Source organism: Oncorhynchus mykiss, chromosome 18, assembly GCF_013265735.2.
Source record: "Oncorhynchus mykiss isolate Arlee chromosome 18, USDA_OmykA_1.1, whole genome shotgun sequence".
Classification (NCBI taxonomy): domain Eukaryota; kingdom Metazoa; phylum Chordata; class Actinopteri; order Salmoniformes; family Salmonidae; genus Oncorhynchus; species Oncorhynchus mykiss.
In genome coordinates this window covers 29,396,765-29,973,480 of record NC_048582.1, presented here as the reverse complement: position 1 = coordinate 29,973,480, position 576,716 = coordinate 29,396,765, and the positions used below count along the sequence as shown (strand labels likewise).

At 42.7% G+C, this 576,716-nt stretch overlaps 1 protein-coding gene and 1 long non-coding RNA gene across 4 annotated transcripts; both read left to right on the top strand.

Annotated features, from left to right (window-relative positions):
* Positions 1-131,881: 131,881 nt before the first annotated feature.
* Positions 131,882-559,304, top strand: LOC110495975 (neural cell adhesion molecule 2). Of its 3 annotated transcripts, none has more exons than XM_021571546.2 (17): positions 131,882-132,379; positions 426,987-427,061; positions 435,817-436,023; positions 440,777-440,932; positions 444,681-444,818; positions 468,737-468,854; positions 473,132-473,301; positions 482,022-482,167; positions 485,520-485,670; positions 489,033-489,220; positions 489,473-489,569; positions 492,340-492,513; positions 498,437-498,678; positions 522,289-522,463; positions 544,409-544,613; positions 553,576-553,692; positions 556,097-559,304. In XM_021571546.2, exons 1-17 carry the CDS (start codon positions 132,337-132,339, stop codon positions 556,209-556,211), a joined length of 2,517 nt encoding a protein of 838 aa, XP_021427221.1. In that variant the 5' UTR covers positions 131,882-132,336; the 3' UTR covers positions 556,212-559,304. The 3 variants fall into 3 exon arrangements, with proteins under 3 accessions (XP_021427221.1, XP_021427222.1, XP_021427220.1); XM_021571545.2 differs by having other exon boundaries at positions 131,883-132,379; positions 544,406-544,613; XM_021571547.2 differs by lacking the exon at positions 553,576-553,692 and having other exon boundaries at positions 544,406-544,613.
* Positions 476,009-477,188, top strand: LOC110495976. The gene is made up of 4 exons (XR_002469498.2): positions 476,009-476,208; positions 476,309-476,407; positions 476,521-476,598; positions 476,711-477,188. It is a non-coding gene; the product is annotated as an uncharacterized LOC110495976 (long non-coding RNA).
* Positions 559,305-576,716: the final 17,412 nt, after the last annotated feature.

The following is a 576,716-nucleotide window of genomic DNA, read 5'->3' as shown; positions in this document are numbered from 1 at the left end:
TCCTTAAGAACTTCAATAACACAATATAGAAAATGGATCTGATCTTACCAACGACTGTTGTGAGCCATGCAAGTTAGAATAGATGGAAAGACTCAACTAGATTCCAGGAATCTATGACATTATGATTTTAAACAGAGTACAATTAATGATTGTTATATTATCCTGAAGTACTTCAATAACATGATATAGAAAATGTATATGAACTAATGTTGCGAGCCAAGCAAGTAACAAAAGCTGAAAAGATGCAACCAGACACCAAGCAACTACAATACAATGATTATTAAACTGAACACAATCAACAATTGTTGTACTGTATTTGACGTCATCTCATTCCACCTCTGAAACGAAAACGTACCTTAAACAGGAAGTGCAATTCTTGTAAGCAAACGACAATTAACATCCCTCTTACTAAAGTCATTACGAAAGCTTATAATTTAAGAGCTAATTGAGGAGCAGGCCGTTCGGTTCCATATCGTGACAACCCTATATAGTTCACAACTTTTCACAACTTTTAATCAAGACCCTATGTCCCCCAGGGAATAGATTTATTACAATAAACTTGATGGCTTGATGGATGGTTAATGTGAGTTTTTGCAGTGGGAAGTAATTTCCTATTAATGTGTAGGGAAAGCTGTGTGTGTGTGCGTGCGTGCGTGCGTGCGTGCGTGCGTGCGTGCGTGTTCCCAAGGCCTGCATAGAAGGCAACCTTGATCTTCAGCTTATATAGTGAGGAACATAAATAGTTTCATTTTCAAGTTTTATCTGTCACATGCACAAGAATGTCTGTATGCTGAGCTATTTTTTATTGATATATCCCATCAATTCTTAAAGAAACAGATAAGCCACCATTAATAAGCCATAATTGTATTAATGACGAGACACTAACAGGATGATTTTCTCATGAGTTAACACGCGCTTCACTCTCCTGCACTCCTGGAAGGTCTTCATCTCACACTCTCCTCTCCTTAGTTACATTAGGAGTGCATGTGGTGTGATTGCATCCAGATGGAACATTTGGTTTAAACACGGTGCTGACAACAAAGGTTGAGGGTTTGTGCTGATGTATGTTGATGACTCGAGATACAGCATGTGTCAGCTAAACAACTGTAACATATAATCTACTAGGAGAGAAATAAAATATACAATTATAATTTATGTGCATAGTTGCACATAATTGCAGAAGGGTTTTAAAATGATTAACTTGGATTAGCTAACACAACGTGCCATTGAAACACAGGAGTGATGGTTGCTGATAATGGGCCTCTGTACGCCTATGTAGATAATAAATCAGCCATTTCCAAATACAATAGTCATTTACAACATTTAACAATGTTTACACTGTATTTCTGATCAATTTGATGTTATTTTAATGGACAAAATAATTGCTTTTCTTTCAGAAACAAGGACATTTCTAAGTGACCCTAAACTTTTGAAAAAAGTCAGTTTTCACACACCTGGACTTTTTCCACATTCTGTAACGTTACAGCCTTATTTTAAAATGGATTAAATTGCTTTTGTTCCTCATCAATCTACACACAATAATAATGTCAATGGGGCGCATGGGGTTCATCAGTTGTCAGCGATTGGGTGCAGAGTTATAGCAGAGTCAGGCGTAGGACACAGGTATTGAGTAACATAAGAGTTTACTCAAAATATCAAGCAAAATTCCAAATAGGAACATACAAAAAACACTAGCACAAAACACAACCACTAACGACATAAACAATCACGGACAGAACAGGAATGTATGTCAGAGGGTTAAATAAGGAACGTGAAATGTAATAGAAACCAGGTGTGTAATACAGACAAAACAAGACGAAACTGAAACATGAATCGATGGTGACTAGAAAGCCGGTGACGTCGCGCCGAACACCACCCAAACAAGAAGAAGGGCCGACAGTACCACCCCCCCCCCCCACCCCCCACCCCCCTTGACACCGGCCTCGGGGACGACCAGGAGGACATGACGCAGGGCGATCCGGGTGGAGACGGTGAAACTCCTGTAGCATTGAAGGATCTAGGATGTCCTCCACCAGTACCCATCATCTCTCCTCTGGGCGTACACGTCCCACTCCACTAGGTACTGAAAGCCCCTCGCACGACGCCTTGAGTCCATGATGGCTCGTACGGTATATGCCGGGACCCCCTTGATGTCCAGAGGGGGCGGAGGAACATCCCGCACCTCAGACTGCTGGAGTGGACCAGCCACCACCGGCCGGAGGAGAGACACATGGAACGAGGGGTTAATGTTGTAACCCAAAACAAACCTTGTTCAGTCTCCTCAGGACTTTAAATGGCCCCACAAACCGCGGACCCAGCTTTCGGCAGGGCAGGTGAAGGGGCAGGTTTCGGGTCGAGAGCCAGACCCGATCCTCCGGTGCATACACCGGGGCTTCACTGCGGTGGGGGTCGGCACTCGCCTTTTGCCTCCTGACGGCCATTTGTAGCCGCACATGGGCAGCGTTCCATGTCTCCTCTGAGTGCCTAAGCCATTCATCCACCGCAGGAGCCTCGATCTGGCTCTGATGCCATGGTGCCAGGACTGGCTGAAAACCCAGCACACACTGAAATGGTGATAGGTTGGTAGAAGAGTGGCGGAGGGAGTTTTGGGCCATCTCCGCCCAGGGGATGTAAACCGCCCACTCCCCCGGCCGGTCCTGACAATAGGACTGCAGAAACCTACCCACATCCTGGTTGACTCTTTCCACCTGCCTGTTACTCTCGGGGTGAAAACCTGAGGTAAGGCTGACCAAGACCCCCAGATGTTCCATAAACGCCCTCCAGACTCTTGACGTGAATTGGGGACCCCGATCAGAAACGATATCCTCAGGCACCCCGTAGTGCCGGAATACGTGGGTGAACAGGGCCTCCGCAGTTTGTAGAGCCGTAGGGAGACCGGGCAAAGGAAGAAGGCGGCAGGACTTAGAAAACCGTCCCACAACGACCAGGATCGTGGTGTTACCCCGTGACGGGGGAAGATCCATCACGAAATCCACCGATAGGTGTGACCACAGTCGTTGTGGAACGGGAAGGGGTTGTAATTTCCCTCTGGGCAGGTGTCTAGGTGCCTTGCACTGTGCGCATACCGAACAGGAGGATACATAAACCCTCACGTCCTTAGCTAAAGTGGGCCACCAGTACTCCCCAGCAAGGCAACGCACCGTCCGACCGATGATGGTGACCAGAGGAGGGTGACGTGTGAGCCCAACAGATCAAACGATCACGGACATCAAACGGAACATACAGACACCCAGCTGGACACTCAGGGGGAGTAGGCTCTGCAAGTGACGCCCGCTCTATGTCCACGTCCACCTCATATACCACCGGTGCCACCAGGCGAGAAGCTGGAATTACGGGAGTGGGATTCGTGGACCGCTCCTCTGTATCATACAGCCGGGACAGTGCTTCTGCCTTAACGTTCTGGGAACCTGGTTTGTAGGAAAGGGTGAAAACAAAACGGGTGAAAAACATGGCCCACCTTGCCTGGCGAGGATTCAATCTCCTCGCTGCTCGAATGTACTCCAGATTGTGATCAGTGGATGGTAACGAAATTCAGATTAATGTCAGTTTATTGAACTGACAAAATGTTGGAGAGATGTACAAATCATTAGATAAGTAAGAAATGTGCCCTTAGATAGATATGAATGGATGGACAGATTGGTGTCAAAAAGGGAAGGATGGCTGGATAGATAGATGGAAGGACGGACAGACGTCAAAAATGAATTGAAGGATGGATGGATGGATGGGTGAATGAATCGACGGACAAATGGACTGATGAATGAATGCATAGATAGATTAAACAACAGACAGATGCACTGCATTTTGGACCTAAGCCTATGCACTGTCTGGACAGCGGTGCAGCCGGGCAGGTGTTGCTTTCTGATTTAGGCTCAGTGAATAGGGGCCTGGCGGATTGGGAGCAGCAGCATTAGCATGTGTTCATTAGCGGGTGTGGGGGAAGCTTATCAGTCTGAATGGCCTCATTAGTGATAGGGATTAATATGCGGCAGGTTCATTATAGAGACAGGCAGGGGGAGCATCGCCAGAATCACAACAATGCTATTACTGATCTCTCCTCCGCTCCTCTCCGTTTATGTACTCTGTTTATCTCTTCTATTCTTCTCTCTGCTTCTCCCTTCGAATAACTATCTTCTCGTTTCTTTTTGTTTTGCTTTGTTTCTTTTTGAGCTTGCCTGTTGCAATGAAGCAATAGACAAGTCCCAAACCACACATTTGAAAGATTTCCAATAGTATTTTATCCCAGGTTTGCTTCTCCCTGATTCTCTCTTCTCTTCTCTTGTGGAATATGTTCCACCTTGAAGGAGTTCATAGATTGGTATTTAAGGAATGTCCAAACAGTCCACACTGATACAGCAACAAAGTACCAAGTTGCTTGATATAAATCAATTCAAATTTTATTTGTTACATGCAACGAATACAACACGTGTAGACCTGTGAAATGCTACTTACCAGCCCTTCACCAACAATGCTTTAAGAAGTTTTAAGAAAAATGTAAAATAAAAGTAACATATAATTAAAGAGCCGCAGTAAAATAACAATAGCGAGGCTATGTACAGGGGGTACCGGAATAAAGTCAATGTGTGGGGGCACCAGTTAGTTGAGGTAATTGAGATAATATGTACATGTAGATACAGTTAAAGTGACTGTGTTATGGTGAGTGAATGAGGACCCAAAAGCGAACTAACTTAAACAGAGCTTCTTTAATAACCAAACATAGGTAGGCTCAGATAGACCGGCAGATTCCGACAGGACAGGACAAGGTTACAGCAAACATGACGATAGTCTGGCTCAGGCATGAAACACAACAAACAAGAATCCGACAAGGACAGGAACAGAAACAGAGAGAGATATAGGGACCTAATCAGAGGGAAAAAGGGAACAGGTGGGAAACGGGGTGAATGGGTAGTTAGAGGAGACAAGGAACAGCTGGGGGAAAGCGGGGGAGAAAAGGTAACCTAACAACGACCAGCAGAGGGAGACAGGGTGAAGGGAAAGGACAGAGACAAGACACAACATGACAGTACATGACAGTACCCCCCCACTCACCGAGCGCCTCCTGGCGCACTCGAGGAGGAAACCTGGCGGCAACGGAGGAAATCCTCGATCAGCGCACGGTCCAGCACGTCCCGAGAGGGAACCCAACTCCTCTCCTCAGGACCGTACCCCTCCCAATCTACGAGGTACTGGTGACCACGGCCCCGAGGACGCATGTCCAAAATTCTACGGACCCTGTAGATGGGTGCGCCCTCGACAAGGATGGGGGGGGGGGGGGGAAGACGAGCGGGGGCGCGAAGAACGGGCTTGATGCAGGAGACATGGAAGACCGGGTGGACGCGACGAAGGTATCGCGGAAGAAGAAGTCGAACTGCGACAGGATTAATGACCCGAGAAATACGGAACGGACCAATGAACCGCGGGGTCAACTTGCGAGAAGCCGTCTTAAGGGGAAGGTTCTGAGTGGAGAGCCAAACTCTCTGACCGCGACAATATCTAGGACTCTTAGTTCTACGCTTATTAGCAGCCCTCACAGTCTGCGTCCTATAACGGCAAAGTGCAGACCTGACCCTCTTCCAGGTGCGCTCGCAACGTTGGACAAAAGCCTGAGCGGAGGGGACGCTGGACTCGGCGAACTGAGATGAGAACAGCGGAGGCTGGTACCCGAGGCTACTCTGAAAAGGAGATAGCCCGGTCGCAGACGAAGGAAGCGAGTTGTGGGCGTATTCTGCCCAGGGGAGCTGTTCTGACCAAGACGCAGGGTTACGAAAAGAAAGACTGCGTAAGATGCGACCAATAGTCTGATTGGCCCGTTCTGCTTGACCGTTAGACTGGGGGTGAAAGCCGGAAGAGAGACTGACGGAAGCCCCAATCAAACGGCAAAACTCCCTCCAAAATTGAGACGTGAATTGCGGACCTCTGTCCGAAACGACGTCTGACGGAAGGCCATGAATTCTGAAAACATTCTCGATGATGATTTGTGCCGTCTCTTTAGCAGAAGGAAGCTTAGCAAGGGGAATGAAATGAGCCGCCTTAGAGAACCTATCGACAACCGTAAGAATAACAGTCTTCCCCGCTGACGAAGGCAGTCCGGTGACAAAATCTAAGGCGATGTGAGACCACGGTCGAGAGGGAATAGGAAGCGGCCTGAGACGGCCGGCAGGAGGAGAGTTACCGGACTTAGTCTGCGCGCAGACCGAACAAGCAGCCACGAAACGACGCGTGTCATGCTCCCGGGTGGGCCACCAAAAACGCTGGCGAATGGAAGCAAGCGTACCCCGAACGCCAGGGTGGCCGGCTAACTTGGCAGAGTGAGCCCACTGAAGAACGGCCAGACGAGTAGGAACGGGAACGAAAAGAAGGTTCCTAGGACAAGCGCGCGGCGACGGAGTGTGAGTGAGCGCTTGTTTTTACCTGCCTCTCAATTCCCCAGACAGTCAACCCGACAACACGCCCCTCAGGGAGAATCCCCTCGGGGTCAGTGGAGGCTACTGAAGAACTGAAGAGACGAGACAAAGCATCAGGCTTGGTGTTCTTAGAGCCCGGACGATAAGAAATCACGAACTCGAAACGAGCGAAAAACAGCGCCCAACGCGCCTGAAGTCGTTTGGCAGAACGGATGTACTCAAGGTTCCTATGGTCAGTCCAAACGACAAAAGGAACGGTCGCCCCCTCCAACCACTGTCGCCATTCGCCTAGGGCTAACCGGATGGCGAGCAGTTCGCGGTTACCCACATCATAGTTACGTTCCGACGGCGACAGGCGATGAGAAAAATACGCGCATGGGTGGACCTTGTCGTCAGAGAGGGAGCGCTGAGAAAGGATGGCTCCCACGCCCACCTCTGACGCGTCAACCTCGACAACGAACTGTCTAGAGACGTCAGGTGTAACAAGGATAGGAGCGGATGTAAAACGATTCTTGAGGAGATCAAAAGCTCCCTGGGCGGAAACGGACCACTTAAAGCACGTCTTGACAGAAGTAAGGGCTGTGAGAGGAGCTGCCACCTGACCGAAATTACGGATGAAACGACGATAGAAGTTCGCGAAGCCGAGAAAGCGCTGCAGCTCGACGCGTGACTTAGGGACGGGCCAATCAATGACAGCTTGGACCTTAGCGGGATCCATCTTAATGCCTTCAGCGGAAATAACAGAACCGAGAAATGTGACGGAGGAGGCATGAAAAGTGCACTTCTCAGCCTTCACAAAAAGACAATTCTCTAAAAGGCGCTGGAGGACACGTCGAACGTGCTGAACATGAATCTGGAGTGACGGTGAAAAAATCAGGATATCTTCAAGGTAAACGAAAACAAAGATGTTCAGCATGTCTCTCAGGACATCATTGACTAATGCCTGAAAGACAGCTGGAGCGTTAGCGAGGCCGAAAGGAAGAACCCGGTATTCAAAGTGCCCTAACGGAGTGTTAAACGCCGTCTTCCACTCGTCCCCCTCCCTGATGCGCACGAGATGGTAAGCGTTACGAAGGTCCAACTTAGTGAAAAACCTGGCTCCCTGCAGGATCTCGAAGGCTGAAGACATAAGAGGAAGCGGATAACGATTCTTCACTGTTATGTCATTCAGCCCTCGATAATCTATGCAGGGGCGCAGAGACCCGTCCTTCTTCTTGACAAAAAAAAACCCCGCTCCGGCGGGAGAGGAGGAGGGGACTATGGTACCGGCGTCAAGAGCTACAGACAAATAATCTTCGAGAGCCTTACGTTCGGGAGCCGACAGAGAGTATAGTCTACCCCGGGGGGGGGTGGTTCCCGGAAGGAGATCAATACTACAATCATACGACCGGTGTGGAGGAAGAGAGGTGGCCCTGGACCGACTGAACACCGTGCGCAGATCGTGATATTCCTCCGGCACCCCTGTCAAATCACCAGGCTCCTCCTGTGAAGAAGAGACAGAGGAAACAGGAGGGATAGCAGACATTAAACATTTCACATGACAAGAGACGTTCCAGAAGAGGATAGAATTACTAGACCAATTAATGGAAGGATTATGACAAACTAGCCAGGGATGGCCCAAAACAACAGGTGTAAAAGGTGAACGAAAAATTAAAAAAGAAATGGTTTCACTATGATTACCAGAAACAGTGAGGGTTAAAGGTAGCGTCTCACGCTGAATCCTGGGGAGAGGACTACCATCCAGGGCGAACAAGGCCGTGGGCTCCCTTAACTGTCTGAGAGGAATGTCATGTTCCCGAGCCCAGGTCTCGTCCATAAAACAGCCCTCCGCCCCAGAGTCTATTAAGGCACTGCAGGAAGCTGACGAACCGGTCCAGCGTAGATGGACCGACAAGGTAGTGCAGGATCTTGAAGGAGAGACAGGAGTAGTAGCGCTCACCAGTAGCCCTCCGCTTACTGACGAGCTCTGGCCTTTTACTGGACATGAAGTGACAAAATGACCAGCGGAACCGCAATAGAGACAGAGGCGGTTGGTGATTCTCCGTTCCCTCTCCTTAGTCGAGATGCGGATACCTCCCAGCTGCATGGGCTCAGCACCCGAGCCGGCAGAGGAAGATGGTAGTGATGCGGAGAGGGAGGCGACGGAGAGCGCGAGCTCCTTTCCACGAGCTCGGTGACGAAGATCAACCCGTCGCTCAATGCGAATAGCGAGTTCAATCAAGGAATCCACGCTGGAAGGAACCTCCCGGGAGAGAATCTCATCCTTTACCTCTGCGCGGAAACCCTCCAGAAGACGAGCGAGCAAGGCCGGCTCGTTCCAGCCACTGGAGACAGCAAGAGTGCGAAACTCAATAGAGTAGTCTGTTATGGATCGATTGCCTTGACATAGGGAAGACAGGGCCCTGGAAGCCTCCTCCCCAAAAACAGATCGATCAAAAACCCGTATCATCTCCTCCTTAAAGTCTTGATACTGGTTAGTACACTCAGCCCTTGCCTCCCAGATTGCCGTGCCCCACTCACGAGCCCGTCCAATAAGGAGAGATATGACGTAGGCGACACGAGCAGTGCTCCTGGAGTAAGTGTTGGGCTGGAGAGAAAACACAATATCACACTGGGTGAGGAACGAGCGGCATTCAGTGGGCTCCCCAGAGTAACACGGCGGGTTATTGATTCTGGGCTCCGGAGATTCGAAAGCCCTGGAAGTGGCCGGTGGATCGAGGCGGAGATGGTGAACCTGTTCTGTGAGGTTGGAGACTTGGGTGGCCAGGGTCTCAACGGCATGTCGAGCAGCAGACACTTCCTGCTCGTGTCTGCCTAGCATCGCTCCCTGGATCCCGACGGCTGAGTGGAGAGGATCCGAAGTCGCTGGGTCCATTCTTGGTCGGATTCTTCTGTTATGGTGAGTGAATGAGGACCCAAAAGCGAACTAACTTAAACAGAGCTTCTTTAATAACCAAACATAGGTAGGCTCAGATAGACCGGCAGATTCCGACAGGACAGGACAAGGTTACAGCAAACATGACGATAGTCTGGCTCAGGCATGAAACACAACAAACAAGAATCCGACAAGGACAGGAACAGAAACAGAGAGAGATATAGGGACCTAATCAGAGGGAAAAAGGGAACAGGTGGGAAACGGGGTGAATGGGTAGTTAGAGGAGACAAGGAACAGCTGGGGGAAAGCGGGGGAGAAAAGGTAACCTAACAACGACCAGCAGAGGGAGACAGGGTGAAGGGAAAGGACAGAGACAAGACACAACATGACAGTACATGACAGACTGTGCATAGATAATAAACAGAGAGTAGCAGCAGCGGAAAAGAGGGGTCTGGGTAGCCAGTTGATTAGCTGTTCAGGACTCTTATGGCATGGAAGCTGTTAAGAAGCCTCTTGGACCTAGACTTGGAGCTCTGGTACCGCTTGCCGTGCAGTAGCAGAGAGAACCTTCTATGACTAGGGTGGCTGGAGTTTGACAATTTTTAGGGCCTTCCTTTGACATCGCTTGGTGTAGAGGTCCTGGATGGCAGGAAGCTTGGCCCCAGTGATGTACTAGGCCATCTGCACTACCCTCTGTAGTGCCTTGCGGTTGGAGACCGCGCAGTTGCCATACCAGGCAGTAATGCAACCCATCAGGATGTTCTCGATGGTGCAGCTGTAGAAACTTTTGAGGATCTGAGGAAGCGGCTTGGCCGTGCCCTCTTCACGACTGTCTTAGTGTGTTTGGACCATGATAGATTGTTGGCGATGTGGACACCAAGGAACTTGAAGCTCTCAACCTGTTCCACTACAGCCCGTTGATTAGAATGGGGGCGTGCTCGGTCCTCTTTTTCCTGTAGTCCACAATCATCTTCTTTGTCTTGATCACATTGAGGGCGAGGTTGTTGTCCACCACCTCCCTATAGGGTGTCTTCATCGTTGTTGGTGATCAGGCCTACCACTGTTGTGTCATCGGCAAACTTGATGATGGTGTTGGAGTTGTGCCTGGTCATGCAGTCATGAGTGAACAGGGAGTACAGGAGGGGACTGAGCATGCACCCCTGAGGGGCCCCCGTGTTGAGGATCAGCGTGGCGGATGTGTTGTTGCCTACCCTTACCAACTTGGGGCGGCCTGTCAGGAATTCCAGGATCCAGTTGCAGAGGGAGGTGTTTAGTCCCTGGGTCCTTAGCTTAGTGATGAGATTTAAGGGCACTATGGTGTTGAATGCTGAGCTGTAGTCAATGAATAGCATTCTCACATAAGTGTTCCTTTAGTCCAGATGGGAAAGGACAGTGTGGAGTGCAATAGAGATTGCATCATCTGAGGATCTGTTGGGGCAGTATGCAAATTGGAGTGGGTCTAGGGTTTCTGGTATAATGGTTTTGATGTGAGCTATGACCAGCCTTTCAAAGCACTTCATGGCTTTAGATGTGAGAGCTAAAGTTGGTAGTCATTTAGGCAGGTTACCTTAGTGTTCTCTGGGCACAGGGACTATGGTGGTCTGCTTGATATATGTTGGTATTACAGACTCAGTCAGGAACAGTTTAAAAATGTCAGTGAAAACAATTGCCATTCGGTCAGCGCATGCTTGGAAAACACATCCTGGTAATCCGTCTGGCCCTGCGGCCTTATGAATATTTACCTGTTTAAAGGTCTTACTCGCATCAGCTGCAGAGAGCGTGATCACACAGTCATCCGGAACAGCTGATGCTCTCATGCATGTTTCAGTGTAATTTAGCTCATCTGGTAGGCTCGTGTCACTGGCTGTGCTACCCTTTGTAGTCTGTAATAGTTTGCAAGCCCTGCCACATCCGATGAGCGTCAGAGCCGTGTAGTACGATTCAATCTTAGCCCTGTCTTGATGCTTTGATGGTTCATCGGAGGGCATAGCGGGATTTCTTATAAGCTTCCGGGTTAAAGTCCTGCTCCTTGGAAGCGGCAGCTCTAGCCTTTAGCTCAGTGCGGATGTTACCTCTGTAAGCCATGGCTTCTGGTTGAGGTATGTACGTACAGTCACTGTGGGGATGACGTCCTCGATGCACTTAGTTTCCTCTGTCTTATTCCGCTGAACTCTTTTAGACATTGTTCAGACTCAGAGATGCATATGAGCAACATCCATTTTATTAGGTGAATATCTAAATGGAATACATTTTGATAGGTAAGGTCAGTTTGTGAGTGTTTCTGAATGGGTTCTTCAAAATCACTGCCACAATCAGAAACCTTCACGAATTTGACCTTCCCTTTCAAAGTTGACTCCATTCAGATTATTCATGAAATAAAATAGAACTCCATCTTAAAGAGTTTGGAGGATAGTATAGTATGTGTCAAGGTCACCAAGTGTAATGAAATGTTAAAGATAGACTTCAGCAACTGAAGCCTTTCTATGCTTTTTCTTTGAGAACTGAATGTACAGTAGAATATTGACTGACATTTTGAAGGCCATGTCAACAGTGTCTATACATATTTATCTTTCTCGAACCACAGAGGCAAACTATAATGGTGCTAGCTCTTGTACAAAGACTGTTCATAATAGCTGAAAACATGTTATAGATTGACTTTTGATTGATGACCATGAGAAGAATGTCTATAAATCTCACTCTCTCTCTCCATTCCTCTTCTCTCTTTCTATTGGATGAAACCAGTAGCTAGAGAACCTGACTAATTTGTCTTTCACAGTGATGTCGAAGAACTCTTGCGGATACATATTGTGACTTTTCTGCTCTGCCGGCCTGCGTGACTACACAGCTTGTGTTATCATTGGCTTATAATTCAGGGCATGGCAAGTAAGTCTGTTACTTAATATCTTCTCTCTGACAACTTCCTGGCCCACAATCGTGTTCATTAGAGAATGCAACGCAAAATGTTTTAAAACATTTAAAACAGAAAACTCTCCCTGTGCCATTCCTTTTTGGTACCTTTAATTTAATTTTCTACCTTCATTTAACTTCTTATGCCTGGGGGGCAGTATTGAGTAGCTTGGATGAATAAGTTGCCCAAAGTAAAAGGCCTGCTCCTCAATCTCAGTTGCTAATATATGCATATCATTATTAGTATTGGATAGAAAACACTCTAAAGTTGCAAAAAATGTCAACATTTTGTCTGTGAGTATAATAGAACTGATATTGCAGGCGAAACCCTGAGGAAAATCAAACCAGGAAGTGGCTTATATTTTGAAAACTCCATGTTCCATAGCCTGCCTTTGCTCCATTTAAAGGGATATCAACCAGATTCATTTTCCTATTGCTTCCTCAAGGTGTAAACAGTCTTTAGACATAGTTTCAGGCTTTTATTTTAAAAAATGAGCGAGAAAGATAACATTGCGTCATTGTATGGCTGGGTGCCAGCAGCGTTTTGTATATGCAACAGAGTTTGGGCAGCCATTGCCTTTCCCTCTCCTACTGAAAAAGACAGTTGCAGTTGATATATTATCGATTATATATTTTAAAAACAACCTGAGGATTGATTATAAAAAACGTTTGACATGTTTCTGTGGGCATTACGGATACTATTTGGAATTTGTTTGCGTTGTCGTGACCGCTCTTTCCTGTGGATTTCTGAACATAATGCGCCAAACAAACGGAGGTATTTTGGATATAAAAATAATCTTTACGAAAAAAAAAGGAACATTTATTGTGTAACTGGGAGTCTCGTGAGTGAAAACATCCAAATATCATCAAAGGTAAAGGATTATTTTGATTGCTTTTCTGATTTTCGTGACCAAGCTACTTTGATGCTAGGTGTTCATAATGTTTTGTCAAGCGATCGATAAAGTTACACAAATGCTTGGATTGCCTTCGCTGTAAAGCATATTTTCAAAATTTGACACGACAGGTGGATTAACAAAAGGCTAAGCTGTGTTTTGCTATATTGCACTTGTGATTTAATGAATAGAAATATTTGTAGTAATATTATTTGACTATGCAATTCAGCGGTTGTTCATGAATTGCAGCCATAAGAAGTTTTAACTAGGCAAGTCAGGTAAGAATAAACTCTTATTTTAAATGACGGCCTAGGAACAGTGGGTTAACAGTCTTGTTCAGGTGCAGAACAACAGATTTTTACCTTGTCAGCTCGGGGATTTGATCTTGCAACCTTTCGGTTACTAGTACAATGCTCTATCCACTAGGCTACCTACCTACTGAACACTACCCAGGTTTCCCAATGCTGTCTCGATTTTCCTCCACTGAAGTGACAGGGGACAAAGTGCAAATGTAATTTTCTTGTACATCAATTTCTCCTTTTCCTGAACTGAAGTTTAAAAGCAAGGTTCTATAACATCGGGAACTGAGGCGCAAATCACAATGAAATACAAACTACTCTTAGGGAAGATACTTTATTACACTTCTGTAGAGCTGTCTCCCTATGAAACGTCATATCTAGGTTATTCACTCCATATGTATTACACATCTATTAGTGTGTTATTCAAAATGTATAAACAGAATCTAGAGTATGTCCACATTACATGTTATTTTACAGCAGGGAAACATTTGACAGTTCACATGAAATGTGATCCAATCAACAGATCATTATTTGCTTTATATTTTTTTATTTGATCATGAGTAAACCCAGATTGAGAGGCGCTCTCTGAGGGGCAGCATTAAAGACAGCTGTGGTTAAAAGGACATTCTGGGATTGGTAAAATCAATATTTTGACTTTTAAATTAATGATATATAGCCATTGATTCTTGTTGTTATTTGAATCTCAGATTGTCCCTTTTAGGCGGCCATTATCGGTCCACTTCACTATGCACCCATCCCAAAACAACTTAATTGCATTTAAATGAACTGTACAAGGGTGCTTGTAGCATCTGATAATTCTATAATTGTCTTAGGGTCAACAACAAAGCAACAGGTGGAGACAATGTTGCCAATCACACTGTGGGCAGAATTCAAAATATTTGAATTCATTATGTTTAAGAGAAACTTGCTTCTGTATTTTTTTTATCCTACATATATTTTAGATGAAATTTAGTGGGCATGTGTCACTCTCAATTTCAATGTGCATAATGCCGCTGCTTCCTACAACTAATTGTCTCATCACGTCATCCTTGGGAGGATAAGGGATAATGGGGAACAGGGAAGAGGCCTGGCTGATTAAATGTGCCACGCAATCACTGTTGAGCATCCCAAATGTCACCCTATTCTCTACATAGTACACTACTTTTGACCAGAGCCCTATGGATTCTGGTCAAAAGTAGTGCATTATATTGGGAACAGGGTGTCATTTGGGATGCATGCTGTAACAGGTAGATAGAAGGGAACAATCAGCAGAGGATATGATGACACCTCTCAGAAGATGAGACTGTAGATGAGACAGGAGAAAAAAGGTACAGTCGTGTGCTACAGCAAGAAAGAGGGGGACTTACAATACAGACAGGATGTGGATTGTCAGTGAGACACAGTAAAGAAAGGGAGGTAGAGGTTGAAGAGAAACAGAGAGAGAAGGGGAGAGAGAATTGCAAAGGTACTGACTGTTGCTGAATTCTCAATCACTATACCTATCTATAGTATTATGCTTTGAAGTTTGCCAAAAGGTGGCAGCAGAGGGCCCTTCTGCACTGCTTTGCCAGTCTACATTATTAGTATTCATCCCTCGCCGTGGGCATCAAACACCCTCATTCACACAGTCTTGGGGACAGCCTCAAACACCTTCCAAAACAAAGAGACGAACAGACGGAAAGCAGAGGGAGAGACATCGACAGGTAAAGCTACTGTCTGAAAGCCCTGTCCTCTACGCTTCAGTCTGAAGTGGATTTGGTTGCCAGAGGTGTAAACATGAGTTGTAAAAATGAGTTGTCAAAGTACAAAGAGTAAGTACTTCTCACCAATGAATTGCTCATCAAACATCAGGAAATTAGACAAGAACACAATGTACCGAGGTTCAAGTCGGGATGTCGGCTGTGGCTTTTCTTGTGTCTTGTGTTTGATGCTTGCGGAGGAGTTGTTCTATTTTTCAAATGAAAGATGGAATCTAAGGGCAACGCATCACACTGAAATGAAATCCAAGGGGGAGGTGGGTAATGTGGGATTGCTCTGGGAAGAACACAGATGGCTGCATTAAAGGGTGATTTTATGTGTACGTCAATTTTTTTTCATGATTTCATTAGTATTTAGAGAAAAGATATAACACTAGAGGGAGCATGTGTGGGCTGACTAACTTTTTTTGTGTGTGTGTGTGTGTGTGTGTGTGTGTGTGCATGCGTGTATGTGTGTTACCCTGCTGCTAATGAATGAGTCTGTGGTAAGCAACCTAACAAGCCCCCTTGTCTAACAGACGTCCAGATTTGCAGGCTACCATGTCTTGGGTTAATGTAATAACTTGAGGCAACTGTGAAGTAAAGTACAACATTGTCATGGCTGCCAGAAAATGTGGCATACTTTTTGCACGAACACGTCTGGGTCGTATTCATTAGCGCTGTCCATAGCAAAACGTTTTGCCACTGTTTCTAATTGGACAAGTTCAGGGAGTTCCTCCCTGTTTCAGTCCGTTTGCTTCCTTTAGGTTCCTAATAAATACGACCCAGCAATAACTCAACTGACCAAACTCCTCACCTAGTTTGATAATGATACCCCAGTTTGTGTTGTCCTGCGCTAAAGCATTGACCATACCAGGTAGGCATATTTGATCACGTCACTCTATCCCACCGCTGTGTTTTTCTATTACCATAACTTATTGATTTTTAGATTGAGGCTACGTTTGCGAATATGACTAAATGCCTAATGGAGCAGTCATTTTGTGAGAGAATTTATTGCATGCTACACCACCTGTCAACTAATGCCATTGTCAGTTTACTTTAATACTTTAAATTACTTTAATAATAGTAATTTGAAAGTTAATTACTGTTGAGCAGCTGCATATGCCATTAAGCGCCATTCATCAGGTTTTATCATCTAAATGTAAAATGTGGAAAACTGAAGCAATCACCTGGCTATTTTGGTCAACAAATTTTTCTGGTAACCTAGGCCCTGGGTTGGATTCACAATCTAATTTAGCCAAATGTGTTGTATTTATATGTAAATGTACTCCATGATTGCTGATGTTATCAGTTGAATGATGAACTGAGATGAAAGTGTATTGGTGTCTTGCCGTGCGCCCGGTGAATGCCAATCCGGCAAAAAATAATGACGTTTTCTGCACTTTGACCCAAATAACAACTTGCATAGCTATGTGTTTGTGTTGCGCACGTAATGGATTTTCAGCCTGTTAACTGTTTTAATAAAATAATTTGAATATAGAAATATGGTGCAGCTATAAATACTTATAGGCTGTTCTTAAAAACCAACAAGAAAAACGATTTATTTTCATTATTATCAATAATGAATTTGGCAAGAGATGAATAGTTCAATCTGTCTGTTGTCTTAAAATGTGTTTTTTACCTTTCATGGCATTCTGTGGGAATATCAGGTTTTTACCATATAGTGTTAAATTCTCCTGCACATCACAGCCACTGATTTGACGAAATTGTAATGGTGTCATAATGGTGTCATTTGCAGCATGTAAACTGATTTTCTGTCTGGATAGATATCTGTTAACCATATCATAAAATATTTTTGTTAATGAAAACATCAAGATGTCTGTGTTAGGAGTGTGTATTGGAGGCGAAGTCAGGTGCAGGAGAGCAGAGTGTAGTGAACATGCGCACTTTTTATTCCGGTCAAAATGACAGCACAAAATAATATAAATGTGCCCAAAACACGGAACACAGACAAAAAGTAATACGCGTAACAAAATACACAATATCAAAATACACATAACACAAACATCCTACACAAAGACATGATGGGGAACAGAGGAATAAATACATATGAATTGATTGGGGAATGAAAACCAGGTGTGCAGGGAACAAGACAAAACAAATGGATACATGAAAAATGAAGCGGCGATGGCTAGAAAGCCAGTGACGTTGACCGGCGGATGTCGTGACAGTCTGGGAAAGACATCATATTTTTTTGTTTGTTGTCTGGTCAGGTAAAGACATAATTTCCTAGTTGCCTAAACTGTATAAAAACTGGAAAACTTTACACAAACCATGACGTCATAAAAGAAGTCGGCCTAAATCATTAAAACCAGTTTTGCTTTGCCTGATGGGTTCTCAGATCATTGATTGGAGCAAACACCTATAGATCAAAACAACCCATTGATAAATAAAAGCTTTCCTTGAAGAAGCACAAACAAAACAAATGGGCCTGCAAATGGGACTCCCAAAATTCAAGGGATGTTTTTTCTGTCTTAGATGAAAAGACTTAGTGTTTATATTTAATCTCAACACAGATCTCCACATACAAAAACAGACTATTTTCATCATTTGCGTTTGATTGTTAAAAGCTGAATGAATTTCCAGCTGTTACACCATTTTCTGTCAGACGGAAGAATGTGAAAACCCCAAAGTGAAAACTACCAGACACATAAACAAGATAAACAAGAAAATTTGTCTGGGAAATTGCTATTTTCCTCCAGAGCACATATTGGGAACTTAATTTAAGATAAATGAATAACATTGTTGTAAGCTCATCATGACAGGGTAGAAGGATAAAGGGAAATAGACTGCAAACGGCAATTTGCGGAATAGGCTCAGGCTAGGACTCAGTCACTGGGGCATACTCACATACTGCTCTATGAAAAAAGTATGTTTAATATAATTGTCTTGAAAATGTTAAAAATCATACAAATGTTGAACAACATCCATTTGGGCCAGGATCGGTATATTAGTAGCTAAAATTGTATCCAATTGTAATTCTGAAGCTATTCTCTAGCAGTCTAGCTGTTTGCTTTTTCATTTATGGTCTAACTACACTATGATACACTGCAGAAACAGAACTATGTGACCCACACAACCTCAAGGCTCATTGTCTCATTTTGTAGTATTGCTGTTCCTGTACAGTGTGGACACCATTACCACACTACCAAGAACAACAGCATCTCTTTTTTTCAATTTTCTCAATGTTTTCTCGATGTCTCTCAAAAATGTACTGTGGCTGTACAAGGCTTTGCCTTGGCCGAGGCATTGCTTTGCTCAACTGCTACTGCTTTTCCCACCTACATCCCATTCCAATGTGTTCATCATTCTACACACTGAGGTTATGGTTTTGCCTTGTGCTCATCTGTTACTTTTTTTGTACTGAATAACTTCAATTTTCAGTTTATTCATTTCTCCATCTTCCTTTGTAAATGTTGGCTTTGTGTGTGAAAAAGCAGCAAGCCGTAATAGTCTATGTATAGGGAGGTAACCAAATTCCCTGCTCTGTACTAATGGTTCTACTGATGGGGTCAGAGAAAGGCTGCCCTCCCATCAACCTTTCCTGGAACATCCCACTAGGCACAGACTTCAGTTTAAAGTCTAGTTTTGATTTACATTTGGTTGAGTTGTCAACTAACGTGAATTCAATGTAAAATCAACAAGAAAAGTCACCATATTATTAGATTTAGGTTAAAAGACGAAATTGGATTTAAAAAAGACGAAATTCCCTTACATTGATAACTTTTTGCAAATCCAATCAGTTTTCAATGTTGATTCAATGTCATCACATTTAACTTTTTTGTTGAAAACATGGATTCAAGCTGTTTTTTCCCAGTGGGATGATATGCACAAAGCTCTCTTCACTCCTCCCCAAGTGGACACGTACTGTAATTTGATGAATTCCTGAAGAATATTCTGATGGTCAATGACTGCCGTTTACTGATGTTGTGGGATTGTTGTATTATTGAATGGGTGAATTGATTATATTGAACTATTGGTATTTTTATACATTTCTAAAACTGATTTTGTGTACTCAAGTGTATTGGTACATTGTATTCTATGAAGTTTAGATTTAAAGGGTGCACCTAGTAGATTATTATGGCCTAGAAATAATACTGACTACCTAAAGGTTCTTGTACATATAAGGTTGTTACTTACCCAGAGTTAAAACATGGTTATTACCATTTCTATGTTAATTGTACGCACTGTTCCATTGTTTATTGATCAATCATATTATCTCATTCTTATTTTAATATAAACTGGCATTATCTTTATCTTTAGTGTCTTGGTCTTATTATTTATAGATTTTGCTCCAGCAGTGAATCTAGACTGGTCCAACCCTTGAATGTGGTTTATTCTTGTGCACAGCAATGACTAGAACAGACATTTCAATTCAAGACAATGTTCCGTGAGGGATGGACCGGCGGACCATATATTAAGTGACATTCTATTTCTATGGCGAAACAGATGGATCTTTGAGGATTATGCAGTCATTGTAAGAAGGCTGAGAGGGAAACACCATGTCGAGTGGCACTACTGCTGTGATCAGGATGATCACAGACCTGAAAATAGTCTAATTTGCCTCTCTGATTAATGTCGTCCTTGCCTGGTCCGTGAATTTTGGTGAGCGGCAGGTTTGTTGTGGTGCGATATTCTTTGCATTTTTTAATAGCGGTTTTAATGGTACTCTGTTGGCTTCATAGCAAAGGTGGTGAATACATATGCACACATCACTTTTCTATTGTTTTTTTGGTTTTTTTCCATTTCACCAATTTCGACAATTTTGTGTATGTACATTACTTGAAATCCAAATATAAATCAATTTAAATTACAGATTGTAATTCAACAAAATAGGAAATATACCATGGGGGATGAATACTTTTGCAAGACACTGTATTCCTCATATATTGCCCTACTTTTGACCAGAGTCCTATGGGGATTACCTGGGGCGGCAGGTAGCCTAGTGGTTAGAGCATTGGACTAGTAACCGAAAGGTTGTAAGATCAAATCCTCAAGCTGACATCTGTCGTTCTTCCCCTGAACAAGGCACCCACTGTTCCTAGGCCGTCATTGAAATTACGAATTTGTTCTTAACTGACTTGCCTAGTGAAATAAAGGAAAAAAATAAATAGGGAAGAGGCTGCCATTTGGGATGCAGAAATTGACAATATTGTACAGTTCTTTACTTTTGTGGAAAACTTCCTGGATTTCACTTTGCCATGGGAGATGATCTGTTTCATAACGCTCAGCCACATGACAAAATGTGTGTCATTTTTAACATCTTAGTTACTGTTCAACATAAAGTAATGTAAATCGGAATTATGTTTTTACCCATTGGAATTCGCAAGATGTGTCACAAAGCTATATCACGTCATATATTTATTCTACGGGTTTATTTGTCAAATGTTGATGATGAACTAAGCAAGTGCTAGTTTTGAATGGGCAGCTACAATACCATGTGGATGAATCCGATCTGACATCCTAAAAGATTGACTGCAGTAATTACTGTTGATAAGTCAGCCTTGTGTTTTTAGCATGTCAGTCGCCAAGTGTTCCGCCATTACTGCATTACAATGTCCCTGTGAACCTCACGTGCGAAGTACCATTCTATAATGACTGTCACCTTTTCCAATAGCACATAACATTCACATCAGGGTGTTCCAAATGAATTATGTTGGGTATTAAGCGAGTGATTGATTCTACCTGTGAACCGTCTGTCTCACTGTGGCTACACTTTGGCAGACAATTTGGATTGAGGGGGAATTCCCTAGGCGACTATCTGTGAGAACAAATCAGCTATGATACTGACAACTTTAGGAAAGATTAAAAACACTACTCCGGATATTGTTTCATTGTAACCAGTTCCAAACGCCTTGTCACGGTTTAGAAATAGCCCTTGTACATAACACACAACACACAATTCATGTGATCTCTGTTTTATATGTAAATGTTCATACTTTTTAATAAGTAATCAGACAGCTCGGGATTCTGCTTAATGAAAGAAATAGGAGGACAGAGTGTGCACCAATTTGAGCAGAGAACAGTTACAGTACTCCTGAAAAAATGAAAAAACTCTGAACGTTAAATTGTTCTCCTGCTGATAGTCTGAAAGTCCCAATTTGGTGAAACTCTCTGTTTGCATCGGGAAGGTGAGTTGTGAGTGCCAGGGAGCAAAAGGGTTCAGTGGTGAAGTATGATAAAGATTGTACATTCATTAGTGCTGTACCGTTGTTCCTTTTTACTCGGGCAAAATGGACAGACAGTCCCCTTGCTTACAGGACCCCTTTACCATTATCGTTCATCTATGAAACTCTCCCGGCACAATACAAGCTAATTTCAATCTCCTCTCTATTTTATGTCGCTTTATCCTTATTTTCTACTTGCGAGCGGTGGAGTGGAAATGTTTTCGCAGGGTCTTGGACTACCCAAGCAATAGAGAGCCAATGTGAACAGAGCTCACAAATTGAGACTGAAATTATTAACATAAGAGGCCGTATTGAAAAGAAGAATGGGAATACTAAATGCTCAAAGAAATACCTTTTTATTTTATTTATCTGAGTAAGTAATGTTAGTTCTTGATGTTTTGGAAGCACTCAAACGTTGTATTTATTTTGTAAATATAATCTAAGAGTCACAGGGAGTGACAGGGGAGTCACAGGGGGGAAGCCACCATCAAATTTCCCATTTGGTGAGGAGGAGCTGGGATATAGACTGGGACTTATCATAGATGTTTTATTATGTGCTTGCTGAAAACAAAGCACATCTTTAGAAACTGTTCATATTTTGTATTATTATTCCGCTGCCACCTGTACCGTAACGGCCATCAACAATTCAAACTTTAAAATGTGGAGACTAGAATAGTGAGCTTGTATACTGACCACAACCACATAATTAACTACTGATTACACTGAAAACAACCACAAACCACAACCACTGACCATAACTAATGACCACATCTACTGACCGCTACTACTGACCACATATACTGACCAAAACCACACTACTACCTACCACAACCACACAACTACTAACCACAACCACACAACTACTGACCACACAACTACTAACCACTACAATGGACCACAATCACACAAGTAAGAAAGTGTAAGAAGGGTGAAGAATCAGGACGCATGTCACGGTCGTCATATGGAGGAGACCAAGGCGCAGCTTTGTAAGCGTACATAACTCTTTAATGAAAGAGAGAACACTGAACAAAACTATACAAAACAACAAAACTATATGGCTAGTGCAGAACAGGCAACTAAGCATAGAATAACAACCCACAAAATAACCAAGGAATATGGCTACCTAAATATGGTTCAAATCAGAGACGACGATAAACAGCTGCCTCTGAGAACCAATCCAGGCAACCATAGACATATAAACACCTAGACTAGAAAAACCCCTATACATACAAAAACCCCTAGACAATACAAAAACTAAACAAACCACCATTGTCACACCCAGACCTAACCAAATAATAAAGAAAACAAAGATAACTAAGGTCAGGGCGTGACAACGCAGCCATTGCAGAGGAAATTATTCTTTGACTGTTAAACAGCATGCATTATTGAATCATCTTTAAGGTGTAGCCCTTTCCTGCAGTCGTAAGACTACCAAGAATCACTCTGTGTGACCCAGATTTAACCTACTGCAGTTCAAAGGTTAAACCTGTTGAATTTGAAGACTGTAGTTTGAGTAAGGAAAGAATTACACTAGCGTTGCCAGTTCAAGTATCTGCGTTGCCAGACACCCTTTGTTTTATTTGCCAATAAAGCCATTCCAATCTTCATCTCTGATGGTGAAGAACATTACCAGCTATGTTGTTGTGTTTTGCCCCTTGTGTTGTTATCTAGATTGCTGTGCATTACCAACCTCAAGAAGGGACCTCTTTCTCCTTTCTTTCCCTCATTTTTACCTCGCCTTTCGTCTCTCAGTACAGTCTCCATGAATCAAAGAAGACCTTTGTCAGTGGATTGGTGAAGCATCAGACTTTTTGGAATACCAGGCCCAAGTCACGCTGGCATATTCTCCCACTTTGTTGCTTTTGTAGGCTGCTTCTATGCTGTCTTGGAAAGTGACAAACAGAGAGGCTTGACTACCTCAAGGCTAGCTCAGTGTTTGACAACCTGTTGTCTTCTACCATCCCATGTTTGGATGGCGTCGACTGAGATGGTCACCTCGCTTCGCGTTCTTAGGAAACTATGCAGCATTTAGTTTTTTTATGTATAATTTCTTCCACTGTTACCCCAGGAAATCTTAAGTATTATTACGTACAGCCGGGAAGAACTATTGGAAAAAAGAGCAATGTCAACTTACCAACATTACGACCAGGAATACGACTTTCCAGAAGTGGATCCTCTGTTTGGACCACCACCCAGGACAATGGATCGGATCCCAGAAGGGGCAGACGGAGCGGTCTTCTGCTCAGGCTCCGTAGACGGGCATATCGCTCACCGCTCCCGAGTATTCTATTTGCCAATGTCCAGTCTCTTGACAAGGTAGATGAAATTTGAGCAAGGGTTGCCTTCCAGAGAGACATCAGAGATTGTAACATTCTCTGTTTCACAGAAACATGGCTCACTCGGGATACGTTAACAAAGTCGGTACAGCCACCCGGTTTCTTCGCGCATTGCGCAAACAGAAACAAACATCTTTCTGGTAAGAAGAAGGGCGGAGTGATCATAACAACATACAGGAACTAAAGTCCTTTTGTTCACCTGACCTAGAATTCCTTACAATCAAATGCCGAACGCATTATCTACCAAGAGAATTATCTTCGATCATAATCACAGCCGTGTATATCCCCCCCACCCCCAAGCAGACACCTCAACGGCCCTGATAGAACGTCATTGGACTCTATGTAAACTGGAAACCACATATCCCGAGGCTGCGTTTATTGTAGCTGGGGATTTTAACAAACAAAAAAACAAAACTCCCTAAATTGTATCAGCATATCGAACACGCGACCCGGGCTGGCAAAATTCTGGATCATTAACTCTAACTTCTGTGACACATACAAAGCCCTCCCTTGCCTTCCTTTCGGCAAATCTGACCACGACTCCATTTTGTGCTCCCAGCCTATAGACAGAAACTATAACAGGAAACGCCCATGCTCAGGTCTGTTTAACGCTGGTCTTACCAATCTGATTCCACTCTTCAAGATTGCTTCGATCACGTGGACTGGGATATGTCCCGGATAGCCTCAGACAACAACATTTATGTACTGTTGAAGTCGGAAGTTTACATACACCTTAGCCAAATACCTTTAAACTCAGTTTTTCACAATTCCTGACATCATCACATTCCCAGTGGGTCAGAAGTTTAAATACACTCAATTAGTATTTGGTAGCATTGCCTTTAAATTGTTCAACTTGGGGCAAACGTTTCGGGTAGCCTTGAACAAGCTTTCCACAATAAGTTGGGTGAATTTTGGCCCATTCCTCCTGACAGAGCTGGTGTAACTGAGTCAGGTTTGTAGGCCTCCTTGCTCACATGTGGTTTTTCAGTTCTGCCCACACATTTTCTATAGGATTGAGGTCAGAGCTTAGTGATGGCCTCTCTAATACCTTGACTTTGTCCTTAAGCCATTTTGCCACAACTTTGGAAGTATGCTTGGGGTCATTGTCTATGTGGAAGACCCATTTGCGACCAAGCTGTAACTTTAACTGATGTCTTGAGATGTTGCTTCAATATATCCACATAATTTCCTTGCCACATGATGCAATCATCATGCTTTGCTGCACCAGTCCCCTCCTGCAGCAAAGCACCTGCACAACATGATGCTGCCACCCCGTGCTTCACGGCTGGGATGGTGTTCTTCGGCTTGCAAGCGTCCCCCTTTTTCCTACAAACGTACAGTAACAATGGTCATTATGGCCAAACAGTTTTATTTTTGTTTCATCAGACCAGAGGATATTTCTTGAAAAAGTATGATCTTTGTCCCCATGTGCAGTTTCAAAGAGTAGTCTGGCTTTTTTATGGCGGTTTTGGAGCAGTGGCTTGTGTCGATATAGGACTCATTTTACTGTGGATATAGATACATTTGTACCTGTTTCCTCCAGCATCTTAACAAGGTCCATTGCTGTTGATCTGGGATTGATTTCCACTTTTCGCACCAAAGTACGTTCATCTCTAGGAGACAGAATGTGTCTCCTTCCTGAGCGGTATGACGGCTGTGTTGTCCCATGGTGCTTATACTTGTGTACTATTGTTTGTACAGATGAATGTCGTACCTTCCAACATTTGGATACTGCTCCCAAGGATGAACCAGACTTGTGGAGGTCTACAATTTGTTTTCTGAGTGTAATGCTTGTCATCTGGGGAAGGAGAGGAGAACCAAGGTGCAGCGTGGTAAGTATTCATTGTAATTTAATAAAGAATGAATACTGAAACAAAAACAATACATGACAAACGAACAGTCCTGAACGGTGCAACAAAACACAGAACAGAAAATAACCACCCACAAAACACAATGGAAAACAGGCTACCTAAATATGGTTCTCAATCAGGGACAACGATTGACAGCTGCCTCTGATTGAGAACCATACCAGGCCAAACACAGAAATAGAAAATCATAGACAAACTAACATAGACAACCCACCCAACTCACTTCTGATCCACTGGAATTGTGATACTGTGAATTATACGTGAAATAATCTGTCCGTAAACAATTGTTGGACAAATTACTTGTGTCATGCACAAAGTAGATGTCCTAACCGACTTGCCAAAACTATGTTTTTTTTACAAGAAATTTGTGGAAAAATTAGTTTTAATGACTCCAACCTGGCTGCTGTGTTTACGGACATATTCAATCAATCCCTATCCCAGTCTGCTGTTCCCACATGCTTCAAGAGGGCCACCATTGTTCCTGTTCCCAAGAAAGCTAAGGTAACTGAGCTAAATGACTATCACCCCGTAGCACTCACTTCCATCATCATGAAGTGCTTTGAGAGACTAGTCAAGAATCACCTCCACCCTACCTGACACCCTAGACCCACTCAAATTTGCATACCGCCCCAATAGGTCCACAGACGATGCAATCGCACTGCACACTGCCCTAACCGATCTGGATAAGAGGAATACCTATGTAAGAATGCTGTTCATCAATTACAGCTCAGCATTTAACACCATAGTACCCTCCAAACTTGTCATTAAGCTCGAGACCCTGGGTCTCAACCAGGCACTGAGCAACTGGAGATGATCGTGGACTTCAGGAAACAGCAGAGGGAGCACCCCCCTATCCACATCGACGGGACAGTAGGGGAGAAGGTGGAAAGTTAAGTTCCTCGGTGTACACATCAGGGACAAACTGAAATGGTCCACCCTCACACCCACACAGACAGCGTGGTGGAGAAGGTGTAACAGCGCCTCTTCAACTTCAGGAGGCTGAAGAAGTTTGGCTTATCACCAAAAATACTCACACACTTTTACAGATGCACAATTGAGAGCATCATGTCGAGCAGTATCACCGCTTGATATGCAACTGCTCTGCCCACAACCGTAAGGCTCTCCAGAGGGTAGCGAGGTCTGCACAACACATCACCGGGGGCAAACTACCTGCCCTCCATGACAACTACACCCCTCGATGTCACAGAAAGGACAAAAATATCATCAAGGAAACAACCACCCGAGCCACTGCCTGTTCACCTCGCTATCATCCAGAAGGCGAGGTCAGTACAGGTGCATCTAAGCTGGGACCAAGAGACTGAAAAACAGCTTCTATCTCAAGGCCATCAGACTGTTAAATCACTAACATTGAGTGGCTGCTGCCAACATACTAACTCAAATCTCTAGCCACTTTAATAATATAAAATTGGATGTAATAAATGTATCACTAGTCACTTCAAACAATGCCACTTAATATAATGTTTACATACCCTACATTACACATCTGTACTCTATACCATCCACTGCATCTTGCCTATGCCATTCGGCCATCACTCATCCATATATTTATATGTACATTTTCTTATTCATTCCTTTACACTTGTGTGTATAAGGTAGTTGTTGTGAAATTGTTAGATAATACTGTAGGGTCAGAACTAGAAGCACTAGCATTTCGCTACACTTACATTAACATCTGCTAATCATGTGTATGTGACCGATACAATTTGATTTGATTTGATGTGTAGCCCATGCACCCTTTTGTTGAGTGATTGTTGCTTGTGTGTATAGAGATTTTTATAATTTTATATATTTTATTTAGTTGAATCAGAGAAAATAAAAAGTAACTATGGTCAAAACAGATTAATTACATAATATTTACAGTGCACTATATAGGGAATAGGGTCCTATATATCCTTGGCCGATCCTTAGCTCTCCACACAGGCGAGGTGAGCTTGCTCTCGCTCATTACATCTGTTTAAATACAATTGGATTTTAATAACTAAATCCCCTTAGTGATTAGAGCCCTTCTCCTCCTCTGCCCTTCACCGTAATGTCGGAAATTAAAGACGGTGTACCGTTGTGTACTACAAGGACAAATGTCACCAGATTCTTACCAAAATAAATGCTGGCGCCGGCGCATGCTAATGAAAACCAATTAATTCCCGTTACCTATGTCATTGTATATCCTCTGCTTGTCTCGTTTTGCTGCTAAAACTAGTTAGTCATTGGAACACATTGTACAAATTAATTTATTGTGCTCTGGTGTATTAGCATGTCCCTCTGCCTTAATTGTATTAAATATAGCTACAGCTTAGGTGGAGTTATTTTTAGAGTGCCATCACATTGCGTGCCATCGTACTTATAATTTTGACCTCCCCTCATCCTTGCCCCAAACATTCCTTTCTGACTCCACCTAACCTAGGTACAATTAAGGCACTATTACCTGTTTAACTACTTCTATGTTGGTTTAAAGTAATATGACACAAACATCCATATGTCAGTTTGAATGGCTTTACATTTCTAGTTTGCTCTCACTGGCTTTCAATGTGAGGTCCCCTGGCCCTGTAACATTATTTAGTGATCATGACACACTTGGCAACTGACATCAGATTGCCAGGCTAAAAACACTGACATGCCACCGGCATGCCAAAAAGGCTGACATGCCAACGGTAATTACTGTAGTCAATGATGAAGGATGTCAGATCTGTTTCATAGGAATATGTCATCAAAAAGTATTGTAGCCTCCCACTCAACATTGGCTCTCACAGGTTTGCAATTATAGAGTTACCGCTCCCATAGTCGCATACTGATCCAGTTTCATTGCTATGCTTTTACAGACTGCTGTGGCACAACGGCTGAACTTCCTGTTAAGAGATTTAGAGCTGACCTGGAGTCAGGTGTCCCAGGGGACATTGGAACAGGAGCCCTGTGTCAGCAATTAGCAGCTCAACCTGCTGACTACATTTCCCACAGGGGCCATTCTCACTGAGACATGTTACGGGATGGCCGTCGACAGGGTGATTGTCCATTAACCCCCTCAACTTTGCCACAGCAACAGATAGGTCAATTAGAGACGGGGCAGTGAACCCAGAGGACATTTCATTTAGGAAGCTTTGGGCCGTGTTCATTATGCACTAAACAGAAGAAACCGTAATGAAACAGGTAACATACCTGTTATCGAGAAATACTAGCCCCATTGAAGTGCTTTTTTAAATGGGCATAAAATAAACGAATCTATCAATGTTTGTTGGTACATTACATTTTTGGGGGGAAACCCAAACATTTTCAAACGATACTGCCTTTTGTGTAAGGAAGAACATGCTATTTTCATTGACCCCCCTGTTAAGAATCTCCCTTTTTCGATCAAACCTCTCTTTCATTGCAATACTTTACACGTTTCAAATCCCTTTAATATGACAACAATTCTTTAGCCCTCTACCATGGTGGAGAAAACGTATTGAACAAGGTTTGTAAGATCATATCACTTTCATAGCCCCTGACGTACAGGGCAGAAAGTGCTTATGACCCCAATTACATTCTACACACAATCTGTAGAAGAAGTGGAAAGGTTCATCCTTGAAAATGTTCCCCCCTGAAACAAAACAATTTTACTTATAGGTACCAGAATGAAACATGCTTCATATTTCTGTGTCAAAGGGACTTTGTGACAATTATGGTGCCCATATTAGGACAGCCCATCTCAGCAGGAGTTGCCTCAGTCTGTCCAGTTCAGCTCTTATACAGTGCCTTGCAAAAGTATTCATCCCCCTTGGTGTTTTCCCTTATTTGTTTCATTACAACCTGTAATTTAAATGTATTTTTATTTGGATTTCATGTAATGGACATACACAAAATAGTCCAAATTGGTGAAGTGAAATGAAAACAATGAATTGTTTTAAAAAATTATTTACAAAAAATGCAGAAAAGTGGTGCATGCATATGTATTCACCCTTTGCTATGAAGCCCCTAAATAAGATCTGGTGCAACCAATTACCTTCGGAAGTCACATAATAGGTTATGTAAAGTCCACCTGTGTGTAATCTAAGGGTCACATGATCTGTCACATGATCTCAGTATATATACACACACCTGTTCTGAAAGGCCCCAGAGTTTGCAACACCGCTAAGCAAGGGGCACCACCAAGAAAGAGGCACCATGAAGACCAAGGAGCTCTCCAAACAGGTCAGGGACAAAGTTGTGGAGAAGTACAGATCAGGGTTGGATCTGTACTTCTCTGGAGCAGTTTTGCCTTGAAGAATGGGCAAAAATCCCAGTGGCTAGATGTGCCAAGCTTATCGAGACATACTCCAAGAGACTTGCAGCTGTAAATGCTGCAAAAGGTGGCCCCACAAATGATTGACTTTGGGGGGCGTGAATAGTTATGCACGCTCAAGTTCTGTTTTTTTGTCTTATTTTTAAACCAACACAGGACTGGCAAAAAGTGCTCTTCACGGACGAGTCGCTGTTTTGTCTCACCGGGGGGGGGATGGTCGGATTCGCGTTTATCATTGAAAGAATGAGTGTTAAACCGAGGCCTGGACTCTGGAGCGGGATCGATTTGGAGGTGGAGGGTCCGTCATGGTCTGGGGAGGTGTGTCACAGCATCATCCGACTGAGTTTGTTCTCATTTTAGGCAATCTCAACGCTGTGCATTACAGGGAAGGCATCCTCCTCCCTCATGTGGTACCCTTCCTGCAGGCTCATCCTGACTCTCCATGACCCTCCATGACCCTGACAATGCCACCAGCCATACTGCTTGTTCTGTGTGTGATTTCCTGCAAGACAGGAATGTCAGTGTTCTGCCATGGCCAGAGAAGAGCCTGGATCTTAATCCCATTGAGCATGTCTGGGACCTGTTGGATCGGAGGGTGAGGGCTAGGGCCATTCCCCCTAGAAATATCCTGGAACTTGCAGATGCCTTGGTTGAAACAGGGGTAACATCTCACAGCAAGAAATGGCAAAGCTGGTGCAGTCCATTAGGAGTATATGTAGTAGTACTTAATGCAGCTGGTGTCCACACCAGATACTGACTGTTACTTTTGATTTTGACCCCCCCCCCCCCTTTGTTCAGGGACACATTACTCCATTTCTGTTAGTCGCATGTCTGTGGAACTTGTTCAGTTTATATCTCAGTTGTTGAATCTTGTTATGTTCATACAAATATTAAAAAATTGACGCAGTTGACAGTGAGAGGGCGTTTCTTTTTTGCTGAGTTCATATATACAGTAAATTCGGAAAGTATTCAGATCCCTTGGCTTTTTCCACATTTTGTTACGTTACAGGCTTAGTCTAAAATGTATGAAATAGTCCCCCCCCCCCATCAATCTACAAACAATAACCCATAATGACAAAGCATAAATAGTTTTTTTGACAAACCTTCTCATTCAAGGTTTCTTCTTTATTTTTACTATTTTCTACATTGTAGATAATAGTGAAGACATCAAAACTATGAAATAACACAAAAGAAATCATGTCATAAAAAAGTGTTGAACAAATCAAAATATATTTTATATTTGAGATTCTTCAAAGTAGCCAACCTTTGCCTTAATGACAGCTTTGCACTGAACAATTGATGTTGAGATGTGTTTGTTACTTGAACTCTGAAGCATTTATTTGGGCTGCAATCTGAATCTGGTGCAGTTAACTCTAATGAACTTATCCTCTGCAACAGAGGTAACTCTGGGTCTTCCTTTCGAGTGGCGGTCCTCATGAGAGCCAGTTTCATCATAGAGCATGATGGTATTTGCAACTGCACTGGAAAAAACTTTCAAAGTTCTTGAAATTTTCCAGATTGACTGACATGTCTTAAAGTAATGATGGACTGTAATTTCTTTTAGCTTATTTGAGCTATTCTTATAGCCAAGAGTGTGCAAAACTGTCACCAAGGCAAAGTGTTGCTACTTTGAAGAATCTCAAATATAACATATAATTTTTTTATTTGTTTTACACTTTTTTGTTACTACATGATTCCATAGTTGGGATGTCTTCACTATTATTCTACAATGTAGAAAATATTTAAGAGAAACCCTGGAATGAGTAGGTGTGTCCAAACGTTTGACTGGTACTGTATTTACATAGGTATTCAGAGCCTATGAGACTCAAACTTAAGCTTTGACTCAAACTTAAGCTTTGAGATGTTTTTAAAAAACTTGATTGGTGTCCACCTGTGAACATGATTTGGAAAGGCACACACCTGTCTATTTAAGGTCCCACATTTGTGGATGTGAGCTCAAAAACCAAGCCATCAGGTCAAGAGAATTGTTTGTAGAGCTCCGAGACAGGATTGTGTCGAGGCACAGATCTTGGGGACAGATGGGAGAACCTTCCAGAAGGACAACCATCTCTGTAGCACTCCAACAATAAGGTATTTATGGTAGAGTGGCGGGATGGAGGCCACTCCTCAGTAAAAGGCATATGAGAGCCCTCTTGGAGTTTGCCAAAAGGCACTTAGAGGATTCTCAGACGATGAGAAACAAGATTCTCCGGAGTGATGAAACCAAGATTCAACTCTTTGGCCTGAATGCCAAGCGTCACGTCTGGAGGAAACCTGGCACCATACCTACGGTGAAGCATGGTGGTGGAAGCATCATCCTGTGGGGATGTTTTTCAGCGGCAGGGACTGGGAGACTAGTCAAGATCAAGGGAAAGATTAGCGAAGCAAAGTACAGAGAGATCCTGAGTACAGAGAGATCCTGACTCCAGAGTGCTCAGGACCTCAGACTGGGGCAAAGGTTCACCTTCCAACAGGACAATGACCCTAAGCACACAGCCAAGACAACACAGGAGTGGCTTCGGGACAAATCTCTGAATGTCCTTGAGTGGCCCAGCCAGAGCCCGGACTTGAACCCGATTGAACATTTCTAGAGAGACCAGAAAATTTCTGTCCAGTCACACATCCCATCCAATCTGACAGAGCTTGAGAGGATCTTCAGAGAGGAATGGGAGAAATACAGTTGTGCAAAGTTTTAGCATCATGCCCAAGAAGACTTGAGGCTGTAATCGCTGCCAAAGTTGTTTCAACAAAGTACTGTGTAAAGTGACTGAATACTTATGTAAATGTTAAAGGTCCCCTACAAAATGTTATATCATACACTACAGTTGAGGAACAATGGAAAATAATTCTGCTTTGAAAGTTGATCAACTTTGAATGCTTTGGTACTACTACTGGAGAGCCCCTCTTTGTCTCCACTCATTCAGCATTGTTCACACCCTCTTAAGCTTTAGACCCACCCATTTCTTTAAGGGTTGATCTGAGCGTTCTCTGTAGTAAGAACAGCTGTCAAGCACCCAAGCTAACTTGCTAGCTACTTCCTGACACAAATGAGAGAACAGCTCACTGAACTTTACTCGCCCTAGCAGAGCTGGTTAGGCTGTTAACTTATTCAGAGCTTTGGTGACTGCAACTGTGCTGTCAGATTGTCCATTCGTAAATGGAGAGCATTTCGCTCTCAATTCGTTCAGAGCACACACTGGACGCTCTGGCCGAGGAGTAGGATTGATCCGAGCGTTCTGACCTAGCAACTGCAGTCAAGCACCCAAGCTAACTGGCTAACATTGGCTAGCTTGCTAGCTACTTCCAGACATGAGAGTACAGCTCACTGACCATGTTTATTGCCCTAGCAGAGCTGGCTAGGATGTGTTTATGTTATCCAGAACGTTGGTGACTGCAACTGCGTGGCTGGCAACAATTTAGTTATGCTTTTTTACCAATGTTTACTGACACTGGCCATATTCAACGGATGTTCGTAAATTCATAAATTATTCTGCGCTCTGGCACACTCGAGAGAGTGTTCTGAAATCGGAGAAGATAGCCAAGCCGAATTTACCAGCTACGTCTATCAACAGTTGTCAGAGTGGCATCATAAACATTGTATTGAAATAGTTACTTGCATAGTGAGGTCTTTAGTTTAGACATATAGCTAGTTAAACAATTAACCATAATCCCAACTCATAGCGTTACTACCCTGCATGAATCTGCAGGTAGCTAACAAACCAGGTTCAATATCAGGTAGCTAACATTAGGCAATAGCTACCAATACAAATAATATAATATTACTACACAGATCATACACATAACATTAGCTAACTAGCCAGACAGCTGATGTTAGCTAACTAGCCAGCCAGCTAACGTTAGCTATCTAGCTAACCAGCTAACATTAGCTAGCTAGCTAAAAATACAATTTAACTTGAAATTAAAATGATTTTCTGACAAAATTAGAAATATGTAATATCTGAAAAATGTAGCTAGTTAGACTCTCTTACATGGATGGACGCTTCTCCCGCTCTGTTACGGATGCCATGGTTGCCCTTTGAAGATGTAATCCGGAGACAGGTGTTTTATACAACAGCCTTCTGTGAGTTCTCTTTTCAACTCCGCCTGCATATTTGCAATGAAATGACAGCATTTTCTTAATCTCCTCAGCTATCATACTCTAATTCCACTCAATTCAAAATTCGGTCCTCCAGAAAGTGCAGAGCAACACTTATGCAGTTCTACTACATGATATATATTTTTTTAAGCATTGGAAAAGATTAGCTAAACATACTGACCAGCACCTATCATAGAAAGAAGAGTACTACATGGCAGACCTATCAGAACTCATCTCTCGGCATGTCCAGCCCACTCATTATCTCAGCCAATCATGGCAAGCAGGAAGGTTGCATTATTTTTCCATGGCTAAACCAACTAGGTTCGTAATTTTAAATGTTATTTGTATTTACAGATGACATACAAGTTGTTATTAAGGCACATGAAAGTTCACATGTTCCAGAAGGCATTTCTGAAAACAACAAAAAAAACATATTGAAAAAATACGTTTACATTCAAATGGCGCTCCTGTGAAGTAGTGATGCGCGACATAAGCATAGTTTCCTTAAATTAGTGAAAAAATATTTTTCAACTGTGCTGTGATGTTTCACAACAGCTCTACCTTTCTATTCTCATAGTTTCTACAGATTTTAAATTAAAGATAAACATTTTTGCTAAGAGTTTTATTATACTATTGATCGATTGACTATGACTTTTCAAATCACCCAGCAGTGTATTTGCAGAGTTAGCTGCAGGTAAAAGTTACAATTCTACAGCCATTCCAGACCCTGCGACTAAAAACAAGCTACATACGGACGAAAAAACTCTACATTTTGAATCCGGCGTCGTTTTGTGTCTCAGTTCATAAACCATGGAATCCATACATCGAAAATCTCTTCTCAGCTATTTTGCAATCTGTATGGCACAGCTGTCATGTTTTGGTCCTAAAATTAAACTGGTATACCTTTTTTATTGATTACAATTTTCTTCAACCAATTTCTCCCCTTCCACTTGCCTCTTCCATTTTAGCAGTAATGCTGCAATTAGTTGGTGATAATTTTGTATAGAGCAGATATTTATATATATTGTTGTAAGCTCCACCAGTGCTATGTATGATATCATTTACAAATATTACACCGTTTATGAATTAGTATATTTGAGTTTTAACTTAATATTTGTTCTGTCTATTCTGGTGGATTAAACTGAAATTGCAACCAACTTTCTTTTAAAAAATGCCACATTTTGGAGATTATTTTATTTTTAAATAACCTAAACTGAGAGGTTGTAATCTGAATAAATGGGAAAAAGCCATTCTTGAACACGGGGTGAGACATTCTTACTAAACTGTTAGAGAACCAGTTTGGATTTAAGTATAGTTTTTGTATGACGGAAGTCTTTATTGAGAGGTCTAATGCTTTAAAATGTATTAGTTTCTCCCCTCCGAATTCATATTAATTATATAAATATGCAAATGTTATTTTGTATGGTTTGCCATTCCAAATAAAATGATATACTTTATGTTCATATAATAAAAATAAAAAATAGCTAGGTTTACGCAGGGCCATAAGGAAATAGGTAAACTGTGATATGGATAAAGAGTTTTAATCAGGTTGATTTTTCCACAAATAAACAGGTATTCCTTTCCATGGTACTGTAGCCAGATCTTATCTATTTTTGCTAACTTTCTATTAACATTCATTATAGTAAGATAATGTCTTTCTTTCGGGATATGAATATCGAGTATGTCCACTTCACCGTCGGACCATTTTATTGGTAAACTACACTGTAATTTAAAAGTTGTATTTTTTTGTTAGTTGTAATCCAGAGGTTAGAGCAATTATCTAGATCCTCAGTGAGGCTGCAGAGGGATCCAAATTGTGGATTTAAAAGAACATGAATCGTCAGCATACAATGACACTATTGTTTTGAAAGATAAATATTGCTAGCAAATAAAAAAGTTACAAAATAAATAAATTGCTGTAGCATGTACAAGAGAGGTCAAGGTTGGTTTCACCACAGTGATCTTGGATCCATACCACATGCTGATAGGAAGCTTTTGAACGGTTGGCCAATAAGCTATTGGATAATAGGCATATTGAAGATACAGTGCCTTGCGAAAGTATTCGGCCCCCTTGAACTTTGCGACCTTTTGCCACATTTCAGGCTTCAAACATAAAGATATAAAACTGTATTTTTTTGTGAAGAATCAACAACAAGTGGGACACAATCATGAAGTGGAACGACATTTATTGGATATTTCAAACTTTTTTAACAAATCAAAAACTGAAAAATTGGGCGTGCAAAATTATTCAGCCCCTTTACTTTCAGTGCAGCAAACTCTCTCCAGAAGTTCAGTGAGGATCTCTGAATGATCCAATGTTGACCTAAATGACTAATGATGATAAATACAATCCACCTGTGTGTAATCAAGTCTGTATAAATGCACCTGCACTGTGATAGTCTCAGAGGTCCGTTAAAAGCGCAGAGAGCATCATGAAGAACAAGGAACACACCAGGCAGGTCCGAGATACTGTTGTGAAGAAGTTTAAAGCCGGATTTGGATACAAAACGATTTCCCAAGCTTTAAACATCCCAAGGAGCACTGTGCAAGCGATAATATTGAAATGGAAGGAGTATTAGACCACTGCAAATCTACCAAGACCTGGTCGTCCCTCTAAACTTTCAGCTCATACAAGGAGAAGACTGATCAGAGATGCAGCCAAGAGGCCCATGATCACTCTGGATGAACTGCAGAGATCTACAGCTGAGGTGGGAGACTCTGTCCATAGGACAACAATCAGTCGTATATTGCACAAATCTGGCCTTTATGGAAGAGTGGCAAGAAGAAAGCCATTTCTTAAAGATATCCATAAAAAGTGTCGTTTAAAGTTTGCCACAATCCACCTGGGAGACACACCAAACATGTGGAAGAAGGTGCTCTGGTCAGATGAAACCAAAATTGAACTTTTTGGCAACAATGCAAAACGTTATGTTTGGCTTAAAGCAACACAGCTCATCACACCATCCCCACTGTCAAACATGGTGGTGGCAGCATCATGGTTTGGGCCTGCTTTTCTTCAGCGGGGACAGGGAAGATGGATGGAGCCAAATACAGGACCATTCTGGAAGAAAACCTGATGGAGGCTGCAAAAGACCTGAGACTGGGACGGAGATTTGTCTTCCAACAAGACAATGATCCAAAACATAAAGCAAAATCTACAATGGAATGGTTCAAAAATAAACATATCCAGGTGTTAGAATGGCCAAGTCAAAGTCCAGACCTGAATCCAATCGAGAATCTGTGGAAAGAACTGAAAACTGCTGTTCACAAATGCTCTCCATCCAACCTCACTGAGCTCGAGCTGTTTTGCAAGGAGGAATGGGGAAAAAATTTCAGTCTCTCGATGTGCAAAACTGATAGAGACATACCCCAAGTGACTTACAGCTGTAATCGCAGCAAAAGGTGGCGCTACAAAGTATTAACTTAAGGGGGCTGAATAATTTTGCACGCCCAATTTTTCAGTTTTTGATTTGTTAAAAAAGTTTGAAATATCCAATAAATGTCGTTCCACTTCATGATTGTGTCCCACTTGTTGTTGATTCTTCACAAAAAAATACAGTTTTATATCTTTATGTTTGAAGCCTGAAATGTGGCAAAAGGTCGCAAAGTTCAAGGGGGCCGAATACTTTCGCAAGGCACTGTACATATTTGTAGAAAATCAAAATACATATTTGTGAGTGAAAATAAATATCTGTATTCGTACACAATTAAACAGATTTGAGAGTTTGAGTTTAATTCAAAAACTCCCTCTCGCACACACACAAATGCTCAAACACACACCTAAGAAATATGACAATTTGTTATAACAATGTGTGCAATATGATGGTTTGGGGTAACCTAGAAACAGAGTGACAGAACATTGGCAGATAAATGCCTGTATTCTCCCTGGTACCTCCTGCCCGCTAGCATCTGCCATGCTGTCTGTTGACAAACATACCGCCCCTCGAATGCCAACTGTTATTTTGCCACAGTGATGACAGGCCTCGAACTAGGAGTGACATAACAGGTGATGTTCAACAACACCTCCCTGTGTGTCTCTCTGGTGAATGTGTGTGTGTGTGTGTGTGTGTGTGTGTATAGTTGTTTCAGGTAGGTCTACAGAGCATATAATCCAAGGAGCTTCTCTCAAGTCCACATTGACCAATATTGATTATTTACCCAAATAAAAGTACATTAATTTCATTAGCCAGATGTGAATTTGTCTATAAGCATGTACATCAACACCAGGACAAGGCATTAGCATGAGGGGAAATTGTATGTCACCCTTGGTCAAGGATATGGCAGATGTGTGTCCCACATGGTCACATATCATTCTAGATTAAGTCAGTGGGGGAAACATTTGGCCCTGTTTGGGATTGGAGAGTGTGACCGAGCGAGTGGGGTGGTAATGAGAGGGGTCTTTAGCAGCTCGCTGCCTGCTCGGTTCTCCCTGTCCGTCAAACACCTTGTTATCTTGGTTTTCCTTAGCCACCCTGCCTCGTTATACCACAGCTCTTCCCACTCTCTCGTTACCTCAGAGGAAGATAACCTGTGTTCACCCTGGAAGAATGGTTAGTCAGAACTCTACTTTGTGCACTACTTTTGACCAGAGCCCTATGGTCCCTGGTCAAAAGTAATGCACTACATAGGGAATAAAGTAGAATTTGGGATACTTAGCAGCACAGTGCATTACATAGGAGTTCTACCATCCAGATATTCAACACCATACTGTACATACAATGAGTGGGCCCCATCCAACACAGGTAGAGCACACTCATCGAATAATATGAATGTACTGTATCTGGGCATTCCATCACATTGAATTACGGAGGGTATTATCAGGAATATAGGTACAGGGACATAGATTCAATGTTCTGGAGAGCACCTAGCACCTATATGTCAAACTCAGCCAGGTCACCCGTGATACAAGTCAGTATTCAACGTCCGTCCATGTCTGAGGATGTCGTGAGATGTGGAAACTGTCCACTAGGGGCAACAGGGAGTGTTTTTACCTTTAAGTAAGCTTCGGTTTTGCGAGGGTGTTTTGGATGGAGATGGAAGATGGGCATAAGCATCTAATTCTAAAGGTTGCAAGTTCAAATCAAGTGATATGTTGTTTTAAGCCTATCCCAAACCTTAACCCTCACCATAACCATTTGGAGTCAATGCCTAACCGTAATAATTTAGAGTTAATGCCTGAACTTAACCCTAAGCTTAAACATTTGGAGTTAATGCCTAACACTTAGAAATTTGACGTTTGGAACAACTTCATAATTTGACATTTGAGAAACTTGGATGAATGTCTAATTTTGACATGAGACTGTGAGAGTTGGTAGGTCAAACTAGTGGAACTGAAGAAACACCATCTACATCATTGGTCGCTTGTCAGAGAGGTCGGCTTCACTCAGCATTAACCATACCATCAATGAGTGGAATTCATCATTAAAAAGTATCATCTATGTCTGCCACATCAATCAAAAGTATGTGAAGGCCTGATAAAGATCGAGTGAGCTGTGACATGGTGCAAATTAGGAAATAGAACATTTCCTATATACTTCACTCTCCAATAGACTAGAAGAGCAAATTGAAGAGAGGAAAACGATTCAGCCACTCTTAGAGGACAATGTAAATTGACTTGAAAAATGCCTAATTCTTACTAAAGAATTAAATCTAGTCTAGAAACATTTAGGAAAGCAACACAAATGCTGTGGATTGAACCAAAACAAAGATTGTGTTCAAGGCCAACTACATTGCAGAAATTGCATTGCTTCAACCAATGATTTGATTACCACATCATCGACTGTGAATATCATATGAAGTGGTTAGCTGATATGTTAAGTACTTATCCAGCTGTCATGAGATTGGTGTCTGCACCGTAGTCAGCCTGGAAAATGGCCAAACTATTCTGGCCTGAGAAAATCTGACATCTGATATCACAGCAAAATTCATTCATACCTACATCCACGCAAAACCTGACATCTAGCAGATGTAGGATTTTAATTTGAGCCAGTTTGCTACAGCAGGAAAATAATCCTGCAGAAACAGCAAACGTGAATTATGTGTATCGACGGGGATGATACATTTTTCGTTAGGGAAAATCAAGTCTGAAATGTCAAAGTGGAAATAACAATGTTTAGAACCCTTTAAAAACTCAAATACACTTCAAGCTTTACAGGACAATTCTTAGCAACAAAAGAGTAATCGAATTAAGATCCTATATCTATACACTACCGTACCAAATGAAGAGAAAAACATGAACAGTAGGCAATTTATGATAATTCCCTTTCCACAAAAAGATTATTTCCTGAATGCGGAGGGAGGTCTCTTATTTGGACAGGTGTGTACTTTAGATCTTCCTGTCGAGCGAGGCGCCTTGCTGTTTTCTCTTCTAGTGGGTGCATTCAAAATAGTACCCTATTCCCCTATATAGTCCCCTATGTTCCCTGGTCAAAAGTAGTGCACTACAAATAGGAATAAGGTACCATTTGGGATGCAGTGTGTTTGGGTTGGAGTCTCCAAAATGAGGAGCTGTTCATTTGAATATGCGTTTAAAGAGTTAACACTTTTCATGAACGGTACCCTTCTATTTTCTGAGCAGGTTTTCAGTATTCTGCAAGCATAAATCTCTGATTAATGTAAATATAGGCTGCTGTTATCAATCTAGAGTCATGTTTGCTTGATGTGAAAAAACAGCATGATGACTATTAAAAGAAAGTCAGAGGATTGTCTCTCATTCTGTTGTTTGATCATTGATTTGCGGACCCCAGGAAGAGTATCTGCTGCTTTTGCAACAGCTAATGGGGATCCTAATAAAATACCAATATCAGGTTAGGGTTTGGCCGTCATTGTAAATATGAATCTGTTCTTAACTGACTTAAAGGTTAAATAAAAAAAATACAAAAATAAACTACAGGATTTAAGCATTATTGACTGTCAAGGAACCCACTGGGCACACACTGGTTGAATCAACGTGGTTTCAACATTTCTCAACGTGTTGTGACGTGGAATCACGTCACAATACAATAATACAAAAAAGTCAACCAGTACTGCCTTCATCTCATTTCAACCAGCGCTGTAAACATAAAAATTAGGGTAAAACATTGACTTAACCTAACAGGTTGTTACATCTAATTTCAACATAATCATCAGAACAATGTATACATTGAAATAGCATTGAAGATTCCACACAGAAACTATATATATATTTTGCATCCTATATTCAATTGGGTGGTTGAAATTATGTTGAATTTTCTAGATTTCATTAGACATTTTATTTGACCTTGTTTCGATGTTGATAGTAAAATGGTATGTTTGAATCAACGTCATTGTTTCAACATCATGCCTTTCAGTCTAAATAAAGAGGTACAGTGGCTTGCGAAAGTATTTACCCCGCTTGGAATTTTTCCTATTTTGTTGCCTTTACAACCTGTAATTAAAATATATATTTTTTGGGAGGGGAGGGTTGTATGATTTTATTTACACAACATGCCTACCACTTTGAAGATACAAAATATTTTTTATTGTGAAACAAACAAGAAATAAGACAAAAAACTGAAAACTTCAGCGTGCATAACTATCTCCCCCCCCCCCCCTAAAGTCAATACTGTATAGAGTCACCTTTTGCAGCAATTACAGCTGCAAGTCTCTTGTGGTATGTGTCTATTAGATTGGCACATCTAGCCACTGGGATTTTTGCCCATTCTTCAAGGCAAAACTGCTACAGCTCCTTCAAGTTGGATGGGTTCCGCTGGTGTACAGCAATCTTTAAGTCATAGCACAGATTCTCAATTGGATTAAGGTATGGGCTTTGACTAGGTCATTCCAAGACAATGTTTCCCCTTAAACCACTCAAGTGTTGCTTTAGCAGTATGCTTAGGCTCATTGTCCTGCTGGAAGGTGAACCTCTGTCCCAGTCTCAAGTCTCTGGAAGACTGAAACAGGTTTCCTTCAAGAATTTCCCTGTATTTAGCACCATCCATCATTCCTTCAATTCTGACCAGTTTCCCAGTCCCTGCCGATGTAAAACATCCCCAAAGAATGATGCTGCCACCACCATGCTTCACCAAGTCTCCCACATGCCTTTTGGCGAACACCAAATGCTTTTGCTTATTGTTTCTTTAAGCAATGGCTTTTTTTCTGGCGACTCTTCTGTAAATCCAGCTCTGTGGAGTGTACGGCTTAGTGGTCCTATGGACACATACTCCAATCTTCGCTGTGGAGCTTTGCAGCTCCTTCAGGGTTATCTTTGGTCTCTTTGTTGCCTCTCTGATTAATGCCGTCCTTGCCTGGTCCGTGAGCTTTGGTGGGCGGCCCTCTCTTGGCAGGTTTGTTGTGGTGCCATATTCTTTCCGTTTCGAAATAATGGATTTAATGGTGCTCCGTGGGATGGTCAAAGTTTCAGATATTTTTTTACAACTCAACCCTGGCTGTACTTCTCCAAGACTTTGTCCCTGACCTGTTTGGAGAGCTCCTTGGTCTTCATGGTGCCGCTTGCTTGGTGGTGCCCCTTGCTTGCTTGGTGGTGCCCCTTGCTTAGTGGTGTTGCAGACTCTGGGGCCTTTCAGAACAGGTGTAGATATACTGAGATCATGTCACACTTAGATTGCACACAGGTGGACTTTATTTAACTAATTATGTGACTTCTGAAGGTAATTGGTTGCACCAGATCTTATTTAGTGGCTTCATAGCATAGGGGGAGAATACATATGCACACACCACTTTTCCATTTTTTTTTTTACATATATATTTTTTGAAACAAGTTATTTTTTTCATTTAACTTCACCAATTTGGACTATTTTCGGTATGTCCTTAAAAATGCATTTAAATTACTGTTTATACTGCAACAAAATAGGAAAAACGTCAAGGGGGATGAATACTTTTGCAAGGCACTGTATATTGAAATAAATATGAAGCCATAATCCAACAATTTCTGGTACATGAGTGGGAGCATGAGAGGGAGTATGAACTTTAGTGAGAAGGATTGTACCATCATGCACCTATGTACCCTGCTTAGTTTTGGAAACAAGCTTTGATAATTTCAAATTAGCTATCATGTCAACACATTACATTTTTGACATTGATCAGCTTCCATACTCATTTGCATAGACTACCTAAATAACATTGAATAGTTGAAAGTAACTGTAACTTTTCTTACACTAGCTGTATGTGAAAGCAAATTCGGAAGGATGTTGGGTTTAAGTAGGCTACACTGACGTCCGATTTACCCAACAAAGGACACCATCATTTCTACGTGTAGCTAGGTATACTATCATTCATCCATGATTGATTGGATCTTTGCCTGTATATAACAAACATTACACTGAGTATACCAAACATTAGGAACTCTTTCCAAATATTGATTTGCACCTAAAAATCCTTCTTTAACCTGTCTCCTCACCTTCATCTGCACTGATTGAAGTGGACTGAACGAGTGAATATCAATAAGGGATCATAGCGTTCACCTGGTCAGTCTATGTCATGGAAAGGGTAGGTGTTCTTAATGTTTAATTTTCTCAGTAAACACTGGAATTGCTTACCAAGATGACATCGAATGTTCCTGAGTGGCTAAGTTACAGTTTTGACTGAAATCAGCTTGAAAATGCATGGCAAGACTTGAAAATGGGTGTCTATCAATGATCATCAACTAACTTGACAGAGCTTGAAGAAATTAAAATATGATAATGTGCTAATATTGTACAATCCAGGTGTGCAAAGCTCTTAAACAAAGTAGTAAAACTGACTATCCTACCGATCCTCGACTTCGGCGATGTCATCTACAAAATAGCTTCCAACACTCTACTCAGCAAACTGGATGCAGTCTATCTGTAATGCTCCGGGTGTCGTGGGTGTGGAGTCAAATGCAGGAGACAGAGAGTTCAATGCTGCGCGTCTTTTAATCGCACCAATGCACCACAGGGTGCTCACAAAAACGTTACGTTCCCAAAACACAGGGAATCAAAATGTACAATGGGAAACAATCCCGACCGGACACTAACACGTGCCTATACCACAGAGCCGAAGGTTTACATAGAAATAATCCCGCACAACAACCAGGCGGGCCGGCTGTCTAATAAAGACAAACTAATTAAACATTCACAGGTGCTACCACTCAACATACAAGGAGGGGAAGGAAAAAGCTAATAGGCCGGTGACGACGACCGGCGAGCGCCACCTGCCCGGGAAAGGGAAACTCGTGACAGTACCCCCCCCCTGACGCGTGGCTCCCGCAGCGCGCCGACACCGGCCTCGAGGTCGCCCCGGAGGACGAGGCGCAGGGCGATCCGGATGGAGGCGATGGAAATCCCTCAACATGGAGGGATCCAAGATGTCCCCCACCGGTACCCAGCACCTCTCCTCCGGACCGTACCCCTCCCAGTCCACGAGGTACTGCAGGCCCCTCACCCGGCGTCTTGAGTCCAGAATGGCCCGGATCATGTACGCCGGGGACCCCTCGATGTCCAGCGGGGGGGGGAGGGACCTCCGGTACCTCACTGTCCTGCAGGGGACCAGCTACCACCGGCCTGAGGAGAGACACATGAAACGAGGGGTTAATACGATAATAGGAAGGGAGTTGTAATCGATAACACACCTCGTTTATCCTCCTCAGGACTTTAAAGGGCCCTACACACTGCGGACCCAGCTTCCGGCAGGGCAAGCGGAGAGGTAGGTTTCGGGTCGAGAGCCAGACCCTGTCCCCCGGTACAAACACGGGGGCCTCACTGCGGTGGCGGTCAGCACTCCTCTTCTGCCGTCCACTCGCTTGTCGTAGAGATTCCTGGACGGCCCTCCAGGTCTCCTTGGAGCGCTGTACCCATTCCTCCACCGCAGGAGCCTCGGTCTGGCTCGGATGCCATGGTGCCAGGACCGGCTGGTACCCCAACACACACTGAAAAGGGGACACGTTAGTAGAGGAGTGGCGTAGTGAGTTCTGAGCCATTTCAGCCCAGGGAATGTATCGTGCCCACTCCCCTGGCCGATCCTGGCAATACGACCGCAGAAACCTACCCACCTCCTGGTTCACTCTCTCCACCTGCCCATTACTCTCGGGGTGATAACCGGAGGTCAGGCTGACAGAGACCCCCAAACGTTCCATGAACGCTCTCCATACCCGGGACGTGAATTGGGGGCCCCGATCAGAAACGATGTCCTCCGGCACCCCGTAGTGCCGGAAGACATGGGTGAATAACGTCTCCGCAGTCTGTAGGGCTGTAGGGATACCGGGCAACGGGAGGAGACGGCAGGACTTAGAGAACCGATCCACAATTACCAGAACCGTGGTGTTCCCCTGAGACGGCGGGAGATCGGTTAGGAAATCTATGGACAGATGTGACCATGGCCGCTGTGGAACAGGGAGGGGTTGTAGCTTCCCTCTAGGAAGGTGCCTAGGAGCCTTACTCTGAGCGCACACTGAACAGGAGGAGACATAACCCTTAACGTCCTTAGCCAACGTAGGCCACCAATACCTCCCCTGAAGGCTCCCCACTGTCCTCGTCACCCCAGGGTGACCCGAGGAGGGTAGGACGTGAGCCCACCGAATCAGTTTGTCCCGAACACCAAGCGGCACGTACCTTCGCCCCGCTGGACACTGAGGAGGCGCGGGTTCAGCCCGTAACGCCCGCTCGATGTCCGAGTCCACCTCCCATACCACTGGGGCTACCAGCTTTTAGGCGGGAAGGATGGGAGTAGGTTCGGTGGACCCATCCTCCGTGTCATAAAGGCGGGACAGTGCGTCAGCCTTCACGTTCTGGGAGCCCGGTCTATAAGACAAAGTAAATCGGAACCGGGTGAAGAACATGGCCCACCTTGCCTGACGTGGGTTAAATCTCCTAGCTGCCCGAATATACTCCAGATTCTGGTGGTCGGTCCAGATGAGAAAGGGGTGTTTAGCCCCCTCAAGCCAGTGTCTCCACACCTTCAGAGCTCTAACCATCGCTAGCAACTCCCGGTCCCCCACATCATAGTTACGCTCCGCTGGGCTGAGCTTCCTTGAGAAGAAAGCGCAGGGTCGGAGTTTTGGTGGCGTACCCGAGCGCTGTGATAGCACGGCACCCACCCCAGCCTCGGACGCGTCCACCTCCACTATGAATGCTAGAGAGGGGTCCGGATGCGCCAACACGGGCGCATCAGTAAACAACGCCTTCAACTTGTTGAATGCTCCGTCCGCCTCTGCTGACCACTGCAAACGCACCGGGCCCCCCTTCAGCAGTGAGGTGATGGGAGCCGCTACCTGGCCAAAACCCCGGATAAACCTCCGGTAGTAGTTGGCAAAACCCAGAAAACGCTGCACCTCCTTTACCGTGGTCGGAGTCGGCCAATTACGCACGGCCCTAATGCGGTCACCCTCCATCACTACCCCCGAGGTGGAAATGCGCTATCCCAGAAAAGAGACGGCTCGTTTAGAGAACACGCATTTCTCAGCCTTGACGTATAGGTCATGCTCCAGCAGTCTACCAAGCACCTTGCGCACCAGAGACACATGCGCGGTGTGAGTGGCCGAGTAGATCAGAATGTCATCGATATAAGCCACCACTCCCTGCCCGCACAGGTCCCTGAGAATCTCGTCTACAAAGGATTGGAAAACGGCTGGAGCATTCTTTAACCCATACGGCATGACGAGGTACTCATAGTGGCCTGATGTAGTACTAAATGCGGTTTTCCACTCGTCTCCCTTCCGAATACGCACCAAACTATACGCGCTCCTGAGATCCAGTTTTGTGAAGAACTGCGCTCCGTGGAACGATTCCACCGCCGTAGCGATGAGAGGTAGAGGGTAACTATACCCCACTGTGATGGCGTTTAGACCTCTATAATCGATACACGGACGCAAGCCTCCCTCCTTTTTCCTCACAAAAAAGAAACTTGAGGAGACGGGTGAAATGGAGGACCGAATGTACCCCTGTCCCAGCGCCTCCGTGACATATGTCTCCATTGCCAACGTCTCCTCCTGGGACAGCGGGTACACGTGACTCTTGGGAAGCGCAGCGTCTACCTGGAGATCTATCGTACAATCCCTTCCCGGTCGATAAGGTGGTAATTTAGTCGCTTTCACTTTACTGAAAGCGATTGCCAAATCGGCATACTCGGGGGGAATGCACACCGTGGAACCCTGGTCTGGACTCTCCACCGACGTGGCACCGATGGAAACTCCCAAACACCTTCCAGAACACTCCTCTGACCACCCCTGGAGAACCCCCTGTTTCCACAAAATGTTAGGATTGTGCCGGGCCAGCCAGGGAGTCCCCAGCACCACTGGAAACGCAGGCGAGTCAATAATAAAGAAACTGATACGCTCCCTATGATTCCCCTGCGTCACCATGTCCAGTGGGACCGTGGTCTCCCTGACCATCCCTGACCCTAATGGCCGGCTATCTAGGGAGTGCACGGGGAAAGGAGAATCTATCGGCACCAGCGGAACCCCTAACTTAAGGGCGAGTCCGCGATCCATAAAGTTCCCAGCTGCGCCTGAATCGACGAGCGCCCTATGCTGGGAAGAGGGAAAAAAGCGAAGGAAAAAAGTTAAGACAAACATGTGGCCAACAGGGGGTTCTGGGTGAGTTTGATGCTGACTCACCTGGGGTGACCGAGAAGCGTTCCGCCTGCCATCTCTACTCCCAGACGGACCCCCCCAGCACCGATCAGACGTGTGTCCTCTCCGACCACAGTTGGTGCAGGGAAGGCCTCCTCCTCCGGTACCCCTCGGCGCAGCCCCTCCCAACTCCATCGGAATGGGAGCGGAGGGGCTGGGTGGTGGAACGCACAGGACCCTCTCTGAACGCCCGCGGGCAGCCAGCAGATTATCCAGTCGAATGGACATGTCAATCAGCTGATCCAGTGACAGAGTGGTGTCCCGACACGCTAACTCCCGGCGGACATCCTCTCGGAGACTACACCTGTAGTGGTCCATGAGGGCCCTGTCGTTCCACCCAGATCCGGCTGCCAAGGTCCGGAACTCCAGCGCGTAATCCTGGGCGCTCCTCCTCTCCTGCCTGAGGTGAAATAGTCGTTCTCCCGCCGCTCGGCCGTCTAGAGGGTGATCAAACACGGCGCGGAAGCGACGGGAAAACTCTGGGTAGTGCTCCCGCGCTGAGTCTGGACCATTCCAGACCGCGTTCGCCCATTCCAGGGCACGACCCGTGAGGCAGGAGATGAGGACACTCACCCTCTCTTCTCCTGAGGGAGTGGGTCTGATGGTGGCCAGGTATAGCTCCAGCTGGAGCAGAAACCCCTGGCAACCCGCCGCCGCTCCATCATAAGCCCTCGGTAGCGTCAGACGGAGGGTGCTGGAGTCGGGAGATGGGGCGTCCGGAACCGTGGGTGCCGAAGGTGGAGAGAGGAGCCCACTCCTCTCCCATCTGTCCATTCTCTCCATCACTTGATCCATCGCGGATCCGATCCGATGAAGGACGGTGGTGTGGTGGAGAACCCGTTCCTCCATCGATGGGAGAGGGTTGGCTGCTGCTCCTGCTGACTCCATCAATTTGATAGGTGCGGGATTCTGTAATGCTCCGGGTGTCGTGGGTGTGGAGTCAAATGCAGGAGACAGAGAGTTCAATGCTGCGCGTCTTTTAATCGCACCAATGCACCACAGGGTGCTCACAAAAACGTTACGTTCCCAAAACACAGGGAATCAAAATGTACAATGGGAAACAATCCCGACCGGACACTAACACGTGCCTATACCACAGAGCCGAAGGTTTACATAGAAATAATCCCGCACAACAACCAGGCGGGCCGGCTGTCTAATAAAGACAAACTAATTAAACATTCACAGGTGCTACCACTCAACATACAAGGAGGGGAAGGAAAAACAATCAGTGGCAGCTAATAGGCCGGTGACGACGACCGCCGAGCGCCACCTGCCCGGGAAAGGGAAACACCCTCGGTCGGACTCGTGACACTATCACAGTGCCATCCTTTTTGTTACCAAATTACCTTGTATGCTCTAGTCGGCTGGCCCTCGCTACATATTTGTCGCCAGACCCACTGGCTCCAGGTCATCTATAAGTCTATGCTAGGTAAAGCTCCGCCTTATCTCAGTTCACTGGTCACGATAACAACACCCAACCGTAGCACATGTTCCAGCAGGTATATCTCACTGATCATCCCAAAGCCAACACCTCATTTGGCCGCCTTTCCTTCCAGTTCTCTGCTGTCAGTGACTGGAACGAATTGCAAAAATCGCTGAAGTTAGAGACTTTTATTTCCCTCACCAACTGTACATAGTCCATCTGTAAATAGCCCACCCAATCTACCTACCTCATCCCCATACTGTTTTTATTTTTATTTACTTTTCTGCCCTTTTGCACAACAGTATCTCTACTTGCACATCATCATCTGCTCAATTATCACTCCAGGGTTAATCTGCTAAATTGTAATTATTCGCTCCTATGGCCTATTTATTGCCTACCTCCTCATGCCTTTTGCACACACTGTATATAGACTTTCTTTTCTCTACTGTGTCATTGACTTGTTTGTGTTATTGGCTTGTTTATTGTGTACTCCATGTGTAACTCTGTGTTGTTGTCTGTGTCACACTGCTTTGCTTTAACTTGGCCAGGTTGCAGTTGTAATGAGAACTTGTTCTCAACTAGCCTACCTGGTTAAATAAAGGTGAAAATAACTATTTGAACACTGGTCTGCATTCTATTTGTTTACCTGCAGCAGCCTAAGAAGTCTTCCTTCACTAGTTCCTCCTTTAAAAGTTGCGTAATACCGTGGTACACTTTGCGGGCTGCCGCAGCATTCTACATTAAGACATTAAGAGCGGGCTGGCATGCTGGGGTCCCACTCTGAGCTCGCCACCCATCCACACATAATCTTCCCCGCTTCGAGTTCAATTAAGAAACACATTAATTACTCGTCGCCGTATCATTGGCACTGTCAGATCCTCAGTCCGAGGCTGGGAAAATGGCTTGTCTCAAACAATTATGTCAATAAAAGTTGACTCAAATTAAATTAAGAGGAGTGACGTCTCGTTTGTTGCAGAGAGTCATTACAATTAGGGAGCTTCCTGGGTGGTGGTTATTGATGGTTGTCCTTTTGGCATCGGCGAACAATGTCGGTACCACATCTGAGCCTTGCAGCACTCCAAGATGGGTCTGTTGTCGTTTAGAGAAATTTGGAAGAATTTGGGACAGCCGTTGCTTATCATCAGCACGTGACCAGCCCTCTCTCGGAATGGGATAGGATAGCCGGTTGTGGCGCAGCAGCATATTCCAATTCAGACTGCTGCCTCAATGCCATCTGTCACCCTGGGTATAGCTCTCCCCTGAGTAAGTGTAATATTGTTGGCAGTTCCAAATACAAAACATAAGACTGACCAGGTGAATCCAGATGAAAGATATGATCCCTTATTGTTGTCACTTGTAAATAAATCCACTTCAGTCAGTGTAGATGAAAGGGAAGAGACAGGTTAAAGAAACATGTTTAAGCCTTGAGATAATTGAGATATCGATAGTGTATTTGTGCCATTCAGAGGGTGAATGGGCAAGACAAAATATTTAAGTGCCTTTGAACAGGGTATGGTAGTAGGTGCCAGGTGCACCGGTATGAGTGCGTAAAGAACTGCAACGCTGCTGGTTTTTTTCACACTCAACAGTTTCCTGTGAGTATCAAGAATGGTCTACCACCCAAAGGATTTTTTTTGTAAATATAAATGTACAAACATTTCTGAAAATGGATATATCGCATTTTGGAATGAAACTCATATGTACAGTATAATCTACAGAGGAGGCTGGTGGGTAGAAGTATGGGAGGACATACACATTGTAATGGCTTGATTGGAATGGTTCCATGCGTTTGATGATGTTCCATTTATTCCCTCAAGCAATCAAAGTGAGCCCACCCTCTGATATCTCCGCCCACCAGCCACCAAAGAAGGATATTCAGTACTTCCCATTTTCAATATGTGTCACTGTATTACTGTACTTACACCAAGGTCTGATTTTAAGACTTTAAGATTTTAAGACCCTGGACTGGAATCAACTGACATCTCTCCCACTGCAAACACAGACAACAACCTGTCATGGACTTTATTGTACTTCTCCATGAATGTCCGCTGAGTCACTACCCATGTAATAAAGATTGTGTCATTCCCAGGCTCGACACAATAGTCTAAGCCTACGAAGGTCCTAGTTCCTCTCTGAGAAATAGGCTTGTAGAAGATGGATAGAGTTCTTTGGGGCTTGCCGTTACCGCTTTGGTGCTATTTTGTATCTATTAACTAAAAAAATTTATAAAACGCAACATGCAACAATTTTAAGGATTTTAATGAGTTACAGTTCACATAAGGAAATCAGTCAATTAGGCACTAATCTATGGATTTCACATGACTGGGAATACAGATATGCCTCTGTTGGTCACAGATACCTTTAAAAATGTAGGAGTGTCGATCAGATAACCAGGCAGTATCTGGTGTGACCACCATTTGCATCACATGCAGCTCAACATCTCCTTCGCATAGAGTTGATCAGGCTTTTGATTTTGGCCCGTGGAATGTTATCCCAATCGTCTTCAATGGCTGTACGAAGTTGCTGGATACTGGCGGGAACTGGAACATGCTGTTGTACACGTTGATCCAGAGCATCCCAAACATGCTCAATGGGTGACATGTCTCTTGAGTTTGCAGGCCATGGAAGAACAGCTTCCAGGAATTGTGTACAGATCATTACGACATGGGGTCGTGCATTATCATGCTGAAAAATGAGGTGATGGCGGTGGATGAATGGCATGATAATAGCCCTTTGGATCTCATCACGGTATCTCTGTGCATTCAAATTGCAATCGATAAAATGCAATTGTGTTCGTTGTCCATAGCTTATGCCTGCCCATACTATAACCCTACTGCCACCATGGGACACCCTGTTCACAACGTTGACATCAACAAACCTCTCGCCCACACAACGCCATCTGCCCATTACAGTTGAACATTTTCACTCAAACAGAAAGGAGAACTACCGGAGTGCCAAGTCTAGCTCCAAAAGGATCAAATAAAGGATTGTTATTTTATGACACACCAGCACAGGTGTAACACATACAGACTAACACGGTGAAACCAACCGGTGCGCCCCATTTGCTAAAGTCCAACCTCAAAATATACAGTTGAAGTCGGAAGTAGTTAGGTTGGAGTCATGCTGTCATGTGCTTTCTTTCTATCTGACCACTCACATAAGTGCTGCAGAGACTATTGTCCTTCTGGCAGGTAGACCCATCTCATCCAAGGAATTCTGTCAGAGTGGTCATTAGGTTCTTAGTTCACCTCCCTGACGAAGGTCCTTTTGCCCAGTTTCTCCGTTTGGTAGGACAACCAGCTCTAAGCAGTCTGGGTAGTTCCAGATTATTTTTTTTTCCAATCATGGAAACCACTGTGCTCTTGGAAACTTTCAACACTCTTCCACAGATATGTGCCTCATCACAATTCTATCTCAGATCTACGGACTGGTAATCTGGTATAGTTTCTGTTCCGACATGCACTGTCATCTGTGGGACCTTACAGTATATAGACAGATGTGTTTCTTTCGAAATCATGTCCAAAAAACTGAATTGGCCATAGGTGGACTCCAAGTTGTAGTGATATCTCAAGGATGATCAAATGAAAGTGGATGCACCTGAGCTCAATAAGGATTTGTCATAGCAAAGTTGTTTGCTAACTTATGTAAATGAGATATATATAGATATTTATCTAATTTTCAATACATTTGAAAACATTTCCCAAAACATGTTTTCACTTTCATTATCGGGTATTGTGTGTAGATGGGTGAGAAAACAACATATATTTAATCAATTTTGAGTTCAGGCTGTAACACAACAAAATATGGAATAAGTCAGGGGGTACGAATACTTTCTGTAGGCATTGTATGCAAGTTCCTGTCTCATTCAAAGAACAGATAGCCTCTGAATTAAAGAACAGAGTCCGTTTTGAACATTACCCCAGCAGCAATGGAATATTTGTGGAATATTTCAACAGCATGTGTTTGAATTGATCCTCTAAAATTCCTCTAAACTCCTTTAAAATCCTCTAAAATTGTAATTGTGTTGTGCTAATTATCCATAATTGTTTTGGCACAGAGAGTTTCAAAACAACACAAGCTTTCACCCACATGATTAACTTTGACTTCTCAGTCTATCCCTATACGCAATTATCATTAGTTTTAAGCGATGATACCATAATTTTATTCAAAACAATAAAGATACAAACAAGAGGTCCGTGACCCCTTATTTGTAGCTAGCAGTCCTACCAGACTGAAACTGTTCCAATATCTTTCTCCCATTATTAAGCTTTTGAATTATTTGAATCTTTTCTTCCCTTCAAGGAATTTGGAAGAGTCAACAATTTCCATCATAGCTGAAACAGCAAACATGGAGAACGAGTTGCCTATTTAATCCATTATATACCTCCCTTCCCTTCAAATCACTTCTCCCCTGTTCTGAGAAGTATTTCTGTATTTGCATCCCAAATGGCACCCTATTCTCTCAGGGCCCAAGTCATGTACTACATAGGAAATAGGGTGCCGTTTGGGGCAAAGCCGGTCCCAACGTGTAGCCAAACAGTACCTGTCGTGTCATTGTTGCTGGACATTTCTAGGAGAGAGACAGAATGGATCTGTTGCTCTCCTCTTTTCATTATGAGGCATCATGAAGTATTGAAAGAGCTCCTGTGGGAGATATATGGCAGAGGAGAGAAACATAAATAATTCACACCGAAACATATTTGACAAATACTAAAGTATCATCAGATTTGACATGTAGAAATTAAGTTATGAAGGCTGTGGATAAAGGCTCACCTTCGCTATTCGCTATTCACTTGAATAGTGAATAGCGATCAATATTCAGTAGTGGTTATTTGTGGCTAATTCATGGAAGGACGTTAAATACGCCTCGACGGACCAATGTTTAAAATAATGTGCAGAGAAAATTCCCAGCTGTTAATTTTTTTATTACAAATGTTTAATTAGGATCCCCATTAGCCGACGTCAATGGCGACAGCTAGTCTTACTGGGGTCCAACACATAACGAAAAAGACATTAAAGACAAAATTCTTTACCATTTACATACATTTAAAAAAATGTAAATGTACTGACTGTAGTGTGTGTGTGCATCTATCCGTTACACTTGCCAGTACGTACACAACAAGTAGGTTACATGGGTGAGAGGCATTGTGTCGTGTGACATTGCTATATTTGTTTTTTGAAACCAGGTTTGCTGCTCATTTGGGCTAAATGAGATGGAAGGGGGTTCTCCATACACTCATGGCTCTGTATAATACTGAATGTTTCCTTGATTTGTTCTGGGCCTGCGGACTGTGAAAATACCCTTGGTGGTGTGTGTGTGTGTGTGTGTGTGTGTGTGTGTGTAAGTTGACTATGCAAATAATTTTGAATTTCAAACACAATGTTTCTTATAAAAAGTGAGGCAGACAGTCTTCCCTCAACTCTTTGCCAAGAAAGAATGGCATGCAATATCATTCAAATTAGCCCTCTGATTACAATGAAGAGCAAGATTTGCCGCTCTGTTCTGGGCCAGCTGCAACTTAAATACGTCTTTCTTTGCAGCACTTGACCATACGACCGGACAATAATCAAGATAAAATAAAACTAGGGCCTGCAGGACTTCCTTTGTGGAGTGGGGTGTTAAATAAGCAGAGCATCTCGTTATTATGGACAGACCTCTGCCCATCTTTACAACCATTGAATCTATACGTTTTGACCATAACAGTTTACATTCTCTGGTAATACCAAGTAATTTAGTCTCCTCAACTTGTTCAACTTGTTCAATACCAAGTCATTTAGTCTCCTCAACTTGTTCATTGCCAGATTCAGCTGCGGTCTAGAACTTAGGGAACGATGCAGTATTTGATTGAGTCATCCTATGACAATATTGTGTGGAAATTGTACTGTAGTTCCTATAATTGTCTATGCATTGTTACTGGCTCAGTCACTTTTCTATTTTTAAGAATAGACTCAAACTCAGTGTGTAAGTTTCAATCCTGTTCTAGTCATTCTAGTTATATGGCATACGTGGACATGACTTAGACATACTCCTGCTCTGGAACTCCAAAAGATAGAGCCAGGTGTCCTTCCAACCTGCTCAGTGGTTGTATGTCTAGAGATGTCCGATATTTCAAAGTGTTATCCTAGACAGCTCAGTGGTGGTCTGGCTAAGGGTTGCCAGATACCTGCACTGCAGTATCACTCATACCAAAAAGATGAGGGGAGAGAGGGGAGGGAAGAGGATAGATGTGGAGAGTAATATTTCAGTCACAGGTATCCATTACTCTCCTTCTGTCTCTCACTGTCTGCAGGCCTGAGATCCGAACAGGTCAGAAAAGGGCCTGAATGCACACCTTACTTTAACAACCTATGAAAAATATCACCTTGTTTGACTATCCACTTCCTCCTTCTCCCATCCCTCCTCAATCAGCCTCGGAGCCGAGCCTGAGGGAAGCCAGCAACAGCTTCCCGACTAAATAGAGAGAGTATGTGGAATAGATGTGGAATCGGTAGACTATATGTCATTATGTTGTTTCACTCTGCCATCGACTCTCTACCCTGTTTCATTGGTCTACTGTACAGTTTTCTCTCTCAGACTGACTCTCTGCCTCTACCTTTCTCTTGCTCTACCTTTTCTGTTTTGGTTATTCTCCTTTCATCACTCTCATTTTGTAAGATTTGTCCCTCGCTACCTTTCCACATGTTTATCAATGTGACATCTTAAATCAACAACTTCAACTCAAACAAGTACCTGATTAGATGTAATGGCACAAAGTACCGGAATGCCTTTAAGGATGTGCATTCAAATTGTCCCTTTTCTCATCTGAATACAGTTGCTTTTAAATGGGTAGGAAACACATTCTCAGTCAAATACAATAAAGACAAATTGCCACTGAATGAAAAACACAGTTCTCCACATATTATATCTGAATTTGTGCCCAAACTCCAGTGGATTATGTGCTGTTTGGCCATTATTAGAATGGTTTGGAATTTTATTTCCATGGCAATTTCCAGTCATCCACTAGGGGCAACGCGAGGGCAAGTTACCATCAAGCTAGGGTGTAACCCGGGGCTCAACTTTCACTGGGGATGGGGGGCTCATATCCCCTCCACATTCAGAAATTGTATTTTTGTCCCCCCCCATGTCATAAAAAAAGTGGCAATGCTGTGTTTTAGGAGCATAAGGACACCTCAGAGCGGTTGAGTAGGCTGTTTAGAGTGTTCAGAGGGCTTGATTTGGGACCAGGCGGACACCACATAGTGGCTGACGGGCTGTATGAAGGAAAAAATTTAATCAAATTTATTTATATAGCCCTTCGTACATCAGCTGATATCTCAAAGTGCTGTACAGAAACCCAGCCTAAAACCCCAAACAGCAAGCAATGCAGGTGTAGAAGCACGGTGGCTAGGAAAAACTCCCTAGAAAGGCCAAAACCTAGTAAGAAACCTAGAGAGGAACCAGGCTGTGGGGTGGCCAGTCCTCTTCTGGCTGTGCCGGGTGGCGATTATAACAGAACATGGCCAAGATGTTCAAATGTTCATAAATGACCAGCATGGTCAAATAATAACAATCACAGGCAGGACAGTTGAAACTGGAGCATCAGCACGGCCAGGTGGACTGGGGACAGCAAGGAGTCATCATGTCAGGTAGTCCTGAGGCATGGTCCTAGGGCTCAGGTCCTCCGAGAGAGAGAAAGAAAGAGAGAGAGAGAGAGAATTAGAGAGAGCATACTTAAATTCACACAGGACACTGGATAGGACAGGAGAAGTACTCCAAATATAACAAACTGACCCTAGCCACACGACACATAAACTACTGCAGCATAAATACTGGAGGCTGAGACAGGAGGGGTCAGGAGACACTGTGGCCCCATCCAATGACACCCCCGGACAGGGCCAAACAGGAAGGATATAACCCCACCCACTTTGCCAAAGCACAGCCCCCACACCACTAGAGGGATATCTTCAACCACCAACTTACCATCCTGAGACAAGGCTGAGTATAGCCCACAAAGATCTCCGCCACGGCACAACCCAAGGAGGGGCGCCAACCCAGACAGGAAGATCACATCAGTGGCTCAACCCACTCAAGTGACGCACCCCTCCTAGGGACGGTATGAAAGAGCCCTAGTAAGCCAGTGACTCAGCCCCTGTAATAGGGTTAGAGGCAGAGAATCCCAGTGGAAAGAGGGGAACCGGCCAGGCAGAGACAGCAAGGGCGGTTCGTTGCTCCAGAGCCTTTCCGTTCACCTTCCCACTCCTGGGCCAGACTACACTCAATCATATGACCCACTGAAGAGATGTCTTCAGTAAAGACTTAAAGGTTGAGACCGAGTTTGCGTCTCTGACATGGGTAGGCAGACCATTCCATAAAAATGGAGCTCTATAGGAGAAAGCCCTGCCTCCAGCTGTTTGCTTAGAAATTCTAGGGGCAATTAGGAGGCCTGCGTCTTGTGACCGTAGCGTACGTGTAGGTATGTACGGCAGGACCAAATCAGAGAGATAGGTTGGAGCAAGCCCATGTAATGCTTTGTAGGTTAGCAGTAAAACCTTGAAATCAGCCCTTGCCTTGACAGGAAGCCAGTGTAGGGAGGCTAGACCTGGAGTAATATGATCACATTTTTTGGTTCTAGTCAGGATTCTAGCAGCCGTATTTAGCACTAACTGACGTTTATTTAGTGCTTTATCCGGGTAGCCGGAAAGTAGTAAATTGCAGTAGTCTAACCTAGAAGTGACAAAAGCATGGATTAATTTTTCTGCATCATTTTTGGACCGAAAGTTTCTGATTTTTGCAATGTTACGTAGATGGAAAAAAGCTGTCCTTGAAACAGTCTTGATATGTTCTTCAAAAGAGAGATCAGGGTCCAGACGCCGAGGTCCTTCACAGTTTAATTTGAGACGACTGTACAACCATTAAGATTAATTGTCAGGTTCAACAGAAATCTCTTTGTTTCTTGGGACCTAGAACAAGCATCTCTGTTTCGTCCGAGTTTAAAAGTAGAAAGTTTGCAGCCATCCACTTCCTTATGTCTGAAACACATGCTTCTAGCGAGGGCAATTTTGGGGCTTCACCATGTTTCATTGAAATGTACAGCTGTGTGTCATCCGCATAGCAGTGAAAGTTAACATTATGTTTTCGAATGACATCCCTTTGAGGTAAAATATATAGTGAAAACAATAGTGGTCCTAAAACGGAACCTTGAGGAACACCGAAATTTACAGATGATTTGTCAGAGGACAAACCATTCACAGAGACAAACTGATATCTTTCCGACAGATAAGATCTAAACCAGGCCAGAACTTGTCCGTGTAGACCAATTTGGGTTTCCAATCTCTCCAAAAGAATGTGGTGATCGATGGTATCAAAAGCAGCACTAAGGTCTAGGAGCACGAGGACAGATGCAGAGCCTCGGTCTGATGCCATTAAAAGGTCATTTAACACCTTCATAGGTGCAGTCTCAGTGCTATGATGGGGTCTAAAACCAGACTGAAGCATTTTCATATGCATTGTTTCAACTGTTCTGCCTGCGGCTATAGAAGCCTAAACTGTTCATTTTTACTCTTGAGGTGCTGTCCTGTTGCACCCTCTACAACCACTGTGATCTCCACCCGGCAGAGCCAGAAGAGGACTGGCCACCCCTCATAGCCTGGTTCCTCTCTAGGTTTCTTCCTAGGTTTTTGCCTTTCTAGGGAGTTTTTCCTAGCCACCGTGCTTCTACACCTGTATTGCTTGCTGTTTGGGGTTTTATAGGCTGGGGCTATATAAATTGATTTGATTTGATAGAGGACTGAGGGTCTTCCAAATATTGAAAGTGTGTAAATAGTTACCCATGTTATTTTTGTAAATGTATATATATATTTTTTCTCATATTTTTTTTATCAATAACTATTATTTTTTCCATAATTTTTTTTCCATTTATTTTTCTACATTTTTTTGGGGGGGGGGGGGGGGGGTGTGTTAGAATACAATTTTGGTATTTTGTATATAATTATTTGTTTCAAAATGTATACCTTCACCAATTTGGCCACATGGGTACATTTGGGCTACTTGTGTGGGACACCTGGGTGACTTCATGATAAATGTCATGTAGCACACTCATTTTGGAAGTTATCATTCTGAAACTTTGCACAAGTACTGTTGCCCTCTTATATTTTTCACTGAAATTGTCCCCATCACCCTATCTGAATGTTTGTTTTATCTTGTTCATTTTAAAGATGAAACAAAAATAAAAATAAAAAAACATACGTTTTTTTTCATTGTTTTATCTAAACCAGATCTATTGTGTTGTATTCTCCTACATTCAATTCACATGTACACAAACTTCAGAGTGTTTTCCTTCAAATGGTACAAAGAATATGCATATCCTTGGTTCTGTGCCTGAGCTACAGGCTGTTAGATTTGGGTATGTCTTCAGGCGGATATTGCACAAAGTAGGGGGGAGCTGTAAGAGGTTTTAAGAACAAATTATTATTTACAATGACGGCCTACCGGAGAACAGTGGGTTAACTGCCTTGTTAATGGGCAGAACAACAGATTGTTTTGTTGTCAGCTTGGCGATTCAATCCAGCAACCTTTCTCTAACCACTAGGCTACCTGCTGCCCCTAGAGGAAATATCAATCAATACGTTTTGCATAGGCCTATAGGATATAGCTTACATTTTAGGTGAACTTTGCAGGCAGAGACAAATAAATGGGTAATAAATACTTATTGAAAATGAAAAGGCTCAAGGCTGGTCCTTTTCCTTTTCAATGATGATTACATTTTTGGATTGCACATCGAATCATGTTGGTTGAGTACCCTCCACTTCTTTCCATTATCAATATTTATTTACAGACACTGCAGTAAACTACAGTCTAATCATATTTAAGTTAATTTCATATTAAAGTTAACTGCCACATGATTCTCCCCCCATGTAGGCAGCCTACTCTAATTCAATAGGACCACACATACTAGGCACACTTGAACTCTCATGCCTAACTAGGAGAGAAGTTGAAGCAGCAAATGCTGAGTGTGTGAATAATGCGAAAAAAATATCTGCTTTTAATACAAAAGGTAGGCTAACGCATACAAAGCAGACAGAGGACCATTTCCAAATAATCGGTGGGGCAACAAAAATACACTGAAAAAAAATATGCCACAGATGTCTCAAGTTTTGAGGGAGCGTGCAATTGGCATGCTGACTGCAGGAATGTCCACCAGAACTTTTGCCAGATAATTGAATGTTCACTTCTCTACCATAAGCTGCTTCCAATGTAGCAGTATGTCCAACCGGCTCCACAACCGCAGACCATGTTTAATCACACCAGCCCAAGACCTCCTCATCCGGCTTCTTCACCTGCGGGATCGTGCTGTGTAGTATGTATGTCTGTAATAAAGCCCTTTTGTGGGCAAAAACAAATTCTGATTGGCTGGGCCTGGCTTCTCAGTGAGTGGCTGCCCAGTCATGTGAATTCCATAGATTAGGGCCTAATGAATTTATTTCAATTGATTGATTCCCTTATATGAACTGTAACTCAGTATAATCTTTGAAATTGTTGCATTTATATTTCTGCTCAGTATATTTTCATCCCAAAGTCATCTGTCTGAACGTCCGCTCCCACCCACAATGATCTCTGTCGGAACCCACAGGTCCCTCAGGCATCCTGTGCGAATGCAGCTCTCACGTGCTCATTCAGTACATAAGACTATATACTCATAATGTCTTAGCAGGCTCAGATGGTGACAGGTGTCCCAGCAGGGTCAGACAGCCAGGGAGGACCGGTCTACAGAGTTCAGGTGAATTTTGCAGTATATTAACAACATCAGTGAACAATACAAAGTTCCATCTTGAATTGATGGGTAGACCTACAGTAGCTACAGAACAGCAGCTTAAGCTCTGGGATCTGGGAATAATGGTAATTTCAATTACTGAACTATTGACTCTATTCTTGGATAAAATAATATATAAATGTACACCAAGGTAATTCTTTGTCATGCCTCATTTTAAGAGGATCATATGGTGACAGGGGTCTCAGCAGGGTCAGGCAGCCAGGAATGACCAGTCTGTGATGGAGCTGAGGTGAATTTTTGCAGATACAAGACTTTATACTCTCTTTGCAGCAAACACTGGACCAGGCAGATACTATGTTAAGGAAGTCTGACAAACCTACAAAGTTAAACTGTAAGGGTTTTCCTGTGGTGAAGTAGAGGCGGACCAAAATGAGGCGTGGTTATATTGATTCATGTTTAATAAAAAAAACAATAAACATGAACACTACAAAACAATAAACGTGGAAAACCAAAAACAGCCCTATCTGGTGCAAAACACAGGGACAGGAACAATCACCCACAAACACACAGTGAAACCCAGGCTACCTAAGTATGATTCTCAATCAGAGACAACTACTGACACCTGCCTCTGATTGAGAACCATACTAGGCCGAAACATAGAAATACCCAAAACCTAGAAAAACAAACATAGACTGCCCACCCAACTCACGCCCTGACCATACTAAATAAATACAAAACAAAGGAAATAAAGGTCAGAACGTGACATAAACAACTGTATTACGGGTTGATAGAGGCTTTTCCAGATGACACAAAACATGTAAAACAAAAATGTGAGGAAGACCTGGTAGAAGATATTCATGATGATGAATGGATATAGATATGTTTGAATGTCCAGTCATGTTTATATCATTTCAGACAAAAATTAATGCAGTTTTAGGCCCTCCATAGAATGTACTATATGCCAGTGAAATTAAATGACATGCAATCAGAAATGTCAGTCCTCTGCTGGAGTTGTAACACACGGAAGGGGACATATTTGCATACGTTAAGGTCTTGTGAAGGCTGGCTGAATTATGGCAAAGAGTATGTTCTATTATCTCAATATGTCTACATATTCTCCCTTCTTCCTTCCCTGTTTTTGTTTGCTCGGAAATGTTGACACTAGAGACTGTTATCTGAAAAAACTGTGTAACCAAGCATTTATAGCACCTACAAAATGCTTTGCCATTAATTGAAAGGTTGGTTATCCTCCCACAATCTCAAGTTATGTATCACTAGCTTTGATTTATTGCAATATTAAGGGTATACTGGGCAGCTTTCATAAGGTATGGCTGGAATACAGTACGACTAAAGGAGTCTGTATTGAATACATGCCCACGTCAGAGGAGCTACCTATTTAGGCAATCCCTAGCTGCTTGGCTGCTCAGTCCTGGCCCTAGGTGGGTTGTCACTCTGGCCTTGGCCTAAACCAAAAATGAATGTTTCCCCAAGATCCTAAAGCTGAGTGGGGTGTGTTGGGTTGGGGCTCTGCAGGTTGGTGGAACCCTAGGGACAGGACGGGGTGACCCAGTTATATTGTGTGCAAGTAAAAAGAGCTCTGCAGTACTACTAGGCCTATGAGATTATTATATGGAGGATTTGCTCTTTCTGTGTGTTAATATATATTTGATGTGCATGTGTTTTTGTGTGTGTTTTATTGCTTCCAAACCTTTCCCCTGGAAATTTAAAAATTAAAGTTGTTAACTGGGAAGGAGCAGCAGGTGCTAAGAGCATTGGGCCAGTAACTTAAAGGTTGCTAGATCGAATCCCTGAGCTGACAAGGTAAAAATATGTTCCTGAACAAGGCAGTTAACGCACTGTTCCTAAACCATCATTGTAAATAAGAATTTGTTCTTTAACTGACTTGCCTAGCTAAATAAAGGTTTAGAAATAACTAAAAATGAACTTCTGTTGGGAGAGAGTTGAGTTTTTGGTTGGACATGCAGGCGGCTCAGTCTGGCTGAAACTTGATATAGATCATGTTTAAGAGAATCAAAAGTCTTTGTAATTTTTCAAGAGCTGTTCATTTGTAAGGCTATTGGTTAAATGTGCAACACAATATTTATTATTAAATTACTTTTGATCTAGTTCAGTCTTATTAATCACTTAAACATATTTAATAATGATCTCTTACCTAGCTTGATGACTGTGGGCATTTTTGCTTACTTTATGTTCTAAATAGAGATGGCATGTTGGATTTTTGTTAAATGCAGGAAATTAGCTTTAGATGCCCAAAACATCCTGGGGGGAGGAACCCCAGACCCCCGTCAGGTTATGTCACCCACACTTCTAAAACCGAAGTGGCGCTCCTGGGGGTACGCTTACATTTCACTTTCACTTTTGCACAGTTGACTGACAGCTAACTGATGGCAAAACACTCCATAAGTAAAACGGCAAAACTCTTCATAATCTACAGATGGCACCACACGCCGTAATTAAAAAGGCCAACACACTTCGTAATCTCTGTTGCCTGCAGTTGTAGCAAATGTCTCCATTTGCCTTGGAGGATGCTTGCAGATATCACTCATTTTGTAGTCGTGATTCAAATGGTTCCAAGTCCAAGTATCATGTTTTAGTATCTTTCTTAAAACTGTTGTCTTGTCAATTGTAGTGAAAGCCAGGCAGATTTTGCTGCGATTTTCAGCTTGTAAAAGACAAGTCTTGAAATGCTTGGCGATTTAACAGCTCGGTGTGGGAAAAACATTGTACTTTGTACTTCTCATGTCTGTCAACTTGTTTGTGGAGGTTAACCAGTTGAGAATAGATTTTCTGCATAATCCTCTGTGTAATTGAACACATTTTGTATAACCCCGGTGTGGAACACAGTGGAGGCTATTTTGAAAAAAGCCTAAAAACACGGAGAAACATGGAGACAAGAGAATGAGATCTATTATGTGTGCTTGTTCTCTCCGTTCTTGCATTTTCTTCCCTTGGTTGCATAGATTATGCACGCTGCTGAATACTCTGCTCACTGCTGAAATTGAAACAAGTATGCACCCAGGAATAATTCCATCACAGTTTGACTTTAGCATATTCTGTGTTATACATGTTTTGTTATTTTTCCCCAGTGCTGCATATTATTAACTTGGTTTATTGGCAGGAATCACCATTTTGGGTTGTTGTTGGGTGAGAGATAAGGGGGATGTGGTCTATAATGTTAATATACTGTACTGCACAACATTTTTAACTCAACTTGAAACGGTTTGGTCCCATGTTTCATGAGCTGAAATAAAAGATACCAGACCTTTCCATATGCACAAAAAAAACATATTTTTTAAAGATTTCGTGCACAAATTTGAGCACAAATTTGTTTAGATCCCTGTTTGTGAGCATGGGGCGATAGGTAGCCTAGTGGTTAAAGCGTTGGACTAGTAACTGAAAGGTTGCAAGATTGAATCCGTGAGCTGACAAGGTACAAATCTCTAATTCTGCCCCTGACCAAGGCAGTTAACCCACTGTTCCGAGGCCGTCATTAAAAATAAGAATGTGTTCTTAACTGACTTGCCTAGTAAAATAAAGGTAAAATAAATTATCCTTTGCGAAGATAATCCATCAACCTGACAGGTGTTTTAAATAGAATGATCATTACACAGGTGCATCTTGTGCTGGGGACAATAAAAGCCCACTCTAAAATGTGTAGTTTTGTAACACAACACAATGCCACAGATGTCTCAAGTTTTGAGGGAGCGTGCAATTGGCATGCTGACTGCAGGAATGTTGCCAGAAAAATGTACTGTTAATTTCACTACCATAATCCACCTTCAATGTTATTTTATTGAATTTGGCAGTACATCCAACCGGCCTCACTATTCGCAGACCTCCTCATCCAGCTTCTTCACCTGCAGGATGGTCTGATACGAGCCACCCGGACAGCTGATGAAACTGTGGGTTTACTCAACCAAAGAATTTCTGCACAATCTGTCAGAAACCGTCTCAGGGAAGAACGTCAGCATGCTCGTCGTCCTCACCAGGGTCTTGACCTGACTGCAGTTTGGTGTCGTAACCGACTTCAGTGAGAAAATGCTCACCTTCGATGGCCACTGGCACACTAGAGAAGTGTGTTCTTCATGGATGAATCAGGCAAATGACAGGCAGACTGTAGATATGGTGTCGTGTGGGCGAGAAGTTTGATAATGTCATCGTTGTGAACAGAGTGTCCCATTGTGGTGGTGGGGTTATGGTATTGGCAGGCATAAGCTACGGACAATGAACACAATTGCATTTTATCAATGGCAATTTGAATGCACAGAGATACCGTGATGAGATCCTGAGGCCCATTGTCATGCCATTCATCTGTAGCCATCTCCTCAAGTTTCCGCATGATATTGCACTGCTCCATATCGCATGGATCTGTACACAATTCCTGGAAGCTGAAAATGTCCCAGTTCTTTCATGGCCTGCATATTCACCAGACCGGTCACTCATTGAGCATGTTTGGGATGCTATGGATTGACGATTATGACAGCGTGTTCCAGTTCCCGCCAATATCCAGCAACTTCACACAGCCATTGAAGAGGAGTGGGACAACATTTCACAATCAACAGTCTGATCAACTCTATGCGAAGGAGATGTGGTAACAGCAGATACTAACTGGTTTTCTGATCCACAGACCTAACTTTTTATTTAACGTATCTGTGACCAAAATACAAAATATATTATGGGCTTCATGTGAAATGTCGGCTGTCTACAAGAGTTTAGAAACAGCTGAGTGCAGAGCCCATGGTCTAGCAGTAACACTCCTGGCTCTGGGAACATACTGCTTCCCACCAGAGACTGGGGTTCAATCTACAAGTTCATCCTTCATCTATGCCTTCAATGTCTCTGTGTCTTATTCTAGTAGAATTCCTTTTTTTTAAACAACCAGTGAGGCTTCGCCCAAGGATTTTGACTGTGACTGGTTTAATTGTCGATTTCCTTTTTCTTACACCCACTACAAAGCCACTGCTACAGGGAACTAACTTTTTAAAGCACACTTCGCATAATGTTAAATTATTTCCCCCCTTTCTTTGAGGTGTTCTGTGAAAATCATATTTTGTGTGGTTGGACTTTTCTCTCTCTGTAAACTAGTGCCATGTTAGGTAGTTGCTTGGCAACTGCAGAATGGGTTTCTGAAAAGGAAAGTGACAATGTGGTGGTAGGCAGGTAGTTACGTAGACAGACAGACAGACAGACAGACAGACAGACAGACAGACAGACAGACAGACAGACTGCGTTGTTGGTTAAAGGAAGCATTTCACTGCGAGGTCTACACCTGTTGTATTCGCCGCATGTGACAAATACAATTTGATTTGATTAGACTCGATGCTGAAATCGCTGCCAAAGGTGCTTCGACAAAGTACTGAGCACATTTACATACTTATGTAAATGTTACATTTCAATTTTGTATTTTTAATACATTTGAAAAATATCTAAAAACCTGTTATTGCTTTGTCATTATGAGGTATTGTGTGGAGATTGATGAGAAAAAAAAAAACAATTTGTCTATTTTGGAATAAGGCTGTAACGTAAGAAAATGTGGAAAAAGTCTAGAGGTCTGAATACTTTCTTGAATGCACTGTAGATAGATAGACAGACAGATCAATCAATCGATCGATAGATCAGTGAAGATGAAGGGGAGGAGAAAAGGTTAAAGAAGGATTTTTAAGCCTTAAAACCTCTCTGATCTCCACATCCCAGATCCGGGATCGTGAATACAGACTCATGCTCATTACCATAACGCAACTTTAACTATTCATGAAAATCACAAATGAAATGAAATAAATATGCCATCTCTCAAGCTTAGCCTTTTGTAAACAACACTGTCATCTCAGATGTTCAAAATATGCTTCTCAACCATAGGAAAACAATCATTTGTGTAACAGTAGCTACCTAGCGTAGCATTTAGCGTTAGCATTAGCGTTAGCATCCAGCAGGCAACATTTCAACAAAAACAAGAAAAGCCTTCAAATAAAATAATTTACCTTTGAAGAACTTCGGATGTTTTCAATGAGGAGACTCTCAGTTAGATAGCAAATGCTCAGTTTTTCCAAAAAGATTCTTTGTGTATTAGAAATAGCTCCGTTTTGTACATCACATTTGGCTACCAAAAAAACCCGAAAATTCAGTCCTCAAAACGCAAACTTTTTTCCAAATTAACTCCATAATATCGACTGAAAACATGGCAAACGTTGTTTAGAATCAATCCTCAAGGTGTTTTTCACATATCTCTTCGATGATATATCGTTCGTGGAAGCACGGTTTCTCCTCTCTATCAAATGGAAAAATACTTGCACCTGGCGTTGCGCACCAATTTCGACGCAGGACACCAGGCGGACACTTGGAAAATGTAGTCTCTTATGGTCAATCTTCCAATGATATGCCTCCAAATACGTCACAATGCTGCCGACATCTTGGGGAAATGGCAGAAGGTCTAAGCTTATTCCTGTCGCATTCACAGCCATATAAGGAGACATTAGAAAACAGAGCTTCAGAAATTCTGCTCATTTCCTGTTTGACGTTTCATCTTGGTTTCGCCTGTAGAATGAGTTCTGGGGCATTCACAGACAATATCTTTGCAGATTCTGAAACTTCAGAGTGTTTTCTTTCCAAAACTGTCAATAATATGCATAGTCGAGCATCTTTTCGTGACAAAATATTGCGCTTAAAACGGGAAAGTTTTTTATCCAATAATGAAATAGCGCCCCTATAGATTCAAGAGGTTATTAAGACAGTAGTGGCAGCACCCTACAATGTTTGAGCGACAGAGGGAGACTAATGTGATCTGGCAGCTAAACAACTTGTGTGGGAAAAGATAGATATTCAGATAGATAGATTTGACTAAATAGATAGATTTAACCAAATTTTGTTTTAGTGTATTTTATTGCGTTTGTCTGCTTTTGCGTGTGTGTGTGTGTTTGTGTGTGTTTTGATGGCAGCAGGTAGCTTGTTAGCTAGTAACAACGTGAGTGAATTGTCTCACAATTTAGCTGACGAGTCTGGCAGGCAAAAGGATATGCTATAAACTGTTTTCAAAGTGCGGTGTGCAGTACTGCCTTCAGCAAATCACCTCACAACTGAAACCTGTGTGTTTTAGTTGAGTCAGAGAATATAACTTTTTGGTTCACCTGTGCAGGGTACTGCTACCTGGCTCTAGTATTCTAGCTATCTAGCCAGTGTGTTAGTGTTTAGCTACAATTTAATGACAACAAGCCTAATGCTTTGACCTCTGTTTACCCTTTTGGTGCCTTTGAATTGTGTTTTGTACCAATGAGTCTATAGACATTTACTAGGTAGGAAGCTAAATGTGTGAATTAATTCTGATTCTATCTATCTCTTGGGGCGGCAGGGTAGCCTAGTGGTTAGAGCGTTGGACTAGTAACCGGAAGGTTGCGAGTTCAAACCCCCGAGCTGACAAGGTACAAATCTGTCGTTCTGCCCCTGAACAGGCAGTTAACCCACTGTTCCCAGGCCGTCATTGAAAATAAGAATTTGTTCTTAACTGACTTGCCTGGTTAAATAAAGGTAAAAAAAAAAAAAAAAAAAAAATCTCCATGTGTGAGTTCAGGGAATGTAATGTTGAAAGCACATTCTTGCATTGCAAATGCATGTAATCCTGTAATCGAACCCACAAATGCTGATGCTCCAGATACTCAACAGTCTAAAGAAGGGCAGTTTTTATTGCTTCTTTATTCAGGACGACAATTTTCAGCTGTGCTAAAATAATTGCAAAAGGGTTTTCTAATCATCAATTAGCCTTTTAAAATTATAAACTTGGATTAGCTAGCACAACGTGCCATTGGAACACAGGAGTGATGGTTACTGATAATGGGAATCTGTACGCCTATGTAGATATTCCATAAAAAATCTCCCATTTCGAGCTGTATTTCTGATCAATTTGATGTTATTTTAATGGACAGAAAAATAGGCTTTCTTTCAAAAACAAGGACATTTCTAAGTGACCACAAACTTTTGAACGGTAGTGTAGGTCCTGGATGGCAGGAAGCTTGGCTCCAGTGATGTACTGGGCCGTACACACTACCCTCTTCAGCGCCTTATGGTCAGATGCCGAGCAGTTGCCATACCAGGCAGTGATGCAACATGTCAGGATGCTCTTGATGGTGCAGCTGTAAAACATTTTGAGGATCTGGGGACCCATGCTATATCTTTTCCATCTCCTGAAGGGGAAAAGGTTTTTCGTGCCCTCTTCACGACTGTCTTGATGTGCTTCGAGCATGATATCTCAGCTGTAGTTGGGGATGTGGACACCAAGGAACTTGAAACTCTCGACCGCTCCACTACAGCCCGCCTGTTCTGCCCGCATTTTCCTGTAGTCCACGACCAGCTTCTTTCTCTTGATCACATTGAGGAAGAGGTTTTTTGTCCTTGCACCATATGGTCAGGTCTCTGACCTCCTCCCTATAGGCTGTCTCATCGTTGTCGGTGATCAGGCCTACCACTGTTGTGTTGTCAGCAAACTTAATGATGGTGTTGGAGTCGTATTTGGCCACGCAGTCGTGGGTGAACAGGGAGTACAGGAGGGGACTAAGTACACACCCCTGAGGGGCACCAGTGTTGAGGATCAGCGTGGCAGACGTGTTGTTGCCTACCCTTACCACCTGGGTGCGGCCAGTCAGGAAGTCCAGGATCCAGTTGCAGAGGGAGGTGTTTAGTCCCAGGGCCCTTAGCATAGTGATGAGCTTCGTGGGCACGATGGTATTGAACGCTGAGCAGTAGTCAATGAATAGCATTCCCACATAGGTGTTCCTTTTGTTCAGTTGGGAAAGGGCAGTGTGGAGTGCGAATGTGATTGAGTCATCTGTGGATCTGTTGGGGCGGTATGTAAATTGGAATGGGACTAGGGTTTCTGGGATAATGGTGTTGATGGTGTTGATGTGAGCCATGACCAGCCTTTCAAAGCACTTCATGGCTACCGACGTGAGTGCTACGGGCAGTCATCATTTAGGCAGGTTACCTTCGCTTTCTTGGGCACAGGGACTATGGTGGTCTGCTTGAAACATGTAGGTATTACAGACTCGGTCAGGGAGAGGTTGACCATGTCAGTGAAGACACTTGCCAGTTGGTAGGTGCATGCTTTGAGTACACATCCTGGTAATCCATCTGGCCCCGTGGCTTTGTGAATGTTCACCTGTTTATTTTCTCTGGGATAGGGGGCAGCATTTTTACTTTTGGATGAATAGCGTGCCCAGAGTGAACTGCCACCCACTCAGTCCCAGAGGCTAATATACGTATTCATATTATTAGTAGTATTGGATAGAAACCACTCTGAAGTTTCTAAAACTATTTGAATGATGTCTGTGAGTATAACAGAACTCATATGGCAGGTTTGTAGTTTTTGAACACAGCCCCTATCGAATTCATAGTGGGATATGGGTTATGTTGCACTTCCTAAGGCTTCCACTAGATGTTAGAACATTGTTTCAGGATTCTCCTGTGAAGGGGGGCCAGAGGGGAGCAGTTTGACTAAGGGGTCTGCCAGCAGCCTCGTTCTCAGTCACGCCCATTTCACATGAGAGGTATCTCTCGTTCCATTGCTTTTCTACAGACAATGGAATTCTCCAGTTGGAACATTATGTAGCATTTATGATAAAAACATCCTAAAGATTGATTCTATACTTTGATTCTATACTTAGTTTAGTCTATACAAGTCTATACAAGTTTCTTCGACCTGTAATATAACTTTTTGAACCTTTCGTCCGACTGGACCTAAACGCGCTTATGGATTTGTTTACCAAACGCCCTAACAAAAGAAGCTATTTGGACATAAATGATGGACATTATCGAACAAAACAAGCATTTATTGTGGAACTGCGATTCCTGGGAGTGCATTCTGATGAAGATGCTATTTATGACTAATGTTGACTGCGCAACATGGCAGATATTTCTTTTGGCTGGTTTGGGCTCTGAGGGCCGTTCTCAGGTTATGCTTTTTCCGTAAAGTTTTTTTGCACAGCGGTTGCATTAAGGAGAAGTTTATCTAAAGTTCCATGCATAACACTTGAATTTTCATCAACATTTATAATGAGTATTTCTGTGAATTCATGTGGCTCTCTGCAATATCACTGCATGTTTTGGAACTACTGAACATAACACGCCAATGTAAAATAAGATTTTGGGATATAAATATGAAATTTACCGAACAAAACATGTATTGTGTAACATGAAGTCCTATGAGCGTCATCTGATGAAGATCATTGTCACGACTCCTACCGAAGGTGGCTCCCCTTCCTGTTCGGGTGGCGCTCGGCGGTCGTCGTCACCCGCCTACTAGCTGCCACTAATCCTTTTTCCCCCCTTGTCCGTTTATGAGTTACACCTGTGTTTAGTAAGGTAATTGGTTAGGCTTTATTATCCAGCCGGCCCACCTGCTGGGTGTGCGGGATTATTTTCAGTGTACGATTGTGCACGACTGTAAGTCACGGTTGTCCGTGTATGTGTGTTTTGCTGAACTGTTTAGTTCCCCGTGTTTTGGGGCATTTGTTTGGAATGGCGTATTAAAAGTATCGCTACCCTGAACTCTCTGTTTCCTGCGGCTGACTTCTTCCTCCACTACACCCCGGGCATTACAATCATCAAAGGTTAGTGATTCATTTTATCTCTATTTGTGCTTTTTGTGACTCCTCTCTTTGGCTGGAAAAATGGCTGGGTTTTTCTGTGAGTTGGTGGTGACCTAACATAATCGTTTGTGGAACTTTCGCTGTAAAGCATTTTTGAAATCAGACACTGTGGCTGGATTAAAGAGAATTTGTATCTTTAAAATGGTGCCTAATACTTGTATGTTTGAGAAATTTTATTTATGAGATTTCTGTTGAAGACAGGTTAAAGGTCAAAGGTCATGCTCACATCGGCTACCGACAGAGTTATCGCACAGTCATCCAGAACAGATTGTGCTCTCGCGCATGCTTCAGTGTTGCTTGCCTCGAAGCGAGCACACAAGGCATTTCACTAATTTTTTAGGCTCACGTCACTGGGCAGCTTGCGTCTGGGTTTCCCTTTGTAGTCCATAATAGTTTTCAAGCCCTGCCACATCCAACGAGCGTCAGAGCTGGTGGAGTAGGATTCTATCTTAATCCTGTATTGAAGTTTTGCTTGTTTGATGGTTCGTCTGAGGGCAGAACGGGATTTCTTATAAGCATCTGGGTTAGTGTCCTGCTCCTTGAAGCGGCAGCTCTAGCCTTTAGCATGATGCGGATGTTGCCTGTAATCCATGGCTACTGGTTGGGATATGTACGTATGATAACTGTGAGGACGACGTCGTCAATGCACTTATTGGATGAATCCCGGAACATATTCCAGTCTATGCTAGCAAAACAGTCCTGTAGCATAGCATCCGCATCATCGGATCACTTCCGTATTGAGCGAGTCACTGGTACCTCCTGCTTTAGTTTTTGCTTGTAAGCAGGAATCAGGAGGATAGAATTATGGTGAGATTTGCCAAATGGAGGGCGAGGGAGAGCTTTGTATGCATTTCTATGTGTGGAGTAAAGGTGGTTCGAGTTCTTTTCCCCTCTGGTTGCACAATTTGGTAAAAATTTGGTAAAACTGATTTAAGTTCGCCTGCATTAAAGTCATCATCCACCGCTTCTGGATGAGCATTTTCTTGTTTTCTTATTGCCTTATAGAGTTGGTTGAGTGCAGTCTTTGTGCCAGCATCGGTCTGTGGTGGTAAATAGACAGCTATGATTAATATAGATGAGAACACTCTTGGTAGATAGTGTGGTCTACAGCTTATCATAAGGTTATCAAGGCACAAGGCGAGACCCAGATGCAGACACAGGTCGCAAAAAAAAGAAATAAATAGCACAGTTGGTTAGAAACATGTAAAACGTCAGCCATCCTCTTCGGTAGGTTAGCAGGTTTTGATCATACTTGTACTTGTAATTGTTGTAGCCACTGCCCAGTAGCGTGCAGTGTTGTTAATGAAACAGGGTGCATTCCGTTCAGGCGTGTGTGTGTGTGTGTGTGTGTGTGTGTGTGAGAGAGAGAGAGAGATGGAATGCGCTTGCGTGTGTGCCTGTGTGTGTGATTTTATATTTGTTTGTGTGGGTGTGTGCACATGCATTTGTGTGCCTGTGTTTTTGTGTGTATGTGCATGTGTGTGCGTAAAACCTTTGTCTACAGATATCTGTTCTTTCTCGAAACAATCAGAGAAAATTGGAGGTCACTTTGTCTTGGGCGGCCTGCTGGCAGAGGATGACACCCAGTGAACTGTCATTACCTATCATTGCTTCCAATCAGTCTCTCTGTGTTCCCTGCCTGTGACACATGGGCACCCATGTTTCCTTGTTTTCATCCATTCTTTCTTCAGAGCAACATTTTTCTCATGCAAAAAAGCACTTTAACAATGTGCATGTGAAGGAGATCATTATTTTAAAACTGCACGATGTTTGGCATGCAATCACGAGTTGGAGTGTTCTGAATTTACCTTATGGTGAGTGTACTATTTTCTTTCACATATGTAGCCCAAAGACTTCAACAAGATTTCCTGTCCACTATAACAACAATATTTGAGCGTACATTAAGTTAAATCTATTTTTTCATTGATGATATGAATCCATCCTCATCCTTACAGAATAAGTATAAGTATTGTGTGAGAAGCTTGGAAGAATACGGTTGTAATAACTGAATAAGGCTCAAGGTCTGAGAAATTGAAATTGCATACAGTACTGTATATTCAAGTGACTATAAAACACAACCATTATGCCAACAGTCAATTTGTCAATTGCTACTACACTTGTAGCTTACTAGTTAAGTGTCGTGTAAGATACAACGAAAGGTTTCAGAAATGGAAAGTCCATGTTCAAGTTACAGTTCCATTGTTGCAAAAATGGATTGCATACACTTGAATGCTTTCATTTGACTACTAACTGCTGTACTTGTAAAGTCACATTGTTACAATTCCGAGGCATTTTCTATGACGTTACAACAATTACCAGTGAAGAAATCCTTGTCTATAAAAATATAACAATTAAATTCATACCCTGGAGTGAGCAGATTTTTAGTCATGATGGATGTATTTGTAATGTTTGCAAGTGACCTTGACAACAGATGGGCGATTATATTTTTCTTTCTCCCCATCCCTCTCTTTCTCCCCCTCCCTCTCTCCCACACTACACAGAGCAATTAGTAGAGCGACTAAAGCATGCTTCAGGGAGGTATCACTATGCATAATACATAGGCCAGGTGCAGTGTGTTTCCTCATCCATCCAGTCCAGCCTTAAACCCTGTCTATCATTCCCAATTAAGTGGTAACCAATATGACCAATTCACTCACGGGTTCAGAGATTCCAAGGTGCTTGAGCTTTATGGCAAATTGTTTGTGCTATAGGAACTATTGGCTGAATGGAAAACTCAAGTAGGAATCATTAGCTTTTGGTGACCCCTAACCATTTCTCTGTGACTGGCCGAATCTGGGTAATGTGCCCACCACAAGACTGTGTTAGTCCACTGAGCTAAAGCCTAGTTATTACAGAACCACCTCCATTACTACTCCACCAGAACACAGGTAGAGGAATGATTCACTATTAAAACAATTCACACTTCTGAATGTGCATTAATTGAACATGCATTATGAGGACAGCCAATCCTGTTCATCTCCATGTGTAGTTCCATATTGTTTGTAATGCTAGCTCTGTGTTAATGGGAAATGGATTGTTGAGGATTTATGAACTAATGAGATCAAGAGGGAAATTGGGATTGTCATAGAGATGCACAATGCAGAAATCGCTCCGCCATTTTCTGGTTGCTAAAATTCTAATAGTCTGCCTAATTTCAGTTTGTGACAAAAAGCAAGTAGTATAGTGTAATGAATCATTGTACCATCTAATCCGCTGTGAAATATATTTTCCATTACCAAAAATATTGTATTTCCAACTTTATGAAGCTAGTGTCCAAACCTGAAAGTAAAAGACTAAAAACTAAACTTAAGAATGGGAAGCATAGAAATAGCACAAGTACAGTGCCTTGCGAAAGTATTCGGCCGCCTTGAACTTTGCGAACTTTTGCCACATTTCAGGCTTCAAACATAAAGATATAAAACTGTATTTTTTTGTGAAGAATCAACAACAAGTGGGACACAATCATGAAGTGGAACGACATTTATTGGATATTTCAAACTTTTTTAACAAATCAAAAACTGAAAAATTGGGCGAATTGAAAATTGAATTTTTTTCCCATTCCTCCTTGCAAAACAGCTCGAGCTCAGTGAGGTTGGATGGAGAGCATTTGTGAAGAGCAGTTTTCAGATCTTTCCACAGATTCCCGATTGGATTCAGGTCTGGACTTTGACTTGGCCATTCTAACACCTGGATATGTTTATTTTTGAACCATTCCATTGTAGATTTTGCTTTATGTTTTGGATCATTGTCTTGTTGGAAGACAAATCTCCGTCCCAGTCTCAGGTCTTTTGCAGACTCCATCAGGTTATCTTCCAGAATGGTCCTGTATTTGGCTCCATCCATCTTCCCATCAATTTTAACCATCTTCCCTGTCCCTGCTGAAGAAAAGCAGGCCCAAACCATGATGCTGCCACCACCATGTTTGACAGTGGGGATGGTGTGTTCAGCTGTGTTGCTTTTATGCCAAACATAACTTTTTGCATTGTTGCCAAAAAGTTAAATTTTGGTTTCATCTGACCAGAGCACCTTCTTCCACATGTTTGGTGTGTCTCCCAGGTGGCTTGTGGCAAACTTTAAACAACACTTTTTATGGATATCTTTAAGAAATGGCTTTCTTCTTGCCACTCTTCCATAAAGGCCAGATTTGTGCAATATACGACTGATTGTTGTCCTATGGACAGAGTCTCCCACCTCAGCTGTAGATCTCTGCAGTTCATCCAGAGTGATCATGGGCCTCTTGGCTGCATCTCTGATCAGTCTTCTCCTTGTATGAGCTGAAAGTTTAGAGGGACGGCCAGGTCTTGGTAGATTTGCAGTGGTCTGATACTCCTTCCATTTCAATATTATCGCTTGCACAGTGCTCCTTGGGATGTTTAAAGCTTGGGAAATCTTTTTGTATCCAAATCCGGCTTTAAACTTCTTCACAACAGTATCTCGGACCTGCCTGGTGTGTTCCTTGTTCTTCATGATGCTCTCTGCGCTTTTAACGGACCTCTGAGACTATCACAGTGCAGGTGCATTTATACGGAGACTTGATTACAGGTGGATTGTATTTATCATCATTAGTCATTTAGGTCAACATTGGATCATTCAGAGATCCTCACTGAACTTCTGGAGAGAGTTTGCTGCACTGAAAGTAAAGGGGCTGAATAATTTTGCACGCCCAATTTTTCAGTTTTTGATTTGTTAAAAAAGTTTGAAATATCCAATAAATGTCGTTCCAGTTCATGATTGTGTCCCACTTGTTGTTGATTCTTCACACAAAAATACAGTTTTATATCTTTATGTTTGAAGCCTGAAATGTGGCAAAAGGTCGCAAAGTTCAAGGGGGCCGAATAGTTTCGCAAGGCACTGTATATCAGATCTACGACTTGCTTTCATTAAGAATGACAGAACTGTAACCTACTTTTCTATGTAAATTTGGTCGGTATCTCAAAAAGTCATATATTGTCGCTTTAAAGCAAGAAAGAAAAGGACAAAGCAAAATTGTGAAGATATATTGTGTTTTGTTTATCTTCATTATCTTATTGGAAGTATATGAGTACAAGGGTAACCCATTTTTTGTCAAGACACAAGCTTACACCCTATTGTCAGACTCACAACTGACTCAGAAGTAGAGTTTAAAAATTCAGGAAACAAATTCCCGTGCCTTCTACCTCCACCATCTCCTCACCCTCTCGAACAGATGCCATGTAAAAACAAGTCATCATCTATAGTGTAGGAATGACAAAAGTAGCCTCTACATCCACTCCTGGCCTTCCACCTCCACCATCTCCTCACCCGCCTAACCCTCTCGACCAGCCATCGTATAAACACCATAGAGTGAAGTGACAGGGCGGCCGCCTTCTTCTCTCTGATACCCGACCTCAATTTGCACCCCGGCTGAGCTTTACTGGGAGTCAACAGGTTCAAACCCTGGGAAGTAATTAGCCTGCTTTAGACTCTCTCTTCTTTTCCCTCTTTTATGTTTTTATCAGAGTCCGAACCGGAATGAAGGGAGGGAAATTAAGCGTAATTGCTTTTAAGTGTGAATAATTCTAAACACAATGGCCCAATGACCATTCAGTTTGAATGTATTAATACAAGCCAAACTGTGAGGAGCGTTAGATCCCAGAATGCATTATTCTATGAACAGGAAGAGGGAGGCGACAGCTTTTGTCAGAACTTCACACATGTACCACACAGGTAGAAAATACCCACAGGGCACACACTGGTTGAATCAATGTTCTTTCCACATTATTGTAATTAAATTATGTTGCACCAACGTGGGAATAGACGTTGAATTGATGTCTGTGCCCAGTGGATAGACGTTATGGTCATAAAAAGGCTGAAAGCTATCAGACACACATAATCATGGCCAATGGACAGCCAATCCTGTTCCTCTCCATTTGTAGTTCCATATTGCTTGTAATGCTAGCTCTGTGTTAATGGGAGATGTATTGTTGTGGATTTGCCAACTGGGAAAGGACAGCTCCTCTGCATATTTAAAGGAGTATTTATGAACTAATGAGATTAAGAGGGAAATTGGGAGTGTCATAGAGATGCAATATGCATAAATCGCTCCGCCATTTCCTTGTTGCTAAAATTCTAATAGTCTGCCTAATTTCAGTTTATGTGACAAAAAGCAAGTAGTATAGTGTAGAGAATCATTGTACCATCTAAACCGCTGTGAAATATATTTTCTATAACCAACAATATTGTATTTTCAGCTGTTTGAAGCTAGTGTCCAAACCTGAAAGTAAAAGACACAAAAACTCAACTTAAGAATGGGAAGCATAGAAATAGCACGCGTAGATCAGATCTACGACATCTTAGACTTGCTTTCAATAAGAATGACAGCTCTGTAACCTACTTTTCTATGCAAATTTGTTTGGTATGGTTGGTTCATCTGTGTTTTATTATGTGTTTTTTTATCATGTGTTTGTCATTGATATTTATGTTGTCCTTGTAATTTATTGGTGATGCCGAGTGATAAAACTATTTCCAAACTTGGGATCAATGAAGTACTACTGTACTTTACTCTCTTACTAGGTGTCTGCGAATTTGTGACGTACAAATTTCACATTTATTAAACTGTAATGTTCATCCATTGTAAATTGGACCCTGCAACAGTTTGAAGGAGTTAGCGTAAGGCTTTACTTAGTTCTACTTAGGACTAACCCCTTTTTTTTAGAACTGCCAACAGTGGTCAGTGATGGAAACGTGTATTTTGAAAGGGTCCTGTTTACATCCAAAGGGCAGTGCACAATTTGCCCAGCATCTTCCAGGTCAGGGTTTGGCCAGGGTAGGCCGTAATTGTAAATAAGAATTTGTTCTTAACTGACTTGCCTAGTTAAATAAAAATGAAATTAAAACATAAAAAAAAAGACACTCTAGCCTACTCGAGAAAGAAAAGTGTGTGAACACTATACAGTGATTTCAAAACTATTCCAATTTAAGTCTCTATCCCATGCAGCTCAACATTATAGGTCCCATCAAATGTCTCCATGCACAAATAAACACACACACACAGACAGACACATATACATTGACTTCAGAAAGTATTTACACCCCTTAACTTTTTCCACAGTTTGTGTTACAGCCTGAGTTTAACATTTATTAGATTTGGATTTTGTGTCACAGATCTACACACAATACCCTAGAATGTCAAATTGGAATTTTATTTTTAGACATTTTTACAAATGAATTTAAAAAACTGAAATGTCTTGAGTCAATAAATATTCAACCCCTTTGTTATACCAAGCCTAAATAACTTCAGGAGTAAAAATATGCTTAACAAGTCATTAAAGTCATATAATAAGTTGCATGGACTAACTCTGTGTGCAATAATGGTGATTTGTGAAAGACTACCACATCTCTGTACCCCACAGATGCAATTATCTGTAAGATTCCTCAGTTGAGCAGTGAATATCAAACACAGATTCAATGACAAAGACTTAGGGAGGTTTTCCAATGCCTCACAAAGAAGGGCACCTATTTGTAAAAAAAAACAACAGACATTGAATATCCCTGTGATCATGCTGAAGTTATTCATTACACTTTGGATGGTGTATCAACACACCCAGTCACTATAAATATACAGGCGTCCTTCCTAACTCAGTTGATGAAGAGGATGGAAACTGCTCATGGATTTCACCATGATGCCATGGTGATTTTAAACCAGTTACCGAGTTAGATGGCTATGATAGGAGAAAACTTGTCATCGGCAAGGACTAGGGAGTTTTTTAGGATGAAAAGAAACGTAATGGAGCTAAGCACAGGCAAATTCCTGTAGGAAAAACTTGTTCAGTCTGCTTTTCAACAGACACTGGGAGCCAAATCCACCTTTCAGCAGGACAATGACCTAAAACGCAAGGCCTAATATACACTGAAGTTACTTATCAAGACATTGAATGTTCCTGAGATGCCTACAGTAGTTACAGTGTTGACTTAAATCGTCTTGAAAATCTATGGCAAGACTTGAAAATGGTTGTCTAGCAATGATCAACAATCAAATTGACAGAGCTTGAAACATTTTAAAAAGGGGGTTAAATACTTATCTAATCAAAATATATGAGTGTTTTATTTTCCATTAATAAAAAAAGAATGTTAGAATTTGCCTTCCACTTTGACATTACATTAATCTATACACTGTGTAGATTGTTGACAAAAAAAGTAAATGAAATCCATTTTAATTACTCTTTGTAACACAACAAAATGTGGAAAAAGTCAAGAGGTGTGAATACTTTCTGAAGGCACTGTACACACACACACACACACACACACACACACAGGCGGCCAACAGTGTTAATGAGGACAATGTTATTAAGCTGTCGTCAAACCAAGGTTTAAAGTCTCCTATGACAGTGCTGGCTCACCCTGAAAGTGAGACAATAGGACGATTATGGAATAGACATCCCCACTGTCCTCTCCCTCACCCCGAGATATGGCTGACATGTTGTACATCAGTGGAGGCTCTTCAGAGGAGGAAGGGGAGAACCATCCTCCTCAGTGAAATTTCATATAAATGGATACGAATATACTAAACATATTCATATGTCATCAAATAATTGATTAAAATACACTGTTTTTCAATGAAGGTCTACAGTAACTTCAACAGCACTGTCTGGATTAGCACCATCGTGTAGCTGGAGGACAGCTAGCTTCCGTCCTCCTCTGGCGGCCTCATTGACTTCAATACAAAACCTAAGAGGCTCGTAGGCCTCACCCCTTCCATAGACATACACAGTAACCACTTCCAGAGGACGTCCTCCAACCAATCAAAGCTTTTTCAGTATGAACTGACATGCTGTCCATCCAATCATGAAATTAGGATCAGAGAATGAACCTACTGTGTTGTACTGTGATTGTGCCACAGAGCATTATGGGGGTTCCATGTGTTGAGACTCTTGGTGACATTGTTGGATAAAGATTAAGAGTGAAGAGTGATAGTTGAGCATTTTTGTGATATTATTCAATTAAAATTCTTTTTTTCAAATTACAGGAGATGGAATAGGTATATTATAAATTGTTTTCTTGGTTTTAGAAATGTTGTTTTGTGTTCAGTTAGTGCAATTTATTGTAATTTGCCTTGCTATCTTCAGTAGCAAGTAGCAGAAGCTAGCTAGCTAGTTAACTGCTCGCTCACGCTGCTTTCTCCGCCAGAATCACTAACGCTACCAAAAATGTTGTGGACTTTTTGTTGAAGAACCCCTTTCATTCTCTGGCGTACAGGGAAAAGGTGCAAATTAAAAACGAGGGTCGACCTCTGCCTGAGATTAGTTTCATGAAGAAGGATGAAAAGGTGAGGGCGTTCAATACCAATTGGTATCCAAGGTATAGCTGGTTAACAGGGAGCCTTTCATCAAGCTGCCTGTATTACTGGCCTTGCCTGCTTTTTGTAAAGTCTGAGCCTTGGGCAAAAGGTGGTATTGTGACCTCAATAACATCGATCGTTCAGGTAAATGACATCACAAAAGCAGGGAGCATATAAATGCCCGCATCAGATTCAAGCTTCTGTGGAAAAGCCGAATCGATCATGTAATGGACGAAGGTCTGCATAATAAGACGGCGCAACACAACAAGAAAGTAAGAAGAAACAGGGATTTACTCAAGCGGCTTATTGACACCACTGCATTTTTGGGAATGCAAGAATTCGCTTTTAGAGGACACGATGAGAGGGACAGTTCCACTAACAAGGGCAACTACAAGGATCTTGCAGAGTTAATAGCATGTTATGATGCGTTACTTGCTGAACATATGGAATTTTCTACTGTCTTTTATGGGATGTCGATATCAATTCAGAATGATTTGATAGCTTCCATCGCGTAATCCATTAAAAGTGAGACTAAAAGAGAGGTGGATGCAGCGCCATTTTTCGCATGGCAAATGGATGAAACCACAGACATCAGCTTTCGCTCGCAGTTGTCAGATATCGTTAGGTATGTGGATGATCAGGGCTTTATTCAGGAACGTTTCTTGGGCTACTTTGATGTGTCAAGTGGGCGAGATGCGCAGTCTGTTTGACTTTTTGAATTCTGAGATGTCTGAGTTTAACTTCATGGAGAAACGTGTTGCCCAAACCTATGATGGTGCTGCTGTGATGGCTTCTGACTTAAATGGTCTGCAGCCAAAAGTAAGAGAAGTAGCTTGGAGTGCCACTTTTGTGCATTGCTATGCACACTGGCTCAATTTAGTTCTGTGTAAGAGCACAAAGATAATTCACAAAGTTAAGGATTTCTTTCGACACTGGGCGGCTTCACCACTTTTGCAAGTCGACCAAGAGGGTGATGTTGCTTGAACGCACCAACACGTTGGAATTTCACTTTCACTAGAATTGTCAACACTGGCGACAAACTATGACCAAATGAAGGACACCTTCACCCATATCATAGAGCACCAGGTGTAGACCTTACCGTGAAATGCTTACTTACAAGCCCTTCTTAGGGATCAAATCCCTTTAGCGGGATCGTTTCGACAACATCCCGTGAAATTGCAGTGCGCCAAATTCAAATTAAATTACTGTAAATATTTAACTTTCATAAAATCACAAGTGTAATACATCAAAATAAAGCTTAACTTCTTGTTAATCCAGCCACTGTGTCAGATTTTAAAAAGGCTTTATGGCGAAACAAACCATGCGATTATCTGAGGACATCACCCCGCATACAAACACATGAAAATCAGATTTCAACCAGGCAGGTGAACGACAAAAGTCAGAAATAGCGATATAATATATGCCTTACCTTTGAAGATCTTCTTCTGTTGACACTCCAAAATGTCCAAGAAACATCACAAATGGTCCTTTTGTTCGATAATGTCCTTCTTTATGTCCCAAAACTGTGATTCATAAATACACCGGTTTCAACTCGCACAACATGCCTACAAAGTATCTAATAAGTTACCTGTAAACTTGGTCCAAACATTTCAAACAACATTCCTAATCCAACCTTAGGTACCCTAAAAAGGTAAATAATGGATCAAATTTAAGACGGGAAATACTGTGTTCAATCCCGGATTAAAACAACGTGAAGCGTGTTCCAGGTCACGCGCACAAAAAAGACTTGAGTCCATCTGAGTGACACATGGAAAGAACAGGACTACTTCTTCAATTCTCTAAAGAAAAACATCAACCAATTTCTAAAGACTGTTGACATCTAGTGGAAGCCATAGGAACTGCAACCATATTCCTATTAAAAAGGGCTTGCCATAGAAACCGAATGGAAAACAGATTTACCTAAAAAAGATATTTCCCTGGATGGATTGTGCTCGTGGTTTTGCCTGCCAAGTCAGTTCTGTTATACTCACAGACATTATTCAAACAGTTTTAGAAACTTCAGAGTTGTTTCCACTAAAAATATATGCATATCCTAGCTTCTGGGCCTGAGTTGCAGGCAGTTTACTTTGGGAACGCTTTTCATCCGGACGTGAAAATAGTGCTCCCTATCCATAAGAAGTTTTAACCAACAATGCAGTTCAAGAAATTTAACAAAAAGTAACAAGATAAAATAATAATAATGAGGCTGTATACATGGGTTACCGGTACTGAGTCAATGTGCAGGGGTACAGGTTATTTAGGTAATTTGTACATGTAGGTAGTGGTAAAGTGACCATGCATAGATAATAAACAGTGAGTAGCAGAAGCGTAGAAGAGGGGGGTGGCCATTTGGTTAATTATTTAGCAGTGTTATGGCTTGGGGGTAGAAGCTGTTAAGGAGCCTTTTAGACCTAGACTTGGTGCTCCGGTACCGCTCGCCTTGCGGGAGCAGAGAGAACAGTCTATAATTTGGGTGACTGGAGTCTTTGACAATTTTTTGGGTCTTCCTCTGACACAGCCTAGTATATAGGTCCTGGATGACAGGAAGCTTTGCCCCAGTGATGGACTAGGTCTGCCAGAGTCTCACTCCTGTCCAGCACTGCCAGAGTCTCCCTCCTGTCCAGCACTGCCAGAGTCTCCCTCCTGTCCAGCGCTGCCAAAGTCTCCCTTGTGTCCAGCGCTGCCAGAGCCGCCCGTCTGTCAGGAGCTGCCAGAGCCGCCCGTCTGTCAGGAGCTGCCAGAGCCGCCCGTCTGTCCTGAGCTGCCAGAGCCGCCCGTCTGTCCTGAGCTGCCAGAGCCGCTCGTCTGTCAGGAGCTGCCAGAGCCGCCCGTCTGTCCTGAGCTGCCAGAGCCGCCCGTCTGTCAGGAGCTGCCAGAGCCGCTCGTCTGTCAGGAGCTGCCAGAGCCGCCCGTCTGTCAGGAGCTGCCAGAGCCGCCCGTCTGTCCTGAGCTGCCAGAGCCGCCCGTCTGTCAGGAGCTGCCAGAGCCGTCTGTCAGTCAGGAGCTGCCAGAGCAGCCTGTCAGTCAGGAGCTGCCAGAGCAGCCCGTCAGGGAGGAGCTGCAAGAGACGCCGGTCAGTCAGGAGTCAGGAGCTTTACAGCCAAAGCAAGACAAGCATTTGTGTAAGTTTATCGATAGCCTAGCATAGGTTCTCACCCAAGATTTGACGGTACATGGCCCTGTCCATCGTCCCTTTTATGTGGTGAAGTGTTCCTGTCCCCTTAGCAGAAAAACACCCCCAAAGCATAATGTTTCCACCTCCATGTTTGACGGTGGGGATGGTGTTCTTGGGGTCATAGGCAGCATTCCTCCTCCAAACATGGCGAGTTGAGTTGATGCCAAAGAGCTCCATTTTGGTCTCATCTGACCACAACACTTTCACCCAGTTGTCCTCTGAATCATTCAGATATTCATTGGCAAACTTCAGACGGATATGTATATGTGCATTCTTGAGCAGGGGGACCTTGCGGGCGCTGCAGGATTTCAGTCCTTCACGGCGTAGTGTGTTACCAATTGTTTTCTTGGTGACTATGGTCCCAGCTGCCTTGAGATCATTGACCAGATCCTCCCGTGTAGTTCTGGGCTGATTCCTCACCGTTCTCATGATCGTTGCAACTCCACGTGGTGAGACTTGCATGGAGCCACAGGCCGAGAGAGATTGACAGTTCTTTTGTGTTTCTTCCATTTGCGAATAATCGCACCAACTGTTGTCACCTTATCACCAAGCTGCTTGGTGATGGTCTTGTAGCCCATTCCAGCCTTGTGTAGGTCTAAAATATTGTCCCTGACATCCTTGGAGAGCTCTTTGGTCTTGGCCATGGTGAAGACTTTGGAATCTGATTGATTGATTACTTCTGTGGACAGGTGTCTTTTATACAGGTAACAAACTGAGATTAGGAGAACTCCCTTTAACTTTTTATGGCTGCAGGGGCAGTATTGAGTAGCTTGAATGAAAAGGTGCCCATTGTAAACGGCCAGTTCTCATTGAAATTACAGAGAGATATGGATGAGTTTCTCTTCCTACGCCTTCCACTAGATGTCAACAGTTAATAGAACTTTGTCTGATGACTCTAATGTGAAGGGGGGTCAAATGAGACAGGAAATAGTCACCACAGCCACGAGTTGACCATGCTTTCGCCATGCGCGTTCACAGGGGAAGGACCTGCCTTCCACCGTCATCTGAAGTCATTCCAATTCTCCAGTTGGAATGTTATTCAATAGATATGTAAACAACATTCTAAACACTGATTCGGTACATCGTTTGACATGTTTCTTCTGACTGTTACGGAACTTTTGGACATTTCGTCACGTTATAGTGGACGCGCTTTGTGACTTTGGAATTGTTTACCAACCGCGCTAACCAAAGTAGCTAATTGGACATAAATAACGGACATTTTCGATCAAATCAAGCATTTATTGTGGACCTGGGATTCCTAGGACTGCATTCTGATGAAGTTCATCAAAGTTAAGGAAATATTTATCATGTATTCTCTGGTTCCTGTTGACTCCAACATGGAGGCTAATTTGGCTACTGTTCTGAGTTCCGTCTCAGATTATTGCATGGGTTGCTTTTTCCGTAAACTTTTTTTGAAATCTGACACAGTGGTTGCATTAAGGAGAGGTGTACTGTATCTATAATTCCATGTGTATAACTTCTATTATCATCTACATTTATGATGAGTATTTATGTTGAAACAATGTTGCTATGCAAAATCACTTGATGTTTTTGGAACTAGTGAATCTAATAAGCTAATGTAAACTTATTTTATGTAAATATGAGCTTTATCAAACAAAACAGGCATGTATTGTGTAACATGAAGTCCTATGAGTGTCATCTGATGAAGATAATTCAAGGTTAGTGATTCATTTTATCTCTATTTCTGCTTTTTGTGAATGCTATATTTAGCTGGAAAATGGCTGTGCTTATTGTGGTTTGGTGGAGACCTAACATAATCGTTTGTAGTGCTTTCGCTGAAAAGCCTATTTGAAATCGGACACTTTGGTGGGATTAACAACAAGATTAACTTTAAAGTGATATAAAACACATGTATGTTTTAGGAATTGTAATTATGAGATTTCTGTGGTTTGAATTTGGCGCCCTCTATTTTCACTGGTAGTTGCCATATCGATCCCGTTAGCGGGATTGCAGCCATAACAAGTTATTAAGACTGTGCTCCTAATCTAAGCTCATTACCTGTATAAAAGACAACTGGGAGCCAGAAATCTTTCTGATTGAGAGGGTGTCAAATACTTATTTCCCTCATTAAAATGCAAATCAATTTATAACATTTTCGACATGCGTTTTTCTGGATATTTTTGTTGTTAGTCTGTCTCTCACTGTTCAAATAAACCTACCATTATAATTATAGACTGATCATTTCTTTGTCAGTGGGCAAACGTACAAAATCAGAAAGGGATCAAATTATTTTTCCCTCACTGTACATGCTTTCAGTTCATCCCATTTATTTTCCAGTGATTGAACTTTAGCTAGCAGGCTGGACTCATTGAAGAAAAAGTCTAATCTGAGGTGAGTAATCGCAGTTCTGATGTCCAGAATCTCTTTTCGGTCATGAGAAACGGTAGCGCAACATTATGTTGTCAGACCCTGATCTGTTTCACCTGTCTCCACCCCCCTCCAGGTGTCGCCCATCTTCCCCATTATCCCCTGTGTATTTTGTCTCTTGCCAGATCGTCTTGTTTGTCATGTCAACCAGAGTTTTTGTTCTCAGCTCCTGCTTTTCCCAGTCTCTCTTTGTCTCGCCCTCCTGGTTTTGACCCTTTTTTTGTACGCGTGTTTGTGTGTGTGTGCGTTTGTGGAATAGACTGAGAGGAGTATTTTTTTTCCTGACTCTGAGCCCACCTGCCTGACCACTCTGCCTGCCCCTGACCCTGAGCCTGCCTGCCGACCTGCACCTTTGCCCCACTTCTGGATTATTGACCTCTGCCTACCCTGACCTGTCTGCCGTCCTGCAACATTTCCCCATCTCTGGTTTACTGACCCCTGCCTGCCTTTACCTGTCTATTGCCTGCCCCTGTTGGATTAATAAACCATTGTAAATTCGATATATGTACAAAACAAACAACATGGGAAAAAAATAGCATGGTTGGTTAAGAGCCGATAAGACCACAGCCATCCCCTCTGGAGCCATCTTCACTTGTTCTTTAACATTTACCCGATGTACCAACATTTTCCATCTAATTGGGCATAAGACATGCTTTAACTCTTAATTTGAACCCTTCTTAATATGTCAGGGTCATGTTTATTGGGCACCAAATTGAAAAAATTGACTGAAACAGTAAGGGACTTCCTGGACCTATTTATCCAAAAAGAAATGCTTAATAGATTTTTCTGTTAAAAATAATAATAATTCCATTGTGCTCCCTACTGAACACTACCCTGATTTGTACTTATGTTGCTGGTCTGAAAATTCATTGCAAACATGAAGGCAATGTCATGACACATATCAGCATGCCATCCAATGGAAACACTTCACAGAGCCGTACAATTCCAACAGTGGGAGGCCATTTGTCAACTAACTGAGGGTGATCATCATGTGTGGCAATGGCTTACAGTGGGGCAAAAAAGTATTTAGTCAGCCACCAATTGTGCAAGTTCTCCCACTTAAAAAGATGAGAGAGGCCTGTAATTTTCATCATAGGTACACTTCAACATGACAGACAAAATGAGAAAAAAATCCCGAAAATCTCATTATAGGATTTTTAATGAATTTATTTGCAAATTATGGTGGAAAATAAGAATTTGGTCAATAACAAAAGTTTATCTCAATACTTTGTTATATACCCTTTGTTGCCAATGACAGAGGTCAAATGTTTCTGTAAGTCTTCACAAGGTTTTCACACACTGTTGCTGGTATTTTGGCCCATTCCTCCATGCAGATCTCCCCTAGAGCAGTGATGTTTTGGGGCTGTAGCTGTACAACCCGGACTTTCAACTCCCTCCAAAGATTTTCTATGTGGTTGAGATCTGGAGACTGGCTAGGCCACTCCAGGACCTTGAAATGCTTCTTACGAAGCCACTCCTTCGTTGCCCGGTCGGTGTGTTTGGGATCATTGTCATGCTGAAAGACCCAGCCATGTTTCATCTTCAATGCCCTTGCTGATGGAAGGAGGTTTTCACTCAAAATCTCACGATACATGGCCCCATTCATTCTTCTGGCCCCATGTTACTGATGGTTGGCTTTGTTACTTTGGTCCCAGCTCTCTGCAGGTCATTCACTAGGTCCCCCCGTGTGGTTCTGGGATTTTTGCTCACCGTTCTTGTGATCATTTTGACCCCACAGGGTGAGATCTTGCGTGGAGCCCCAGATTGAGGGAGATTATCAGTGGTCTTGAATGTCTTCCATTTCCTAATCATTGCTCCCACAGTTGATTTCTTCAAACCAAGCTGCTTACCTATTGCAGATTCAGTCTTCCCAGCCTGTTGCAGGTCTACAATTTTGTTTCTGGTGTCCTTTGGCAGCTCTTTAGTCTTGGCCATAGTGGAGTTTGGAGTGTGACTGTTTGAGGTTGTGGACAGGTGTTTTTTATACTGATAACAAGTTCAAACAGGTGCCATTAATACAGGTAACGAGTGGAGAACAGAGGAGCCTCTTAAAGAAGAAGTTACAGGTCTGTGAGAGCCAGAAATCTTGTTTGTTTATAGGTGACCAAATACTTATTTTCCACCATAATTTGCAAATAAATTCATAAAAAATCTACAATGTTATTTTCTGGATTTTTTTTTCTCATTTTGTCTGTCATAGTTGAAGTGTACCTATGATGAAAATTACAGGCCTCTCTCATCTTTTTAAGTGGGAGATCTTGCACAATTGGTGGCTGACTAAATACTTTTTTGCCCCACTGTATGTCAAGTCCCATTAATAATGATAATGATAACGTAAGTGAGATTGTGTGCCATGTTGAAAGTTATTCTGCCTACGGCTCATCACTAGTTATTACAGCCACAAATGGCTAAACCGCACCTATTTTTGCAATTTAACTTCTTAAAATCAGATTTTAACCCTAACCCTGACCTTAACCACACTGCTAACCTTATGCCTAACCCTAACCTTAAATACATTTTTTTTTCATTAATTTTTACTGCTGTGGTAATTAGTGACAACCCTACCTAAGCGGTGACAAGGTGTCAGGAAGACACTAAATGTGACACTTCCTGTGTCCTCCCTGTGGCTTTCTGTGAGGACCTGCAGGACTAGCTAGAGTTTTTTACTTCTGCTATTCTGTCTGTAAAGTGACTGCGGAATAACAGTGGAGGATAAAATATCTCTCCCATTCGGCTTCTTGGCAGGCTGCTCTTATTGGAATATGTATAATTAAGCCACGGAGAACAAACACACATTATTTAGCTGTCAGAGGATCGTTCCTTAAAAAAGACTACCAGGAAGACAGAGATGATTAACAGACAGACAAGTGTTCTAACATCCCCATCTCTCTCTCTCCGCCCCCTCTCTTTCCCTATCATTTTTGATCACTCATCCTCTTTCTCTCCTCTCCCGTTCGCTCTACTTCGCTCTCTCTATCCCTCTCCATTTCCTGTACCCCTCTCTCTCTCTTTCCCTCTCTCTCTCCTTCAATCTCTCTCACACCATCTCTCTCCTTTTCCCTTTGTCTTTCTCTCTCTATCTATATCACCCACACAAACACACACAAACGCTAGAACTACATAACGTTGCATTAGCATGTGACATTTAGCAGGTGACATTTGCTCTTTTTGGTATGTAATGATTGCTCGCTATACACAGGATACATCTCAGATATATTATCAGGGAGCAATAGTGCCAAATGTTCTACTGCTACTGAGTGATAGGCTAAATGCTGTTTATTCTCCATAATGCATTATTAACACTGGGGGGAAACATGCAGACAATTCTTTGTGTGGGGTTAACATAAAATGTGATTAAATGCTAACGCTTAGCGCTACAGGATGCCATATCAGACCTAAAATAGATTATGTCTGTGGTGGTTGTGTTATGTGAGGAAGTACAGGACGTTGCTGGGTTTAAATCACTCCTTTCCCCTATATTTGATGTCTGAGATAGCATGGGTGCATCTCAAATGGCACATTCTTTCCTCTATAGTGCACTACTTTTTACCAAGGCCCAGGACCTACCCATAGGGCTCTGGTCAAAAGTAATGAACTGTATATTGAATTGGGTGAAATTTGGGAAGCAGATAATATCTGAATCCAGGGATCCAAGCTATATTTACTTTGGGAGGCTGTACAGAGCTAATTGGCTGATGTCGAAGAGAAGATGTCTGCAGATCCATTGATATGCTCTATGAAGGCAGATGTTTGATCATTATTTATCTCCCCTTTTGGTGTGTACGGGACTGGTAAACATATAGGCCATGTCTGAATACCAGTACTTGGGTTATAAATAGCAGGCTTTCTGATTGTATGCTTTAAATTTTATTTGTATTTATTTTATTTCACCTTTCTTTAACCAGGTAGGCTAGTTGAAAACAAGTTCTCATTTGCAACTGCGACCTGGCCAAGATAAAGCGTAGCAATTCAACACATACAACAACACACATGGAATAAACAAAACATACAGTCAATAATACAGTAGAACAAAAGAAAACAAAAAGTCTATATACAGTGAGTGCAAATGAAGTAAGTTAATTAAGGAAATAAATAGGCCATGGTGGCGAAGTAATTACAATATAGCAATTAAACACTGGAATGGTAGATCGGCAGAAGATTAATGTGCAGGTAGAGATACTGGGGTGCAAAGGAGCAAAATAAAAAAATAAATACCAGTATGGGGATGAGGTAGGTGGATAGATGGGCTGTTTACAGATAGGCTAAGTACAGGTGAAGTGATCTGTAAAATGCTCTGACAGCTGGTGCTTAAAGCTAGTGAGGGAGAAGTGAGTCTTCAGCTTCAGAGATTTTTGCAAATAGTTCCAGTCCTGGGCAGCAGAGAACTGGAAGGAAAGACGACCAAAGGAGGAATTGGCTTTGGGGGTGACCAGTGAGATATACCTACTGGAGCGCATGCTACGAGTGGGTGCTGCTATGGTGACCAGTGAGCTGAGACAAGGTGGGGCTTTACCTAGCAGAGACTTGTAGATAACCTGTAGCCAGTGGGTTTGGCGAAGAGTATGAAGCGAGGGCCAACCAACGACAGCGTACAGGTCGCAATGGTGGGTAGTGTATGGGGCTTTGGTGACAAAACGGATGGCACTGTGATAGACTGCATCCAGTTTGTTGAGTAGAGTGTTGGAGGCTATTTTATAGATGACATCACCGAAGTCGAGGATCGGTAGGATGGTCAGGTTTACGAGGGTATGTTTGGCAGCATGAGTGAAGGATGCTTTGTTGCGATATAGGAAGCCGATTCTAGATTTAATTTTGGATTGGAGATGCTTAATGTGAGTCTGGAAGGAGAGTTTACAGTCTAACCAGACACCCAGTTATTTGTAGTTGTCCACGTAATCTAAGTCAGAGCCATCCAGAGTAGTGATGCTTGACGGGCGAGCAGGTGCGGGCAGCGATCGAATGAAAAGCATGCATTTACTTTTACTTGCGTTTAAGAGCAGTTGGAGGCCACGGAAGGAGAGTTGTATGGCATTGAAGCTTGTCTGGAGGTTAGTTAACACAGTGTCCAAGGAGGGGCCAGAAGTATACAGAATGGTGTCGTCTGCGTAGAGGTGGATCAGAGAATCACCAGCATCAAGAGCAACATCATTGATATATACAGAAAAGAGAGTCGGCCCGAGAATTGAACCCTGAGGCACACCCATAGAGACTGTCAGAGGTCCAGACAACAGGCCCTCCGATTTGACACACTGAACTCTATCAGAGAAGTAGTTGGTAAACCAGGCGAGGCAATCATTTGAGAAACCAAGGCTGTCGAGTCTGCCAATAAGAATGTTGTAATTGACAGAGTCGAAGGCCTTGGCCAGGTCGATGTATACGGCTGCACAGTAATGCATCGATGGCGGTTATGATGTCGTTTAGAACCTTGAGCGTGGCTGAGGTGCGCCCATGTCCTGCTCTGAAACCAGATTGCATAGCAGAGAAGGTATGGTGGGATTCAAAATGATCAGTAAATCTGTTTGTTAACTTGGCTTTCGAAGACCTTAGAAAGACAGGGTAGCAGTTTGGGTCTAGAGTGTCACCCCCTTTGAAGAGGGGGATGACCGCGGCAGCTTTCCAATCTTTGGGAATCTCAGATGATACGAAAGAGAGAAGTTGAACAGGCTAGTAATAGGGGTTGCAACAATTTCGGCAGATAATGTTAGAAAGAGAGGGTCCAGATTGTCTAGCCCGGCTGATTGGTATGGGTCCAGATTTTGCAGCTCTTTCAGAACATCGGCTATCTGGATTTGGGTAAAGGAGAAATGGTGGGGGCTTTGGCAGGTTGCTGTGGAGGGTGCCGGGCAGTTGACTGGGGTAAGGGTAGCCATGTGGAAAGCATGGCCAGCCGTAGAGAAATGCTTATTGAAATTCTCAATTATAGTGGATTCATCGGTGGTGACAATGAGCAGTGGGTAGCTGGGAGGAGGTGCTCTTATTCTCCATGGACTTTACAGTGTCCCAGAACTTTTTTGAGTTAGTACTACAGGATGAAAATTTCTGTTTGAAAAAGCTTGCCTTAGCTTTTCTAACTGCCTGTGTATATTTGTTCCTAACTTCCCTGAAAAGTTGCATATCATGGGGGCTATTCGATGCTAATGCAGAACGCCACAGGAGGTTTTTGTGCTGGTCAAGGGCAGACAGGTCTGGCGTGAACCAAGGACTATATCTATTCCTAGTTCTACATTTTTTGAGAGGGGCATGCTTATTTAAGATGGTGAGGAAGGCACTTTTAAAGAATAGCCAGGCATCATCTACTGATGGCATGAGGTCAATGTCATTCCAGGATACCCCGGCAAGGTCGATTAGAAAGGCCTGCTTGCAGAATTGTTTCAGGGAGCGTTTGACTGTGATGAGGGGTGGTCGTTTGGTCGCAGACCCATTACGGATGCAGGCAATGAGGCAGTGATCGCTGAGATCTTAATTGAAAACAGCAGAGGTGTATTTGGAGGGTGAATTAGTTAGGATCACATCTATGAGGGTGCCTGTGTTTACTGATTTGGGGTTGTACCTGGTAGGTTCATTGATAATTTGAGGGCATCAAGCCTAGTTTGTAGGATGGCCGGGTTGTTAAGCATGTCCCAGTTTAGGTCACCTAGTAGCACGAGCTCAGAAGATGGGGTGCAATCAGTTCACATATAGTATCGAGGGCACAGCTGGGGGCAGAGGGAGGTCTATAGCAAGCGGCAACAGTGAGAGACTTGTTTCTGGAAAGGTGCATTTTTAGCAGTAGAAGCTCAAATTGTTTGGGTACAGACTTTGAACGTAATACAGAACTCTGCAGGTTATCTTTGCAGTAGATTGCAACACCGCCCCCTTTGGCAGTTCTATCTTGGTGGAAAACGTTATAGTTAGCAATGGAGATTTCAGGGTTTTTGGTGGTTTTCCTAAGCCAGGATTCAGACACGGCTAAGACATCTGGGTTGGCAGTGTGTGCTAAAGCAGTGTGGCAGTATGCCAGCTTTACATGTAGTAGAATTCGCAGCATGCTATTGAGAAAGAGAATTGGCTTTTCCGACCGATGTGTGTTTGACAACAGCTTACAATCAGCTGATAATCAGAGAAGATGAGGCGTTGTAGAAAAATGAGCGAATGGTGGAAAGCAACGTAATTGCACATTAGATTAGGCATTCTCAGTATGGGTGAGTCTAATAGGTTGATATTTGTTGATTATTGCTTATTTTCCACTAAACAATGCGTTCTAAATAGTATGTAGTATGATTAGTACACAGTATGTAGTTTAAGTAAGTAGTAGGCAAGGCAGATTTCGGACACGGCCAGTGACAGAAAAATATCGCTCTATACACATGTAGGCATGTGTTAATTCAACGTTATCAACTTTTTTCAGCCGCGGGATGATTTTTTGCTGAGCGGATGGTCAGAGTGTAACTTCTGCTTCCAATTCACACTCTCAAACAGGTAGATCCCCTGAACGCAGCTCATACTCTTAAACACATAGATCCCCTGAACGCAGCTCACTCTCCAGATCCCAATCACCTGAATTCTGATCACTTGTTCACACACCTGTGTGTCGTTATCACACACTATATAGTTCAGTTCTTTGCACCCCATCATTGTGAGGTATTGTTTGTTTTGTGATACATTTCTATGTGGAGTGCTGGGTTTGCCCTGGGATTTAATCCCCCTGTGTCTGCCTCACTAATGATACGTATTCCCTGCCTGTACTTCAGTATTTCCAGTTATCAACCTATTGCCTGATCTCCCGGATAACGTTACTAGCCTTTTCCCTGCCTGTACTGTTGCCTGTTTGGATATCCCCTGTGTATGACCTTCTGCCAGCCCCTGGACCCAGCTACCTGCCTCCTCCTGTGGTCCTCTACAAATAAACACCTGCTGCGCCCTGCACTTGAAACCAGCTCTCTGTCTCCCATCATGTTCATTACACAGAGGGCCAGAACAGAATTACAAATTATTTTTAAACTGCAAATTGACCGTAAGAAGCCCAAACAGATACGTTTGACTAAAACATAAACATTTCAAACTTTGCTTACATTTGTATACAATCACGTCTCTCTATTCTGTGTGGGATTACTTTTGAACAGATTTATTACATTAAAATCACTGATTTACTGGTGTTTTTACAGTCTTTTATGTCCAACAATGAAAATAAATAATGGAATTAAACCACCCGCGGGCCTCCACACACACAAACCCATACACACCTGACACACACCCCTACACTCCTCCCTCGTACCCACATACTGTACACACACACACAGTTTCACACTTATGGTGTTTCCCAAGCGCACTGTCCAGAGTTTAGGTTGTAAAATAGACATCTCATCATTTGTAAGCTTTTACATCAGAGCAGGGTTCTGCCACTCTGGCAAAGTAATTATCACATCCTCCTTTACTGCCAATGAGAAGGTAAAATACGAGCGTCTGTTGACTGCAGTCAGTTGTGACCCTCTCGTCCCTCTGGCTGAGAGAGAGAGATGGCACAGAGGACTAATCATTCTCTATAGCACACAGGAATTATTCCAGTGACTCACCGTCCTGACATGCACCAGGAGTCTAGTTCTGACTGCACAGGGTGGAAAGCACAGTCAACCTGTGTGTTCCCTGCTGGGAGGCACTGTTCAGCCTGTCTTAACACTCAACCCGTGTCACGTCTAATATGTAAACCCACACTGTTAATCTAGTTTGTTCTCTTTGTGTCCATACTGTGAGTCACATTCAAATTAAATGTTTGTCCAAGATTGTGAATAATGTTTAACCATGTTTAACTTCTCTCTGTGTTACACTATCATAATAATATATGCCACAAATATGCCACATCGATACTATATGCAGATAGCTAGCTATCTGGCTGTTTGGATTTTAATAATGCAGCCCTGGCTTTTTTGTTTCATCTGTCGGGAAGAATAACAATCAAGGACTACATGCTGTGTCCAGAGATGGCAGAGGCTCAGGGACTGATTAAAACCTGTTAAGGATGCTGCGAATTTTCGCAGCTTTTTTTTACAAATCGCGCAACATTTCAACGTCCTGCTACTCATGCCAGGAATATAGTATATGCATATAATAAGTATGTGTGTTTAGAAAACACTCTGAAGTTTCTAAAACTGGTTAAATCATGTCTGTGGCTATAACAGAACGTGTTCAGGAGTAAAAATCCCAGGGAAAACTGTTCACCAAAAACAGAAGAAAAAAAGATAATCCGCCAGTCTTTGAAATGTCTAAGGCGATAGAAAATAGATGAGGTTCCGTTTACAACGCCTACAGCTTCCACACGATGTCGCCAATACTGGCATTTCTTTGCACGTTTATCCTTGGTGGGATGACGTATAGGCACTTCCTGTCTTGGGGTGCACCCAGGAAATTATGAAAGTGAAAAAAATGGACGATGATTTCAAGACTTGCTGCTATCGAATACAGATCGCCCTGTGATCAATTTTATCGATTATTAACGTTTATTAATACCTAAAGTTGGTTTACAAAAGTAGTTTGAAGTGATTTGTAAAAGTTTATAGGCAACTTTGTTAATTTTAAAAAGTGACGTTGCGTCGTGTAAAGGTGCATTTTCCTTGGATCAGACGGCCTTCATAAATGGACATTTTTGGCATACTTTGACGGATTTAATCGGGAAAAAGACCCAATTGTGATGTTTATGGGACATATAGGAGTGCCAACAAAGAAGCTCATCAAAGGTAATGAATGTTTTATATTTGATTTCTGCGTTTTGTGTAGCGCCGGCTAGCGCAAAATCTTTTGTTTAGGTCTCGTTCAGGTATTTTGGGGGGTGCATGCTATCAGATAATAGCTTCTCATGCTTTCGCCGAAAAGCATTTTACAAATCTGACATGTTGGCTAGATTCACAACGAGTGTAGCTTTAATTGAGTATCTTGCGTGTGTGTTTTAATGAAAGTTTGAGATTTATCGAGTACTATAGGTGGCGCTCTGAAATTTCAGCTGATGTGGTTCCTGTGCAGGAACCACATCCGTAACAAGTTAATCACTGCCAGGATGTAGTGTATTTTTTGTGCGCTTTTCAGCAGCCATGGCAGAACCCAGGCAGGTGTTACATGTTCGGCAATGGAGGAGAAGCGGCTCCTATAAAGGAACTGACTGTCAGAGAAGCAGGTGTGGTGAACTGATGAAGCTACAGTCCTGTTTGTCAGATTGTCTTTCTTTCTCTCTGGCTGTATCATCGATGCCCACTCCATTGAAGATATACTAGATTTGCAATTCAAACTGCCCCAACTCTCAGCCTTTTCATCTTCTGAAGCCAATTAGAGACATTTAATCTTCATCTTCTGTTACTGTAATTTAAATATACCAATGTGTTTTCATTAATTGAATTCCCTTAATCTATTTCATGAGAATTTGTGTCACGAATCCCGTTTCCTGAGTCTGTTTTTTGCCTATGTTCTGTCCTGGAGAGTTTTTTTCCGGCGTCCTGGAACGCACCCTGTCTGGTTGCCGGGCAATGTAGCCAGTTGGGGTTTCTGATTACCCGCACCTGTATCCCATCAGCTATCTGCACACCTGGTCCTGATCATCATCTCTCCTCTTCATAAGCCCGGACATGACATCCATTCCCTGCCGGATCGTTAGCCATGAACAGTATGTTGTGCCAGAGTATCAGCCTCAAGTTGGATAGAATTTGTTTTGTTGTTTGTTACGTATTGCTTGCCTTAAACTTACCTCTGTTTGTTTTGTCTTCAGTTACTCACCCGGATCATTTACCCCATTCCCGCCTGGTCGTCGGAGGATTCCGCTTCCCCATTGGATCCACCTATTTACTCCCATCAACTCAGCTACGCCACCTGGATATATCTAACCATTCACTTTCACTTGTAAATAAATACTCACCTTCTTCCTACTCTCCTTGTCCTGGTCTGCTTCTGGGTTCGATTTTGAAGAAACCTGACAATTTGCAAGATTCTTGTTTGCATAAAATAGACGGAGACCAGTCTTATCAATAATAGGTAACAGAATTTATTCTCGGAGCGCGCTGCCACGTTACCACGAGCAACAGTTTATATACAATAACATTACGTAATTTTATTGCTCCTAAAATGAATTCTCCCCCTCTCGACCGGGTCAAAGGGAACTTTAAAAGTTAATTCTGAGTTCATTCTGACCCACTAGCACATACACAGGACACACAACACAGCTGAATTAACTTTTGACTCCTCACCATTATCGATCACCACTTAGCTGACAGTTCTAATTAACAGAAAACCTAGGAAGGCACTCACAGCCTTATCTAAAACACCCCAGAGCTCAGTTTCGTCGGTTCAACCATAGGTTAACTACCTTATCTGTTTACTTAATCCGCAAACCATTCCTTTCTTCCTAGTTGGAATGGTGTTCATTAACTTTAATTACTCCTTGTCCGTGTCACACAATCCCTTTTTATGAACTCATATTGTTAATCAGATATAATAAAACTGAGTCTAAGTTTACTTAGTTACAGTTCTATTTAAAATGGGAATATTGTTTATTCATTTATTCATAATATTTCTAACATCTCCTCAATCTTTATTTTATTGTGTTTGTTTTTCTTCATGCATGGAATTAAGTCTTTGACTCTATTGTGTTATCCCTGTCACATTTTTTTTATGAATGTACTGTGTGTACATCAGTGGCAGTCGGAGCCGTTTAAGGTGAGGGAGGACCCATTTTTTTTGGGGGGGGGGCATGGCCTTATGTCTATTACAGCATATTGCATGCAGTCATTCATATTCCATTTACCCAGCTCAATGTAACATGGATACGATTAGTCTACTTACTACATGATACTCAAATGTTTCCTATACCCATCATGAGGCTGCTTCAACCTAGCCTTTTAAGGAAAGTTTACAATGTAGGTGCACAGGTCAACAGAAATTTGAGTAATGAACGTGACAGACATTGACACATTCAATATCGCCTTGCACAGTCTTGCCTGTATCTAGCTGATCTAGGATGTAATCATTAGTCCAACAGTTGCAAATAAGGGTTCCTATTGGACAAATTCAGATGTTTATCCCAGTTTTGTTTAATTTGCTTTTGTTTAAGAAACATTGAATGAATACAGCCCTGATCACACGCAAAAGCAGTTCACTTTCATAGCAGCCAGATCTTGGTTTTAATTCCTTCTCACATCTACGCGCTCTCCTCCTCTCACTTTAACCCTTCACTTGTGGACTTCAGTGCACAACACATCAGCTGTTTCCAAGTCAAACCATCATAAACCCTAACCGTTACACACAACCTACGTTTTTGGAACCATGTTAGCTAACGTCAAGTCAACAAAATAGCTACTAGATTTTTTTTTTTTTTTTACAAATTTTGCACAATACAGGTATGCAAAGCTCTTATGAGACTTACCCAAGAAGACTCACAGCTGTAATCGCTGTCAAAGGTGTTTCTAACATGTATTGACTCGGGGATAAAGTCTTATTTAATCAAGATATATTAGTGTTTTATTTTTCATTCATCTTTAAAATATGTTTGAATTGATCTTCCACTTTGACATTAGATAATTTTGTATAGATCGTTTTTATTTTATTTTCATCTCTTTTAATCCCAATTTGTAACACAGTGAAATGTGAAGAAATCCGAGAGGGGTGTAGACTTTCTATAGGCACCGTAACTGCCAAAATTAAAGGAAACACCAACATAACGCGTCCTAACAGGGTGTTGGGCCACGACGAGCCAGAACAGCTTCAATGCACCATGGCATGGATTCTAGAAGTGTCTGGACCTTTATTGGAGGGATGTGACACTCTTCTTCCATGAGCAATTCCATCATTTAGTGATTTGTTGATGGTGGTAGAAAACGTTTTCCCTGGCGCCGCTCCAGAATCTCCCATAAGTGTTCAATTGGGTTGAGATCTGGGGACTGAAACGGCCATGGCATTTGGTTTGCATTGTTTTCACGCTCATCAATCCATTGAGGCACCACTCGTGCCATGTGGATGGGGGCATCGTCATTTTATGGGGGCATAACCATGGTAGCCAAAATAATGGACTGCCCAGCATTTTTATACATGACCCTAAGCATGATGGGATGTTAATTGTTTAATTAACTCAGAAACCACACCTGTGTGGAAGCACCTGCTTTCAATATTGTCACGCCCTGACCTTAGTTATCTTTATTATGTTGGTTAGGTCAGGGTGTGACAAGGGTGGTTGGTTTAGTTTTTGTAATGTCTAGGTGTTTCACCCTGTCTAGGGTTTTTTGTATATTTATGGGTTTTTTGTATGTCTAGGTATATGTAGGTCTATGGTGGCCTGAATTGGTTCCCAATCAGAGACAGCTGTTTATCGTTGTCTCTGATTGGGGATCCTATTTAGGTTGCCATTTTCCATTTGGGTTTTGTGGGTTATTGGCTATGTGTAGTTGCATGTCAGCACTTGTGTTATAGCGGCACATTTGCTTAATGGTCTTCGTTTAAATAAAGAAGAATGTGTTCATATCACGCTGCGCCTTGGTCTCCTCGTTATGGCGACCGTGACAAATATACTTTGTATCCCTCATTTACTCAAGTGTTTACATTAATTTGTAATTTACCTGTGCCTATGTAGCCTACTGTATTTATCGTTTAATTCAGTCATCTCGGTTCATTTGAAGCACTTAACAACGCACTTAGCTGCTCTGAGTGGTCTGAGGCAGTCGGTAAATAACAAGCATTTTCAAGTGCCACTTTAGTAACAATGGTTTTGGTAAACAGCTCGGCGATTTAACAAAGCTCCTACGAAGGTAGCCTTAAGATGCTTTTGGGAAACCAGGCCTATCACAAGACCAAACAGGACTAAAATCACTACCAGTTTGCCAGACTACTGAAAAGCCTACACTCACTTTGTCTAGTGTCCTAGGCCTGCTTAACGGGTTCATAACATGATATACAGTTGAAGTCGTAAGATTACATATACCTTAGCCAAATACATTGTTTTTCACAATTCCTGACATTTAATCCTAGTAAAATTAACTATCTTAGGTCAGTTAGGATCACCACTTTATTTTAAGAATGTGAAATGTCAGAATAATAGTAGAGAGAATTATTTATTTGAGCTTTTATTTATATGTAAACTTCCGACTTCAACTGTATATAAAAATGGGTAAGAGTAAGCAGACAGATGTTGTGCCCCAATGTAGGCAGACCACCTCCTCCTGCTTCTGACCTTGGACCAGTAGTGTTGACCATCTGGGCAGGCCAGCTCTAGCATTGTTTGGTCATTCAGCTATTTGGTTGAGTTGATTTCCAAAAACAGTATATACAATACAAAAAAGGTCCAATAAAGTTACTTGTGTTCATCAGGGCACATTGTAACAAAACGTTTTAGATAGTTTTAAAAACAGAAAATGTGCTTTTATTATTGGACAAATGTCCCCATTTCTCTGTTTAAAAAAATATATATTCAATTTCATACCTACTGAACATAACCCAGGATGTTGGAGCCAGGCACTTCATCAAACTGTACGGTCTCCCATCTAGCTTCAGGAACCCACAGGCATGTCCTCAGGCTCACTGGCCAATTACAGCTCTGCATCTGACATCGAAGCATCTCCCATGGGCAATCCAAAGGAACCCCTGGTCAGCTAGGTGACAAACATGACCAAGGGCATCCAGATTGACACAACCTTGACTGGCATATTAAAAGTAAACAGGTGCACATAGGTGGGCACACACACACTCACCAACAGCCACCCACCCAGGTAGCAGCATGTTTCTGTGTATGAACTTGCATGACCTTTCAATTATATATGCACACTGAGCTAATTTCACTCTCAGCAACCAATGCAGATGTTCTTTCCCATTCATAAACATTGTCCTTTGATTTTAAGATTCATCAAAACTCATATCTGATACAACGACATTTCCTTGAAACGGGAACCAAAGGCGGTTTTATGATGATGAAAACCATTGATGGAAATTGAAGGAGAGATTCAATTGTTGCCCTTTGAAAAGCTTTTATGTGTTAATGTCCCACATGAGCTAACGTGGGATTTTGCTGGATTTCTACCTAATGTGTCAACTGCTTGAAAAAGAGATGTACACTTTTTTTTCTATTTTTTGCAATAAAACTATATATATGGACTCCAACCCACACCGCAGGGTGTGGAAATGCTATTAGAGCAAACACAGTGAGGGGAAAAGTATTAGGGATGGTAAAAAGGGATTGCAAAATGCAAATAAGCCCAATATGGCCGGTTAGGAGAATGCATTAGTGTTGGCAATAAAAACAAGGTCTACATGATATGAAGCTCATATCTACAATGCGTGTAAAATCAGATGTGTTTACTAACCACATATCATTAAAAAAAAACAACCCAACACATAAAATTACTCTCACGAACACTGCTAACTGACTCAACTTTACTCTCAAATCAGCTCATATCATTACCGATCCAATAAACACTTAAACATTAATTTAACAAATTGCTACTAAATATTCATGGCACTAGAAAGGTATCGAATCAGGGTTGTCTGATCAGTTTTGAGTACAGTCATGTTTGTATCTATTCTAATTTCTTTCCCTTTACTTCTTCATATTTGTCTGCTTCTTCCACTCACATTGTATTGCCATTGCTCACTTGTGGACTTTGTTTTCTCATAAATGTATCGACCCTAAGGTTTCCTTGGGAGCTAACCTACCCTAAATGCCACCTCTTTATTTAGCCTCTAAAAACTCCCTCCATCCACTATTTGCTGCTAGCGTCAATAATTGTTGTTGGGTTTAAACGTTGGCCATGTAATACCCGGTAACACTTTATAACACATTCATAACCAATACATGCTACATTCATAACCAGTACATTGGCGTCTCATGATTTGATACATAATTTGGATATTCTGGATATAAGCTGACATAAACATTCACAAACTGATTAGGTACTGTGTCGTGTCTGAACTATCATTAAATGTGAAGACTTATTTATATCAAATCAGTTCTCTAGGTTTAATTACTACGTAATTAAACTAATCATGTAAACATAAATTAACTAGGAAGTCATTGCACCAAGGAAAATGTTGGGATTACAAAGTAATACTTTTCCGAATATAACTCTTCAGGTATTTTAATATCTGATCAATTAGTCTTATATTAATGAATTACTAATTGCCCATCAGTTCTCATTACTGAAAGTCGCAAACCTTTGGATATCTGTACGAACCCTAGACAAAATCAAGAATCAGCGATATACAAATTGGCTTAATTATATATTTACTAACGAACTAAATAATTACACAGAATTACATAACAAACAAACAGTAGTTATTGGTTACTAACAATGATAGAAAGTACCCTAGTGGGCTAAACTGATATGGCGGCTTGGTAGACAAAGGAAATTGGAGGGGACTAAGAAAGAGCAGGAAAGACAAGAATGGATTCACGACACAGTCTATATTAATTGAAACGCGAATCCTTTGCACATGAACGGCCACTCATTCGAGAATAATTGCAATTCATATATTTACTCCCGTATGTCGTTGTTGTATTCTCTGTTTGAAATCTTCAATCGTCCTGTAGAGTTCATCAGAGTCTCTGGTTAACTTTCCCAGAAGTCACAATGTCTTTCGTGGTTGTAGGTGGTTAGAATGGATACTCCAGAGTACAATTCGGAAATGTTCTCATAGAATATGTGCTTTGGTGGTTGTCTGTATTCTCGTTCTAGACTTACGTAATTTCTAGCTGCAGACTAGTAACTATACGTCTAAAATCTTATTAAGTACCGATCAATAGTCTCAGAGTTTAACCATTTCCAGCCATGTAGCCAAAACTACAGCTGTATGGTCTCCGTGGCCTATGTAATTGTAGCTATTCCAACATGGTGACTCTGTGCCGGCGTTCTCTGACTTCTTAACCATTCGACACGTCCGGCTAACCATAGGTCTCTTTGGCATAAAATGACAATTTCGTCACGGGTGGTTTTATACTCTGGAGTAGTAATGGCCGGTTCCATGATGCCGACATGGGTGTGGCCACTGACTAGTTAATCTTTATATGAAAATCCATACTCTCATTTAGGTGGTTAACATCACATTATGTCTTTTCCCAAATAGCTTCATATATAATCATGTATAATTATGTTTCATATTTAGATGTAAACCTGACAGCTGGGAAATGTACACTTTGAGAGATACAGTTATGTGTGTTTCCTGTCCTTCATGAGATCACCAAATGAAACACAATCGACATGACTGTCCCTTACGTGTCCATGGACCATTCCCACATTCTATTGTTTAAAGTATTGTTTAGTTCTCCCAATTTGGGGATTAGGAGTTTTGAACTAAGAGAAGCTCTTTGTTCTGGTAGATACTCTCCCTCAATACTGCATGGCAGTTTCTACCAGGTATTTATTGTAAAGTCATAAAACTGTGGAGAGAGAGTGGGAGGGCTATGATCCTCCCTCCAGGGCACATCAAGCTTATGAACACCACTTTTCTTTATTTTTTTATGTAACTCAGTAAGTCAGTTAAGAACAAATTCTTATTTACAATGATGGCCTAGGAACAGTGGGTTAACTGCCTTGTTCAGGGATAGAATATAAGCTTTTTACCTTGTCAGCTCGGGGATTCGATCTAGCAACTTTTCAGTTACTGACCAAACGCTCTAACCACTAGGCTTTCTGCCGCCCCGCATGCATGGTTATGAATGTAATATAAACTCATTATGTGGGTACCCTTCAGGTAAACTGTTACTGTAATCCCCCTAGTATCACGTCCCTCTCTGCCCAAGCAGAAAACCAAAGTAAACAAAGGCACACAGGCGGCCATTTTTTATGAGCCACACTTAACAATCCTATTTGCCTGCTTTTAATTATGATAGTGATGTACAAGTCCAATCAATTAGCTACACATAACTTTATCAGGTGTACCTTGACATGATACACTTTGGAAAACATGAATACATAAGTTACTTTCTATTCCAAACAAATATAAGCCTTCTGCTACCACCTCTGTTTAGTTAACAACAACCAAAAGGAATATGGAGACTTAATTGGAGACCCTTCCTTTCCAGCAAATGCTACTATATTGATGATTAACTCTTAGGTCTATAAATTGCTGTGTATTGACTGAGCAACATGCTGAGGCATATTGAAACCTTTGACCTCTACTAAATAGTATTAGTGCTGGGTACAGATGCAATTAATACAAAAATTCAGAAAAAACTATATTAATTTACAAATGTCCACACCCTTAACCAATTCCTAAAAAACAGGTTGAGGTTCCATCTTTTCACCTAGATCATCATTCACCATTGTCTATTCACAAGAGAGAGATCAGGAAATGACATCTCCCTATTCAGATTGAGTGATTTTAGTCTCAGCCTGGCTGCCTTTGAAAGGCAGGACCTCAACATAAATGTGTGTAGAGGGCTAACTGCTAGCCGCATGTAGATAAGGAGAGCATGTCTGTTGACATGCCTCGCCGAGAAGGAACTTAATCATACAGGACAATCTATTCCACTCTCCGCCTTGCCAGTCATTTCAACGCCTCCTTTAAGGAACAGTGGCTCAGGCACAGTGGCCCATGAATACCATTTCCATCTCTTTATTACCATTTGGGGGAGAGAAAAATGTCAGTCTGGCCGAACGCCTGCGGTTTTATCAACCTTTAGTAGGCTTGCAGGGAAAAGCAACGATCTTTGAAATAAACATTCAGGTTATGCAACAAGTTATTAAGGAAAGCTGATTTTCTGTTGTGGTTTGCGACAACGGTGTTTGTAGGGACCTATTTATTGGTTTGTGAGGACAACTCAATCCGGTTGCAGAGGGCATGTCACCTTTCTGTGTTCTTTAGCTGGAAACCTAATGGGAACCTTTGGGCAATGTTCTGTGGTGGTAGTTACAGATGGTGTGCACAACATTTTAGTGAATGTTAGGAGACACTGTATTTTAGGACATATAATATAAATCATATATTATACATAAATAATATATAATATAAATGATACACTGAGTGTACAAAACGTTATGAAGTGCTCTTTCCATGACAAACTGACCAGGTGAATCCCGGTGAAAGCTAAGATCCCTTATTGATGTTACTTGTTAAATCCACTTTAATCAGTGTAGATGAAGGGGAGGAGACAGGTTAAATAAGGATTTTTAAGCCTTGAGACAATTGAGACATGGATTGTGTATGTGTGCCATTCAGAGAGGGAATGCGCAAGACAAAAGATTGAAGTGCCTTTGAACGGGATCAAGAACTGCAACACTGCTGGGTTTTTCATGCTCAACAGTTTGCCGTGCGTATCAAGAATGGTCCACCACCAAAAGGACATGCAACTGTGGGAAGCATCGGAGTGAACATGGGCCAGCATCCCTGTGGGACGCTTTCGATACGAACAAATTGAGGCTGTTCTGAGGGCAAAAGGGGAGCCGCAACTCAATATTAGGCAGGTGTTCTTAATGTTTTGTACAATTAGTGTATATTCTAAAAATATATATTAATATTTCGTTTCAAACAATGTCTTTCTTTTAATGTTTTTGGGATGTTATCATGGAAACGGGAGATAAAGGGCTGTGAGACATGGGTTTGACTCATGAACACATGAAAGGTGGGATGTATACGAAGAGTACGGGGCAACAGAAGACGACCAGCCGAGGGGCTAATGATCTTGGAGATGGGGAACAAGTTGATAAACCGGGGGGAGAGTTTGTGGGATTCCACCCAGAGAGGCAGATCAGCTTAGTGCCGTCGCCAGGCACGAGGTGGAAAGAATGGTCTCAGGCTCCGGGGTGGTAGCAGTGGGGTTACATCGGTGAGACAAGGCACCCAGCTTGAGGTTATTGGACCCCGGCCGATAGGAGAGGGGAAAGTTGAACCGGGGAAACAGCAGGGCCCATCTCGCCTCCCTGGAGTTGAGGAGCTTGGCGGTGCAGAGATACTCCAGGTTTTTCTGGTCGTCCATACAATGAATGGATGTTCAACCTTTCGAGCCAGTGCCTCCTTTTCTCCAATGCCATCTTCACCACGAGAAGCTCCCAATTCCCCACATCGTAATACCTCTGTGTGGCGGTGAGGCGGTGGGAGCCACAGAGCCCCCACTCGAACATCCGAAGCAATGGCCTCCACCACAAACTGACGGGAAGGATCCGGATTGGAGCCGTGGTGAAGCCGTGTTTAAGGTCCCAGAACGCCGGGTTTGTGGCCATGGACCACGTGGACAGAACCTTGGTAGAGGTGAGGGCAGACAGGGGGGAGGCCAGGATGCTGTAACCCTGGATAAAGCAGCAATAAATGCTGGCAAACCCCAGGGAGCGTTGCCGCTGCACCCTGTACATAGGCTGAGGCCAATCCACCTCTGCTTTCACCTTCTCGGGATCCATCTTGACGCTCCCAGCAGAGATGATGTAGCACAGAAAGGGAATGGTGGAGTGATGGAACTCACACTTTTCTACTTTAACAAACAACTGGTTCTCCAGAAAGTGCTGGAGAACCTGCCGGACATGGAGCACGTGTTCTTGGGGGGAGCGGGAGAAGATGAGGATGTCATCAATGTTGATGAAGACTAACTGGTTCAACATGTTGTGGAGAACGTCATTCACCCAAGCCCGGAACACGGCAGGGGCGTTGGTGAGGTTAAAGGGCATGACCAGAAAATTGTTGAGGCCGCTGGCTGTGTTGAAGGCAGTCTTCCACTCGTCCCCCTCTCGTATCCGCAGCAGGTGGTAGGCATTACATAGATCCAGCTTGGAGAACACAGTCGCCCCCTGGAGCGGCTCGAAGGCAGAAGAAATTAGTGGTAGTGGATGACGTTTCTTAACAGTGATGTCACTGAGTCCCCGGTAGTCAATGCACAGGGTCAGGGTCTCGTCCATCTGCTCCACGAAGAAGAAACCCGCGCCAGCTGGAGAGGCAGAGCGATGGATAAATCCAGTAGCTAGGGAGTCCCCGATGTAGTCCTCCATAGCCTTGGTTTCATGTCCCGACAGCGAGAACAGACTCCCTAGGGCGACGTGGTGCTAAGGAGAAGGTCAATCCCGCACTCATAGGGGTGGTGCGGCAGAAGAGATGTGGCTGTGGGAATGGCGGAGAGATCCGGAACCACCTCTGAGGACCCAGGAAGACGTCCCGGTGCAGGTTGCACCGACTTCAGACAATGGGCGTGGCAGAACAAACTCCAGCCCATGATGGCATCCATAGACCAGTTGATGAGTGGAGCCAGGAGAATCCCAACACCACAGGGATCTGGGAGGACTTGATGAGCAGGAACTGATTGGTCTCTCTGTGATTCCCTGACACCTGTAGGTTGATGGGAGTGATGTTATGGGGTAACACGACGTATAGAGCGCCCATCCAATGCTCTAACAACCACAGGAATGGAGAGGGGCTGAGTGGGGATGTTCAGCTCGGAAGCCAGTGTGGCATCCAAAAAGCTCTCATCGGCCCCAGAGTCAATGAGGACCCAGAGAGATTTGGACTGGTTTCCCCATAGCAGAATGACATGAAGAGGTGTGCGAGTAAAGGAAGCATAAAAGTTCCCCATATGGCCCAATAGAGTACTCGCTCCTACCGGTAAACTTAGTATTTTATTAATATAATCTTAATTTAACCAGGTAGGCCAGTTGTTCTCATTTACAGCTGCGACCTGGCCAAGATAAGGCAAAGCAGTGCGACACAAACAACACAGAGTTACACATGGGATAAACAAACGTACAGTCAATAACACAATAGAAAAATATGTATACAGTGTGTGATAATGTAGTAAGAATATGGAGGTAAGGCAATAAATAGGCCATAGTGGCAAAATAATTATAATTTAGTAAATAAACACTGGAGTGATAGATGTGCAAAGGAGAAAAAAAAATAACAATATGGGGATGAGGTAGTTGGGTGGGCTATTTACAGATGGGCTATGTACAGGTGTAATGATCAGTTAGCTGCTCTGACAGCTGATGCTTAAAGTTAGTGAGGGAGATTTAAGACTCCAGCTTCAGTGATTTTTGCAATTCATTCCAGTCATTGGCAGCAGAGAACTGGAAGGAAAAGGGAGGAGTTGGCTTTGGGGATGACCAGTGAAATATACCTGCTGGAGCACATGCTACAGGTGGGTGTAGCTATGGTGACCAGTGAGCTGAGATAAGGCGGGACTTTACCTAGCAAAGACTTATAGATGACCTAGAGCCAGTGGGTGTGGCGACGAAAAAGAAGCGAGGGCCAGCCAACGAGGGCATATAGGTCACAGTGGTGGGTAGTATATGGGGCTTTGGTGACAAAACAGGTGGCACTGTGATAGACTGCATCCAACTTGCTGAGTAGAGTATTACAGGTTACATTGTAAATGACATCGCCGAAGTCAAGGATTGGTAGGATAGTCAGTTTTGCGAGGGTATGTTTGGCATCATGAGGGAAGGATGCTTTGTTGCGAAGCAGGAAGCCGATTCTAGATTTAATTTGGGATTGCAGATGCTTAATGTGAGTCTGGAAGGAGAGTTTACAGTCTAACCAGACACCTAGGTATTTGTAGTTGTCCATATGTTCTAAGTCAGAACCGTCCAGAGTAGTGATGTGTTGGCGGGTGCGGGCAGCGATCGGTTGAAGAGCATGCATTTAGTTTTACTTGCATTTATAAGCAGTTGGAGGCCACGGAAGGAGTGCTGTATGGCATTGAAGCTCGTCTGGAGGTTTTTTAACACAGTGTCCAAAGAAGGGCCGGATGTATACAGAATGGTGTCTGTGTAGAGGTAGATCAGAGAATCACCAGCAGCAAGAGCAACATCATTAATGTATGCAGAGAAAAGAGTCGGCCAGAGATTTTAACCCTGTGGCACCCCCATAGAGACTGCCAGAGACCGGACAACTTACCCTCTGATTTGACACCCTGAACTCTATCTGAGAAGTAGTTGTTGAACCAGGCGAAGCAGTCATTTGAGAAACTAAGGCTGTGGAGTCTGCCGATAAGAATACGGTGATTGACAGAGTCGAAACCCTTGGCCAGGTCGATGAAAACGGCTGCACAGTCTTTTGTCGATGGTGGTTATGATATTGTTTAGGACCTTGAGCGTGGTTATGGTGCACCCATTACCAGCTCGAAAACCAGATTGCATAGAGGAGAAGGTACTGTGGAATTCGAAATGGTCGGTGATCTGTTCGTTAACTTGGATTTTGAAGACTTTAGAAAGGCAGGGTAAGATAGATATAGGTCTTTAACAGTAATTTTAGAAAGAGAGGGTCCAGATTGTCTTGCCCAGCTTATTTGTAGGGGTCCAGATTTTGCAGCTCTTTCAGAACATCTGGATTTGGGTGAAGGATAAATGGGGAGGCTTGGGTAAGTAGCTGTGGGGGGTGCAGATTTGTTGACCAGGGTAGGGGTAGCCAGGTGGATAGCATGGCCAGCCGTAGAAAAATGCTATTTGAAATTCTCGATTATTATAGATTTATCGGTGGTGACAGTGTTTCCTAGCCTCAGTGCAGTGGGCAGCTGGGAAGAGGTGCTCTTATTCTCCATGGACTTTACAGTGTCACAGATTTTGTTGGAGTTTGTGCTACAGGGTGAACATTTCTGTTTGAAAAGGCTAGCCTTTGCTCTCTTAACTGCCTATGTGTTGTTTCCTAAATTCCCTGAAAAGTTGCATATCGCAGGGGCTATTCGATGCTAATGCAATACGCTACAGGATGTTTTTGTGCTGGTCAAGGGCAGTCAAGTCTGGAGTGAACTAAGGGCTATATTTGTTCTTAGTTCTACATTTTTTGAATGGGGCATGCTTATTTAAGATGGTGAGGAAAGCACTTTTAAAGTATAACCAGGCATCCTCTACTGACGGAATGAGGCCAATATCCTTCCAGAATACCCGGGCCAGGTCGATTATAAATCTTGCTCACTGAAGTGTTTTAGGGAGCGTTTGACAGTGATGAAGGGTGGTTTGATTGACCGCGGACCCATTATGGAGGCAGGCAATGAGGCATGAATCGCTGAGATCCTAGTTGAAGACAGCAGAGGTGTATTTGGAGGACAGGTTGGTCAGGTTGAAATCTATGAGGGTGCCTGCGTTTTACAGATTTAGGTGTGTACCTGGTAATTTGTGTGAGATTGAGGACATCTAGCGTAGATTGTAGGATGGACGGGATGTTAAGCATATCCAAGTTTAAGTCACCCAACAGTATAAACTATGAAGATAAATTGGGGGGCAATTAATTCACATATGGTGTCCATGGCACAGCTGGGGTTGAGGGGGGTCCAATACAAGTGGCAACAGTGAGAGACTTATTTCTGGAACGTTGGATTTTTAAAAGTAGAAGCTTGAACTGTTTGGGCACAGACCTGGATAGAATGACAGAACTCTGCAGGCTAATCCCACCCCTTTGGCAGCTCTATCTTGGTGGAAGATGTTGTAGTTGGGGATGGAAATTTCAGAATGTTAGGTTGCCTTCCTAAGCCAGGATTCAGACATCGCTAGGACATCAGGGTTGTCAGAGTGTATTAAAGCAGTGAATAAAACAATGTTCCCGCAATCGGCCATCGATGTGGATGGTCAAAGTGATGAGGGAGTCAAAATCTATGGGTAACTCCCGAGTCGCAAGCTCGTCCTTAACCTTCTCCGAGACTCTGTGCAGGAACATGTCGAACATTGCTTCCGAGTTCCACCCACTCTCCGTTGGCAACGTACGGAAATCCAGCGCATAGTCAGCCACAGTGCGGGCGTCCTGATAGAGCTGGATTAGCTTCCGGGTAGCCTCTTCCGGAGAACGGGCATCAAAAACATTCCTCACCTCGCCCATTACCCCTCCAGGCTCGTGTATGTGGCCGGGTGCTTTTCCCGTACGGCGGTAGCCCAGGTGAGAGCCTTTCCAGACATCAGCATGATGAGGTAGGCTATTTCGGAGCGATCCGAGGGGAGGAGGGCTGAAACTTGAAAATGAGGACACACTGAGCTAGGTGCTCAGCTCTCCATTAAAGCGTTTTGGAGGAGGTAACTGAGGCTCCTGGGGAGGTGGAGTGGCCAGTTGGGCGGCCCTGCTAACCGCCGAGTTGCTGAGGGGCGGTGGGGTTACCACCGTGGCAGGTTGCCAAAAAGATGACCCGCGACATTGCTCCAGCAGCATGTCCAACACCCGGTCATGGTGCCCAGCCAATGTTTGGACCCCCTCCATCAGCCCACGAAGCAATTCATCTCAAGGAGATGGTGCTTCGCAGCTGGTCCGGGTGTAACGGCTTTCTTCAGTAGAAGGAGAGTCGGACCAAAATGCGGCGTGTAGATTGCGATCCATGTTTAATAAACAAACGTAAAACACGAATCGATACAAACACTACAAAACAAAGAACGTAGCGAAAACCTATACAGCCTTTCTTGTGAACACACAAGGAGGTGGTACTGGATAGACCGGACCGTGCAGGCGCACTGGAGCTCTTGAGCACCGAGCCTGCCCAACCTTACCTGGTTGAATGCTCTCGGTCGCCCTGCCAGTGCGGCGAGGTGGAATAGCCCGCACTGGGCTATGCAGGCGAACCGGAGACACCGAGCGCAAGGCTGGTGCCATGTGGAACAGATGCGTAGAGCCGGATTCATGGCACTCGATGCTCACTCTAGCCCGGCCGATACGCAGAGCTGGAATGTACCGCACTGGGCTATGCACCCGCACTGGAGACACCGTGCGCACCACAGCATAACACGGTGCCTGCCCGGTCTCTCTAGCCCCCTGGTAAGCACAGGGAGTTTGCGCAGGTCTCCTACCTGGCGTAGCCATACTCCCTGTTAGCCCCCCCCCCCCCAATAATTTTTTGGGGCTGACTCTCGGGCTTCCATCCGCGTCGCCGTGCTGCCTCCTCATACCAGCGCCTCTCAGCTCTCGCCGCCTCCAGTTCTTCTATGGGGCGGCGATATTCTCCAGGCTGATCCCAGGGTCCTTCTCTGAACAATTCATCCTCCCATGTCCATTCCTCTCTTTGTTGCTTCTGCTGTCGTTGCCTGTCACCACGCTGCTTGGTCCTGGTGTGGTGGGTGATTCTGTAACGGCTTTCTTCGGTAGAAGGAGAGGCAAAATGCGGCGTGTAGAGTGCGTGTAGATTGCGATCCATGTTTAATAAACAAACGTAAAACATGAATCGATACAAACACTACAAAACAAAGAAAGTAGCGAAAACCTATACAGCCTATCTTGTGAACACAAACACAGAGACAGGAACAATCACCCACAAAACACTCAAAGAATATGGCTGACTAAATATGGCTCCCAATCAGAGACAACGATAATCACCTGCCTCTGATTGAGAACCAATTCAGACAGCCATAGACTTTGCTAGAGAACCCCACTAAACCACAAACCCAATACCTAACAAAACCCCAGGACAAAACACACCACATACAAAAACCCATGCCACACCCTGGCCTGACCAAATAAATGAAGATAAACACAAAATACCTCGACCAGGGCGTGACACCGGGTCTGCTGGATTAGTCATGGCCCCTTTTGTACTATCAGGTGTGAAAGTAAAACCCAGATGTAGAACACATTGAATAAACAATAGTTTAATGTTCCAACAGGGGCAGGCAATAGACAGGTCAAGGCAGGCAGTGGTCAGCAAACCAGAGGTGGGGCAACAGTACCGGCTGGCAGGCAGGCTAAGAGTCAGGCTAATGCAAAGGTTGGTAATCCAGAGGGGTGCAAAGGTACAGGTCGGCAGGCAGGTTCAGGGGCAGGCAGAGAGGTCAGGCAGGCAGGCTTGCAGTCAGGACAGGCAAGGGACAAAGCCAGTAGGACGAGAAAAGAGAGACAGGAAAAAGCAGGAGCTTAGACACAACGCTGGTTGACTTGAACAAACAAGACGAACTGGCAACAGACAAACAGAGAACACAAGTCTAAATACACAGGGGATACTGGGGAAGATGGGCGACACCTGGAGGGGGTGGAGACAATCACAAAGACAGGTGAAACAGATCAGGGTGTGACAGGGAATCTTAGCTAATGTTTTGGGAAAGTTTCCAGTTTGCTGCCTGTACCGGCCAAGAGAGAAAATAAATGTATTCCATTTCACAATGCATTTAGGAAAACACAACCATTTAGATCTTTAACCTTTTTACTCTTCCGCCGCTCAGGAGACACGTGTTCGAACTCCGTTGGTTACACATACTGTACATTCAGGAAAACACTCATGACCTAGTATATTGTCACATCTTTATGGTGATGCTCTACAAACGTTTGTTTGTTTGGCTCGTTCAGCATTATTTAACTGAGGCAAACATGAAAAGGTCACAAGTTATTGTGTCATAGGAATCCTTGTTTTTACAAAGTAGCCTGTTTGGAAAAACCCATTCATGTCTCACTCACACATTTGAAAAAAGGGTTATTTTGGGTTATTTGATGAAGGCTAAGGTTAAACCAATATTATTTTATCTATTGAACATATGTTAGGGCTTAAAGTATGCTGGCACTCTATGGAATATGGTGCTAATCTGGGTAAAGTCATAAAAAAGAAAAAGTGACTAATATCAATATATAGGGTCCCTGGTTTGCCGGGTCAAGAAAAGGTTGAAGACACCTGACTAGAACCATAAAGGGACAAGCCAATGGACCCTTTCTCCCACAGGACAAGCCAAAGAACCCTTTATGGTTCTGGTTCGAACCCATTTTTCAAAGAGTTGATTTCAAAAGACTTGCCCCCTACTGCGCCATAATATTCAGATGTTTTCATCGGAACCTTTCATCTCCTTTTGATGCCATTAACCCTTTCACACGTACCATCACATGGGTGTGATTGTTCTACAGTGGTCCCAGAAGCGTACGATTACACACTTGGGATTAGAACACTTATTTAGAATGCTTATTTACACCGGCCAGTTTCGAATGACGCAACAAGCAGCATTTGAGCTGGCCACACTTTTTTCAGAAAATATTTACACAAACACAGTCCTTACAAAGTTATGTCCAGAATGTGAGCAGTTTATTTTTGGATGCAATGTTCAAATATTCACAGAATTATCTATAGCATAACACAATCATCCAAACCATAAAAATGTTGACTACATTTGTACTAGCGCTAACTGAGGAACGATTGACGCAACACAAGCGGTCATATTTTCTAACTCTCGGCTGACATAAACTACAATATGAATTAGCTAATAGCAATTACCATGTATAAATAATCACATCACAGGTGAGCTCACCATTTATCTAAATAATTGAGTAAAACACTTTCTAGCAATCAAAAGTAATCCGATGTGTGCCATGCTTTCTTTCCTCACAGAAACCAAAGATGATAAGAGAAGATAAGAGAAGACGAGATGAGTTTGGTCTGTTTATAGTATGCATGTTGAAGGGGGTGTGTCGTCTACCATCGTTCATATCCCATAATTCACTTCCTGAAGTTCTCAAAAAATTAGGGAACCCTTACTCACCTCACTTTGTTATAGCATCTTTGGTCCGACAGACAATTACGTGAAACCCAGAATGCATTGTATGTCAACAAACATGACTCCACACACATAGCTGTAATTAGCTCAGCTCATCATAATCCGTAAAACCTTCAAAAAAGTATTTTACACATACTATGTTTCCATTACAGTCTATGCACGAATCGGAATGCATGATTTATCACTGGCAATTAAAACATGAATAAAACAGTAAATATATCAATAATTACAGCACAAAACGTTTTCTGATAGTGATTTATTGATACAAATGGTTGCCTGCAGGCAGTCAATCATGTAACCTCTCACTCCCTCTCTGTGCCATTCAATGTTGTTGTTTATGTATGTAGCTAGTGAGCTAAGCTGTAGCATTAGCAATGTCTTTCAAAAGGAGACAACTCACAAATGCGGAAATTCTGGAGATTTAGAAATAGAAACGCAGTCTGGATTTGAACATGGGTGTCTGTAGTGACGCCTCTTGCACTGAGACGCTGTGCCTTAGACAGCTGCGCCACTTGGGAGTCTCTCTGACGCAATTAGCATTGTTTTCCAGAGATAATAGAAGAATGTAACTAGCTACCTAAGTGTTGAGTATAACACCATAAAGGTTATGAAATTAGTAAATTTACCTTGCGTGTCCGCGGTTATAAGGGATATACACAAAAATATTATGCTACAGTAGAAACGACATAACACGACATGCATAAACTATTATAGCATAATAAGTCACTTACTTTGATAGAAACACACATTTCCAAAGTTATTATTGGTAACTAAAACAACTTTGACTGCGCTGCAGGCAACAGACGAAAAATGTGAACACGTGTGTGCAGGACGGGAGATGAGCAAATGTCTGCAGACTTGAACTGCACAAACAATTGGGAAGTGTTTGGTGAATTTTGTACGTGTCAGAAATGTTTTTTAAAAATGAATTGGTCCGCAAAAGTAAAAATGACTACTTTTATGTGAATGAATGAGGCAGAACACACCTCAATTCAAACTGTTCTTAGAAAATAAAAAACTTGTTAGAAAATCATTTCAAATTGACAAATTGAAAACAGCCTATAAATAAAAACAGGCTGCGTGCTTTGGTTTTAGGGCAGCGCAGATTAAATGTACTTGTCAAGACTCCCACCGAAGTTGGCTCCCCCGCCTGTTTGGGTGGTGCTCGGAGGTCGTTGTCACCGGCCTACTAGCCGCCACCGATCCCTTTTTCTTTTCGGTTAGTTTTGTCTCATTTGTTACACCTGTTCCTATTTTGTGTGTGCTTGATTTGCTTCCCTATTTAGCGTGTGGAACCTGCCCCTTTGTTGTGCGGGATTATTTTGATGTTCACATTGTGTCGTTGGTGTTGTTTGTGCTCTGGACTTTGTCACCCGTTGTTTTGGGTTGGTCAGTGTTTTGAGCCCTGCGTGTTTGGGCATTTTATTTTAGAGCCGCATTAAAGTGCATCTTTCCCCTTGCAAGGTGCAAAGGGGTGTTTCAGTGTAGGAAAGGATGAAACAGAGTCGGTGCCACCAGTAAGTACAGATAGTAAGGTTAGTATAAATCCCCTCGCACGGTCCCCACAGCCGGACAACTTTCTCATGACTTCTGGAGGGAAATGCTGTAGTAATGCTCAACCCGTGTCGGCCGACAGAAACGTTCAACCGGTTTCCCCCATTAAGCAGCGAGTCGGAGTCTGAGGCCGAGCCTTTTCTTGTCTCTACTCCTCCCGTTACGGGGTCTGAGACGCCAAAGTTTCCCACCATTAGCTCTGACAAATTGAAAACCCTAGTCATTGGCGACTCCATTACCCGCATTATTAGACTTAAAACGAATCATCCAGCGATCATACACTGTTTACCAGGGGACAGGGCTACCGACGTTAAGGCTAATCTGAAGATGGTTCTGGGTAAGGCTAAAACTGGCGAGTGTAGAGAGTATAGAGATATTGTTATCCACGTCAGGAACCAACGATGTTAGGATGAAACAGTCAGAGGTCACCAAGCGCAACATAGCTTCAGCGTGTAAATCAGCTAGAAAGATGTGTCGGCATCGAGTAATTGTCTCTGGCCACCTCCCAGTTAGGGGGAGTGATGAGCTCTACAGCAGAGTCTCACAACTCAATTTCTGGTTGAAAACTGTTTTCTGCCCCTCCCAAAAGATAGAATTTGTAGATAATTGGCCCTCTTTCTGGAACTCACCCACAAACCGGACCAAGCCTGGCCTGCTGAGGAGTGACGGACTCCATCCTAGCTGGAGGGGTGCTCTCATCTTATCTACCAACATAGACAGGGCTCTAAATCCTCTAGCTCCACAATCAAATAGGGTGCAGGCCAGCCAGCAGGCTGTTAGCTTAGTGGAGTCTGCCACTAGCACAGTCAGTGTAGTCGGCTCAGCTATCCCCATTGTGTCTGTGCCTCGACCTAGGTTGGGCAAAACTAAACATGGCGGTGTTCGCCTTAGCAATCTCACTATGGTAAAGACCTCCTCCATTCCTGCCATTATTGAAAGAGATCGTCATACCTCACATCTCAAAATAGGGCTACTTAATGTTCGATCCCTCACTTCAAAGGCAGTTATAGTCAATGAACTAATAACTGTTCATAATCTTGATGTGATTGGCCTAACTGAAACATGACTTTAAGCCTGATGAATTTACTGTATTAAATGAGGCCTCACCTCCTGTTTCCACTAGTGACCATATCCCCTGTGCATCACGCAAAGGCGGAGGTGTTGCCAACATTTACGACAGCAAATTTCAATTTACAAAATAAAAATGACGTTTTCGTCTTTTGAGCTTCTTGTCATGAAATCTATGCAGCCTACTCGATCACTTTTTTAGCTACTGTTTACAGGTCTCCTATCGAACCTTGTAGTCATATCAGATAATATTCAAATTTTTGGTGATTTTAATATTCACATTGAAAAGTCCACAGACCCACTCCAAAAGACTTTCGGAGCCATCATCGACTCAGTGGGTTTTGTTCAACATGTCTCTGGACCTAATCACTGTCACAGTCATACTCTGGACCTAGTTTTGTCCCATGGAATAAATGTTGTGGATCTTAATGTTTTTCCTCATAATCCTGGACTATCGGACCACCATTTTATTACGTTTGCAATCGCAACAAATAATCTGCTCAGACCCCAACCAAGGAGCATCAAAAGTCGTGCTATAAATTCTCAGACAACACAAAAATTCCTTGATGCCCTTCCAGACTCCCTCTGCCTTCCCAAGGACGTCAGAGGACAACATTTTGTTAACCACCTAACTGAGGAACTCAATTTAACTTTGCGCAATACCCTAGATGCAGTTCAACCCCTAAAAACTAAAAACATTTGTCATAAGAAACTAGCTACCTGGTATACAGAAAATACCCGAGCTCTGAAGCAAGCTTCCAGAAAATTGGAACGGAAATGGTGCCACACCAAACTGGAAGTCTTCCGACTAGCTTGGAAAGACAGTACCGTGCAGTATCAAAGAGCCCTCACTGCTGCACGATCATCCTATTTTTCCAACTTAATTGAGGAAAATAAGAACCATCCGAAATGTATGTTTGATACTGTCGCAAAGCTAACTAAAAAGCAGCATTCCCCAAGAGAGGATAGCTTTCACTTCAGCAGTAATACATTCATGAACTTCTTTGAGGAAAAGATCATGATCATTAGAAAGCAAATTACGGACTCCTCTTTAAATCTACGTATTCCTCCAAAGCTCAATTGTCCTGAGTCTGCACAACTCTGCCAGGACCTAGGATCAAGAGAGACACTCAAGTGTTTTTAGTACTATATCTCTTGACACAATGATGAAAATAATCATGGCCTCTAAACCTTCAAGCTGCATACTGGACCCTATTCCAACTAAACTATTGAAAGTAATGCTTCCTGTGCTTGACCCTCCTATGTTGAACATAATAAACGGCTCTCTATCCACCGGATGTGTACCAAACTCACTAAAAGTGGCAGTAATAAAGTCTCTCTTGAAAAAGCCAAACCTTGACCCAGAAAATATAAAAAAAACCATAGAATCTTCCATTCCTCTCAAAAATTTTTGAAAAAGCTGTTGCGCAGCAACTCACTGCATTCCTGAAGACAAACAATGTATACGACATGCTTCAGTCTGGTTTTAGACCCCATCATAACACTGAAACTGAAGGTGGTAAATTACCTTTTAATGGCGTCAGACCGAGGCTCTGCATCTGTCCTCGTGCTCCTAGACCTTAGTGCTGCTTTTGATACCATCGATCACCACATTCTTTTGGAGAGATTGGAAACCCAAATTGGTCTACACGGACAAGTTCTGGCCTGGTTTAGATCTTATCTGTCGGAAAGATATCAGTTTGTCTCTGTGAATGGTTTGTCCTCTGACAAATCAACTGTACATTTCGGTGTTCCTCAAGGTTCCGTATTAGGACCACTATTGTTTTCACTATATATTTTACCTCAAAGGGATGTCATTCGAAAACATAATGTTAACTTTCACTGCTATGCGGATGACACACAGCTGTACATTTCAATGAAACATGGTGAAGCCCCAAAATTGCCCTCGCTAGAAGCATGTGTTTCAGACATAAGGAAGTGGATGGCTGCAAACGTTCTACTTTTAAACTCGGACAAAACAGAGATGCTTGTTCTAGGTCCCAAAAAACAAAGAGATCTTCTGTTGAATCTGACAATTAATCTTGATGGTTTTAAAGTCGTCTCAAAGAAAACTGTGAAGGACTTTGGCGTTACTCTGGACCCTGCTCTCTCTTTTGACGAACATATCAAGACTGTTTCAAGGACAGCTTTTTTTCCATCTACGTAACATTGCAAAAATCTGAAACTTTCTGTCCAAAAATGATGCAGAAAAATGGATCCATGCTTTTGTTACTTCTAGGTTAGACTACTGCAATGCTCTACTTTCCGGCTACCTGGATAAAGCACTACATAAACTTCAGTTAGTGCTAAATACGGCTGCTAGAATCCTGACTAGAACCAAAAAATGTGATCATATTACTCCAGTGCTAGCCTCCCTACACTGGCTTCCTGTTAAGGCAAGGGCTGATTTCAAGGTTTTACTGCTAATCTTTCCGATTTGGTCCTGCCGTACATACTTACACATACAAGACGCAGGCCTCCTAATTGTCCCTAGAATTTCTAAGCAAACAGCTGGAGGCAGGGCTTTCTCCTATAGAACTCAATTTTTATGGAATGGTCTGCCTACCCATGTGAGAGACGCAGACTCGGTCTCAACCTTTAAGTCTTTACTGAAGACTCATCTCTTCAGTGGATCATATGATTGAGTGTAGTCTGGCCCAGGAGTGTGAAGGTGAACGGAAAGGCTCTGGAGCAACGATCCGCCCTTGCTGTCTCTGCCTGGTCGGTTCCCCTCTCTCCATTGGGATTCTCTGCCTCTAACCCTATTACAGGGGCTGAGTCACTGGCTTACTGGTGCTCTTCCATGCCGTCACCAGGAGGGGTGCGTCACTTGAGTGGGTTGAGTCACTGACGTGATCTTCCTGTCTGGGTTGGCGCCCCCCCTTGGTTTGTGCTGTGCGGAGATCTTTGTGGGCTATACTCGGCCTTGTCTCAGGATGATAAGTTGGTGGTTGAAGATATCCCTCCAGTGGTGTGGGGGCTGTGCTTTGGCAAAGTGGGTGGGGTTATATCCTGCCTGTTTGGCTCTGTCCGGAGGTATCATCGGATGGGCCTACAGTGTCTCCTGACCCCTCCTGTCTCAGCCTCCAGGATTTATGCTGCAGTAGTTTGTGTCAGGGGGCTAGGGTCAGTCTGTTATATCTGTAGTACTTCTCCTGTCTTATCCGGTGTCGTGTGTGAATATCAGTATGCTCTCTCTAATTCTGTCTTCCTGTCTTTCTTTCTCTCTCAGGACCTGAGCCCTAGGACCATGCCTCAGGACTACCTGGCATGATGACTCCTTGCTGTCCCCAGTCCACCTGGCCGTGCTGCTGCTCCAGTTTCAACTGTTCTGCCTGCGGCTATGCAACCCTGACCTGTTCACCGGACGTGCTACCTGTCCCAGACCTGCTGTTTTCAACTCTCTAGAGACAGCAGGAGTGGTAGAGATACTCTTAATGATCGGCTATGAAAAGCCAACTGACATTTACTTCTGAGGTGCTGACTTGCTGCACCCTCGACAACTACTGTGATTATTATTACTTGACCGTGCTGGTAATTAATGAACATTTGAACATATTGGCCATTTGAACATCTTGGCCATGTTCTGTTATAATCTCCACCCGGCACAGCCAGAAGAGGACTACCCTCATAGCATGGTTCCTCTCCAGGTTTCTTCCTAGGTTTTGGCCTTTCTAGGGATTTCTTCCTAGCCACCATGCTTCTACACCTGCATTGCTTGCTGTTTGGGGTTTTAGGCTGGGTTTCTGTACAACACTTTGAGATATCAGCTGATGTAAGAAGGGCTATATAAATACATTTGATTTGATTTGTTGGTACTTTAGTCTTTTGTTGGCCCAAGTCATTTAAATGCCATGGATGAATTTGCAGTTATTCATTCATGCTCTTCTAATAGGCACTTACAGCACCTATAGCACTTAGTTAACCTATCCTAACCTAACCTAAGTTTAACCACTCTTATGAGAACTGAAGAATGATAAACCTGTACTCATTCAAAACAGTATGTGTGACATTTTGCATATTTTGTAAGCAGTGACCAAAATAACCATAACATTTCAAATAACTGGAAGACATACTGTCCAATGAGAGTTCCAAATACTGAAACTTGACTAAACTCAGAAGCTGCGGTCTATGATGAGTTTAACAGAACTGTGCACTTTGGCATGATGAAAATGTCAACATGGCAATTCGATAGCAATAGAACTTTGCCATGGCAGTTTGAAAGGCACATTTTCGATCTAAAATGTTCTCAAATCTTTCAATGCCTCCCCCACCCTCAACCACCACCAACTCCAAGACCCACAATCCCATTTCTAAAATAAAACACAAAAAGCTTGAATAACAAAATCTCTGGAGGCAATAATAACAGGTAGCTGTAAAAATTGCACAGTTAATTTAACAGTTAACTTCACCATTAAAAGCCTATATTGGCACTTGATGAAATTGGAGTTCATAATGGATCCAATTATCACTCCAACTGAATCATTGTACTCTGCAGGGATATATGATAGTTAGTGACTTTTCTTCATTCCCTCACCACTTCCCCTGCTCATACAGCAGTGTATTCATCATTTCATATGTATATCATTTTATAGGATTTTACAATCAAAGCAGGCACAGATATCTGTGATTGAGGTTGTTCAAATCTATTGCAGAACTGTTACATATGGGAGTTTGGGGGCATGTAAAACAGAAACACAAATGCAGACACACATGCACATGGACAGGTCCAAACACACACACACTATTTCTCTCACACACATTCCTCCCTGTCATTATAGGCCTCTCCTTCTCCTCTCGCTGCATCCCCGTAGTCTTGTACATCTCCCAAGCCAATAATCATTAGAATTAATGTATCCCTCTTTAAGTCTTTAATGATATGTTTTAAATGTATGGTTACAGGCAGCATCGCAGTCTGATTCATAAACGCCCATCCTGCCATTTTATCGGGTTCTGGTGTTTCTCATGTCCGCATCAGTATATTAATTTTGACCCTGGGAGGCGGTAAATCACACAAGATCCTGCCCATTGTCTCTCCCACACCACATTTTCTTAAGCAGTAGCCATAAAGAATGCTTTATTGATCTACCCCTTTGCAGGTTTAATAAGTGCGTTGCATAACAAGTGTTTTAGTGTTAAATAAATCAGGGTTGGGCAGGGAGCAGGAGTACTGGCTGTCAGGGAGAGGGTTGGACACACCACACACACACACACACACACACACACACACACACACACACACACACACACACACACACACACACACACACACACACACACACACACACACACACACACACACACACACACACACACAAAGAGAGCCAACCACTAAGGAGAGAGGCAAGAGAGGAGAAAGACCCTTTGCCAGACTAGTCAGTGTGTGAGTATGCTGTCAAAAGAGTGCTGAACGCCTGGTAGAATTGCTGGGAGAGATATGTCAGAAATATCACGAGTTAATCCAGTATGTTTAATGTAAATCTGATGTCTTTTCATGTGTGTGTCTGAATACACACATGAAAAGCTGGTATTGTTGGTAACAAGGTAATCAATTCTTCCTGACAATTCTTTTTACAAACTAGTATCTATGAAAGATGTCATGAAACTATCAGCAAATACGCCTTACCGACCCTCTAGCCTGAGGAATTTATGGCCAGCCTGTTGCAAGCTAACACCCACGGATCAGTTAAGGACAGGGGGAATTCAATCAGGGAGATCCATTGGCCACTGCTGAGGCAGTGGAGTGAGATAGATGGCTTTAAAAGGTTACGAAGGGGCCAAGCCCCATGGTTCAGTATTTCATCCCTGTCCAATTGTGTTTCTTGTTTGGGGCAGCAGCAATGTAGGGAGGGATGTGTCAGGGAAGTATAAAACTGCCTCCACATCATCTTTCTCTCTCTGTTTCTGCATATCGCTTCGCATCTCTCTCTCTCTGCATCCCTCTCTAATACAGAACCCAGGAGGCCTAAGTCTACATCAATAATAACAACATATTTTAGTTAAGAGTCAAAGCTGTGGGAAATTGTGGGAGGGTGATCGATGAAAATCTTAAATCAATGTCAAGATTGTTGTGGGAATGTTACATGGTGGAGCTGTGACATACTGTGGTCGTGACTTGTGCGCAGGCACGTGTACTGATACACACACACACACACACACACACACACACGTGCACACACACACACACACACACACACATATTAAAGTACTCAATCATAATTAACACATTCATCCTTTAGAACATATGAAGATGCTGTGAGATGTTTATTCTTCACAACAGGGCCACAGATACCACAGGGTCACCATCCAAATCTCAGCCTAGTCCAGACATTTCTGTCATCTCACTCTCACCTTCCCCCTCCTCTCTCTCCCCCTCTCCCTCCATCCTAGCGCTTCTATCTTTCTTATCCCCAGATCCTGATATGAAGAAAATCCTGTTTAAATTACATCAGGAGGAGTGAAGGGGAAAAGAGGCATTATCGGCACACGAAGATAAAAATAAAAGGGGGAACGTGGCGCAAAAATGAAAGGTCACACAGACCACCCTTCAGACTTGCAGGGGGAAGCTTTGAAGGTCAGAGAGATTGAGGGGGTGATCCATTCAGGTGAATGACACCGATTAATTGGGTCAATTCGGTCACACACACACAGATATGCATATGCGCACAGACACATACAGGTGCGTGTGCAAACACACATGCATGTACACACATAAGCACAAGTGCACACATACACACACACAACCCCCCCCCCCATGATTCATCCAATCATTGTCTATCTTTCTTTTCTGCCTCTCTTCTATCTAAATTAATCTTTGATTGAATTATGAATTGCACTAATTTCATGGAAAACAATAGTACTGCACCAGTCTTTTTTTGAAAATGTACCATTTCCATCTAAGTACAGCATACATCTCATAGATTGCAGAGGATCAAGTTCTACCAAGACCTTAATTTCCCAAGAGGAAAGGGAACTTGAGCTAGTGTTTGGAGATTATAGGAGTCTCTTAGAGTCAAACTTTTCAGGGATCCAGTAGAGAGGCCTGCTGCTCCGTGACCCTGCATGACCACAGACCTCTAAATCGCTAAACTGACAGAGTACTTACTAATAGATGTTTTATCAACAAAATGTCCACCCATCAGAAGGCACTGACCCCTAACACTAACAGCCGACATATGAGAGGGCAAATGGAAGCTGCATATGGGAGCCATACACACACACTAACACATGAAATGACTTTGCACATGTTAATCTGTGTGTGTGTCTCTGTGTATCATTGTGAGTTTTCAAGTCTGTGTACACACACCGACACACATATACAGACAACTCACATTGATACACAGACGCATACACACACAGAAACTAAAATTTGGAAAGTCATACACAGACACACACACATTGTCCATCCATCTGTCCAACTATCTGTCAGTCTTGGTCCATATATCGTCTGCTTTTATGTATTAAGGGAAAGTCAATGTTACTGTGAGAGATTACTCCAGGCCGCAGGCAGGGGGCAAGCCATCTTCTCTTCTTTCACCTTAATGAAATATGACTGGCATCTCAGCATGAGGAGGGCACTGACCCCCTTCAAACACTCACACCCCCCCACACACACCATGATAATGTACCATAATTTCTCCCTCTCCTCATTTCACAGCATTTCCTCAACCATCAGCCATCCTCAGCCTTCCTGTCTTTTTTTATTGAGGCAGTGGCTCCTTCAATTACAACGGCCCGTAATCCTAGACTGATGCGAGGATGGATTAACGGGATTCGGAGATAATCTGGTTGACCCCTCGACCCTAACCCAGTATGAGGGAGCGAGAAAAGGAAAATGGAGTTTAAAATGAGAGAACCAACGAAAGCCGACGGGGGCTTTGACCATAATGTCTCCACTGAGCCGACTCTATGGATCTACGTGCCTCTCCGTGTCACGGGGTATTACTTCCTGTGAGGCTCCTGTGGAAACCTAGAATTGGACCAGGAAGGTTGCAGCTCATATAGTCAGCATCTGCCGATTTACAGTACATATACTAGGGCCTGGTATCTAACAGGGATATATGTGACCATCCGGGTTTTAGGGTTGTTAGCCCGTTGAGCTAAAGTCTAGGCATAAACTCAGGGAACAGTGAGCATATAACTGTATGTCTAATGGTAGCTTAGACAATTGCCATCTTCAAGTTTCTCTTTGATGTATTGTACATAATATTCTGAAAATGGATAGGGTTGTTGATTATCCGTAGTAAGGGTTTCTTTCTGACGCATTCATTATATCTGTTGACAAGGGAAAATAATAGAAGTTGTGCACAGCAACGATTAAGGTTACCGGTTTGAATGTGTGAGTCAATGGTTCAGCGTCTGTGTTGCAAGACCATTCTTGCAATAACTATTCAACAACTACAGTATATACCGTAAAGGGACAGTATCAAGGTCAGTAATAGATAAATAATAACCAAGCATCAGCGTTCATAGTGCAGTCAATGGATCTGCTACAGACATCCTTTCTTCAATATCAGCCAATTAGCTCTTTACAATGTAAATATGGCTGGGGGCCCTAGAATCACCCATGCCATCTCAGACATTAAATGTAAGAGAAATAGTTTAGTATACCCTTGAACACAAGACAATTCCAAGGTAGAGTAACCAGAGCAAGGTCAAATTAGTAATATTTGTGGTGACTGGTGAAGGTTTTCTTAGAGACAATGGTTTGCTCACAGCCATTCCTGAAAATAAATGGAAACATCTGGTATTTGTGTGTGAATTTGAGTGTGTGCGTGTTTGCGTGTATGTGTGTGTTCATATTTGTGCCTGGCAGTTTATGAGTGCGTTTGAGTGTGTGTGTGTGTGTGTGTGTTTATGTGATTGCATGTACACGTGTCCGTGTCTGTCTGTGTGTGTACTGTATGTGTTTAATTATAGAGGGCCTCAGTGATTCCTTCGAATCCTGCCCACATTGCTTGCTGACTCAGTACTCTGTGTGGTAATTCAATCACAGGTAGGCCCTGTTTTCTGATCCTCACCAAACATTACAGATGACAAATATAGCAATGAGATCTACGTACACCTACACTCTGGCATTGAAGTGCAGGCATTAATTAAGAAAGAAAAGCAACTTTAATTAAAATAGGAAAATATAATAATTAATGAATTGCGTATTGGAGTTTATCACATGTATAACGACACAGGCTTTCTCTAAAGTACTTGTCATCTTAATTGGTATGAGACAAACAAACAACACCTTTCTCTCTATTATTCAATTAATATCAACGTTTTCATTTTAAAAGTTTACTTTTTATCAGTAAGTCATCAGTAAGTAGCATGATGAGTTCCTCAAAGACTCCATCTCAGCACACATAGAGCACAAACATCCCCAGCCCTATCCTCATCCAGCCTCACATATCCTGAATGACCTGTCTCCAACCTAAATTCTCCAATCTCTCATGTCTTTTCAGTCATCCCAGAAGACTGATGTTGAAGACCCCATGTTTTTCTAATAACATGTTGATGGCCCTCAAACTGAGCTCCATTTGGATGGCAGGCCGGAGGCAGACACAGATCCTTCTCTTACCTATAGAGCGAAGGGGATCGGGACTCGGGAGTGGATCCGTGGACCGTCGCCTCTCGTTGATGTAAACGTTCTGGGAAATCAGTGAAAGGAATGTCCTTCCCAACATGGCTAACGAGGGTGTCATGTTCATTGAGTCTCTCCTTCACTTTTGGTCTTTCAAAAATGTAGGTGCATGACGCTTCTGCAAGCTGTCACTGGGGTTGAATGTCACAGTCAAAGGACTGGGCTGCGTGCGTAAACTGAAGAATTATCTTTGTGTTTAGTCATTCCTGCATGCCAGAGGTTAAATACGAAACAGGTGTTGGAAGTATAAAAGAAGCCTTTTGTTTGACCAGCTGAAGTTTGTTTATACAGATCATTCTCATTAACATAGGAAATCTATTTTGCGATAGAGACCAGTCTCAGTTGATCCTTCAAAGCTCCCCACTGGGCACACACTGGTTGAATCCATGTTGTTTCCAAGATATTTCAATTAAATTACATTGAACCAAAGTGAAATAGACGTTGAATTGACATCTGTGCCCAGTGGGTGCAAATCATTTCTTAATCAATATTGGTCAAACTGTCAGAAGGTACAAAGCAGAGTTCAACAGTGTATGGCCTCCTGACTTGGCTTTATTCGGTTAAATATTGTGAGTTAAGGGGGTGTGTCACAATATCTATCAATTTAACCACGTTTGCAGTAACATATTTGTATACAATGATCAATTTCATATATGGGAGACCTTAGACATATGTTAAAACATGGTTGTGCTTTGTTATACCTCGGGTAGGGGTATCTCAAAGACTAAAGCCCTTTTTGAGGATTGGCCACTAGCCTATTTTTGTGGACCCCAGGAATAGTAGCTGCTGCTTCTGCAAAAGCTAATAGGGATCCAAATAAATAACATAGTTGATTCTAAGAATGCCTTGAAGATACATACACTCACCCAAGTGGATATAAATACCACAGAGTTACTAACATCGTGAGGCCCAATATTGCGAGACTTCCTTCAATGCTTGCAAAGCAGACTAGACCGGGGGTTTGCGGTTTGAGAAGTCAATGATAGAAGTAAAATTATTCCTTAAGTTGTTAATTTTCTCGAAGTCTAAAGGCGCAACCTAGATTCGAGCCAATGTCTTCAGTAGCTAGACATGTTATTACTCCAACCTCGTCTAAGTGACAAACGTACACGTTTTCATTTTAGTCGAAAACAACTTTATATTAAAGGAGTGCCTTCAACTGACGGCCTGCACATGCACAGTTTGGAGTGAGACAACCCTTTGACCCGATTAATTGTTTCTACGCATGAGCTTAGCTAGCCAACATTAGCATGACATCGCCTACAAGCATGATCGGGGATTTCTATTAGAGAAGTAGTTTCTACGTATTTTCATACTAAACCATCTTTGTAAATACTGTTCTTTATTCTTGCAGTTCATGACAGAAAGATCCCAGGCACTGAAGGGCCTTGGTGTGTACACTGCTCTTTTCATTTAGCCCACGCCTGAAAGTTATAACCTCAATGGCACTGCTGAAGTGGGCCACATGACACTGAGAGCAATAGGGAACAGCTGTTGTGATGTGTTACCACGGAGAACCTGGTCTCTGACTCCGGGCTGCCATTGTAACAGCAGTCTTCATGTATCACTTGTGTAGTTGACCTGTGCCACTATACAATATGTCATCATCACCAAATGTTCTCTTGTTAATCACTATTCGCAACAAGGTGTTATATTAGTGTGTTGTGAATTTTCTGGCACCACACACACATGCATGCAAATGAACACACACAAACACACATACTCACACACGCGTAACACACACAGTTTCACCCTACACAAGCTTCCATTTACACACACACACACACACACACACACACACACACACTGTATCACAAAACAGGTTGCCGGGGCAACAACCGAGTTTCTGGAGGGACACTGTTGATGAGCCAGTGAACAGGTCCCTTGTGATGATGGTGGCTGTGGAGATCTGGTTACCATACTATCGTCCTTCTAGTCGCTCTAGAAAACATCAAGGCACTGCTTCGACTTCTTCCAAGGCAGATCCCCATGAGGGGAAACAACGCAGCGTATGTGTTTGGTCACCAAAACACATTGTCTGTTTCCCAAATGGCACCCTTGATAGTGCACTACGTTTGACCGGAGACCATGGGGCCCTGGTCGAAAGTAGTGCACAAAATAGGAAATACTTAGGAGACACTCATTGAGTGCATCTAATTGGAGCGAACAGGAGGGGCAGCCCAGCAATAGTGTGGGCTAATAGAACTAGATGTCAGGTAAATAAAGGAGGTGTTTATTTTCCAAAAGCTTGAAGCCGTGGTGGATTATATATTTGAGGATGTGTCAGGCATACTGAATTTTAGACTTGATTTGGCTTGTTCCTTTCAGCTCCTAATGGAGCAAAGGGCCTCAACGGTGCATCCTTAAAGAACTCTGTTCTGGGCGGTTTTCTTGACCCCATTCTGAGTGGTTTTTAGGGCACATGTTTACTGTCTGATTGACATCCCCTCGGTCGTCATCGCTAGACTAAAACAAGGGTGATAATGTGATTGCACAGTTTAATTTATGGATATATTTGATCCAATCATCACTAAGCCATCTGCTTGCATGAAGAGTAGTGATCAGATCTACTTTTTTTGCATATGCTACCTTTGGCTGACACAGCCTGCTTATGCCAGTGTGCACCATCTGAATGACTTTGCTCTGGCAGTGTGTTGGGACCATCAGGTTGCTCTCTTAAGCTACTGGATTGATTAGACATAAACCAGAATGGCTTAGGTGTTTTGACTAGTGATGCTGCAAGGGTGTGTTGCTGAATGAGCGTTGCTGCTGCAGTGTCATAGACCAGCCATACTGTAGTGAGTGGAGCTGTCTATGGTGCTGAAATGGATGCTCTTCAGTCACACTCGTGTCCCTAATAGTGGCACAAGGTGTCAGAGGAGTCCATTTTTATATAATCTCCCCGCCTCGCGACCCCCACCACCAGACAGACCCCAGTTCTCCATATTCTATTACAGTATGATAAAGTAGCGATATAGCCCATCTATAATTTACCCCAAACAACTACCTCTTCTCCTACTGTATTTATTTATTTTTCTCCTTTGCACACCATTATTTATATATCTACTTTGCACATTCTTCCACTGCAAATCTACCATTCCAGTGTTTTACTTGCTATAGGGTATTTACTTCGCCACCATGGCCTTTTTTTTGCTTTTACCTCCCTTATCTCACCTCATTTGCTCACATTGTATATAGACTTATTTTTCTATTGTATTATTGACTGTATGTTTGTTTTACTCCATGTGTAACTCTGTGTTGTCGTATGTGTCGAACTGCTTTTCTTTATCTTGGCCAGGTCTCAGTTGTAAATGAGAACTTGGTCTCAACTTGCCTACCTGGTTAAATAAAGGTGAAATAAAAAAGTAAAATAAAAGTATCTAGAAGAAAACGGCTCAGGCACAACATAAAGCTAGCATGACAAAGTTGCTATTCTTGCTCAACTTCTGCTACATTTCTTTGAAAGCATGTTCCAACCCAGACATTTAAAGAGACAACATGAACTTAAAAAATGGCCTCTTTCCCAGAGTACAAAGACAATAAAAGAATGTTTTCACAGTGCGATCCTGGTGCATAAATGTCAGTGGAGTTAATGGATGTCACGGTTATTCCTTTGAGACAAGAGGCAAAATGCCTGTGTTTCGTGTCTCTTTTCTACATCATATTGTTAGAGGGCAGAGATAGATTTTATATTCTTCTGGGCTGAATGGCTTTGAACTTTAACAGCTCAATGGGGAAAAGGAGCAACACAATTACCAACCTTTTAAAGAGTGATTTAGCCTTAAACACCATGATAGTGGCAGTGGTTAAGTCACATACCTCTCATTTTCGAGGCCGAAACCACAACCACTTGTTCTGAGGAGAATGGTGAAGTGTGTCAAATGCTTTGATATTGTTATTGTCACACATCTCAAATAGCATATTGATACCGCCTAAATGAAGTGAGGAATCTGCTGACTTACATGATGTCACTTTCACACCTTTCCTCAGTTACATTTGTGCTTATATTACCGTTGAACGTGTCTTGGGTTGTTAGCGTGCACTGCCAGACGAAAGAACTACAATAGACTGGTGTAGAATGCATAAATGAATTGATCATGACTACCTGTGCATGTGGGAGAGGGAGAGAGAGTGTTTGTGGTGTAGGAGGGGGCACGAGGCATGTGTGGTCACTATCCTATGAATTTCAGACTCCAATGTCAATCGTATCCACATATATTATATATACAAAAGTATGTGGACACGCCTTCAAATTAGTGGATTTAGCTGTTTCAGCCACACCTGTTGCACATAGCCATGCAATCGCCATAGACAAACATTGGCAGTAGAATAGCTTTAATGAAGAGCTCAGTGACATTCAATGTGGCACCATCATAGGACGCCACCTTTCCCACAAGTCAATTTGTCAAATTTAGTGCCAACTGTAAAGTTTGGTGGAAGAGGAATAATGGTCTGTGGCTGTTTTTCATGGTTCGGGCTAGGCCCCTTAGTTGGAGAGAATGGAAACCTTAACGCTACAGCGTGCAATGACATTTTAGATTATTCTGTGCTTCCAACTTTGGGGCAGCAGTTTGGGGAAGGCCCTTTCCTGTTTCAGCATGACAATGCCCAAGTGCACAAAGTGAGGTCCATACAGAAATGGTTTGTCGAGATTGGTGTGGAAGAACTTGACTGAGAGCCCTGACCTCAACCCCATTGAACACCTTTGGGATGAATTGGACGCAGACTGCGAGCCAGGCCTAATCACCCAACATCAGTGCCGACCTCACTAATGCTCTTGTGGCTGAATGTGACTGCAGCAATGTTCCAACATATTCCAACATCTAGGAAAGCTGTCTAAGAAGAGTGGAGGCTGTTATAGCAGCAAAGGGGGGACCAACTGTATATTAATGCCCATGATTTTGGAATGAGATGTTGGATGTATCATGCAGATTTAGTTTGGATAGCGTACCGCAAGTGAGTTACTCGGTGTGTGCCAAGAAACAAAATGCAAAAAATTTTAATAAAGAAGTATCTTTTTTTCCAGCTGAATATGCATATAATTTGTACAAACATACAGCAAAGCCATTCGCTGTTCTCGTGTGTGCGCGCGCGTGACAGAGAGCGAGGCGATAGGGAGAAGAGACCTGCAGTCCGAACAGTGCTCTCCACAACCCGTAAATAATGAAACAGTTCATGTCACACGGATTTCTTCGATAGGATGTAACACTGCAAGTTGCACAGTCCTGCCTGCATCCATCATCCGTTAGTTCGACTCCCGAACAAATTATTGAACTATTATAAACTATACTTTTGATAAACAATAATTGGAGGGATTTGGACCTTTAAACGAAAGTCCTTTTTCTCTCGAGGGGTATAGTGAGTGATGTATAAATGCGGACTGCTCAGTGGAGTCAGGCAACGAAGGAGTAAAAAGTAAGTGCGAGCTGGGGAGCGAGCGGGGGAGCGCGCGCCAGAGAGGGAGCGAGAGAACGCCAGCGGACCTCAAGACCGAGGGCGAAAGGAGTGTCGCGGTTCCTGCTATAATAACAGCTACTAAAAACCTCCACTAACAGCGAACGCTGGAAGCGGTCCATCAGCCAAACCTGCTCAAAATGATTATCCAACTCCTATGGTTTCTTGTCTGCGGCAGTCAAGGTAGGGAGACATGTCTCTTGGCGTTGTGGACTTCGTGGATGGATAAGTTGCCCTATTCGCCCGCTCTTGTCCATATATCCCTATCGGCGGGAACAATTATGTTAGGGAGATTTGGGAGAAGGAGACCGTAGAGCGCGAGCAAGAGAGAGAGAGGGGCGGATTGTTTGACCGCTGGTGTTTTGTAGTTTCAGCACGTCTGATTGGAATGCTTGCTTTTTGAAAAGGGGATTATCAAGACCCCGTTGACATCATTGAACTGTTCTGGTGTTATTCCGCCATTGAATGTGACATCCATCGATTGGTAGAGAGTGGCTATATCTGGTCTTTTTTTTTTTCTTCATCAGTAGGAGAGAAATAATTGTGGATAGATGCATGTGGCTGTGGAACGACAACAATAGGCTGTGCTTTGTTTAGTTTTTTGTTTCTCAAGGAGAGCAACAAATCACAAAAAAACAATGTTATGATGTGGGTGATTGCCTAGGGAAAACAGAAGGTGTCATTGGCATGCAGTTGGAACTGTCCTGATTATTTGGCTTTATTTTGTTAACACACAGCGCATCATAACACAACAACCTCAGGGCCAGCTATTTAAATTCAAACTGTTTATTCTTTGTTTGATAAATAACTAAGCTTTTGTGGAACAATTCAAAGGCATCATTACCCTCAGGTGTTTAGCGTTTAAATTTCATTCATTTTTATCCTAGGCTTTCGAATGGGTGAACGGGACACGGCGCAGAATTTACATTCTTCGGTGACAGTGTATCGATGATTTAACAAGAAAGAACTGAGTAGGTATAGACGAGCTGTAGCTAGTTTAGTTTAGGGTGAAAATGTAACCCCAAAATTGCGCAGGTGGACATATATGAATGGTGGGAAGGATTGCTCACCCCTGAGAGGGATTTCATGTCACTGGCGCAGCAATGGACACAGAGTAAACCCGGTTTCATTATCGTGCTTGTTTTTTTTAGTGTCTAAAGGTACCTCTGAAGTTAGCAGTCAATTGCGGGCAGTCAAGCACTAGAAATGGAAAGGGGATGACTTGTTTGTCCGAATTCGTTTTTTAGGTGGAACGGCAGGTGGGGGTAGAGCGCTGCAAATTAATATTCAAATCAAATCAATCAAATCAAATTTTATTTGTCACATACACATGGTTAGCAGATGTTAATGCGAGTGTAGCGAAATGCTTGTGCTTCTAGTTCCGACAATGCAGTAATAACCAACAAGTAATCTAACTAACAATTCCAAAACTACTGTCTTGTACACAGTTGTAAGGGGATAAAGAATATGTACATAAGGATATATGAATGAGTGATGGTACAGAGCAGCATAGGCAAGATACAGTAGATGGTATCGAGTACAGTATGTACAAATGAGATGAGTATGTAAACAAAGTGGCATAGTTTAAAGTGGCTAGTGATACATGTATTACATAAGGATACAGTCGATGATATAGAGTACAGTATATACGTATGCATATGAGATGAATAATGTAGGGTAAGTAACATTATATAAGGTAGCATTGTTTAAAGTGGCTAGTGATATATTTACATCAGTCAGAAGATGTATGATTGCGATGTATGATTGTAAAATTAGGCTAGTGGCCATTTACCCACAGTAAATATCGGCCAAATATTCATTCGACCCGACTTCCGAATGAATATGTAGGTCGTGACCTGCAATACTTTTTTGCCACATTCAACATAAAAAACAACCAACCATTCCACTACTTGAGAATCCCCAGCATTATTCAGGCTGAGAGAACATTCCAGTTAGTCAATGGGTCTTGTTAGCATGCAAACTGCATCTGCTGAGTGCCTGCACCAAACTGTTGTAAAAATTGAAACTATTCACCCACCCAGCCCTGAATACCCTGCCAGTCATACAGGAAGGATACTGCCCTTGTGGCTGCAGCTTGCCCAGAAAGACCAGGTAGCTGTGCAACCTGGTCAGGCCCCAGAACGACAACCACTACTGGCTACTTCACCCTGGCTATCTCACCCTGTTAGGACACACTCATGTCCTGTCACCTCAAATACTTAGAATTAACCTTGCAGACTTAGTTTCAGTGGGGAAAATAGGGGAAATGTTAGCTCTACATATACGCTACTAGAGTGGCTGACTGTTGTATTACAGGTTGCTTTCCTGTAACTTGGTGACGCTACTATTTGCTGGTGTTGTAAAAAACATGAACACACATTGAAAAGCTAGTTGGCTTCAGCTATTCAAACATGAGGCATGGTAGAGCCTCTCATAGTGCTGGTTATGCCAAGAGTTGTATGAAACCCTTTTTAATACAGACAGAATAACACAATACAAAATAAACTAGGGACATTTATATCCAAGGTAAGTAATTATGTCGGCCATATTGGATTCGGAATAAGAATGATTTACAAAAAAGTCTCTCTGGCCATGAGTGGACACAATTCTGGAAAAAAGCCTTGTATACAAAATGCATATTTACAGTTTAAGTCGGAAGTTTACATACACCTCAGCCAAATACATTTAAACTCAGTTTTTCACAATTCCTGACGTTTAATCCTAGTAAAAATTCCCTGTTTTAGGTGAATTAGGATCACCACTTTATTTTAAGAATGTGAAATATCCAAATAATAGTAGAGTGATTTATTTCAGCTTTTATTTCTTTCATCACATTCCCAGTGGGTCAGAAGTCTACATACACTCAATTGGTATTTGGTAGCATTGCCGTTAAATTGTTTAACTTGGGCCAAACGTTTCATGGCAGCCTTCCACAAGCTTCCCACAATAAGTTGGGTGAATTTCGGCCCATTCCTCCTGACAGAGTTGGTGTAACTGAGTCAGGTTTGTAAGGCCTCCTTGCTCGCATGTGCTTTTTCAGTTCTGCCCACAAATTTTCTATGGGATTCAGGTCAGGGCTTTGTGATGGCCACTCCAATACCTTGACTTTGTTGTCCTTAAGCCATTTTGCCACAACTTTGGAAGTATGCTTGGGGTCATTGTACATTTGGAAGACCCATTTGCGACCAAGCTTTAACTGATATCTTGAGATGTTGCTACAATATATCCACCAAATTTTCTTGCCTCCTGATGGCATCTATTTTGTGAATTGCAGCAGTCCCCTCCTGCAGCAAAGCACCCCCACAACATGATGCTGCCACCCCCGTGCTTCACGGTTGGGATGGTGTTCTTCGGCTTGCAAGCCTTCCCCTTTTTCCTCCAAACATAACGATGGTCATCATGGCCAAACAGTTCCATTTTTGTTTCATTCATTCAGAACATAGGACATTTCTCCAAAAGTACGTTCTGTGTCTCCATGTGCTGTGGCAAACCGTAGTCTGGCTTTATTATGGCCGTTTTGGAGCAGTGGCATCTTCCTTGCTGAGCAGCCTTTCAGGTTATGTCGATATGGGACTCATTTTAATGTGGATATAGACACTTTTGTACCTGTTTCCTCCAGCAGCTTCACAAGGTCCTTTGCTGTTGTTCTGGGATTGATTTGCGCTTTCACACCAAAGTACGTTCATCTCTAGGAGACAGAACGCGTCTTCTTCCTGAGTGGTATGATGGCTGCGTGGTCCCATGGTGTTTATACTTGCGTACCATTGTTTGTACAGATGAACGTGGCACCTTCAGGCGTTTGATTTACCCATGATGTCAAGCAAAGAGGCACTGAGTTTGAAGTTAGGCCTTGAAATACATCCACAGGTACACCGCCAATTGACTCAAATGATGCCAATTGACTCAAATGATGTTAATTAGCCTGTCATGGCTTTAGAGGCTTCTGATATCAATTTCTGGAATTGTCCAAGCTATTTAGAGGCACAGTCAGCCTAGTGTATGTAAACTTCTGACCCACAGGAATTGTGATAGATTATTTCACTTATAACTCACTTTGTCTGTAAACTGTCATGTATTGTCATGTTGTGTCTTGTTTCTGTCCTTTCCCTTCACCCTGTCTCCCTCTGCTGGTCGTTATTAGGTTACCTTTTCTCCCCCTCTTTCCCCCAGCTGTTCCTTGTCTCCTCCTAACTACCTCGTCACCCCTTTTCCCACCTGTTCCCTTTTTCCCTCTGATTAGTCCTCTATATCTCTCTTTGTTTTTGCTCCTGTCTTTGTCAGATTCTTGTTTGTGTTATTCATGCCTGAACCAGACTATCGTCATGTTTGCTGCAACCTTGTCCTGTCCTGTCGGAATCTGCCGGTCCATCTGAGCCTACCTATGTTTTGTCATTAAAGAAGCTCTGTTTACGTTAATTCGCTTTTGGGTCCTCATTCACGCACCGTAACAGAAGAATCCGACCAAGAATGGACCCAGCGACTTCGGATCCTCTCCACTCAGCCGTCGAGATCCAGGGAGCGATGCTAGGCAGACACGAGCAGGAATTGTCTGCTGCTCGACATGCCGTTGAGACCCTGGCCACCCAAGTCTCCAACCTCACAGAACAGGTTCACCATCTCCGCCTCGATCCACCGGCCACTTCCAGGGCTTTCGAATCTCCGGAGCCCAGAATCAATAACCCGCCGTGTTACTCTGGGGAGCCCACTGAATGCCGCTCGTTCCTCACCCAGTGTGATATTGTGTTTTCTCTCCAACCCAACACTTACTCCAGGAGCACTGCTCGTATCGCCTACGTCATATCTCTCCTTACTGGACGGGCTCGTGAGTGGGGCACGGCAATCTGGGAGGCAAGGGCTGAGTGTACTAACCAGTATCAGGACTTTAAGGAGGAGATGATACGGGTTTTTGATCGATCTGTTTTTGGGGAGGAGGCTTCCAGGGCCCTGTCTTCCCTATGTCAAGGTAATCGATCCATAACAGACTACTCTATTGAGTTTCGCACTCTTGCTGCCTCCAGTGGCTGGAACGAGCCGGCTTTGCTCGCTCGTTTTCTGGAGGGTCTCCGCGCAGAGGTAAAGGATGAGATTCTCTCCCGGGAGGTTCCTTCCAGCGTGGATTCCTTGATTGAACTCGCTATTCGCATTGAGCGACGGGTTGATCTTCGTCACCGAGCTCGTGGAAAGGAGCTCGCGTTCTCCGTTGCCCCCCTCTCCGCATCACTACCATCTTCCTCTGCCGGCTCGGGTGCTGAGCCTATGCAGCTGGGAGGTATCCGCATCTCGACTAAGGAGAGGGAACGGAGAATCACCAACCGCCTCTGTCTCTATTGCGGTTCTGCTGGTCATTTTGTCACTTCATGTCCAGTAAAAGCCAGAGCTCATCAGTAAGCGGAGGGCTACTGGTGAGCGCTACTACTCCTGTCTCTCCTTCAAGATCCTGCACTACCTTGTCGGTCCATCTACGCTGGACCGGTTCGTCAGCTTCCTGCAGGGCCTTAATAGACTCTGGGGCGGAGGGCTGTTTTATGGACGAGACCTGGGCTCGGGAACATGACATTCCTCTCAGACAGTTAAGGGAGTCCACGGCCTTGTTCGCCCTGGATGGTAGTCCTCTCCCCAGGATTCAGCGTGAGACACTACCTTTAACCCTCACTGTTTCTGGTAATCATAGCGAAACCATTTATTTTTTAATTTTTCGTTCACCTTTTACACCTGTTGTTTTGGGCCATCCCTGGCTAGTTTGTCATAATCCTTCCATTAATTGGTCTAGTAATTCTATCCTCTCCTGGAACGTCTCTTGTCATGTGAAATGTTTAATGTCTGCTATCCCTCCTGTTTCCTCTGTCTCTTCTTCACAGGAGGAGCCTGGTGATTTGACAGGGGTGCCGGAGGAATATCACGATCTGCGCACGGTGTTCAGTCGGTCCAGGGCCACCTCTCTTCCTCCACACCGGTCGTATGATTGTAGTATTGATCTCCTTCCGGGAACCACTCCCCCCCGGGGTAGACTATACTCTCTGTCGGCTCCCGAACGTAAGGCTCTCGAAGATTATTTGTCTGTAGCTCTTGCCGCCGGTACCATAATCCCCTCCTCCTCTCCCGCCGGAGCGGGGTTTTTTTTTGTTAAGAAGAAGGACGGGTCCCTGCGCCCCTGCATAGATTATCGAGGGCTGAATGACATAACAGTGAAGAATCGTTATCCGCTTCCTCTTATGTCTTCAGCCTTCGAGATCCTGCAGGGAGCCAGGTTTTTCACTAAGTTGGACCTTCGTAACGCTTACCATCTCGTGCGCATCAAGGAGGGGGACGAGTGGAAGACGGCGTTTAACACTCCGTTAGGGCACTTTGAATACCGGGTTCTTCCTTTCGGCCTCGCTAACGCTCCAGCTGTCTTTCAGGCATTAGTCAATGATGTCCTGAGAGACATGCTGAACATCTTTGTTTTCGTTTACCTTGACGATATCCTGATTTTTTCACCGTCACTCCAGATTCATGTTCAGCACGTTCGACGTGTCCTCCAGCGCCTTTTAGAGAATTGTCTTTTTGTGAAGGCTGAGAAGTGCTCTTTTCATGCCTCCTCCGTCACATTTCTCGGTTCTGTTATTTCCGCTGAAGGCATTAAGATGGATCCCGCTAAGGTCCAAGCTGTCATTGATTGGCCCGTCCCTAAGTCACGCGTCGAGCTGCAGCGCTTTCTCGGCTTCGCGAACTTCTATCGTCGTTTCATCCGTAATTTCGGTCAGGTGGCAGCTCCTCTCACAGCCCTTACTTCTGTCAAGACGTGCTTTAAGTGGTCCGTTTCCGCCCAGGGAGCTTTTGATCTCCTCAAGAATCGTTTTACATCCGCACCTATCCTTGTTACACCTGACGTCACTAGACAGTTCGTTGTCGAGGTTGACGCGTCAGAGGTGGGCGTGGGAGCCATTCTTTCTCAGCGCTCCCTCTCTGACGACAAGGTCCACCCTTGCGCGTATTTTTCTCATCGCCTGTCGCCGTCGGAACGTAACTATGATGTGGGAAACCGCGAACTGCTCGCCATCCGCTTAGCCCTAGGCGAATGGCGACAGTGGTTGGAGGGGGCGACCGTTCCTTTTGTCGTTTGGACTGACCATAGGAACCTTGAGTACATCCGTTCTGCCAAACGACTTAATGCGCGTCAGGCGCGCTGGGCGCTGTTTTTCGCTCGTTTCGAGTTCGTGATTTCTTATCGTCCGGGCTCTAAGAACACCAAGCCTGATGCTTTATCTCGTCTCTTCAGTTCTTCAGTAGCCTCCACTGACCCCGAGGGGATTCTCCCTGAGGGGCGTGTTGTCGGGTTGACTGTCTGGGGAATTGAGAGGCAGGTAAAGCAAGCACTCACTCAAACTCCGTCGCCGCGCGCTTGTCCTAGGAACCTTCTTTTCGTTCCCGTTCCTACTCGTCTGGCCGTTCTTCAGTGGGCTCACTCTGCCAAGTTAGCCGGCCACCCTGGCGTTCGGGGTACGCTTGCTTCCATTCGCCAGCGTTTTTGGTGGCCCACCCGGGAGCATGACACGCGTCGCTTCGTGGATGCTTGTTCGGTCTGCGCGCAGACTAAGTCCGGTAACTCCCCTCCTGCCGGCCGTCTCAGGCCGCTTCCCATTCCCTCTCGACCGTGGTCTCACATCGCCTTAGATTTTGTCACCGGACTGCCTTCGTCAGCGGGGAAGACTGTTATTCTTACGGTTGTCGACAGGTTCTCTAAGGCGGCTCATTTTATTCCCCTTGCTAAGCTTCCTTCTGCTAAAGAGACGGCACAAATCATCATCGAGAATGTTTTCAGAATTCATGGCCTTCCGTCAGACGTCGTTTCGGACAGAGGTCCGCAATTCACGTCTCACTTTTGGAGGGAGTTTTGCCGTTTGATTGGGGCTTCCGTCAGTCTCTCTTCCGGCTTTCACCCCCAGTCTAACGGTCAAGCAGAACGGGCCAATCAGACTATTGGTCGCATCTTACGCAGTCTTTCTTTTCGCAACCCTGCGTCTTGGTCAGAACAGCTCCCCTGGGCAGAATACGCCCACAACTCGCTTCCTTCGTCTGCGACCGGGCTATCTCCTTTTCAGAGTAGCCTCGGGTACCAGCCTCCGCTGTTCTCATCTCAGTTCGCCGAGTCCAGCGTCCCCTCCGCTCAGGCTTTTGTCCAACGTTGCGAGCGCACCTGGAAGAGGGTCAGGTCTGCACTTTGCCGTTATAGGGCGCAGACTGTGAGAGCTGCTAATAAGCGTAGAACTAAGAGTCCTAGATATTGTCGCGGTCAGAGAGTTTGGCTCTCCACTCAGAACCTTCCCCTTAAGACCGCTTCTCGCAAGTTGACCCCGCGGTTCATTGGTCCGTTCCGTATTTCTCAGATCATTAATCCTGTCGCAGTTCGACTTCTTCTTCCGCGATATCTTCGTCGCGTCCACCCGGTCTTCCATGTCTCCTGTATCAAGCCCGTTCTTCGCGCCCCCGCTCGTCTTCCCCCCCCCCCCCCCCATCCTTGTCGAGGGCGCACCCATCTACAGGGTCCGTAGGATTTTGGACATGCGTCCTCGGGGCCGTGGTCATCAGTACCTAGTAGATTGGGAGGGGTACGGTCCTGAGGAGAGGAGTTGGGTTCCCTCTCGGGACGTGCTGGACCGTGCGCTGATCGAGGATTTCCTCCGTTGCCGCCAGGTTTCCTCCTCGAGTGCGCCAGGAGGCGCTCGGTGAGTGGGGGGGTACTGTCATGTATTGTCATGTTGTGTCTTGTTTCTGTCCTTTCCCTTCACCCTGTCTCCCTCTGCTGGTCGTTATTAGGTTACCTTTTCTCCCCCTCTTTCCCCCAGCTGTTCCTTGTCTCCTCCTAACTACCTCGTCACCCCTTTTCTCACCTGTTCCCTTTTTCCCTCTGATTAGTCCTCTATATCTCTCTCTGTTTTTGCTCCTGTCTTTGTCGGATTCTTGTTTGTGTTATTCATGCCTGAACCAGACTATCGTCATGTTTGCTGCAACCTTGTCCTGTCCTGTCGGAATCTGCCGGTCCATCTGAGCCTACCTATGTTTTGTCATTAAAGAAGCTCTGTTTACGTTAATTCCGCTTTTGGGTCCTCATTCACGCACCGTAACAGTAAACAATTGTTGGAAAAATTACTTGTCATGCATAAAGTAGATGTCCTAACCAACTTGCCAAAACTATAGTTTGTTTTAACAAGAAATTTGTGGAGTGGTTGAAAAACGAGTTTTAACGGCTTCAAGTGTACGTATGATTTGACCTCCATCAAATGGTATTATGGTAGCTATATTGGATTTGAGGCTAATTCCAGGGTGGCCCCAAAGATAATCTGTGATGCCCCCCTGACTAAATTGCAAGAGTAGGGGCTAAAGAAATAAAATCCTTCAAGGAACCTTGGATCCCCCCCCAAAAAATCTAATTTTTAACTCTGAACCCACTTGTTTTCTTTTAGAGCCGATTTACAATAGCCTCAACATCAGAAGACATGTAAAAAATGTAAATCTTAGTTGGACATAACATATTGTAAAAATGTGAATTATTTCAAATTTTGGAAATCTATTGCCAAATATTCCGACGTGTAATTGACACGTAATACAAATGTAAGCAAGGTTCGAAATTATGTTTTAAGGAAATATTTGATCTGTTTGGGCTTATTGCGGTCAATTTGCAGTCTTCAAATTAATGATAACTATGTTCCTGGACCCCGACCATCCTCTCAAGAAAATATCGGCCCGCGGCTGAATCTCGTTGATGATCCCTGCTGTACAGAATAGATTATTTCAGTTGGTTTTCTTCTGATTCTGAACAAAATGGTATATTATGGTTACGTTTGTGTGCTTTAAACATACATTACAGTTGACAAGTAAAACTCCCATTCCCTTGCACCTCTGACATTGACACAACCTTCTCACATTGGCTCAGTGTCTCAACAGGCTATCTATATCCAACCCACCTTACAATACATTTTTGGCTTTTTACAACCTTTCAATAATTAATTTAGCTATTTGTTCGCAATGCCATTTGACTAATGTTTTTTTTGTTGTTGCCTGGGCAGTGTGTTCTCTCTGTTAGAGCAACATTAGCACTAGAAATCCCAGCGAGGCTTCCTCTCAGCAGGTCATCGGTTATTTATGTGTTTTGAGTTTTTCTGGTGCTCAGTGAAATTAATTATATGTTCCCCAGTGCTCACCCAAAGACCATCCAGTGAGATGTTAAGTGGCATAATTAAGATATTTCTCTGATCCACTGGGAGAAGTGTCAGTCGAGGAGCATTTAAAAGATGTATGCCCCTGTGCACTCTTTCCACAGTGGAGACGTGTGCACAGACACACATATATATCCACACACAGGCGTAATGCACGTACGCACACACAGCACCGAGAGGACAGCACACAGTACAGGAGCATGTGTATGCACTGAGTGTACAAACATTAGGAACACAATGACATACACTGACCAAGTGATTCCAGGTGAAAGATATGATGCATTGTTAATGTCACTTGCTAAATCCTCTTCAATCAGTGTAGATGAAGGGGAGGATACAGGTTAATGAGGGATTTTTAAGCCTTGAGGCAATCGAGACATGGATTTTGTATGTGTGCCATTCAGAGGGTGAATGGGCAAGACAAACGGTTTAAGTGCCTCTGAACGGGGTATGGTAGTAGGTGCCATGTTAGTGTCAAGAACTGCAATGCTGCTGGGATTTTAATGCTCAACAGTTTCTCGTGTGTGTCAGGAATGTCCCACCACCCAAAGGACATCCAGCCAACTTGACACAGCTGTGGGAAGCATTGGAGTCAACATGGGCCAGCATCCCTGTGGAATGCTTTTGACACCTTTTAGAGTCCATGCCTGATGAATTAAGACTGTTCTGAGGGCAAAGGGGATGCAACTCAATATTAGGAAGGTGTTCCTAATGTTTTGTACACCCACAATATTTTGTCCACCCACGATGCGTAACCTGGACAATGGTGCATGCACATATACAGACATATAATATACAGACATATACACACACACACAGTATTTAAAAGACCCTCTCAGTCTCGTCGTCAGAACTTCAAGCTGAAGCCAACACCTTTTCCAATGCTTTCCTAGAAAAAAATCACATCATTCTAATTTCTGCATGAACCTATTAGGCTAACATTTTCCGGGAGTAGTTGAGCACACAGTCCTTTTACATTATGTAACACCACTCAGAAAGTCCCATTAAAGACACGCAAATGCTGTTCACATAAGGAATGGCCCATGTCTTCGCTGGGTGCACACAGGAACTGATTACATTATTTGATTAATAGAGTGGGAAGGGGGGAACACATATACAGATGCACATATGAAAATGGAATGGCCCCCGTAGGGGACTGTCATATGAAAAATCAATTTAAGGAACGACTGGAGTCGGCAGGGCCTCCGAAATCGTCCAAAGGCCAATCTCAATGTTATGTATATGTTATTCATTTCACCCTTTTTTTGCTGCTTTTTTATTTTTCTTACATGCCCTTTAGCAGTCAATCCCATAATGTTTTAGAATCGAGGGGTGGATTTTTTGCATAGATAAAAAAAAAAAAAACACTGCACACAGTTCATCGGCACTCTCTTGAGAAACAGTATGTGTGGGTATACATGTGGAAGACCTATAAAGCATTGGTACTATAGTGCAGGTTGCACCTGTTGGGAATATATGGCAGTGTACCATTACAGGGAGAACATAAAGGTGCCAGAAAGGTTTGAGTTTCTTTTTGTTTGTTGGATTCGACATTGATAATGGACAGCTTCAAACGTTATACTTATGTTAATGCTTAGTAAATCTGTCTCTTTGATCCACATGCTATGCGAGGACTGAGTCATTCTACCAGGGTTCAATACATTGACACACAGATTTAACACATACAAAATGTGGACACGCCTTATAATTTGTGGATTTGGCTATTTCAGCCACACCCGTTGCTGACAGGTGTGTCAAATCCAGGACACAGCAATATAATCTCTATAGACAAACATTGGCAGTAGAATGGCCCGTATTGAAGATGCCAGTGACTTTCAACGTGGCACAGTCATAGGCACCTTTCGAAAAAGTCAATTCAGAATACAATGACATCCTAGAGGATTCTGTGCCTCCAACTTTATGATGCCAGTTTGGGGAAGGCCCTTTCCTGTTTCAGCATGACAATGCCCCCATGCACAAAACGAGGTCCATACAGAAATGGTTTGTCAAGATCAGTGTGGAAGAACTTGACCGGCCTGCTCAGAGCCCTGACCTCAACCCCAATGAAGATCTTTGAGATGAATTGGAACGCTGACTACGAGCTAGGCCTAATCGCCCAACATCAGTGCGGGCCCGACCTCACTAAATGCGCTTGTGGCTGAATGGAAGAAGGTCCCTGCAGCAATGTTCCAACATCTAGTGGAAAGCCTTCCCAGAAGAGTGGAGACTGTTATAGCAGTGAAGGGGGGACCAAATCCATATTAAAACCCATGATTTTGGAATGAGATGTTCGACGTGCAGGTGTCCACATACATTTGGTCATGTAGTGTGTGTTGGCTGTTCGTTTCAACATTGCATTGGGATGTTGTAGATTGCTTGCTTTTATGAGTTAGTTCATAGACATGTTATATACAGCAAACTGCATGTGAGTTCAGTAACAAGTAAAATGTGTGTGTGTTTGTGTAAAATAGGAACAGGAAAGCAGGGGTAAAAAAAAGCAAGAGGGGGGCTAAGAGTGAGGGGGAGAGAAGATGGATATTAAGTTTAGATTCATTCAATTGAAGTGAATCCGATTGCATCTAGTCAAATTGTATTTGGCAGAATTGAATCCCACTCTATGGAGTCTGGCTGTGCCAAAATTAATAAAAAGTAATTGAATCCTGCTGGGACAGAATTGAATTAGGACAGACTGATGTGATTAGAAGAGGCAGCTGGATGTTACGTTCTGACGTGTTCCTGTGGCTTCTTCTGTTGTGTTCCCACATTAGAATGATCTGTGTCCTCAACAGGGGTCCTTGGGTCTGGCCTTGTCTTATAGTCAGGCAGTCTAATGGGCACCACAGAGCACAGAGGCAGCAGGGTCATACCCCGGGCTCAGAGGCACAGAGGAAGATGGAATGGACTAACTCACAGACTTGGGCATACACACACCGGTCATCCTTCCAAAGCCTTTAGGCCTATATCTCTCGTGTCCCTCTCTTGGGGTCCACTGTGTTGTAGGCCGGGGCATGGGGCATGGCACCGGCGGGCATGATTAAATGAAGCATTGAGTGTGGTGAGGATGGCAGTGCAGCTTCACAATGGGACTGTGTAGGGATGACCCAGTTAGATAGTATTAATAACTGTGATTAGAGGAGCCACACTGGACCATTGTCGGAGCAGAGGGGTCATGCCCATTGAAACTGATGGGGTATGTGCCCTCTATCCATTTCGGGAAAATAAAAATATACAAGCTAAAGTTTATTGTACACTTAAAAAAAATATTGCAATTGGCTGAAAGGTTTTTGGTGCATCCACTGGACACTGGCAATGGACACGCCTAAAACTCTGCAAAAAAAAAATCACTTTCCCAGAGAGGTGGAAAGACGGGGACTGTGGACACAGACACTGAGACAGAGACTGAGTGTCACTAGACAGACGAGTGTAAAACAAGCGTCGTCGATTCACTTCAAAAGCAAGTTTTGTCTTGACAAGAAAAAAACATCACACTGAAGTTCTGCCAGGTTCTAAAAAAGATTCCTCCCAAACCAAACAGCCGTATCGACAGCGGATTGGTAAAACCAATTGACAGATGGATGGCCAAAAAGACTGACAACCTCACACTGACAACCTGCCAGGGCAGATAGATTGAGATAGTGGCAGAGAGATTATAGTCTACAGTACTGTAAGATAGTTGGGAAGTGTATATTGACTGGCAAAGAGAAACCATACCATCCTGCCTTGTAGAGCTGATGCCAGACCTTATCCAGTATATCCAGTGAAAAAGTGTGGCTTAAGCAAATAAAGTGCTTGTTATTGGACGGTCAATCAGGGAGATGGAGGATGGGACTAATGCTAATGATGGCAGTGTTGGGCTAGCGGACACTAAAGAGCTGGCGCAAGATTCTGCATTGATTTCCCCCCCCCCCCTTACTCAGTGACCCAGACCCTGACAGCCTCACTACACACCCATCATAACGAAGGGTCGTATTGCACGTGCATGATATAGCAAAGTCACATGCATGCAGATAGACAAGCAGACACACACAAATATGCAGGTATTGCACACATTCACAATTGTAGATAGACACACACACACACACACACGTACATTTAAAACATTGATCTCTTTCTCCTGTTGTCTCTCTCGCGCTCTCCCCTTCTCAAATAAAATGTTCTTTATTGTCATGATAAAGTAACTTACACAGGGGTAAAATATAATCATGCTGTACTACAAATAACAATTACCCTAATTAACTTCACAGTAATGAGCGCAATAACAAAACAGAAATAACTGCATACATTTATTTATACCTATTGTTGTTCCTGTCACTGTCCCTTTGCTTGTGGCAGGAAGCCACATGTTGGCTTGCCAACACAGCACAATGTGGTTTCTCTCCCAATCATTAAGGGAATCATTTTTGTGTGTGTGTTAGGATTCATGTTCTTTGTATTGGTTTGATAATCACTGGGTAGAATATTGTTTTCAGGTTGATGTGAAAATACTTTCTCTATGTCTTCCTGATGAGTAACTGTAGTGTTGAAGGGATATTTGGCCTCGGCTATGAGTATGGGGTTAATGTATGCACTCTTTCTGTCTCTCTGCATATCTCTCTCCCTCTTTTTCCCTTTCTGTCTCTTCAGTCTCCCTCTCTCTTGCCTATCCCAATCTAATCTCCTTCCCTCCTCTCTTTACCCCCCTCCCTCCCTTAGAGTGGGGGAGCAGAACAAGGAGCTCCTGGCTTGTCTCCTGCTGGTTAATTATCACAAACTGTGATTGATGGGCTCTCCAGCGAGTGCCGTGGGCCATCCGCCGTTGACCTGTCCGGGAACACGGCACCAGTCTGCCAATCACAGCTCAGCATTACTAATGGGACGGAAACTTAGCCCACTTTGGCATGTCCCAACAGAGACATAGGCTGTCTACAGCTGGTTTGTGTTCATTATGGCATGCAAAATATGATTATTTAAAACATTTTGCAATGGAAAGTGAAAGAGTTTCTCATTGCATAGGCCTAACAGCTGGGTTGTGTTCATTAGGGCACGCAACAGACGCTCATTTAAAACATTTTGCTACAGAAATTGAAAGCTAATGTTTCTCATTGGACAATTCCAGGTAGTCCATCTCTGTTTCAGTCCGTTTTCTTCTGCTTGGTGCCTAATGAACCCTACTCAGACCTGGTGATATATAATAGGGCCGGGTGTATCCGGGGTATGGATAAATCCCCGTGTCTGTTTGGTGGCTTCTCAGAAGTCCAGTACCTTCTGCCACTATGCAGGGGCTTTAAACAAAATCTCCCTGTACGTGTGGGCAAGGCTGTGCTCTTCTTGGTCCTGCTACTCTCGTCTCAGTTCTCAAGGTCTGCAGAGAAGAGATATCTCCATTCTCCCTATTTGACCGGTTTCTAAAGCAGAGCCTGTTTGTTTTCACAGAGGAAGTTAATGATGTTTGTTATTGCTGAGACTCATTACACATATTAATAATGTAGATAAGGATTTCGTTGGACTTTTTAAAAACATTTTCTATTTTTTCCCCCACAATGCCTCTGGGATTATACCCACATCTTCCATGTGAATCCGGGGGCAAAATTCTCTCACTGCTTAGTGTTTACTCGACTTCTCTCGTTAATCTTCCCACAATCCAACGGGGCGTCCTCGCCAAGTGTGTCGGGCAGACAGTGGGCGTTTTATTTTTTTTTATTACATCTTATCTTTGACAGGCATCTCTCTTTTTTTTTATTTTTCTTCCTCTCCTCCGTTATTCTCCGGAATAAATCTTCTCCCCTGCTCCCGTTGTGGGGGCACCACTGGGATCGCGTTCGTCTTTCCGCCCACGATGCGTGGATGCGTAACCTGGACGGTGCTGCATGCACCTCTTTCATGGGAATACAATTCATGAATTCTCAGCCGGTGTTTACTTAGCTGTGTGTGTGTACAAGCCCTGTTTATGGACATGTTGCTGCTCCAGATGGAATAACAGCTTCTCCCCAGGTGTTGGTCTCTCTCTCTCTTGCCAGCTACCACTCACATATACATTACACATCTGTCTGTCTCCCTCTCTCTCCTGTCTCTCTGTTTGTCTCTGTCTCTCCCTCTCTCTCTCTGTCTGTCTCTCTTTCTCTCTCTGGCTCTCAATTTTCAATTCAATTCTACGAGTAATGAGGTACAGGAGGGTTTTCATGTGGAGCTAGGCTCCCATGTAGTGGAGGAGATGCCCACTACGAATGCTGGGGTTCATGTGGAGCTAGGCTCCCAGGTAGTGGAGGAGATGCCCACTATGAGTGTTGGGGTTCATGTGGAGCTAGGCTCCCAGGTAGTGGAGGAGATGCCCACTATGAGTAATGAGTTTCAGGTGGGGCTAGTCTCCCAGGTAGTGGAGGAGATGCCTGGTACGAGTGATGAGGTACAAGTGGGGAGTGTTGAAAGGGATGTGGTAGAGGGGAGTCAGTTGTCTGTGGTCTCAGCTGAGGATCAGGAGAAGGATATGAATATCTCTTTTGATATGATAGCTGCTGGTGAAGACTCAGTTTATGATCTAGAGGAGGTAAATTAGTTTCTGGATCAGACTTTTGGGAAATCTGTCAAATTGGCAGTCATGGTACTAATTTCAGTGCTGGGGTGGCAATCTTGTTTTCCTCAGGTTTAGGGGCTACTGTGGTATCTACAACAGAGATTGTCAAGGGTCGGGTTTTATTGGTCAAGGTGGATGTTATGTTTTTTTATTTTTTTATGTTTATGCTCCTAATGATATTTGATCAAATAAAGGAAACCTTAAGACAGTGTGATCAAGAGGGGTGTATGGTTTTAGGGGGTGACTGGAACTGTACAGTGGATTTTACGGTTGATCGCACCGCTGAAGAACCTCACCTGCGGTCAGCCACTTGCCTGTCTGGCCTATTAACTGAGTTTGAGCTTTCTGATATGTGGAGAGTAAGGAATGCAAAAGTTAGGCAGTACACATGGCTAAAAAGTAAGTGCAGCAAGGTTAGACAGGTTGTAAGTATCTGAGCAATACTGTAGTAGGTTTGGAAGGTGTGACATTACTCCTGTGGGTTTCTCTGATCATATTGTTACTGTTGATATTCACTTGTCCTGTCCACGAAGGTCATCACCTTACTGGTATTTTAATGTTAAATTGTTACATGATGTCATGTTTTGTAAAAGGTTTTTGTTGTTTTGGGAAAAATGGAGGGTTATAAAAAGGAATTTTGAGTCCTTGAGACAATGGTTTGAGGTTGGGAAGGCCCAAATACGAGTATTTTGTCAACAGTATACTGCTCTGTTTCAAATTGAAGTTAAAGAGACTATCAAGGCCCGTGAACAGGACCTCAAATCTATTGAATTGAAGCTGCTCACTCAGACTAGTCATGAACTTACAGGACAAGAGACATGAACTGAGGTCATTTCTGCATGAAAGAGTGAAGGGTGCCTTGATTAGGTCTCGTTTTGCTTCCCTCAAGGATATGGATGCTCCTAGCGCTTAAAAAAAAAAAACCTAGGACAGTCGACATTGCAACGTAAACAGATGGTCTGCCTTCGTCTACCTGATGGGAAGGTGACCACGGATGACATTGAAATGCGTCAACATGCCGTGGATTTCTACTCGGCCCTCTATAAGGCGGAGGATTGTGACTCTCTGTGTACTGAACAGTTGTTACATGGTCTTCCTCAATTGGGACCTGAGCAGAGAGTCGCATTGGACTCTGACATTACACTGCAAGAGCTGTCCACAGCAGTTATGCAGCTCTCATCTGGCCGAGCCCCTGGCATCGATGGTTTACCATATGAGTTTTATAAGCACTTTTGGGGGTCTACTGGGGAGGATTTTATGAAGTGGTGTGTGAATCTTTTCATGAGGGTTTTCTTCCTGTATCCTGTCAACGTGCGGTGCTTTCACTGTTGCCAAAAAAGGGGGATTTGGCTCTCATAAAAAATTGGAGACTTGTTGCTTTGCTGTGCGCTGAATACAAAATTATTTCTAAATGTCTCTCAAACAGGTTTAAAGAGTATCTGGGATTGTTGATCCACAAGGACCAGTCCTACTGTATACCTGATCGCTCTATTGTTGACAACTTGTTTCTGATAAGAGATGTTTTAGACATTTGTAAACTGTCTGATGTAAATGTGGGTTTACTTTCTTTGGATCAGGAGAAGGCTTTTGATCGTGTGGATCACCAGTACTTGTTTAAAACAATGAAAGCCTTTGGGTTTGTGGATATTTTTTTGTCTTGTATGAATTTACTGTATGACTTTATTGACATGGCAAGTTCATTATTACTCACATTGTCAAAGTATAGATATATAAATACATAAATGGTGGGACCAACAGCAATAATAATAGTAGTAGTGGACATGGGATTACCATTAACAACAACAACAATATTAATGAGAACAACAATACATTAAAGCAATGGTAGTAGACCAGTGTCAGCATGACTGAGAAGACACATGACATGGTATGAAAGACAATACAAAATGGGAAATAATATTGACATTACATTGCATTTTTCACTTGCTGTCCCTCAGGTTGTGGCAGGAGGACACATATTTGGCTGCCAAAACTTGGCTGCCAGAAATGTTTAGCTTGATTTTTATTAGATTTTTTTCTTCATCTTTTATAGTTTCAAATTCGTTGTATTGAATTATAATTTTGGGAAAGAAATATTGCCTTAGGTCTGAGTATTTGTCACAGTGTAATAGGAAATGCAGCTCTGTCTCTACCTCTCCACTGGAGCAGAGTTAGCACAGCCTGTCCTCTTTGGGCATCAGGTTTGTCTGTGATGACCGGTCTCTCTAGCCAGACTGTGCTCACTGAGTCTGTACCTAGTCAATGTTTTCCTCAGTTTTCTATCAGTCACAGTGGTCAGATCGTCTTCCACCAATTACTGTCTGTTTAGAGCCAAATAGCATTGAAGTTTACTTTTTTGTGATTAGGATTTTTTGTGTCTTTCCAATAGGTGATATATTCTTCTTTTTGTTTTGTGATGATTTGGTTGGGCCAGATTTTATGAGTGCTGTCCTGAGGCTCTATGGGGTTGGTTTGGGTTTGTAAACTGAGCCTCAGAACCAGCTAGCTGAGGGGACTCTTCTCTGGTTTCATCTCTTGACATCGTAGAGCTGTGTGATGGAATGTTTCTCTCTCTCTCTCTCTCTGTGTGTCTGCTCTCTCTGTTTATCTGTCTGTCTGCCTCTGTTTCTCTCGCTCTCTCTCTCTCTCTCTCTCTCTGTTCATCTGTCTTGGTCTTCTCTCTGTCTGTTTTTGTGCCTATGTCTGTGTCTCTCTCTCTGTCTGTCCCTCTGTGTCTGTGATGGTGTCTCTGTCTGTATCTCTGTCTGTGTCTGTCTCTGTCTGTCTGTCTGTCTGTCTGTCTGTCTGTCTGTCTGTCTGTGTCTGTCTCTCTCTCTGTGTATTTGTGTCTGTCTGTCTGTCTCTCTCTCTCTCTCTCTCTCTCTCTCTCTCTCTGTCTGTACCTCTGTCTGTACCTCTGTCTGTGCCTCTCTGTGCCCCTGTATGTATCTCTGTCTGCCTCTGTCTGTCTGTCTCTCTCTCTCTCTTGCTCTCTCTGTCGTAGTCTGTCGTAGTCTCTCTCTCTGTGTCTCGTTTGTTTCTCTCTCTCTCTGTTCCTCTGTCGGTGTCTATGTCTGTCTCTGTCTCTCTGTCTGTGTCTCTCTGTCTCGCTCTCTCTGTTCCTCTGTCTGTCTCTTGTCTGTCTGTTTGTCTGACTCTGTGCCTGTCTGTCTCTGTCTTTCTGTGTGTCTGCTCTCTCTGTTTATGTATCTGTCTGTCTGCCTCTGTGTTTCTCTCTGTCTCTCTCTCTCTGTTCATCTGTCTTGGTCTTCTCTCTCTGTCTGTTTTTCTCTCTCTGTCTGTTTTTCTCTCTCTGTCTGTGTCTCTCTCTCTGTCTGTGCCTCTGTGTCTGTGTTGGTGTATCTCTGTCTGTTTCTCTGTCTCTGTCTGTCTCTTTCTCTGTATATTTGTGTGTCTCTCTCTCTCTCTCTCTCTGTCTGTGCCTCTGCCTGCCTCTGTCTGTCTCTCTCTGTGTGTCTGTCTGCCTCTGTCTGTCTGTGTATCTGTTTCTCGCTCTCTCTCTCTCTCCGTCTCTCTGTGTATCTGTGTCTGTCTGCTCTCTCAGTCTGTGCCTCTGTCTGCCTCTGTCTCTTTCTCTCTCTTGCTCTCTCTGTGTGTCTGTCGGAGTCTCTCTCTTTGTGTCTCGTCTGTCTCTGCCTATCTGTCTGTCTGTCTCTCTCTCTCTGTTCCTCTGTCGGTCTCTATGTCTGTATCTGTGTCTCTCTGTCTGTGTCTCTCTATGCCCCTGTCTGTCTCCTGTGTCTGTCTGTCTCCTGTGTCTGTCTGTCTCCTGTGTCTGTCTGTCTCCTCTGTCTGTCTGTCTCTGTGTCTGTCTCTGTCTTTCTGTCTCTCTTTCTCATCTGTCTCTCTCTCTGTGTCTCTCTCTGTCTGTCTGTGACTCTCTCTCTCAGTTTGTCTTTGTCTCTCTCTCTCGGTTTGTGTCTCTCTCTCTCTCGGTTTGTCTTTCTCTCTCTCTCGGTTTGTCTTTGTCTCTCTCTCTCTCGGTTTGTCTCTCTCTCTGTTTCTGTCTGTTTCTGTCTCTCTCTCCCTCTCTCTGTGTCTCTCTCTCTCTCTGTTTGTCTGTTTCTCTCTCTCTCTCTGTGTCTGTCTGTTTCTGTCTCTCTCTCTCTCTCTCTCTCTCTCTCTCGACTCTCGCTCTGTCTCTCTCTGTGTACCTCTCTCTCTCTCTCTGTTCATCTGTCTCTCTGTTTTTGTGCCTCTGTCTCTGTCTCTCTATCTCTGTCTTTGCCTCTGTGTTTGTGTCTCTCTGTCTGCATCTCTCTCTCTCTCTGTATGTCTCTCTCTGTGTCTGTGCTTCACTGTCTGTCTCTCTCTGTCTGTTTCTGTGTTCTGTGTCTGTCTCTCTCTCTCTGCCTGTCTCTCTCTCTCTCTCTCTGCCTGTCTCTCTCTCTCTCTCTGCCTGTCTCTCTCTCTCTCTCTGCCTGTCTCTCTCTCTCTGCCTGTCTCTCTCTCTCTGCCTGTTTCTCTCTCTCTGCCTGTCTCTCTCTCTCTCTGCCTGTCTCTATCTGTCTGTGTCTCTCTCTCTCTCGCTCTGTCTGTGTGTGTGTTTCTTCTTGGTAGAATGCACCTGGGCCCTAGCATGCCACTGAGACACCCGACAGATTAGCTTTGTAGACATACTTGACTTTCCCCTCTCCTTCATGTACTAGTTCTGCAAGCTATGTGTTATTCCCTGTTTATACAACGGAAGGGTCTAATGCTGATTGGTTAAAAGCACCTTCCAGCCGGTGTCTAGTCCATAAGTTAACACCGGGAAAAATCTATGATGTTAAAATGCCTTCGCAATCCACTGTCTCATCAGCCCAGCCAGGCAATTTATAAACTTGATCTTACTATAAAACATCTAGATATTATCTCACATTTCCTTTAGACATTAACCTCTCTGATCTCCCAAACCCGGATCCGGTATCGTGACTACAGCCTCAAGCTCATTACCATAACGCAACGTTAACTATTCATGAAAATCGCAAATGAAATGAAATAAATATGCCATCTCTCAAGCTTAGCCTTTTGTAAACAACACTGTCATCTCAGATTTTCAAAATATGCTTCTCAACCATAGGAAAACAATAATTTGTGTAAAAGTAGCTAGCTAGCGTAGCATTTAGCGTTAGCATTAGCGTTAGCATCCAGCACGCAACATTTCAACAAAAACATAAAAGCCTTCAAATAAAATCATTTACCTTTGAAGAACTTCTGATGTTTTCAATGAGGATACTCTCAGTTAGATAGCAGATGCTCAGTTTTTCCAAAAAGATTCTTTGTGTATTAGAAATAGCTCCGTTTTATACATCACATTTGGCTACCAAAAAAACCCGAAAATTCCGTCCTCAAAATGCGAACTTTTTTCCAAATTAACTCCATAATATCGACTGAAAACATGGCAAACGTTGTTTAGAATCAATCCTCAAGGTGTTTTTCACATATCTCTTCATTGATATATCGTTCTTGGACGCATGGTTTCTCCCCTCAATCCAATGGAAAAGTACAAGCAGCTGGCAATTGCGCACCGAATTCCACGCAGGACACCAGGCGGACACTTGGAAAATGTAGTCTCTTATGGTCAATCTTCCAATGATATGCCTACAAATACGTCACAATGCTGCTAACACATTGGGGGAACGACAGAAAGTGTAGGCTCATTCCTTGCGCAATCACAGCCATATAAGGAGACAATGGAAAACAGAGCTTCAGAAATTCTGCTCATTTCCTGGTTGACGCATCATCTTGGTTTCGCCTGTAGAATGAGTTCTGGGGCACTTACAGACAATATCTTTGCAGATTCTGAAACTTCAGAGTGTTTTCTTTCAAAAACTGTCGAGAATATGCATAGTCGAGCATCTTTTCGTGACAAAATATTGCGCTTAAAACGGGAACGTTTTTTATCCAAAAATGAAATAGCGCCCCTAGAGATCAAAGAGGTTAACATTTAGTGTCGGGATGAGACAGACAGGCAGGCAGATTTTCTCAGCTAGTCGAAATCATGAATCAGCAGAATTCAATTTTTATGGATATATACAAAGAACTATCAATAAATAAAATACAATTTTATTGGTCATATACACGTGGCTAGCAGATGTTAATGCGAGTGTAGCGAAATGCTCATGCTTCTAGTTCTGACAGTGCAGTAATATCAAACAAGTAATCTAGCAATTTCACAACAACTACCTTATACACACAAGTGTAAAGGGATGAATAAGAATATGTACATATTAGAGGTTGACCGATTATGATTTTTCAACACTGATGCCGATTATTGGAAGGCCTAAAAAGCCGATGCTGATTAATCAGCCAATTTATATATACATTTTTTTGAGCAGTATATATATATATATATATATACTGCTCAAAAAAATTAAGGGAACACTAAAATAACACATCCTAGATCTGAATGAATGAAAAATTATTATTAAATACTTTTTTCTTTACATAGTTGAATGTGCTGACAACAAAATCACACAAATTATCAATGGAAATCAAAATTTATCAACCCATGGAGGTCTGGATTTGGAGTCACACAAAATTAAAGTGGAAAACCACACTACAGGCTGATCCAACTTTGATGTAATGTCCTTAAAACAAGACAAAATGAGGCTCAGTCGTGTGTGTGGCCTCCACGTGCCTGTATGACCTCCCTACAACGCCTGGGCATGCTCCTGATGAGGTGGCGGATGGTCTCCTGAGGGATCTCCTCTCAGACCTGGACTAAAGCATCTGCCAACTCCTGGACAGTCTGTGGTGCAACGTGGCATTGGTGGATGGAGCGAGACATGATGTCCCAGATGTGCTCAATTGGATTCCGGTCTGGGGAACGGGCGGGCCAGTCCATAGCATCAATGCCTTCCTCTTGCAGGAACTGCTGACACACTCCATCCACATGAGGTCTAGCATTGTCTTGCATTAGGAGGAACCCAGGGCCAACTGCACCAGCATATGGGGGGTCTGAGGATCTCATCTCGGTACCTAATGGCAGACAGGCTACCTCTGGCGAGCACATGGAGGGCTGTGCGGCCCCCCAAAGAAATGCCACCCCACACCATGACTGACCCACCGCCAAACCGGTCATGCTGGAGGATGTTTCAGGCAGCAGAACGTTCTCCACGGTGTCTTCAGACTGTCACGTCTGTCACATGTGCTCAGTGTGAACCTGCTTTCATCTGTGAAGAGCACAGGGCGCCAGTGGCGAATTTGCCAATCGTGGTGTTCTCTGGCAAATGCCAAACGTCCTGCACGGTGTTGGGCTGTAAGCACAACCCCCACCTGTGGACGTCGGTCCCTCATACCACCCTCATGGAGTCTGTTTCTGACCGTTTGAGCAGACACATGCACATTTGTGGCCTGCTGGAGGTCATTTTGCGGGGCTCTGGCAGTGCTCCTCCTGCTCCTCTTTGTACAAAGGCGGAGGTAGCGGTCCTGCTGCTGGGTTGTTACCCTCCTACGGTCTCCTCCACGTCTCCTGATGTACTGGCCTGTCTCCTGGTAGCGCCTCCATGCTCTGGACACTACGCTGACAGACACAGCAAACCTTCTTGCCACAGCTCGCATTGATGTGCCATCCTGGATGAGCTGCACTACCTGAGCCACTCGTGTGGGTTGTAGAATCCGTCTCATGCTACCACTAGAGTGAAAGCACCGCCAGCATTCAAAAGTGACCAAAACATCAGCCAGGAAGCATAGGAACTGAGAAGTGGTCTGTGGTCACCACCTGCAGAACCACTCCTTTATTGGGGGTGTCTTGCTAATTGCCTATAATTTCCACCTGTTGTATATTCCATTTGCACAACAGTATGTGAAATTTATTGTCATTCAGTGTTGCTTCCTAAGTGGTCAGTTTGATTTCACAGAAGTGTGATTGACCTGGAGTTAAATTGTGTTGTTTAAGTGTTCCCTTTTTTTGAGCAGTATATATAAATATAAATATAAATATATATATATATATATATATAATGACAATTACAACAATACTGAATAAACACTTTTATTTGAACTTAATATAATACATAAATAAAATCAATTGAGTCTCAAATAAATAATGAAACATGTTCAATTTGGTTTAAATAATGCAAATACACAGTGTTGGAGAAGAAAGTAAAAGTGCAATATGTGCCATGTAAAAAAGCTAACGTTTATTTTCCATGCTCAGAACATGAGAACATATGAAAGCTGGTTGTTCCTTTTAACATGAGTCTTCAATATTAACGGTTAAGAAGTTTTAGGTTGTAGTTATTATAAGAATTATAGGACTCTCTCTCTAACCCATTTGTATTTCATCTACCTTTGACTATTGGATGTTCTTATAGGCACTATAGTATTGCCAGCCTAATCTCGGGAGTTAGGCTTGAAGTCATAAACAGCGCTGTGCTTCAAGCATTGCGAAGAGATGCTGGCAAATGCAGGAAAGTGCTGTTTGAAGGAATGGTTACGAGCCTGCTGCTGTCTACCACTGCTCAGTCAGACTGCTCTATCAAATCATTGACTTAATTATAATATAATAAACACACATAAATACGAGCCTTAGGTCATTAATATGGTCAAATCTGGAAACTATCATTTCGATAACGAAACGTTTATAATTTCAGTGAAACGGGTGGCAACCCTAAGTCTAAATATTGCTGTTACATTGCACAACCTTCAATGTTATGTCATAATTATGTAAAATTTCCCTAGTTAATATTGCCTGCTAACATGAATTTCTTAACTAAATATGCTGCTTTTAAAAAATATACTTGTGTATTGATTTTAAGAAATACATTGATGTTTAAGGTTGGGTACATTGGTGCAATGATTGTGCACTTTTGTTAAATCATCACCCATTTGGCAAAGTTGAAGTAGGCTGTGATTCGATGATAAATTAACAGGCAACGCATTGATTATATGCAACGCAGGACAAGCTAGTTAACCTAGCAATATCATCAACCATGTGTAGATAACTAGTGATTATGTTAAGATTGATTGTTTTTTATAAGATTGATTGATTTGATTTGGATCTCTTTTAGTCCCCATTTGGGCTAATCTTCCAAGAGTCCTTAAACATTAAAAATACAATTTATAATACAAACACACTTTCACATATAACACACTATTACAAACATATACTAGCATAATGACCCAATAAATACTCAATCTAAAAATATTGATTCTTCATCTACTATAGTCCCACAAAAATTTCTATAAACTATATTTAAATTGTTTTAAAAATAATGTTTAAATTTATATATTGAAAGGTTTCTAATTTGCTCAGTTAATTTATTCAATTTCTGTATTGTTCTAAATCGAAATGTTCTCTTGCCTATATCTCTTTTCTGTCTGGATAATGCATAGATGGTGGACAATCTATTCCTAGTATAAGATAAGTTTAATGCTTGCTAGCAACTTGTCATGGCTCCTTGCTGCACTCGCGTAACAGGTGGCCATTCAGTATTCTCGTGGATTGCAAATGTATTCGGCATCCAAAAAATACCGATTACCGATTGTTATAAAATCTTGAAATCGTCCCTAATGCCGATTTGAATCGGTTGACCTCTAGTACATATAAATATATACAAAACTGACCATCCTACCGATTCTCGACTTCGGCGATGTCATTTACAAAATAGCCTCTAATACCCTACTCAATAAATTGGATGCAGTCTATCACAGTGCCATCTGTTTTGTCACCAAAGCCCCATATACTACCCACCACTGCGACCTGTACGCTCTCGTTGGCTGCCCCTCGCTTAATACTCGTCGCCAAACCCACTTGCTCCAGGTCATCGACAAGACCCTGCTAGGTAAAGTCCCCCCTTATCTCATCTCGCTGGTCACCATAGCAGCACCCACCTGTAGCTCGAGCTCCAGCAGGTATATCTCTCTGGTCACCCCCAAAACCAATTCTTCCTTTGGTCGCCTCTCCTTCCAGTTCTCTGATGGCAATGATTGGAATGAAGTACAAATATCTCTGAAACTGGAAACACTTATCTCCCTCACTAGCTTTAAGCACCAGCTGTCAGAGCAGCTCAGATTACTGCACCTGTACATAGCCCATCTATAATTTAACCCAAACTACCTCTTCCTCTACTGTATTTATTTATTTTGCTCCTTTGCACCCCATTATTTATATTTCTACTTTGCACATTCTTCCACTGCAAATCTACCATTCCAGTGTTTTACTTGCTATATTGTGTTTACTTTGCCACCATGTCCTTTTTTTTGTTGCCTTTACCTCCCTTATCTCACCTCATTTGCTCACATCGTGTATAAACGTATTTTTCTACTGTATTATTGACTGTATGTTTGTTTTACTCCATGTGTTGTTGTATGTGTCGAACTGCTTTGCTTTATCTTGGCCTGGTCGCAATTGTAAATGAGAACTTGCTCTCAACTTGCCTAATTGGTTAAATAAAGGTTAAATAAAAAATAAATAAACCCATATAAATATATTGATGAGCGATGGTCGTGCGGCATAGACAAGATGCATTAGATGGTATAGAGTACAGTATATACACATGAGATGAGTAATGTAGGGTATGTTAACATTATATAAAGTGGCATTGTTTAAAGTGACTAGTGATACATTTAATTATTAAAGTGGCTAGAGATTTGGGTCTGTATGTTGGCAGCAGCTACTCAATGTTAGTGATGGCTGTTTAACAGTCTGATGGCCTTGAGATAGAAGCTGTTTTTCAGTCTCTTGGTCCCAGCTTTGATGCACCTGTACTGACCTCGCGTTCTTCATGGTAGCAGTGTGAACAAATCATCAAATCAAATCAAATTTTATTTGTCACATACACATGGTTAGCAGATGTTAATGCGAGTGTAGCGAAATGCTTGTGCTTCTAGTTCCAACAATGCAGTAATAACAAGTAATCTAACTAACAATTCCAAAACTACTGTCTTGTACACAGTGTAAGGGGATAAAGAATATGTACATAAGGATATATGAATGAGTGATGGTACAGAGCAGCATAGGCAAGATACAGTAGATGGTATCGAGTACAGTATGTACAAATGAGATGAGTATGTAAACAAAGTGGCATAGTATAAAGTGGCTAGTGATACATGTATTACATAAGGATACCGTCGATGATATAGAGGACAGTATATACGTATGCATATGAGATGAATAATGTAGGGTAAGTAACATTTATATAAGGTAGCATTGTTTAAAGTGGCTAGTGATATATTTACATCATTTCCCATCAATTCCCATTATTAAAGTGGCTGGAGTTGAGTCAGTGTCAGTGTGTTGGCAGCAGCCACTCAGTGTTAGTGGTGGCTGTTTAACAGTCTGATGGCCTTGAGATAGAAGCTGTTTTTCAGTCTCTCGGTCCCAGCTTTGATGCACCTGTACTGACCTCGCCTTCTGGATGATAGCGGGGTGAACAGGCAGTGGCTCGGGTGGTTGATGTCCTTGATGATCTTTATGGCCTTCCTGTGACATCGGGTGGTGTAGGTGTCCTGGAGGGCAGGTAGTTTGCCCCCGGTGATGCGTTGTGTGGACCTCACTACTCTCTGGAGAGCCTTACGGTTGAGGGCGGTGCAGTTGCCATACCAGGCGGTGATACAGCCCGCCAGGATGCTCTCGATTGTGCATCTGTAGAAGTTTGTGAGTGCTTTTGGTGACAAGCCGAATTTCTTCAGCCTCCTGAGGTTGAAGAGGCGCTGCTGCGCCTTCTTCACGATGCTGTCTGTGTGAGTGGACCAATTCAGTTTGTCTGTGATGTGTATGCCGAGGAACTTAAAACTTGCTACCCTCTCCACTACTGTTCCATCGATGTGGATAGGGGGGTGTTCCCTCTGCTGTTTCCTGAAGTCCACAATCATCTCCTTAGTTTTGTTGACGTTGAGTGTGAGGTTATTTTCCTGACACCACACTCCGAGGGCCCTCACCTCCTCCCTGTAGGCCGTCTCGTCGTTGTTGGTAATCAAGCCTACCACTGTTGTGTCGTCCGCAAACTTGATGATTGAGTTGGAGGCGTGCGTGGCCACGCAGTCGTGGGTGAACAGGGAGTACAGGAGAGGGCTCAGAACGCACCCTTGTGGGGCCCCAGTGTTGAGGATCAGCGGGGAGGAGATGTTGTTGCCTACCCTCACCACCTGGGGGCGGCCCGTCAGGAAGTCCAGTACCCAGTTGCACAGGGCGGGGTCGAGACCCAGGGTCTCGAGCTTGATGACGAGCTTGGAGGGTACTATGGTGTTGAATGCCGAGCTGTAGTCGATGAACAGCATTCTCACATAGGTATTCCTCTTGTCCAGATGGGTTAGGGCAGTGTGCAGTGTGGTTGAGATTGCATCGTCTGTGGACCTATTTGGGCGGTAAGCAAATTGGAGTGGGTCTAGGGTGTCAGGTAGGGTGGAGGTGATATGGTCCTTGACTAGTCTCTCAAAGCACTTCATGATAACGGATGTGAGTGCTACGGGGCGGTAGTCGTTTAGCTCAGTTACCTTAGCTTTCTTGGGAACAGGAACAATGGTGGCCCTCTTGAAGCATGTGGGAACAGCAGACTGGTATAGGGATTGATTGAATATGTCCGTAAACACACCGGCCAGCTGGTCTGCGCATGCTCTGAGGGCGCGGCTGGGGATGCCGTCTGGGCCTGCAGCCTTGCGAGGGTTAACACGTTTAAATGTCTTACTCACCTCGGCTGCAGTGAAGGAAAGACCGCATGTTTTCGTTGCAGGCCGTGTCAGTGGCACTGTATTGTCCTCAAAGCGGGCAAAAAAGTTATTTAGTCTGCCTGGGAGCAAGACATCCTGGTCCGTGACTGGGCTGGATTTCTTCCTGTAGTCCGTGATTGACTGTAGACCCTGCCACATGCCTCTTGTGTCTGAGCCGTTGAATTGAGATTCTACTTTGTCTCTGTACTGGCGCTTAGCTTGTTTGATAGCCTTGCGGAGGGAATAGCTGCACTGTTTGTATTCGGTCATGTTACCAGACACCTTGCCCTGATTAAAAGCAGTGGTTCGCGCTTTCAGTTTCACACGAATGCTGCCATAAATCCACGGTTTCTGGTTAGGGAATGTTTTAATCGTTGCTATGGGAACGACATCTTCAACGCACGTTCTAATGAACTTGCACACCGAATCAGCGTATTCGTCAATGTTGTTATCTGACGCAATACGAAACATCTCCCAGTCCACGTGATGGAAGCAGTCTTGGAGTGTGGAGTCAGCTTGGTCGGACCAGCGTTGGACAGACCTCAGCGTGGGAGCCTCTTGTTTTAGTGTCTGTCTGTAGGCAGGGATCAACAAAATGGAGTCGTGGTCAGCTTTTCCGAAAGGGGGGCGGGGCAGGGCCTTATATGCGTCGCGGAAGTTAGAGTAACAATGATCCAAGGTCTTTCCTCCCCTGGTTGCGCAATCGATATGCTGATAAAATTTGGGGAGTCTTGTTTTCAGATTAGCCTTGTTAAAATCCCCAGCTACAATGAATGCAGCCTCCGGATAAATCATTTCCAGTTTGCAGAGAGTTAAATAAAGTTCGTTCAGAGCCATCGATGTGTCTGCTTGGGGGGGGATATATACGGCTGTGATTATAATCAAAGAGAATTCTCTTGGTAGATAATGCGGTCTACATTTGATTGTGAGGAATTCTAAATCAGGTGAACAGAAGGATTTGAGTTCCTATATGTTTCTTTCATCACACCATGTCACGTTGGCCATGAGGCATACGCCCCCGCCCCAGGCAGTGGCTCGGGTGGTTGTTGTCCTTGATGATCTTTTTGGCATTCCTGTGACATTGGGTGATGTAGGTGTTCTGGAGGGCAGGTAGTTTGCCCCTGGAGATGCATTGTGCAGATCGTACTACCCTCTGGAGAGCCTTACGGTTGTGGGCGGAGCAGTTGCCGTACCAGGCGGTGATACAGCCCGACAGGATGCTCTCGATTGTGCATCTTTAAAAATAGAATAGAAAACAGGTCAAATGAAGTGCAGCTAGGTTGCTGTCTTTCCAGCTTCAGTTTGACGTGATTGTGTTAGTTGTGTTGTTGGCTAGCTCTTCTGAACAACAGTGTCCTGATGAGAGCACATTTCCTATGCCAGGCAAAATAGTGCATCATTGCTATGGATGTATCCAAATAAATGTAACTAGAAAACAGCTTAAGCAAATGCAGCTACTTTGCTGTTATTGACGTGACTGTAAGTTAGCCGTTGAGGGCTAGCTAGCAAGCAAGGGATAAGAACATTGCCAGCCAGAACGACTGGGTTGCGTCTATAGATACAGAACAAAAAGACTGAACGACTGGGTCGCGTCTCTGGCAACCGAACGACCAGCCGGCTTGGGTAGCAACCCTAGATTTGTTTCGGGACTATATCTTGTGGAAGGATGAAATGGTATGAATAAATAAATCCAAATAACATAATGAAAATGTCAATTATTATTTGAATATGTTGGTAATAATATGTGCCGAATACAACAGGATACAACCTTACAGTGAAATGCTTACTAACGAGCCCCTAACCAACAATGCAGTTGAAAGAAATACGGGTAAGAATAAGAGATAAAAGTAACAAGTAATTAAAGAGCAGCGGTAAAATAACAATAGCGAGACTATTCAGGGGGGTACCGGTACAGAGTCAATGTGCAGGGGCACCGGTTAGTTGAGGTAATATGTTAGTTGAGGTACAGTGCCTTGCGAAAGTATTCGGCCCCCTTGAACTTTGCGACCTTTTGCCACATTTCAGGCTTCAAACATAAAGATATAAAACTGTATTTTTTTGTGAAGAATCAACAACAACTGGGACACAATCATGAAGTGGAACGACATTTATTGGATATTTCAAACTTTTTTAACAGCCAAGAGGCCCATGATCACTCTGGATGAACTGCAGAGATCTACAGCTGAGGTGGGAGACTCTGTCCATAGGACAACAATCAGTCGTATATTGCACAAATCTGGCCTTTATGGAAGAGTGGCAAGAAGAAAGCCTTTTCTTAAAGATATCCATAAAAAGTGTTGTTTAAAGTTTGCCATGCCACAAGCCACCTGGGAGACACACCAAACATGTGGAAGAAGGTGCTCTGGTCAGATGAAACCAAAATTGAACTTTTTGGCAACAATGCAAAACGTTATGTTTGGCGTAAAAGCAACACAGCTGAACACACCATCCCCACTGTCAAACATGGTGGTGGCAGCATCATGGTTTGGGCCTGCTTTTCCTCAGCAGGGACAGGGAAGATGGTTAAAATTGATGGGAAGATGGATGGAGCCAAATACAGGACCATTCTGGAAGAATACCTGATGGAGTCTGCAAAAGACCTGAGACTGGGACGGAGATTTGTCTTCCAACAAGACAATGCTCCAAAACATAAAGCAAAATCTACAATGGAATGGTTCAAAAATAAACATATCCAGGTGTTAGAATGGCCAAGTCAAAGTCCAGACCTGAATCCGATCGAGAATCTGTGGAAAGAACTGAAAACTGCTGTTCACAAATGCTCTCCATCCAACCTCAGTGAGGTCGAGCTGTTTTGCAAGGAGGAATGGGGAAAAAATTCAGTCTCTCGATGTGCAAAACTGATAGAGACATACCCCAAGCGACTTACCGCTGTATTCGCAGCAAAAGGTGGCGCTACAAAGTATTAACTTAAGGGGGCTGGATAATTTTGCACGCCCAATTTTTCAGTTTTTGATTTGTTTAAAAAGCTTGAAATATCCAATAAATGTCGTTCCACTTCATGATTGTGTCCCAGTTGTTGTTGATTCTTCACAAAAAAATACAGTTTTATATCTTTATGTTTGAAGCCTGAAATGTGGCAAAAGGTCGCAAAGTTCAAGGGGGCCGAATACTTTCGCAAGGCACTGTTGTTGTTCCTTTTGTTCTGGGGTGAAAGGGCTGTGTGGCGTGCAATAGAGATTGCATCATCTGTGGATCTGTAAAAACGGACTTGCACACACACTACCTCAGATGACACACTATCAAACACAGGGAAGGAGTGTGTGTGCATATGTGTTTGTGTGTGTCTGTGCACACGTGCACCTGAGGACTATTCTCAGGAGTTAAGAACCAGAAAGTAGAAAGAACAGATTGGAATCCTGCCCACTGAATTATTTCTGTATCCAGTTGATGTTCATTTGTCTGATACTTTTATGTTTGTGGTCTTGCCAATAAAGTGTACGTGCAAGCCACTAAAGCAGGTTTGAAATTATTTGACTTTCAAATAATGGAGGAGGGGAAGGAGAGTGAGACAGAGAGAGAGAAAAGCCTTTCAAAGGGTCTTGGATACCGTGCATGCCCACACCTCTCTCCTGCACATAAGCACCTTGTTGATGGCTGTTGTACTGACGCACTGGTATAAAGAACCCCACAGCGACCTGGGCCAGCTTAGCAACTGAGCAAACACAACAAACACACACAAAGCCAAAATGGAGGATCAGTCGAATATCCAAGACTGGCAGTTGTAACTTGATCTGGACAAAATAACAGGATCAGTCCAATTGGTACTTGTGAGGGGCAGTTCACCAACAAAGTGACATGAATAGAGCACTGTCCATGTAATCATCTGGGTCTCAGTAGGTGTAATTTAAATCATAATAAGATGGAACCTGATCCTAGATTAGCACTAGCATTTAGACCCTAGTCCTTAATTTCTGTGGCTTTTAAGGAAATAAACTCAGCAAAAAAAGAAACGTCCTCACTGTCAACTGCGTTTATTTTCAGCAAACTTAACGTGTAAATATTTGTATGAACATAACAAGATTCAACAAATGAGACGACATAAACTGAACAAGTTCCACAGATATGTGACCAACATAAATTGAATAATGTGTCAGTATCTGGTGTGGCCACCAGCTGCATTAAGTATTGCAGTGCATCTCCTCTTCATGGACTGCACCAGATTTGCCAGTTCTTTCTGTGAGATGTTACCCCACTCTTCCACCAAGGCACCTGCAAGTTCCCGGACATTTCTGCGGGGTTTGGCCCTAGCCCTCACCCTCTGACCCAACAGATCCCAGACGTGCTCAATGGGATTGAGATCCGGGCTCTTCGCTGGCCATGGCAGAATACTGACATTCCTGTCTTGCAGGAAATCACACACAGAATGAGCAGTATGGCTGGTGGCATTGTCATGCTGGAGGGTCATGTCAGGATGAGCCTGCAGGAAGGATACCACATGATGGAGGAGGATGTCTTCACTGTAACGCACAGCGTTGAGATTGACTGCAATGACAACAAGCTCAGTCCGATGATGCTGTGACACACCGCCCCAGACCATGACGGACCCTCCACTTCCAAATCGATCCCGCTCCAGAGTACAGGCCTGGGAGTAACGCTCATTCCTCGACGATAAACGCGATTCCAACCATCACCCCTGGTGAGACAAATCTGTGACTCGTCAGTGAAGAGCACTTTTTGCCAGTCCTGTCTGGTCCAGCAGTGGTGGGTTTGTGTCCATAGGCGACATTGTAGCCGGTGATGTCTGGTGAGGACCTGCCTTAGAACAGGCCTTTGCGGACAGTCTGAGCACTGATGGAGGAATTGTGCATTCCTGGTGTAACTCCGGCAATTGTTGTTGCCATCCTGTACCTGTCCCGCAGATGTGATGTTCTGTTGTACCGATTCTGTGCAGATGTTGTTACATGTGGTCTGCCACTGCGAGGACGATCAGCTGTCCGTCCTGTCTCCCTGTAGCGCTGTCTTAGGTGTCTCACAGTATGGACATTGCTGGCCACATCTGGAGTCCTCATGCCTCCTTGCAGCATGCCTAAGGCACATTCACACAGATGAGCAGGGACCCTGGGCATCTTTCTTTTGGTGTTTTTCAGAGTCAGTAGAAAGGCCTCTTTCGTGTTCTAAGTTTTCATAACTGTGACCTTAATTGCCGACCATCTGTAAGCTGTTAGTGTCTTAAGGAACCCCTCACCAACAGCCAATGAAATTGCAGGGCGCCAAATACAAATCAACAGAAATCTCATAAATCACATTTTCTCAAACATACAAGTATTAGGCACCATTGTAAAGATGCACTTGTCATTAATCCAGCCACGGTGTCTGATTTCAAAAGTGCTTTACACCAAAAGCTCCACAAATGATTACGTTAGGTCACCACCAAGCCACAGAAAAACCCAGCCATTTTTCAAGCCAAAGAGCAAAAATATAGATTAATTAATCTCTAACCTTTTGATTATCTTCATCAGATGACACTTATAGGACTTCATGTTACACAATACATGTATGTTTTGTTCGATAAAGTGCATATTTACATAAAAAAAATCTCATTTTACATTGGCGCGTTACGTTCAGTAATTCTAAAACATGCAGTGATTGTGCAGAGAGCCACATCAATTCACAGAAATACTTATTTGAAATGTTGATTAAAATTCAAGTGTTATGCATGGAACGTTAGATACACTTCTCCTTAATGCAACCGCTGTGTCAGATTTCAAAAAACTTTACAGAAAAGGCATAATCTGAATATGGCGCCCAGAGCCCAAACCAGCCAAAAGAAATATCCGCCATTTTTGCGCAGTCAACATTAGTCAAAAAAAGCATTATACATATTCACTTACCTTTCATGATCTTCATCAGAATGCACTCCCAGGAATCACAGTTCCACAATAAATGTTTCTTTTGTTCGATAATGTCCATAATTTATGTCCAAATAGCTTCTTTTGTTAGGGCGTTTGGTAAACAAATCCAAAAGCGCGTTCAGGTCCTGTCGGACGAAAAGGTAAAAAAGTTATTACAGGAACTTGTCAAACTAAGTATAAAATCAATCTTTAGGATGTTTTTATCATAAATGTTCAATAATGTTCCAACCGGAGAATTCCATTGTCTGTAGAAAAGCAATGGAACGCATGTCGTTCTTATATGAAATGCATTTGACCAGGCGCGTCGCTCTCTGTCAGACCACTGACTCAAAGAGCTCTCATCTGGTCCCACTTCACAGTAGAAGCCTGAAACAACGTTCTAAAGATGGTTGCCATCTAGTGGAAGCCTTAGAAAGTGCAACATAAAGTTGAATATAGTTCAAAAACTTCAAACCTCAGATTTCCCACTTCCTATATGGAGTATCAGACCACTGCAAATCTACCAAGACCTGGCCGTCCCTCTAAACTTTCAGCTCATAAGACTGATCAGAGATGCAGCCAAGAGGCCCTTGATCACTCTGGATGAACTGCAGAGATCTACAGCTGAGGTGGGAGACTCTGTCCATAGGACAACAATCAGTCGTATATTGCACAAATCTGGCCTTTATGGAAGAGTGGCAAGAAGAAAGCCATTTCTTAAAGATATCCATAAAAAGTGTTGTTTAAAGTTTGCCACAAGCCTATTCCTATATGGATTTGGATTCTGGATTTTTCTCAGGTTTTTGTCTGCCATATGAGTTCTGTTATACTCACAGACGTCATTCAAACAGTTGTAGAAACTTCAGAGTGTTTTCTATACAATACTAATAGTACTATGCATATATTAGCATCTGGGACTGAGTAGGAGGCAGTTTACTCTGGGCACGCTATTCAGCCAAAAGTGAAAATGCTGCCCCCTATCGCAAAGAAGTTAACAACAGTTCCACAGGTGCATTTTTATTAATTGTTTATGGTTCGTTGACGTTTCTTTTTTTTTGCTATGTATTTTAAGCTTTCTCTCTGCTCCTTATCCACATGGCAGTGGTAAGCGACATGGGGAATGAGACATTTCTAGACTCTGGGCTGAAATCAGAGCAACAAATGGAGGAAAAACAATTCTCTGCAGCTCCACTCTCGAGTCAATAAGAACAATGTCCACATACAACCAGACTGCCAAGGGGAGGATGTAGACAGCTAGAGCGCCCTTGAGGCTGCTTCCCAATTGGCACCATATTCCCTATATAGTATAGTACTTTTGACTAAGACCCATAGGGCTTGCAAGTTTGTTGCAAGTTTGGACACAGCCTTAGAGGTGCTGGTGGTCAGAGACACATTAATAGAGTTTCCTGGACGATAGGGAAGTTTAATTTGAAACAGTCACGCAACATAAAACCCAAGTAGAAATGGTTAGACTTTCAGAGTAGGCCTCAGACTTCACTGGCAGTCCTGGAATGGAATTACTGGTGTGTGTGTGTGTGTGCGCACACATGGCCACCCACCCATTCTCCTTTTTATTTAATTTTTTATATAACCAGGTAGGCCATTTAAGAACAAGTTCTCATTTACAACTGCGACCTGGCCAAGATAAAGCAAAGCAGTGCGACAAAAACAACAGAGTTACACATGGGATAAACAAATGTACAGTCAATAACACAATAGAACAATTGATGTACAGTGTGTGCAAATGTAGAAGAGTAGGGAGGTAAGGCAATAAACTGGCCATGGAGGCGAAATAATTACAATTTAGCATTAACACTGGAATGACAGATGTGCAGATGATGATGTGCAAGTAGTGATACTGGGGTGCAAAAGAGCAGGATAAGTAACAATATTGGGATGAGGTAGATGGGTGTGCTATTTACAGATTGGCTGTGTACAGTGATCGGAAAGCTTCTCTGACAGCTGATGCTTAAGGTTAGTGAGGGAGATATAAGACTCCAGCTTCAGTGATTTTATTTTTAATTTTAATTTATTTTTATTTTTTTGCAATTCGTTCCAGTCATTGGCATCAGAGAACTGGAAGGAAAGGCGGCCAAAGGAAGTTTTGGCTTTGGGGATGACCAGTGAAATAAACCTGCTGGAGCTCTTGCTACAGGTGGGTGTTGCTATGATGACCGGTGAGCTGAGATAAGGCGGGACTTTACCTAGCATAGACTTATAGATGACCTGGAGCCAGTGGGTTTGGCGACGGATATGTAGTGCGGGCCAGCCAACGAGAGCATACAGGTTGCAGTGGTGGGTAGTATATGGGGCTTTGGTGACAAAATGGATGGCACTGTGATAGACTGCATCCAATTTATTGAGTAGAGTGTTGGAGGCTATTTTGTAAATGACATCACCAAAGTCAAGGATCGGTCTTATAGTCAGTTTTACGAGGGTACGTTTGGCAGAATGAGTGAAGGATGCTTTGTTGCGAAATAGGAAGCCTATTCTAGATGTATTTTTGTATTGAAGGTGCTTAATGTGAGTCTGGAAGGAGAGTTTACAGTCTAGCCAGACACCTAGGTATTTGTAGTTGTCCACATATTCTAAGTCAGAACCGTCCAAGTAGTGATGCTAGTCAGGCTGGAGGGTGCGGGCGGCAATCGGTTGAAGAGCATGTTCTTAGTTTTACTTGCATTTAAAAGCAGTTGGAGACCTCGGAAGGAGTGTTGTATGGCATTGAAGCTCGTTTGTAGGTTTGTTTGCACAGTGTCCAAAGAAGGGCTGGATGTATACAGAATTGTGTCATCTGCGTAGAGGTGGATCTGAGAATCACCAGCAGTAAGAGCAACATCATTGCTATATTGTCCCTCTCCCCCTGAGGGGTGTGATGCCTGGTCTGACTCAATCTCTCTTTCTCCTTTTTTCTCTACATTTCACTCTCCTACTGAACCGCCTGGGGTCACTATGAAGACTAGTAGGGCTGATAGTGTGTGCTGTTCGCCACGCTGTCAACGCTCGCCAGACTACATGCATATTAGACTTACTCTCTTGTTCTCTCTTTCTCTCTTGCTCATTATTTTTCTGTCTGTTACACACACACACATACACACAATTGTGGGAAGGAAGGATTAACAGAATGACTACTCATAAAACTGTACAGAAAGTTCTACCACACCTCTCCCTCATGCAAAGGAGCAATCACAACTTACTACTTTGTGCTATTTGAGTGAACATGGGCAGTAGAGTGAATACCTATGCTTTTCTATAGCCATTTCTGAGCTCGACACCCTTACACTTTTATAAGATATGAACGGCTTCTGAACGCACATGACCTCTGCCTGTCATTGTAGACTTGGCCTTTAGCAAAAATAATAGTTTTAGTTCAATGGAGAATTATATTTTTAGGACTACTGTTTCATGCTTTGGAATTGAATGAATGTCCTTATGTTTAAAAATACAACAATCAAATATTTTGGGGATAATCGTTATTGCTACCTTTTTTAAAATGTATTATTGTTTGGCATCATGCATTGCATTTACAGCTGCATATATTTTTACTGTCATCACAATGTCTTTCAGCAGACATCATAACACTTCTTTAATATATATTGTATTTATTAGGATCCCCATTGGCCCGCTGCTTCTGTGTGCATGACACACAGTCTGCAATATGTTGGTTGATAGAGGGTGCTTATTTTTAAACTCTTACCTAACAGCGTGCCGCTGATGACAGGGTTTCTAGCATCTTCCTCCAGTGTCTAGAATTTCCCCCTCTTCTATAGGCGGGCCTATCTAACTTACCAAACTTCGTCCTAGTTCTACCGCCCTACTGCTTACACAACGCTTTACTAGGAAACACTTTACTTCTCTAACTCCAAAGCAACGGTTTGTCTAACTTCTGAGAAGCAATTTACTTTGAGAACTCCAGAAAAACAGTTTAGTTCTTTAACACTCTTCCAACAAGCGAGGATGAGGAAAAACAAGCAAAACTCCCTCTTGTCACTGTCAGTGTGCAATTGCACCTCTTGAGAGGTCCATTTGTTTGGGGGTGCAAGTGTTCTGTAAGATGAGAGGTGATGAGACCAGAAATGTGTGCCGTGATGAAGTGTATCGTGTTAAGCCGGGTGAGGCATAACCCGTTGGTGGATGCTCTGTCTCCCTGCTGCTGAACGAACCAGTTTACCTGTAATAGATTGGAAGGACTCCAAACAGTTCACACTCTGCTACTGTACTGTAGCACCTGGGGCCCAATGTTTCAAGCATCTGAGAGTAAGAGTGCTTATTTAGGATCGGTTTTGTCTTGTAGATCCCAATGAATACGATTACATGGTACCTAGATCAGCACTCTTATTTTGAGATGTCTGATATATACATCCCCTGAGCACTGAGATGCACAGATGGGCCTACCTACGCTAAGCAGGCTGTCGTGTGAATATGAGTGCTGCTGAAATTATTGGTTATACTGAATACACGGCTTGGGCCATCATTCTGTGAAGTTTTAACACCGTTTCCGTGTAAATCAAATTTGATGGCTATCCAAATTTCATCCATAAGGTGGAACATGAGATGAAGGGAGACAGTACAAGGGAGAGAGTTGATATTAGTGTTAGGGTGAAAACCAAGGTGTGTGTGTGTGTGTGGGTGCGAGATGTGTAAATGTGTGTGTTTATCTGTGAATTTTGCTTACTCTCTGGTTCTCAATGTGTCAGATTGCTCCTCTATGGCTGGTGTCCCGGAGTATTGACTCACGATGCTGCTCTTGCATCTTACGGCATCAGCAAAACGGCATGCAAAACAGTCCACACACTTTCACACTGACATTTTCTCTTCATGGATCCCACTCCGTCACTAGTCATTAGCTGTTCTGCTCTCCTCCAGATGTCATCAATCTATCACCCCTTTGTTGGCTAAATGTGTTGTTCAGCTAGATATACCACCACACACTAGCATGTAGCCTTAGTACCAGCAGACATACCAGTACACACGAGCATAGTGTATATAATATACACTACATGGCCAAAGGTATGTGGACACCTGGTTGTCAACCATCTCATTCCAAAATCAAGGGTGTTTAATATGGAGTTGGTCCCACCTTTGCTGCTATAACAGCCTCCACTCTTCTGGGAAGGCTTTCCACTAGATGTTGGAACATTGCTGCAGGGACTTGCTTTCACTCAGCCACGAGCATTAGTGAGATCGGGCACTGATGTTGGGCGATTAGGCCTGGCTGTCCGTCGGCGTTCCAATTCATCCCAAAGGTGTTCGATGGGTTTGCGGTCTGGGCTCTTTGCTGGCCAGTCAAGTTCTGAGCTCTTCAATACTGGCCATTCTACTGCCAGTGTTTTGTCTGTGGAGATTGCATGGCTGTGTGCTCAATTTTTATACACGTGTCAGCATTGGGTGTGGCTGAAATAGTGTCCACATACCTTTGCCATGTAGTGTATGATCAGAGGGCTACATCCTAACTTGATTTGTGCAACTCAGACTTTTGTATAAAACATGCATTGGTGCCAATGGGATATGTATAAATACAACCTAATTGAGCAGATTTGTTCATCTCTACAACCACAAAATCGGTTTTAAATGCAGAATATGACCTGGTATACAACCTAAATTTAAGCGTCAAGGTCTTGTGAACGTTTTAAGTGTGAACAGTGCCAAACTGAGTTAATAATTTATGAAGAACCCTACTGTGAAGTAAATAATGGTTTCTGCGTAGATAATTGTCTTCAATGTGATTGATTTCTACCACCACTAACTTCTACACACCATTAACACATTCACTGATTTACAGATTGAATTCATCTTGTCTGTAAAGATGTGTATGTATGACCGAGAGTGTGTATTTACATTCATGCTTGTGTGTCTGTGTACGTATATGTGTTTTCTTACGTGGGCTCTTACGAGTGTATGTGAGTCATGCGCAGTGCCCCGTGGCAGAGCACAGAGAGGGGAGCTTTTGTTTGTACTGCTGGGCCAGTGATGCTATCGCGGCTAATCTGCCAGTAGTGGGATTGTGCTGTGAGCTAGTGGCTCTACAGGGAGCCACTGGGGTGTAGAGAGGGTGTCCACGGGCTGTGTGTGTGTGTGTGTGTGTGGCACTCCCAGTCTGTGTGTGTCACTGTGTTTGTGCATGTATTTGTGTGTGTCAGTCTGTGCGTGTGTATGTGCCCTGGCCCCAGTAAGATCACTATCTCAGTGATGACCTATAGTTACCCCTGCATCCCTAGGCACTGCAGCAATTATAGAGGACAAGTGAGGGAGCAGATATATGGTGGGGCAGTGTGTGTGTTTGTTTATGGCTGTGTGTGTCTGTCTATGTGTGAGTGTGAGTTGCATGTGCAAGTGCATGCTCCCACCTATTGATTTCCAGTTATCCACACAATTGATTTTTTCCACTGATATGCAAAGAGCAGTGGCCTGTCAACCTGAGAGGAGAGAGGAGATTAAGCCTTTCCACCCCATAGAGTATGAGCTCTATGGGAGGAGGGGGGGGGGGGTGAATGGTATCTGGGGAGGAAGGGGTTGATGGAGGCAGGAGTGAAGGGAAGAACAAGGGAGGTAAGAAACAAAGGAGGCTCCCAAGTGGCACAGCTGTCTAAGGCACTGCATCTCAGTGCAAGACATGTCGCTGCGGTCCCTAGTTCGTTGCATCACATCTGGCTGTGATTGGGTGTCCCATAAGGCGGCGCACAACTGGCCCAGCGTCATCCGGAGTAGGCTGTCATTGTAAATAAGAATTTGTTCTTAACTGACTTGCCTGGTTAAATGTGGTGTTGGTGCATGACATACAACAGAGGGAAGAGAATGAAAAGAAAGGACAGTAAAAAGAGTAGACAGCAGTGAGTCTTGATAGATGCTGCTTTGTGGGTATCTAGGGGATGTACAAATAGTATACAGGAGTGGGCACCCATTCCCTGTCATTGCACCTTAGTGCAGTTTGCTGAGCTGTAGTGATGGTGGATATCTCTGACTCTGGCTTGTGCTCAGCTCTCTGTTTGACGTCAGTGCTGCTGCCACTGGCCTCGCCTGGGAGCGTTCGGCATGACAGGAGAGAACAACACACACACACCCACACTGCAGTCTCCACTCTCCTAGTGCAGCTGACAGTCCAGGAAAAACACCATTAATTATTAACTAACCCTTCACTGTGTTTGAATTTACCTGTTGCTCTAGTGTGTGTGTGTGTGTAGATACCGGATTGTTTGCGTGTGTGTGGGGGGGGGGGGGGGGGGGGGGTACATGTTGTTATGTGTGTATTTCTTGGTTTGTTTGACTGTAAATGGATGCTCATGCATATCTGGCTGTTGTCTTCACTGTGTTTGTGTGTTCCTGCTTCAACATGTAAAATTTCTAAATTCTGACTGGCACAGCATAATTGAGCATCAGCAAGCTCTTCTGTTAGCAAACCAAGTGTATGCATTGTGCTTACATCAACCAAGTGGGTGGGTGGGTGAGACTCTCTCTATCTCTGAGAAACTTAGCCAAGTTGAAAACACAGTACATACAGTTGAAGTTGGAAGTTTACATACACTTAGGTTGGAGACATTAAAACTCGTTTTACAACCACTCCACAAATGTCTTGTTAACATTTTATAGCTTTGGCAAGTCCGATAGGACATCTACTTTGTGCATGACAAAAGTAATTTTCCCAACAATTGTTTACAGACAGATTATTTCACTTATCGCTCACTGTATCACAATTCCAGTGGGTCAGACGTTTACATAAACTAAGCTGACTGTAGCTTTAAACAGCTTGGAAAATTCCAGAAAATGATGTCCTGGCTTTAGAAGCTTCTGATAGGCTAATATACATCATTTGAGTCAATTGGAGGTGTACCTGTGGATGTATTACAAGGCTTACCTTGAAACTCAGTGCCTCTTTGCTTGACATCATGGGAAAATCAAAAGAAATCAGCCAAGACCTCAGAAAACAAATTGTAGACCTCCACAAGTCTGGTTCATCCTTGGGAGCCATTTCCAAAAGCCTGAAGGTACCACGTTCATCAGTACGAACAATAGTACTCAAGTATAAACACCTATGGGACCACTCAGCCATCATACCGCTCATCATACCGCTCAGGAAGGAGACTGCGTTCTGTCTCCTAGAGATGAACTTTCTTTGGTTCGAAAAGTGCAAAACACTTTTTATGGATATCTTTAAGAAATGGCTTTCTTCTTGCCACTCTTCCATAAAGGCCAGATTTGTGCAATATACGACTGATTGTTGTCCTATGGACAGAGTCTCCCACCTCAGCTGTAGATCTCTGCAGTTCATCCAGAGTGATCATGGGCCTCTTGGCTACATCTCTGATCAGTCTTCTCCTTGTATGAGCTGAAAGTTTAGAGGGACGGCCAGGTCTTGGTAGATTTGCAGTGGTCTGATACTCCTTCCATTTCAATATTAATCGCTTGCACAGTGCTCCTTGGGATGTTTAAAGCTTGGGAAATCTTTAGTATCCAAATCCGGCTTTAAACTTCTTCACAACAGTATCTCGGACCTGCCTGGTGTGTTCCTTGTTTTTCATGATGCTCTCTGCGCTTTTAACGGACCTCTGAGACTATCACAGTGCAGGTGCATTTATACGGAGACTTGATTACACACAGGTGGATTGTATTTATCATCATTAGTCATTTAGGTCAACATTGGATCATTCAGAGATCCTCACTGAACTTCTGGAGAGAGTTTGCTGCACTGAAAGTAAAGGGGCTGAATAATTTTGCACGCCCAATTTTTCAGTTTTTGATTTGTTAAAAAAGTTTGAAATATCCAATAAATGTCGTTCCACTTCATGATTGTGTCCCACTTGTTGTTGATTCTTCACACAAAAATACAGTTTTATATCTTTATGTTTGAAGCCTGAAATGTGGCAAAAGGTCGCAAAGTTCAAGGGGGCCGAAAACTTTCGCAAGGCACTGTATATCCACAGTAAAACGAGTCCTATATCAACATAACCTGAAAGGCGGCTCAGCAAGGAAGAAGCCACTGCTACAAAACCGCCATAATAAAGCCAGACTATGGTTTGAAACTGCACATGGGGACAAAATCTATTTTTGGAGAAATGTCCTCTGGTCTGATGACACAAAAATAGAACTGTTTGGCCATAATGACCATTGTTATGTTTGGAAGAACACCATCCCAACCGTGAGGCACAGGGGTGGCAGCATCATGTTGTGGGTGCTTTGCTGCAGGAGGGACTGATGCACAAAATAGATGGCCTCATGGGGGCAAGAAAATTATGTGGATATATTGAAGTAACATCTCAAGACATTAGTCAGGAAGTTAAAGCTTGGTCGCAAATGGGTCTTCCAAATGGACAATGACCTCAAGCATACTTCCAAAGTTGTGGCAAAATGGCTTAAGGACAACAAAGTCAAGGTATTGGAGTGGCCATCACAAAGCCCTGACCTGAATCCTATAGAAAATTTGTTGGCAGAACTGAAAAAGCGTGTGCGAGCAAGGAGGCCTTCAAACCTGACTCAGTTACACCAGCTCTGTCAGGAGGATTGGGCCGAAATTCACCCAACTTATTGTGGGAAGCTTGTGGAAGGCTACACAACGTTTTACCCAAGTTACACTATTTGGTAGCATTGTCTTTTAAATTGTTTATGTAAACTTCTGACCCACTGGGAATGTGATGAAATAAATAAAAGCTGACCAAGGACCAAGCAGTGTGGTGACGAGCGATACTTGGGAAACTGGACTTGGGAGGAGATTCTGGATGGCAAAGGACCCTGGGCTCAGGCTGGGGAATATCGCTGCCCCAAAGCAGAGCTGGAGGCAGCGAAAGCGGAGAGGCGGCGGTATGTGGAGGCAGCGCGGCTGGATGCCCGAGAGGCAACACCAAAGATCTCTTTGGGGGGCACACGGTGAGTGTGTCGAAGTCAGGTAGGAGACCTGCGCCATCTTCCCGTGCTTACTGGAGAAGGACCGGGCAGGCACTGTGTTATGCCGTGAGGCGCACGGTGTCCCCGGTACGTGTGCATAGCCGGTGTGTTACATTGTAGAGCTTCGTATCGGCCGGGCTAGAGTGGGCATCGAGCCAGATGCCACGAAGCCAGCTTAGTGCATCTGGTCTCCAGTGCGTCTCCTCGGGCCGGTGTACATGGCACCAGCCCTACGCATGGTGTCCCCGGTTTGCCAGCACAGCCCAGTGCGGGCTATTCCACCTCGCCGCACTGGCCTGGCTACGGGGAGCATTCAGCCAGGTAGGGTTGGGCAGGCTCGGTGCTCGAGACCTCCTGTGCGCCTTCACAGTCCGGTCTATCCGGTGCCACCTCCACGCACCAGCCCACCAGTGGCAGCCCCCCGCACCAGGCTGTCTCTCTGTCTCCTCCCTACAGGTGCTCCTGCCTGTCCGGCGCTGCCGGAGTCTCCCGCCTGTCCGGCGCTGCCGGAGTCACGCCCTGACCATAGTTTGCGTTGTATTTTTTCTATGTTTTGTTTGGTCAGGGTGTGATATGAGTGGGCATTCTATGTTGTATGTCTAGTTTTTCTGTTTCGATGTGTTTGTTCTCAATCAGAGGCAGGTGTTAGTCGTTGTCTCTGATTGGGAACCATATTTAGGTAGCCTGTTTTGTATTATGAGTTGTGGGTGATTGTTCCTGTTTCCTGTGTGTGTGTGTTCACGTTACGGGACTGTTTCGTCTTTGTTCATTTTGTCGGTTTATTGTTTTTGTTTGTTAAAGTATTCTATTAAAATGGATAATCATCACGCTGCATTTTGGTCCTCCTCTCTTTCGCCCGACGAAGAACGTTACTTCTCTCTTCTATTATTCTGACATTTCACATTCTTAAAATAAACTGTTGATACTGTTGATACTAACAGATACTCTGATACTAACTAAAAGACAGGGAATTGTTGCGTATCGGCCGGAATGTCAGGAATTGTGAAAAACTGAGTTTAAATGTATCTGGCTAAGGTGCATGTAAACTTCCAACTTCAACTCTAGTTTGAATACTTTCTGACGCACTGTATATCGGCATCAAAGTATCGCAATTCCCAGCCCTATTTTGCATGCGGTTTTCATCTGATCCACACCTGTTTTATCAGTGAGCAGTGCTGAGCACACTGATCTTGCTCAAGGGGTGAGCTTGTTTTATTCTTCTAAGATGATTTGAAGGTACTGTAACGGGATGCAGATGGTGTGTCTATCAGAGGGAGAATAAATTAATCCTGGATCAATGGATGGATGAGAGAGAGGAAAATGGGTAGGGAGGGAGACTGAAGGAGAGGGGGAAATGGATTACAAACAAAATGGGAAGAAAGAGGTAGGCCTAGTTACATGCATGCAAAACTCACACCTCATCCGCAGGCATTTACTTTTGCTTTTCTCTCATGCTCTTTCTCTCCTTTTCTCTCGGTCTCTCTCACACGCACCCCCCAGCACAACAGACTTTCACTGCCTCGTTAATGTTGTCTGTGTCTCCCAGAGGGTGGCACATGGCGGGCACAATTGTAAAGTTGCCTGTTAAATGCCTTCTGTGCCAGCCCCCACTGTGCTTTTAGATGACTGTGTGTCACCACAGAAGCCTGATGTACCAGGGACATCTATTCTCTGTTGTGAAGTCTGTGTGTGTTATCACGACAGCTCTCGACGTACCAGGGACCTTCTATTTTCTTGTTTTCTTACAGCACCCGACAACTGTATCTTAACAGTGTGAATATCACCAGGGTTGGTTGTCTCCTAGCCCAGTAGTGTTGGAGAGATTATGAACTTGTCAGGCATGGAAGTACTGTGACAGTGTTACATGGATTCAGCCATGAAGGAGTGATTACAACAGGGATGACATTTCCTGCGAGAATGGGATCTTTGCTGGGGCAACTGTCCCTATTTGATCCATGTGAACGCGAGACTAGACAAATACACTGTATTCGTAGGGTGCACCTCCATCACTGTTATGAACGTTCTCAAGTCGTCTTCCGCCATAGTGGTGCCCAAAATGTGTGATAAGCCCAGTCATTCTGAACTGAGGCTCATGACTGTTTCGTCTAAATTACACTAGTCGCCTGGAAATACGATGACATTGCTTAATTAGGCAAATATTTCGTAGGAAACAACTTTGCTCTCATTATTATGTCATAAAATGTACTTTATACAGATAGGAATGTTTTCATTAGCTAGCAAAATTTGTCCAAAATAGCTAGCAGTGCTATTGTCAGCTAGCTAAAAATCCAATGGTCTCCCCTCAATCTTAGCTAGCTAGCTAATGTTATACTGCATATAAAGTAAATCTGCAACATCAAAATTATGACAGAAGGTTTTCATACTAAATATTTGCCTCCTTTTGAAAAATGTCATTGTATTTCCAAGCCACTGTTATGCACTTTTGATAATCTTCGTCAATGCTCATTTACAATGCTCAGAATACTCTGCCGGGATTCAGTCCTAAAATGAATGTTCAAAACAATATTGTAACAATGTGCAACCCATGAATAGTGTGGACTTAAATCTGCACTGGACTCTAGTCTGCTTGTGTGCCTGTAGCTGGGATATAATTTGGATGATATGTAAATTTGAATAGCATTCGATTTCTGTCTAGATGATCAACATCCAGATTCTAGGGCAATGAAAAGTAGTGTGTTGTATAGGGGACTGGTTGTCAGTTTTACACTCAAACGAGTGAAAGTTGGACTTTTTCTAATCTGGGTCATTTGGCTATTTTTGTCCTACTTTAACAACAAACTATATCATGTCAATTTGTATCTACACTCTTGGAGGGAGAAGATTGTAATGGCGCACATGGAACTCAACGTCCGGAACAAAAACAGAGCGTTCATTAGCTCCAACCGTTTCGCCATGTTCCCAAATCCCCTTCATCTGGAACACTGTTGTCTCTATGTGTGTTGGTTTCTCTATCTACGAGGTGCATGCGTGCATATATATACACACACAATGAGAAATTGAGATTGTGTACTACTGATTGAACTCAGCCAGCAGCTCCTGAAGAGGAAGATCACCATGGTTGGCACAGTTAGAAAGAATAAGCCTGAGCTCCCCCCTGCACTCCTCGCAACAAGGGGGAGAGAAGCCTTCTCATCAAAGTTTGCTTTCACCTTCACTCTAGTTTCTTTACTCCCAAATAGGAACAGTAATGGGGTCCTCACTGCACAAAACACCTGAGATCATTGATCGTGAGGACAGGAAGCCAGCTATCATCCTGGACTACAACCACAACAAAGGAGGCATGGACAACCTGGACAAGGTGATTGTAACTTACAGGTGGATGACTGGCCCCTGATCATCTTCCATAACATCATTGATGTGTCCTCATACAATGCCTTTGTGATATGGAACAAGATCAACCCTACCTGGATGCCTGATAAGCGGAACAAGAGGAGGGTGTTCCTGGAGCAGCTGGGAAAGGCACTTGTAACCCCACACATTCAAAGAAGGGACCGCCTCCCCCGCACAGCAGCACCTGTGAAAGCTGTTCAGGGGGCTGAATCTTGTTCTGATCCACCTGAGGCTACAGCTGGGGCAAGAGGAGGAGATGCCAATTCTGCCCCACAAAGAAGGACTGTAAAACAAATACTATGTGCTGCACATGTGAGAAATGCATTTGCAAAGTCCATGCACACACACACTTGCATACTGTCCTACATGTTAATTAGAGTTGATTGATTTATGTTCTTCACGTATTTTGTTTTGTCTCATTGTTGTTTATACACCTTGTGGGTCGGGGCAATGGTTCAACAAATGGGAGAAGACTAGTATTTTTTAGTTTATTCCTCATTGTACAGTAATATAAGAATATATTACTATGTGCCAAAAATGGACAGGACTGGAGTGGTGCAGATGAGACTAGTTGTATCTCTCTACTGATAGCCAAGGCCAAATGTCCATTCCCCGCTACTGCTCCTCATCCCCCTCTCTCTCCCTTCTCTCTGGGGAAATCAGAGGCTGGAAGTGATTTTCTTTTCCTGCTGTTCTGGACCCTGCTGCAGCTCTCCTCACTCACTCACTGACTGACTGACGTTCACACTGTACTATAAAACACACACTCCCTTGCCCCCCACCTGTTCCCTCCCACAACCCCTGCAGCTGCACAGCATTCTACCAACACACACACTTTTTCCCTCGCTCCTTCTGAACGCCGGTCCTTCTCTCCTTCTCTTATCTCTCTTTTCATCACTCAAACCACCCCAGAGCTCTCTTTCGCTTTCTCCCCTAGCGCTCTCTCTCTTCACCAGAACTCAAATGGGCCTTATTGATCAGTTTAATCTAAAGCGTTAGAATCCAATACCGCCTGTCTTTTCTGCTTCATGCACCACTCGATAGCGTTTAGACACTGAGGATGTGTATGTGACAGTAAGCCCGCGGGATGTCAGTGGCGCTCGCTGTGAAGTGCATGGTGGGAAGGAGGAGGACTGCCTCCTGCTAATGAAGTTAACTACCACACATGGTTCTCCACTCGCTCTCAGCTTTGACAAAAACAAATCTGCTTGTTTTTTTCTTTCACACCATTCTAGCATTATTTACCCATCTGCTCTCTCTCTCTCTCTCTCTCTCTCTCTCTCTCTCTCTCTCTCTCTCTCTCTCTCCCTCGCCAGACAAACTGTCACGCTTGTGGTGGGAGAACGTGATTGCCATTTGAATTAATGGAAGCTTGTGGTGCGGGAGCATGGTGCGGGAGCATGTTGACAGCAGCAAATGAACGCCTTCCATAATGAGCTCCAACTTAAATGATCTGTCTATACTATGGACAAAATTGTGTGGACACATACTCGTCAAACATCTCAGTCCCAAATCATGGACATTAATATGGAGCTGGTCCTCTCTTTGCTGCTATAACAGCCTCCACTCTTCTGGGAAGGCTTTCTTTTTTTTTTTCTCTTCTTTTTTTTGAATTTTACCCCCTTTTTTCTCCCCAATTTCGTGGTATCCAGTTGTTGTAGTAGCTACTATCTTGAATCTTGTCTCATCGCTACAACTCCCGCACGGACTCGGGAGAGACGAAGGTTGAAAGTCATGCGTCCTCCGATACACAACCCAACCAGCAGCACTGCTTCTTTAACACAGCGCGCATCCAACCCGGAAGCCAGCCGCACCAATGTGTCGGAGGATACACCGTGCACCTGGCAACCTTGGTTAGCGCGCACTGCGCCCGGCCCGCCACAGGAGTCGCTGGTGCGCGATGAGACAAGGTCAACATCCCTACCGACCAAGCCCTCCCTAACCCGGACAACGCTAGGCCAATTGTGCGTCGCCCCACGGACCTCCCGGTCGCAGCCGGTTTCGACAGAGCCTGGGCGCGAACCCAGGGACTCTGATGGCACAGCTGGCGCTGCATTACAGCACCCTTAACCACTGCGCCACCCGGGAGGCCCACCAAACATAATTTAGACCTTGTTTATGGAAAAGCCTTGGGAAGGCTTTCAACTAGATGTTGGCACGGTGCACGGTAAACAGGGACCTGTTTACATTCAGCCACAAGAGCATTAGTGTGGTCGGCTACTGATGTTGGACGATTAGGCCTGGCTCGCAGTCGCCATTCCAATTCATCCCGCCATTGGACTTCACGCACTTATGTCTGTGAATTGGACTCCCAAAGGTGTTCGATGGGGTTGAGGTCAGGGCTCTGTGCAGGCCAGTCAAGTTCTTCCACATCGATCTCGACAAACCATTTCTGCATGGACCTCCACTTTTGTACACAGGGGTATTGTCATGCTGAAACAGGAAAGGGCCTTCTCAAAACTGGCGCCATATACTTGGAAGCACAGGATCGTCCAGAATTTCATTGTATGCTGTAGAGTTAAGATTTCCCTTCAATGGAACTAAGGGGCCTAGCCTGAACCATGAAAAACAGCCCCAGACCATTATTCCTCCTCCACCAAACTTTACAGTTGGCACTATGCATTCGGGCAGGTAGCGTTCTCCTGGCATCTGACAAACCCAGGTTAGTCTGTCAGACTGCCAGATGGTGAAGCGTGATTCGTCTTTCCACTGCTCCAGAGTCCAATGGCGGCGAGCTTTACACCACTCCAACCAACACTTGGCATTGAGCATGGTGATCTTAGGCTTGTGTGCGGCGGCTCTGCCATGGAAACCCATTTCATGAAGCTCCTGGCGAACAGTTATTGTGCTGACGTTGCTTCCAGAGGCAATTTGGAACTCTGTAGTGAAGGCTGCAACCGAGGACATACGATTTTTACATGCTACACGCTTCAGCACTTGTCGGAGGAGTATTTCTGTTTGTAACAAAGATGTTTTGTGGGGGATAAACTCATTCTGATTGGCTTGGCCTGGCTCCTCAGTGGGTCGGCCTGGCTCCCAAGCGGGTTGGTCTATGCCCTCCCAGGCCCAACCAGGGCTGCTCTCCTGCCCAGTCGTGAAATTCATAGATAAGGGACTGATTCATTTATTTCAACAAACAGATTTCCTTTTATCTTTTAACTGTCACTCAGCAAAGAAATTGTTGCATTTTATATTTTTTGTTCAGTATATATGAGTTCTCCTGGTGTGTGTGTGCCTACTTGTCTTGAAGCACTTATGTCTGTGTGTATAGGGAGAGCCCTGGAGTCAGTGTAGTTGTGAACTTAGACAGAGGAAACAGGTGGTGGCGGAGTCCTGATCCTAATGCATCGGAATGTCTGTGAGAACTACCTGTCTGATCCCATCAAAACATGCAAGGACTCCCTCTGTCTACATGCCTTTGATTACACATCAGCATCGCTCCAAGAGTCTCTCTGTACCTCTGTCTCATTCTTTCTCTCGATCCCTCTATCAGTTATTTTTCTCTTTATTTTCTCTCTCTCTCCTCTGTTGATCTATCTCACTCCTTTCATTCCATGCAATTTGTCATTGTTACTTTAGGAGTTTGTCCTTTGGTTTGTTATGGTGCTGTACACTGAGTATAGCAAACATTAGGAACGCCTTCCTAATATTGAGGTAAACACACCCCCCTTTTGCCCTCAGAACAGCCTCAATTTGTCGGGCCATGGATTCCACAAATTGTCGAAAGCATTCCACAGGGAGGCTGGCCCATGTTGACACCAATGCTTCACACAATTGTGTCAAGTTGGCTGGATGTCCTTTGGGTAGTAGACCATTCTTGATACACACAGATTTGTTGAGAGTGAACCTCAGCAGCATTGCAGTTCTTGTCACAAACCAGTGCGCTTGGCACCTACTACCATACCCCGTTCAGGCACTTAGACCTTTTGCCTTGCCCATTCACCCTCTGAATGGAACACATACATAATCCATGTCTCAAAGCTTAAAAATCCTTATTTAACCTGTCTCCTCCCGTTCATCTACACTGATTTTGAAGTGGATTTAACATGTGCATCAATAAGGTATCATAGCATTCACCTGGTCAGTCTGTCATGGAAAGAGCATCTCTTTATGATGAACAGAACTCTGTGGGGTGTGTTTTTTCGACAACTCGGTTTTGATCTCATTAGTGTTGCACAGTATACCGTTCTTTGGTCAAATGTGTGTCACGTCGTATACTGATGGAGAGGATCAAGTCGGTCTATCAGTGCAGCCATTGTCCCATTGACAGCGTGAGCACACCGTTCATGCTTCTTGCCTGCTCCACTTACTCATTGCTAGCTAGTCAGTCCTGCGGAACCTCTGGGAGTCTGGGCTGCATCATGTTAGCTCGACACTCATGCTGCACAAAAGTTAACATACTTGAATAATGCAACACGACCGGTATCAAATCAAGCTTCATTTATTTAGCACATTTCAGACATGAATGCAACAGTGCACTTTACAGGAAAAAAACTAAACCATGAAAATACTGAAATATTTACTACACAAAAAACCTGAAGATAGATTTTTTTTTTTTAAGAATAACAATTTTAAAATGGAAAGACTAAAAAAATCCCCCTAAGGAAAAGCAAGGATAAAAATGTGCTTTTAAATATGTCCACAGGTTCAGCACCCCTCAGGATCTCTGGCAGGCTATTCCAGAGGCAGAGGCCATAATCATTAAAAGCTGCCTGTCTATTGGTCCTAGGCTTTGGGATAGTTAAAAAGGCCCATGCCAGAGGACCTGAGGGACCTACTGGGTACATAACTTAAAAGGATGTGTGATATGTTTCGGGTTGCACAATCGTGGATTGATTTGAAAACTAATAGAATAATCTTAAAAGGAATTCTAAAACTCACAGGCATCCAGTGAAGAAACCTTAAAACAGGTGGCAGGGTAGCCTAGTGGTTAGAGCATTGGGCTAGTAACCGGAAGGTTGCAAGTTCAAATCCCTGAGCTGACAAGGTACAAATCTGTCGTTCTGCCCCTGAACAGGCAGTTAACCCACTGTTCCTAGGCCGTCATTGAAAATAAGAATTTGTTCTTAACTGACTTGCCTGGTTAAATAAAGGTAAAAAAAAAAAAAAGGTGTAATGTGTGCTCTCTGGCAGGTCTTGGACAGTGCCATTGCTGATGCATTCTGTATGTTTTGCAGTTGGGCAATGGCATTCATGGGTAGACCAGACTCGAGAGCATTAGTCAAGTAGTCAAGCTGAGTAGTCAAGCTTTAATAAAAGGATGAGATTCTCTGTATCAGCCTGAGATAGAAACGGCCGCACCTTGGTAATGTTTTTCAGGTGGTAAAAGCTATTTTGGTCACATTCCTAATGTGTGATTCGAAATTGAGTACATCTATAAGGACACCTAGGTATTACACCTGGTGTTTTTTTTCTTTATTGTCCGTGAATTAAAATGTGCGGCCAGATTATCTCTCTGTGCTTTGGCTCCAATAATACGTACCTCGGTCTTGTCTTGATTTAACTGGAGGAAGTTGTGAGCCATCCAAGTATTTTAAATCACTAATACAGTCTAATAATTAGTCTGTGGAGCCAAAATCTTCTCTGGTGACACAAATGCAAAGATATGTGTATCGTCTGCGTAGTAGTGAAAATCAATGTTGTGCTGTTTGATAACGCTGCCAAGGGGTAAGATAGATATATATTATATAAACTGAACAGTATTGGACCCAAAATTGGTCGGAGGTTTACATACACCTTAGCCAAATACATTTAAACTCAGTTTTTCACAACCCCACTGGAGCACGCAGCGACTAAAATCAATACAAATTGTCACAATTGTATAAATAAATGTTTCAAACGCAACTTGAATGTATTTGGTTTACTCTTTTCAAACGAGGGAATACTAATTATGTAGTAGAGTTAAAATGGTTATTTCATCAAACTTCAAATTATTAGAATAGTACACAACGCAGAACAGAAGAACCAGGTTGAGGGTCAGTGGCCAAAGCCCACGAACAGGAATATTCCATGTTTAGACAGAAGGGGGGAGTCAGATCGCGATGATGCCAGGAACTTTACTTTTGGTGTCTATTTTTAATTGTTGCCCAACTGGTGCTGCCTGTTGATGTTAGGTAGGCAGCTACAGAGCTGAATGATATTAACATCATCGGGTTGTGTTTCATTAAATGTATTTTATTTCATCTGGGTGCTTGCGTCACCTTCTAACACCCTGGTACCACCAGTAGCTCCCGTTTATCCTCAATCCTAGAAAACACAGAGAGAAAGTTATGTGTTGCAGATTACTCCTTTGTAGAAGACCATAACGTGAAATAAATAAAACATCCCAAGGTTAATGCTGTAGATATTGTTATAAGGGAGTATGAGACTATTGAAACATGTAACTTTCAGAGTTGTATTGTTGTTATTAATATAGTTTACAGAGTGCTAAAGGTGCTGCTGTTGCTAGCTAGCATGCCTTTCTGTGATGCAGACGGTTAGCTGAGCTGCCGACTGGTGATGGCGTTGCATTATGGGAGATGTCGTTTTTGCCCTCTAAGGTCTGAATGTGATAGAGGCGATTTCACGTTGTAACTTGTTTGTGTTGCAGTGGTTTTGTACATGAATTGTATTTTGGTACTGTCAACACTGAAAGCACCTAGCAATGTATTGGGGATGTGAGACAGGATATATGTTTTACCTTTCTTCATGCTCCCGTATAGAACAACTTGTCAGATGGAGACTACTGATGTGTTCCTGTCCTGTCTTTTCACAATACTATTGCAGGTATGGTTCTATTGTCTAAGAAATAAGATTATACATTTGTTGTATTAAGGGCTGGTTATTATTTTATACTATACAATATGGCTTTATGCATGAATGTGAGTCTGAGAGATCGCTGAGAGAGAAAGAACAACTTGTCAGATGGTGCATTGGAGACTGATGTGTTCCTGTCCTGTCTTTTCACAATACTATTGTAGATCAACATAAAAGCCTAAATTACAGCCGTGGTGTCGCTCTTCATTTCTTGGTTCTCCTGTGGTACATATAAGACCCGCTACAATTACATACCTGGATCATCCGGTGCGTCTTGCATGTCCGTGTCACCCTGCACCTCCGTCACTACTCCACTCAGGAGGGATTCCCCTATAATACTGGCAAGTCCCTCAACAAAGGGGTTGAGTTCCGGTGTCCCCTTTCCCCCGCCCATGGCACAAACGCTTTGTCTGTGTAAGGCTATGCGCCTTTTGGCTTCCACTTTTATGTAGGACCACGTCTTTTTTATTTCTGAGAGGGTCCGACCTTCTGAGCCAGCAGCATTCACAGCGTCCGCCACAAGCTGCCACTCTAACGGCTTTTTGGCATTTGTAATCCCCACACTGTGTCCACCAAACAATATATGTTTTGTTGCTTCAACCTCCTCTACAAGAACTTCCATTTCACACTGGGTGAAATTGTATTTTATTAGCCTTTTTGTCGGGATTTGTCGTCATGCAGTCAGTATGGATGAATATTAATTAGGGGCATTTCACTGACTATAGGCAACTATGGGCGTTAAAAGGGTGGGAAAAGACACTTGCTCACGTGCGGCAAATTTCGAGTTGATTCTGAAACCGGCGTGGGACGTGCGTGCGCACTGTGTTTATAAATCAGAATATATTTTCCGTAAGCGCTTTCTGTGTTTCGTCCATTCACCACCTTTTGACGTGAATCCTCCGCAAAGTTTTATAAATAGTCTCTCCCTCATGTCTCTTTGTCACATGAACGGACTGCGTGTGCCTCGTGAATGACTGGGTCTTAAAGAAATGAAGCACGTTTATAAAATAAGAGACTGCTACTTCTATGAAAATTATGTTTATCTGTACAATAATAACAGATTGTTAACTGTACAATAACTTAATGCATGCACACACTCCTATTGAATATGCATTCACCTGTATTGTGAATAGGCGTAAGCTACAGTATATGTTTATTTACCCAGTTCAAATAAATTATTAGCCTTATGTATACTGAACAAAAATATATTAACGCAACATGTAAAGTGTTAGTCCCATGTTTCATCAATATCCCAGAAATGTTCCATACCCACTAAAAGCATTATATCTCTCAAATTTTGTGCACAAATTTGTTTACATTTTTGTTAGTGAGAAAAACTCATTCTGATTGGTTGGGCCTGGCTCCTCGGCGGCTGGGCCTATGCCCTCCCAGGTACCCATGGCTGCGCCCCTGCCCAGTCATGTGAAATCCATAGATTAGGGCCTAAAGAATTTATTTCAATTGACTGATGTCCATACATGAACTGTAACTCAGTAAAAACGGTGAAATTGTTTATTTTTGTTCAGTATAGTTAGGTTTCAAAAAAACTAAGTCAAATTGATTGTATGATTGTATAATTAAGGGGTATACAACTCATTCCATGAAGGTGTCATGTATTGTCATGTTGTGTCTTGTTTCTGTCCTTTCTCTTCACCCTGTCTCCCCCTGCTGGTCGTTTTAGGTTACCTTTTCTCCCCCTCTTTCCCCCAGCTGTTCCTTGTCTCCTCCTAACTACCTCGTCACCCCTTTTCCCACCTGTTCCCTTTTTCCCTCTGATTAGTCCTCTATATCTCTCTCTGTTTTTGTTCCTGTCCTTGTCGGATTCTTGTTTGTGTTGTTCATGCCTGAACCAGACTATCGTCATGTTTGCTGCAACCTTGTCCTGTCCTGTCGGAACCTGCCGGTCCATCTGAGCCTACGTTTGTTTTCTTATTAAAGAAGCTCTGTTTACGTTAATTCGCTTTTGGGTCCTCATTCACGCACCGTAACAGAAGGGCCTAGTGTCAGCTGGTTTTGGGATTTTCCTTTCAATTAAAACCTAGACAACCAGATGAGTGGGGTTCCTCACTAACCAGTGACCTTAATTCATCAATCAAGTACAAGGGAGGAGAGAACTTGCAGACACTCAGCCCTCCGTGGAATGAGTTTGACACATGGTATAATTGATTAATTAATGCATATATTGCTGTCTCAGAAAAAATGACATTAACATTTTCACATTTTAATGGTATTGAATTTAAAAGATGCCCAACAATTGAACAGCGCATTAGCTGAGTTTTTCCTGTCTGAATCAAGTGCCATTCTGTGACTTTGGTTAATGCACCTTCTTTGTGTGTGTGTGTGTGTGCGCGCGCAGAGGTGGGTAGAGTACTGCAAATCTGTACTTGTGCAAATTACAATGTAAGTAACAGTACAGTTTACTTAAGTAAAATTAGCCCTCTTAAGAAACTAAAGTAAAATAATTATCGATCAGAAAACTACCAAAGTAGTAGTTACAAATTTAGGTTGGTAAATGTTTACACCTTATTGTTAACTGTGACCGTAAACAAAAAGAACAGTACAATTGATGAATGTATTAATTAAGCCTGCCAGCACCATCCTTTCAGATGTCCTCCAACACAGGTAGTCTCCAATGAAGACTGTAGGCTGTACTGTAGGCTGTACTGTTTCAATTACAGTCAAAGTTAACTTAATATCTATCATAAACCAAGTTTCCATCCACAGTTTTCATGCGAGTAAAATTATACCATATTTTTAAAAAATCACGGCAGCTGAGAAATGGTGGTGGAAATGCCTTTTTATGCGCAAATATTGATTTAATAACCATATCGAAATAAAATTGGAGTCACGTGATGACATGGTGTGTGGTCCTCCCACTACAACTCGGGGAAACCATGCAGTTTATTAGCAGATTAAATATATTATGAACTTCACAGGGTGTTGAAAGTGCATGGTTTAAGCGTGATGCTTCTTTCCAATAAATGTCGAGGGCCTTATTCTGGTGACATGATGTACGAAGCTTGGCTGACGTTTTGACAAATAAATAGTCTCACTGTTATCTTTTATCTCATCATGTTGACTAGCATCCCCGCAGAGCCATCCCACACTGTATCTGCGAGCTGTTGGCTAGAGCGCAAGTGCCAAGACCGAAGTAAATGCGGTTGAAACACATTGAACATTAGATTTGTATTCGGTACACGAAGGCGGAAAAGCGTGCGCTACATTTTATCTGCAACAAGTCAGTTTGGTGAAAACGCACAGCTGGTGGGTAACATTTTCCTTATGCGGATTTTAGAATATTCACATGCACATCTGTCACCAATTGGATTGAAACCTGTAGCTAATGTGCTCAATTCCAATACCACGGTAAATGGTACTCGACATGTGGAATAATTTCACAATTTCAATAGCATTAATTACAATTAATTTCAGCTCTAGTTGGCTATCGTCACACACATATGACTGACTATCTGTTCACTCTTTAAGCCAAGGATAAGGTGGCTAGCTAGTTAGCTAACAAGTAGAGATCACACCGGGAGCTAAAAACAGGAGATTCAACTTTGTCAGATTCTGGGTTAGCCAAAGCGAACAAGCTAGTTAGCTACCTAGCCATTTTCCTTTGGACTCTCCCTCAAAACATAATTTCAACAGCATAAATATATACTCGGTCATTAAAGTGCAAGGTTATTAAAGTGCAATTTACAGTGCATTTTACAGTGAATTCAGAAAGTATTCAGAACCCTTGACTTTTTCCATATTTTATGTTGCAGCCATATTCTAAAATGGATTAAATAAAATGTTTTCCTCATAAATTTACACACAATACCCCATAATGATGAGGCAAAAAAAAAATTCAGAAATGTTTGCACATTCCTTAAAAATGGCAACAACTGTTGTTCTCCCATTCCTCCTCTGGATCATCTAGATGGTCATTGGAAAACTTCAGACGGGCCTGGACATGCGCTGGCTTGAGCAGGGGGACCTTGCGTGCGCTGCAGGATTTTAATCCATGACGGTGTAGTGTGTTACTAATCGTTTTCTTTGAGACTGTGGTCCCAGCTCTCTTCAGGTCAGTGACCAGGTCCTGCCGTGTAGTTCTGGACTGATCCCTCACCTTCCTCATGATCATTGATTCCCCACGAGGTGAGATCTTGCATGGAGCCCCAGACCGAGGGTGATTGACTGTCATCTTGAACTTCTTCCATTTTTTTTATAATTGCGTCAACAGTTGTTGCCTTCTCACAAAGCTGCTTGCCTATTGTCCTGTAGCCCATCCCAGCCTTGTGCAGGTCTACAATTTTATCCCTGATGTCCTTACACAGCTCTCTGGTCTTGGCCATTGTGGAGAGGTTGGAGTCTGTTTGATTGAGTGTGTGGACAAGTGTCTTTTATACAGGTAACGAGTTCAAACAGGTGCAATTAATACAGGTAATGAGTGGAGAACAGGAGGGATTCTTAAAGAAAAACTAACAGGTCTGTGAGAGCCAAAATTCTTACTGGTTGGTAGGTGATCAAATACTTATGTCATGCAATAAAATGCAAATTAACTACTTAAAAAACATACAATGTGGTTTTCTGGATTTTTGTTTTAGATTCCGTCTCTCACAGTTGAAGTGTACCTATGATAAAATTACAGACCTCTACATGCTTTGTAAGTAGGAAAACTTGCAAAATCGGCAGTGTATCAAATACTTGTTCTCCCCACTGTATAAATGGACGAGTGATGTCAAGAGCGGAACGGACTAAGATACTGTATTCTATACTATTCTACTGTATATACATATGAGATGAGTAATGCCAGATATGTAAACATTATTAGTGACTAGTGTTCCATTCCTTAAAGTGACCAGTGATTTCTAGTCTATGCCTATATGCAGCAGCCTCTATTGTGCTAGTGATGGCTGGTTAACAGACTGATGGCCTTGAGATAAAAGCTGTTTTTCAGTCTCTTGGTCCCAGCTTTGATGCACCTGTTCTGACCTCGCCTTCTGGATGATAGCGGGGTGAACAGGCTCAGGTGGTAGATGTCCTTGATGATCTTTTTGGCTTTCCTGTGACATCGGGTGATGTAGGTGTCCTGGAGGGTGGGTGGGTTTGCCCCTGGTGATGCATTGGGCAGACCGCACCACCCTCTAGAGAGCCTTGCGGTTCTGGGTGGTGCAGTTGCCGTACCAGGTGGTGATAGAGCCCGACAGGATGCTTTCAAGTGTGCATCTGTAAAAGTTTATAAGGGTTTTAGGTGATAAGCCACATTTCATTAGCTTCCTGAGGTTGAAGAGGCACTGTTGCGCCTTCTTCACCACACTGTCTGTGTGGGTGGTCCATTTCAGTTTGTCAGTGATGTGTACGCCAAGGAACTTGAAGCATTCCACCTTCTCCACTGCGGTCCCGTCGATGTAGATATGGGGGTGGACCCTCTGCTGTTTCATGAAGTCCACAATCATCATCTTTGTTTTGTTGATGTTGAGTGAGAGGTTATTTTCCAGGCACCACACTCCCAGAGCCCTCACCTCCCTGTAGGTTGTCTCGTCATTGTTGGTAATCAACCCTACTACTGTTGTGTTGTCTGCAGGGAGTACAGGAGGGGGCTGAGCACACACCCTTGTGGGGCCCCCATGTTGAGGATCAGCGGAGTGGAGGTATTGTTTCCTACCTTCACCACCTGGGGGTGGCCCGTCAGGAAGTCCAGGACCCAGGGCCTCGAGCTTAATGATCAGCTTGGAGGGTACTATGGTGTTGAATGCTGAGCTATAGTCAATGAACAGCATTCTTACATACAGTGCCTTGCGAAAGTATTCGCCCCCTTGAACTTTGCGACCTTTTGCCACATTTCAGGCTTCAAACATAAAGATATAAAACTGTATTGTTTTGTGAAGAATCAACAACAAGTGGGACACAATCATGAAGTGGAACGACATTTATTGGACATTTAGAACTTTTTTAACAAATCAAAAACTGAAAAATTGGGCGTGCAAAATTATTCAGCCCCCTTAAGTTAATACTTTGTAGCGCCACCTTTTGCTGCGATTACAGCTGTAAGTCGCTTGGGGTATGTCTCTATCAGTTTTGCACATCGAGAGACTGACATTTTTTCCCATTCCTCCTTGCAAAACAGCTCGAGCTCAGTGAGGTTGGATGGAGAGCATTTGTGAACAGCAGTTTTCAGTTCTTTCCACAGATTCTCGATTGAATTCAGGTCTGGACTTTGACTTGGCCATTCTAACACCTGGATATGTTTATTTTTGAACCATTCCATTGTAGATTTTGCTTTATGTTTTGGATCATTGTCTTGTTGGAAGACAAATCTCCGTCCCAGTCTCAGGTCTTTTGCAGACTCCATCAGGTTTTCTTCCAGAATGGTCCTGTATTTGGCTCCATCCATCTTCCCATCAATTTTAACCATCTTCCCTGTCCCTGCTGAAGAAAAGCAGGCCCAAACCATGATGCTGCCACCACCATGTTTGACAGTGGGGATGGTGTGTTCAGGGTGATGGGCTGTGTTGCTTTTACGCCAAACATAACGTTTTGCATTGTTGCCAAAAAGTTCAATTTTGGTTTCATCTGACCAGAGCACCTTCTTCCACATGTTTGGTGTGTCTCCCAGGTGGCTTGTGGCAAACTTTAAACAACACTTTTTATGGATATCTTTAAGAAATGGCTTTCTTCTTGCCACTCTTCCATAAAGGCCAGATTTGTGCAATACACGACTGATTGTTGTCCTATGGACAGAGTCTCCCACCTCAGCTGTAGATCTCTGCAGTTCATCCAGAGTGATCATGGGCCTCTTGGCTGCATCTCTGATCAGTCTTCTCCTTGTATGAGCTGAAAGTTTAGAGGGACGGCCAGGTCTTGGTAGATTTGCAGTGGTCTGATACTCCTTCCATTTCAATATTATCGCTTGCACAGTGCTCCTTGGGATGTTTAAAGCTTGGGAAATCTTTTTGTATCCAAATCCGGCTTTAAACTTCTTCACAACAGTATTTCGGACCTGCCTGGTGTGTTCCTTGTTCTTCATGATGCTCTCTGCACTTTTAACGGACCTCTGAGACTATCACAGTGCAGGTGCATTTATACGGAGACTTGATTACACACAGGTGGATTGTATTTATCATCATTAGTCATTTAGGTCAACATTGGATCATTCAGAGATCCTCACTGAACTTCTGGAGAGAGTTTGCTGCACTGAAAGTAAAGGGGCTGAATAATTTTGCACGCCCAATTGTTCAGTTTTTGATTTGTTAAAAAAGTTTGAAATATCAAATAAATGTCGTTCCACTTCATGATTGTGTCCTACTTGTTGTTGATTCTTCACAAAAAAATACAGTTTTATATCTTTATGTTTGAATCCTGAAATGTGGCAAAAGGTTGCAAAGTTCAAGGGGACCGAATACTTTCGCAAGGCACTGTAGGTGTTCCTCTTAGGGCAGTGTGTACAGTGATGGTGATTGCATCGTCTGTGGTTCTATTGGGGCGGTAAGCAAATTGAAGTGGGTCTAGGGTGGCAGGTAAGGTAGAGGTGATATGATCCTTGATTAGTCTCTCAAGCACTTCATGATGACTGAGGTGAGTGCTACGGGGTGATAGTCATTAAGTACAGTTACCTTTGCCTTCCACTGTACAGGAACAATGGTGGCCATCTTGAAGCATGTGGGGTTCAGCAGACTGGGATAGGGAGATATTGAATATATCCGTAAACACACCAGCCATAGAGATCAGTGTAGAGTTAAGATAGCATGAAGACATGCTATCTTAAAGCTGTCAAACTGCAGTCGTTTCCCAACCACTGGGATATTACAGCAAATGGCTACCATAATGTAGTCACCAGGCCAGCACACACACTCCCAAGTCATTCTTACTCACAGGCGTCTCCATAATAGTGTCCCAAATCTGTGTCCCTCCTTTCTCTGTGTGTGTGTTTCTGTTTACTTTTGCCTTTAGCTTTCTGTCACTGCATTCACTCTCTCTTTTTCTGTCATACTCTCTGGCTGGCCCTGGTGCTGAGTACAGTTAGCAAGGATAACTAGCCTCGTATGTGCTGCTGGCTATTTTAGCAATGGATCCTGTGTCTCCCATTGTAAGTAGGTTGAGACGTTCACATTTTAATAGGGATGTTGATGTGATTGATTAGTAGGGACATATTTGCAGGTGGGTGTTTTAGATAAGGAGAGAGAGAGAGATCTATAAATATAGAAAATGAGAGGGTGTGTAAATGAGCGCAAGAGAGACAGGGAGACAGAGGAAGCAAGCGAGAGAGCTTCAGAGAGGGCATGAACGAAAATACAAGCCAGGCTTTGCAACAACAAAGCTACTTTAGGGAGTGTATAAGTACATATAGTATGTGTCACTTAAAGGACAAATGCAGCCGTTTTTTTAAATCTCAATATCAAATTGTTTCTGGTTAACAATTAAGCACCTTTCTGTGATTTATTTTTTATTTATTTTTTGTTGCCAGGATTGTCTGGTAGTGGGGAACAGAAATCTAAAATCTAGTTGTTATTGGCAATGAGGTTTGGAACTTTCTTATCGGTCTATTAACTCATTTACTGCATCCCACCAAAACAGACAGAATTTTTTTTCAAACAGCTCTTACACTAAAAGGGCATTATCATAATTTTCTCTGTATTATTCCAACCTCATATTGTGGAAAAATATTTAAAACACACGAAAATTTGGGTTTTGACTGCACTGGGCCTTTAAGCATTCCTGTAAACACGTCTCTCACTCTAAGAGGACCAGAAGCTCATCTCTGGGGATTGCTCTCTCAAAAGGATTTATCTAGACTATAGAGGGAAATCATGAAGACTGTAGGGAGGGGAATCAGTGTTGTGAGAATGTCAAATGAGAAGTGAACTGTGTGTCTGAGTCTCAAATGTTTTTTTTGTGTGTTTGTTTCTCTGTGTTTGCACGTGCAAGCCTGTGTCTCTGAGTCTCTGTATGTGTGTGTGACTGTGTTTCAAAGACATGCTCTACAGAGCAGGCGTGCCTCGGTTCTCAATAGGCTCATACAGCAACATCTCCCCACTGTGGGAAATAAAGCAATGATATATCCTCTATCTCCATTGAGTGATTTAACACTATGATGTAATAAAGTCAGAGACTTTCTGTTTTCTGTTCTCTAGTTTCTGTCGTTCCCCTTAAGACCCAATATGTGCTATTTACTGCTGTTTTGATAATTTAAATTGATCATATATACACCATACATACAGTGGGGCAAAAAAGTATTTAGTCAGCCACCAATTGTGCAAGTTCTCCCACTTAAAAAGATGAGAGGCCTGTAATTTTCATCATAGGTACACTTCAACTATGACAGAAAAATGAGAAAGAAAATCCAGAAAATCACATTGTAGGATTTTTAATGAATTTATTTGCAAATTATGGTGGAAAATAAGTATTTGGTCACCTAAAAACAAGCAAGATTTCTGGCTCTCACAGACCTGTAACTTCTTCTTTAAGAGGCTCCTCTGTCCTCCACTCGTTATCTGTATTAATGGCACCTGTTTGAACTTGTTATCAGTATAAAAGACACCTGTCCACAACCTCAAACAGTCACACTCCAAACTCCACTATGGCCAAGACCAAAGAGCTGTCAAAGGACACCAGAAACAACATTGTAGACCTGCACCAGGCTGGGAAGACTGGATCTGCAGTAGGTAAGCAGCTTGGTTTGAAGAAATCAACTGTGGGAGCAATTATTAGGAAATGGAAGACATACAAGACCACTGATAATCTCCCTCGATCCAAGATCTCACCCCGTGGGGTCAAAATGATCACAAGAACGGTGAGAAAAAATCCCAGAACCACACGGGGGGACCTAGTGAATGACCTGCAGAGAGCTGGGACCAAAGTAACAAAGCCTACCATCAGTAACACACTGCGCCGCCAGGGACTCAAATCCTGCAGTGCCAGACGTGTCCCCCTGCTTAAGCCAGTACATGTCCAGGCCTGTCTGAAGTTTGCTAGAGAGCATTTGGATGATCCAGAAGGAGATTGGGAGAATGTCATATGGTCAGATGAAACCAAAATATAACTTTTTGGTAAAAACTCAACTCGTCGTGTTTGGAGGACAAAGAATGCTGAGTTGCATCCAAAGAACACCATACATACTGTGAAGCATGGGGTGGAAACATCATGCTTTGGGGCTGTTTTTCTGCAAAGGGACCAGGAAGACTGATCCGTGTAAAGGAAAGAATGAATGGGGCCATGTATCGTGAGATTTTGAGTGAAAACCTCCTTCCATCAGCAAGGGCATTGAAGATGAAACGTGGCTGGGTCTTTCAGCATGACAATGATCCCAAACACACCGCCTGGGCAACGAAGGAGTGGCTTCGTAAGAAGCATTTCAAGGTCCTTGAGTGGCCTAGCCAGTCTCCAGATCTCAACCCCATAGAAAATCTTTGGAGGGAGTTGAAAGTCCGTGTTGCCCAGCAACAGCCCCAAAACATCACTGCTCTAGAGGAAACCTGAAAGGAGGAATGGGCCAAAATGCCAGCAACAGTGTGTGAAAACCTTGTGAAGACTTACAGAAAACGTTTGACCTCTGTCATTGCCAACAAATGGTATATAACAAAGTATTGAGATAAACTTTTCTTATTGACCAAATACTTATTTTCCAGCATAATTTGCAAATAAATTCATAAAAAATCCTACAATGTGATTTTCTGGATTTTTTTTCTCATTTTGTCTGTCATAATTGAAGTGTACCTATGATGGAAATTACAGGCCTCTCTCATCTTTTTAAGTGGGAGAACTTGCACAATTGGTGGCTGACTAAATACTTTTTTGCCCCCACTGTACATTAGTGATTGATACAAACCCAATTGGCGGGGCTGCTGTTGTGTGTTTAATTTTCATATAAATGTACTCAAAGGGCTCTAGTTCCGATTCTAGCCTAGGTTGTTAACAACCTCTGTGCTGAGATCCCGCTAACGGGATCGATATGACAACAGCCAGTGAAAGTGCAGGGCGCCTAATTCAAAACAACAGAAATCCCATAATTAAAATTCCTCAAACATACAAGTATTTCACACCATTTTAAAGATGCACTTCTTGTTAATCCCACCACAGTGTCCGATTTCAAAAAGGCTTTACGACAAAAGCAAACCAAACGATTATGTTAGGTCAGAGCCAAGTCACAGAAAAACACAGCCATTTTTCCAGCCAAAGAGAGGAGTCACAAAAAGCAGAAATAGAGAGAAATTAATCAATGTTTGTTTTGTTCGATAATGTCCATCATTTATGTCCAAATACCTCCTTTTTGTTTTCACGTTTAGCCCAGTAATTCAAATTCATGACTCGCGATCACTAGACGATAACTAGTTATGTTACAGTCCGTAGAAACATGTCAAATGATGTATAGAATCAATCTTTAGGATGTTTTTAACATAAATCTTCAATAATGTTCCAACCGGAGAATTCCTTTTTCTGTAGAAATGCAATGGAACTCAAGCTAACTCTCACGTGAACGCTCGTGGCCAGCTCGTGGCTCTCTGGCAGACCTCTGACTCATTCCCCTCTCATTCGCCCCCTCTTCACAGTAGAAGCATCAAACAAAGTTCTAAAGACTGACATCGAGTAGAAGCCGTAGGAAGTGCAATTTGTCTCCTGTCCCCTAGACACTGTGTATTCGATTGGCAAAGAGTTGAAAAACTACAAACCTCAGATTTCCCACTCCCTGGTTTGATTTTTTTCTCAGGTTTTTGCCTACCATATGAGTTCTGTTATACTCACAGACATAATTCAAACAGTTTTAGAAACTTCAGAATGTTTTCCTTTCAAACCTACTAATAATATGCATATATTAGCAACTGGGCCTGAGTAGCAGACAGTTTACTCTGGACACCTTATTCATCCAAGTTACTCAATAATGCCCCCAGCCATAACAAGTTTTTAAAGGGTGTGACTTTGTTCTGTTGCCCGTATTCGTAAAGCATCTCACAGTAGATTACTGATCTAAGATCAGTTTTGCATTTTAAATTATAATGAATGCAGAGGGTGGACCTTATCATAGATCCTAGCACTCTTTATGAATACAGGTCCTGAACCCCCAATTAGAATGTGTGCTAGGCTAGTCTTCAAGGAATGTTGGATTCAAATAATCGTCTTGCTCTATTTGATGCTGATTATAGTGTGGAATTGGACTTTTCACTAGACATAATGTCGCTAGGAGATTTACCATCGAGCTTAATTTAACGACACTAATTTGATAAGACGTTTAATCAAGATCAAACGCAGCTGAGATTAGGCTGTTTTATCATAGTTATGGCTGCTTCTTCTTACAAACCGTATTTGTGTTTTAAATAGCACTATATTCCCTATAAAGGGCACTACTTCCACCCAGAACCAATAATGACCCTGGTCAAAAGTAGGGCACTAAAAAAGGAATAGGGTGCCATTTGAGAAGCTATCCGAGACTCAGCGGAAGTAATCCATGGATAATTGTTATTGCTGATCTGTGTAACTTCCGTTATGCCCAAATGGGAGTTTGTGTAACACACAGTCGTATGCGTGTAATGTAAGCGCACACGCTCATGCATGTAGGCTTGTAAGCGTGCACGCATACACATATACAAATGCACACATACAAACACACACACACACCTTTTCCAATAATCATTGTCCCTTTGGGAGAGGTTGCCCATACATAGTTTGGGGTCATGACATCCCCCACGTTGCCTCTAGTGGGCTAATATTTTTCTATCATGTTGAGTTCAATGAAGAAATAAGGAGAAACTAGTCAGGGACAGAGATTGGGAAGAAATAGCTAATATGGAGACTGTTTTGATAAAGAGAGTGGGGGTGAGGTAGAGTAAGAAATGAAGGGCAGGAGAGGAGGGGTGAGGAATAAGAGAAGCAAGAGCGAGATGAAGGTAGAAGAGAGGAGGGTAGATGATGGAGAGGGAGAACAGAGAGAAGGATGACACGAGTTGAGAGTTCATAAATATTAAATATCCTGTTTGAACGTTTAATTATAAGCCTCAGTGATTTCCCGAGCTCTTAACTTTCACAATGTTCATCTAGCACTCTGTGCTGATGTGTGCGTCAGAGGAACAATGTAAAAAGCTGTTTTATTTTATCGAATGCCACTTTAAACAGATGTAATAAACGTCACTACCGCCGGCAATGACTGGGTATCTCGCTATAACACTCCGATGCCGACTTTAAATAAAACCTATAAAATAAAAGATTATTAATCTCGTCATATCGTAAAAGAACAGAGTGATCTCCCTTGTTGTTCGTTTGGATGTTGTGTGTGTGTGTGTGTGTGTGTGTGTGTGTGTAGTTTTCCCTCTTTCTCCCTCCCACCTGGCCAGAGAAGATGAACACAAACGTGTCCTTCAAAAGTCGTAGGAAATATTCATTCATAAACAACTACAAAAAAACAGAAGTGGCCGCTAATATGGAATTATCATCATCAGCATAATCATAATCAAAACAACAAACTAGGATTTTAATCAATCTCCCGTTGTTATACCGACAAACATTTCAAGCCTTTGAGGACTTTTGATGGGACTAGGAGGCTTTATAAAAACACTACAAAGTTCAAATTCTAACCCTGCACATTGTTGATTTGTTATTGTTTGTTTGCATTTTCAGTATTTCTCTAAATATTTTATATGCGTTCCTAATTTTGTCTGACCTTTAACTAGGTTTAGCAACATTTTGTGATTGCAAATGGTGGCGCTGGTGGCATGACAATAGCAATTAACTACTTTAACACAACAAACACTCTTTGTTTTCCCCCTGTTGATTATCTTCTCAAAAGCACCTTTGGAAAGCGAACAAATGATGACGCAGCTCAAGTTGTGTCTGCGTGCTCAGTCTCTGATGAAGGCCAGACAAAGAAAGTTGAGACAGCGAGGAAATCATTGGAAATATAAACAAAAATAATATTGAGGGCCCTTTTTGCTAGACAGACTTGTTATGTGTAGGCACTCTATTCCAGAATACTGAAACCGTGAGGAAGTCATCTTTTTTTTATTGTACTTGCTTGGTACTATGCTCTGAGGATACAAAACATTAAGAACACCTGCTCTTTCCATTACATAAACTGACCAGGTGAATTCAGGTGAACGCTATGAACCTTATTGATGTCACTTGTTAAATCCACTTCAATCAGTGTAGAGGAAGGGGAGCAGACAGATTAAAGAAGGATTTCTAAGCCTTGAGACAATTGAGACATGGATTGTGTATGTATGCCATTCAGAGAGTAAATGGGCAAGCCAAAGTTTTAAGTGCATTTGAACAGGGTATGGTAGTATGTGTGACAAGCCAAGAAGGTGTGACAAGTATGTGTGACAGGCCAAGACAGGCCAAGAACAGCAACCCTGTTGGGTTTTTCATGCTCAGTTTCCCGTGTGTTTCAAGAATGGTCCAGTATTGGAGTCAACATGGGCCAGCATCCCTGTGGAATGTTTTGGAAATGCCCAGACAAATTCAGGCTGTTCTGAGGGCAAAGGGGCACTCAGATATACTCAGTGTATATCTAATAATTTTCGTATTGTATTATACGTGGTACTGTCCATCTTCCAGTTTATTCCTTTCCATAGTACAGTTGTTTTAAATTAAGTGTATGTTTAGATAATTGGTTCGGCACTCCATGATGTCTGAATATAGGTCTACTTTCTGAGATTTAAATAGAAGACGCAAAACATAAGGTTCTTTCTTTCCTTTTGCCTTGGACTCCAGTTAGTGACAACTGATCCTCTGAAAATGAGACCTCCCTGTTCTCACAATAATCTTTTGCCCCGCTCTGTCACCCTTGCTTGGCACTGATTGGGAACAGACAGAGTTCATTTGAATATCTGATCAGCTGTTAACCAAATCAGAGTGACTTGCTGATTATAGGACATGCTGTAGCAAAGCAGGTCCTCATTTACATAGAAACCTTTATTCTGATGTTGGCATCCTCTCTCTTTCTCTGTTCAAGTGTGTGTGTGTGTTTATCAAGAATTGTGTGTTCCTTTATGCATAGGTGTGTGCGTGTGAATGGAACACTTCTGTGGATGTTAAACACACGGCCAACCTTGGCCTGTTCAAGAGCACGCATTCACATTCAGCGGATTTTAAACACCTGCATGTCGTCGCAAGGGAAACCGTGAATCTCTGCGCTCTCAGGAACCTTCATTAGCATATGCGTATAGCATCAAGGATATAAATTAACTTCGATGTACCCATAAATATGTATCAATCAAATGTATTTATAAAGCCCTTCTTACATCAGCTGATGTCACAAAGTGCTGTACAGAAACCCAGCCTAAAACCCCAAACAGCAAGCAATGCAGGTGTAGAAGCACGGTGGCTAGGAAAAAACCCCTAGAAAGGCCAGAACCTAGGAAGAAACTTAGAGAGGAACCAGGCTATGAGGGGTGGCCAGTACTTTTCTGGCTGTGCATGTTTGAGATTATAATAGAACATGGCCAAGATGTTCAAATGTTCATAGACGACCAGCAGTGTCAAATAATAATAATCACAGTGGTTGTAGAGGGTGCAACAGTTCAGCACCTCAGGAGTAAATGGCAGTTGGCTTTTCACAGCCGATCATCTCTACCTCTCCTGCTGTATCTAGAGAGTTGAAAACAGCAGGTCTGGGACAGGTAGCACGTCCGGTGAACAGATCAGGGTTCCATAGCCGCAGGCAGAACAGTTGAAACTGGAGCAACAGCACATCCAGGTGGACTCGGGACAGCAAGGAGTCATCAGGCCAGGTAGTCCTGAGGCATGGCTCAGGTCCTCTGAGAGAGAGAGAAAGAGAGGAGAGAAAAAAAGAGAGATCATACTTAAATTCACACGGGACACCGGATAGACAGGAGAAATACTCCAGATATAACAGACTGACCCTAGCCCCCGACACAAACTATTGCAGCATAAATACTGGAGGCTGAGACAGGAGGGGTCGGGAGACACTGTGGTCCCGTCCGACGATACCCCCGGACAGGGCCAAACAGGCAGGATATAACCCCACCCACTTTGCAAAAGCACAGCCCCCACACCACTAGAGGGATATCTTCAACCACCATCTTACCATCCTGAGACAAGGCCGAGTATAGCCCACGAAGATCTCCCCCACGGCACAACCCAATGGGGGGTGCCAACCCGGACAGGAAGACCACGTCAGTGACTCAACCCACTCAAGTGACGCACCCCTCCTAGGGATGGCATGGAAGAGTACCAGTAAGCCATTAAGATTAATTGTCAGATTTAACAGAAGATCTCTTTGTTTCTTGGGACCTAGAACTAGCTAGCATCTCTGTTTTGTCTGAGTTTAGAAGTAGAACATTTGCCACCATCCACTTCTTTTTGTCTGACACACAGGCTTCCAGGGAGGGCAATTTTGAGGCTTCACCATGTTTAATCGAAATGTACAGCTGTGAGTCATCCACATAGCAGTGAAGGTTAATATTATGTTTCCGAATGACATCGCCAAGAGGTAAAATATATAGTGAAAACAATAGTGGTCCTAAAACGGAGCCTTGAGGAAGACCGAAATGTACAGTTCATTTGTCAGAGGACAAACCATCCATAGAGACAAACTGATATCTTTCCGACAGATAACATCTAAACCAGGCCAGATCTTGTCCGTGTAAACCAGTGTGGGTTTCCAATCTCTCCAAAAGAATGTGGTGATCGATGGTGTGTTCACTTCAGAAAGCTGGCTTTGACTTAAGGGATTGCATGGTGACCTTGGAGTTCTCTGTAATTGTTGCTTTACCCAAGTGAAATACATGTGATAAATGCAGTTGTGTGTAGTTTAAAACTATAAATAGCTTTTCTGTTATGTATGAACCTAGATTTATCTGGTTACGTTTTTTTTTATTTTGCAATTGTAAATTGGCTGTCCTGAAAAATCAAACACTGGTGTCCCTGCAGGCCGCTGGGATCTCCTTTGTGAGTGTGTTTTTCCGTTTACATTATGTTATGGTCCAATTAGGGGTGTGAACGTTGGGATCCTTAATTTTAAGAAAAATCTGTAACAGATTTTCTTTTTTTCTGGGGGGAGGGGGGTTCCCACCAATTTTTTTTATCACAATGCAGTTGGCTCGCCTGTACTTTCTCATTGCTTGTGACGTGAGTGTGTGTTCAGTCTTTGATCTTTTGTGTGTAGAATATCCTAGCCTATTCATTGGTGATGGGCCCTGCTTTATTGAAGTTGTGAGACATTTCAAGGCAAGAAAATGATGAAATACAGCATTCCATTGCGAGATTCAGCTTTTGATTGCAGATATGCCTAGTGTACAGTTATGACTCTGTCCTGCCTATGCTTTGTCCTTCCGTAGCTCACTATGAAGGATCCGAGTGTTTGTGTTCTTGGAAGTTTGGCAACTAATCAGCCTCCTCCGTTCCAAAAATACTGAATCTTAGGAGTTGATTCCTAGCGGACGATTCCTACTGTTTAGAGCCTTTTATTCAGTTCTTTTCAGACTTGTATATATATATTGTGTATGTGGGAACTCCTTCAAATTAGTGGATTTGGCCATTTCAGCCGTACCCGTTGCTGACAGGTGTATAAAATCGAGCAGACAGCCATGCCATCTCCATAAACAAACATTTGGTAGTAGATTGGCATCACTAAAGAGCTCAGTGACTTTCGACGTGGCACGGTCATAGGATGCCGCCTTTCCAACAAGTCAGTTTGTCAAATTTCTGCCCTGCTAGAGCTGCCCCGGTCAACTGGAAGTGCTGTTATTGTGAAGTGGAAAGCAAGTCCTCGTAGCAATGTTCCAACATCTAGTGGAAAGCCTTCCCAGAAGAGTGGAGGCTGTTATGGCAGCAAAGGCGGTCCAACTATTACTGCCCATGATTTTTGGAATGAGATTTTCGACGAGCATACTTATGGTCATATAGTGTACCTATTCACAACTTAACCAGACAAGACAATGTGCTGTAGGACGTTGGTACACAGCCAGGCGCTAATGTGTCTCTCTCTCTCTCCTGACTGAATGAATGATGAATGGGTGATTATTGTGCACGTTTCTTCACTATTGAAGAGGTTTATTTAATTTAGAAAATAATAGTGTAACGATAAATTTGTTATGCCTATTTATCAGCATTGGCGCTCATGTTTATAGCAAATACATTGACAGAGCGCCTTGCGGATTGAAGTCATTCTCTTTCACATTTTACTTTGTAAAAAGAAGCATTTACAGGACTGTTTTATTTACTATAATTATATTACTTATCAAATGTATTGTAAATGGAAACATGCTACGTGTTGCAGTAGGCCTTTAGAATAATGCAAAACATATCCTTGACTCTCTCCTAGTTGATGAGCAAGGGGATGCAAACGATGCCAGTCAGCCTGCGCAGCTGACCATCGAAACTATTCCGAAAATAATTTCACACATAATAAGAGTTAACCAACACTAAAGACAAAAATCTATTCACAGTCTGATGAGTGACAATATTATCAGTTGGCAAATTGTACATTTAGAGATGGGAGAAGCTTGGAATTGACAAAGGCAGTGAAAGGAGCATCACTTTATCAAATCCTCCTTTGGAGTCACATGCAGGTAAAACTTTTTGATTTCTATATAGTGTGTATTTATAAACTGTGTGGTTCCAGCCCTAGATGCTGATACCACGGGTATGACAAAACATTTATTTTTACTCCTCTAACTACGTTGGTAACCAGTTTATAATCGCAATAAGGCACGTCTGGGGTTTGTGGTATATGGCCAACATACCACAGCTAAGGATTGTGTCCAGGCATGCGATACATTGTGCATAAGAACAGCCCTTAGCCGTGTTATATTGGCCATATACCACACCCCCTTGTGCCTTACTGCTTAAATATAGAGTGCATTCGGAAAGTATTCAGACCCCCTTGACTTTTTACACATTTTATTACGTTACAGCCTTATTCTAAAATGTAAGAAATTGCTGTTTTCCCTCATCAATCTATACACAATATCCCATAATGACAAAGCAAAAAAAGGTTTTCAGAAATGTTTGCACATTTATTAAAAATAAAGAACGGAAATAAAATCATATCAAATCAAAGTTTATTTGTCACGTGCGTCGAATACAACAGGTGTAGTAGACCTTACAGTGAAATGCTTACTTACAGGCTCTAACCAATAGTGCAAAAAAGGTATTAAGTGAACAATGGGTAGGTAAAGAAATAAAACAACAGTAAAAAGACAGGCTATAAAAGTAGCAAGGCTACATACAGACACCGGTTAGTCAGGCTGATTGAGGTAGTATGAACATGTAGATATGGTTAAAGTGACTATGCATATATGATGAACAGAGAGTAGCAGTAGCGTAAAAGAGGGGTTGGCGGGTGGTGGTTGGGACACAACACAGATAGCCCGGTTAGCCAATGTGCGGGAGCACTGGTTGGTCAGCCCAATTGAGGTAGTATGTACACTTAAAGTGACTATGAATATATGATAAACAGAGAGTAGCAGCAGCTTAAAACGAGGGGTTGGGGGGGGACACAATGCAAATAGTCCGGGTAGCCATTTGATTACTTGTTCATGAGTCGTATGTCTTGGGGGTAAAAACTGTTGAGAAGCCTTTTTGTCCTACACTTGGCACTCCGGTACCGCTTCCCATGCGGTAGTAGAGAGAACAGTCTGAGGTGGCTGGGGTCTTTCACCATTTTTAGGGCCTTCCTATGACACCGCCTGGTGTAGAGGTCCTGGATGGCATGCAGCTTAGCCCCAGTGATGTACTGGGCCGTACGCACTACCCTCTGTAGTGCCTTTCGGTCAGAGGCCAGGCAATTGCCGTACCGGCAGTGATGCTCTCGATATTGCAGCTGTAGAACCTTTTGAGGATCTCAGGACCCATGCCAAATCTTTTTAGTTTCCTGAGGGGGAATAGGCTTTGTCGTGCCCTCTTCACAACTGTCTTGGTGTGTTTGGACCATTCAAGTTGGTTGTTGATGTCAAATCAAATCAAATTTATTTGTCACATACACATGGTTAGCAGATGTTAATGCGAGTGTAGCGAAATGCTTGTGCTTCTAGTTCCGACAATGCAGTAATAACCAACGAGTAATCTAATCTAACAATTCCAAAACTACTACCTTATACACACAAGTGTAAAGGGATAAAGAATATGTACATGAAGATATGAATGAGTGATGGTACAGAACGGCATGGGCAAGATGCAGTAGATGGTATCGAGTACAGTATATACAGTGCCTTGCGAAAGTATTCGGCCCCCTTGAACTTTGCGACCTTTTGCCATATTTCAGGCTTCAAACATAAAGATATAAAACTGTATTTTTTTGTGAAGAATCAACAACAAGTGGGACACAATCATGAAGTGGAACGACATTTATTGGATATTTCAAACTTTTTTAACAAATCAAAAACTGAAAAATTGGGAGTACAAAATTATTCAGCCCCTTTACTTTCAGTGCAGCAAACTCTCTCCAGAAGTTCAGTGAGGATCTCTGAATGATCCAATGTTGACCTAAATGACTAATGATGATAAATACAATCCACCTGTGTGTAATCAAGTCTCCGTAAAAATGCACCTGCACTGTGATAGTCTCAGAGGTCCGTTAAAAGCGCAGAGAGCATCATGAAGAACAAGGAACACACCAGGCAGGTCCGAAATACTGTTTTGAAGAAGTTTAAAGCCGGATTTGGATACAAAAATATTTCCCAAGCTTTAAACATCCCAAGGAGCACTGTGCAAGCGATAATATTGAAATGGAAGGAGTATCAGACCACTGCAAATCTACCAAGACCTGGCCATCCCTCTAAACTTTCAGCTCATACAAGGAGAAGACTGATCAGAGATGCAGCCAAGAGGCCCATGATCACTCTGGATGAACTGCAGAGATCTACAGCTGAGGTGGGAGACTCTGTCCATAGGACAACAATCAGTCGTATATTGCACAAATCTAGCCTTTATGGAAGAGTGGCAAGAAGAATGCCATTTCTTAAAGATATCCATAAAAAGTGTTGTTTAAAGTTTGCCACAAGCCACCTGGGAGACACACCAAACATGTGGAAGAAGGTGCTCTGGTCAGATGAAACCAAAATTTAACTTTTTGGCAACAATGCCAAACGTTATGTTTGGCGTAAAAGCAACACAGCTGAACACACCATCCCCACTGTCAAACATGGTGGTGGCAGCATCATGGTTTGGGCCTGCTTTTCTTCAGCAGGGACAGGGAAGATGGTTAAAATTGATGGGAAGATGGATGGAGCCAAATACAGGACCATTCTGGAAGAAAACCTGATGGAGTCTGCAAAAGACCTGAGACTGGGACGGAGATTTGTCTTCCAACAAGACAATGATCCAAAACATAAAGCAAAATCTACAATGGAATGGTTCAAAAATAAACATATCCAGGTGTTAGAATGGCCAAGTCAAAGTCCAGACCTGAATCCAATCGAGAATCTGTGGAAAGAACTGAAAACTGCTGTTCACAAATGCTCTCCATCCAACCTCACTGAGCTCGAGCTGTTTTGCAAGGAGGAATGGGAAAAAATGTCAGTCTCTCGATTTGCAAAACTGATAGAGACATACCCCAAGCGACTTACAGCTGTAATCGCAGCAAAAGGTGGCGCTACAAAGTATTAACTTAAGGGGGCTGAATAATTTTGCACGCCCAATTTTTCAGTTTTTGATTTGTTAAAAAAGTTTGAAATATCCAATAAATGTCGTTCCACTTCATGATTGTGTCCCACTTGTTGTTGATTCTTCACAAAAAAATACAGTTTTATATCTTCAAGTTTGAAGCCTGAAATGTGGCAAAAGGTCGCAAAGTTCAAGGGGGCCGAATACTTTCGCAAGGCACTGTGTGTGTGTGTGTATATATATATATATATATATAGAAACAGCAGAATATATATATATTCTGAATATATATATATGTTTCTTTGACAATTACCTTTGTAATATATCTCTCAATTCAAGAGGTGCAGTTCTATTTCCGAATATCACTTTTCCAAGAATATGCATATTATCCATGCGTCAAGCGCATGACCACTCGCACAGCGGCATTGCTCTGGCTACTTAGCAAAGTGTACTAACATAACAAACTGAAAATAGGCTTTCGTTATTTCCACAATGTTTCTGCCAACACAATATTATAATGGCTTTCTTTGTGATGGATTTAATTCTTGAACTAGAGTTTTTTTTCATTTTTCCTTTTAGCCTAGAGTAACATAAACTAATGGCAATGCTATTATGTTCTTTAGGATTGTAATGTTAACTAAGACCTTCATGAACACAACCAAATTATTATTATTACAATACCATAGCGTATATGGAATGTATTTATTAAACTGTTAGAATGTTGATGTATCGTTGGCTGGAAATGGTGTCGATAATAGTCTACAGACCTACGTTAATAAACTAGGACTTTGTAGAATTATACTAAACAAATATCTCTTATTTTATTATTACGTGGATTTTTTTCCGAGAATATTTCATAATGCAATTCATCCTTTTATTTATGCACTATTTATCAGGCATTGGTGCTAATGTTTACTCACCTTGTGGGTTTAAATGCATCTGATGTGTACATTATGCTAAAGAGGACACCCGGCAACGTTCTCAATGTTCTTTAGCGGGTACTTATAGACTGAAAGGGTCAGATGGTTCTAGTGTTCAGAAGACGTAGTGTACCCTTACAGACAAACAGGTCGTAGCCAAGGCGCTTTCAAGGGCATATGACTGTTGTAGATATAACTTACTTGCCCGGCCCTAGCGGTTATACACACGTAATATGGCCATTATTCTGCACTGTGAATTTGGCGTGGAATTTAATGTTTTTTTCTTATCGTTTTAACAAAATGCACCCCCCCCCCCCAAAAAAAAATATGGCAGTTTAGATGTTAAGCAAAATTGTCCATTTGTCTCATCCCTAGGTCCAACAGTACTGAGTGCTAAGCTGAGCCCAGTAGACATGTGAAATAAAAAGCACTCTTCCTGGCTCCACCTGGATAATAACACAAGCAAGGGACATATACTGCCTGTTGTGACAGTTGAAGTCTATCTATCCACTTGTTAGCAACTGCAGGGGTTAGTGCTGTTACTGGCCCACTAGACACAGACGTCAATTCAACGTCTACTCCACTTCGGTTCAGCGTACTTTTTTATTTATTTCATTGACGTGAACAACATTGATTCAACCAGTGTGTGCCCAGTGAGGTGGCATTAAGAACCAAGGCTTTTTCCTTTTCACCCAGGTCAAGAGGAGGAGGAGGCATTAAGAGAGGCTCAGCTCTCATTTTCTTTCTTTCTTTTTCTTTCTTTCTTTCTTTCTTTCTCTTTTTCTTTCTTTCTTTCTCTTTTTCTTTCTTTCTTTCCCTTTTTCTTTCTTTCTTTCTCTCTCTCTCTCTTTCTTTCTTTCTTTCTTTCTTTCTCTCTTTCTCTCTTTCTCTTTTACTTTCTTTCTTTTTTCTTTCTTTCTTTCTTTCTTTCTTTTTTCTTTCTTTCTTTTTTTCTTTTTTCTTTCTTTCTTTCTTTCTTTCTCTTTTTCTTTCTTTCTTTCTCTTTTTCTTTTCTTTCTTTCTTTCTTTCTTTTTTTATTTTTTTCTTTCTTTCTTTCTCTTTTTCTTTCTTTCTTTCTTTCTTTCTCTTTTTCTTTCTTTCTTTCTTTCTTTCTTTCTTTCTTTTTTTCTTTTTTTCTTTTTTCTTTCTTTCATTTTTTTTCTTTCTTTCTTTCTCTTTTTCTTTCTTTCTTTCTCTTTTTCTTTTCTTTCTTTCTTTCTTTCTTTTTTCTTTTCTTTCTTTCTTTCTTTCTTTTTTATTTTCTTTCTTTCTTTCTTTCTTTCTTTCTTTCTTTTTTTCTTTTCTTTCTTTCTTTCTTTCTTTCTTTCTTTCTTTCTTTCTTTCTTTCTTTTTCTTTTCTTTCTTTCTTTCTTTCTTTCTTTCTTTCTTTCTTTCTTTCTTTCTTTCTTTCTTTCTTTCTTTCTTTCTTTCTTTCTTTCTTTCTTTCTTTCTTTCTCTTTTTCTTTCTTTCTTTCTTTCTCTTTTTCTTTCTTTCTTTCTTTCTTTCTTTCTTTCTTTCTTTCTTGAGAAAGGGATGTTTCAGGGAAGGAAATATGAAAGGAGCTGCCATTCAAGCTTGCTTCAATGGTGTTGGCTGCATGTGAAAGGTTTGAAAGACGGCACATGTGGTGGGTGGGGGGATAGAGAGATGGTTAAAATAGAGAGGGGGAAAGAGGCAGGAAGGGAGAGAGGGGGAACAAGATGTGGAGTAAGAGGTAGGGAGAGAGAGCGTGATGGGTACGGAGGTAAGTAGAACTAATGAAAGGCAACACCTATGGAGAGAGGGAGCGAGCAAAAGACAGCTGGTGGGGTTAGAGTTAATAGGTAGAACCAGCCTAAAAGTGAGGACACCTGCTTTATGCACCTACAGGAGGCCTTTCCAGCCCGCTAGTCATTCATTGAGTATGCCATACAGGCCTTGATTCAGCCTGCTTAGAGACACAGGTTACAAAAGAATGGAGGCATGAATACAGTCTCACATGTATGTGTTCAGGTTAATCAAGGGTACTGCCAGTGCAGGCTTGAATGGATGCATATGCACTGTGGGTCATGTTAGGGACAATGTGAGTAGATGTATAGGACCCAAAAATACAGTACATTGAATAGATGGATCTATTTGAAGTGGGTTTTTTCACTAGTGAACTCTATAGGTATCACGACTCAGGATATGACCCAAATGCAGACCTATGGGTTTGTCAGTCAAGGCCAATGTGAGTAGATGTACAGTGCATACTGTTAGAACCCAATTTCTCAGAGTAAAAACTTGATAGACACTAATGAAAGCTTAAACCAAGTTTATTCTTCCCAGAGAATCAATAAGGCTGCATTAGACAAAGACATTGTTCACACAAACACTGATATTTAACCCTTTCCTCTTGGCTGAGTCTCCTCCTACACATCTGAACAAACATTGTATCTTTACTGCTAAGCAGGAAACTAAGTAATACGGACATAAACTTTTCTTTCTCCCTTAACGTAACGTGACCTGACCTTACCTCGACCCCTTCATCACTAATCCATGGCTCTCTCCCCTTATCAATGCCTGCCACGTGATTGCTTTCCCTGCACTCAGCACATTCCAAGCTTAATTGCACACTCTATATACCTTCCTCCTACAGATAACCAGTAACTTCTGGTGTAGACCCTCTAAACCTAAGCGCTCAGTATTTCAATAGGATACCTGATAATTAACCCTATCCCAAGTTTAGGAGTTAATACCCAGAATCCATCAATACAATACAACCATTATTGTCCAATCCGAGTCGTTGAATGTTTGTTAAACATGACCAGATGTGTCTAATGTCCATATGGGATAGACTGTGTAGAGATCACTCACGTGGATATAACAGTGTGAAAGTTGCACTGTAAAGCTATGGTTGTGTGACAGGGGAAGGGTGTTGTGTGGGTGTCACTGACAAGTACCTTTAAAGGGGCAATCAACAGTTGCTACAACCATGTGTTGGACTTATACATTAAAGATATGTACCCATTGGTTCTTGAAGATTATAACTTAGAAATGCCTCATGAGCTTAGTTCAACTGTTGTACCCCACCAGAACCCAAAATATAAACTTGTTTTACTCCAACCTTTATAAACAAATAAAATGTAAACAAACACTATCTAGCCCCAAAACATGGTTAAAGCTATAATCAGTCTTTGCATCCATAGCTCTGTTTATGAATTCGGGAGTGGTTACATTTCTCCAGCCCCACACCTCAGCTTTTTACCAACCAGGGGCCGGAAGTCGGTTTTGTTATTGTTTCTACTGCTGATTGCCCCTTTTAACGGTTGATGGTGACAATGATGGGGATCTAAGAGATCACAGTGGTCGGAGTGGGAAGTTGGGGTGAGAGAAGATCTCTTTCTCTCTCGCACACACAGACACACACGTACGGGCACACAGCCACACAAACTTTTAGAGGAAATTTTACCCCACCTTGGATAGTTAAATATAACTAAATATATCTTAGTAATGCTCTACTTCCTGCCATCTGGGCCAGAGGCATATTCATAGCAGTGCTGCTACAGCAATAGGCTCATACATATAAAACATTATACACAGAGCTCTGGGCAAATGCTACAAACTGGGTTTCAGCTCATGACACACTCTCACAATCTCGAACACACGCGCACACGCACGCACGCACACACACACACACACACACACACACACACACACACACACATATATATATATATATAGTGCCTTGCGAAAGTATTCGGCCCCCTTGAACTTTGCGACCTTTTGCCACATTTCAGGCTTCAAACATAAAACTGTATTTTTTTTGTGAAGAATCAACAACAAGTGGGACACAATCATGAAGTGGAATGACATTTATTGGATATTTCAAACTTTTTTAACAAATCAAAAACTGAAAAATTGGGCGTGCAAAATTATTCAGCCCCCTTAAGTTAATACTTTGTAGCGCCACCTTTTGCTGCGATTACAGCTGTAAGTCGCTTGGGGTATGTCTCTCAGTTTTGCACATCGAGAGACTGAATTTTTTTCCCATTCCTCCTTGCAAAACAGCTCGAGCTCAGTGAGGTTGGATGGAGAGCATTTGTGAACAGCAGTTTTCAGTTCTTTCCACAGATTCTCGATTGGATTCAGGTCTGGACTTTGACTTGGCCATTCTAACACCTGGATATGTTTATTATTGAACCATTCTATTGTAGATTTTGCTTTATGTTTTGGATCATTGTCTTGTTGGAAGACAAATCTCCGTCCCAGTCTCAGGTCTTTTGCAGACTCCATCAGTGTTTCTTCCAGAATGGTCCTGTATTTGGCTCCATCCATCTTCCCATCAATTTTAACCATCTTCCCTTTCCCTGCTGAAGAAAAACAGGCCCAAACCATGATGCTGCCACCACCATGTTTGACAGTGGGGATGGTGTGTTCGTTCAGCTGTGTTGCTTTTACGCCAAACACGTTTTGCATTGTTGCCAAAAAGTTCAATTTTGGTTTCATCTGACCAGAGCACCTTCTTCCACATGTTTGGTGTGTCTCCCAGGTGGCTTGTGGCAAATTTTAAACGACACTTTTTATGGATATCTTTAAGAAATGGCTTTCTTCTTGCCACTCTTCCATAAAGGCCAGATTTGTGCAATATACGACTGATTGTTGTCCTATGGACAGAGTCTCCCACCTCAGCTGTAGATCTCTGCAGTTCATCCAGAGTGATCATGGGCCTCTTGGCTGCATCTCTGATCAGTCTTCTCCTTGTATGAGCTGAAAGTTTAGAGGGATGGCCAGGTCTTGGTAGATTTGCAGTAGTCTGATACTCCTTCCATTTCAATATTATCGCTTGCACAGTGCTCCTTGGGATGTTTAAAGCTTGGGAATTTTTTCTGTATCCAAATCCGACTTTTAACTTCTTCACAACAGTATCTCGGACCTGCTTGGTGTGTTCCTTGTTCTTCATGATGCTCTCTGCGCTTTTAACGGACCTCTGAGACTATCACAGTGCAGGTGCATTTATACGGAGACTTGATTACACACAGGTGGATTGTATTTATCATCATTAGTCATTTAGGTCAACATTGGATCATTCAGAGATCCTCACTGAACTTCTGGAGAGAGTTTGCTGCACTGAAAGTAAAGGGGCTGAATAATTTTGCACGCCCAATTTTTCAGTTTTTGATTTGTTAAAAAAGTTTGAAATATCCAATAATTGTCGTTCCACTTCATGATTGTGTCCCACTTGTTGTTGATTCTTCACAAAAAAATACAGTTTTTATGTTGGAAGCCTGAAATGTGGCAAAAGGTCGCAAAGTTCAAGGGGGCCGAATACTTTCGCAAGGCACTGTATATATAAAAAAATAAAGGGAACACTAAAATAACACATCCTAGATCTGAATGAATGAAATATTCTTATTAAATACTTTTTTCTTTACATAGTTGAATGTGCTGACAACAAAATCACACACAAATTATCAATGGAAATCAAATTCATGACCATGGAGGTCTGGATTTGGAGTCACACTCAAAATTAAAGTGGAAAAAAACACTCTACAGGCTGATCCAACGTTGATGTAATGTCCTTAAAACAAGTCAAAATGAGGCTCAGTAGTGTGTGTGGCCTCCACGTGCTTGTATGACCTCCCTACAACGCCTGGGCATGCTCCTAATGAGGTGGCGGATGGTCTCCTGAGGGATCTCCTCCCAGACCTGGACTAAAGCATCCTCTAACTCCTGGACAGTCTGCTGTGCAACGTTGGTGGATGGAGCGAGACATGATGTCCCAGATGTGCTCAATTGGATTCAGGTCTGGGGAACAGGCGGGCCAGTCCATAGCATCAATGCCTTCCTCTTGCAGGAACTGCTGACACACTCCAGCCACATGAGGTCTAGCATTGTCTTGCATTAGGAGGAACCCAGGGCCAACCGCACCAGCATATGGTCTCACAAGGTGTCTGAGGATCTCATCTCGGTACCTAATGGCAGTCAGGCTACCTCTGGCGAGCACATGGAGGGCTATGTGGCCCTCCAAAGAAATGCCACCCCACACCATGACTGACCCACCGCCAAAGTCATGCTGGAGGATGTTGCAGGCAGCAGAACGTTCTCCACGGCGTCTTCCGACTGTCACGTCTGTCACGTGCTCAGTGTGAACTTGCTTTCATCTGTGAAGAGCACGGGGCGCCAGTGGCGAATTTGCCAATCTTGGTGTTCTCTGTCAAATGCCAAACGTCCTGCACGGTGTTGGGCTTTAAGCACAACCCCCACCTGTGGACGTCGGTCCCTCATACCACCCTCATGGAGTCTGTTTCTGACCGTTTGAGCAGACACATGCACATTTGTGGCCTGCTGGAGGTCATTTTGCAGGGCTCTGGCAGTGCTCCTCCTGCTCCTCCTTGCACAAAGGCCGAGGTAGCGGTCCTGCTGCTGGGTTGTTGCCCTCCTATGGCCTCCTCCACGTCTCCTGATGTACTGGCCAGTCTCCTGGTAGCGCCTCCATGCTCTGGACACTACGCTGACAGACACAGCAAACCTTCTTGCCACAGCTCGCATTGATGTGCCATCCTGGATGAGCTGCACTACCTGAGCCACTTGTGTGGGTTGTAGACTCCGTCTCATGCTACCACTAGAGTGAAAGCACCGCCTGCATTCCAAAGTGGCCAAAACATCAGCCAGGAAGCATAGGAACTGAGAAGTGGTCTGTGGTCACCACCTGTAGAACCACTCCTTTATTGGGGGTGTCTTGCTAATTGCCTATAATTTCCACCTGTTGTATATTCCATTTGCACAACATCATGTGAAATTTATTGTCAATCAGTGTTGCTTCCTAAGTGGACAGTTTGATTTCACAGAAGTGTGATTGACTTGGAGTTACATTGTGTTGCTTAAGTGTTCCCTTTATTTTTTTGAGCAGGGTATATATACACACACACATACACACACACTCTTTCTCTCTGTATCCTGATTCTACACGGACTCTACACACTGTTTGTTTGTGGTTGAATTTGGCATAGTATGTGTGGCATGTGGGCTTCTTTAGTGTGCGTGGCCAAGTCATCAGAATGGGCCCTGAGGGAGAGGCTTTGATAACAGGACAGTTTATAAGCGGCTCTCTTGTGACCCATAAGTGCTTTGTTTTTGTCAATGTCCCTCTTGGACATGCACAGTCACACAGACACAAACATGCAGGGATGCATGTACACACACAGACTCTCAAGTGTGTGAACACACAAACAAACAGATTTCTACAAACACAGACATAAACTCCAGGTTTAAAGTAGTGTCCTGCACTCACAGGATATGATAGGATAGAACAGTAGGATGGAAGAGTTTTCCCACCCATATACAACCAATGTCACCTTGGGTAGGAAGAGCATTGTATACAGGTGATATTACTTCAGCATAGTTAGTACATCAGCGACTACTACATTGGTCATTCAATATGTCCATTGGGCATACTAAACTATACATGGGCTGGCGGCCATCTTGATGGTCAACTCCCCTGGTAAACTAAGGAATAAATAAATAAAAAATGTTGGGAGCTTCTGGTTTAATGTAAGATTGTGGTTGTTGTTTCAACTAGCTGTATAGTGGTTGTCAGTGTTCTTAACAAGGTAGTATGACTACTACAGTACAGTAAGGCCCTTCTCTCTCTGGTAAATAGTGATTTAACATCACTGATTGGCACTCGGGCCACTACTTGATTAGAGGTAGAGAATGAAAGCATTAGTATAGCACTCTTCCAGGTCTTGAGTTGAATAGCCCTGCAGTACAGCTAACAACAGTAGCTGGACATGGGAGGAGAGGATCCACACAAGCAATTTTAGCATATCTGAGCTAAGCTAACCTAAACCTTTTAAGGCCAGAGTGGATGAGTGCATCTAGCAGAGCAATAGATGATACCTGTATAATATTACGGCGCAGAGGCACAGAGTGCTCCATCAGCGGTGTGATGACACAGAGAAGTACACCTATACAAATGGTTTCGTTGCATAAGAGGTGAACAGGGATGTTCTGATTAGAGTTTTAGTGGGTGGTCATATTTCTCCAGGTCCTAACAAACATGGGACTAATGGATGATGGTTAGAGAGAAAGAGGCTCTTATTTCTAAATATATACTTACAAGTTGTACCATGACAAGCAGATGCATGCTCGCACACACTCGCACCCTTGTTTTTTCTGTCCTCATTTACTCCTCTCTATGACCTATAATCTTCTTCTCTCTCTTTCTCCCTCTCTCTCGCTCTCTACCTCTCTCTGTGGCTGTCGTGGTTTGCTTCCACACCTGCACATTGCATATGAGACATGACAAGTGTGAATGATTCAGATGCATTGAGTTGGGCTCCCTCTGCAACGAGGCAGAAACACCAGCCTGCTGGAAGGCAAGACAAATAGAGAGGGATAAGAGAGTGAGCTAAACAGAGACAGATATAAAGAGAGATTGAAATTGAGAGAGAGCTGGAGAGAGGGAGATGTCACCCCTGACACTGTTACTGAACTCAATCTGAACTACCCCCCTCCCAACTCAACATCTTCCCACCCTCCATCTCACACATGCCCATGTCAACCACCAACCCACCAGAGCTGCTAACTAAAGCTGTCATTGAGTAGCACCAAAATAAATACCACCCCCCGCCTTTCCTCATTTAATAAACAAAATAAATCTCTCTCTCTCTTATTTTTCTCACTCCTGCTGTTGCTATGTTTTCCCCGCTGAGAAAGTGAGCTAATGTGTTCTGGTAGGGAGACCCATGCATGCTATGGTGTGTGTGTGTATGTGTGTGTGTGTGTGTATGTCTGCGGTCCTCTGACAAACTGACAGTCTATTAGCGTGATAAGAAGTGACAGCTAGCGACGAGTAGAGCCCTAGCTAGTGCCTGCTTGGCTGACAAGACGGGTCGGGACAGGTCAGGTACACACACACACACACACACACACACACACACACACACACACACACACACACACACACACGATGGAAAGAGACAAAAGGTGTTTAACGTGAGTAAAAGATTTCATTAAAAATAATTCGATACGCCATCACAAACGTCCACACTGTCATAACCTGTTGTGTCAGGTTAGGGCAAATAAGTTCTGACTTGTTCTGCAGGAGTAGACGTGGCTTTCCTTGTTGTCGATCAGAAAGTTACAACTGATTAGATTATCTGTTGCAGCGTTTGTGTAATTTAAGACAAGGTAATTTAAAGTGCATCAACAACAATATTACATAAACCATCTTGACATGTGTCAACGTAGATTTCATAGCAAATTTTGGAAACTTCTACCTTTTGGAAACAACAATTTAGCATATGATATTAGTTCCATTGATTTATGTTGGAATCATGGGGGATGGCATCCATTGACTGGGAGGGGTCCAATATTTGCATGACACCCCTGTGCTGTAAAAAGCACTGCTAGGTGTAATTTAGTGTATCCCATGCCTGTTCACTCCATGTTGGAATCATGGGAATCATTTTTGACTGGTGGATCCAATATCTTCACTCCTGAACTGTAAATGCACTGCTGGGTGTAGTGTCATTTACTTTATCCCGGGCTTGTTCGCTCTATATTGAAATCAGGGGGAGAAGAAATAAAGGTAGCTGAATAACGAGGAGGGACGACGGAGGAAGAGAAAGGACGCCTCTCACTAACAGTCACCAGTTACATATGGTCTGTAACACTGAAATTTGAGGTATTGCCACTTTGTACTATGTCTATTTACACTTCAGGTATCTTCAAAACGACACTGATCTCTAGTGTTTTAGCGTTAGCTTGATTGCAGACCCGTGTTATGGATAAAGTGGAGTTTCTCTACTGTGCCAAGATTGCACATTAGAGTATAGAATGCACTAGCTGCATCACTAGTGGTGTAATGTGGATTCTCGTTTCTTTGCTAGCTGCTATTATTGAGACTCTGTTTTCTGTTTCTCTGTTTTGTTGTTCTCTGAGTTGTGAGAATGAGACGACAGTCATTTTAGGATCAAAGGTAGTGCTAGACTGTTGTCTGAATCCAGTTAGAGCTCTTCCTGCCTTCCTCTGTGTGTTTGCGTGTGTGTCCGTGCGTGTTTTGCGTGTGTGTTCTGTGTGCTTGGTCTGTGCTTGTCTGTTGTCGACACAATATTATTTACACTTTTGAAAAGTTTCCATTTCATCTTCTATCCCCTTGTTTGATGACGCTGTGTCTTCATACATTAGCAGGATGCATTGAAGTGGTTGGCAAGCGGCACTAAATGATGATTCCATACTCTGTTAACCTTTTTTCACGTACCAAAACACAGGTGTGATCATTCTACAGGGGTCCCTGTAGCATACGATTAAGCCGCTGTGATTAGAACGTCCAGTTTTGAATGACACAACAATCAGCATTTGAGCTGGCCATAATGTTTTTTTCAGAAACATTTTGCACAAACACAGTCCTTACAAAATTATGTCCAGAATGTGAGCAGTTTATTTTTGGATGCGATGTTCAGAAGTAGGTACAGCATAACACAATCATCCAAACCTGAAAAATGTAGGCCACATTCATCCTAGCGCTAACTGAGGAAAGATTGATGTAACACAAGTGGTCAATGTTTATAACTCTCGGCAGAAACTACAATATGAATTAGCTAATAGCAATTACTATTTAAAATTAATCACATCATGGGTGAGCTCACCATTGATCAAAATAACTGAGTAAAACACTTTCTAGAAATCTAAAGTAATCTTACGATGGGTAGTTTGTGCGCACCGATAATAAGAGGAGACAAGATAAGTTTGGTCTGTTTATAGTATGCATGTTGAAGGGGTTGTGTCTTCTACTATCATCCACTTCCCTTCATTCACTTCCGTAAGTTTACCCGAAAAATGAGTGAACCATTCCTTCACCTCATTATAACATCTTTGGTCTGACAGATTACGTGACATAACTTAGCTCATTATTTATTTTATTTATCTAGGCAAGTCAGTTAAGAACAAATTCTTATTTACAATGACAGCCTAGGAACAGTGGGTTAACTGCCTTGTTCAGGGGCAGAATGACAGATTTTTACCTAGCGAGCTCTGGGATTCGATCTAGCAACTCTGTAACCACCAGGCTACCTGCTGCCCCAGCAGGTACACTAGATACAAATCAGTACAACCTTACAAAAAAAGTATTTTACACACATCATCGTTGTCCATTACAATATATGCAATAATCGGAATGCATTATTTGTCACCAGTAATTGAAAACATGTCAATAAAACTGTAAATGCATTGTCCTCCATACATACAAACTGTATGCGCCTACAGTAGAAATGACAACACAATATACAGAAAATAAGGAACTTATTATGTTAATAACTTTGGACGTGTGCATTCCTATGTGTAAGGAAAACAACAAAGAAGGCAAAGCGAGCGCCAGCAAGAAAATGTTACAATTCTTGCAAGACTGCGCAAATATATGCATGCTTAATATGTGCAAACATAAGTGAAGTGCGATGGGCTCTCAAAGAGAGAAATTTATCTGGCTCAGTAAAGCCTCAAACATAAATTGTCCTCTACGCAGAAATGGGCTAGTTCTATGTGAATTAATGAGGAGGCGGAACACCTCAATTCAAATTGTTAGAAAATACAACTTGTTCGAAAATAATTAGAAATTGACAAGTTGAAACATAGCCTATAGATAATTAGCAGGCAGCGCGTGTTAACTGTCCTGCTGCGTAACAATCACATTTTGGAACAGTGAGTGCATTCTGACATTACGTGCATAAAACAACTCACGCTGGGGCGACCGTTAGAGATATTTGGGACTCACATGTGAAAAGGTTAACAGGACTGAAGTTAGAAAGACCTGAGACCTGTGAATAACAGCTGCAACACTAAATATTTTACTCTTAAATAGTCAAGCACGGTCAAAACACTGGGTAAGTGTTAGTGCAGGGCTAGGCAACAAAGGGCCATTCAATCTGTCCTGCATGAGATTTAAGTTAAAAAACAAAACAACATACACTCCATGCCATTCTTGAACATCTAAAACTAGATACAAAGTATGTTGACATTATAATCTACTTTTTCAAATAACTGCAATTTTTCTGGCCCGCAAATTGCCTTGGACGAACAAATCTGTACCCCAAAAAATCTGTGCGCCCCTCCGCTGAATTTTGCCCTCGGGCAAAAATGTATTGCCCACCCCTGGGTTAGTGGATAGTCCGGTACTTGTCTAACACGCTCACTTGTCTTTTCTTACTAGCAGGGATTTCCCTGATAGCTGTTTTATTGAGGAAAGTTTACTTGACTGTGATATTTTATTTTAACTTTATTTCAACATGGAGTCCCGTTGAGACAAAGGTCTCTATCCCGCATTTTACAATTACACACAATTCACAAAAGACTAATATACATACACACAAGAAAAACAACCACATTCCTCAGCAGCGAGGGTGCGACAAAACTATAATCTTTTTTCCCTCCTAAGTCTGGAGCAACAGATGGAATTTGTGGTTGTCTTACAGTACCTTAGTTGAATGCACAGACTATAAGTCGTTCTGAATAAGAGCTTCTGCAAAAATATCAAAATGTAATTGTAATATAGGTCAGTCGAACAGTTTGTAGTTGAACATTTACAAACGGTGTGTAAGGGACTCGGACAATAAAGTGTCCTCCAGTGTTGGTTACAGGTGGTCGCTGCCACCATTCATTTTGAAAGCTTACTCTAGTTGTAAAAAAGAATATGGGACACGGGACGAGCGTAGCCACAATGTGGCTAATTAGATTACGTGAGATGTCTTCCATTGAAACAAGCCATTCAGGTGCAAAGGAGAAATTGTCTTGTTAGCGTAATTAGCCAGATCGCTAGCAAAGCCACGGCTCATCTAAGCGGAAAAACGAGAGAGGGAATGGAGTGTAGAAGAGGAGGTGGTGTAATTAGCATTTTTTTTTTACTACATACAGAGAATGAAAAATAACAGTATAGATACAAACCCTACGCCTGTTTGGAATCTGTCACCACCAGAGGAGGATTTCTGTTTCCCTGGAAACAAGGAGTATGAGGCATTCTAGTTTGAAAACTTTTACAAACCCCCCTCTCCCCCACCCCTCTCCATCTTCCCTTTCTCCCCAAATAATTTAGCAACTAAAGATGCTTGAGATGTGTGTACATAGGACTACCTCGAATGTCTGTGTGAATGTTTCATTGAACCCAATGGATTATTCACACACAATCTGAGATACTTGTTGGTAGCTACGATAGAACTTCCAGAAAACATTTTGTTGCATGGCAAGGTAAGAAACATCCACATTAACAATTAGGAATCAGCCCATAGACACAGACAAAGGAGGTCCCAACACTGAAGACTACTATACATGGATTACTGGGTCCTTGGGTCTCCCGGCTGACTCATGACCTCTCACACTATAGTAGATAGAATACTGCTTCCTTGATCAGGGTAGTGAACCTGCAGACAAGAACATCTAACACAGATCCAGGGCCAGTAACTGGCTAACTCTATTCTGCACCCAATTGAATTATTATCTAACCCTGTGTTCCCTACAAAACAATAGAAATGCACATGTAAACACAGGGTGCATCCCAAATGGCACTCCATAGTGCACTACTTTTGACCATTGCCACTATGTAAGGAATAGGGTGCTATTTATGATGCGGACACATTTACAACTCTACCTTTTGCTTGAGTAAAACTGAGGGAGTTGGAGCTAGTATGCAGTCGATAGAGACTGGAGAGGGGCGATAGAGAATACAATTACAAGCAATTTCTGCACAGGGCTTTCAAAACAACGAAGATGCAGAGATGAGTGGGGGTGTGTTTGTGCATATGTATGCAGGGAAAGATTGGCACGTTCACCCGTCTCTGCCTCTATACATATTAAACAGTGACCAACACACCAAGCTGCGCACATGCACGCCAAGCACAATCACCAGCGAGAGGCCAAAGACTGGGCGCAGAGCCCTGTTGAACTACTGTATATTACCACACTGACAGTAGGGCAACGGGCCCCGGGTCTGAACACAACGTTGAAATAGCGTTGGATCAACTTCAGTCCTACCCAGTACCCACCACACGCAGGCTTGGCGGGGCGGAGAGACCATAATTTACTTACACATTGACAAAACACACCATTTGCATACAAATATTTTACATTTGCATAGCAGCAGTGGTGCTGGAATGGAATTTGCATGTGAGACATAGAGACCCTGGGAGAAGTCTTCACGTGCAACATTGGCCATGTGTTAATACCTAATGTAACTGTCCTCACTGCTTTTGGGTCGGCATGGCCTCGGCTGGTTGTCTGTCGACTGCAAAGCTGTAACGAAGGACAGTCATTCGAATTCTCTCCCATCTCTCATTTGAATTCTCACTGTTTCTTCCCCACATCCAAAAGCTATAAGCTTGAGCCCGATCCATCATTGTTTCTCTTTCCTTCAGCCAACTGGCACATCTCTCTCGATCTCTCGCTTTTTCTCTCTCAATCTCTCTCTTTCACTTTCTCTCTCTCTCTCACTTTCACTTTCTCTCTCCTTCTCTTTTTCTTTAGCTCACTCTATATTCCCCCCATCCCTCCTCTTCAACCACGTTAATCTCTCCTCCCCTCTCTCTCTTTCTATTAGGTGCCAACCTTTTATTTCTTTACTCAAGTCACTGATTTAATTTCTTAAATTCCCTTCCAACGTTCTCCCATTTCAATCGGACTCTCTGAACACATTGTACCATTGCTTATCATCTTCCCTCCCACGTTCACCCGATATCACATTATCGGTGACTCTGCCTTAGGAGCATTGACTCATGGTCTCTCTGACTCTCAGTCTGCGTCCCAAATGGCACCCTATTCCCTACTAGGGGCACTACTTTTGACCAGAGCCATATGGGCCCTGGTAAAAAGTAGTACACTCTATAGCTGGGGTGGGCAATTCCAGTCTGCGAGGGCCTGATTTGGTGTCACAGTTTTGCTCCAGCTAACATACCTGACTCCAATAATCATGATCTTTAGTTTAGAATGCAATTTGATTCATCAGCAGTGTTTGCGAGGGATGGAGAAAAAGTATGAAACCAATCAGGCCCTTGAGGACCGGAGTTGCCCACCCCTGCTCTATATGAACTCGGGCTCCATTTGAAACACACCCTCAGTTAGTATGGACTCACAGACCCTGACAGTCTCTGACTATGACGGGATCCTATTCAGAATGCTAAATTGCCTCGGTGTACAACACAATGAAAGCCTGGTTCCATTGAGAAAGGCCACCAGTGGCCCCGGGCGGGCGTTAACATTATCACAAATATAAACCTTCTCTAACTGCGGTAATAGAAGAGTCTTGAATGGGGAGTACTTTTGTACTCCTTAATATGTGGAGTACTGAGGGAGAACGATTAGCATTTTCGTGATTCAACAAGGGAGATTGAGGGGCTTTTGGATTGAGCGATGATGGAATATGGCTGCATCTTCTGGTGTGTAGAGTGTGGTGCTGTCATTGATTTGTCTATGCTGAATGTATTTATCGCTTCAGGTCTTGTTAAGGTATATTTGTGTACATTTTTAGATACTCGTGTAGACAGGCACACACAAGCATATATGCACACACACACACCAACTAATTGTTTTTCCCTCTCCCAGGTAAAGTTGTTGATAATCGAGAACAGCTTGGGCCTTCGGAAGAAGGCCAGGTGGAGAGATTATAGACCCTGGGCACTTGGCCTACTATTGGAAATATATATATATATATTTTTTAATAATTTTAAATATTAGATGTCAGTATCATAGCTAATTCCTCTTCCAATTTTCAAATTGGGGGAGGGGGGACGGGGGGAGGAGAGAGAGAGAGAGAGAGAGAGAGAGAGAGATTTCAAAAAATTTGTTGATTTCAAAAAAGCCTTCGACTCAATCTGGCATGAGAGTCTGCTATACAAACTGATGGAAAGTGGTGTTGGGGGTAAAACATACGACATTATAAAATCCATGTACACAAACAACAAGTGTGCGGTTAAAATTGGCAAAAAACACACATTTCTTCACACAGGGTCGTGGGGTTAGACAGGGATGCAGCTTAAGCCCCACCCTCTTCAACATATATATCAACGAATTGGCGCGGGCACTAGAAAAGTCTGCAGCACCCGGCCTCCCCCTGCTAGAATCCGAAGTCAAATGTCTGCTGTTTGCCGATGATCTGGTGCTTCTGTCACCAAACAAGGAGGGCCTACAGCAGCACCTAGATCTTATGCACAGATTCTGTCAGACCTGGGCCCTGACAGTAAATCTCAGTAAGACCAAAATAATGGTGTTCCAAAAAAGGTCCAGTCACCAGGACCACAAATACAAATTCCATCTAGACACTGTTGCCCTAGAGCACACAAAAAACTATACATACCTTGGCCTAAACATCAGCGCCACAGGTAACTTCCACAAAGCTGTGAACGATCTGAGAGACAAGGCAAGAAGGGCATTCTATGCCATCAAAAGAAACATAAATTTCAACATACCAATTAGGATTTGGCTAAAAATACTTGAATCAGTCATAGAGCCCATTGCCCTTTATGGTTGTGAGGTCTGGGGTCCGCTCACCAACCAAGACTTCACAAAATGGGACAAACACCAAATTGAGACTCTGCACGCAGAATTCTGCAAAAATATCCTCCGTGTACAACGTAGAACACCAAATAATGCATGCAGAGCAGAATTAGGCCGATACCCACTAATTATCAAAATCCAGAAAAGAGCCGTTAAATTCTACAACCACCTAAAAGGAAGCGATTCACAAACCTTCCATAACAAAGCCATCACCTACAGAGAGATGAACCTGGAGAAGAGTCCCCTAAGCAAGCTGGTCCTGGGGCTCTGTTCACAAACACAAACACACCCCACAGAGCCCCAGTTTTCATGAGAAAACAAAAAGATAATTACTTGACACATTGGAAAGAATTAACAAAAAAACAGAGCAAACTAGAATGCTATTTGGCCCTAAACAGAGAGTACACAGCGGCAGAATACCTGACCGCTGTGACTGACCCAAAATTAAGGAAAGCTTTGACTATGTACAGACTCAGTGAGCATAGCCTTGCTATTGAGAAAGGCCGCCGTAGGCAGATATGGCTCTCAAGAGAAGACAGGCTATGTGCTCACTGCCCACAAAATGAGGTGGAAACTGAGCTGCACTTCCTAACCTCCTGCCCAATGTATGACCATATTAGAGAGAAATATTTCCCTCAGATTACACAAAACTCCCATATCTACTGGGTGAAATTCCACAGTGTGCCATCACAGCAGCAAGATTTGTGACCTGTTGCCATGAGAAAAGGGAAACCAGTGAAGAACACACACCATTGTAAATACAACCCATATTTATATTGTATTTATATATAACCCATATTTAACACGTTTCCCATGCCAATAAAGCCCTTGAATTAGAGAGAGAGAGAGAGAGAGAGAGAGAGAGAGAGAGAGAGAGAGAGAGAGAGAGAGAGAGAGAGAGAGAGAGAGAGAGAGAGAGAGAGAGAGAGAGAGAGAGAGAGAGAGAGAGAGAGAGAGAGAGAGAGAGAGAGAGAGAGAGAGAGAGAGAGAGAGAGAGAGAGAGAGAGAGAGAGAGAGAGAGAGAGAGAGAGAGAGAGAGAGAGAGAGAGAGAGAGAGAGAGAGAGAGAGAGAGATTCCTTTATTATTTTTCCCTAACCCTACTACCCCTCACCTAATTGGAGTAAACTAATGGACAACAACACTTTTATGCTTCTACTTCCAGCTTATACATACTATATACTACTGCACTGGTCAAAAGTGTGCACATCCCTACTCATTCAAGGATTTTCTTTATTTAAAAAAATATTTTCTACATTGTAGAATAATAGGGAAGACATCAAAATGATGAAATAACACACATGGAATCATGTAGCAACCAAAAAAGTGTTAAACAAATAAAAATATATTTGAGATTCTTCACATAGCCACACTTTGCCTTAATGACAGCTTTGCACATTATTGGCATTCTCTCAACCACTTTCAACTGAATGCTTTTCCAACAGTCTTGAAGGAGTTCCCACATATGCTGAGCACTTTTCCTTCAGTCTGCGGTCCAACTCATCCAAAACCATTTCAATTGGGTTGAGGTCGGGTGATTGTAGAGGCCAAGTCATCTCATGCAGCATTCCATCGCTCTCCTTTTTGGTAAAATAGCCTTTACGTAGCCTGGAGGTGTGTTGGGTCATTGTCCTGTTGAAAAACAAATGATAGTCCCACTAAGTGCAACCAGATGGGATTCCGTATCGCTGTCTTATGTCCATTGCTCGTGTTTCTTGGCCCAAGCAAGTCTCGTCTTCTTATTGGTGTCCTTTAGTAGTGGTTTCTTTGCAGGAATTTGACCATGAAGGCCTGCTTCATGCAGTCTCCTCTGAACAGTTGATGTTGATTTGTCTCATTTGCTTGAACTCTGTGAAGCATTTATTTGGGCTACAATTTCTGAGGCTGGTAACTCTAATGAACTTATCCTCTGCCGCAGAGTTAACTCTGGATAAGAAATATATTAGATAATACATGGACAGATAAGGGACTACTCTCTATAGAGACATCAGTGGTCTGGGCATATATGGCTGTGTGGCAGGGGTTGTGAGACCGTGGGCCGTAGGTATAGAGGACATGTAAAGGTACAAAGATCAAGAAGATTATTCCTGATTTAGCCTGTAGTGTCGATGATGATGATTAGGTGTCTTTTATGAGTCAGATGGGATGTGTGAGTGTAAAACATTGGGATGTGTGAAAATTACTCCTCAGCCTGAAGTGTCCCCACTTACCTAGCTTTTTGAGTGGCACTGACTGGTAAGATGCTCCAGGAGGGTGGTCACATGTCCCGAGTTCGTCTAATTTACCCATTTCCATCTGACTTTTGGGGTTTTTAATTTGAAAGATTACAATTTTTTTAATGTAGCTGCATAGTTTTAAAACAGCTTATCACTCGAATATCGTTGCTTTAAATCAGTGCACGCACGAGCACTTTCTTGCCATCTTTCTCTCTCCATCAACTCCATTTAAATTGCATCCAAAATAGATCATCGTATTCTAGATTTTTATATATATAGCCTAGCCTACACCTCGTTTAGGTAATATATTCAATGCATATATTTATATTTATCCAATTAATGATGGGTTATGCATAACAAGCTTCTAACTTATAGCCTCTGTCTCTTGCCCAATATGCAATCACCTTTGCTCATAGCCATCATCACATCATTATAGTATGTTGTAGAGAAAAACCCTTAGTGAGTAGGTTTTGTCTCAAGGTTTGCAAATGGTGCATGTTCAGTCATGGCATTAGTACCACATGTAGTTTGGTTGACACCAAGTGGCAATGTTTTCGTGGCATTTTGGAGGGGATATCACATGGTGGCTAATGAAAGACTACATTTCCCTCAATGCAAAAGGTGGACATAAAAGCGTTGTGAAACCCAGCCATAGCTCATCTACGATACACACACTGTTTCCTGAGATATTTGGTTGGTGTCATTTGTCTACTACACTCTCTCACAGCCACATATGCTCTCATAGGGTCTTGTAAGGATCTTGGTCTAGGGGCTCACACGGTTTGATCTGCCAAGGGATACCCCCCCCTATACACACCTTCACTTCCCCTGCTTATCTCCTTTCCCTCTAAGCATCTTTCAGAGCAGCCGGAAAAGGAGGACATCAAAGGCATATCGGCAATCACTATGCCCCCCCCCCCCACCCCGGTTCCGTTAAAGTTTCTCCTTCTTTAACTAATTACAGCACCTCGCCTTATCCTTGGGACCCTAGTGATCTCCGTCTCTCCCCCATCTCTTTTCTTCCACCCCCTTTCCCTCCAGCCATCTATCGATCAGACTCTCCGTCTACCGCCGGAGTAAACTTTTTCGCTCGCTTATTTTTTAACCCCGCCATCTTTGCGATTCCCAGTAGCACCCTGATGAGCAGTGTCAGTGAGCAGAAGCCTGATTACGAGAACGTTAGCAGAGATGCTAATTAGTTCTTGACTGGAGAAGGAAATCATTAAGGAGAACTGTAGGAGCCCAGGGGGGAACTCAGGTTTTCAGAGGGAGGGGTGTTGCTGGTTACTGTTGCTTGCTTGTTGTACACCAGTGCGTCTGGGGGTGGAAAGTTTTGCTCGACATATTCAAATGAGTCGGTGAAGATCCAGCTCAAATAAAACATATGAATATGAAGTCATGGCAATATTAGTGTTTGTTTCTTTCTATAATGAAAAAAAAAGTTCTGCCAGATACAAGATGAATCATAGCATCCCTTTGATTTTCACGCTACCTGGATCAATTTACCATTGAACTAATTAATATATTTATCTTTTTCTCCCTCCATCATGCTTGCTGATGTTCATGGATCTGTCTACGTAGGTAAGTCAACCATGATTATTTTTTTGCCTACACGTACAAAAGCTTTGCCTCTAGCAATTATTGGCTCTATGATCACCCCAGTACACATGTCTACACACACACACACACACACACACACACACACACACACACACACACACACACACACACACACACACACACACACCAGTAATAGCATTAGTATCTATTTTGCACTCAGATGAATGGACCTACCTGCAGTGTTACACCTCACTGCCAAGTGAGAGCAACATATGGCTCATAACAAAGAGGAGATTTGTTGTTGCATATTAAATCTGACAGATTGTGTTTGCACTGCCGCAGGAGAGTGTGTGGTGTATTTAGAATGCATGGAGCAAACCATTTATCACTTAGAGAGACAGCGGATGCTGTTGGCTGTGCATGTGAAAGAGATTCCATACGTAGAAGTGATTTGTGTGTGTGCACTGCATACGAGTGTGTGTGTGTCTATGCTTCTGTGCATGTTCACTGTGGTGGGTGCACATTTATTTATGTATGTATGCGCTGTATCTGTGTGCATATATGTGTGTGTGTGTGTACAGTGCACATGAGTGTGTCCATAATGTGTATGTGCGTGTGTTCATGTGTATGGGTGTGTGCTTCTTCACGCTATTGCTCGCATTAGAAAAGCGTGTTGAGAGATTCGACATCAACTGCTCTACAATGGCTTTCCTGCATGTGTGTTAGAAAGTAGTACATGTTAGAAGGTTGTTCAATGTTACGGCCTCCATTGTGTTTTTTACTTCGCTGTAGTACAGCATAACTTTTTAATGCCCAGAGCTGTAGATTATATTGTACACTGGGTTCATTAACCCCTTATGCCTGGGCTTGGAGTGATCATTCAAGAAGTGTGTTTTTTAGGAGAGAAACTTCCTTCTTTCCCCCCTCATCTCATGAAATGTTCCTTGGAACTAGGCTGAGCACCAGTTAGGTCTCGCATTCTCTCACTCTGGCTACCATTTCAAGGCTATCATTAGTCTTAGAAGCACATTGGTTATTTTTCCTTTCATACACAGGGTAATGTTGTCTGCTATGTGGCCATGGGAAAATGTAATTTCTTCTTCAACAGTGCAGTGTGGAACTTACCCTGCTAATACCACCAATCAGTTAGCTCAGCACCGACAGCACTTGCAGCACCAGCCTCTCTCATTGGGCCATACTATGCTTGGCTGTTCCAAAGCCGTTTGTTGTCGGTTACCAGATGAAATCCAAAAAGTACCTGGATGATCATCAAGACTCTTGGAAGAATGTTCTGTGGACAGATGATTAAAAATTAAAACGTTTTGTACCATTATGCCTGGCGAAAACCAAACCCTGCATTCCACAGTAAGAACCTCTTAAAAACAACGGTCCAGCATGGTAGTGGTAATGTGAGGGATTAGGGATAGTTTGCTGCCTCAGGACCTAGACGTCATGCCTTAATAGAAGGAGCCATGAATTATCTTTTTATCAGAGAATTCTACAGGAGAATGTCAGTCTCCTGTCTGTGAGCTGAAGCTGAAGCGCAGCTGGGTGATGCAGCAAGACAATGATCCAAAACACACAATCAAGTTTATATGAAAATGGCTAAAAAGCAACACATTTCACGTTTTGGAATAGCCTAGTCAAAGTCTAGACCTAATGTTGTTGCAGGACTTGAAAAGAGGAGTTTATGCTTGAAAACCTACAAATGTCGCTGAGTTAAATCAGTTCTGCGAATTGGCTAAAATTCCTCAAACGCGGTTGTGAGAGACTGATCATCAACTACAGGAAGCATTTGTTTGCAGTTGTTGCAGCTAAAGGTGGCACAAATAGTTGAGTGTGTAAGGGAGCGATTAACTTTTTCACACAGGGGAATTGGGTGTTGCATCATTTTTGTTAAATAAATCAAATAAGTATCAACTTAGGTTCCCTTTATCTAATATTAGGTTTTAGTTGAAGATCTGATAACATTCACTGTCAAAATATGCAAAAATAGAGAAAATCAGAAGGGGGGCAAATACTTTTTCACGGCACTGTACTTAATTAGATCCAGAAGCCATTATGAACTCACTGAGAGGACATTCTGATTCTACTGGTTACTTTCTAGACAAGTTTAAGTACCTGTCTATTAGAGATGGGCTACAATACAATGCCTCTACTGTAGTCAGTCATCCATGACATCCTTCTCCATCAGTCTCTTTTAATACCTTGTTTAAACGCAGCCACCCTAATGGCACCTGCAACCAGGCTGAGCTGCAAATGGTACGCTATTCCCTTCATAGTGCACTACTTTTGACCAGGGCCGATAGGGAGATCCATATGGGGAATAGGGTGCCATGTGGGACGCATCCCCCCCCAAGTCTCTCACCAGCCTTTACAATTTATACCTTTCCAGTGTAATGCTTTTCTCCGGGAGTTCGAAAGGTTACCTTTTACACCCAAAGATCGCACATTACCACGCTAAGTGCTTTTTTTACAGCCTCCCCGCCATTGCCCAAGCTTAAACCTGCCCGCCGATATATTAAAAGCCTTTTTCTAAGTAGTAGGGTGTTTTTAAGGATGCGTCCGTAACTCCCTCTCCTTTCTCTCTCCACACATCTGTCAGTATTTTATCCCATGTATTTTTTCAGAACACTCGTGTCTCGTCTCATCTTTTTAGTGTCTTTATCATGTTTTTGTGAATGTATAAAACGGCAATATGCTCTCGTAAAGACTGCTTATTGCACCTTTTGATGTCCAATATTACGAAGGAATGGAATCTGGTGTTTGACGTCGGTGGTTTGGCAGTCGTTCCTCTCCTTAGATTGAAGCTCATCTTGGCTCTCGTCTCATATTCATCTCGTACTGATGGAGATGTTGGCAGACAGAGGGTGGAAGATTCCAGAGTATCCTTGTATGCCTTGATTTTATGCGATGACAGCACTGGCTCAATCACAGAGCCAGCTTCTGCTGGAAATGAACAGTGTGTGTCCCAAATGGCAGCCTATTCCCTATCTAGTGCACTACTTTGACCAGGACCTATACGGCTCTGGTCAAAAGTAGTACAATTAAAGGGAATATGGTGCCATTTGGGACACATCCCTGTTCATTTTCAGCAGAAGCTGGCTCTGTGTGATTGAGCCATTTGGGAAGCAAACCAAAGAAGAGGGAGAAAATAAAGCAACACTAGTGTCTGCAGAAGCAGCCGGTCTGATCCCACTGTTTATGAATCAGTGATGAGACCAAATGTAGCCATGATCAAAACCAGCAGTCGTTCTATGAATCATTGATGAGTGTGAGTGATTGTTGTTGTGCCTGGATATAGAATCAACCAAGTACACACAGCCCAGTGTCTTTTCTTCCACCTGAAAATCAGCGTATAACCAGAAAATGATTATACCAACCAAAAAACGACGTCTTTATGATGACCCATGGTACGTTTTGCCTACTGGGAATCACTGTTTTTAACCTGGTAGCCTATGACAAAAAAATGTAATCACAATTCAGGGTCCCAGAGGATCCACTAGTACAGTGTATCCATAAATGGCCTCATGCTTTCTCATTATGAGATGAAGGTTACTGACAAGCTTTAAAAGCCACACACACACACACACACACACACAGCAGGAAGCCGTTTGCTGCTCCCCTGTTCCTCGTTCCCCAGGTACATTATTGATTGACTACTCGGTTGGAGTGTCATCCTCTCCCGTGCTATTTTCTGTACGGTTTTCTCCAGCTCTGTGAAGGTCGGTGAGTCTGACACTTCAAAAAGAAAGATAACTTTGCTCATATTCTCTACAGCAAACAGCAGGGTAAAGATTGTGAATCAAAGGGTAAAGATTTTACCAGCTGTTCACACTACCCATATTGGTCTAAGAATTGCAAAAAAGAGAAGGTTGAGAAATGTACCATGAAATAGCCACAGAGGCACATTGCGGGGGAAGTGGAAGATAGTGGATTGCGGGTGATTCGATCCATATGTGTGCTGTTGGAGACAGTCACATTGAGGGGGAGGGGTTACGGGGTGTGAGAGCAGTGGGTAGGTGTTGGGTTGAATCGGTTTTGTTGCATTGACAGCGCCATTGAAGGCTACTTATTGATCTGCTATCAATGTGCAGGTGAGTGGTAGATAAGCTGACGGACAGGCCCAGATAAGCTGTTGTCGTTTCCAACAGCTGTGGACGACGACGACGAAGGACGGGGGAGGACGCCACAAAGTCACACGTCTGCCCAAAGTCGTCGCTGTTCTAGCCAGACAAAAGCGACATTGTCTCTCCACAGTAACTTCCCTTAGACCGTAAGAGAGGACTCACCTCATTCCCTTGGCTACCAACACTGCAATTGGAGCCTAGATCAAATTAGCCATCATCCACAACAAGCTAAATGTATTTTCCCTGACAGATCCATATCAATCAATTGATACATTTTTATTTGATAGCAATGGCGGTGTCAGGTGGAGTTGTAAATGTAATGGATGGGAAATCTATGCCAACAAAGAAATATAGGCAATTTGAAACGTAGGCTAAGTTAATTTAGAGCTGTGTTCCATTTTGAAGGTCTATTATTATATTCAGCAATAAAACGAATAGCTTCCATGTTAGTCATGATTTTTGATTAGAGACTATGACAAAGTTCAAGGGTGCCACCCTGAACAACTTCTCCAATCATCTGGGTTTTTGTAACATATTTATTGAAGACATATTGTACTTTTGCGTTGTTAAAGGATGACAGTAATTAAGCCTGTTTCAAACGTGTTTAAAAAAATTTAAAGGCAAATTTAGGACTTCAAAAGTCTGACACCAGCTTACCTCTGACCTGTGAATACACTGGGAAGAAAAGCTATAATGGCTGCTACACTACTACAGCACAACTAACACAGCTAAGCTTTGCCACAGGCTTGGAAAACAAAGGCAATACGGCAAACTCTGTTTTCGGCTGCTAAACTTCACAAAGCTGTAAATGGCCATTAAATCATAAATAATGGATAGTACTTCAGCCAACCAGTTAGCCGGTCCCTCTGGTGCCGACTCTCCCCGGAGGCTAATGGTAATGGCTTAACGGACTTGCGCTGTCGAACGAGCTTCGAAGCGCTCTAGCTCGCTTTTTTTTGCCTTCCTTCTCAGCTTGGTTGTTCTCAGATCTGTGGACACCCTTGCTCGGAGGACTTCTATCGTAGCAGTGATGTGTTTTCTCTTGCGCTCTTTCACTTTTCTCGCTCTCTCAATTTCTCTCAGAGGAGCAAGGAGGATGTCTTTGAAAGGGAATAGGAGATATTATGCAGCTAGTCACACTTCCAGACTATGTTAACTCATCTGCAGTGGGATTCCTCTCTCCCTCATTCTCTCTGTCTGTCTCTCTCTCTGTCCGTCCGTCATGCTAGCCACCCACCCACCCAGACTGACAAGAAAATGAGGGAAGAAAAGAGGGCTCAAAGGGATGAAAAAGAGAGGGAATGAGTGCAAAGGGAGGGAGAGAAGAGGTCATAGGAAGGAGATGTGAAGAGAATTACCCCAGCGGGCAAGCAGCTTTGATCGGTCTTATGTGGTCTCCTTTTTCTCCCATCATCCAGGGTCCTTAGGCATAATGCTATCCTCTGGTTGTACCCCAAATGACACCCTGTTCACTAAAAAGTGCTCTACATTTGACCAGCACCCTATGATAAAAGTAGTTCACTATGTTGGGAATATGGTGCCATATTCCTTCTTTCTCCCTGCTTTTCCCCCTCCATCTTGGCTCTGGTGGTTCAGGCATCTTGGGAGGTAGATTGTGTAATAAATAGCTTCTCCTTTACAATTCTGATTAAATATTTAGAATTATGTTGGGAAAAAAAATATGGAAATGGCTATTCTTTCCTTCACAAATAATATATCATACATATTGCTGTTTCTTGCCATTCTTGGGCCATCAGTTTATGCTTACTGGTTGGCTGTCCCTGTCACCACACACTCACGCAGGCACACACTTACAGGCACACACAACCTACCCCTCGTCAGTAGAACCAGAGTGAAGGGCATGTGCTCCCTCTCCCTCCCCCTGGCTGCTTATGGCTGGGTTATTGATGGCCCTTCACAGGAGCAGTGATAGGATCAGCCCTCGCCTCATCACAGGACAGGGGACCTGCTGCTACTGCTGCTGCTGTGGCTGAATCCCCATTTCATCAGTACTACAGCACCCACACACACACACACACACGCACACACATAAACATACAGTATCTACTTATATTTCCCACACAACTCACACCCAAATGTAATCTTGTTTTCACACACACACATTTTATCTAGTTTTTTTCCCCCCTAAAGAATCATCAATCTCAAGACCATATGTTTTCTCTCTACTCAAATACAGCATTCGGGTCACAGCAATATGATTTGTTCCAACGTTGTATCTCTTGGCAATTCACTCTTTTACCACTCTGTATGCTGCAGAATATGGATTTGTTTGACATTGTCAAGAAATACAATCAGGGTTTCCATTAGCCGGCAATTGCCCGCTTTTGACCCCACTTTTTTTTACCAATAAATAAAACTGTTGCCGGCCAAAATGACTGGGAGAAAAAAAATCCTGTGGAAAATAATGCTTTTTATTCATTGATGGAAATACCAGATGATGGAAATACTTTTGACCATCATGCTTGTCGGTCTATAGGTTCATTTGCATAATGAAATTAAATTGGCCCGTTTGTATTTTTGTTAGTCATCCTGTTACCTTATTTATCCAACAGAACTATCACACCCGCACAGCATACAGAGCCTATTTTGAATGGGATTTCTTCTGCGGCTCCTCAGCTGGTTGCTGCTGGACTAAAACATGAGCTTTTATAAGCTCATGTTTTGGCGCACAATTAAAAATACCTGTTTTTATTTCTCAAACCATTCAAGTGCAGGCAACACGCTATTAGCACCTCACCCATCACTTTACAATGTGAGCTACATTTAGAAAATATATATTTTTTCCTTCTCTTATTTATTTACCCCTTTTTCTCCCCAATTGGTAGTTACAGTCTTGTCCCATCGCTGCAACTCCTATATGGACTCGGGAGAGGCGAAGTTCGAGAGCCATGCGTCCTCCAAAACACGACCCTGCCAAGCTGCAATGCTCCTTGACACACTGCTCACTTAACCCAGAAGCCAACCGCACCAATGCTTTGGAGGAAACACTTTATAACTAGCGTCCGAAGTCAGCTTGCATGCGCCCGGCCCGCCACAAGGAGTCGCTAGAGCGTGATGGGACAAGGACATCCCGGCTGGCCAACCCCTCCCCTGACCCGGACAACCCTGGACCAATTGTGCGCTGCCTCATGGGTCTCCTGGTCGCGGCAAGCTGCGACACAGCCTGGGAAAATGTAGTTGTTTGAAATCTGAATGTTTTATTTCATGAGGCATGTTGTACCGTTCTTCAGAGTAGCCTATAGACAAACATGAGGCAATTATTTTATAAAGACTTCATAGTCTTTTCAGTTTGAAGTTTGGGGAAGCTTGCAATTTATCTTATAATTTCTACTGTTCTGCATGCCAGTTATGATTTTCATATGCGCAATTTCATGGAACAGTTTAATTTCAATAATAACATTTTAGTTTCTCAAAATCATTCATGTGGTCTGAATTAAAATGATGGAAATCAAAAAGTTAAAAGTAAACTATTACGATATCACCAACCTCTGCCATATGGACACATTGTATTACCCCATTACTCCCTCCCTTTGCCATATGGACACATCAAGTATTATTTACCTCAGATCTGTAATCCTCCAAGAAGCTAGCCAGAAATTCCAAGAAGCTAGCCAGAAACTAGCCAGAAGCTAGCCAGGAGCTAGCCCAGAAGCTAATCCAGAAGCTAATCAGAAGCTAGTTAGCTTCTTTACTGGCAAATCGTTAGTATTCAGCTAACCACGGTTTGTGGTCATCAGCTATCCTTTAGCTCGAAAATCTATCGAAAATCTATCGCCAGTTTTGTACGGCGCAGCGCGGCTCGAAACGGAACATACCGGACCAATTTTTCTCTCCATGTCCCTGGATTTCAACTGCTCTCTGGACATTCATACCCGGATCTCACAGCTAGCTAGCTGCTATCCGTGTGACAATCGGCTTCCGTCGATTCCGGAGCAAACATCAATTATTCCGGTGCTAGCCAGCTCCGTCAATCACTCCTGAGTTCCATCATTCACTCCTGGGCTGCAGTCACCTATCCGGACCCGTTTTACTGCCTACGCGGAGCCCCACCGGGCCTTCACAACTGGACTGCCGACGTTATCTACCTGAAGGAGATCCGGCTGGCTCCTCCGTCGCGACGTTACCTGAACGCCCATCTGCGGCCCGCTAACCGTTAGCTGTCTTACCGGCTGCTATCTGAATAGACAATCGGACAATTTATTTATTTGTATTATTATTATGTTTTCTTCTCGGGCCTCTATAACTATATCTATTGTTCTTATTTTTGTTGTTGTTGTGTGATTTTGATTAATCCCCTCTACCACACGGAACCCCACTAATCTACTGACCGAACGCAAGAGGTGGCTAACAACATACCTCCATCCTATGCTAGCTTGCTACCGATGGCCTGGCTAGCTGTCTAAATCGCCGTGACCCTCAACCAACCTCTCCACTCACTGGACCCTTTTGATCACTCGACTAAGCATGCCTCTCCTTAATGGCAATATGTCTTGTCCATTGCTGTTCTGGTTAGTGTTTATTGGCTTATTTCACTGTAGAGCCTCTAGTTCTGTTCACTATACCTTATCCAACCTATTAGTTCCACCACCCACACATGCAATGACATCTCCTGGTTTCAATGATGTTTCTAGAGACAATATCTCTCTCTTCATCACTCAATACCTAGGTTTACCTCCACTGTATTCACATCCTACCATACCTTTGTCTGTACATTATACCTTGATGCTATTTTATCGCCCCCAGAAACCTCCTTTTACTCTCTGTTCCAGACGTTCTAGACGACCAATTCTTATTGCTTTTAGCCGCACCCTTATTCTACTCCTCCTCTGTTCCTCTGGCGATGTAGAGGTGAATCCAGGCCCTGCAGTGCCTAGCTCCACTCCTATTCCCCAGGCGCTCTCTTTTGACGACTTCTGTAACCTTAATAGCCTTGTTTTCATGCATGTTAACATTAGAAGCCTCCTCCCTAAGTTTGTTCTATTCACTGCTTTAGCACACTCTGCCAACCCGGATGTTCTAGCTGTGTCTGAATCCTGGCTTAGGAAGACCACCAAAAATTCAGACATTTTAATTCCAAACTACAACATTTTCAGACAAGATAGAACTGCCAAAGGGGGCGGTGTAGCAATCTACTGCAAAGATAGCCTGCAGAGTTCTGTCCTACTATCCAGGTCTGTACCCAAACAATTTGAACTTCTACTTTTAAAAATCCACCTCTCTAAAAACAAGTCTCTCACCGTTGCCGCCTGCTATAGACCACCCTCTGCCCCCAGCTGTGCTCTGGACACCATATGTGAACTGATTGCCCCCCATCTATCTTCAGAGCTCGTGCTGCTAGGCGACCTAAACTGGAACATGCTTAACACCCCAGCCATCCTACAATCTAAACTTGATGCCCTCAATCTCACACAAATTATCAATGAACCTACCAGGTACCTCCCCAAAGCCTTAAACACGGGCACCCTCATAGATATCATCCTAACCAACTTCCCCTCTAAATACACCTCTGCTGTCTTCAACCAAGATCTCAGCGATCACTGCCTCATTGCCTGCATCCGTAATGGGTCAGCGGTCAAACGACCTCCTCTCATCACTGTAAAACGCTCCCTGAAACACTTCAGCGAGCAGGCCTTTCTAATCGACCTGGCCGGGGTATCCTGGAAGGATATTGACCTCATCCCGTCAGTAGAGGATGCCTGGATATTTTTTTTAAATGCCTTCCTAACCATCTTAAATAAACATGCCCCATTCAAGAAATTTAGAACCAGGAACAGATATAGCCCTTGGTTCTCCCCAGACCTGACTGCCCTTAACCAACACAAAAACATCCTATGGCGTTCTGCATTAGCATCGAACAGCCCCCGTGATATGCAGCTGTTCAGGGAAGCTAGAAACCATTATACACAGGCAGTTAGAAAAGCCAAGGCTAGCTTTTTCAAGCAGAAATTTGCTTCTTGCAACACTAACTCAAAAAAGTTCCGGGACACTGTAAAGTCCATGGAGAATAAGAACACCTCCTCCCAGCTGCCCACTGCACTGAAGATAGGAAACACTGTCACCACTGATAAATCCACCATAATTGAACATTTCAATAAGCATTTTTCTACTGCTGGCCATGCTTTCCACCTGGCTACTCCTACCCCTGTCAACAGCACTGCACCCCCAACAGCAACTCGCCCAAGCCTTCCCCATTTCTCCTTCTCCCAAATCCATTCAGCTGATGTTCTGAAAGAGCTGCAAAATCTGGACCCCTACAAATCAGCCGGGCTAGACAATCTGGACCCTTTCTTTCTAAAATTATCTGCCGAAATTGTTGCCACCCCTATTACTAGCCTGTTCAACCTCTCTTTCGTGTCGTCTGAGATTCCCAAAGATTGGAAAGCAGCTGCGGTCATCCCCCTCTTCAAAGGGGGGGACACTCTTGACCCAAACTGCTACAGACCTATATCTATCCTACCATGACTTTCTAAGGTCTTCGAAAGCCAAGTCAACAAACAGATTACCGACCATTTCGAATCTCACCATACCTTCTCTGCTATGCAATCTGGTTTCAGAGCTGGTCATGGGTGCACCTCAGCCACGCTCAAGGTCCTAAACGATATCTTAACCGCCATCGATAAGAAACATTACTGTGCAGCCGTATTCATTGATCTGGCCAAGGCTTTCGACTCTGTCAATCACCACATCCTCATCGGCAGACTCAACAGCCTTGGTTTCTCAAATGATTGCCTCGCCTGGTTCACCAACTACTTCTCTGATAGAGTTCAGTGTGTCAAATCGGAGGGTCTGTTGTCCGGACCTCTGGCAGTCTCTATGGGGGTGCCACAGGGTTCAATTCTTGGACCGACTCTCTTCTCTGTATACATCAATGAGGTCGCTCTTGCTGCTGGTGAGTCTCTCTCTACGCAGACGACACCATTCTGTATAATTCCGGCCCTTCTTTGGACACTGTGTTAACAACCCTCCAGGCAAGCTTCAATGCCATACAACTCTCCTTCTGTGGCCTCCAATTGCTCTTAAATACAAGTAAAACTAAATGCATGCTCTTCAACCGATCGCTACCTGCACCTACCCGCCTGTCCAACATCACTACTCTGGACGGCTCTGACTTAGAATACGTGGACAACTACAAATATTTAGGTGTCTGGTTAGACTGTAAACTCTCCTTCCAGACCCATATCAAACATCTCCAATCCAAAGTTAAATCTAGAATTGGCTTCCTATTTCGCAACAAAGCATCCTTCACTCATGCTGCCAAACATACCCTTGTAAAACTGACCATCCTACCAATCCTCGACTTTGGCGATGTCATTTACAAAATAGCCTCCAATACCCTACTCAACAAATTGGATTCAGTCTATCACAGTGCAATCCGTTTTGTCACCAAAGCCCCATATACTACCCACCATTGCGACCTGTACGCTCTCGTTGGCTGGCCCTCGCTTCATACTCGTCGCCAAACCCACTGGCTCCATGTCATCTACAAGACCCTGCTAGGTAAAGTCCCCCCTTATCTCAGCTCGCTGGTCACCATAGCATCTCCCACCTGTAGCACACGCTCCAGCAGGTATATCTCTCTAGTCACCCCCAAAACCAATTCTTTCTTTGGCCGCCTCTCTTTCCAGTTCTCTGCTGCCAATGACTGGAACGAACTACAAAAATCTCTGAAACTGGAAACGCTTATCTCCCTCACTAGCTTTAAGCACCAACTGTCAGAGCAGCTCACAGATTACTGCACCTGTACATAGCCCACCTATAATTTAGCCCAAACAACTACCTCTTTCCCAACTGTATTTTATTTATTTATTTATTTTGCTCCTTTGCACCCCATTATTTTTATTTCTACTTTGCACATTCTTCCATTGCAAAACTACCATTCCAGTGTTTTACTTGCTATATTGTATTTACCTTGCCACCATGGCCTTTTTTGCCTTTACCTCCCTTCTCACCTCATTTGCTCACATTGTATATAGACTTGTTTATACTGTATTATTGACTGTATGTTTGTTTTACTCCATGTGTAACTCTGTGTCGTTGTATCTGTCGAACTGCTTTGCTTTATCTTGGCCAGGTCGCAATTGTAAATGAGAACTTGTTCTCAACTTGCCTACCTGGTTAAATAAAGGTAAAATAAAAAAATAAAAAATTGATACACCGTGATCCATTGGCGGCTAAAGAAATGAGCGAATGGAACTCATAGCTTATAGGCCGATGCAGCAGAAGGCTCATTGCTATTTCGCACTAAGGATTGGTGATTATCGATCGAGAGAGAGAGAGATTGTTGGAAAGATTTAGCAAATTATAGTTTTAATATACACTGAACAAAAGTTTAAAAGTAACATGTAAAGTATTTCATGAGCTGAAATAAAAGATTCCAGAAATGTTCCATACGCGTTAAAAGCATATTTCTCTCAAATTTTGTGCACTAATTTGTTTACATTCTTGTTAGTGAGCATTTCTCCTTTGCCAAGATAATCCATCCACCGGTGTGGATAATCCATCCACAGGTGTGGCATATCAAGAATCTGATTAAACATCCACCCACCGGTGTAGCATATCAAGAAGCTGATTAAACAGCATGATCATTATACTGGTGCACCTTGTGCTGAGGACATTAAAAGGCCACTCTAGAATGTGCAGTTTTGTAACACAACACAATGCCAAAGAAGTCAAGTTTTTATGGAGCATGCAATTGTCATGCCAACTTGCAAGAATGTACACCTGGGCTGTTGCCAGATAATTGAATGTTTTTATTTCTCTACCATAAGCCGCCTCCAATGTCGTTTTAGAGAATTTGGCAGTACGTCCAACCGGCCTCACAACCGCAGAAAACGTGTAACCATGCCAGCCCAGGGACTTCCACATCCGCCTTCTTCACCTGCGGAATCGTCTGGGACCATCCACCCGGACAGCTGATGAAACAGAGTATTTCTGTCTGTAATAAAGACCTTTTGTGGGGAAAAACTCATTCTGATTGGCAGGGCTTAGCTCCCAAATGGGTGGGCCTTGCTCCCAAGTGGGCGGCCTTATGCCCTCACAGGCCCACCCATGGCTGCGCCCCTGCCCAGTCATGTGAAATCCATAGATTAGTGCCTAATACATTTCAATTGACTGATTTCAGCACAATCACTGTTCGTCGGGAGCTTCATGAAATGGTTTTCCATGGCCGAGCAGCCGCACACAAGCCTAAGATCACCATGCGCAATGACTATTTTGGAATGAGATGTTCCACGAGCAGGTATCCAGATATTTTTGTATTGTATGTAATGGGGAATTTATATATTTATTTATCAAACAATTCAGACAATGAAACAATGCGCAAGAATTGCAAGAGATTCTGGAGAGAGCCTCGCCTATATCTTCGCCACACACCTCTTTCTTCTTGTCAGCATTTTAAATTACACTGAAGACACATCTTCACATTTTTTAGAAGCTTTTCACTGACTGCTGCAGCTCAATCAGTTAGGCCTATTGCCACCCGTGCTGCTATGTCATTTATTTCCTGTTCTATTGGTTTTTATTAACTTTATTTAATTGTTCAGAAGCCAAAGGCACAAACCTGGTCATATTAGCAACCCATCCTAGTTGTTGCATCTTTAGATTCCCCCTCTTTTTAAATTCTAAGAGAAATTCCTAATCTCTGTCACATATGGAAACACTTTCAGGTATGCTGTTTAGAATGGTGTTTTCCCACAAATTGCATTTTGGCAGATGTTTGAAAATGACATTTTTAATTGGCTGCTTCATTACGTGAGTTGCATGTTCTATGAAGATGCATTACCATCATCTAAATGTGATTTGTCATTCTGATCATCGTGGGTGTACGCTCTAATTGGCTATGCACCCAATGCATATGGGTCCGCGGTAAATCTCGCAAATGTCCGGTACATTTCCAAACAGAACTCCTGTTGACAATGTACATACCATACTTTTTTACCACTTGTATACAACCTAAAGAATATGATGTGTTCCAACAAATTTCTCTCACTCACACACACACACACACACACATACATTACATACTGTGAGCGGACCATGTAATTGGGCGTCACTCTAAAGCGGGAAGGTGGAATAAACGAGTCAGGAGTAGGTTTTCTTGATTGAACACAGTTCTCTATTGAGGGCATTTGGTCAGCACAAACACTCCAACATAATCAATGAAAATCTTCAAATGAAAAACATACATCTTCTCCAGATGAAACAGGAACACAATAGGATTATCTTTAAACTACAACAAAAGTCACGGGATTGTCACCGTCTTAGTGGTTCTTCCTGGATAGCGCCTCTCTCTCGGTGGCCATCTTCCAGAGATAGTTTTCCCATCCCCCCTCTGCTGGTTCTATTCTCTCTCTTATAGGGGAAGAGTATGTCATTAGTACCGTCAGCTGTGCTTAATTGCCTCTGGTTACCTTGTCTCCCATGCCTTGTTGGGCTACTATCCGTGAGCCCAGCCTGCCCTCTGGTGGTCCTTCCTCATACCCCCCCCCCCCCCCCCCCCCCCCCCCCCCCCCAGGACCATACCGGTTTGGCTATTTTGTTGTTATTGTTTCTCTTACCAGCCATCCACGTGAGAGGCGCATGGTCAGGAATCCTGTAAGGGCGGATATGCACCTTCTTGCCGGGTTCAGTGTGGATATGGTGGAACAGGACATCTGTTTGTCCTGGGAATGGAGAGAATATTTGACAGAAGTTCATAATCAGCTTGTCTAGCTGTCTTGGACAGCGCGTCTGCATTCCCGTTCCTCGATCCGGCCCTGTGGATGACATGGAAAGAGAACGGTTGTAAAGACAAAAACCATCTGGCTATTCTGTTGTTATTGTTTCTCTTACCAGCCATCCACGTGAGGGGAGCATGGTCAGTAACTAATGTAAACCTCCGACCCAGTAGGTAGTACCGGAGATAATCGAGGGCCCACTTGATGGCTAAGGCCTCTTTCTCTACGGTCGCATACCTCTGTTCCCGATCGCTGATCTTCCTACTAATGAAGAGAATCGGCTTCTCTGCTTCACCTTTACCCTGAGCTAGTACGGCCCCGAGCCCTGTATCCGAGGCGTCGACCTGCACAATGAACTCTTGTGAGAAGTCCGGAGCCTGTAGAACGGGATCAGAACACAGGCCATCTTTTTGCAATTGAAAGGCCTCTTCCGTCTCGTCTTTCCACTCTACCTGGTTTGGCAGGTTTTTCCTGATGAGGTTTGTGAGGGGGTTGGCAATGGTTGCATATCCCGGGATAAAACGGCAATAATATCCTGTTATCCGTAAGAAGGCCCGAACGTCTCGCTTGGTCCGGGGTCGAGGCCAGTCACGAATTGCCCTGGTCTTCTCTGCCTGTGGGCGTATTTTCCCATTCCCCACGGTGTACCCCAGGTATTCCGCTTCGGGACAGGCCCAGGCAGCATTTATTTGGATTGGCTGTCAACCCTGTGGCTTCCAAACTCACGAGCACCGCCCGTAATTGCAGGAGGTGACTATCCCAGTCCTCGCTGTGGATGACCACATCGTCTATGTACGCCGCTGCATACTCTTGATGGGGCCGTATAATGGCATCCATGAGGCGTTGGAAAGTTGCAGCGGCACCATGCAGTCCGAAGGGCATCCTCACATACTGGAAAAGCCCCTCTGGGGTGGCGAAGGCAGTCTTTGGGCGATCCTCCGGAGCCACCGCCACTTGCCAATATCCCTTCGTCAAATCCAGGGTAGTGATGAACTTGGCCTTTCCTAAGCGCTCCAAGAGTTCATCCACGCGGGGCATGAGATACACATCGAATGTAGAGATGGCATTCACGCCCCTAAAGTCGTTGCAGAGTCTCATACTACTATCGGATTTGGGGACCAGGACTATGGGACTGGACCACTCACTCGTTGATGGCTTGATCACGCCCATCCTCAACATCTCCCTTACCTCTTTCTTAGCGATGACTCGGCGAGCCTCAGGAATCCTGTAAGGGCGGATATGCACCTTCTTGCCGGGTTCAGTGTGGATATGGTGGAACAGGACATCTGTTTGTCCTGGGAATGGAGAGAATATTCGACCGAAGTTCATAATCAGCTTGTCTAGCTGTCTTGACTGCTCCGGTAGGAGAGTTTGGCCACGGCGCACCTGTGGTAGAGCCTCCTCTTTTCCTTTGCCCTCCAGGGCCATCAAAGCCACCTCCTCCTCTCGTCCATGGTACATCTTCAGCAGGTTTATGTGATAGAGTTGGACCTTCTTCCTCCTGTCAGGTTGCTTGATGAGGTAATTGACCAGTGAGACCCTTTTCATTACCTCGTAGGGCCCCCTCCACTGCGCAAGCAAGCGATGTTCGGCCGTGGGCACAAGCACCATCACTTTCTCTCCCACGGGGAACTCACGGGGGGTCGCTGACTTATCATAGGCCCGGCCTTGGGTCCTTTGTGCCTTCTCCATATGCTCCTTGACTATGGGCCACACTGCTGACAGGCGGTCTCTCATCAGGGTAACGTGCTCTATTGTGGATCGAAAGGGGCATGGTTGGGTCTCCCAGGTCTCCTTGGCTAAGTCGAGGATTCCTCGACAGGGTCTGCCATAGAGCAATTCAAACGGAGAGAATCCAGTGGATGCCTGGGGTACTTCTCACAGGGCAAACATTAAGTGTGGGAGAAGCATGTCCCAGTTTTTCCCGTCTCCGAACACCACTCTTCTCAACATGCTTTTAATCGTTTTGTTCAAGCGTTCACACAATATATACATACATACATGCATACAGTGGGGCAAAAAAGTATTTAGTCAGCCACCAATTGTGCAAGTTCTCCCACTTAAAAAGGTGAGAGAGGCCTGTAATTTCCATCATAGGTACACTTCAACTATGACAGACAAAATGAGGAAAAGTAATCCAGAAAATCACATTGTAGGATTTTTAACGAATTAATTTGCTAATTATGGTGGAAAATAAGTATTTGGTCACCTACAAACAAGCAAGATTTCTGGCTCTCACAGACCTGTAACTTCTTCTTTAAGAGGCGCCTCTGTCCTCCACTCGTTACCTGTACCTCAATTATTTTTGTGCAGTATTTATTTACCATCGTTACAAACCACTTAATGTAAATGTACATTACTGTATTGTATATAGGCTGGTCATCTAGGTTTTTACCTGTAGACTTTCCATCACCATGAAGGAAAGCAATGCACAATACAGTAATTAAGTACATTGAGACATGGTAGAGGTTGTGGGGTCGGGTCCCATGGGGGACCAGTGTGAAAAAATATGAACATGTATGCACACACTTCTGTACATTGCTCTGGATAACAGTGTCTACAAAAATGGAAAAGGAATGAACAGACCATTTTTCACATAGAAATAAGTTGCACTTGCAAAGTATTTAAATAACTGGAAAACATGTATCAAGGAAGTATTTGTATATTATATTCCAGGTATTATCAGATTAACTCTTTGGTACAGATCATTATAAGATTCAAGTTACAAATGCTGGTAATCCCCCCCCCCCCTTGTTGGCAAAATTAGATTAAATATTTGCCCCTCGTCCATCTCTTCCTATCGTGCACTCTATCTCTCGATGAACAGATGAGTTGTGTTATAAATCAAATAACCCCAGGGTCTCTCTGGACTTTAAAGGTGTGAGTTATGCGTTGACCTTTGACCCTTAGGATGTCGTTTGGCCTTTTTCTGCTCACCATAAAATGGACGTTGGCAACTTGCTGTTGTCCTTTGAGCGAGCTGAATGTTGTCTGCTTGCTGGACGCCTATACTATAGAGCTTATGAAGGCTCTCTGTCTGTTTTATATTTATGACTTGTGGTTCACTTAGAAATATCCTTGTTTTTGAAAGAAAAGCACGTTGTTTTGTACATTATAATAACATAAACTTGATCAGCAATGCAGTGTAGACATTGTTAATGGCTGATTTTTTATGTAATATCTACATAGAGGCCCATTATCAGCAACCATCACTCCTATGTTCCAATAGCACGTTGTTAGCTAATCCAAGTTTATCATTTTAAAAGGCTAATTGAGCATTTAGAAAACCCTTTTTCAATTATGTTAGCACAGCTGTAAACTGTTGTTCTGATTAAAGAAGCAATTAAACTGGCCGCCTTTAGACTAGTTGATTATCTGTAGTATCAGCATTTGTGGGTTCGATTACAGGCTCAAAATGGCCAGAAACAAAGACCTTTCTTTTGAAACTCGTCAGTCTATTCTTGTTCTGGGAAATTAAGGCTATACCATGCGAGAAATTGCCAATAAACTGAAGATCTGGTACAACGCTGTGTACTACTCCATTCACAGAACAGTGCAAACGGGCCCTAACCAGAATAGAAAGAGGAGTGGGAGGCCCCGGTGCACAACTAAGCAAGAGGACAAGTACATTCGTGTCTAGTTTGAGGAACAGACGCCTCACAAGTACTCAACTGGCAACTTCATTAGTTCCCACAAAACACCAGTCTCAACATCAACAGTGAAGAGGTGACTCCGGGATGCTGGCCTTCTAGGCAGAGTTGCAAAGAAAAAGACTGGCCAATAAAAAGTAAAGATTAAGATTGGCAAAAGAACACTGACACTGGACAGAGGAAGATTGGGAAAAAAAGTGTTATGGACAGACAAATCTAAGTTTGAGGTGTTCGGATCACAAAGAAGAACATTCGTGAGACAGAAAAAATGAAAAGATGCTGGATGAGTGCTTGACGCCATCTGTCAAGCATGGTGGAGGCAATGTGAAGGTCTGGGGGTGCTTTGGTGGTGGTAAAGTAGGAGATTTGTACAGGGTAAAAGGGATCTTGAAGAAGGAAGGCTATCACTCCATTTTGCAACGCCATGCCATACCCTGTGGACGGCGCTTAGCTGGAGACAATTTCCTCCCACAACATGACAATGACCCAAAGCACAGCTCCAAACTATGCAAGGACTATTTAAGGAAGAAGCAGTCAGCTGGTATTCTGTCTATAATGGAGTTGCCAGCACAGTCACCAGATCTTAACCCTATTGAGCTGTTGTGGGAGCAGCTTGACCGTATGGTACGTAAGAAGTGCCTATCAAGCCAATCCAACTTGTGGGAGGTGCGTCAGGAAGCATGGGCTGAAATCTCTTCAGATTACCTCAACAAATTGACAACTAGAATGCCAAAGGTCTGCAAGGCTGTAATTGCTGCAAGTGGAGGATACTTTGACGAAAGCAAAGTTTGGAGGACACAATTATTATTTCTATTAAAAATAATTAATTATAACCTTGTCATCATCTTGACTACATTTCCATTTCCTTCATTTTGCAACTAATTTCATTTATATTCTTTCATGGAAACAAGGACATTTCTAAGTGACTCCAATCTTTTTAACAGTATTGTACCTATTTTAAAGAGCTTTAGATACTAGAGAATGTATTTCAAACAATGTTTCTATATTTTGACCAACTTGGTTGGATGGTTTATTCCTTCAATGTTTAATTCCCTCTGGGGTAAAATAGCATTGACCAATGCAAAAGACGCAAACACTTAGTAAATTTGCCTCAAACATTTATGAAGCCCAAAAACATGTTTCTCTCCCCCTCTCCATCCTATTCCTTCAGTGGTCCAAATGTTCACATGTGTATCCACTCAAGTCCAGGATACCCACAGTGATAAGGCAGTGAGCCAAGCTACTGTTTGTAACTATTTGTTGGCTGCTATTTAGTGTATATGACCGGTTGACAGCCTGACTGCTGGTTAGAGGGAAACGAAGATGCCAAGCTAGGGCATCCACCTGTATACCTTTCTCTCATCCTTTCACCCATTTTGTTCATCTTGGAGATGACAGGATGTCCCTGAGCGAGCACTCCCTCCATTGCCCGCCTTCAGTTTACTCTCAGCTAGGCCTTGCACCTTGTAGCTTTCTCTCCTCCTTTCACTCATTCTGTTCATCGTTTCACTCTGACTGTTTAACCCTGCCTTGGGCCTTTTTGTAGGCAACAATATGGAGATGTTTGGGGGGCAGGTATGCATGTTTCTATCATAATTTCATAACTCTCTTCATAACTTTCATAACTCGCCTCCTTCAATAGTTTTGTTCATCCCTTCTCTTATCTTGTCTCACCCTGCCTTGGGCGTTGACATCACTTTGTTGCTAACAATACGGGGATTAATATGATATAGGCCTACACTCGGGTTGAATTGAGATGTTTGTGTGAATATTTTTTTTTCTATTATCCGTTGAAAGGGAAATCTCAATTCCTCCAGTGTCACAACAAAAAGTCTTATTCTATTGTATGTGGGTGGCATTGAATGAGCATGAGTCTCGATGCATGCCTTCTCAAAGATCAGCCCAAGCACCTTCGGAATAGATCCATAACAAAACATGTACAACATAAGAAAATAGCAATGTTACGAGTTGAATTATTCATTTTGGTGAGACTGGATGCTTTGACATGGACAGATGGATAGATGTATTCAAAGCCTTGGAACGCATTACCAGACACAGTAGTTATTTAAATGCACCCCAACGATCTGACGGGAGGTAGTAGTCAACTCTTACACACACACAAACACGCAAGCACACGCACGCACAGCCAAATGCTAACAACGGAACATGAATCCTTTGACACAAACAGAAGGTGCTGTTTTTCAGAATACAAACATTCCTCCCTTCAACAAACAACACAAGGTCACTAGCGGTATAAGCAGGAGAGCATCACTTGACCTTGGAATGTGCCATGTAGCAAAGATCAAACCAAAAATCTAATAAAATGTTAGTCACATGTGCAGAATACAACAGGTGTACAGATAAGAATAAGAAATAAAAGTAACAAGTAACTAAAAAGCAGCAGTAAAATAACAATAGTGGGACTATTCAGGGGGGTACCGGTACAGAGTCAATGTGTAGGGGCACCGGTTAGTTGAGGTAATATGTACATGTAGGTAGATTTAGTAAAGTGACTATGGATAGATGGTAACAACAGAGAGTAGCAGCGGTCTAAAAGTGGGGGGCAATGCAAATAGTCTGGGTGGCCATTTGATTAGATGTTCAGGAGTATTATGGCTTGGGGGTAGAAGCTGTTTAGAAGCCTCTTGGAGCTAGATTTGGCGCTCTGGTACCGCTTGCCATGTGGTAGCAGAGAGAACATTCTATGACTAGGGTGGCTGGAGTCTTTGACAATATTTAGGGCCTTCCTCTGACACCGCCTGGTATAGAGGTCCTGGATGGCAGGAAGGTTGACCCCGGTAATGTACTAGGCCGTACGCACTACCCTCTGTAGTGCCTTGCGGTCGGAGGCCAAGCAGTTGCCATACCAGGCAGTGATACAACCAGTCAGGATGCTCTCGATGGTGCAGCTGTAGAACCTTTTGAGGATCTGAGGACCCATGCCAAATCTTTTCAGTCTCCTGAGGGGGAATAGGTTTTATAGTGCCCTCTTCACGACTCTCGTTGGCTGGCCCTCGCTTCATATTCGTCGCCAAACCCACTGGCTCCAGGTAATCGATAGGTCTTTGCTAGGTAAAGCAACACCTCATCTCAGCTCACAGGTTACCATAGCAACACCCACCGCAGCGCGTGCTCCAGCAGGTATATTTCACTGAGCATCCCCAAAGCCAACTCCTCCTTTTGGCTGCCTTTCCTTCCAGTTCTCTGCTGCCATTGACTGGAACGAATTGCAAAATCACTGAAGCTAGAGACTTATATCTCCCTTACTAACTTTAAGCATCAGCTGTCAGAGCAGCTCACCGATCACTGCACCTGTACACAGTCCATCTGTAAATAGCCCACACAACTACCTCATCCCCATATTGTTATTTATTTTTGCTCTTTTGCACCCCAAGTATCTCTACATCATCATCTGCACATCTATCACTCCAGTGTTAGTGCTATATTGTAATTATTTTGCCACTATGCCCAATTTTTTGCATTACCTCCCTAATCTTACTACATTTGCACACACTGTATAGAGTATATGTATATAGGCCATGTCGCAGTTGGCCAGGTCGCACTTGTAAATGAAAGGCCAGTTGAGAACAAGTTATCTGGTTAAATAAAGCTGAAATTTAAAAAAAATAAACAACTGTCTTGGTGTGCTTGGACCATGTTAGTTTGTTGGTTATGTGGACACCAAGGAACTTGCATCTCTCAACCGGCTCCACTGCAGCCCCGTCGATGGCTGCGTGCTCGGTCCTCTTTTTCCTGTAGTCCATAATCATCTCACTTGATCACGTTGAGGGAGAGGTTGTTGTCCTGGCACCGCACGGCCAGGTCTGACCTCCTCCTCCTCCTCCTCACTCAAGGACATTAAGAGACTTGCCCCGAAGACACTCCTGTATTGTCTTGGCTGTGTGCATAGGGTCTTTGTCCTGTTGGAAGGTGAACCATCGACCCAGTCTGAGGTCCCTAGCGCTCTGGAGCAGGTTTTCATCAACGATGTCCCTGTACTCCGTTCATCTTTCCCTCGATCCTCACTAGTCTCTACCGCTGAAAAACATCCCCACAGATTGATGCTGCCACCACCATGCTTCACCGTAGGGATGGTGCCAGGTTTCCTCCAGACATGACGCTTGGCATTCAGGCCAAAGAGTTCAATCTTGGTTTCATCAGACCAGAGAATTTGTTTCTCATGATCTGAGAGTCATGGATTGCTAACATGACTAGGGTTGTGCCTTTGGCTACTGGATTATGAAATAAAGTTGATTTGAAACCCAATAGAACATGAGAAAAAAAGGCTGCTGGGTTCAATGGCATATGGAAATCTTTATAAAAGAATTGCCTGCACGTTAGGTTGTATTTTGGCTCTTTATGCTTTATAATTTTGGCTCTTATGCACTTATCCTACTCCTCTGTTCCTCTGGTGATGTAGAGGTTAACCCAGGCCCTATAGCCTCCCCAGTTCTACTCCTATTCCCCAGGCCCTCTCATTTGTTGACTTCTGTAACCGTAAAAGCCTTGGTTTCATCCTGAAGACATACCCAAATCTAACTGCCTGTAGCTCAGGCTCCGAACCAAGGATATGCATATTCTTGATTTCATTTGAAAGAAAACACTCTGAAGTTTATGTGAATTGAATGTAGGAGAATATAACACAATAGATCTGGTTTAGATAATACAATGAAAAAACCATATGTTTTTTCATTTTTATTGTTGTATCTTTAAAATGAACAAGACAAAACAAACATTAAGATAGGATGATGGGGACAATTTCTGTGAAAAACACAAGAGGGCCACAGTACTTGTGCAAAGTTTCAGAATGATAACATCCAAAATGAGTGTGCTACATGACATTTATCAGGAAGTCCCCCAGGCGTCCCACACAAGTAGCCCAAATGTACCCAAGTGGCCAAATTGGTCTAGTTATACATTTTGAATTCAATAACTATATACAAAATACCAAAATGGTATTCTAAAACACCCCCACCCCAAAATTTAGAAAAATCATGAAAAAATATATATATACATTTACAAAATAACACTTTCGATATTTGGAAGAGCTGCTGATGCCAGGTGCCATAGCAGTCTCTTTCTGCTGTAAAGCAGAGGGTCACCAAGCATGTGGTGCAGGTGATGGGGGACTTCATTTTGCAAAGAACACAGCGACGCCTCCATGCTGTGCCCTTTTGGCCCTGAGGCACACCCATGCCTGCAGAAATACATTTGGGCAGACGAACACCACTTGTGGCAGGAGCTGGAAGAACCAGCTTCAGTGGGGGATGGACACCTTGGCACTGGGGGCTCCCATTCGGAGTCAGTCAGTACAGTCAGTAAAAATAGATTTGGGTAGAGGCGGCAAAAAGTCATTTGAAAATAGAACTAATCCAAGTAGACCCTCGTTTTTTTACTGACTGTAAGACAGTGTCACTGTGAAAGAAAATGTTCAGTTAGAATAGTTTCACATATGAGCCCTGTATCAACAGGTATTATAAACACATGTGTATGTATATATATATATATATATAGAGTACAGGGAACATAAGGTTGAATATACACTGCTCAGAAAAATAAAGGGAACACTTAAACAACACAATGTAACTCCAAGTCAATCACACTGTCCACTTAGGAAGCAATACTGATTGACAATAAATTTCACATGCTGTTGTGCAAATGGAATAGATAACAGGTGTAAATTATAGGCAATTAGCAAGACACCCCCAATAAAGGAGGTGGTTCTGCAGGTGGTGACCACAGACCACTTCTCAGTTCCTATGCTTCCTGGCTGATGTTTTGGCCACTTTTGAATGCTGGCGGTGCTTTCACTCTAGTGGTAGCATGAGACGGAGTCTACAACCCACACAAGTGGCTCAGGTAGTGCAGCTCATCCAGGATGGCACATCAATGCGAGCTGTGGCAAGAAGGTTTGCTGTGTCTGTCAGCGTAGTGTCCAGAGCATGGAGGCGCTACCAGGAGACTGGCCAGTACATCAGGAGACGTGGAGGAGGCCGTAGGAGGGCAACAACCCAGCAGCAGGACCGCTACCTCCGCCTTTGTGCAAGGAGGAGCACTGCCAGAGCCCTGCAAAATGACCTCCAGCAGGCCACAAATGTGCATGTGTCTGCTCAAACGGTCAGAAACAGACTCCATGAGGGTGGTATGAGGGCCCGACGTCCACAGGTGGGGATTGTGCTTACAGCCCAACACCGTGCAGGATGTTTGGCATTTGCCAGAGAACACCAAGATTGGCAAATTCGCCACTGGCGCTCTGTGCTCTTCACAGATGAAAGCAGGTTCACACTGAGCACATGTGACAGAGGTGACAGAGTATGGAGATGCCGTGGAGAATGTTCTGCTGCCTGCAACATCCTCCAGCATGACCGGTTTGGCGGTGGGTCAGTCATGGTGTGGGGTGGCATTTCTTTGTGGGGCCGCACAGCCCTCCATGTGCTCGCCAGAGGTAGCCTGTCTGCCATTAGGTACTGAGATGAGATCCTCAGACCCCTTGTGAGACCATATGCTGGTGCGGTTGGCCCTGGGTTCCTCCTAATGCAAGACAATGCTAGACCTCATGTGGCTGGAGTGTGTCAGCAGTTCCTGCAAGAGGAAGGCATTGATGCTATGGACTGGCCCGCCCGTTCCCCAAACCTGAATCCAATTGAGCACATCTGGGACATCATGTCTCGCTCCATCCACCAATGCCACGTTGCACCACAGACTGTCCAGGAGTTGGTGGATGCTTTAGTCCAGGTCTGGGAGGAGATCTCTCAGGAGACCATCCGCCACCTCATCAGGAGCATGCCCAGGCATTGTAGGGAGGTCATACAGGCACGTGGTGGCCACACATACTACTGAGCCTCATTTTGACTTGTTTTAAGGACATTACATCAAAGTTGGATGAGCCTGTAGTGTGGTTTTCCACTTTAATTTTGTGTGACTCCAAATCCAGACCTCCATGGGTTGATACATTTGATTTCCATTGATCATTTTTGTGTGATTTTGTTGTCAGCACATTCAACTATGTAAAGAAAAAAGTATTTCATAAGAATATTTCATTCATTCAGATCTAGGATGTGCTATTTTAGTGTTCCCTTTATTTTTTTGAGTATTGTATTATTATAGACCTGCTAGATCTACTGTCTCATTTATATTATGACAGACCAGCTAGATCTACTGTCTATTTTATATTTTGACATTTCAGCTAGATCTACTGTCTCTATTATATTATGACAGACCAGCTAGATCTACTGTCTCCATTTCACTTTGGCCATTGTTGTGGGCCTGCCCTCCCCTCAACAGCCTCAAATAGGCTATTTCATTTCACAAATAATGTTTTATATTATTAATTTCAAACAACGGCATTGGCATGAGAAAAACTTCTAGGCTTTCGAAACATGAGACACTTGTATTTTCATGAATGTTTAATATATGTATGTTGTCAATTTTCATCCCACTAACGTGTTCTGTGCACAGAGAGGTTAACATCAGAATCCTTCTCCCTAAGTTTGTTTTATTCACATCTTTTGCACACTCCTCCAACCCTGATGCCCTAGCCATGTCTGAATCCTGGTTTCGGAAGGCCACCAAAAATTCTGAAATTTCCATCCCCAATTACAACATTTTCTGCCAAGATAGAACTGCTAAAGGGGGTGGAGTTAGCCTGCAGATTTCTGTCATGCTATCCAGGTCTGTGCCCAAACAGTTCTAGCTTCTAATTAAAAAAATCCACTGTTCCAGAAATACGTCTCTCACTGTTGCTGCATATTATAGACCCCCTCTGCCCCCAGCTGTGCCCTGGACACCATATGTGAATTAATTGCCCTCCATTTATCTTCAGAGTTCGTACTGTTTGGTGACCTAAACTGGGATATGTTTAACACGCTGGCCGTCCTACAATCTTAGCTAGATACGCTCAATCTCACATAAATTATCAAGGAACCTACCAGGTACAACCCTAAATCCGTAAAACACGGGCACCCTCATAGATATCATCCTGACCAACCTGCCCTGTAAATACACCTCTGCTGTCTTCAACCAGGATCTCAGCGATCACTACCTCATTGCCTGCGTCCGTAATGGCTACCCCTATCCCGGCCAACAGCTCTGTACCTTCCACATCAACTTGCCCAAGCCTCCCCAGCTTCTCCTTCACCCAAATCCAGATATCTGATGTTCTGAAAGAGCTGCAAAATTTGGACACCTACACATCAGCTAGGCTTGACAATCTGGGCCCTCTCTTTCTAAATGATCCACCGCAATTGTTGCAACCCCTATTACTAGCCTGTTCAACCTCTCTTTCGTATCGTGTGAGATCCCTACAGATTGGAAAGCTGCCGCGGTCATCCCCATCTTCAAAGGGGGAGACTTTTTAGACCCAGACTGTTACAGACCTATGTCTATCCCACCTTGTCTTTCTAAAGTCTTCGAAAGCCAAGTTAACAAACAGATCACCGACAATTTCGAATCCCACCGTACCTTCTCGCAATGCAATCTGGTTTCCGAGCTGGTCATGGGTGCAAATCAGCCATGCTCAAGGTCCTAAACGATATCATTACCGCCATCGATAAAATACAGTACTGTGCAGCCATCTTCATCAATCTGGCCAAGGCTTTCGACTCTGTCAATCACCACATTCTTATCAACAGCCTTGGTTTCTCAAATGACTACCTCTCCTGGTTCACCAACTGCTTCCCAGAGAGTAATGTGCGTCAAATCGGAGGGCCTGTTTTCTGGAACTCTGGCAGTCTCTATGGGGGTCCCACAGGGTTCAGTTCTCAGGATGTCTCTTTTCTCTGTATAGATCAATGATGTCGCTCTTGCTGCTGGTGATTCTCTGATCCACCTCTACGCAGACAAAACCATTCTGTATAGATCTGGCCCTTCTTTGGACACTTAAAACTTCTTGATACTACCCATCCCGGATCCGGGAGCGTAATCATCGCCTGAAACTAATTAGCATAACGCAGCGGACATAAATCTTCCTAGAAAATCTTCCTATTCATGAAAATAACAAATGAAATATATTGAGACACAGCTTAGCCTTTTGTTAATCACACTGTCATCTCAGATTTTCAAAATATGCTTAACAGCCAACGCTAGACAAGCATTTGTGTAAGTTTATCATGGCATAATGCTATGCTAGGCTCTGCTGGCAGCAGGCAACATTTTCACGAAAATTATTTACCTTTGAGGAACTTCGGATGTTTTCACTCAGGAGACTCCCAGTTAGATAGCAAATGTTCCTTTTTTCCAAAAATATTATTTTTGTAGGCGAAATAGCTCCCGTTTGTTCTTCACGTTTGGCTGAGAAATCGAACGGAAAATGTGGTCACTACAACGCTGAACCTTTTTCCAAATTAGCTCCATAATATCGACAGAAACATGGCAAACGTTGTTTAGAATCAATCCTCAAGGTGTTTTTCACATATCTATTCGATAATATATCCGTCGGGGCGATTGGAAAAATGGCTACCTCAGTACTTTACTCAAGATTTTCTGCGGGAGCCATCATGTGACCACTTGCTCAATGTGGTCCCTTACGGCTATTCTTCAACATAAATGCGTACAAGACATCACAATGCTGTAGACACCTTGGGGAATACGTAGAAAGCGTAAGCTCATTCGTAGCCCATTCACAGCCATATAAGGAGTCATTGGCATGAAGCGGTTTCAAAAAATGCGGCACTTCCTGATTGGATTTTTATCTGTGTTTCGCCTGTAACATCAGTTCTGTTGCACTCACAGACAATATATTTGCAGTTTTGGAAACGTCAGAGTTTTCTATCCAAAGCTGTCAATTATATGCATAGTCGAGCATCTTGTCGTGACAAAATATCCCGTTTAAAACGGGAAAGTTTTTTATCCAAAAATGAAAATACTGCCCCCTAGTACCAAGTATTAACAAATCTCCAAACTAGCTTCAATGCCAAACCACACTCTTCCCGTGGCCTCAAACTGCTTTTAAATGCTAGTATAACTAAGTACATGCCCTTAAACGATTACAGCCCGCACCCGCCCACCCGACTAGCATCACTACTCTGGACGGTTCTGACTCATGTGGACAACTACAAATACCTAGGGGTCTGGTTAGACCGTAAACTCACCCTCCAGTCTCACATTGACTTCTTGACGCTACCCATCCCTTAAGCGGGATAATTGTCATCAGCAACCGCTGAATAGCATAGCGCCACAGTCAAATAATATTACTAAAAATCTTCATATTCATGAAATCACAAGTGCAATATTGCAAAACACAGCTTAGCCTTTTGTTAATCCACCTGTCGTCTCAGATTTTGAAATTATGCTTTACAGCGAAAGCAATCCAAGCGTTTCTGTAAGTTTATCGATCACATGACAAAACATTAAGTACACTTAGCATCAGGCAGCTTGGTCACGAAAAGCAATCAAATTAATTGTTTACCTTTGATGATATACGGATGTTTTCACCCACGAGATTCCCAGTTACACAACAAATGTTCCTTTTGTTCCATAAAGATTATTTTTATATCCAAAATACCTCAGTTTATTTGGCGCATTATGTTCAGAAATCCGCAGGAAAGAGCGGTCACGACAATGCAGACAAATTCCAAATAATATCCGTAATGTCCACAGAAACATGTCAAACGTTTTTTATAATCAATCCTCAGGTTGTTTTTAAAATATATAATCGATAATATATCAACCGCAACGGTCTTGTTCAGTAGGAGAGGGAAAGGAAATGGCTGTCCGAACTCTGTTGCGTGAGCAAAACTCATGTACCACCTGACGCGATGTTATCTTTCTGGCTCATTTTTCAAAATAAAAGCCTGAAACTATGTCTGGAGACTGTTGACACCTTGAGGAAGCGATAGGAAAATGAATCTGGTTGATATCCCTTTAAATGGAGCAATGGGAGGCTATGGAATATGGAGTTTTCAAAATAGAAGCCACTTCCTGGTTTGATTTTTCTCAGGGTTTCGCCTGCAATATCAGTTATGTTATACTCACAGACAATATTTTGACCATTTTGGAAACTTTAGAGTGTTTTCTATCCTAATCTGTCAATTACCTGCATATTCTAGCATCTGATCCTGAGAAATAGGCAATTTACTTTGGGAATGTTATTTTTCCAAACATAAAAATAGTGCCCCTTAGCTTTAAGAGGTTACTTCTTAAGGTATAGGGGGCAGCATTTTCACTTTGGATAAATAGCGTGCCCAATTTCAACTTCCTGCTACTCATGCCAAGAATATAAGATATGCATATTATTAGTATATTTGGATAGAAAACACTGATGTTTCTAAAACTGTTTGAATAATGTCTGTAAGTATAACAGAACTTATGTAGCATGCAAAACCCCAAGGACTAACCGTTCAGATTTTTTTTTTTTTGAGGTCTCTGTCTGTTCACTGAGTACTCATTGGCAAACGATATTTCTTAGGAACCTGTTTTCAGTTCCTACTGCTTCCACTGGATGTCACCAGTCTTTATAATTTGTTTGAGGTTATTCATTTGTGCAATGAAGAAGTAGGACCAACTAGGAACTGTTGAGAGTTGCGCAAGACTTGAAAAGTAACTTGGTTTGTTGTGTTCCTGTATTGAACACAGATAGACCCGTCTTCAATTTGATAGATTATTAACGTTTAAAAATACCTAAAGTTGTATTACAAAAGTAGTTTGAAATATTTGGGCAAAGTTTATAGGCAATTTTTGAAATATTTTGTAGTGACGTTACGCATTTTGGAAGCTGTTTTTTTTTCTGGATCAAACGCGCCAAATAAATTGAACTTTTGGTTATATATGGACGGAATGAATCGAACAAAAGGACCAATTGTGATGTTTATGGGACATATTGGAGGGCCAACAAAAGAAGCTCGTCAATGGAAAGGCATGTTTTATATTTTATTTCTGCGTTTTGTGTAGCGCCTGCAGGGTTGAAATATGCTACCCTCTTTGTTTACTGTTGTGCTATCATCAGATAATAGCTTCTTATGCTTTTGCCGAAAAGCCTTTTTAAAATCTGACATGTTGGGGGGATTCCCAACTAGTGTAGCTTTAATTGAGTATCTTACGTGTGATTTATTGAAAAAGTTAGACTTTTATATACATTTATTTGAATTTGCCGCGCTGCATTTTACCTGTTTTTTGGCCAAGAGGGACGCAAGCGTCCCCTATACCATAAGAAGTTAAGCATCTCCAATCCAAAATTAAATCTAGAATTGCCGTCCTATTTCGCAACAAAGCCTCCTTCACTCAACTGACTATCCTACCAATCCTTGACTTTGGCGATGTCATTTACAAAATATCCTCCAACACTCTACTCAGCAAATTGGATGTAGTCTATCACAGTGCCATCCGTTTTGTCACCAAAGCCCCTTACTCTACCCACCACTGCGACCTGCATGCTCTCGTTGGCTGGCCATCACTTCATATTCGTCGGTAAACCCACTGTCATCTGTAAGTCTTTGCTAGGTAAAGCCCCACCTTATCTCAGCTCACTGGTCACCATAGCAACACCCACCCGTAGCACGCACTCCAGCAGGTATATCTCACTGGTTATACCCAAAACCAACTCCTTTTGGCCGCCTTTCCTTCCAGTTCTCTGCTGCCAACGACTGGAACGAATTGCAAAATTCACTGAAGCTGGAGACTTATCTCTCCATCACTAACTTTACGCATCAGCTGTCAGAGCAGCTCACCGATCATTCCACCTGTTCACAGTCCATCTGTAAATAGCCCACCCAACTACCTTATCCCCATATTATTTATTTTTGCTCTTTTGCACCCCAAGTATCTCTATATCATCATCTGCACATCTATCACCCCAGTGTTAATGCTAAATTGTAATTATTTTGCCACTATGCACTATTTATTTCCTTACCTCCCTAATCTTACTACATTTGCACACTCCGTATATAGATTTTTCTATTGTTATTGACTGTACGTTTCATTATCCCATGTGGAACTCTGTGTTGTTTGTGTTGCACTGCTTTGCTTTATCTTGACCAGATCGCAGTTGTAAATGAGAACTTGTTCTCAACTGGCCTACCTGGTTAAATAAAGGTGAAATAAAAATTAAATAAAAATTCGATGTACTGTAGTACAACATTCAGGTTTCAAAGAATTCAGTATTTGTTTTCAAAATGCATACTACTTCCAGCTCATTGCAACTAAGCCTGCCTAGTTGCTTATTTTTACTTGAATGGGAACCGCGCTTCAATAACAGAGAAATAAAAATAGTTGCTCTTTTTAATCGTGGCCATAGTTGTTTTTACACGTGATTGCCTGTTCAATTTTTAATCAATGATTAGGCTTTTAAAGCACATTTCACTCTAGCAGCAACAAACAGCTGTTTGAGCTGTATCACCTCTCGTGCTACATCGACTGGTATTTCAATCAATGAATAGGATAAAATCCATTATTTTGCAATGGGATTTTTTTTTAGTTTGGGTGCTAATTGTCACGACTTTTCATTTTTTTTATAGGCCAAAAGCTGGCTATTACCAGCTAACAGAAATAGAAACTGTGTGTGTGTGTGTGTGTGTGTGTGTCTAGTCCCAGTGATAGACAGCTCCTGGCAGGCCCCCCAGGCAATGAGTCTTAAATACAGCGCTGCGAGCCAGAGAGGAGTCCCACTGCCTAGGGCTATGCCAGCTGCTGCACTGATACTCGCCGCAGGTGTACGTGTGTGTGTGTGTGTGTGTGTATGTGTGTGTGTGTGTGTGTGTGTGTCTCGGAGAAAGAGAGAGAGAAAAGAGGGAGTTCGGACTGTTTACTTTTAATTATGCTGTTTTTTTTGTTCTGCAAATCATTCAGCCACAAACAAATGTTCAGATAGCTACATTGGTTGGGAGCTATCATCTCCGGTTTGAATTAAATTCCTGCTATTATGGATAATTAGCGAGCACTTTTGTTGTCTGCTTTCATTTTGCATTAATTTACACCTGAGTCAATTGGAGGGGTTCAAGTGGTGCTGTTCTAACCGAGCACAACTGCTGAATCTCTCCCACTCCACTCCCACCCAGAATCAGTATTGGGTTTACCTAGAGACCGTCAACGTGTTTCAGGGATCAGTTTGAGCAGGGAGAGGCACATAATTTTTCATCTTGATCACATTATGAATAGTTAGTTGGGGTGCAAGGTGTTTTGTGAAATCACTGATTCTGCGCAGTCAGACTGCAATGTAGTCGATCTCAAACGCGATCCATGGTTAGGTACTGAAGTTGATCCTGAATCACTTGATATGAGGGATAAACTTTGCGTTTTAAGGGGATTGGCCTGTGAAAAGTGCCGGGTAGAATTACTGCTGTACATCACCTTGCATCCTAAACAACTTCTCATTTCAATAAAATCTGCCTAAGGTGATCCCTTAGAACCTGCTGTTCACGTAGCCTGTATTGAGAGGTGTTAGTCTGTACCAGCGTTGGGAACCTAGCGCTGAGAACGGTGCACAGCTGAACTAGGATCGTACTTAAGACTTTACTGGATTGGACAGTTGGTCTCAGGTAGTGGGAGGCTTTTGTCTCCACTAGTGTTGAGTCTTTTGCACTGTCACTGCAACTTATTACCTCCATTCAAGTCAAACGCCATTCCTCATTCCCTTATTCCTTAGGTTCCTGTAAACACCACCTGACTGGCCAGAGCCCCTGACGACACCCGGCGATGTAAACAGTGTTTCCTTGCCACGGGCGGGATTTAATTATTTGTCCTGTGATTGGATGTGAGAGAATCATTAGAGAAGGGATGGAGTAGCGCAGGCTGTGGTTAGCACATATCAGCATTCCCACGACAAGCAGTCAGCACACGTTTTCGACACGCCCACACACACAAACAGTGTTGGGTTTTGACGTGCGTGTGAGGGTGCGTGCACATATGTGTCTGTAATGCATACCCAGCTGTGTAGCAGATGTGTAATTTTGTGTGTGTTTGTACTTGGAAGAATTAAGGCGTTTTAAAAGTTACACTCCCACTCATCCTGCAGGCTTGACTCCCTGGGCCCAAGCAGCGCATCCACCATCTGCCGCTGCAGGCTGAAAATGTGTCCTATATGGCACCTTATTCCCTACATAGTGCCCACATTTTGGCCTGAGCCCTATGGGCCTTGGACAAAAGCAGGGCACTGCATATGGAATAGGGTGACACATTTGGGATGCAGCCTAAGTCACAGAAATTCCACTCTACAAAAACCTTGCTTATAATGCTGGAGCTGGAGGCCAACATCACACATCATTAAGGCTGTGGTGTGCATTGTTTTCACACTACCATGATCCCAAAGGATGCTTCATTGTGTGCGCCAGCCAAAGTAGCACACTTCTAGTGTGTGTGTGTGTGTGTGTGTGTGTGTATTTTTGCATGCGTGGCCATTAGTGTTGTCACGATACCCAAATGTAGACTTCCGTACCAGGTTTAGTATCACAATTCTCAATACCATCACGATACTTACTACCAAAACAATACCACTGCAAAAGAATAAGCCATATTAACATAGGCACAGAATGGCACTTGATCTAGACAGAAACTCAGTTCCTGCTCTGTTCAATCGTTGGGCATCTTTTGAGTTCAATATCATTACATTTGACATTTTTCAGATACAGCCATAAATGCATTAATGAATCATTATACCTCATACAATCAATTTTACTTTGTTTTTACCTAATCTAACTACATAATGTATCTAACTACATAACTGCATAATGGTAATAATGTATTTGAATGGTAAATCTCTGCTGATAAACTGGGTTAATCAAAAGATTGCCTAGGCCTATTCACAATACAGGTGAATGCGTATTCAATAGGAGTGTGTGCATGCATTGAGTTATTGTGCTTGTTTTGGCTGATTTCATGGGGCTGCAGATGACTCTTCCATTTTGGAATTATTTTATTATACTGATCAACAACATTTGCATAGAAGTAGCTTACCCAGTAATGACATACTGTAATTCACAAGGCAAGAGGGAGGCAATAGATACTTTTTGGGAGAGAGAGATTGATTAAAGTGATTAAATAAAGTTTTGGTTGCTTTGAAATCAGCAATTTTGCATTATGATTAGCATATTATTACAAAGTACCAGAGGGTAGTGATTTGATAACTTCAGCTGTAAGCTAGCAAGAAAATCTAGCTTACAAAGCTGAAAGCTACCGGTATCTACTGGAAGCTATCTTCATTGTAAAGTGTTCTAGCCTGTATTGACATTGTTTTGCGAACAGTAATTAACTGTTTCAACATACCTACATTATTCAAGTGTGTTAACTTCTGTGCAGCATGAGTGGGGATTTAAACATGATGCAGTCCAGAATCCCAGTGGAGGCTAAGTGGAGTGTATGCAAGTGTATGTGCGCGCTACGGACCATCCCCACTGAACTAATTGGGCCCTCTCTGTGGACGCAGAGGCTAAATCACACACACTCACAAACATATATATACACATACACACACACACTCTCCCTATGGTGATTAGTGGGATGAAGCGGGTGTGTCGTGTGTGTGGACAGAGACCTCGGTCCTCCTCCATTTTGCTAATTGTGGCGGTATTGGATACAATTCGAATTACGACCAATGATAGGGAGGAGGGAGTGTGTGTCTGTCTGTCTACATCTCTCTCTCTCTCTCTCTCTTCTGTCTCTCTGTCCCTCCCTCTTTTATTTTCTATTTTTATTTATTTTTTGCACAGGCACAGGGCACAGAGGGATAATCAGTGATCCAGGTTCTGAACCTACAGCCAGCCCTATGGCACACTGCTGTGCTCAGACCAGGCCAGATCAACAGATCCTTCTCGCAGTGATGTATCTGTTGGAGGGGAAAAGTAGAAATAAGGGACGATAAAGGATGACAAGGCGAACTCAGAGAGATGAATCAGGCCACTCAATGTGAAAGGAGTATGAAAGAGATGTTCACATCCACCCTCGTCCAAACCGGCATGGCCATCCTACTCTCGCTCTCTCTCTTCCACTCACTCTTTGTCTCGCTATCTCTCCATCTCTTTCTCTCGGTCTCTTTCTTGCCAGCTACCACTCACATATACATACACACCTCTCACTCACTCTCTCTCTCTCACTCTCTCACTCTCTCACTCTCTCACTCACTCACTCACTCACTCACTCACTCACTCACTCACTCACTCACTCAAGGGAAGCCAAATCTCATTGACATTTTCATAGGGCCTGCCTGTAATTGTTCGCTGTTCTCTGAGCACAAAGCTGTAAAAGCAAAACGAGGAAGAAAAAAATAACCAATTGCTTTTTTTTAACTTGCCTGGAAAAGGGGTGCTCTTGAAGTGTATTAAGGCAAAGTACAAATGGTGCTACAGTGTCACTAACCCGAGCAGAAGGGTAGGGGACTATGACTAAATCTAATAGAAAAACAACAATGGGTACGTCCTTAATGGCAGCCTATTCCGTACATAGTGCACTTCTGTTGACCAGGGCTCATGTAGGAATTAGGGTGCCATTTTGGATGAGGTCACTGACAGCAGATGATTGATTATATGCAACAACAAAGAGGGATAGTCATCTTTTTAGTTTTTGTCTGCCCTCAAAATAAATGCAAAAAAAAAAAAAAAAAACACACACAAGTGCAGACAAGCATTCTCACACACACACACACACACACACACACACACATGCTTTATAATTATGGCTGTCATAAAGAGCCCTCTGGTGATCAATGGCAGCACCTGTCTGGGCGGCAGAACTCCATGTAACGTCTGACATCAGGACCTGGGGTGTGTGTGTCACCACTAATGGAGGAACATGGCCTACAGGACTGTGTGTGTGTGGGTGTGTGTGTGTGTGTCCGTGTCCGTGTGTGTGTGTGTGTTCCCTCCGTAGCCCAGTGCAGCCGTGCAGCCCGTCCACAGCTGGCATTCGGCAGATAGAGACAGGTGGCTCAGGTGGCCAACAGAGTCCCAGATGCACACCAACACGTGTTTTCACTGTACGCATGTACTTTATTGCTATTTTCCCCTCAATTTCTACACTTTTTTTTTACTCTTTAGAACAATATTATTTGCAATTTAGTTTCCTGAGAAAGGTGGAGAAAATCTGGAAAAAAACATGTTTTTATGCAGAACCCCTAACATATCTCTTGTGCATGTGTTTTGCTTATCTTTGTGTGTGGATGTTGTTATGTTTGCGTTTTAGCCCTCACTGTAGTTATTGTGTGTGCATTTTCAGCTACCATAGTTGATATGGCCAGAGTTTGGTAAAGTTCTTTGAACTCACTGTAACAACATCCCCAGCCTGGTGTGAAAGGAGTGTTAACGATGGGCTATGTCAGAGATGTGTGATTGCACTCAGCCGCTCCAGACTGCAGCATGGTGTGAAGCTGCAGACAGTTTGACCGTAAGAATGGTCTCCTGGCGCGTCCTGTTACCATCTTACTGAGTCTCAACATTTTGTGTTCCCCACGCTATGTTGTTTCCCTCATTATCATATAGGTTCAGTATGAAGTCTCCCCTATGTACAGATCTAGCATCAGCTTCCCCTCCCCAAATCCTAACCTTAATCATTAGTTGGGGAAATACCAAACTGAACCACGATCAGCTTCCCTCTACTCCTTATTATTTAGCTACAACAGGGAGCTTCAAGCCAGTCAGTCACACAGGAAATCAGAGGAGATCCAATGATGGGCATAAAACCAGATGGCTCCAATGGCTCAAAGGAGATTGCATGCAAGGAGTAATGGGAATAGGATGACAAAGGAAATGAACAAAATAAAAGAAGAGAGTGAATTAAAATGGGACAACTCTGCAGGAAGAGAGGGAAAAGTCATGTGCTATCGGAGGAAGCAGAATACAACAGAGCGAACGGAAGGAAAACACATTTACTTTATCAGAGAGAGAAAAAGAGAACGAAATTGAGTCTGAGCAGGAGAAAAAAAGAGCGCAAGAGAGTGAAAGAGAGAGTGGAAAAGAGAGAGCGGTAGAGAGAGACTGCATCGAACCCTGCCTCACAGGCTTTGTCCTTATTTCTCACCCAGTTGTTCTAATCCACCCCCCCCCCCCCCCCCCCCCCCCCCCCCCGCTGTCATGCCTGGTCGGTAACCTCCACTTGCTCCCTAACCCATCCCTGTGTCCGATACCTCCTCATTCCCTCATATCCAGCCATAGAAGATGACACCCCCTGCTGGTAGCATACACCCGTCCCCGCTCCTGTCCCCCCACATTACCGTCCAGGTCCAGACCACCTCTCACCAGCTGGATTAAAACTTGTTTTGCCTTCATGTCTAATTAGTCTTAATGCCGTCTCCCATCACATTTAAGTGATAGGAGGGGAGTGATAAGGGAAAAACAAAAAGTATTGGCTTTAGCTGGGTTGCAGGGTTAGAATGGAACCAGAGTAGAGTTCAGCCATCCAACAGAGGTACGAAAGGTTGATTGCAGAGTGAGCTTTAAGGAGGGAGTGTGTACGTGCATGTGTGTGTAGTGTTGCTATGGAGGAAGGCAGGCCGTCGTGAATGATTTTGGATGCTTACCCATGCTTGCACAGACTTAAGCCCATACACACAGAGTTTGACTTGTTTTTGTTACACCAAAAGTTTACTCCTTATTTATTTATTGTAGTACTGCATAAAACACCATTGATCTCCCCCGTGTGTTACCCTTATTCCGCCCCTGTTGTTCAACCTTGTTTAAATTCCCTAGGGATGCTACAAAAAAAAACGTCACAAATTCGTCCCTTTGTCCTTCAGATTTTCTTTCTACTTCAAGTTATCTTCTTCATGCGCAGGTGAATCGATTATTACCAGGGACAGATGCTTCCCGTGCTGTCACTCGGGGGAAGACTCGGACCTTTTTATCTATTTTCATCTCCAATAAGAATCCCCGTCTTTCGACGTAACTTGCGCATGGAACATGCCTTTTGATCTTTCGTAATTAACGTTGACTGAAGCGGCACGTTTGATCGGCTGCCGTGTTTTTACTTCGGCTTGAAATACGCCTTGAAATGCTGTCAACCTGTAGTGAATAGCGGTACGTGGCAATAGTGAATGCGGCAAATAGTGGTAAGCCTATTTCCGACAACCAAATGGAATGTTCTGGTAACATTCACCTCACATATTTTGGTTTGCTAGCTATCCTCTCTAATGGTGAAGCAGCAAACGGTGGTTAGCCTTGTGTTTCTGGCGCCTCAACCTAATGGAACGTTCTGAGAACATTAACATAATCTGTTTTTGTTTTGCTGGGTTGTCTCTCTCATTTGTACCTTTACCAGATCCTAATATAACGTTCTGGTAACATTCATATAACCTATGTTTTGTTTACCGCATAGCTTCTCTAGCAGGCTATATGATTTATATTGGCTGTTGATGAAATATAAATATATCAGAAGAGGAGACTTGCGGATGGTCTGGGAGATGGGACATTTGTAACTATCACTTCCCTGATGTAGTATATCTCGGAGTTCAAGAGGTGAGCCACTTCATACATTATCTATATCTAGATATGATATAGTGTCTTCGTTCAGGGAATGTATGTTTTGGGGTACTTTATCTATAGGCCCGACAGCAGAGTCTTCCATTTTTCTCCTCAGAATTAAATTGGCTAGTGTTCTTCCTAGCAAAACGGTTGTTTTTCAGAATGGATGTTAAACCAAAGTCCTGGCTTTTTGTGGAAGCCATGGGATTTTGGGGAAGATTAGGGTTGTGAACTTCGGTGTTCTGGCTATATTCCCCAATCTGACCCTCACGGTATCGTAGCTATTTAATCCTCCCCACGTTCAATTTGGCAAAATGTGTCTTCACTAATTCAGTGAAAGCTGATGTGGAGTGAGTGTTATAGTACAAAACGTCAGTAAATGTTGATACTTGAGAGTATACTCTACATGCAATACATTATCATGATGCCTATCATCATTGTCTTTACATTCTGTCCCACTTTCTCCCTTTCACTCTCCTCTCACTTCCTCATTCTATTTTTTAGTCTCCCCCCTCTCCCTCTCCTGTCATCCTGCTCATCCCTCTACCGGAGGAGGAACAGTACAGTGAGTCCTTCCCCAATCTCAGTGGAAATATGCGGGGCAGCCACCCTGCATCATACCAAAATGTCTGTCTCTCTCTCTGTGTCTGTCTCTGTGTGTGTTTGTCTCTGTCTGTGTGTCTCTGTCTGTCTGTGTGTGTGTGTCTGTCTGTATCTGTGTCTGTCTGTCTGTGTCTCTGTCTATCCGTGTCTCTGTCTGTCCGTGTCTCGGTCTGTCTGTCTGTCTGTGTCTCTCTCTGTCTCTTGAGCAGATTTAAGCCTTTTTCTATCACTCTATTATGTCTGTCTGTCTGTCTGTCTGTCTGTCTGTCTGTCTGTCTCTGTATTTGTGTCTCTGTCTGTGCCTGTGTGTGTCTCTCTGTCTCTGTCTGTTTCTCCTGAGCAGATTTACCTGAGCAGCCTCTCGTTCGCTCACTTGTGTTTTTTCTTTCTCTGTATTATGTGGCAGCAACAGGATTTCTTAGGCCTAAACCAAGCTCATATCACCACCACCAATCTTGGGCCATGGGGTTGTCATTCAATAAAGATTGGACATGATCCACATACTTTATGTGAATGAATGATAGTGTGAGTGACTTTAGTAGTAGCACTTGATTGATCCCAAGGAAAATAGATTAATTCCCTAGCCTATGTAGGCCTATTGTCATAGGCTTTGCACAAATATAATATGATTGAATCTTAGTTTTTATTTTGTGATGTTATGTTTACCATGAAACAATGGCAGCATGGCACAATATATGGTGCCTTTATTGACCTTTTCTTTATGAGTGTATGAATTAATTATTTGCTTGTCGGTTGGTTTTTATTGGGCCCAAGCCACGTCTTCCCAGCCCTTGGCTCCTGGCTTGGTCCATGACATTGGCAGCCAAGGTGCCCTGTACTGTATTTTTTTACTGCTTCCACACGAAACAAAGGCAGTCCAGTTTAATGACAGAATTGGGATGTGTCCCACATGGCACCCTATTCCTTATAGTGCATTAGGGTTTCTCTCATGGCCTATAGTGTGTCATTTGATATGCAGACATGGTCTCTGTGTCTTAATCTGCTCCTTGATTTAAACTTAGGGGGGTGGTTTTCCACTCCAAGTTCTCCTCAATCACTAGCTCTTAGACTAATGAGTTCTTCCTGGGTTTATTTCATTACTTTTAATGGCTTTGTAATTGTGTGCATTTAAAAAGATTCAGAGCAACAACAAAAAACGTATGGAGACATACTGTCACACGAACACACCCACCCACGAACACTCAAAGAGCATCGTCTCAGCCATTGTCATTAAGTGAAAGGAGTGATTTGAGTGATTGGCTGATTTAGATCCAATCAAAGAGTAATTCTACTCTCTGTGTGACAGACCTTTAAAGAGCCTGCATGTGTCCCAAATGGCACCCTATTCCCTATATAGTGCAGTACTTTTGAACAGGGCCCGTAGGTCTCTGGTCAAAAGTAGTGCAACATGTAAGGAATAGGGTGCCATTTGGGATGTTACCCCTGTATTTTTCCATCCTTTATTTTTCCATTGTTCATAACAAAGTGTGACTCAGTCAGCGGCCATTGAAATACATTAACGTAACAAGGTAACCATTACTTTTATTGAGACCAACAAAGGAATCAAACACTCACAAGCTTTGCTGTTGAGCTGTTACCGTACTTGATATTACTTTTTCTTAGGCACATTACTCTCTAATGGCACAGGAAAAAAGTTATGATGGTATTGGCCAACAAAGGACTTGCACTGTCGCTACCAATAATGATTTGATAGTATACTTAGAATTTAAGTTCATAACAAGAATACACTGAGAATTGAGGAACAAAATTATAATAATTGTATATGTCACATATTTAGCAGATGTTATTGCGGGTGTAGCAAAATGCTTGTATTTTATTACCCTTAGCTATTTTGCAACATTGTTCACAGTTAAATAACTCGTATAATAACTTATTACAGTGGACTCATTTTGAGGTGTAAAAAAACTACCCAGTGAGATGCCCTCAGTTCAATAGACTTTTAAGTTGTTAGACCAGAGCAGCATGACTTGAGATGCATGCAGAGTCTGAACTTTCTCCGAAGTCTCCTGTTGCGCTATTAGGCCCATCTCCTATTGCTCCCATTACAGGAACCCAGTTAAACTTCCATCCTGCCTTTTCTTCCTGCTGGGGGAAAGTGAAAGGTAGGAGAAAGGAAGGAGAGGAGATGAGAAAAGAGAGAAGGAGATTGCAAGAAAGAGAGAGAGTCTGAGCAGGAGAGAGAAAAAGAGAAGAGTGAGAGAAAGAGAAAGACAGAGGGTAAGAGACATAGTGAGTGTCTGAGCAGGAGAGAGAGTGGAAGAGAAGGATTGAAAGTCTAATTACGAGACCAATTTCTCAGAGAGAGAGATGGAACAAGAGAAAGAGAGGTATTTGGAAAGAAAATAAACACACCTTGCTGTCTAATTAGCCCTCATGGCCTGGTTTCACTCGTTTATAAAGAGGAAAACAGAAGTCTTCCCTCCTTCCTTCATTCCCCTCCCTCCACACGCTTCCACTCACCCCCCACAAGGCCTCTGGAGGCCCTCTAATCAGGCTCAATTGGAAAGACGGATTTTTCTAATTGAGTCTTTCATGTAATGCTTTAATGTTTGTTTTTTAACTAATTATATTAGAAAGCCGTACCATTCCTGTCAGGGGGGAAAACTAGGAATATTTCTCTGGAATGTTCCAGTATTAGGCAACAAATCAGAACAACGCCGTTGGAATCCCATGGAAAATGTAGTTTTGATGAACTGAGACAGAGTTGGTTTGGTGAAGGTAGTCAAAATCGACTCCCGTTATTGGAATATGAATTGTTGGTTTGATACTGTACTATGAGATCTTGTTGCTGTAGGATAGCGAACTGTGTCTCTTTGTTATTGTGGTTGCTATTTATGTCAGGATAAGACCTAAGATATTGTGTTGATGTTGCATTGGATGTTGTCTTCAAGGGATAGTTCAGTCAAATTACAGATCAATATTTGCTCCCTTTACCTTGACAGTAGCCTATGGACAAGGTAAGACAGCAATCCACACGATGGTTTTGTTACTTTAATAAATGTCGATTGCTTTGATAAAACTATCTAATCTTACAGTATATTATCCATTTCTATCTCAGCTGCAGTCTTCTTTTGTTCTTTCGCTCTTCACCTCTCCTCGCCCTCCCACTCTCGGAATGTTAATAGTAACTGGTTGCTATAGAAACAGCAATGGTATTTTAGTCCTACAATGAGTGGTTAATTATGGGATGCTGTATGAAAAGCCTTGATGAATGCAGGGTGGATGTATCCTTAGATAAAAATGTACAGTGCCTTGCGAAAGTATTCGGCCCCCTTGAACTTTGCGACCTTTTGCCACATTTCAGGCTTCAAACATAAAGATATAAAACTGTATTTTTTTGTGAAGAATCAACAACAAGTGGGACACAATCATGAAGTGGAACGACATTTATTGGATATTTCAAACTTTTTTAACAAATCAAAAACTGAAAAATTGGGCGTGCAAAATTATTCAGCCCCCTGAAGTTAATACTTTGTAGTGCCATCTTTTGCTGCGATTACAGCTGTAAGTCGCTTGGGGTATGTCTCTATCAGTTTTGCACATCGAGAGACTGACATTTTTTCCCATTCCTCCTTGCAAAACAGCTCGAGCTCAGTGAGGTTGGATGGAGAGCATTTGTGAACAGCAGTTTTCAGTTCTTTCCACAGATTCTCGATTGGATTCAGGTCTGGACTTTGACTTGGCCATTCTAACACCTGGATATGTTTATTTTTGAACCATTCCATTGTAGATTTTGCTTTATGTTTTGGATCATTGTCTTGTTGGAAGACAAATCTCCGTCCCAGTCTCAGGTCTTTTGCAGACTCCATCAGGTTTTCTTCCAGAATGGTCCTGTATTTGGCTCCATCCATCTTCCCATCAATTTTAACCATCTCCCCTGTCCCTGCTGAAGAAAAGCAGGCCCAAACCATGATGCTGCCACCACCATGTTTGACAGTGGGGATGGTGTGTTCAGCTGTGTTGCTTTTACGCCAAACGTAACGTTTTGCATTGTTGCCAAAAAGTTAAATTTTGGTTTCATCTGACCAGAGCACCTTCTTCCACATGTTTGGTGTGTCTCCCAGGTGGCTTGTGGAAAACTTTAAACAACACTTTTTATGGATATTTCTAAGAAATGGCTTTCTTCTTGCCACTCTTCCATAAAGGCCAGATTTGTGCAATATACGACTGATTGTTGTCCTATGGACAGAGTCTCCCACCTCAGCTGTAGATCTCTGCAGTTCATCCAGAGTGATCATGGGCCTCTTGGCTGCATCTCTGATCAGTCTTCTCCTTGTATGAGCTGAAAGTTTAGAGGGACGGCCAGGTCTTGGTAGATTTGCAGTGGTCTGATACTCCTTCCATTTCAATATTATCGCTTGCACAGTGCTCCTTGGGATGTTTAAAGCTTGGGAAATATTTTTGTATCCAAATCCGGCTTTAAACTTCTTCACAACAGTATCTTGGACCTGCCTGGTGTGTTCCTTGTTCTTCATGATGCTCTCTGCGCTTTTAACGGACCTCTGAAACTATCACAGTGCAGGTGCATTTATACGGAGACTTGATTACACACAGGTGGATTGTATTTATCATCATTAGTCATTTAGGTCAACATTGGATCATTCAGAGATCCTCACTGAACTTCTTGAGAGAGTTTGCTGCACTGAAAGTAAAGGGGCTGAATAATTTTGCACGCCCAATTTTTCAGTTTTTGATTTTTTTTTAAAGTTTGAAATATCCAATAAATGTCGTTCCACTTCATGATTGTGTCCCACTTGTTGTTGATTCTTCACAAAAAAATACAGTTTTATATCTTTATGTTGAAGCCTGAAATGTGGCAAAAGGTTGCAAAGTTCAAGGGGGCCGAATACTTTCGCAAGGCACTGTATTTCTGTTTCAATAGTTGTGACAGACTTGGTAACCCACGTTAACCTGATGCAGACAGTGGTTTAGTGGTACCTGGTGAAGTGGATATACTCAAATCTGTACCTAAAATGATCAATCCCATATCACAGGGTCCCAGCTACACAACAAATGGTTGTTTTGTTCGATAAAGTCCATCTTTAAATCCCAAAAAAGTCAATTTAGCTGGCACACTTGATTCAGTAATCCACCTGTTCCACTTGTTCAAAATGCATACAAAGGAATCCCAAAAGTTACCAATAAACTTCATCCAAACAAGTCAAACAGTGTTTCTAATCAATCCTCAGGTGCCCTAATAATTAAATAAACGATCAAATATAAGATGGAGAATAGTGTGTTCAATACCGGAGATAAATAATGAAGTGCATGCTCCACAAGATTACAGTCAAAATGAGAGCCACCTTGAAAAACTACAAATTCTAGCTTGTCTTTCAAAAAACAAGCCTGAAGCCCTTTCTAAAGACTGTTGACATCTAGCGGAAGCCATAGGAACTGCAATCTGGGAGGATTTCCTTTGAATTTCCCATAGACAAGCATTTTCAATGGGTGGTGACCTCAAAAAATAAAAATCTGTATGGATTTTCCTCGGGTTTTCGCCTGCCATATCAGTTCTGTTATACTCACATACATTATTTAAAGTTTTAGAAACTTCAGAGTGTTTTCTATATTTTCTATTCCACATTTAAACCCACCTACATGTGAAAATCGTAACATGAAATGATTTTTTAGCTTATATGCAAAAACGAGAAGCCATTTTTCAGTTGTCAGTTTTTCATGTTGCCAATTGCTCAGTTTTAATGGAGAAAATGTATTATCTGCATGGTCCAGTATAGATGTGGAATGACAGAAGGTGTATCAGTGTGTGGATGTTCAAATGGAGGAAGTTGTATTGAAAATAGCCAGAGGTTGCATGATATCTCTATTATAATACATTATTGATACAGCGTATACCTCCACTTCTTTGATACGCATCATTCGGCATAAAAACTATATGCAATGCCCACTGAAAAAAAAAGTGTGCATACGGCATATACCCTTCACTACACCACTGGATGCAGATATAATCCCTGAGATATTTCCATTGTAAAAAAAATATATCATATTAAATAGGTAATATAGGTAATGGTTTCCTCTCGAATCCAGTGTGATTGTGAATTAACCTTTTTGAATTGGCCATTTTATTCAACATACATTTTGAGCTTAAAGTCACTATGCTTTGTGTAAAATATTCAGCTATTCTTGGAAAACTAGATTCAATAGCAGAGATGTTTTGCTTATCTTTTTTTTTGTATTTTGATCATTCTTTTTTTAAATCAAACTTAAGTAGGAGAAGATACACGTTTAAGCTGCTGAGTGCTTTTCTTGATCCACTTTGAATTTGTTGAAGGTGTGCAATTTCAATATAAACATGTAAACTCTCAATTGCTTTCTCCTAACCCCTTGCGACAAGACATACACATGATTTACAGTACAGTGGGAATGATAACATACATAGGACTTTTTTTATTGAAGCAAACTGTACTTGACTTCCAATATGTGACCTGTATTCCGATATGTTCTAACAAACCCATCCCAGCAGCATCCAACAAGTGTCCCATTCCCACCATCCTCGAGCAGGCAAATCACCTCATGACTAGACAAGATATCCAAGTTCTATCACTATTCAGTATAGTGACAGGGTGCCATTAAAGTTCTACCTCTCTAATTCGTTTTATTTTTGTTCATATTACTGTCATTAGCATTATTGTGTTTTTATCTCATCTTTGGTCATGGTGCAGTTTTTTAAATCATTGGATTTGGAGTCGGGGGCAATTGTCCAAATAAGTAAACTAATGATGAGTTGCAAGATTGGTACATGCTGAACGTGGATAATTAGCTGGTGGACGGAGATCCACAGGGCATTAGGAAAAGTTTCACCCCATGTTAGCGAGTAATTGGACCATTCACTGGGAGAGAGCGGCTTGCTTTGTAGGATTTAGTGTGGTGGCTATTTTAATTGCTCTTTTTCAACTTTTTTTCCCGCTTATTCAGTGGTCGTCAAACATTATATTCAGGGTATGCTATGACAAACTGCAATTAACAATGGAGATTAAGTGTGTTAGCTATAACTATAGTGCCACTGTTCATCCTGAAATAAGGTATTTACCATTGAATGTGGCTACTCTATGTCTGTGTCTTTGAGTGTGTTTGTCTAACTTCTAGCTATATACTCTGCCTGCCTACCTTGGTCAAATAGCTACAATTGAAGTCGGAAGTTTACATACACCTTAACCAAATACATTTAAACTCAGTTTTTCACAATTCCTGACATTTAATTCTAGTAAAAATTCCCTGTTTGAGGTCAGTTAGGATCACCATTTTATTTTAAGAATGTGACATTTCTGAATAATAGTAGAGAGAGAGAGAGATTTATTTAAGCTTTTATTTATTTCATTACATTCCCAGTGGGTCAGAAGTTTACATACACTCAATGATTATTTGGTAGCATTGCAATTAAATTGTTTAACTTGGGTCAAGCGTTTCGGGAAGCCTTCCACAAGCTTCCCACGATAAGTTGGGTGAATTTTAGCCCATTCCTCCTGACAGAGCTGGTGTAACTGAGTCAGGTTTGTAGGCCTCCTTGCTCGCACACGCTTTTTCAGTTCTCCCAACAAATGTTCTATAGGATTGAGGTCAGGACTTTGTGTTGGCCACTCCAATACCTTGACTTTGCTGTCCTTAAGCCATTTTACCCAAACTTTGGAAGTATGCTTGGGGTCATTGTCCATTTGGAATACCCATTTGCGACCAAGCTTTAAATTCCTGATTGATGTCTTGAGATGTTGCTTCAAAATATCCACATATTTCCCTCCCTCATGAAGTCATCTATTTTGTGAAGTGCACCAGTCCCTCCTGCAGCAAAGCATCCCCAAAATATGATGCTGCCACCCCGTGCTTCACGGTTGGGATGGTGTTCTTCGGCTTGCAAGCCTCCCCCTTTTTCCTCCAACCATAACGATGGTCATCATGGGCAAACAGTTCCATTTTTGTTTCATCAGACCAGAGGACATTTCTCCAAAAAGTACAATCTTTGTCCCCATATGCAGTTGTAAACCGTAGTCTGGCTTTTTTATGGTGGTTTTGGAGCAGTGGCTTCTTCCTTGCTGAGCGGCCTTTCAGGTTATGTCGATAAAGGACTTGTTTTACTATGGATATAGATATTTTGTACCTGTTTCCTCCAGCATCTTCACACGGTCCTTTGCTGTTGTTCTAGGATTGATTTGCACTTTTCGCACCAAAGTACATTCATCTCTAGGAGACAGAACGTGTCTATTTCCTGAGCGGTATGACGGCTGCATGGTCCCATGGTGTTTATACTTGCGTACTATTGTTTGTACAGAAGAATGTGGTATCTTCAGGCGTTTAGAAATTGCTCCCAAGGATGACCCAGTCTTGTGGAGGTCTACAATTTGTTTTCTGAGGTCTTGGTTGATTTCTTTTGATTTTCCCATTATGTTAAGCAAAGAGGCACTGAGTTTGAAGGTAGGCCTTGAAATACATCCACAGGTACACCTCTGATTGACTCAAATGATGTCAATTAGCCTATTAGAATAATTTTCCAAGCTGTTTAAAGGCACAGTCAACTTAGTGTGTGTAACCTTCTGACCCACTGGAATTGTGAAATAATCTGTCTGTAAACAAATGCTGGGAAAATGACTTGTACACAAAGTACAAGTAGATGTCCTAACCAACTTGTCAAAACTATAGTTTGTTAACAAGACATTTGTGGAGTGGTTGAAAAATGAGTTTTAATGACTTCAACCTAAGTGTATGTAAACTTCCGACATCAACTGTACATATTTCAAATATTTTAGATACTTTTGATTAAGTGTCTCCTGTGCAGTGGAACCAATGGAAAAGTGCCAAAAGTTCACCTTAAATAGGTTAATGTACTTGATGTACATGTTTGACTCAGGTCTGAGTTTATAAACGTGTATTTGCATACACTACACATTTGCTTTGGAGTATTTTTGACACCGACGGCATAACATAAAAGCACAAAAACACCCCCTTGCCCATCAAATCATTATTTTTAAAGGGGTGTAGAGGACGGGGCTGAGATGCACGCGCTACAAGCGATAGGCATATTTCTGCCTGTCACACGCTTGGTGCCTGGAGTTTTGCTAAGCGAGAGGGCCAGGTAGCGTTGTGACAGGACTTATATGTGATCTATAATGTATAAGGTGGAAGAAGGTATAGGTAGGGAGGGGATGGGGATTGTGGCAGCTAGCACAGGGGATGAATGTGTTGGGAAAAAAACAGAGGCTCTGGAGGCCACCGTGGCGTGTATATGCCACTCCATCTTAATCAGCCGGGACATTTGCAACGAGAGGGAGGGATGGGACGCTGGGCGAGGGGGGAGGGGGATGAAGGGCTTGCTCTCCCATGGGTCTTTTCACTTGTCTACAGTAGCCAGAGTGTAGGAGGGAGAGTATGGAAGGAGGGAGGGAGAAACCTGCCCAGATATAGATGATTGATCCGTCAACTCAGATGTCTCAGTGTTTCATGGCTCGGCTCCCCGCTGCCCAACCTTTATCAGTTAATTGGCCAAAAGGTTTCAGTGGCAATGACTCGATATGACCTTGGAGATGGGGTTAGGGGGTTCATGTACTAAATAAAGTAATCTCACTGAGTTGCTGAGATCCACCGTCGCTTTGATGGGCTAGAAACAGCTTCTCTTCAGGACACTTCAAGCCCCCTCCATCTTTTGATCTCCACCTGAGAAAGATAAAGTGGAAAGTTCAACAGCGTTCTCGAACCTCACTCTTGTGGATGTGAGATGTTTGTTGGATGAGCTGCTTGGTATTCCGAGACACGTTCCTCTATACCTGACCTACCTCAAAACTAGATCACTGTCAATGGTCTTACCTGAGCAGAAAGCTGAATAGGATCATCATTCTCATAAGACGGTCTAAATGCTACAGCTGCTTAAGACAACAACAAAAAATGCATTGATTGCAGGGATGTAGTCAAGGGTAAATGCATATAATTGCCTTTCACACAATTTTTGGTTTGGTGAATAGCATTTGCATACATATTACACCAAATTAGCATTGTTAGCATGAGGGCCCTATGTTACTCGCCAGCAACTATCTTCACCTGCGTTCTGCGTTTACCCACAGTATGTTTTACAACTGCATCTGCTTCTGGTTGGTCTGTTGGCAGCTGGCTTCACAGCTGACACATGGTGACAGTATGTACATTAGAGGCCACTAAATAACATCACTGTGATAATGTGCTAAACACTGTCATTATCACAGACCCTGGGGAACCCATGAGCCAATGTAGCTACTGCTAGTGTAGCTAATGCTAAATCACATGAGGTTAAATAGCTGTCATTCACTCTGTTAGCTTTACCATTCTGTCTAAATTATGTTGACCAACCTCAATTGATTGAATTCAAAACACATGGTTATACCCAATGCCTTTGCTGTGAGGGGGTATGACTATGATCATGCATTGACATTTGAACAGCTATTTCTTTACCCTGAAAGTCTCAGTGACCAAGATAGGTGTGCCTTTTGCATGTTTTTTATTTATTTGTATTTTATTTAACCAGGTAGGCTAGTTGAGAACAAGTTCTCATTTGCAACTGCGACCTGGCCAAGATAAAGCATAGCAGTGTGACTAGACAACAACACAGAGTTACACATGGAGTAAACAATAAACAAGTCAATAACATAGTAGAAAAAAAAATCTATATACATTGTGTGCAAAAGGCAATAAATAGGCCATAGGAGTGAATAATTACAATTTAGCAGATTAACACTGGAGTGATAAATGATCTGATGAAAATGTGTAGGTAGAGATACTGGTGTGCAAAAGAGCAGAAAAGTAAATAAAATAAAAACAGTATGGGGCTGAGGTAGGTAAATTGGGTGGGCTATATACCGATGGACTATGTACAGGTGCAGCGATCGGTTAGCTGCTCAGATAGCAGATGTTTAAAGTTGGTGAGGGAGATAAAAGTCTCCAACTTCAGAGATTTTTGCAATTCGTTCCAGTCGCAGCAGCAGAGAACTGTAAGGAAAGGCGGCCAAATGAGGTTTTGGCTTTAGGGATGATCAGTGAGAGACACCTGCTGGAGTGCGTGCTACGAGTGGGTGTTGCCATCGTGACCAGTGAACTGAGATAAGGCGGAGCTTTTCCTAGCATAGACTTGTAGATGACCTGGAGTCAGTGGGTCTGGCGACGAACATGTAGCGAGGGCCAGCCGACTAGAGCATACAGGTCGCAGTGGTGGGTGGTATAAGGTGCTTTAGTAACAAAACGGTGGTTCCCAAACTGTGGGTGCGTCTCAGTTCCTCTTGTCATGTTAGTCATTGGATATCTTAGAGAGCTATTTGTAAGTTATCAGAAATGTTCAGATCAATTACATGTCAGCACATGTTTATTAGCCAAAATATATTGTTGTAATTTTGTTATTTGCATCCCTTGACAAAATATGTAGAATTGCAGGAAATAAGATTTAAACCTGCTAAATTTTCTCCTTCCACCAATGAGGGGTGTAAAACAGTTTGCATCATGAACAGTTCTGGTGCCCACAGAAATCGATGTGGCGCGGGGTGGCTTAGGGCAGGATGTTCCCCAATGCTGGAAGGGGGGCCCCGAGTGAAAGTTTGGGAACACCTGTGCAAAAGCACAATACAAAAGGATGTTTCTCTGAAACAACAATCGAGTCACCATGGATACTTATCTACTTCCCCTGGTAAATAGCTTAACGGAGAGGAGAGGCAAAATACTTGATGCTCCTTCATCAAGGTAGGCTTCAACATCGGTGTTGATCTATGAATCATCTGAACATCTAAACAAAATGGATTAATGGGTACATTATTATGTTAATGCAGAATAGTGAATCTGGTTCAGAACCTACATCTGTACATTAGCTCAATCTAGTCCCTCAGGGAGAGAGGCTTTGGGTTACTGGAGGTAATTAGCTAGTCGGACCAGTCTAATGAATCCTGGCCAATTCCTTGAGACAACAATCAGTCCTGGGATACATATTGGTAATCAAAATGTGGCTTCCTGTCCTTGTATCCTTTCTTTCATTTGCACCAATCTTATGGAACTGGATGAGTGTATCCCAAACCTCCTGCAAGCGCCTGTCCTTTCCCCTTCCCTTTTCCCCGTTTTTGAGCCGATTAACACAAGGACAGGAGGACAGGGAGCTACTTCAACTATTGAGTTGCAGCCCTGGTCTGCCTTCACATGCCTGCCAGAAATCGGGCACCACCACTGGGGCTCTATCTCCCACAGCATGCTGGGTAACTGGACTAAGCATGCCTCTGATGTTCTTTTCAATGTTTCAATTATCGTAAATCACAATGCTACACTGTCATACAAAAATATATGAGCTGCCACTTTTTTATGGTGGGATAAAATGTGATGATTCAGAGATGGAATGGCTCTATGGAGGGTTTTTGGCTTTTAGGGCTTTCGCAGGGAGCTACTTCTGTGGCGTTCTCTGCATGGGCAACGCAAACAGATGGACACGCAATGGTTAACGGCTTTCAACACTGTAACATTGTGTGTGTTCACACAAGTCCCTTTCTGTGGATCCATTGATGACCGCCTTTCACAATGTTTGCTTTATATGTGGTCTGACTTTTAGGTCAAATATCCTGATAGCTGAATATCCATGTCGTCATTCAGCCACGATTATGTGAAACATAGGATATTACGGTTTTTGATGTCCCGTTGGTAGGATATTCGTGATCGTACCTCGTCTAATTTATTGTCCAATGATTGCACGTTGGCGAGTAATATTGCCGGTAACAGCAGCTTTCCTACTCGCCTTCTGCCGGACCTCACAAGGCATCCCTTCTCTGTGTTCTCTGTGACTGCGTTTCTCCCTCTTGCAAATAACGGGGATGTTGGCCCTGTCGGGTGTTTGTAGAATGTCCTGTCTAATCTGAGGTGAGTGATCGCTGTTCTGATATCCAGAAGCTCTTTTTTGCCATAAGATACGGTTGCAGAAACATTATGTACAAAATAAGTTACAAATAACGTGAAAAACCCCCACATATTAGCACAATTGGTTGGGCGCCCGTAAAACTGCTGCCACTTCTTCAGGCACCATTTTCAGGTCACTTCACTCTCTGCTCAATGGGCACACGCTGTGCACTTACTGAGCATTGTCCTTGGTGGTGTGACTTTGAACAAGGGTAATTATTGTTTCGAATGGAGGTGCGTGTCTCTTAAAGCAATGGCATACTCACTCACTCACTCTCCTTTCTACTCTATTTTAACTCCGTATGACAGGCTGAAGTAATCGAACAGTGAATGAGAGTGGTAAATTACTTCAACCTGGTAAAATTGTTAGATGGCATTTTAGTGAAGGAAAACACCATTTTAAAGCCTAGTAAATGGTGGGGTTTGAACAACACTTATGGAGAAATAATCACATTTGCTTTGTGGGGTAAAATTACTCTTTTGGTGGCAATTTGTTCTGCTTCCTCTACCTCAATAGTAATAATTTATACTACTCAATTACAGACCTCTCTCCAATATCTGCTCAAGTCATTTTGGTTTCAAAGAAAAACACAAGGTGTTTCCACCTCAAAAAGCACAAGAAATTTGTGTCACCTAAATTACAAATTACATTGGTTTCCTTACCCTGTAAGCAGTCTATAAGGAAGGAATGACAGAAATTCATGCTTTGGTTTTGTTGTCTATTGTTTCAAATGCTAACATTTTAGCACACATCCAATGCAAGTCAAGGGTACCTACAGTTGAAGTCAGAAGTTTACATACACCTCACAATTCCTGACATTTAATCCCAGTAAAAAGTCACTGTCTTAGGTCAGTTAGGATCACCACTTTATTTTAAGAATGTAAAATGGTTTGTAGGCCTCCTTGCTAGTACCCACTTTTTCAGTTTGAGGTCAGGGCTTTGTGTTGGCCACTCCAATAACGTGGCTTTGTTGTCCTTAAGCCATTTTGCCACAACTTTGGAAGTGTGCTTGGGGTCAATGTCCGTTTGGAAGACCCATTTGCTACCAAGCTTTAAATTGCTGTCTTGAGATGTTGCTTCAATATATCCACATATTTTTCCTACCTCATGATGTCATCTATTTTGTGAAGTGTCCTGCAGCAAAGCACCCCCACAACATGATGCTGTCACCCCGTGCTTCACGTTTGGTATGGTGTTCTTCGGCTTGCAAGCCTCCCCCCTTTTCCTCCAAACATGAAGACGGTGATTATGGCCAAACAGTTCTAATTTTGTTTCATCAGACCAGAGTACATTTCTCCAAAAAGTACAATCTTTGTCCCCATGTGCAGTTGGAAACTGTAGTCTGGCTTTTTTATGGTGGTTTTGGAGCAGTGGCGTCTTCGTTGCTGAGCGGCCTTTCATGTTATGTCTAGAGGTTGACCGATTATTGGAGGACCAAAAAATAAATGCCGATACAGATTAATCTGCATTATTTATTTGTAATATTGACAATTACAACAATACTGAATGAACACTTATTTTAACTTAATATAATACATCAATAAAATCAATTTAGCCTCAAATAAATAATGAAACATGTTCAATTTGGTTTAAATAATGCAAAAACACTGTGTTGGAGAAGACAGTAAAAGTGCAATAGGTGCCAAGCTAACGTTTAAGTTCCTTGCTCAGAACATGAGAACATATGAAAGCTGGTGGTTCCTTTCAACATGAGTCAATATTCCCAGGTAAGAAGTTTTAGGTTGTAGTTTTTATAGGAATTATAGGACTATTTCTCTCGATAAGATTTGTATTTCATATACCTTTGACTATTGGATGTACTTATAGGCACTTTACTATTGCCAGTGTAACAGTATAGCTTCCGTCCCTCTCCTTCTCCCATACCTGGGCTCCAACCAGGAACACATCGACCCTCGAAGCAGCGTTACCCATGCAGAGCAAGGGGAACAACTACTCCAAGTCTCAGAGCGAGTGACGTTTGAAACGCTATTAGTGCGCACCCCGCTAACTAGCTAGCCTTTTCACATCAGTTACACCAGCCTAATCTCAGAAGTTGATAAGCTTGAAGTCATAAACAGCACAATGCTTGAAGCACAGCGAAGAGCTGCTGGCAAAACGCACTAAAGTGCTGTTTGAATGAATGCTTACGAGCCTGCTGCTGCCTACCATCGCTCAGTCAGACTGCTCTATCAAATCATGAACTTAATTATAACATAATAACACACAGAGAAACGAGCCTTAGGTCATTAAATGGTTGAATCTGGAAACTATCATTTCGGGGAAAAAAATGTTTATTCTTTCAGTGAAATACGGAACCATTCCGTATTTTATCTAACGGATGGCATCCCTAGTCTAAATATTGCTGTTACATTGCACAACCTTCAATGTTATATCATAATTACGTAAAATTCTGGCAAATTAGTTTGCAATGAGCCAGGCGGCCCAAACTGTGCAATGAACGCAAGAGAAGTGACACAATTTCACCTGGTTAATATTGCCTGCTAACCTGGATTTATTTTAGCTAAATTTGAAGGTTTAAAAATATATACTTCTGTGTTTTGATTTTAAGAAAGGCATTGATGTTTATGGTTAGGTACACGTTGGAGCAACGACAGTCCTTTTTTGCGAATGCACACCGCATCGATTTATATGCAACGCAGGACACTCTAGATAAACTAGTAATATCATCAACCATGTGTAGTTAACTAGTGATTTATGATTGATTGATTGTTTTTTATGAGATAAGTTTAATGCAAGCTAGCACCTTACCTTGGCTTCTTACTGCATTCGCGTAACAGGCAGGCTCCTCGTGAAGCAGGTGGTTAGAGCGTTGGACTAGTAACCGAAAGGTTGCTAGATTGAATCCCCGAGCTGACAAGGTACAAATCTGTCATTCTGCCCCTGAACAAGGCAGTTAACCCACCGTTCCTTGGCCGTCATTGAAATTAAGAATGTGTACTTAACTGACTTGCCTAGTTAAATAAAGGTATTAAAAAAATCAATACAAATTAGCATCCAAAAATATAGATTTCCGATTATAAAAACATTCTGATTAATCGGTCAACCTCTAGTTATGTCGATATAGGACTCGTTGTTGATACTTTTGTACCTGTTTCCTCCAGCATCTTCACAAGGTCCCTTGCTTTTGTTCTAGGATTGATTTGCACTTCCCGCACCAAATTACATTCATCTCTAGGAGACAGAATGCGTCTCCTTCCTGAGCGGTATGACGGCTGCGTGGTCCCATGGTCTTTATACTTGCGTACTATTGTTTGTACAGATGAATGTAATACCTTCAGGCATTTGGAAATTGCTCCCAGGGATGAACCAGACTTGTGGAGGTCTACAATTGTTTTTTGGGGGGTCTTGGCTGATTTCTTTTGATTTTCCTATGATGTCAAGCAAAGACGCACTGAGTTTGAAGGTATGCCTTGAAATACATCCACAGGTACACCTCCAATTGACTAAAATTATGTCAATTAGCCTGTCAGAAGCGTCTAAAGCCATGACATAATTTTCTGGAACTTTCCAAGCTGTTTAAAAGCACAGTCAACTTAGTGTATGTAGACTTCTGATCCACTGGATTTGTGATGATAAGTGAAATAATCTGTCTGTAAACAATTGTTGGAAAAATGCACAAAGTAGATGTCCTCACCGATTTTCCAAAACTATAGTTTGTTAACAAGACATTTGTGGAGTGGTTGAAAAATGAGTTTTAATTACTCCAAACTCAGTGTATGAATTCAATTGTATATTGACATTTTCACACCTCATGTCCAAATCATTCAAAGTGTCTTAAAGTGTATTGTGATGATGTTACTTACAGATGATTTGCATACGAAGCGCAAAATTGCTTAAACAGGTACACTACATGTCCGTTGAACATCTCATTCCAAAAGCATGGCCATTAAAATGGAGTTGGTCACCCCATCTTCAGCTATAACAGCCTCCACTCTTCTGGGAAGGCTTTCCAATTGATGTTGGAAAATTGCGCCGGGGACTTGCTTCCATTCAGTGATGAGCATTAGTGAGGTCGGGCGTTGTTGCTCCTAGATGTTTCCACTTCACAATAACAGCACTTACAGTTGACCGGGGAAGGTTTAGCATGGCAGAAATTTGACGAAGTGACATGTTGGAAAGATGGCATCCTATGACGGTGCCACGTTGAATGTCACTAAGCTCTTCAGTTCTTCTGCCAATGTTTGTCCATGGAGATTGCATGGATGTGTGCTCAATTGTATACACCTGTCAGCAACGGGTGTGGCTGAAATTGCCGAATCCACATAATTTTGGCAATCCGTGCTTTGGTTTTGTCATACCTTGTCCAAAGACTGCTTACAGGGTAAGGAAACCAACTTGTCATTTTGTAATGTGGATGCACTATTCCTTTACCTTTTGAGGGGGGATTCTGAAAAAATATAAAAAATATAATCTGGAACAGCACCATCTATTAGTCAGAACCTGGTAATATCAGCATGTAGGATGGGACATAAACCTAACAACTTCAACGAGTCATTTCTCTGAATAGAAAAAATATATATATTGCCAAATTCACTGAGAATACATTACATAGGATCAAGAAACTATACTTCGAGCCGCAACTCCATAACTGATATTGTATACTTGTTGCAGGGTTGGGGGTGGGGTGTTGGGAGTCCGTGGGTGGCTTTTGATAATTGGATTCCTCATGTCTTACTCATAGTTTTACAAAAAGTTTCATCCAAATTGGATGTTATGTGCTATATTTATTGAAAATTATATGAATCTGATCATTTAAAATGGCCAATTTGGGTGCAATCAGTTAGCTTAATTTCTCAGAGATCAAATTATATTTCATCAATAATATTGATGCAGGAATGCTAGTCTTACCTGATTCTAACTACACAAACAATTTCAGAACACTCTGAGATGGTGGGTGTCGTGTTGTGCTGAAATGACATGGAATGACCCCACAGTCACTTTCTTCGGTTAAGAAGATTTAAAGCAAACATTTTTCGCAAACAGTGTAGTGTTCAGATTGTGGGGAATGTACAATATTTGAAGAACACCAATTTGAACTGTTTTGTTACATTACATTGGAACTTTCAAGCACAGCATTTGCAGTTAATAGTAGGGAATTAAGTTCTCTGGCTAGCAATGAGCCTCGTAGGTGATGTCATTTACAGGCATTTTAATTGTCTTAACGAGGTGGGTGGAGGCCTGCTGAGTGTTCTAATTAAATGTTCTGTGTTTGGCCTGTCACTTTGTCACTAGTCTGCATGGGTAGAGTTGTCTAAACACTTAATTTGTGTTAGCCTTGTAATATAAGTGTAGAAACAACAGAAGGGATGAATTCAACATTATATATACTGCAGTGACCTGTGGGAGCAGTTGAACTTGGGATTCAAATTTCCTATCTAGTTCCAAGGCAAGCTTACAACCCCAGTCCCAAAGGGGTTTCTCAACTGGAAGATGCACATAAACATACTCACCATGCACTTATGCTAGGGTTATAATATACTTATTGAAGTTAGAGCTATTCCAAGAATGTAAACCCGAATGTCAAACTCAGTATTGCAAGGTTGTGAAAGAGATTGGGCATCGCAAGGGAGGAAAGCAATCTTGATTGTCTTACAGTATATTTGCCTTATAGCTGGGGTTTTTCAGTGCGACACAATCTCATGAAAGCGGAACGTTATATTTGTTTGGTCTTGAATGCTGTGCTGCATTTCATGACCTTCTTTACCTGTCACACAATAAGGGGGATTGATTGAGGTCGAGACAAACATTACCGCTCTTCAAGAGTATCTGGGTTGAGAATTGTCCTGTTGGAAGGTGAACCTTTGCCCCAGTCTGAGGTCCTGAGTGCTCTGGAGCAGGTTTTTAAATCAAGGATCTCTCTCTGTACTTTGCTGGAATTTCAGGCCAAAGAGTTCAATCTTGGTTTCATCAGACCAGAGAATTTTGTTTCTCATGGTCAGAGTCTTTGGGTAACTTTTGGCATACTCCAAGCAGGAGTGGCATCTGTCTGGCCACTACCATAAAGGCCTGATTGGTGGAGTAATTTGCAAATTAATTCATAAAAAAACCTACAATGAGATTTTCTGGATTTATTTTTCTCATTTTGTCTGTCATAGTTGAAGTGTACCTATGATGAAAGTTACAGGCCTCTCTCATCTTTTTAAGTGGGAGATCTTACAAAATTGGTGGCTGACTAAATACTTTTTTTGCCCCACTGTATATGTGTGTGTGTGTGTGTTCAACCTCGCTCTGCTGTTATTATTAGTGTTGGGTGAGGTAAAGCGGAGGGTGCCATTCCCTACAGACCCCACCTCCCCCGAGCTTCTCTCGTTTCTCTCATTTCTCTCTGTGGAAATATATCCTTTCATTACTTTGCTTTCATCTGATCAGCAGCTAATTGGCACCCTATAAACTGTGTGTGTATGTGTGGCATGCTTTCATTGCACTTTACCGTCCAATTATTTTCTACACACAGTTTTTTTTGTATTTTTTTAAAGAAGCCTTCTTCTATCACTGTCTCCTTTATGGTTGCCTGCACACTCACGTATAATTACATTTGCAATTTAGTTTGATGATTAAGTAAGTGTAGGACACATTATACACATTATTAGTAGTACATCAGATGTCATGGTTTTGAGAAGACGAGAACAGAACATTCAGTCTTGTGCTAGCTTGATGTTTCATGTACAGAAAGGGGTGAAGAACGCTATAGAAAATACGCAATTAGTAGTGTTGCATTTCTGAGGTCATGGGTTTGAAAAGCATCAGAAAATGTGTATTTAGTCTTTTGTGCTAGCTGGGCTTGTAATGCACAACACCATAAAAGCTGTATAAGTAATGTACACGACAAGGTGAGGTAAAGAACATGTCAGTGAGTCAAATCAAATCCAGTTTTATTGGTCACATATAGGGTAGCAAAGGGTTGAAAACTTGGAAGTTAAGTCTGGGAATTTGGGGGAATTTGGCTTAAATTCATCAAACAGTTAGCTTATAACAGTGAACCTTTTTTTTATGGGATACACATAAGACAATTCTAGGTTTTGTGGCATATTTTGGTTAATCTATCCCCAATTCAGTGGAATTGCAACCCTCTGCATGCACAGTGCAGTGTTCTTCAATTACGTTTTTTTTTTTTTTTTTAACCTTTATTTAACCAGGTAGGCCAGTTGAGAACAAGTTCTCATTTACAACTGCGACCTGGCCAAGATAAAGCAAAGCAGTGCAACACAAACAACACAGAGTTCCACATGGAATAAACAAACATACAGTCAATAACACAATATAAAACTCTATATATTGTGTGTGCAAATGAGGTAAGATAAGGGAGGTAAGGCAATAAATAGGCCATAGTGGCCAAATAATTACAATTTACCAATTAACACTGGAGTGATAGATGTTCAGAAGATGAATGTGCAAGTAGAGATGGCCCTTTGGCACCCCCATAGAGACTGCCAGAGGTCTGGACAACAGCCCCTCAGAGTTCTGTGTGTCAATTCGATCAGAGAAGTAGTTGGTGAACCAGGCGAGGCAGTCATTTGAGAAACCAAGTCTGTTGAGTCTGCCGATTTTAGAATGTGGTGATTGACAGAGTCGAAAGCCTTGGCCAGGTCGATGAATACAGCTGCACGGTATGGTCTCTTATCGATGGCGGTTATGGTATCATTTAGGACCTTGAGCGTGGCTGAGGTGCACCCAGAGACCAGAGAAGGAACGGTGGGATTCGAAATGGTCGGTGATCTGTTTGCTAACTTGGCTTTCGAAGACCTTAGAAAGGCAGGTTAGGATAGATACAGGTCTGTAACAGTTTTGGCCTAGAGTGTCTCCCCCTTTGAAGAGGGGGATGACCGCGACAGCTTTCCAATCTTTGGGGATCTCAGACAATACGAAAGAGAGGTTGAACAGGCTAGAGGGGTTGCAACAATTGCATCGGATAATTTTAGAAAGAGAGGGTCCAGATTGTCTAGCCCAGCTGATTTGTAGGGGTCCAGATTTTGCAGCTCTTTCAGAACATCGGCTATCTGGATTTGGGTGAAGGAGAAATGGGGAGGCTTGGGCAAGTTGCTGAGGGGGGTGCATGGCTGTTGACCTGGGTAGGGGTAGCCAGGTGGAAAGTATGGCCAATTGTAGAAAAATGCTTATTGAAATTCTCAATTATTGTGGATTTATCGGTGGTGACAGTGTTTCCTAGCCTCAGTGCAGTGGGCAGCTGGGAGGAGGTGCTCCATGGACTTTACAGTGTCCCAAAACCTTTTGGAGTTTGTGCTACAGTTTGCACATTTCTGTTTGAAAGAGCTAACCTTTGCTTTCCTAACTGCCTATGTATATTAGTCCCTAACTTCCATGAAAAGTTGCATAAAGCAGAGGCTATTGGATGCTAATGCAGTACTCCACAGGATGTTTTTGTGCTTGTCAAGGGCAGTCAGGTCTGGAGTGAACCATAAGCAATATATGTTCCTTGTTGGATAACCAGGCATCCTCTACTGATGGAATGAGGTCAATTTCCTTCCAGGATACCTGGGCCAGGTCAAATAGAACGGCCTGCTCGCTGAAGCATTTTAAGGAACGTTTGACAGTGATGAGTGGTGGTCGTTTGACCGCAGACCCATTTCAGACTCAGGCAGTGAGGCAGTGATCACTGTTATCCTGGTTGAAGACAGCAGAGGTGTATTTGGAGGGCAGGTTAGTTAGGATGATATCTTTGATGGTACCCGTGTTTATGGATTTGGGGTTGTACCTGGTAGGTTCATTGATCATTTGTGTGAGATTGAGGGCATCTAGTTTACATTGTAGGACGACCGAGGTGTTAACCATGTCCCAGTTTATGTCACCTAACAGTACTAGCTCTGACGATAGATGTGGGCAGAAGGTAGTCTATAGCAAGCGGCAACGGTGAGAGACTTGTTTCTGGAAAGGTGTATCTTTAAAAGTTGAAGCTCAAGTTGTTTGGGCACAGACCTGGATAGTATGACAGAACTCTGCAGGCTATCTCTGCAGTAGATTGCAACTCCGCCCCATTTGGCAGTTCTATCTTGTCGGAAAATGTTGTAGTTAGTGATGGACATTTCAGGGTTTTTGGTGGCCTTCCTAAGCCAGGATTCAGACATGGCTAGGACATCCGGGTTGGGAGAGTGTGCTGAAGCAGTTTATAAAACAAACTTCGGGAGGAGGCTTCTGATGTTAACCTGTCTAGGACTGCGGAACCCCCCGCAACAGCCAGTGAAAGCACAGGGTGCCAAATTCAAAACAACAAAAATCTCATAATTAAAATTCCTCAAGCATACAAGTATTTTACACCATTTTAAAGATACAATTCTCATTAATCCAGCCACAGTGTCTGAACAATTATGTTAGGTACGACTATTATACATGGAACTTTAGATAAACTTCTCCTTAATGCAACCGCTGTGTCAGATTTCATTTTTTTTTACGGAGAAAGCAAACCATGCAATAATCTGAGTACAGCCTTTAGACAACAAAGCAGCCAAAAAGATACCCACCATATTAGGTAGTCAACATTACTCAGAAATAGCATTTTAAATATTCACTTACCTTTGATGATCTTTGATGATGACCTTTGATGATCTTCATCAGAATGCACACCCAGGAATCCCAGTGCCACCATAAATGTTTTGATTTGTTCGATAATGTCCATCAGTTATGTCCAAATATCTTCTTTTGTTAGGGCGTTTGGTAAACAAATCCAAAAGCACGTTCAAGTCACGGCGAACGTCAGACGAAAAGTTCAAAAAGTTCCAATATAGAAACATGTCAACCTAAGTATGGAATCAATCTTTAGGATGTTTTTAACATAAAACTTCATTAATGTTCCAACCGGACAATTCCTTTGTCTGTACAAATGAAGTGGAACGTAGCTACCTTTCACGTGAGCGCCCCAGACCGAGGCTGTGGCACTCTGCCAGATCAATCACTCGAAGAGCCCTTATGAGCCCCTCATTTAGAGTAGAATCCTCAAAACAGGTTCTAAATACAGTTGACATCTAGTGGAAGCCTTGGGAGCTGAGTTGAAAAACTACAAACCTCAGATTTCCCACTTCCTGGTTGGATTTTTCTCAGATTTTCACCTGCCATATGAGTTCTGTTATACTCACATTCATCATTCAAACAGTTTTAGAAACTTCAGAGTGGTTTCTATCCAGTACTAATAATAATATGCATATATTAACCTCTGGGACTGAGTAGGAGGCAGTTCACTCTGGGCACGCTATTTATCCAAAAGTGAAAATGCTGCCCCCTATCCCAAAAAGGTTAACATGCATGAAACCAAGGCTTTTACGGTTACAGAAGTCAACAAATGAGAGCACCTGGGGAATGTGAGTGGAGCTAGGCACTGCAAGGCCTGGATTAACCTCTACATCACCAGAGGAGTAGTAGGATAAGGGTACTATGCTATAAGAACTGGCTGTCTAGTGCGTTCAGAACAGAGAGTAAAAGGAGCAGGCCTCTGGGCACGGAAGAATAGATTCAATGCATAAGGTACAGACACAGTTATGGTAGGATGTGAATACAGTGGAGGTAAACCTAGGCTTTGAGTGATGATGAGAGAGGTATTGTCTCTAGATATACCATTTAAACCAGGTGAGGTCACCGCATGTGTTGGAGTTGGAACAAAAGGGTTAGCTAAGGCATATTGAGCAGGGTTGGAGGCTCTACAGTGAAATAAGTCAATAATCACTAACCAAAACAGCAATGGACAGGGCATATTGCCATTAGGGAGAGGCATGTGAGTGATCATGGGGTCTAGTGAGTAGCTAGGTGGGCTGGAGATACGGTGAGTCAGACAGCTATTGGGCCGGGGCTGGCAGGCTAGCAGAAGGGTCTTAGGGGGTCGTCGCGACGGAAGAGTCAGTTGTAGCCCCCTCGGGCGGTTACGCCGGCAGACTAGTCGTGATGGATCGGCAGGGCTCCGCGTAGTAAAAGGGTCCAGGCCAATTGGCAAAATAGGTATAGTGGCCCAAGATAATTGGCTGATGGACCTCTTCAGCTAACAGTCCGATATGCTCTAGACATCTAGCGGGCCGCAGCTAGCAGGCTAGCAGATGGGCATTCAGGGGAAGTCACGACGGAGTAGCCTGTTGATAACCCCCTTGGGCAGATTACGTTGGTAGACCAGTCGTGAAGGATCGGCGGGGCTCTGTATCGGCAGTAAAAGGGGTCCAGGCCAATTGGCAAAATCGGTATTGTAGCCCAAGAAGTGACTGATGGACCTCTTCAGCTAGCCCCTAGATGGGTGTAGCATAGGCTAGCTCCAGGCTAATTGGTGCTTGCTTTGGGACAGAGATGTTAGCCAGGAGTAGCCACTCGTATAGCAGCTAGCTAGCTGCGATGATCCATGTGAAAATGTTCAGAGCTTGCGGTAGGAATCTGGAGATGTGGGGGAAACAATTTCAGTATGCTCTGGGTTGATTCGCACTGTGCAGACTGGCAGGAGTTGTCCAGCCTAAAGGTTAGCTGATGACCGCTAGCAGTGGCTAGCTGACTACTAGCTAGTAGCTAGTCAGCTGGAAAGCTTCTGTTGGGGGTTCCTGTTCCGGCTGTGCACTCTTCCATCACATGTACAGCTGATTCTCAAGATCTTGCACACTAATGAGATGCTATTGAGCCCACACTACTACACTGTCTGAGCCAAGGACTGCATGCTTTCTGGTAAGTTTTGATTACAATACTGGGTGGGATGAATATATTTTATGACAAACATGCTTTTCTGTTAACTAGTAAATAGTAGCCTACAGAAAAGTGTGTTTAAATCATGCATTGCATCTGCTCCTCAATGACATCATGGCACTGAAAACAATGGATACATTCTACAGGAGAGCCAAGGAAATGGTTAGGTATGTGAAGGGTGATGAGGTTATAGCAGCAATCTACCTCACCAAGCAAAGTGAGAAGAATAAGAGCACCACATTGAAGCTGCCCAGCAATACCCGTTGGGTTGGTGTTGTCATCCTGTTGGACAGTCTCTTGGAGAGGAAGGTGTCTCCAAGAAATGGCCATATCACAGTCTGCCAATATGGACAGCCCCATCAAGAGGATCCTTCTGGATTATGTATTTCATGAGAGAGTGGTAAGCAGGCTGAAACTCCTGAAACTTATAGCAGTAGCCATTGCACGGATTGAGGGAGACAATACCATCCTGTCTGATGTTCAGACTGCTTGCAGATGTAAGAGAAGAAATACGTACTGCCCTGCCCACTTCACTGTTGCTCCAAGCAGAGGAAACTGCAGTTCTGAAATACATCAAAAAGCGTGAAGACTTCTGTGTGAAGCCCATACATGCCGCAGCGTACATGTTGGACCCCAAGTATGCTGGCATCCTGTATTGTGCTGAGATCAACAAGGCCTATGGTGTCATCACTACTGTGTCTTGCCACCACAGCCTGGATGAGGGCAAGGTTCTTGGCAGTCTGGCGAAGTACACTTCCAAGCAAGGGCTTTGGGACGGTGATGCAATATGTCAGTTGTGCCAACATATCTCATCAGCCACCTGGTGGAAGCGACTTTGTGGATCTGAGGCTCTTTCCCCTGTTGCCTCCATCATCCTCCAAATCCCACCAACATCATCTGCCTCAGAGCGCAACTGGATCTTGTTTGAGAGCACACACCAAAGCATGCAACAGGCTGACCAATACAAGGGTTGACAAATTGGTCGCCATCCGGGCAAATTTGTGGCTTTTTGAGCCTGACAATGAGCCATCCTCAGCAAGGTTGGACAGTGAAGAGTCTGAGGTTCAATAAGTGGACTTTGATGAGATCCAGGGAGAAGACATGAAGGCTGAAAGGAAGACAACCAAAGCTTTTGTTTCTAGGCTATTGTCATAGATGTTGCCCTCTTGGAGTACAGCAAGCCCCATCCCCCTCTCTCTGTCTCCAAAACTCAGGCTGCTGCGACCTCAGGTCGTAAATTCCTGGAGGAGATTATCTCCTCATGGCCACAGTATAGAGACAGAGTGAGTTTTCATAGATAGAACAAATTAATTTCTTCCACCTCACAGAACTTGAGGTTCGAACAACATTCATGTTCTGGAGAAGGTATAAAAGATTGGTGAAGAATCCAGCTACGAACTGGTCCGTTTGGTACAATTTTGTGAAACTCATGGGAGACAATACGGCCACATTACCATAACACTGTTTATATAATAGCCTCAGTTATGAGGCTTGCATCTAATTGCTGTACAGGATGAATGAGGAAAGATTGAACTATTTGTGAAATTATGGGATGCTATGTAATGTGAGAGAATTGTATTTCTGTGTAAAGTTTCACTTAAGTCACTGGCACGCCCCCATGAGCACAGTTAGGACCTGGCATCGTGAGACAGCCTTTTTCTGCTCTTCCGAATAAACCCCCCACCCTGGGGGTTTTCTGTCACCAGACCATGTTTCTCTCAATTACGAGAGGACTAAGGTTGAGACCAGCTTACCTCACCACGAGGGGGCCAAGGTTTGAGACCAGACCAGTTTGCCTCCACACGTGGTTAAATTCTTAGACTATTGATACAGACAGAATAAGAACAAATCTTTGATGCTAATTACTAGTCTGCAGCTAGGAATTCGGTATTATTGAACGCGAAGACCGACAACCGCCGAAACATCCATCTACAACAACATTGCTGAATGTTACTCTGAAGTATCCATTCTGACCACGGCAGAGAGAGAGACGGACAATTCTACAAAATAAACAAACTTTTCAACAGCGATCAAGACGACACACTGAGCGTAAATATATATATATTGATTGCAATTGTTCCCGATTGAATGAGCGTTCATGTGCAAAGGATTAGCATTTCAAATGTTATAATTATCTACTCTGTAGTGACTTCTCAGCTGACCCCCACCCTTTTGTCTAACAAGCCGCCATGCCGGTTTAGCCCACTAGGGCACATTCCTCTATCATTTCTTGTAACCATATTTACTTTGTTTGTTTGTGTGTGCACTTCTGTGATTGTTTAGGTAGTTAATAAATACATTATTTAAGACAATTGATGTATGGATGACTCATAGTGAAGACTGGGTTCGTGCAGATCACCAACAATTTACGACGTTTGGAATGAGACTAACGTGAGGTAAAGAATAATTAAATGAATCAGAAGACTAATTGATCAGATATTAAAATATCTGAAAAGTTGTATTAGGAAAATTATAACTTTGTAATCTGAATATTGTCCTTGGTGCCCCGACTTCCTAGTTAATTACAGTTACATGATTAATCAGTTTAATCGCATAATAATAATTACAGAGAGTTATTTAAAAACTTAAAGTCTTCAGTTAATGATAGTAAAGACACGACACTATCATTTTACAGATGTATGTTGTAAACTTTTTGGGGAGATGCAAAGGATCATTGGGGATCATTCAATATTTCCTTTCTTTTGTTGTTCAGTGAAATCATCCCATGTGAAGAGTCAACTCATTTAATTAAAGTTCACTTCGTAACTAAATAGTTGTTTTTTTCTATTGGAATGATTTAATCATTTGCATTTATGTATACTTATGATAAGGTAGAAGTTTTATATTTATGTTTCTGTCTCCATATGATAGGGTAAATGTATCCAATGCTAAAAATATCTACATTTATATACATTTCTGTTAATTCCCACAGAAAGTTTCCACCTCTGAATATCCCCCAAAATGTGCAACCCTAGTCACATACACATGGTTAGCAGATGTTAATGCAGGTGTAGCGAAAGGTTGAAGAGGCGCTGTTGTGTGGGTGGGCCATTTCAGTTTGTCCATGTGTACGCCGTGGAACTTAAAACTTTCCACCTTCTACACTGCTGTCCCGTCGATGTGGATAGGGGGGTGCAAGGTTATATTCCTGACAACACAATCCAAGTGCCACAATCCGAGGCTGTCTCGTCATTGTTGGTAATCAAGCTTACCACTGTATCATCTGCAAAGTTGATGATTGAGTTGGAGGTGTGCATGGCCAGGGAGTACAGGAGAGGACTGAGAATGCACCCTGATGGGGCCACAGAGTTGAGGATCAGCGGGGTGGAGATGTTGTTTCCTACCTTCACCATCTGGGGGTGGCCCCTCAAAGACCAGGACCCAGTTGCACAGGGCGAAGTCGTGACCCAGGGTCTCAAGCTTAATGATGAGTTTGGAGGGTACTATGGTGTTGAATGCTGAGCTTTAATCAATGAACAGCATTCTTACATAGGTATTCCACATGTCTAGATGGGATAGGGCAGTGTGCAGTGTGTTGGTGATTGCATCGTCTGTTGGGGCGGTAAGCAAATTGGAGTGTGTCTAGGGTATCAGGTAGGGTGGAGGTGATATGATCCTTGATTAGTTTCTCAAAGCACTTTGATGACAGAAGTGAGTGCTATGGGGCGATAGTTATTTAGCTCAGTTACTTTAGCTTTCTTGGGAACAGGAACAATGGTGGCCATCTTGAAGCATGTGGGGACAGCAGACTGGGATAGGGAGTGATTGAATATGTCCGTAAACACACCAGCCAGCTGGTCTGCGCATGCTCTGAGGACGCAGCTAGGTATGCCGTCTGGGCCGGCAGCCTTGCTTGGGTTAACAAATTTAAATGTTTTACTCACGTCAGCCACGTTGAAGGAGAACCCATAGTCTTTGGTAGCGGGCCGTGTTGGTGGCACTGTATTGTCCTCAACTCGCACAAAGAAGTTGTTTAATTTGACTGGGAGCGAGACATCGATGTCTGCAAAGGGGCTGATTTTCTTCTTGTAATCCGTGATTGTCTGTAGACCCTGTCACGTACGTCTCATGTTTGAGCCGTTGATTGTGGCTCTACTTTGTCTCTATGCTGACACTTTGCTTGTATGATTGCCTTGCGGAGGGAATAGCTACACTGTTTGTATTCAGTCATGTTTCCTGTCACCTTGCCATGATTAAATGTGGTGGTTTGTGCTTTCAGTTTTGAGCGAATGCTGCCATCAATTCACGGTTTCTGGTTAGGGAAGGTTTTAATAGTCACAGTGGGTACAACATCTCCAATACACTTCCTAATAAACTCACTCACCGAGTCAGCGTGTACGTCGATGTTATTGTCTGAGGCTACCTGGAACATGTCCCAGTCCACGTGATCGAAACAATCTTGAAGCGTGGATTCCGATTGGTCAGACCAGCATTGGATAGATCTAAACACGGGCGTGACATGTTTTTTTTATTAGTTCCTATAGGAGGGTAGCAACAAGATGGAGTCATGGTCAGATTTGTCGAAGGGAGGGCCGGGGAGGACCTTGTACGCATCGCGGAAGTTAGAGTTGCAGTCGTCAAATGTTTTGCTTGAAGGGGTACAACAACAATGTGCTGGTAGAATTTAGGTAACCTTGTTCTCAAATTAGCTTTGTTGAAATCCCCAGCTACAGTAAATGCAGCCTCAGGATATTTGGTTTCCAGTTGATATAAAGTCCAGTGAAGTTCCTTCAGGGCCGTCAAGGTATCTGCTTGGTGGGTATATACACGGCTGTGACTATAATAGAAGATAATTATTTTTGAAGATAATTTGGTCGGCATTTGATTGTGAGGAATTCTAGGTCGGGTGAACAAAAGGTATTGAGTTCCTCTATGTTTTTATGATTACACCATGAGTCGTTAATGATGAGGCATATGCCCTCGCCCTTCTTACCAGAGAGATTTGTTTCTGTCGGTGCGACGCATGAAGAAACCTGGTGGCTGTACCGACTCTGGCAACATATCCCGAGTGAGCCATGTTTCCGTGAAACAGAGAATGTTACAATCTCTGTCGTCTCTCTGGAAGGCAACTCGTGCCAAGAGTTGTCTAGAGACTGGACATTGGCGAGTAATATGCTTGGAAACGGTGGATGGTGTGCTCGGCTTCTAATTCTGATCAGGAGGCCGCTCGGTCTGTCTCTCCTGTGGCAACAACGTTGATTTGGGTCGGCCTCTGGGATTAGAACGAATGTCCAGGGTGGAGGTCCGAACAAAGGATCCGTTTCGGGAAAGTCGTATTCCTGGTCGTAATGTTGGTAAGTTGATGTTGCTCTTATATCCAATAGTTCTTCCCGGCTGTATGTATTAACACTTAAGGTCTTCTGGGCTAACGACATAACAAATCATACATAAAAAAACAAATTACTGCATAGTTTCCTAATGATGTGAAGTGAGGCGACCATCTCTGTCGGAGCCATCGTGCTTTTCCTTCTTCCCTTACGAGAACCAATGGCTTTGTTCAATCGATCTGTCCTCACTCCCAAACTGTGCATTGTTCACTTGAAAGGAAATTACTTATATAAGAAATGTTAGAAAATGCTTTTAAGATTTGTGGAAATTACTGAATGAGTATACACTTCAGGAGTATGGAGATATTATTGGGAAGCACTCAATGAGTCAAGGGCACAGCTGGAATACATGTATAAGTACACTATTAGTCGTACATCAAGAGTCCTGAAATTGAAACGCATCTGAGATAATGGAATTGAAAACCTTTAACTTTGAAAACAGCAAAGCAGACATTCCTCTTTTCCCTTCATATTGTATCTCAATTTTGTCCAGTTCCTGTGAATATTTTGGATTTGCATAAAACCCTCTAATTTCATTTGGGGAAGAAGACACACAACATCTCATTTATTATTTTGTGCTAGCAACGCATATCACTAGAAGGTCCAGGGTCAATGAATCCTCTACAAGTGACACCATTCATATTTCAAAGGAAGGAGTATTTTTCATCCAATGCAAATGTACAGAAAAGACCAGGGTTTAGAGGGATTTGGACAAGGCATGGAGCCTGTGTCCACTGGGACTAGTAGGGGATTGTGGCAGTATTAGTGAGATATCAGTAGCCAAACACACTATCATTGTGTTCTTCCTACTCTCCCAGTGCCACGGATTAAACAAAGAGAGAGGGGCTCAGCAGCAACCTCAGCCACCGGGCTCTCTCTCAACCCCACACTGGCTTTACAGCTGGCAAGCAACAATAAGCGGGTGAGATTAAAAAAGGGAAGACAAGGAGAAGGAGAGAAAGAGAAACAGAAGGAGAGATCGAGAGGGAGGGAGGGAGGGAGGGAGAGAAAGAGAGAACGAGAAGCAGATATTGGGAGACCGAAACTCAGAAAGAGGGAGCAGAGGAGGGCTCCTGCTCTCGCCATGGTGAGAGCTCTTCAGAGCTTAAGCTCTCTGAAGACAGGCCGTATTGGGTGCGAGACAGGGCCGTCTGTCATCACCTCTCCTCTTTTTCTCATGCTGCATCGCATACCTCTGGATCGGACCCAGGTCCGATAGAGCTCCCGACACCCCGGAACACAGAGAGAGAGAAGGAACAAAGGTATGAGTTTTCTCTCCCTCTCTCCTCCACCCTAGAGGGATAACTATATGGTGTTGGCACGAGGCATGAAGAGGCTTTGAGGGAGAATATCTCTCTTACCTTTTTTTAAGGGGATTTATTAACAGTTAACATTGCACTCACAAAAGTTACAAAATAATAAAGACATTTTAAATGTCATGTCAAAATCCAGTGTTGCAACGATGTGCAAATAGTTAAAATACACAAAGTACAAAATAAATTAATTTAAATATGGGTTGTATTTACAATGGTGTTTGTTCTTCATTTAGTTGCCCCTTTCTTCTGGCCACTGGTCACAAATATTGATGATGTGACTGCACACTGGTATTTCACCCAATAGATATGGGAGTTGATCAACATTTGATTTGTTTTTGAATTGTTCGTGGGTCAGTGTAATCTGAGGGAAATATGTGTCTCTAATATGGTCATACATTTGGCAAGAGGTTAGGAAGTGCAGCTCAGTTTCCACCTACATTTGTGGGCAGTGTGCACATAGCCTGTCTTCTCTTGAGAGCCAAGTTTCTCTCTCGCTCTCTCCTTTCTCTACCTCTCTTTCGCTCAACCTCTCTCGCTCTCTCATTGACTCTTTATCTATATATCTCCACTCTTCCCTCTCGCCATCTCTCTCATTCTCTTTTCTTCTCTTTGCCTCTCTCCCTCTCTTGCAATTGCCTGCAGATGTCCTATTCATTCCACAAGCAGGGCGTGGGTGGAAGTGTTCTACTTACAGAACAGTTATTGTCAGTGTACACACACACACACACACACACTCACGTGGGTAGTAGGACTGTGTTCTCCATGATTGCAGCAGACGTTCTCCCGCTTTCTTATATTTGCCATCTTTTTACCAGTCAGGGCTTGTAAAGTGGGAAATACACTCCATTGTCTGACACACTGTGGATGCATCCCAAATGGCACTCTATTCCCTACATAGTGGAGAATGGGGCTCTTGAATAGTTTTAAAATGCATCCTTCCTACCTTGATTCCCTAACATAACTATAAAATGCCTTCCAAAGAACAATTGAGAATTGCCTCATTTCATTCATTAATTGGTACTTTTTCTTCATTTTTTCTCTGCACAAGATGGCCCAATACCATAAGCTATGGACTAGACACAAAATTGAATGTTTTAAGTTGAAAAGCCATGCAGACATAATATCCTTAGAGTACAATAGCCATCTTCACACCACTGTCTGTGTTCTATCTTTCTCCACAGTAGCAAAAATGGTATGTCAGGATGGCCTTGAGAACTATTAGCTTCAAAATGACGTGGTGTATATCCCAAATGGCACCCTATTATGTATATAGTGCACTACTTTTGACCAGCGTTCTATGGGACCTGGGCCCATATCCACAAAGCATCTCAGAGTAGGAGTGCTGATCTAGGATCTGTCCATATAATCTTACTCACTGATCTAAAGGCAAAACTGATCTTAGATCAGCACTCCTACTCCAAGAAGCATTGTGGTTACAGGCCCAGGTCAAAAGTTGTACACCTATATACATTTTTATTTTATTTTATTTCACCTTTATTTAACCAGGTAGGGTAGTTGAGAACAAGTTCTCATTTACAACTGCAACCTGACCAAGATAAAGCATAGCAGTGTGAACAGACAACAACACAGAGTTACACATGCAGTAAACAATAAACAAGTCAATAACACAGTAGAAAAAGAAAAAGAGTCTATATACATTGTGTGCAAAAGGCATGAGGAGGTAGGCGAATAATTACAATTTAGCAGATTAACACTGGAGTGAAATGATCAAATGGTCATGTGCAGGTAGAGATACTGGTGTGCAAAAGAGCAGAAAAGTAAATAAATAAAACAGTATGGGGATGATGTAGGTAAATTGGGTGGGCTATTTACCGATGGACTATGTACAGCTGCAGCGATCGGTTAGCTGCTCAGATAGCAAATGTTTAAAGTTGGTGAGGGAAATAAAAGTTTCCAACTTCAGCGATTTTTGCAATTTGTTCCAGTCACGGGCAGCAGAGAACTGGAAGGAAAGGCGGCCAAATGAGGTTTTGGCTTTAGGGATGGTCAGTGAGATACACCTGCTGGAGCGTGTGCTAGGGGTGGGTGTTGCCATCGTGACCAGTGAACTGAGATAAGGCGGAGCTTTACCTAGCATGGACTTGTAGATGACCTGGAGCCAGTGGGTCTGGCGAGGAATATGTAGCGAGGACCAGCCGACTAGAGCATACAGGTCGCAGTGGTGGGTGGTATAAGGTGCTTTAGGAACAAAACGGATGGCACTGTGATGAACTGCATCCAGTTTGCTGAGTAGAGTATTGGAAGCTATTTTGTAGATGACATCGCCGAAGTCGAGGATCGGTAGGATAGTCAGTTTTACTAGGGTAAGTTTGGCGGCGTGAGTGAAGGAGGCTTTGTTGCAGAATAGAAAGCCGACTCTAGATTTGATTTTAGATTGGAGATGTTTGATATGAGTCTGGAAGGAGAGTTTACAGTCTAGCCAGACACTTAGGTACTTATAGATGTCCACATATTCTAGGTCGGCACCATCCAGGGTGGTGATTCTAGTCGGGCGTGCTGGTGCAGGCAGCGAACGGTTGAAAAGCATGTATTTAGTTTTACTAGCGTTTAAGAGCAGTTGGAGGCCACAGAAGGAGTGTTGAATGGCATTGAAGCTCGTTTGGAGGTTAGATAGCACAGTGTCCAAGAAGGGCCAGAAGTATACAGAATGCTGTCGTCTGCGTAGAGGTGGATCAGGGAATCGCCCGCAGCAAGAGCAACATCATTGATATATACAGAGAAAAGAGTCGGCCCGAGAATTGAACCCTGTGGCACCCCCATAGAGACTGCTGGACAACCGGACAACATGCACTCCGATTTGACACACTGAACTCTGTCTGCAAAGTAGTTGGTGAACCAGGCAAGGCAGTCATTAGAAAACCCGAGGCTACTGAGTCTGCCGATAAGAATATGGTGATTGACAGAGTCGAATGCCTTGGCCAGGTCGATGAAGACGGCTGCACAGTACTGTCTTTTATCGATGGCGGTTATGATATCGTTTAGTTCCTTGAGCGTGGCTGAGGTGCACCCGTGACCGGCTCGGAAACCAGATTGATACATAATAAGGTGCCATTTGGGACATACACCATGTCATTTAGAATCACAGCTAATAGTTCTAAAGGCCATCCTGACATTCCATTATTGCTACTGTGGAGAAAGATGGAACACAGACAGTGGTGTGAAGATGGCTATTGTACTCTAAGGACATTATGTCGGCCTGGCTTTTCAACTTCCAAATTCCATTTTGTGTCTAGTCCATAGCTTGTTGTATTGGGCCATCTTGTGTAGAGATAAAATGAAGAAAAAGTACCCATTAATGAATGAAATGAGGCATTTCCCAATTTTATAGTTATGTTAGAGAATCAAGGTAGGAAGGATGCATTTTAAAACTATTTAAGAGCCCTATTCTCCATCAGGATGTAGCTGTCTCCATACACTGCATTCGGAAATATTTCCGACCCTTTGACTTTTTCTACATTTTGTTATGTTATGTTACAGCCTTAAAATATATTTAAAAAAAAAATGTAAACTCAGCAATCTAAACACAATAGCCCATAAAGACTTAATGGCAAAAATATTTACATAATGGCAAAAATATTTGCAAATGTGTTCAAAATTAAAAACATACCTTATTTATATAAGCATTCAGACCCTTTGCAATGAGACTCAAAATTTAACTCAGGTGTATCCTGTTTCCATTGATCATCCTTGAGCTGTTTCTAAAAGTTGATTGGAGTCACCTGTGGTAAATTCTATTGATTTGACATGATTTGGAAAGGCACACACCTATAAGGTCCCACAGTTGACAGTACATGTCAGAGCAAAAACCCAGCCATGAGGTCGAGGAAATTGTCCGTTGAGCACCGAGACAGGATTGTGTCGAGGCACAAATCTAGGGAAGGGTAACAAAACATTTCTGCAGCAGGTCCCCGAGAACACAGTGGCCTCCATCATTCTTAAATTGAAGAAGTTTGGAAAAACCAAGACTCTTCCTAGAGCTGGCCACCCTGCCATACTGAGCAATCGGGGTGAAGGGCCTTGTTAAGGGAGCTGACCAAGAACCTGATGGTCACTCTGACAGAGCTCTAGAGGTGGGAGAACCTTCCAGGAGGACAACCATCTCTGCAGCACTCCACCAATCAGGCCTTTATGGTAGTGGCCAGACAGATGCCACTCCTGCTTGGAGTTTGCCAAAAGTTACCCAAAGACTCTGACCATGAGAAACAAAATTCTCTGGTCTAATGAAACCAAGATTGAACTCTTTGGCCTGAAATTCCAAGCATTAAATCTTGAGGAAACCTGTCACCATTGGTACGGAGAAGCGTGGTGTCAGCATCATGCTGTGGGGATGTTTTTCAGCAGCAGGGAGACTAGTCAGGATTGAGGGAGGAATGAACGGAGCAAAGTACAGAGAGATCCTTGATTTAAAAACCTGCTCCAGAGCACTCAGGACCTCAGACTGGGGCAAAGGTTCACCTTCCAACAGGACAACAACCCGAAGCACACAGCCAAGACGATGCAAGAGTGGCTTCGGGACAAGCCTCAATGTCCTTAAGTAGCCCAGCTAGAGCCTGGACTTGAACCCCATTGAACATATCTGGAGAGACTCTCCAAATAAAGGTGTGCCAAACTTGTAGTGTCATACCCAAGAAGACTCTATGCTTTAATCACTGCCAAAGGTGCTTCAATAAAGTACTGAGTAAATGATCTGGATACTTATGTAAATATTATATTTTTATTTATATATATATACATTTCTAAAAATTTGTTTTTGCTTTGTCATTATTGGTTACTCTGTGAAGGTTGATGAGGGAAAACAACAATTCAATACTTTTTTGAATAAGGCTGTAACGTAACAAAATGTGGAAAAAGTCAAGTGGTCTGAATACTTTCTGAAGGCACTGTATCTCCTGACCAGAAATCCTTTGTCAGGTTAGCACATGGACTCTTGGGACTAGTTGGGAACAGAAGACTGGGTCATGTTTATTAGTGCACTCTGTAGCTAAATGTTTTTTTGTAAGGGACCACAAAAATGAGTGTTTCTCATTGGACGAGTCAAGGTAGTCCCTACCTGTTTCAGTCAAAAAAATATATGTTTGGTGCCTAATGATCATGAGCATATGGATCCTTCGACACCCATTCGAAATGAGCAAAAACTCTTTGTGGTTAGTGGTTGCTCCACTAATATTTTTGTGATTATTCTGCGGGACTTAGAGGCAATTTGAGGTTTAGTACAGCACCATGTGTCACTACTTCATTGCTCCAAATTAAGGTGCCACCAACCTCCTGTAACATCAACTCAAAATGTCAAAGTCAGAGGGGCCCTCTCGCTGAGACAGAAAAGGCCATTTAAGTTTTTCTTTACGGATTTATCTCTCTCTCTCCCCCTCTCCACCTCTCAAATGGCCCGATTGATGAGGGGCAAGGCACCTGGAGAGGCAATGCCGATCAATACCCCAGCAGGCCTGGGAAATAGAAGGGTCACACCCACACCACATAGTGAGTGATGGTGATTGGACAAAAATAGCCCGCCTGTCTGCCCTGCCCCCTATGCCCCCTTACTATCTTTGAAACTACAGTTGAGCTCCAAAGTCACCCTCCCATTCAGTATTTGTTTGTTTGATTAATCTTGAATTTCCCCATTTGTAAAAAATTCTACTCATCTGGAAGGTATGGACTGTTTTGTTTCAGTCAAATTGTCCTTATAAAACAAATTTATATACAATCCGATGTACATTGCTAATCATCTTACTTACTGTTTAATACTAAGTAGTTCAGTATTAGATTGGCGCAGTAGCTCAATATGTATTTGCTGTAATGAAGCACTTCTAGTGCAAATATCCCTTGTTATAAACCCCACTATATAAATCACAATTTTTAAGCACTGCAATCAATTGCATTTGTTGTTGTTTCTTTCCCTCCGTTGTAGTTATGGATGTGTTCACAGCTACAATTAGACGTCTGATTCCTTACGGGCTGTATAATGGAGGTTATCGTTTGCCCAGTCTCCCACTGCGAGAAATGCTAGCTCCGACATTATCCCTGCAGTCTCCCAGCTACCTGCTGATGTTTCACTGTCTTCCCAGGGAAGACGATCCTCTGTGGATTGTATGATTTGAAACCCAGCAGTCATCTGTCTGAGTGGGCGTTTCCTTTGACACCGTTTGAGGTGGTGTAGTGGTGAGGAACGCTGTGGAACACATGAAACATTTGGCCTCCGTGGTGTGTTACCATGTCTGAGGAGCTTGTGAACCCCCTCCAGCTTCCTCCATTACGGCTCTTTTACCATAGAGGCTTGACCCGTTTGCCAACACAGTTGCCCTGTGGATAATGAGCTGGGAGGCGACTGGGAGGAAAGTGGTAACCTATGTGTTTACCTGATGCATTCCAACAGATCTGTTTTCCTTAGGCAGCCTGGAAGCTGAACGGTATAAGTTACACACATGGGGTATGCGGCAGAGGCTTACAGTATAGCATTGATATGTGAATGAGTATTGCATTAAGTACTAGACAGTACATCACATTAGCCTCTATGCTAAATACAGTGAAACACCTCAAGTGGATAGAGTGATGCTGACTTCTCCCCTCGATAAAGTTGAGTTATTAATTTGAAGGTTAATTTAGATTGCTCTTAGATAGCTCCTTATGAGGATATCGCTACTACATCAATGCTATATCCATAGAAATTAGATCCCGATGGATTTATCAGTTGACTGATATTATCTGCCAATATTAGCCTTTTACCAATGTATTTGTATCAGCGTTTAATCCATTGAAAAGGACCGATATTAGATGCTGAGAAAACGCTCTGCAAAAAGCACTTCATAGAATTTAACTTTTTTGCGCTCTTTGCATGGATATATATTTTCTATATATATATATTTTTTTACCTTTGTTTAACTAGGCAAGTCCGTTAGGAACAAATTCTTATTTACAATGACGGTCTACACCAGCCAAACCCGACGACGCCGGGCCAATTGTGCGCCGCCCTGTGGGACTCCCAATCACTGCCAGTTGTGATACAGCCTGGATTCGAACCAGCGTGTCTGTAGTGACGCCTTTAGCAATGAGATGCAGTGCCTTAGACCGCTGTGCCACTTGGGAGACCAAAAATAAGCCTTTCTTGACTTGGCGCGCTACACTAAGTCTGGACACTAATGTAGCGCCAAAAAATAACTTTGCAGGTTACATAGTAGCACTTCGTCACTACGTTTTGATGTATGGGTTCATTGTCACTTGATAGGGACTGATCCAAATTTATATTTCGCCAGACGCCACCCGCACATCCATGATGAGTGCTAAATACTAGCTAGCTAGCTAGCCAGCCAGCGAACTAGCTGTGTGAGAGTACTTAATGCAGTTAATGAGAGTACTTGACATAGTTCATGCTACAGTGCCTTGCGAAAGTATTCGGCCCCCTTGAACTTTGCGACCTTTTGACACATTTCAGGCTTCAAACATAAAGATATAAAACTGTATTTTTTTGTGAAGAATCAACAACAAGTGGGACACAATCATGAAGTGGAACGACATTTATTGGATATTTCAAACTTTAACAAATCAAAAACTGAAAAATTGGGCGTGCAAAATTATTCAGCCCCTTTACTTTCAGTGCAGCAAACTCTCTCCAGAAGTTCAGTGAGGATCTCTGAATGATCCAATGTTGACCTAAATGACTAATGATGATAAATACAATCCACCTGTGTGTAATCAAGTCTCCGTATAAATGCACCTGCACTGTGATAGTCTCAGAGGTCCGTTAAAAGCGCAGAGAGCATCATGAAGAACAAGGAACACACCAGGCAGGTCCGAGATACTGTTGTGAAGAAGTTTAAAGCCGGATTTGGATACAAAAAGATTTCCCAAGCTTTAAACATCCCAAGGAGCACTGTGCAAGCGATAATATTGAAATGGAAGGAGTATCAGACCACTGGAAATCTACCAAGACCTGGCCGTCCCTCTAAACTTTCAGCTCATACAAGGAGAAGACTGATCAGAGATGCAGCCAAGAGGCCCATGATCACTCTGGATGAACTCTGTCCATAGGACAACAATCAGTCGTATATTGCACAAATCTGGCCTTTATGGAAGAGTGGCAAGAAGAAAGCCATTTCTTAAAGATATCCATAGAAAGTGTTGTTTAAAGTTTGCCACAAGCCACCTGGGAGACACACCAAACATGTGGAAGAAGGTGCTCTGGTCAGATGAAACCAAAATTGAACTTTTTGGCAACAATGCAAAACGTTATGTTTGGCGTAAAAGCAACACAGCTGAACACACCATCCCCACTGTCAAACATGGTGGTGGCAGCATCATGGTTTGGGCCTGCTTTTCTTCAGCAGGGACAGGGGAGATGGTTAAAATTGATGGGAAGATGGATGGAGCCAAATACAGGACCATTCTGGAAGAAAACCTGATGGAGTCTGCAAAAGACCTGAGACTGGGACGGAGATTTGTCTTCCAACAAGACAATGATCCAAAACATAAAGCAAAATCTACAATGGAATGGTTCAAAAATAAACATATCCAGGTGTTAGAATGGCCAAGTCAAAGTCCAGACCTGAATCCAATCGAGAATCTGTGGAAAGAACTGAAAACTGCTGTTCACAAATGCTCTCCATCCAACCTCGAGCTGTTTTGCAAGGAGGAATGGGAAAAAATGTCAGTCTCTCGATGTGCAAAACTGATAGAGACATACCCCAAGCGACTTACAGCTGTAATCGCAGCAAAAGGTGGCGCTACAAAGTATTAACTTAAGGGGGCTGAATAATTTTGCACGCCCAATTTTTCAGTTTTTGATTTGTTAAAAAAGTTTGAAATATCCAATAAATGTCGTTCCACTTCATGATTGTGTCCCACTTGTTGTTGATTCTTCACAAAAAAATACAGTTTTATATCTTTATGTTTGAAGCCTGAAATGTGGCAAAAGGTCGCAAAGTTCAAGGGGGCCGAATACTTTCGCAAGGCACTGTATCTGGGATCCTCGGGACGTCCCTTTGCTAAACCCTAACCCTTTGTGCGAGAGGCAGTGCTGTGTAAATATTGTTATGGATGTTTTTCCTTTCAAGTGTCAACTACCAGAATTCATTGACTACAGCCCTACAATCAATGAAAACATAGCTAAATACTAATATGTTGTTTTCCAGCAGCTCATTCTTCAGTGCCTAGGCAATTTTTGGCTGGAATCAGTGCAGTTTATCCTCCTTTAACTAGACTAGAGTGTAACACCGTTTTTCCATAAACAAATATGATCTTTCTGGTGAACCTAAATTCTTACACTTCCTGAGTATCTTTGTAGGGCTGTTTTAAGCACAAAACAAATATATATATATCTATATATATATATATACACACTGGGGCAAAAAAGTATTTAGTCAGCCACCAATTGTGCAAGTTCTCCCACTTAAAAAGATGAGAGGCCTGTAATTTTCATCATAGGTACACTTCAACTATGACAAACAAAACGAGGGAAAAAAAATCCAGAAAATCACATTGTAGGATTTTTAATGAATTTATTTGCAAATAATGGTGGAAAATATGTTTTTGGTCACCTACAATCAAGCAAGATTTCTGGCTCTCGCAAACCTGTAACTTCTTATTTAAGAGGCTCCTCTGTCCTCCACTCGTTATCTGTATTAATGGCACCTGTTTGAACTTGTTATCAGTATAAAAGACACCTGTCCACAACCTCAAACAGTCACACTCCAAACTCCACTATGGCCAAGATCAAAGAGCTGTCAAAGGACACCAGAAACAAAATTGTAGACCTGCACCAGGCTGGGAAGACTGAATCTGCAATAGGTAAGTAGCTTGGTTTGAAGAAATCAACTGTGGCAGTAATTATTAGGAAATGGAAGACATACAAGACCACTGATAATCTCTCTTGATCTGGGGCTCCATGCAAGATCTCACCCCGTGGGGTCAAAATGATCACAACAATGGTGAGCAAAAATCCCAGAACCACACGAGGGCACCTAGTGAATGACCTGCAGAGAGCTGGGACCAAAGTAACAAAGCCTACCATCAGTAACACACTACGCCGCCAGGGACTCAAATCCTGCAGTGCCAGACGTGTCCCCCTGCTTAAGCCAGTACATGTCCAGGCCCATCTGAAGTTTGCTAGAGAGCATTTGGATGATCCAGAAGAAGATTGGGAGAATGTCATATGGTCAGATGAAGCCAAAATATAACCTTTTGCTAAAAACGCAACTCGTCGTGTTTGAAGGACAAATAATGCTGAGTTGCATCCAAAGAACCATACCTACTGTGAAGCATGGGGGTGGAAACATCATGCTTTGGGGCTGTTTTTCTGCAAAGGGACCAGGACGACTGATCCGTGTAAAGGAAAGAATGAATGGGGCCATGTATCGTGAGATTTTGAGTGAAAACCTCCTTCCATCAGCAAGGGCATTGAAGATGAAACGTGGCTGGGTCTTTCAGCATTGACAATGATCCCAAACACACCGCCCGGGCAACGAAGGAGTGGCTTCGTAAGAAGCATTTCAAGGTCCTGTAGTGGCCTAGCCAGTCTCCAGATCTCAACCCCATAGAAAATCTTTGGAGGGAGTTGAAAATCTGTGTTGCCCAACAACAGCCCCAAAACATCACTGCTCTAGAGGAAATGGGCCAAAATAGCAGCAACAGTGTGTGAAAACCTTGTGAAGACTTACAGAAAACGTTTGACCTCTGTCATTGCCAACAAAGGGTATATAACAAAGTATTGAGATAAACTTTTGTTATTGACCAAATACTTATTTTCCACCATAATTTGCAAATAAATTCATTAAAAATCCTATAATGTGATTTTCTGGATTTTTTTTCTCATTTTGTCTGTCATAGTTGAAGTGTACCTATGATGAAAATTACAGGCCTCTCTCATCTTTTTAAGTGGTGGAACTTGCACAATTGGTGGCTGACTAAATACTTTTTTGCCCCACTGTCTGTATGTATGTATATATATATATATATTCCAGACAGGGGTGCAATTATATATATTTTTTTATCCAGTCAGATCAACATACAGCCTACCCGACCACTCGGAGGTGTCCTCATGGTCCTAAATCACATTGCCTTGTTTTGTATCACTTTCCAATGATATAATTGGGAGGGACAAACATTCAACTTCAGAATGTGTGGGGGACATGTCCCCAATGAAAGTTGCGCCCCTGATTCCAGCTATAATAATACAAATATTGGAAGATATATCGGTGAATATTTCCACACTAAAATTGGAATCGGTCGGGCTCTAATAGAGATACATGATCACATTTTTTATATTTTTAAATTATGTGGCTATATAATTGCATGTTGGTACTTGTAGTTTGTTACGGGACCTGTAGTTTATTACACTGTTTACGTCTTTGTGTTTGTTTGTTCCTGTTGCACCCCAAGGGCAGGTGAAAGGCAATATGCTTCTTGTCTCCTGTCTGGCAACCCACATTCATAGTCAGAATGACTCTGTGTCTCTGTGTGTGTGTGTTGTTTGCTGTGTGCATGTGCATGTGCTGTCCCACCAATGGAAAATCACTCCCTCACCCGGACGTGTAGGGATACTCCCTGAACACTAGTCGCCGCAATATGGGACCAGCCAGCACTGCTCTTCTATAAATAAACAGTGCTCCATCCTAAACTCCTAAATAAATATGCTGTCTATCTTCAACGACAAGATAAATACACTCTCCATCTCGTGCTGACAGAATAACTACCCTCTCTATCTGTCCACCCAAAAAGAGAGAGAGAGACTTTCTTTCTTAAAGGGAGATAAGAACCTAGGGGAGGCTCCGTAAACCATGTCCATATTGAGAATGTGGGCCAAGAGTTTGGTCAGGGGGTACATGGTCTGGAAAAACTCCCACATTTTTTTTTTCTCATCACATGACCTAACCAGTCAAAATTCCTGGCCATAATTGTAAGTTCTACCTTAGCTGGGCCCAGAGTTTTTTCCTGAGCATGTGGTAAGCGTGGTCCTGGCGGTCCCTTTCTTATTTTATTATTTTTTATTTAACATTTTATTTAACTAGACAAGTCAGTTAAGAACAAATTCTTATTTTCATGATGGCCTACACCGGCCAAACCCGGACGACGCCCTAAGGATAACCCTGATGGAAAAATGGCGCCGTTTAACGGGCTCCTGACCATTTGTGCTAATTATTATATATATTTTTTGCATTGTTTAAAAAATGTTTTTAACTAGCCTATTTGACTGCCGCCTTGTAGCACTCACATCTGTAGCCATGAAATGCTTTGAATGGCTGGTCATGGCTCACATCAACATCATCATTCCAGAAACCCTGGACTCACTTCAATTCGCATACCCTCCCAACAGATCCACAGAGGACGCAATCACTATTGTACTCCACACTGCCCTTTCCCACCTGGACAAAAGGAACACCTATCTGAGAGTACTGTTCATTGACTACAGCTCAGTGTTCAACACCATAGTGCACTCCAAGCTCATCACTAAGCTAAGGTCCCTGGGACTGAACACCTCCCTTTGCAACTGGATCTTGAACTTCCTGATGGGCCACCTTCCAGGCAACAACACATCCACCACGCTGACCATCAACACGGGGGCCTCTCAAGGGTGCGTTCTTAGTCCCTGCCTGTACTCCCTGTTCACCCACAACTGTGTGGCCAGGCACGATTTCAACACCATCTTTAAGGTTGCAGATGACACAACGGTGGTAGGACTGATCACTGACGACGATGAGACAGCCTATAGGGAGGAGGTCAGAGACCTTGCAATGTGGTGCCAGGACAGCAACCTCTCCCTCAACGTGATCAAGACAAAGGAGCGGATTGTGGACTACATGAAAAGGAGGGCCGAGCACGCCACCACACGGCTGTAGTGGAGCAGGGTCGAGAGCTTCAAGTTCCTTGGTGTCCACATCACTAAGGACCTATCATGGTCCAAACAGACCAAGACAGTTGTGAAAAGGGCACGACAACACCTATTCACGCTCCGGAGGCTGAAAAGAGTTGTCATGGGACACACACACACAAACACATAGAGTACATTCACATTCCTTCACACTCTTCACATATGCTGCTGCTACTCTGTTTTAATTTCTATGTATAGTCACTTTACCCCTCCTCTACCTACATTTACAAATACCTCAATTACCTCGACTAACCCATACCCCTTTTATATGGCCTTGTCAGGTATTTAATTGTGTTACTATTTTTCCTGTAGTTTATTTATTGCAAACATTTTCCTTATTAATTTTTTTACAACTCTGCATTATTGGGTAAGTGCTTATAAGTAAGCATTTCACGGTAAGGTCTACACGTTGTATTCAATGCATGTGATGAATATATTTTTTTTTTTTTATTAAATAAAAAAATACAATAAATTTCAAGCCTAAAACAGTATTTGCAAACATGTCATAAGGTTTAGGCTGGAAGCCCCAGTCCACGAGTTGCAATGCGACTGCCACCATCCTTCATGTGAGTCAGTCAAAGTTAGGTGGGTATCAGTCACACTATAAATGTCCTTACCGAGTCCTCTGTCACCGTCCTAGTCTAATGACAAGAGCTCCTCATCTCATCGTGAAACGAGCAAACTCTGAATTCTTCGCTGTGCTAAAAAGGAACATCCAGCTTTCGGAGTGTCTCACTTTTGCTCCATTTACGGCTCTACAATTTTCACCGGCGCTAGGTAGCTATTTGAACATCCACACAGATGTGGATTCATTCCCCCTTTTTATGAATATGAAGATTGGATATGTTTTAACACATGGTTAAGCAGCCAAGTGACACCTCGTTGACTAGAAAATATAGTTACTATGGAATCAAATAGATGTTCCCAATCCCCCAAATTGCGATGAAGTGCAATTTAGTGTGTAAAATATGGAGATTATGTCGCACTGAGTTGTTCCTCGTGAGGATTAATGTAAATGAATAAAATGTAGTCATTTAGGGGGTGATAGAATAGTACTGGGAAAGGTATTTGGGGAACGGGGTGGGGACCGGTTGAAGGACAGGTCTCGTTTAAACCCCTACAAAATGGCTGTCGTGTGGTTACACAAACACACATCTTACCGAACTCTGAAACGGTGTCATCTTCCTGTAGCTCGACCATAACACATTGGACCAGATGGACTCAATCAGATATAATAGATAACAGGGTGTCTCTCCATCTCTCTTACGCTCGCTCTCTCTTAGTAGTTTTATGTACTGGAAGTTTTCACTGGGAGAACATTTGGGGGTTGTACCTGCAGGGTCTGGTATGACCTTGCAGCGTGGCAGGGGTTTGGTGGTGGGCAGAGAGCTGGCCAGGCTGGATGCCAAGCCAAACCTCCTTGACATTCATGGCCAGTGTTAGAGAGTGAAGGATGGGGCTAGAGCGAGGGAGGGAGGGAGAGATGGGAAAGAGATATATTGGAGTAGAGAGATGGAGGGGGAAAGAGGGAGAGAAAGGGAGATGAAGTGAGGGACAGAGACAAAGAGTCAGAGCGCACTCCATGGTGGTTCAGGATCCTGGGCTACATCGCCGGGGCTAATGATGCAGGAAGATAAATGGTGCTGCTTACTGACCTGTGTCTTATCCCCCTTTCTCTCTTTCTCTAACACACACACACGCCTACAAGTAACTGCCAAAATAAAGGAAACACAAATATAAAGTGTCTTAATAGGGCGTTGGGCCACTACAAACCGCCAGAACAGCTTCAATGCACTTTGGCATAGATTCTACAAGTGTCTGTAACTCTATTGGCAGGATGCGATGCCATTCTTCCATGAGAACTTCCATAATTTGGTGTTTTATTGATGGTGGTGGAAAACGCTGTCTCAGGCTCCATTCCAGAATCTCCCATACGTGTTCAATTGAGTTGAGATCTGGTGACTGGGATGGCAATGGCATATGGTTTACATAGTTTTCATGCTCATCAATCCATTCAGTGACCATTCGTTCCCTGTGGATGTGGGAATTGTCATCCTATTGGGGCATAGCCATGGTAGCCAAAATAATGGCCTGCCCAGCATTTTATACATGACCCTAGGCATGTTGGGATGTTAATTAACTAAGGCATCACACCTGCTTTATATCCCTCATTTACCCAAGGGTTTCCATTATTTTGGAAGTTATATGTACATCCCTAATCTCCCCGTATCATCACACAGAGTATCTCTAACCCACATCCCACATCATAATTTTAAGCATTCAGGTTGATACTCTGATTACATATTTGATTTCCTCATGCAAAAATGTATTTACTATGCAATAATTGGACCACAAACTCACATTTGTATTATATAATTTTGTATTAAGCTTATATAACCCTGAATTGCTATTGGAAGGATCAGACTTAGCTACTCTAAGGCTAGCAGAGCGTTATGGGGGACTAAGTTTGCTTTTCAAATGGCACCCTATTCCCTTTATAGTGCACTATTTTGGTAGTAAACTATAAAGGGATTGGATCAGAGGATATCTGAAACATGACTGAGAATCAATCACTAATGCTTTCCACAAGTGTTACCATTGTCATTGTTACCATTGTCATTTTTTTTTTCCATATTTTTCTTTTTTCTCCAAGATGGCGTAGCAGTGAAAACGTGTTTTGTTCGTGTCTCGCGTACTTTTGCATTCTTCGTATTGTTTGTATATATATATTTCAACTTTATTTTCAATCTCTTTTTGATTTTTATTTGATTATACCTTCCGGTAACCTGCCTCACCCAATGTGATACGGTATCGCTATTATTTTACAATGTTACATTTTAGAACACATTCAAGAACCTCCAGAAGCTAACCAGCTTATACAAGCTATCATTGTTAGCCACTGCTAGCGGCTTTTACATTCTGCACAGATACCAGCCCAGTTCTTAGCCTGGATAATACTCGCCAGTCTACCAGTATCGGACTGTCTCTCCACAACAATGCCGGATTCCTGCCGTAATCCCTGGACCACTACTTCTGATATTCACAGCTAGCTTGCAGCTAGCTAGCTCACAGCCTGAAGCTAGCTCACAACTCACCGTGGCATCCAGTACCGAAGCCATCCCTGAGGCCATCCTCCCGGCCTACTCAGCTGTTCACCCGAACTTCACTCAGACACGGCTAGAGCCCAATACTCCACTGGATCCTTGCTGTAAACTCTGGACCTTGGCACCGGTTCACCGCTGCTACCGATTGGCTATAGTGGCTAATGCCACTGCCACGAAGCTAGCACCAGTTAGCCGTGAGCCAGGCGCATCTCCCGGCTAGCAAACTAAATTCCACAATACCTCTTTTGCCATCTGGCTTGGATTCTCTGTCGACATGGCCCCCCGCTGCACCACCACGACTGGTCTGCCGACGAATGACTCCATCCGCTGTGCCTTCAACCGGCCTCCGTCGGAGGGCTACTAACTTTAAACTCTGTGTCGCCCGAGTGCTAGCGTACCATGTTCCATCGACTGCTGCCCTCTGGACACTATGATCACTTGGCTACATAGCTGATGCCTGCTGGACTGTCCATTAATCACGGTACTCCATTCTGTTCATGTATTTTTTATCTGTCGGCCCCAGCAGCGAACTCAGGCTCTGTGTGTAGTTAATCCGACCCTCTCTGCCTAGTCATCGCCATTTTTACCTGCTGTTGTTGTGTTAGCTGATTAGCTGTTGTTGTCTCACCTGTTGTTTTAGCAAGCTCTCCCAATCAAGACCTGCGATTACTTTATGCCTCGCTGTATGTCTCTCTCAAATATCAATATGCCTTGTATACTGTTGTTCAGGTTAGTTATCATTGTTTTAGTTTACAATGGAGACCCTAGTTCCACTCTTCATACCTCTGATACCTCCTTTGTACCACCTCCCACACATGCGGTGACCTCACCCATTACAACCAGCATGTCCAGGGATACAACCTCTCTTATCATCACCCAGTGCCTGGGCTTACCTCCGCTGTACCCGCACCCGACCATACCCCTGTCTGCGCATTATGCCCTAAATATATTTTACCATGCCCAGAAATCTGCTCCTTGTATTCTTTGTCCCCAACGCTCTTGGTGACCAGTTTTGAGAGCCTTTAGCCGCACCCTCATACTACTCCTCCTTTGTTCCGCGGGTGATGTGGAGGTAAACCCAGGCCCTGCATGTCCCCAGGCACCCTCATTTGTTGACTTCTGTGATCGAAAAACCCTTGGTTTCATGCATGTCAACATCAGAAGCCTCCTTCCTAAGTTTGTTTTACTCACTGCTTTAGCACACTCTGCCAACCCTGATGTCCTTGCCGTGTCTGAATCCTGGCTTAGGAAGGCCACCAAAAATTCTGAGATTTCCATACCCAACTATACATTTTCCGTCAAGATAGAACTGCCAAAGGGGGCGGAGTTGCAGTCTACTGCAGAGATAGCCTGCAAAGTAATGTCATACTTTCCAGGTCCATACCCAAACAGTTCGAATTACTAATTTAAAAATGACTCTCTCCAGAAATAAGTCTCTCATTGTTGCCGCCCACTGCACTGAGGCTCGGTAACACGGTCACCACTGATAAATCCATGATAATCGAAAACTTCAACAAGCATTTCTCAACGGCTGGCCATGCCTTCCTCCTGGCTACTCCAATCTCGGCCAACAGCTCCGCTCCCCCCACAGCTACTCGCCCAAGCCTCCCCAGCTTCTCCTTTACCCAAATCCAGATAGCAGATGTTCTGAAAGAGCTGCAAAACCTGGACCCGAACAAATCAGCTGGCCTTGACAATCTGGACCCTCTATTTCTGAAACTATCCGCCGCCAGCCTGTTCAACCTTTCTTTCATATTGTCTGAGATCCCCAAGGATTGGAAAGCTGCCTCAGTCCTCCCCCTCTTCAAAGGGGGTGACACCCTGGACCCAAACTGTTTCAGACCTATATCCATCCTGCCCCGCCTATGTAAGGTCTTCTAAAGCCTAGTCAACAAACAGATCACTGACCATCACGAATCCCACCGTACCTTCTCCGCTGTGCAATCTTGTTTCCGAACCGGTCACGGGTGCACCTCAGCCACGCTCAAGGTACTAAACGATATCATAGCCGCCATCGATAACAGACAGTATTGTGCAGCCGTCTTCATCGACCTGGCCAAGGCTTTCGACTCTGTCAATCACCATATTCTTATCGGCAGACTCAGTATCCTCGGTTTTTCTAATGACTGCCTTGGCTGGTTCACCAACTACTTTGCAGACAGAGTTCAGTGTGTCAAATCGGAGGGCATGTTGTCCGGTCCTCTGGCAGTCTCTATGGGGGTGCCACAGGGTTAAATTCTCGGGCCGACTCTTTTCTCTGTATATATCAATGATGTTGCTCTTGCTGCGGGCGATTCCCTGATCCACCTCTACGCAGACGACACCATTCTGCATACTTCTGGCCCTTCCTTGGACACTGTGCTATCTAACCTCCAAACGAGATTCAATGCCATACGACACTCCTTCCGTGGCCTCCAACTGCTTTTAAACGCTAGTGAAACCAAATGCATGCTTTTCAACCGTTCGCTGCCTGCACCCGCATGCCCGACTAGCATCACCATCCTGGATGGTTCCGACCTAGAATATGTGGACATCTATAAGTACCTAGGTGTCTGGCTAGACTGTAAACTCTCCTTCTAGACTCATATCAAACATCTCCAATCTAAAATCAAATCTAGAGTCGGCTTTCTATTCCGCAACAAAGCCTCCTTCACTCACGCCGCCAAACTAACCCTAGTAAAACTGACTATCCTACCGATCCTCGACTTCGGCGATGTCATCTACAAAATAATATCCAATACTCTACTCAGCAAACTGGATGCAGTTTATCACAGTGCCATCCGTTTTGTTACTAAAGCACCTTATACCACCCACCACTGCGACCTGTATGCTCTAGTCGGCTGGTCTTCGCTACATATTCGTCGCCAGACCCACTGGCTCCAGGTCATCTACAAGCATGCTAGGTAAAGCTCCGCCTTATCTCAGTTCACTGGTCACGATGGCAATACCCACCCGTAGCACGTGCTCCAGCAGGTGTATCTCACTGATCATCCCTAAAGCCAACACCTCATTTGGCCGCCTTTCCTTCCAGTTCTCTGCTGCTTGTGACTGGAACGAATTGCAAAAATCGCTGAAGTTGGAGACTTATATCTCCCTCACCAACTTTAAACATCTGCTATCTGAGTAGCTAACCGATCGCTGCAGCTATACATAGTCCATCGGTAAATAGCCCACCCAATTTACCTACCTCATCCCCATACTGTTTTTATTTATTTACTCTTCTGCTCTTTTGCACACCAGTATCTCTACTTGCACATGACCATCTGATAATTTATCACTCCAATGTTAATCTGCTAAATTGTAATTATTCGCCTACCTCATGCCTTCTGCACACAATGTATATAGACTCTTTTTTTTCTTTTTTTCTACTGTGTTATTGACTTGTTTATTGTTTACTCCATGTGTAACTCTGTGTTGTTGTCTGTTCACACTGCTATGATTGATCTTGGCCAGGGCAGTTGTAAATGAGAACTTGTTCTCAACTTGCCTACCTGGTTAAATAAAGGTGAAATAAAATAAATAAATAAATAAATAAAATTGAACCTACACTGAATCACAGGTCTTACACCAGTCAGTGTAAGGACATAGTTGCACACTGATACACACACACACACATATGATATACATGGGGTGTACAAAACATTACGAACTCTTTCCATAGCATCCCGGGTGGCCCTGTGATCTAAGGCACTGCATCGCAGTGCTAGCTGTGCCACCAGAGATACTGGGTTCGAGCCCAGTCTCTGTCGCGACCGGGAGGCCCATGGGGCGGTGGATAATTTGGCTCAGCCGGCAGGGATATCCTTGTCTCATCGCGCACTAGCAACTCCTGTGGCGTGGCGGGCCGGGCGCAGTGCACGCTGACCAAGTTGCCAGGTATTTGGATATGCATTTTGTCAAGAAGCAGTACGGCTTGGTTGGGTTGGGTTGTGTTTCGGAGGACGCACCACTCTCGACCTTCTTCTTTCACCGAGTCCTTACGGCAGTTGCAGCGATGAGACAAGACCGTAACTACTACCAATTGGATACCACAAAATTGGGGAGAAAAAGTGATAATACATTTTTGTTTAAATAACTGACCAGGTGGAAGCTATGATCCCTTATTAATGTAACTTCAAATCAGTGTAGATGAAGGGAGGAAACTTCCCCGTCAGCGGGACACCTGTCGACAACATCCGGTGAAATTGGAGGGCTCGCAATTCAAATAAATATTTGTAATATTGAGCAAGTATCTTATATCGGTTAAAAGCTTAAATTATTGTTAATCTAACAGCATTGTCCGATTTACAATAGACTTTACAGTGAAAGCATACCATGCGATTGTTTGAGGACGGCGCCCAACATCAACATATTTTTCAATCAGCACAGGCTTCATAAAATCACAAATAGTGATTAAATAATCACTTACTTTTTGAAATTCTTCCTCTGTTTGCAATCCCAAGGGTCCCAGCTACAACATGCATGGTCATTCTGTTAGATGAAACCCTTCTTTAATCCCAAAAAGTCAATTTGTTGGCGCCATCGATTTCAGTAATCGACTCGTTCAACATGCAGACAAAGGATTCCAAAAAGCTACCGCTAAACTTTGTTCAAACAAGTCAAACTACGTTTCTATACAATCCTCAGGTACCCTAAAATGTAATTAAACTATAATATTTCATATGGAAAAAAGTTCAATAGAAAAGTAAAATTAGAAAGTGCGCTCCCTCTTCGTCGCCCATCCACTGACTGATTTCCAACTGTGACTCCTTGTACCAAAACTCAAATTCTTCCTCGTTTTGGAAGAAACAATTCTGAAACCTTGAACAAAGACTGGTGACATCTAGTGGAAGCCATACGAATTATAATCTGGGAGCTGGAATTGCATAGGACCCATAGCTTTACATTGAAATAGCATGGGTTTTTCTTTGGTTTTTCGGCTACCATATTAATTGTGTTATAGTCTCATACATCATTTTAACATTTCTACAAACTTCAGTGCAAATCCTGGCTTCTGGGCCTGAGTAACAGGCAGTTTACTTTGGGCACTTCAGTCAGGCGGAAATTCTGAAAAAACGACCCTAGCCCTAAGAAGATATATTAATTAAAAATGATTTTAACTCAATATTAGGAAGGCGTTCTTAATGTTTTGTACACTCTGTGTGTGTGTGTATATACTCTGTGTGTGTGTGTATATATAGACACACACACACGCATACACACACATATGCCCGCAGGCAGGCCGACATGAGTGTGCATACACTGACAGTGGAGCAATGCCATGGAGTATAACATGACATACCATCATCCATATCCGTTACTCTCTGACCTTTTCATTTGAGAGTTTAACCCTTCACTGTCCCTCTCTTCAATTTATTCCTTCCATACCCTTTCTCCAATAATACAGTACACTAATCCCATTTGCTGTCTGTTTATTTACTTCCACTGTAAAATGGCACTTGTTTGTTGTAGCCTGCCTCATGTTAGCCCTAGTTGATATAGCCTAGTTTGTGTTTGTGTGAGTACACAGCCCTACTCATCATGTTGACTATTGTAAGAGTCTATCTCTTGCAGGAGACTTTATGATCAATGGAAGTTTTACAGTACATTTATTGTTTCAACATTGAGACTAACTGCCTAGTCTCAGACATCAAAATGACCTGATAAAATAGGTTTGTCTGAAAAGTGGTCTGATCTGTCTCTCACCTCACACACACACACACCTCTGTCTCTATCTCTCTCTCTCCCCCCACCCACACACCTCACCTCCATCTCTCTCCCCCTGTCCTTCAAGTCTCTGGCAGGGCTGCAAGGCAGCAGGGTGAAGAATCAGGACAGTTAATGGCTCTCTATCCTCTGTCTCTCTTTCTACTCTGTCCCTTTCTCTCTCTTTATCCTCTGTCCCTCTCTCTCTCCTTTCTCCTCTGTCACTGTCAAGTCCATCCAGACAGACAGATTTTATTAGAACATAACCATGTCCTCACCATCCAGCTAGTAGGAAAGTAAAGAACCCAGCCATCCAGGAAGAGCCTCTACTCGCAAGTAGTCTCAAGGAATTTTCTAAGATAAAAATCATGTTGATGGTCTGAGTGGCTATGGCTTGTGCTAATACACCTGGACAGAGGCTGGGAGTGGGATAGCATGCCTTGTAAATTAGGTGTGACATGCATGCGGGCGGTGATGGAGGATGCTGGTGGTGCGTGTATTCCCCTCAAGCTGTTATTAAAGGACTTCTCTCTGTAACATGTAATGCCTTAGAGCGCCAATTAGTTTCTGTATACAAGTGTACATGCATTAAAATATACTAGTTACTGTATTCTATGCCTCTGCATCGTATCTAATTATAATCTCCCCTGTTATACTGAATATATACATAAACACAACATATAAAGTGTTGGACACATGTTTCATGAGCTGAAATAAAACATTCCGGAAGTATTCATTACGTGTATTTGTAAAGTGTATTTCTCTCAACAAAAAAAACAAACACTTTTTTTTTACATCCCTGTTAACTTGTTGATGACGGGGCAGTATTTTCACGTCCGGATGAAATGCATGCCCAAATTCAGCTGCCTGCTACTCATCCCCAGAAGATAATATATGCATATTATTAGTAGATTTGGATAGAAAACACTCAGAAGTTTCTAAAACTGTTTGAATCATGTCTGTGAGTATAACAGAACAAATGTAGCAGGCGAAACCCAGAGGAAAAACCATTCAGAATTGTTTTTTGAGGTCACTCTCTTTTCAATGAGCCTTCCTTGGGAATCCAGATTTCTAAGGGACCTTCTTGCAGTTCCTACCGCTTCCATTGGATGTCACCAGTCTTTAGAAATTGGGTGAGGTTTTTCCTTTGTGGAATGAAGAAGTAGCCCTGTTCAAAACGAGGGTAACTTCAAGTGTACTGTTAGATGCTCGTGACCAGAAAGGTAGCGTGAGATTGTTTTCTTCCTGTATTGTACACAGATCATCCTGTCTTCAATTGTATTGATTATTTACTTTAAGAAATACCTAAAGTTGTATTACAAAAGTAGTTTGAAATGTTTTGGCAAAGTTTACAGGTAACTTTTGAGATATTTTGTAATCACGCAAGTTGGAACCAGTGTTTTTCTGGATCAAACGTGCCAGATAAATGAACATTTTGGATATATATTGACGGAATTAATCGAGCAAAATAATGATTTGTGATGTTTATGGGACATATTGGAGTGACAACAAAAGAAGCTCGTCAAAGGTAAGGCATGATTTATATTTTTATTTTTTGGTCGCGCCTGCAGGGTTGAAATATGTTTTCTCTCTTTTGTTTATGGAGGTGCCATCCTCAGATAATAGCATTGTTTTATTTCGCGGAAAATCCTTTTAGAAATCTTCCGTTGGCTCGATTCACAACACGTGTAGCTTTAATTTGGTATCTTACATGTGCGATTTCATGAAAGTTAGATTTTTATAGTAATTTATTTGAATTTGGCGCTCTGCATTTTCTCTAGCTTTTGGCCACGTCGCACATATCCCAGAGAGGTCAATGAGCATTTCTCCTTTGTCAAGATAATCCATCCACCTGACAGGTGTGGATGTCGTGGAAATATTCAGTCAAATATTTTTCAGATACCGGAGCTTGTCAATTCAAATAGACTTTATTACAAAAAGTAACAAAGCCGAGCAATTCCATGGAACAACTAAATTATCTTGCCAGAGACCTCAGGTTTCCACCTTCAGATTACACACATGGTCACTCCCCTTTATGTAGATGATTAACACCCCTTGGCCTCCCGCCACTATCATCTTTGTCACAATTTTTACTTGCTTACAGATTCTATTGGTGGCGTATCCATAGCAATGATACAAAAAGAAGACACACACATAACGCACACTGTGCAATGGTACTCATTTGACTACACAATGGCTCTCTCCAAGCCTGTAATGGCACAGCCATACATATACAATACAACTACATGTCCTAAAGCCAGTCACAGGACCAAGCAAGGATTCCCTCAGGCCTACAACAGCATAGGCATACATACATAATGCAATTGCATGTCTCAATGCTATTCACAGGACCAGGTAATGACTTCCCTCAGGCCTATAACAGCACAGGTATCATTTTTTTGCATTTCTAGTGATTAACTCTATGTTGATCCAGCTCTGTTCATTCACCTGGCCTCAGCCTTTATTCTGCTTACACAAGTCTATTAATTAACCCTATGTTGATTATGCTCACTACTTCTGGGATAACAGTCCAGATTAGAGGTCGACCGATTATGATTTTTCAACGCCGATACCTATTATTGGAGGACCAAAAAAGCCGATACCGATGAATCGGACCATTTTTTTTATTGGTAATAATGACAATTACAACAATACTGAATGAACATTTATTTTAACTTAATATAATACATCAATAAAATCAATTAATTAATGAAACATGTTCAATTTGGTTTAAATAATGCAAAAACAAAGTATTGGAGAAGAAAGTAAAAGTGCAATATGTGCCATGTAAAAAAGCTCACGTTTAAGTTCCTTGCTGAGAACATGAGAAAGCTGGTGGTTCCTTTTAACAATCCATGGTGAGAAGTTTTAGGTTGTAGTTATAGGAATTATAGGACTATTTCTCTCTATACCATTTGTATTTCATGTACCTTTGACTATTGGATGTTCTTAAAGGAACTTTAGTATTGCCAGTGTAACAGTATAGCTTCTGTCCCTCTCCTCGCCCCTACCTGGGCTCGAACCAGGAACACATGGACAACAGCCACTCTCAAAGCATCGTTACCCATCGCATGCATTGTCTTAAACAAACATCCGGTGAAAGTGCAGAGAACCACATCAAATTACAGAAATCTCATAATAAACATTGATAAAAGATACAAGTGTTATGCATGGAATTATAGCTAAACGTCACCTTAATGCAACCGCTGTGTCAGATTAAAAAAATGCTTTACGGCGAAAGCACACCTTGCGATTTTGTTAGGTCAGCACCTAGCCACAGAAAAACATACAGCCATTTTCCAAAGAAGGACAGGTGTCAGAAATGGCGTTATAAATATTCACTTACCTTTGATGATCTTGATCGGAATGCGCTCCCAGGAATCCCAGTTCCACAATCAATGTTTGTTTTGTTCGATAAAGTCCATCATTTATGTCCAAATAACTCATTTTTGTTTGCACGTTTAGCCCAGTAATCCAAATGCTCAATGCGCGATCGCTTAGTTCCGATGAAAATTTAAAAAAGTTATATTACAGTTCGTAGAAACATGTCAAACGATGTATAGAATCAATCTTTAGGATGTTGTTATCATAAATCTTCAATAATTTTTCAACTGGACAATTCCTTTGTCTTCAGAAATGAAAAGGAACGCAGCTACCTCTCACGGCCACGCGCATGATTTAGCTCATGGCATTCTGCCAGACACCTGACTCAAACAGCTCTCATTCACTCCCCCTTTACAGTAGAAGCCTGAAACAAGGTTCTACAGACTGTTGACATTGAGTGGAAGCCTTAGGAAGTGCAATATGACCCCATAGATACTGTATATTCGATAGGCAATGACTTGAAAAACTACAAACCTCAGATTTCCCACTTCCTGGTTGGATTTTTTCTCAGGTTTTTGCCTGCTATATGAGTTCTGTTATACTCACAGACATCATTCAAACAATTTTAGAAATGTCAGAGTGTTTTCTATCCAAATATACAAATTATATGCATATTCTAGTTTTTGGGCCTGAGTAGCATGCAGTTTACTCTGGGTACCTTATTATCCAAGCTACTCAATACTGCCCCCCTGTCCCAAAGAATTTAAATAAAGGTTTAAAAAAAAACGTCCACAATCGGTGTCCAACAATGCCGATTACCGATTGAAATGAAAACTTGAAATCGTCCCTAATTAATCGGCCATTCCGAATAATCGGTCAACCTCTAATTAATATCACCCCTTTTGAGTTTCTTTGCCCATGGGAGAACTATATTTTGAACCCCTTACCAAGAAGGAGAGTGATTGAGTGCGGCATCAGATGACCTGACCTCCACAACCCCTCGACCTCAACCAAATTGAGATGGTTTGGGATGAGTCGGACAGCAGAGTGAAGGAAAAGCAGCCAACAAGTGCTCAGCATATGTGGGAACTCCTTCAAGACTGTTGAAAAAGCATTCCAGGTGAAGCTCGTTGAGAGAATGCCAAGAGTGTGCTAAGCTGTTATCAAGGCAAAGGGTGGCTACTTTGAAGAATCTAAAATATAATCATTTAGTAACACTTTTTTGGTTACTACATGATTCCATATGTGTTATTTCATAGTTTTAGTGTCTTCACTATTATTCTACAGTGTAGAAAATGGTCAAAATAAAGAAAAACCCTTGAATGAGTAGGTGTTGTAAAACTTTTGACCGGTAGTGTATGTTTGTAAACTTTAAAAAGTCACATGATGATTGAGTGTCCACATATTGTAGCTGTACCATAATATTTGATTTTCTACTAAGTAAACCTCCAATTGTTCTCCAATATTCCACCCTCTTAAACCGACCCTCATCCCAAGTTGGGTTATCGTCCCAGTGACTGGCAGACTACCCCTGTCCCCCTGGATCATAGGGCCTTTGAAAGATTGGGACCCATCCATTAAAAAGAGTACACAGTGCACAGTGCCACCCACAGAACAGAAGCTACCAAAAGCATTTCCAACACCCTCACCTCAATTATATTTACCCAAGTGTCTCTGTGCAATCATTTTGTGCCACCAGGGCCACAAACCTTTACTATAAAAATCTAACTTTCATGAAATCACACATGCAAGATAGCAAATTAAAGCTACACTTGTTGTGAATCCAGCCAACATGTCAGATTTCAAAAAGGCTTTTTGGCGAAAGCAAACGATGCTATTATCTGAGGATAGCACCATAGTAATCAAAGAGAGAGAAGCATATTTCAACACTGCAGGCGCGACACAAAACGCAGAAATAAAAAATATAATTCATGCCTTACCTTTGACGAGCTTCTTTTGTTGGCACTCCAATATGTCCCATAAACATCACAAATGGTCCTTTTGTTTGATTACAATGTGATTACAAAATATCTCAAGAGTTACCTGTAAACTTTGCCAAAACATTTCAAACTACTTTGTAATACAACTTTAGGTATTTTTTAACGCAAATAATCAATACAATTGAAGACGGGATGATCTGTGTTCAATACAGGAGGAAAACAAACTGTAGCTAGCTTTCTGGTCACGCGCCTCTATCTAACAGTTCACTTCAAGTTACCCTCATTCAAGATGGCCATACTTCTTCATTACAAAAAGGAACAGCATCAACCAATTTCTAAAGACTGTTGACATCCTGTGGAAGCGATAGGAACTGCAAGAAGATCCCTTAGAAATCTGGATTCCCAATGAAATCCCATTGAAAAGAGAGTGACCTCAAAAAAAATATCTGAATGGTTTGTCCTCTGGGTTTCACCTGCTAAATAAGTTATATTATACTCACAGACATGATTCAAACAATTTTAGAAACTTCAGAGTGTTTTCTATCAAAATGTACTAATAATATGCATATCTTATCTTCTGGGGATGAGTAGCAGGCAGTTGAATTTGGGCATACATTTCATCCGGACGTGAAAATACTGCCCCCGTCACCAAGAAGTTAAGCTTTAGCCCCACCCATCTCGTTTAGCTCTAGGAGCGTTCAGAACGCACACTTGAGGCTCTGGCCGATGATTTGTTTACCTATGGATAACATGAAAATAGCCTAACCAGCTCTGCTGGCATCAGTTTCATTGCACTTTTTTGCTGACATCTACTGTACAACGGGTGTTGTACACTTTAGGTTTAGCTTAAGACATGTAACTAGCTAGCTAGGTAAACAATTAACCTAGCTAGGTAAACAACGTGTAAGATCACGCACATCACGTAATGTTGGCTAACGAGCCAGCCAGCTAACATTAGCTAGTTAAACAACAATGAACACAGTGCCAAATCATGTCATTACTACCTTGCATGAATATGCTGGGAGCTAACCAAGCAGGTTCAATGTTAACTAGCTAACATTAAGCTCTAACAAGAAAAGAAAACGGCTCTGGGATACGAATAATAATGTCAGCTATGGAGCCAGCCAGCTAACGTTAGCTAACAGTACACTTTAGCTTGAAATGAAACCACTTTCTGTCAAAATTAGAAATGTGTAATATCTGAAAATGTAGCAACATGTATGCAGCTCCACTGCACAATACATTTGTTTTAAATCTGCGTTTGACAGGATTACCAACAGTCTAACCAGCTCAAATAGACAGAAGCCTTTTATATGGCAGACCAATCCAAACACCTCTCTCAGCATGTCCAGCCCACTCATTATCTCAACCAATCATGGCTAGTGGGAAGTTTTCTGTCTTTTTCTGTGGCTTAACCAACTAGGCTCGGAATTTAACAGTTTTATTCCTATTTACAGATGGCATACACGTTTGTTTTTAAGGCACATGAAAGTCCACATGTTCGAGAAGGCATTTTGATAAAATATGTTTCACGTTCAAACGGCTCTCCTGTGAAGTCGTGACCTGCCTAGTTTTCTGAATCGGGTCACATATTAGGAAATCTGTCAATTTAAATAAATTCATTAGGCCCTAATCTATGGATTTCACATGACTGGGCAGGAGTGCAGTCATGGGTGGACCTGGGATGGCATGGGCCCACCCAATGGGGAGCCAAGCCTAGCCAATCAGAATGAGTTTTTCCCCACAAAAGAGCTTTTGTACAGACAGAAATTCTCCTCAGTTTCATCAGTTGTCCGGGGAGTTGGTCTCAGAAGATTTCGCAGGTGATGGAGCAAGATGTGGAGGTCCTGGGCTGGCGTGGCTACACGTGGTCTGCAGTTTGTTAGGCCGGTTGGACATACTGCTAAATTCTCTAAAACAACTTTGGAGGCGGCTTATGGTAGATAAATTAACATGAAATTCTCTGACAACAGCATAGTGGACATTCTTGCAGTCAGCATGCCAATTGCACTCTCCCTCAAAGCTTGAGACATCCATGGCATTGTGATAGGTGACAAAACTGTACATTTTAGAGTGGCCTTTTATTGTCCTCAGCACAAGGTGCACCTGTGTAATGATAATGTTGTTTAATCAGCTTCTTGATGTGCCACCCCTGTTTGGTGGATGGATTTTTATCTTGGCAAAGGAGGAATGTTTACTGTCAAGTATGTCAACAAATCTGTGCACAAAATGTAAGAGAAATAAGCATTTTGTTCGACAGGTAACATTTCAGGGACATTTTTCTTCAGCTCATGAAACATGGGACCAAACACTTTACATATTCTGTTTATATTTTTGTTCAGTTTAGTTTCACGAAGTCGAACAGCAGTTACCTAACATCCTAGGCACATAGTAGCCTATTTTAAATTATTGGTGTTGAATTAGGGTATAGTGACTTCCAGACTCTGCCATACCCAATTTACACCCCTGGTGTGAATGGTGTAAGGATATCACATCGTTAAGGATGTTAGATAACACCTAATTTCTTAAGAATTCATATGAGGTGTGAGCAAGGTGAGAATGTATTTTTCTTCTTTCTCTCTCTGTCATCCTGTCTTACTTGGAATCCTTTCTCCTGTCCAATGGCAACCCTTCCCTCCTCCTCACTGACTACCCAGCTAAGAAATGATTTATATGTTAAAAACAGCACTGAAATGCAATGTGGCTGTACAGACCGCTGATACCAGACTGACTGGTATTTTGCTTCATGCTATGAATGAGATTGTGTTTTTTCTATCTCTCTGGCATTTTGAACTGCCAGTCTAGCTTTCTGTGTGACTTGATGCGACATATTTGGATTCAAATCTGTTTTGAGTCCTTATATTGGATGTTTGAATCCTGTGCTTACTGGAAAGATGGACCCATTGTGAATATAACATTTAGTATTTCTGCTCCAGGTCTTTGCTGCACCAGATCTCACAACACACATTAACATGATACCACAATCGTCAAGATGACCTGAAATATGCCCAATACTCACCTCTTAGGTCCTTTAGGATCCTTTTGTGTATATCACCCTACAGGCCTGAATAGCCTGTCAAGCCTCTGATTGGGCAGGGGAGAGTCTTACAGCCTTTATATTGACTTTATGCTTCAATAGAGAGCAAGACCCAGGATTAAGTAGAGATTGTATAGGCCTTTAGTTTGTGGCATTCTGAACAACATGCAATCAATTTAGCCCATGGCAGACGGATCAAAAAAGGCAAAGCATTAAAGTAGTGGCCCTGGGGTAGCAACACAAAGCTGTCAATCAAAGTGCCCCAAGGTGTGTGTGTGTGCATGTGCCTGTCTTTGATCCTTCTCTAGCAATCTTTGAGAAAGATTTAGACCTCCCCCCTGTCGGTTTCAATTGCTTATCAACCTTGGAGTGTGTGTGTGTGTGTGTGTGTGTGTGTGGTCTCAGCAGGAGATGCTAAGCTTGCTTTACTTATAGGACAGAGGGCTGAAGCACAGATTGATCCATTCCTACGTACGTACGAAAAGGGTATACTAAATGGCACACTGTAGCAAATATAATATTTTCAAAGGTAATTGGAGGCTTTTTTCCAGTGGGTGGGTGTGTGCACATTCGTGCATACATGAGTCTTGCTATAAATAATGGACCTATTGTGTTGACATTGAGAAACATTTCTAAAATATTTTGAAACAAAAATGAAAATGATTTTAATGCAGTTCCACATGTGTGCTTAGAGGAAATAAAATATATGTAAATTGACCCATAACTCCACCTATACAACAACATAGGCCTAGGGGAATATACAGTGCCTTGCAAAAGTATTCGGCCCCCTTGAACTTTGCGACCTTTTGCCACATTTCAGGCTTCAAACATAAAGATATAAAACTGTATTTTTTTGTTAAGAATCAACAAGAAGTCGGACACAATCATGAAGTGGAACGACATTTATTGGATATTTCAAACTTTTTTAACAAATCAAAAACTGAAAAATTGGGCGTGCAAAATTATTCAGCCCCCTTAAGTTAATACTTTGTAGCGCCACCTTTTGCTGCGATTACAGCTGTAAGTCGCTTGGGGTATGTCTCTATCAGTTTTGCACATCGAGAGACTGACATTGTTTCCCATTCCTCCTTGCAAAACAGCTCGAGCTCAGTGAGGTTGGATGGAGAGCATTTGTGAACAGCAGTTTTCAGTTCTTTCCACAGATTCTCGATTGGATTTAGGTCTGGACTTTGACTTGGCCATTCTAACACCTGGATATGTTTATTTTTGAACCATTCCATTGTAGATTTTGCTTTATGTTTTGGATCATTGTCTTGTTGGAAGACAAATCTCCGTCCCAGTCTCAGGTCTTTTGCAGACTCCATCAGATTTTCTTCCAGAATGGTCCTGTATTTGGCTCCATCTATCTTCCCATCAATTTTAACCATCTTCCCTGTCCCTGCTGAAGAAAAACAGGCCCAAACCATGATGCTGCCACCACCATGTTTGACAGTGGGGATGGTGTGTTCAGCTGTGTTGCTTTTACGGCAAACATAACATTTTGCATTGTTGCCAAAAAGATCAATTTTGGTTTCATCTGGTTTCCTTCTTCCACATGTTTGGTGTGTCTCCCAGGTGGCTTGTGGCAAACTTTAACAACACTTTTTATGGATATCTTTAAGAAATGTCTTTCTTCTTGCCACTCTTCCATAAAGGCCAGATTTGTGCAATATACGACTGATTGTTGTCCTATGGACAGAGTCTCCCACCTCAGCTGTAGATCTCTGCAGTTCATCCAGAGTGATCATGGGCCTCTTGGCTGCATCTCTGATCAGTCTTCTCCTTGTATGAGCTGAAAGTTTAGAGGGACGGCCAGGTCTTGGTAGATTTGCAGTGGTCTGATACTCCTTCCATTTCAATATTATCGCTTGCACAGTGCTCTTTGGGATGTTTAAAGCTTGGGAAATATTTTTGTATCCAAATCCGGCTTTAAACTTCTTCACAACAGTATCTCGGACCTGCCTGGTGTGTTCCTTATTCTTCATGATGCTCTCTGCGCTTTTAACGGAACTCTGAGACTATCACAGTGCAGGTGCATTTATACGGAGACTTGATTACACACAGGTGGATTGTATTTATCATCATTAGTCATTTTGGTCAACATTGGATCATTCAGAGATCCTCACTGAACTTCTGGAGAGAGTTTGCTGCACTCAAAGTAAAGGGGCTGAATAATTTTGCACGCCCAATTTTTCAGTTTTTGATTTGTTAAAAAAGTTTGAAATATCCAATAAATGTCATTCCACTTCATGATTGTGTCCCACTTGTTGTTGATTCTTCACAAAAAAATACAGTTTTATATCTTTATGTTTGAAGCCTGAAATGTGGCAAAAGGTCGCAAAGTTCAAGGGGGCCGAATACTTTCGCAAGGCACTGTACATCCTTTAATAAGATGGGTTCATACAGACATTGTCAAGACAAATTGAAGCACTTTCAGGGACTGTTTTTATAATGAGGAAGTGACCAACAACCAGGTAGGTTACTTTTGTAATGGATTGATTGTATGGAAAGCCAAGTCGAAGCCAGCGTTAGATGCTGTCGTCCTCATAATAACCACATGTGGTTTTGCCACAACAGAGGGCAACTCCCTTCAATTGGGAAACAAACAAATGTGGCCACATCTATCACAAAAAAACATAAAAAATGAAATCACTAATTATAAGGTAACAATAATTACAAGCACCAAATTGACGGAATGCCAGATTTTAAGGTAGGCATTTTAGAGTACTTGAATTTCTGAGATCCAAATTCAAGTTCAAGACCCTTGTATTGTTAAAAATTGCAGGTGTAACATGGAAAACAAAACATATTTTTCATGTTATTTGATTTCCAGATCATATTGCCCAATAGGCAATATGATTTGTTGTCATTATATCCATAATAATTAATTGGAATAGCGTTGGGTGTTGCGCAGTAGTCTATCCTACACAATTGTGCACAGTAGACTTGGTGTCCAATCTGAGGCATGAAAACATTAACACATTACCTTGATGCTTTCTCTGTTAAGTCTAATGAGACCCTGCTGTAAATCAAGCAGACAACAACAGATTATCAACATCAATTCGCTAGGAATTATAGATCCAATGTGTATCCAGGCACAAGTGTCTTCACCGGCATAGCGAATAAGACACCAAATTATTCTGGACATTCCTCGCGAACACCTTTTTTCCCACCACTTGGGTTGTTATTGTATTGCAGGCTCTATCACAACAGCTGTTCGTCACTTGACTGTCATTGACAAAATTCCTTACTAGATCAGATGATGATGTGTGAAAATATCATGACGTAACTAATCAACTGGACACCAAATGCGCATCCAACAAGTATTATGCATAATTATTGAAGAACCAAGTCAAAGGGAAACTTCGGAATTGTGGTATTTACTTAACCAGAGTCAAATGAACTTGTGGATTACTTTTGAATGTCTCTTTGTCCAGTATGAAGGAAGCTAGAGGTAGTTTTGTGAGTCAATGCTAACTAGCTTGAGCACAATAACTGGAAGTCTATGCGTATCTGGTAGCATTACACAAAAATGGTATTCACAAGTTCATCTGACTCTGGGGAAGTAGAGAAAGGGCCTCATTGCCAAAATCCCAAAGTATCCCTTTAATGACAGTATAGATTTAGGTTTTAAGTATCAAGCTAAGGTGACTTTCGGTTTGCCCATGAAAACTGTTTTCACCCGTAACAGAAGACACAAAATGTTATGTAATTGCACTTAATTTCTGAGATCTCTATACAAAAAACTGTCAGACAGGTAGATTCAGGATTCTTACAGGGTTTACGTTCAATGTCTAATTTTAACTGATTAATGCTTAATATATGATATAACGACAACTTACACTACCCAAAGGACAGAAAATAAATATTTTATTTCACATGATTTTGGACAAATCCTTCAAGACACCAACCATGATAAAGGATACCATTTTTTAAAATTGAAAATAGTAATGATCCCCCCCCTTATCTTATTTTAATGTAATGACATGAAACTGCTGTAACAAGTTGTCCAGTGTAGGAAAACCTCACTGGTATCTTAGTTTATATAAAGACCCACATACAGAACATTGCATATCACATAGGCAATACTGTGTGTAATAGTTATAAGATAAACATAAATGTATTGAAGAGTCATCCGTCCCATGTCTAACATTGTCTTAACGCTGTTTCAACGGTATTGTAGAGTTGAGTAATATTACATTCAGGAGGCCACAGCAGTCTCTCTTTGGGCTGCGTCCCAAATGGCAACCTATTTAATACATAGTGCACTACCTTTAACCAGATCCTTTTGGCCCCTAGTCAAAAAGAGTGCACTTATATAGGGAAAATGGTGCCATTTGTGACGCAACCCCTGTGTCTGTAGATACTCCATCTCTTAATCCTTTTATAGGATTACAAACCGCATCGTCCTCTTTCTTTCTCTTCCCCTCTTTTTATCTCTCCTCTGCCCCTCCTCCTTGTCCCACACTTTCTGATAGCTATGTGTCAGGGCACGGTATGGATTACCCAGTAATGTGTTCTACTGTATGCATGAGCTTTTGGGGAACACCACTGGAGCCACCGAGAGGGATTGTCGGATTTGCACTTTGTTGTTTATTGTAAATTGTCATTTTACGTCAGCGTTTGTGATAATGGTTAAGGTTATGTCAGAGTGGTATCAAAGCAACTGTGCATTATATGGGAACAGGGTAAGGGGTTTTGTCACGTTCTGACCTTAGTTATTTTATTATGTCTTTGTTTTAGTATGGTCAGGGCGTGAGTTGGGTGGGTTGTCTATGTTCCTTTGTCTATGTTTTGGGATTTCTGTGTTTGGCCTGGTATGGTTCTCAATCAGAGGCAGCTGTTTATTGTTGTCCCTGATTGAGAACCATATTTAGGTAGCCTGATTTCACTTTTGAGTTGTGGGTGATTATTTTTTGTTTTCTGTTGTGTGTCTGCACCAGCCAGAACTGTTTTCGGTCGTTCTCTTTGTTAGTTTTGTTATTTCCGTGTTCATTTAATAAATATGGACACATACCACGCTGCACCTTGGTACTCCTCTTCTCCTTCATACGACGACCATTACAGAATCACCCACCACCAAAGCACCAAGCAGCGTGGTATCGGGCAGCAGCAGCAGCGATCGCAGGACTCCTGGACATGGGAGGAGATTCTGGACGGCAAGGGACCCTGGGCACAGGCTGGAGAATATCGCAGCTCCAAGGCTGAGCTGGAGGCAGCGAAAGCGGAGAGGCGGCGGTATGAGGAGGCAGCACGGTTGGAAGCCCGAGAGGCAGCCCCAGAAATGTATTGGGGGGGGGGGGTGCACACGGGGAGTGTGGCTAAGTCAGGTAGGAGACCTGAGCCAACTCCCCGTGCTTACCGTGCAGAGAGAGGGACCGGGCAGGCACCGCGTTATGCCGTGAGGTGCACGGTGTCCCCGGTGTCTAGGCATAGCCCGGTGCGATACATAGCAACGCCTCGTATCGGCCGGGCTAGAGTGGGCATCGAGCCAGGTGCCATGAAGCCGGCTCAGCGCAACTGGTCTCCAGTGTGTCTCCTCAGTCCGGGGTACATGGCACCAGCCTTACGCATGATGTCCCGGGTTCGCCAGCACAGCCCAGTGCGGGCTATTACACCTCACCGCACTGGACTGGCTACGGGGAGCACTCAACCAGGTAATATTGGGCAGGCTCGGTGCTCGAGAGCTACAGTGCGCCTTCACGGTCAGGTCTATCCGGTGCCACCCCCACGCACCAGCCCTTCTCGCACCAGGCTGTCTTTCCGTCTCCTTCCTACAGGTGCTCCTGCCTGTTCAGCGCTGTCAGTGTCTTCCTCCTGCCCAGCGCTGCCAGAGTCGCCCGTCTGTCCTGAGCAGCCATAGTCGCCCGTCTGTCCGGTGCTGCCGGAATCTCCCTTCCATTCGGGACCCGTGGCCAGGCCGGCGTCGAGGGTCGCGAGGCCACGGAGGTGGGTAAAGAGGCGGAGAAGGACTATGGTGGAGTGGGGTCCACGTCCCGCGCCAGAGGTGCCACCGCGGACAGACACCCACCCAGACCCTCCCCTATAGGTTTAGGTTTGTGGCCGGAGTCCGCACCTTTGGGGGGGGTACTCTCACGTTCTGACCTTAGTTATTTTATTATGTCTTTGTTTTAGTATGGTCAGGGCGTGAGTTGGGTAGGTTGTCTATGTTCCCTTTTCTATGTTTTGGGATTTCTGTGTTTGGCCTGGTATGGTTCTCAATCAGAGGCAGCTGTTTATCGTTGTCCCTAATTGAGAACCATAATGTACACACATGCATGCACACACACAGGTATGCACACACACCCACAACCACACACACACACACGTAGCAGATAGATGATCACCAACACAGCACATGAATTCCTTCAGAGCAAATTGCTGTTCTTCCACCCACACTAATCATGTTGTTGTCATGTAGTTGTCTCTGAGAGTGTTTTCATATCTGCCGCTGAGTCTTTGTCTGTGCTCTGTATGCCCACCCCCATTCACAATGTTTCTCTTCCACATTGATTTTTCTCTAATATCCTCTTCACCTCCTTTGTGTCTATCTCCCACTGTGATTATTATTTCACTCTCTTTTTTTATCAGTCTCTAGATCTCTCTCTTTCACTCTTGAATCCCCTCTACCTGCTTTGTGTATTTTCCACAGACTATTATATCTCTTTCTCTCTCTCATCCCCCTCTCTTTCCCTCCCCCTCTTTTTTCCTTTTATCTGGGTCTCACTGGGACACCTCTCTTTCTTGCTGTATACAATAGTGGTCTATCTGGCACCCACTAACAATGCTTCATATCATATGTAACTTATTCTGCACAGGGATCCAGTGACCGCCACTATTTAGGTATTTCTGTGGCATGCCTGTAACTGTGTGTAACTTTGCGCTAAGGTTGTTCTGCATCGATGAATTAACTGCACTGTGAATGACTATACACACATACACACAGATATACACAAACACACACCCACACAATATGTTTGATTAGCAGATACCCACCCATAGAGGGATGGATCAATCAGCCCTTGTCGATTAAGTGGTCTTCAAAGTGCACAGGGGTCGATATTGGGCAGTCCAGACCTCAGTGGTAAAAGTTTTTTTGACAATATTGATTGGGGTTTGGGGCCAAGTAAACAGATTTGAGCATAATGTTCAAGTCTCAAGGCCTCCTTATGCTAGAATGGGGAAAGGGATACACTACTTTGTAGCTAGCAGATGTGGGTCAAATACATAGGCTCTTTGATATCCTTCAGATACTTGTTTCACATTTTTTTGTTTTACGTTTTTGAAGGAAAACCAATAGGTTATTATCAAAGCAGATAACATAGCCTGTTCATGCCATTCCTAACATCATGCATTGTAAGTAACATAAAAAAAGACTCATTCTCCTTCGTATCTGTCCACGTCTCGTCTCACTATTCTATCTCTCGCTTAGACTGCCACTCTTCTGCATTCCATCCCTTTCTCCTCTCCTCTTTTGTACCTCTGAGAGTGTTTTGCTTGGATCGCCGCACCCTTTTTCCACTGAGGTGCTTGAATGGCCAGATGACACTGGAGTGGAGAGACACTGAACAATTCTGAAGCAGCTGTGTCTGTGTCTGGCTAAATCCCAAATTGTACCCTATTCTCTATGTAGTGCACTACTTTTGACCATGGCCCATACGACCAGCTCGTAGAGTCCTGGTCAAAAGTAGTGCTCTGTATAGGGAATCGGGTGCCATGTGGGATACACACTGAGTGCATTATCCAAATCTAAATGACTGGAGAAGCATTGATCTGTGCAGTTTTACAAAAGGTAACAAGAACAGCTTTTGTAGGCACTTCGATCCTGCTGTACTTCGGTGTGTGTATGTGTGTGTGTGTATGGAAAACCCTTACAGTCCCTCTCCTGAACACTAAATCAAAGCTGTCTCTAACCTTTGAAACAAGTAGCCTACCTGCCCTCAGCTCTGCCTGACTCCCTCACCCTGCCAGATGTGGGGGATGGGTCCCCATCGTTTACAGGCCAGTCTGTTTGTACCTCTGGAACTCTCCAGGTACATACCACACCCAGTGACCTCTGATTGGGACATTTGACTGCCCATCACCACCTTTGACCCTGCCCACCGGCATCTCCTCAGGGCATCTGTCCAATAGGTAGGTGGGACTGGGACGAGTATAAAAGCACAGTCCAAGCTCAGTCTTCACCAAGCAATGACAGATAGTGATCGGTTGTTCAGTCAAAATAACAAATCTTTCTACAAATTTTGTTCATTTGAGTCAGCAATGCTCAGAGCACTCAGGACCCCCTATCAGCGAATGATGAACTGAAAACTTGGAAGTGTCCTGATTCTACAAGCCTCTCTTTCACGCCATTCACCATAAGCAGAGAAGAAGAGGCAAAGTGAGAGGTTTCGCTCCTGCCAAAATCTGTCCAAATAAGCCTAATGTGTTTCTATGGGTTTATTTTCGACCTAAGGAAATTAAACTATATCTGTACAGGGAAAACAAACAGACAAGTGGAGAAACGAAGGATCACCTGGGGGGACAGGGCAGCCTAATGGTTAGAGCATTGGGCCAGTAACCAAAAGGTTGCTAGCTGGAATCCCCGAGCTGACAAGGTAAAACTCTGTCGTTCTGCCCCTGAACAAGGCAGTTAACCCACTGTTCCTAGGCCGTCATTGTAAATAAGAATTTGTTCTTAACTGACTCGCCTGGTTAAATATATGTATATTTTATCACAGAGGAGAGCAGGAGTTGATTGACCAACACAGGGGTAATTTGAGAGAATGAAGAGTAATATGTAGGGGAAACACACACACACACACACACACACACACACACACACACAGAAGCCTGTGTACACACGTACACACACATAGTACATGCCTTAACTGAGACAAACTGTAGCCATTAGAGGGCTTATTCTTGCTGTGCTGCTCCCCTATCTAAAGAAGGGATTGTCCCAGCGCTTAGTCAGTTAGTTCTGTCTTTAATAAAGCCCTATTGTGGGGGGAAATAATTCTGATTGTGAGGGCATAGACCCAGTCATGTGAAATCAATAGATGAAGGCCTAATGAGTTTATTTCAATTTATATGAATTGTAACTCAGTTAATTATTTGACATTGTTGCATGTTGCGTTTATATTTTTTTTCAGTGGAAATCTTTGGTGGTGTCCAATTTCTTTCGAATAATTCTATCTCGTTAGTAAACGTAAAAGTTTGACATGCAATGACTGTGAAATGTGATATGTGGTTGTCTTACCTACGCTAGTTATATTCACTGACTGCAAAGTGTCTGCTAAATCACAACATTTTAATGGAAATGTTGCTTTCTTACAAATAATACTGTAGGTGATATGCTAGCAGAGGTATTGCATGTGAGATAGGACTGTGCATCTGGTCCCGTATGCGGTAGGAAGGTATGAGCCTATAGACCGCAGACCTCCTATAAAGGCATACTGATCATTTCAAATCCAATTCACTCCATTTTATCACCTATCACTGTATTTGTGTGTGCATAATTGAAACAATATTCAATTTATGGGAGTGAGTGTCGTTTAAAGGAGGCCCATAGGTAGAAAGCACACGCACACATATACAGTACCAGTCAAATGTTTGGACACACAATCTGATTCAAGGATTTTTCTTTATTTTTACTATTTTCTACATTGTAAAATAATAGTGAAAACATTAAAACTATGAAATAAAATATATGGAATCACGTAGTAACCAGAAAAGTGTTAAACAAATCAAAATATATTCTACATTTGAGATTTTTCAAAGTAGCCACCCTTTGCCTTGATGACAGCTTTGCACACTCTTGGCATTCTCTCAACCAGCTTCATAAGGTAGTCACCTGGAATGCATTTCAATTAACAGCTCGGCATTGTTAAAAGTTAATTTGTGGAATTTCTTTCCTTCGTAATGCGTTTGAGCAAATCAGTTGTGTTGTTACGAGGTAGGGGTGGTATACAGAACATAGCCCTATTTGGTTAAAGACCAAGTTCATATTATGGCAAGAACAGCTCAAATAAGCAAAGAGAAATGACAGTCCATAATTAAGACATGAAGGTCAGTCAATACATAACATTTCATGAAGTTTCTTCAAGTGCAGTCGCAAAAACCATGAAGTGCTATTATGAAACTAGCTTTCATGAGGACCACCTAAGGAAAGGAAGACCCAGAGCTATCTCTGCTGCAGAGGATACGTTCATTAGAGTAACTTCTCCCAACCATCCAGGAACAGTTTGGTGAAGATTTTTATTAATTGTGTCCTCACTTTTTTTTGTAGAATGCACTCAAATTTCCTCCGTCGCAGCCTGGAGGCAAAGGGATTGTGTTAATTAAGCATACAATAATACATTTCTAACTTCCCCCTCCGTCTTTTAGAACGCCCTACCTCCCCTCCCGTGCCGGATAGGTTTGCTCTTGACTCTGACCTTGGCTTCATCATATGCTCTCCACCTGAGCGTTGAGAGGAAGACAGGAATATATATATATATATATATATATATATATATATATATATATATATATATATAAGCACTGGGCCTTTTGGAATATGGTGCTACTGCCATGTGAGTCCTGTAGTGTTTCGTCTCTTGAACAAGAGTGGTAGTTTGACGGCCTAGGAGCAGTGGGTTAACTGCCTGTTCAGGGGCAGGCTAGAAGGCTAGCCAGAATCAATCTGGAACCAAGTATGAAAGACCGTTGTTATAACTCACAACATACAAACTATAGTGACGGATACCTCTGTAGAATATTCTTTACACAGAGGTTGCATCTTATCCGACTATGTAGTGTCCATACAGTGTGTGGTTGCATAGAAATACTTAGTAGTTTGCGCTAGACTGGTCTTATTTTAGCTTTAGATTGATTTAATATGCTTTAGCTCAACTTGCTATCATAGGAACTGAGGTTTAAACCCAGTCGGTCAAATATCCACAATGATCCTATAGATTAGCCATACACAAGGTTTGATAATGTAATACTTGAGGACTGTTTACTCTATCTGGAGAAGGCAAGTACTACACCTTATTGAGTCTTTTCTCAACACTCAAATTAAGTGGACATCGCACAGCAATGTACAATAAACTGTAGAGACAAGCATAACAGAGGATACAAATGTGCAGAGCTATTCTTTATTGATTTATATTCATGGTAATGTAAGTGTTATGTAGTCTCTTAACATCAAATCGTATTGATCTTCATAGCATAGCTGTAGCCTATTGACCGCAAGTGTAGACCGCAGTGGGGAGAAAATGTTGAAAATCCCTCCCGCTAAATGTAACAGAAATGGATAAACTGCGGTTGGCCATATTCACACACCTGCTAATTGCTGAGAAATGCGATGGGGGGGGGGGGGGGGGGGGGAATTGCAGTGTTCTTTTTTCCTGGCATGCACAATGCCACTCTTGTATCTGTCAGAGGGAAGTGAAGCTTGCACACCATCACGCTGACAGCCCCTCCTGTACTTTGACAACCTAATCTTTATCACCTGTCAGTCTGACATTAGGCCCGGCCGCTTGCCCCCCTCCTATCCTCTCTCCCTCCTCTCTCTCTCTCTCTCTCTCGCTCCCTCCTTCCCGCTCTATTGCTTTCACATTCTCTCTCTTGGATTTATGTCTCTCTGTTCCCTAGCTTAATGGCATTTTTGTCTGTCTGTCTGTCTACATTTTATGTTCTCTTTTACTTGGTATTAACGGTTTGGTTTCCCCACCTCAGCAGTCAATATTCACTGAAACTCTTTCTTGCCTTATTCTTTCTTTCTTTCTTTCTTATTCTGACGTTAATTTGGACCTCTAGATGTCTCTTTCTCTGTCTCTTTTCCCACTCCATTCTTTCTCTTTCTTTCCTTGGTTTCTTAGACTCCCGGTGCTTAGTGAAATAGGTTGCCTCAATTGACCCCATTTGGCTATTGCCGAGCACAAAAATCCAACACTATGCAGCCAAAATTACAAACGTTTAACTCACAAAGGTGTAACTCTGACACAATTGGATATCAGTCACCACCAATCTGTTAGCAGTTTGAAATTGCTTAAGAATCCATTTATGCCCCAGGTAGACTGATCTTTCCGGTTTATCTACAAGGAGTGGTTGACAGATGTGCATCACTAAGGATATGTCCCAAATGTCATCACATTCCCTATATAGTGCACTACTTTTGACCAGTGTCCATAGGGTTCTGGTCCAAAGCAGTGCACTATACAGGGAATAGGGTGTCATTTAAGACAGAGCCTAAATCTATCTTTACTGCAGCAATATGGTCATGAGGGCATTCTGGCTAATTCATGGCTTCCGATCCAATAGCTGCCAATAGATATCACAGAATATAGAGGCCAGTTGGGAGGATTGATTAGATTGAATGCAGGCTAGTAATTATATTCCATAGATGTAATGACATCTTTAGGAATATTGCTGTGGGTGGATGGTAGGCTGCACAATTAATGAGTGATGACCGAGCTGTGCTCAGCTAGGGAGATCAACCCTATCGTTCATTGTCAGGCAACCCCACGTTGTCAATTAAGGTAGATTATGAAGTGTACTGATTGGTGTTAATTACAGTCATGGGGTTAGAGATAAGCAAAAGGGGGAAAAAAAGCTAAGTGATGACTGTTTTTAGAGGCTCAGTGGTGGTCTCAGATAAATTATGAAGATGATGACGATGTTCGATCGTCCATTGAAGGGTAATTCTGACTAATCTCTGATCAAGGAAAGTTCACCCAAGAGAACATAGTCACATAGTAAGCAACTGCACACTGTTTTTATGTGGATTTTTCTACATTGTGGTTATCCAGTTGGCTTGTTGAGTGTTTTATATTGGTTTCAGTCACAGGTGTCACGAAGGAAATGTGAACACTGCATTGCAGTATTCAGTTTGAGATGTGGCACCTTAACTGTCCTTCAGTTGACATGTGCCAATCAACATTTCACTCAAACTCCACTGTGCAAACGTAGCAGAAAATGTCTGGCAGACATGTCAATATGTCTCTCTCTCTCTTCAAGGGGAATATTCCTTTTGTAATGTCTCTAAAGATTGGGATTTGTGTTAAAGTATGGATTTCAAAAGCTTGGTCGATGATGACTCATGTTTTTTTTTTTTAACTGCTGAATGAAGGTGTAGTGTTTTTATTCGGCACCGTCTGTGGTATTGTTCTGCTCTCCTTTGTACACTTGTCTTTTTTTCTTTTGGCAAATACTCATTATCAACTCTTTGTAATATAGTTGCATGTACTTCAGTGTTCCAGTAATGAATGTGCCCACCGTTCCCCATTCTAGAATGCACAATGCAATAAGCACACACGCACCGTTTCATATCCAGACAGCTGCAGCTGTTCTCCATGACCCAGTTTGACATGTGACCGCCCTTGGCATTAACCCCTACGAATGAGGTGAGATGTTTTCTTCCTTACCTCAATACATACCGTTACAACTCCTCTGAGGGGACTTCATTGACCTCTCTTAATATGGATTGTCGGAGCCAAGAACCCAGTATGAAATTAAACATGCTGTCAGTTTGCTGGGTGGGTTTCTGCAGTGTGAGTTTGATTTGAATTCTACAGTGGGATCTACAAACTATGATGTTTAAAAAGGGCTGTGCTATGCAACTTGCTCTGTTTCTCTTCTTACTTTGCATAGTCCGACTTAACTGAACTAGTTACCAGTACATAGTGAAATGTTGTTGCTATAAAGGTTTGGTTTCAGTAGGTTAGTTGCACTGTTTTGAAACCCCCAAGGAGAATTAAATGAAAACATCATATCATATTATTATTTATACCCTTACAGGCTGTAGCTATTGCAGCTTTAATGACTAATGACATGCATACTTATTCAGAGATGAACACTGTTTAATTGAGAAAATGACATTGGTGGTATTCCCTCAGGTTAGCTCATCCCAAGGCAGTGGAATACATTACTTGTATCACACAGCATATGGGTGCAATATTTTGTGCAAAAGCATGCGTTTTTTTCCCAGTAACAACAAAATGGTCTGTTCACAAAAACAGCTGATTTTTCAAAGCTGTTGTCCCGGGGCAAATTACTGTTCACTCTTGAACAAATTGCTTTTCTTAGAAGGTTCACACAAGGACTTTGAAGTTGAAAAGGGTTTTTTATCAACTTTTGGCAGCTGTATGAAGATGTATATGTGTCTATATACTCAACACAAATTGGCCCTTTCTTAAAATGCCTTTTCTTTCACACAGCCGGTATCAGTAAGTTACAATATGCGTAAACAACAACCATGCAATGACTAAGACAATTATGGATATATAGTGAAACGGAAAAAGTTACTTCTCTTGGTCAAACTGTTTCCTCAGTCCTTTTATTAGTCCTCAACAGTCTGCAATTTTGTGACCTGTGGTTCCTTTGTTTGGAGGCAGCATGGAGGCTTGCCATCATCCAAGCACACTTGTCTCATATGACAACTTGAGTACATTATCAAAACTCTTTTGTTAATCAGCCTCCCGGCGCAATATCTCTGCACTACATTGACAGTCCTGTATATTTCTGTCCCAGTCCCTCATTATATGCCTAAATAGGTTCGATTTCATCATATGAGTCACAAATCTAGTGCCTGTTGCCAAAATAACCCTCCATAAACCTTCAAATAATGCAGTGTTGTAATTTTGGGGGAGAATGTCTGACTAATACGTCCTTCGTGTGGCAACATTATCGAAAGGGTATTAGATATGATGGTGATGAATACTTTGGGCTAGAGCCGGGCTTCCATTACGGCACTGAGGCGTGGGAGTACACGGCCCGGGCCTTTAGCAGATTTCAATTCATCTCACTGAGCCACCTTCATTTAATTGTTCCAACTGTAGCCAATAATCCATCTAATGACCCATAAGGAGTTCTTCCTCTCCTTCCTTTAGCATCTGTTTTGGATTCATTGTTACTGTTGACGGCGCTCTTCCTGCTGTATCCACATTCTCCCTTTATCTTAAAATGTTGACTTTGGGTTCTCTCTCAGAAGGACCGCGTTACAGGATGACTTTATTGCAGTCACACTGGGTTAATTATATCAGGAACCGCATGAATATGACAATGCAATCTTTGGAGCTGTGCAGCTCCACTGCAAACAAGACGATCTGGAACACAATCAATGTGATGTAGTGCCTTCTGGAGAGATGATGGGGTATGAGGAAATTGTACAGTCTAAAGTAGGTTTCCATCCAATCAGAATATTCTGAAATCTGCATAAAAACAATATGCACATTTTTCCGCCAGAGACGTTACCATCAAATTGACTTGTTGCGGATAAAAGGCTATATGTGACGACATAGTGCACATAAAAACAATTGAAGCCAATCACAAATTGCCACCAGAACCTGAATGAGAAGGAATTACAGTGGGAATAAATATCTTAGATGAAATCCTTTGTATTTTTAATTAACATGGATCACAGATGCAACCCGGATCAAGTACCTATATCCCCAGCCTCTATAGCTATGTCAATATGATCTATCAAGGCAGATCACAGAGAGACGAAGAGACCAATCGCTTAATCTTAAACCCATTAACAGCGTGATTTAGAGTTGGGACGATAAACTGAAAAGTATCGACACCAACCATACCGAACACTTATCGCAAACATTTTGCTGATATCGTTCATTATGATAACTAGTAGTAGTAGTTTTAAAGGATAATAATTAAAAAAAAAACTGTGGTGCACATTAATCTTCTAAACTTATCGTTCCATTTATCGATATCGCATCAATTCATCCAATTTTTAACGATATGCATTTTTGTCCATATCGTCAAGCTTGTAAACCTCATGTTTGATTGCTACTTTTGGTGTTTTTTCCCCCGACACCTGCATTGCAACTTCAACGGATGCCGAAGTGGGCTGTCAAATTAGCCGGGATGTCTGAAACGGTGCCAATGCTAAGGCACATCAAAGACGCATCATCAAAGTGAGCCATCTGTCCTGTGTGGCACTGCTGCCTTTTCCCTTCCTTCTTCCACCCTGTTGATGATGTCGGCATAATAAGGAAATGCTGAGGGAAGTGATCCATGAAACTGTAGAATGGCTGAGCCGACAGGACCCGCACGCACACAGGCTGGCAGGGAAGGGACTCAAGGATAGAGCTATTTCGGGGGCCACTGCAGTAGGAGACCACGTGCTCTTTCACCAAACCTCAATCGACTCCCATCCCAGTTAAACTTCAAAAGTGTATCCGAGGGAGGAGGACAATTGCAGTCAATATGATGTTATGAAGCATCCTTTTTATTTACATGCTATGATGCCCAGGTATTAAGTAGCAGCAAAAATATACAACACCAGTCATAAGTTTGGACAGACCTACTCATTCAAGGTTTTTTATTTTATTTTTACTATTTGCTTCAATGTAGAATAGTAGTGAAGACATGAACGCTATGAAATAACAAATATGGAATAATGTAGTAACCAAAAAAGTGTAAAACAAATCAAAATATATTTTATATTTGAAATTCTTCATGACAGCTTTGCACACTCTTGGCATTCCCTCAACCAGCTTCATGATGTAGTCACCTCGAATATATTTCAATTAACGGGTGTGCCTTGTTAAAAACTTCTTAGGGCTGAGATCCCGCTAACGGGATCGATATGACAGCCAGTGAAAGTGCAGGTAGCCATATTCAAAACAACAGAATTACAATTCCTCAAACATAGAAGAATTTCACACCTTTTTAAAGATACACTTCTTGTTAATCCCACCAGTGTATGATTTCAAATAGGCTTTACTGCGAAAGCACCACAAATGATTATGTTAGGTCAGAGCCAAGTCACAGAAAAACACAGCCATTATTCCAGCCAAAGAGAGGAGTCACAAATCCAAAGTCACAAAAGATTCCGTTACAGTCCGTAGAAACATGTCAAACGATGTATAGAATCAATCTTTAGGATGTTTTAACATAAATCTTCAATAATGTTAATAATAATGAATTCCTTTGTCTGTAGAATTGCGATGGAACAGAGCTCGCTCTCACGTGAACGAGCGTCACAAGCTCAAAGCATTCTGCCAGACCTCTGACTCATTCCCCTCTCATTCGCCCCCACTTTACATTAGAAGCATCAAACTAGGTTATAAAGACTGTTGACATCTAGTGGAAGCCTTAGGAAGTGCAACATGACCGATATCCCACTGTATCTTCAATAGGGAATGAGTTAAAAAAAAAAAAACGACCAACCTCAGATTTCCCACTTCCTGGTTTGATTTTTTCTCAGGTTTTTGCCTGAAATATGAGTTCTGTTATACTCACAGACATCATTCAAACACTTTTAGAAACTTCAGATTTTTTTATATCCAAATATTATACTATTATGAATATATTAGCAACTGGGACTGAATAGCAGGCAGTTTACTCTGGTCACCTTATTCAGCCAAGCACTGCCCCAGTCATAAGAAGTTAAGAGTTATTTTGTGGAATTTATTTCCTTATTAACTTCTCTTTGGGGTGTGGGACGGTAGCGTCCCACCTGGCCAACATCCAGTGAAATTGCAGAGCGCCAAATTCAAAAACAGAAATACTCATAAAAAATACAAGTGTTACACATTGGTTTAAAGATTAACTTCTTATGAATCCAACCACGGTGTCAGATTTCAAAAAGAATTACGGCGAAAGCATACCATGCAATGATCTGAGAACAGCGCCCAGCAGACAAATCATTACATACACTTACCAGCCAAGTAGAGGAGTTACACAAGTCAGAAATAGTGATAAAATTAATTTCTTACCTTTGATGATCTTCATATGGTTGCACTCACAAGACTCCCATTTACTCAGTAAATGTTAGTTTTGTTCGATAAAGTCTCTCTTTATATCCAAAAACCTTTGTTTTGTTTGCACATTTTGTTCAGTAATCAACAGGCTCAAAGGCAGTCTCAACAGGCAGACGAAAAATCCGAAAAGTATCAGTAAAGTTCGTAGAAAAATGTCAAACGATGTTTATAATCAATCCTCAGGTTGTTTTTAGTCATAATAATCAATAATATTTCAACCGGACAAAAGCTTTGTCAATATAAAAGGAAAACAGGAAAGGTGCGCTCTCGGTCGCACACATGAAAAACCTCTGGGACACTGCAGTGTCCACTCATTCAGAGTGTTCTTACTCCCCAATTTTTCCGAATACAAGCCTGAAACAATTTCTAAAGACTGGTGATATCTAGTGGAAGCCATAGGAAGTGCAATTTGAGTCCTAAGTCAATGGAATCTGTATAGGCAGTCAATGGAAAACTGCAAACATAAACAATTCCCACTTCCTGGATGGATTTTTCTCAGGTTTTTGCCTGCCATTTCAGTTCTGTTATACTCACATACATTATATTAACAGTTTTAGAAACTTTGAGTGGTTTCCTATCCAAACCTATATCCTAGCTTCTGGTCCTGAGTAGCAGGCATTTTACTTTGGGCATGCTTTTCATCCGGAGGTGAAAATAGTGCCCCTTACCCTAGTGAGGTTAATGCGTTTGAGCCAATCAGTTGTGTTGTGACAAGGTAGTGGTGGTATACAGAACATAGAATACCAAGTCCATATCATGGCAACAACAGCTCAATTAAACGAAGATAAACGGCAGTCCAGACATGAAGCTCAGTCAATCCGGAAAATTTAAAGAACTTGAAAGTTTCTTCAAGTGCAGTCACAAAATAACATCAGGCACGTGATAAAACAGGCTCTCTTGAGGACCTCCACAGGAAAGGAAGAACCAGAGTTAAAACCAGAGTTACCTCACTGTAACTGTTATTAAATATCCAGAACTTTCTAAACTCAGTATAGTGCATTCACATTATGCCGCTGTTCAGCAGCAAGCTCTCTGACAAGCACAGTCATTAAGATCTAATAAGAGTGGCTTTGTGAGGAAGGACAATCTCTCAACGAAAGAAAGTAAGGCCACTTTAGTTATCTATCATTAGTCATTCCCCCCATCTCCCAATTCTGCCCATTTGTGTCCTACTCTATTGTTATAGCAGCCCTTTGTGTGTAGGAGGTTGTCACTTTTTCACCTTGTCAACACAAGGTCCTCCAGTGGTCAAAGACACTTTGAATCATCACGTCTCTCCTCACCATCCACTTGGTCCTCTTCTGTTTAATAGCTCATATAATAGCTTCGTAGGATGGTTGTCCAAGTACTGTACATTGGACAACAAAGTAACCTATAGAATAGCTCAAATGACCTTTGTTTACTATATTAAAAGTTGAGATTGTTATTTGAGTGAGCAAGCACAGGGCACATTCTCTCCCCTTTCTCTGTTTATTGAGTTTACCCTCCACCTATGCTGCAAACCATTATATCTGCACGCATTTTCCTCTCTTCTGGGAGGACTTATGCAGTATATTGGTCCTTTCATAAATGTTTCACTGCAGATCAGAGGAAAACCGAGTTCTAGTCCTTAGGAGTCCATTAGCTGACAGCAGGAGATAGTAGGAATGCAGGCAGTGGCTTTTTTACAGCAAGGAGGAGTGAGAAAGAGTGACCCCCCCACCTCTCCTTCTCTTTCTCACTCTCTTTCACTCTCTCTTACACTCTTTATCTCTCTCCTCAACTACATCTTTTCACATGACCTCACCACCTCTTGTCTTTTGTCTCTCTCTCTCTCTCTCTCACTTTGCCCCCCCCCCCCTCTCTCTCTTTATCTATCTCTCTCCAACTGCATCTGGTGTAGGTCAGGCAGACTTTACTCAAGTCAAGTGTTGTAGTAAAACATAAAGATGCCCCCCAGGACTGGACTGGGAGTAAACTAAATGCATTCTGGGAAAGCCAAATCAGCAAAACACGGGATGCAGAATCTGGAGCTTGTTGTGAACCACTACAAAATAAAACTAGAAAAACTACAGCCAGGCACGTGCACAGATGGATATTTAAGGGTGCCTGAGCAGCTGCCTTTTTAACCTTTTGTGAGAAAAGTGCCCTTTTCAGATTTGTGGCGTAGTGTTAATTATTGCATTTGATTTAATTTTAGTCTATTTTCTCTTTTATAATTTTAATGAATGAACCATCAAACTGGCTAATTAAAATATATATATATATATATATATATATATATATATATTTGAAAATCCCCTCTCCCCCTCTCCTCTGCCCCCATGCAAGCACGCACTGACAGCACTCATCCTGAAGGCAGAAGCTACTGGCACCGAGCGGTCAGAGACGGGCCCGCTCATTAGGAAGGATTAGGCATCCACCTATGTCGGTAGATAGCATTTTATGAGCTAAACTGACCCATACGCACCTCCAAAAACACATAAATCCTCACATAGTTCTGCCCAAAAACAATGACAATATCTCTCAACCAGGGGCATATGCGTTTTTTATGTGAGCGCTGATGCCACCCTGTGATAATCAGTGCCCACTTTTATCTTGTCCGTTCCCAGCGCTCCTCTCCAGGGTGCTGTTGGAGAGATGCATCGCTGTGGTGCTCCACCAACGTTCCGTCCAAAAAATGATCTAACATAAATCATGTAACAGATATAGCATATGGTAGGAAGAGTATGTTGCCTTTTCTGTAGACTACAGGCTTGAGATACTGGCAATCTTTTACATCATGCAGGTTTCTCTGATCAAATAGCCTAACATAAATGCCCCCCAATTAATAACAAAAAAAAATATTCTGACATGTTATGGACAGGTCAAAGTAAAATGGACAATATGGAACGGACAGTCAAGCTACTCACAACTGATGTCAAGGAGTTTCATCCCATGGGCTAAATTGTCATGATCAATGGTTTCAAGTTTGTATCCATACATTTTTGACAAGTTGATCAAAGCGAAAAAGAAAATACTTTGCATTTCCCGCTGCGTAAACATATTGCAAATGGGCTCAGGATAACTCCTCCTGATAATGTTTGGTAGCTGATATTAAGTTTAAATAGCCAAATTGATGAGTCACGGGAATCAGGACTAATAAAGCCAATGCAAAGTATGTTTTAGAAGCGTTGGGGCCTACCACATGGATGGGCATTCCTAAAAATCGAATTTCAGGCAACACTGTAGGATATACCTCAGTAAGCACGGGCCGACGCTGACGCCTTTTGGACGTCTTTTTTTGGTCCTGTCAGACTGGACGTCTTGTTTTGTTGCAGTCCAGATCGGCCTTGATTTCCACGGACAATGGGTTTTTGGTCCGGATCAAGTCTCTACCAATCATAGATGTCTATGTTTGGTTCAGATTTGGTGTGGTACGGACCCGTCTTGATTTCAACATCCACGGACATTGATTTTTGGTTCGGTTCAAACCAAATCTGAACCAATCATAGATGGCTGTGTTTGGTTAAGATTTTGTCCCGTCTGGACCAGCTTTGATTTGACCCAAATAAATGACTTTTCATTCAGAACCTCAATTGAACCTAATTTCAACATATTTTAGATGTATTTTTGCTTACCGGGTCTATTCTAGTTTTGCAGAGGGCTGCAATTGTGTCTCGCCTAGGGCAACAAAACGGCCAGGATTGCCCCTGGCAATGGTAGTGTACAATCAGGAACAGGAAAGGCTTCAATTCGACTATTTGTTAGTTGGTCAAGAGGCAGATGTCAGCAGCAGAAAAAACTCAAATCACAGGTAAGGACTAGTCAGATTGCTTCCAAATCATAGCTAACTAGCTGATTTACACTGAACAAAAACATGAGCGCAACATGTAAAGTGTTGGTCCTGTGTTTCATTAGCTGAAATAAAAAAGATCCCAGAAATGTTACAAACACACAAAAAGCTTATTTCTCTCAAATGTTGGCACAAACTTGTTTTACATCCCTGTTAGTGAGCATTTCTCCTTGACTCCTTTCTCCTTAATCAATCCATACACCTAACAGGTGTGGCATATCATGAAGTTGATTAAGCAACATGATCATTACACAAGTGCACCTTGGGCTGGGGACAATTAATGGCCACTCTAAAATACGCAGAGACAATGCCACCACAGGTCTTGATAAAATAGTCTACAGTACTACTGCCAAGAGAAGAGCTATAGGTGTACCTACCGTAGGAGTCCCCTCTAAGCCTACCATAGAGTTGTGACCCGTTTTTGTTGGTTATGTTTTCATAGTTGTGCCTAGGGGGGCATATGGGGGAGGGAATGCTGTTACCTCCAGGCAGGTGTTTGTCCCCCTGTGTCTGCTGAAGGTGTCAGGTTCTTGTACGGTTTTGGCATTTAGGTTGCCACAGACTAGTACATGTCCCTGGGCCTGGAAATGATTGATTTCCCCCTCCATGATGAAGAAGCTGTCTTCATTAAAGTATTGGGGTTCTAGTAGGGGGATATAGGTAGCACACAGGAGGACATTTTTCTTTGTTAAGATCATTTCCTTTTGAAATTCTAGCCAAATGTAACATGTTCCTGTTTTGATTAATTGAATGGAGTGAGTTAGGTCTGTTCTATACAAAATTAGCATACTCCCTGAGTCCCTTTCTTGTTTCACACCTGGTAGTTTGGTGAATGAGACTACCAGCTCTATATAACCTAGAGGGCAACCAGTGGGTCTATCTGCTCTATACCAGGATGACAATGTCTCTATTTCCGATTTCAGGTTACTGCTTCATTAGGCCAAAGGCAGATGACCTCAGGCCTTGGATATTCCAAGATGAGATAGATCTCTCTCTCTCTCCTTTCTCTCCTTTCATATCACAATTTTTAACTTGTGTCAAATGTTTCGGGTAACCTTCCACAAGCTTCTCACAATAAGTTGGGTGATTTTTGGCCCATTCCTCCTGACAGAGCTGGTGTAACGGAGTCAGGTTTGTAGGCTTCCTTGCTCGCACATGCTTTTTCAGTTCTGCCCACAAATGTTCTATATGATTGAGGTTTGGGCTTTGTGATGGCCATTCCAATACCTTGACTTTGTTGTCCTTAAGCCATTTTGCCACAACTTTGGAAGTATGCCTGGGGTTATTATCCATTTGGAAGACCCATTTGTGACCAAGCTTTAACTTCCTGACTGATGTCTTGAGATGTTGCTTCAATATATCCCCACAATTTTTCTTCTTCATGAAGCCATCTATTTTGTGAAGTGCACCAGTCCCTCCTGCAGCAAAGCACCCCACAACATGATGCTGCCACCCCTGTTCTTCACGGTTGGGATGGTGTTCTTCGGCTTGCAAGCCTCCCCCTTTTTCCTCAAAACATAACAATGGTCATTATGGCCAAACAGTTCTATTTTTGTTTCATCAGACCAGAGGACATTTCTCCAAAAAGTATGATCTTTGTCCCCATGTGCAGTTGGAAACCGTGGTCTGGCTTTTTTATGGCGGTTTTGAAGCAGTGGCGTCTTCCTTACTGAGTGGCCTTTCAGGTTATGTCGATATAGGACTGGATATAGATACTTTTTTTACCTGTTTCCTACAGCAGCTTCACAAGGTCCTTTGTTGTTGTTCTGGGATTGATTTGCACTTTCACACCAAGGTACGTTCATCTCTAGGAGACAGAACGCGTCTCCTTCCTGAGCGGTATGACGGCTGCGTGGTCCCATGGTGTTTATACTTGCGTACTATTGTTTGTACAGATGAAGGTGGTACCTTCAGGCGTTTGGAAATTGCTCCCAAGAATGAACCAGACTTGTGGAGGTCTACAATTATTTTTCTGAGGTCTTGGCTGATTTCGTTTGATTTTCCCATGATGTCAAGCAAAGACGCACCGAGTTTGAAGGTAGGCCTTGAAATACGCCCACAGGTACACCACCAATTGAATCAAATTATTTCAATTAGCCTAGCAGAAGCTTCTAAAGCAGGGGTGTCAAAGTCAAATGGACGGAGGGCCAAATAAAAAAATCAGCTACAAGACGAGGGCCGGACTGTTCGAATGTTCATTGAAAAATTTTTAAATGACGCATATAGTCTAGTGAACCTAATTGAACCTACTGAAAACCTAACAAATATATTACAATATGATCAGATAAATAAAGCAATATTTTCTTATGGCTCTGTCAGTAATCTTTAATTTTCAACAGACACAAAAGACAAATTTCCTTTATATAAATATCCCCATAACATGAACATTAAATGAAAGAAACCGGTATTCAAGGCACCATCAGTAGACTATATTTTCTATTTTAGCAAAAGTGGGCTAAATTTACTTCAAAGAAAAAACAATAATAGCAATTTTCTATCATCCACTCAACTGAAATATTTTTAAAATATAATTGGATTGAAATACAAAAAAATAAAGTGCAAAAATCTATTAATCAAAAACAACACTTTGTTTAAGGAGAAGTAACATGCAGTGAAAACAAATATTAAATTTTAACTTTTAAACTTGAACTGAGTAAAAACTCTAAATATGTGATTGCACAGTAATGTTCACTTGTTTGAGGTTGAGGGTGATACTTGGTGGTGTCCCATCTTTTCCACAAGTTCATCAATGTTCGGGGTAAGGCTCTGAGCTGAAGAAATCCTCAGAATTGAGTGGAGGTGTTCAGCAGTAAGTCGACTTCTGTGTGATGTTTTGTTCAGGTTCATCAAAGAAAACAGTTGTTCACACAGGTATGTGCTGCCAAACATAGACAACGTTTGAGCAGCCTGGATGCGCAGCTGGGGCATTGTGCCGGGGAGGAAACGGGCGAACTCCGCAGCACCCACTGCCGCATATTTTGCCCTCAGTGCATCATTGCATTGGAGGTCAATCAACTCCATTTGGAGGTTTGGTGGTGAGCTTTCCACGTCAACAGCAAATGGGTTACCGAGCAGTTCCAACCTGCTTTTTTGTGCTTCAAAGTCAGCAAATCGGCGTCGAAAGTCAGCGGCAAGCATACCTATTTTATCAGCCAACTGTGTGCTCGGGAACGCACTGGTAGAGAGCTTCTCTTTCATGGTCTGGCAGCTGGGAAAGTGGCTCAAATTTTCTTTCCGCATCTGCGTCTCCCACAGAGTCAGTTTGGTTTTAAATGCCTTCACTGTACTGTACATATCAGAGATGACACGATCCCGACCCTGCAGCTGCAAGTTTATTGCATTCAGATGACTCGTAATGTCACACAGAAAAGCCATTTCACACAGAAACATTTCGTCTCGGAGTTGTGTTGTGTCTTTCCCTTTGCTGTCCAAGAACAGACAAATCTCCTCACGAAGCTCGAAACATCTTTGAAGCACCTTTCCCTGGCTTAGCCATCGCACCTCTGTGTGATAAGGCAAATCACCATGCTCCGTTTCTAACTCCGTCAGAAATGCCTTGAACTGGCGGTGATTCAAACCTTTGGCTCTGATAAAGTTAACTGTGCGCGTGATGATGCTCATTACATGCTCCATTTTCAAGGCTTTACCGCACAACGCTTCCTGGTGTATGATACAATGATAAGCTGTCAGCTCACCTGTCGCGTTTTCCTCTTGCATCTTTTCCCGTATCTTCGCCACCAGTCCGCTCCTGTGTCCACACATCGCAGGTGCTCCGTCGGTTGTCAAACCCACGAGTTTTTCCCAAGGCAGCTCCATCTCATTTACACATCTTGACACCTCTTCATACAAATCATGCCCCGTAGTTGTGCCATGCATAGGACGTAAAGCCAAAAACTCCTCTGTCACGCTTAGGTTGGAGTCCACTCCGCGGATGAAAATTGACAACTGGGCAATGTCAGAAATGTCGGTGCTCTCATCCACAGCCAAGGAATATGCAATAAAATCTTTTCCCTTTTTCACAAGCTGCTCTTTTAGATTGATGGACAACTGGTCTACTCTCTCGGCAATGGTGTTTCTGCTCAGACTCACATTTAAAAAGAGTTGCCTTTTTTCTGGGCAAACTTCGTCACAAACTTTAATCATGCAGTTTTTGATGAAATCCCCCTCCGTAAATGGCCGGGCTGATTTAGCGATCTCTTCTGCCAAAATAAAACTGGCCTTGACAGCAGCCTGGCCTTGTGATTTGGCTTTTTTGAACAGAGCCTGTCGAGATTTGAGGCCTCGTTTTAATTCCTCTGCCTTTTGTAGCCTTTGTTCCATGTCCATATTCTTGTTTTTGTCCGCGTGTTTCGTTTCATAATGTCGTCTCAGATTATACTCTTTCAGTACCGCCACACTTTCTCCACACAGAAGACACACAGGTTTTCCAGCTACCTTCGTGAACATATACTCCGACTCCCACCTTGTTTGAAACCCCCGGTTCTCAGTATCCACCTTCCGTTTTGCCATTTTTGATGGGTATCTGAAAGTTAATTTTACTGTGATGCTGACGACTGCTGTGCCAATAAATATTGAAATGAAGCAGCCTACTGCTCGGTGCGTCACCTTTGCATTGTGGGAAATGTAGTATTGGTGCGTGTAAAAGATCTGCGGGCTGCCGGCTTGCTGCGGGCCGGTTCTAATAATAAATCAAGATCATCCCAGGGGCCGTAAAAAACCTTCTTGCGGGCCGGATGTGGCCCGCGGGCCTTGACTCTGACATATGTGTTCTAAAGCCTTGACATCATTTTCTGGAATTTTCCAAGCTGTTTAAAGGCACAGTCAACTTCTGACCCACTAGAATGATACAGTGATACAGTGAATTATAAGTGAAATATTCTGTCTGTAATCAATTGTTGGAAACATTCTTGTCATTCAAAAAGATAGATATCTATGAGTCATGTGATTGATTTCTTTCAATTTAATCGTTTCAGCGATGTGCCTGTCAAATCAGTCACTTGGGGAAGTTATACACTTCAAACAGAGCTGACACTGCCCAAAACATTTGCACAGTATGCTTTTTGGAATGTCTTCAAAGCTTTTGCCATGTACTGTATACACAACTATCCTCAAGGGTATCCTATATCCAAGGCCTTTGAAAGTGGTCCTCGCTTTGCAGAAAGATCATGAGATACACAAAACTCAAAGTTCATGATAACTAGGCAACTTCTTGATTAATCTCTATGTATGTTTGGTTGTTTGTTTTTCCATGGGGAGCATTGATAAACTGACAGAAATCTGTAGATTAACATTTAAAAAGCATGAAGAAAATCTATTTTTGGGGGGGTTAATTGAAGGATAACCTTGTTTTCAACATCTGCCTGGAAAGAAATCAGATTGAGATTGTAGGGAAAGAAATCACAACATACCCAAAGGCAGTTTGCCAGAGGACGTAGCTGAATGAAAACGTATGTGTGTCTTTGTACTGTGTGTGGGTGTTGGTTTGCACGTTGTTTGTGTGTGTGTGCGTGCATGCATGCATACATGCTTGTGTGTGATTGTGTGTGGATTGGTAGTAAAAAAGGTAACAGTGGTGGTGCTGTATGGCAGATCAGTGGAGGGTTGAAACAAGCGCCTGTTTAGTGTTTTGGACCTTTTCGAGGCCTTGTTGCAGAACTCACAGCCCCAGAGATGTGAGAGAATAGCAGAGGAAGAAAGTGACACTTCGGACTGTTACGGTGACCGTATTACCGCCACACTGGCTGTCACGAGTCATGATGGCAGTCAAATTCCACGTGACCTTTTAGTCATGATAATTAGGCTTCTCCAAGCTCTGATGCTGCTGATGGTCATTGGTACCAAACTTGCTAACTGTCTGGTACCCAACACTCTATTATCCCTGGAATCTCTCTGACATCAATGCAAATGTAATCCAAATTCTAATCAAATACTTCAAGAGCCCATGAGAAATGTAAAAAATAAAGAAAATCCCTGGAATGAGTAGGTATGGCCAAACTTTTGACTGGTACTGTATATTATGTTGTATATGTAAAGACAATATTAAATCAAGAATGGTGTGATGGATGACAATATTAGCCTATCAATTGTGAATGATGTACAGTATTATCACTTGTGAATGATGCCCAGGAAAACAGTGCATGCTTTATTAAACAGTTGCACACCTCATGTAGCCAAGCCCATAGGCCTATATGTTTTGATAAGGTTTGTATCACAACTAAAATGGCCAAATAACTTAAAGTGAAGTACATGAATCCTCTTTACAACGGTTGTAGAGCCTAACTGGAATAAATAAGCAGTGCCTGAGTTTTAAGTTTGGGGAAGATCATTTTCACCATAAAAATGCACCTTTTCATTATAAAAGCATTACACACATAATCACATTTGTGGTCACTTTTGAGAATGGTGTTTTCATGCTCGTGGAACATTCACGCTTATAGCCTACTGCCGTGTGCACATTGGTGCGCTGATAATGTGAAGAAATAGCCTGAAGGTTTATCAATTTTTTTTGCTAAATGTTCTCATCTGTTGCATCAGGCCCATTGCTTATATCAGTTTTTTTGATGCTAGTGGTTTTATTAATTTGTGATCTATCACATCCCACAACTGTCCCAGACTATTTTTGGAATATGTATTTCTTGCACAGAATAGAATAGGTCAATTTTTGTACTATGGGGGTGTCTTGACGTGACTACCATTAATGTGATTTATTGTATCGAATCAATGAACTGTGTTTAATTATTACGTGATTAAATTAATCATATAACAATTAACTCATTAGTACCTTGGGGCACCATGGGAAAAGTTTGTTTAAAGTCATAAAACCGGCCCGACCCCCTCCCCCTTCCTCTCTGGTGGGGGGGTCTGTTATCATTGATCCTCACCCAGGAGAGAAAGAGAGTTTGGCTATCTGTCAGCTATTGGCCTAGCTGTTCCGACACTTTTGATCCTCACTTAGGAGGGAAGGTCATGACACGGGATAGTAGATTGATATAGGCTAGTGCTTTTTCTGTTCATTAGGCCTACTCATCTTGTTTGCTGACGAAAAGTAAATGTGGACAATATCTTCAATATGCACCTCGGAATTGGATAAGGACGTGCACAGTTTCATCCCCGATGTGTCTATCTTCACTTGTAGCCTGTGAGAAAGACCCAATCACGTGACGGAGAGCCATGTGAGTGAGATGTGCTTCGGCACGCAGCCGGGAGAAGGGAATTGTAATTGTTATATTCAGCCCAAGGGTACAATAGCGACTGGCCACAAAAGGCATGGATTTCTTTAGGGGGCATTACAGCCACACAAATGGGATGCAGCCAAGGAATTCGAGACATTATTAAGTGCTTGTCAAATTGTGAATGAGCGACTCATCATTAGAGTCGCATCATGAAGCCTTAGAATGTATAAAAAAAAATAAAAAAAATATAGCCCAACATTTGTATCACAACTAAAGTTACATAAATAACTATTACGCATATAGGAGTGCCTGTTTCATTGTTAACTGCTCAACACAGAATAGACGCATGTGCGCACTCCCTCAAACATTTGGAGAAAATATCCATGGAATTCTAAGCAAATATTGTCTGCTAAATGAACTAGCGTAGCCCACAGCCATATGACATAGCCAAATCAGGGCATTACACGATGAGAACTGACTGCTATTCTGTTCTTCTGAAATAAACTATATTTTCTTCATTTCATGTTTCTTTAAACCTGTCTAAAAAAAATAATGGATTTATTGTGATGGTGTAGGCTATATTACATGGATTTATTAGACTTTTTTTTACATTTAGATGTTCCAAAGTTCTGTTAATTAATGGTCAGTTACCGTGAGTCCGGCAGTTATGTGCAGTTATTTGCTTGACAGTCACCGGCTGACAATTTCATGACCACCACGTCCCTAGTGACACTCATCCCTCGTTAACTCCCCTGTTAGCACAGAGACATAGGAGAGAAAGAGAGTTAATAGTACCCTCTCAAGAGGTTAATCACCCAACACAGTAAGCAAGTTACCCACTCTCGCTCACTCACGACCAGCAGTCATAATCATAACTTCAGAAACTGCCTGGGCACAGTGCTCAAGTCATCCGTCCAAGCACATTGGCACCAGTCCTCCCCCACAGTAAAGCAATAGGGAACCCACTTGTCTCACAGAATGGCATGGGTGGGTGCGAGTGTGTGTAATGACTGTCTTAATTGAAACGTAACGTCATGCCACAAGTAGAGACCCAGAGGCGAAACATTTCTCCTCCTCTTTCCCCTCTGCCCTGCTCTCTTTCCTCTTAGAGGGGGATGACACCACTACCCACCACCCATTACTTTTGTCTCTCTCGCTAGCTCTCCTGCTAGCTTGCTAGCTCATTAGTGACTTTTTGTGTGCAGATTGCGCCTTGATTGTTTACTAACCCTCCGTGTTTGATCTTAATGCTTTTTGTCCTGAGGGGGCTCTTGCTCTCTTGTCCACACTTCAAAAAAACATACACACAAGTATTGATGCACATATTCGCACGCACTTGCATGCGTTCCGCTACCGCCGTACTCTCACTGCTCATATTACTACCATATCTCAGTTAATGGTTCTGTTATGTGTTGAGATTACCAGGGCAGAAAATGATGATTTCTTTGCTAGGGATAATTAGAATTGTCACCTTCATCCTATCTGAACCCTTTATGATGCTATTGTATCAGATAACTGGTATAATGTCTCGGGTGGTTCTTATTCCTATCCCAGCTAGCACATAACGTTCTGAGAACCATATGTTTCTTAGAGCTTGGTGAGAGCATGGTTGTCCTATGGTTATTTTGCGAACAACCTTACCATAACTTTCTGGGAATTGTGCAGAAGTGCTTGACAAAAAGGAACTTGACAAAAAAACACTATTTTCTTCATATTTCATTACTTTAACAGAACGTTTCCCTAAAGTTTGAACATTTAATAAAAATGTTGGTAATGTTCTAGGAACGTTCTCCAACTGGTTTGACAATGGAAATGTTAATTGTTCAGAGAAGGTTAAGAAAATGTACCATAAAAACCACAAGAAAACTAGTAACATTCAGAGAACTTTCTAAGAATGTTATTTAAAAACATTCTTACATTCCATTTTCAGCATCAACAAAACTCTCTCTAACCTCTATCTTGTTAAGTGTATTCAGGAGTGGTGCTGTGCCCTCTAATTGGCCACACCTGCTCTTAATATGTGCTTGTTTCCTTTGAAGTGGGGTCTGGTTGAATAGACTAAAATGAACAGCTTTGTTTGCTTAAGAAAATATAGCAAGCCACCTCCATCCTGGTGGCGCAGTGGACTAATACCTTGGATAGAGAACACAAGGTTATAGATTTGAATCTCACTGATGCTGTTTCACAAAAATGAAATGCCTAAAAAAAAGCATTTCCATATGTCCTATCTGTGCTTGAAGTAAAACAAAAAAAGGTAACCCAAAATAAGCTAGCAGTGTTATTGAAATAGTCAGTGAAAGTTTTAAGGAAGTTATTCAAAAACATCAAAATAACCTATACTTTCCGTTTTCAGAGCGTTACTAAAACCTCCCAGGAACACTTTTAAGGAACCGGAGTAAAACATTATCTAAACCGCCCTGCAACCTAAAAATAAATGTTCCCAGAATAGGCAAAAATGTCACTTACGTTCTCAGAACGTTTAAAAAAAGTCCAGTTGTACCGATCAAGAAACATATGCCTTCATTCCCACAACCAATGTGACACCAAAAACATACGTTCCCACAACTTTCAAGGAACCAAATATGCTAGCTGGGATGTCTGCTTGTATCTGCTCAGTAAGTACAGTAGCACATTGCTAATGCAGATTTTACTGCTGGATTTGACTGAACAATGATCCCGCTAATTCAGATTAGCAATGCAGTGTGTGGGTGGGGTGGAGGAATGTGTGTGTGTATGCGTATATACCCGCAGACACGCATTTGCGTATACAATTTTGTTTTTATGAACGTCTCCTCTAATGTGTGCTGTTGTGACTTCTTTCTCTACAGCATAGGAATAGCAGAGAGAAAAACAAAGCACGCCCCGGAGGCTGCGATCGGCTGTGTCTCTCCACCTAACACCCACCTCATCATTTACCTCTTAATGCACAGATCATAATCCCTCATTCATCTGCATGCTGCTCTCTTTCTCTCACTGTCTAAAGTAGGTTTTTAACCTAGTGATGGGGAACAACGCTCGTCGTCTCCCACCAGAATATCTATGGCAATGCTGAATCTGAATCGCGTGGGAGGAAAACACATTTTATGGAAATCAAATGTGATACAGAAAACAAACAATACACACACACACACACACAAAACGGAGCGCGAATCTGGCCCTCATCCACCCCTGCTTATTTCACGCCAGGGCACAGCGATTAGCATTACATTAATAAACCAGACTTTTGGAAAGAGAGGGGTGATTACAGAAACAAATAATATGACGGCGGGTGGAGACATGAGCCGGGCGAGAGTATCATGACTAACTGACATTTGGTATTCACGACCTCCGTCTTGGCATTCAATAGCGCCGCTTAACGGATAAGGTTTTGTTAATTATCAAATCGCGGAGACTGACCACGAGGACAACAGAACCCTGTGCCAATCATGATAATGACGTTTTTTTTTTCTTCTTCTATGGCTGGTTGTTGCCGTGTGTGTGTGTGTGTGTGTGTCTGGAGGAGTGTTTACTGTATGTCTGCATCCTGCATCGAGAACCAGACCAGCTCCGGTAATCCTGTTTGTTTGTTTGTTCAGATCTACATGCATGTAAATGCACCCTGGGTTGTTGCTGTGATACACCTAAAGGCTAAATATGTTATATGCTTTGATCTTGTTTTTTTGGATTCCCTACCACGATCAAACATGTCGGCCAGTTTCATCATTACATTTTCACAATGTTACTCAGTCTGTCTGTAGATGATTCATGTGTATAAAATGTAATGTCAATATGTTTAGTGGTCTGGCTGGAACTTTTCTAGGCAACTGTTTCATTTGTTCACAAAAAGAGAGGGCACATCATTTGTACACTGACAACAATAAATGCCACATTTTGGAAGGACTGAACGAAAAAAAAATGTAATGGCTGAATTAATGAAGGAAAGAAGGAATCATGTTTTTATGTTTGTGTCAAGTCATTCTTAGTGATACATAATCTATACAGGATTAATTGACACATTTTCAGTAATGATTTTCAGTAAAATGATAACAATTTCACAAAAACAAACAATGTCATCTTTAAGCATTATTCATGTGTGTCTTTATTTTCCCTGTATGTATCTTTATACTGGTGACAATTCCAATTTCCCAATTTTTTAGTTTTGTTGTCGTCCCCCATTGAGTACTGACCGAAAACACATGGTCACCAATTTACTTTCTACAATTAAATATATTTCTACCTCCCCTCAGTTGTTGACAATTATGAAGGTATGTCACAAATAATATTTATTTATTTAACCTTTATCTTACAAATTGTCTGAGAACACACTTTTTAAATACTGCAACTAGCTGGGAAATAGTTGCAGAGGAGAGGGCATGAATGAGCCAGTTAGAGAACGCTGATTCCCCAGACTGTGTCATTCAATGACACAGGGCGGCAGGGTAGCCTAGTGGTTAGAGCGTTGGACTAGTAACCGGAAGGTTGCGAGTTCAAACCCCTCAAGGTACAAATCTGTCGTTCTGCCCCTGAACAGGCAGTTAACCCACTGTTCCCAGGCCGTCATTGAAAATAAGAATTTGTTCTTAACTGACTTGCCTGGTTAAATAAAGGTAAAAAAAAAAAAAAAAAAAAAAAATTACCAAACATTCCCTCTAAGTCCCAAATGACACCCTATTCACGATAATGTGCACTCCTTTTGGCAAAGGTCCATTGAGCTCTGGTCAAAAGTAGTATAACTTAAAGGGAATATGGTGTCATTTGGGATGCAGACTCCATGGATGGAGTGAAACACATCTTAACACACCTTTTCAATGTACTATAGCTACATATTTCCATCTCCAATGCTCACTATGGACATCCTTTCACATTGAGCCCTTAGAAAAGGGTGAATGTGTCCGAAAGGCTGCCGAGCATATAAAAGAGATTTCCAGAGGAGATAGGGCCGCAGACACACATGATAATGACCCATCTCCTGGCAGACCAAAGAACCGTGACTGGCCCTCATTCCCAGCTCCAGGGCAGGTTGGACCGATAAGGGCAGCTAGGCAGTCTGCCCCCCATGATGTATGCTGCTGCTCTGCTACTGACCTGACAGGAACACACAGTGGGTTGAACACTTTTATTGTCGGCACTGCATTGTGTATTACCTTTACTGTACTGTAGGTTCTACAGTATTGTCTAAGCTGGAGACCTTACTTGTGAAATTTCATGAACCAAATGGTTAATAGTGGTCTTAAACTGTATAGTGTGTATTGTCTGTAGGGAGGGAGGGAGAGCGAGAGAACCAGTTGGTTGGAGGAGAGAGGAACAATGATGGATCGGGCTCAAGCTAATAGCTTTTGGACGTGGGGAAGGATGGCGAGCTGGGACACAGGAAGACAGAGTTGGGTCTCTGTTGATTTCCACACCGCAGATGAACCATGTATTAAGCGAGTTGGATCACTCCCCACTCTAAATGGTAATGGCTGCCAGAGATGGCCTGCATATGTAACAGTCACACATGACTGTCAATCAGCATGAACAGTGACAAGGTTTGCACGTGGTCAAACGGCTCAACCGTGCCACATGAGGCCAGAGTGACCTTGCACGCAGAATGGAAATGCTGCCAAGACTGTCTTTGGACTCACTCCCTGTGTAGATGGAGAAAGTGTGAGTGTGTGTCTGAGAGATGTGAGTGTGGAGTGCCGCTATCACAGCCTTCTGCTGGCGCTCAATTCTGGTGGATAGTCTGGCCAATTGCATTGGACCTCATGGCACTGTTCATCCAAACGGCTCGGACTTCACGTGCCATTGAGCCAGTCAGCTTGGACTTGCATGCGTGGTAATGCTTTGGCCCTCTCTCTCTCACAGTTGGAGTGTGTTGACTTGGACCAGTTTGGATGCTTTGAGGCCTCTGTCTTTCTAATCTCAGCACACCCAATATGTTTCTGTGTCTTATCACTGATGGACAGCAGAACTAACACAAACACACACAGATACACAGACTCACACAAACCGTCTCCCCCTCCCCCACCTCACACTGACTGACAGGCAGATATCTGGATCGGGAATGCTTTGTGTTGGCTCATGATCTATGCTGATGAGAAATTAATTAGACATTTGTGAGACATTAATGGGACAATCACATGTTAATGTCTGTCTGGTGAACACGACTAGTCAGCTGCTGTGTGTGTGTGTGTGTGTGTGTGTGTGTGTTTGTGTTTAGCTGGTCAGTACACACACACTGGGTGCAAATGGTGAACCGACATACTGCCTCTTCAGATGTCACCATCACTCTGGTGGTGGCGTGTGTGTGCGCGGGACGGTGGATGGTGGTTGTTTATGTAAGGGGAATGTGTTTGTGTGTGATGTAGGGGAGATGTGTGTGCATGTATGTGTTTGAGAGAGTGCTCATTAGTGTGTGTGAATATGTGACTGTGTACTGTATGCGTGTGTTTTCCAACCTGATGTGTGTGTTTTCCAACTTTCACTTCAAATTTGCCAAAATTGGATGAATATAGATTTTCTTTGACTTTTTATTAATTCCACATGGTTACTTGGTTAAAACAGAAGCAACTCAAAGGGTTACGTTTAAGTATTCATTTAGAGTGCTTAAGGTTAGGATTGTGGTTTGGGGAAGGCTTAGTTTCATCAAGTACACTCACTGCTTGTTAGAGAATTGTGAACTGCTGTGGCACAGTGGTCTAAGTAGTGTGTTCTGGCTCTGAGCCTCACGAGTTTGATCCCAGTGCTGTGCCATTTTTATGGGTGAGTGCCGACGAAGGCATATATTGACGTCTTCAGGACCTTTTTTAAATGTCCAAAATTGACGTCTCTTTCTTGGTACCAGGCTGGTTCTCACTACTGTCTATCAGCAGTATTTTCTTGGTGCTTTAGTTATATCCTCTACTATCCCAGCACAACTGGGCCGGTAGGATATGTGACGTTGAGGTGAGCCTAGAAGCAGGGTGGCATTTGCGTGACTACACTAACTGTAAGTCGCTCTGGATAAAAGCATCTGCTAAATGACTAAAATCATATTATTGGTCATCTCCCTGTGCTGCTGAGTACTGCTGTGTGTGTGTGGGTCACCGGCCATGGACGGTAGCCTCTTACTGAGTAATAATGGGATTTTCTGTATAGGGATGAGAGGCTAGCGAGCGTGTGTGTGTGTATGTGTGTGTGTGTGTGTGTGTGTGTGTGTGTGTGTGTGTGTGTGTGTGTGTGTGTGTACATGGGTCCACCGTGGCTGTATCTCTGCACAGCCTGTCTGGGTGACTAATGTGTGTAGTTAAGCAGTGCAGCCCCGGGTCCAGATATGAATGTATTGTTAGACAAACACACACCCACACACTTCAGCCCACTCAGTGTAAGCACAAACAAACATACTCACCCACTCTCCAGTCCATGGCCGCACATTGACAAACAGAAAGACCACATCCCCCCCATTACTCACACACACGTAAACACACACTCAAACTCATGTGCAATCACGGACAGACACCCACCCACATGCACACTCCAACACTTAAACAAACACATTTGCTCACATTCACTTGCACACACACACACACACACACACACCTATTAATCGACAAAATCCCATTCCTGAATTCATCAATACCCAAATGTTCATCCATAAGGCGATCATTTTAACTGTAAGTTAGCCATATTGACCGAGTTGCTCTGACAGTACGTCAAATAAGACAAGAAACAATAGCAATCACATTAATTCATAATTTTATACGATTGCACCCAGCTTGCAGCCAGACAGAGTTAATGGATATTGTGTGTGTGTGTGTGTTCGCTCAGTGAAATAAGGTCAATGTCCAGGTCTGAGAGCTTATTAAAAATGATCTGAACCCAGTCCACCGCGTTTGATTTATGAGCTTGCCCGGCGTCGTGGAATCCCAACGTTTTCTGGTGTCCCGGTGTAATTAATGTAATGTAGAACGCGTGACTGAGATTCCACCAGACCACAAAGCTGCGAGAGTACTGGGAGACTTCCTCCAGCCCTCCACTCCTCCCCCAGGTTGGTTTCCCGCTGCGATGGCTGTTATTGACGATTGGCTCCCGCACTCCGGAGGGGGATCTTATTGAGATGGTGTCTGTGTGGTTAGCCCATCTCTCTCTCTTTCTCGCTCTGTTTTGTGGAAAGACACACTTTAAATGCACTGGCACACACATTGCTGTTCTAACAATGAGCCTGCAGAATGGCCTTGACATTACATAATGTTTACTCCTGCTTTTCATTGGAGTGTGTAATCTGTGTAACCTGTGGAGTCCACATGCATCTTTTCTGTGCCTGTCCATGCATGTGCATGGCTTTGTGTGCATATGTGTGTGTGGCCTACCCGTCAACTCATAATGCTGACTGACCATCTGTTGCCTGCTCGGCTCTGCCCCCATTCAGATGGATGGGGAACACGGGGTTGTCTGTCTTTTGCATTTCATTAGCAGTGTGTTTTCCTGCTCTAACTCATTAAACCACACACAGCCAGAGCAGCCACTCAAGCCCTGGGACCCATTTAGACAGGATGGACACACGCTCAGACAGCTATCAGCAGACTGGGGTCCTCGCAAAGCCAGACAGGCAGATGGTTAGACAGGGGACATAGTAAACAGGTTGGAGCAGAGTAGAGCTGGCACAAGGGATGGCACCATGTCTCCAACCTGATATCCTTCTTTCCATCCTTCCTTTGTTCCTTCCTTCCTTGTATTATTCCATTCCTTTGCTTCTTGCTACTTTGATCATTTCCTTCTTTCCTTCCTTCATGCCTTCCTCCCTTCCTTCATGCCTTCCTTCCCTGCTTCTTCCTCCTTTTAATTGTGTCCTTCCTTCTTTCATTCCCTTCCTCCTTTCTTCATTCATACATTTCATCCTACAAACATACTCACCCACTCTCTCCAGTCCATGCCCACACATTCGCAAACAGAAAGTCCACCTACACATACACTCCAATACTCACACACAAGCAAAAACACGCTCTCAGTATTCACCCATTCATGATCCTTTTCACCTACACATATTAATTTTGGACCAGAGAAAGAAATTGTTGAAAAGTAGTGTGACTCGTATGACTCATTACCGCTCTCCATCATTTCCAATGTCACATTTAGAATGTTACTGATGTCAACTGAGGACAGCCAGAACTGCACAAATATTCAGGTCAATATCAGACAACAATAACTCATCCGTGAAAGTACAGTACTGTACTCCAACATCAGGCCACTTTTCTGGCACACCCAACAGGCTATATAAAACAGGAGACAATAGAGTCACTCTCTCTAGACTTGGAACAGATCCCACTCCAGGCAAAGCTCCAATAATATTGGACTATCGCTCAAATATGAATTAGAGTCCAAGGCAGATTGTGAATAGTACATTTACTTTAGCCCAGAATGGAACAGATCAATAGTAGATATTCCCACCGGCACAGGCATGGCTAGCAGCAATGGGTTATTGTCAAGGGTGTGTGTGTGCAGGCGTGTGTGTGTGTGTGTGTGTGTGCAGGCATGTGTTTGCTTGCATGCCTCTGAGTGTTAGTGATGTACCACTCTATTAAATTATTCTACAACATTATAATTACAACAATTGCTCTTTGAAAAAGAGAAAAGTAGATAGCCCACATTCATGTCAGTTCTATACAGACCAATCAAACATTTAAACCTGGCTTTTTCTCAGGGTCTCCTTGTCTGCATCCAAAATGGTCTCTTATTCCTCATATAGCGCCCATATGGCTCTGGTCAAAAGTAGTGCATTATATGAGGAATATGGTGCAATTTGGGACACACTATTGTCTTTGCCCACAGGAAAAAATACTATATTATTTAATGATTTGATTTTGCGGACTTTACACTGTATTATTCACTGAAGTATACTATTGTGTAGTGTAGTATTTACAGTTTACTATAGTATAAATACTGTAGTAAAAGAAAATGGTAGTATATAGAATTTACTGTAGTACCATAGTATTTACTGCAGTGGTTTTGCGGACTGTAGTATTTACTGTCGTGTTTTTTGTGGACATTATTGTAGTATATAGAAGTGGGGGGCTTTCTCTTTGAGGAAACCTACTGGAGAAATACTAAATTAGCACATTTTACATAACCTGTAAGTAGGTAGGACTGGGGTCTGAATGGATAGGTCAGAGCTTCTGCTCTTTTTTATAACCTGTAGGGAACACAATATATGGTCTGTACTTGGTATGTACACTACCTTCCTAATATTGAGTTGTACCCCCTTTTGCCTTCATAACCGGTTCAATTAGTCGGGGCATGGACTCTACAAGGTGTTGAAAGCATTTCAAAGGGATGCTGGCCCATGTTGTCTCCAATGCTACCCACAGTTATGTCAAGTTGGCTGGATGTCCTTTGAGTGGTGGACCATTCTTGATGCACACGGGAAACTGTTGAGCGTGAAAACCCCAGCAGCGTTGCAGTTCTTGATTCATTCAAACCGGTGTGCTTGGCGTCTACTACCATACCCTGTTCAAAGGCACTTAAATATTTTGTCTTGCCCATTCACCCTCTGTATAGCACACATACGCAATCCATGTTTCAATTGTCTCAAGGTTTAAACATCCTCCTTTAACATGTCTCCTCCCCTTCATCTACACTGATTTAAGTGGATTTAACAAGTGACATCAATAAGGGATCATGGACACCTATGGGTGTCACAAATTGAGATATGGGTCAGGGGAATGGGCAGGACATGTGCACATTAAATACTGTATTATTACTATGGTTCTAAAAACTACACTGTTTTTCAGACATTACTATAGTATTTACTTTTTTTTTATTTTTATATATAATACTGTAGCATTTACTATAGTATTTTACAGTATACTACACAATTCTATAGGTTGTACTACACATCATCGAGGGATACTACAGTGTGTAGTATATTATTCTACAGTATACAAAAATTTACTACAGAATGATATAGTAAGTACTATTGTATTCTATTGTAAACTAATGTTTTTTTCATGTGAGGGTATGAATTGAGAGATACTTAAAGCACTGAGTCTCTTTGCATTGTGGATGCAGAGCATTGTGGGTGCCGTCCTGCCAATATGCTGTCAAAGCAGTGAATGGAACTGACACACACACACACACACACACACACACACACACACACACACACACACACACACACACACACACACACACACATAAATTGTCTGTTTTAACCTGAGGCCAGAGCCTTCCTTTAGAGCTAGGCTCAGACACAAGAGGTAAAAAGACGTAGACTGACAGAACCATGCGGAGAGCAGCCCAGCGTTTCCCGCCAGCATAGTAGGAATGCACTCCAACATGGCACCAATTAGTACCATGCTAATGAGCAGCGGGCATTGAGGTTTGTCTCTTTACCAGAGAGCTTAGAGTGGTATTCACATTGTTATTCCATGCCCGGTCCAGGCACCTTGTCCATGGGGTGATGTGTGGGTATATAAAGTGTGTGTGTTTAATGCTGACAGGTGTGTGTGTGTGTGTGTGTGTGTGTGTGTGTGTGTGTGTGCGTGTGTGTGTGTGTGTGTGTGTGTCTACGTGTGTGTTTTTTAACGCTGGTCGCTAAGGGGTGAGGTGTGGTACTGCGTGAATGTTTGTTTTAGGAGATGGTGTTGGCTCTGGGGGCTGCCAGGTAAACACATGGAGGATGAGTCAAGGGCAGGCCAGGCGGCTAATCGAGTAATACCCATGCTTTCAGCCGCGTGTGTGTGTGTGCTTGAGCGTGCACGTGTGTGTGCGTGTATGGATCACTCCACATTGACTAGGTAACAAGGAGTAAGGGAGGATGGGGTTGAGGAGTGGGGGCATAGGGATAAAGAACAGGGAGTGTGGAGTTTAGGAGGTGGTATTGGATCAGCCATCTGTCTCTCTATGATTCAATGAAGGCAGTGTAGTCTGAGTGGTTGTGGGGCAACTAGCACTCAAAACAGTTAAGCCAGATCAACACTATAGCATAATTGTTGGGCCTTTTATTCCCCCGACTCTGTAAGACTTAAGTCAGTCTCTCAATTGGCAATCAAACTCACAATTTGTCCAGACTCTTTACCCTTTTACTCTATTTATCCAGAGTTCATACAAAACTATGAGAGATAAAATAAACATCCTACAAACTATATGAAACAGAAATGGGAGAAGGTACTTAACATTGAAATAACTGATGAAAAATGGTTGAACATATTTGAGATTCAACAAAGCTCCACCAACTCAAGATCATGGAGAGAATTCTGTTGAAATAATGTTTTATGTTTCTTCATAACACCTAAGCTGAAATCAAAACAGCCTGGCTCCCTACACCCTTGTTGGAGAGAATGCGGTCTATCGAGGCTGGATCACGCTCACATCTTTTGGACCTGCCCTGCAATTTATTAATTTTGCATTGGGCATGTTTCTGAAGTCAGTCAGGCTACTATTGTTGGTCCTAGTTTGTCTGTAACATCAAAGAAAAAGGGAAACAGTTGGTGTGACCGATTCAAGGCCAAGACCAGAGCGAATTGAGTCCGAGTCAAAACCTAGAGTGGAGGGTGGGCGAGACCGAGTCACGAACATCACCGGGAGGGGGGCGAGAGGTCCGAGAGGTCCGAGACTGAGTCAAGACCGAGACTGTAATTTTGTCAAATCGCCTCCATAAGAGTTCAAAATGTTCAGTGTTACTGTGTTCATATTTCAGAAGAACATTTAGATTACATTTAGATTATTTAGCCATTCAGAATGGTGAAACAACTTATGTGGAGGGATAACAGAGCCACTATATAAATGTTTACTAACCCAAACACAAAGGGGAACTTTGAGGGCCTTCTACGCTTTCAGAGAAAGCCTAAGGATTTCTAAAATAATACAAATAATAATGGTAATTCTATTATTATTTTCAATGTTCTGAAAAAATGATCCAATCAGGAGACTAGCTAAGGTCAGCCATTGGCTAAGCCATCAGAAGCTTGGTAGAAGGCATATGTCATTCAACTGTATTATGGCAAAATTTTGGAGTGACAGTGGAATCAACCAATCACATTGACTTGTAATGGCCAACAGGTAACTGTGCAATAGCGAGCAATAGTTTTCCCACAGTCTAGCTAGCTAGCTTTTGTTGTAAGCTAGTTTGCAGTGGCTGCAGCATTGTGTTATCTAAATAGGGTGTTGTTGCTAATTTGTTAGTATATAAAATATTTTTTGATGCAACTTTTGTTGTTAGCCATCTCCTTGAAAATAACTTGTGTGTGAAACATTGTTGCATTTAACCTTTAGATCACTGCTAACGTACTTAAACTTTGACTGGGAAATGCTTAGCCTATTGGTTGTGTTTTTGTTTGGGACCTACTGGCTTATTTTATCCAAATGAATGAACTGCTGTCTTTCCATCGGGCCCTATGCAGTGATGTAGTGGTGCCTGGAGAAGCGGGTCCTTTGTGAAGGAAAGGTGCCCTGTGTGGAATAGATAAAACAAAAAACGACAACAATTAACAATGTTTAAACCGCATAAAGAGACAATTTTTGAGGTCTGGGAAAAATCTATAAAATATATTTTTTGGAGGGTGTAGTTGCTTTTAATTCAATTGAGCAAAACAAATGCCCTCCCCATTGATGCACATCAGCATTATATAATTATGTCATGTAGGCCTACGTTGCAGTCAACATTTAATTGGTAAGGTTTTTTGGGAAAGCCTTGACAAATATTCATACAAACAGTGCATGATAACTGGATTGCACATCGCAAATAGCCAAGACTAAGGAGCAATACTTAGACTTAGGGTTGTTCGATAAAATAGAGAACGGTTCCGTATTTCACTGAAAGAAGAAATGTTTTGTTTTCGAAATGATAGTTTCTGGATTTGACCATATTAAATGACCATTTTGGTGTGTTATTATGTTATAATTAAGTCTATGATTTGATATTTGATAGAGCAGTCTGACTGAGCAGTGGTAGGCAGCAGCAGGCTCGTAAGCTTTCATTCAAACAGCATTTTACTCCGCGTTTTTTGTCCGTTGGTTATGCTAATTACTGTAGTTGATGACAACGCTCCCGGATCCAGGATGGGTAGTTACAAGAATTAAGGAGCCTTTTGAACCTAGACTTGGCGCTACGGCACTGCTTGTCAAGTGGTAGCGGAGAGAACAGTATTAGGTGATTGAGGTATTTGACCATTTTTTGGGCCTTTCTCTGACAGCGCCTAGCATATAGATCCTGGATGGCAGGAAGCTTGGCTCCAGTGGTGATGCAACCGGTCAGGACGCTCTCGATGTTGCAGCTGTAGGACTTTTTGAGGATCTGGGGACCCATGCCAAATAGTTTCTCCTGAGTGGGAAAAGGTGTTGTCGTGCCCTCTTCACAACTGGCGTGGTGTGTTTGGACCATGATAGTTTAAACATATAAAACAAAAACTAATCCTACCTTAGGTTTTCTGAAAGTAGGCTATACGATCATAAAATGACAAGGAAAGTATAAAGAATGACAGCAATGCTGTAGTATGAAAATGTTATTGACAATCATTCAAATGGAAACAAATACACGCAACATAGCCTATTTATCAGCGACACTGATTGTCGACGGGGATAGTGATGGAATGATTTTTCAAATACTGTTAGGAACTATTTATAATTTAAATGGATATAAAAAAATAAATACAAAATGTTAAACTGACTTAATTCACTTACTGTGTGAGGTGAAGAAAAAATTACTACATTCCCACGATAAGTTTAAGCCAATATCTGGATAGGATAACAAGAGGCAAAAAAGGTCCTGTCTTTCTCTGTCTTGCCTCTTTTGAAGTGGTGCGAGTGGAAAAGAGCAGACATAATGAATGACTAGTGAATGATTGTATAAATGCCTTCAAAGGTTCAGTGAATAAAAATAGAATTGTCACCATCATTGCTACGCTGTCTCAATCCATATCTGACTTGGGTCAAATGCATATACAGTATTTTCAAATACTTGAGATGCACTACATTTTGATAGCCAGTGGTAAAATTGAATAGTCCCTAAAACAAAAACACCAAGCTATGTCAAGTATTTGAAGGGTTACACTTCATTTGGATAGTCCGGATAGTCCTGCTCTACAGATGATCATACTATCAAACCATCTGTTGACAAACAACTGCTTGCTATGGTTACAGTTAGGGTTAGGTTTAGAATAAGGGATGGTGTAAGGGTTAAGTTTAGGGTTAGGATAAAGGTTAGGGTTAGTAGATAGTTTAAACCCTCCTCCTCCTCACACCCTCCTCCTCATCCTCTCACACCCTCCTCTTCCACCATCCTCCTCCTCTTAGGAGCCCACTGGGTGTGAGTGGAAGAACAGAATAAAACCGTCAGAAGAGTTCAAATCCATGTCAGGGACTGGGTCAGTGGGTGGATGAATATTAGTAAATGAGAATCAAAGGGGAAATAGAGCATGGGAACATGACCACATTAGGCACATCAGCTAAATGAAATCCACAACTTTATGGGCCATTTACAATAATTGAAATGGAAATATGCCTTTGAACTTTATAATGTCCAGGTTCGTAGACGTACTTCAAATTATTTCTCTTAGCTTCTTGAAGACCGAAGGGACTCAACAATGCATCTCTACTGAATCCTGTTCTGGGCAGTTTGTTTTGACTCCAGGTGATTTTATCTGCATTGGTCCTTCTCCATGTCGTCTTTGGCCGGTTAACCTTTATTTTTTTGCCATGTCCAGCCACTTTAATCTCAAACAGTCACTGTGCAATCTAATTTAGCTTGTGTACAATGGCAATGATTTCCGATATTGTCTTTTGTGACTGCAATGCACAGTCACTCTTCTCCACTACATTTATGGGGTCAGACTTTTTTTTCAAGAGCAAATTCCCTAGCCTGTCTCAATGTCGCACAGCATCAGCCTCACCTGCACCCCGCCATCGTTAGCAATTCCACAATGAGTGTATGTCACCCGGCAAACCGTCTCGGCAGTGACCACGGGTCAGCGGTCTCTCAGGCTGCATTACCTTCGCCACGTGACACCGGCCCATCCAGCTGTGTCTCAACACAGGCTCCGACCAGTCAGTTGAACTGGGTCATTGAGCTTTCACACAATATTAAGGCCTCGGCCTGAACGTCCAGTGCCCACGCACAGACTGACCGGCCACATGAACCCCACTGTCACAAGTGTAGATGCTGTTTCAAAAGCTTGACCCAGTAACACCACTCTATGCATGGTCGGGTCATCCCTAGTACTCGCATTCTCTCACATCAAAAAAGTTGGACACTGGAAGAGACAGACGATTGGCTGATTCAGGGCCAGTTTGCGCCGTACTTTAGTTTGTGCCGTACTTTAATACTGTAAATGGGGCTGTAGAGTTCACACGCTACTGCAGGCTTTTTGACGGGCTCTTCAATACTGTATGTTCATTAGATATGTTTCAATGTAGGATGGATCACTCGTCATTGCCATGACTCTTAATATTCATGCTAACCCCGAAAGTATAAAGGGTGATTCCATCCCAGCGTGGTCCGAAAATGTTTTTGGTATATCAGATTGTTCTAGAAACTCTTTGTTTTTTTGTATTCAGCTTAAAAAAAATACCATGACTTAAGCTCTTTTTATACCAATACATGATACAGACATCATCTTGGTGCCATTATACTCCTTATAATGTGCGCAAAAATATGGAGTATGTGTTACGGTGAGTGAATGAGGACCCAAAAGCGAATTAACTTAAACAGAGCTTCTTTAATAACCAAACATAGGTAGGCTCAGATAGACCGGCAGATTCCGACAGGACAGGACAAGGTTACAGCAAACATGACGATTGTCTGGTTCAGGCATGAAACACAACAAACAAGAATCCGACAAAGACAGGAGCAGAAACAGAGAGAGATATAGGGACCTAATCAGAGGGAAAAAGGGAACAGGTGGGAAAAGGGGTGGATGAGGTAGTCAGAGGAGACAAGGAACAGCTGGGGGAAAGCGGGGGAGAAAAGGTAACCTAATACGACCAGCAGAGGGAGACAGGGTGAAAGGAAAGGACAGAGACACAACATGACAATACATGACAGTACCCCCCCACTCACCGAGCGCCTCCTGGCGCACTCGAGGAGGAAACCTGGCGGCAACGGAGGAAATCCTCGATCAGCGCACGGTCCAGCACGTCCCGAGAGGGAACCCAACTCCTCTCCTCAGGACCGTACCCCTCCCAATCTACGAGGTACTGGTGACCACGGCCCCGAGGACGCATGTCCAAAATCCTGCGGACCCTGTAGATGGGTGCGCCCTCGACAAGGATGGGGGGGGGGGGGGGGAAGACGAGCGGGGGCGCGAAGAACGGGCTTGATACAGGAGACATGGAAGACCGGGTGGACGCGACGAAGGTATCGCGGAAGAAGAAGTCGAACTGCGACAGGATTAATGACCCGAGAAATACGGAACGGACCAATGAACCGCGGGGTCAACTTGCGAGAAGCCGTCTTAAGGGGAAGGTTCTGAGTGGAGAGCCAAACTCTCTGACCGCGACAATATCTAGGACTCTTAGTTCTACGCTTATTAGCAGCCCTCACAGTCTGCGTCCTATAACGGCAAAGTGCAGACCTGACCCTCTTCCAGGTGCGCTCGCAACGTTGGACAAAAGCCTGAGCGGAGGGGACGCTGGACTCGGCGAACTGAGATGAGAACAGCGGAGGCTGGTACCCGAGGCTACTCTGAAAAGGAGATAGCCCGGTCGCAGACGAAGGAAGCGAGTTGTGGGCGTATTCTGCCCAGGGGAGCTGTTCTGACCAAGACGCAGGGTTGCGAAAAGAAAGACTGCGTAAGATGCGACCAATAGTCTGATTGGCCCGTTCTGCTTGACCGTTAGACTGGGGGTGAAAGCCGGAAGAGAGACTGACGGAAGCCCCAATCAAACGGCAAAACTCCCTCCAAAATTGAGACGTGAATTGCGGACCTCTGTCCGAAACGACGTCTGACGGAAGGCCATGAATTCTGAAAACATTCTCGATGATGATTTGTGCCGTCTCTTTAGCAGAAGGAAGCTTAGCAAGGGGAATGAAATGAGCCGCCTTAGAGAACCTATCGACAACCGTAAGAATAACAGTCTTCCCCGCTGACGAAGGCAGTCCGGTGACAAAATCTAAGGCGATGTGAGACCACGGTCGAGAGGGAATGGGAAGCGGCCTGAGACGGCCGGCAGGAGGAGAGTTACCGGACTTAGTCTGCGCGCAGACCGAACAAGCAGCCACGAAACGACGCGTGTCATGCTCCCGGGTGGGCCACCAAAAACGCTGGCGAATGGAAGCAAGCGTACCCCGAACGCCAGGGTGGCCGGCTAACTTGGCAGAGTGAGCCCACTGAAGAACGGCCAGACGAGTAGGAACGGGAACGAAAAGAAGGTTCCTAGGAAAAGCGCGCGGCGACGGAGTGTGAGTGAGCGCTTGCTTTACCTGCCTCTCAATTCCCCAGACAGTCAACCCGACAACACGCCCCTCAGGGAGAATCCCCTCGGGGTCAGTGGAGGCTACTGAAGAACTGAAGAGACGAGATAAAGCATCAGGCTTGGTGTTCTTAGAGCCCGGACGATAAGAAATCACAAACTCGAAACGAGCGAAAAACAGCGCCCAACGCGCCTGACGCGCATTAAGTCGTTTGGCAGAACGGATGTACTCAAGGTTCCTATGGTCAGTCCAAACGACAAAAGGAACGGTCGCCCCCTCCAACCACTGTCGCCATTCGCCTAGGGCTAACCGGATGGCGAGCAGTTCGCGGTTTCCCACATCATAGTTACGTTCCGACGGCGACAGGCGATGAGAAAAATACGCGCATGGGTGGACCTTGTCGTCAGAGAGGGAGCGCTGAGAAAGAATGGCTCCCACGCCCACCTCTGACGCGTCAACCTCGACAACGAACTGTCTAGAGACGTCAGGTGTAACAAGGATAGGAGCGGATGTAAAACGATTCTTGAGGAGATCAAAAGCTCCCTGGGCGGAAACGGACCACTTAAAGCACGTCTTGACAGAAGTAAGGGCTGTGAGAGGAGCTGCCACCTGACCGAAATTACGGATGAAACGACGATAGAAGTTTGCGAAGCCGAGAAAGCGCTGCAGCTCGATGCGTGACTTAGGGGCGGGCCAATCAATGACAGCTTGGACCTTAGCGGGATCCATCTTAATGCCTTCAGCGGAAATAACAGAACCGAGAAATGTGACGGAGGAGGCATGAAAAGTGCACTTCTCAGCCTTCACAAAAAGACAATTCTCTAAAAGGCGCTGGAGGACACGTCGAACGTGCTGAACATGAATCTGGAGTGACGGTGAAAAAATCAGGATATCGTCAAGGTAAACGAAAACAAAGATGTTCAGCATGTCTCTCAGGACATCATTGACTAATGCCTGAAAGACAGCTGGAGCGTTAGCGAGGCCGAAAGGAAGAACCCGGTATTCAAAGTGCCCTAACGGAGTGTTAAACGCCGTCTTCCACTCGTCCCCCTCCCTGATGCGCACGAGATGGTAAGCGTTACGAAGGTCCAACTTAGTGAAAAACCTGGCTCCCTGCAGGATCTCAAAGGCTGAAGACATAAGAGGAAGCGGATAACGATTCTTCACTGTTATGTCATTCAGCCCTCGATAATCTATGCAGGGGCGCAGAGACCCGTCCTTCTTCTTGACAAAAAAAAACCCCGCTCCGGCGGGAGAGGAGGAGGGGACTATGGTACCGGCGTCAAGAGCTACAGACAAATAATCCTCGAGAGCCTTACGTTCGGGAGCCGACAGAGAGTATAGTCTACCCCGGGGGGGAGTGGTTCCCGGAAGGAGATCAATACTACAATCATACGACCGGTGTGGAGGAAGAGAGGTGGCCCTGGACCGACTGAACACCGTGCGCAGATCGTGATATTCCTCCGGCACCCCTGTCAAATCACCAGGCTCCTCCTGTGAAGAAGAGACAGAGGAAACAGGAGGGATAGCAGACATTAAACATTTCACATGACAAGAGACGTTCCAGGAGAGGATAGAATTACTAGACCAATTAATGGAAGGATTATGACAAACTAGCCAGGGATGGCCCAAAACAACAGGTGTAAAAGTTGAACGAAAAATTAAAAAAGAAATGGTTTCGCTATGATTACCAGAAACAGTGAGGGTTAAAGGTAGCGTCTCACGCTGAATCCTGGGGAGAGGACTACCATCCAGGGCGAACAAGGCCGTGGACTCCCTTAACTGTCTGAGAGGAATGTCATGTTCCCGAGCCCAGGTCTCGTCCATAAAACAGCCCTCCGCCCCAGAGTCTATTAAGGCACTGCAGGAAGCTGACGAACCGGTCCAGCGTAGATGGACCGACAAGGTAGTGCAGGATCTTGAAGGAGAGACAGGAGTAGTAGCGCTCACCAGTAGCCCTCCGCTTACTGATGAGCTCTGGCTTTTACTGGACATGAAGTGACAAAATGACCAGCAGAAGCGCAATAGAGACAGAGGCGGTTGGTGATTCTCCGTTCCCTCTCCTTAGTCGAGATGCGGATACCTCCCAGCTGCATAGGCTCAGCTCCCGAGCCGGCAGAGGAAGATGGTAGTGATGCGGAGAGGGGGGCAACGGAGAGCGCGAGCTCCTTTCCACGAGCTCGGTGACGAAGATCAACCCGTCGCTCAATGCGAATAGCGAGTTCAATCAAGGAATCCACGCTGGAAGGAACCTCCCGGGAGAGAATCTCATCCTTTACCTCTGCGCGGAGACCCTCCAGAAGACGAGCGAGCAAGGCCGGCTCGTTCCAGCCACTGGAGGCAGCAAGAGTGCGAAACTCAATAGAGTAGTCTGTTATGGATCGATTGCCTTGACATAGGGAAGACAGGGCCCTGGAAGCCTCCTCCCCAAAAACAGATCGATCAAAAACCCGTATCATCTCCTCCTTAAAGTCCTGATACTGGTTAGTACACTCAGCCCTTGCCTCCCAGATTGCCGTGCCCCACTCACGAGCCCGTCCAGTAAGGAGAGATATGACGTAGGCGACACGAGCAGTGCTCCTGGCGTAAGTGTTGGGCTGGAGAGAAAACACAATATCACACTGGGTGAGGAACGAGCGGCATTCAGTGGGCTCCCCAGAGTAACACGGCGGGTTATTGATTCTGGGCTCCGGAGATTCGAAAGCCCTGGAAGTGGCCGGTGGATCGAGGCGGAGATGGTGAACCTGTTCTGTGAGGTTGGAGACTTGGGTGGCCAGGGTCTCAACGGCATGTCGAGCAGCAGACAATTCCTGCTCGTGTCTGCCTAGCATCGCTCCCTGGATCCCGACGGCTGAGTGGAGAGGATCCGAAGTCGCTGGGTCCATTCTTGGTCGGATTCTTCTGTTACGGTGAGTGAATGAGGACCCAAAAGCGAATTAACTTAAACAGAGCTTCTTTAATAACCAAACATAGGTAGGCTCAGATAGACCGGCAGATTCCGACAGGACAGGACAAGGTTACAGCAAACATGACGATAGTCTGGTTCAGGCATGAAACACAACAAACAAGAATCCGACAAAGACAGGAGCAGAAACAGAGAGAGATATAGGGACCTAATCAGAGGGAAAAAGGGAACAGGTGGGAAAAGGGGTGGATGAGGTAGTCAGAGGAGACAAGGAACAGCTGGGGGAAAGCGGGGGAGAAAAGGTAACCTAATACGACCAGCAGAGGGAGACAGGGTGAAAGGAAAGGACAGAGACACAACATGACAATACATGACAGTATGTCTAGATTAAGGGGGTAAACATTATAAAATGTAAATCAAATTGGAATGCTTAACATTAAGAAAAATCCCTAACCCACAAATCTTTTTTCTTTTTTTCACAAAATGAAAATCACAGTGCAGTTATCACAAAACATATGATTTTCTGTCTTATAGCCTAACTAGACTATAGGCCATAAAGGCCAGGGGAAAGTTTTGTAATTTAAAATGTTTTTAATATATTTTTTTATTTAACCTTATTTAACTTGGCAAGTCAGTTAGGAACAAATTCTTCTTTACAATGATGGCTTACACACCGGCCCAACCCGGACGACGCTGTGCCAATTATTTTGGAGTCGACTATCCGCCACAACATCAGTGTTGTTAATAGTTGGAAGAATAGCAGAGAAAGGCAAGTGACAGCAGCAAAGTCCTTTATTGCAATACTTTGAGAAGTTAAATATGAAGAAAATGCAAACTTTGCAAGGTGGAATTGAGGTACGGTAATGGTAGTACAGGTGCAATGTTTTACCATCTGAAAGGGATGCGCTGTAAGAGCCAAACTGTTTCTGGCAGCACCACAGCTGCATTGTGAGTTCACATGGCATTTCATACATTTTTCTTATCGTTTTAACTGAAATTTTACAGAAGTATATTATTCCCTCACCCCTACAAAATAAGCTAATCTAAAAAGTGTACTTTTGAGATATTCATATTAATATTTTGAATGTTGAATAAATTGTCAAATTCTATTTCAGAATCTAAACATACTCCATATTTTAGAGCACAGTACAGTATAAGGAGTATAATGACACCAAGATGTTGTCTATATCATGTACGGTTCAAGGATCACGGATCATAGGGTCTTACTTTTTCCATTTAGGACGTTACAGCCTTATTCTAAAATGTATTACATTGTTTTTTCCCCTTCATCAATCTACACAATACCCCATAATGACAAATGAAAAAACGTTTTTTTGTTTACATTTTTGCTAATTTATTTAAAAAAAAACTGATATCACATTTACTAAAGTTTTCAGACCCTTTACTCAGTACTTTGTTGAAGCACATTTGGCAGCATTGTCTTGGTTGTGTGCTTGGGGTTATTTTCCTGTTGGAAAGTGAACCATTACCCCAATCTGAGGTGCTGAGCGCTCTGGAGCAGGTTTTCATCAAGCATCTCTGTATTTTGCTCCATTCATCTTTCCCTTGATCCTGACTAGCCTCCCAGTCCTTGCCGCTGACCAACATCCCCACCGCATGATGCTGCCACCATGCTTCACCATAGGGATGGTGCCAGGTTTCCTCCAGACTTGACGCTTGGCATTCAGGCCTAATTGCCTAATTGGTGGAGTGCTGCAGAGATGTTTGTCCTTCTGGAAGGTTTTCCCATCCCCACAGAGGAGCTCTATAGCCACTCCTCAGTAAAAGGCCCATGACAGTCCACTTGGAGTGACCATCGGGTTCTTCGTCACCTCCCTGACCAAGGCCCTTTTCCCTTGATTGCTCAGTTTGGCCTGGTGACTAGCTCTTGGAATAGTCTTGGTGGTTCCAAACTTCTTCCATTTAAGAATGATGGAGGCCACTGTGTTCCTGGGGACCTTCAATGCTGTAGAAATGTTTTGGTACCCTTCCCCAGATCTATGCCTAGTCACAATCCTGTCTCTGAGCTCTACGGACAATTACTTTGACTTCATGGCTTGGGGGATCTTACAGTACATAGACAGGTGTGTGCCTTTCCAAATCATGTCCAATCAATTTAATTACGTCAATGTATAGAAGCATCTCAAGGATGATCAATGGATACAGGATGCACCTAGGCTCAATTTCGAGTCTCATAGCAAAGGGTCAGAATACTTGTGTAAATAAGGTATTTCTGTTTTTTATGTTTATTAAATTAGCAAACATTTCCAAAAATCTGTTTTGGCTTTTTCATTATGGGGTATTGTGTGAAAATTGATGAGGATTTTTTAATTTTTTATTTAATCCATATTAACACAAAACTGTATTTAACACAATCTGGAACAAGTCAATAGGTCTGAATACTTTCCAAATATACTGTATATATCTAAAACGGGCCTAAAGTTGCCACTTTCACCAACAACAACAAAAAACATGTCTTGTGAATCAAATGTAAAAAAGCAGGTCAAAAATACTTCCCCCCAATTAAGTTTGTATGTGAGAAGTGCCAGAACAATCTGACATGCCCAAAATATTTTCGGGCGATGCTCGGATGGGACCGACCAAAAATCGTATAATGTTTGATGTCTTTTTTTTCTCATGAGGTTACCTATCCATTGCGTGGGAAGTTTCCTTTGCTTGTCGTTGTTGTGCTACTAGTTATATCCTGTGTTCAGGGATCTAACAGCTATGTAGTCCGATAGGTCAAATCTTTTGTCGAGCTGCTTACATGTAGGACTTCTGTTTTGAATGTTGTATATTTTAATCTAGTGTGCTTTGCAATTCCAATTTACTGGGAGGTACTAGGGTTGGAAATTGCCAGGGACCTCACAATACAATATTATCATGATACTTAAGTGCCGATATGATATGTATTGTGATTCTCAAGATTTTACAGTACCAGTCAAAAGTTTGGACACACCTACTCATTCAAGGGTTTTTCTTTGTTTTACTATTTTCTAGTAATAGTGAAGGCATCAAAATGATGATATTCCACATATGGAATAATGTAGTAACCCAAAAAGTGTTAAAGTAGCCTTGATTAAAGCTTTGCACACGCTTGGCATTCTCTCAACCAGCTTCACCTGGAATTATTTTCCAACAGTCGAAGGAGTTCCCACATATGCTGAGCACTTGTTGTCTGCTTTTCCTTCACTCTGCGGTCCACCTCATCCCAAACCATCTCAATTGGGTTGAGGTCAGGTGATTGTGGAGGCCAGGTCATCTGATGCAGCACTCCATCACTCTCCTTCTTGGTCAATAGCCTGGAGGTGTGTTGGGTCATTGTCCTGTTGAAAAACAAATGATAGTCCTATTAAGCAAAAAAACAGATGGGCTGGCGTATCGCTGCATAATTTTGTGGTAGCCATGCTGGTTAAGTGTGCCTTGAATTCTAAATACATCACTGACAGTGTCACAAGCAAAGTAACCCCACACCATCTCACCCCCTTCTCCATGCTTCACAGTCGGAACCACACATGCGGAGATAATCTGTTCACCTACTCTGCATCTCACAAAGACTGTGTTTGGACTCATCAGACCAAAGGACAGATTTCCACCGGTCTAATGGCCATTGCTCATGTTTCTTGGCCCAAGCAAGTCTCTTCTTCTTATTGGTGTCCTTTAGTAGTTGTTTCTTTGCAGCAATTCAACCATGAAGACCTGATTCACACAGTCTCCTCTGAACAATTGATGTTGAGATGTGTCTATTTCTTGAACTCTGTGAAGCATTTATTTGGGATGCAATCTGAGGTGCAGTTAACTCTAATGAACTTATCTTCTGCAGCAGAGGTAACTCTGGTTCTTCCTTTCTTGTGGTGGTCCTCATGAGAGCAAGTTTCAACATATCGCTTGATGGTTTTTGCGACTGCACTTGAAGAACTTAAAAAACGTATTGAAATTTTACGGATTGACTGACCTTTATGTATTAAAGTAATGATGGACTGTAATTTTTCTTTGCGTGTTTGAGCTGTTCTTGCCATAATATGGACTTGGTCTTTTACCAAATATTCTGTATACCACCCCTACCTTGTCATAACACAAATGATTGGCTCAAAGCATTAAGAAGGAAAGAAATAACACAAATTAAAGTTTGACAAGGCACACCTGTTAATTGAAATGCATTCCAGGTGACTACCTCTCAAAGCAAGTTGAGAGAATGCCAAGAGTGTACAAAGCTGTCATCAAAGCAAAGGGTGGCTACTTTGAAGAATCTCAAATATAAATATATTTTGATTTGTTTAACACTTTTTTGGTTACTACACTATATGTGTTATTTAATAGTATTGATATCTTCAATAATATAAGTGCTGAAAAGGGTGGCAGGTAGCATAGCGGTGAAGAGTGTTGGGCCAGTAACCCGAAAGGTTACTGGCCAAGCCGACTAGGTGAGCAAGGCACTTAACCCTAATTGTTCCTGTGAGTCGCTCTGGATAAGAGCACCTTCTAAATGACTAAAATGTAAATGTAAAATGTGTGAAAACAAATTGCCTCTCTATTTAAAATTGATTGATAGATCCACTAATATGATTCCAATATGGATTATGTATAGTTGTTCGGCTCGAGCTTAGGATATGCATGCCCCTCAGAATGCTACCTGTCAAGGGAGCATGTACTGTTGAAATGGAGCCGAACTGCCATGCAGTGACGAGACAGCCACTAGAGAACGCTGCACGGGCCAGGTTGGGTTTCCATGGAAACAAATGAAATTCAAAGGAGATGGGTAGGAGGATGATAAGGTAGGGGGGGAGAGACGGTGTATCAGAATGTTAGCAGAGATGGGCAAATCATATAATAAGATTCTTATTAAAAAAAAGTTGGCATCTGTGAAATCCAAAGAATCTAGGACTCCTTCATAGCCATGTTATTTTTTAATCAACCCTTCTGAACACTGCATCCCCAAAGTATCTATCTGCTAACACTGCTCAATCTCCTTTCATCCTTAAACAGACAATACTGAGTGATATTTGTTGAATGACACTTATATGTTCACATATGAGAATAGATCAGATTCGACAGGCGAATGCAGTCACAGCTAAAGATGAGTTGAATCTTCTTGTTGTTCATCTTTCCCGGGATTTGGTGCTTAAAGGTGCTTAAAGTACTGGAATGCCTTGAAAATCTGACATTTTCTCAAATTGGTATTTGAAAGGTGAGAAATTGATAAAATATGTATTTGAAAAATATTTGAAAAATGTGTTGGTCTTGCAAATTAATTTCCAGGCAGACTACCAAATTGTATTTCCTAACATATTTTGCGCTCTGGTTGCCAGGCGAGCTCGCTCATTCCAGCCAAAACTGGCACTCAGCCAGGCAGGCACAGAACTAGTCAGTTCAGTTCTGATGAGGCGCCGGAAAATGCCACATCAATAGCTAAAATGCCGGGCTGTTGTAGATTTAATCCTGCCTGGCAGGATATTGATGTTTATGAATGTGTTTTGCCAGACCCAACCAGGGATGTAGTGGAGGGTAAACGCCTTTCACGCACCTTTTCATTTGTGACATACCTCGACTCTTGCCATGTCAACAGACATTACCTAAACAAAGCCCCCCTCACTCTCGGAGAATGAGTTTACAACTGGTAAATAGTTGCAGACATTTCAGTCAGATGTCAACCTAGCTAGCTAGGTAGCTCAAGGGCTTTGGCTGTTAGCCAGATAGCTAGCTATAACGAGCTGGATAGAAGGATGAAGTTAGAAGCTAATGTTGAATGGAGCTTGACGTCAGCGGGTGCAGTTGACTGAAATTAACCTAGCTATAATCAAAATATGGGCTACTATAAGTTGTCATAACAAAATGCATTTATTTTCAGAAAGTAGTGAGACAGACAGTGGGGAATCAGGCTGCAATGGAGGCAAATGAGATGCAAAGAGAGATATTAGTAGTATACAGTGGTTCCCAAACTTGGGGTCTGGGATCCATGTGGGGTCCCCTGAAATGTAACCTGAGAGAATCTTAAATCTTATCAAACACATGAATGACTTGTTTCTCTTCAAATGGGAGTAGATTTCAGCTAAGGGCCTTTTACACTGTCAGCATTCACTTTCAGGTCATTCTGTGTTGGGACAGCCTGTGGTGAAATGTAAAGACAATTTTAATATTATCATGTCCTCTGAACAAAAATATAAATGCAACATGCAACAATTTCTAAGATTTTAGTTACAGTTCATATTAGGAAATATGTACTGAACATCATCAGTACTGACTTACCACTTATGTAGTAAATTGGTTGGAAAACTTTGATTGTTGAGTAGATTTTGTAAGGGAGTGATGAATATTCAGTAGTCGCCACCACAGAACACCTGGTGGCGACTACAAACAATTGCAAAATAGGAACTATTACAAATTGATGGTCCTTGAAAATAAATATTACTTGCTTGAAAAAGTACTGTAACCTTTTCATGTGTGAGTTCCGAATTTCTCTAACGGTCGCCCCAGCGTGAGTTTTTTTATGCACGTAATGTTAGAACGTTCTCTCCATTCCAGAAAGTAATTGTTACGTAACAGTACATTTAATCCGCACTGCCCTCAAACCAAGGCACACAGCTTGTTTTTATTCATAGGCTGTTTTCAACTTGTCAATTTCAAATTATTTTCTAACAAGTTTTTTTATTTTTTCTAAGGCCAGTTTGAATTGAGGTGTGTTCCACCTCATTCATTCACATAAAAGTAGTCATTTTAACTTTTGCGGACCAATTCATTTTTTGGACGTTTCTGACCCGGACAAAATTCCCCAAACACTTCCCAATTGTTTGTGCAGTTCAAGTCTGCCATCCTGCATACTGTAACGGTTTTCTTCATCTGAAAGAGAGGCGGACCAAAATGCAGCGTGGTGGTTATTCATGCTTTTAATAAAGACAACTATACATGAAATAACTAACAAAACAAGAAATGTGAAAACACAAAACAGCCCTATCTGGTGCAAACAGAGACAGGAACAATCACCCACACACAGTGAAACCCAGGCTACCTAAGTATGATTCTCAATCAGAGACAACTACTGACACCTGCCTCTGATTGAGAACCATACTAGGCCGAAACATAGAAATACCCAAATCATAGAAAAACAAACATAGACTGCCCACCCAACTCACGCCCTGACCATACTAAATAAATACAAAACAAAGGAAATAAGGTCAGAACGTGACACATACACGTGTTCATATTTGTCGTCTGTTGCCTGCATCGCAGTCAGTTGTTTTCGTTACCAATACTAACTTTGGAAATGTGTGTGTTTCAAAGTAAGTGCCTTATTACTTTACAAGCGTTTTTGCATGTTGTGTTATGTCGTTTCTACTGTAGCATAATATTTTTGTGTATATTCCTTATTATCGCGGACACGCGGGGTAACGTTACTCATTTCATAACCTTTATGGTGTTAAATTCAATCGTGCTTATGTAGCTAGTTACATTATTCTAATTGCGTCAGAGAAGTATTGGCTTGTTGTATTTTGAAGCTACCCTGGAAAAATATATTCTTATACCACTTGGTTGTTTTCTGAGTGCATTCCACAAAGCTGTTTATCATGTCTGCCTTAACCACTGCCCCCATTTTTAGGTTATACTCAAGCATACAGTCAGTCTGGTTTGATTCACTCTCCCGTCAGGTGGTCCACCTTCCCTGTGGCCGACATGGTTGCTGTATGTGGAGAGGACATGGATGTTTCGTTTGTCAGGCCACTTTACTGCCAGCTGTTAACATTTTTTATTTTGTATAACGGGTCATTTAGGATGGCAGTAACATTGTTGATGAAATGCAGTCATCGCAGCAGTACTAGGAAGCAATCTTGGGAAAAGAGGGTGACAAAGAAGGGAGTTGCAAACGTAGGATCTGTGCTCCAGAATTCTCTTAGGGAGTTCTTCTTTACTATCCCCATGAGAAGGACTGTCACCAGGAAGGTATACATTTCACTAATTGTGGTTGTCCCCCCCACTCCTGGCTCTCTCTTCTCCTGTAGCTCCAAGGCAAAGTGATTGGTCTCTGCTATGTCTCCCACCAGCTCCTCTGTCAGAAACAATTTGAAGCACTCTGCCTCAGATGGAAATGGCAAGGGGTGTTGCACTCCAGACGGGGACTCATCAAAGCAAACAGCAGGGCCAGGAGGGGTGAAATGGCTGACGGCCTTCCAGCTACCACAGAACTCCTGTACTTCATCCACTGTCGGTCTGCCTTCATCACCACCAGGATCTTCAAAGGGATCTGGGACTTTGTCAGTGGACAAGGGGTCCTCAGATTCAGGGTTCTCAATGGCAGCTCCTCACTGTCAGAATCTGATTCCTGACTTTCAGACTCATTGTCATATATATTTTTTTAAATCTCCAGAATGTCCGCATTTGTGAGTTGTCTCCTTTTGAAAGACATTGCTAATGCTACAGCTTAGCTCACTAGCTACATACATAAACAACAACACTGAATGGCTCAGAGAGGGAGTGAGAGGTTACGTGATTGACTGCTAGCATCCAACCATTTGTATCAATAAATCACTATCAGAAAATGTTTTGTGGGGTAATTATTGATATATTTACTGTTTTATTCACATGTTTTTCAATTACCAGTGATAAATCATGCATTCCAATTCTTGCATAGATTGTAATGGGCACATAGTATGTGTGTAAAATACTTTTTTGAAGGTTGTACTGATTATGAGGATCTAAGCTTATTCCAGCTACTGTATGTGTGGAGCAATGTTTGTTGACATGCAATGCATTCTGGGTTTCACGTAATTGTCTGTCGGACCAAAGATGCTATAACAAAATGAGGCGAGTAAGGGTTCACTCATTTTTTGAGAACTTCAGGAAGTGAATGGTGGGATGTGAACAATGGTAGACGACACACCCCTTCAACATGCATACTATAAACAAACCAAACTCATCTTGTCTTCTCTTATTATCTTTGGTTTCTGTAAGTAAAAAAAGCATGGCTGCACGCTGAAACTCATCATCATCGGATTACTTAGCTAATTCATGTTGTAGTTTATGTCAGCCGAGAGTTAGAAAATATGACCGCTTGTGTTGCGTCAATCTTTCCTCACTTAGCCCTAGGACAAATGTAGGCTACATTTTTTCTGGTTTGGATGATTGTGTTATGCTATAGATACTTCTGTGAATAAATAAGCGTTCTAATCACACCGGTGTGATCGTACGCTTCTGGGACCACTGTAGAACGATCACACCCATGTGATGGTACATGGGAAAGGGTTAAACTCCTTTAATTTGACTTGCCCCTGTTTGTACGAACCCTGAGCCAAGCATCCTTTGTTCTAACTGTCATTCGCTGGGGCACCCTCACTGATGCCTTGGCTGCATGACACAGTCATTTCTCTCTCAGAAGAGTGAGAAACCCACAGCAGTTGAGATGGATTCCCCGAGACAATAGCGTGAGAAAAAGGCCACCATGAATAATAGAGGAGGCCATCAAGTGATAATGGCGACAGCGAACAGAGCTCATTAACGACGAGGGACAAACTGCAAAGGAGAGGAGAACTTCACTTTGAATTTTCTTTTTTTTTGTCAGCATGTTGTTCCCTAAAGACGGGAAAATATTCAGCTGCCTAGCAACTGTTGTAGGCTCTATTTAACGGGTTCTACAATAAATAAGTTAGAATTAGTGGTCAGTGATCATTGTCCGCTGCGACTATTGTGTTTGTGTCAGTGAAATGATCCAAAGAGTAAAAAAAATTATGCACACTCAAAAATGTGAACAAACACACACAAATACTAGAATGTGTGTACATGTGCGCACACAGACACACATACATACAGACACACACGCTCCATAAAACAAACAATGCATGTAAATGTCTTTCCAACTTCCGAGGCTCAAACGTTTCATGTGTCCTGGTGGAGTAGCTCATTTCAAATGGTAATCAGAAATGAAGAGATCCATCCAGTTCTGAGAGCAGTGCTCTGCCTCCTCTCAGCTCTTCATAACACAATTATCGCTCGCCGTCAGAGCCACCCATGACGCCCATTGTCTTCGGGCATCCATGGTGCAGTGGCGGGAGCTAGCACCATCTCCCACTCCGCCGAAAACAAATTACGATCCACAAACAACAGCAGAAACTGGAAACAGCCAACAAAAGACAGAGGAGGTAAAGGGAGGGGACACATTTGAGCATCGCGCAAAGCCAGTAGGGGCCAGGTATTCTCTCACAGATGTTAGCACGTTAGCATGGTAAAGCTTGCCAGTCACTCATTGTAGGAAGAACGCCTCTTCTGAGTATAGCACAATGGTTAAACAACAGCCAGATAATGCTAGGCCGCAGCCATCCAACCACCATTTTGTATACAGGATAACTGACTGAATAAAGAGAGGGAAAAGGAAAAATAAATGACAACAAAATGACTTTGTCATGGCAAGTCTCATCCGTAGATCAGATGGGAATAGGTTGGAAACTTGCTTACGCTCAGTATGTCTATTATGAAGACTTGAGTATATTGACACACTTTCTAAAGCAATGCTCTTGTTTGCTCCATTATGTTCTACTGCTGTTCATCAAAGGCTCTGTATGATACACTTCATATACCAAAACATCCTCCCCTCCCTTCCCTTGAGACCTGAATCCATTCAATTGGTAGCAAACTTCTTCGCAGGGAGTTTTTATTGGGGTCAAATCTGTCAAAGTCTTCGCACAGTGATTCACATATGCCCAGTTATCTATCTTCCCGAGCATGACTCAGAACATTTCCACCTGCAACTTATCCGACAGGGACGCAATATAGTGCGTTACCCCTACGCCTCCTGACACACCCAGCCAGGGGTAGTGGAAGACTAGGTGGCCCATCAAATTTTAATGGCCGGTAGCTGGATCAAACAGGATACTGATATACGGCGGGAGAGTGTGTGTCATTAACTTGAATGAGCCAAGAGGAGGAGAGGAGTAAGGTACGTGAATGGGGACACTTTCATGAGACCCCTTCCCCACTGATTTAGTGACAGACTGATTTAGTCAGTCAGCTCCTACAGCAGTTCATTAAAGTGAAATACCTGTGCCGGAGTTGAGCTTTTATTCTAATCCCTCGCCTGTTTTTTTGATGACTTGGCAATGCATGATGGGTAAATGTATTTGGTCTATATTCCAACGTGTGCTATTGTCCTTTGTTTCACAACTGACTACTGATTACTATAGAACACCATTGTATAGTAGATAGTCAGTAGGTATTCATAGTAAATGTTTTTGTTCGATATCTTGACATGTGCTTTGTTTTTCTGCTCTACAATATGCCAGGCTGTAGGTACACAACCATTGCTAAGTATTCTGAACAAAAATATAAACGCAGCGATTTTACTGAGTTACAGTTCATATCATTAAATCAGTCATTTGAAATAAATTGAATAAATTAATGATGCCCTAATCTATGGATTCCATGACTGGGCAGGAGCGCATCCATTGAGAGGGAATATCCTCCCCCCTTTTGGTAGAGAAATTAACATTAAATTATCTGGCAATAGCTCTGGTGGACATTCCTGCAGTCAGCATGCCAATTGCACGCTTCCTCAAAACTTCCGACAGCTGTGGAATTGTGTTGTGTGACAACTTTTATTGTCCCCCCTTTTATTGTCTCCAGCACAAGGTGCACCTGTGTAATGGTCATGCTGTTTAATCAGCTTCTTGATATGTCTTGGCATTTGAGAGAAATAAACATTTGAAAGAAAAACATTTTGTGCATATGGAACATTTCTTGGATCTTTTAATTCAGCTCATGAAACATGGAGCCAAAACTTTACATGTTGCGTTTATATTTTTGTTCGGTATAGTTCGTGAGTAGGTATCCATAGCAAAATGATAACAGTAATAGGTAGGCCTATTTATTGTAGCAGATTTGCGTGTTTAGCCTAGTTTCTGCCTGAAACTTTCTTCCGTTTTCACCTTCTATTTTCCTATGGATGTATTTTAATTTCCTTCTTTGGTATATTCCCCAGATTCACTTTAATTAAATTCAAACAAACAATATAATACACATTTAATTTGCAAATTAGACAGTTTTCCAGTTACCATCATGAATATGCTAATGCTTAAACTGGAGGACATGTTGTCTTTTGAGTGTCGGTGGTGACAATTATCTAAGTCATTGGTACCAAGAGAAATATTGTACTGTGTGTGTGCGTGTGTGTGTGTGTGTGTGTATGTATGTGCACGTGTGTGCATACATGCATGCATTTGTATGTGCCCACTGGTGTGTATGCGCATATGTGTATGTGAACATAATTCCATGGTTGAGAGTGTGTGTGTGTGTATTTATATGTGTGTGTGCGCTCGCATCCATATGCATGTGTTTGCATACCTTTATCTCAAATAGGATCCTGGAGTATATATTTATTTGACAGTGGTAATTGAAAGCCATGCTGTGTGTAGTCTATGTATGCAGATGCACCCGTTCCTCCAATCCATCAGAGAGAGTGGAGGAGAAGGGAGAGAGATAGGAAGGAGGGATGAGGCACTCGTCCGTGCGCTCAGACTCCTATATTATGTGCCTACCAGAACACCAGCAGCAGCCGCTCACACATCATACACACACTCCACTGAGCCACTGCATTCAATACACTGGGCATATGCATGCACACACGCACACATTGAAGAATAATGATGTGCATCTGATCTGAAGACATTCCGATGGAAACACATATACTCGACTTACACTACCATTCAAAAGTTTGGCGTTGCTTAGAAATGTCCTTGTTTTTGAAAGAAAAGCAAAAAAAATTCCATTACAATAACATTACATTGATCAGAAATACAGTGTAGACATTGTTAAAGTTGTAAATTACTATTGTAGCTGGAAACGACAGATTTTTTATGGAATATTTACATAGGCGTACAGAGGCCCATTATCAGCAACCATCACTCCTGTGTTCCAATGGCACGTTGTGTTAGCTAATCCAAGTTTATCATTTTAAAAGGCTAATTGATCATTAGAAAAGCCTTTTGTAATTATGTCAACACAGCTGAAAACTGTTGTTCTGATTAAAGAACCAATAAAACTGGCCTTCTTTAGACTAGTTGAGGATCTGGAGCATTTGTGGGTTCAATTACAGGTTCTAAATGGCCAGAAACAAAATAACTGTCTTCTGAAACTCGTCAGTCTATTCATGTTCTGAGGAATGAAGGCTATTCCATGCAAGAAATTGCCCTTCACAGAACAGCGCAAACGGGCTCTAACCAGAATAGAAAAAGGAGTGGGAATCCCCAGTGCACAACTGAGCAAGAGGACAAGTACAATAGAGTGTCTAGTTTGAGAAACAGACGCCTCACAAGTCCTTAACTGGCAGCTTCATTAAACAGTACCCACAAAACACCAATCTCAACGTCAACAGTGAAGAGGCGACTCCGGGATGATGGCTTTCTAGGCAGAGTTGCAAAGAAAAAGCCATATCTCAGACTGGCCAATAACAGAAAAGATTAAGATGGGCAAAAGACCCAAAGCACAGCTCCAAACTATACAATAACTATTTAGGGAAGACGCAGTCAGCTGGTATTCTGTCTATAATGGAGTGGCCAGCACAGTCACCAGATCTCAAACCTATTGAGCTGTTGTGGGAGCAGCTAGACCGTATGGTAAAAAGTGCCCATCAAGCCAATCTAACTTGTGGGAGGTGTTTCAGGAAGCATATGGTGAAATATCTTAAGATAACCTCAACAAATTTACAGGTACAATGCCAAAGGTTCGCAAGGCTGTAATTTCTGCAAATTGAGGATTCTTTGACGAAAGCAAAGTTTGAAGGACACAATTATTATTTCAATTTAAAAAAAAATCATTATTTCTAACTTTGTCAACCTCATTCTCTTGACTATATGTCCTATTCATTTTGGAACTCGTTTCATGTATGTGATCATGGAAAACAAGGACTTTTCTAACTTTTGAACGGTAGTGTACATAGAATGCTTACCGATAATGTATAGTCTGAACACATCCATATACAGCACATATCCAAGTATGCATGCTCACACACTCATTCTCTCTTTCTTTCTCTCTCTCTCTCTCTCCCCGCTCATACACACACAACCATTTGAAAAATACCATTTCTCTGTGACATTTGGATAGCTGAAGAAAATGTTGACAGCTCTGGCATTTCTTGCCAATTTCAAAGTGGCGGCATCACCCTCCCAAAGACATGGCATTTAGTCAGACCATGGAGATGGTTTCCCATGGCAACAGTTTTCCATATATCTAAACGGAGAGATCATCACATTGATATTCCCTTCTAATATATTTGATTTACACTAAAATGTAACAAATGAAAATGTGAAAAATATTAAGGGAGTCAAAGAATCCTTCACACATAAATCATAATATACAGTGCCTTCAGAAAGTATACACAACCCTTTACTTGTTCCACATTGTGTTGTTACAAAGTGGGATTAAAATGGATTGAATTGTCATTTTTTGTCAACGATCTACACAAAATACTCTGTCAAAGTGGAGTAAACATTTAAAAAATGTTTTAAAAATAGAGCTTGGGCCTCCCGGGTGGCGCAGTGGTTAAGGGTGCTGTACTGCAGCGCCAGCTGTGCGACCAGAGACTCTGGGTTCGCGCCCAGACTCTGTCGTAACCGGCTGCGACCGGGAGGTCCGTGGGGCGACGCACAATTGGCCTAGCGTAGTCCGGGTTAGGGAAGGTTTGGCCGGTAGGGATATCCTTGTCTCATCACACACCAGCGACTCCTGTGGCGTGGCGGGCCGGGCACAGTGCACGCTAACCAAGGTTGCCAGGTGCATGGTGTGTTAAGAAGCAGTGCGGCTTGTTTGGGTTGTGTATCGGAAGACTCATGACTTTCATCCTTCGTCTCTCCCGAGCCCATACGGGAGTTGTAGCGATGAGACAAGATAGTAGCTACTAACAATTGGATACCACGAAATTGGGGAGAAAAAGGGGTAAAATAAAAAAATAAAAAAAATAGAGCTTAATATAATACTAATATAATACTAAGTAGTCAACCCCCTAAGTCAATACATTTTAGAATTTCCTTTGGCAGCAATTACAGCTTTAAGTCTTTCTGTTTAAGTCTCTCAGAGCTTTGCACACCTGGATTTAAATAATCTACCAATACTGTAGGTGCTGTTTTTTGCAAAGCATTGGAGAACCTCCCTGGTCTTTGTAGTTGAATCTGTGTTTCAAATTCACTGCCCGAAGGGACCTAATGGTCTGTGTGGGGTACAGAGATGAGGTAGTCATTCCAAAAATCATGTTAAACACTATTGTTGCACAAAGAGTGAGCCCATGCAACCTATTATGTGACTTGTTAATTAAGCACATTTTTACTCGTGAACATATTTAGGCTTGCCATAACAAAAGGGTTGATTGAATATTTATTGACTCAAGACTTTTTAACTTTTCATTTTTTATATAAAAAAATGTAATTCCACTTTGACATTATAGGATATTGTGTGTAGGCAGGCCAGTGACCAAAAAATATATATTTAATCCATTTAAAATTCAGGCTGTATCTTGGCAAATTGTACATTCTGAAGATACTGTACATAATATATGACCAATTGTTCATTTGTAGTCCTTATGATTTGCCTTATGCAAAAATAAATGTCTTCTTTCCTCCTGTCCCAGCCCTTTCTGTCCCTTCTAATCCTCTCCCCACCCCTCTCCTCCTCTTCTCCCCTGCCCTGTCCCCACCTCTCCCCACCCCTCTCCTCCTCTTCTCCCCTGCCCCGTCCCCTCCTCTCCCCACCCCTCTCCTCCTCTTCTCCCCTGCCCTGTCCCCACCTCTCCCCTACCCTTTCCTCTGCTTCCCTGCCCCGTCCCCTCCTCTCCCCACCCCTCTACTCCTCTTCTCCCCTGCCCTGTCCCCTCCTCTCCCCACCCCTCTCCTCCTCTTCTCCCCTGCCCTGTCCCCACCTCTCCCCTACCCTTTCTTCTGCTTCCCTGCCCGTCCCCTTCTCTCCCCACCCCTCTCCTCCTCTTCTCCCCTTCCCTGTCCCCACCCCTCTCCTCCTCTTCTCCCCTGCCCTGTCCCCTCCTCTCCCCACCCCTCTCCTCCTCTTCTCCCCTGCCCCGTCCCCTCCTCTCCCCACCCCTCTACTCCTCTTCTCCCCTGCCCTGTCCCCTCCTCTCCCCACCCCTCTCCTCCTCTTCTCCCCTGCCCTGTCCCCACCTCTCCCCTACCCTTTCCTCTGCTTCCCTGCCCGTCCCCTTCTCTCCCCACCCCTCTCCTCCTCTTCTCCCCTTCCCTGTCCCCTCCTGTTCCAGCCCTTTCTGTCCCTTCTCATCCACTCCCCACCCCTCTGCTCCTCTTCTCCCCTGCCCTGTCCCCACCTCTCCCCTACCCGTTCCTCCGCTTCCCTGCCCCGTCCCCTCCTCCCCTACCCTCTCCTCCTTTCCCCACCTGTCAGACTTTAGTAGCCTAGAGGAAGCCCCTGGCACAAAGACTGAGAACACAAAGGAATCTGCTATTGTTACATGGACAAGATTTTACTTTCCTGTGGTCTTTTTTTTTTTGTAAGTAAAAATCACCCTGTGAGAAAATCCCAAGAAAAACATTTTTATCATTCTTATTGATGCTACAACTATAACTGTATCTCTTGGTAGAGCATAGATGAAAATAAATACAACCTGAGAATAGAAATCCCCATTGTAATATTTTCTCAAAGGATGTGTCACCATCATACATGCACACAATGACCTTTACAAAAGGACTCGGACATTGTGTGTGTGTGTGTGTGTGTGTGTGTGTGTGTGTGTGTGTGTGTGTGTGTGTGTGTGTGTGTGTGTGTGTGTGTGTGTGTGTGTGTGTGTGTGTGTGTGTGTGTGTGTGTGTGTGTGTGTGTGTGTACTTGCAGCCTACAGGGCTTGACATTAACGTTTTTAGCCACTTGTCCAGTAGACTTTATTATTTTACTTGTCTGAAACCTCAAGTCACTTGTCCCAACAAAAAAAGGTCTATAAACACCATTGGCAAAAAAATGTGACTGAAAATGTTGTTGTATGATGCAAGGAACCACTTCACAAAATACATCTCAGGGAAATCTTGACAGCATAGGATTTACTTGTCAATTAAGCTATTCTAAGAATATATATATTTTTACTTTGTCAGAATGACATGGCCAGAATTGAATAGAGGAGAATCCTAGCCTATTTTGAGAGCTTGAGAGACTGTTTTACAACCAGAATATGCAGCATTGGTTTCATCAACTGTGCATCCATATCACCTGCGTGTTGGAAATGTGCGGTTATACACGAGTGCTGGTGGAAAGTTATTTTAGGACATGACATGACATTAATGCATGCTAAATAGTTAACTGGTGAGAACCACCCAAACAATAAACATTTTTGAATTGGTTCTCTACCCTGAGGGTACAAAACATTTATCTTTCCTTGACATATACTGACCAGGTGAATCCATGTGAAAGCTATGATCCCTCATTGAAGTCACTTTTTAAATCCACTAAAGTCAGTCTAGATGGAAGGAAGGAGACAGGTTAAAGATGGATTTTTAAGCCTTGAGACAATTGAGACAAATTGTGTGTGTGTGTGTGCCATTCAGAAGGTGAATGGACAAGGCAAAATATTTAAATACCTCTGATTGGGTATGGTTGTAGGTGCCAGGCACACCGGTTTGTGTCAAGATCTGCAATGCTGCTGGGTTTTTCACACTCAACAGTTTTCCTGTGTGTATCTAGAATGATCTATCCAGCCAACTTGACACAACTGTGAGACGCATTGAAGTTAACATGGGCCAGCATCCCTGTGGAATGCTTTCGACACCTCGTAGAGACCATGCCATAACGAATTTAGGCTGTTCTGATGGCAAAAGGATGCAACTCAATATTAGGAAGGTGTTCTTAATGTTTTGTATATTTTGTAGTTATCTGCTACGCAAATGTCTCTCTCTGTCTCTTGCTTTCTCTCTCTCTTCTCTGGCAATGGCCCACTGGCACCTACGCATTCGATGCAACCGCCATGACTTTCCCAGGATTTTAATTGTTGACCAAAAATGACTGGGCAAATAACTCACTAACAATTATTATCAACAAATGTACAAACGTGACTAGGCTCGCTTTGATCTCAAAAACGCAGCTCACGTCTGCATGATTGAAAGACCACTTGTGACGTCAATGCAGGCCTACAATAATTCTATACAATAATTATAATTATGCGCTCTGCAGAGATTGGGACGACAGTGAGCCAAACATCACATCCGGAGGACACTTTGATCCGATCGGGTAGCCTAATTGTTTTATATTGGGATTTTTGTGTGATTTCTATTTATTTTTTGTTACTTGTCCATTCGGACAATTGTTAATGTCGAGCCATGAGCCTATATTTGCAATCATACAATAATATATTTGATTGAAGCAACGGGTCTGGAAGTGATGACAGCAACTAGCTCTTTTTTGTATGATCTTGTCCCCCTACACTGCTGTTGTCAGTCTGTGTACTTACAGCATACAAAAAACTCCACTTTAGTGCTGGGGAAATAGAGAGAAAGAGATAGATGGTGGGGTAGAGAGAGCGAGAATGGAGGGGAGAGCAAGAGAGAGAGGAGTGGTGATGAACATATTAGAGTGAGGAGAGAGCAAGGGTGAGGAGAGGGAACGAGAGAAGTAGAAAAGGAGAGAGGAGGAAAATTAGGAGTGGAATGAGAGGATACATGTTTCAGTGTGGGAGATAGTGGGATCTGGTCAGATATTCAGACCACTTCCCTTTTTCCACATTTTGTTATGTTACAGCCTTATTCTAAAATGCATTACATTTGTTTTTTCCCCATCATCAATCTACACACAATACCCCATATAGACAAAGCAAAAACAGGTGTTTACACATTTGTTGCAAATGTATAAAAAAACATATACCTTATTACATAAGTATTCAGACCCTATGAGACTCGAAATTGAGCTCAGGTGCATCCTATTTCCATTGATTGTCCTTGAGCTCTTTCTACAACTTGATTGGAGTCCACCTGTGGTAAATTCAATTTATTGGACATGATTTTGAAAGACACTCACCTGTCTATATAAGGTCCCACAGTTGACAGTACACGTCAGAGCAAAAACCAAGCCATGCAGTCAAAGGACTTGTCCATACAGCTCAGAGACAGGATTGTGTCGAGGCACAGATCTGGGGAAGGGTAAACAAATAAATTCTGCAGCACTGAAGGTCCCCAAGAACACAGTGGCCTCCATCATGCTTAAATGGAAGACGTTTGGAAACACCAATACTCTACCTAGAGCTGGCCACCCTGCCAAACTGAGCAATCAGGGAAGAAGGGCCTTGGTCAGGGAGGTGACCAAGAACCCGATGGTCACTCTGACAGAGTGACCATCCAGAGTTCCTCTGTGGAGCTGGAAGAACCTTCCAGAAGGACAACCATCTCTGCAGCACTCCATCAATCAGGTCCTTATGGTAGAGTGGCCATGGAAGCCACTCCTCACTAACATGCACATGACAGCCCACTTGGGGTTTGCCAAAAGACACCTAAAGGACACTCACCATGAGAAACAAGATTCTCTAGTCTGATGAAACACAGATTGAACTCTTTGGCCTGAATGCCAAGCGTCATGTCTGGAGGAAACCTGCCACCATCCCTACAGTGAAGCATGGTGGTGGCAGCATCATGCTGTGGGGATGTTTTTCAGTGGCAGTGATGGGAGACTAGTTAGGATCAAGGGAAATATGAACGGAGCAAAGTAAGGACAGATCCTTGATGAAAACCTGCTCCAGAGGACCTCAGACTGGGGCGAAGGTTCACATTCCAAGATGACAATGACCCTAAGCAGACAGCCACGAGAGTGCAGGAGTACTTTGAATCTGATCTAACATCTCTGGAGAGACCTGAAAATAGCTGTGCAGCAACGCTCCCCATTCAGCCTGTCAGAGCTTGAGAGGATCTGCAGAGAAGAATGGGAGAATGTCCCCAAATAAAGGTGTGCTAATCTTGTAGCGTCGTACCTAAGAATCCTGCCAAAGGTTCTTCAACAAAGTACTGACCGAGTAAAGCGTCTGAATACCTATGTAAATTTAAATGTTCCATTTTTTATTTGTAATAAATGTGCAAACATTTCAAAAACTTTTATTGGGTTTTGTGTGTATATTGATGAGGGGAAAAAAGCATCTTAATACATTTTAGAATAAGGCTGTAACATTACAAAATGTGGAAAAACTATTGGGGTCTGAATATTTTCCGAATACACTGTATCTGGGCATTATGTCACGATGGTGCCACCCTGCCCTGGTACGATAGGATCTCGTTCTCAAGGCTTGAGCTGACAACCTGACAGTGAGTGGCAGCCCCTGACAGTTACAGCACCAGTCAAACCATGAATCTGGCAGAGAGAGACAAGGAACAAGAGAGAGACGGAGAGAGATGGAGAGGCAACGAGAGAGAGAGAGGGGAAGATAGGAAAGGATAGAGAGAGTGAGAGAGAAGGGGAGAAGGAGAAAGAGAGAAAATTAGAGATAAGGAGGCTGAGACATAACAGACAAATACATCAGTTATTAGGTGACTTTTGACATAGAGTGAGAAAAGGGAAAATATGAGGCAGGTAGACGAGGGAAAGACCATTAGGAGAGAGGGAGAAAATAAGGGAAGAAGGATGTGGGAGGAGACGTTAATGGAGGTGAGGACATGAAAAGAGAGAGGCCATTTGTTATTTATTCAACAGATTTTATGCCATTGTATTGGTCCCTTGTTGATAGTGATAATGTGATTTAAAGCCTTCAGTATGTTCATAATTATCCCATGGGCAAATTCAAATAAATATTTTTTGTATAACACAATGGATTCTAAATTGACTTAAATAATGTGATTTTATAAACTCAGCAAAAAAAGAAACATCCTCTCACTGTCACCTACGTTTATTTTCAGCAAACTTAATAATGTGTAATTATTTGTATGAACATAAGATTCAACAACAGAGACATAACCTGAACAAGTTCCACAGACTTGTGACTAACAGAAATAAAATAATGTGTCCCTGAACAAATGGTGGGGGGTGTCAAAATCAAAAGTAATAGTCAGTATCTAGTGTGGCCACCAGCTGCATTAAGTACTGCATGTCACGTTCTGACCTTTATTTCCGTTGTTTTGTATTTATTTAGTATGGTCAGGGCGTGAGTTGGGTGGGCAGTCTATGTATGTTTTTCTATGTTTTGGGGCTTTTCTATGTTTTCGGCCTAGTATGGTTCTCAATCAGAGGCAGGTGTCATTAGTTGTCTCTGATTGAGAATCATACTTAGGTAGCCTGGGTTGCACTGTTTGTTGGTGGGTGATTGTCTATGTTAGTGGCTTGTTTCAGCACAGGTCTCATTTTGTAGCGTCACGGTCGAATTTGGGTTATTGTTTTTGTTACTCTCTTGTATAGTGTTCAGTCTTTCTTTATTAAAGATTTTACCATGGACACTTACCACGCCGCATATTGGTCCTCTGATCCATCTCGCCTCTCCTCTTCAGACGAAGAGGAGGACGACCGTGACAGAATCACCCACCAACCAAGGACCAAGCGGCGTGGTAAAAAACAGCGACGGCAGATGCAGCAGCAGCAACAACAACAGCGGCCGGCTTCACAGGACTACACAACTTGGGAGGAGGTAGACAGATGGGCCATCGACCCAGGGAGAGTGCCGGAGCCCGCCTGGGATTCGATGGAGCAGTGCAAGGAAGGTTACAGGAGAATGAGGTTGGCGAAGGCAGCAGGGCAGTGCGACAGGTACGAGAGACAGCCCCCCCAAAATTTGGGGGGGGGCACACGAGGGGTGGAGCTAAGCCAGGTAGCAGACCTGCGCTCACTCCTCGTGCTTATTATAAGCAGCGTGATACTGGGCAGGCACCGTGTTATGCGGTTAAGCGCACGGTGTCGCCAGTACGTGTCCATAGCCCGGTGCGCTATAGGACAGCCCCCCGAGAGTGTCATGCGAGTGCGGGCATCGAGCCAGGGCGTATGGTGCCTGCTCAGCGGGTCTGGTCGCCGGTACGCAGTTTTGGTCCAGGGTATCCTACGCCGGCTCTGCGTGCTGTGTCTCCGGGGCGCTGGGAGGGTGCAGTGCGTCCTCTGCCTGCGCTCCGCTCGTGCCGGGCGAATGTGGGAGTGGAGCCTAAGGGAGAGGTGCGTGTAGTAAGCACTAGATCTCCCGTGCTTACCCACAGCCCGGTTCAACCTGTGCCTGCACTCTGGAGGGTCCGGGCTAGAGTGGTTATCCAGCCTGGGGAGGTGGTGCCAAGGTTGCGCACCAGAGCTCCAGTGCTCCCCCACAGCCCGGTCCTTCAGGTGCCTCCTCCTAACCCCAAGCCTCCTGAAGGGCTCCCCAGCCTGGTGGTTCCTGTGGCAGCCCCACGCACCAGGCTGTCTCTCTGTCTCCTCCCTGCAGGTGGTCCTGTCTGTCCGGCGCCGCTGCCAGAGTCTCCCGCCTGTCCGGCGCCGCTGCCGGAGTCTCCCGCCTGTCCGGCGCCGCTGCCGGAGTCTCCCGCCTGTCCGGCGCCGCTGCCGGAGCCTCCCGCCTGTCCGGCGCCGCTGCCGGAGCCTCCCGCCTGTCCGGCGCCGCTGCCGGAGCCTCCCGTCTGTCCGGCGCCGCTGCCGGAGCCTCCCGTCTGTCCGGCGCCGCTGCCGGAGCCTCCCGTCTGTCCGGCGCCGCTGCCGGAGCCTCCCGCCTGTCCGGCGCCGCTGCCGGAGCCTCCCGCCTGTCCGGCGCCTCTGCCGGAGCCTCCCGCCTGTCCGGCGCCGCTGCCGGAGCCCCTCTGCCCCGAGCAGCTGCCCCTCTGTCCCGAGCAGCTGCCCCACCTCTGTCCCGAGCTGCCCCTCTGTCCCAAACAGCCCCTCTGTCCAGTGGGGTCATTGAGAAGGGTGGCCATGGTTAGAAAGCCACGGAGGCGGACAATAAGGCGGACTAAGACAATGGTGAAGTGGGGTCTGCGTCCCGCGCCAGAGCCGCCACCGCGGACAGACGCCCACCCAGACCCTCCCCTATAGGTCAAGGTTTTGCGGCCGGAGTCCGCACCTTTGGGGGGGGGGGGTACTGTCACGTTCTGACCTTTATTTCTGTTGTTTTGTATTTATTTAGTATGGTCAGGGCGTGAGTTGGGTGGGCAGTCTATGTATGTTTTTCTATGTTTTGGGGCTTTTCTATGTTTTCGGCCTAGTATGGTTCTCAATCAGAGGCAGGTGTCATTAGTTGTCTCTGATTGAGAATCATACTTAGGTAGCCTGGGTTGCACTGTTTGTTGGTGGGTGATTGTCTATGTTAGTGGCTTGTTTCAGCACAGGTCTCATTTTGTAGCGTCACGGTCGAATTTGGGTTATTGTTTTTGTTACTCTCTTGTATAGTGTTCAGTCTTTCTTTATTAAAGATTTTACCATGGACACTTACCACGCCGCATATTGGTCCTCTGATCCATCTCGCCTCTCCTCTTCAGACGAAGAGGAGGACGACCGTGACACTGCAGTGCATATCCTCCTATTGGACTGCCCCAGATTTGCCAGGTCTTGCTGTGGGATGTTACCCCACTCTTCCACCAAGGCATGTGCAAATTCCTGGACATTTCTGGGGGGGAATGGATCTAGCCCTCACTCTCCGATCCAACAGGTCCCAGATGTGCTCAATGAGATTGAGATTCGGGCTCTTTGCTGGCCATGGCAGAACACTGACATTACTGTCTTGCAGGAAGACATGCACAGAACAAGCAGTATGGCTGGTGGCGTTGTCATGCTGGAGGGTTATGTCAGGATGAGCCTGCAGGAAGGGTAACACATGAGAGAGGAGGATGTCTTCCCTGTAGCGCACAGCATTGAGATTGCCTGCAATGACAACAAGCTCAGTTCGATGATGCTGTGACACACCGCCCCAGACAATGACAGACCTTCCACCTCCAAATCAATCCCGCTCCAGAGTACAGGACTCTGTGTAATGCTCATTCCATTCGACGATTAACGTGAATCCGACCATCACCCCTGGTGAGACAAAACCACGACTCGTCAGTGAAGAGCACTCTCAGCCTATTGCGGACAATCTGAGCACTGATGGAGGGATTGTGCGTACCTGCTGTAACTCGGGCAGTTGTTGTTGCCATCCTGTACCTGTCCGGCAAGTGTGATGTTCGAATATACCAATCCTGTGCAGGAGTTGTAACACGTGATCTGCCACTGCGAGGACAATCAGCTGTCCGTCCTGTCTCCCTGTAGCGCTGTCTTAGGCATTTCACAGTACGGATATTGCAATGTATTGCCCTGGCCACATCTGCAGTCCTCATGCCTCCTTGCAGCATGCCTAAGGCACGTTCACGCAGATGAGCAGGGACCCTGGGCATCGTTCTTTTGGTGTTTTTTTCTGAGTCAGTAGAAAGGCCTCTTTAGTGTCCTAAGTTTTCATAACTGTGACCTTAATTGCCTACCGTCTGTAAGCTGTTAGTGTCTTAACGACCGTTCCACAGGTGCATGTTCATTAATTGTTTATGGTTCATTGAACAAGCATGGGAAACTGAGTTTAATCCCTTTACAATGAGATCTGTGAAGTTATTTGGATTTTTACGAATTATCTTTGAAAGACAGGGTTCTGAAAAAGGGACGTTAATGAGTATTCAATGTGTAAAATCGCCCCCTCCCCTTACCCTTTCTCTCTATGTAATCCCATGAATTATACATTTCGGATTTAATGTAATCTGGATTACAATTGAATCCGTACTCTGTTGAAATCCAGTTGATATTTTAATACCTGAATAGAATGAGAACATTTTACACACTTAATTCAGATTACATTGTAATATTGTCAGTTTCCATGACAACAGCTTCACAAACCTGCACCAATCAGAGGAGGACACAGGCACTTGACCTTGTATCAACCCTCTATTACAATCAATTGACCTTTTGATGTCTATTAATGTCTCATGAGACCCCCATCTCCTCTCCCATAGACCCCTAAAGTCCCCCGTTCCTCCCCCGATCCCTCCACCCTGCTTAGCAGTGCTAAAGCATAGTGACCCCTTCTCACAGGTGAAATTAATTCCCTAGCATCTAGGATAATGGCCTTGTCTCAGGCACGAGGCGGAGAGACAAGTGAGAACACGTAATAACGCTGTCAACGCGACAATGATGACAATGGCCGTTTCTCTATTTCTTCACAGAACCAAATCACGTCAGTGATTCAGTTCTTTAGGCATTCATGGTGCAGCTTGTTGAAAAGAAGCATTAAGATTCCGACACTTATGGCAAATCAGGCTGACTAGGATGGCTGGCTGTTATCTTCTTGCTTTGCTTTTTTTTTTTGCTTTACAAGAGGCTTCTTTTTTTTCCCTGAATTATTCATTGTTGTATAGAGATGCAGAAGATCAAAGGAACTGTGGATAGTGCTGAGAGGCCTGATAGTGCTTTGTGTCTTTAAGTAAAACAGGGCTCAAAACAGTTATTTGTTTCTCAGCAAAACAATATTTTCTACAGAGCAATTAGGTCAGATTGGAATCTGACACATTTGCTCCCGAACAGAAAAAATTGCTTGTTTCACTTCCTTCTTTTGGATTTTGTCAATAGTATCCCATTCAACGACACTCCAAGCCTCCGATCCATATACTAACAAATTCAATTTTGTGAGATGAGAAGAAGCCGGTTCAGTAGAATTTGAATTTAATAGTTGTTCATGTCCTGACGCGTAAAACGGTTGTATACTGTAAGAAGGGGCACTGGGTTACAAGAGAGAGAGAGATACTCCTTCATGGTGTTACTCTATCATGCATTGGGGTGAATGAAGGACTGGCAAATTTTGTGTGTGTGTGTGTGTGTGTGTGTGTGTGTGTGTGTGTGTGTGTGTGTGTGTGTGTGTGTGTGTGTGTGTGTGTGTGTGTTTGTGCGGGTGTGTGTTTGTGCGGGTGTGTGTGTTTGTGCGGGTGTGTGTGCGGGTGCGGTTCAGTCTGCAGACATCATAGACTCATAGATTTATCGAGACATAATAGGTTCCATAATGAATTCCATTCTCAGAGAAATGACAGAGTACAACAGTGTTTCTCCTAGATTATATTGCAGCCAGGCGGTTCTCAAAGGTCCTCACATTCGCATCAAGAAGCCAGTGTAAAAAATACTATGGTTCAACCAGGGTCATATTAGCGTATATTGTAGCAAACATGCAAAAAAATTGCAACAGAAAACGAAATCAAGTGTTTCTTATTGGACTTTATTCTTATCAGCTTTATGCTGTTTGGTGCTTAATAAATGCAAGCCTAGTCTATATAGAAATGAGCCAAAGAGAACACTCTCTTCCTCTCTTGCTAGCTTCTAAGAGTTTTCAACTGAGTTCCAACTGGCACCATATTTCCTATGTAGTGCACTTTTTGACCAGGAACGATAAGGCTCTGGTCAAAAGTTATGCACTGTGTGGGGAATAGGGTGCCATTTGGGATGCTGGCACTTAGGCTAGGGTCTAATTACCCCACAAGTGGCAGAGAGGTCCGGATATCTATCGAAGAAGGGATTAGGGAGAGGCCTTAAAAAGAACATATGCCTCTCAGAGCTCCAGTTCCACTCAGCAGGTCCCGACCCCTCATCGCATTATTCGAGTCGACACTGAATATTCAACACAACCCAAGAACCCGAGACCTCGAGGGCCACGGCGTGGGTGCAACTGGAGTCTAGCGGAGTAGAGCAGAGTGAAGAAGCCAAATGTACAGAGACGAAGAAGGCCTCATCCTCGGTGCACTAGACTGCAGATTTTTGTAGAGTGCAGTTTTTATGGGAAATGTTTAAAAAATAATGATTTCTTCACGGCATGGGTTCAGTTCTCTAGATAGACTCAAGGGTTTCATTGAGAGTTGAGAGTGGGGTTATTTGCTTTTTTAACTTTCAGTTTGGCAATGTTTTAGGACAATCATTTATAAAGGCACTCCCCTTTCGTTGCAATGTTAGGTCTCAACTGAGCATGTGGTGTATGATAGAGAAGTTCAGCCTTTTTGCCAAGTAGGGGATTTTACACAAAACGTGTTTTTTTCCCAGGCCTAGGATTCGATGCAGCAACCTTCCGGCTATTGGTCTGCTTCTCTAACCTCTGGGCTACTCACCACCTTATCAGCATGCATATAATGTAACAATATACTGTATAATATAATACTGTAACATGGTCTGTACTACAATTAAGATCCCCTACTGAACCGCGTTACTGCCCCATATATCTGCTGTCCGCACATTACTACATAATGCGCTGAGAAAGGTATGATGAACATAATGGCACTACTCCTTCCCTTTAGACCATAGACATGCACTAGATAGCCTTCCTCTCTTCATTGTTTATTTACCCAGGTAGTCCCATTGAGATCATAGGACCTCTCTCCCTAAGGGAGACCTGGCTAACAAGGGCAACTAAAAAAAATAAATAGACATGCATGTTCATAACCAGTACAGTGCATACACAGAAAATAACATAACTCTGAAGCTCTTTGTTGTACAGTTGCACGGTTGTTTAGTGCTTGGTGCAGGTCTTCACTGTCAGCTTTTCTATTTTAAATCCTGGACTAAACAGCATGCTCAATGAAGAATCTACACAGAATTAGCTTTTTACTCCAGGACTAGGCTAAATCGGTGTCTGACATACTGGCCCTGAGAGGCAGGCTGTAGACTAAAGATGGGTCATTTTGACGAGTGAGCGATCTGATAGGGTCTCTCAGTGAAATGGATGACAGTCTTCTCTCTGTATCTCGGTAGTGAGCCTCATCACACAGCAGGTGCACTAATCGAGCGTTATCCGGGGCAAATGGGGCATGAAGGCGCCATTCATACAAATTAAGATCATGTTCAGAGCTCTGCGGCTGTTGGAGCTCCATTACTCTCCTGCTCTGATTGTTTGCCGTTCAATCGCAGGGCGATATTATAAACTGAAAAATCACAGATCTCCACCCATCACTAGTGTGATTTCAGCGAGCGATTATTAAAATGATGATACTGTGATTTCAATCGGCATTTCTTACATATCTAGGTCTCGGTCTAGTCAGTGTGAAACTGTGTTGCACGTGATGCTATTGCCAATTGAATTACTAACTCAGATTGCCTTTTTCTAATTGGTGCTTAAGCTATGGGAGATGGCACATGAAAGGTACTGTAGGCTAATTAAAAAGACGATGTGAATGCAATTTCCACAAATGTTTACAAAATCCACCCAGCCAATCAAAAGGCAATATGAAGCTCTTACTATAATGCTTATATCTATCCAATCATCACAGGTCTACTGGAGTAAAGCCCATAGTGCGTAGGAGCAAGGGTTTTTTTCTTACAAGCACTGATTTAATTAAACTCATAGTTGCTTTGAGGGAAGTTTTACTTGCAAAGGCTATGATATGTGTTTGTCTTTACCTACCTCAGTTTAATGCACTCACTGTGTCACTCTGGATAAGTGTATGCTAAATGAACAAAATGTCAATTTAAAACGGGATAGATTTGGAATTCAGTGCCACTGTATCTCAGAACTGATTATTCTCAAACATGTACCTGTTTATTATTCTGAACCCTACGGCACTGTGGAAATGTTTTCCTTCGACTCTCTTCAAAATGTCTTCATTCTGAAAAGGGGACACATTAAATCAGTTGGTTAGACGTCCAGCTCTGAGAGAGTGGGCGGCCATTTATAATGCGCTGATTGCCCTAATCATGTGACAGGGGACCTTTTCCCCACTGATGGAGTAGCTGATTAATGCAGAGTGAAGGGTGTGCTTCCCAAATGGCACCCTATCCCCTATAAAGTGCACTACGTTTCACCAGAGCCCTGGTCAAAAGTAGAGCACTACAAAGGGAATAAGATGTTATTTGGGATGGAGTAAAGAATAGGGTAGGGAATAGGGTGTCATTTGGGACGCATTCAAAGTGTTACAGGACACGGACGGCTAACAGTGCAAGCTAGCTTCTTATCAGTTACATACTTTACCTCACCTCCACTCTTAGAATATTCAGTTATTAGCCTAATGTAGCTGCTGGACTAAGAAGAGACAGAGTTATGGTGAGTCACATAATTCATGGTCAAAACAGGGATGCTTAATTAGTTGTTTTTCTTGTCTATTATTATTATTTTTTTAATTACAGGTAAATCTCATTGATACTTTGCAGAGAGTAGTTACTTTGACGTACCTACTGCAGGTATAGCAATTTTACCCTGTGTGGAATGGTAATAACATGATTGACATACATGCAGTGTCTGTATAAGGTTTGGATTGATTGGTAGTCACACTATTAGCAGCTGAATTAGTATGTTATGAAGTCAGAGCTAAAACTGTGCTTTTAATTGACACAGCATGGAGGAAGTTAAGTCCCAGGCTAAGAGCTGTGTTTGACAGGGCTGGAGGATTGCCACTCTAGCCTATGTGTTGGCTGTGTAGGGAATGCAGTGTCACTGGATAAGTGGTGTTTAACTGCTGTCGCTACTGTGAGCCTATAGCATGAGCCATTGCTGTAGCATGAGCTAGTGTGTAGTTGTTTAGGGAAATGACTGGGATTTAGTCTCCCCAGGAGGCTATCACACTGTGGTAGAGCCTGCTTGGAACAGAAATAGCTGGGATGGGTTCAGTGTGCTCTGATTAGTTTTTGTTTACCAAAGGAATTTGTATCTAACAGATTTTGATCAAAAAAGTGTAATTCATTGAGATCTGGTCGGGCAGGTGTGTTTAATTTATATTTTCATGGACATGCACAGACACACGCACGCACACACTCATCTGCTCAGTGACCTGGCAGAAAACTGCTCAAGAGTAGTCAACAGGCAGCATCAGGCTATGCTTATGCGTAGTGCTTTCACTCCAATTTAAGTCAGGGTCCTTGAGCTGAACTACATAGCTGATTATAATTATACAAGAGTTTGATGACTACTCCTCATCCACTTTGCTCTGACGATCTTATCGTGTGAAAGTCTCTAGAAACTTCTCCACTGCTAATGTGCTTGTGTAACATGGCAAATCAGCTAGCTATCGTTTCCTGAAATGTTGTTTCCAGAATTGTTGATATTTTTTGCAATTTCCCATTCAAATAATCCTAGTAAAGTAAGAGTAAAGTGAAACGATTGTAGCGGTGTTGTCACGGGCTTTTCCTGGGATATGGAGCTAGAAAGAATCTAATTTCATCATTTCCCCTGAAGCATCATCAGCATGCTTCCTGGAAATGCTGTTTTGTTTTTGTTTTGTTCAGTTCCTTCAGAGAGAGAAAGAGAATGTCTCACCAGCTCAAGGGCTCTGGGGTTAGCGCTCTAAAGAGTGGGTGATAATCACTGTGAAATCACCTTTAAAGAGGAGAGAGACAGAGGGAGCTAAATAGTGATGGAGAGAGAGACTGCAAGCACAGATATGGAGAGAGATAACAATGAAAAAGTAGGGAAGAGAGTGGGAGTGAGAGACAGACAGATAAAGACTAAAAGAGTGAGAGTTAGAAAGAGAAATTGTGAGACTGAGCGTAAGAGAAGGATGGGGAGTTAGAGGGGCAGAGGCTAAGTGTAAGAGAGAGATGGATGGGAGACGGGAGAGAGAAAGAGAGAAGATGATTCCGAATGTAAGACAGAGATATAGGGATGGGGGAGGTAACGACAGGAGGGACATCTCTGAGCAGCGTTACCTGTATTTTTAGTTGCAGAATCTCTGTGATCTGCTTGACTAAGCCCAGCGCGCCTGAAGGGCTGATGTAGTCATACACAGAAACATGTAGCAGCTCCTGATTTAATTAACCAAGGGAGAGAGGGAGAGAAAGGAGAAAGAGAGCGATAAGGATGACAGACCGAGAAATAGGAGAGAGGAAGAGTGAAATAGAGGCCAAGAAATACTGTCCTAGTTAAGGAGAGAGAGGGAAAATCAGTGAGAGAGAGCGAGAGAGAAAAATTGTCAGCAAGAGAGAGCCAACGAGAGAGGAAGAGGAAAATAGATACAGTAGGTTATAGAATTACTGATAGTCTTAGAAAGAGAACAACAGAGGAAAATATAATGAGTGCGAGGTGATAGAGAACAAAATGAAGAAAGAGGGGTAGACAGAGGAAATAAAACAGAGTGCATTATTATGATTCCCAACTGTATTTTCCAATCCTAATCTCATTTATATTTTGAAAAGAGACAATTTTAAGGACGTTATCTCCTACCTATGTTTACCGGGGCATGTCCCGCATTTTAGCTAATGCGTTTCTATAAATACATAGGACAATACTGGAACCAATGCGATTACTCTCAATTTGCTCTATCGCATTGTGACTCCACAGTTTGGCTTGTGAATGGGGAGTGGTTGGGAGCACCGACAACTCTGTAGATGTCACAATGGTCACAATCGTGAATGTGTCTCTCAATTCCCGTGTTCCCCCATCACCCCATCATCATGGGTGAATATAAACCATTTTGATGCCAGACAGACGCGGGGCCGTCTGAAAGTAGTGATTGCAAGGCAGTAATTGAAAAACCCAAATGGACATCCTGCTAATAGGTGCTATTGCTTTCATTATTTCATAATTTTATTTTCCACAGCTCTACCAGACTATGGTGTTTATATAGCTTGTGCGATGAGACAGCATTTTCCCCCCTATAATCATTGTTTTTTTTGTGTTACAATTGCTGTGCTCCAATTCTTTGTATTCTTTCACCCTATAAGTGTGTATTGGGCTGGAGTTTCTGCTATTTTTGGTACACCAATCTGGGAGTGTGTTTCAAACTTTCAGCAAACTTTACTGAACATGTCAATCAGCTACAGTGCATCAAATAAGTTATTTCCATTTCCTGTGTAACATCAGTATTTCTACAGAGTGCACCCTTTCGGAGAAGGGTATATTGGGACACAATAATATGATAGACTTTAAAAAATATATAAATGCATCATGCAACATTTTCAATGTTTTTTACTAAGTTACAGTTTGTGTAAGGAAATCAGTCAATTGAAATAAATGAATTATGGCCTAATCTATGGATTTCACGTGACTGGGCAGGGGTGCAGCCATGCGTGGGCATTGGATGGCAGCTCATGGTAGAGAAATTAACATTACATTCTCTGGCAACAGCTCTGGTGGACATTCCTGCAGTCAGCATTTCAATTGCACGCTCCCTCAACTCTGTGGCACCTGTGTAATGGACACAGTGTTTAATCAGCTTTAATCAGCCCAGATGAGGAACTTGCTCCAGTTGCTGGCCTGGGTGGAGACGAAACAGTGGAGGAACTTCTCCAGCTCCTTGTTGGCCTGCTCCCTTTGAGGGTGGAACGCCGAGGAGAGACTCACCGACACTTCCTCCAACAGGGAGCAGAAGGCTTTCCAATACCATGCAACAAACTGAGGCCCATGATTCGAGACAATGTCCTGGGGAAGTCTGTGTAGTCGAAAGACATGGGTAATCATGAGATCAGCGGTCTCCTTCGCTGAGGGCAACTTGGGTAAGGTGATGAAATGGGCTGCCTTGGAAAAATGATCGACGACCACTAGGATAGTGGTAAGCCCTTGGGATGGGGGTAACCCTGTGATAAAGTCTACGGACAGGTGGGACCAGGGCCAGCTGGGGATGTGCAGAGGTTGGAGAAACCCAGCCGGTTGCTGTCGTGAGGACATGCTTTGGGCACAGGTGGAGCAGGCCTGAATGAATGATCTCACATCCTCAATCATGTTGGGCCACCAGGATTTCTTCCTCAGGAATTCCAGTGTCTGATTAACTCCTGGATACCCAGTTAATTTAGAGGAATGTCCCCATTGTAGTACTCGGGAACGGGCTGATCGTGGAACATAAAGTCTGTTAGTGGGACCCCCGCCGGGGTCAGGTTCTCGGGTCTGGACTCACCAGACTGTGGTCTCAATACTCAATATCACGGGGCCACAATGCGGGAGCTGGCGATGATGGACTCGGAGTCCTTCTCTTCATTAGAGACACGTGTTGGCGGGACAGGGCGTCTGCTTTCTGAATTTTGGATCCCGGGCAAAAGGTTAGTGTGAAATTGAACCTGTCAAAGAACAGAGGCCACCTAGCCTGGCGAGCGTTCAACCTCTTGGCTTCTTGAATGGAGACCAAGATATTGTGGTCTGCCTGATCACGAAAGGATGAGGTGCTCCCTCCAACCAGTGTCTCCACCCCTCAAGGGTCTATTTACCTGCCAATATCTCTCGGTTACCTACATCGTAATTGCGTTCTGCTGGTGAGAACCGCTTGGAGAGAAAGGCACATGGGTGCAGTTTCTTGTTTCGCTGTGAAAGGTGTCTGAGGCGTCCACCTTTAACACAAAGGTACAGGTAGGATCAGGATGGACGAGGATGGTTCTGGAGGTGAAACGTCCCTTGAGCTCCCCGAATGCCTTGTCAGCCTCGGGGGTCCAGCAAAAATGATTCTGGGACTTGCGGGTTACGGCCGTGAGAAGCAATGACACCCAAGGAACCGCAGGACTTGTTTGAGTGAGGCGGGACGGGGCCAGTCGGTAACCACCCTCACCTTTACAGGGTCCATTTGGATGTCGGCGGTAGAGATAATGTGACCCAGGAAAGAAACTTAGGATACATGGAACTCATTCTTCTCTTTCTTCATGTATAGCTGACTCTGCAGAAGGCATGTCAGGACTTGACGGACATGCAGGATGTGTTCCGGAAAGATCTTGTAGAAGATCAGGATGTTGTCGAGGTAAACAAAGATGAACCGATTCAACATATCCCTAAGTGTGTCATTGACCAATGCTTGGAAGACTGCCGGTGAGTTTCACCAATGCTTGGAAGACTGCCGGTGAGTTCGATACTCATAGTGGCCACTCGGAGTGTTAAAGGGAGAGTGGAAGAGTCTTGGTCTTCATTGGATGCCGAGGAACATGGCGAGGCTCTTGGTGGGGGTCTTTGGCATTTAGTCTGGCAGTTCTTACCCTGTTCTAGTAAGTGTCCCGTGGACTAGGATAATAGTGGGTTATGTAACATTAGTCAGGGGTACCCTAGGATAAGGGGGTTCTCAGGAGCAGTGATCAAAAGAAAACTAAGTCTCTGAGTCTCTGAGTGGTTCACCCCAACCTGCAGTAGAATTGGTTTGGTCTGATATTCCACTTGTCTGGAGCCGATGGGGCATCCTTTGAGGGCTTGAATCTGCAGAGGGATGGGACATTTCACGCAGGGGATTTGTAATTCTCTGGTGAAATATCCGTGGCTCTGGAGTCCATGAAGGCTTGAATGTGGTGCTGACGGTTGTCCCAATTGAGGGTTGTGGGTAGTGTAAGATGGTGACACGGTAGCTGGAGTATAACTGCACAGCTCGTCAGGGTCTCCCCTTGTCCTGGTGAGCTGTGGCGTTTGCCGTCAATTCTGGGCATGTAGCACAGAGATGGCCGATACCTCCGCAGTAGAGGCAGCAGCCGTCACACATGCGCCTGTCATGTTCCTGTGCTCTGACGTGTGCGTCCCAGCTGCCTAGGCTCCTCAATGCAGGGCTCGGGAGGCTTAGGGTGCTCCGGAAAGTGGGATACAAGAGTGGTGTCAAAAAGGTACTGTCTCCCACGTTCTCGGATGTGGTTGTCATTCCTGATGGCCAGCATTATCCGGGACTCGGGGTCCTCTCCCAGTTCCCGAGCGGCCAGTTCATCCTTGATGGAGTTAGACAGACCTTGGTGGAAAGCGGTGACCAGTGCCTTGGTTTTCCACCCACTCTCGGTGGTGAGGGTGCGGAACTCAACGGCAAAGTCAGACACTGGTCTGGCCCCTTGGCGGAGGTTGAACAGTCAGCTTGCCTTTTCTCATCCGCCGATAGGGTGGTTGAAGACTCGTCGCAGCTTGGCAGTGAAGGCTGATATGGAGCTGCAGGATTGTGGCTGCTGTTCCCACACAGCCGTTGCCCACACCAGGGCCTTGCCCGAGAGTAGAGAGATGATGTAGGTGATCATGGCCCGATCGGTGTGGAACGAGGAGGACTGTAGCTCAAACACCAGAGAATACTGAGTGAGGAACACTTTGCATCCTCCCGGGTGGCCGTCATACCACTCCGGGGCTGGGATCTTGGGTTCCCGGTGCAGGTTCCCTAGAGGCACTACGGCGAAGCCTGTACACCTAGGCGATGAGACTTGGGCATTGGCTCCTCCTGGGTTGAGGTTGGGACGTGGTTGGAGGGAATCGGTAAGTGCCCGGAGGGTCTCTGATATTTGGTATTGTTCTTGCTGCCACCCCGGCAGTGCTCCTTGGTGGGTTATAGCATTCTGGATCTGGTTGATCTCTGCTGGGTCCATGTTTAGGCAGAAGCTTGCTGTGGTGTGATGAGGTTGGACCCTGGTGCAGAGAAGAGACCAGACGAGGAATCAGTGGTTAAGGATAAACATCATACTTTACTGAGAAACGGTAGCCACAGGATCACAGTACATTTAAAAAACAATAAACACTAAGTCTCAAACTCCCTCAGGAAACAAATGCACCCGGTAAACAATCCAAGCTTCTGCAAAGGACAACAGAAAACGTTTATTTTAACAGGGAAATCTTTACAAGTAAATGGGATACACCTGAGTGTCATTAATGTCTCTAGGACGGTCTCTGCCGCCCTCTGGTGACAGGTGGAACCATGACATGTACTTGGCATTGTACTTGACATTTTGCACATCTATTGTTCATCAAGATTGACTGATTCAATGGCAAAGTGTTCATGGACCCCAAAAGGCTAGAAACAGCCCTGTGTGTTTGTGTGTGTGTGTGTGTCTATGCGTGCACACGTGTGTGTGTGTGTGTGCTCATGATTCCATCCATCAGAGTCCAAGCAAATAGAGGGTGGTCTCTCTCCACATCTCCACGAGGCCAGCTTGCGATATGAGAGGCTTAAAGAAAGGAGAGGGAAATTGGAAAAGCAGTGGGTAAGCAATGTATCGAGGGATACATTGAGAGAGGGAAGAGAGCTAGTTCTGCCATGGACCATACATGAGCTGATATGACAGGACGATTGGACATGGTTTGGTGACAAGAGCCACCACTGTCGTGTCCAGAGGATTGGATGCCATAGTGACAGGACGAGGAGTGAGATAGATGGATGGACAGACAGATGTGTCCAAGCATCAGTCAAATGCTCTCTTTCTTCCCTACCAGTACATTAATTGATTGACCAGAGTGCCCAATATATTGCATAGGATTTGTTGTGCGTTATAGTCCTACAGTAGTCCCATTATGTAACAGGCTCTGTTACTTCCATTGCTTGGCATTCTAAACAAACACCCCTGCGTAGAGCGTGTGTATTAGCAGTAATTGAGCACACAGTGCAGATGTGCCCTGAGGCGAGACTGAAAGAAACTGCTCATCTGTAATTCCCTGTGATTTCACAGAGGACTTGAAGGCGTTCCAGGCGCCCCTCTTGACATCACATAGCTGGTGTACAATACACACACACACTCACACACACACACACACACACACACACACACACACACACACACACACACACACACACACACACACAGGCAGCCCCCTCGACACAGAGCTACTGTACAGCAACAGAGGAAAAGGAAAGTAAAATGCATTCTGGGTAATTTCCTCAACTACGTGACCACAGGCTGTGAGGTGACATGCAAACACAATGGTGTGTTGAGGAAGGAAACCTCAAGGGGTTATGACTTGGTGGAAGTGGGGGATCTGGGTTATTCTATCATTTGAGGAAAGAGGGAGAGAGGAGTGGGGGAGTATGTGATTGACATAGCAGCCTGAAATATTTTATATTGGCCTGTTGATTGGGCCTTCTAATTAATTAATTAGTACTAGTATGTGTTCGCATTCCATTGTGTGATGATTGCACAGTCTCTTGTTGTGGAGGATATGGCAACAATTATCATTTGGGATGATAGTAGAAGATGATTGCAAAAGTGACACTGCCAGACAATGTCGGTTTTCATAACATTCTGAAGTATCTTAAATGGGTACAAATCAATATAGCTTGACTGACATAATTTAAATAAAAGTCAATGGTAGAGAAAAAATATATGTGTTGAATGTTCGATCAACACCCACCGTTGATGTCATCAATTGTGTAATGGCTCATTTGTTTCCCCATTTGATCCATTGCAATTGCTATAGCGGCACTTTGCAGTGTTTGCCTCTGCTATGTGACACTTCCTATCAAATAAATGTGTTTTGTCATGAACAACTAGTGTAGAGTAACAGTAAAATGCTTATGGGCCCTTCCCAACAATGCAGATAGAAAAAAATAATAATAACACAAGGAATAAATACACAATGAGTAATGATAACTTGGCTATATACATGGGGTACCAGTACCGAGTAGATGTGTAGGGGTATGAGGTAATTGAGATAGAGACATAGGTAGGGATAAAGGGACTAGGCAACGGGATAGATAATAAACAGTAACAGCAGCGTGTTATGAGTCAAAAGAGATAATTGCAAAAAGGGTCAATGCAGATATTCCGAGTAGCTATTGGTTAACTATTTAATTAACAATGTATCAGTCTTAAAGCTTAGGGGTTGAAGCTGTCCAGGATCCTGTTGGTTCGAGACCTTGTGCATCGGTACTACTTGCCATGCGGTAGCAGAGAGTGGCTGGACTGTGTGACAATTTTTTGGTCCTTCCTCTGACTATATAGAGGTTATGGTATAGAGGTTCTGGATGGCAGGGAGCTCGGCTCCAGTGATGTACTGGGCGGTTCGCACTACCCTCTGTAGCGCCTTGCATTCGGATGCCAAACAGTTGCCAAACCAAGCTGTGATGCAGCCATTAAAGATGCTCTTGATGGTGCAGCTGTATAACTTTTTGAGGATCTGAGGGCCCATGTCAAATCTTTTCAGCGGTGTTGTCATGCCCTCTTCATGACTGTGTTGTGTGTGGACCATGATAGTTCCTTAGTTATGTGTCCACCAAGGAACTTGAAGCTCTCGACCTGTTCCACAACAGCCCCATCGTTGTGGAAGGGGGCATGCTCTGCCCTCCATCTTCTGTAGTCCACGATCAGCTCCTTTGTCTTGCTGATGTTGAAGGAGAGGTTATTGTCATGGCACCACACTGCCAGGTCTCTGACCTCCTCCCTGTAGGCTGTCTCATCGTTGTCGGTGATCAGGCCTACCACCGTGTGTCGTCTGTAAACGTAATGATGTTGTTGGAGTCGTGCACGGCCACACAGTCGTGGTTGAACAGGGATTACAGAAGGGGTCTAAGCACACACCCCTGAGGATAAGCGTTGCGGATGTGTTGCTGCCTATCCTCACCACCTGGGGGTGGCCTTCAGGATGTCCAGGATCCAATTGCAGAGGAGGTGTTTAATCCCAGGGCCCTTAATTTAGTGATGAGCTTGGAGGGCACAATGGCGTTGAACGCTGAGCTGTAGTCAATGAACAGCATTATCACGTAGATGTTCCTTTTGTCCAGGTGGGAAAGGGCAGTGTGGAGTGCAATCAAGATTGCGTAATCTGTGGATCTGTTGCGGCGGTATGCAAATTGGAGTGGGTCCAGGGTGTCTAGGATGATGGTGTCGATGTGAGCCATGACCAGCTTTTCAAAGCATTTCATGGCTACAGATATGAGTGCTATAGGGCAATAATAATTTATGCAGGTTACCTTATTCTTGGACAGGGTGACTATGGTGGTCAGGGAGAGGTTGAATATGTCAGTGAAGACACTTTCCAGCTGGTAAGCACATGATCTGAGTATGTGTCCTGATAATCCGTCTGGCCCTGCAACCTTCTGAATGTTAACCTGTTTAGCCCTTTCCTGCAGTCAAATGACCTAGTGGTCTCATGGGTGGAATGTTATTCATATTTTTCATAATTTTATAATGAATAAACATTATTTAAAAAACCCGCTGAAAATCTGGTGTTTCTATGTCAAACAGTTTTGTTATATTTCAGTCTTCTGTGATAAAGTGTAATATGCAAACTCAAAATGTAATACATTTCAACTCTATATCTGACATGGTACAGGTGTCCTCTTTTTTTAAAGCCCATAACTATGTGTGTGAGATATATACTTTTGTTTTAACGTAGATTTGTGTAAGACTACCAAGAAACACTCTGTTTGACCCTGATTTAGCACACAGCAGTAAAAGGGTAAAAGTATTACTCACATTGGCTATGGAGAGAGTGATAACACAGTCTCCGGACCCTTTACCCTTACAGCTGGTGCTCTCATGCGTAGTTCAGTGTTGCTAGCCTCGAAGCGTGCATAGAAGGTATTTAGCTCATCTGGTAGGCTTACGTCACTGGACAGTTCGCGGTGGGGTTTCCCTTTGGAATCTGTGCTAGTTTGCCAGCCCTGCCACATGCAACGAGAGTCAGAGCCGGTGTAGTAGAATTTGATCTTGCTACTGTATTGACGCTTTGCCTGTTTGGTGGTTCGTCGGAGGTGTAGCTTGGATTTCTTATAAGCTTCCGGATTAGTGTCCCGCTCATTGAAAGCGACAGCTTTAGCCTTTAGCCCAATGTGGATGTTGCCTGTAATCCATGGCTTCTGTTTGGGATGTACGTACTGTTACTAAATATTAATAATGACCCTTACAACGTGAGTTATTTTTGAACACGGTACCAGAATTCTATGCTGCCATTATTCACTGCACCTCTCACTGCATCAAGATCGCATTTTCTGCTTCATATTAGTTTTTTAACCACTCAATCTCTTATCCTTTATATTTATAGAAGTAGCAGCGAGTATCTATAGTATTACTGATATATATATATATATATATGAGATGACTATAATCATTATATATATATATATATATATATATATATATATATATATATATATATATATAATGATTATAGTCATCTCTGTTACATGTATTATTATCTGAAAGAGGCTTTGGTATTAGCCTGTCTAAGGGTCTGCTCATGTAAGACAGGGCGGAACACCTGAGGTGCTAAGTCCGGTGTGTTTGACACAATAGTTGCGAAGAAACAAAGTGAGAGCGGGGTATCAGCATATATGACACATGCCAACCATGGCTAAGGTAAACGCTGGCTTTGTAAATACTTTTTGTTCATATCAACATTTTACCAGCACTGGACATGTAGCCTACACATGCCTGCGTCGTCGCCAAGCGAAGGAGATATTTCGCAGTCATCAAATGTGGTGAGTATTATGGCATGGATAGGCTTTAGCCTGGTCGGGACAGGGGAGAGAGAGTGAGAACAGGGTGGGTCCAAGTCATGTAAGCAAGAAAGTGAGGTCGTTTGTGTGGATGATCAGATTGAATGGTGTGTGCGTGTTATCAGCTACAGTATATTGTGTGCAGAGACCGTGGCATGAGTGAGGTGAGGTTGTCGATATGGGTTATCATAAACTATGGAGCTAGACAGGAATATTGATCTCCAGCTATTGATCTCCTAAAACGTGGTTACATTTGTATAAACTTCAAGTATCACTAACTACAAATCCCCCTATAATGGTTTCAACCAAATCTGGCAACACTTTAGGTTTCACGCTACGGCCAAGCAGTATACTAGAATTTGAGGTGATAACATTTTATTTGCTTTGTGATTCGTCAAAAAATGTAAACTTGTAAAGTCATGTGCTCCGGTTCTTGTATACACTGTAACAAGCACATCGACGATTTGTAATATTCTGTGGCCAAACTAAGTTGATTTTATTCAGGCAATGGGCGCCGCCATCTTTGACTTTGTTTATTTGCGTTTTATAGTGAATGGCATTCTGGGATTAGGGAGTTTTTCCTTGTCAAACATAAACAAGCTGCCGTCATAAAGAATTTAGCTTAGCTGACACATATCTCCTTTCTTAACAATATTCAATTTCTCCCTTGTGCTCACCCGAGATGTTACATTGTAAACAAGTCTAGCTTTTAGGTCGCCAACTTATGTTTTGTTTTTTGTCAGCGCAACCTTAGACTGGTTAATAGAAGTATTTTGGCCCTGGATGTGTTCCGTGTGATGCTTGGATGATGAAGTTTTCATTTTTCCTTTACAAGAAAAGGTGAAATTGAGGAACAAAGTGAAGATCTACATGTTCCATCAATACAAAACATTGTTTAGATGCTTTTCAGACAACAATGAAGTTTTAGATATGCTTGTTGCATCATGTGTTCTGTTGCTACTGTTCCAATCACATATTTGCAATGGTACGCTGCAAGGGACCACTCAACAATGATCAGAAATATGTGTTCATACGCGCCAAATGAAGCCGATAACTGATGTGGTAAACAATCCTGTAGCTTAGCATCCTCTTCATCGGACCACTTCCGTATTGAGAGTGTCACTGGTACTTCCTGTTTTGAGTTTTTGCTTGTAAGCAGGAATTGGCTGGTAGTTAATACTGCAGTGGTGATGGAGGGAGGGGTGGAGTGTGTATGTGTGCATCGGGTCAGAGTCTGTGTGTGTGTCTGTGTATCTGCGTACGTGCATAAGAGTCCTCTGCTCGTTAATCAGCCAGTTGGAGCGACTGTAAGGTATTGCAGACGGTCTACTTGTTACCTCTGAGAGGAGGGGCACCAGTCACAGCTGGAGCTCCATGTCACAGGGAAGAGGAGGAAGTGGGGCAGAGCTGAGAGGAGAGAACTGGCAACTGTAATATAGTGCTACCCTGGGGATGGGGCAGTGTGTTGTGTTTGCGGGGGTGTTGCCAGGGGGTTGTGTGTGTGAGTGCGAAAAGGGAGAATGGAAAGTTGGAGGATAAATATATATTTTTTTAATTGAACCTTTATTTAAGTAGGTAAGTCAGTTAAGAACAAATTCTTATTTACATTGATGGCCTACCCCGGACGATGCTGGGCGCCGCCCTATGGGACTTCCAATCATGGCCAGATGTGATACAGCCTGGATTTGAACCAGGGACTGTAGTGATGTTTCTTGCACTGAGATACAGTGCCTTAGACCACTGTGCCACTCGGGAGCCCACAGACTGAACAAAAACATAAACGCAACATGTAAATTTTGGTCATATGTTTCATGAGCTGAAATAATATATTCCCTGCACACAAAAAGCTTATTTCTCTCAAACTTTGTGCACAAATTTGTTTACATCCATATTAGTGAGCATTTCTCATTTTCCAATATAATCCAATATCCAATATATCAAGAGTTTCAAAGGCCACTTTAAAATGTGCAGTTCTGTCACACAACACAATGCCACAGATGTCTCATGTTTTGAGGGAGCGTGCAATCGGCATGCTGACTGCGGGAATGTCCACCAGAGCTGTTTCCAGAGAATTGAACGTTCATTTCTCTACCATAAGCTGCCTCCAACATCATTTTAGAGAATTTGGCATTGCGTCACAACAGCAGACCCCGTGTAACCACTCCAGCCCAGGACCTCCACATCCGGCTTCTTCATCTGCGGGATCGTCTGAGCGGGGGGTGGGAGGGGGTGATGAGGAGTATTTCTGTCTATAATGAAGCTCTTTTGTGGGGAAAAACAGATTCTGATTGGCTGTGCCACTGCCCAGTCATGTGAAATCCATAGATTAGTGCCTAATTTATTTATTTCAATTGACTGATTTCCTTAAATGAACTGTAACTGTGTTTATAGTTTTGTTCAGTATGGATAAATCACAATACATCATTGTGATGTAGATGTGTATTACCAGGCATGAAGCAAGGTATTGACACTACAGTAGTGCCCACCTACTGCTATCTATAGGCAGCTCTCTGACGCAGAAAATGTCTTTGTGTGTGTGTGTGTGTGTGTGTGTGTGTGTATGTTTGTGTGTGTGTGTGTGTGTGTGTGTGTGTGTGTGTGTGTGTGTGTGTGTGTGTGTGTGTGTGTGTGTGTGTGTGTGTGTGTGTGTGTGTGTGTGTGTGTGTGTGTGTGTGTGTGTGTGTGTGTGTGTGTGCATCTACAGAACATAAACACAAACTGTAGCAAAATAAAATAAGAGATTCAAAGAAGGGATAATCAAAGGATAGCCAGATGGAGAGAGAGAGAGAGAGAAAAGATCAAAGGTGCTTTCTCCTCCACTGCCTTTGGTGTCGCCCCTAACTAGATTCATGCTATACCTCTCTGGCTGTTCTGTGTTCCAAATGACACCCTATTCCCTATTTAGTGCACTACTTTTGACCAGGGCCCGTAGGACCAGCTCACAGGCCTATGGTCAAAAGAAGTGCACTATATAGAGAATAGGGTTCCATTTGGGATGCACACTTGGCTCAGGAAGGGGTAAGCAGCAAGCAAGACACTTAAGTACAACTTGCAATGACGTCCAGCTGAACATCTACATTCGAATTGTGTGGGTGATTTCAAGCTTTTATATGGTAAAGTGAAGTATCGCAACTCCACTCATTACCTAGTCCTTCATCCTATCTGAATCGCCACATGATACCCTATTGTATAGTAGTAGCAGTCTCCGAGCAAAGGGGAAAGGCTCATTGCTTTGTACTTTTGAAGATTGCCATTGAAGTAAGCCTCTTGTGTTGCATAATTTGAAGTATTTAAGCTTCATAGAATAGTACAGTGGTTCCTCCTTTAAAAGTTACAAGCTTATGCCGCGAACGTTAGTGGTAGATGGTGGTATTCTGTCATTGCACCACACTATCACAAAGGGGAGTTAGAACGCCGATCTAGCGGTAGTCTAAACTGTAGCAATTAATGGCGGCGTTTTCAGTCTGAGAGTCTCTCCTCTAGCACTGCAGTCGTGCATCAGGCATCAACAACAACTGTCGGTGGTCCTGGAGTTAATTAAGATAAATACAATGGGGGAATTTCACTTGACATGTGGACCGACAATTTTCGGGAAAAAATATACACGGTGGGCGCTTTTTTTCTCTGCCTCTACAAACAGAAAAAAATCATTCTAAATAACAAACTGGCTTTATTTAGAAATTAGTTGGAATGTCTCACCCCATTTTCAAGAATGGCCCTTTTCTCTTTATTCAGATTACAAAAAAGTTGGTTGCAATTTCAGTTAAAAGGATCAATTTTCAATTTTCGCCTAACATTACATACTCAAATCTAACTGTCTGTAGCTCAGGATCTGAAGCAGGTATATGCATATTCTTGATACCATTTGAAAGGAAACACTTTGTGTTCACTTTTTCACTTTGTGAAATACATTTGTGGAAATGTGAAATTCATGTAGGAGAATATAACACATTAGATCTGGTAAAAGATAATACAAAGGAAAAAAACATAATTGCCTTTCTGAAAATGCATATGACTTACGAGTCTAGGCGCAATTTAGCAGTGTACGTGCAAAGTTTTAGATTCATCCAATGAGCCATTGTATTACTGTTAAAAATGTGTTATCAAGTCTGCCAAAATGTGCCGAATTGGTCAATTGATATATTTGCAAGTACATAACTATACAGAACATACAAAATTGATATGGTAATTTAGCATTTAAGTTTACACACTCCCAGGAGTGTCAAAAATGATGGATAATTAGCTTTCCTACAGAAAAGACACTGTTAAACGTTTTTAGTTGTTGTGCACTCTCCTCAAACAATAGCATTGTATTTGTTCACTGTATTAACTTCTGTAAATTGGGCAGTGTAGTTAGATTATCAATAATTTAAGCTTTCTGCCCATATAAGACATGCCTATGTCCTGGCAAATGTTCTTTCTTAATTACAATGTCATGCTTTTCACATTAGTGCACATTAGCTCAACCGTCCCACGGGGTGGGGGGGTTGGGACCGTTCCCGTAGAGGAAAAATTAAAAAAAGTCTACCGGCCCTGCATTAAAGACCAAAATTGTGGTAACTAAAAATGTATACCAGTTTCATTTAAGGACCATAAAATTGACAGCTGTGACATACAGATTGCAAAATAGTTTTTTTGATGTACTGATTCCATGGCACATGCTTTATGAATTGACACACCATTTTCAGTTCATTATAACCTACTGCAGGCCTAAAACATATGGGTTTAACCTTCTGAATGAATTATCATATTGAATATAGAAGCCACGTCTTAATGAGTTCTGAGAGCCGATCTGTTATCCAACTATTATTATTATTATTATTATTATAATTAACCCTACATTATAATTAAATAAAAGCCCATTGGATATTCTCACAGACCAGATTTGCCCTAACGAAAAATACTTTGGCTGTTTTGACCCAAGTTAATCTGCTCATGTTGTGTGTGTGTTTGATTATTTGTGACATTGTGGTTACGATGAAGAATGTAATCAAACGTTATGTGCATTTTTTTTTAGACACTGTGTTTTTATTTAAAGTGGTGATGAAGAGCTGGAGGCATTTTGAAAACATGTTTACAAACACTTGTTTTTCACAAGTGTTCTCTAGCAGGTGTAGACCATCATGCAAACAATGTTTCCATGATGGGCTATTAGTAGGACATTAGACTCTTCATACATCGATTTATTTACAAAATGGTAATTTAATAGTCCGCCTACTATATGTGTGAAAATCCCACCAATTTGCAATGTATTAGGTCAGTACATTTTAGTTGCACTTCCCCCCCCATCTCCACGACCACGGGTAAAACCTTGCTGAATAACCAATGCATTTGTTGCATCGTTGTATCGTCAATTTCTCAAGCCAAAACGTCTTGATGGCGTTCACCAGTTAATCTTTGCTTGTATGCTTGGCATAGTCACGGATGAATGTTTTCAGTTGATAACAATGTCCACACTGTATTTCTGATCAATTTGATGTTATTGTTATGGACAAAAAATGTACTTTTCTTTCAAAAACAAGGACATTTCTAAGTGACCCCAAACTTTTGAACGGTAGTGTATATATATTAAATGTCTTACAGAGCCTTTCCATAAGTCCACTCAAGTTTCTTAAACTGTCATCAGTGAGTCGATGGCTTGAATCATCTTGCTAGAAATGGAAAACCATGGTAGATTGTGTTTTTGGTTGATGGCCAATATTAAAAACAGCCAAATGCGTTTATTGTTGAATTATTTTAGGCTCCTTTCTCTTCTCTGTGCTGGAGTTCTTTTAAGAATAAAGTAGACTAGTGAAGGCAACATATTGTTGCATACTGGAAGACCAAAAGTCATCCAATTGTTATAATAGGATTTAAAGCAACAGCATACCCACGTGTGGTCAACTATTTCATCACAGTTTTGCGCTGCCCTTAGACACACATGGGAACTGGTCTTGATAAATCAATATTTTGATTATTTTGCTCTTCACTCGCAGTCACTTAATATCCTACTCCCGACCGGTCACGTTGTACAGCGCCAACTTTTTAAATCCAGTCACCCCCCCACCCCTCCATGTCTTATTCTCCTATGTTTTCTTAGTGAGTTTTTGTGTGTGTATATACTCATCTTTTTTCTCTTTCTCTCTCTCCTCACAGCTGTTCTGCAGGTATCCATATCCTTGAACAAGGTGGAGCTAAGTGTGGGAGAGTCCAAGTTCTTCAAATGCACAGGTAAGATGCCTATGGCAAAGAGAACATGCTTGTCTGTGTGTTAAATCAAATGTAAATGTGGATATGTCATCCTGAGTGTGTGGTGAGATGGGCGATGGGTTGGATGGAGGTGGTGGGGTTGTTGGGTGACATGGTTGCCCCCCATCCCACACACATCCTTCCAAACCAACGGTATCAACCCTCTCCCCAATCCCCCAGCCTTCAGCTAACCCCTTGCCCATCCCACCCTGTTGCAGATCCTGTCCTATCCGCCCCTGTTTGGGGGGTCTATGTGCCATGGACCCCAAGCCAAGTACCTGCAGCTCTGTAGGGTGGCAGTGTGGGCTGGCAGTGCTTTGTTCCACAGTTCCACCCCTGCTGTGTCCCTGTCTTCTTCTGCCAGCACATCACAACATGGAGCTAACAGCAGAGGAACAGGAAGGAAAGGGGCAGGGAGAAGGAATGGTTGAGGGTGGTGAGGGGAGTGAGGGGTGGAGATGGTGAGGAGAGCTTATGGACAGAGAAGAGAGGGACAGGGACAGAGGGTGGTTGGTTGAGGGAGATGTAGAGTGCGGAGAGTAGAGGAAGGAAGAGGAGAGGGGCAGGGAGAAGGGTGGGAGATGGGTAGGTGGAGAATAATGGGGTGAAAGTGGGGGAGAAATGGGTGAGAGGAGAGAAGAGGGACGGGAGAGAGAGAGGCGCACACACACACACACAGTGTACAATAACTAACCATGTGGGAACACATTTTCAGTCCAATTCAAAATCATATTTTGTCTAACCTTAACCCCAAAACCTAACCTTAACCCTAAAACACACACACACACACACACACACACACACACACACACACACACACACACACACACACACACACACACACACACACACACACACACACACACACACACACACACACACACACAGTCTTCTATAACTAACCTTGTGGGGGGACACAATTCAGTCCCATTCCAAATCCTATTTTCCCTAAACCTATCCCTAAACCTAATTATAACCCTAACACTAATTATAACCTTAACCCTAAACCCCCTAGAAATATAATTTTACCTTGTGGGGATTAACAAAATGTCCCCAGTTGGTCAAAACATTTCCGTTTATTATTCTTGTCAGGACCTCTGTCAAACTGCATGGTTTATCTACTAGCCATTTTTCACTGTTAAAAATAGTTTTATAGAGTTATGTCAGTGTTTAATCAGATGTCATTGCTAAGTGGTGCCTCTCAGTGCTCCACTCAGTCTCGAGTTACACTTTAACCATATTAACCAAATATGTTTTACTTCAGTTGAATACCTCTCCCAGAGACATACAATAGTTTTACCGGTGTCCCAGCCTTCAAAAAATCCCTGCACATCATGTTAGCTCAACAGATCCTTCTGCAGACAATATGGAGGATGCTGGAGAATGGAAGCTCTATAGCATATCCCTCCTCCGCTGGCCTCAATGACTGAGGATCTATTTATTGCCAGGGGGTGCAGTGACCTCTCAGTTCTCCTTTCACAGCCAAAGCAGTTCATACATACACACACCTGCACGGATACAGTGTACAAGCACACAAGCATACATAAACACGCACGCACTCACACACACAGAGTGAGAGCGAGAAGAAGTTAGTTAGGCAGAGAGAGAGAGAGAGAAAGAGAACCACTGAAGGAGCAGTAATTGTCTCATGTTTGTTGACTCTTTGGATGACTCCCAGAGTGTCCTGAAGTATTCTCTAAGAGTATGTGCATGTACCTGCGTGCGTGTGTCAGTGGAGGGGAGGACGGCTCGTAATAATGGCTGGAACGGAGCGAATTAAATGGCATCAAACACATAGAAACCAATTGTTTGATGTATTTGATACCATTCCACTAATTCCGCTCCAGCCATTACCACGAGCCCTTTCTCCCCATTTAAGGTGGATATCTATGCGCTTGACAGTTTACACTTCAAATGAACAGAATTACAGTTGGGTAGATATCCAGAAAGATTGATGGAAATACAGTACAAAACCAGTCAGTCCAATTGCACAGATCGAGGTCAAATATTATTAGTTATGCAAACATACTTAGTAAATGCTGTGCTTTTACCAGTAATTGTCTTTGATTAAGAAACTAAAACATATCAAATGGAAGTTTAAAGAGCAGTGAGACTGTATAGTATGTGGCCGGTGGGGATTTCCTTGTCTCATCGTGCACTAGCGACTCCTGTGGCGGGCCGGGCTAACCAGGTCGCCAGGTGCACAGTGTTTCCTCCGACACATTGGTGCGGTTGTGCTGTGTTAAGAAGCTGTGCGGCTTTGTTGGGTTGTGTTTCGGAGGACTCATGGCTTTCGACCTTCGTCTCTCCCGAGCCCGTACGGGAGTTGTAGCGATGAGACAAGATAGTAACTACTAACAATTGGATACCATGAAATTGGGGAGAAAAGGGGATAAAATTCACACACAACATTTTTAAAAAAAATGGTAGTCTGTCAGGTACTCAGCAGGAAGGTCTGATTTCTCTATTATAAAACAAGACCCAGATGGCAAATATAAAGACCCAGTCTATCTAAAAAACAGGAGGCCCCTTTACACTTCAATGTTGTGATGCAAAAATACTAGCAAAATGCATAGCACTCAGAATTAAACTTTTATATGACCATGCGGCTTACCTATAAAATGGTCTGATGGTGAAGTAGACATACTCGGTATTCACATCACAAAAGATATAAATAAGCTCTCCACAATGAATTTAGATAGAAAACTTGTAAAAATAGACAAGATCCTGCAACCATGGAGAGGTAAATACCTGTCTATTTATGGAAAAATTGCCCTGATTAACTCCTTAGTCATATCTCAGTTTATTCACTTACTTATGGCGCTGCCTTCTCCTGATGATTCATTTTTCAAATCATTTGAGCAAAAAATATTTTGCTTTATCTGAGACGCTAAACCAGACAAAATAAAATGAGCCTATCTATATAATGAATATGAATTGGATGGGTTGAGATTATTAAATATAAAAGCACTAAACCTCTCTCTAAAAGCTTCACTCATTCAGAAGTTTTATTTGAACCCTAAATGGTTCTCAAGCAGATTAATAAGAAAAGCTCATCCATTGTTTAAAAATGGCCTTTTTGCCTTTGTGCAGATTGCCATGTCTCATTTTTGATTAATTGAAAATGATACTTTTTTCAAAGTATCTGTCTTTTTCAAACAAGCATTGCAGAGCTGGCTGCAATTTCAAATTCATCCCCCTGAAAAGATAGAACAAATATTACTGCTGAACACAAATGTGCTGGTTGATAAAATACCTGTATTTATGGGAAAGATGTTTGAAAAGGGTATTTTGTTCTTAAATGATATTGTAAATTGTAATGGTAGAGTTATGTCCTTCGTGGAGTTGTACGGGAACGTCTGCTCAATCCAAGAGTACAACCAATTGATTACAGCATTGCCCCAAAAATGGAGGAGGCGGGTGGCAGCAGGAGGAGGTAGGGAACTGGTCTGTCTTCCCAATCTAAAGGATCAAAACAAAAAAATAGCATAAAAAGCATAAAAATATCATCAATAGGAAAGTATACCAGTTTCATTTGAGGACCAGGATGTTGACAACTGTGCCATACAGATTGCAAAATAATTGGGAAGAGATTTTTGATGTACCGATTCCATGGTACAGGGTGTATGAGTTGATATATAAAACAACGCAAGATTCAACACTTTGTGCTTTTCAGCTAAAATTATTATATATAATTCTTGCCACCAACAAAATGTTGAATATTTGGGGCATAAAATCATCGAAGCTCTGCAGATTTTGTTGTAAGGATACAGAATCAATAAACCATTTATTTAGGTATTGCCCTCAGGTAGCCTGTTTCTGGTCTCAGGTTCAGGAATGGCTGAAAATGCATAGCATTGATCTAAAATTGACCCTAGAAATAGTACTGTTAGGAGATCTGGAGAGACCGGGTCAGTCAATTACAAATATACTAATACTCTTAGTAAAAGTATTTATCTTCAACACCCAATCTGGAGATTCTATTTGATTAGATAGATTGAAATTGTATGTTAAACGTCATAGCATAGTTGAAAGATATGTGTTGCGTAGAAACACGAAGTGGGTGGCCAGCAGCGATAGATGGGATGGGCTGAGGGTTGGTATGTGGAATTGGAGACAAGTGGGAGTGGAGTTGCTGTGTAAGAGAGAGAATGATGGTCAAAAGATAAAGGGGGAAAAAAGTCTAAATAAAACATAATAAAAGGATATTTGAAGGACACTAAGTGGCAGTGTTTTTACAACTAATGCCGGTTTGCCTGAGGCTGATGCCGTGCAGATGTTTGTACACATGCATTTACACACACTCTCATTCAAATAAACACATACAAGAACACACATGTACATGTAATAGTGCCAGACATGCACACAAACATATACAGTTGGCATTGCTGTTATTTCAGTTGTCCTTGATGTCCTTTGTTTTACATTTATTATTTATTTTTATTTTTTTGCATTCTTGTTTTCTTCTGTCTTTTCCTTTTAGTCTTTCGTTCATTCTCTTGGTTGTTGGTGCATTGGGGGGGTTCTTGGGGGTGGGGAATGGAATTAATTGTTTGTTTGTTTTTTTCTGGTGGGGGACTGTGGGAGGGGTCTCGGATAGTTGAGGGACAGCTATTGGGGAACTGTCGGGGGATCTTGGAGGGTTCGGGTTTCACAAGATTGTGATCATGAAAAAGGAAACTACGACATATATTTTATATCACTATCATGCACACGTTCCCTCACACATAAGGATGGCTCTGTTGCGGAAAGACTGATACATGTTTGATAGTGTCTTGATGCTGTATTGATTGTCCTTCATGTTCTAATACTTTAATTTGACCCCTTCCTTGTGTTTTTTGTAATAAATATACAAAAAATATATATAAATAACTAAATAAAAAATTTAAAAGACTCGTTTCCAGCGTAGTGAGTTGGTCGCTGTGGCCGGAGAGCAAGGCCTCAACTTCGGCCAGTGTGGTAGTGTGAGATGCCACAGAACCCCGGATGGTTTCCACGGTTGCCTGAATTGCAGCCAGTGTAGCCGCCAGTGAGTTATTCAGCCATTCGGTGAGTTCTGCTACCAAACTTTCACGCGATTTTGCCAGCTCCCTGACAAGGATCTCCAGTGTTATCAGATTAGCCGTATCACCCGGAGTGGCTATTAAAGCCTACAATGGAGGTGGGGTGGTAGCCATTTTAGCTGAATTTGATTTGGTGGAATGTGAAGTTCTTTCCGTCGATTTTCCAAAGCGTGTGACTGGTTTCCTCATTCTAATTTAGGTGTACTATTACTGGGTAATTAAAATTACTTTTTAGGTATTGAGAAGTATGAATTTAGGCTCAATTGAGGATTATTTACAAAAATTGTCGGAGATTATACCTCGTGCGACTTCTTTCTACATTCCTCAACCGGAAGTCTCCTAAATTAATATCTAAAGGGCATTTTTCTTTATGGCAAATCTGATCTGTGAGAATATCTAAGGGGCTTTCATATCATTCTAAATGAATTAATAATAGTAATTGCTATGTTTAAAAAATTACGATATTTTGGAGATTTCATTTTCAAATAACAAAAGGTGAGTGAGAAAAGGGCCATTCTTGAATGCCTCACAAGTCCTCAACTGTCAGCTTCAATAAATAGTACCCGCAAAACACCAGTCTCACTGTCAACAGTGAAGAGGCGACTCCGGGATGCTGGCCTTCTAGGCAGAGTTCCTCTGTCCAGTGTCTGTGTTCTTTTGCCCATCTTAATCTTTTTATTGACCAGTCGGAGATATGGCCTTTTCTTTGCAACTCTGCCTAGAAGGCCAGCATCCCGGAGTTGCCTCTTCACTGTTGACGTTGAGACTGGTGTTTTGCGGGTACTATTTAATGAAGCAGGCTAGTTTTAGGACTTGTGAGACGTCTGTTTCTCAAACTAGACACTCGAATGTACTTGTCCTCTTGCTCAGTTGTGCACCAGGGCTTCCCACTCCTCTTTCTATTCTGGTTAGAGCCAGTTTTGCGCTGTTCTGTGAAGGGAGTAGTGCACATCGTTGTATGAGATCTTAAGTTTCTTGGCAATTTCTTGCATGGAATAGCCTTAATTTCTCAAAACAAGAATAGACTGACGAGTTTCAGAAGAAATTACTTTGTTTCTGGACATTTTGAGCCTGTAATCAAACCCACAAGTGCTGATGCTCAAGATACTCAACTAGTCTAAAGAAGGACATTTGTATTGGTACTTTAATCAGCACAGCTGTGCTAACATAATTGCAAAAGAGTTTTCTAATGATCAATTAGCCTTTTAAAATTATAAACTTGGATTAGCTAACACATTGTGCACTGGAACACAGGATTGATGGTTGCTGATAATGGGCCTCTGTATGCCTATGTAGATATTCCATTAAAAATCAGCCGCTTCCAGCTACAATAGTCATTTATAACATGAACAATGTCTACACTGTATTTCTGATACATTTTATGTTATTTTAATGGACAATACATTTGCTGTTCTTTCAAGGACATTTTTAAGTGACCCCAAACTTTTGAACGGTAGTGTATTTAAATATTTTTTTCAGAACATTAACCATGTGTGCTCTCTTGTTTTGTACTTTTCTGTAGTTTCGACCCAGTGATTCGTCTGACAAACAAATACATATTCATCCTGCAGGCCCAGGCATGGATCAAAGCTGGCGATAGTATTTGTATCATTGTTTTATTCACGAAAGCATAAAGATGTTAATGAAGAAGCCAAATTTGCCTCTGGATCCATCCCAGTTGGTTTTCTGTGGAACCATGTGTTTTTTCAGTGCAGCCTGTTGTCCAGGCCTTTGTCCTTTGATCTCCACGGATGGTTGTCGGCATGGTTGTATGCTCTGCAAAAACACATTCAAGTTTTTAGTACACAATTATCGATTTTATTACACAGTATGCCTACACATTGATAGGCTATATAATTGAAATTGCACTGAAACAGAATACTTTAATTTTGGTGATCCTCCCTTCTCTGGCTCATAATGGCTTATTTTGTATTCAAATCTATTGAATAAATGTATTAATTACAGTAATTTATCATTCTCATTCTCAGACTGGAAACGTTTTTTGCAAGAGTTCACGATCTCATTTTCAAGTCCTTGTTTAAATAATAGCAATATTTTGAAGATGATTTCATTTTAAAATACCCGAAAATCAGCGGTTGTAATCTGAATAAAGGCCAAAATATTTATTTATGTTTTTAGAGGGAGAGACCGTGCCTATTTTTAAAACAAGGACATGCCGGCCGGCCAAACCCTCCCCTAACCCAGACGACGCTGGGCCAATTGTGCACCGCCCCATCATGGTCGGATGTGATACAGTCGGGATTTGAACCAGGGTCTGTAGTGATGCTTCTTGCACTGAGATGCAGTGTCTTACATCATTGCGCCACTCGGGAGCCATGACCAAGATGACCAATATATATTGTCCTGAAACAGTATTTGCAGAATTCACAGCCTGCCACGCTTGTGAAAAACTGGGTTAATAATAATAATACTTTTCCCCCCTTCCACATGTTAAAGGTTCCAATTGATAAAGTTTTTTTTTTTATCAATTAGTATATTTGAGTTTAACCACACTATTTGTTGTAAGATTTGTTTTTTATTTTCTGTTTCATTAAATTGAAATTGCAAGCAACGTTCTATGGCTTGTTTTAAAAATAGCAATGTATGGCTGTTAATTTTCTGTATGGCTGTTAATTTTACATGTTTAATAGAAAACAAATCCATAAAACTAGCTTCGGTTAGAGATAGATGGAGGAGGCTAAAACGAAAACATATTCCTGGACAGCTGAACATCCTTATAGCGGAAATGATTTCGGATTTATTTTTGAAATCATCAAACAATCATGCTGTTGCCTCTAAAAAGGCCTCTTTTACCATTTCTCCATCCTGGAACAGTTTCTTGTGCTTTGCTAGTATGCGACTCACCCGGAATGATGCAATCGTGGTTGCCTTTGATTTTGAGCTGGGCCTTGTAAAGATCGATTGTTGGGCAGCTAGATGAGACTTCAACTCTTTTACTTTTCTCTTACGTAGTTCACTTTTACTTGGAAAGTCACTTTCATATTTATTGTGAGCGGTTTTGAAATGCCTCTTGACATTTCCCTTCTTACCAAGAGCTAAGCTTGAATGGCAGATCTTCCCACTCACGGTGAAAGTGGTAGATATTCGTTTTCTTGCTGCTTGGTCCAGCACTCATATTAAAAGCGTAACCGCAACTTCGTAGAAAAAAAACCGTCTGGAACATCAAAGAATATTCTGTTGCAGGTCTCGCAAGCGTGGAAATGGAAACGTGCTAACTGCAGACGGTTGCTATGGTAGCTACAGTTTGGAAAACAAATGCCAAATTGCCAAAAATATATTTTTAGTGCATACATTTTGAAAACTTTTTTGCGGTCTACTAGAAAGAAGTTTGCGATCGACCGGTCGACTACGATCGACGTTCTGGGCACTAATGCTCTCGAAAGTGTGAAAATCATTCAACTGCATTTTTCTCCTACTCGTCTCCAAAGTGGGATAACAAGTTTATCAAATTTCAAAGAGGCATAACTTTCCCATGTTGAACAAGGGCTGATTAATTGACCATTTATTTCAGGTGTGCTTATGAATATATAAGTGGAACTAATGGTGGGGTACTCAAGGGGAGGTTTGGGAAATACTGCTCTAAAGTCTAAGGCTTGGCTTAGTTATTTTTAGAGTTTCTTAATGTTACCTATAAGTTTTCTCTGTCCCACCAGTGATCGGAGAGCTGGTCAACCTGGAGTGGTTTAACCCCCAGGGGGAGCGCATCGTGTCGTCCCAGCGTGTGGCCCTGCACACCGGGGAGGACAGCTCCAGGCTGACCATCTATAATGCTGAGGTGGAGGACGCGGGCATCTACCGCTGCCAGGCCACCGACGCCCAGGGACAGACACAGGAGGCCACCATGGTGCTGGAGATGTACCGTGAGTGTCACTTACATGCATATGTAACAGAGGAGAACACACACACCACACTCTCTCCATTCCCTCTGTATCCATTCCAGCCTCTGTAGGGGTCCTTCAGATATACAAAGACATGAGTTGAATACATCGCCGTCTCCTCTGTTAGATCATAAAGATACACCATATTTACATTCCATTGCACCTCCGTAATAACTTGCCCATTAAAGAGTGTAGTGAATGTTCGCTAGGTCTGGTGGTGTGTGTGATGGATAGTATTTAATGTGTGCAGGCGAAGGAGGCAGGCTCTAATCGTATGGGAGAGGGAATCTTCTGTGGCCGTTAATGGGACGTGACACACGTAGGAGTTTTGCGGCTGGTAGCCATCTGGCAGACGCTTGATTTGAATTACAGGTGTGGTGTGTGTACTGTGTGTGTACAGTTGAAGTCGAAAGCTTTCATACACTTGTGTTGGAGTCATTAAAAATAATTTTTCCATCACTCCACAAATGTCTTGTTAACAAACTATAGTTTTGGCAAGTCGGTTAGGACATCTACCTTCTGCATGACAAGTAATTTTTCCAACATTTGTTGACAGTCAGATTATTTAACTTATAATTCACAGTATCACAATTCCAGTGGGTCAGAGTTTACATACACTGTGCCTTTAAACAGCTTGGAAAATTCCAGAAAGTGATGTCATGGCTTTAGAAACTTCTGATAGGCTAATTGACATCATTTGAGTCAATTGGAGGTGTACCTGTGGATGTACAGTGCCTTGCGAAAGTATTCGGCCCCCTTGAACTTTGCGACCATTTGCCACATTTCAGGCTTCAAACATAAAGATGTAAAACTGTATTTTTTTGTGAAGAATCAACAACAAGTGGGACACAATCATGAAGTGGAACGACATTTATTGGATATTTCAAACTTTTTTAACAAATCAAAAACTGAAAAATTGGGCGCGCAAAATTATTCAGCCCCTTCACTTTCAGTGCAGCAAACTCTCTCCAGAAGTTCAGTGAGGATCTCTGAATGATCCAATGTTGACCTAAATTACTAATGATGATAAATACAATCCACCTGTGTGTAATCAAGTCTCCGTATAAATGCACCTGCACTGTGATAGTCTCAGAGGTCCGTTAAAAGCGCAGAGAGCATCATGAAGAACAAGGAACACACCAGGCAGGTCCGAGATACTGTTGTGAAGAAGTTTAAAGCCGGATTTGGATACAAAAAGATTTCCCAAGCTTTAAACATCCCAAGGAGCACTGTGCAAGCGATAATATTGAAATGGAAGGAGTATCAGACCACTGCAAATCTACCAGGACCTGGCCGTCCCTCTAAACTTTCAGCTCATACAAGGAGAAGACTGATCAGAGATGCAGCCAAGAGGCCCATGATAACTCTGGATGAACTGCAGAGATCTACAGCTGAGGTGGGAGACTCTGTCCAAAGGACAACAATCAGTCGTATATTGCACAAATCTGGCCTTCATGGAAGAGTGGCAAGAAGAAAGCCATTTCTTGTGGACCTCCACAAGTCTGGTTCATCCTTGGGAGCAATTTCCAAACGCCTGAAGGTACCACATTCATCTGTACAAACAATAGTATGCAAGTATAAACACAATGGGACTACGCAGCCGTCATACCGCTCAGGAATGACGCTAGAGATGAACGAACTTTGGTTCGAAAAGGGCAAATCAAACTCAGAACAACAGCAAAGGACCTTGTGAAGATGCTGGAGGAACATGTACAAAAGTAACTATATCCACAGTAAAGCGAGTCCTATATCGACATAACCTGAAAGGCCGCTCAGCAAGGAAGAAGGCACCGCTCCAAAACCTGCCTTAAAAAGGCCAGACTACAGTTTGCACTGTACATGAGGACAAAGATTGTACTTTTTGGAGAAATGTCCTCTGGTCTGATGAAACATAAATAGAACTGTTTGGCAATAATAAATATTGTTATGTTTGGAGGAAAAAGGGGGAGGCTGCAAGCCGAAGAACCCCATCCCAACCGTGAAGCACGGGGGTGGCAGCATCATGTTGTGGGGGTGCTTTGCTGCAGGAGGGACTGGTGCACTTCACAAAATTGATAGCATCATGAGATACAATAATCTCAATAATCTAATTGTGTGAATATATTGAAGCAACATCTCAAGACATCAGTCAGGAAGTTAAAGCTTGGTCGCAAATTGGTCTTCCAAATTGACAATGACCCCAAGCATACTTCTAAAGTTGTGTCAAAATGGCTAAAGGACAACAAAGTCAAGGTATTGGAGTGGCCATCACAAAGCGCTGACCTATAGCGCTGTTCTTTGCGACTGCAAAGGCGTGTGAGCAAGGAGGCCTACAAACCTGACTCAGTTACGCCAGCTCTGTCAGGAGGAATGGGCCAAAATGCACCCCTTATTGTGGGAAGCTCGTGGAAGGCTACCCCAAAACGTTTGACCCAAGTTAAACAATTTAAAGGCGGTGCTACCAAATACTAATTGGGTGTACGTAAACTTTTGACCCACTAGGAATGTGATGAAAGAAATAAAAGCTGAAATAAATCATTCTCTACTATTCTTCAGAAATGTCACATTCTTAATATAAAGTGGTGATCCTAACTGACCTAAGCCAGGGAATTTGTACTAGGATTAAATGTCAGGAATTGTGAAAAACTGAGTTTAAATGTATTTGACTAAGGTGTATGTAAACTTCCGACTTCAACTGTATGTACATATGCACACGCTCTCATGCACGCACACACACGTACGCACACCCCCCTCTGGAAGGTGCTTACCTTTCTCTCCCTCTCCCCTACCTCCTCTCTCACACACCTTGTTACAGCGGCACCACAGCTTGGCAGCTGTATCCATGACAACATCAGTCAGCCACCGTTCAGCTCTGTGTGTTCAGTATGTATGAGCAGTAACAGGAAGATAGTCACCTAAAGGGCTTGAGCAGGCCAGTAGTAGCCAGCACCCACCTGAGGCTACATCGAACGTGATTTCTTGTGATAAACATAAACACCACATGTTACGAAAATTGGACAGCCACTTGAAATGTGCTGTACATTACCATTTGTGAGTGTTGACATTTCCAGAAGATGTCAACACACACCCACACACACGTGCACACGTCTTGACATTATCATATGTGTTCATGCATCACATCTCACAACCTGACAAAAGCTATCCATATTCAAACTCATATTATAACTTTTTTATAGCTCACGGATGAAAGACTATAATTTTCCGCACTGCTGAGTAGTTGACAAGTATAGTTTCCAGTGTCTATCTTTGAGCAACGGCCAACGGAGAACCATTTCAGACAGGAGACTTTGGAGGCAGTCGATGCCCCACCTGAGGGAGCTCCAAGAAAATTGTCATGTCACCCCTCTTTGACTGTTGCCCTTGCAGCTATATGGGCAAAATGACGGAAGGGAAATTCTCACTGTGTTACCAATTTGACGGTGTCAAGTGAGCGGTAGACTGTTACACGAGAGGATTTGTTTTTCTTACTGATTTTCTTGTCGAGCAGGGTAACGACAAAGGAGACGGGAAATGAAAATAAGTAGCGGGAGAACAAGGGAAAACAACGTGTTTGAATCCCAGGGAGAGAACTGGGGGAATGAGAGGGAGAGGGAATGAGAGGGAATGAGGGGAAGAGAGAAAGCGGGAGTGAGGGAATTAAATAGAGCGCGAAAGAGAGAGAAAAATGGAGAGAGAGTGGTGGAGGAATTTGAGATTTAGTGAGAGAAGGAGAGGGAGAGAATGAGATAAAGGGGGTAAGGGAATGAAAGGGAATGGCATAGCACAAGAGAGGGGGTGAGGGAATGAGACACAGAGAGAGAGAGGAGAGAGACCAAACGACGGATTGAGAAAATGAAAAACAAAATGTTTACAATGACAGCTCTAAAACGTGGAATGAAACCGGGCAGATGAGGAGGGTTGAATCTCACATTCAGAGTCAGGAGGACGCAAGGCACTTTAAAGAGCGGCGAAGAGAAAAAAGTATGTTTTGGAGAGCCGCCTGACATAAATCACTTTGAAAAATGCTAATGTGCTAGGTTGCAGAGTGATCTAGTGGATGGGACTGAAATAAATAAGGCCATGCATGTGATTTATGCACACTTTCATTTTGCCACACACAGTGGATAACCCTGTGCCAAACTCCACATGCCAAATACACACGCATGCACGTACACTCTTTTTTTCTCTCCATACAGCATACACACACGCCGTGTGATAAGTTGACGACACTAGCCACCACTACGGGTTCTGAGAGGTTTGTGGAGTGTTTTTTAAGAGAAGAGAAATGCAGGTCCCAAGTCAGCTTTCCCCAGGTGTAACCTATCCACCATCTGCCAGGGCTTGTCAGACAGGTGCCACAGCTTTAGACCGACACAAGTTGAATCAATCATTTGATTACAAACAGAACATTCGGGGTTGGAGGATTCATTCAATATGCTGTGGGAAAGTTAATGGGACTCTTTTAGAGCACAGAGAATCCGAGTTGTCTCAGTGCTGTAGAATTATAAACAATATGTAAAACAGTTTGTTCTATAGAATGGAGTTTACGCTCTACTCCACTGCAGGGTTTCCCTCAGTCAATACCGTTACTTGGGCTCTGTTCCAAAGTCCACACTCGCATACTACTTAGAATGAGGTGATGTATTTGCCATGCATTCTAAATGGTATACTTGTGTGAATATTGTAACATAAACTCTCTTGGAAAGACATCTCTAATGTGTCTTCAGTTCCTGTTACCTCATTTCCTATGTGACAGAGAAGCTGACGTTCCGCAACGTGAGGTCCCCCCAGGAGTTCCGTCACGACGAGGCGGCAGAGGTCGTGTGTGATGTCATCGCCTCCCCGGCACCCGCGGTCACTTGGTTCTACCAAAAGGGCTTCAGGAGCATGGAGATCACAGAGGAGCACTACAGTAAGTCTGCTTATGGTCATTTGATACATGCTGCCTCTGTTGATGTGTTGGTAAACCTTATTTGCTTGTTAAAATGCCTAACTTTGTAACGTGCTTACTGTAGCTACCATAATAGCAACATAACTTAACTCATGAAAAGTAACCTATTGAGCAGTACAGGCCATATAGAAATCAAGTGATATTTTCATGTGAAAATGTCATTGGATTTTTTTTATGGGCCCACTCCTTGATGTTATTTTACAGTCTGCTTTTAATGAAGCAGCTGATAATTACATTATCATTGATATCAGGAGACAATTAACAGGTTTGCTAGCGCATCAAAAAATGTAACATCTAATCAATTCAGTTTACATGTCAGATTGCTTCACACGCCATTTTGAGACATATCAGTTTAATAAATGCGCTTACTGTAGAACATGGGTGTGGCCCAAATTGCACTCTATTCCCTATGTAGCCCTATGGGCCCTGTTCATATGCAGTGCACTGTATAGTGACAAGGGTGTCATTTGGGATGTAACCTATTTAAACAAACCACTGTTATGAAAAATGTATTCCCCAGATTCTGTCAGGGGTTTGACGCTATAAATAGCAAGTTCTAGCAATAAAAGCCAAAGCATGTGATTTCATTAAACATATTGTTGGACAATAAAGCATGTTAACAAGCCTGCCTAGAAGATTTAGAGTAGAGGATGCAAATGTATTTTGGTGGTCCGATGCTCGCTTCCATGCTTTCTTCCTTCTTCCTCTTACAGTGGGGCAAAAAGTATTTAGTCAGCCACCAATTGTGCAAGTTCTCCCATTTAAAAAGATGAGAGAGGCCTGTAATTTTCATCATAGGTACACTTCAACTATGACAGACAAAATGAAGAAAACAAAATCCAGAAAATCACATTGTAGGATTTTTTATTAATTTATTTGCAAATTATGGTGGAAAATAAGTATTTGGTCAATAACAAAAGTTTATCTCAATACTTTGTTATATACCCTTTGTTGGCAATGACAGAGGTCAAACGTTTTCTGTAAGTCTTCACAAGGTTTTCACACACTGTTGCTGCTATTTTGGCCCATTCCTCCATGCAGATCTCCTCTAGAGCAGTGATGTTTTGGGGCTGTTGCTGGGCAACACGGACTTTCAACTCCCTCCAAAGAATGTCTATGGGGTTGAGATCTGGAGACTGGCTAGGCCACTCCAGGACCTTGAAATGCTTCTTACTAAGCCACTCCTTTGTTGCCCGGGTGGTGTGTTTGGGATCATTGTCATGCTGAAAGACCCAGCCACGTTTCATCTTCAATGCCCTTGCTTATGGAAGCAGATTTTCACTCAAAATCTCACGATACAGGCCCCCATTCATTCTTTCCTTTACACGGATCAGTCGTTCTGGTCCCTTTGCAGAAAAACAGCACCAAAGCATGATGTTTCCACCCCCATGCTTCACAGTAGGTATGGTGTTCTTTGGATGCAACTCAGCATTCTTTGTCCTCCAAACATGACGAGTTGAGTTTTTACCAAAAAGTTATATTTTGGTTTCATCTGACCATATGACATTCTCCCAATCTTCTTCTGGATCATCCAAATGCTCTCTAGCAAACTTCAGATGGGCCTGGACATGTACTGGCTTAAGCAGGGGGACACGTCTGGCACTGCAGGATTTGAGTCCCTGGCGGTGTAGTATGTTACTGATGGTAGGCTTTGTTACTTTGGTCCCAGCTCTCTGCAGGTCATTCACTAGGTCCCCCCGTGTGTTCTGTGATTTTTGCTCACCGTTCTTGTGATAATTTAACCCCACGGGGTGAGATCTTGCGTGGAGCCCCAGATTGAGGGAGATTATCAGTGGTCTTGTATGTCTTCCATTTCCTAATAATTGCTCCCACAGTTGATTTCTTCAAACCAAGCTGCTTACCTATTGCAGATTAAGTCTTCCCAGCCTGGTGCAGGTCTACAATTTTGTTTCTGGTGTCCTTGGACAGCTCTTTGGTCTTGCCCATAGTGGAGTTTGGAGTGTGACTGTTTGAGGTTGTGAACAGGTGTCTTTTATACTGATAACAAGTTCAAACAGGTGCCATTAATACAGGTGACGAGTGGAGGACAGAGGAGCCTCTTAAAGAAGAAGTTACAGGTCGGTGAGAGCCAGAAATCTTGCTTGTTTGTAGGTGACCAAATACTTATTTTCCACCATAATTTGCAAATAAATTCATTAAAAATCCTACAATGTGATTTTAAGGATTTTGTTTCTCATTTTGTCTGTCATAGTTGAAATGTACCTATGATGAAAATTACAGGCCTCTCAACTTTTTAAGTGGGAGAACTTGCACAATTGGTGGCTGACTAAATACTTTTTTGCCCCACTGTATATCTTCCTTCCTTCATGTCTACTGAATAGTGAAAGAACAGAATATTATTCCTCCATTATGTCTTTCTACTTTTTATATAGTTTTTTTGTTTGTTCCCATTTTGTTGTGATCTGTGGAAAGAAGATCTTTCTACTTCCTTCTCTCGTGACCGCTGAAAAGTCACAGTACACAGTTCCACCTTAATTATCTTTTCTTTCTTTATTTTGTATTATCTCTTCACTTACTTTTTATGTGCTTATGTTGTTGACATACAGTATGTGGGGATATGAAGGGGATATTCCGTCTGTCTTGAACACTGATACTGTAAGTGACAGCACAGGAAATAATTCCACCATATTTATCGACTTTTATTTTTCTTCATTAAATGAGTTATTTCAGATCATTGCTCCTAAAAGGAAAGGAAACAAAGGTGTCGTATACTATTGGAACACATCCTGTAACAAAGGAGGAAAGGATAAGGAATGAACAGTGTCTTAGATTGAAACACATCCTATGGCTTAGAAGGAAAGGAGAAGGGGAAAGTTATTTTAGACACATTCCAATGCTAGAAGGATAGGAGAGGGAAAGTAATGTATCTTAGATTATTGGAACACATATTGGGGCTGAGAAAGAAAGGAGAAGGAATGAAATGTATCTTCAACTATTAGGAACACATTCATGGCTCTTGCATGATGGACAGAAGTTAATTGCAGGTTCAGACTTGTTTACCAATACTCTGTCACCCCATCATTACTTTTCCTCCTACACCTTCCCTCTCATTCACCCATCACATAGACAGACTTCCTACGCTGATTAGGTAAATGATTTGTTTGAATCCTTTGAAAGTAGTCAGGTTTTTTAATTGAAATTCAAAGGCCCTTCCCTTCGACGCACTATCTCCCCTTGCCATGCAGTAATGATTAAAGGTAGAGATAGGGGTGCTTTAAAAAAAATCCACGCTAATTACGGGACAAGGTTTTAAATATCTTTGCGCTCGACAGAGAGAGATAGGGTTATCACTTATCTGCCAGTGACAACAATTAAGAAGGATGGGAAACTTTTTGTAAACTGCAGACCTAATTGCTAAAGTATTTATCTCACTTCGCTTAGCTAACTTTTTTATAAAAAGCTAAAAGTGATAAAGGTTTCTGAAAATATTATTTGATAGCAAGTGTGTGATTGGAGTCATGGTACTTCCTTTCACTATTTTTCCTTTATCGTTTTCCTTGTATCTTTCTTTCCTTATTACACGTCTCTTTCTAACTCTCTCTCTACCCCTCTCTCTCCACCTTTCTTTCTTTCTTTCTTTCTTTCTTTCTTTCTTATGCTCTATCCCTCTCTATTCTTGCCCCCTTTTCTCTGTCTATCCCTCTCTATCACTCCCTTTGTCACTCTGTATCGCTCTCCCCTCCCGAAGGCAGGTTCCAGGTGCTGCCCAACAACAACCTGCAGATCCACAAGGTGACCAAGGCGGACGAGGGCGTGTACCGCTGTGAGGCGCGAGTGGAGGCCCGCGGCGAGATCGACTTTGTCGACATCGAGGTGGTGGTGAATGGTGAGAAGCTATAGAGTCCACTATAGCTAATAACTATCCATTCATATGCAGTGGTGAACGAAGAGTTAGCCATCTAGCTAGCATATCATATCTCCCCTTGACTGTCATAACCAAAACGTTCAGTTATATATTTAACCTTGGTTCTCTGAAGGAACAAAGCTCAACAAATCAGAATCATTAAAACCCTACCCAAACATATTTTTCCTCTCACTGTAGCAGCTGGGCCTGATCTCAGAGCAGACTTATGAAGACTAGTGTAGCATACAGGCTACCTGCTCTCGTTTTATACTTATCAAAAGCCTATCCAACCATATACAATGGTCCCTTCTACAATAGCAGCCATACAGCAGTGATGTTAAGGATGAGAAGCCACTTACGGAGCCACAGTGTAAAGGCTCTCTTAGGCCAGGCACTGGGGTGTATCGATCAGTGGCATACAGAATTGTTGCTCCTCTCAGGGTGAGAATAGAGTCACCTAGTGAGACAGAATCATTCTCCCCTCCTACACTCCACAGTCACAGCACTGACACAGGTACAGGGTTGCCAGGTCCCAAACAATCGCACCCCAGGACCACAGGCAAAATGAAACGCTTATCGGTCCAGAGACACTTGGTCTCATACAAAGAAGGAACTTCTGTCTCCAGTGGTAGAGATTGTCAATAGTGGTGGAACATTTATTTTCTCTATGATTCAATTCAGGTTCTCTTTTGAGTTATTGATACGAAAATAATCATACCTGGTGTGTAAGAATCGAGTCATTGATTCAGAATTAATCTGGTTAATTGTGTAGTTCAGAGGAGGTTGAGGGAACCTTAATTGGGGAGAATGGGCTCATGGTAATGGCTTGAGCAGAATTAGTGCAATGGGTGTCAAATACATCAAACACATGGTTTCCTTGTGTTTGATGCCATTCCCTTTGCTCTTTTCCGGACATTATTATGAGCCATTTTCCCCTCAGCAGCATTCTGTGGTGTATAGGTGGAAGTGTGATGGACAGGGGTTTGAACCTGTCCATCAGGTCTCAAGGAAGGTTACTCATCACGCAAGTGTAGTTTTGAACCACCACCGCTACAAAGGCAGTGACTCCAGCAGTTAGAACTGTAGAGTCACTAAATTGTGCTGTGTTGAACATATGAACTGAGCATTCACCTCAGATCGGCTTAGTTTGAGAGAAAGAACAGACTCGCCCATCTAGACAGGCTCATTATAGAGCTACTTAATGATCAAAGGAGCAGCTGCCACCGCTCCTTTGATTTCTTCTATATTCGCACTGTTTCTGTGATTGAAGATTTCAATTAGTGCCAGCTCGGGGCTTTGTAGCCCAAAAAGCGAAAGGTTGTCATTTTAATTCTATAATTTGTCCTCAGGAAGGCCCCAGTGAAGCCAGGAATGCAAGCCACCTGAGAGTGTTTCGGGAGTGATTGAAATGTGATCTCTCGCGAGCTATAAGCACCGGTTATGCATGAGCGCCCACAATATTGTCTCGGCTATCTTGCTCTTCCCACCTAATGTAATAAACGCACTCGGTGAAAAAAAAAACACGGATTGTGTTCAATTTAGAGCACCACTTATAGTTGTGAGGAAGATCCAATAAGCTTGCTCAATGAGGCGAGTCCTATTATCCACCCGGCAACATGGCACCCGCCATCCGGCTACGGAGATGAGACATTCCACCGCAGCCATCACTATAGAGTGTGTCCGACTGAGATAAGGAAAAACTCAGAAGTAACCCACTGGGCACAAACTGGTTGAATCAACATTGTTTCAATGTCATTTTTCAACTTATTCTGACGTGGAAAATACATTGGATATGAAAAGAGTCATCAATGATTTATTTTTATTTATGTATTTTTGTAGGGGAGGTCAGCTTTAATATTGCAGTTACATTGTGGATTCTATCAGTGTAATTGTCTGCATAATTTCCAATCCCCCATATACCAGTCAAACATTTGGACACACCTACTCATTCAAGGGTTTTTCTTTATTTTTACTATTTTCTGCATTGTAGAATAATGTTGAAGACATCAAAACTATGAAATACCACATGGAATCATGCAGTAGCCAAAAAAGTGTTAAACAACTCAAAATATATTTTATATTTGAGATTCTTCAAAATAGCCATCCTTTGCCTTGATGACAACTTTGCACAATCTTGGCATTCTCTCAACCAGCTTCACCTGGAATGTTTTCCACATATGCTAAGCACTTGTTGGTTGCTTTTCCTTCACTCTGTCGTCCAACTCATCCCAAACCATCTCAATTGGTTTGAGGTCGGGTGATTGTGGAGACCAGATCATCTGATGCAGAGATGGCCGCCTCGCTTCGCGTTCCTAGAAAACTATGCAGTTTTTTGTTTTTTTACGTAATATTTCTTACATTGGTACCCCAGGTCATCTTAGGTTTCATTACATACAGTCGAGAAGAACTACTGAACATAAGAGCAGCGTCAACTCACCACCAGTACGACCAAGAATATGACTTTCGCGAAGCGGATCCTGTGTTCTGCCTTTCACCCAGGACAACGGAATGGATCCCAGACGGCGACCCAAAAAAAACGACTTCGTAAAAGGGGGAAACGGAGCGGTCTTCTGGTCAGACTCCGGAGACGGGCACATCGTGCACCACTCCCTAGCATTCTTCTCGCCAATGTCCAGTCTCTTGACAACAAGGTTGATGAAATCCGAGCAAGGGTAGCATTCCAGAGGGACATCAGAGACTGTAAAGTTCTTTGCTTCACGGAAACATGGCTCACTGGAGAGACGCTATCGGAGTCGGTGCAGCCAACTGGTTTCTCCACGCATCGCACAGACAGAAACAAACATCTTTCTGGTAAGAAGAGGGGCGGGGGCGTATGCTTCATGGTTAACGTGACGTGGTGTGATCATAACAACATACAGGTACTCAAGTCCTTCTGTTCACCTGATTTAGAAATCCTCACAATCAAATGTCGACCGCATTATCTACCAAGGGAATTCTCTTCGATTATAATCACAGCCGTATATATTCCCCCCCAAGCAGACACATCGATGGCTCTGAACAAACATTATTTGACTCTTTGCAAACCGGAATCCATTTATCCCGAGGCTGCATTCATTGTAGTACCGGTGGATTTTAACAAGGCTAATCTGAAAACAAGACTCCTTATATTTTATCAGCATATCGATTGCGCAACCAGGGCTGGAAAAACCTTGGATCACTGCTATTCTAACTTCCGCAACGCATATAAGGCCCTGCCCCGCCCTCCTTTCGGAAAAGCAGACCACGACTCCATTTTGTTGATCCCTGCCTACAGACAGAAACTAAAACAAGAAGCTCCCGCGCTGAGGTCTGTTCAACGCTGGTCCGACCAATCTGATTCCACACTCCAAGACTGCTTCCATCACGTGGACTGGGATATGTTTCGTATTGCGTCAGACAACAACATTGACGAATACGCTGATTCGGTGAGCGAGTTCAGTAGAACGTGCGTTGAAGATGTCGTTCCCATAGCAACGATTAAAACATTCCCAAACCAGAAACCGTGAATTGATGGCAGCATTCGCGTGAAACTGAAAGCCCGAACCACTGCTTTTAATCAGGGCAAGGTGACCGGAAACATGACCGAATACAAACAGTGTAACTATTCCCTCCGCAAGGCAATCAAACAAGCTAAGCGTCAGTATAGAGACAAAGTAGAATCTCAATTCAACGGCTCAGACACAAGAGGTATGTGGCAGGGTCTACAGTCAATCACGGATTACAAAAAGAAAACCAGCCCTGTCACGGACCAGGATGTCTTGCTCCCAGGCAGACTAAATAACTTTTTTGCCCGCTTTGAGGACAATACAGTGCCACTGACACGGCCCGCATCTAAACATGCGGACTCTCCTTCACTGCAGCCGACGTGAGAAAAATATTTAAACGTGTCAACCCTCGCAAGGCTGCAGGCCCAGACGGCAACCCCAGCCGCGCCCTCAGAGCCTGCGCAGACCAGCTGGCTGGTGTGTTTACGGACATATTCAATCAATCCCTATCCCAGTCTGTTGTTCCCACATGCTTCAAGAGGGCCACCATTGTTCCTGTTCCCAAGAAAGCTAAGGTAACTGAGCTAAACGACTACCGCCCCGTAGCACTCACTTCCGTCATCATGAAGTGCTTTGAGAGACTAGTCAAGGACCATATCACCTCCACCCTACCTGACACCCTAGACCCACTCCAATTTGCTTACCGCCCAAATAGGTCCACAGACGATGCAATCTCAACCACACTACACACTGCCCTAACCCATCTGGACAAGAGGAATACCTATGTGAGAATGCTGTTCATCGACTACAGCTCGGCATTTAACACCATAGTGCCCTCCAAGCTCGTCATCAAGCTCGAGACCCTGGGTCTCGACCCCGCCCTATGCAACTGGGTACTGGACTTCCTGACGGGCCACCCCCAGGTGGTGAACACTGGGGTGGTCAACACTGGGGACCAAGGGTGTGTGCTCAGCCCTCGCCTGTACTCCCTGTTCACCCACGACTGCGTGGCCACGCACGCCTCCAACTCAATCATCAAATTTGCGGACGACACAACAGTGGTAGGCTTGATTACCAACAACGACGAGACGGCCTACAGGAAGGAGGTGAGGGCCCTCGGAGTGTGGTGTCAGGAAAATAACCTCACACTCACCGTCAACAAAACTAAGGAGATGATTGTGGACTTCAGGAAACAGCAGAGGGAACACCCCCCTATCCACATCGATGGAACAGTAGTGGAGAGGGTAGTAAGTTTTAAGTTCCTCAGCGTACACATCACAGACAAACTGAATTGGTCCACCCACACAGACAGCATCGTAAAGAAGGCGCAGCAGCGCCTCTTCAACCTCAGGAGGCTGAAGAAATTCGGCTTGTCACCAAAAGCACTCACAAACTTCTACAGATGCACAATCAAGAGCATCCTGTCGGGCTGTATCACCGCCTGGTACGGCAACTGCTCCGCCCACAAGCGTAAGGCTCTCCAGAGGGTATTGAGGTCTGCACAACGCATCACCGGGGGCAAACTACATGCCCTCCAGGACACCTACACCACCCGATGTCACAGGAAGGCCATGAAGATCATCAAGGACAACAACCACCCGAGCCACTGCCTGTTCACCCCGCTATCATCCAGAAGGCGAGGTCAGTACAGGTGCATCAAAGCTGGGACCGAGAGACTGAAAAACAGCTTCTATCTCAAGGCCATCAGACTGTTAAACAGCCACCACTAACATTGAGTTGCTGCTGCCAACACACTGACTCAACTCAACCATTTCAGTTTGTCCGTGATGTGTACGCCAAGGAACTTAAAACTTTCCTCCTTCTCCACTGCTGTCCCGTCGATGTGGATAGGGGAGTGCTCCCTCTGCTGTTTCCTGAAGTCCAAGATCATCTCCTTTGTTTTGTTGACATTGAGTGAGATGTTGTTTTCCTGACACCACAATCCAAGTGCCCTCACCTCCTCCCTGTAAGCTGTCTCTTCGTTTTTGGTAATCAAGCCCACTACTGTTAAGTCTTCTGCAAACTTGATGATTGAGTTGGAGTCGTGCATGACAATGCAGTCATGGGTGAACAGGGAGTACAGGAGGGGGCTGAGCACCCACCCTTGTGGGGCCCCAGTGTTGAGGCTCAGTGAAGTGGAGATGTTGTTTCCTACCTTCACCACCTGCCGTCGGCCCGTCAAAGTCCACAACCCAATTGCAGAGGGCAGGGTTGAGACCCAGGGCCTCAAGCTTTATGATGAGCTTGGAAGGTACTATGGTGTTGAATGCTCAGCTGTAGTCAATGAACAGCTTTCTTACATAGGTATTCCTCTTGTCCAGATGGGATAGGGCAGTGTACAGTGTGATGGCGATTGCTTCGTCTATGGACCTATTGGGGCGGTATGCAAATTGAAGTGGGTCTAGGGTGGAAGGTAAGGTGGAGGTGATCTGATGCTTGACTAGTCTCTCAAAGCACTTCATGATGACATAAGTGAGTGCTTCGGGGCGATAGTCATTTAGTTAGTTATCTTTGCCTTCTTGTGTACATGAACAATGGTGGACATCTTGAAGCATGTGGGGACAGCAGACTGGGATAGAGAGAGATTGAATATGTCCTCATGCTCTTAGGACGCAGCTAGGGATGCCGTCTGGACCGGCAGCCTTGCGAGGGTTAACATGTTTAAATGTCTTACACAGGTTGGCCACGGCGAAGGAGAGGGGTAGCCCGCAGTCCTTGGTAGCGGGCCACTTCGGTGGCACTGTGTTATCCTTAAAGCGAGAAAATAATGTGTTTAGTTTGTCTGGAAGAAAGACGTCAGTGTCCGTGACTTGCCGGTTTTCTTTTTGTAGTCCGTAATTGCCCGTAGACCCTGCCACATGCGTCTCATGTCTGAGTCGTTGAATTGCAACTCCACTTTGTCCCTATACCGACATTTCGCTTGTTTGATTTCCTTGCGGAGGGAATAACTACACTGTTTATATTCCACCATATTACCAGTCATCTTTCCATGGTTAAATGCGGTGGTTCTCGCTTTCAGTTTTGTGCGAATGCCGCCATCTATCCACTGTTTCTGGTTAGGGTAGGTTTTAATAGTGTTAGGTTCTTATTTTTCAGAGTAAATAACTCAAGGACACTAGAGAAGCTTTAACCAAGTTTAATCATCATTAAACATTTCAGACATCACAGTTTATATGCATCCTACTTAATACACTCCTCCACTTTACAGTTTATGGCTCCACAGGAAAGAAGGTAACCAGATACAACCCTGATTACTCCCTTAAGGGGAACTGACTTTACTCCTCACCTAATGACCTCAACCCCTTCTTCACCTAATCCACAGATATCCATCTGTCTTCCCTATATCAACACATCGCTCTCCTCTCATCCATCAAACACATGCCAAAGCCTTCTGGCTTTTTACAAACTCTTTCTATTCAAGGCTTTGTCTCTATCATTTATTTAATATCTCAATGTTCAAAGTTTAGCCGATTCCAACAATAGTCACAGTGGGTACAACATCTCCAATGCACTTCCTTATAAACTCACTTACTGAATCAGTGTATAAGTCAATGTTATTCTCTTAGGCTGCCCGGAACATTTCCCAGTCTGGGTGATCACAACAATATTGAGGTGTGGATTCCGATTGGTCAGACCAGCGTTGAATAGTTATTTTCACGGGTACATCCTGTTTGAGTTTCTTTCTATAGGACAGTATGAGCAAAATGGACAGTATATTTTATATTAGTTATCTTTTGTTTGTTTTTTGTCCCAGCCTTCAGCTACCCTCAAATCCTCCCATCTATCGCTGAAGACCAAACCAGTTTTGATTTCTAGCTGCCATATATGTTTCTAATGTGCTGTGATGTTTCAAAGAAGTTCTGAACCTTTCTATTTTCATAGTTTCTATAGATTATATATTAAAGATAAACACCTTTGCTAAGAGTATTATTATAATATTGAATGATTGGCTATGACTTTTCAAATCACCCAGCAGTGCTATTTGCAGAGTTAGCTCCAAGGAAATGTTGCAATTTTTCAGCCGTTCCTGAATCTGAGACCAAAAACAAGCTACACATGGGCAGTACCAAAACAAGTGATCTAATGATTCTGTCTCTTTGCAGAAAAATCTGCAAAGCTGGGATGGTTGTATCCCCCATATAGATAACATTCTATTGGTTGCAAGAATTTTGTATAATAATTTTTATAAAAGTTTTTAATCTGGCATAATTTTGTATATCAGTTCATAAACCATGTGCCATGGAATCTCCTCCCAACTATTTTGCAAACAGTATAACGTAGCTGTAAATTAAATACTTTCTTATTTATCACAAATGTTATTTTTTGCCAATTTTGGTCTTTAATGTAGGGCTGACAGACATTTGCCTTACATCCTTCCCTTTCCACTTGCTTCATCCATTTTGTAACTACATGTGTGACATAACATGTAACATAAGATTTTGGCATCACAACATAAGTGTAAGGGGTCTCCAGTTGTTTAGGCAGACTGGATATTTATATACAGTGGGCCAAAAAAGTATTTAGTCAGCCACCAATTGTGCAAGTTCTCCCACTTAAAAAGATGAGAGAGGCCTGTAATTTTCATCATAGGTACACTTCAACTATGACAGACAAAATTAGAAAAAAAATCCAGAAAATCACATTGTAGGATTTTTAATGAATTTATTTGCAAATTATGGTGGAAAATAAGTATTTGGTGAATAACAAAAGTTTATCTCAATACTTTGTTACTCTGTTGGCAATGACAGAGGTCAAACGTTTTCTGTAAGTCTTCACAAGGTTTTCACACACTGTTGCTGGTATTTTGGCCCATTCCTCCATGCAGATCTCCTCTAGAGCAGTGATGTTTTGGGGCTGTTGCTGGGCAACACGGACTTTCAACTCCCTCCAAAGATTTTCTATGGGGTTGAGATCTGGAGACTGGCTAGGCCACTCCAAGACCTTGAAACACTCCTTCGTTGCCCGGGCGGTGTGTTTGGGATCATTGTCATGCTGAAAGACCCAGCCACGTTTCATCTTCAATGCCCTTGCTGATGGAAGGAGGTTTTCACTCAAAATCTCACGATACCTGGCCCCATTCATTCTTTCCTTTACACGGATCAGTCGTCCTGGTCCCTTTGCAGAAAAACAGCCCCAAAGCATGATGTTTCCACCCCCATGCTTCACAGTAGGTATAGTGTTCTTTGGATGCAACTCAGCATTCTTTGTCCTCCAAACACGACGAGTTGAGTTTTTACCAAAAAGTTATATTTTGGTTTCATCTGACCATATGACATTCTCCCAACATTCTTCTGGATCATCCAAATGCTCTCTAGCAAACTTCAGACGGGCCTGGACATGTACTGGCTTAAGCAGGGGGACATGTCTGGCACTGCAGGATTTGAGTCCCTGGCAGCGTAGTGTGTTACTGATGGTAGGCTTTGTTACTTTGGTCCCAGCTCTCTGCAGGTTATTCACTAGGTCCCCCCGTGTGGTTCTGGGATTTTTGCTCACCGTTCTTGTGATCATTTTGACCCCACGGGGTGAGATCTTGCGTGGAGCCCCAGATCGAGGGAGATTATCAGTGGTCTTGTATGTCTTCCATTTCCTAATAATTGCTCCCACAGTTGATTTCTTCAAACCAAGCTGCTTACCTATTGCAGATTCAGTCTTCCCAGCCTGGTGCAGGTCTACAATTTTGTTTCTGGTGTCCTTTGACAGATCTTTGGTCTTGGCCATAGTGGGGTTTGGAGTGTGACTGTTTGAGGTTGTGGACAGGTGTCTTTTATACTGATAGCAAGTTCAAACAGGTGCCATTAATACAGGTGACGAGTGGAGGACAGAGGAGCCTCTTAAAGAAGAAGTTACAGGTCTGTGAGAGCCAGAAATCTTGCTTGTTTGTAGGTGACCAAATACTTATTTTCCACCATAATTTGCAAATAAATTCATTAAAAATCCTATAATGTGATTTTCTGGATTTTTTTCTGATTTTGTCTGTCATAGTTGAAGTGTACCTATGATGAAAATTACAGGCCTCTCATATTTTTAAGTGGGAGAACTTGCACAATTGGTGGTTGACTAAATACCTTTTTGCCCCACTGTAAAACCTTCTTGTTAAGTATGTGATAGTCACCATTTTTATTGGATCTGTTAAAACATGTTAATAACGGTCCTTTGAGTACATAAAAAATATGTGATATACCTCAACTGGTATGCCATTCATCCCTGGAGTTTTCCTGGACACGAAGGCTTTAATGGCATCTTGAAGTAGCACTTCTGTAATTAGGCCTTCACATGAGACTTTTTGTATAAATGTTAATTTTACACTATTAATAGAAAAAACATCCTTACAATTAGTTTGAAATGGAGGAGACTGAAATGAAAATATATAGGTTAAAGTACTTTGCTTCTTCTTTCAAAATAGTGTTTGGTGAATCACGGATGACACTGTGATTTGTAACAAGTTCCTGTAAATTCATTTCTATGTTCCTATGAAAATTAAAAATATATTGGGTACATTTTTTCCATATTCCATCCAGTTCACTTTAATATATATTAGACTTGATATTTCTTGAATAAGTTCCTCCATTTCTTTTTGTTTTTCCTCAAACTTATTCTGTGCCTCGATGTTAGTTTTTATTGTTATCTAGCTGTACTGTTAGTTCCTCTATTTCCTTTTTTAGGATGAACTCTTTTGACCTAAATTGTTCATTTTTTAAATATGAGCATTGAATTGCATGGCCTCTAAAGGCACATTTTAAAAGTGTCCCATACAATAAGGGGATCTGCTGTACCGTAAGTAAGACATTTTCAGTCTTGGTTTATTTACAATGTCCAATATCCACACCCTCGCAGAAATTCTGTAAGAGTTATGTGTATACCAATTATTTGATGGTCTGACCTATTATTTCTGTCCCCTATCAACACTCTTAACTTTTGGTAAGAAAGTAGTCAAGACGACTAGGGGATCAGATCTCCAACAACAGCATGTTCACACTGCTCATTCCGTGGGTAAGTGAATGCTCCTACCACTATCTCTCCCAAGCATCTTCAACCGGTATTTTGGCTTAGTTCCCGCATACTACTTGTATCCACAGCGCTAACTTGCAAGTTGGTGATCTCCTGCTCATTTAGTAAAGTGAAAACAGGCTCCATGCAGTGAGTAAGTCCTCTGCCTTCTCTCTGTTTATCATACTGGTGCTTGCCATTTCACTGGCAGAGCTTGTTTTTGGGAGGCAGAGTGTGGATTTGAGTACGAACTCATTTTAGCTCACAGCAAACTTGTAGCCTGGCTAATACTAGATAAAAAAATGCTGCAATTTTCCCAAAAACACTTGACAAGAACTCGAAAACCAATCGAGGCACAATAACATTTTAATCGATGGAATTGAGGACGTTGGAGATCTGATCCCCTAGTCGTCTTGACACTGAAACTTGGCATGACACAGAAGTCAAGGACAAGAAACTCCTGGCAGATCAAGTCAAACTGGACCCAAAACTCATCGAGATGTAGAGAGCGCATAGGAATGGCACTTTCTTCCCGATGGACGGCCCAGGTCTGTAGTGGTGAAAGTACTCAGGTTCAAAGACAAGGTGGAGAGACAAGTGCCTGAATGGAACTCCACTATCGTCCACTGATTTGACACACACACACACACCCACATATACTGTAGATAAACATATTGAATCTACTTTGTTCATGTGTGTCATCTAACCTCATTACCAAAAACACACATTGCTCTAAATGTCATAACCCTCTGAAGTCTTCAGTGGTATTATGTGGACTGTGCCAATGTGTATTCCATAGGAAGTGCACCCATATTGATAAAACTAACACAAATGTGTGGTTGTATTGGACATGTGAGGCATGTAATTCTATCCTTCCGTTCCACTCTGTGGATGAATCTGACTGTGTATCTCTCTTAGTTGGGCAGGATATCAACCATGATAACATGGTCTTTAACTCATTAGATATTTATGAAGCAAATTATAAATATCATGATTGTGTTGATTCAGATTCAAATTTCTTGAAATTTACCAGAAATAAGTCTATCACTTGTGATTACTATAATGTTAAGCAATTTAACAACTTGTTTAGCAGTTTATCTAATTCCGAGATTAATCTTATTTTTTACCTTTTCAGTTGAACGTTTGCAGTCTTCCTAAAAATCATGACCATCTCGTTCATTATGAATTTTCTATTGTTGCCCTTTCAGAAATATGGTTGGCTGAAGAGACAACCATGCTTTATGACATGTCTCCTTATAATACTGTTCACCACCGTAGAACATCAAGAGTGGAAGGAGAAGTGCCCATTTGTGTTCATAAAAGTTTTCAATTCTTTGTAAGAGAGGACCTCACACTTACATCTAATAACATTGATGTTGGATCACTTTTCATAGAAATTCCTTCCTGTTCATTTTTAGGTGGTTAAGAAAGTGGTAATTTGATGCATCTATTGGCCACCTGATTATGGCATTGGTATCCTTGGATTTGATTAATAATGAAGATAACATTTGTTTTCTATTGGGTGATTACAACATACAGTAAATGTATTTAAAAGTGAGAACCACTCACTGACATCTGATTAAAAAAAAAAAAATACTCCAGCTATCTGTATTCCCTCATCTATAAGCCCACAAGAGTGACCAGGTCATCTGCCACCCTTATTGATAATGTTTTTACAAAATCTCTGAATAACGTGGCTAATACGGGTATGATTTATACTGACATTTCTGGACACTTTCCAATTTCCCACTTCTCTTTTGCAGCTGAAAATTAACCGTTGAGAATGACTAATAGCATTAATTAAATGTGACCCCTTTCAGGAAACTAGGCGTATGTCGCGGGTCACTACTTCACTTTTTTTTTTAAATCAAAATGCGTTTTTTGGCAGAAATGCCTTCTCAAACATGTGCACTTTCATGTGCCTTAATAACAAACTTGTATGCCATCTGTAAATATGAATAAAATTGTTAAATTACAAACCTAGTTGGTTTAGCCACAGAAAGGCAGCAACCTTCCCACTAGCCGTGACTAGCTGAGATAATGAGTGGGCTGGACATGCCGAGAGATGAGTTTCGATTGGTCTGCCATATAACATGCTTCTGTAAATTTGAGCTGCTCAGTATGTCAGTATCCTGTTTAATGCAGCTTTTTTTTATATATATATATATATATATTGTGTTGTAAAACTGCATAAGTGTTGCTCTCCACTTTCTGGAGGACCGAGTTTTAAAATCAGTGGAATTAGAGTATGATAGCTAAGGAGATGGAGAAAACAGTTTGAAAATGTAAGGGCAGTCATTTCATCTGACATACGTCCATCCATGAATGATCTATAGTCCAGCTAGCTACATTTTCAGATATTACACATTTCTAACTTTGACAGAAAGTGGTTTCATTTCAAAATAAAGCATGATGTTAGCTAGCGAGCTGGTGTATGATCTTATTATTCGTATCTCAGAGCCATTTGCTTGGCTAGCTATAGCCTAATGTTAGCTAGCTAACATTGAACCAGGTTGGTTAGCTACCTGCAGATTTATGCAGGTTAGTAACGTCATGAATTGGGATTATGGTTAGTTGTTTACAAATAACGTCTTAACAAATAACTCCACTAATCAAGTAAACATTTCGAGTGCATTCGTAAATTCAGTCTGGCCATCAACCCCGAGCACTCTTGTCTGAGTGTGCCATAGCGCAGAAGAACTGATGAATTTACGAACACTCAACACCCGTTGAATATGGCCGGTGTCAGTAAACATCTGCAAAAAGCGTAATTAAATTGTTGCCAGCAGCACAGTTACAGTCACCAATGCTTTGGATGACATGAAAACAGCCTAAACAGCTCTGCTAGGTCGATTTAAAACGGTCAGAGTGGGGTGTTCTCTCATTTGTCTGGAAGTATCTAGCAAGCTAGCCAATGTTAGCCAGTTAGCTTGGGTACTTGACTGCCGTTGTGAACATTTGGATCAACCCTACTCATTGGTCAGAGCGTCCAGTGTGCATTCTGAATGCTCCGAGATACGAAACGCTCTGAGTTTACGAACGGACAATCTGACAGCACAGTTGCAGTCACCAACGCTATGAATAACATAACAGCTTAACCAGCTCTGCTAGGGCGAGTAATGTTCAGTGAGCTGTTCTCTCATTTGTGTCTGGAAGTAGCTAGGAAAGTTAGCTTGGGTGTTTGACTGCTGTTGTTAGTACAGAATACTCGGATCAACCCTTAAAGAGATGGGTGAAGCTAAAGCTTAAGAAGGTGTGAACGATGCTGAATGGGTGTAGACAATTAAGGGCTCTCCAGTAGTAGTACCAAAACATTAAAAGGGAATTTTCTCAAAACATTTTCAACTTTCAAAGCATAATTACTTTCCCATTGTTCTTCAACTGTAGTGTATGATATGCCATTTTGTAGCTCTGAGTTTCTACTTTTATCCAATGTAAAAAACACAATTTAAATGTTGCTACCTAAGACTGATTTGAACTGGTCGCTAACAAATGTAGTGTATTTAACTAAAGCAATTGTGAGCACTTTAAGATGGTAATTTTATTATTTTTCATGGGATTTTCTTTAGAATCAATCATCTTTCAACTCTGTTTTTTACCACTGCTTTCCTTTAGTTAAACCGCGAAAGAGAGCAGCAGAATGATTCTGGAAACCTTGGTTTACAACCGTTCTCAAAAAATCCTAAATAAAAAAATAAAAAAATTGTATACAAAGTTTCTCACAAATCCCTCTCACCTGAATTCTGCAAATTACAAAAAGTATAAGAACTAATTTACTCACCTACTTAAGATATCCCCAAAAATATATTTTACCAAAAAATCCTTAAATCCTATAAAATCAACTTTGAAAATCATCAATCGAACTGTTGAATAAGATAAAAGGATCTTTAACTATTCCATCTCAATGTAATGTTGTAAATACGAACTATAGTGATCCTGATGTTATTTAATGTCAATTAAATAACTTTCTTGTGAATGTGGGTTCCTCTCAGTCCCCCCAAAAAGAGAGAACTGATGGAAATCCCTTGGATTACATTAAGGGACATTTCCTTTCTCTGGTTCAGCTTGATCCTTCTTGATGTAATGGAGGTGATGGAGATAATTGGTAGATTATCAGGTCATGATGAGATTGGTGTCTCTTTGGTGAAATCAGTGTGTTCCTCGTTTACTGAGCCTGTAACATATATCTTCACCCAATCTATGCAAACTGGTATTGTTCTTAAAGATAAGAAAATTGTCAAAGTTATCCCCCTCTATAAATCTGTGGATCCAAGATATTTTACACATTTTCGCCCATTATTAGTACTACCATGTTTTTCTAAAATCCTACAAAATTGGTGTGTAAGAGAATGTTAAAACATTTAAATCAAAACGGTATTCTATATTCCATATGAGCACCAATATGGTTTTCATAAAAGTACTCCACAGATATGCCTCTTTTTGCAACTTGTGGATAAAATTGTTAAAGCCCTTAACAACAAGGAATATGCTCTTGGTATCTTTTTAGATTTATGCAAAGCATTTGATCATGAAATATTACTTTCTAAATTGTTATAAACTCAGCAAAAAAATAAATGTCCCTTTTTCAGGACCCTGTCTTTCAAAGATAATTCACAAAAATCCAAATAACTTAACAAATCTTCATTATTAAGGGATTAAACTCTGTTTCCCATGCTTGTTCAATGAGCCATAAACAGTTAATGAACATGCATGATGCTCAGATTCACATTTATCGTCGGAGGAATGAGTGTTACACCGAGGACTGTACTCTGGAGTGGGATCAATTTGGAGTTGGAGGGTCCGTCATGGTCTGGGGCGGTGTGTCACAGCATCACGGACTGAGCTTGTTGTCATTGCAGGCAATCTCAATGCTATGCGTTACAGGGAAGACATCCTCCTCCCTCATGTGGTACACAGAAAGAACTGGCAAACCTATTTCATTGACTTGGCCAAAGCTTTTGATACGTTAGACCATTCCATTCTTGTTGGCCAGCTAAGGAGTATTGGTGTCTCTGAGGGGTCTTTGGGCTGGTTTGCTAACTACCTCTCTCAAAGAGTGCTTTGTATAACGTAAACATCTGCTGTCTCTATAACTGCGTACCCCAAGGCTCGATCCTAGGCCCCATGCTCTTATCAATTTACATCAACAACATAGCTCAGGCAGAGGAATCTCTCATCTGTTTATATGCAGATGATACAGTCTTATATTCAGCTGGCCCCTCCCCAGATGTTGTGTTAAATGCTCTACAACAAAGCTTTCTTAGTGTCCAACAAGATTTCTCTACCCTTAGCCTTGTTCTAAACACCTCAAAAACGAAAGTCATGTGGTTTGGTTTGAGGAATGCCCCTCTTCCCACAGGTGTTATTACTACCTCTAAGGGTTTAGAGCTTGAGGTAGTCACACCATACAGGTACTTAGGAGTATGGCTAGACGGTGCACTGTCCTTCTCTCAGCACATAGCTGAGCTGCAGGCTGAAGTTAAATCCAGACTTTGTTTCCTCTATCATAATTGCTCCTCTTTCACACCAGCAGCCAAACTAACCCTGATTCAGATGACCACCATGCTAGAGACATACTTTTTAGATTGGCAGGTAAGGGTGCAATCGAGTGGCTAGATGTTCTTTACCATTCGGCCATTAGATTTGCCACCAATGCGCCTTATTCGACACATCACTGAACTCTACAGAGGAGTATAAACTGGTCATTTCTGTATACCCGTTGCAACACCCACTGGTTGATGCTTATTTATAAAACCCTCTTAGGCCTCACTCCCCCCATCTGAGATATCTACTGCAGCCCTCATCCTCCACATACAACACCCATTCTGCCAGTCACATTCTGTTAAAGGTCCCCAAAGCACACACATCCCTGGGTTGCTCCTCTTTTTAGTTCTCTGCATCTAGCGACTGGAACGAACTGCAACAAACACTCAAAATGGACAGTTTTATCTCAATCTCTTAATTCAAAGAAAATACTCAATCATGGACACTGTTACTGACAGTTGTGGCTGCTTTGTGTGATGTATTGTTGTCTTTACCTTCTTGCCCTTTGTGCTGTTGTCTGTGCCCAATAATGTTTGTACCCTGTTTTGTGTTGCTTCCATGTTGTTGTTATGTTGTGTTGCTACCATGCTGTGTTGTCATGTGTTGCTGCCTTGTTATGTTGTTTTCTTAGGCCTCTCTTTATGTAGTGTTGTCTCTCTTGTTATGATCAAATCAAATGTATTTATATAGCCCTTCGTACATCAGCTGATATCTCAAAGTGCTGTACAGAAACCCAGCCTAAAACCCCAAACAGCAAGCAATGCAGGTGTAGAAGCACGGTGGCTAGGAAAAACTCCCTAGAAAGGCCAAAACCTAGGAAGAAACCTAGAGAGGAACCAGGCTATGTGGGGTGACCAGTCCTCTTCTGGCTGTGCCGGGTGGAGATTATAAAAGAACATGGCCAAGATGTTCAAATGTTCATAAATTACCAGCATGGCCAAATAATAATAAGGCAGAACAGTTGAAACTGGAGCAGCAGCACGGCCAGGTGGACTGGGGACAGCAAGGAGTCATCATGTCAGGTAGTCCTGAGGCATGGTCCTAGGGCTCAGGTCCTCCTAGAGAGAGAAAGAAAGAGAGAATTAGAGAGAGCACACTTAAATTCACACAGGACAATGAATAGGACAGGAGAAGTACTCCAGATATAACAAACTGACCTGGGTTATATAACCCCACCCACTTTGCCAAAGCACAGCCCCCACACCACTAGAGGGATATATTCAACCACCAACTTACCATCCTGATACAAGGCTGAGTATAGCCCACAAAGATCTCCGCCACGGCACAACCCAAGGGAGGGGGGGGGGGGGGGGGGGGTTGCTCCAGAGCCTTTCCGTTCACCTTTCCACTCCTGGGCCAGACTACACTCAATCATATGACCCACTGAAAAGATGAGTCTTCAGTAAAGACTTAAAGGTTGAGACCGAGTTTGCGTCTCTTACATGGGTAGGCAGACCATTCCATAAAAATGGAGCTCTATAGGAGAAAGCCCTGCCTCCAGCTGTTTGCTTAGAAATTATTGGGACAATTTTGAGGCCTGCATCTTGTGACCGTAGCGTACGTGTAGGTATGTACGGCAGGACCGAATCAGAGAGATTGGTAGGAGCAAGCCCATGTAATGCTTTGTAGGTTAAAACCTTGAAGTCAGCCCTTGCCTTGACAGGAAGCCAGTGTAGGGAGGCTAGCACTGGAGTAATATGATCAATTTTTTTGGTTCTAGTCAGGATTCTAGCAGCCGTATTTAGCACTAACTGAAGTTTATTTAGTGCTTTATCCGGGTAGCCGGAAAGTAGAGCATTGCAGTAGTCTAACCTAGAAGTGACAAAAGCATGGATACATTTTTCTGCATCATTTTTGGACAGAAAGTTTCTGATTTTTGCAATGTTACGTAGATGGAAAAAAGCTGTCCTTGAAATGGTCTTGATATGTTCTTCAAAAGAGAGGGTCCAGAGTAACGCCGAGGTCCTTCACAGTTTTATTTGAGACGACTGTACAACCATTAAGATTAATTGTCAGATTCAACAGAAGATCTCTTTGTTTCTTGGGACCTAGAACAAGCATCTCTGTTTTGTCCGAGTTTAAAAGTAGAACGTTTGCAGCCATCCACTTCCTTATGTCTGAAACACATGCTTCTAGCGAGGGCAATTTTGGGGCTTCACCATGTTTCATTGAAATGTACAGATGTGTGTCATCCGCATAGCAGTGAAAGTTAACATTATGTTTTCGAATGACATCCCCAAGAGGTAAAATATATAGTGAAAACAATAGTGGTCCTAATACGGAACCTTGAGGAACACCAAAATTTACAGTTGATTTGTCAGAGGACAAACCATTCACAGAGACAAACTGATATCTTTCCGACAGATAAGATCTAAACCAGGCCAGAACTTGTCCGTGTAGACCAATTTGGGTTTCCAATCTCTCCAAAAGAATGTGGTGATCGATGGTATCAAAAGCAGCACTAAGGTCTAGGAGCACGAGGACAGATGCAGAGCCTCAGTCTGATGCCATTAAAAGGTAATTTACCACCTTCACAAGTGCAGTCTCAGTGCTATGATGGGGTCTAAAACCAGACTGAAGCATTTCGTAACAGCCTTTTCTAAAAATGTTGAGAGGAATGGAAGATTCGATATAGGCCGATAGTTTTTTATATTTTCTGGGTCAGGGTTTGGCTTTTTCAAGAGAGGCTTTATTACTGCCACTTTTAGTGAGTTTGGTACACATCCGATGGATAGAGAGCCGTTTATTATGTTCAACATAGGAGGGCCAAGCACAGGAAGTAGCTCTTTCAGTAGTTTAGTTGGAATAGAGTCCATTATGCAGCTTGAAGGTTTAGAGGCCATGATTATTTTCATCATTGTGTCAAGCGATATAGTACTAGAACACTTGAGCGTCTCTCTTGATCCTAGGTCCTGGCAGAGTTGTGCAGACTCAGGACAACTGAGCTTTGAAGGAATACGCAGATTTAAAGAGGAGTCTGTAATTTGCTTTCTAATAATCATGATATTTTCCTCAAAGAAGTTCATGAATTTATCACTGCTGTGAAGTGAAAGCCATTCTCTCTTGGGGAATGCTGCTTTTTAGTTAGCTTTGCGACAGTATCAAAAAGGAATTTCGGATTGTTCCTATTTTCCTCAATTAATTTGGAAAAATAGGATGATCGAGCAGCAGTAAGGGCTCTTCGATACTGCACGGTACTGTCTTTCCAAGCTAGTCGGAAGACCAGTTTGGTGTGGCGCCATTTCCGTTCCAATTTTCTGGAAGCTTGCTTCAGAGCTCGGGTATTTTCTGAGTACCAGGGAGCTGGATTCTTATGAGAAATGTTTTTAGTTTTTAGGGGTGCAACTGCATCTTGGGTATTGGGCAAGGTTAAATTGAGTTCCTCAGTTAGGTGATTAACTGATTTTTGTCCTCTGGCGTCCTTGGGTAGACAGAGGGAATCTGGAAGCACAACTTTTGATGTTCCTTGGTTGGGGTCTGAGCAGATTATTTGTTGCAATTGCAAATGTATTAAAATGGTGGTCCGATAATCCTGGACTATGAGGAAAAACATTAAGATCCACAACATTTACTCCATGGGACAAAACTAGGTCCAGAGTATGACTGTGACAGTGAGTGGGTCCAGAGACATGTTGGACAAAACCCCCTGAGTCGATGATGGCTCCGAAAGCCTTTTGGAGTGGGTTTGTGGACTTTTCCATGTGAATATTAAAGTCACCAAAGATTACAATATTATCTGCTATGACTACAAGGTCCGATAGGAATTCATGGAACTCAATGATGTGTGTTTTGTCCTATATTTATATTGTATTTATTTTGAATTTTTAATCCCAGGCCCCTGTCTCCGCAGGAGGCCTTTTGCCTTTTGGTAGGCCATCATTGTAAATAAGAATTTGATTTTTAACTGACTTGTCTAGTTAAATAAAAAATACAATGTAAAAAATGATCTACTTTGAAATGATGTAGTGTGCCCAGTGGGAACTTTCTAAAAGGGAGGAAATAGGGAATGACTAACCTAAGAGTCCTAAGGAGCGGAACACTAAGTAGAAAGGAGGGAAGAAAACCCCTCTAAATTGCCCAAAGTAAGGCCCTCTAAAGAAGCATAGATACTATATGTGGCCCTAATGGCATTTGAAGTATAGTAACTGTCAGGTGCGTGAATGAGGACCCAAAAGCGAATTAACAAACAGAGTTTCTTTAATGATGAACACATGTGGGCTCAGATGGACAGGTAGATTCCGACAGGACAGGACAAGGTTGCAGTAAACACGATGATAGTCTGGTTCAGGCATGAGACACACAAACAAGAATCCGACAAAGACAGGAGCAGAAACAGAGAGAGATATAGGGACCTAATCAGAGGGAAAAAGGGAACAGGTGGGAAAAGGGGTGAATGAGGTAGTCAGAGAAGACAAGGAACAGCTGGGGGAAAGAGGGACAGAAACGGTAACCTAGTACGACCAGCAGAGGGAGACAGGGTGAAAGGAAAGGACAGAAAGACACAACATGACAATACATGACAGTAACACGTGCCTTAAGTGAACTAGACCTTAGGAGACCATAAGTGAAACACTAAAAAAAGAAACACCCAAAGTAAGGCCCTAAGTAACATAAATATGTGTAGCCATTTGTGTGTTTGTCCCAAAGTGGGTATAATTTTCCTCAAGCCTCAGAATTATATACGAAACTATAGATTCAACCAAATAGTTGTGTAAAAACATATTTATAAGTTTAGTTGAGGGGGGAATAATTACATCAGTCAGTGTCAGTCAGTACAGAGTTGGTCTATAATGGAGTAAACCGCGATACGGCTCAGATGTTTTTGAATAGTATTTGCATTGATATTATCATGCAGACAGTGTGGCTAGCCTAGCGTACCCTTCCCTCTCAGACTCCGGCGTTATCATCAAGGGCTGGCCTCCCGCTGATTGGCTGGTGGATAGGGGGTCAACTCAGCAGTGTCCTACTCCTCTTCTGATTGGCCGGCTGAAAAGGTCGCCAGGGAAGAGGCTGAGTCATTTGAGGGTGATACCCATCGGCTACACCTGCTTTTTTCCTCACCCTTTCCAATTGAAACAACTTTTAAATACAAACCGGAGCTGTAGCCTTTTCAAACTCATCATTGTTCAGACGACCTTCAGAAATAAGTTTGATTTAGGTAGATTTTTCCCCCACATTTTTTTGCGATTGATTACAGTCAACTACACTGTATGGTCAAAAAATGAATTAGTTCAATTATATGTGCGTGTGTGCATGCATATGTGTGTGTGTTTCTGGGCATTTTTGTCTGTTACCGTATGTTTGTGTGCACAAGGGAGCATGTGTTTCCCCCCATATATCTCTCAACTTTTCTTCTTCTCCAAGTCTTTGAAATTGAAACTATAGAGGAGATTAAACATTTATTATCTTGGCTACTTAGCATGTTGCTGTCTCTGTGCCTAGTATGGGTCTCCCATTAACTGAGCTGTTTTTAATGAGGATCACTGATGTGGGAATGGACTGTATTGGATCAGGGACTTGAGAGAATGGTGTTCGATTGGCAAGCAAATCAATGGTAATCTTGTCTGAGAGCGAGAGAGAGAGAAATTCTGTCTCAGCTCAACCTGTGGCACAGTAGTACTGAATAAAACACATGCAATTGATATTGCTTGGCCGTTTCAATAGCCTGAAGCTTGGAAAGTGTTGATATTCATATACAGTGGGGTTGCCTTGATAAAGGTGAGCAATAATAACTTAATAAAATAATTAAAATACTTAGTTATCCTCCCTAGGGTACGTGAGACAGCCAGTGAAACTGCAGGGCGCCAAATTCAAAAGAACAGAAATCCCATAATTAAAATTCCTCAAACATGTTTTTTCCACCATTTTAAAGATACACTTCTTGTAAATCCAGCCACAGTGTTTCAAAAAGGCTTGACGGCAAAAGCAAACCAAACGATTATTTAAGGTGAGTGCCTATTCACAGACTAACACAGCCATTTTTCCGGCCAAAGAGAGGATTCACAAAAAGCAGATAAAATTAATCACTAACCTTTGATGATCTTCATCAGATGACACTCATAGGACTTCATGTTACACAATACATGTATGTTTTATTCAGTAAAGTTCATAATTATATCCAAAAATCTGAGTTTACATTGGAGCCTTACGTTCAGAAGTTCCAAAACATCCTTTGATTTTGCAGAGAGCCACATCAATTGACAGGAATAATCATAATACACATTGCTAAAAGATACAACTCTTATGCATGGATTTTAGATGCACTTCTCCTTAATGCAACCGCTGTGTCAGATTTCAAAAAAGCTTTACGAAAAAAGCAAACCATGCAATAATCTGAGTCGGCGCTCAGAGCCCAATCAAGACACAAATATATGCGCCATATTATGCAGTCAACAAAAGTCATAAATAGCATTATAAATCTTCATCTACCTTTGCTGATCTTCATCGGAATGCACTCCCAGGACTCCCACTTCCACAATAAATGTTTGTTTTGTTCGGTAATGTCCATCATTTATGTCCAAATAGTTACTTTTGTTAGCGCGCTTGGTAAACAAATCCAAAGTCACAAAGCACGTCACTAAAAGCAGACGAAATGTCAAAAAGTTCCGTAACAGTCAGTAGAAACATGTCAAACGATGTCTTGAATCAATCTTTAGGACCGGAGAATTCCATTGTCTTTAGAAATGCGATGAAACAGAGCTCCCTCTCATGTGAATGCGCATGGTCAGAGCATGTTCAGCTCATGGCAGACCTTACTCATTCCCTTGTTCTTCGTCCCCACTTCACAGTAAAAGCATCAAACAAGGTTCTAAAGACTGTTGACATCTAGTGGAAGCCTTAGGAAGTGCAACGTTACCAATATCCCACTGTATCTTCAATAGGAGCGGAGTTGAAAATCGACCAACCTCAGATTTCCCACTTCCTGGTTGGATTTCTTCTCAGGGTTTTGCCTGCCATATGAGTTATGTTATACTCACATACATCATTCAAACAGTTTTAGAAACTTCAGAGTGTTTTCTATCGAAACTAATAATATTCATATTCTAGCTTTTATGGCTTTGTAGCAGGCCGTTTACTCTGGGCATGCTTTTCATCCGGATGTGAAAATACTGCCCCCTACCCCAAAGAAGTTATGCTATTTTATATATATAATACAAATGCTTAGAGAGCAATATTTTGTTTAACAATAATAACAAGAATACACCTACTGCTTTCATATAGGCTAACCAGTTAGGTGTAGAACGACAGGCTAAGTGCTAGCTACTGCTATCAACCAGGCTAACCAGCTAGGTCTAGGATAACAGGGTAAATGCAATCTACCACTATTAGCCTGGTTAGCTAGCTAGGCTTGGTTGACTTGCTACATGCTGGCTAACACTATTAGCCTGGTTAACCAGCTAGGCTAGGATGACAGGCTAAATTCTAGCTTAATGTTAGTCTGGTTAACTAGCTGGGATGACAGGCTAAATGCTAACTACCATTGCTAGCATGATTACCTGCCTACCTGTCCCTTGGAAGACTGCAGAGTGACATTACAATGTCCCATTGCCCCTCTAAGGAGCATTGACCGTGCACAGTAAATCACTTGGTGTTGATGAACGGTGGCGTTTGGAAATTTGAAAAAAATGGCTGATATTCTATGGTCAGAAGCAATAGCACGACCACTCTCTGCACAACCACTGTGCACAGCCGACATTCGTGTTTATCTGTCTTGTTCTTAAGTCACAACAATGACTTCATTCATCTTCATTTGAAGATGGGGTGGGGAAGGTGAAAATGCTAGTTGCCTGTGTGCATATTGTTTCACTGCCATTGTTTTGCTCTCGCATGTGTAATTTGAGGAAGTTCTCACCACTAACTGTCATCTTTGTCTTGTTCCTATAGTTCCTCCTGTGCTGTCGGTACTACAGCAGTCATTCAATGCCACAGCAGATTACCAGGAGTCAGTGACTTTCACCTGCATCACATCAGGATCCCCCAACCCCGAGGTCACCTGGCACAGGTACAGTTAGCCCCCTACACACTACGTCAGGGTTGTGTTCATTAAGCACAAAATGGAAGAACACAGAGTATGCATTACCTGAACTTCAATAAGAAGCCCTTGTTTTTGTTTTACATTGCAAAACGATTTGCAACCTTGTGACCTAATATACATGATTAATGTATCCTCTTCATACATCTAAACTTCTTCATACGCTTGTGGCTTGGCAAACCAAATGCAATCCACCCATTCGTTGACAAAACTATTAGCCAACCAGACCACTAGCTCATCCAAATTTGGGGTATGTGTTGATTCATATTTTGGCGATGTCACCAAATGTAGTCTGGTTTATACAGTTGAAGTCGGTTTACATACACCTTAGCCAAATATATTTAAACTCAGTTGTTCCAAATTCCTGACATTAAATAAGTAAAAATTCCCTGTTTTATGTCCGTTAGGATCACCACTTTATTTTAAGAATGTGAAATGTCAAATAATACTATAGAGAGTGATTTATTTTTAGCTTTTATTTCTTTCGTCACATTCCCAGTTGGTCAGAAGTTTACATACACTCAATTAGTATTTAGTAGCATTGCCTTTACATTGTTTAACTTGGGTCAAGTGTTTCAGGTAGCATTCCACAATCTTCCAACAATAAGTTGGGTGAATTTTGGCCCATTCCTCCTGACAGAGCTGGTGTAACTGATTCAGGTTTGTAGGCTTTCTTGCTCGCACACGCTTTTTCAGTTCTGCACAAATTATCTATAGGATTGAGGTCAGGGCTTTGTCATGGCCACTCCAATACCTTAACTTTGTTGTCCTTAAGCCATTTTGTCACAACTTTGGAAGTATGCTTTGGATTGTACATTTGGAAGACCAATTTCCGGCCAGGCTTTAACTTCCTGACTGATGTCTTGAGATTTTGCTTCAATATATCCATAAAATTTTCCTCTCTCGTGATGCCATCTATTTTGTGAAGTGCATCAGTCCCTCCTGCAGCAAAGCACCCCCACAACATGATGCTACCACTCCCGTGCTTTCCGATTGGGATGGTGTTCTTCGGCTTGCAAGCTTCCCCCTTTTTGCTCCAAACATAACGATGGTCATCCAGCAAAAAGTACGATCTTTGTCCCCATGTGCAGTTGCAAACCGTAGTCTGGCTTTTTTTATGGTGGTTTTGGAGCAGTGGCTTCTTCCTTGCTGTGTGGTCTTTCATGTTGTGTCGATATAGGACTCGTTTTACTGTGGATATAGATACTTTGTTACCTGTTTCCTCCAGCATCTTCCCAAGGTCCATTGCTGTTGTTCTGGGATAGATTTGCACTTTTCACACCAATGTACGTTCATCTCTAGGAGACAGAACGTGTCTCCTTCCTGAGCGGTATGACGGCTGCGTGGTCCCATGGTTTTTATACTTGTGTACTATTGTTTGTACAGATGAACGTGGTACCTTCAGGCATTTGAAAATTGCTCCCAAGGATGAACCAGACTTGTGGAGGTTAACAAATGTTTTTCTGAGGTCTTGGCTGATTTCTTTTGATTTTCCCAAGAAGTCAGGCAAAGAGCCACTGAGTTTGAATGTAGGCCTTGAAATACATCCACAGGTACATCCACAGGTACACCTCCGACTTGCCAAAACTGTAGTTTGTTAACAAGACATTTGTGAAGTGGTTGAAAAACAAGTTTTAATGACTCCAACCTAAGTGTATGTCAACTTCCCGACTTCAACTGTATATCACTGTTACAGACTAGTGCTTCCTTCAATGTCCCAATGTTCTAAATGACACACGCACACACACACTCTTCACAAGCCAGTGCTGTCGACAGACACTGTAAACGATGACATTGCGTTGACACTGTGACATGTCCTTCTAGAGTGTGCCGCCCTCTGTACCATGTGTCACATTAGTCATACCTGCATCAGTTAACATGTTACATCTAACACAATCATTCATTCATACAACAGCTGTTGCATATATCCTGAACCTGAGTGACACACTCATTAGCATGGTGTTAGAAGCTATAATAACAGGATTGTGTTCATTAGGCACCAAATGGAAGAAAACAGTCTGAAACAAGGAGGAACCACTTGCGCTTGTCCAATGAGAAATGCAAATGTTTCCTCCATTGCAAAACACTTTAAAACACTTTTCATTGTATGCCCTAATGAACACAACACTGTTATCCTATTACAGATGTAGGATCTTAATTTGACCAGTATTGTCGTAGCAAAATAATCCTGCAGCAACGGGATTTGAGTGTTTAGTCCGTAATGTTGCATGTCCGGTGACTAGGCGATTAGGTGGACAAAAGTGAAAAGTGCAATACTGTTACTGTGTGTTAGTGAAGGTTTTCAATGAATTTATGTAAATCATAAAACTCATCTGCAACAGATCCTACACCTGTAACTTTTTGGTAACTTTCGTGAGTTAATGGCTTGTTCTGCCCTCTTCACAGCAAGTCAACAACCCCCTTTTCTCTTTCTAGATCTGTGTTTCCCTTCCTCTCTTTCGCAAAAGACCCCCAGCCTTTCCCGTTATTTTGTATATTCCAGTGCTAGCACACCGGATTCTTCTGGTCAACTAGTCATCAAGCTTTTGATTAGTTCAATCATGTGTGCTAGTGCTGGAATAGATGTAATAAGTGGAGTGGCTAGAAATACTTGAGGAGAGAAATGAAACTTTAGAGGGTCTCCCAAATGTGCATTCATGTATATGCTGCTCTATCAAATGCTAATACGGTTGTGTGGGAGGAATTCATAAATGTTGTGTGCATGTCAAAGGTCATTTTCAACTTTCAGAAGAAAAGTCTGAACTGTGCATTTAACCTTTGGAGTGGCTCCAAATGTAACAGTTTTTGTATTGGCTGTGGGAAGGATTTTGACTGACAATTTTTTTGTTCCCCCGCCTCAAATTCACTCTTGTAATAGCTTTTCTATCAATGGGAGAGATGGAGTTTTAATTGGCCATGTAATTACGGAAAGCAATTGAAATGTTAAGTCTAGGTTTATCCTGTGAAAATTATATCTCGATGTGCCTCGCCTTGCACCACTGGCTTGCCTAATTGCTCCATGTAGACTGTCACACTGTATTGAGTTCAAATAAATGGTTTAGAAAACTCTGGTTTTTAACCATCCTGACAACCAAGCTTGACTCTGTACTGTGGCCGCATGTGACCACATCATCGTACACTCTTAGAAAAAAATATGCTTTCAAGAGTTCTTCGGCTGATCCCCCTTTGAAGGACCCCTTTTGGTTGCAGGTAAAACCCCGTTGGGCTCAATGGTAAAACTCAGGGTTGTGCATGGAACCAAAAATGGTTCTACCTGGAAACAAAGAGGGTCCTAACAGGAACCAAAATGGTTTCGCCTATGGGAACAGCCGAATAACCCTTAAGAGTGTACTGCCCTCTTTGTTCCACCTTGAACACTACTCCACACTGACCACAACTCAACCCTGACCGTAACTCCATCCTGACTGCAGCTTCACCCTAACACTTTGATCATCGCTCCACACGCTGACCACAGGTCATCACTGACCACAACTCAACTATGTCCATTGTGTTCTCGTCATGATGACGACTGCAATCTGACCACTGTGCCACCATAACCATAACCATACCCCCCTCCCTCCCCCTTTGCAAGACTGCACTCATAACCATTCTGGTATTAATGGTATTAAGGAGCTAGAGGACACCTATTTCTTTCTCATCTTCTTTCTCTCATACACCCTCCTTCCCCTCCTCCCTCAGTTACATTTCCTGTTGTGGTGTGTGGTGTTTCCACCTGGCTGGCTGGTTGTGCCTGCTTTCAGTCAGTCATAGACTCTGATACGGCCAGTGTAATTTCCTGTGCCTAGCGCGCTGCCCGCTCCACAGATCAGCTTGTACGTACACACACACACACAGTTCTTCATTTCCTCCCTGGCTCCCGCCAGCCTTATTACTATACCTCAGTGTTTCTCCCAGTCCACTTTCAATTATCCTCCCTCTCTCTCGCTCTCTCTTTCCTTGAGAGATGGAGTTTTAACATCATTATAACGTGTGTGGGGGATGTGTGCATGTGACAAACAATTTATTGTGAAATGCAGTAAAGCTATTTTATGCTTATCGTATCAGGGTGACGGTGGTTTTGGGGGGAGGGGGTGTTTGTGTCTGTGTGCATGCATAGAGATATACATGTTTTAACTCTATGTTTGCATGTGTGTGTAGTTGAATTGGTTGTGCACCTCTAGCCTATATGTTTTTATGTGTATTGTACAAATTAATCATCTCTACCTGTACTGTCTCTCTGCACACAGGAAGGGCCAGCAGTTGGAGAGGTCAGAGCAATATGTCCTCAACACCATGGAGGCAGGCAGGAGTACCCTGACCATCCGCAACATCATCCAGGGGGACGGGGGCGACTATACCTGCCGAGCCACCAACAAGGCCGGGGCAGAGGAGAGGGAGCTCTTCCTCAAAGTGTTCGGTGAGTGTAGCACCATGTTCTTCGTGGGCATCCATGCTTATGTTATGACACTCTCAAATTGAAGTAAACATGTCAAATGGTTTCGCGTCACATTTAATAATTACAACCAACATATAATGTCCTTCTCAATGTCGTCCTGCTACTGTACCTGGATTTTATCTGGTTATTTGATTCGACCAGAACCAGAATTGGACCTATAGTTGATGTCAATTTCATTTTAGCATACCCATTTACTTTTGCCTATAGAAATCTAAAGTTTTTCTTTAGATTTCTATAGGTATTAGGCACTATAGAATGCTTTTAACATGTTTACTGTTCCTTGGACCTTTTGCACGTCTCTCTATGAATAATGGATTGGAATGAAAGATGCTGCGTCTTGAGAGTTACAAATTGCAAATTCCGCCATAGGCAGTAGGCACTATAATAATCTACATGTTTCCTGTGCATTATAAGCAACATATTCCAAAATAAGCTACGTATGCCTGAGTATTAACAAAGATTTTTTATAAATAACCCAAGATAGACCACAACCTGTTGTTTCCAATGAGAACAAATAAGTCATAGTGAGCAGAACAAGCATGGAGGGGGGCAGAACCAAGCACGAGCGTTCTAGAACAGGGCTCCCCAAACCTGTTCCTGGAGAGATATCGTCCTGTAGGTTTTCGCTCCAACCTTATTCTAGCGCACCTAATTCTAATTATTAGCTGGTTGATGGGTTAGTTACAACTGGAGTTACAGTGAAAAACCCACAGGGGGGTGGCTTTCCAGGAACAGGGTTGGAGAGCCCTTTTCTAGAATGTATTTCCATATTTCCGTTAGGGGGAACACATACTCTGTGAAGTGCATGTGTGTAATAACTATATCCACCCTTTTTTTTACTTTTGCAAAAGGTAAAATCGACAAAATTTAGTCCACTCTGTTCGTAAAATATTCTAGTTTTGGGAACAGAAAACTATATTGCGATCAAATGTTTAATTGATTAGAACATTTGCATAATGTCGGCCAAAATCCATTTTGTTCCATCTGCCGGCCACTGGGCTTCTTCTTATCACCATATTTGTCATTGAGTGGAAACGCCAACCAGATGCTTCACAATTATACATCTGGTGAAATATCTGGGTCATTGTTCTATCTGTGTTATTATGAATACATATTGATTTGAATATAAGGTGTTTCATCTTGAGCGCAACAAACAGCCAATCCCTATTCACCAATGAAAAATATTATTTCAGAGGAAAACATTCACCATACAAATCGAATCAAAGTTTATTTGTCACGTGCGCTGAATACAACAGGTGTAGACCTTACAGTGAAATGCTTACTTACAGGCTCTAACCAATAGTGCAAAAAAGGTATTAGGTGAACAATAGGTAAGTAAAGAAATAAAAACAACAGTAAAAAGACAGTGAAAAGTAACAGTAGCGAGGCTATAAAAGTAGCCGGGCTGATGGAGGCAGTATGTACATGTAGATATGGTTAAAGTGGCTATGCAAATATGACTATGCATACAGTTGCATACAGTTGCCACTACCTCAACCAATCATCCAACAACTTGAATCTAATACAATTCCAGATTTATTGTACAGTCGGTGACACCCTGTTCATAAACGTTTACATTTAGATTTTCATAAAACTGCCAGCATTTTTCCTCCCTGATTATACTGATGGAGGTCTTTCCTCTTTAAGAAAATATATGGAGATTCGTGCTCTAGTAGTCATCAAGATCCTTTCAAGGCCAAGTTGTTATTCAAAATGCACATTTTAATTTAAGAAGTTAGCAGAGGGCTTGAGTTTTGTTTCGCAAAGTGCGGCGTGAAACACAGTTGTAAGATAGTTTTATTACCCCTGACAGTTGAGAGAGCAGGGGATGAAGAGAAGAGAGCCCGCAGAGCGCTGCACTGGCCGACATCTGGTCTACCATGAAACATCAATTTATATAAGGGTCTTTTATATAATTTTTAACTTATTAATAATAATAATTGCTTTGTTTAAAAAGTAACGATACTTTGGAGATTTAATTTTCATTTAACCTAGAGTGAGCGAGAAAAAGGCAATTCTTGAACATGGGGTGAGACATTCTCACTCATTTGTAAATGAAGCCGCCAATAATTACAATTGGAGGATTCTAAATGAATATCTAAAGGTCATTTTCCATTAGGATCTGTGAGAATATCTGAGGGGCTTTTATATATTTCAAAATGAATTAATAATAATAATCACTTTGTTTAAAAAGTAACGATATTTTAAAGATGTAGTTTTCATTTAACCTGGAGTGAGTGAGAAAAAGGCCCTTCTTGAACATGGGGTGAGACATTCTCACTAAAGCCAGTTTGTTATTTATAATTATTTATTTCTGGAGAAACCTAACTTGATTATTTAGCAGACATCACTTGCTTATATTCAGTCAACACATATATCTTAAGAATATCAAGGAATATTAATTGACCATTTTCGTTTCTCCATGCTTGTCTCAGAGCAGCACGAAACGGTGCTGAAATAGATGTCAACAGTGGGAAGGCTATTTATAACAATATTTTGGAGATGATTTTGTTTTCAGAAAAACGACAGTGAGCAATTGTAATCTGTATAAAGGCCAAAATAATATTTATAAAGGACAAAATATAGCCCTGCTAATAGCCATAATGTTCTGTAGTTTCGACCCAATGATTCGTCTGACAAACAAAGACCCTCGCGTCCTGCAGGCCCAGGCATGGATCAAAGCTGGAGAGACATTCAATGACGTCATCTTCACAGTCGAACCAACCGTGGCCCGTGAGCAATGTGCTCAACATTGCTACAGAAAATAAGGAAGAAGATGAAGCAAGCCAAGTCCCAAGTATCCGCTCAAACTCCATGTGTGGGTAGCAATTTCTCGCCAGGGACCAGGCCCATATTTGTTTTTTGATGGTAAGTTTGGCTATTTACAAAGCAAAAGGTATATAAAATATTGTAGCCTACACCTCACGTACAGTTATGTATAATAATTCACTCATGCCTCCTTTTTCAGGTATCGTGGCTCGTGATTTCTTTGAGGAACAAATCATCAAGAGATATGCTGGACCCTATGTCAGAGTGGTGTTTCTGGGATCACATCGTTTCTTTCAAGGTAGGATTATACCAATATTTTGTTATATTTAGGCCTATTTACATGTATATTTCTATTATTGTACCTAATGTTGGCTGTTAGGCTAAATAAATAAAAATCTTCTCCAAATGCAGACACTGGCCCAAAACACATTGCCCGGGTTTGCATTACAAATGAGGGCATAAACTGGGTCAAGACGCCAGCGAGTAAGAGTAAGTAGAGCTTCATGTAGTTAAATAAAGGTGAAATAAAAAAAATAATATATAAAATATTTATTTAGTGGCAACTGTATGCAACTGTATTTCTTTCTTTCTCTACATGTAGGTCTCCTGACTTAAACCTGATCGAACTTGTTTGGCATCAACTGAAAACATTAATCTGTAACTGCTAAGCCGACAAGCAAAGATAAACTGGTCAAGGCCATCAAGATGTTTTGGATAGAGAAATTGACCATACAACAATGCAACAAATACACTGATCATCTCATCAATCATCTCACCTGTGGTCATGGAGCTGGGTGGAGTTGCGACTAAAATCTAGTTTAAATAAACATCTACATTTGAATGTATTTTTTCTCGTTATTTTATTAACGAAAGCATAAAGATGTTGATGAAGAAATACTGTACTGCTGTTTAGAGTACTTAAGCATCAAATACATTGCAAGTTGAGGGATTTTCACAATAGTAGCCGGGCTTTAAAAAGTATATTGTCCTGCTAATAGGAAACATTTGCATGATGGGCTACACCTGCTACAGTACTAAAGTACACTTGTGAAAAACAAGTGTTTGAAAACCTGTTTTCAAAATGCCTCACGTTGTCCATCACTACTGTAAATAAATACACAGCATCTTGTTTACATTCTTTATTGTAACCACAATGTCACAAATAATTTGTATCTACCTTTCCAATTACTTTTAGAGTTTGCTATTTACAAATGTTTGCTTTTCATTATTAGTTACATTGTTTTAGACTTTTTTCTTTAAATGATTGCTTTATGTAGGATGCTACATTTTTGACCAGTGGCAATTGTATGTAGGCCTAATAAAGAAAATCCTACTTCTAGAAGGCTGTTAAGCTTCATAGCGTACCTCAGCCAGTAAAGTTATTTTATATAGGTCTAGGCGCCAAAGAAATAGACTCCAATTAAACCCTCTTGTTGCTTGTAAAGTCAAATTAAAATGAAGATTATGGTTGAAATGAATTGTTCGACTGCTGTAGGTCTTTTCCATCTGTTGGTGTGCAACATTTACATAACAAGTTAGTTATATTTTCAGCACCAGCCACTGTTCACCTCCTATTGATTGTACTGCGGTTGCCAGTTGTTTTTAAATTTAACCTCTTGATACTACCCATCCCGGATCCGGGAGTGTAATCATCGCCTGAAATTAATTAGCATAACGCAGCGGACATAAATATCCCTAGAAAATGTTCCTATTCATGACAATCACAAATGAAATATTTTGAGATGCAGCTTAGCCTTTTGTTAATCACCCTGTCATCTCAGATTTTCAAAATATGCTTTACAGCCAACGCTAGACAAGCATTTGTGTAAGTTTATCATAACCTAGTATAGCATTATGCCCTGCTAGCAGCAGGCAACATTTTCACAAAAATAAGAAAAGCAATCAAATTAAATAATTTACCTTTGAAGAACTTCGGATGTTTTCACTCACGAGACTCCCAGTTAGATAGGAAATGTTCCTTTTTTCCAAAAATATTATTTTTGTAGGCGAAATAGCTCCGTTTGTTCTTCACGTTTGGCTGAGAAATCGACCGGAAAATGCGGTCACTACAACGCCAAACTTTTTTCCAAATTGGCTCCATAATATCGACAGAAACATGGCAAATGTTGTTTAGAATCAATCCTCAAGGTGTTTTTCACATACCTATTCGATAATATATCCACCGGGACAATTGGTTTTTCATTAGAAGCGATTGGAAAAATGGTTACTTCTGTACTTTATGCAAGATTTTCTGCGGGAGCCATCATGTGACCACTTGCTCAATGTGGTCCCTTACGGCTATTCTTCAACATAAATGCGTAAAAAGACGTCACAATGCTGTAGACACCTTGGGGAATGCGTTTATTTATTATTTTTTTATTTTTTATTTCACCTTTATTTAACCAGGTAGGCAAGTTGAGAACAAGTTCTAATTTACAGTTGCGACCTGGCCAAGATAAAGCAAAGCAGTTTGACACATACAACGACACAGTTACACATGGAGTAAAACAAACATACAGTCAATAGTACAGTATAAACAAGTCTATATATGATGTGAGCAAATGAGGTGAGATAAGGGAGGTAAAGGCAAAAAAAGGCCATGGTGGCAAAGTAAATACAATATAGCAAGTAAAACACTGGAATGCTAGATTTGCAATGGAAGAATGTGCAACGTAGAAATAAAAATAATGGGGTGCAAAGGAGCAAAATAAATAAATAAATGAAATACAGTAGGGAAAGAGGTAGTTGTTTGGGTTAAATTATAGGTGGGCTATGTACAGGTGCAGTAATCTGTGAGCTGCTCTGACAGTTGGTGCTTAAAGCTAGTGAGGGAGATAAGAGTTTCCAGTTTCAGAGATTTTTGTAGTTCGTTCCAGTCATTGGCAGCAGAGAACTGGAAGGAGAGGCGGCCAAAGAAAGAATTGGTTTTGGGGGTGACTAGACTGTGACTGCTGGAGCGTGTGCTACAGGTGGGAGATGCTATGGAGACCAGCGAGCTGAGATAAGGGGGGACTTTACCTAGCAGGGTCTTGTAGATGACATGGAGCCAGTGGGTTTGGCGACGAGTATGAAGCGAGGGCCAGCCAACGAGAGCGTACAGGTCGCAATGGTGGGTAGTATATGGGGCTTTGGTGACAAAACGGATGGCACTGTGATAGACCGCATCCAATTTGTTGAGTAGGGTATTGGAGGCTATTTTGTAAATGACATCGCCAAAGTCGAGGATTGGTGGGATGGTCAGTTTTACAAGGGTATGTTTGGCAGCATGAGTGAAGGATGCTTTGTTGCGAAATAGGAAGCCAATTCTAGATTTAACTTTGGATTGGAGATGTTTGATATGGGTCTGGAAGGAGAGTTTACAGTCTAACCAGACACCTAAGTATTTGTAGTTGTAGTAGCCCGGCTGATTTGTAGGGGTCCAGATTTTGCAGCTCATTCAGAACATCAGCTGAACGGATTTGGGAGAAGGAGAAATGGGGAAGGCTTGGGCGAGTTGCTGTGGGGGGTGCAGTGCTGTTGACCGGGGTAGGAGTAGCCAGGTGGAAAGCATGGCCAGCCGTAGAAAAATGCTTCTTGAAATTCTCAATTATGGTGGATTTATCAGTGGTGACAGTGTTTCCTATCTTCAGTGCAGTGGGCAGCTGGGAGGAGGTGTTCTTATTCTCCATGGACTTTACAGTGTCGCAGAACTTTTTTGAGTTAGTAGGAAGCAAATTTCTGCTTGAAAAAACTAGCCTTGGCTTTTCTAACTGCCTGTGTATAATGGTTTCTAGCTTCCCTGAACAGCTGCATATCACGGGGGCTGTTCGATGCTAATGCAGAACGCCATAGGATGTTTTTGTGTTGGTTAAGGGCAGTCAGGTCTGGGGAGAACCAAGGGCTATATCTGTTCCTGGTTCTAAATTTCTTGAATGGGGCATGTTTATTTAAGATGGTTAGGAAGGCATTTAAAAAAAATATCCAGGCATCCTCTACTGACGGGATGAGATCAATATCCTTCCAGGATACCCCGGCCAGGTCGATTAGAAAGGCCTTCTCGCTGAAGTGTTTCAGGGAGCGTTTTACAGTGATGAGTGGAGGTCGTTTGACCGCTGACCCATTACGGATGCAGGCAATGAGGCAGTGATCGCTGAGATCTTGGTTGAAGAGAGCAGAGGTGTATTTAGAGGGCAAGTTAGTTAGGATGATATCTATGAGGGTGCCCGTGTTTAAGGCTTTGGTAGGTTCATTGATAATTTGTGTGAGATTGAGGGCATCAAGTTTAGATTGTAGGATGGCTGGGGTGTTAAGCATGTTCCAGTTTAGGTCACCTAGCAGCACGAGCTCTGAAGATAGAAGGGGGGCAATCAGTTCACATATGGTGTCCAGAGCACAGCTGGGGGCAGAGGGTGGTCTATTGCAGGCGGCAACGGTGAGAGACTTGTTTTTAGAGAGGTGGATTTTTAAAAGTAGAAGTTCAAATTGTTTTGGTACAGACCTGGATAGTAGGACAGAACTCTGCAGGCTATCTTTGCAGTAGATTGCAACACCGCCCCCTTTGGCAGTTCTATCTTGTCTGAAAATGTTGTAGTTTGGAATTAAAATTTCAGAATTTTTGGTGGTCTTCCTAAGCCAGGATTCAGACATCCGGGTTGGCAGAGTGTGCTAAAGCAGTGAATAGAACAAACTTAGGGAGGAGGCTTCTAATGTTAACATGCATGAAACCAAGGCTATTACGGTTACAGAAGTCGTCAAAAGAGAGCGCCTGGGGAATAGGAGTGGAGCTAGGCACTGCAGGGCCTGGATTCACCTCTACATCGCCAGAGGAACAGAGGAGGAGTAGAATAAGGGATCGGCTAAAAGCAATAAGAATTGGTCGTCTAGAACGTCTGGAACAGAGAGTAAAAGGAGGTTTCTGGGGGCGATAAAATAGCATCAAGGTATAATGTACAGACAAAGGTATGGTAGGATGTGAATACAGTGGAGGTAAACCTAGGTATTGAGTGATGAAGAGCCAGCGGTCGAAATCCAGGGACATGGAGAGAAAAATTGGTCCGGTATGTTCCGTTCCGAGCCGCCGTGCGCTGCGCCGTACAAAACTGGCGATAGATTCTCGAGCCAAAGGACAGCCGATGACCACAAACCGTGGTTAGCTGAATACTAACGATTTGCCAGTAAAGAAGCTAACTAGCTTCTAGTTAAGCTTCTAGCTTCATTTATTTTTTATATTGCACACTATATGCCCATGACACACGTGACGTTCGGGCGCTAGCTTAGACGGCCATGTCTGAGAGAGTGACTTAACGGTGAGCGGATCTCTACACCACAGCCACAATTCCCCACTCCTTAATGCTGTTTATCGGGGGCGCTCAGCATTTAAAAAATGGTTTGTCTGGAAAAAAACTATTTTGAAGAGAAAAGGAGGAGTATAGGTGTTGTGAGAAAGAGGTTGTAAGGGAGTAGGGAGACTTAACTCAAAGTCCTGGTTGTCTGTCTGGTTGTCAGTCTGGGCACGGTGTGGACAGGGGACTCGACTGTACCAAGGACTTTTTCTCGAGGCTATAAACTGTGATGCACACCCCTTCATTCAGAAGTGGAAAAGTATGATTCTGAACAGAAGATTTTAGATCGTAGGGCCTCAATAGTCAAGCCCAAAGTCGTCTATCCTCCAATACATTGTGTTAGCACTAGGCGTCTCCTGTCTAAAATTATTGTCTTTCTCTTTCTCCTCATCTCACTTTCTTAATTTCACTCTGACTCCCTATCTCTCTCTCTCTCTCTCTCTTTCATCCTCCCTCTCTCTTTCCCTCCTCTATCTCTCTTGGTCTCTCTCCTGCTCTCTCTATTTCTCTCTCTTTTATCTATATTGGATGCTCCCCCCTTCTCCCTCCCTCTTTTTAAATTTCTCTCTTTCTCTCTCTCTGTCCCTCCAGTCCAGCCACACATCACCCAGCTGCGTAACGTGACGGCGGTAGAGGGCAGCGCCGCCATGATCTCCTGCGTGGCTGAGGGGGAGCCGCTCCCTGAGATCTCCTGGAGGAGAGCCAGTGACGGTCAGAGCTTCGCCGATGGAGACAAGGTAACCCTGGGCTGTCACCTGCTCTTACTTCCTCCCTCCTTTTCATTGTATGTTGCCTACTGTTGCACTCTACTGGTACCCGTATCACCCTTTCTAGACACATACAGTCCCACGCAAGCAAGCATGCACATACACACACACACACACAGAGAGACACACACACACAGACAAGGTAACCCTGTTGTCCCTGCTTTAACTGTCCAACTTCCACTTACTGCATTCTGCCTACAGTCACACAAAGTACCGTCCTCAACCCTCTCTCACCCTTTATTTCTTGCACAGACCAGATGGCCGGTATTAACAAAGAGCACGTCTGAGGAGAATGCTCACGTTTGAGGATGGATGTGACTGGATCATAGAGCAATTCTCAGTACCGAGAATGTTTTTTAGTATACGTTTTGTGGGCCCAGTAATTCCAACGTAGAGCTCTTTAGAGGAACTACGTTATATCCACCATGCAATAAGGTATATGTGAAGTAAAAGACTGTTAATTGTGTTACTGAACAAAGAGAGAAAGGTAGGCCATAGGGTAAGCTACCTCATCCAAAGATTAGTTATACTCAGTGTATCATGGTTGGATGCCATTGGTGACTCATTTGAAACAAAACCATGTTGTATATACGACTAGGATGTTTTCAATGAAGACCATTAATCTCTGAGATTCTCGGAGCATACGTTGTGAAACAGTGCCTCAACATACAAAGGTTAAAGAAATGTTCTAATCATGGCTTAGAGTAAACAGACAGCTACCATGTGTTTTTCTGTCATTGTCTCAGTAGCCGCCGAGCACTAATGCTTTTCGAGAGGCGCTGCATTAGCAAAGATGGCTTCTGCTTTCCCCGGGAAAAAGGTCAATGGCTGAGATAAATGAATGTGTGCGTTGGCGTAATCCGCTCAACTTGATAAATCAAGGCACCGAATGAGAGTAAATACTTCTTTGCACGTTGAGGCAAATGAAATTATGGAAATGTGAGTGCCGAGCAACACACCTGAATATATGGGAAAGAACAAACTTGGGCTTTGTGTATACTGCTTCCTTGATGGATGGCCATGTTCATTTAGGTGAAAAGCTAGTCGCCGCTTCTTTCAATCTGTATATCCAAACACAGCCAGCGTGCTGCTCTCTATTCTCTTATCCAGTACCATAAAACGGAACTCCACTACTTTTATGTCGGTTTTGTTTTGTCTCCTTTTTGCCATGTCGCTAGCCAACTAGCATATTTATTTCTCATTAAAGCAAATACAAACCAAGCAAACTAGCTGAGAAACAGTGTACGCTGACTGAAAGTCAATGATACATAGTAACACAGCATTGTGGATTTCTGTTTACCTGTTTTCTCTTCTCAATGCCACTGGCGAGGTTATGTTAGCACTAGCAGCGAGCCACTGCAGCTCCCCATTCACGACAGCTTAATAAGGTCTTACAGCGAGACGACACTCCCAAGGTCAACAGCCACAGCCACTGTATCTTAACTGAATGAAGAGGATAAGGAAAGATGATGCATCTTGTTTTAACTGATCCAGAGCCAGCACTAATACCATCGGAGAACTTTGCATGGGGTTACTTAGAGTTCAGCTTTGTAGATATCTTATTTAAGATCATGTGTGATCATTGCAGGGTGTAGCAGGGCATGTCCAGTTTCCTCACATCAGATGGAGAGGGCTTCCACTGATCTGCTCTGCTCGCCATCTTTCATCTTCCACCTACCTTTACCTCTCTCTCTCTACCGATCTCTCCCCTTTTCCTCTTGCTATGTGGGCTTGATGTCTCATTCTCTCTCTCTTTCTCCCTCCTTCTGTCTGTCTGTGTCTGAGTGTGTGCTCCTGCAGTGCCTCCTGTCCATGTCAGCTCCTCTGCACTGCATATCAAACAGGCTAGTGTCTCAGTCCCTCCCTCCCTCTCTCTCGCCCTCCTCCCTTTCCTCCCTCCATCACATCCCTTCTCCCTAGAGAGAGCATCCCTTCCTCAGCCAGTGGAACCTGGGAATAAATAACCCACATCTAGGAGAGAGAGCAAGAGCGATAGAGAATGCATAAAGCCCAGAGTCAGCATTCTCTTCCTCTGGAAGATTTGCTTTTTCTGTATTCACTCCAAATGCAATGTCCAGTTCCATTCCTGAATTGTTCAAATGGACTGTGGAGGGCACCTGCTGTATATGTGCAGTAGCACACTGTGACCATCCTACTGAATGCACCACTTTCATGGCCAACCACAATTTGATTAAAAATAATTACATTCAAGGTAAAATAGGATCAAACCAACTTTAATCTACACAAGTGACGATTCACGCGAGATCAAACCAACTGTATTATACCCTTTACCACTCCTTAAAGGGAGGCCTCTTTAACCTGGCAGTAGCGAGAGACTGTGTGAGCTGAAATGACTGCAAGAGACTTCACAGTCAGGGCTAATACGACTGAGGCATTATAATCGGCATTAACAGCTGGAGCTGGATATGCATCGATTGTTTAGGGAGATCTATAGAGTGGGCGTCAGAGTCAGTGTGAGTCTGCCACATCTGCACACTGCAGGGGCGAGCTCTCAGGAGACACCAAGGCTCAAAACTAAAGGAGAAGGGAGGAAAATGACACAGAGATGGGTCCCAGAGGGTGGAGAGATATATATATGGGCCAAATTGGCATGGGAACTGCAGGGGTTACGAATACTGGGCCCAGTCCTGCTGGTTTCTAACCCTAGGACTTGATTAATCAATTGCAGTTACTATCTGCTTACGGAGTACGCACAGCTAGCAGAGCTGAGTTCAAATAGTATTTGTTTTCTTTCAAATATTAAAATCACCAATGGACTAGTCCCAAAAGTGCAAACCCCGCCCACCTGGCACACCAGACAGGCTTGATCAAACTCACAAAGTATTTGAAGAACCCAAAATATCTCCTTTCTAAGTGAACACGCTGAGCCAGTTTGTCTTTGTTAATTATCATTGACGATTACAAGGAATGATTGCTGCTCCCAATCTAATTGACCCTTGGCATCAAATTGAGACCATCTGTCTTCACAGTTCTCTATCTAATTATTGCAAATCAATTGATAGTCAATCACATTAATCCTAGCCTGAGGCGTAAAACTGACTTTACATCAGATACTTGGTTTGACTGAGTGTCAGGGGGGTTTAACAGTTTTGAAGGTGTGTAATTTTGTTATGGAGTAAAAGGTCAACAAAAAAAAGTGTATGTGTGTGGATGGAGTGGATAAAGCAAATTCTTCACATGAGATGTACAGTATATAATACATTCACGATCCATTTGTGTGTGCGTGTGTGTGTGTGTGTGTGCGTGTGTGTGTGTGTGTGTGTGTGTGTGTGTGTGTGCGCATGCATTTGTGCCTGCACAGAGCCAGGATGGGCGTGTGGACGTGCGGGGCCGCCATGGCAAGTCCATGTTGACCATCAGTGGGGTGAAGCTAACTGACTTAGGCCGTTTTGACTGTGAGGCCCTCAGCAGGATCGGGGGCCACCAAAAGAGCATGTTCCTCGATATAGAGTGTAAGTACAGTTTGAGAACAAAAACACACATGCTAACACAGATACAGTATACACACACAAGTTCGCACATCTGCACAGTATACAAACAAAGGGAATGGTGCACAGCCGCTACCTCGCTTTTTAACCAAGGTGCATGAATTGAGGCTCAAACTGAAGTAGAGATAAGATTCTCTATTGGAGGACAATGGAATTGAATTTAAAAAAGCTTCTTCATTATTACATCTAAAACCAATACAACTTGTTTGCACAAGCAAAGCATCAAAACCACACACACAAATCTGCTGACTTGTAATATTCCATTGTTAAACAGTGTTTCTGTTTTCCATTTTTAGCAAATGCTAGATTAATCACAACAGAGTTGCCTGCCCCCCAGAAAGGCTAAGTAGTAGGAGGATATCCTGCTGCATTATTTATCCCACCCCCCACACACACACACTTCCTGGTGAAACAACTGCTTCCTCAAGTACTCTTTAATAATAAGATTAAAGCTAAAGATCTCACCATCTCATTTCAGAACACAGTTCAATTCAATCCAATGGTGCTTTAAACATTTGATGCACACAATCACATATTTGTGATCATTGTTGAGTGGCCCCTGCAGTGTACCATTGCAAATATGTGATTGTAAACAGTAGCAACAGAACATCTGATGCAACAAACGTGTCTAAACAGCATTTTTGTCTGAAAGCATCTAAAAAATGTTTTGTACTGATGGGAAATAAATGTCTTCACAACTTTATTTCTCAATTTCACATTTCATTGTAAAAGATAAATGTGATCTTCATCATCCAAACATCACACGAAACACATCGACAGCCAAACTCATTCCATAAACTAGTCTAAATAACAGGTTACGCTAACAAAAAAACAAAACATAAGTTAGCGACCTAAAAGCTAGATTTGTTTACAATGTACCACATCTCTGGTGAGCACAAGGGAGAAATGTAATACTGTTTAGAAAATAGCTGTGTGTCAGCTAAGCTAACAGCAGCTAAATACTTTATGATGGCAGCCATGTTTGTTTGTTTGACAAGCGAAAACTCCGTAATCCCAGAATGCCATTCATTATAAGACACAAACAAACATAGTCAAAGTCAAAGATGGCTGCGCCCATTGCCTGAAAAAAATAGAAGCACATGACTTGACAAGTTGTTTACCATTTTTAACAAATCACAAAGGACACAGATGATCACCCCAAATACAAGCCTACTGCCTAGCCTATCCGTAGCGCGAAAGCTAGACAGGGATGAAACCATTTTAGAGGGGTTTTCAAGTCCATGGGCTGTAGAAATGGGGGAAGGTATTGTGTGGAGATATGATGCAGGAAATACTACTATAATGGGGGATTTATCAATAAATGGGGAGCAAACACAGGAGAAGTTTATACGCTAAATAAAAATAAAACCCCTTGAAAGGGGGGTCTGAGCTGGCAACCATGAGTTACCGTAGTTACAATCTGATGCCGCATTCAAAACAACTAGGAACTCAGAAATCTCAGACTTCCGATTTCAATGCGTTCAAGACAACTGGGAAGTCTGAAAAAAACTATCTCCGACTTGGGAAAACTAGTTTTGAACAGTCGTCCAACTTGGGAAATTGGGCCTCTTTATAAAGCTCCAACTTTCTGACCTGAAAATCACTAATGTCATGATTTGATCTCGTATTTTTCCCAGTTCCCAGTTATCTTGAAAGCACCATAAGTCAGTCGAGTGAACTATGCCCTCACTTAATTTTTTTTTACAACATCTTTGGTCTGACAGACGCTTACGTGACAACCAGAATGCATTGTATGATATCAACAAACATGGCGGCACACATAGCTGGCAAATAGCTTAGCATTAGCTCATCATAATCAGTACACATCATATGTGTCCATTAAATCTATGCAAGAGTTGTAATGCATGATTTGTCACTAGTACTCCAAAACATGAATAAAACAGTAAATACATTACATTACATACATATTGTATGCTACAGCAGGAACGACAACACAATATACATAAAATAAGGAACTTACTTTGATAGGAATGCACACGTCCAAAGTTATTATCTGTGACTAAACAGCAATGAAGGCAATGCCCGCGCCAGCCAGAAACTGTGCCAGGTGGGAAAAGTTTGTGCAAGACCTGTTTTGCCTAGAGATGTGCAATGTCTTCATACTTGATCTGGGGAAAAACTGGGGAAGTGCTTGGGCTCTCGTTGAAGAGAGAAGTTTGTCCGGCTCAGTCTCAAACATAAATTGTCACCAACAGTGAAATGGGCTACTTCTTATGTGAAGTAATGATGAGGCGTAGTACACCTCCATTCAATCTGTTGTTAGAAAATAAAACTTGTTAGAAAATACAAAAAAGTTGACAAGTTAAAACAGCCTATAGATAATTAGCAGGCAGCATGCCTTGGTTTGAGGGCAGCGTAGGTTAATTGTCTTGTTGCATAACAACCACATTTTGGAACAGTGAGTGGATTCTGACATCACACGCATAAAAAACTAATGTTGGAGCGACCATTTGAGATATTTGGAACTTGCGTGAAAGGCTAATGGCATGAAACACACATGTAATAACTGCACCTCAAGTAGAGATGCAATTGTAATAAGCAACTATATCGACCCAGGTGTCTGTCTTTTCTAACAAACTTGCTATAAGTGGCACCCTTTGAGGTGAGCATGCATGACGACACTGCACTCACTTTTCCCATGCCACCCTTGGCAGTGCCACACCCTCAGAGCAGTGACCCATCAAGCCCTCCCTCAACACATGACAGTCAGAAAGTAGATGGACAAAATGGGCCCAAGAGGTGTGTGACTGAGCGTAGCAGCGGCGGGAGCTAAGCCAACTGTCACCGCAGAGCTAATTAGCTCATTTATTTAGTCTGTGGCGGGATGAGAGGAGGTAGAGGCACATCCTCCTTTGTGACAAAGCGCCAAGCATCAATCTCCCTAATGGAATACTGCGAGCAAGCATAAAACAGACCATAATGCCACTCTACTGACTACTGGATGAATGCAGCATCGAGCAGTGATGGCAAGCGGCCCCCCAATGCAGTGAGGGGATTGTTCATTAGAGCCCATCCAGCTCGTCACCCCAGATTCATACACACACACACACACACAACGACACACACACACACTCGGAAAGAGTATCGTAATGGAGATCTCTCGCCCAGCATGAGGTGTCTCAATTAAGTTTAAGCTTCCTTTTAACTTTAGCGAGAGTGTATTGAGGCATTCATGAGACACCCTTTTCACTCATCCAACAACCCATCTTCTGGATTTTTCATCTCAGATTTTCTGTCTGTTTCTTATTTGCCTGGTTAAGCATGACTTGGAAGCTAACTGACCAATCATGTTGTGTCTTGGATAGACATGCCCAAGTTCCAGACCAACCAAACCATCTTTTACTCGTGGGAGGGCAACCCGGTAAACATCAGCTGTGATGTCAAGTCCAACCCGCCCGCCACCATGCTGTGGAGGAGAGAACGCCTCACCATCTCAGCCGAGGGCACTGCCACCACACGCATCCACACGACCGACGGCAAGTCCCTGCTAGAGGTGGGTATAGGAAGCAACAGGGCACCCACCGGTAACAATCTAACTTCAGAAATAAAAATCATCCTTTCCTCTCCTCTGCATCTCTTCCCTAGGTCATTGCCAACTTATCTGGTAAAATAAGGGTTGAATGAAAGAAACAATTCTTTATAATGGCTAAACTAGTGTGACCCAAAGTCTTCACTCAGTGTAATGCCAGTGTCATTGTATTGACTTAGCTCTGGTCTCTGTGCTCACTCAAATGTTTGTCCCTAGGTCACCCCAGTGTCCGACAGGGATTTCGGACGCTACAACTGCACGGCCCGGAACAACATCGGAGTGAAATACCAGGAGTTCATCTTGGCCCAGGCAGGTAAGTGCTGGCCTCCATAAAGTAACCAATCTTCCCTCATTATAGCACATTGGACTTTTTTGATATCATACATATGGAATCGGGTAAACCATGCACCTCAACATATCAAAGTTCATTCATCAATCAAATAGTTCCAACTGTGTATCATCCATGTGGCATGATTGACCAAATACATGTATCGCCCCAATCTTTCAATGAAATATCTAGTGCTGACCAAAGCAACAAAGTGCCACTTCATATAGTATCTTCCAACTGTTTTGCACCCCTCTCTCTCTCTCTTGTTGTTGATAACCTCCTTGTTTGCTGTTACCATGGCAGTAAATCCCATAACCACCCCGCAACCTCTATTTAGCCTAACCTAATCTCATATGGTTCTCACTGATTTAACATACTGTAGCTCCCCCTATTTACTAAAGTACCGCCTAAGTACGGTTTATGTTGAGATAATACACATTCTAACTATTCAACTTTAGCAACTTGTACGACTTATTTGGAAGGTTTGAGAATCAATTGTTGAATCTGGTTTTGTGCACAGACCTTCATAGCTCAAACTTCACTTTGTGTGTGTGTGTGTGTGTGTGTGTGTGCGCGCGCATTTATACTCGTGTGTTTGTGTGTATGCTGCATATCAGTGTGTACGTGCATTGCTGTGTGTACTGTATGTACGTGTGTGCGTTTATGCTTGCCCAGATAGTGTCTTCCAACTGTTTTGCACCCCTCTCGCTCTGTTTTGTTGTTGATAACCTACTTATTTGCCATTTCCATGGCAGTAAATCCACTAACCCCCCCACAACCACCCACCAACCTCTATTTAACCTAACCTAATCTCAAATAGTGCTCGCTGATTTAACGTAGTTTCCTCTATTTACTAAAGTACCCCCTAATTTATGGTGCATAGAACAGGCTAATATAAAATAACACAGTCCAATTCACTTTAGTGCAGATTCAATTACTTCAAACACAGGGCCTCTTAGAAGTAGAATTCTGAGAAAAAGGACTTACGATGTAGTTTTAAGAGATATTCTTCCACACACACACCCATATAGGTATGCATTTTTCACATACATGCACACACACATGTCGGAATACACATTTCAAACACACAGAGACACCTTTACAAACTCTCTCTCTGTCACACACACAGACACAATCACTAAAGGAAAGTGAACAAGTCTTCGCTCAATTAAGATTCAGATTTCTTTCCCTTTATCGCAATGAATGGAGTGTCGCCACATTGTGATTAACAAACCAAAAGACTAAAACAGAGGTTTGGGGATCCATGAAGTGAAGCAATGGGTCCTTCATACACACTCTCCCGCCCATCAGTTTGATTCGGCTTCAAAGTCTGATCATTAAAGAGAGAGGAAACTCTAGTGTAACAACTCTAGATAGAAGACTGTAAGCCAACTACCCCTTCTAAATGCTAACACTTGATTCATGATCAGTTCATTCCTATGGAAACCGTGTCGCAGCACTAACCCGCTTATGCAACTCCTTATGTAACTTGAATGATATTATGAATGTTACTGATGCAAGTAAATGGCAGATCATAGTTGAAAAGTCATGCATTATCCCTGATGTTAAGAAGTTTTGGGCCTGAATTCACAAAGCCTTTCAGAGTAAGAGTACTGAACTACTGTAGGATCAAGTCCACCCTCTTATTCATTATGACTTAAAAGGTTACATCAGATCAGTACTCCTACTCTGAGATGCATCGGAATATGGTCTTTGATGTATTACTCAAGATACCATGGGGTTGTGCCAAGTAAAAAATGCAGTATTATAAGACTGTTAAGGATTGACTCTGATGGCTTGAACTGCCTATACCCACAGTGTTAGCAAAGATAGTTCAATTTGTCTCCCTTCCCACTCTAACTTTGTGTCATATAGCAACAGAGATTGAAAGAAATACAGTTTATGTGTAAATAATAACTTGTCGTTAGATACACATTGTAACTATGCAACTTTTGCAACGTGTATGACTTATTTAGAAGGTATGTGCTGGGTTCTCAGAATCAATTGTTGAATCAGGCTTCGTACGTACACATTCATAGCTCAATCTTTGCTTTTATCCATATGGTTGATGGTTTCCCTTTGAGTGTGTGTGTGTGTGTGCGCACATGGCCTGTGTGTGTGTGTGTGTGTGTGTGTGTGTGTGTGTGTGTGTGTGTGTGTGTGTGCGTACGTACGTACGTACGTGCGTGCATTTATACTAGTGTGCGTGCAGGCTGCATATCAGTGTGTACGTGTGTGTGCTTATGCTGGTGTTTGTACGTGTGTGCATGTGTGTGCCCGATTGTGTGTAGCCCCACAACCATGCTGAAAGGCCTCTCTCTACTTAATGTATTCCTGGTCTTATAAAAGAGAGGCTCTGTAGGACAGCAACGGTTTCTTTTGATTTGCTCAAAGCCCTGTGGCTCCACCAGATAAAAGGGAAGTGTTTGTGTGATAACGGGATTGAGTCAACCGCTGATAAATATAATGGCCTTGGCTTTTTTTTTTTTTACGCCTGAACACTGTCTGTGGGTTAACACAAAGCATTCTGCATTGTAAAACCCAATAAGGCTGAGTTGCCATAGCGACATCTTTGTATCACTTGTGAGAGTTTTTTCATTTGCCAATAACGACACACCAACGATATTATGTTTCCAAACAAATAGAGACATCAATGTAATGTTTCTGAAGGGTTAGCGGAACTGATGTTTGGATGTGTGTTGTTTCAGTGGGGGACGGTTATGAGTGTGACACTTATTTCTCTGCTTTTTTGTAGACGTGCCCTCGAACCCGTACTCGGTGCGCTTGTCGGCCGTGTCACAGCGCATCGCCACGGTGACATTCATGAAACCCGACTCACATGGCGGTGTACCCATTGGCCACTACCTGGTCAACTACAAAGAAGTGGGCTCGCAGGACTGGAGAGACGTCAAGTCACATGGCGTCCAGAGTGAGCATGTTCCCCTATTTCCTCTGTTTTGATCTTCATTATCCCTATTCTGATCATTGTCGCTGTCATTATGTCATCATCATTGTTATTTTCATTGCCATCATCATCATCTACATCAAAATGGACATCATTTTCATCATCATCATCATCTACATCAAAATTTACATTTTTGTCATCATCAATCATCATCGTCATTATCGTCATAAAAATGTACAATCATCATCAACAATGGTACGGACCATCTCCATTATAGCGACATAGCTCATGTTTTCTCACATTTACAGTGGGGCAAAAAAGTATTTAGTCAGCCACCAATTGTGCAAGTTCTCCCACTTAAAAAGATGAGAGAGGCCTGTAATTTTCATCGTAGGTACACTTCAACTATGACAGACAAAATGAAAAATAAAATCCAGAAAATCACATTGTAGGATTTTTAATGAATTTATTTGCAAATTATGGTGGAAAATAAGTATTTGGTCATCTACAAACAACCATGATTTCTGGCTCTCACAGACCTGTAACTTCTTATTTAAGAGGCTCCTCTGTCCTCCACTCGTTACCTGTATTAATGGCACCTGTTTGAACTTGTTATCAGTATAAAAGACACCTGTCCACAACCTCAAACAGTCACACTCCAAACTCCACTGTGGCCAAAACCAAAGAGCTGTCAAAGGACACCAGAAACAAAATTGTAGACCTGCACCAGGCTGGGAAGACTGAATCTGCAATAGGTAAGCAGCTTGGTTTGAAGAAATCAACTGTGGGAGCAATTATTAGGAAATGGAAAACATACAAGACCACTGATAATCTCCCTCGATATGGGGCTCCACGCAATATCTCACACCGTGGGGTCAAAATGATCACAAGAACGGTGAGCAAAAATCCCAGAACCACACGGGGGGACCTAGTGAATGACCTGCAGAGAGCTGGGACCAAAGTAACAAAGCCTACCATCAGTAACACACTACGCTTCCAGGGACTCAAATCCTGCAGTGCCAGACGTGTCCCCCTGCTTAAGCCAGTATATGTCCAGGCCCGTCTGAAGTTTGCTAGAGAGCATTTGGATGATCCAGAAGAAGATTGGGAGAATGTCATATGGTCAGATGAAACCAAAATATAACTTTTTGGTAAAAACTCAACTCGTCGTGTTTGGAGGACAACGAATGCTGAATTGCATCCAAAGAACACCATACCTACTGTGAAGCATGGGGGTGGAAACATCATGCTTTGGTGCTGTTTTTCTGCAAAGGGACCAGGACGACTGATCCGTGTAAAGGAAAGAATGAATGGGGCCATGTATCGTGATATTTTGAGTGAAAACCTCCTTCCATCAGCAAGGGCATTGAAGATGAAACGTGGCTGGGTCTTTCAGCATGACAATGATCCCAAACACACCGCCCGGGCAACGAAGGAGTGGCTTCGTAAGAAGCATTTCAAGGTCCTGGAGTGGCCTAGCCAGTCTCCAGATCTCAACCCCATAGAAAATCTTTGGAGGGAGTTGAAAGTCTGTGTTGCCCAGCATCAGCCCCAAAACATAACTGCTCTAGAGGAGATCTGCATGAAGGAATGGGCCAAAATACCAGCAACAGTGTGTGAACACTTTGTGAAGACAGAAAACGTTTGACCTCTGTCATTGCCAACAAAGGATATATAACAAAGTATTGAGATAAACTTTTGTTATTGACCAATTACTTATTTTCCACCATAATTTGCAAATAAATTCATTAAAAATCCTACAATGGGTTTTTCTGGATTTTTTTTCTCTCATTTTGTCTGTCATAGTTGAAGTGTACCTATGATGAAAATTACAGGCCTCTCTCATCTTTTGTAAGTGGGAGAACTTGCACAATTGGTGGCTGACTAAATACTTTTTTGCCCCACTGTACATGCTTTACAAAAAGCTGCCGTAAGGTTAGTTCTTTCACTGCAAGGTCCTGCTCACCTAAGCCAGACTAAGACCCCTCATCCTTGATGAACCTTTGTTTCCGCACTTTAGTCCCTGTCCTCACACAAACATGTCAAACCAGTGAACCAGACAAACAAGCGTGAACAGGAAGCCGTCGCTACTTGATTCGCGCTGCTAACCATCTCTCTGCGGCAAGCCTCCACAAGATCAGGAGGCCTCCTACGCTCTGGTCATAAAGCCTGTGAAAGGGAGGGAGAGAGAGAGGGGTAGGGAGAGAGGGGGGGTCAGCTAACCAGCAGGTCTGAAAAGCAACTGTCTTTCCCTTTCCACTCTGGCTCCACAATTCAAAATTGATTTTAGAGGCACTCAGGGGAGTGGGTGTGAGTAATGTGGAGGACTTCAAAAAAAGATCACCTCAGAAGGACGAATTCTCCGACGATAAGCAGGTCTGACAAACCTGAAGGGCTTATCGCTAATATCCCTCATTTTGGAGTCTATTACAATAGTGAGATGGAACGCTGAGAATGCTGAGAAGCATGGAAGCATTGAGGGATAGAGAGAGAACAAAGTGACATATACAGGCAATGTGAACAGAAAGAAAGACAGACGGAGTTAAAGAGGATAGAATGAAAGAGAAAATATGAAGAAGATGGAGAGAAAAAAAACAAAATAAGATTTTAGAGAGAAAGAGAGAGATTTGGGAGAGGGAGATATTCGAGCGAGATGTACAGTGAGTAAGAAATCAAGGTTGTGAAGTATATTGTATGAATTGTTAAATGGTGTTAGTTCTTGTGTTCCACCCCCACCTGTTTCACCACCTCCCTTGTCTCGAGGTGAGCACGTTAACGGAGATAGCCAAATCAACTAATTACCAGTTGCAAATATTATTTGGAGCCACTTCAGGGACTTAATAGTAATGATGCACTTTACACTATAAAACAGCTCTGTGTATAATGAGTTGTCATAATTTGTTCATCTGAATGCCACTGGCGCTCACTAAAGGTCTCGTCAAACCCCTGGTAGAGCCAAAATGTTAGCAATTAGCTCATTTTGCATTTAGATCCCCCATTATTCAATTGCAAAGCAGCCATTATCCTTAGCGCACTTTTACAGCAGCGCAAGTTGGAAAACAACAACCTTCACCCATGTTCAGCGAATCCCTATTTTATTTTTTAATTTCAGCTTTATTTAACCAGGTAGGCTAGTTGAGAACAAGTTCTCATTTACAACTGCAACCTGGCCAAGATAAAGCAAAGCAGTGCGACTCAAACAACAACACAGAGTTACACATGGAATAAACAAGCTTAGTCAATAACACAATAGAAAAAAATAAAGTCTATATACAGTGTGTGCAAATGGCGTGAGGAGGTAAGGCAATAAATAGGCCAAAACTGGTTGTCTAGTGCGTTGGGGACAGAGAATAAAAGGAGCAGATTTCTGGGAATGGTAGAATAGATTCAGGGCATAATGTACAGCCAGGGGTATGGTGGGGTGCGTGTACAGTGGAGGTAAACCCAGGCACTGAGTGATGATAAGAGAGGTTGCATCTCTGGACGGGCTAGTCATGCTGGGTGAGGTCATCATGTGTGTGGGAGGTGGGACAAAGGAGGTATTTGAGGCATGTTGAGTGGGACTAGGGGCTCCGCAGTAAACTAAGACAATAATAACTATCCTAAACAACAGTGTGCAAGGCATATTGACATTTGAGAGAGACATAAAGCGACATAAAGTGAGGCATAAAGCAATCACAGGTGTTGATTGGGAGAGCTAGTTAAGGCAACAACGGGTAAGACAACAGCTATTCCGCTAAGACAATAGCAACAGGTAAAATGGCGATGAATGGGCAGAGAGGGTCGGTTAACTACACACAGGGCCTGAGTTGGGGCCGACAGATAAACTAAATGGAGTACCGTGATTAATGAACAGTCCAGCAGGCATCAGCTATGTAGCCAAGTGATCATAACGTCCAGTGAACAGCAATAGATGGAACAGGGAAGCCGCGGGGTAGTCGTTACTACGCTAGCACACGGGAGACACAGCTTTTAAAGTTAGCAGGCCGGGATACGTAGATGCGTCTGCTCCGACATCCGGGGAAGGCCGATTGTGGGCACAGCGGATGGAGTTAAGTCGGCAAACCAGTCGTGGTGGTACGGCTGGGCGCCGTGTCGACAAAGGGTCCAGACCAGATGGCGAAAGAGGTAATTGTCGTTGTAGTAATTTTGTTTGCTAGCCAGGAGATGCGCCTGGCTCACGGCTAACTGGTGCTAGCTTCGGGGCAGGGGCATTAGCCATTATAGCCACTCGGTAGCAGCGATGATCCGATGCACAGGTCCAGAGCTTACGGCAAGGATCCGGCGGAGTGGTGGATTCTAGCCATGTTGGGGTAGAGTCCGGAAGGCATTGGCTGAGTAGCCGGGTGATCACAGAGTTGGCCGGGAGGTGGGCCTGGCTCGGGGCTGGGTCACTCGGTGGCAGCTAGCTAGCTGTGATGATCAGGAGTAATTGTCCAGGGTTTACGGCAGGAATCCGGCGTTGTAGTGGAGAAAACAGTCCGATCCTGGCAAGTATTATCCAGGCTAAAAAAAATGGCTAAATAGCTAGTAGCTAATTAGGTGGCAAGCTTCTGATGGAGGTTCTTGGCTATAAGGTCTAAAAAATTGCGGATCCGTGTCACATTGGGCTACCGGAAGGTATATTTAATAAAAAAATGGAAAAGAGATTGAAAATAAATTGAAATATATACAAAAAAAGACGAAAAATAAAAAGTACACGAGAGGACGACAAACCACGTCTGCACTGCTACTCCATCTTGGATACCTAACTCGGCATGAATGTCCTTTTGTAATTTCCGCATGATGAACTATGTAAATTACTTTATTGTAGAATTTACAAAGAAATCTATGATTTTGAGCTGACTGCTGGGAAAATGTTATTAAGCTCTACTAATTAATATATTGCTATTTTAGGAGTGGTTGTATGATCTAATGACTTTGTTAGAGAACGACCAATATGGATTTTGTAGGGTCGATGTCGATACCGTTTTTTGAGGAGCCGATGGCCAATATTTTAGGCTGATATTCAACATCATTAAATTTGAAAATGTTCAAGATGTTATTGACAGATGCTTATCATTGCTTATCACTGCACACTGTGAAGTTGTCACATAGTATTTCGGTAGAGTTTAAGAGTTCCAAAGACATGTTGTACTACTCCGAACATTGATGCTGAAGCTTTACTATCTACTGATCCCAGAGAATCAACAATGGAGTACTACTGTTTTCATACTGTTTCCACACAAACAGCACTCCCACATATTGGCATTGAGCCCTTAAAGCTGTACCTTCTATACTATCTCTCTGGCCATGAATGGAAGGAGGCAGGGAGGAAGAATGCTGGTTAGCTCAGCTGCAGTGGAATACTCACCCAACACAGCTAGGTACACAGATCTCCCTGTGGCACTCCACTATGGTACGTCCCACCACCTGTATTGACAAGAGAGTGGACCTGGTAGGAACAGGGGATTTGTGGCACTAGCATTAGTTTTACCGTATGCTGCGGTCCCCCCTTTGACTGATAGTGGTGTTTGTGGCACTGTTAACCGATGCTGTTAGCGTGTTAAGCCAGCTTGTTTACCAGGTGGAACAAAGAGGAGCTGGGGTGGATTAGTGGGATTCAACAGAGACGAGTGGGAGGTGGTAGGCGTCTCTCACATACATACACACACAGCGTGAGAGGTTTCACTCTCGCAGCTATCCATTTCGCTGTCACTCCACTTGTCAAAAAATCTGTCTGTCTGTATCCCTCTGACTTTCTATGTTTCTTTGTATTTCTCTATTTTTCTCTTTGAATCTATCTCTTATTCTGTCTTTTATCTTCTCTCTACCTCTGTCTGTCTGACTATATGTCTGTCTCTCTGTCTGTCTCTATCTCTCTCGCTCTAACTCTCTGTCTGTCTGTGAACAAGCCAACAACATGATTGTGTGGTCACTAACGCTCTCCCTGGTTCTCCTCCTACAGCGATAGTACTGCTGACAGGCCTAGAGCCCAACACCACCTACGAAGTGCGAGTGGCTGCAGTCAATGGGAAGGGCCAGGGGGAGTTCAGTCACACGGAGTCCTTCCAGACTTTACCCATACGTGAGCCCAGCCCTCCGGCAGTGCATGGCCAGAGAGGGATGGGAAAGACCTACCGGCTGGGCCTTGTCAAGCAAGACGACGGGGGCATGCCCATCGTGGAGTACATTGTCAAGTACAAGACAGTGAGTAGCTGGATGTCAGGATTTCCATTAAATACAACCATACACTCTTAGAAAAAAAGGTGCTTAGTAGAACCATAAGGTTTTTCAATTAGTCCCAATTGGGGAACCTTTTTTTTAGCACCAAAAAAGGTTCCCCAATTGGGACTAATTGGTTCTACCTAGAACCTTCTATGAAGGGTTCTATGAAGGGTTCTTCCAAGAACCTTTTTATATTTTAAGGGTTGCTAGCTTTATTTGCATATGTTTTATGGCAATACATTACATGCACTGAGTGTACAAAACATTAAGAACACCTGCTCTTTCCATGACATAGACTGACCAGGTGATTCCAAGTGAAAGCTTGGATTAATACCACTTGTTAAATCCATTTCAATCAGTGTTGATGAAGGGGAGGAGACAGGTTAAAGACAATTGAGACATGGATTGTGTATGTTCTGCCATTCAGAGGGCGAATGGGCAAGACAAAAAATGTAAGTGTCAAGAACTGCAACGCTGCTGGATTTTTCATGCTCATCAGTTTCCCGTGTGTATCAAGAATGGTCCACCACCCAAAGGACCTCCAGCCACTGTGGAAAGCATTGGAGTCAACATGGGCCAGTATCCCTGTGGAACGCTTTCGACACCTTGTAGAGTCCATGGCCACGGCCACTGTATTTACGGACTGCCAGTGCTCCTGAACAAGGCCAATTTGGTCCAAGCATTTTCAACCACACAATTACCACCGACTCAAGATGGCCACTTCTACTCTAAAGCACTCTCGTAAAACACAATCACCGGACCACAAGTAATTTTTGTTCTAGTTTAATGGTAGTAGATAATGTTGCATACCTCCACTTAAGGTAATAGCAAATAGCAGTGTCAATCGCATTACTTTGACTGTGTGTGCGCACAAGGCTTATGCTCTATTTTCTGTCCTCATGCTGACATGCACATACACACACTCAATGCCTAAAAATAATAAGTACACCCGCTTTGTTTATGTCTGCTTTGAAGTGTTTTTGGCAATGAAACTATGGGGGTAAATACTGTATATTATTCTGTGGAGAGACTAGTATGGACTAAGGACGTGTCCAAAATCTGGCTTGCCTGTTACTTACTTAAACTACACACTGTGAACTAATCGTACTAAACACTAATCAGAATGCACTATTTAGCCTCCCGAGTGGCGCTACATTGCAGTGCTTAAGGTGTCACTACAGACCCGAGTTTGATCCCAGGCTGCGTCACAACCGGGCATGACCAGGAGTCCCATAGGGCGGCGCACAATTGGCCCAGGGGATGGTTTGGCCTGGGGGGCTTTATATGGCTCATTGCACTCTAGCGACTCCTTGTGGCGAGCCGGGAGCCTGCAGGCAGACTTCGGTCGTCAGTTGAGCGGTGTTTCCTCCAACACATTGGTGCGGGTGGGTGTTAAGAAGTGTGGTTTGGCAGGTCATCTTTTGGAGGACGCATGACTCGACCTTAGCCTCTCCCGAGCCCGTTGGGGCGTTTCATCGATGAGACAAGATTGTAGTTGGATAGCAATTGGATATCACGAAATCAGGGAGAAAAAGGGGTTAATTTTTTTATTTTTATTTTGTATTGCACCGTTTAGTTAAAAATGTATGTAGTACAAGCAAATATCAATATAATAGGCTCATCCATATTGCGAAGGCTTCATCTAATGCGTTGTGTTGAATCCCGCCATTTGTTCATTTAGGTAGAGACACTTCTCTTCCTCAATAGTGTGAATTTTACTGGATGCCAAAATTATAATGACATCCTGGCATTTAAAGCATACTCAATTTCCTGTCACATACTATAACATTTGCATAACAATACCTACTATTTAGAATGCTAGTACAACTATTCGGACATGGCCATTCACTATGTCTCAGATCCTACATACTAATGGACATGCTTGCAGATACACTATTCATACAAATGTACATACTCATCCACAAACAAACACATTCATATTAACCTAGTCTCTCCTTTTCCGCCTCTCCCTCTCTCTCTCTCTCTCTCTCTCTCTCTCTCTCTCTCTCTCTCTCTCTCACTCTCTCACACACACAGTCTCTCTCCCCCCTCTCTCTCACACATACACACAATCTCTCTCTCTCACACATACACACACTCTCTCTCTCTCTCTCTCTCACACACATACACACAACCCCCCCCCCCCCCCCCCCCCCCACACACACACACATACACATACACACATTGATCTAGGATTTGATGTAGGATTTGATGTAACCAAATCTAACATATCCATACAGGTGTGTCTCTGTCTCATTGGGAGGCTGACAGCGATGTGTAGTTATACTATAGCAGATGAAAGTGTGTGTGTGGAGAGAAGGTCAGGGACTCTCCAGCAGGCCCTTTGAAGGCCAAAGGCAAGGGAACGAGGGGAGGAATAGGACAATCCTCCACACCCCAGTAATCACACCATCCATCCTCCTCTGTCTCACAATGTGACCCTGACTCAGGCAAGCACACACAGGCTGGAGTGCATACACAGATGCATGTGTGCACATACACTACCGTTCAAAAGTTTGGGGTCACTTAGAAATGTCCTTGTTTTTGAAAGAAAAGCACATTGTTTTGTCCATTAAAATAACATCAAATTGATCAGAAATACAGTGTAGGCATGGTTAATGTTGTAAATCACTGTTGTAGCTGGAAAGGGCAGATTTTTTTGTATGGAATATCTACATAGGCGTACATGTAGATATTGTTCTAATTAAAGAAGCTATGAAACTGGCCTTCTCTGGACTAGTTGAGTATCTGTAGCATCAATATTTGTGGGTTCGATTACAGCCTCAGAAACAAAGCACTCAGTTGCTCAGTTGTGCACCGGGGCCTCCCACTCCTCTTTCTATTCTGGTTAGCGCCAGTTTGCGCTGTTCTGTGAAGGGAGTAGTACAACAGCGGTGTACGAGATATTCCGTTTCTCGGCAATTTCTCACATGGAATAGCCTTAATTTCTCAGAACAAGAATAGACTGATGAGTTTCAGAAGAAAGTGCCTTATTTCTGGCCATTTTGAGCCTATAATCGAACCCACAAATGCTGATGCTCCAGATGCTCAACTAGTCCAAAGAAGGCCAGTTTTATTGCTTCTTTAATGAGAACAACAGTTTTCAGCTGTGCTAACATAATTTCAAAAGTGTTTTCTAATGATCAATTAGCCTTTTAAATTATACATTTGAACTAGCCAACACAATGTGCCATTGTAACAGGAGTGATGGTTGCTGATGAATGTACATATTCCATAAAAAATCTGCCGTTTCTAGCGACAATAGTGATTTACAACATTAACAATGTCTACACTGTATTTCTGATCAAATTTATGTTCATTTAATGGACAAAAAATGTGTTTTTCTTTCAAAAACAAGACATTTCTAAGTGACCTCAAACTTTTTAACGGTAGTGTATATGCACTCTTACACACACACACACATACAGTATGCACACACGCAACACACACACATATTTGTATTAACACACACAGTCACCCGTATCAAACTGCTTTCTAATGCTTGGCTGGCCTTAGCTTTATTCCACCTTCCATGACTCTGAAAAATAAAACCATGGCCCATTTCCTAAAGCCCATTCCACACTATTATCTCTCTCTCTTCTATTTTGACATTTTGTGGAAGAATCCAAGGAGGCTAAATGGTTGCATATGCATTTGGCATGCTGTCAAAGCAAAGGTCTCACACTGTGACACTTCACTCTGTTCTCCTATGATGAGATAAAAAGTTTATTTAAGAAAGGAAAAGAAAGCAAATGAGTGGAAAAGGGAAAAAAATAACTGGGAGGGGTACGGAGAGGAAAGAAAAGGAGAAATAATAGGATAAAGAAAAATAAGCTGTGTGGCAGTGGTGATCTGAACAGTTGTTTTAACACACAAAAAGTGAATTTCTCCTTCTCTGTCATTGTGAAAATGTGCATGTAATGAATACTCAGGGAGAAAAAGGTTTAGATTCACGCGCAGAGCGCAGCAGGTGTTTATTTTGCCTTCGCAGAAGGCAGGAATTGTGGTCACAGGCAGGCAATGGTCATACACAGGAAGGCAAACAGGCAGGTGAATCAGAACTAGGACTGAAGGCTATAAATTGTTCTCACAAACAAGCTAGGAAAAGGCTTTGTAGAGTCAAAACGAACAATACCTCAAAGGCACAAACAGAATAAACTGAACTAAATAAGGAGCTGATTAGACCAGGTGAGTAACTAACACAGGTGAAAACAATGAACAAAAATGAAAGACAGGGCTATGTTCAAGAACACAAAGAAACAGGGCTACATTCAAGAACACAACGAAACAGAACACAAGGTTGACTAAGAAAATAAATACAGAACCTTACGTGCGTAGGTGTGTAGCCTATTTAGCTTTTTCACACATACCAAAACATTTGTGTGATCATTCTACAGTGGTCCCTGTAGCATATAATCAAACCGGTGTGATTAGAACACTTGATTAGAATGCTTATTTAGAACGTCCATTTTCAAATGACACAACAATCAGCATTTGAGCTGGCCACACTGTTCTTTCAGGAACATTTTGCACAAACACAGTCCTTACAAAGTTATGTCCAGAATGCGAGCAGTTTATTTTTGGATGCAATGTTCAGACATTCACAGAAGTATCTATAGCATAACACAATCATCCAAACCGAAAAAATCTAGGCCACATTTGTCCTAGCGCCAACTGAGGAAAGATTGACATAACACAAGCGGTCATATTTTTATTACTCTCAGCTGACAGAAACTTACAATATGAATTAGCTAATAGCAATTACTAGTTATAATTAATCACATCATGGGTGAGATCAACATTTATCGAAATAATTGAGTGAAAGTAATCCTACGATGGGTAGTTTCTGTTTGTTTTTCACAGAAACCAAAGATAATAAGAGAAGACAAGATGAGTTTGGTCTCTTTATAGTATGCATGTTGAAGGGGGTGTGTCGTCTACCATCGTTCACATCCCACCATTTACTTCCGGAAGTTCTCGAAAAATGAGTGAACCCTTACTCGCCTCGTTTTGTTATAATATCTTTAGTCCGACAGACGATGGTGAACCCCAAAATACATTGTATGTCAACAAACATGTGTCCACACAAGGCTAGAATTAGCTTTGCTCATCATAATCAGTACAAACTTCAGAAAAATATTTTACACACATAATGTGTTCTTTACAATCTAATGTAAGAATTGGAATGCATGTTCTGTCACAGTACTTGAAAACGTGAATAAAACAGCAAATACATAAATAATTACCAAACAAAACATTTTCTGATAGTGATTTATTGATACAAATGGCGCGTGCCGGCAGTCAATCACGTAACCTCTCACTCCCTCTCTGAGCCATTCAGTGTTGTTATTTATGTATGTAGCTAGTGAGCTAAGCTGTAGCATTAGCAATGTCTTTCAAAAGGAGACAACTCACAAATGCGGAAATTCAGGAGTAGCTGTGGTAGCTGGAAGGCCGCCAACCATTTCACCCCTCCTGGCCTTGCTGTTTGGCTTTGTTGAGTCCCAGTCTGGATGCAAAGCCCCTTGGCATTTCCATCTGAGGCAGAGTGCTTCAAGTTGTTTCTGACAGAGGAGCTGGTGGGAGACATAGCAGAGACCAATCGCTATGCCTTGGAGCTACAGGAGAAAAGAGAGCCAGGAGTGATGGGGAAACTCGCTAAATGGGTGACAACCATAATTTGTGAAATGTATACCTTCCTGGTGACAGTCTTTCTCATGGGGATAGTAAAGAAGAACTCCCTAAGAGAATACTGGAGCACAGATCCTATGTTTGCAATTCCCTTCTTTGCCACCTTTTTTTCCCAAGACCTCTTCCTAGTTCTGCTGCATGCCTGCATTTCGTCAACAATGCTACTGCCAAACTAAAGGACCCGTTATACAAAATAAGAAATGTTCACACCAGCCTGACATCAGCATTTGGTTGGGTCTTTCTGCCATACAAGGACCTATGCATTGATGAGTCGCTGATGTTATGGAAAGGTATGCTGGCGTTACGTCAATATATTCCCTCCAAAAGGCACAGGTTTGGGGTCAAGTTCTTTGTCATGTGCGACGTGAAAACAGGATTTGTGTAAGACATTATAATTTACACAGGGTCCACCACTGACATCCAACATTATGAGAGGCTTGGGGTGTCCGGGTCCGTGGCTCCTCATCTCGACAAGGGACACCTTGTATGTGGACAATTGGTACAGCAGTCCCACACTCTTCCAGCATCTGCTCTCCAACAGCACAGGGGCCTGTGGCAGAGTCAGGTCGACCAGGAAGGGGATGCCGGCATTCGGATGCAGGAAGATGCAGAGAGAGGTGGTGGAGTTCCAGGAGAACGGTCAACAGATGGCAGTAAAGTGGCATGACAAACGAGACGTCCGTACAGTAACCATGTCGGCCACAGGGAGGGTGGACCACCTGACGGGAGAGAGAAACACCAAACCAGACTGTGTGCTTGACTATAACCTCAAAATGGGGGCAGTAGATAAGGTAGACATGATAAACAGCTTTGTGGAATGAACTCGGAAAACGACCAAGTGGTATAAGAAGATAGTTTTCCATCTGATCGACACTGCTGCCCAATGGCCACATAGTTCACTGCCAACTAACAGGTGAGATGATTAATGAACAAGGTTTTATTGGGATGTACAGTTCACATACACATAATTATGCAATTATAGTGACAATATCTCACCCACCTACCCACTGCCTCATCATCCTCTCCCTTCCATCATCCTCCCCACTCCCTCATAGGTAAAGTAATTACCGACCAAAAGTACAGAGAAAACCTGAGAGAGCTGCTGGAGGAGCACCACACCGTTCAGTGCCCATCCACTTGGGGTCGTCCTGCTGCAGACAATCCCCTACGCCTCACTAACGGTATTTCCCCTTCAAAGTCCCTCAATCTGCTGCTTAAGGTAGTCGCACACGGAGGCACTGCAAAGTCTGCCTGTCTGGCACCAGGAGAAGGAAGCAGAGGAAGTTGACAAAATACATGTGTTTAGCTTGTGATACACCTCTATGTATTTCACCATGCTTTGGAGAGTATCATATGCTCAAGCCCCATTGAGCACATCTACAGTAATTACTGACTGATTGACCTGGCAGGTGACTTGACAGGTGACCTGCCATGATACTTAGCCTTTAGAGGTGGGGGGTGGAAATGCAGTTGTTGTTCAGTCAATGCATGAATATGAAATATGGGTTATGCATATTCCGCTCCCCCCCCCCCCCTCTAGTAAAATACGTTTTTGTTGTTGTTTTTCAACCAACCACCACCAATACTGCAATAAAATAGACATCTATTACATATTGGCCTGTGTGTTTTCTTGCTGTGTTTTCATCCAGTAAAACTGTTAAGGAGTGTCCGCTAGCATACAAAAACTGGCCTCAATCTTCAGCTCGAAAGATGTCCAGCTGCAGTTCCAATTATGATATTGGCAAACACTGTTTGTGGTTTCTGAAAGTACAGAATAAAGAGGAATTATTAGTAATTAGGATATAGCAATAAAACAATATTACAAAGAAGTTACATAATAAACACTGCTATAAAAAATAATACAGTTTATTGCATTGACAAAATCACAAATTTGAATTATAACAGTAGGAAACAGTAACTTTTGAGCTCCACAAGGGGGCAGGGCAGAGCTATGCTAAATCATACATTTTTTATTTATTTAACCTGGCAAGTAATTTGAGAACAAATTATTATTTACAATGACGGCCTACACCGGCCAAACTCAGATAACGCTAGGCCAATTGTGTGCCGCGCTATGGGACTCCCAATCACGGCCGGTTGTGATACAGCCTGGATTCGAACCAGGGTGTCTGTAGTGACGCTGCGCCACTTGGGAGTCAGAAGCAATTATCATTGTTTTACAGAGCTAATAGAAGAAAATAGTTAGCTACATAACCACGATTGAATATAACACCATAAAGATTATGAAATGAGTAACATTACCTCGGTCCACGGTTCTAGGGAATATACACAAAAATATTATGCTCCATACATACAGTGAGCTGCAGTACTTTAGAAACGACATAACACGACACGCAGAAACTATTATAAAGTAATAAGGCACTTACTTGGATAGAAACGCAAACATTTCCAAAATTATTATTAGTAATGAAAACAACAATGACTGCGATGCGGGCACCAGACGTGCAGATCCAGTTCTGATGAGGGATTTGCAAATGTCTGCAGACTTGAACTGCACAAACAATTGGGAAGTGCTTGGGGAATTTTGTCCAGATCAGAAATTCCCCACCAAAAAAGTTGTCCGCAAAAGTGAAAAGGCCTACTTTTATGTGAATTAATGAGGAGGCAGAACACACCTCAATTCAAACTGTTCTTAGAAAATATAAACTTGTTAGAAAATCGTTTGATATTTACAAGTTGAAACTGCCTATAAATAAAAACAGGCAGCGAGCCTTGGTTTGAGGGCAGTGCGGATTAAATGTCCTGTTTACGTAACAGTCACCTTTTGAAATGTTGAGTGCATTCTAACATCACGTGCATAAAAAAAACTTGCGCTGGGGCGGAACTCACGTATGAAGAGGTTAACTCTTTGAGGCATAGGCGCACAGGGCTGTAATCATTCGACAGTTGATCATTCTACAGTGATCCCTGCAGTGTACACTCAAACCAGTGTGATTGGAACACTTCATTATAACGTCTAGTTTTTATTTATTTTTTTATTTCACCTTTATTTAACCAGGTAGGCTAGTTGAGAACAAGTTCTCATTTGCAACTGCGACCTGGCCAAGATAAAGCATAGCAGTGTGAACAGACAACACAGAGATACACATGGAGTAAACAATTAACAAGTCAATAACACAGTAGAAAAAAAGAGAGTCTACATACATTGTGTGCAAAAGGCATGAGGAGGTAGGCGGATAATTACAATTTTGCAGATTAACACTGGAGTGATAAATGATCAGATGGTCATGTACAGGTAGAGATATTGGTGTGCAAAAGAGCAGAAAAGTAAATAAATATAAACAGTATGGGGATGAGGTAGGTAAAATTGGGTGGGCTATTTACCGATAGACTATGTACAGCTGCAGCGATCGGTTAGCTGTTCAGATAGCAGATGTTTGAAGTTGGTGAGGGAGATAAGTCTCCAACTTCAGCGATTTTTGCAATTCGTTCCAGTCACAGGCAGCAGAGAACTGGAACGAAAGGCCGCCAATTGAGGTGTTGGCTTTAGGGATGATCAGTGAGATACACCTGCTGGAGCGCGTGCTACGGATGGGTGTTGCCATCGTGACCAGTGAACTGAGATAAGGCGGAGCTTTACCTAGCATGGACTTGTAGATGACCTGGAGCCAGTGGGTCTGGCGACGAATATGTAGCGAGGGCCAGCCGACTAGAGCATACAAGTTGCAGTGGTGGGTGGTATAAGGTGCTTTAGTAACAAAACGGATGGCACTGTGATAAACTGCATCCAGTTTGCTGAGTAGAGTATTGGAAGCTATTTTGTAGATAACATCGCCGAAGTCGAGGATCGGTAGGATAGTCAGTTTTACTAGGGTAAGTTTGGCGGCGTGAGTGAAGGAGGCTTTGTTGCGGAATAGAAAGCCGATTCTAGATTTGATTTTAGATTGGAGATGTTTGATATGAGTCTGGAAGGAGAGTTTACAGTCTAGCCAGACACCTAGATACTTATAGATGTCCACATATTCTAGGTCGGAACCATTGAGGTTGGTGATGCTAGTCGGGCGTGCGGGTGTAGGCAGCGAACGGTTGAAAAGCATGCATTTGGTTTTACTAGCGTTTAAGAGCAGTTGGAGGCCACGGAAGGAGTGTTGTATGGCATTGAAGCTCGTTTGGAGGTTAGATAGCACAGTGTCCAAGGACGGGCCGGAAGTATACAGAATGGTGACGTCTGCGTAGAGGTGGATCAGGGAATCGCCCGCAGCAAGAGAAACATCATTGATATATAGAAAAGAGTCGGCCCGAGAATTGAACCCTGTGGCACTCCCATAGAGACTGCCAGAGGACCGGACAGCATGCCCTCCGATTTGACACACTGAACTCTGTCTGCAAAGTAGTTGGTGAACCAGGCAAGGCAGTCATCAGAAAAACCGAGGCTACTGAGTCTGCCGATTAGAATATGGTGATTGACAGAGTCGAAAGCCTTGGCAAGGTTGATGAAGACGGCTGCACAGTACTGTCTTTTATCGATGGCGGTTATGATATAGTTTAGTACCTTGAGCGTGGCTGAGGTGCACCCGTGACCGGCTCGGAAACCAGATTGCACAGCGGAGAAGGTACGGTGGGATTCGAGATGGTCAGTGACCTGTTTGTTGACTTGGCTTTCGAAGACCTTAGATAGGCAGGGCAGGATGGATATAGGTCTGTAACAGTTTGGGTCCAGGGTGTCTCCCCCTTTGAAGAGGTGGATGACTGCGGCAGCTTTCCAATCCTTGGGGATCTCAGACGATATGAAAGAGAGGTTGAACAGGCTGGTAATAGGGGTTGCGACAATGGCGGCGGATAGTTTCAGAAATAGAGTGTCCAGATTGTCAAGCCCAGCTGATTTGTACGGGTCCAGGTTTTGAAGCTCTTTCAGAACATCTGCTATCTGGATTTGGGTAAAGGAGAACCTGGAGAGGCTTGGGCGAGTAGCTGTGGGGGGGGGGGGATGGAGCTGTTGGCTGAGGTTGGAGTAGCCAGGAGGAAGGCGTGGCCAGCCGTTGAGAAATGCTTGTTGAAGTTTTCGATAATCATGGATTTATCGGTGGTGACCGTGTTACCTAGCCTCAGTGCAGTAGGCAGCTTGGAGGAGGTGCTCTTGTTCTCCATGGACTTCACAGTGTCCCAGAACTTTTTGGAGTTAGAGCTACAGGATGCAAATTTCTGCCTGAAGAAGCTGGCCTTTGCTTTCCTGACTGACTGCGTGTATTGGTTCCTGACTTCCCTGAACAGTTGCATATCGCGGGGACTATTCGATGCTATTGCAGTCCGCCACAGGATGTTTTTGTGCTGGTCGAGGGCAGTCAGGTCTGGAGTGAACCAAGGGCTACATCTGTTCTTAGTTCTGCATTTTTTGAACGGAGCATGCTTATCTAAAATGGCGAGGAAGTTACTTTTAAAGACTGACCAGGCATCCTCAACTGACGGGATGAGGTCAATATCCTTCCAGGATACGCGGGCCAGGTCGATTAGAAAGGCCTGCTCACAGAAGTGTTTTAGGGAGCGTTTGACAGTGATGAGAGGTGGTCGTTTGACTGCGGATCCGTAGCGGATACAGGCAATGAGGCAGTGATCGCTGAGATCCTGGTTGGAGACAGCGGAGGTGTATTTGGAGGGCCAGTTGGTCAGGATGACGTCTATGAGGGTGCCCTTGTTTACAGATTTAGGGTTGTACCTGGTGGGTTCCTTGATGATTTGTGTGAGATTGAGGGCATCTAGCTTAGATTGTAGGACTGCTGGGGTGTTAAGCATATCCCAGTTTAGGTCACCTAACCAAACTCTGAAGCTAGATGGGGGGCAATCAATTCACAAATGGTGTCCAGGGCACAGCTGGGAGCTGAGGGGGGTCAGTGAGAGACTTATTTCTGGAGAGAGTAATTTTTAAAATTAGTAGTTCGAACTGTTTGGGTATGGACCTGGAAAGTATGACATTAGTTATGATTCACGCAACAGTCAGCATTTGAGCTGGCCACTGTTTTTTCACAGAAACATTTTGTACAAACACATTCTTTACAACTTTATGTCCCCATTGTGAGCAGTTTAATTTCAGATGCAATGTTCAGACATTCACAGAAGTAGAAAAAGCATAACACAATTCTCATCCAAATTGGAAAATATAGGCTACATTCGTCCTAGCGCTAACTGATGAAAGAGTGAGCTAGCACAAGCAGTCATATTTAGCTAACTTTCGGCTGACTGAAACCATAATATGAATTAGCTAACAGCAATTACTATTTACAATTTATGACATGACAGGTGAGCTCACCTATGGCTGTGGCGGTCATGAAATTGATCCACTGGATAATTGTCATGCAAATGACTGCCTAGTTAAATAAAGGTTAAATAAAATTGACCATTAATTAACATAATCACATTTAGCATATCCAGGGCTCCACGCATACAAACCGCTGAGGAAACATTTTTAAAAAGTGTAATAAATCCACTTAATATACACCATCACAATAAATCATTTACAGTGCCTTGCAAAAGTATTCGGCCCCCTTGAACTTTGCGACCTTTTGCCACATTTCAGGCTTCAAACATAAAGATATAAAACTGTATTTTTTTGTGAAGAATCAACAAGAAGTGGGACACAATCATGAAGTGGAACGACATTTATTGGATATTTCAAACTTTTTTAACAAATCAAAAACTGAAAAATTGGGCGTGCAAAATTATTCAGCCCCCTTAAGTTAATACTTTGTAGCGCCACCTTTTGCTGCGATTACAGCTGTAAGTCGCTTGGGGTATGTCTCTATCAGTTTTGCACATCGAGAGACTGACATTTTTTCCCCATTCCTCCTTGCAAAACAGCTCGAGCTCAGTGAGGTTGGATGGAGAGCATTTGTGAACAGCAGTTTTCAGTTCTTTCCACAGATTCTCGATTGGATTCAGGTCTGGACTTTGACTTGGCCATTCTAACACCTGGATATGTTTATTTTTGAACCATTCCATTGTAGATTTTGCTTTATGTTTTGGATCATTGTCTTGTTGGAAGACAAATCTCCGTCCCAGTCTCAGGTCTTTTGCAGACTCCATCAGGTTTTCTTCCAAAATGGTCCTGTATTTGGCTCCATCCATCTTCCCATTAATTTTAACCATCTTCCATGTCCCTGCTGAAGAAAAGCAGGCCCAAACCATGATGCTGCCACCACCATGTTTGACAGTGGGGATGGTGTGTTCAGCTGTGTTGCTTTTACGCCAAACATAACGTTTTGCATTGTTGCCAAAAAGTTCAATTTTGGTTTCATCTGACCAGAGCACCTTCTTCCACATGTTTGGTGTGTCTCCCAGGTGGCTTGTGGCAAACTTTAAACAACACTTTTTATGGATATCTTTAAGAAATGGCTTTCTTCTTGCCACTCTTCCATAAAGGCCAGATTTGTGCAATATACGACTGATTGTTGTCCTATGGACAGAGTCTCCCACCTCAGCTGTAGATCTCTGCAGTTCATCCAGAGTGATCATGGGCCTCTTGGCTGCATCTCTGATCAGTCTTCTCCTTGTATGAGCTGAAAGTTTAGAGGGACGGCCAGGTCTTGGTAGATTTGCAGTGATCTTATACTCCTTCCATTTCAATATTATCGCTTGCACAGTGCTCCTTGGGATGTTTAAAGCTTGGGAAATCTTTTTGTATCCAAATCCAGCTTTAAACTTCTTCACAACAGTATCTCGGACCTGCCTGGTGTGTTCCTTGTTCTTCATGATGCTCTCTGCGCTTTTAACGGACCTCTGAGACTATCACAGTGCAGGTGCATTTTTACGAAGACTTGATTACACACAGGTGGATTGTATTTATCATCATTAGTCATTTAGGTCAACATTGGATCCTTCAGAGATCCTCACTGAACTTCTGGAGAGAGTTTGCTGCACTGAAAGTAAAGGGGCTGAATCATTTTGCACGCCCAATTTTTCAGTTTTTGCTTTGTTAAAAAAGTTTGAAATATCCAATAAATGTCGTTCCACTTCATGATTGTGTCCCACTTGTTGTTGATTCTTCACAAAAAAATACAGTTTTACATCTTTATGTTTGAAGCCTGAAATGTGGCAAAAGGTCGCAAAGTTCAAGGGGGCCGAATACTTTCGCAAGGCACTGTATTTATTTTCGGCAGGTCTAAAGAAACATTATGATTTTAAGAAAATGTATTTCAGTATGTGCCATGCCATGTGCCATGCCATAGGTTAGCTCATTTAGTAGACAAGATATGCTTAGAAATCCTGTGACATTATTTTATATTATGTGCTTAAAATGATTCCAGAGTGAGTGTGCATATGAAGTGGCTATGTTGAACATAAAAGTTAGAATTTGTAACAGGTCTTATGAGGTAGATTTATAGTTATTTGGCAACTTTAGTTGTGAATAATACAAATGTTACAATGTCTTAGAAATTAGAACGTATATGGTTTGCATGATGCAACTATAGGCTATTGATTATTAGAAAAATTTGCAAAAAAAGCTTGTGCGCTGTTCCTTGCCTCAGGCTGCACATGTTGTTCTCTCATCAAGTGTTCATATTTTCACTCATCAGGCTATTCTCAGTTTAATCTTTACTAATATCTCAAATTAGTTTCGATTTAGAAGGGCCCATTATCAAATGGGCAGGAACAGGGGCAGCGGAAAAAATACATGTCATCTGTATGCACTCAAAGAGCAAATGGAGGCCGCTTTCCCTTGGTTTGTTTTTCAATCATGGGGAGTAGGCTACTCTGGTTTTATAGTGGCACAGTGCTTATTAGCAGCTGAGAAATAAATATAGTAGCAGTAGAAAGCAGGGATCCTCTTCTTTTTAGTGGCAACCATCAAAACTCTGCTTTCACAAGGGTTTGCATATAGAAATGTCTGGGCTTATAAGAACACCTATTTCACTCCACTCATCAACCAATGTTTGAGGAGCATGTAGCCTTTCCTGCGCGACAGGTGATATTCCACCCAAACTCTGAATGCCATTGGCTCTCCAACCCTGTTCCTGCAGCTATCCAGTGCTTAATTTGGGAACCAAGTGAAATCTGTTAGGAAACATCGAAAGTAACATGTTTTCACAACAAAACGTATTTTATTAAACTGTCGACCACCCATCTCTCTACAAGCTCAAGAAAGGAATGAAGAAGAGAGGAGATGGAAACACACAGTGGTGAGACATTCTGTAGCTAAAGATCATGTCAACCTTTTAATGATGATTTTTTTTTTAAATGCCCTTCTACTAGGCTATTCAAAATCAAATATAAAATCATTATAATTGAAGGCTAACTATTTAAGCCGTCCCGCACAATCAATGAACCAACAGCATTGCATATGTTCTCTCCCAGACTCATGGATAGAAAGTTTGGAGCATAGAATAGGGTAACCAGTCCATCCAGTATGCATAATACTACTTCCGGGTGTTTACTCAAATGACGAGTGAACCATCCCTTCACTTCATTTTGCGCTAACAACTTTGGTCTGACAAACATTTACGTGACACCCAGAATGCATTGGATGGTGTCAACAAAAAATAGCATAGCATTAGCTCATCATAATCAGTACAACTTTCTAAAAAAGTATTTTACACACATCGTACAGTGCATTTGGAAAGTATTCACATTTTGTTGTTTCAGCCTTATTCTAAAATTGATTAAATTGTATTTTCTCCTCATCAATCTACACAAAATACCCTATAATGACAAAGAAAAAACTATTTTTTTGCTGCACAGCTATTTTCATGTCTCTCTCTCGATTTTCAATCGGGTTCAAATTCGGGCTCTGGCTGGGCCACTCAGGGACATTCAGAGACTTGTCCCGAAGCTACTCCTGCATTGTCTTGGCTGTGTGCTTAGTGTCATTGTCCTGTTGGAAGGTGAATCTTCGCCCCAGTCTGAGGTCCTGAGCGCTCTGGAGCAGGTTTTCATCAAAGATCTCTCTGTTCTTTGCTTCGTTTATCTTTCCCTCGATCCTGACTAGTCTCCCAGTACCTGCCACTGAAAAACATCCCCACAGCATGATGCTGCTACCACTATGATTCACCTTAGGAATGGTGCCAGGTTTCCTCCAGATGTGACACTTTGCATTCATGCCAGAGAACTCAATCTTAGTTTCATCAAACCAGAGAATATTGTTTCTCATGGTTTGAGAGTCCTTTAGGTGCCATTTGGAAAACTCCAAGCAGGCTGTAATGTGCCTTTTACTGAGGAGTGGCTTCCGTCTGGCCACTCTACTATAAATGCCAGATTAGGCTCCTTGAGTGGCGCAGTGGTGTAAGATACTTCATCCCAGTGCAAGAGGCATCACTGCAGTACCTGGTTCAAATCCAGACTGCATCACATCCAGATGTGTTTGGGAGTCCCATAGGGGTGTGCACCGTTGGCCGGGGTAGGCCATCATTGTAAATTAGAATTTTTTTCTTAACTGACTTTCCTAGTTAAATAAATAAAAACAATAATTGGTGGAGTGCTGCAGAGATGTTTGTCCTTCTGGAAAGTTCTCCAATCTCCACAGAGGAACTCTGGAACTCTGTCAGTGACCATTGGGTTCTTGGTCACCATCCTGAACAAAGCCCTTCACCCCTGATTTTTTCACCAGGTAGGCCAATTAGGAACAAATTCTCATTTACAGTTTGGCCAACCAGCCAGCTCTAGGAAGAGTCTTAGTGGTTCCAAATTTCTTCCATTTAAGAATGATGCAAGCCAATGTGGTCTTGGGGACCTTCAATGCTGCAGAAATGTTTTGGTACCTTTCCCCAGTTCTGTGCCTCGACACAATCCTGTCTCCGAGCTCTACAGACAATTCCTTTAACCTCAGGCCTTGGTTTCTGCTCTGACATGCAATGTCAACTGTGGGACCTTATATAGACATGTGTGTGCCTTTCCAAATCATGTCCAATCAATTGAATTTACTACAGGTGGACTCCAATCAAGTTGCAGAAACATCTCAAGGATAATCAATGGAAACAGGATGCACCTGAGATCAATTTCAAGTCTCATAGCAAAGGGTCTGTATACTTATGTAAATACATTTTTTCATTTTTTTATTTTTATATATTTGCCAAAAAATCAAAAAAAACTGTTTTTACTCTGTCATTATGGGGTATTGTGTGTAGATTGATAACTTTTAAACAATTTTAGAATAAGGCTGTATTGTAAAAGAAAAAATGGAAAATGTCAAGGGGCTTGAATACTTTCCGAATGCACTGTATGTGTCCATTTCAATCTATGCAAGAATCGGAATGCATGATTTGTCACCAGAACTTGAAAATATGTGAATAAAAATTACTGAATTATTGCCAGACAACCAATTTTCCACAAACGAAGTTGGGCTTGCCGGTGTTATGATACTGATGATTTGTCATCACAGATGGTTTGCTTGCATTTCTACCGTTGCGACTAGATGGAGTAGCTAGGCCTACAGCAGCTCAATCTAGTGGTCGCATCGGGGACAACAGTTAGCATTGTAACTACGCCTACGCCTAAGCCTTTTTCCTTAACCTTATTCTCTTAAACTCCTGCTTAAATTCACCTAACCTGATGCGTTAGTTCCCCTAACCCAGGGGTGGGAAATTCCAGTCCTCGAGGGCCTGATTGGTGTCAGTTTTGCCCCAGCTCCAACTAACACACCTGACTACAATGCTCACCTAATCATGATCTTCAGATTAGAATGCAATTTGATTAATCAGCTGTGTTTGCTAGGGATGGAGAAAAAGTGTGACACCAATCAGGCCCTTGAGGACTGGAGTTGCTCACCCCTGCCCTAACCTGCCACGCTAATTCACCTGACCTGCTTTGTAAACAAACTATCTGTGAAGACAAATCATCAGTATCACCACACCGACAGCCAATCACATCACCACTGACACGCACTTAGAGCCATTCAGTGTTGTTGTTTATGTATGTAGCTAGTAGGCTAAGCTGTGGCATTAGCAATGTCCTTCAAAAGGAGCCAACTCACAAATGCAGAAGTTCTGGAGAATTTTTGGTGAATTCTGACAATGAGTCTGAGTATGAAAGTGAGGAATCATACTCTGACAGTGACAGTGATGAACTGCCCGCCCCCCAACCTTCTGGTTGTTGAACCCTGAATCTGAGGACTCCTTGCCCACTGACAAAGTCCAAGGCCCCCCCCTCTGATGCTAGTGGTGCTGGAACGCTGTGGTAATTGGAAGGCTGCCAGCCATTTCACCCCTCCTGGCCCTGCAGTTGGCTTTGATGTGTCCCAGTCTGGAGTGCAAAGCCGGCTTGCCCTCTCCCTCCGAGGCGGAGTGCTTCAAGCTGTTTCTTACAGAGGAGCTGGTGCGAAACATAATGGAGGAGACCAATCACTACGCCTTGGAGCTACAGGAGAAGAGAGATCCACATGAATGTTGGAACACCTCCTGGGACAGAGATAGGTCAAACCAGATTGTGGGCTTATGGCGCCAGAGAAGAAGACATACGTTTTACGTGCCCCGAGCCGATTGTGTTTTTTTGTTTGTTTATTTGCATTGTTTATAACTTGTTTTTTTACTTACTTTGTACATATTGTTGCCGCTACCGTGTCTTATGATCGAAAATAACTTGGAGACATTAGGACTGCAATTACTCTCCACGGACTAGCAGAATTCCTTTTTTCCTTTCACAACTCTGACGAGCCCAACGCGAAGGATATACCTCTTCCTCAGGAACAGGCCCCGATCCCGGGGATCTGCGTGAAGAAAAGGTGGAGAAAGAGGGGCCAAAGGGTGGGCTTCCTTCTGAGAATTTGGAGGCAATCCAATAAACCCCCACTTCCCTCCATTCTGCTAGCAAACGTGCAGTCTTTGGAGAATAAAATCGACGAGTTACGAGGAAGATTAAACTACTAACAGGACATTAAAAACAGGTAACATCTTATGCTTCACGGAGTCGTGGCTGAACGACGACAATATCAACATACAGCTGGCTGATTATACGATGTACCGGCAGGATAGAACAGCGGCATCTGTTAAGATATGGGGCAGAGGACTATGTATTTTTGTAAATAACAGCTGGTGCATGATATCTAAGGAAGTCTCAAGCTATTGCTCGCCTGAGGTAGAATATCTCATGATAAGCTGGAGACCACACTACCTACTGAGAGAGTTTTCATTTGTATTGTTCATAGCTGTTTACATACCACCACAGTCAGAGGCTGGCACTAAGACAGCACTGAATGTGCTGTATTCCACCATAAGCAAACAAGAAAACGCTCACCCAGAGGTGGCGCTCCTAGTAGCCAGGGACTTTAATGCAGGGAAACTTACATCCGTTTTACCAAATTTCTATCAGCATGTGAAATGTGCAACCAGAGGACAAAGAACCCCGTACCACCTACACTCCACAAACAGAGACACATGCAAAGCGCTCCCTCGCCCTCCATTTTTCAAATCTGACCATAATTCTATCCTCCTGATTCCTGTTTACAAGCAAAAATTAAGGCAGGAAGCACCAGTGACTAGATCAATAAAAAAGTGGTCAGAGTAAGCAGATGCTAAGCTACAGGCCTGTTTTTCTAGCACAGACTGGAATATGTTGTGGGATTCCTCCGATGGCATTGAGGAGTACACCACATCAGTCATTGGCTTCACCAATAAGTGCATTTATGATGTCGTCCCCACAGTGACCGTGCGTACATACCCCAACCAGAAGCCATGGATTACAGGCAGCATCCGCACTGAGCGAAATGCTAGAGCTGCCGCTTTCAAGGACCGGGACTCTAACCCGGAAGCTTATAAGAAGTCCCGCTATGCCCACCGACGAACCATCAAACAGGCAAAGCGTCAATACAGGACTAAGATTGAATCGTACTACACCGGCTCTGATGCTCATCGGATGTGGCAGAGCTTGCAAACCATTACAGACTACAAAGGGAAGCACAGCCAAGAGCTGCCCAGTGACACAAGCCTACTAGAAGAGCTAAACTACTTCTATGCTTGCAATAACACTGAAACATGCATGAGAGCACCAGAAGACTGTGTGATTGCGCTCTCCGCAGCCGATGTGAGTAAGACCTACCCCAGGTCAACATTCACAAAGCCGCAGGGCCAGACAGATTACCAGGACGTGTACTGCGAGCATGCGCTGACCAACAGGCAAGTGTTTTCACTGACATTTTCAGTCTCTCCTTTGAAAGGCCGGTCATGGCTCACATCAGTACCACCATCCCAGAAACCCTAGACCCACTCTAATTTGCATACCGCCCCAACAGATTCACAGATGGCGCAATTGCTATTGCACTTCACGCTGCCCTCTCCCACCTGGACAAGAGGAACACTTAAGTAAGAATGCTGTTCATTGATTATAGCTCAGTGTTCAACACAATAGTGCCCTCTAAGCTCATCACTAAGCTCATGATCCAGGGACTGAACACCTCCTTCTGCAACTGGATCCTGGACTTCCTGACGGGCTGCTCCCAGGCGATGAGGGTAGGCAAAAACACATCTGCCACGCTGATCCTCATACACGGGGGCCCCTCAGGGGTTCGTGCTTAGTCCCCTCCTGTAATCCCTCTTCACCCACGACTGCATGGCCGTGCACGACTCCAACACCATCATTAAGTTTGCTGACGACATGACGGGTGTAGGCCTGATCACTTATGACGATGAGACAGCCTATAGGGAAGAGGTCAGTGACCTGGCAGTGTGGTTCCAGAACAACAACCTCTCCCTCAGTGTCAGCAAGACGAAAGGGCTGATCGTGGACTACAAGACATGTAGGGCCAAGCATGCCCCCATCCTCATTGACAGGGCTGTAGAGGAGTGGGTCGAGAGCTTCAGGTTCCTTGGTGTCCACATCACTAAGGAGTTAACATGGTCCACAAACACCAAAACAGTCTTGAAGAAGGCACGACAATGGCTCTTCCCCCCTCAGGAGGCTGAAAATATTTTTCCTGGGCCCTCAGGTTGCTATGAGAATTGCAAATGTGTTTTTACCTGCATAGGGCATCACTAAGCTATTTCCTGTACATTCCTTCATGTTGTGCTGAAAAAAGGAAAATATCTTCTTTAAAGAAAAAAATATATTTTCAAGAGCAACTGGCCCTATAAGCCAACTAATCCCTTTCAAAACACGTCAACAAATCATGCCAACTTTTGCCAAGCTCATGTGTGGTCTACTCAGTGACACCCACAAAACACAACTTTTAGCGTTGTACCTCATATTGCAGGACTCTGAAACCACTGTGAAATGAGCCATAGTAAGCTTATCAGTCAACCTACTATGTGTATCCTATTGGACATTCGTACTGCATTGTACAGCCTTACCTTTGGATTGTGGATCAATGAAATAGTGTCGTCAAATTTCCTCAATAAGAGCTGTGACACTAATATTTATGTAAACTCTTCACAGTTGTGATCTGTGGGTGTCGCTAAGTAGACTGATACTCTATTTCATTGATCCATAGGTAAGGCTGTACAGTGAAATATAGGTATGCCCCCCAGGCAATTCTGAAGTCTAATATATCCACACTGCAATTAGCAGATTCTTACTTTTATTTGTCCAATTGACAAATTATTGTCTTTTGTTGAAATGATATAACAACTTTCCAACCTTGTTGAGCATTTAGTCCAAATATGGCATGATTCCACTATTTGTATCCATTTACCCGCTCTTGTACTCCCTATTCATCCACGACTGCGTGGCTGCACACGACTCCAACACCATCATTAAGTTTGTAGATGACATGACGGTGGTAGGCCTGATCCCCGACGACGATAAGACAGCCTATAGGGAGGAGGTCAGAGACCTGGCATTGTGGTGCCATGACAACAAGCTCTCTCTCAATGTCAGCAAGACAAAGGAGCTGATTGTGGACTACAGGAAACGGAGGGATGAGCACACCCCCATTCAAATTGATGGGGCTGTAGTGGAGCGGGTTGAGAGCTTCATGTTCCTCTGTGTCCACATCACTAAGGATCCATCATGGTCCACACACACCAACACATTGTGACGAAGGCACGACAATGTCTCTTCCCCACCCTCAGGAGGCTGAAAAGATTTGGCATGGGCCCTCAGATCTACAACTGCACCAATGAGAGCATTTTGACTGGCTGCATCACCAGTTGGTATGGAAACTACTTGGCATCCGACTGCAAGGCTCTACAGAGGTTAGTAATTACGGCCCAGTACATCACTGGGGCCGAGCTTCCTGCCATCCAGGAACTCTATACTATGCGGTATCAGAGGAAGGCCCTAAAAATTGTCAAAGACTCCAGCCACCGAAGTAATTCGCTGTGCTACCGCATAGGAAGTGGCACGGATGCACTAAGTTTGGAACCAACACGACTCTGAACAGCTTCTACCCCCAAGCCATAAGACTGCTAAATAGTTAACCAAATTGCTACCTGGACTAGCATTGACACTTTTTGCACTAACTCTTTTGACTCATCACACATGCTCCTCACACATTTTTCTCTCTGCTTTACTCGGAAGTAAGAAACAAAGCATATCACTGTTAGTTTAAACCTGTTGTTTATTAAGCATGTGACAAATAAAACTGGATTTGATTTTGATCTATTACAACGATGTTCTTGACTCTGGCTCAAAATAATATTTTCTCCGATTTTTCAGACAAACATAAAGGTTAGGAACACTCACAATGTAATTACATTATGGCCATGGCCAAAAGTATGTGGACATCTGCTCGTCGAACATCTCATTCCAAAATCATGGGCATTAATATGGAGTTGGTCCCCCCTTTGCCAGTCTCCACTCTTCTGGAATGGTTTTCCACTAGATGCTGGAACATTGCTGAGGGGACTTGCTTCCATTCAGCCACAAGAGCATTAGTGAGGCTCGCAGTCTGTGTACCAATTCAGCCAAAAGGTGTTTCATGGGGTTCAGTCCAGGGCTCTGTGCAGGTCAGTCAAGTTCTTCCACACTGATCTCAACAAACCATTTCTGTATGGACCTCACTTTTTGCACGGGGGCATTGTCATGCAGATACAGGAAAGGGCCTTCCCCCTAACTGTTGCCATAAAGTTGTAAGCACAGAATCGTTTGGAATGTAATTGTATGCTGTAGCGTTAAGATTTCCCTTCACTGGAACTAAGAGGATTAGCCCGAACAATGAAAAAGAGCCCCAGACCATTATTCCCCTTCCACCAAACTTTACATTTGGCGCTATGCAGTAATCTCTTGGCATCTGCAAAACCCAGTTGTGTCTGTTGGACTGCTAGATGGTGAAGTGTGATTCATCACTCCAGGGAACCTGTTTCCACTGCTCCAGAGTCCAAAGGCGGCAAGTTTTACACCACTCCGGCCGATGTCTTGTGTGCGGCTACTCAGCCATGGAAACTAATTTCATGAAGCACCCGACAAACAGTTATTGTGCTGACGTTGCTCACAGAGGCGGTTTGGAACTTGGTAGTGATGAGCTTGTGTGGCCTACCACTTCGCGGCTGAGCCGTTTTTGCTCCTAGATGTTTCCACTTCACAATAACAGCACTTACAGTTGACCAGGGCAGAACTTTGACAAACTGACTTGTTGGAAAGGTGGCATCCTATGACGGTGCAACGTTGAAAGTCACAGTAAGGCCATTCTACTGTCAGTGTTTGTCTATGGAGATTGCATGGCTGTGTGCTCAATTTTAAAATACCTGTCAGCAACGGTTGTAGCTGAAATAGCTGAATCCACACATTTTAAGGGGAGTGCACCTACTTTTGGCCATGTAGTGTACTTTGATCTATATTTGATTTGAATTTGAACATATAAAGATGAAGTGTATACAAAGGCTGTAACTTATTGAGCATACTTGTTCTCATACTGTCTTTAACACTCTCTCTCTCTCTCTCTCTCATCCTTTCTTCTTTCCCCCTCCCTCCCTCAATACCCCGTTCCCATCTAACCCTCTGTCTCTCTCCCTTCCATATTCCCCTCCCCCTTTCTCTCTCTTTGCTTCTCTCCCTCTGCTCTGTCCACCCTCCTCCCCTTATCCATAGGACAAGGAGGAGCAGTGGATGACGAAGCTGGTGTCGGGGCAGCATGACTTTGCCTTGCTGCAGCCGCTGCAGTGGAACATGCGCTACGAGGTGGAGATCACAGCTCGCAACGTCAAGGGCCTTTCGGAGCCCACCTTCTACCAGTTCTTCATGCCCCAGAAACCCGACATCATAGGTACACACAGTTGTGGGACCTGCATGTTCAAGCATGCATACACAGACCGTCATGTGCACACATACTGACAAAAATCCTTAGACAAACACACACACAAAGACAGTTCTGCACACAGAACTGTGTTTATATTCACTGACACTCACAGATGCCCGCACGCACACACACACACATACTAGTGGTGGCTGGTGACACTTTAAATGGGCAGGATGGGCTCATAGTAATGTCTGGAATGGAATTAATGGAATGGTCTCAAACACATTACCCAGCTGGTTTCCATGTGTTTGATACCATTCCATTTACTCCATTCCATCCATTATTATGAGCTGTCCTCCCCTTACCAGCCTCCTGTGACACACACTGCTGGGCGCAAACACATACAGTGCCTTCGGAAAGTATTCCGATCCCTTATTACAGCCTTATTCTAAAAGCAAACTACACACAATACCCCATAATGAGAAAGCGAAAACAGGTTTTTAGAAATGTTTGCAAATGTATTAAAAATAAAAACAGAAATACCTTATTTACATAAGTATTCAGCTCCTTTGCTATGAGACCCGCAATTGAGCCAAGGTGCCTCCTGTTTCCATCCTATCCTTGAGATGTTACTACAAGTTGATTAGAGTACACCTGTGGTAAATTAAATTGATTGATCAGGATTTGGAAAGGTACAAACCTGTCTATATAAGGTCCCACATTTGACATTGCATGTCAGAGCAACTACCAAGCCATGAGCTCCAAGACAGGATTGTGTCGAGGCACAGATCAGGGCAAGGGTACCAAAAAAATTAATTGAAGCATTGAAGGTCCCCATGTTCATTCTTAAATGGAAGATGTTTGGAACCACCAAGACTCTTCCTAATGCTGGCCGCCCAGCCAAACTGAGCAATCGCCTCTATGGCTTATTTATTGCCTATTTCTCTACTCTTCTACATTTGCACACACTGTACATAGCAATTGGCGGAGAAGGCCCTTGTTCAGGGAGGTGACCAAGAACCTGGTGGTCACTCTGTCAGAGATCTAGAGTTCCTCTGTGGAGATGGGAGAACCTTCCAGGAGGACAACCATCTCTGCAGCACTCCACCAATCAGGCCTTTATGGTAGAGTGGCCAAACAGAAGCCACTCCTCAGTAAAAGGCACATGACAGCCTGCTTGGAGTTTGCCAAACAGCACCTAAGACTCTCAGACCATGAGAAACAAGATTCTCTGGTCTGATGAAACTAAGATTAAACTCTTTGGCCAGAATGCCAAGCGTCACGTCTGGAGGAAACCTGGCACCATCCCAATGGTTAAGCATGGTGGTGGCAGCAAATCAAAGTTGTAGACCTTACAGTGAAATGCTTACTTACAGGCTCTAACCAATAGTGCAAAAAAGGTATTAGGTGAACAATAGGTAAGTAAATAAATAAAACAACAGAAAAAAGACAGGCTATATACAGTCGCTAGGCTATAAAAGTAGCAAGGCTACATCCAGACACCGGTTAGTCAGGCTGATTGAGGTAGTATGTACATGTAGATATGGTTAAAGTAACTATGCATATATGATGAACAGATAGTAGCAGTAGCGTAAAAGAGGGGTTGGCGTTTGGTGGGTGGCGGGACACAATGCAGATAGCCCGGTTAGCCAATGTGCGGGAGCACTGGTTGGGCAGCTCAATGCCTCATGCTATGGGGAAGTTTTTCAGCTGCAGGGACTCTGAGACTAGTCAGGATCAAGGCAAATATGAACAGAGCAAAGTACAGAGAGATCCTTGATGAAAACCTGCTCCAGAGCGCTCAGGACCTCAGACTGGGGCGAAGGTTCGCCTTCCAACAGGATAATGATCCTAATGACACAGCCAAGACAACGCAGGAGTGGCTTCAGGAAAGGTCTCTAAATGTCCTCTCTAGCCAGACCCCGGACTTGAACTCGATCGAACATCTCTGGAGAGACCTCAAAATAGATGCGCAGCAACACTCCCCATCAAACCTGACAGACTCAATGCTGTAATCGCTGCCAAAGGTGCTTCAACAAAGTACTGAGAAAAGGGTCTGAATACCTATGTAAATGTGATATCAGTTTTTCATTTTTTATAAATGGGAAAAACATTCTAAAACCTGTTTTTGCTTTGTCATTATGGGGTATTGTGTGTAGATTGATGAGGGGAAAAAATATTGAATTGTAGAAAAAGGCTGTAACGTAACAAAATGTGGTCCCAATACTTTCTGAAGGCACTGTACTGTACCTACTCACCCAGGTAAACCCACTGTAGAGTTATGAGCACACACTCAAATCACCTTCTATTGGGGTTATGTGTGGGCAAAGGGAGCAGGATCAAACGCAGAGAGCGTTGGTTTGATTAGGCCATGCTGTTTGATAAGCATATCTGTCTGGGCCTCTCAATGTTCCTGGGAGAGAAGAGGCCGACTGTAGGATGCTTATCATTATCAAACAGTCCCCAGAGTTTTATGTAAGACCACACACACATACACAAACCATCACAAAGGGAACAGTTTACAGTGAGTCACCACTTCCATATATATGCCCCCCTGTGGAGCCTGATTATTTTTGTTGCTTAGGTCGTTTCTGCTGCTGCTCATGGAGGAGCGACTGTTTGCCTCTCTCATTACTGGAGTGGCTAAACTGTGTGTGTGTGTGTGTGTGTGTGTGTGTGTGTGTGTGTGTGTGTGTGTGTGTGTGTGTGTGTGTGTGTGTGTGTGTGTGTGTGTGTGTGTGTGTGTGTGTGTGTGTGTGTGTGTGTGTGTGTGTGTGTGTGTGCTGCTGCTTAAATGGAAAACAAGGCTGCGAACATTAAGCAGAGTCACTTCGATTGGCTGTCCCCTCTCGATAGCAAACAGAGGGTGAGAGAGACCGGGGGCAAAAAAACAACAACAAATCGTTTACTTTTAATCCCAGTTTATTTCCTGTTGAAGGGTCCAATGAGAGGGAAAGGAGTGGCCAAAATTGAACAATGACAATGGAGTCCTGTCACCTGTCAGTATTCGTCATTAATCGCCATCCGTGGGGTCTATTCAGGAGGTTGAAATGTTAAAGAAAAATAAGATAAATGTATTATTTAGAATAGATATGGTTGTCTGTTGAATAGGGATTTGTGACAGCTCTATTCATTATATTTATTACTGCAACCTTCTGAATAGTTCCCTTCACTGAACACATCCAAATTGTTTGACTTTTGATATTGTAGTGACACCATTAAATGCCTACTTGCAGTGTATCTGATATACTGTATAACCTCCAAGGATCTACTATATGCCTCTCTCTGTGTTTCTTTTCTAAACAATCTCTATTCAATTCTCCCTCTTTATGCATTATGCATTCCCTGGGTCTGAAATGGTTGCTTTTCTTTTTTCCGCCTCTCCTCCCTTTCTTTCTCTCTCCTAGATTGTCTTGCAATGAACTGCCACTACACCTCCCCTCTCCCTTACTTTTTTTCCATCCATGAACTCCCCTTTGAAAAATGTAATTGATTGCCACTCTGCCCTTGGTTCCTTTCCCTCCATCCTTCTTAAATCATAGCACCACTCACTTTAGACCTCCTGAATCACTATAGAGTCTTCCCTATTTCCCTCCTAAATCCTGTCTCTTCCCGGCTGTTTCTTTTTGAATGATCTACCTTCTGTAGGATTTTTGGCATCCATCTGGGTTTTATGCCCCCTATGTGTTTACCATATGGCCTGATGGATGTGAATGGAACGGAACATTTTGTATGTTGAATGATATGGCGAGTGTTTGTCTCTGTTTAAAGCTACCAAAGAGGTAATCATTCTCCTGTACAATATCATATACTACTCACTTCTAACACACACCAGTGGTGCTGGTTTAAATACATTGAAAAGAACATAACAGAAACGCCCGCAAACTATGTGCTCCTTATAACACCTTTAAAGGATCTTTAAAGTTGTAAGTTGAACCACTCTTCACTGGTAATGTAAACTTCTAAAATATTCCCCTTGATTTTGGAAGAATACAACATATGCATGCTTAAACTATTGTAGTACAACACTACTGTTGCTATCAAAATAATAATGATGCCCATTAATGTAACTACAGCTCTCATGAATTCCGTTTCTTTTTTCAGGGGAAAACAAGACAAGGTGATGTACAGCCAATTATCTTGAACACGCCCTACCCCCCCCCCAAAAAACTCACAAGCATGTACATACAAAACACTCAACACTGTTGCAATACATTTTTTCATCAAGAGTAATTTCAGTTTGGAAATTAACTATGTTGGGGAAGCAGCCTAGAAATGCTGTGAAAATGTCTACTTTCTTACGGAGCCACTTAGGGATCATGGTGGAGAAAAAAAAGACTGTCAGGCAAATCCGTTCCCTAGTTTTTTTTATCCATTCCCTCAGATGTTTTATTTGTTCCATGTTCTCCTTGTGTCGACTAATATGTTGTTCCTACTTGCCGAAAACATATTGCAGCATAATATATATAGCATATATACATATATATCATTATATTTAGTAAATTACATGTTTCAAATGGTGATGATTACTTAACATTTAATAGCTTATTTCCAGTTTCAGTGTTTTCATATGCCTCCAAATCATAAGGTAACGGGTGTGAAAACCCCCTCAATTAACCTAAGTAATTTCAGTCATAACTGAATGATGGACAGTACCAGTCAAAAGTTTGGACACACCTTCTCATTCAAGGGTTTTTCTTTATTTTTACTATTTTCTACATTGTAGGATCATAGTGAAGACATCAACACTATGAAATAGCACATGGTATCATGTAGTAGCCAAAAAAGTGTAAATATTTGAGATTCTTCAAAGTAGTCACTCTTTGCCCTGATGACAGCATTGCACACTCTTGGCATTCTCTCAACCAGCTTCATGAGGTCACCTGGAATGCATTTCAATTAACAGGTGTGCCTTTTTAAAAGTAAATTAGTGGAATTTCTTTCCTTCTTAATGTGTTTGAGCCAATCAGTTGTGATGTGACAAGGTATGGGGTGGCATACAGAAGATAGCCCTATTTGGTAACAGACCAAGTTCATATTATGTCAAGAACAGCTCAAATAAGCAAATAGAAAAGACAGTTCATCATTACTTTAATTAAGACATGAAAGTCAGTCGATTTCAAGAACTTTTCTTCAAGTGCAAAAACCATCAAGCTCTATAATGAGACTGGCTCTCATGAGGACCACCACAGGAAAGGAAGACCCAGAGTTACCTCTGCTGCAGAGGATATGTTATTAGAGTTAGCAGCCTCAGATATTACAGCCCAAATAAATGCTTCACAGAATTCAAGTAACAGACACATCTCAACATCAACTGTTCAGTGGAGACTACGTGAATCAGGCCTTCATGGTTGAATTGTTACAAAGAAACCACTGCTAAAGGACACCAATAAGAAGAAGATACTTGCTTGGGCCAAGAAATACGAGCAATGGACATAAGACCCATGCAAATTTGTCCTTATTCTTATTAATATGGCTAGTATGACAACGTAAATGATGTCAATCTGGCATGAAAAACCTTAGCATTTATTTATCTCGCGAGAAGGACAATGTTGGTCCACTGTCTGTGTGTTTGTGTGTATATGTATGCCTAAGCGCCATGAAAGTGACTCGCCACTACATCATTCTTCCGGTGTCAGTCCCCTAATTATTTTAAATGGGCTTGGCGATTATATATTACTTTTGTGAAAATGCAGTTGTTTAAAATATATATTTATCAGATTATATTTGTGATTGTGGCTGAATTTACTCCTTCCAGATGCCGTTTAATATTATGTTGCGCTGACGAACATTGCGCTACATTTTTGCCCTTTTAAGGCCATTCAAAAAGGTAACAAACATTAGAAAACTACAGGGCTACTTCCTTGAAAATGTTGCTGCGCTTTCGATGCAGGTTAACACAACCATTGGAACAAAGTGTCGGGTGGATTCCAACTTTGAGATTTTTGGTTCTAACCGCTGTGTCTTTGTGAGAAGCAGAGTAGGTGAACAGATGATCTCTGCGTGTGTGGTTCCCACTGTGAAGCATGGAAGAGGAGGTGTGATGGTGGGGGTGCCTTGCTGGTGTCTGTGATTAATAAAAAATTCAAGGCACACTTAACCAGCATGGCTACCACAGCATTCTGCAGCGATACCCAATCCCATCTGGTTTGTGCTTAGTGGGGCTACCAACACACCTCCAGGCTGTGTAAGGGCTATATGACCAAGAAGGAGGGTGATGGAGTGCTGCATCAGATGACCTGGCCTCCACAATCACCCGACCTCAACCCAATTGAGATGGTTTGGGATGAGTTGGACCGCAGAGTGAAGGAAAAGCAGTCAACAAGTGCTCAGCATATGTGGGAACTCCTTCAAGACTGTTGGAAAATCATTCCAGGTGAAGCTGGTTGAGAGAATGCCAAGAGTGTGCAAAGCTGTCATCAAGGCAAAGGGTGGCTACTTTGAAGAATCTGAAATATAAAACATATTTTGATTTGTTTAAAAAATGTTGGTTACTACATGATTCCATATGTGTTTCTTCATAGTTTTGATGCCTTCACTATTATTCTACGATGTAGAAAATCCCCCTGAATGAGTGGTTGTGTCCAAACTTTTGACTGGTACTGTATGTTTACACTTTGTGCAAACTCGTATTTATGCAACTTAGACAACATGAACAGTTGTCAATTTTGTGTGCTTTACCCCTCATGCATAAAGCTAGGGCCATATATAAGTCCAGTAAAACATGGTGCATCCAAGCACCTGGATGTGTTTATGTTGTTTACAATTGTGCATATGACTCATCTGAGGCAGAAAGGATAGGCATGCAAATGTATTGTGCATCAAATTCCAAGAGGGTTCGGGGGTAAAATGTGCAGTTATGCGCTCTCAACCCTGCGCTAGGCAGGTGAACATCTTGTGTGACGTAGCCAACCAGGCACAGATAGATGACTCTTTGTTCATAACTAAAACTGATAGCTATTTGCTTTATTGAAATTACAATACATTCACCTGGAAATGAGCTAATTGCCAGGCTAGAGTAGGTTGCAAAATAACATAATATAGAATGTAGATATAGAACAGCTAGGGAGCCTAGGGATGAGAGTGCGTCATTGCACCATATTTGCACCTTGAGTGGTTTTAAATGCCCCTTTATTAATATGCCCTTATGATTTGGAGGCAAATGAAAATAAGCTATTGAATGGTCATTGATCACCACCATTTGAAGCATTTAGGCTGCAATATGTTGTTGGCCAAGTGGGCCGTCATGATAGCCTACATAAAATAAGAGGGGACAAATACAAAATCAAAGGGAACAGATAAAAAGAAAGAGGGAACAGATTAACCTGTCTGTTTAATTTCTTCTCCGCCATGACCCCTAAGGGGCTCCATACTTTCTCTAACATTTCTAGACAATAATCCCTGCTGGAGCCTCTGAATATGACAGAAACTCTCCGAAAGGACAGACCATGTCAAGTCACTATGATTACAGTCGTTTGGTTGTCAGGCGTCCCATTTAGGCGGCCATTTTGAGCCATTTGAGCTTTGTGATTTAACAAGTGGCTGATTCTAGGCCCTATCACTCTCCCTTCCCAGGAACACTTTTGTCTGTGCTTTACAGCAATCACCACACCATCGAGCCCAACTAACCGGCCCCATTTCGTTCCGCAACCCTAGCGGCAACGAGGGTACTTTGCTCTTTAAAAGTGTGTTCGGCGGTAACGCTTCGTTTGGGCTCGCCATTTTGGAGTTGCGTGCAGGCCAGATCTCGGGGCCTTTTCATGAGTCATCATTCTTGACGAATTGTTGGAGAGTGGTTAAGGAGAGAAAGTGCCTGTGTCTAATGTTTCTGTGACCTTTGGTCTTGGATGTGGAAGAGATGTAGTATACCGTATAAACGGAACATTGTAAATGCACTGGGATAAAGTGTGAACTTTTGGTCAAGGCAATTATGTCTCGTAACTGCATGGAGAATGTTTAAAATTACATTATAGAGTAGATATTAGTTTGCTTGAAATGGCATGAGAAGAATGATTTACAACATAGTCTATGTTGCTCCGGACAACACTCTAGTTTTAAACAACATTATAATAGTCTTTGATGGTTTTTCCATTTCCTGATTATTGAAGTGTACTTCAGCTATGTTAAGGCTCTTTAATTCAGCCTTAGTAATGGTGGAGACTCATCATTCCTCTTATCTCTTAAATAAGAGGATCTGGTGTGGGTGTGCTGATTCTCTTCCAAGGCTTTCTCTAATGGAGTAGCAATACTTCCCCATGGCATAGAGCACAAATTGGACCCTCAAGTCTAGCTATGATGGCGTCACACTCACACACACACACCCACTCACAGTGATGTTTATCCCTAAAAACCATTAGCACCCGCAAGTTTCCGCCCAATCAATGGCTCCCGTTTTGTCATCGTTAATTGACCGACTACCTCTCAGATCTAATCAAGTCCAACTCAATGAGTGCTCGGGCCTAATGAGTTGATGTCAGAGACGTAGCTGTATACGGATGGCTCCCACTCCGAGAGAGATGCAGGATGACTAGCATTAACAGACTATCAAATTGAGCCGCTAATGGGCTAATAAATCAAGAGCCAATAGGACGTGCTTTCAAGATTAATCACATGGAATAAGCAGACAGGGAAATTGATATACATCACCATCGGTTTGATAGGATATAGAGTAGAAGACCAGAAAGACACAATTAGCGAATTTTAACAAACTTTGTCATTTCCGGTCTTTTCTGCTACTATGAGCTGATTTGTCACTGCTTGGATTATGAGGGTAAGATCAAAAGCTATAAGGTTTAGAGTTCTATCCTCTCACTGGGGCTCTGAAACTGATGTGGTCGCTGTTATTCTCAACGACCTCAAAGACATAATTCAGCACTGCGAAAGGAAGTAGTAGTAGTAGTTGTGTTTTGATGCCGAACCCAGGTAATATATTTGGCGGAATAGATTGGAATGAATTTCGAACACACACAAGGTAGGCAGCTAGAGCAGCTAACCCCAGAGGCACTTGACAGCAGAACAAGACTTCTCCTTGTTCCCCTTTTCCGTTTTCCCTCCTTTTTTCTTTATTTTCATTGTCTTCAGTCGAGAGATCTAGCTACCCCGAGACCTTGAGACACCCCAGCTGTCATCGTTTGAACATTGCAAGGCACCTAATAGACATTTGTCTCTGTCAAGATTTGAATTACATTCACTTGGCGAGAATTCTTTTTCATTTCACCTTATTGCTCAGCAAATTGGAAATCGGAGGTGCGAAAAGTAAAAAAGAGGTATGTATTTCCCCCTGGCTTCCTTCCTTCCTTGGTCCCGCTTATTTGAAATGTGTTGCTTCACGTCCATTGATTCCCTCCCATAATAAAGAGATCAAACCAGGCTCGCAATGGAATGCAAGGCAAACGACTGCTGAGCCAGTGGCTCAAGAAAGATTGATACGGTTAAATGAGTATGTGCCACTGTAAGGAAAAAATACACTGTTAATGGGTTCTCTCCCTTGGAATGCCCCATTCTCAATCACTAACTATTTCTAATTTACTATATATGCTTTGACAATGTCCTTTCCACTATTTGAACCGAGGTCAGTGAACCATCATACAAGGTCGGCAAATTTTGTAAACTGGTTTCTAGTTCTAGAGATGTCAGATTACAACCAGGTAAAAGTGTTCTTAATTATAACCCCCAAACTCTACGACATTAAAGTGATGCAATTACACTATCTTTTGTCTCTCTTTTTCTTCCTGTAATTGTCTTGATCGACAAGGATCTGCCCTGTCCTTCAAGAGGCTATAATTGAATAGTAAAGTTTTATTACTATGAATACAAGAAGTTTAAAGCCGTAGTGGATTGGACAGGAACCAGGATGTGTGCAGAATGTGACTCAGCACAACAGTATAATACTATGGCTATGACCAAATTCTCATAATGTGCTATTTAGAAGGTAACTAGGAGTAAATCAAAGTAAATTGTGTCTCTTCTATGTCCTTAAATTATTATGTTCTCCATATCCTTTGTTCAGGATGGGTTTTTTAGCAATCATCCATTATTGTTCTGTTTTGTTTTTGTATGCGTATTCCATAGTTTTCTCTTTTCCATAACACAATGGCTTTTGTGTGATTATTTTATTCATTTGATTTGAATTGATTTAGTTAAATTCATCCTATGTTTGTTTAACTGTTTTATTACTACCAATGCTGAATTGATTGCATTCATTGACAAGGTCTTCAAGGCCTCACCTCTACCGCCAAAGGAAAACAGCTCCACATTAGGCTGTCTATTATTATTATTACTATTGTCTAAATCTATTGAATCTTTCACAAAGATTTGCCCTGACCAACCTTAAGATGCGCACTCAGAGCAGTTATCAGTAATCTGAACACATATGATTTTATACACAAACGAGTGTTGCATCAAAATATTTAAACAGACAATTGAACTGAGTTTTAATGCACTCTGAGAGCAAAATAGTTCAATACGACATTGCGCAGTTTTGATGAGAAAAGGTCAATAAGGTAAACATTTTTTATCATTGTTCTGTTTACCCTTGAGGATTACTTGCAAAGCAGGCATCTCAAATGGCACCCAGTTCTCTATATACTGCACTACCGCTTACCTGGTCAAAAGTAGTGCGCAATAAAGGGAATAGGGTGCCATTTGGGACGCAAGCTAACATTCTTAATGGGAGACAGGAAAGTAGTTACCACCTACTAAGCTTTGGCTCATCTACCTTCAAATTAATTCAGATACATTTTGCCGACAGAGAGAGCCCCGTGGCAGAGGGGAAATATTGATCCAATCAAAGAGGTTTGCCGCTGCCTCACGTCCCATGATGCAACACTAAAAACCCACTACTTTAATTTAAATTCCTAGCTACAAGGCTTTCCCTCTCTCTTTTTCTCTCATTCACTCAATCTTCCTCTCTCCTTCTGTCTCTATTCCCTCTTCCTTGCACTAAGCTGCTCGTTAGCTCTAACGGTGCTTGCCACTGATTGCTCTCGCCGCCAGCGTCGTTCGTTCTCGTTCAGGTGTGTCTGTAGGTGTTCGGATCTGACCCTATACCACAGGCTCTATTTGATCAACAACAAGGTTACTGGTGCTCACCAGTGCTCACAATTAGAAAACACCAGGGGTGTGTCCCGAATGGCACTACAGTAGTGGGACACAGCCCAGATGAGGAGAGGAGAGGAATCTGAGCTAAATGCTTGAGTGTATATTCGCATAATATGTATGAAATAGATATTTTTGCTGGGGTAAAAAAAATTATCTATGTGGAAATAGCTGGGGTAGCTTTCAGTGAGGGGTATCATATGAGTTTGGTTATGACCACCTTTGTCCAGGTTACCGGCGTATGTTATGGCTCACAGTGTGTGTGTGTCTGTCTGTTTGTATGTCTGTCTAGCTTAGTGATGGTGCTCTCTATGTCCTCTTGTCCTACCTGGGCCTGCATTTATCTCCAACAGCCTGTGCCTGGGGTATATGACTATGAAGTGTGTGTCTGTCTGGGTTGGTTATTGGCTCGCTGTGCAGGATCCTGGGCGTGAAGCATCTCAGACTATGCATATCTGGCTTCGTGAGTGACAGTGTTCTCTCTGCCCCTCTTATCCTGCCTTAACAGTCTCTGTTGTGGAACTGGGGTGTTTTACTGTATGATTTGTACTATGTCTGTCCGGGTTATTGGCATCAGCTTCTCAGAGGGGTTAGGTTAAAAGAGGAAGACACATTTCAGTTGAAAGCATTCAGTTGAACATCTGACTAGATATCCCCCTTTCCCTTTCCTTTCTTCCTGGGGTCCGAACACATTAATGCACTTACATTACACATAAAACACAAGATAAAACAGTACATGATATAACATTATTACACCACTACATACAGTGCATTCAGGAAGTATTCAGACCCCTTGACTTTTTCCACATTTTGTTATCTTACAGATTTATTGTAAAATGGGATATTCATGCAAGCTACTCAATACTGCCCCCCAGTCACCAAGTAGTTAAGGACAGTATAACAAGATAAATGTACTCTGAAAGTAGACACGTACGACTTACCAGGGTTGCATCTAAATGTTGTAAAACTTATGTGATTAAGAATATTTTTGTGAAGATGAAATGTGATTTTAGCCATCTAACTGAGATAATTGTTTTTCATATAATCTTTTGCCAAGTCAGTAACCACGCCCACGTGAGCGCCGACATTGTGGCAACGTGATGAAACCGCCCTCCAAGGTGAGTGCTTAAAATGACTCGCTGAAGAATGAACATATCAGACCAAAACATGCCAGGTTGCTGCTGGTATGTAAAGTGGTCCTAGTTCTAACCCGAATAATCAACCATTGACACCAGTCTACGTGCAGCGCGAGCTGAATACATAAAAAATGGTTTAACACTACAAAAGCAGAAAATAGTGTGACTCTCTGGAACTCTCAAGCGAAGAGGATAGGGACTATACCGGAACATTCCGTCTGCAACTGTTTAAATACCGTAGCCTCGTAAACTTGACCGAGGACAATCGCGTGGGTACTGCTGAAGGAACCAGTCTAACGAACACTCAGAGACAAAGAAGCTTACTACAACTTGTAAGGATATTGTGACTTCTGGTGGACAACCAGAGACTTGCATCGAACTCACCATTGACGGATCGAGTGGTTTCAACAGACAGAGACGACAAAGACATACAAGCGTAAATTTATTCACTACCTTTAAAAAGTTTGGCGTCACTTAGAAATGTCCTTGTTTTCCATGAAAAGATACATGAAATTAGTTGCAAAATGAATTTAAGACGTAAATAATGATTTTTAATTTAAATAATAATTGTCCTTCAAACTTTGCTCTCGTCAAAGAATCCTCCATTTGCAGCAATTACAGCCCTGCAGAAATTTGGCACTCTAGTTGTCAATTTGTTGAGATAATCTGAAGAGATTTCACCCCATGCTTCCTGAACCACCTCCCACAAGTTGGATTGGCTTGATGGGAACTTCTTACGTAACATACGGTCTAGCTGCTCCCACAACAGCTCAATAAGGTTGAGATCCGGTGACTGTGCTGGCCACTCCATTATAGACAGAATACCAGCTTACTGCTTCTTCCCTAAATAGTTATTGCATAGTTTAGAGCTGTGCTTTGGGTCATTGTCCTGTTGTAGGAGGAAATTGGCTCCAATTAAGTGCCATCCACATGGCGTTGCAAAATTAAGTGATAGCCTTCCTTCTTCAAGATCCCTTTACCCTGTACGAATCTCCCAATTTACCACCACCAAAGCACCCCCAGACCATCACATTGCCTCCACCATGCTTGACAGATGGCGTCAAGCAATCCTCCAGCATCTTTTTATTTGTTCTGCGTATCACAAATGTTCTTCTTTGTGAGCACCTATATTTATCTGTCCATAACATTTTTTTTCCAATCTTCCTCTGTCTTGTGTCTGTGTTCTTTTACCCATCTTAATCTTACATTTTTATTGGCCAGTCTGGGATGTGGCTTATTCTTTTTAACTCTGCCTAGAAGGCCAGCATCTCGGAGTCGCCTTTTCGCCATTGAAACTGGTGTTTTGCGGGTACCATGTAATGAACCTTCCAGTTGAGGACTTGTGGGGCATCTGTTTCTCAAACTAGACACTCTAATGTACTTGTCCTCTTGCTCAGTTGTGCACCGGGGCCTCCACACTCCTATTTCTATTCTGGTTAGAGACAGTTTGCGCTGTTCTGTGAAGGGAGTAGTACACATCGTTGTACAAGATCTTCAGTTTCTTGGCAATTTATCACATGAAATAGCCTTAATTTCTCAGAAACAGAATAGACTGTTTCTGGCCACTTAGAGCCTGTAAACGAACCAACAAATGCTGATGCTCCAGATACTCCAGTTTTATTTCTTCTTTAATTAGGACAAAGGTTTTCAGCTTTGCTAAATGGTTTTGTAATGATCAATTAGCCTTTTAAAATGATTAACTTGGATTAGCTAACACAACGTGCCAAAGGAGTGATGGTTGCTTATAATCCAATCAAATCTACTTGTAAAGCCCTTCTTACATCAGCTGATACCTCAAAGTGCTGTATATAAACCCAGCCTAAAACCCCAAACAGCAAGCAATGCAGGTTTAGAAGCACAGTGGCTAAGAAAAACTCCCTAGAAAGGCCAGAACCAAGGAAGAAACCTAGAGAGGAACCAGGCTATGATGGGTGGCCAGTCCCCTTCTGGCTGTGCCGGGTGGAGATTATAACAGAACATGGCCGAGATGTTCAAAGGTTCATAGATAACCAACAGGGTCAAATAATAATAATCACAGTGGTTGTCGAGGGTGCAACAGGTCAACACCTCAGGAGAAAATGTCAGTTGGCTTTTCGTAGTCGATCACATTCAGAGTATCTCTACTGCAGTCTCTAGAGAGTTGAAAACAGCAGGTCTGGGACAGGTAGCACGTCCGGTGAACGGGTCAAGGTTCCATAGCCACAGGCAGAACAGTTGAAACTGGAGCAGCAGCACAGCCAGGTGGACTGGGGACAGCAAGGAGTCATCAGGCCATGTAGTCCTGAGGCAAGGTCCTAGGTCTCAGGTCCTTAGAGATAGAGAGAGAAATACTCCAGATATAACAGACTGACCCTAGTCCGCCGACACATAAACTACTGGAGGCTGAGACAGGAGGGGTTAGGAGACACTGTGGCCCCATCCGACGATGCCCTCGGAGAGGGCCAAACAGGCAGGATATAACCCCACCCACTTTGCCAAAGCACAGCCCCCACACCACTAGAGGGATATCTTCAACCACCAACTTACCATCCTGAGACAAGGCCGAGTATAGCCCACAAAGATCTCCGCCACCGCACAACCCAAAGGGGTTGTGACTCAACCCACTCAAGTGATGCACCCCTCCTAGGGACGGCATGGAAGAGCACCAGTAAGCCAGTGACTCAGCCCCCATAATAGGGTTAGAGGCAGAGAATCCCAGTGGAGCGAGGGTTTACTGCTAACCTACAAAGCATTACATGGGCTTCCTCCTGCCTATCTTATCAGAGACAGGTATCCTATCAGAGACAGCAAGGGCGATTCATTGTTCCAGTGCCTTTCCATTCACCTTCACACTCCTGGGTCAGACTACACTCAATCAGGGGACCTACTGAAGAGATCTTCAATAAAGACTTAAAGGTTGAGTCCGAGTCTGCGTCTCTCACATGGGTAGGCAGACCATTCCATAAAAATGGAGCTCTATAGGAGAAAACCCTGCCTCCAGCTGTTTGCTTAGGTATTCTAGGGACAATAAGGAGGCCTGCATCTTGTGAACGTAGTGTATGTGTAGGTACTGTATGTACTGCAGGACCAAATCGGAAAGATAGGTAGGAGCAAGCCCATGTAATGCTTTGTAGGTTAGCAGTAAAACCTTGAAATCAGCCCTTGCCTTAAAACCTCTTAGAGTTCTCTTGAATTGTTTCAACATTTCGTTAAAAATCGCGCAACATTTCAACGTCCTGCTACTCATGGCAGGAATATAGTATATGCATATGATTAGTATGTGTGGATAGAAAACACTCTGCAGTTTCTAAAACTGGTTAAATCATGTCTGTGACTATAACAGAACGTGATCAGCAGTCAAAAATCCCCCCCCCAAAAAAAGTATTCATCCGCCAGTCTTGTCTATGGCAAGAGAAAATAGATAGCGGCCAGTTTACAGTTCCTACAGCTTCCACACGATGTCGCCAGTACTGGAAATTGATTTGGAATTAATCCTTGGTGCAATGAGAAATAGGCACTTCCTGTCATCCAGTACACAGGAGGAAGCTTATGGGAGAGAGACAATGGACCATGATTTCAAGAGTAGCTGCTATTGAATACAGATCGCCCCGTGATCAATTTGATCGATTATTAACGTTTACAAATACCTAAAGTTGGGTTACAAAAGTAGTTTAATGTGTTTTGTCAAAGTTTATAGGCAACTTTTTTAATTTAAAAAAATGACGTTGCGTTTTGGAAAGCATTTTTTTCCTGGTTCAGACGGGCTATATAAATGGACATTTTGGGTATACATGGACGGATTTAATCGAAAAAAAGACCCAATTGTGATGTTTATGGGACATATAGGAGTGCCAACAAAGAAGCTCGTCAAAGGTAATGAATGTTTTATATTTCATTTCTGCGTTTTGTGTAGCGCCGGCTACGCTGATTCTTTTGTTTACGTCCCCTTCAGGTATTTCGGGGGGTTGCATGCTATCAGATAATAGCTTCTCATGCTTTCGCCGAAAAGCATTTAAAAGATCTGATATGTTGGCTAGATTCACAACGAGTGTAGCTTTAATTCAGTACCCTGCATGTGTGTTTTAATGAAAGTTTGAGTTTTATCGAGTACTATTAGCATTTGGCGTTGCGCATTTCCATTTCCTGTTGGCCAGGTGAGACGCTAGCGTTGGAGTAATATGATCAAATTCTTTGGTTCTAGTCAGGATTCTAGCAGCTGTGTTTAGCACGAACTGAAGTTTATGTAGTGATTTATCCGGGTAGCCGGAAAGTAGAGCATTGCAATAGTCTAACCTAGAAGTGACAAAAGCATTTTTCTGCATCATTTTTGGACAGAAAGTTTCTGATTTTTGCAATGTTACGTAGATGGAAAAAAGCTGTCCTTGAAACAGTCTTGATATGTTAGTCAAAAGAGAGATCACGGTCCAGAGTAATGCCAAGGTCCTTCACAGTTTCATTTGAGACAACGGTACAACCATTAAGATTAATTGTCAGATTTAAAAGAATATCTCTTTGTTTCTTGGGACCTAGAACAAGCATCTCTGTTTTGTTCGAGTTTAAAAGTAGAACGTTTGCAGCCATTCACTTCCTTAAGTCTGAAACACAGGCTTCCAGCGAGGGCAATTTTGGGGCTTCACCATGTTTCATCGAAATGTACAGCTGTGTGTCATCCGCATAGCAGTGAAAGTTAACATTATGTTTCCGAATGACATCAGCAAGAGGTAAAATATATAGTGAAAACAATAGTGGTCCCAAAACAGAACCTTGAGGAACACCGAAATTTACAGTTGATTTGACAAACCATCCACAGAGACAAAATTATATCTTTCCGACAGATAAGATCTAACCCAGGCCAGAACTTGTCCGTGTAGACCAATTTGGGTTTTCAATCTCTCCAAAAGAATATAGTGATCGATGGTATCAAAAGCAGCACTAAGGTCTAGGAGCACGAGGACAGATGGCATTAAAAGGTCATTTACCACCTACACAAGTGCAGTCTCAGTGCTATGAGGGGGTCTAAAACCAGACTGAAGCGTTTCGTATACATTGTTTGTCTTCAGGTAGACAGTGACAGCTTTTTCTAAAAATCTTTGAGAGGAATGGGAGATTCGATATAGGCCGATAGTTTTTTTAATATTGGGCCTCTGTACGCATATGTAGATATTCCATAAAATATCTGGCATTTCCAGTTACAGTAGTCATTTACAATATTAACAATGTCTACACTGTATTTCTGATCATTTTATGTTATTTAAAGGACAAAAAATAGCTTTTCTATCAAAAACAAGGACATTTCTAAGTGACCCTAAACTTTTGAACGGTAGTGTACATTGCATTTCTTTTCGAATGAGTGGTCATTCTTGTGCGAAGTATTCACATTCCCATGATCATAGTTTTTCAACTGTATGTATGATGGGTCCCCTTCTGTCTTTCCAAACCTTTATCTGTCCCCACCCCCTCTCCATTGTGTAACTATCCGCCATATCGGGTTAGTCCACTAGGGACTTTTCATTTCATTATGTTAATAATCAATTCAGCCTATACTGTGTGTTTATGTATTTCTGTGTGATTATTTAGTGAGTATGTAAATAAATAATTAAGCCATTTTGTGAATTGCTGATTCAAACGTTAGGTTAGGGTTCGTGCATATATACAAGAATTGTGCAATGTTCAGAATGAGACTGATGAGGTAATGATTAATAATTGACTGTGATTGATGTAAGAGATTTGTATCTTTAGAGTTTAAGTTGGGAGATAGTAACTTGTTAAATAACTTTTCCTGTAGTGCCCCAAGATTGCTAATGAGTTAATTGTTACATGATTAATTTAATCACGTAATAATTAAACATAGTTCATTGATTTGATAAAATAACAGTCAACACATTAATGATATTCACATCATCATCTCATATGCAGTTCCTTATAAACTCACTCACCGAATCAGCGTATAAATTGATATTATTCTCTGAGGCTACCCGGAACATTTCATTTTTATTTTTATATTTTATTTTTATTTAACCTTTATTTAACTAGGCAAGTCAGTTAAGAACAAATTCTTAGTTACAATGACGGCCTCGTAACAGTGGGTTAACTGCAGCATTGAAGATCCCCAAGAACACAATGGTCTCCATCATTCTTAAATGGAAGAAGTTTGAAACCACCAAGACTCTTCCTTGAGCTGGCCGCCTGGCCAAATTGAGCAATCAGGAGAAGGGCCTTGGTCAGGGAGGTCCAGGGTTCCTCTGTGGAGATGGGAGAACCTTCCAGGAGGACATCCAGCACTCCACCAGCACTCCACCAATCAGGCCTTTATTGTTGAGTGGCCAGACGGAAGCCACTCCTCAGTAAAAGGCACATGACAGCCTGCTTGGAGTTTGCCAAACGGCACCTAAATTATTCTCAGATCATGAGAAACAAGATTTTCTGGTCTGATGAAACCAAGATTAAACACTTGGGCCTGAATGCCAAGCGTCACGTCTGGAGGAAACCTGGCACCATCCCTATTGTAAAGCATGGTGGTGGCAGCATCATGCTGTGGGGATGTTTTTCAGTGGCAGGGACTGGGAGACTAGTTAGGATCGAGGAAAAGATTAACAGAGCAAAGTACAGAGAGATCCTTGATGAAAACCTGCTCCAGAGTGCTCAGGACCTCAGACTGGGGCAAAGGTTCACCTTCCAACAGGACAACAACCCTAAGCACACAGCCAAGACAACACAGGAGTGGCTTTAGGACAAGTTTCTGAATATCCTTGAGTAGCCCAGCCAGAGCCCGGAATTGAAGCCGATCAAACATCTCTGGAGAGACCTGAAAGTAGCGACGCTCCCCATCCAACCTGACAGAGCTTGAGAGGATCTGCAGAGAAGTATGGGAGAAACTCCCTGAATACAGGTGTGTCGAGCTAGGGTCATACCCAAGAAGACTCATGGCTGTAATCGGTGCCAAAGGTGCTTCAACAAAGTACTGAGTAAAGCGTCTGAATACTTAGGTAAATATGTTATTTCCGGGGATATTTTTTTTATACATTTGCAAACATTTCTTAGAATAAATTTTTGCTTTGTCGTTATGGGGTATTGTGTGTTGATTAATGAGGGGGGGAAAAAACAATTTAATCAATTTTAGAATAAGGTTGTAACGTACATTTTTTTGGGAAAAGGTCAAGGGGTCTGAATACTTTCAGAATGCACTGTATCTACAATACAAAAAAATTTATAATACCGTCATCCAACGTTATTTCAAATGATGTGTGTGTAGAGTGCTAGCATTTGTGTGTGTATATGTGTGTGTGTGCACCTGTGTGTGTCTCTTCACAGTCCACACCATAAGGTGTCTTTTTATCTAATTTATTTATCTGATTCTACTGCTTGCATCAGTTACCTCATGTGGAATAGAGTTCCATGTAGTCATGGCTCTATGTAGTACTGTGTGCCTGCCATAGTCTGTTCTGGACTTGGGAATTGTGAAGAGACCTCTGGTGGCATGTCTTGTGGGGTATGCAGGGGTGTCCGAGCTGTGTGCTAGTAGTTTAAACAGACAGCTCGGTGCATTCATCTTGTCAACACTTCTTTAAAAAACAAGTAGTGATGAAGTCAATCTCTTCACTTTGAGCCATGAGAGATTGACATGCATACTATTAATGTTAGCTCCCCATGTACATTAAAGGGCCAGCCATGCTGCCCTGTTCTGAGCCAATTGTAAAGTCCTTCTTTGTGGCACCTGACCACACCTGAACGGTAGTCCAGGTGCGACAAAACAAGGGCCTGTAGACTGCCTTGTTGATAATGTTGTTAAGAAGGCAGAGCAGCGCTTTATGTCAACATGTTTTGACCATGTCAGTTTACAATCCAGGGTTACTCCAAGCAGTTTAGTCACCTCAACTTGCTCAATTTACACATTATTCATTACCAAATTTAGTTGAGGTTCATGGTTTAGTGAATGATTTGTCCCAAATACAATGCTTTTAGTTTTTGAAATGTTTAGGAATAACTTATTCCTTTCCACCCATTCCGAAACCAGCTGCACCTCTTTGTTAATCTAAATAATCTCTTATTTAGAATGCTTATTTAGAACCTGCCAGTTTCAAATGACGCAACAATCAGCATTTGAGCTGGCCACACTTTTTTCAGAAACTATTTACACAAACACAGTCCTTACAAAGTTATGTCCAGAATGTGAGAAGTTTATTTTTGGATGCAATGTTCAGACATTCACAGAAGTAGCTACAGCATAACACAATCATCCAAACCGGAAAAATGTAGGCCACATTTGTCCTAGCACTAACTGAGGAAAGATTGACATAACACAAGCGGTCATTTTTTCTAACTCTTGGCTGACATAAACTACAATATGAATTAGCTAATAGCAATTGCTATGTAGAATTAATTACATCACAGGTGAGCTCACCATTTATCAAAATAATTGAGTAAAACACTTTCTAGAAATCAAAAGTAATCCGATGATAGGTAGTTTGTGTGCCCTGCCATGTTCGTTTTTTCCGCATAAACCAAAGATAATAAGACGAGACAAGATGAGTTTGGTCTGTTTATAGTATCCATGATGAAGGGGGTGTGTCATCTACCATCGTTCACATCCCACCTTTCACTTCCTGAAGTTCTCAAAAAATAAGTAACCCTTACTCAACGCGGTTTGTTATATCATTTTGTCCGACAGACGATTATGTGAAACTCAAAATGCATTGTATGTCAACAAACATGGCTCCACACATAGCTGGAATTAGCTTAGCTCATCATTAGCAGTACAACCTTCTAAAAAGTATTTTACATACATAATAGGTGTCCATTACAATCTATGCAAATAACCAGAATGCATTATTTGTCACCAGTACTTTAAAACGTGGACAAAACTGTAAATACATTTGGAACAGTTAGTGCATTCTGACGTCAAGTGCATAAAACAACTCACGCTGGCGCGACCGTTAGAGATATTTGGAACTCACGTATGAAAAGGTTATTAACAATTGTTACAGTGATTTTCTTAATGGCTACATGAGTATTTGTAACTGGAATAAGCAATTTCATAAAGGTGTCACATGAGGTGTCTGGTTGCTCCTAATTACACACCACAGACCAGCAAATATTTTTTACATCAACAACATATGAATCAATACAAAACGTACCTATCACACACTCTATTAGGCCCAACCTTTGGAACTTTGGTTTTCCTAGATATTGTATTGTGATCACCACATCTGATGGATTTGTATACTGCTTTAAAGCACAATTCTGCAGCATCTGTAAAGGTGTGATCAATACATGTTGATTATATAATTACTGTGCTGTTTGTAACTACCCTGGTAGGTTGACTGATAACCTGAACCAGGTTGCAGGCATTGGTTACAGCTTTTTCTTCAGTTGGCAGCTTGATGAAAGCCAGTCAATATTTAAATCATCCAGAAAATATACCACTCTGCTGATATCACATACATAATCAAGCACATACTGACTGTTAGCACTTGGTGGTCTATAGCAGCTTCCCACAGGGCTCTCTCTCTGTTTCTCCCATCTAAGCAAACTCCCTGTTCCGCAGCTTGGACCTGGGGGCAGTGGTGACTCGGTATATAACTTGTTGAGTGACAATACTCTCCCTGTCTGGCCTCTATCCAACAGATTCCCTGTTCAGGGGCCTTGGACTCAGGCCTGTGGGTGGCCAGGGTTATGTTAATAAGATGTGTGTCACTTACTCTTTCTCCGTAACTCATTGAGTGACAGTACTCTCTCTCTCTGTCCGGCCTCCATCCAGCAGACTCCCTGTTCAGCGGCCTAGGGTTGGGGCCTGTGGTGGGCCTGGGCCTGGTCGGCTTCCTCCTGGTCCTCATAGTGGTGGACGTCAGCTGCTACTTCCTGCGCCAGTGTGGCCTGCTGATGTGTATCACGCGCAAGCTCTGCAGCAAGAAGACGACCACCAGCGGCAAGAGCAAGGAGATGGAGGAGGGCAAGGCCGCCTACCTGTGAGTGGACCTTTGAATTGTGAAGACTGACCTTGTGTCATAGAATGTGTGATGTGACATTGTCAGTCAGTCAGGCAGTTATGCGCAAGTGATTGTTCACCTGCTCACTCAGTCACTTGCTTACTCACTCACTCCCTCGCTCCCTCACTCACTCAGAGTGTATCTCAATTGTTTCTACTCCCTTTTCCCTAATTTCCCTTTTGATCTGGGAGAATTGGATAGGTGAAAGTTAATCCTCCATTTTGTTTCTGACATATTTTCACCTGTCCAAACTTGACATATTATTGCAGATGATGGAAAGTAAGCCAATTTAGACTATTTAGACGCACACAAAGGCAGTTTATATCTCACCCGGACACTCCCCACTGTCAAAATATGTAAATCACTCATTCAATCATTTAATGCTCACTCTTCATTATGCAGAAATATACTTGGCACAGTTTGTTTTTTCATATGAACTTGTATGTGGTATGTTTGGTGTGTATGCACGCTAGTGTTGGTGTTTGCACGTTCGTGCATGTGTGTCAAATCAAATCAAATTGTATTAGTCACATGCGCCAAATACAACAGGTGTTGGTTGACCTTACAGTGAAATGCTCACTTACCTAACCAACAATGCAGTTAAAAAAATATACGGATAAGAATAAGACATAAAAGTAACAAGTAATTAAAGAGCAGCAGTAAAATAACAACAGTGAGACTATATACAGGGGGTACCGATACAGAGTCAACGTGCGGAGGAACTGGTTATTTGAGGTAGTATGTACATGTAGATAGTTATTAAAGTGACTATGCATAGATGACAACAGAGAGTAGCAGGTGTCTAAAGAAGGGGGGGGAGCAATGTAAATAGTCTGGGTAGCCATTTGACTAGATGTTCATGCGTCTTATGGCTTGGGAGTAGAAGCTGTTAAGGATTCTCTAGACTTGGCGCTCCGGTACCGCTTGCCGTGCAGTAGCAGAGAGAACAGTCTATGACTAGGGTGGCTGGAGTCTTTGACAATTTTAAAGGCTGTCCTCTGACATCACCTGGTATAGAGGTCCTGGATGGCAGGAAGCTTGGCCCCAGTGATGTACTGGACCGTTCACACTACCACCTTGCGGTCGGAGGCCAAGCAGTCTCCATACCAGGCAGTGATGCAACAATTCAGGATGCTCTCAATTGTGCATCTGTAGAACCTTTTGAGGATCTGATTACCAATGCCAAATCTTTTCAGTCTCCTGAGGGGGATTGCGTTTTGTCGTGCCCTCTTCACGGCTGTCCTGGTGTGCTTGGATCATGTTAGTTTGTTGGTGATGTGGACACCAAGGAACTTGAAGCTCTCAACCTGCTCCACTGCAGCCCCGTCGATGAGATTGGGGGCGTGCTCGGTCCTCTTTTTTCTGTAGTCCACAATCATCTCCTTTGTCTTGATCACATTGAGGGAGAGGTTGTTGTCCTGGCACCACACGGCCAGGTCTCTGACCTCCTCCCTATAAGCTGTCTCATCCATGTTGGTGATCAGGCCTACCACTGTTGTGTTATCGTCAAATTGAATGATGGTGTTGAAGTCATGCCTGGTCGTGCAGTCATGAGTGAACAGGGAGGACACAAGAGGGGACTGAGCGAACACCCCTGAGGGGCCCCTATGTTGAGGATCAGCGTAACAGATGAGTTATTACCTACCCTTACCACCTGGGGGCGGCCCGTCAGGAAGTCCAGGATCCAGTTGCAGAGGGAGGTGTTTAGTCCCAGGGTCCTTAGCTTATTGATGAGCTTTGAGGGCGCTATGGTGTTGATCTCTGAGCTCTAGTCAATGACTAGTATTCTCACATACTAAGTGATCCTTTTGTCCAGGTGGGAAATGGCAGTGTGGAGAGCAATAGAGATTGCATCATCTGTGGATCTGTTGCGGTATTCAAATTGGAGTGGGTCTAAGGTTTTTGGGATAATGGTGTTGATGCGAGCCATGACCAGCCTTTCAAAGCACTTCATGGCTGCAGACATGAGTGCTACAGGTTGGTAGTCATTTAGGCAGGTTACCTTAGTGTTTTGGGGCACAGGCACTATGGTGGTCTGCTTAAAACATGTTGATATTACAGACTCGGACAAGGAGAGGTTGACAATGAAGACACTTGCCAGTTGGTCAGTGCATGCTCGCAGTACACGTCCTGGTAATCTGTCTGGCCCTGCGGCCTTGTGAATGTTGACCTGCTTAAAGGTCTTACTCACATTGGCTGCGGAGAGCGTGATCACACTGTTTACTGGAATAGCTGGTGCTCTCATGCATGTTTCAGTGTTATTTGCCTCATGGCGAGCATAGAAGTAGTTCAGCTTGTCTGGTAGGTTTGTGTCACTGGGCAGCTCTCGGCTGTACTTCTTTCCTAGTCTGTAATGTTTTGCAAGCCCTGCCACATCCGACGAGCGTCAGAGCCGGTGTAGTACAATTCAATCTTACTCCTGTATTGACTCTTTGCCTTTTTCATTGTTCGTCGGATGAATCCTTGGAGGGCATAGCGGGATTTCTTATAAGCTTCCGGGTTAGAGTCCCGGTCCTTGAAAGCGGCAGCTCTAGCCTTTAGCTCAGTGCGGATGCTGCCTGTATTCCAATCCTTCTGGTTGGGGTATGTACGTACAGTTACTGTGGGGATGACGTCACCGATGCACTTAATGATGAAGCCAATGACTGATGTGGGTTACTCCTCAATGCCATCGGAGGAATCCTGGAACATATTCCAGTCTGTGCTAGCACAATAGTCCTGTAGCTTAGCATCTGCTTCATCTGACCACTTTGTTATTGATCTAGTCACTGGTGCTTCCTGCTGTAATTTTTGCTTGTAAGCTTGCTTGTAAAGCAGCGTTTGTGGCGTGTGTGCACATACATGTGTACGTGAAAAAATCTGTATATGTGAAAGAGGGGAAATACAAGGCTATGTGTTTGTTCGGGGTGTCTAAATCTAGGTTACAGTGTATGCTTATCTGTGTTCAGGATTCACTGAGCATGCCATTACAAAACCACAGCTATTACTATTTACCTCCACTCTCATTCCATGGAACTGGAGTTTAAATTGAAACAGCATGAATAAGTAATAAATGCAAGATAGGACTGACTCTAGCACAGCAGAATGGATGAAAAGAGTGATAGAGCTTGGGAAAGATGGAAAGAGAGAGAGAGGTTAGGGAGAGCGAGAGATAAAGAGAGTGAAAGAGGAGAGAGGAACATGGAGTGGGAGAGTTGTCAGTGTGCCTACGTGCTGTCTCTCAGCCAAGGCAAAGGAAGTGAAGAGGCTAACAAGACAGCGTGTAGCTAAACTAACATTGTGCTGATTTACAAGGAGGTGTAATGGAGTCTACAGTGTGTTTGTGTTTGTGTGTGTGTGCTTGCGTGTGGGTGGGTAGGTGATACAGAACTTTTCAAAGTATTCATCCTCGCGCATCCAGCTGACACTGAGACTCAGAGACTCTGGGTTCGAGCCCAGGCTCTGTCGCGACCGGGAGGTCCGTGGGGCGACGCACAGTTGGCCTAGCGTCGTCCGGGTTAGGGAGGGCTTGGCCGGTAGGGATATCCTTGTCTCATCGCACACCAGTGACTCCTGGCTTCCGGGTTGGATGTGCGCTGTGTTAAGAAGCAGTGCGGCTTGGTTGGGCTGTTTATCGGAGGACGCATGACTTTCGACCTTCGTCTCTCCCGAGCCCGTACGGGAGTTGTAGCGATGAGACAAGATAGTAGCTACTAACAATTGGATACCACAAAATTGGGGAGAAAAAAAAAGAAGAAAAAAAGGATTCATCCCCCTTGGCGTTTTTCCTATTTTGTTGTATTACAACCTGTAATTTAAATTGATTTTTTTTGTGATTTCATGTAATGGACATACACAAAATAGTCCAAATTGGTGAAGTGAAATGAAAAAAATTACTAAATAAAAATGTAAAACGGATAACTGGTGGGTGCATTTGTATTCACCCCCTTTGCTATGAAGCCTCTAAATAAGATCTGGATCAACCAACTACCTTCAGAATTCACATAATTAGTTAAATAAAGTCCACCTCTGTGCAATCTAAGTGTCACATGATCTCAGTATATACAGTGACTTGCGAACGTATTCTCCCCCTTGGCATTTTTCCTATTTTGTTGCCTTACAACCTGGAATTAAAATATATTTTGAGGGGGTTTGTATCATTTGATTTACACAAAATGCCTTACACTTTGAAGAAGCAAAGTACTTTTTGATATGAAACAAACAAGAAATAAGACAAAAAAACTGAAAACTTGAGCGTGCATAACTATTTACCCCCCAAAGTCCATACTTTGTAGAGCTACCTTTTGCAGCAATTACAGCTGCAAGTTCTTGGGGTATGTTTCTATAAGCTTGGCACATCTAGCCAATGGGATCTTTGCCCATTCTTCAAGGCAAAACTGCTCCAACTCCTTCAAGTTGGATGGGTTCCGCTGGTGTACAGCAATCTTTAAGTCATACCACAAATTCTCAATTGGATAGGGAAGCCCCAGAGTCTGCAACACCACTAAGCAAGGGGCACCACCAAACAAGTGGCACCATGAAGACCAAGGAACTCTCCAAACATGTCAGGGACAAAGTTGTGGAGAAGTACAGATTAGGGTTGGGTTATAAAAAAATATCCAAAACTTTGAACATCCCACAGAGCACCATTAAATACATTATTAAAAAATGGAAAGGATGGTGCCTCCCGGGTGGTGCAGTGGTCTAAGACGCTAGCACACAGTGCTAGCTGTGCCACCAGAGACTCTGGGTTCAAGCCCAGGCTCTGTCGCAGCATGGGGCGACGCACTAGCGTGGCACTAGTTGGCCTAGCGTCGTCTGGGAGGGTTTGGCCGGTAGGGATATCCTTGTCTCATCGCACACTAGCGACTCCTGTGGCAGTCTGAGAGCAGTGCATGCTAACCAGGTCTCCAGCTGCACTGTGTTTCCTCTGACACATTGGATTGGACACGTTGGATTCCTGGTTGGATGCGCTTGGCTTGGTTGGGTGTTTCGTCTCTCCCGAGCCCGTACGGGAGTTATAGCGATGAGACAAGATAGTAACTACTAACAATTGGTATTTTTTTAAATGGAAAGAATATGGCACCACAGCAAACCTGCAAGAGCCAAGGTGGGCATTAATCAAAGAGGCAACAAAGAGACCAAAGATAACCCTGAAGGAGGTGCAAAGCTCCACAGCGGAAATTGAAGTATCTGTCCATAGGACCACTTTAAGCCGTACACTCCACAGAGCTGGACGTTACAGAAGAGTGGCCAGAAAGAAACCATTGCTTCAAGACAAAAATAAGCATACACGTTTGGTGTTTGCCAAAAGGCATGTGGGAGACTCCCCAAACATTTGGAAGAAGGTACTCTGCACTGATGAGGCTAAAATTGAGCTTTTTGGCCATCAAGGAAAAATACCTCTCATCACCCCAAGAACAGCATCCCCACAGGGAAGCATTGTAGTGGCAGCATCATGCGGTGGGGATGTTTTTCATCGGCAGGGACTGGGAAACTGGTCAGAATTTAAGGAATGATGGATGGCGCTAAACATAGAGAAATTCTTAAGGGAAACTTGTTTCAACGACCCTAAGCATACTGCTAAAGCAACACTTGAGTGGTTTAAGGGGAAACATTTAAATGTCTTGGAATGGCCTAGTCAAAGTCCATTCATTAATTAATACAATTTAGAATCTGTGGTATGATTTAGAGATTGCGGTACACCAGCAGAGCAGTTTTGCCTTGAAGAATGGATGAAAATCCCAGTGGCTAGATGTGCCAAGCTTATAGATACATACCCCAAGAAACTTGCAGCTGTAATTGCTGCAGAAGGTGACAAATTATTGACTTTGAGGGGTTGAATAGTTATGCATGCTTTGTTTCACAAGAAAACATATTTTGCATCTTCAAAGTGTTAGGCATGTTGTGTAACTCAAATGATACAAATCCCCCAAAAATCTATTTTCATTCCAGGTTGTAAGGCAACAAAATAGGACAAATGCCAAGGGGGTGGGGGGGGGGGGGAATACTTTTGCAAGCCACTATAGCTTCCTGCTGAGACAGCAGACTGCCTCTGACTTAGGCCTTTAAACACATCTGAGGGATTTGGATTAATGGAAAGTAGGAGATGCTTTAAGTTTAAGATGCTAATTCAGATCCACCACGGTGCTTAAGTGGTGCTAAGATGGGATTCTAAGTCTTAGAGATGTGTTGAATGTTTTGTAGGATTGTATAAGTTATGTAAGACACTTACATGTAAATGGTCCACCTACTCATGACAGTATGTGGTGAATGGAAAGAGATGATACCGTATGTATAGTAACATTAGATTCTGATGGAGTTGACTTGGGTAGGGTTGTGATTCGTAATTCGTGTATGGTTGTGCTGGTCATGTCAATGACGGGAAGCATACAGCGTGTTTTACCAGTTTGCTTTGGGCAGCATCTCATTCCAAAAAGTTGTTCCCTTTTTGCAGCCTCTCTAGATCTGATTAAAATCAGTATAAGCAAAATAGAAGAAAATAGCTAGAGCTACTGCTTACACCAACTCAATTGTCTCAGATCTGCAGGGTGGTTGAACAAGGGCAGAGGGAAAGGGACAACAACCAGCCCCAGTATCTGTTATCATTACCCTCTCCTTCCCGCACAATAGCGGCCCACTTTATTTTCCCCAAAGAATCACATTATCACTAAACAATTTGATTAAATTAAAATAACTTTAATTCACTGGCTAATTAACTATTCATTGATTTCAGGAATGCATGCTTTCAGCATTTTTAGGTGACTATGCATACAAATGTAAATTAGCAATGTATAATTATTTAGTTGCATATTTGATGTGTTTTTGCCTGCCATAATTAATATTGTATTGAGCAAGGACGTGCTTATGTGGAAAAGGTGGTAATAAACAGTTTGTCCTTTTTAATAGATTCACATTGTGTTTCTATACAAACAGAGATAAGTCATAATTAGAATAATTTCTTTAGCTTATACTGTATAGTGCTTTTCAGTACAAAGAAATCATCTCAAAGTGCTTAAAAAACTAAATAAACAAGCACAGCGTTATAAAAACAAATGAACACATATAGAGAGAAATGCATTTAAGGAGCTAATACTACTATGAATAACTATGAACACCCAACATGATTGATTAACCCATTTATGTCTTCTACAGAGATAAATGTACAAGTAATCTCCTATACTTAATTATTGTTCAGCATTTAAAGCACTGTACACTTTTCACTAAGTGGGAAATATAGTGGCAAAGTAACTGACCAGGTTTTTTTTTTAGGTTTGTAAGACTAGTTCTGCATCTTGGAGGAAATAGTAATTGAGTCATCTTTGGTTTAGGAGTGTTGTCTTATGTTTTTAGGTTATAATTGGATATGTAAGGTCTGGTGGGACTTGAGCACTGCACTTTTGCTTCGTAAAAAGCATGGTTTATATGTGCTTCCTACATGCTGTTTAGAGGACTTGGACTCATTTTCCCCTTGTATTTAAAGCAGTGGTCTCAAACTACAAGCCTGTAGGGCAAATGCACAGTGGGGTCAAAAGCAAGCTGCTTTAATGTGGATGGCACTTGTCAATTGTCTTTAGATGTTTATATTCTGCCTTCTCAGACTGCTTGAGGAATGAAGCTTATGCTAGGCATACACTACACACTTCTAAAATCTTAACAACTTGGACGTGCGCCAATTTCCTTGTCCCAAATATTTCATTCTGTCCCTCCTCAACCCCAGGTTGCTCACATTACACAATGATTCCCTAGTTGATCTTGCCCTGAGTTTCTCAGTTGTCATAGGAAAAAAATTCTGACACGTAAACAGTGAGCTGGTTTATTAGTGTGCACATTATTATGTGCAGAAACATTTTTAAAAAAGAGACAGAGGAGCAGATCATGGACTTAATATGAAATAAAAATGATAATATGAAATTATCTTTTTGGTTTCTAACACGGTAGGATGCAGATGTAATATTGGTGCCCCTGGTGGGTGGAGATTTCACTTAAGGACCAATGGAATGGTCTAAAATGTTCAAACTCCGCTCATCCGGGTCACCAGGCCATGTAAAATGAACTTGCCATTGAAAGGCATTGCGTTCTCTCTACAGCTCCACCAATCTATCTTCCATGTGTGTGTTGCTGTTGCTGTCTTCTTCGCCACCATTGTTGGTCTCACATGCTGAGTACTCATTGGCTATTGTCAGCAGTCCTTGCCCAATTGCATCGTAGTACTGCACATACTACAAGATGTATGACCAAAATGTCAGAAAATTCTCAGACAACCGACAGGGGTCTGGAGAACGGAACAGCCATCATCGGTGTGTCCTTGACACGCTCAAACTTCGTGAGTCCCAACGTACTAATCCTAGCCCTAATTCATAGGATTTCACCCCGATCATGGAAATTTGTCTGGGACAGCAAAAACGTGGCGAATTTGTGGCAGAATATTGAGCAGTGTATGCCTGGCATTATGGATTTTTCGGGCTTATTATAGGGCATCGGCCCCCTCAGAGTCACTACTGACATACTGTGGAGCTTAACACCCAAAACCTCTGAGATAGGAAGTGGTTGAACCCAGGGCCAGCCAGTTTCCCCCGACTCAGCCCAATTCAATCCCTTTGGATTGTCAGCAAGCCCCAAAGCACTGGTGTGGATAGCCTTATTGGTGCGATTAACATTGTCGTAGGAAAGAGCAAGTGAGGGAACGAGAGAGGCTTCCCCACTGTGCTTTGGTGTCACTTGGAGGCTCTGTTAGATTATAGGCAGGCACACTGAGATATTGCCTCAGCATTCTGTGTGAGGGTTAAGTATACAAGGTTGCATGGAGACATGGCTGCTGGAGATATCATAGAAGAGGAGAGATGAGAACAGGAAAGCGCTGCTTCTGTCTGCTTTGTGTAACAAATGGAATTGTTGAAGTTTGTGTGTAACTGTGTGTGCACGCATGTGCATGCTCATGCCTGTGTGTGTTTGTGCGTAGGGGCGATGGGTCCAAGGATCCTATCGTTGAGATGAGAACGGAAGAGGAGAGAATAACTAACCACGATGGGAGCCCAGTGCACGAACCCAACGAGACTACACCTCTCACAGAGCCAGAGTAAGGAACCAGAACCACTAGGATTCTAAGGCCCTGTCCACCCTAATGCTGTATTTAGATGGTACGAGGTAGACGACAATCCGGATGTCATTGTTTTCAATGACAGCACGACGGTAAATGCCATTGAGGCAGGCGGTGAATGCCGTCAGTTGCGACTGTAGAAGGGACTTGCCCCCAGTTCAAATATTTAAACTTTTACCGTAGCGTTGTTTTCTACCGGATGTTGATTTACAGTGATTGTTTACTGAAATCACCATAGCAACGCATACGAGCGTGCTGGCTTGCTTTTGCCATCCCCCTCTTTCTTGAGTTCATGTCCAGCTATGCTTACTGGTATGATGTTTTTTGCGTCCCTCGTCTAAATGCAGCATAATGTAACCCCACCCTAACCCAAATATGCAGCCATATTAGTAGAAAAGGGCACTTTAGTTGAAGTTGACAAGATGCAAGTTGGTGTTTTAGTGTGTTTTCTAGATCTTGGCTAATGGTGTTGCCCTTGCACTCACTTAACTGATATAATTTATGGACATGGTTATAGGTTGTAGTAGTGGACTAGACATATAGTGGTGGAAATGTGCTTTAGTATGAAAGAGTATGGTCAATTCAGGCCACAACCGTGTCCTGTCAGTGAAGAGCCTTCTATAGTATATGGTTCAACAGCCAGGGGCCAAAGTCAAGGTGTATTCCATCTTATAACAGGCCTCTTCAACACAAGGGTATACCTTGCCGATGGGATCGTTGAACGCTACTGGATTTGATAGTTGTAGTGTTGTCTTTAATTGACTGAGCTTGTATGAGTACTGTAAATTAATCAGGTGTAGATTGTTCTTGGTTGTATTTCCGACGTTATAGATTAAGGATTGTTTTAGTTACATAATTTTTTGTTTGTGTATTTCTTGTGTACACTACCATTTAAAAGTTTGGGGTCACTTAGAAATGTCCTTGTTTTTGAAAGAAAAGCATAAAATAACATCAAATTGATTAGAAATATAGTGTAGTCTTTGTTAATGTTGTAAATGACTACTGTAGCTAGAAACGGCAGATTTTTAAGGAATATCTACATAGTGGTAAAGAGGCCCATTATCAGCAACCATCACTCCTGTCTACCAAATGGCACGTTGTGTTAGATAATCCAAGTTTATCATTTTAAAAGGCTAATTGATCATTAGAAACCAATTTTTAAATTATGTTAGCACAGCTGAAAACTGTTGTTCTAATTAAAGAAGCAATACAACTGGCCTTCATCAGACTAGTTGAGTATCTGGAGCATCAGCATTTGTGGGTTTGATTACAGGCTCAAAATGGCAAGAATCAAATAACTTTCTTCTGAAACTCGTCAGTCTACTCTTGTTATGAGAATTTCCATTGAGAAATTGCCAAGAAACTGAAGATCTCGTACAATTCTGTGTATTACTCACCTTCACAGAACAGTGCAAGCTGACTAACCAGAATAGAAAGAGTGGGAGGCCCCGGTGCACAACTGTGCAAGAGGACAAATACATTAGAGTGTCCAGTTTGAGAAACAAACGCCCTGCAAAACACCAGTCTCATCGGCAACAGTGAAGAGGCGACTACGGATGCTGGCCTTCTAGGCAGAGTTGCAAAGAAAAAGCCATATCTCAGACTGGCCAATAAAAATAGAATATTAAAGATGGGCAAAATAACACAGAAACAACAGTTTTCAGCTGTGCTAACATTATTGCAAAAGGGTTTTCAAATGATCAATTAGCCTTTTAAAATTATAAACTTGGATTACCTAACACAACGTGCCTCTGGAACACAACAGTGATAGTTGCTGATAATGGGCCTTTGTACGCCTACGTAGATATCCCATTAAATATCAGCCGTTTCCAGCTACAATAGTCATTTACAACATTAACAATATCTACACTGTATTTCTGATCAATTTGATGTTATTTGGTAGTGTAGGTTCAGTAATTCACTTGAGGGCTGTTGAAACTGTTGACATTATAAACCACCATATTAATATATTGATCAAGTAAATGTATTAATTGGACAGTCAGTGATAACTTTGAATGTATTACATGCATTGACTAGCAGTAGGGTACCGCTACTTATGTTATGGATGCATCATTCTCCATCGTGCTCACTCTATGCTGCCATGGAAACTACCACTCATCCTACCTCTTATAGTTTGCCAATAAGGATGCATGCTCTGTATGTGTGTATGTAAATGATTTAGCTAAATGTCATATCAAAATGTATACATTTCACAGGGTGATAAAGTCCTTTCACATTCCTTCTCTGAACTGTTACCGTAATTAACAATGAACTCATGGTCATGAGTGAGACGTGGGTTGAGTGAAATATGTAGTTATAATTAACCCTTTCATCCGAGGTCTCTCACTCAGACGTGTCTGTCTCCTTTGTCTCTCTCCCACAGGAAGCTACCGCTGAAGGAGGAGAACGGGAAGGAGACGCTCAAGCCCGACATGATCGAGATCAAAGTGCACAGCGACAACAGCATCCACACAAAGCGGGACGACAGTAAAGCATAAAACGTGTGTGCCCTTTTGCCCCTCGCTGCAAACGAGAACATTTCGGAGCATCTTACCCTGAGATCAAAATACAGAAAAAAACACAACACATAAAAAAATATATGTCCATAAGGGCCCAGAGAAAAAGAAAAGTGTGTGTAAATACAAATAAGAGAGAGCAAGCCAGAGAGAAAGAGAGAGGAAGACCCCAACAACAAGCGTTTATATGTGACTAATCAATTATGTTGTTTCTATCCAAGATGGCTCCAGTCAAGGACACTTTGTGTTGATCAGTGATTGTAATATTGTTTCTTTTTTTCCTCTGACTTTGGTTTTGTTGTTGTTTTTTACGCCTTTGCCGTTGCTTATCCGTTGCTTTTATTTATTTTCCTTCCCCCTCTTATTCAATCCCCATTTGCGAAAACACCCGCTCCTAAACACATGCATAAACACGAACACATACACACATACACACCAAAGCTCTCTGTCACACGGATAAGTACCGCCACTATCAACTCCCACTCAAGTCTGCTGTGCCTGGTAAAAAGATCTCCAACAGTGGCATTTACAGAGTAAGCTACCCTACCCCCACTGCAGCAGTCTCGTCTGTATTCTATTGCGGCTCTGGTCTAAGATGTGATGTCTGGGCTGTCCTGTCTAATGCTTGTGTACTACGCTACATTCGCCCCTGTATGCCTGAGTATGCCCACTCCTCTTTGAGCTTCCGTCTCAGAGAATGTTGAGCTTGCTCATCGGTTATGCCACCATTTTGTTTTGTTTTTCTTTTAAAGAAGATGAAAAAATTAACAGGTACTGTAAAGGTACCTTTGTAGTTATACTCGTCTTGGTGTGTCTGAATGAGAGCTTCCACTGAAGCGTGTGTCTGCTGTTATAAGTGTGAGAGCTATTTTTGTGTAAATATATTCAGCATATTTGATCAAAATCGTTTGCGTTAACTATGCAGACCGTCTGTCTCCATTATTTTACTAGTGTACCATGTATTTCCATAAGGTGACAGCATGACAGGAAAAAAATCTCTGATGATAACAGCTATTTGTTAGCCAGTCGGAAAGAATCCCCCAAGATCCATTATGGTTCTAGGTGGTTACATCTGGGAGGACTACATGGTCAGTACACATGGTCTGTGTGGTCAGGAAGTAAGCCAGGAAATGTTAAATATTTTGAACAGAATATGAACATCGTTACACCTGCCACTGTTGACCAATGAGCTGGCTTCATTGTAGGGGATTGTACAAGGCTGTGTTTTAGCACTGGTTTTGATGTGATGCCATGACCAATAATGTCAAAAACAGAGTACTGCTGTTTTTCGGCAGAAAATTCATCTGTACCGAGCCCTTGGAGTTATAGGTAATGTTTCCTGTGTATATGTTAACCGTCTTCATGGTGTATCCGTAACCAGGCTACAGCGCTTGTTATCTCACACAACAATAAACAACAGAGACCATTTTGTGTTATTTTATGGTTACTCTGCTTTACATGGAATGTTATTTTAATTCATTTTTTGCAGTAAAACATTTTTTTTGACATTCTTTCTCAGACAAGAAAAAAAACAATTGATGTTGACATGAAATTGAAATGTGAAAATAATGTGGTTGTCATACAGTTCTGTAAGTATTTATTGGGAAAAAAGTAGTCTATAAAAAGGAAAAGACGGTCATGCCCGATATTGTTTGTTTAATTTGAAAGTTGTGCCACCATTCTATTGGCTAAAGGCGAAAACCAATGAATGTCGAATTGTTCTGTTCTCAACTGCTAAAGACCAGACTCCAACACACGGGCATAAAGTATTTCAGTCATGCTATTTAGATACACTTACATTATAGCTGATTTTAGTTTCATGCCAATATTAATGATCAAAAACCAATCACTTTTTTGTGTTCATTTCCTGTATCCGATGTTGTCATGTAAATAGGTAAAGAAAAAAAAGATATTTTACAAAGCTCGTGTAAATAGACCCGGAAAATATGAGTCTTTTTTCAAAAGCAAAAACAGGCTTTCTTGTGTGAACGCTCTCCAGCTGAAAAAAACGCTTATTTTAGTTCTGGTCCGACAGTTCAGTGACGATGTGACAGTGGTCTTTACTATTCATCACTTTACCCTCAAGAAACCACACACACAGTGGGCCACTTCACATCATTTCAATGGAGGCTGTAATAAAGATAATAGCATGCCTTGGTTTTCCCACGGCCCATTGTCCCCCTGGTCCCTTGCTGCAGTGGCAACAGTGTAAACCATTAAATAAAAATTTAATAGGCTTGTTTGCCATTAGCCGAGGGAGCGGCGCACATGATCTTTGGAGACTGGACTGTTCCTTGCAGAGTCGACGTGACGGACACCGACATGCTGCCCATTAGTTTGTAATTACCCTGTCGTTAATTATACAGTGGTGCTGTGAATGCTGGGGAATGTAGTATTTGCCACTGCTTGAGAGCTAGGTGGACTCTGACAGTTAGCTCTGCTAGGGTAACTAGGGTTTTAGCACAGGCAGCATACAGTATTTGAGCACTGAAATGTTTGTGTGCGTGCCTGTACATGTAAGTATAAGTCCATATGTGCTGTGTGCGTGTGCTGTGTGTGTCTTACACTGAATTAAAAAATGGATTATCATGTATATCGCTGTCATCAATTCTATGGGTGGAGCGCTCTGCATGTGTGTCTGAGAATCCCCTCTACCCCTTTTTGCTCCATTGGTTTTACCCCATAAAACTGACTTTGTTTTCTCCCCCAAAGCACGATGTGTAAACTGTACCTGCAATCTTGGAGTTGCTCTGTAGCCTGTTAAGACAACTGTAAATAGGGAGCACAGTGCCTGATGGCCATGAGATTTGTACATGTTATTTTATATCTGAATATGAGTCTTTTTCCCCATTCCCTCTTCCCAAATCTCTCCCCCTCGGACTCCGTCTCTGTCTCCATAGAGAGTACTGGTGTGTTACTAGCTTCGTGGATTGTGTCCCCCCCTCTTGTCCCCTTCTGGACTGTGCTTACGCAGGTAGTGGAAACTGTCGACGTGGCCGTAACTTGTGGAACACCCTGTAACAAACCTCCTGTCATTTTATCATCTGTAAATAAACATGTCCTGGTAAAAGATGATGCATGTGGGAGTCGGCCATTCAGGAGGTTTCATCTTGTCTTTTATCTTGGTTTTGGTTTTACTACATTTGGTGACCCATGTGAGGAGAATAAAATAATAACTGACTGTGTCCTAAATGGTATACTGAAGTGCACTATATAGGGAATAGGGTGTCATTTGGGACACAGATATCCTCATACAGGGCACCGGGTGTAGTGGTGCAACACAAAACTTGAATGGGAATTGATTCAATGTCAGACCTGGGTTCAAATACATTTGTATTTAAGCATTTGTATTTTAAATATGTATTTTCTTTGTATTGGAGTATTTTCAAATACATGCCAATATTTTACAAGTGTATTTCCAGATACATTCCATTATTCAACTACTTGTATTTTCAAAGAGAAAATATTCAAATACTCACTTCGAAATGTATGCGAAAGTAATTGAAATACAATAAATAGTACTTTAACTGAGAATATTCCAAAGACACCATTTATCAGCATGCTTTTGCACTTCAAGCAAAGTCAGTAAGTGCATATTTGTAAATAAATCTCAATCGCACAAAGGTTGCTTCCAAACCATATCAGTCAGCCTCGGATATTAAACTCGATTCTATTTCAAGAGACAAAGTGCTTTATTAACAATATTTTACCCTAAAAAAACTTAGATCTCAGCTCAAAGGGCTCCAAATGGTTCAAAATAAGAGACAACGAGAACTGAAGTGTTTTCTAACTAAGTTGCCCCCTCTTCAAACCTCATTTGAAGTTTATAGATAACATGTACTCGCACTGCTCGCTGCTCTGTTTTCACTATGAGAGGGCACTGTTCACTGATGGTTTGATTTGGCTTTGAGGGCTTCTCTCTGTTATTGCTCAATGTCAACTGACTTTTCACCAAATTGGATGATATTTGGCTGAAACCAGTTCAAAGTAGGGTGACCCAAATATGAAAAATGACTAACTGGGACATTGATCAAGTTTGATCAGACGGTTACTGCTCCCCTCACCCCGTGTCAAACAATTGGATTCAGGAGGCAGGCATTAACATGGATTTACTTCCGGCTTTATGCAATAAAGACAGAAATGTTATACACCAATAGTAGCCTCTTATCATCTTAAATCATTTAAATATGTACCGTTATCACATGTGCACCTTTACCTTGCTTTGGCCTTGTTTTTAAACCGTAAATCTCAAGCAGAACGTACTACCAAAGATACTAGTAACGTTTCATCTGGGGTTTGACTGTTAGCTAGAAAGCTACTTTCCAGCATGCCGGAAAAAGCACACTGTGTTGTGACTGGATGCCGTAGTGTAAAAATAACCTTACACTATTTCCCGAAGAATGAAGACATCCGAAATCAGTGGCTGCTTTGCATTTTGGGTGGAAAGGCTGCACGGAAAATTACGATGTGGTCAGGCATGTGCAGTGTACATTTTGAGTGAAATTGCTTTATCAATTGGAGAGAACATACGATAGGTCTTGCCAGGAAGCTAATCCTGAAGACTGATGCTGTACCATTATTGGCAGTGGATCTTGCAAGCCCTGACCATAATGGAAGTATCAGCATTTGATGAGTCTGACAGAATAACAACAACAAAAAAAATCAGGAAAAACGCATGTCAAAAATTGTATAAATTGATTTGCATTTTAATGAGGGAAATAAGTATTTGACCCCTCTGCAAAACATTACTTAGTACTTGGTGGTAAAACCCTTGTTGGCAATCACAGAGGTCAGACGTTTCTTGTAGTTGGGCACCAGGTTTGCACACAGGAGGGATTTTGTCCCACTCCTCTTTGCAGATCTTCTCCAAGTCATTAAGGTTTCGGGGCTGGCGTTTTGCAACTCGAACCTTCAGCTCCCTCCACAAATTTTCTATGGGATTAAGGTCTGGAGACTGGCTAGGCCACTCCAAGGCCATTATGTGCTTCTTCTTGAGCCACTCCTTTGTTGCCTTGGCCGTGTGTTTTGGGTCATTGTCATGCTGGAATACCCATCCACGACCCATTTTCAATGCCCTGGCTGAGGGAAGGAGGTTCTCACCCAAGATTTGATGGTACATGGCCCTGTCCATCGTACCTTTGGTGCGGTGATGTTATCCTGTCCCCTTAGCAGAAAAACACCCCCAAAGCATAATCTTTCCACCTCCATGTTTGACAGTGGGGATGGTGTTCTTGAGGTCATAGGCAGCATTCCTCCTCCTCCAAACACGGCGAGTTGTGTTGATGCCAAAGAGCTCCATTTTGGTCTCACCTGACCACAACACTTGCACCCAGTTGTCCTCTGAATCATACAGATGTTCATTGGCAAACTTCAGACAGGCATGCATGTGCTTTCTTGAGCAGGGGGATCTTGCGGGTGCTGCAGGATTTCAGTCCTTCACGGCGTAGTGTGTTACCAATTGTTTTCTTGGTGACTATGGTCCCAGCTGCCTTGAGATCATTGACAAGATCCTCCCGTGTAGTTCTGGGCTGATTCCTCACCGTTCTCATGATCATTGCAACTCCACGAGGTGAGATCATGCATGGAGCCCCAGGCCGAGGGAGATTGACAGTTCTTTTGTGTTTCTTCCATTTGCGAATAATCGCACCAACTGTTGTCACCTTCTCACCAAGCTGCTTGGCGCTGGTCTTGTAGCCCATTCCAGCCTTGTGTAGGTCTACAATCTTGTCCCTGACATCCTTGGAGAGCTCTTTGGTCTTGGCCATGGTGGAGAGTTTGGAATCTGATTGATTGATTGCTACTGTGGACAGGTGTCTTTTATACAGTTAACGAGCTGAGATTAGGAGCACACTCTTAAAGGGAGTGCTCCTAATCTCAGTTTGTTACCTGTATAAAAGACACCTGGGAGCCAGAAATCTTTCTGATTGAGAAGGGGTCAAATGCTTATTTCCCTCTTTAAAATGCAAATCAATTTATAACATTCTTGACATGCGTTTTTCTGGATTTGTTGTTGTTATTCTGTCTCTCACTGTTCAAATAAACCTACCATTAAAATTATAGACTGATCATTTCTTTGTCAGTGGGCAAACGTACAAAATCAGCAGGGGATCAAATACTTTTTTCCCTCACTGTACCTGATAGTCACTATATATTTTTGTTCTTCCATCCCTAAGCCCCTACATTGAGTCTTAGAACTGCCAGCACACAGCTGGCATGAAGGAATGTAGTCCACAAAAGGAGTTGCGGTGTGTATAGTATTTGTAAATTACCTCTGAAAATCATATTTTGCCATCTCCTTTTGTCCTTCCACTATCACCAAACTGTATGATAGACATTTTAGAAAATTCAACATCTACTCTGTCTGCACATAACAAAAAGGGAGACAACTTGGAGATAAGGAATAACAAAATATATTTATTAACTGAAGTAAACTAAATACAATTAACAATGGTGTGTGTGTAGTCAGTAATCAGTAGTGTAAGTGAGTGTTTGCATGCATAAATGTGATAATGAGGGCTGTGAAAAGGTGCCAAAGTAAACAACCGGCCACAAACACACCCGAGCCCAGGTGTGTCCCATTTCGCTGACGACCCTCCCGGCTCCGCCTGCCGACATCCTATTAAGGAAAACAAGAGCAAAGAGACAGAGTGGGAGGGTCGTCACAGCACAGCTTCCCAGGCAACCACCGCAGATTGAATTCTGTGATATAAAATCAGCTTTCCCAAGGCAAAGAAGGGGGGTATGCTGTGAAGCATGTGAAGACAGACCCAACATACTGTATGTCATAGTTATTAATTCATAGAATGAGTCGATCACTACATCAACATATTGATAGGGTCATAACTGAACAGTAAATTAAGGGAAATCAAATTCACTAACCATTTAACAAACATTTCCCTTTTCAAAAACATTACAGGCTATATTAGGCTTATGGTTCTAATTCTTTTTTTTATGTCAAATGATGTCTCACCATTATTTTGCCCCTTTATTACTCATGAGTGTTCATGTTGATCAACATTTAGTCTATGCTGGCCTATTGTAAATCAAATCAAACTTTATTTGTCCCATGCGCCGAATACAACAATTGTAGACCTTATCTTGAAATGCTTACTTACAAGCCCTTAACTAACGGTGCTGTTCAAGAAAGAGTTAAGAAAATATTTACCAAATAAACAAAAGTTTTTAAAAAGTAACACAATAAAATAACAATAACCAGGCTATATATAGGGGGTACCGGTACCGAGTCAATGTGTGGGGGTACAGGTTTGTCGAGATAATTTGTACATGTAGGTAGGGGTGAAGTGACTATGCATAGATAATAAACAGTGAGTAGCAGCAGTGTACAAAACAAATTGGGGGGAGTCAATGTAAAGTAGTCCGGTGGCCATTTAATTAATTGTTCAGCAGTCTTATGGCTTGGGGGTAGAAGCTGTTAAGGAGCCTTTTGGTCCTAGACTTAGCCGTGCAGTAGCAGAGAAAACAGTGTATGACTTGGGTGGCTGGGGTCTCTGATAGTTTTTTGGGCTTACCTCTGACACTGCCTAGTATATAGGTCCTGGATGGCAGTGAGGTTGGCCACAGTATGTACTGGGCTGTACGCACTACCTTATGTAGCACCTTACGGTCACATGCCGAGCAGTTGCCATACCAGGCGGTGATGCAACCCATCAGGATGCTCTCGATGGTGCAGCTGTAGAACGTTTTGAAGATCTGGGGACCCATGCCAAATCTTGATGTGTTTGGACCATGATAGTTCGTTGGTGATGTGGAGACCAAGGAATTTAAAACTCTCGATCCGCTCCACTCCAGCCCTGTCGATGTTAATGGGGGCATGTTCGGCCCGCCTCCAGGGAGTACCAGAGGGGACAAAGTACACACCCCTGAGGGCATATGTTGAGGATAAGCATGACAGATGTGCAGTTGCCTTCCCTTACCACCTAGCGGCAGCCTTTCAGGAAGTCCAGGATCTAGTTGCAGAGGGAGGTGTTTAGTCCCAGGGTCCTTAGCTTAGTGATGAGCTTCGTGGGCACTATGGTGTTGAACGATGAGCTTTAGGCAATGAACAGCATTTTCACATAGGTATTCCCTTTGTCCAGGTGGGAAAGGGCAGGGTGGAGAGCGATTGAGCTTGTGTCATCTGTGGATCTGTTGGGGTGATGTGCGATTTGGAGTGGGTATAGGGTATCCGGGAGCATGCTGTTGATGTGAGCCATGACCAGCCTTTCAAAGCACTTCATGGCTACCGGTGTGAGTGCTACGGGGTGGTAATCATTTAGGCAGGTTACCTTCACTTCCTTGGGCACAGGGACCATGGTGGTCTGCTTGAAACATGTAGGTATTACAGACTCGGTCAGGGAGAGGTTGACAATGTCAGTGAAGACACTTGCCAGTTGGTTTGCGCATACTTTGAGTACATGTCCTGGTAATCTGTCTGGCCCCGCAGCCTTGTGAATGTTGACCTGTTTAAAGGTGTTGCTCACTTCGGCTACCGAGAGCGTTATCACGCAGTCGTCCAGAACAGATGATTCTCTCGTGCATGCTTCAGTGTTGCTTGCCTCGAAGCGAGCATAAAAGGTTGTCTGGTAGGCTTGCGTCACTGGGCTACTCGCATCTGGGTTTCCCTTTGTAGTCCGTAATAGTTTTCATGCCCTGCCACATCCGACGAGTGTCAGAGCCAGTGTAATAGGATTCAATCTTTATCCTGTATTGATGCTTTGCTTGTTTGGTGGTTCGTCTGAGGTTATAGTGGGATTTCTAATAAGTGTCTGGATTATTTTCCCACTCCTTGAAAGTGGCAGCTCTAGCCTTTAGCTCGATGCGGATGTTGCCTGTAATCCATGGTTTCTGGTTGGAATATGTACGAACGTTCACTGTGGCGACGACGTCGTCAATGCACTTATTGATGAAGCCGATGACTGAGGTGGTATACTCCTCAATGCCATTGGATGAATCCCGGAACACATTCCAGTCTGTGTTAGCAAAACAGTCCTGTAGCATAGCAACCGCGTCCTGTAGCGTAGCAACCGCGTCATCGGACCACTTCTGTATTGAGCGAGTCACTGGTACTTCCTGCTTTAGATTTTGCTTGTAAGCAGGCACCAGGAGGATAGAAACATGGTCAGATTTGCCAAATGGAGGGTGGGGGAGAGTTTTGTATGCATCTCTGCGTGTGGAGCAAAAGTGGTCTAGAGGTTTTTTTCCTCTGGTTGCACATGTGTCATGCTGGTAGAAATTAGGTAAAATGGATTTAAGTGTGCCTGCATTAAAGTCCACGGCCACTAGGAGCACCGCTTCTAGATTAGCATTTTCCTGTTTGTTTATGGCCTTATAGAGTTGGTTGAGTGCTGTCTTAGTGCCAGCATCGTTTTGTGGTGGTAAATAGACGGCTACGAGTAATATAGAGGAGAACTCTCTTGGTAGATAGTGTGGTCTACAGCTTTTCATAAGGTCAAATCAAATTTTATTGTTCACATACACATTGTTAGCAGATGTTATTGCGAACGTAGCGAAATGCTTGTGCTTCTAGTTCTGATAGTGCAGAAATATCTACCAAGTAATCTAACAATTCCACAATAACTACCTAATACCCACAAATCTAAGTAAAGTGATTGCAGGTAGCCTCGAATCCCCAAGCTGACATGGTAAAAATCTGTCATTCTGCCCATGAACAAGGCAGTTAACACAGGCCGTCATTATAAATAAGAATGTGTTCTAAACTGACTTGCCTAGTTAAATAACGGTTAAATAAAAATAATAAGAATATATACATAGAAATGTATGGATGAGCAATGACCGAGTGGCAAGGGCCAGACGTAATAGATGGTATAAAATACAGTATATACATATGGGATGAGTAATGCAAGATATGTAAACATTATTAAAGTGGCATTATTAAAGTGACTAGTAATCCATTTATTGAAGTGGCCAATGATTTCAAGTCTGCATGTAGGCAGCAGCCTCTCAGTGTAAGTGATGGCTGTTTAACTGTCTGATGGCCTTGAGATCAAAGCTGTTTTTCAGTCTCTCGGTCCCAGCTTTGATGCACCTGTACTAACCTTGCCTTCTGGATGGTAGCGAGGTGAACAGGCAGTGGCTTGGGTGGTTGTTGTCCTTCATAATCTTTTTGGCCTTCCTGTGACAATCGGGTGATGTAGGTGTTCTGGGGGGCAGGTAGTTTTCCCCCAGTGATGCGTTGTGCAGACCGCGCCACCCTCTGGAGAGCCCTGCGGTTGTGGGCGGTGCAGTTGTTGTACCAGGCGGTGATACAGCCCGACAGGATTCTCTCAATTGTGCATCTGTAAAAGTTTGAGGGTTCTAGGTGACAAGCAAAATTTCCTCAACCTCCTGAGGTTGAAGAGGTGCCGTTGCGCCTTTTTAACAGCACTGTATGTGTAGGTGGACCATTTCAGTTTGTCCGTGATGTGTACGCTGAGGAACTTAAAACGTATCCCTCTCCACTGCTGTCCCATTGATGTGGATAGGGGCGTGCTCCCTCTGCTGTTTCCTGAAGTCCACAATCCCTTTGTTTTGTTGACGTTGAGTGAACTTCTGGACATCAGAACAGCAATTAGTGAGGAATAGGAACTCTACCTCAGGCGAGCAATACCTCGAGACTTCTATAATATTAGACATCGTGCACCAGCTGTCATTGACAAATAGACACATCCCCACCCCTCATCTTACCAGACTTAGCTTCTCTGTCCTGCCGGTGCATGGAAAATCCCGCTAGCTCTATATTATCCATGTTGTTGTTCAGCCACGACTTGGTGAAACATAAGATATTACAGTTTTTATTGTCCTGTTGGTAGGATAATCTTGATCGGCGGTCATCGTTTTTTTTTCCCTCCAATGATTGCACATTGGCCAATAGAACGAATGTCAGTGGGAGTTTACTCGCTCGCCTACAAATTCTCAGAAGGCAGCCCGACCTCCGCCCCTTTTTCTCCGTATTTTCTTCATGCAAATGATGGGGATTTGGGCCTGTTCCCGAGAAAGCAGTATATCCTACAGAAGTAGCGACAGCATAACACAATCAGCCAAATCATAAAATGTAGGCTACATTAGTCCTAGGGCTAACTGAGGAAAGATTGACAAGCGATCAAATTTAGCTAACTCTCTGCTAACAGAAACCACAATATGAATTAGTTAATAGCACGTAGCTACCATTTACAATTGATCTAAATGATTTAGTAAAACACTTTCTACTGTCACGTCCTGACCTTAGTTCCTTTTTTATATCTCTAATTTGGTTTGGCCAGGGCGTGAGTTGGGGGGGTATTCTATGTTTTGTTCTATGTTTTGTATTTCTGTGTTTGGCCTGGTATTCTTCCCAATCAGAGGCAGCTGTCTATTGTTGTCTCTGATTGAGAACCATACTTAGGTTGCTCTTGCCCACATGGGTTTTGTGTTTTGCACCGATTTGTGTCAAGAACTGCAATTTTGTATTTTTTTATTTAACTAGGCAAGTCAGTTAATTCTTGTAACTACCCATCCCGGATCCGGGAGAATTGTCATCAACTGACACTAAGTAGCATAACGCAACTGACAAAAAATCTTACTAGAAAATATTCATATTCATGAAATCACAAGTGAAATATATTCAAACACAGCTTAGCCTTTTATTAATCACCCTGTCATTTCAGATTTTGAAAATACAGCCAAAGCAAGACAAGCATTTGTGTAAGTTTATTGATTGCCTAGCATAGCATTATGCCTAGCTAGCAGCAGGCAAACTGGTCACAAAAATCAGAAAAGCAATCAAATTAATTCGTTTACCTTTGATGAGCTTCGGATGTTTTCACTCACGAGACTCCCGGTTTGATAGCAAATGTCCTTTTTTCCAGAAAAATTATTTCTGTTAGTTCTTCACGTTTGGCTGAGAAAACGACCGGAAATACCAGTCACGACAATGCCGAAAAATATTCCAAATTAGCTCCATAATATCGACAGAAACATGGCAAACGTTTATAATCAATCCTTAAGGTGTTTTTCAAATATCTATTCGATAATATATCAACCGGGACAGAGCTTTTTTCAGTAAGACTGGGTGGAAAAATGGCTACCTCTGTCTTTTGCGCGAGAAATACACAAAGAGCCATCAGGTGAACACTGACGCAATGTTGTCGCTCAGGCTCATTTTTCAAAATAAAAGCCTGAAACTATGTCTTGTGATACTAGACACATTAAGGAAGCCATAGAAAAAGGAATATCGTTGATATCCCATTCACTGCTCAATAGGGAAGCATAGGAAGGGACTCTTATTTAGAAACCGCTGCGTTCCTGATTGGATTTTTCTAATTCTTTTGCCTGCAATATCAGTTCTGTTATACTCACAGACAATATCTTTACAGTTTTGGAAACTTTAGAGTGTTTTCTATCCTAAGCTGTCAATTATATGCATATTCTATTTTCTGGTCCTGAAAAATAGCCTGTTTACTTTGGGAACGTTATTTTTCCAAAAATAAAAAAAATGGCCCTTAGATTCTTAAGAACAAGTTCTTAGTTACAATGACGGCCAAACCCGGATGACGCTGGGCCAATTTTGCGCCGCCCAATGGGACTCCCAATCACTGACGGATGTGATACAGCCTGGATTTGAACCTGCCCAACGCTCTAACCACTAGGCTACCTGCCACCCCATGAGCCAGTATGAGCCAGCATCCCTGTGGGAACACTTTCTACACCTTGTAGATTGTCGGTAGAGGGTGCAATTCAATATTAGGAAGGTGATCCAATTCATATATACTCAGTGTACTCTTTGTGTGAGTGAGTGAGTGAGTAGGTGAGTGAGTGATAGGGTGTCATTTGGGTGTCATTTGGGTTGATTCCCAAATGACACCCTATTCCCTACAAAGTGCAGGGCCCTGATAAAGAATAATGGCTATGCCATTGGGAAGCAATGAAAGACAGCAGATGGTCTTGGGGCTGCAGGGAGGTGTGCTCTATGACCATATGTCAATTACTGCGTGTGTTCAGTTGGGCCAATGACAGCGAGGAAGGTCTCTGTGTTCTGAGTGCATGACACGGTACCTATGGCTAGGCTATAAAGGATAAACTGCTGTTTTATGCATTTCATAAGTGAACACGATGATATACACAGACTATCTCTCTTTTCTCTCCACCCCCCCCCCCTCTCTATCTTTCACACACACACACACACACACACACACACACACACACACACACACACACACACACACACACGCACACACACACACGCCCGCTTCCTCTGTCTCATGTCCTCCTCTGCATGAACAGATGTCTCAGCGAGCTTTCAGCCAGGTACATTTCCCCCTAATCTCCCTGTTTCCAGAATCTCCCATGATGCTGACAGCACTTTAATCCGCACAATGAGAGAAGTTTGCAAGGGAATAGTTAATGTCACTGTTGCATAGACTTACCACACACGCACACAGGCAGGCATACACAGTTACAAATACACAACCAAGCATGCACACATAGACACACACATAGACACACAAGTTTGCAAACGCACACACACACAACAAAGTCAGACTTTTCATGAAGTGTGGAGAGGCCTCCCCAAACTCTACGCCACATGAGCAAATCCTGTAAGCCTGTTGGCAGGTGCTCCCCTCCTTAATCTTCATGCTTTCAGAATCTCCCACAATGCTGCGGGGGTTATCCTGAGGCTCGCATTACCTCTGATAACGGGAGAGGAGGGAGAGAAGGAGGAGGGGGAGGTCAGTGGCCCTGGAGGGACACGTGCAGATAACCACTTCCTAATTATAGAAGGGGAGGTATGTTCCGTTCCTCTGGCTGCATCTTGCAGCTCACGCCTGGCTGCAGGAGTGTAGCACCGGGGAGACCATCTTGACTGCAGCCGAAGCCCTGCCTTTATTTGGGCCCTCAGTGAGACACAAGCACTCTTAATTTTAGAGCATGGTAATCCTACGAGGGAAAATAAAATAAAAAGTGACAAACAAAAGCAAATCTGTTTATCTGTCAAAGACACGTTGGTGGAAATTGGATCCAGAGTTCCTGTGTTTGTGATTATACAGTATTATTCCCTAACTCTATAAGAAGAGGTGTTAACATTGCACTGTTTGAGTAGACTGTTTTTGATGTCATAACATAATTTGAAGCATGTTGTCATGACGTTGGCCTGTGGGTAAGGTTTATGACCCCCCCATAAATAGCTTTCTCCCTTCCCTCTCTCTTGACTCTACAGAGGGACTCTTGAATAGCCTTTGTTAAACATAGAGAGTCTGGGAACATCAAACAAGTGGAGGGAAAGGAACCATATTTCGGTAATAGAACCAGTTGAAAATATGTGTTGGTATGATGTCAGTTCGGTTGTCATCTAAGACATTATGACTGATGACAGGACGACCTAAACTGTATCTGAGAATGTCTACACATTATAGTTATCAGATTCACATGGAATTGTTGTGCAATTCAAATGTTTAAATATACAATTATTTGTGAAAAGATTAAATGTAATTTTAGCTTCCAGATGAAAGATTTGGGTTTTCATAAGGTTAGGGCTCTGCTCAATCAGTGGCCCACCCCTGTGAAGAGACATGGGTTTTAAACTATGAAACACACCCTTCTCCCTCCGCTATATAAGCTCTTGACAAAAATGTTCCGAGGACGATAGGACGACGGTCCATACATTGAAAAGGACTAACATGTCAACTACAGAATTAAGCCAACCTCAGCGTGAGCTTTGGTTGCGAATGGTATGAACTTTGAACTCTTATTCACTACAGAAGTGATACCTCCTATTTCATTTTCCTTTTCCAAATGGGTGGTCATTTAGAATGCATAAGATACTGTATTTACAATAGCATGGCTTCTCCCTTTGTTCCTCAAGTCTTCCCGCTCTTTCACTCAAACCCAACCCCCGTTCTTTGTGTAACCAGCTGTCATATCTGTTCCGTCCGCTTGGGAAGTTTTCCTTTATGACATAATTTGTAATCAATGTATGATTAATTCTGTGTATATGTAATTCTGTGTGATTAGTTAGGTATTTAGTAAATAAATAATTAAACTCAATTTTGTATTGCTGATTCAACTTGTTAGCCAGGGTTCGTGAAGTTAACCAAGAATTCACAACTTTCAGATGAGATATTGACTGCTATTGATGTAAAATATTATTAGGTCTTTAAGAGTTTATTCAGAAGATAACAGCTCTATAAATATTATTTATTGGTGCCCCGACTTTCTAGTTAATTACATTTACATGATTAGCTCAATCGTTTGGCCAAACAAAGGGCTATTTCTGCCTTGCGCGTTTCAGACGCGTGTAGACTTGGTCATTATTAATTTCTTGAGCGAGGACAAAGAGCCAGCCGATTGAAATTCAGGAGATATTAGCTTGACCATTATCTCTCTGTCTCTCTCGCGTTTACACGCTAGTAGACCACGGTGCATTTCGTTGTTTGCCGCGAGTTCCTGTTAAAACATTGTCAACTAACGCCGAAAAGGGTTTGAACATAATATGTTATGAGTAAAACCTTTCCCTTGCCAAGGGAATCCTATATTGTGCATTTTTCATGCATAAAGTAGGATTCGTTTGCACAAGATGCTAAGCTAACAAAGGGAAAATAGCCATTTTGTTTTCTTGTGCGACATTGTAATTCCTACGTCTTGCAAAACGGATGTCCCGCCCCGGGTACTTCCGTTTGATTTCAGCGTGTGCAGTGACGGCTGAAGTGTGTGACTGTACATTCCTTCAAGAATTATTCAGGTCACACTCAAGTCATTACTTATGATATCCAGACGGATATCAATGTCTTATTCAAATGAACTAATAAGTGAAATTGCCAGATTTACATTCTCAAATGGATCTTTTAAATAATATCCAAATGGATGAGTTTTCTAAATAAGACATTGTAAACTTTTTCCAAACTAACCTAGATGAAGCAAGTTTAACTCCCAAATAGCCTATACAGGTTTGATTTATCATTAAATTGATCAATCAGTAAAATTCAGTAATCCATAAGTGTACCATAGTGGTGAATGTTCCCAACATTTGATCTACTGTTTATACTTATGATATCCAATCAATGGAGATTGCATGGATTAGCGTCTCATTCAATTTAATAAGTTAAATTGTTGAACATACCTTAATGTTCTTCCAATCAAATGAGACACCTTTAAACTTCTCATATTAACCTGGATGAAGCAACCTCTCAGGTTAATTAAAGTTTGATACCCAGATAGCTTACCCAGGTATGATTAATCATTGTCATTGATTAATTAATTCAATTTGCTTTTGCAAATTCATTCACGTCCAACTTCCACATTACTGGTACGGTACTGATGGTTCGTCAGCATCGATAAATAGATTAAACTTTTCTTTGCAGCGTCCAATGAATTCCAAACCCAAACTTTGAAAAAAAATGTTAGGAACATTTTTCCTATAAATTGTTCTAATAATGTGTAAGCTATCAAAGGAGGTGGTCACCCCTCCTCTGCTAATTAGTGAACCCCCACCCATAAAAGGATTGATCTCTGACACTCAGCAGTGATACCAACCCTAATTATGCCATTAGCAAAAAAAAACGCTCTCCAAAATCAACCATCAAACACAGGTTTTGTGACGGTTATCTCCACTTTAGCACTCATGTATCGCCATCAAAGGTCAGCATCGGTCCAATACCACAGTGCACAGCTGAAGCACGTGCAAGACATGGCTAACATTAGGACACAGGTGGAAAGAACTGAGCAAGAAATGAAAACATTCTGCTAGTCGAAGAACTGCGTTTGAAATCTGAACAATTAAAAGTCATTGCAAATACTTATGACGATGAACGAGCACAAACTCTTCAACAAAATCGTTGTCTCCAGGAACAACTCGATTTAGCCAAAACTAAATACGATGCAGTCCACTCCAAACTAGATAAATCTGTTGAGTTATCTACAAACAGGAGCACGCAATTTGATAACATGCAGGCAGTTTTGTTGAACGTTACTCAAAGTAACATGGTTCTACTCAAAACGCTGCAGACCAAAGACAATCAGTTAATGAACACAATGACAAAGTTGGATGACAAATCAGCAGAACTCATTGAAGTCGCTGACCAAATGAATGATGAGAGAACTCAGGTGATGAGGATGGAAATATTGATTTCTAAATAGGCGGAGGAAATCTCATCACTGAATCTCTCGCTCCGTACTCAAGACCTCTATCTGCAAACCATGACTGATAAGTTTGAGACCAAAAGGAGCAAGTACGACACTCACGTGTTCAAAATCAGTACTCTAAGTGCTCAAGTGGACTCTGCAATGCAGCAGATTACCACCCTTAGGTACCATCTGGAGGAAGTCCAGAATGGTCACGCTCTACAGCATGAATATCCATCCAAGAATCCGGAGTCCGGTACTCAAAGGAGTGAAGACGATAGGTTTCAGACATTGCCTCCATCATGTGTCCCTCAGTCTTCTCCTCTTGGCCATTCGGCACTGAGTAATATGGAGTCTCTTGGCCTTTCGGACCCAACTTCCCCACGGGATGAAGCCAACCCTCTCCGCCTGCTTGACGCGGAATACCTTGACAGACTCGTCAAGAATTTCCCCACCTTTGACCCCGTTCCAGGTCAGCCAAACGATACTGAGACATTCCTAGCTGACATAGAGGACGCGTTGGGTAGCCACCCGAACGCTACAGGTTCTGACAGGGTTTACCTGTTGAAGTGAACGTCGAATAGACATGTGACAAGGTTCATTGGTCTACAACAGCAACACGTGCTAAATGACTATGCTAAACTTGCCACAGCTTTGAAAGTAGAATTGCGGATTGCGTCCATCTCAGCAAGAAGAACATCGATGCGCAGAGTATATTCTGCCTCCGATGATACACCTTCCGCTTTGTGGGGGACTGTCAACCCTTACAATGACACTAGTGGTGTCAGTCCAGCAACTGACCCGATGACTCCCACTGGTGAAACACTTTGCGATATCACAGACCGATATCCTCGTCTCAGTTTGCAGGTACTGAAGAGGTTGCCACACACGGACGCGGTGGTGAATGAAAGACTTCGACAGCCACTGAGGGTGTCGAAGCACAAACACCAGGAGATTTGGTTGAAAGGTTACAGCCATTCTCATAATGCGGCCACTGACAACTCATAGGGTTTGAACTTTCCGTTTGCGCCTCGGATACCAACACCACCCGCTGGTGGGGGGGCCCAAGACACATAGTAGCCCAGAACCATGATGAGCCTTATCGAGGCCTGTGGGGGGGTCGAGACTATGGACAACACCGTACGAGGCCACCAGAGCATAGATCAAATCTAGTTGTAAACTCCCCTATGAGAACAGTGAGGAGCAGACAGGCCCCTAGACGGGGATTATCTTAGAACACATCTAAGATAGTACTGAGGTGTACCACACTGGTCGTAAAGGAAGTCCAGTGGATGTGTCCACCTCCAAAATAAATGGCAACAATAATCATTCCTTGACATGTGAAGTAGCCACCACAAGACAACTAGTAAAATTATCTAATCATTTATTCCTGTAGGATAACATTTCAGAATAAATCAGTAGGACAACTGGTCCCCTTGAGTACCAGTACCAATACCACAGTCAGTCCAGCAACACTCAGTAAAAGTATTAGTAACCTCAGAAGTTAAATTGCTATTGATAATAGCGTCATAGGAGTCACTCGGAGTGCAACATGGGGAAGGGAATCTCCATTGCACTCTTCCAATGGTTAAAACACGCTACTAATAAATAGAACCCTCCGTTCAGGAGAAAGGTTATTAGAAGTCATGAACCATGATCACACCACGTATGACTGGTGTGCAATACTTAAAGAGAACTTCCGTCATGAGGTCAGCCCCTCCGTGGATAACATAGCTATGAAGTAGACTTCTTCATACCGACCGCCACTACAATAGTGGAAGACAGTGACTGGTAGTAAAACCAATACAGACTCCCTCAACACCAATTCTGACTGACCTCCAGGCATTGACCTGAAAATGACCTGACTACGTCAGACTAATTCTGAAGAAGTTGTAATCTGCCAGGATACTTGGTTTCCTTCCCTTGACATGTGCGCTTGCATAAGCATAAACACACATGCACGGAACATCCAATTAGGATTTATGCTAGGATCACTTATGCTAGGATCACTTATGCTAGGATCACTTAAAGTTGAACATTTATTTTGAGGCCTTTAACTCTACAGCTCACTCACCAGTTGTCTTCTCAGAAGTCCATAGGTCATCCCTGTAGACTGCCCAAAACTAGTGCCTTACAGCTGTAGACCTATCATATAGTTATCAACTTAGGATAGTACCCTAACCAACACCCCGCAAATTAGGAAAGCCCTAGAAATGACATTAGACAATGCCATGATAGGGTCATTTTGCCAAGACCATGGACGTATACAGAATACAGTCCAATTAGATGATTAAGGTGGCATAACTATATCCGGACATCCGCTGCCCAGCCTTGGAGCGGACTTCTTCATTTACAGACACCCTACCCGGGTCGACCACCAGAGGGGGGACTGCAACAGTGATCACCAACTGGACATACGCTGCCCAGCCTTGGCGCGGACTTCATTCGCATAAACCCTACCCGGGTCGACCACCAGATGGGGACCACAACGATGGTCCACAACCAGGACAACCCACGGTCATTTTTATGGTTTGCAACATGCAGGTTAATTGCAAGATTGAACCCAACATGGGGGGGGGCAATCATGACGTTGGCCTGTGGGTAAGGTTTATGACCCCCCCATAAATACCTTTCTCCCTTCCCTCTCTCTTGACTCTACAGAGGGACTCTTGAATAGCCTTTGTTCACCTGTCTAGGACTGGCTAGCGGAACCCCTCGCAAACAGCCAATGAAATTGCAGGGCGACAAATTAAAATCAACAGAAATCTCATAAATCAAATTTCTCAAACATACAAGTATTAGGCACCATTTTAAAGATACAATTCTTGTTAATCCAGCCACAGTGTCTGATTTCAAAAATGCTTTACAGTGAAAGCTCCACAAATTATTATGTTAGGGCATGACCAACTCACAGAAAAACCCTGCCATTTTTCCAGCCAAAGAGAGGAGTCACAAAAAGCACAAATAGAGATCAAATTAATCACTAACCTTTGATGATCTTCATCAGATTCCACTCATAGGACTTCATGTTACACAATACATGTATGGTTTGTTCGATAAAGTTCATATTTATATCCAAAAATCGTATTTTACATTGGCGTGTTATGTTCAGTAGTAGAGCCACATGAATTTACAGAAATACTCATTATAAATGTTGATTAAAATTCAAGTCTTATGTATGGATCTTTAGATACACTTTTCCTTAATGCAACTGCCGTGTCAGATTTTAAAAAAAACTTTACGGAAAAAGCATCTGAGAACGACGCTCAGAGCCCAAACCAGCCAAAAGAAATATCCGCCATGTTGCGCAGTCAACATTAGTCATAAATAAATGTCCATAATTTATGTCCATTTATGTCCAAATAGCTTATTTTGTTAGGGCGTCCAGTCGGACGA

Excerpts from the sequence above, each read along its gene's own strand:
- LOC110495975 (XM_021571545.2), top strand. The coding sequence starts at position 132,337 with ATGATTATCCAACTCCTATGGTTTCTTGTCTGCGGCAGTCAAG. Across the intron at positions 444,819-468,736 it reads CATCGAGGTGGTGGTGAATG|TTCCTCCTGTGCTGTCGGTA; the intron begins GTGAGAAGCTAT and ends TTGTTCCTATAG. Across the intron at positions 498,679-522,288 it reads ACATTGTCAAGTACAAGACA|GACAAGGAGGAGCAGTGGAT; the intron begins GTGAGTAGCTGG and ends CCTTATCCATAG.